Raw genomic sequence first — 417,932 nt, 5'->3', positions numbered from 1 at the left:
TCTGCACATGCGACAGGGCGACTGCACTGTATTAAGGAGAGGATGACCGGGGCCATGTATTGCGAGATTTTGGGGAACAACCTCCTTCCCTCAGTTAGAGGATTGAAGATGGGTCAGACTGGGTCTTCCAATATGACAATGACCCGAAGCACACAGCCAGGATAACCAAGGAGTGGCTCTGTAAGAAGCATATCAAGGTTCTGGCATGGCCTAGCCAGTCTCCAGACCTAAACCCAATAGAGAATCTTTGGAGGGAGCTCAAAACTCCGTGTTTCTCAGCGACAGGCCAGAAACCTGACTGATCTAGAGAAGATCTGTGTGGAGGAGTGGACCAAAATCCCTCCTGCAGCGTGTGCAAACCTGGTGAAAAACTACAGGAAACGTTTGACCTCTGTAATTGCAAACAAAGGCTACTGTACCAAATATTAACATTGATTTTCTCAGGTGTTCAAATACTTATTTGCAGTTGTATCATACAAATAAATAGTTAAAAAATCATACATTGTGATTTCTGGATTTTTTTTTTTTTATATTATGTCTTTCACAGTGGACATGCACCTACGATGACAATTTCAGACCCCTCCATGATTTCTAAGTGAGAGAACTTGCAAAATAGCAGGGTGTTCAAATACTTATTTTCCTCACTGTATAAATATATATATATATATATATATATCGTCTGTGGATGGTGTAGGACCATAAAATGTTCATCTAATCATTGCATACCTTCCTGTTAACGTATGTATTTCCATACCTCCGCGCATCCTACTCGCGCAGACATCACATGTCATTAGAGCATCTCATGCTATGCAGAGTTAGACAGACGGACACAGTGACCCAATTGACTTCACTGAGAAAAAGTGAAGTCAAGTAGAAGCACTCACTTCCTGATGGCTTCTCCACATGCTTCTCCCTTAACTTTATCGGACCTCCACGTTTTAGCCTCCACGTCCCCCCGATTGCCTCATAGACAGTAAAAGATTGCCTGCGAGCTTCTCCTCATGTCTATACGGTAATTTCTCTACAGCGCGCCGAGAGTTGCGTGGTTATGATGCAATCGTTAGCCTATTTTTTACATAAACGGCTTCTACGGGTCGATAGTGTAAGCTACAAGGTAATGGAGCCTTTTATACATTGTCGTGTTCTTTTAGAAACAAACAATGGACAAATGGAGTCTTTAAATGCCTCAGATGCAAAGTTATTCGCTGTCAAAGAGACACCAAAATGAATGGGAGTCAATGGGATGAAAAAAGCAGGTGATGGCTTGGTTAGCAATGGCTGCCCCTATGGAAGGTACGCTTTGCGGGTGCTGGATTACCCCCTTGGTCACATTACACTCGTGCACATAATTTATCGGTTTCAATGGCAACACTATCAATGCCGAAATGAATCTGCAGCAGTCAAGTGATCCAAGTCAGTGCTCTTTAAGTTGTTTATGTTCATCATTATTGCAATGTTATGAGCTTTGAGACATGAGGTAGTTTAATGCCATCTCTCGCGGCGCCTTTGTTTGCTCCCTGCTGTGGCGTTCATGTGTTTTGAAAGAGGCGTGGCTTTGAAAATTTAAAATTAAATTAATCTGAAGTTTCATGGTGGATCACAGCTGTGACATGATGGGGGATAACAGGATTCTCAGGAGGGCATATCACAGACATATCAGCAAGATTCAATGACAGCACATACTGTTGGAGAAACAACCAGAGATGATCCAAACTGACCATGAGGAGCTCTGAGCTGCATACCTATGTAAATGATCCAGGCCCCTCTGGCCTTGGGCTGGTGAATGCAATATATCCCTGTCTCTCTTTATGATGTAATTTGCAACAAGGTACTTCTTTAGATACTAGCTTGGGGGGCAAAAAATGAAGCTCTTTATCCGTAAATCGCGAGTTGCTTTGGATCCAGCCCCTTTTGCTGTGTCGCTCCAGGTTAAAATGTAATCTCGAATAAGCACAGCAGAATTTTTTTGGCAGATATGGAGAATGCGAAAGTAACACATGGAAGCAACTGAGCGTTGTTGTGCAGTCTTCACGTACGTATCCCCCCAGAGACCACAGCCCAGATTCATTAGACCACTGAGATGTTCCAGTGCTCAGCACATCCTTAGGAACATCTGTGTTTTCATGTTACATAAGTCAGTGTGCAGAACCATGTTTTTCCACTTTGATCTTTTTAGCTGTCAAGGGAGAAAAAGCAAACATACAAGATAAGCAAGTAGCCAGGCATAATGGGATAAGCTCAGGAATCATTGCTTGACACCAATAGAAAAATCCAAAATTGTTACTGTAATGCCAAACAGTCGATTAGACACCACGAGAACGATTTGAGCTGACATAGTAGCAGATCAATTTACTGATCGATGTAAACATTCAGTGAAGATATAACACTTCTTACATCACAGCACAGGTGAAACACTTGAATTAGGGAGCTCAACACTATTTTAGATTCAGCTATTTAAAGCTGCAGTCCATAACTTTTTTGGGGTTAAAAATTATCCAAAATACATTTTTGAGCAAGTACACAACAAGCCAGTATCCAAAACTATCTCCTTAGTTAGCCCCATTCACAATGGTAAGCTTGTAATAATGTTATAATTTGAGTGGTATGGTTGATTTTCGCTAGAAATTCAAGCATGTCTTTGCGTCATTACGTCACGTAAAGAAAGAGCCCAGCTAGTAAAATTGATAGCATATGTGGAGCATGTGAGGAGCATGTTCTTCAGCGGATCAGCATTTTCTCACAGCAGCTGGAGTAATTAAACTTATCATTTTGATGGCGGATTGTAATCCAGAAAGGCCAAAATGACCTGTGTGGTGACTGACAGCAAAACCACACATGCTCCTTAAAACATTAGATTCAACCGCACTGAGGAGCTGATGCACAACTCGCGTACAGATGATAACGCCACATATAACTGCAATTACAGGTTTCAAACAGAGATGGCGACATATAGGCAAAACTTACGGACTGCAGCTTTAAGACTAAAATATATTTGGTCTTAAATCCCATCACATACAGTAAGATCATACAAAAACAGCCACATTTTTATTGAAATATTTTAAATATATATATTTTTACACATGCCTGGTACAAATATGTGACCCTGGACCACAAAACCAGTCAAAATGGTAAAAAATTTTAAATTGAGATTTATACATCATTGGGCCGAGATACAACACTTTGAAAATCTGGAATCTGAGGGTGCAAAAAAATTTAAATATTGAGAAAATCACGTTTAAAGTTTTCCAAATGAAGTCCTTAGCAATGCATATTACTACTACTAATATTTTTTATATATTTATGGTAGGACATTTACAAAATATCTTCATGGAACATGATCTTTACTTAATATCCTAATGATTTTTGGCCTAAAAGAAAAATAATACATTTAATAATTTACATTTTGACCCATACAATGTATTTTTTGCTATTGCCACAAATATACCCGTACAACTGTTTTGTGGTTCAGGGTCACATATGGGGTATTGACTTGTTTCATAAATAGAGAAAATACTTTTCTTGTAATTTACCTGGAAAGAATGAAAGTAACATTTCTACAAAAAGTTTACATTTTAACATGAGGGAAACATTACCATAATTTAAATCCCCCTTTAACTTTATCAGATCATTAAAAAAAACCATACAAGATAAATTTAAATACTGTGTTAATTAAAGCAGTTTTTAACTAAATTAAAAATAAACAATTTTACTTTTGCAATGGTTGAGGTCATTTTCATTTATGTAAAAGGTTGCCGGAGGAATAGAATAATTTCAAAACAAGAGTATTTTGCAACACCAGAACAGCAAGCACATTCCAAGTGATAGCTTTTAAATATTTTTTGTCTGTGCAATGTTGATATGATAACAATTAAAACAATGTAGCTCCACCATACTACAACACTTAGAGGCTAAACTGTATTGTCTGCCTTAAAATCATCTGCATAATTTTCTTGATTGTCATTTGTTATATATAAAATATGATAAAGAATTCAAGAATGATGTAGAACTAGTATTATCCTTAATTGATGTGTCAAACATATGACCACCAATGAATTATGTGAAGTTTGTTGTTAACCTATTGACTTCACCTATTTTTGCTCCCAAAAAAGCCAAAAGTCATTTCCATATTTATAGTCTTTAAGTGCTATGAATAAATCACAGACAGCTAATGGCCTTTGTGCGTTGTAGTAAAACATGTTTTAATGAGCTTCATTAAGTTTCCTATTTGTGGTTGCGGGAAATGCCAGGAGTAATTCTTTTTCATTTGTATCACAATGTGTTTTTTCGCTCTCTATACTTTTTCAGATTTGTTTTCTCATTTGTCATGCCAGAGGGCAACACAATAACCACCTTACAAGTCTTGATCAAGAAGTAAAAACGAAGTAAAATACGAAGTAAAAAGGTACAGTACAAGTCGAGTATCGTAAACTGCCCTATATATATAATATATCGATTCATATCTATAATCGCACCAAATCTTGCCTGACAGTGACATATGTAGACATGAAACTTTTGACAAAACTAGGCACTATATGGAAGTGGAACGGCACACAAAATACATCGCTCAACCATGAAGAAAATTATGTATCCATTTGCTGCGCCTCACAGGTCATTATTTTTAAAGTCTACATAACAGGATGCAGTTTGTGCAAAACCATTGGAACAGAAATGATCGAATTACGTCTGTATCTGCGTTAAGGAGACTGACGGATCATACACTGGGTGAAAATGCAGAGGAAAGAGGCAGTGGGAGGCAGTCAGATGGTGAGGACACACCTTTTGTACTGGCAGTAATATGGGAAGTGGTGCTATGTATTGTTGGAAAAGAAAATGTCTCAGTGGATTGTGTGGAGCAGACAGGCCCAGGCTTCACAAGAGACACAATTTCCCCCCTCCTCACTTCCACATTTAAATGCTCAAATGGGAAGCTGAGAGTCTTAAAGATAGGGAGAGAGAAGAGTACAAAAAACAAAACAAAGACAGAGCTGAGAGGTAGTACAAAAAAAAAAGTTAAGATGGATGATAGTGGGGGGGGAACAATGATTGTAGACAGTAATGATTACTTGCAACCAAAATTACATACCAGAGCTTTCCAGAAAAGTGAAGGTCTGATATCGATGGAAAACTTTTCTAAACTTATTTAGAAAACTTAAATAAAAAAGAGTACTGCCTGGCTGTAGGAGCACAGTGGATAATTTTCAGATATTTAGTATTGTTTAATTTTATTGAGTAGCTTGTTGAAAAGTTTGGGATCACTAAGATGTTTCATTGTTTTTGAAAGAAGTCTCTAATGCTCCCCAAGGCCACATTTATTTGATCAAATAGACAGTAAAAAAACGTAATATTGTAAAATATAAAAAAAAATACATTTTTTAAATTTTAAAATGTAATTTATTCCATGGAAAAGCTTCAGTGTCACATGATTCTTAAGAAACCGTTCTACTATGCTTATTTGGTTTTTATTATTATCAATGTTCAAAAAGCAGATGTGCTGAAATTTCAAGGATTTCAGGATTCTTTGATTAATAGAAATCTTTTGTAAATGTCTTACTTTTGAGCAATTGAATGCATCCTTGATTAATAAAATTATTTATTTCAAATCTTACTGACCACAGAGTTTTGAACAGTAGTGTCACAACACTGTGGTAGCAATGCAACACGAATGTCGAAAGGAATTAAATCTAAATAGTCTTTAATCCACAAACAGAAATACACAGGAGAATATCAGAAGAACATACACGCAAACAACACATAATAAAGAAGATAACTGACTTGTACACAGAGAACTAAACTAGTCACAGGTGGGATTAATCAGCAACCTATGGTAACAAACAGGGACAAATTAGTAACTGGAGATGGGAACTAAAGGGCCGCTATTTTGACCTCACCAACGGGAAGTGATGGCAGTCTGCAGAGCTGAAGCGTTCGTCTGATATGAGGTGATATATTTGCATAAATACTGTTCGGTTTCTCTCAGAAAACGATCGTTTCATGTCTTAAGACATCAATGTGTCGTCACGAGCCGCGGGGTTTAATTTGAAGTTGTTTGTCCATTTTTTTTTACTCTAATAGAATTCATCTCCATTGACAAGCATTATATGAGTGACACACAGCAACGGTTGGAGTTAAAAATCTTAATTTGTGTTCTACTGAAGAAACGAAGACACCTACATCTTGGATGCCTTAGGGGTAAGCAGAAAAACATAAAATTTTCGTTTTTGGGTGAACTATCCCTTTAATGGTCAACAAATGAGTTTTGTTTCTGAGTTACGTGACATTGCTTACAAGCTGTTTTACTGACGTCTTTCTGCAGTAGAGCAATTACATAAGATACATGATACAGATTGCGGTAAATTGGAATGTATCTTTCAAAATTTTTCCTGATGTTCATTCATGTTTATTTCGCTATGTAACATAGTAAAGAAGAAGGGATGATCGCCTTCACTGATTCATGTGTTCACACTCCTTCACTTGAACTAAGGCGCTACACAGTGATCTCTTGTGCCACATTAAAAAGCGTCAAAACGGTATTTATTGTTTGAATTTTTTTGATAAAATGGACAGAATTTGAAAGATGAGACTTTGTTTAATATCAAAAGTAACAAAGCACAAAGCTTATTGTGATTTATTGGACAAACATTACTTTATGAAACCTGAAAAGTTCAACTTACTCTTCATAAATAAATAAATGCATAATCTAGCCTATATGCTTGTCCTGTAAATTTGTGAATAAAATGAAAACGCGAACAAAAACAGAGCCTATTAAATGGCTTATTATCATTAAAATATGAAAATTAAAATGACGGGTAATAATAGATTATGACAGAATTTGTTATGATCCTGTCTGTCAGAAAAAACTCAAGTTGCATTTCTGAATGTTATCCTGGTTTCCTGTGTCTTGGTTTTTTGATTCTCTGCCTGTTTTATGGATTACCCTTTTGCCTCTGTTTTCTGCCTCAGTTCATTTGGATTGTTTGCCCGTGTATTTGACCTTTTGCCTGTTATATGGATTACGATTCCCGATTGTTCCAATAAAGCTGATTGTCCCAATAAAGTTCGTAACAGGATTAATCCATAACCTAGGTAACAACCAGAGAGGAATTAGTAACTAAGGAGACGTGAACTAAACTGAAAGGAAACACAGGACACACAGGAATATGAACAAAAACACAATGAAACCAAATATGACCGACAAAAGAAGCTTATTTTGGTAAAAAAAAAAAAAATCCTCTAGCAATGAAAACAGCTCCACTTCCTCTCTAAACTGCTCACATACTCTGGTCTGGAATGCTGCAAACATAGACAAGCAGACTGATAAAAAACAGTGACACAGGTATCAACACTCTTGCCACTTGTCCAATCAGCATAGTGGACTGGACTGTTTTATGAAAAATACATTTTGTGTTTCTCATTCATGGTCATTATGTGTCAAAATAATGCAATTCTGTGACTGACAAAGTTGGAGAAAATTCAAAAAAGGTAGATCACACACAATTCCCCAGTGTCCACCTCATGGCTCAGTGCTTCCACTGAGGTCTGTGTCCTTCCAGGTCAGCTGTTCTGCTCCATTAGGTGGACATATAAAGGCGGGCATTACTCAGACACATAATTACTTCAAGCCACAAATGGAACATTCCAGGTACGAATGGAATGGCATGGTTTCATTTACCAATCTTATGTATTGAAAATCATGATGGATTTGGTTTAAGGAGTAAAATTTTGTTGCAATAAAAAAAAAGAATTTCAGCCCACCCAATCGTGACCTTGGCCCACTCTGGGCAACCACCCACCAACAGAACTTGTTTGTCATGAATATTAAAATAATCAGCATCAGTTGGTCATATAACAAAGTTAAACAAACCATGTAACTCTGGAAAGAAAATTGAAGACTTCAGATGCAAAAGCCTCTAAGTCCGTCTGACGTTTTTCTTTAAAATAAGCATTTTTGTCAGGCTTCTATGTATAGGTTTCTACCTAAGTACCGGTACTTCGAAATGGGCTGAGGCTGGAATTTAGTGGGTTTGAAGTGAAAGTATTTTATGAACGTATACTATATGCGGAGAGCATTCACTTAGTATCGTTATCTCATTTTTGACCGAAGTGGCTTTTAGAGGCTTTTGCATCTGAACTCTTCAAATATGGATAGTTGTTTATACAGTATATTTAGTAATATTGGATTCGATGAACAGAGGAAAAGAAGATCTCTTAACATTCTTCCATAATGCAGAAAAGGAAACAACCCAAAGGGAGCAATTTCATGATCACTAAGGTGTTTTTTGTGTGTGTTTTTTTAAACAGGAACAGAGCAGAAGAATCTACTAAAATGTTCTGTTCTCTCTGGAAAACCATCGGAAGAAAGCAGAACATCAAAGCTTGCAATTACACTGAAATGAGAATTATTTGCAATGATCTTTACAGACATAATAGGTACAAATATCCGTCTGCGTAAATAATGGTTTGCATTTACTGTCATTCATGGCAGTGCTTTGAACATAAACTACCCACAAAACTCACAGTACAGCTCTCTAAAAGCTCAATAGTTTTACTGAAATAAATGTATTTTGACCTTTCTGTGACTGCTGATGCCACTCGTTTGCTTTAATGTATGAAAGCTACAAAACACACAGAACTCTGACGGTCACTAAACGGTCAGCTTCCTACTGTATGTTATTGGAATAATTTTCTCCGGAGTAAATGGTACTTACTATAAAAGCTAGAGTGCAAAACAAATTACTGCCATACACAGTGCAGAGTGTAATGGTGTGCAAGTGAATATCCGAGTCCATCAGTGATTTGTGCTGGAAAACATACAGTATTATTGCCACTGTTAATATTTTTCTTCCATATCCCTTCTTTTCCCATATAGCCCTCAGATTTTGAGACAAATGCAACACTTAAATGTTAATATGGTCAGTCCAATCAAATCCACAGATTATTTGCTTTGGACCAAAATTTCTGTCATTCGCTTCAGTTATTTAAAAAGCATATTTAACTTGATACACACTTATAAAAAAAGAGCTAAATTGTAAAAAAAAAAAAAAAAAATCTTACCAGGGCACCAAATGTCTTAGGACAACCACTAGTGTCAAACAATTTAGAGAATACTTACATAAAATGCCACACTTGAAAAATGAACCACCTAGACCAATCTGTGCAAAAATATTTTGAAATGCAGTTTGACATTTTTCTCTCTCTCCTATTTTCCCACAATGCTACATCTTCACATCTTTGCACATACAGTACCACACTTGCAAAGTGGGGAAGATCAAGAACAGATCAATGTTATGGACCTTTCTCAAATGGCTAACTTGATGTTGACTTGCAGCTATTTTGCAGCTGTATTGTACCCTTTTGCAAAGCCAGCAGGGGTACGATGCAAATCTTTTTGCAGTTCTGGTTCACTTGGTACTCTAGAGGAGAAACTGTAAGACATTTTGCATATATTCATATATATATATATATATATATATATATATATATATATATATATATATATATATATATATATATATATATATATATATATATAATTCTTTGTGGCTTTGTGGCTTTGTGATTTTGGTCCACACTGACATGACAGCATCACAGCTGCACATCTATGATGCGACTCTCCTGTTCCTTCACATCCCAATGGTGCTCTGTGGATTGAGATATGATGACTGCGGAGGCCAGTTGAGTACAGTGAACTCAACGTCATGTTCAAGAACCAGTTTGAGATGATTAGAGCTTTGTCACATGGCACGTTATCGTGCTGGAAGTATCCATCAGAAGATGAGTACACTGTGGTCATAAAGGGATGGATATGGTCAGCAACAGAAATCAGGTAGGCTGTGGTGTTTAAACAATGGTCAGTTGGTACTTAGGGGCCCAAAGTGTGCCAAGAAAACATCCCCCACACCATTACACCACCAGTAGCGTGAACCGTTGATACAAGGCAGGATGGATCCATGCTGTCATGTTGTTTACGCCACATTCTGACCATCTTAATTCTTCAGAAGAAATCGAGACTCATCAGAACGGCAACATTTTTCCAATCTTCTATTGTCCAATTTTGGTACCTGTGCGAATTGTAGCCTCGGTTTCCTGTTCTTAGCTGACAGGAGTGGTACCGGTGTGTTCTTCTGCTGCTGTAGCCCATCTGCTTCAATGTTCAACGTGTTGTGCATTCAGAGACTCTTCTGCTGACCTTGGTTATTTGAGTTACTGTGGCCTTTCTATCAGCGCAAACAAGTCTGGCCATTCTCCTTTGACCTTTGGCATCAACAAGGCATTTTCACCCACAGAACTGTTGCTCACTGGATATTTTTCTCTTTTTCGGACCATTCCCCAGCTAACAGGGAACGTTACCATAACTTTCACTAACGTTCTAGAGAGAAACGTTGTGAGAATATTGTTTATGGAATGTCCTTGCAATTTTATATTTACTTGATGAACATTCTTGTAACATTGAGATAAAACATTCTTAGAACAACATTCTCAGAACTTTTTTATGATTTTTTTATTAATATTTCTGAATGTTTTTGGAATGTTTGCTTAAAACGATGTGAGAATAATTTGGTATATAACTATTAATTATGCATAATTACATGCAACTAACCCTTAACCAAACCCTAATCCTAACCCTATAGTAAATGTCATTACTTAATATTACTCAGTACTTAAATGTATAATTTCAATGTAACAAAGACAACTTAAAATAAAGTGTAACCAACAATTTTAATGAAACGTCCTTATTTCATTTGTTCATCAATTCATTCATATTGTTTGTCAAAGTCCAATTTCTGGCAATAACACATTTTTTTGTATAGTGTTTTTCACAATACGCATTATTTCAAAAAGCTTTACAGAAAATCATGAGGTTATAATGTTTATAATATTTTAATATCTTCATGCCTTATGCCTTTAGAAGATTCCCAGCTAAAGGAACATTCTCAGAACTTTGCAAGTTGTATATAAAATATACAGGCAAGCAGGTATAATACACTGACTTGACACTGAACCTAATAAACAATCAGTAATTTGAACATCCACTTCTGTAACAGCATTTCATCCGATTCTAAACTAAATTATCTCATTGTCTTTCTATTACTCTCAAATCTGCATCCGCTCCAATCCACGCCATTTTTAAATCAAGCATCCAAAGTCTACAGACAAAAGTTACTCTCTAAGGTCTCTTTTCAGGCTGAAGCATCACAAAGCATTTTGTAAAATGACAGTTTTTGAAACTCTGTATGCAGCTGTTTATCTATAAAGAATAAAATTTTGTAGTGTTTGCTTTCCTATTGTGTTGTTTTCCATGTCTTGTTAATGTTAATGTGTACTGTCTAGTTGTATGTTTGAGTTTGTGTTCTTTTTTCCCCTTGTTTGGTGGGGTTATGTTTTGGTTAGTTAAGAAAATGTAAGCTTTGCTCTTTATGATTCCATGTTTTGGACTGTGTACGTCCCAGAGACCCTAACAGTTTAGTGTACTACTACAGAAAAATGTGAATATTAAAGTAAGGTCTTATCTGTTATTGTTGTCATTTAAATATTTAAGACACTTAGAAACTTTTTTGTAAACAAATGTGTCAACAGTTTTTGTTGCTTAATTTTTGTTCATTTGAAATCCATACCTGTGACTGTAAGAACTTAATTGCTTACATTTTATCTATTTTTATAACAAAAATAATACAAACATTAATATAAGCAGGTTAGTGGGTAGCACTGTCACCTCACAGCATGATGGTCTCCGGTTTGAGTCCCGGCTAATAATACTCTTCAGAAAATACAGGAGAAATATTAACACAACCACATAACTAGAAACGAAAACTGACAAGGGACAACACATAACAGGGCGTATAAATACTAGGTGAACAGATGCAGATAATATGTAACCAATTAAAGAAACAAACAAAGACATAATCAGAAACAAAGGAAACCGAAAACAGAGCAGGAAAATAGGAACTAAGGGAAACAAAACAGAATATCAAAATAAAAGTCCAAGATCGTGACAGTAGTCCCACCTCCCGGAAGTAATTGAACATTCAACTGTGGAGGAAGGGGGTTTTGGAGGAGGATGCGGAGCTAATGAAGAACAGGGATCAGGAGAAGTTGGTGGAGAAGGACACCAGGACAGAGCCAAAGGTGGGAGGGGCCAAGGTAGAGCTTTGGCTGATGGTCCAGGCGGAACCTGGGGACTGACTGACAGAGGTGGAGCCATGAACCAGGGTGGAGAAGGGGGTTCGGTAGATGAGGGTCACGACGGAGTGAGGACGATGGGAGCCGGAAGGATAGAGGAGCCCGAGGAGTCGAAGGGGTGGAGGGTCGAGGCACAGCCGGAGAACCAGAAGTCCATGCTGGAGGCAGATCGACAACTGACTGAGGCTCAGCTGGATGGATGAGGGAGCCCAGAGAAGTCCTAGGGCTGACGGACAATGGATCAGAGGGAGTGCAAAGTGCAGAGTGCATAGTCGATAAACTAATAGGTGGAGACATGGGCCTGGAAGCACGAGGTGAAGCTTAAAGCTCATGCTGAACTAAAGGTTATATGACAATGACAATATTGACAATGACATATGACTTATATTGATATGTTTGGTCTTGGTGGAATAGATCTGCTACGCTGCTGCTGCTGCTGTTGTTGGTTATTGCTGCTGTAGAGTAAGTACGGAACTTGCTACTGACAATACATACATGGCACGCTGCTGTGAGCATGTTAGACATGCTGCTGCTGCAAAGTATAGCATACATTAATTACCTGTAGCAGATCTATACAGGTGGAGGTGGTGGGTTTCTCAAAGCACTGCAACTGCTACAGCAAATGCTGACCAAGTATTTGAAGGTTAAGCAGCGAGCTCATTGACTACTGATACAGCAGGAACCAATTAGCTGTGCCTTATGCTGCGTTCACACCGAACGTGAATAGAGCATCTGGCGCAAGTGATTTCCATGTTAAGTCTCTGGAGGTCCTGCGGTGCGATAGACGCGTTTTGCGCGGCACGATGGATTGGATTCCGCCTCATTCTCGCGTCCAGTTCGCGCGAATGACGCGAATTGAATGTCTTGTGCGATACGCGCGTTAAGCGTGAGTGGTGCTTTTTGTGCATACACGCGTTTGACGCGGATTCGCGTCTGACGCCCAAGTTGAAAAATCTGAACTTTGCCGTCAATTCGCGCCGCGTTAACCAATCAGGAGCCTGCTTGCTGCTGTCATGTGGTAAAGTGACGTGATGAGAAACCCTGCATAATTTAAAAATACTACTATTGTGTTACAAAATGTAGTTTTAAGACTTTTTCAGGTGAGAATGTAGTTGTTTAAAGCTTAAATCTGTGGTTTATTTATAAAGAGAGCACCTATTTAAAAAAATAATCTTGTGTTTTTGGAGTTGTGAGATCCAGGCGATCACCGGCCACTCAGCACTCATTAACCCGGCGAGAGCAGCCTTTCCTCGGCCAGTCCTTCCGACGTTTGCCGCTGGCTCTGATGTCCTGTAGTGGTTCGTCTTGTGTGGATCTAACGGGCGATCTTTGGTGTCAAGAATCTATAATTTTTTGTCTGCCAAATCGTTTTGACTGAGGGCAAAGAGAAGTTTCATAACTTAATTTTTCAAGGATATTTAAATATACATGCAATGAAGATAATGAAGGAGTTGCCTGGACCACATTTGTATGGCTATTAATGTTTAATATATATTTTTAATGAAAATGAAAAGAGGCAGAGTGGTGTTTTATGACATATTTTTCCTGAAGCGCCTTTAACACCCGTCTATTTCGCTTCAAACGCTCAATTTATAGGCGCATTCAATTCGCTGTGGACGCGCGAATGGATTCAAAATGTTCAAGCGTCCAACTAGACGCGGTAGACGCGATTTTGACGCGCTATTCGCGTTTGGTGTGAACGCAGCATTATAGATAATTATGTAACTGCAAGCAGATTGAGTTAAGGACCTATCAGCCTGCGCCATCTAGAGTTTCATGACAGAACTTTATTTGTGCTTGGAGTCAATTGTTTCATTTGTGATAACAAAATGAAACATGCCAAATTGTGCGGACATAATTTTTTTGCCAGGCTCTCATACAAAGAAGTTATGAACACATGCAAAAACAAGAGAGAGCCAATGAAATAATAATTATGCATGTGTGCTTTGTATGCTTTTTCCTGAGCTTTTTGTTTGCTGTTTCTTTTTTCGCATAGTAAAATAAAACCTGTAGCTGTAGTAATAATAACAATTTTGTCGGATAAATACCTTAACCCCTTAATCCCTCATATTTAAAATATCTAAAATAGGGTCTGGCCGTGTGTGAGCCAGTTAACATGTCTTTTTGATGGAAAAGAGGAACTTTGGCATTTTAGATATCATATTGTGTTTAGATTCATATTGTGTGTGTGTGTGTGTGTGTGTGTGTGTGTGTGTGTGTGTGTGTGTGTGTGTGTGTGTGTGTGTGTGTGTGTGTGTGTGTGTGTGTGTGTGTGTGTGTGTGTGTGTGTGTGTGTGTGTGTGTGTGTGTGTGTGTGTGTGTGTGTGTGTGTGTGTGTGTGTGTGTGTGTGTGTGTGTGTGTGTGTGTGTGAAATAATAAAATGAGGCCAGTTTAAAGTTAGTTTGTGCAGAAAATCAGACTGAAAAGTGAATTGGTGATTTCTGTCACAGCATTTTATACAACCCCCCCTTTTTTAATTCACAGTTTAATTTTCAAAAACCTTTTTTGGGAGTTGTATTCAAAATATACTCATCTGTCTATATAATAGTCTATGATTCAAAGTGGCGGACCCAAAGGCTGAGGTCATCATTTGAGTCAGGGCATCCCAATTTGTTCCCCCTCACATAGCAGGTCCTCAGCTGGGCCATATGTGTAGTCAGGGTGAAATAGATATTATTATTCTCATGGGTGAATCTGAGCAGACATGTGAGCTAACCTCTGGAAGAATGGTGATGTGACGATCCTTCACACCTGCGTGCACCGAACTCTCCATATGGTGCAGATGCATAGATGTGGCATATGACCACTTATGCTGCACCGTATGGCCATTTACACAAATGTGTTCTAAATAACTAAAAATCATGGTCTAGTTATGATGACCTCATAAGCTTAATTCACTACAGATGGACAAGAATGTCTAATCTCAACCGTCAGTTGATCAGCTAATCAATCAATATTCGCAAACAAGAACAATGCAAATATGATTAGAATAACTATCAGGAGAAGAAAGCTTTATCTTGATGAGGGTTTGATCTCAGAGATTTTAAAGCAAAGAAAAGATGAAGGAGTTCTTGGTATAGCCGAGTGTGAATGGAATGTGAATGACTTTGATGAAGTTGTTTATTTCTTTGCTTAGAGGCATTTTTCAGCAAATTGTTATTCAGCTGAAGTACAGATTTTTTTCTTCTTTTTGTTGCTGCTGTATGTGTGGCTTGATGATAATCACACAGAAATTCATCTGATTTTACATTCCTCACAAACGCCCTCATACAAAAGAAAAATCACAGCATGAGATGTTTCCATGGTGACATACGGCAGCATGAAATGTTCAGTCTGCATGTGATGCACATGCATGCTAGACAGAGACGATATCCCATTTATGTTGGTAAATCTGCTAACATGACATGGCATAAAAATGATGCATTATCAAAACAGGCAGTTTTCTTTCAAGAAAATCTATCTAAAACACCTTGCGCCTGACGTGAGATGCATTAATGCACTCTCTAGAGAAACAATTAAGGATTAACAGGAAGAATTGAAGGGCTATCATGTAATTGCTCTCTGACCATGCAAGCATGCCAATGAGACAAGTGATGTGCACTACAAAAGCCATAAAATGCCCATCTTCCTGGGCCACACTCCACAAGAATGTGTCCCTATAGAGAGGATTACATTGAGATATCAGTCTCTGGGACGTACTGTATCATGCAACCGCTGGGTTCAAGGACAAAACTATCATGCACTTACAAGGACTCCAGTCTGTCATCTGCTTGAAACTCTTAGTCGCCAAAGAGCAGGAACAGATCATGTGGATCAGAAGCTCTGCAGGGTCTTAAAAAAAGTATGTGCTTGATTGCAATAAACCATGGCTTAGTTCACCCGAAAATTGAAATTAGCCTATGATTTAGCATTATAAAGTACTATTTTAGTCAATAAAGTTTTAAAGGGGTGATGAATTGAGAAATCAACTTTCCTTTGAGCCTTTGGTATATAAAAGTTCATCGTGATATAAGAATATCCTGTAAGTTTCAGAGCTGAAAACGTCCTTGTTAGTCAAAGAAAAGCTTTTATAGACACCAGGACCAGAAAACGAGAGCTCTCACAATATGTTGACCATTGATGTATTAGGACGCAGAAGCACCACCTTAAGCCCGCCCACCGACTCGTGGAGCTAAATGATGCGGAATCGATTGCAAACATGATAGAGGTCGAGACTGGATTTGCAGACATATTGAGATTAAAACACAATGCTGTGCCTTCTATATTGGATCCGACAGGAACGGTGCAACACAATTATGTGAGTAAAACATGTTTTTTTATATGTGTTAGTAGTATTCAGAGAGCCTCAAAACCAAGGCAGAAAGTAGCCCATTACTTATTCATTATGATGTTTTTGAATGTAAAAACCATGCGAACGTCATAAGTTGACCTCAGACAACAGTATAAAATAAAAAAGTGTAAAATAAAACAGAATAAGTATAAAACAGTATCAAATAAAAAAAGCCAGTTCATGACACCTTTGAATATGGATATTTTTCTTACACAAACGGACCACTTCGAAGGCCTTTATTCACCCCCCGGAGCCGTGTGGAGCAGTTATATGATGGATAGATGCACTTCAAAAACGACCCACCAAGTGAATGCCATAATGCTTGGACTAGCCAGGACTTTTTTTAAATAACTCTGATGTATTCGTCTGAAAGAAGAATGTAATATACACCTAGGATGACTTGAGGGTGAGTACATCATGGGCTAATTTTCATTTTGGTGAACTAACCCTTTAAAGAATGTTCAAGTGCATCCACTATCCATAATAAATCAATAAAACTTTAACCCCCGGTTTCACAGAGGCTTAAAGGGGGGGTCTTAGGCTATGTCATGCATTCTGAATTATTTACACTGTTAAAGAGTTGGATTCTCATGCTAAACAGGGCCAACATTTAAAAAAAAGAAACCCTGAGTTGGACAGATGACAGAGTATTTCTGGACCAAATACACTCCAAATTTCAGAAAGTTTTTTTCGAGTATGGCCCTGTATGACTTCATAAATGGCGGATTAGCTTGTATGTGCACTTCTCTCGGATAAGCGTGTGCAGCTTCCAAATAACCCAGCGTTAAGGAAACAGTGGATGCAGTTTTTTTGTGTCTCTTTAGCTGTTTTAGGAAAGATTAGATACAGGGTATGTCTTTTATAGATATGATAAAACTAAAGACTCTTCTGAGATATGAAGGATGCAATACTATGTTTTTGCCCCAAGCCAAGGCAAATAGACGGCTCTCGCAAAAACCACGTAACTCTTTCGTGAGCACACGTATAGCCATTGCCGGAAGCCAGTGATTATAGTTTATAAAGTTGTATGTATGGATATTTTTCTTTAAAAAAAACGAAAAAACATCACTTCGCTTTAGAAGACATTTATTAACCTACTGGAGTCATATGGATTACTTTTATGATGGATGGATGCACTTTTGGAGTTTCAAAAACTCGGGCACTGTTCAATGCCATTACAAAGCTGGAAAGATATTATTTAATATCAGGATGTTATTTAATATAACTCCAATTGTGTTCGGCTGAAAGAAGAAAGTCATATACACCTAGAATGGCTTGCGGGTGAGTAAATTATGGGATCATTAAAAATTTTGGGTGAACTATTCCTTTATGTAGTTTTTATAAATTTGCCTTAGAAAAAAAAAACATTACTGGTGTGCATCTTGAGACAAAACAATGGCACTGACATATTTTAAGATGTCAGTGCAAGAAGTGTTGCCAACTTAGCAATTTTGTTGCTAGATTTAGCAACTTTTCAGACTACCCTAGCAACTTTTTTTTTCCAAAAAGCACCTAGCAACAAATTTTGCAATTTTTTTTAAATTTATTTGGCAACTTTTAGCAACTTCTGGAAAGTGACTCTAATCCAAACAACACACATACAAACTAGCTCAATAGGCCGAGCGGTTCATTCATAATTCCTTAAAATCGCTGTAAAAACCGGTAGATAATTTAGGTAGCATATTTACGGAGCCCTACACATGACATGCAGGAAAAAACTAGTAGGCTAGTAGTAAATTGTGTGTGTCACAAGCACGCCAGGCTCCACCCTCTCCCAGTTTCATCGCACTCCCTCACCAGTCCAGAGAACTGATCACAAGCACCTGCACCTCATTATCACCACCATCACTGCCTGCACTTAAAGGGTTAGTTCACCCAAAAATGAAAATTCTGTCATTAATTACTTACCCTCATGTCGTTCGACACCCGTAAGACCTCTGTTCATCTTCGGAACACAAAGGAAGATATTTTAGTAGAAATCCGATCGCTCAGAAAGGCCTCCATTGGCACAATGCACGGTACACTCTCAAGACCCATAAAAGGTACTAAAGAAGTCGTTACAAAGTCCATCTCATTACAGTGGTTCTACAATAACTTTATAAAGCGACAAGAATAGTTGTGCGCAAAAAAACCCCTAAATAACGACTTATATAGTGATGACCGATTTCAAAATAATGCATCATGAAGCTTCAAAGCGTTATGAATCAGCGAGTCGAATCATGATTCGGATCGCGTGTCAAACCACCAAACTGCTGAAATCAAGTGACTTTGGCGATTCAAACCGCTGAATCGACTCACTGATTCATAACGCTTCGAAGCTTCATGATGCCTTGTTTTGAAATCGGTCATCATGATATAAGTCGTTATTTAGGGTTTTTTTGCGCACAAAAACTATTCTCGTCACTTTATAAAGTTATTGTAGAACCACTGTAGTGAGATGGACTTTGTAATGACGTCTTTAGTACCTTTTATGGGTCTTGAGAGTGTAAAGTGCATTGTGCCAATGGAGGCCTTTCTCGATCGGATTTCAACTAAAATATCTTCATATGTGTTCCATAGATGAACGGAGGTCTTACGGGTGTCGAACGACATGAGGGTAAGTAATTTATGACATCATTTTCATTTTTGGGTGAACTAACCCTTTAAGCACCACGATCTCACTCAGTCACTGTCCAGTCTCATTTGCACCTAGCCACGCTACTGCTTACCTCAAGGACTCTCCATTGATACTTTCCTGTCTCCAACGTGTTCCCCAGTCTCCAGAGTGTCTCCTCGTCTTGTCTCCAAGTCTTCTGTGTCTCCTTCGATTCAGCATTCCGAACTCCAACGCCATCTGCATACAAGAAGTATAGTATTATCCAGTTATCATCTTCTCCCATCGGATTCTACTCTACATTCACTCACCTGACCTGCTCACTTCCTGGTTCTGAAATAAACTTATTTTTATCAATTTACCATCACCTGTTCTCCGTGTCCCTCTGTTTGTAACAATGTGGACGGTTTAGCAAATCGAGGGAACTAGTAAATCATGCGCATGATTTATAAATCGAGGGAACGGATTAGTAAATTTTGCGCACAATTTACTTTTTTTTTTCTTGCACGTCATGTGCGGGGCTCTGTACATATTAACTAACACATTGCTTTAATTTATTTTACAAACAAATCTAGATTAGCAATTCAAATAATATCTACGCATTACATAATGGCATAGTTTTGCCTTGCGATTACGTAATGACGTCAGAGCGCAATGACGTCACAATATCATTTAGCAACAAATCGATCTGCCTTTAGCAACTTCCCCTGAAAATTAGTTGGCAACAGTGAGTGCAAGCTTTCAGACATAGTCTGGGACTAGGCTTAAAGGATTAGTTCACTTCAAAATGAAAATTTCCTGATATTTTACTTAGGGCTTGGTCAAAAAAATATTGATTTCTCGATTTTAATCGATTCTCACTTTTACAAAACAATACCGATGAATGAAATAAACATTCTAGCGCACCTCCCATCCAATAAATCGCAATAATCTTTGTGCTTTATTACTATAGATATGAAACAAAGTCTCAGATTTCAAATTAAGTCTTTTTTTACGAAATTCAAAAACATACTGTTTTGGCTGTGGTGCGAGATCGCTCTGCCACTGCCCAGCTCAAGATAACCGGCAGCAAGGAGCACACATGAACGGATCTTCTCTTCCACCTTAATACCAGTAACAGTGCAAAATAAACATGAATGAGCATCTGAAAATGTGTTAAAAGGGTTAGGGTTAGGTACAGGACAACTTACCGAAATCCGTATCATGTCACATAGAATAGCCCAATCAGTGTTTCAACCGCAGAAAGATGTAAGTAAAACGGCTTGTAAACAAGGTCAAGTAACATCACATTTAGCCTACCTCAGAAAAACCATATCCAGTGTCCATAAACTCGTTAGTCAGCTAGAAAATTAACTCTAGAGAGGAGCATTTTGCTAATTATATGCACCACATTACATTGGCTATTCATTGTCATTTTTAATGTTCCTCAATATTTAATGCATGTACAGTGGGGAGAACAAGTATTTGATACACTGGTGATTTTGCAGGTTTGCCCACTTACAAAGCATGTAGAAGTCTGTAATTTTTATCATAGGTACACTTCAACTGTGAGAGACTGAATCTATAACAAAAATCCTGAAAATTACATTGTATGATTTTTAAGTAATTAATTTGCATTTTATTGCATGACATAAGTATTTGATACATCCGAAAAACAGAAACCTTTGTTTGCAATTACAGAGATCATACGTTGCCTGTAGTTCTTGACCAGGTTTGCACACACTGCAGCAGGGATTTTGGCCCACTCCTCCATACAGACCTTTTCCAGATCCTTCAGGTTTCGGGGCTGTTGCTGGGCAATACGGACTTTCAGCTCCCTCCAAAGATTTTCTATAGGGGTTCAGGACTGGAGACTGGCTAGGCCACTCCAGGACCTTGAGATGCTTCTTATGGAGCCACCCCCTAGTTGCCCTGGCTGTGTGTTTCGGGTCGTTGTCATACTGGAAGACCCAGCCACGACCCATCTTCAATGCTCTTACTGAGGGAAGGAGGTTGTTGGCCAAGATCTCGCGATACATGGCCACATCCATCCTCCCCTCAATAGGGTGTAGTCGTCCGGTCCCCTTTGCAGAAAAGTATCCCCAAAGAATGATGTTTCCACCTCCATGCTTCACGGTTGGGATGGTGTTCTTGGGGTTGTACTCATCCTTCTTCTTCCTCCAAACACGGCGAGTGGAATTTAGACCATAAAGCTCTATTTTTGTCTCATCAGACCACATGACCTTCTCCCATTGCTCCTCTGGATCATCCAGATGGTCATTGGCAAACTTCAGACGGGTCTGGACATGCGCTGGCTTGAGCAGGGGGACCTTGCGTGCGCTGAAGGATTTTAATCCATGACGGCGTAGTGTGTTACTAATGGTTTTCTTTGAGACTGTGGCCCCAGCTCTCTTCAGGTCATTGACCAGGTCCTGCCGTGTAGTTCTGGGCTTATCCCTCACCTTCCTAATGATCATTGATGCCCCACGAGGTGATATCTTGCATGGTGCCCCAGACCGAGGGAGATTGACCGTCATCTTGAAATTCTTCCATTTTCTAATAATTGCGCCAACAGTTGTTACCTTCTCACCAAGCTGCTTGCCTATTGTCCTGTAGCCCATCCCAGCCTTGTGCAGGTCTACAATTTTATCCCTGATGTCTTTACACAGCTCTCTGGTCTTGGCCATTGTGGAGAGGTTGGAGTCTGTTTGATTGAGTGTGTGCACAGGTCTTTTATTCAGGTAACGAGTTCAAACAGGTGCAGTTAATACATAGACTGGGTAAACCCAGCCTGATCTGCCGGCGATTTGATTTCGCCCTGTAACTCAGTCTGGAAACCTGTACATTCATTCCTACTGCTCCTACTCACAGACTGGCTTATCCACCTGGCGTGCTATTGGCGGGTTTAGCACGATGACGGCTAGAGAAGCGATGGGTCGTTACCCGTTGATCACGCCTCTTGTGGTCTGATTGGTTGAAGGACTATCCAATTGCATACAGAGTCATTTAATTTATGCTCGTTTATCACGCCTCTTGTGCAGTAGAAAATACAGAGCAGACTCCCCAGACCAATGTTCAATCTTAAATTGAGCTTCGTCTGGTGATAGCCAGACAAGTTAATACAGGTAATGAGTGGAGAACAGGAGGGCTTCTTAAAGAAAAACGAACAGGTCTGTGTTACAAACAGAGGTGACACAGATAACAGATGCAAGTGAAAGCAGAGTTTATTTGCAGAACCAGGATGTGAGCAGATGAGGTGAGAGTCAGATAGTGTGAATCAGGAGAATGCTGGATATGCTGGTGATACAATACGTGTCTTGATTGTAGAACAACGGGACAATGGATCGAAGGAGACGAGGACCAGGAGACAGGATGAGACGAGGAGACACTCAGGATACGAAGGAGATCAGGTAAGTTGTCATGTGAGTCCGAGGAAGCAAGCATGTGTAGTAGCATGTGCAAACAATACCGGACGGTGACTGAGTGTGAGCGTGGGGCTTAAGTGCAGGTGGTGATTGCAGTGATGATGACGTGCAGGTGTATGTGCTCAGTACTCTGGTGATTGGGATCATTGTGGTTGTGAGAGGGTGGAGCCTGGCGTGCTTGTAACATTACCCCCCCCCCTCCACGGCCATCTCCTGAGGGCCGAGGACCCCGACGCCGTGGTGGTCGACCTCTACCCCGAGGTGCCGGCCGGTCAGGGCGGGTAGCATGGAACGTCTCCAGCAGGTTCGGGTCAAGGATGTCGTGCCTGGGTACCCAAGATCATTCCTCTGGGCCGTACCCCTCCCAGTCAACTAGATACTGTAGTTGACCACCACGACGCCGGGAGTCCATTGTGGAGGCATTGGTAGAGGGCAAGGTCTCTTCCGAACAAGTGATGGGGCTAAGGAAGAGCTTCGTGGGGAGAATGGGTTCCTCTTCTTCCTCGGACCGTTCCTCGGGGCCGTAGATGCGGGAAAGGGCATCCGCCTTGATGTTCTTGGCCCCAGGTCGGTAAGAGATGTGGAAGTCGAACCTTGTGAAGAAGAGTGCCCATCCAGCCTGTCGGGGGTTGAGTCGTCTTGCCTCGCGGAGATACCCCAGGTTTTTGTGGTCAGTAAGGACCAGGAAGGGATGTTTGGCGCCCTCTAACCAGTGCCTCCACTCCTCCAGTGCGAGCTTGATGGCGAGGAGTTCACGGTTGCCAATGTCGCAGTTGATCTACGCCGGGCTGAGCTTGTGGGAGAAGAAGGCACATGGATGGAGACGGCTGGGGTTCCCCTGCTGCTGAGATAGGACTCCACCCACCCCGGTGGTGGAGGCGTCCACTTCGACGACAAATGGGAGGTCAGGATCGGGATGGACTAAGAGGGGAGCTGTCGTGAAGGCGTCCTTCAGGGTCTGGAAGGCTTGGGTGGCGGATGGTGTCCAGGACAGAGACTTGGGCTTGTTTGCGGAGAAGGCTGGTGAGGGGACTGGCGATGGAGCTGTAATTCTGGATGAAGCGTCGGTAGAAATTGGAGAATCCTAGGAATCGTTGCAGTTCTTTCACAGTTGATGGGGTTGGCCAGGACCGGATGGCTTCCACCTTCCTCTCATCCATCCGGATGCCACTGTGATCGATGATATAGCCGAGGAATTGCACTGAGGGCTGATGGAAGGAGCATTTCTCGGCTTTAAGGTAGAGCTGGTATTTCCTCAGGCGCTGAAGGACCTCCGCAACGTGACGGCGATGGTCGGCCATGCTCCGGGAGTAGATCAGGATGTCAACTATGTAGACCAGCACGAACCTGTGGAGACACTCCCGGAGCACCTCATGTATGAAGTCCTGGAATACGGAGGGGGTGTTGGCGAGTCCATATGGCATCACGAGGTACTCGTAGTGTCCTGTGGGCGCGACAAAGGCGGTCTTCCACTCGTCCCCCTCACGTATCCAGATGAGGTTATACGTGCTGCGGAGGTCCAACTTCGTGAACACAGTGGCACCACGGAGATGTTCCAGGGCAGCTGGGACGAGAGGAAGGGGATAACGGAACTTAACTGTTATGTTGTTTAGGGAGCGGTAGTCAATACAAGGCCGCAAGCCTCCGTCCTTCTTTGCCACGAAGAAGAAACTCGAAGCAGCAGGGGAGGTGGATGGACGGATGTAGCCTTGCTCCAGCGCCTCCTTGATGTAATCCTCCATGGCCTTCTCCTCCGGCAGGGAGAGGGGGTAGATTTTTCCCTTGGGCACTGGTTCACCTGGCAGCAGATCAATGGCACAGTCCCATGGCCGATGGGGAGGCAGCTTGGAAGCCCGTTGGGGACAGAAGACGTCACTGAAGGGGGCGTAACAGGCGGGGACATCCACCGATCGTCTCTCTACCGGACTCTCGATGGACATGGCACAGACAGGGAGATCTTGGGGATGCGGAGAGGGACGAATCGGTGGAGATGGGAAGCAGTCCGGGAAGCAGTTGTCGCCCCACTTCAGGACTTCTCCCGTCTTCCAGGAGATGACTGGGTTGTGTTGCTCTAACCCTAGGATGATGTCAGCGGTGGACTCCTCCAGAACCAGCAGGTGTAGTCACTCCATGTGGAGGATTCCGACTTGCACTCCGATGGGACCCACGGAGCGACTAACCTGCCTCCGACTGAGTGGTCTACCAGTTATCGACTGGACTTGGTAGGTCGTCGAAGTTGCAGACGTGCGGAGCTTGAGCTGGCGGCAGAGGGTTCCCGAGATGAAGTTCCCGGCTTACCCAGAATCGAGGAGGGCAGTAACTGAAAGGGAAGTTCCAGCAGCAGTAAGGTTTACAGTTTTGGTGAGTGGCTTCATCTTAGTAAGAGAAGGGATGATTGCACTCACCATGGGTCGAGGAGGACGGACTGGGCATTCGGAGATGTAATGCCCAGGTAGACCGCAGTACAGGCAGAGATTCTGGGTCAGCCGTCTCTGCCGCTCAGCCGATGTCAGTCGGGTGTTCTCCAGTTGCATGGGCTCGGGGTTGGGTTCTGGAGTGCTGACATCACCTGGTCGGCGGGGGAACAATGACGACTGGCCCTGGTGTTCTTCGATGCACGACTGCATACGAGTGGCGAAGCGGATGGAGAGTTGAACGAAGCGTTCCAGCCCGATGGTATCCTCGTATGCAGCGAGATGCAGCCGCACCCGAGGATCCAGACCCTGTCGGTAGGTCGTAATCAGGGACTGCTCGTTCCATCCACTAGCAGCAGCGAGGGTTCGAAACGGTAGAGCATACTCATTAACAGTGGAGGTACCTTGTTTCAGATGATATAGCTATTCTCCGATCGACGAATCCCATGATGGTTTCCCAAAGACCTCCTTGAAGTGAGACATGAACCCTGACAGGGTCTGGATCACTGGACTGTCGGTGGACCACATGGATTCCGCCCAACGGAGCGTTTTACCGGAAAGTTGAGATGTTATGAGCGCCACTTTAGCGCGATCGTTGGGGTACAGGCGCGGCTACATCTCCAGGACCAGCGAACATTGTACAAGGAATCCGTTGCAATCCTCCGCCGAACCAGAGAAGGGCGCCGGTCTGGCCATGGGACTGGCGTACTCAGGGGGCGAAGAAGCAGTGGTGGGGATTCCGGAAGTGCTCGCTGGTGAAGGTGCAGGTGCGCTGGTGGGGAGGGAAGGGATCCGGGGTGCTTATCCTGGTGAAGTGCTGTGTTGGTCTTGTATTCTGTTACAAACAGAGGTGACACGGATAACAGATGCAAGTGAAAGCAGAGTTTATTTGCAGAACCAGGATGTGAGCAGATGAGGTGAGAGTCAGATAGTGTGAATCAGGAGAATGCTGGACATGCTGGTGATACAATACGTTTCTTGATTGTAGAACAACGGGACAATGGATCGAAGGAGACAAGGACCAGGACTCCAGGAGACAGGACGGGACGAGGAGACACTCAGGATACGAAGGAGATCAGGTAAGTTGTCAGGTGAGTCTGAGGAAGCAAGCATGTGTAGTAGCATGTGCAAACGATACCGGACGGTGACTGAGTGTGAGCATGGGGTTTAAGTGCAGGTGGTGATTGCAGTGATGATGACGTGCAGGTGTATGTGCTCAGTACTCTGGTGATTGGGATCGTTGTGGTTGTGAGAGGGTGGAGCCTGGCATGCTTGTAACAGTCTGTGAGAGCCGGAATTCTTACCGGTTGGTAGGTGATCAAATAAATACTTATGTCATTCAATAAAATTGCAAATTAATTATTTAAAAACCATAGAATGTGATTTTCTGGATTTTTGTTTTAGATTCTGTCTCTCACAGTTGAAGAGTACCTATGATAAAAATTACAGACCTCTACATGCTTTGTAAGTGGGAAAACCTGCAAAATCAGCAGTGTATCAAAAACTTGTTCTCCCCACTGTATGTATGAATATATCTGGCAAGTTTTAATGACAGCTACCATGTTTATAAAAGAAAATGTATATTTCAAAAAACTAATTGAAGTAGAAATGTGATTATGTTATTGTAAAGTTAATATTATAACTTTATTAGCATTTAAAACATAATTTAGTGTAATCAGTTTATTTTTACCTTCAATATTATAGTAGGCTAATGTAGTATCAACTGACTCCCATAGTTTACAACATCAGTTCAGAGATTTGTTTTCCTTGAAAAAAATTGCCATGTATTGTGCCTGATATATATCCAAAATAATCAATATTGAATTGAAAGCTTGTGAATCGGAATCAAATTGTGAAATTTGAAATATTCAATACCCAGCCCTAATTTAACTCACCCCCATCTCATCCAAGATGTTCATGTCTTTCTTCATTCGAAAAGAAATGAAGTTTTTTGAGGAAAACATTCCAGGATTTTTCTCCCCATTTAGCCTTCCATGGCAACCAAAATGTTGAAGGTCCAAATCAATACAGTTTCAAAGCGCTTCGAAGGGCTTCAGAGGCTCTGCGCGATCCCAGACGAGGAATAGGGTCTTATCTAGCGAAAGATCAGTCATTTAAAAAAAAAAATTGTAAAATGAATATACTTTTTAACCTAAATTGCTCATCTTGCGCTGCTCTGTGACGTGATTTTCTTAATCTTTATTGAAAGTAAATGCCTTTCCGATGTGATATGTGATGGGAAAAGGGATGAGCGCTGCAAAAGGCGGATTCGAACCCGGGTCGATTGCGTCAAAACTAAGATCCTCAAGACTTACACTTTACTGATTGCACCACTGAAGACATTGAAATATGCGTTTAAAAAAAAAAAATGTATCTTGTTTGGCCCAACTAGGCATTGTTAAGCAGAGCTAGTGCGAAGAGCACTTGCCATCAGGGCACGCTAAGGACGCACTTGGTGTGAATAGACACTCTGTAAAAGGCATAGATTTTAGCAGATACACAGATTTTTGTCCAATCAAATGCTCTCTAGAAAGAGAATGCCCCACCCCTCAATAGCCTACCACCTGCAACTAGTGAGAAAGATACCCACCTTAAAGGTCCCATGGCATGAAATTTTCATTTTATGAGGTTTTTCAACATTAATATGAGTTCCCCTAGCCTGAATATTGTCCCCAAGTGGATAGAAATGTTGATCGGTGTAAACCCGAGTTCTGGCTGTCTTTCTCTGCCTTTGAGAAAATGACAGGCCAGACGAGCCAATCCTGAAGTCTCCTGGTTTGACGTCCAAGCAGGAACGGTTTCCTCCGCCCAGAGAATCTGGCACGCCCATGCAACTGCTCGAGAGATCATGGGTTGTGAACGAGTGAACGCTGGCAGTTTCTCAGTGTTTGGATGTACAAATGAAAACAGAAGTCTTTCTTCAGTTCCTTCTGATCTGTGATCAGTCATTTCTGATGTGTAGCTAATTATTTATTATTCGTGCACACACTGCGGCTTCTCTCTCTCTAGACAGAACGGTGTTTTTGTGTTTTCTATCTTGTGAGTCAGTGTTTTTGTACGTCCTCGTCGCGTCTATCGGTTCTTAAATGTGCATACAGTCATGAGTTTCTGCTCAACATGGGCAGAGTCAGATCTTTAGAGATAAACTTCACACACGCCGGAGCTCGGCCTTCAACATCCCCGACCCCCAGTACTGCATCTGGCCCACAGTGGAGGCACCAAACGCGGCGTGAGATTAAGCAGAAGGGGGGTAAGCGTGAGCATATTCGGGCTAGCCAGCCTAGCCCCACAATAAACTGGATTACATTCGATTACTGCTGTTGTGTCTTTGTTTGCGCTGTGTACTCAACGCTCGTCACTGACGCTTTTATTTTATTTTAAAAATAATGCTATTATCAACACTTACTTTTAACTCGTTCATCTCGACAGCTGTAATGGTACTTTGCATGTGTTACAAAGTTGGTAATAATGATGAAGACGGACTCGGTGTGACTGGGACTCGTGTTTATTCAGAACTCTCAGATACAAACACAATAAACTCGCGCTGACTGACAGCGCTCTCATAACTCAGTAGGTACTATAAATAACTTTGTTAGCGATCGCTGTCGCTGAGCTCAGTCTCTGGTACATTAGTGATGTCCGGTTCGCGAACGATCTTTCTTTTGAACCGGTTCTTTTTAGTGAACCGAATCAGTTCACCAAATCGGACTGAATCGTTCTAAACGGTTCGCGTCTCCAGTCAGCGCTGATCCATAATTTACTAAAGTTACTAACTTTCTGACATGAGTGACAGCCCCTCCGACTAGAAATAAACGAATAACCTGAAGTATATGCTGTAACTACAACAGTTCAGACATGCTGAGAACTGATGTGAAGTGAACTCAGGTCCATCCGTCTCTCTGGCAGCAGCTCGCGCCTCGTAGACCTCGTTAAACCACGCCCCCTCCGCTCATTTAAAATGCAAAGATGTCAGCCAATCACAACAGTGGGCGTTTTTACTGAAGTCTCACAGCAGACACGCCTCTTGAAGCAGGGCATTCAGCCACAGGGCAAACAGCAGTATAGAAAAAATGCCTTTTATTTCTAAATTATGACATTTTATGATGTAAAAATCATACTAACAATATAAATACACCTCAGGAAACATTATAAAATAATAGAAAAATGCCATGCCATGGGACCTTTAAGAACAATGTGCATTTACCTTTAAATTGTAACATATTTAGATACAAGTTTAGCATGTGCAGGATGATGCATCAGTCAATATGTCATTAAGGGACAAATAGAAACATTTACATATATTTTCTCAATTTTATTTCTCTTGATCATAGACATGTAGCAACACTGCTTACGCATGGCTCTCCTACATTAAAATGGGTGAGGAGATGAAGAGAAAGTATTATAAAATTGAAAACCTGACACCTTTAAGAACACTTTCAACCCCTGAATACAAATCAGTATACCATTACTGCCTGTACAGCAGTTATACATTAATAATGTCCCTTTTAGGTTTAGTTTCTTGTTGATGACAATACATTGCCAGGGAACGTAGCAGGTGAGAGATTTTATTACTGCCCCAGCTGTTCTGAACTGATTGGCACAAACTCCCACGGCAATCAAAAACACGGAAAATTACAATCTGCTCCAAAAGTGGCAAAAATAGTGCAAACTATAAATATTGGTTTGTCATTGTTTTTTGTCCATCCACCTATCGCAGGTGTTGCTGTTTTATTATTGTTTTTATGTTTTTTTTTAATGACTGTTTCTTTTAATAATATTTTTTTTATAACAACAGTGCCCTGCCCTCATTTTTGTACTAATTTTGGAGTGCTGATTCCAAAAAATAGTGCCTGTTTTGTTCTAGCACATCACCTTCTCGCAAAATATGATCTGCATATTTTGAAGCCTCTCTGCTGTAAAAGGAAGAAGTCTTGTATTACCCCATAATCACCAAAAAACTGCCACAAAGACATGTTTCCTATCTTCCTTTATAGATTAGAACTATATCTGCAATTCTCCGCTGATTTTCATATGGCATTATTTTATGCCTAATTGTGATTTTAAGGTTAGAATTATGGCCAGTGACAGAAGAAAATGTGAACATCTGCCGTGAGTGATTCACTACATTCAAACAGTGACAGAGAATGACAGATTTTGTGAAAAAGGTTTATATAATGCATTTATAAACTTGTGTTCTTTGACATTAAATGGAGCATTTGAACATATTTTTCCACTCAAAAAAATGTATTGTGGGATTTACTTCAAAACAGCAGTGTCAAGTGGTTCCACACAACTATTTTGAGTAATTTGTACAAATAACAATTTAGTTGTATGAAAAAAAGACATTCAAGTAAAGCTGACAAAATGGCAAAATACAAACATTTGAATTTGTCACTGTTACATAATATTTATATGTGCAGTTTACTTAATAATGTTAAGTTTAATTTATAAAAGATTATTAAGTAAGGTAAACACATTTACTGATTTATTTTACCATATTAAATAAGCTATTTGCTACAATCGTAAGTGGAAAACTATTAAATAACAACAAGCAGATTTTTATAAACAATTGTGAACTTCAGTTGTTTCTTGAAGTATGGAGACCAGGAGACGTCGGATCAAGACAGAAGTGATTCTTTTAATGAGAACTCTCTGTGCTGCAGGTCGTCCGAAAACAGTCTGATTTAACAGTACAAAATAAGGCAATTTATCTACATTTTAGGGGGAGTCGTTATACAACAGAGGAGGAGACATTCAAACAAAGGAATGCATATGTTGTGTAGGTAAAGGACACACCCTACATAACTGTGTCCCTCGTCCAGATTCAATCAGCATAACAGTGCCATTCAACTGCATAGATGCTAATCCAATCACTCAGGCAGTATTGCTCTAAACTTGTCATGGTAAATAGTCAGGAAATTGCATAGAGACAAAAGACTTAATGTCTCAACCACTTACACAGCCTGACGTCATCTCCTTAGAATTTCCTCAAGTTTACTTCAAAATGTAAAACACAAATATAGATAATGTTTTCAGTTATATTCTATTACATTTGAACCTAGATATAACAATGTATAAATTTGTAATTCAACATTCCCCCCTTTGGGAGTTCTAATAACTCCCACATAATACAAATTTAAACCTTCATCAGTCCATTCTATAGCTTATGTTTTTTAGCATAAGCCCCATCGTCTAGTCATGTAACTTGGAAAAAGTTACAGCCACATTTCACTTGCTCTGTGTTGATTGTCTGTAGTGACGAATGACATGCTGCCACAGAAACAACATGCCACTAGGGTCCGTGTAGTTCATTACGGGTAATAATCTTTTTTTTGGTTGGAACAGTCCTTGTGAGTCCTTTGTTGACCTTACAGGTTTCCGAACCATGTAGAATTATCTTCAGTCATCTGATGTAATTTTGCTGAAAGATCAAGAATGTCTTGTTGGATTTTGTTCAAGAGTCCTTGACCACCATGTTTGTGCATAAGTGAGTCCTTGAATGCAGCCATCTTCTTTGTTGGTGGTAGGAGAGCAACCAGGGTGCACCTGCCATTGAATTGGCTGAGCAGGATGTTATATACAGATGTTCCTCCCATCATGTGCCACCCATGGGATTCCTGCTCCTACTGAAGTCAGGTGTGGCATGCAAACGTTCTTTCCAGCAAACAAGATGTTTCTTGACATATTCATCAGCTCTAAGAATATGTTGTTTCTGGAGTCTACACTTTGTGCGATGTCCATGATGAGTAGAAGCAAGGCAATCTTGATCATGTTGATGGAAGACTGAAGTTCCCGTAGATCATTCTCTGCGTTGTGTATTTTTTCTTTTCTTCTTCTTGATAGTTGACTCATTAGTGGGTCTAGTTGTCCTTCAGAGGTTGTGGCTTCATACGCAGGTGAGGATCGGTGCATATGGGTCTGGGGACAGCCATCAATAGGTATCTGCACAAAGAAAAACAAAAGACAACAGAGCAGTATTTGTTCTAAAATACAGCAAACATCAGGGTTGTCTCATCTGTTCAATCGGAGTCTGCTATTGTTGTTTCTTCTTCCCCTATTTCTTAATTCCTGTGACACCTAAAGAAACAGTGAGGTAAGGATGGACTAGTGGATGGGGATGCCTACAAGGGAATCTTCGCCGCAGGTTTGGCCCCCGAATGCCTGTTGCATTCAGTTCTTTCCTGGGCTCCTCACTGATTCGTGTCCTACCCTATCCCTGTTGGTGGGGGGAACTACTTTATAGTGTGACACATGACTCCAGGTTTTCCTTCCCTGACACAAAACTGCAGCTGCTGTAATGTTACTGTTACAGTACACAGGAGGCAGACACAGACGTAACAGGTAATGGTTGTTTATTTGACCACAGTAGAGCAGATGAAGTAACACAGGTGAGTAAACTGGTTGTAGATGGACGTTGAATGGATATGATAGAGATAGTTACTGTCCTTTGCTTTACAGATAGATGAACGTTGGAGCTTGGAGATCGCTGGAGAACTGAGGAGCTGACTGGAACACACCCACACAGCAGACGAGGAACACAAAGGGAAGGAGACACGCTGGAGACAGGTAAGTATGCAAAGAGAAGTCCTTGAGGTAAGCATAGCACAGAGTATATGCGAACGAGACCGGACATGGAGTGCTGTGTGAGTGTGTGTTATATAGTGCTGGTGATGAGTGCCGTGATGAGGTGCAGGTGATGGTGATCAGTACTCAGGAGATGGCGTACATTGTGATTGGTGGAGGTTGGAACCTGACGTGTCTGTGACAGTACCCCCCCCTCCACGGCCCGCTCCAGAGGGCCGAGAACCCCGACGCCGTGGTGGACCTCCTCTACCCCGCGGTGCCGGTTTCTCAGGGTGACTGTCGTGAAAGGTCTGGAGTAAACTGGGGTCTAAGATGTCGTTCCTCGGGACCCAGGAGCGTTCCTCGGGGCCATATCCTTCCCAATCCACCAAGTATTCCAACTGACCACCACGACGTCGGGAGTTCAAGATCTCATGAACCTTGTAGGCAGTTCCGTCCTCCAGGATGAGTGGAAGGGGGGGTTCGGCAGGAACCACGTCAGGTCCTGTGGGTGAAACAGAGGGATGGTGAGCTTTAAGTAGTGACACATGGAAAGTGGGGTGTATACGATACCCTTGTGGAAGACGGAGTTGGTAGGTGACTGGATTGACCTGCTTGATGATGGGGAATGGGTCAATGAACCTGGGACTAGGGCTGGGCGATATATCGCATGACATTGTTAGGCGCATCTCGTCAGTTAAGCTGGTTCCTTGATTAGTAGTAAATCGCCATCACCTGCTTTCAGATAGAGCGGCATTTACTACACAGAGCCGTAGTTCACTGACAAGCTGAGCCATATCGCCTTAATTATCACGGACGTATCGTCTGCGATAATTAAGGCGATATGGCTCAGCTTGTCAGTGAACTACGGCTCTGTGTAGTAAATACCGCTCTATCTGAAAGCAGGTGATGGCGATTTACTACTAATCAAGGAACCGGCTTTACTGACGAGATGCGCCTAACAATGTCATGTGATATATCGCCCAGCCCTACCTGGGACTCAGCTTTTTGCAAGGCAGACGCATTCTGATGTCTCTGGTTGATAGCCAAACCATCTGACCAGGCTGGAAGACAGGAGTGTCAGACCGTCGGAGGTCGGCTACCATCCTGCGTCTGCGCAGGGCCCGTTGCAATTGATGGTGTGCTGAGTCCCAGACCCTCTCGCTCTCTCTGAACCAGTAGTCCACTGCTGGAACGTTGGAGGGTTCCCCATCCCAGGGGAACAGTGGAGGTTGGAAGCCGAGTACGCACTGGAACGGGGTGAGTCCTGTGGTTGACTGTTTCAGCGAGTTTTGGGTGTACTCGGCCCAACCCAGGAACTGGTTCCAAGAGTCCTGGTGGTCATGACAGAAGGTACGTAGGAAGCGGCCAATTTCCTGTACCTTCCTTTCCGTCTGCCCGTTCGATTGTGGATGATATCCCGACGTCAGGCTAACGGCCACACCTAGGAGGGAGAAGAACGATTTACATACTCTGGATATGAACTGGGGACCTCGGTCTGAGACAATGTCTTCTGGTACTCCGAAGTATCTGAAAACTTGGTTGAAGAGTGTTTCGGCTGTCTCCATGGCAGTAGGCAATCCTGGAAGTGGGATCAGACGGCAGGATTTAGAAAAACAATCAACAACTACTAGGATGGTGGTATTACCGTCTGAGGCCAGAAGGTCAGTGATGAAGTCCACTCCTAGGTGTGACCATGGGCGTTCTGGAACGGGCAGAGGAAGGAGTTTCCCAGCTGGCAGATGACGAGGAGATTTGGAAATGGCACACTCCCTACAGCCCTGCACGTACCTTCTGACATCCGAAGCCATCCCTGGCCACCAGAAGCGTTCTTTAAGCAACGAGAGGGTTTCATTGACCCCCGGGTGACCAGTACCAAGTGACGTGTGAGCCGAGTGAATAGTGGGAGTGCGTCGTGTCCGTGGGATGTACAACAAGCCTGGTGGACAGCCCGGCGGAGGGATCGTGGAGGCATTGGAGGAGGGGATAGTTTCTTCAGACCAGGTAATAGGACTTACGATGAGGGAACTTGGAATAATGGGTTCTGGTTCTTCGGTTTGTTCATCAGGAGCATGAAGACGGGAGAGAGCATCAGCCTTAATATTTTTTGTACCTGGGCGATAAGAGATGGTATAATTGAAGCGGGAGAAAAACATAGCCCAACGGGCTTGTCTTGGGTTTAGTCTTTTGGCTGATCGAAGATATTCTAAGTTCTTGTGATCCGTTAGCACCAGGAACGCATGTTTGGCTCCCTCCAGCCAATGCCTCCACTCTTCCAAGGCAAGCTTAACAGCAAGGAGTTCCCTGTCACCGATGGAGTAGTTGACTTCCGCCGGGCTGAGCTTGCGGGAGAAGAAGGCGCATGGATGGAGTCTACTAGGCGTCCCCTGCTGCTGGGACAACACCGCTCCCACTTCAGTTGTGGAGGCATCCACTTCCACGATGAAAGGCTTTTCTGGATCTGGATGGTCAAGTAAGGGAGCGGTGGTGAAGGCTTTCTTAAGTTGTTCAAAGGCGTTGGTGGCTGCCGGGCTCCAGGACAGAGACTTGGGCTTATTGCGTAGCATACTGGTGAGTGGATGAGTGATCGAACTGTAACCTTTAATGAAACGTCTGTAGAAGTTGGAGAATCCGAGGAAGCGTTGGAGTTCTTTGATGGTTGTGGGTTCTGGCCAGTTGGTGATGGATTCCACCTTCCTCTCGTCCATCCGGATGCCACTGTGGTCTATGTGATAACCCAGGAAGGAAACTGATGTTTGGTGGAATGAACACTTTTCTGCCTTGAGGAACAGGTGGAATTGACGTAGACGGTTGAGGACCTCCGCAACGTGTTGGCGATGTTCGGCCTGGCTCCGGGAGTATATGAGTATGTCGTCGATGTAGACTAGGATGAATCGATGGAGAAACTCCCGGAGCACCTCATGGATGAAATCCTGGAATACGGAGGGGGCGTTTTCCAATCCATACGGCATGACGAGATACTCATAGTGTCCAGTAGGGGTAATAAAGGCAGTCTTCCACTCGTCCCCCTCACATATCTGGATGAGGTTGGAAGCGCTGCGGAGGTCCAGCTTGGTAAACACAGTGGCACCACGGAGATGTTCCAGGGCCGCTGGGACGAGAGGAAGGGGATATCGAAACTTGACGGTGATTTTATTGAGAGAACGATAATCGATACATGGCCGCAAGCCTCCGTCCTTTTTTGCCACAAAGAAGAAGCTGGAAGCAGCAGGGGAAGTAGACGGCCTGATGTAACCTTGGGCGAGGGCTTCCTTGATGTAATCCTCCATGGCCTTCTCCTCCGGGATGGATAATGGGTATATCTTACCCCTTGGTACTGGTTCACCCGGAAGCAGGTCGATGGCACAGTCCCATGGAGGCAGCTTGGAAGCCCGTTGCGGGCAGAAGACATCTCTGAAGGGGGCGTAACACACCTAACACTCAACTGGACTTTCGATGGATGTGGCATAGAGAGTTAAATCAGGCGGAGACGATGGTGGAAGAGGAAGTTCCGTCAAACAGCGAGAGAAGCAAGTGTCGCCCCATTTCAGGATTTCGCCCGTCTTCCAGGAGATGGTAGGGTTGTGCTGCTCCAACCAGGGGCGCCCCAGAACCACGTCAGCAGTTGAATCCTCCAGAACCAGCATATGAGCCTCTTCACGGTGTAATAAACCCACTTGTAACTGGTCCAGCCACGGTGCGGACGCGCTTGCGACTGAGGGGTCTGCCGGTTATGGAACTGATCCTGTAGATGGTCGGAGACGGAGTGGTCTTGAGGTGTAGTTGGCGGCAGATGGCACCGGAGAGGAAGTTGCCGGCTGACCCCGAGTCGAGGAGCGCGACCACTGAAAGGGAGACATTAGCGGCAGTAAGGATGACGACAGTGGTGAGTGGTTTCATCTTAAGAATAGCAGGAATAATAGCACTCACCATGGGTCGCGGGGGTCGTGTGGGGCATGCAGCAATGACATACCCAGGTTCACCACAATAGAGACAAAGACGAAGGGTCAGCCGATGGCGGCGTTCTTCAGAAGACAAACGGGAATTTTCTATTTCCATGGGTTCTTGGGCTGGTTCTGGGGTGCTGACGGGTTCGCATCGGCGGAAGGGCACGTTGATGGAATACTGGTCCTGGTGCTCTTGGATGCACGCTTGCATGCGAGTGGCACAGCGAATGGAGAGCTGGATGAATTTCTCAAGGCCGATGGAGTCCTCGCATGCAGCGAGATGCAGCCGTACCCGAGGTTCTAATCCTTGTCGATACGTCTTTATCAACGCCTGTTCATTCCATCCGCTGACTGCTGCAAGCGTTCTGAATTGCAAAGCATAATCGTATATAGACATGGATCCTTGTTTTAAATTATAAAGTTTCTCACCAGCAGAAGAATCTGTGATCGGTTTCCCAAACACTTCCCGGAAGTGGGAAAAAAACGCTGAGTAGGATTGCGTTACTGCGCCCTGTTGTGACCAGATGGAATCGGCCCACATCAATGCTTTGCCGCTGAGCTGAGAGATGATGAAAGCAATTTTAGATGTGTCGCTCGGGTACAGGTGCGGCTGCATCTCCAGGACCAGTGTGCATTGCAGTAGGAATCCGCTGCAATCCTCCGCCGATCCTGAGTAGGGCGCCGGTTTGGCCATGGGACTTGCATACGGAGGTAGTGAAGGAGGACTGTTGACAGAGTTGCTGGTGTTTCGCTGGTGCAGGTGAAGGGACAGTAACTGGAGTGGGTGGTGGAGGAAATGTGCGCCGAAGCACATCAACCAGTTCTTGAAAGGGATCCGGCTGGCTCATACTGGGTCTTCTGTTGTGGTCCGGTCTTCTGTTACAGTACACAGGAGGCAGACACAGACGTAACAGGTAATGGTTGTTTATTTGACCACAGTAGAGCAGATGAAGTAACACAGGTGAGTAAACTGGTTGTAGATGGACGTTGAATGGATATGATAGAGATAGTTACTGTCCTTTGCTTTGCAGATAGATGAACGTTGGAGCTTGGAGATCGCTGGAGAACTGAGGAGCTGACTGGAACACACCCACACAGCAGACGAGGAACACAAAGGGAAGGAGACACGCTGGAGACAGGTAAGTATGCGAAGAGAAGTCCTTGAGGTAAGCATAGCACAGAGTATATGCGAACGAGACCGGACATGGAGTGCTGTTTGAGTGTGTGTTATATAGTGCTGGTGATGAGTGCCGTGATGAGGTGCAGGTGATGGTGATCAGTACTCAGGATTGTGATTGATTGGTGGAGGTTGGAACCTGACGTGTCTGTGACAGTTACCTTCAATCACTTGAGCTGAACCATCAACAAACAACTCCAATTCTGCATTCTCAATGGGAGTTTCTGCTATTTCATTCGTAGTTGCGTATGTAACCGTAACACAATCATGAGTCATTTCATCCTCTAACAAAACTTCAGTCATTGCTGACATCATACATGAGGATGGGTTTGTGACTGGTGCACTCTGTAGAACAATGTTCGGGGCTGTGAGGGTCTCGTTCTCTTGTATGCTACCTTTCACAAAAATTCTTTGGTCATTGTGATGGATTACCGGGGAAAGGTAGCTACTCACAGCCCCAACAATTAGTTTTTTTTCCTGGTCTTGTTGTGCTCTTAGAAGAGCCTGAACGAGCTGTCCTAAAGTTTCAGTGGATACTTGCGGAACTACATCAGGGTTGTAAGCCGGCTGAGAAGGAGCAGAATTATGCATTCTATTTCTTTTATTATCATGCCACTTCTTCCTACATTCTTTCTCCCAATGCCATAATTTTCCACAGTAGTGGCATGTACTTTCGTTTTTTGTCCATCTATTGTCTTGTTTCGTTGGGTTAAACGTAGCTGCTGCTATTCTCACTTGGGTTTTAACATCAGCATCCCTTTCCCATGTAGCTAAGCGGTCTAGGTTACTTCTGAGAGTTTCGTTAGCCCATGTAACATGTTGGAATGGCAAGGCTGATCTGTACTCAGCTATAAGACCATCTGCCCAAATACGGATTAGAGCTCCTCTATCATCTAGTACTTTTTCAGAATCCTCCACTATTCCACTGTAAGTTGCAGCTGCCTGACAAAATCTTTCAGTGTATTCACTTATAGTCTCTCCTTTCTTTTGTACACATCTAGTAATTTTCGACCAATCTATTTTGGGTCCTAAGAGATTTTTTAGGATTTTCACAACACCTTCTCTCAAATCACCCTTACTGGCATGTTGCAGTTCGGAAGTACAGCATACTCAAAACTGTTGAATTCAGATTCAGTTAGAATTTGTGACATCAGCTGTGTAACTTCCGGCAACGACATGTCGTAAAGACGCATTTTACTGATCAATGCCCTTCTAAATTCAGAAAATTCTGTGCGTGCTGAGGGTAAACTCTGGGATAGTCTCTCGATATCTTTGGGTCCTAGCGCTTTGGCAACAGCTTGTATTTGGACAACAGAAGAGTTGGGAGGAACACTTTCAGTTCCCTCAATTCCCTGAGAACTTCTCCTTGCCCCACACACCTTCACCGAATCTACTGGCTTATCAGTTACTGATTGGATGTCTACATCTGTTTCAAAGAAAGCTTTTAAGTCAGGATAAATGTTCTCCGGCTGACTAAATTCTCCCTCATCAGTTTTTTCTGCATCTTTGTTGCGGTGTAATTTCTTAGTCAAAGAAGATATTCTAGCCGGAGCTCATTGTTCTGTTTCTCCAGCTCTGAGTTGCGTTTAGACTGTTCTGTAGCTATTGCTAAAACAAATTCTCTGTGACAACAAATAATGCCTTTCACATTGTTCTTGCGAATACATGCTCCTAAAACTTTTTTACATTCATCAATCGACCAAGTCTTGTCTGGATGTATCTCATATTTCTGCGTTAGTTCTTGCTTAACTTTCTCTGTGACAATTAAATCCATCTGCACTCCTAACTGTGATTTGAAATCACTTTCGGTCCACAAAGGAGCTGCGAGACCACCTTTTTCAGTTGTGGGGATCAGTCTTGCACTTTTCCTAAACATTTTATGAATTTCTTTGTTACCACACACTCACAAACACTGACTTCTCTGATAATTTATTTGTTAACACAGCTCAACTATTGTTAACTTTCTTTGACAAAACAGCCAGAGGATAAACAAATTTGTACTGGTCTTTTAAGGTTCTTTTGGATAGATCAGCACTAGGGTTGGGCATCGTTTTGATTTAAACGATTCTGATTCCGATTCTTAGTTTCGATTACGTTTCTTTTCGATTCTCGATTCCGATTCTTTGAGGGGTGGATTCACAACATGTCACAGGCTCATTTCACAGAGGAAAATTTTATTTTAATTCAATAATGAGTTTTAGTTTTGGGACTTTCTCCGCTGGCATTTTCACTTGCTTTGCTGCAAAGGTGAATGGAGTTTCACACCGAGTCCCGGTTTAACAACAGCATTAGCAGTCATATTAGGACTGCTACTAGCGTCGGCAATTTGCGTATAGCTACATTTATCTACGAGGGGGAAAAATAATTTCAGTAACGTTGTTGTTCACCACAATTCGCAATTTGGTCAAGGGCTTTGTTATTACACTACAATCACTTACCTGATTATGACGAGGTGGGATAATGTTAGTTCACATTGAAATGAAAATAAAGCCATCTTTTACTCACCCAGCTGTTGTTCAAATGCGCGTGTTCCTGTGTGTGCGCACTCCAAGCCGCAGTAGCCTCGTGCAATATTGTCATGACAACCGGTACACAATATTCACTTAAGGAGGTTATATTATTAGTATTATTTCTTATCATTTACGTTATAGAAAAGACGAGAATCGCGTTTTTTTCTATTGAACATGATTTCTCAAAATGGTGCGTGTGTGTGTGTGTGTGTGTGTGCTTATCCTGGGTGCAATGACGAGTGCGAGTTATTATAGTAGGCATGAGCGCCGGCGGCTGCTGACAGCTCATAGTGTACACAGAGGAGTGCGCTCAGAATAACGGCCGAGCTCAGTGTTTTGACTGAATAATACGGTTTCTTTATCGCAAAACCTTATAGTGTGCCCCCTGAACACTTTCCATATGGCGCGCGTCTCCCTGTATCGTTGCGTGATACATTTGTTTATTTTTTGTAATGTTTTAGCTGATCGCCATTCACTGCCATAATAGGAAGGAGCGCGTGCAGGAACAGTATTTTAAATGTCATAGGACATAGGGCACTGGGACAACATCAGGGTAAGTAAAAGAAGGCTTTATTTTCATTTCAGGATGAACTATCCCTTTAAAGGGTAACTAAACCCCTGCTCAGAGCTTAACTCCACCCACTGGTAATTTTCAAAAAATGCTGGAAAAGTGGGCAGAGCCCGGCGGACACAGAGGGGACAAACCGAGGGCGGTGCTGAGCGGAGGGTGTGCACCTGAGACCCGCAGTGACGGATTGATTGACAGCTGTCTGACTCGCGAGTCGCAAAGATGGAGAATGACTGAAGTGACGCCAGCTTTGCAACAGAGCGGTCATTTCTCCTACCTTCACCTGAAGTGGAGGAGGGTGGATTGTCTGTAACAGACACAAACCCGGAGCCTTATCAATGCGAGCCGCTGGCTCAAACTGCGTTAACTCCCGATGCAGACGATGCTAGTGAAGCAGCCGCGCAAGAGAACTGACCTAATCTATCCGCGTCCGCGGCAACCACTTGCGTGTCAGGGTTTGAAAGCGCGTCTCATGTATGAAAATTATCTGTACACATGACGGGCGGCAATAATATCGCAAGAAAAGCCTGACGTGTACTGACAACTGCATTATTTAACCGTATTTTCTTCAATACAATGTTAAAGCAAGTGTCAAGTGAGTTTCATTCATGATGTTTACTTCATGTAACAGTTCACAGTTCATACTGGAGTGAAGCCGTTCTCATCGTGTGATTGGGGGAAACATTTCTGAGGGTGTGGTGAGCTCGCGCTAGGGGCGCGGATAGTGAGCCGTTGGAGGTACCATCCTACGTCACGATGTACCACAACGTCCAATAGGAAAATTCAACTGCAGTAGCCACCGTTCAACCTTAAGAGGGCAGCACTTTGGCGGTTTTACACCATATTTTATAGAATTAAAACACTTTATACTCAAATGTCAAAACATTTACTCGAATCAATGAACAGCATTAATAAAGCCCCATTATTACAGATCATTAACTAAAAAAAGTTGGTTTAGGGTTTAGTTACCCTTTAATAACGTTGGTTAGCGCAGGGTTGCCCGAGGAGGACAGACCTGCGCAGCATTTCAAACACGTTACACTCGTTAATTTATACACCACATATTTGTAGTGCATCCTCCCGTGCAAGAAATAAGTTTGTCATATGTGTTGCACTGTGCCGACCCAAGCTTTTTTTTTAAAGTAAAATAAAGCCACACTTTTGAGCGCCGCTTACTGTGCTCCATGGCTGCAACAGAACAAACGGGCGCGGCAAGCACTTCCGAAAACTTGCGCGTTTGGAACCGATGATCGGAATCGAAAACAAAATTTCTAAACGATTCCAATGGCATCGTTATTTTTTAAACGGTTCCAAGTTGGAACCGGTTCTCGATGCCCAACCCTAATCAGCACTCACCGCAACCCTTGGTTGAAAGATTCAGTCTGGAAAATCTTTGTTCAGCTGGAAGTTTCGCTCTGGATTCCAGTCTGGAACGAAGGCAGATCTTTATCTTTGAGCTTGAAGTTTCAATCTGGATTTCAGGTGAGGAAGCTGGAAACTATCCGGGTCACGGCACCATCTGTTGTGAACTTCAGTTGTTTCTTGAAGTATGGAGACCAGGAGACGTCGGATCAAGACAGAAGTGATTCTTTTAATGAGAACTCTCTGTGCTGCAGGTCGTCCGAAAACAGTCTGATTTAACAGTACAAAATAAGGCAATTTATCTACATTTTAGGGGGAGTCGTTATACAACAGAGGAGGAGACATACAAACAAAGGAATGCATATGTTGTGTAGGTAAAGGACACACCCTACATAACTGTGTCCCTCGTCCAGATTCAATCAGCATAACAGTGCCATTCAACTGCATAGATGCTAATCCAATCACTCAGGCAGTATTGCTCTAAACTTGTCATGGTAAATAGTCAGGAAATTGCATAGAGACAAAAGACTTAATGTCTCAACCACTTACACAGCCTGACGTCATCTCCTTAGAATTTCCTCAAGTTTACTTCAAAATATAAAACACAAATATAGATAATGTTTTCAGTTATATTCTATTACATTTGAACCTAGATATAACAATGTATAAATTTGTAATTCAACACAAAATACACTCAAAAAATAAATAACAATTTATTTGAGGGCAGGAATTCCATTAAATGTGTGCACACACGTCCAACCCCTGAAAAACAACCCCACACCCATAATCCCCCCTCAACCAAATTTTAGCATGATTCGTCTCTCCAGAGAACACGTCTTTGCTGCTCTAGAGTCCAGTGGCGGCGTGCTTACACCACTGCATCCAACACTTTGCATTGCAAGGCTTGGATGCAGCTGCTCGACCATGGAAACTCATTCCATAAGGCTCTCTACGCATCTTGAGCTAATCTATAGGCCACACGAAGTTTGGAGGTCTGTTGCTTTTGACTTGAAAGTTGGGCGACTTCAGCACACTGTGCGCCTCAGCATGCGCTGACCCCGCTCTGTGATTTTACATGGCCTACCACTTTGTGGCTGAGTTGCTGTTGTTCCCAATTGCTTCCACTTTGTTATAATACCACTAACAGTTGACTGTGGAATATTTAGTAGTGAGGAAATTTCACGAATGGACTTATTGCACAGGTGGCAACCTATCACGGTACCCCGCTTGAATTCACTGAGCTCCTGAGAGTGACCCATTCTTTCACAAATGTTTGTAGAAGCAGTCTGCATGCCTAGGTGCTTGATTTTATACACCTGTGGCCATGGAAGTGATTGGAACACCTGAATTCAATGATTTGGAGGGGTGTCCCAATACTTTTGGCAATACAATGTATATATAAATGTGCATGATGGTAATTTTTTTATTGATATTCTGCATCATTAAATTATGTCTCAAGATGCAGGGCTGTGTAATAATATTAATTATTATAAGAACAATAATAATTTTTTAATAAAACAAATTCTATTGACAAACAGTAGAGATGAATGCTGCTTTGTCCTTGAGAGATCTTGGTGTAAAGGCCATTGCAAATGACTGACAAGGTCTCCTGTGGGTGGATCGTAATCATCAAAGCCTGCAAACCCTGACAGCGATGAACTTCCCTTGAGAGTGACAAAGAGCATCAGAGGTAAGCATGATTTGTTTTCACAATGCCATGACCCTGTGAAAAAAAAACAGCATTAATGCTTGTACACTTCCTGTGTGTCCTTACAGACCTCAGTTCTTCTTTGTTCACACCTCTGTATTTGTCATCAGGGGTTTGATTTCACTATTAAAGTGGTGTGAGAGAGATGACAGTTCAAAGTGTTCCTGTAAGGTTTCTCGGGCATTACCGATCAGTATTCAGTGCCAATAAAAACATGCTCCTGCTAAGTGGAGGCAGTGATGGTGTGATGCTGTAAAGACTGAAAGAAAGTAGCTTTTGTTTAATGCACGCTGAGATAGAAAGAAGAGAAGCGCAGAGACGTGTGAGGAATCGCCCGCGCCGCATGAGGAGGGGAAATACCACGGTAAATAAGTGTGAAATGTAACACGTTTGTGTGAAAACGCATGACTGCAGAGTTGAGGGAACAGAACTTTGTTGGGCGAAACTTTGAATTTCTCTGAACTTTCATCATGTAGACCTTCCTACAGCACAAACCTCCGGACCCCTGCTTCGCAAGGCTTGTTTAGTAAGGAAATATCCAGGAATATCATCCTAAGGGCTGAAGGGAGGTAGAAAGATAAAAAAAAAAATAGACCTCTGTCGACTTGCACATCATCGTTCATCTGTCCTTAGCCATCAGACCAGACGCAGTATTTGAAGTGTTAGATAAATGAAGTTTACCTCCATTTCTCAAATCAGTTCATACTGACAACCGTTTGGAAGTGTTGGTAGTTGACCTTCCCTGTCATGGTTATATTTCACAGCAAATGTAACATGTTGTAGGGCGTGATATGTTTGAGAAAGGCTGTGAAATGCAATTTTTCTCAAAAAGTATCTTTTGGTTTTGTAAACTGGCTTTGTAAGTGAGGTTTTATTATTTTTTTAATGTAAAATCATAGAAAACTCTTGCCCTCATGCAGCGTTGTGATTGACTCTCTCTTTTTTCTTCCTGGGGGTTTCAGCTTCCACCATCAGTAACTAGTTGATATGATTAAAAACGTCTGTTAGACCATAGCCTAAGTGCACAGCACAGTGACTTTTCATGGCCAGAGCACTTTGATTCTGAAGAGGAACATAAAGAAAATAACATTATGTACCTGTCAAAACACTTAGAACCATAGGGTGTAAAAGAAAGCATCCGGACAAAAGGTAAATGTGTCATACTTTTCACTCCTGCGACTATTTCTCAGTCTAGGTTTGTTTTTGAACATCAATTTCTGTATAGACACATCCCTTAAACACTACACCCACACAAAAACAGCTATTGAACATTTCCGTTGAACATTTTGTTCAGGAAAAGATGATGCTGTTAATTTTACACACTTTTAACAAAATCTGATTGTGATTCCAATTAAATTGTTCCTCTGTGTTGTTATTGTTATAGTTGTGGTGTGGACTTCATAGATTTCTCATAGAAATCTATTCTCATAGATTTAATCCTCTGGTGCTCTTCGGTCATTTCTGACCGGAAAATTTTCTGTTTTGAAATGTTAAAAATCACAGCTTCATCGGAATGATATGAAACTTTTCTTGCATTAGGTATGTAAACGCACAAAAAAATTGGGGTCATGATTCGAGCATGCTAATTGGTCGGGGGAAAAAAAGTAGCGTTCATTGTCTTCGGTCATAAATGACCGACCATAGGAAATGAATGGGAAATCTGCAAAAACACAAAAATTCACAGAATATGTGTGTGTACAATCAACAAATCGGCCACAATGCTGAAAAAAAGTACACAGCAGTAAAGGGGTGACACTCTAAAACATCAACAGTGTGATATTGACAAATCCACTCACACACACACACCTATGAAAAACTGAACCTATGAACCACATTTGGAATTTTTTTTAAATCACAGCTTATTCAGAATGATATGAAACTTGGTGACTTTTCTAGCATTAGGTATGTAAACCCACAAAAAAATTGAGGGCATGCTAAGTGGTCGTAAAAAAAATACTCCCACTTGTTGCTCTTCAGTAAATAATGACAATGAGAATGAATGGAAATCTGCAAAAACACAAATTCACAGAAAGAAATCTATATTTCTAACAAACAAAAAAATGTCTAAAACTTTATAATAAATAGTCTTTGAGATTTTTTAAAATATATATTCAAATCCATCAACAACAAAAAAGATCATTAAATGTGTTCAAAACAGAACTAGGGAATTCTCAAGCCTCTCCATAGAGACCTCTAGTGATTACACCCATGGTTGCATGATTTCTTAAATCATTCCAAAAGAGGGCGCTAATCTGCCTTCAAAAAAATTATTTTGAAGGCCTAGTCTCTATTTTAACCTGAAATACTGCAATAATTAAAAAAAAAAAGTAATAAAAAAAAAATGTGTGTCAATGGCAAAAATAGACCATAATTATTGCATAAATATAAAAAAGTACCATCAAATCATCTCAAAATACAACATTAAAAAGAAAAAAAATATTATTGAAGAAAAATAAATTGCATTGGTTTTACTGGGGTGGAGGAAGTTTAATTTTTAGGTGTCCGGTCACTTATGACCGGGAAGACAACCAATGCAACCCCTAAACGAAGAGCACCAGAGGGTTAAAATGATTATCGTCCTTGGTGTCCTAGCAATCATGTCGATTTTTTTACAGGGCACAGCTGATTGGTTCCTGTTGCATCAGCAGCAAATGAGCTTTCTCAACTTTCAAAAACTTGGTCAGTTTTGCCGTAGCAGTTGCAGTGCTTTCAGAAACCCTCCATCTTCCCCAGCTCCACCTGTAGTTCATGTATGCCACTGTATATTCAAAATGTCATAAAGAGATTTTAAAATTAATCATGAATTAAACAGTTTAGTTTAGTACTTTTCTGAAGAGACACAACCGCTTTATATGAACAGATGTAATTTAGGCTTTTTTTAGTTTTATGATATCTTTATGAACTTTTCGACGTGTCAAAGTGGTAGTTGCGTAGACTGTCAATGGAGGGACAGCAATGTCTCAGATTTCATTAAAAATATCGGAATATCATTCAGAAGATGACAGAATTTTCATTTTGGGGTGAACTAACTCTAAGTCCTTTAAGGCAATTTCACTCAGCGGCCATCTTTGAAACGCCTCTCGGGCCAAAACTGTTCATCAAATTGGCTGTCAATGTTTTTATAGTTCATTGGCTGAAAAAAAAAAGTTTCTGAAAGTGATTCCAAAGTCCTTTTAAGACAATTAATTTCACTCAGCGGCCATCTTTGAAATGCCTCTCAGGGCATGGAAGTGCAGCTCCTATCTCTTTGAATGGGGAAACATCAAATTCTCCAAAACTGTTCACCAAGCTTATGATTAAATTTCATATTTGAATTCACCAATGAAATCTGACAACAACTGTCAAATCAAAAAATAGATCATGTAATGTTTGGGTAAGGTAATGTTAAAAAAAAAAAAAAAAAATTCAAATGTTTTGGCCAGAAGAAATTGTATATAATAGGTTGTGCTGCCCATATCGGTGATTATCCTTATATCCTCAGTTTGTTAGTATGTTGGATACGTACAGCTCTTAAAGTGACAGCAGCCTAATAAACCTACTGCTTTTGTTCTTCATGTTCATTTAACAACACAAGTCCAAAAGAAAGTCACCCTGCTCTTGACTGAATAACTTTTGTAACCATAAAATGATCTAATAATCTAGATTTAATTTATGCAGTGAAGACTATGGAGTTACTTTTACATTTGAATATTCAATTTCTGTACCTGAAATATGTGATGTTACACTAGTATCTAAAAATTTGAACCAAAACAAATCCTTAGCGTTGAGCCCTGCTGGAGCAGCTCTAAATAATCACTGTGCTATTAAATGAAAGATCAAATAGAATGAACGGTGAATGTAATAGAAGCCCCTAATTTTAACAGGCATTATAGGCATGAACATATTGAAGAAAATGTCTAATTGCTAAACGAATTAAGCCAACTAATTTGATTCATATTTTTTGGCTTTTCTACCCAATATTTAAAAAAATACAAATGCAATGAATATACAGGTATCGGTAAGTTCCAAAAATGAAAGTATCAGTATCAAAGTCATTCCAAAAAGTGGTATCGGTGCATCCCTAGTATAGAATATACTTCATATTTGGCTATTTTATTGACTTGAATGCACTGACACCATTGAATGAGAGCTGAACTGAGCTGGATGATGATAATCACTGTTTTCTGCAGAGCTGCTTTATAGATGAATTGAACTCATTCCATAATTGAATAACTTTACACAGTTATTGAACCAAACTGAATCAACACTGAACTGTTTGTTGTCTTTACAGCAGAACTGAATTCTGTTTGCATCATTGATTTCCTGTTTCGAAAAGCTGATTTGAAAGAATCTGTATTGTATAAAGCGCTATATAAATAAAGGTGAACTGACTTGACACCGACATATAAAACTACTACTAGAGAATACAAGTATTTGTGTAATTGGACCTTTGACTGAAACCTAGTTAGTTACTGAGAGACAATTAGCCCCAGGGTGAACATGATTTCACCAAGTCCAACTTGCTCCTGGATCAACATCTTTAGCCACTTTTCCACCGTCGGGCCACACCGCAAAATTCTGTTAATTTTACAAAATTCTACGCCAATGGCAGGTTAATCTGGTGTGTTAGCATGGGTTTGTGTTGTCAGTCCACCATATGTGAATAGATAGGAGCAGTTTGTGCTGTGCAGTGTGATCTGCCACTTACATATCTGTATCGCCTGGTTCTCACAGCAGACACGTGAGCAAGGACAGGCAGATCTATTGAGCTCACCTAGTGAGATACTTCCTGTCTAGATCAATAGAACGTGATGAAGCATCTGCTTCCTGGCGTTCCCAAATCAGACACAGTATGTTTGCTTTTCTTTTCCAAGTACCTGCACTTTGTTTTTGAGTGTTTTCATGTCTCGCTTAGAGTTGTACACACTAGATTAGCATAATCACAATAATTGAATCATAATTACATTTGCAATAAACACAAAGACCCCATGCAAAACAGCATATTTCTAATGGGGCCAATCTTCTTGCGTTGCTGCCTCCAGATTCCATTCTGAATCTTGATAGGCTTGTTGGATTCAGGGACTCGATTGGGATGTTGGTGACTGATGTTGTTTGTGTTGCTCAGATAAAATGACACATACTGTGCCATGTTTTCTTATACACAAGGCCCTTCTCTCTTTACCTCGCTCCCAGATGGGCCAGATATGACGTCTCCTCCCAGCCTTTCCATCAAAGCAAACAGAGCCAACAGCAACAGATGAATTACCATCTAAATCTGGCTTGTCTTCCAGCCCCAACTGTTTATGCGAGCGACACATGTTGTATTTAAAACCTGTCGGCTGCTTCTGCTCATTAAGCATTCGATTTGGGATTGGGTGTGAATTTTGCGGTTGGTTAGCGACTGACAGCATGTTTCCTCCTGTTTTATTGACTGTTACGATTATGTGTCTGCAGTAGGTGGATCCAGTGTTTATTTCTACAGTTTTTTTTTGTTTTTATTTGTTGGTGACACTTTAGTTTCCGGTCCAATTCTTACTACTAACTAGTTGCTTATTTACATGCATATTACTAGGATATTGGCTGATTATTAATACGTATAATGCACATGGCTGGTTTCCACACATATGTATTGTGAAAAGCGCTATACAAATAAATGTGAATTGCGTGATTTGAATTGAATTATCAATTTTGAAGACAATGAATGGAAACAATGATAATGATTTATTGATGAATGATAATGATTATGATTTATATTCAAGATTCATTGATGAATAGAACATTTAAAAAACAGCATTTATTTCAAATATAAATCTTTTGTTACATTATAAATTAAAAAAAAACTTTGGACAGTAGTGTATAACATTTAAGCTGACAAAGAGAATAACATTCAAATGATTACATTGTAATAAAATATTGTGAATTATGCTTCACAGTTATTGACTATACTTTAGGTCTATTAATGTCATTATGAAAAGAGCATATTCACAATGTAACTTACATATTTTGAGTAATATCACTTGCACATGCATTTTGTCAATTGACATTTGACTCTGATTGTTTAAATATATATATATATATATATATATATATATATATATATATATATATATATATATATATATATATATATATATATATATATATATATATATATACACACACAGGTGCTGGTCATATAATTAGAATATCATCAAAAAGTTGATTTATTTCACTAATTCCATTCAAAAAGTGAAACTTATATATTATATTCATTCATTACACACAGACTGATATATTTTAAATGTTTATTTCCTTTAATTTAGATAATTATAACTAAGGAAAATCCCAAATTCAGTATCTCAGAAAATTTGAATATTACTTAAGACCAATACAAAGAAAGGATTTTTAGAAATCTTGGCCAACTGAAAAGTATGAACATGAAAAGTATGAGCATGTCCAGCACTCAATTCTTAGTTGGGGCTTCTTTTGCCCGAATTACTGCAGCAATGCGGCGTGGCATGGAGTTGATCAGTCTGTGGCACTGCTCAGGTGTTATGAGAGCCCAGGTTGCTCTGATAGTGGCCTTCAGCTCTTCTGCATTGTTGGGTCTGGCATATCGCATCTTCCTCTTCACAATACCCAATAGATTTTCTATGGGGTTAAGGTCAGGCGAGTTTGCTGGCCAATTAAGAACAGGGATACCATGGTCCTTAAACCAGGTACTGGTTTCTTTGGCACTGTGTGCAGGTGCCAAGTCCTGTTAGAAAATGAAATCTGCATCTCCGTAAAGTTGGTCAGCAGCAGAAAGCATGAAGTGCTCTAAAACTTCCTGGTATTCGGCTGCGTTGACCTTGGCCCTCAGAAAACACAGTAGACCAACACCAGCAGATGACATGGCACCCCAAACCATCACTAACTGTGGAAAATTTACACTGGACCTCAAGCAACGTGGATTGTGTGCCTCTCCTCTCTTCCTCCAGACTCTGGGACCCTGATTTCCAAAGGAAATGCAAAATTTACTTTCATCAGAGAACATAACTTTGGACCACTTTTTTCCTTTTTGTCTTTAGCACAGGCGAGACGCTTCTGACGCTGTCTGTTGTTCAAGAGTGGCTTGACACAAGGAATGCGACAGCTGAAGCCCATATTTTGCATTCGTCTTTGCGTAGTGGTTCTTGAAGCACTGACTCCAGCTCCAGTCCACTCTTTGTGAATCTCCCCCACATTTTTGAATGGGTTTTGTTTCACAATCCTCTCCAGGGTGCGGTTATCCCTATTGCTTGTACACTTTTTTCTACCACATCTTTTCCTTCCCTTCGCCTCTCAATTAATGTGCTTGGACACAGAGCTCTGTGAACAGCCAGCCTCTTTTGCAATGACCTTTTGTGTCTTGCCCTCCTTGTGCAAGGTGTCAATGTTCGTCTTTTGGACAACTGTCAAGTCAGCAGTCTTCCCCATGATTGTGTCGCCTACAGAACTAGACTGAGAGGCCATTTAAAGCCTTTGCAGGTGTTTTGAGTTAATTAGCTGATTAGAGTGTGGCACCAGGTGTCTTCAATATTGAACCTTTTCACAATATTCTAATTTTCTGAGATACTGAATTTGGGATTTTCCTTAGTTGTCTGTTATAATCATCAAAATTAAAAGAAATAAACGTTTGAAATATATCAGTCTGTGTGTAATGAATGAATATAATATACAAGTTTCACTTTTTGAATGGAATTAGTGAAATAAATCTACTTTTTGATGATATTCTAATTATATATATATATAATATGACCAGCACCTGTATATATTCTCTCTAGATACGTCCTCTTCTGTTAGTATTTTGGGGCATCATTTTTAGTCAAATTTTCATTAATATGATTTTTGTAATATGTTCGTTAAAGAACATTTGTCAGTAATTTCGTTTTAATGTCATTCAGATTGAGGGTAAAAGATCACTCAATGTTCACACTACATAGAAAAAAATAATATAACGATTAAGAACTTGTAATGAAATATTTGTATTCTAGTTTTAAAATTTAAGAACACAGAGGACTTTGAATGAAGCAACAACAAAAAAAACATTTCTTCAAACATCCATTTCTTAAAAGATTTTGAAATGCTAAATCAATTATATAAAAAACGAAATGTGGGAAAAGAGAAGAATAAATGACTGTTGTATTAGAATTCCCAGTAAAATACACAGGACTGTTTATACAACAGCCTCGATTTAACTAAGGTCAATGTGCTCGGCAGAGAAATTCATGGAAATCATATTCAGCTGAACAATAAATGCTAGGAATGTATCATGAATAAAACAGCTTATTTAAACATAAAACTACACAGAGTGCTAAAGGTAAGTACTTTAATGTTTAAGTCACAGGACGAGTACATCCTCATAATGTAGATTTGACAGGGACATTAAAAATGCCTCAGATACAGTAAAAGAAAGTACCTGTGTTTTGTTTTTTTCTGTTTTAAATGTTGCTAAGCCATGACCAGGAGCACAAGTAATATTATCTAGATGGTCATCCAAGTGGAAATGCACAGATTGTCTGGCCTGTATTCACTCAGCTGTGAATAACACTCTCTGTGCTAGACTGCAACGAGCAGTGATCTACTTCTGCATGCCAGCACAGGAGACTGGGGCTAGGGTCACTGTCATTTTGCCAAGTAAGATGTGTTCCTGGATCAAAATATTTTGTTGATCCTGGAACAACACTCCTGTCTGAAAATATAGTCCTAACCCTATCCCTACCCCTAATAACACAGATGTAAACTTTCTCTCAAATCTTGATTGGTTGATTAGAATGTTGTTCCAGGATCAACAAAAGCCGCTTTTTCACTGTCCAGCCAAATGGTTCTAAGAACGGCACGGAAAGGTTCTATTTATATTTCCACTTGAGCTTGGATCAGCACGGCACAATTACAAAGTCTTCTTGGCCCGGATTTCTCAGCACAGTTGGCCACTCAGGATTGGTCTCTTGTCTGTTGCGTGGCTACCAGTTTCTCAGTAGCTGGTCAAGTGCACTATCTGAGCAAAGTAAACACAACTTAATAATAAAATTAAAAGAAACATCTGATCATCCTTCATAACATGTACATCCCATGCCGTATGTAAACTCTTGCATTACCAAGGCTTTTCATGTACCGATCAAACGAAAAATTCCACCATGTAAACGACCTGATCTGATTACGTCTTTCTGTGACGTAATATAGAGCGTGCGCGCCTCCACAACTGAAGGGCGCGCGCCGCGCTCACACCAGGCTAATGTTTACTGAGAGGAAAGTTCATTTTCTGAGGTATTAAACTTTTTTTATTTCATAACTTTTTAGTTCATAAGTTATGAAAATAATGCGCCTGACAGAAGAATTTATTTTTCTGAGGTGATTCGTACACTTTACAACAAATAATAGCCTAAATAGCTTTTATAAAACTGTATAAGTCCTGGTGGCCGTTGAGAGTTGCCAGTGCAACGGGGAACATTCAAGCTGCTGGAGAGGACGTGTCGATATTTCTCTCTGTTTCTCGTAAGTTATATATATAGCTCAACAACTGCTTCAAAATGGTTAAGTAACATTACCCATGGTCTTTAATTACTTTTGTTAATATTTATACCTCTGTGATTATGGTATCTTTCCTTCATCATCTGAAAATGTATGCGTCTAGCCTAATGTTAGTAATGATGCTGAGCACGTCTTGAATGCTTTCATTCATGTTTCACCGTTATCCAATGTTTTTATTAATAATTTGGGTGCGTTTTTTGTTAATTTTGTGTTTTTCAAATTAAATTAATTAATTGAATTAATTTTGAGTCCGCATTCATCATTCACAGCTGTTGAAATAGCCATTGTATAGGACATAAATTAGGTTAAACTACTGCATGTCCGCCCACAGAAAAATAAATAAATATAAAAATGACGAACACAGAATTATCGATCCACGAACGTCGCAGTTATTATAATTGGCAACGTTACGAATCTATGCGACAGACAAACTGTGCGCATGTCACAAAATGATTCCGATTGAAAGTCAGCACCTGTAAACACCAAATCGGTTTAGATAACGTTTCATGTAATTAGTCCACCGAATCTTTCAATCGGAATGATTTTAATCCGAATGACAAAAAAGTGTGCATGTAAACCTGGCTAGTGATAAAACTCGTGCATTCGGATGATGATTTATTCACGGTGGAGCAGCAAGTTTGGTGATCCTGCGCACCTGGGAACGCGCTGCTCACGTGGTCAATAACATGATTGTATGCTGTAAATAAAATGTCATATGCTTGGTATAACAAGAATAAATGCATATTTAATTTAATAATAGGAAAATAATATCCTAATTATTATTTAATTATTTAAATCTGTTTAAAAATAGAAAGCTATATAGATGCACATTATACTTAAAATTGTTTTCTGTTTTGTATTTTATCTCAAAATAAAGGATGTAATTTTATTCCACATGGAAATGAGCAGAAATAAGTTAATACACCCTCTTATTTACATGAGGTAAACAGTTATTTTAACATATAGCCTATAGCTAACTGCATGCCGTAATAATGGCCCAATTCAAATGTTTACGTGCTTTTCACGTTTATTTCTGGTGATGAAATATATTGCTCTAGTAAATACTTGCCAGCATTTCCAACAGCATTTCAGTAATAAAAGTCTAGCGCTGCGTCCCAATTCGCATACTATCCATACTAAATAGTATTCGAAAATAGAATTAGTATGTCCCATATCGTATGTTGAAAAGAGTATTCCAAAGTCTACTATTTCCGGTATTTGGAAGTAGGCGAATTGGGACACATCATCTATTTTTAAAATGCATCCAAATTACAGCGAAGCACAACCGTACGGTGCTCTGCAGTGGTCCAAAAGGATATGAACAGTGAATTTGAAGTGATATATTCTTGAAAACTGTGGATTCGGACGGCAATTAAATTACCACACAACCTTGGTGTTTGTCAAAAAAAACAGTAGGTAATTCAGCCGGGGATTTTTACGTGGGTGTTGGGAGAAAAACACTGACATTCTGGATTTGGACGGCAATAAAATCACTGACTAGCCCCTGTCGATGACAATACCTTATGATCCCACGAGAAACAATTACTGTCCGAATAGGGCTAAAGACTGACATTTGTATTACATTCCAAAAAGCTGTGTTATCAGCCTCACAGTGGAAAATGATCCACAGTGGCCGGATCGGCATGGAATGGAACGGTTAAGCAACAAGAACGGTGTGGCCCGACAGTGTTGGACTTGGTGAAATCACGTTCACCTTGGGGCTAATTGTCTCTCAGTAACTAACTAGCTAGGTTTCAGGCAAAGGTCCAATTACACAAATACTTGTATTCTCTAGTAGTAGTTTTATATGTTGGTATCAAGACTGTCTTGGGTTTTTTTTAATGTCTTGGGGTATGTTTACATGAAAATTGAGAATTTGTGCATTTTGGCCTTTAATTTACACCGCATTTTGGGGGCCGTGAATGAACGCAAACTTTTGAAAATGGGATTCAAAGTGCATGTTTTTGAAAACTATACCATTATCGTCTCCGTGTAAATTACAGAAGCTCCAGCACATGCGTATTACGTGTTCAGTCTATAGTGTTTCTTTACAAAATGACATTGCCAACTATTGGCCTGGCATGAATAACACAGTGTCTGTAGTCTGTTTAGCGCATCACGGGCATTGTTTTTATAACGTTGTTGTAATGTAAAACTTTTGTTGTAACTTTAGCGAAAAAAATGCAAAAAAAAACCCTTTCTGGTACATTGCTGTCGTGTAAACGTACCCTTAAAAGCCTGATTTTACTGAAATACGGAAAATTACTTTAAAAAAATAAACCCACCCTGAGAAATATTTACTGGAGTGTGACGACTAGCCCCGTTCTCTCATTTGTATTACATGTAAATTTCACTGGTTAGGGTTCAAACACCTTACCTTAGCTAAGCCTTTTTAGCTTTTTTTTAAACTTCTCACATTTTAAGAAATTTAAGGCTACATTTTTATGTGCATTGATACAATAGTTTTAAATTTGATGACAATATTTGCAATTGGAATTTCAGTTGAGGTGTGTTCCAATTGACAGGGTCCCTCCCTACACAGTGTTCACTGCTCCCAGAGCACGGGATATCCGTTGAAATGGACTTCACTGACAATAATCGATCATTTGGAACACACTACACTTTCATCAAAGAAAAGCAATGACGGGGTTGCACAGATTATGATACAACATAAATATTGTAATTTACTTTCAAATTTAAAATACAAATACATAAAACATTCTGTATGAATATAATCAAAACAATATGTTTATTATAGACTTGTAGATTTAATTGACTTAACAGATCTGAAGCTGTATTGTAACTGTCATGTAATATGAAAAATACATTTTTGATTTGGTGAACTATGTGCATGTGTTCTTTGTCCATGGTCTTGATAATTGAATTTTAGCGGTCTCATTTTGTGCGCTTTCTTTCCCAAGCACAGCCGCATAGTAAACACTCCTGAGGTAAATAAAGTAAAATAAAAAATGACAGAGCCTCAGCTGTTTCTTGCCACTTTTACTTTGTCATAATTATTCATACAATAGAATATGCAAATGTCACATTCATTGCCATAACCGTTCATAAATATTCTAGTTTGTATAATAACATTTTTGAATATTTAAACGCATACATAAAGTCCTCCATTGCAGACACAGCCATTGAAAAACTCTTTAAAGGGGTAGTTCACCCCAAAAGGAAAATTCTCTCATGATTTACTTACCCTCAAGCCATCCTAGGTGTATATGATATTCTTCTTTCAGACTAATACAATCAGAGTTATATTAAAAATGTCCTGGCTAATCCAAGCATTATAATGGCAGCCCAAAATCTGAAGCTAAAAAAGTGCATCCATCCATTATAAAAGTAATCCATGTGGCTCCGGGGGGTTAATAAAGGCCTTCTGAAGTGAATCGATGGGTTTGTGTAAGAAAAATATTCATATTTAAAACTTTATAAAGCAAAATATCTAGCTTCCGGCGGACTGCCTTCCCTATTCAACTTATGAAGAAAATGTAACGCCTCTCGCTGTTCAAAACGCTTACATCCGACGTCATCGACGTGCCAATTACGCTTTTTTGAAAGTTGAATGCGGTCCACCGGAAGCTAGATATTTTACAATTTTACATTATAACGTGTTAAATATGGATATTTTTTTATACAAAAACCCATTGATTCACTTCAGAAAGCCTTTATTAAGCCCCCGTGAAGTCCACTTCTGGTCGAATGGAACACACCTTTGGTCTTTTCTTACACCTATTTGCATATTGAATTGTTATTAGTCATTTCAAAGCGACTATGATGCAGTATTTCATTAACATAACCAAAGCATAAAACCTCACTTAAACCTATAACACTATTATTTTGTTTTGAGTTGAGCTACCATGGCAACACAGGTCACAAGCTCAAACGCAACCACTGTTGACCACTTTTTTATTTATTTATTTTTAATACTTTGAGACTTTAAAACACTTATGTATTTGTCCAAACTGGAGCAAACACAGCCTTATCATTGTGCTAATCTCTAGTTACCTTAAAAAATCGAAACAAAAAACAGATTTTGTGTTGGAACTTGCATTTATTCATGTATTCATTAAGCTCTTGTACTCTTAAGGCTGCAAAAACAGCTGCTTCCTGTCACATCTCGTATACAGTTTACATCATATACAGTTTACTAGTACAAAAGGTTGCAAACAGACACATATGCAAAGCACATAAACGATCTGCTACTGTATTACAGCCGAACAGAATCCGATGACAATTCTACAACACATTCAATTTGATAGTGGACTATTTATTCATTTAAAAACATCATGGTTCCAGTCTATGATCCTCATATACATTGCAACATGTTAAGAACCATAAATACTATTTATTATTAATGATTTCCAATCATCATTGTGCTTAAAGTTAAAATAGGGCGAAATTATCCGCCTGCTCATTCAGTGGAGGTTCCCCGCTACAAAATTCTCTTCTGTTTCAATCCACACAATGCAATACGCCTCAACCTAACCGCGCCGGCTTCTGTGTAACAGTACTCTCGAGGTCATACAGGATAATGGCAGCCTGGGAAAATTTCCAATGAAAGGTTTCATTGACACACCCATATAACACTTTAGAAGGGCTTTGTCGTATTCAGACCATCACCAGACATTCATCTAAAATCTGATATATGTTTTCCTGATTTACTTTGGACATTGAAGGAGGAAAGTGATTGTTTTGTATATGTATTATAAGTGCAGTCATAATACAATTACATTAACTGTGTGCCTCATACATAGCAGAGCATGGTAACAAAACCTATATAAAAATAAAAATAAAAGTGAGTCGCAGTCAAACCATATGAAGATGTGCAAATCATTTCCAGACGCTCACACAATTCTCATCGCAGTTAGTCAAAATTACATCCTGGGATTTCCCAAAAACATCTTTTATAAATCACTAGGCACAATAGTAACTGAAGGTTCTGCCACATTTTCCTGCAACTCTGCTGATTTTGTTCATCGTCCCAGCTGGTCGCCAACAGTGGCGGTATGTACATCCATAATAGAAGAAAAGGTCCTGTGCTCAGTACATCCATACTGATGAGTTCTATGGATTGCGCACAGAGGTTAAAGGTCACCGCTTTGGGGTTCGGGGTTCCGGGAATCACGGCCCGAGTTGCGGCCTAGTCTGGGGAAGCGGCTGGAGGCTTTGGATCGGGCAGTTTTGGCTCCACTCTCATTCGCCGTCGGGCTGTCCCTGTCAGAGAACATACGCAAACATCAGTAAACCCCCTGGGCACTTTGCTCTTTCTTCTCCTGCCTGCCTCCAGGTGTTCATTTGTGTTGTAATACCTTTGGAAAACAGATAGCTCCCACCAGGCACCTAAATGCTTAAACGGAGCAGAGGAAACCACAGCTCCGAGATGTCCTCTGTGCATTTACAGTGACTAAACGCTCCTGCGTGTCAGTGTCCCTGCTGTAGGTAAATAAACAATGAAACTAGCTCTTCGCGATAACGTGGTTTCCTTACATCCTCATGGGCCGCACGCTGACATCACCGGTAACTAAAGGCTAACAAACTGAAATTGAAAGATGCCTGCGAGTTGAGCGCCGAGCGGAAAGTCCCCGAGGCTGAGAGCGTGTGTCAGCGACAGTGTTTGAGTCCTGAGGGAGGGCTGTATAGACATCAGCTGCAGTTGAGGGTTAGACACTATACATACCCAGCTGCGGCTCACGCTACAGAGACAACTCCAGCCGGGAAACCATGACAACTATGTCACTCATGAGATGGAGGAGCCTAGGAGCCAGTGGCAATCCTGGCTTACATGGTGCCCGCTCCCAAACTACATATACATATAAATAAACAATGTAAATAAAGGAATGGTACTATACTGTATACCTATGCTTACTAATAAATTAGAGATATTAAAGATAAAAGATTAAAAAATAATTAAAGATAAAATAATACAAATAAATAAAAAATAAAATAAGATTTTTTTTTTTTTTTTTTTTATAAACCAATTAAAATTGCAACTGTTTATGAGGAGATACCTAATTGGAACTTCATTATGAAACTTGACTAAACTGACCTTCCAGTTGCAGGAATAATGTATTTTTGCAGGGCAAAACCCAGAAACGAGTTCCATTGTTCAGAAGTCAATGTTTTTTTTTATGGATTTTTGGTTAAACACCTGAAATAAGGTCTGTGGTTAAAAGAAGCTCAAGATATTTTCATATTTTAGCCTACAATATAAAATACATCAGTATTATTAATTTTTTTTTTATTGTCTTTAAAAAGGTGGTTACTAACAAGTGGCTAAATGGGACTATCACTCAAACTGCCTCTTGTTCAGTTTAATTAATTAAAATGAGCTCAAGTAACACGATATTTTAACATTTTGTCTCAACTTAATTTAATTGTGTTCAATCACCCAATATATTTAAAACTGAAGTTTACTTAATTTATTTGTGTAAAACTACATGGATCCTTTTTTTGTGTGTGTTTTTCTGTAAAGGGAAAGATGTTGTCAATTACTGTTAGTGTTTAATGTTCAGTTATGTCGGACATTTAGAGGAGTTTCCGTATTGTTTTTTTTTATTTTGTGGTTACCATTATGCAAAAGAGTGAGGCCTGTGTTTAGGCCAGTGCTCTATGCTAATGTCAGGAGTGACACTTATTTGTTCATTACTAGGGATGCTCCGATCCGATACTCAGATTGGGTCATTGGGCCATTTTTGCCAGATCTATCTATGCACTGGTGCACAATTATTTAATAAATAATTCACTACATTTGTGTCTGTTTGTAATTTTATTTTACAAAGTTAAGAAAGTAATGTTTAAGTCAAGCCTGCCTGATGCCTTTCACAAAACTGTTTATTAGGTAATTCTTACTTTTTTTTTGTTTTAGTATCGGATCGGTGATCGTGATCGGCCGATACTGAATCCCAGATCGGGATCGTATCGGAGGCAAAAAATGCTGATCGGAGCATCCCTATTCATTACATACATTGTGTATAATGATGAATAACTGCTTATAACTGATTTATTGATTTACAAATGTATCAATTTAATTAAAACTGTATTTGATCAAATTGAGTTGGACCAACTAAATTACATTTGCCCAAATTAAGTTAGACTCAATTACATTTAATTGCATGAATTTGTTTTTCATGAGTTGGAGCTACACATATTTATTGGATGGAAATCCTGACCCCAATTAAATTGAGTTTGCCCAATGAGTATTTTTTTTGTCTGGCACATTAAATGTCATCAGCAAAACGGGTAAACTTATCACCTTACTAGTCTACTTTTACAGCCTTGTAGTGTTTATAATTGCACTTTTGCAAACTATTTCAACTCAAAATTTCAGGGCAAATGTTTTTCTTTATTGGGACTGAATAAGTTGCCGGATACTTATGATGGTGACGTTAAAGTCATCCGTGGCGTAGTTCGTTACAGCCTACGTTTAGCTTTTTACTGGTGATTGTAGTTAGGCTTTAAAATTCGTAAAAGTTAATTTGTGAATATTATCATGATGAACACAGTGAAAGAATCAAACTTTTGTTGGGCACAAAGCATTTTTTTTTTTTACAGTAATCCAAAAGCTAATGGAAAAATCCTACTGGAATTTTGTTTAGGGAAACAAAAGTGATGCTAACTTTCAGGTTGACCTACAAGAATACAATCATTGCAACAATAGATAAAGATTTTTATTTTTATATCATCTTCTATTTCTTATTTTGATGGTGCAGACAGTGAGCAGCAGGCAAAGTAAAAGCAGGTGGAAAAGCAGGAAGGCTCTTGGAAAAAAAACATTGGGTCACAATTGAAGGTGGCAGGTGGGATGATGTGTGGCTGCAATGGTGTGAGACTGTCATAGATGAGTGACAGAGAAGTGGTATGCATGTCTTAAGAGTTGTGCTCCAGTATCACCTAGGTTAGGATCCAGCGCTGCAATAAGAATCATGGTTTTTGTATTTGTGGCCAAAACACAAGGCAAAGGCATCATAAACCGGCTCTTGTAGGATGGAAAGGGTGTGACTGCATCTGATCGAAATCGCACAGTGACAGTGTGTGTTTATGTGTGTGTGAAGTGAATGCCAGATATTTTAGGAGTAAAGAACCACAGTGAAGAGCAAATAAATGGTTTTGTCAAACTAAATGCAGCAACATTTGAAGGAAAACGTGTGGCTTTGAAATGTATTTCTGCATATATTACTTACAAAATCTGATCAAATATTCAACCAAGTCACAACAACAGACACCATAGCATGCTTAAACACAACTAATTACATGTTTTCATGTCTGCTAACCTGGAGTTTAAACAATAATTGTTGAATAATATGTATCTATATATTTAATATTAATATTTACTGAACACATTTTTCCTGTAAACCATGCAGTTACTGGCTCTGTGCTGTGGTTCGATACATTCAAGCATAAAACACAAGGCATCACTGTGTGAATTTGATCAGATGCAGTCACACCCTTTCTATCCCACAAGGCATTACATTTTATGACCAATTTATGCAAAAATCTATGGTTCACATACTTTTCCTGCAACTGTATCATCTTAAAGAGGGGAAAAAGTGAATTTACTTTTCTGTTCTAAAAGATGACCAAAGACAACCTTTGTGAGGGCATGATGGGACAGTTAAGAAGCAGTCGGTTTGAGTGCAGGCTAATCTAGCTGTACTGATTACGTATAACTAATAGTGTTTGAGATGTTTCAAAGGAAATGAAATTTGAACAGTAAGCCAGAAGTGTGGTTATGCAACACACATCATACCATGATCGGCTTCTCCTCTGCTGTATTGCTGCTGTCAGAACGGCATAGGGCTGAGAGAGAAAAGAAGACAGCTGGACGAGGGGAAAGAACGAGGGAGAAATATAAAAATATGGGAAGAATGAAGTGCTGAGCAGCTTTCAATCAAGCTTGAGCAGCAGGGAAGAAGCTAGAAGCAGGTAAGTGGGGTGCTGAGATGCCCCCCACCAGTAAATCAATTCATTTCTCCATTCTCAGCTCCTCACGAACACACAAACACATTCATGTAGATACTATTCAACGGGTACTTGCGGCACAAGGCTGATCTGCAGTCTAAACAGTAGCCTGAAAAAGCCTCCTAATGTTACATAACCTCTAAGAGCAGAGATTCAGCTCTTCATTTAGCTGTGGAACAAGCCCTCCTTATCCATCTATCCCTTGCACCTCTGCTGGAGAGGCTTCTTGTTGTGGATTTAAGCACATAATATCTATGAAGCAAATTTTGAAACAGCTCAACCACATTGAAACCGAATCGAGCATTACTGGATGTGGCCAATAATGCTCAACCTCTATCAATCTGCTCCTTTGAGCTCAGTGGATTTTGAATACACAACAACACAATAATATGTATCTTAAAAAAGTATCACATTTATATATAAATGCCACTAACAAAAATTATATACATATGCAGAATTCTGGGCCCCCTGAAAAAAACATTGGTGTGGCCCCCTAACGCCCAACACTTATATCATATACGGTAACCATAGCCGCGTTTCCACCGCAGGAACTTTCCCCAGGAACTAGGAACTTTGGGGTGGTACTCGGTGTGTTTCGACCACAGGAACCAGGGTCTAAATGAAGTTCCGGGTAAACATTTCCCCCTCCGAAAGTCCCTGCTCGCGAGGTAGTACTTTTTCAAAGTCCAGGAACTTTGGACAACGGGGGTTAGACTTGGGCGCTGAACATGCTGATTGGTTGAGCTCACCCAGCATTTTATTTCAACCGCCATTTTTAAAAGTGTTTTGCGAAGTTCGTTCTGCGTTCAGTAAATATCAGTCTTGCTCTTTCTGTCCGATTGCACGCGTTCGTCTCAGCCATCTCACGGTCAATGTCCGTAATAGCTGATAATAACAAACGTTGTCTAATTTAGAGACTTGTCCACCTCAATGCCTATGGTGGTTACGGCCCTGGTTAGGCCACATAATAAGGATTTCTCACAATACAGACAAATAAATAAATGCAAATAAAGGTTATTGCTTTTACTTATTTCATATACAAAGTTGTATATAAATAGTATGTGAAAACAATACCATTAAGCGATTAACTTATTGTCATTAAGCAATTATGCAAGACAAACTAATAAAATAACAACAAAAGACAATAAATTAATAAAATGATAAAATAAACTTTTTTAAAAGTAGGCCTACCAGCAATATAATAGCCTATATACAATGTCTTTCCAGTCAGTCTGATGTCTAACATCTGAGATAAATATTCAGAAATGAAAAAGAATGCAGTCAAATATAAAATAAAACCACTTCATTTTTGATGAAGATAAAATGCTATTTTATTAAATAAAGCTAATAAATGTATCCATCAATAGCAGTGAGTTGTATTTGTTTTCTTGACAGTATTGTTAAAAATATCTGACAAGCTATTTTTCTGCATGTTATACAAACCAACAAACTACATAATAGCGCAAAAAAGACGGGGACTTTGAGCGCGTAATCGTTTGGGTGATGAGCGCTGTGCCAGCATACAGAGATGTGACAGTAACCTAGTACGCAGGCGGCGGCTCTTATTAGGCGTCCTATCTGGGCACGGCACCTGTTAAAGAACGTTTCAATAGACTGATTAAGCAATTTTCCTGGACTCCCTTTCCTTTTCTAACTTCCAGTCTCAGAGCAGCCTCAACTGTGATTGGTTCTGTTCACTAGCTGGGGTGGGACGTTTATTGGGTTTTATAGACTGTTTGCCGCTGACTGAGCTAAACTAATTGATAACCATCTGACTAAACCATTTTTTTAGGGAGGGGAGAGACAGGAGATTTGGAAAACTAAATAGTATGTTTTTGTGGTTTTCATTGAACCCTCAGGCATACAAATGTATATATTATATTGATTCATAAGAGTAGGGGAATATATAGCATAACTACTGGATTTAGTGGGCCCTGTACATATATGATGTATGTACATGTTTAATGTTTAAAACTGTTTTAAATTAATTCTGTTCTTTTGAACTTTCTATTAATCAAAAAAATCCTTTAAAAAAAAGTGTCACGATATCCTCAAAAATATGAAGCAGTACCCCGGGACAAACCACCCCTTCTGCCACCCCTGAGAAATGTAATTGAGAATCTTCTTTATCCCTCTAAAAATTGCTATTTTATATAAATGTATATATTTAAATTAAAATTATAATCGAGGCAAAAAAACAAAGCAAAAAATACCCCAAAACTTCACAACTGTACAGTAAAAACACTAATAAAGTGAAAAGAAAAAAAAAAAATAATAATAAGGAGACATTTCTCTTTTTAACATAAGTGATATCAGCCACATTTTATTAAATGCATAATATTATACTCATAACGAGTTGAGTGATACTGATAGCGTTTCCCCCTCTTAATTTTCCTAATTTATGCTCCTGATGGCTTAGACCTTTTTTCTTATCCATAATTTAAATTTGTGTTGATTTAGAACTCCTCTTGCTCTGCCCACTGGAAGCCCTGAGGTGACGTAAACCAATGCCCGCTCCTCCTTACATTTGAGTGAGTGTACTTCTCCGGGCGCACACTCCGAGTCCCAACCAGGTTAATTGACTCAAATATCATTGACGTGATGTGCAAATGAGCAGAAAAACCCGATCACGCATTCCTTTTTTTTCTGCGGATGCCCCATGCCGCCCCCATCAAGATGCCGCCCTGGGTGGTTGCCCATGTCTAAATCCGCCACTGTCAACATTGATAATCATAAATGTTTCTTGAGCACCAAATCAGCATATTAGAATGATTTCTGAAGGATCATGTGACACTGAAGACTGGAGTAATGATGCTTAAAATTCAACTTTGCTATCAAAGGAATAAATTACATTTTAAAATGTACTCAAACAGAAAAGTTATTTTAAACTAATATGTCACAATATTAGTGTTTTGCTGTATGTTTGATACAAATCTCTCTATTTTGAACCCCAGTCTACATGTATCCTAAACGAAAATGAACTAGTAGACCAAGTCTCACTCTTACTTCAAGAGATACCAAGTTGCTAAAAAGTGTCTTTGTCTTTGGTCATGTCTAATCTTGCCTAGAGCACCAAGCGAGTCAAGAATACCACTAGAGCTCCATCAAAACCAAAACGACAACCCTGGCTGAGACCACCTTTGCTGGAGGTTCTTTGAAGCAGTAAAGATGTATAGACCTCAAGTGTCTTTCATCTCAAAGCGGAATTCTCTCAAAAGTCTGAAAACGCTTTTTGTTCCACAGAAACATTCTCACAAGAATGTCTTTTAAAAGACCTTCGTCATCCCCACTTAAGACTGACAGTGACAGGAGATGCCAGGAACGCGCACACAAGAGCTGTTTTAACATGAAAGGATTCCCTCGTTGGCAGCGCGCTCACTATAACCTCTCTGCGACAGCTTTCCACTCTGTCTGTTTGCCAGGAGGTGGCTTTATTGGCATGGATATGTAACCGTCAATGTGTTTTAAATTGCCGTGAGCAGCTACTCCAGGTCTGAGAGCTGCTTCCAGCGCACTAGAACAGAATTGTTAATCACATAAATCACACTGGCAAATTTCTAGAGAATAAGTAGTTGCTAGATAGCACAGTTGCTTCCGAAACACAACAGTAATCCACATAGAGAATGGACTCAAGGTTCCCCTAAATGAGGGCTATTGTGACAAAATGTGATGCTAATCATACATCACACCCAGCTCTCTCTCTACCTAAAAAAGCAGCTGGACTCATCTGTCCTTAGTACTCAAATTATCTCCAGTCATGCTAAGCAAAGAGCCATTATCTTCTCACAATGTGCCAAGGGTCTCTTTTAATTAAATCAGATTTGATGTGAGGGTAAAATAGTTTTTTTTTTTATTATTCATTTCCTGTTTGTAATCACGTCACGCTGCCAGAGCCAGCGCTAACAATAAACCAATGAGATGCAGCGTGTGAAAGGAAGTCTGACCTGATAAATCAATGAGCCAATCGGAACAGACAATTGGCCGGTAAAATGCAGGATGTGAGCGGAGTGTAAGCAAATCAAATTTCCTGTTAAAGAACAGCTGTGAGATGATGGTTTTTGATGCATTTGTTCTGTGTAGAGTGTGGGATTTCAGCAAAAAAAACCTGCAATATATTCACTGACCATTGCAATCTAGCTTAAACAGGTGCTGAAAAAGTCTCAAAGGTATTTAAATGAAGTCACACTCTTTCTATTCAGCACAAACACACCTGTGTATGTAAATAAGGTTTTAGAAAGTTTGTAAAAGTCAGTGCTATTTGCTTGCCGTAATTAACATTGTGCTATTATCGCCCACGGAAGGCAGGCGGTAAATACGGTTTATTAAAAAGTGATGTTTGTGTCCATTTTCTACTCATAATGACAGCAGTAAATCATCAAATGATGATCAAATAATGGGGAAGAGCATTATAATGGGGCATATATCCAGACACTGTGCAGACGAGTGCACTTTCTGCATTTTAAAAAGCCAATCACAATGGAGTGATACCAATATAGCAATCACACTATAGCAATAGTTCTCAGGAAAGGGGGGTTCAGGAAAATTCCAAAGAGGCCTCTTTAGATTACCAAAAAAAGGGTAACAAGTATTAAAATAATCTAAAAAAAACTAAAATTAAACATATTTCTTATTCTAATTTACCCCCTAAACGAAGCACCAGGGTCCTGTATTTATGAGGTATCCTAATTTTAAAAGTGTGATTTCTAGTCATGCAAATTAATTAAATCTTAAAACTCCATGGGCATATTTGATCATGAATATCCATTTTTCTAGTCATACCAAGCACTTAAATATTTTACTGGGGAGAAACTGTGGGTATAAAATATATGTTTAAAAATCCTCATCCTTATCACTTTTACAGTAAATCACGAACAAAGTAATGTAAGTTCACTAGTTAAAAAGAGTGGGAACCTTCATCTTTCACCAACATTCAGATCTTAAAACTTCTGAAATCCTTACATTTAATTTACAAAAACAAGGAGTTTCACTGTCTGTGTCTGGCTCTCAAATAGAGCTTGTCGTGGACATCGGCCTTGGAGTCAGAAAGATTAAGAACCACTTCGCCGAAGCATACCACATTGCATCTTCTGAATCGTTCACAATCTAATATTCAGAAGCAAACAACAAGATTGTAAACTCGGCATGCAAATTGCATTCAATAAAAACTTTTTTGCTTAATTCCTTTAGTGAAGTGCAGCACAACAGACTATGACACTATCAGATTCTTTTCTTTATTCAGCATGCATTTATGGAAATTGAAAGTTTGATTGCTTTGGCTTACTTTAGTGATACATCAAAATGGCATGCATCTTTCATTGAGGTACTAAAACACAGTGTCATATAGGGTTCATGGAGCTGAATTACATACAGTTGATGGTTACTGCATGTGGACTATTGTGTTAGTGTGTGTGTACTCACTGGCAGAAAGGCAGTAAATGCAGTAAGGTCTCCTTTGTGGGCTGGGCAGTGAATTCAGGCAGTGTCTGGATCAGTTTATTCATCACCATACGCAGGTACGATTGCAGCTGTTTCCTCCTCTCCTCTACAAATTTGGCATCCTGCAAATTCAAAAACATACACACACTATGTAAAGTACTTGATACTAATTTGAACTGTAGTGTGTTGTTTGATCATTACAAATGCGTAATTACAAATATTTTTAAATATATGACATACAAGTTTCAATAGAAATTTAATTGAAGTATATTTTAGTTTACCATAAATATTTGTCAGTACATTCGTCAGTACACTTTAACCATATTTAAAAGACAATAGAAGTAATTATGGAATTACATATAAAGATGTACTTAAGTGGGTCAGAAAATGCTTATATATCTATAAAATATCTTATATACTGTATATAAAAACTAGGGCTGTCAAAATGAACGCGTTAACGTATGCAATACATATTTAATGCAGTTAACACAGAATCCTTTTTTTCCTGGCACCCTTTGGCTAACATTACATTATATGATGATGATATGATTCATTCAAGTACTATTAAATCATTCAAGGTCAATAAGACACAAAAAAATATGTGCTTGAATGGATAAAAACACACAATATTATGTCGAAATGCCCCTTATTGGTGAGTTTTCCTTGTGAACAAGTCTTAAATGAGTTTTTTTTTTAAAGTTACATGAACGTAAAGAGTTGTGAGAAAAAAAGGATGTGTCATATCCGTGTCATGTGCCACAGGTCTTAAAGTGACAGCAGCCTAATAAACCTACTGCTGTCTGTAATGAATGTTAATCAAAAGAACAAAAAAACAAACAAAGAGAAAATCCCTCACAGCTCTTGACTGAATAACTTTTGTGCCTTTAATAAGGATGAATCTATATACAATTTATAATTTATGCAGTAAAGCGTGCAGTGTACAGACACAGAAATTATTCAAGAAATTATTACATTTCTGTATGTTTACCTGTTAGACCTAGCTGATAATCTTAAATCTTTTGTTGTGCATTTTAGCAGGGCAGGAAAAAACTGTACCGGCCTGAAGGGATCATTAGATAAACCCTTAGTGTTGAGCCCTGATATATTAAAGGCACAGCTAAATGTGACATTTATTACAATGGGTTTATGTGAAGATTGTTCACATATTTTTTAAAGCCTATCAAATGTTAAAAATGATAGCTTTCAAATATACTGTAATGTTGAATGGCTATAATTAACATTTATAGTGCTTGGTAAAAAAGATGCCATTGAACAAATATTTAAGATATACTGTCTTTATGTTGTTTCTACATTATTTGGAGATTAAATGTGAAAGTTTTACATTAAAAACTTTCCTGTTAAGTGTGATTCATTAGTAAAATGTTTTAATCGATTGACGGCACTAATAAAACATGAACATTCTGTTAAATTTCCATTTAAAATTAAGTTCCATATGAAGGTGAGAACATGATTATAATTCATCCAAACATGACAATATCCTTTTAAAAGCCTGTTTCATCAGGGCCTGCTCTGAATTTACAGCATCAAAACATGAGCATCACGACTGTACCCAGCATATCAAGCTGATGGATAACCAGATCAAAGTCAGTGCTGTGGCGGGGGTGACATCAAAAGCAAATGAGACAGAACAAGGGACAGCGGGAGAGAGATTGAAATGTTATTAATGTCCCCTTGATGGCTGATTAACTGGCCCTGATGCTCCAGTTCTTGCATCTGTACACGTGTGTGACAGTCGTGTTTCATGTGCTGAGGGGAAGTTGACTACTCTAAATGCTCTGGCATCACCCACTCCATCAGAGGGCAATGGCTCAATCACCCAACAATAATAAGAAAATGTGACAGAAAATGTCAGTTTGCGTGCTTCTAAACCAGTCACCCCGCTTTTTAGCATTAGTGTCTCATCAGGGCATGACGTTCTAATATCGATCCATCTCCAACAGGCATGAAGAGGCATAAAAGTTGATTATGATGTGGGATATGTGGAGGAGATCACTGCTGTCAGATTAGCTTACCCATGAGGGCTGTGCCTGCCAGGGCTAATTTAATGCTCCGGCCCACGTCATCTCAGAACTCTCTTTAAAGGTGAGAACCATGACACCAAGTACACATCTTTGCTCTTTGTGCACTTTACAACAATAACATCAAGTAATATTCACTATAAAGTATATTAGGGGGTCTTCAAACTTTATCAGGCCATGGACCCGCAGAGGCGACAGAGATATTGTATTGTACATATTGTATAAACTGAGAGTTGCATTTTGAGCACGACCTAAAAAAAACATGCATAACATACCATATATACTGTAAGCATTTGCATACTTTGTTACCATAGTCAGATTGTAAAAACTAATCATCCTTATTAATGTGCAGAGCCATTTATCTGTACACATAGGCATAGAAACATTACAAGAAACTTTATAAAAGCTAATGAATAGGTGAGGATATTTTCCCACCGGTTAATCGATGTGTGACAACACCGATAAAACCGGTATCACCGGCGGGGGCTTTTCAAATCACAAATTTTAAACCCAAAGTAAAATGCGCACGGCCGCTCGGGCATTCATAACGGAGCGGTGCGGAGCAAAGCAAGGGTTTTCAATGGATTCCTATGAAAGTTCAGCCATAAATGCGTGTACACTGTGCGGCCGTGAATGAATGACACCGGTAACACCAGCAAACCAGACTATCGCAGCAAGCCTAGTGGTGATGGGAAATTGCACTATACAATCTACACTGTCTATCAATGTTTAATCTATCTATCTAGCTACACTATAATGTCAAAAGTTTTGGGATGTCTGCCTTTACATCCGTAGGGTTTAATATGGAGTTGGCCCACCCTTGCAGCTATAAGCGCTTCAACTCTTCTGGGAAGACTTTCCAAAAGGTTTAGGAGTGTGTCTATGGGAATTTTTGACCATTCTTCTAGAAGCGCATTTGTGAGGCCAGGCACTGATGTTGGATTCATCCCAAAGGTGTTCTATCGGGTTGAGGTCAGGACTCAACCCGGCCATCAACCCGGCCAGTCAAGTTCCTCCACAAGTTGCAGGCCAGTCAAGTTCCTCCACACCAAACTCACTCATTCATGTCTTTATAGACCTTGCTTTGTGCACTGGTGCGCAGTGATGTCCCCAAACTATTCCCACAAAGTTGGGAGCATGAAATTGTCCAAAATGTCTTGGTATGCTGAAGCATTAAGAGTTCCTTTAACTGGAACTAAGGGGACAAGCCCAAACCCTGAAAAAAAAAAATCATCACAAAACCCCCCAAAACAACCCCTCAAAAACTCCACAATCCCCCCCTACACCAAACTTTACACTTGGCACAATGCAGTCAGGCAAGTACTGTTCTCCTGGCAACCGCCAAACCCAGACTCGTCCATCGGATTGCCAGACAGAGAAGCATGATTCGTCACTCAAGAGAACACGTCTCCACTGCTCTAGAGTCCAGTGGCGGCGTGCTTTACACCACTGCATCCGACGCTTTGCATTGCACTTGGTGATGTAAGGCTTGGATGCAGTTGCTCGGCCATTTAAACCCATTCCATGAAGCTCTCTACACACTGTTCTTGAGCTAATCTGAAGGCCACACTATCTGTCCATCATCTATCCATCCATCCTACAAGTATACATATACAAAATATAAATGTGTAAAAATGTATAACTTAAGGTTGGTAAAATTTGGTAAGTCTCTTATTATGAAAGGGTCCATTTTAACAAATGATCTAATATACTAACTTTTTAGAAATCAATGTAATATGCTAACTTTTTCAATATTCTTTGATTAATATAAAGTTCAAAAGAACAGCATTTATTTGAAATAGAAGTCTTTTGTAAAATTATAAATGTCTTTACTGTCGCCTTTGATCAATTTCATGCATACTTGCCGAAAGTATGAAATTCTTTCAAATAAAATCTTACTAACCCCAAACCTTTGAACAGTGATGAATAAACGTATTAATGCACAACTACAACTACACCTAATAGGATAAACTGGCTCAAAAGTGTAACAGTTTCCTTGAATAAAGACTGTGATGTGTGAGAGAAAAGAAAACCAAACCCTTTCTAATGCATTCCTAGTTTGAGGATGTATTATGCTACTAATTGGATTCTAAGAGGATAACAAGATACTAAAAACACCTTTTCACAGAGGGACCCTTAAAGACCAAACACCTTGATAAACAAGCCAAGCACACGCGCACATGCTCTTATAGCAACTGATGTTTTAAGCTGTTTATGCATGAAACTTCAGCAAGACCTTCAGACAATCTGTTTAAACAAATTCACGCAAACAACTTGTGGCAAAACCAACAAAGTGCTTCACAATCTCTTAAGAGAATGGAAATATTTCTTTGCAAATCCTTTTTTTCAGGCTTCTGTCTTTGGGCCAGTTTTGTTTCTTTCCATAAACGACAGGCTCCTCTCCAAATTCCTCAAAGCACAGTTCTGCTGATCGTCTGTGGCTGACAGCTACAGGCAGTGAGACAGAGAAAATCCCTGCCAGACATTGCCATTATAGCCAATAAAGACTTGCTGGGGTGCTTCTCCATCTTCACAGGCTATTGTCTGGACCAGCTGGACTAGCTGGTGTCACACATAGAGTTGTGTTTGTGGTGTGCATTTTTGTACAATCACACGTGCAGCATGTATGGACGTGTGTAGATTTGAATGAAGGAGACACGTCGTCAAAATGACAAAGTGTGATTCAAGCTGGTACAGCACAACCCATCATACTCTCCCTGAGAATTAAACCGTTATGACTGAAAGAGGTGATTTATCACGCTGACCCTCCCACTGAAGGTTGTTGTAAAAGTGGTTGTACGTTGCTTTTCCAATGGGGAAATACCCTCATTCATCCTACAAATAAAAACTGATGGTACATATTTACTCTAGCTTAAATCCTTTCGATTATGTAGTAAAGAAGTAGCCACCGACCGCAACTGTTTGACAAATTTGATTTGTCAAGATAATCAAACACTTAAAGCATATCGGTAGTAACTAACCACGTATATTGTGAGAGGTTATTTTTCATTTATCGATTTTCCAGACGGTTTTACCCAAAACAAATTACAGTGCATTGTGCATATGTGTTTTTTTGGAATACATATTTTGTTTCTATAGCCATGCTATAGAACCAGGAATGTGCAAAATTCAGAATTAAAGAATTTTAATTGAACTTGCCACACCCCACAGAAAATTTTATTGTAATAATAGAAAAATTAACACATTTACAAACAAAAGCACAAAAGCTAAATTATTTAAGTGAAAATTAGAAAATGGAACACACTTAAGCCTTGTGCACACTGCGACGATTATCGCACGTGCTTATCGCCAGCGTATTTCGACGTCTCGATACGTCGAGTGAATGTGCAAATTCACTCCCAGACAGTAGATCTCATCTCTTATCGAGATTTTTGTAGTCGCTGTGGCGTTTGTCATCAAGTTCTTTGCGTTCAGACACCAAAGAGACCAGAAGCTCTACATTCATCTTGCCTCGTTGCATCTTCTTCGTCTGCTTACTTTCTCTTCGTCATTGTTTTCTTAGGTATCAACGCGTGTTTGGAAAGACCGTTTTGTGCTTGATCGCCACCAAGTCGTGTTTTACTTTCCAAGTCGTGTTGTAACTTCAGCAGCTCCAGGCACGTGAACAAAAGCACCAATCTCATTGGTCGGACAGTTTTTAACGTGGCACGCTAAATGATGCGTTTTTAAACTATGCTTTTATGCCTGCCATTTTGCGCATCGGTGTGCACACTCACATTGGCGCCCTTTATTTTAGTCACAGGACTTTAAACGTCAGCGATAAGCGTGCGTGTGCAATAATCGTTCCGGTGTGCACGAGGCTTTAGGGACAGATTTAACACCAGTGCAAACCCTCTTTTGGCATTAGAAAACTACTGTCAAGATATACTAAAGATCTTGTGGCCGAATTTATTGCATATGCATTTTGTTTAAATCATGCAATGTAATTTAATCAGGTTTGTAGTAATCAATTTACTGTAATTTGCTGTTTTTTTTTAACACCCCAAAAAGCATGTCTTAACCCATTTTGTGCTTGACATGCCTGCTATAGTTGCTGCTAGGAAGGGGTGCAGCAGAGAAAAGAGAGTGTGTGATAGAAGGGAGAGAATTTTCTCCACTCGTGCTATTTGGAATGCCAGAGAACAACATTATAACATATAAACATATAGTTTGCCAAGCCATGTTATTGTTCATTTGTTGCGCCTGCATTGTTAGTAGATTACCCGCGCTCTGCTAATTTGCGCTGCTCTTGGTAGATTGCGTTGATCATAATGGAAAAGAGCTGCTGCGTCTGTGTTCCTTAATTTTCTGCATTGTCAGTAGTTCATCCGCAGAACTTTCTAACGCTTCTCTCTTATGGGATTGTGGTCTCACACTAATTTACCCTGTTTAGTAAATCTGGCCCACTTATATTTTAATGGGAACGTTTTCATAAATGCCTGTGTTATTTTAATTTCATTGTGATACTATTATAGTTATTATTATATACACTTTGAATTAGATTTAAGTTTTGTATTTTTACAATTACAATTTTCATCTTAAAGGTTCAGTGAGGATGTATTGACAGAAATGCAATATAATATACATAACTATGTTTTCAGTGGTGTATAAAGACCTTACATAATGAGCTGTTATGTTTTAATTACCTTAGAATGAGCCATATCTATCTACGTACACCGCGGGTCCCCTTACAGTGAAGTCACCATTTTGCGCCGTCATGTTTCTACAGTAGTCCTAAACGGTCAAAGTTCTCTACAGAGTGCTAGCTACTCTCTGCTGTCTCAGACGACGACATCTTTGTCCTGTGTTGGCCACCGCAGCTTCTCTATGTGCTTCGAAAGGGAGGGGTGAGCGGTGGACAGTTGCAATTCACAACCTCACCACTAGATGCCGCTAAAATGTACGCAGTGCACCTTTAAATTGAAAGTTTTAGTAATTTTGTCATTTTATTAGTTATTGTTTTTTAAAGATGTCTTATTTTTAAGCTTTAGTTCCTATAGTATATCAAGTTAAATAAATGAAAATGAGAAATGTTGCTTTGGCAACTAGCTGAAATAAGAGATTTTATTTCATGTTTAATTTATTTCAAGTAATGAAAATGTTTTTTTATGGTTTTAGTTTTAGTTAACTTAACTATAATAACCCTTAAAAGAAGCAAGCAAGTCATGAAAGAACATGTATTTGCTGCTCTCTCTTCACATTTCTTGTGCTTTTTGGCACAAGAACAAAAAACTGTGCACGCATCAGGCATGTTGCATATGCATACAAAATGCAGGAGTCATAATTTATTCACTTTGACTAGTGAAAGAAGAAATGGCAAACACTGCATTAATGAGAACAGGGCAGATCCTCCTGGGGCTGTCATCTTTAATGCAAAGATAATGTGGAGTTCAATTAAAGCTGCGCCCAAGAAGCCGGAGAGACAACAGACTGTCTTCTATATTCTGCGCCTGCCTCAACCTTTTGTTTAAGAAGCCAAATGGTGGGAAATCAATAATATATGATGCAGGTAGCCAGTACCATAATGACCATGTGTTATGAACCATAAAGAACTTTCCAGTCTCTTGCACTCAGGAAAATATGGATACTAATGTCTCAAACCAGGTGTTGTGAAAGGCCAATGATGAGAACAAATGGGTCAGTAAATGTACGAGGACCTGCAGAGAGTCAGTGAATAATTCAGCACACAGCAGAAGGTGGGTCAGAAAAGGAAGTCTCAACCTCCGCTCAAGTCTTGTGCTAGAAACAAACGATTCAAATGATTTAAGGAACCGTTCACACAAAAATAAAAATTAAATCCAACAAATGTTCATTATCTACTGACCCTCATGTTGTTTTTTTGCAATAACAATAATAACAAAACAGTTATACTAAAATGAACGAATTAGGCCTTTTTTTCTTCTTTTTTTACAAAGTCTTGATTTTGTTTTTGGGGTCCAGAAAATGCTTTTTATGCTTGAATGTTCAAAAACAAATAATTTTTCACATATTTTACATTATTGAAGCTCCTCCCTTTTCAGTCCGTCGGTCTCTATGAAGCCTATGAAGCGCACTGTGCCCTGATTGGTTGACTGGATCAGTGTTTTGATTGGTCATCCGCTTTGAGCGTGTTTCGGAAATCTCATGGCGACAACACACTACTAACGCAAATCAACCGGGCCTCACCTCCTTTATTTTGTGTATGCCTGGGGCGGAAATAATTTAAATGAAGAATATTCAGGGAGTTCAGAAACAGTTCTAACTGATATAGAGAATAATATTACTGATATAGAGAATCCCTTTGGAGTGGACTTTTTTTTTTCTTGCTTTAGCAGCAACATTACACACTAAAGAAGTTGAAAATATAAAAAAGGATAATATGACCTCTTTACAATAATTGTATAGGTATTTTAATAATATAATACGTAAAAAAATGTTGGCCATCCAAATAATTTGAAATACTGCTTTTACAGGGAAGAATGTATATTCGGACATGGGCTCTGAAACATCTAAGTATTCCCTCAAAGTACCTCAGAATCTCTGCTCTCATTCTGGCCTGTGGCTATAGTACAGTATCATCTCTCTGTACATCTGTGCAACCCAGCTGCAGTGAAGATCACACTATATGCACCAAAGCGTGAAAAAAACATGAACATTTGCTCAGTTTAATCATGGTAAATATAGGTCATAGGGACGGTCAGAGGTCTGCGATTGTTCCCCCTGGAGACGAGATGTGATGAACAATATAAGCAAAATGTGAGTGCACAGATAATCTAGATAAAGGTTATTCATTCATAATGTGACATTAAGCAAGGTCCTCTAAGAAAGAGTACAGCTAGAGTTCCCACCTTTGCCCATTATATAACACATTATTCTATTCCGTGATTATTCCTAATCAATGTTAATTCATTCATTCACATAGACATTTTCAGATTAAAGTCCATATTCTCATTAAACCTTTACTCTGGAAATAGATTTACATGTTCAATACAATAGTGTATTTTGAATAAACTAAGACGTGTGCTCTTTCCACACTATTATTCTCTTCTACTCTAGCCATTTATTACTCTACATTTGGAGTAATTTAATCAACCACTCATTTGCATTCATATCCACAACAATGGCAGACAAAAGGATGAAGCATACATTGATAAATATAAATATAACACTGTTAAGAAGCCTCTTAAGCCAAAGCTTATTTGATCAAAAATACAGTAAAAGTAATATGGGGAATTTAAAATGTTTAATTTAAAATAGCTTTTTTTTGTATGTAAATGTATGTATTCCTTTGAAGACAAAGCTGAATTTTCGGCAGCCATTATCCCCGTCTTCAGTGTCACATGATCCTTCAGAAACCATTCTGATATCATGATTTTGTGCTCAATAAATAGTTATCAATGTTGAAAACAGTTGTGCTGCTTAATCATTGTGTGTAAATCGTAATTCTTTGATGAATAGAAAGTTCAAAAGGACTTTTCTTTTAAATAGAAACCTTTTGTAACTTTATAAATGTCAACTGCCACTTTTGATCAATTTAATGAATCCTCAAGGAATAAAAGTATTAATTTCTTTCAAAAAACAAAGATGACTGATATTGTAAATAAATACAGTTACATAGCATTTTCGAAGACAATTACATGACGCATAACAGTAATATAACTAATTGTGTACTCATATGGGAATATTATTGTGCGTGTCAAATGGGGTCACTTTTTTTATTCTGGCAGGGCAGCTCACTTATTCACTATGAATTGCAATCTCTGTGCTTGTAAGTTGGGGGCGGTATAGTTTAATGGTAATGGATCTAGCTAGAGAAGTTAAAGATTGTTTGAATCATGTAAGCAGCGATCAACAAATTAACATCATTGTGCCCTTGAGCAAAGCACTTATATACTTACTCAATATTGTCCGTGTGACAAGTATACCGTTATAACTGTAACTTTAGATTAAAACATCAACTTAACTACTACTCCTGTAGAAATCACATCCGCCCCTTTTTGGCAAGTAGTTTTTAATTGGCAATGACTCATAAAGGCTGAATACATAAATGACTCAATTAAACAGTCTCTAGCACTGTTCTTAATACACAGTACAGAGCTGGGTCAAACGTGTGACAAGGAAGTATATTATTATTATACAAAACATCAACATATGCCTCTACTACGAAACAGCCAGCCAAAAGTGCACATCGATACACTTATCTGTCTACATAAGTGGGCACAGTGAGCAGGTATTACATACTGGCATTGTCCTATTTTTCTGCAAGGCTATCAACTGAGAGCAGGGACAGTGAGCCTGGTGCCTGAGGAGGATATGCACATTATCTCGGTACTGACACCCTCTAAACAGTCAATCCCCAGACCGCAATAGGCCTCAGATAGACTCACCAAATCCCTCCATCAGCCTCTCTACCTATGAGTGGATGAAATACTGCACAAGCGCACCACCACACACACACACACACACACACACACACACACACACACACACACACACACACACACACACACACACACACACACACACACACACACACACACACACACACACACACACACACACACACACACACACACACACACACACACACACACACTTGGACAAAAAGAGCAATCTGGAACCAAACACAAATGCACAGATAGATAGAAGAAGACTAAAACTCTGTGGTGAGAGAGATTATATATATATATATATATGATACAATTATTATTATTTTCTAAAATATTTTAATAAAAATATATTTATATTTACTCTTGGCAAAAATGTTATTTTAGAAAGATAATAATAATATAATTAAAATAAATAAACAACAACAACAACTATTATTATTATATTATTCACATTTTAGAAAGAAATTAATATTTTATTTGGAAAATAGTATTATTTTACATTATCACATTTAATTAATATATGAATGATTAATAAACTATGAATAATATTTATTAATTATTACATTAGTTTAATTAATACATTTCCAAATCAAGTATTTTTTTCTTCAAAAATTATTATTTTATAATTCTTTTTAAATCACGTGTCCACAAAAATAACAGTCAAAACTACAGCAGCTAGCTAATTTTTTTTAACCTTAATGACATATTCACATCGGTTGAACAAAAAACAATGTTAAAAACATGTTCGAAAACCAAATGTTTAAAGGGATAGTTCACCCAAAAATGAAAATTCTGTCATCATTTACTCTCTGTCATCATTTGTTCTGCTGAACACAAAAGAAGATATTTTGAAGAATGTTTGTAATCAAGTAGATAGAGCAACTATTGACTACCATAGTAGGGAAAAAAATACTATGGTAGTCAATAGTTGCTCTATCTGCTTGGTTACAAAAAAAATTCAAAATATCTTCTTCTGTGTTCAGCAGAACAAAGAAATTCATACAGGTTTGGAACAACTTGAGGGTGAGTAAATGATGACAGAATTTTCATTTTTGGGTGAACTATCCCTTTAAGGTAGGCAACCATAGGCAGCGTGTGTAAGGCTGGGCAAGGCTTAGCCTTCCCCTGGCCACAGTCTTGAGACTAGCATGGAATTTTCTCACTCAAACCACTGACTGCTACTACTTCTGATTGCTTTAGAGGGAAACACTGCCCATAACTGCTGGTCTAGGATCCGTTTTCTCTGTAATAATGGCATATTGGTGAAACAGATTTGGTGTCTGCATTCTTGAATGTGCCAAAGGTTTCTTTTTACAACGTGTTTTTGCAGCATCGAGCAACATAGCCAATTCACAAACATATCTAGGGCTGCAACAACTAGTCGATAAAATCGCTAATAAAAATCATCGACAACGATTCTCTTTATCGATTAGTCGGGTCTGCCCTCTGTGCACGCAAAGCTTCCACCAGTCGCACCAAATTACAGCACTGAATAACGCATTTCTATGGACAAAATGCATCTAGAAATAGAGGAGTTGAAACAGAGGGAGATTGCGATGAGACAGCGCCGGATTTACAAACAGGCCTAACGAGCACATGCCCAGGGTACAAGACAAGGGGGGAGGCCAGACAAGCTCAACACTGCATTAGATAAGACAATGGTTATTTATTATTCAAATGGGCTGCCATAAATTATAGTGGTTTGTGAACAAAGCCTCTATAATATCAAATAATTTAGCACAAGCGTTTATGCTGGGATGTGTAGGTTGTCGCTAGGTGACAAGTAGTCTCAGCCTCAGACGTCACACCCACAGAACGTTGGCTGAATGTTGGATGCCTATGGCACACTTATCTGGAAACCCTTCAAGAGTTTCAAAGTTGGTTGAATTCTACAGGATGTTTGGGTTCTTTATTAACAGTCTGCCTGGAAACGAATGCCATGATGCCAAACTCTCTTGTGGAAGAAGAACGCCGTCATGTTTACAACTGCGGCACCAGGATTAACAAAACGCTGGTTTTTCAAAAGTATGTGAAGTTCTCGGTTTCATTGTTGCAGTAAACTTGCACAACGTTCTTGAATGAATAATTCATAGTGCATGGACATTTTCACGCCCCTAAACATGACGTTGAACAAAATGAACTGTGATTGGTTGCGTTACATGTCAGTCAAACGGCCTCTTGAGTCCAGACCTTCTGCCGTCAGTCTGAAGGCCTGGCTACATGAGACTAGGTGACAGGTTACTTGAAACTATTTCATGACATTCTCATGACATTCAGAGGAAGCGTATCTCCTCAGCCTAACCCTGGAGTTGGTTCACCCACCTCTGTGTAGGCAACTGAGTCAAATCTCTTTTATCCTAGCCTTGAACCACTGGACCATCCTTGAGCCATGAGAGTTTGATCTAAAGCTATCTAAGACACTCTTACCTGTCTCACTGGGAATACGACCACTCATCACCAAGAGTTTTCAACAGGATAACACTGGCTACTTTCCATGATCTCTCAATTACTGTCTAATACAACTCCCTTAAGATTTACTCCCCTTTAAAGTCCTGAAGCGTGAACAAGAAAACGCAGCCTCAAAATGAAGTCTGTAAATGTGATCCTGATAAAAACCTCAGCTATAAAAATAATCTAAACACAGCTGAGGAGCTTATGAGGTGACAGTTTGACTAGAGTGCTGACAGTCGCCTCTCTTTGATGTCATCTTTCTTCCTGTGGTTGGCTGGGCTCAGCGTGGCTCTGCTTGGTAGTCAGGGCACATTTGACGGCTAGGCTGGGGAGCATTTATCGTGTTTGCTCGGCGAGCCTCTGACAAATCAGCTGTTTAGGAGCTGTCAGTATGGCTGAGCAGCAAGGGGCCTGACATGGCCCAAGCAGATGGAGTCGTGGACACAACAACACACCAAATCTACAAAGAGCTTCATGACAATCACAGAAAGAATGAAATAAAGTTACAGTCTCAGAGACAGGAGGATATTATATGTACACTAACATAATGTATGGAAGATACAAGGAATCCATTTCATTTATATTTTTGTGCTATTACTTTTCTTAACATTCATACTGTACTTTGTCACCAAAGCATTACATCTATTGGATTCAATTAAAGGTGGAAAACAAAGTGAAAGTGAAAATTCAAGAGAAGACGCAAGAGCAGGCTTTGTGTTGCACTGGTTTCAGTGTGACACATGAAAGGTCTGGACGGGTAATTACACAAGCAGCTGTCTCGAGATGAATGATGAGACTAGCAATGAGAGACTCAAAGATGCAGATAAGACAAGTCCTTCATTTCATCCCGCAAGTACAGATGATCAGGAGCACACACTTTCAAATGGGTGTAAGGGTTTCCCCGACCGAGGAATTATTTGCATTTTCTCATCATTACTCTTGTTAGTGTAACTAGCAGAGATTCAGGCCTTAAGAGAACCCAACTATGTTGAACAGTTCAAAGTTACATTTCAGTTCAAGCATGATTGCAGGATGGACCATCAAGAGACAAGCAACATGGTTTAATAAAAACGAGAGACCGCAGTTATACGATGTACGTATACAATCAGTCTTGGCTAAATTACTCTAAACAAAATTAATGAATTACAAGCCAATTACAACTTCAACAGTGCAATTAAAATTACTGTACTAATTACTCTCTAAAAGTATTGGATTACGTATTATTAATTACTTTCTTAATGCCATATCAATTTATTAAATATTTAAATATGCATCGTTCAAAATGTTGGGGTCTGTAAGATTTAAAAAAAATGTTTTGAAAGAAGTCTATCATGCATTTATTTGATCAAAAATACAGTAAAACCATAATATTGTGAAATATTATTACAATTTAAAATTTATATTTTAGTATATTTAAAAATGTAATTTTCTCCTGTGATGGCAAAGCTGAATTTTCAGCATCATTACTCCAGTTTTCACTTTTCAATGTCACACAATCTTTCAGAAATCATTCTAAAATGCCGATGTAGCGCTCAAGAAATGTAGTGTAATGTTAAACGTCGTCTTTAATGTTTATGCGCCTTTAAAAACCCTCTTTTGTGTAATACTGCTTCCTTCTGCCACGGATTCAAATCTCAAGTTGACAGTTTAACAGTTGAGCCCAAACCTTTGTTACTAATTTGAAAATGTCACTTTAGAACTAGTAATGAAGGAATGGTGAGTCACTTCATTGAAGCTTATTGTATTATGTAGAGTGGAGTATTATGGCATTATGAGAGAGAGATCGACTAAACGAGTGTTTTACCTGCATATTATTCCGGTTAATTGACGTGTGACAACACTGGTAATACCGGCAGGGGCTTTTAAATTGCTAATTTGACAGTAAAATACGCACCTCCGTTCATTCATAACGGTGCGGAGCAGAGCGAGCGTATTCAATTAATTCCTATGGAAGTTGAGAAAAAATTGCTCGTGTGATCTACCCCAAAAAAATTATATCTCACGTTTAACCACTATCTACATAAGAACCAGCAGTAAATTCCTGAAGGACTGGCAGAGATCAAGCTGTTCTCTGCGGGTGGATGAGCGCTGAATGGCTGCTGACGGCCTGGATCTGTGAAAAGCATCTAAAAAAATTGTTAAATAGGCGCTATATATATGAATATATATGAATCACATATTTGAGGTCTAAATAACTAGCCTGGCTCCGCCCTCCTATGTACTTCCGCTCAATTTTAATTTTCCTTCAGTACTCCGTCTGGGATTGCGGTATATTCTCTGTTTTTCTCAGATAAAATTTTAACCGGTCCAATCAGCGAACAGAGTGAGTCTGAGAGAGGCTGAGAAAGATGACCTTGATGTCGTGCGCTAGTTTGAGATGACATACGTCACGACCAAACGTTAGCAATTGGTTATGGCAGATCCAGTTTTAAACTTCAACAGAGTACCCGCCTTCAAGGAAGTTAACGCTTATCAATGGAGAGTGGCCAGACTCTCTGTACAAATGAAATGTACGAGAGTCTGGTAGGACCAGGCTACTAAATAACTATATTTTCACCTAAAAAACTCTTAAAACTACATTCCGTGACACAACAACAGTAGTATTTGTAAAAAGCCTACTTTGAAATGGTCTGAATATCCATCCATTTATAGCATCATGACATGCAGAAGCCACTTAGTAAATCTGTAGATCGAGAAAGAATGATTCTACAGTCCCTGTTTGAGTACACTCAAAGTCTCGGCTCAAAACTCATCACGGTGGAAGATCAGATATCATACGCGCATCCGTGTGCAATGGCGCGTATAGCAAAGAAAGCGAACTGAGCACCTTTTTAACAAACCTCCACCGAGCTCCTGCAAAATAATCATGGAATTAATGATTACATGACAGCTAATCTCAACGGGCCGATGATTACCAACAAAAGCCCTGCCGCCATCAAAAACCCTCCACAGTTGCAGCCATTTCCACTTTAAAAGCCTGCTCTCGACGCACCCTTTTCTCCCTGCTTTCTTGTTCTAACTGAACCCTGAGGGTTTCCAGACTCCAGTTGAATTTGCATGTCAAAGTTTCAGCAAAAACTTCAGCGGAAGGCAGTTAGCAGCTCTCGGCTCTGAAAAAAACAAGAACAGAGAGGCTCTTTCTGCCCCGTGAATGTGTGCAGCTTCTGCACACCAGCAAAACTCGAATCTGGATCACACGCTTCCCTGAGAGGTCAGGAACACCTTATCACAGAGCAGAGCAAGTTACTCGAGGACAGACGTAGGCATGTTTCCTAATTGACAACTGCTCAGCTGTTTTCTACTCCTTGATGATATGTTAAGAGCAAGATGGCAAAATGTGGCTTAGGGTTAAAATAACTCGTCCAGACCAACAACCGACTGCTGATAGTGCAACATTTATGTGCTCAGAGAAGGTACAAAGCATGCTGTCTTCATGCCAGCCCTGGGGTTGATTGACTCTTTTGATTGGCTGTCCTTGAGGTGGGACGCAGGCTGGTAGTGCCTGTCTGGGTCCCGGTAAACAGGTCTGTCTTTCACGCTCTAAAAAGTCTACCTTTGAAGGGCCACGCGGGGGCCAGTGGCTCTGCCTGGCACACTCTCAAAAATCACAGGCAGCGAGAGGAAGCTGTGCCACAAGCCAATTACCTGCCCCTGGATGAACACGCGGGGAAAAAAAGGAGGAAAATGAAAAGACAGGTGGGGAATCTGAGTGCTGTCAAAGTGGCCCATCCTCATTAATGCATACAGTGCTGCCCCGCTGATGATGATGATGATGATGATGATTGGACACTGGAGCAGAGGGCAGGACCACATGACACAGCAATCTTTGTGCATTGTAGATAAAAGGCTAGGAAAAAAAGTGTCAACACTCCCCGAACCAGCAAGATTACTTGTGATAGAACTTAAGTTCTGATGCAAAAAAATAGCCACCAAAACTCTATCTATCAGTACAGCGTAATGTAGTTGTGTGGTTGAAAAACTACCTTTGAGAAAAACTCCACTAGCAGTGATGTCATGCGCGCTGGCTAGTAGCAGGTGGTGACAGTGGCGCTGATGGGAAGTTGTTTTTTTTGGCTCCAGCTCTCTTTTCTACAGCATTCCATTTATTGTGTCTTTTTGTGCTGTGCTGAGATGTTTTCTTCTCATATTTCTGGATTACTGTCATTTAAAAAGTTTAAATGTGGCGGCCTACAAACTTTGCTGTTGCCAGTGTTTTCTGCCGGCTGTGCACAGAATCAACAATCAACTTTCAAGTGTGTGATACATTGTCTCCCTACAACTGTGATTCCTTTGTAAATACATTTATGTGAGATTAAAAAGTCTGTTTAAATGCACCTTGTCATGCTGCTTTAGATGAAGTTGTCTTTGCAGTACTGGGTTGTGCAAAATTTTCAATTTAAAGGTCCCATGGCGTGGATTTTTTTATTATTTTATAATGTTTCCTGAGGTGTCCTTATATTGTTAGTATGATTTTTACATCATAAAATGTCATTTTGAAATAAAAGGAAAAAAAATTCTATCCTGATATTAGCGCTCTGGCTTGAATGCTCTGTTTGAAGGGGCATGGTCTGCTGTGAGAGCAGACGGCCACTGTTGTGATTGGCTCACATCCTTGCATTTGAAATGAATATTAGATTAAATTGCGGAGGGGGCGTGGTTTAGCGAGGTCTGCAAGCACTGCCAGAGAGACGGACTGGGCACTTGTAGACCAGAGAGATGGAGAGCTTGAGAAAGATTGCTGAGAAAGTTATATTGTACTGAGTTGTTGAGAGCGCAAGTTTATTTTGTTTGTATCTGAGAGTTCTGAGTCCCAGTCACGCCGACCCTGTCTTCTTCCACCTTATTCTACTAACTTTGTAACATACGTAACCCCTCTCGAATACTTTTACTACGTTTTTTTTACCATTACTGCTGTCGAGATGAACGAATCGTGAAAGTGTTGATTATAGCATTATATATTTTCGATCTTTTCCCATCACATCAAAGCTGCAGTGATGAGCATTGAGTACACAGACTGTTGATCGCGTGAATGCAGTGACCTCGTCATTGCAATGCTATTTCTCTCACAAAATGCTTTCACCACAACGATTTAGAAAGAAAGTCTGTGAGAACTTGAATATTAGCTACACATCAGAAATAACTGATCAGGCATTAATGAACACTGTTACTCACTGTTTGTGTCTGTGCTGTCGAATCCATTGCATAAAGTCTGTTTGTAAAGCCTGTGCCTTGCGACTAAAATAAACTGAATACATTTTCTCCAAATTCTCTGGGCAGGCAAAGCAGAGGAAGGGGAGGTAACCTTTCCCCGTATGCTGATACAGGGAAGATTCCAGATCGGCTCGTCTGAGCAGGACACCCAGAACTTGATTTACACCTATCGGAATTTCTAGCCACTTGGGGACCATATACAGTTTAGGGGAACTCATATTAATGTTAAAAAACCTCATAAAGTGAAATTTTCATGTCATGGGACCTTTAAGAAATTGATTCATAAGTGTGAATTTGGATGGAATTGGAAATGGAAGAAACTTTCACACAAGGCTTCGTCATTAACTCTTTTCCAACCAGCGTTTTCTTTTTTTTTCTTTTTTTAAGTTGCCAGTCACCACCAGCATTTTTGACAATTTTTACAAAACTTTCATAGCCCCCAGAATATTTTGTTGTATGAATATCTAAACATGCAATATATAACAAGGAAGAACAGAGCCTCTGCTATATATTAGAGATGCAACAATACAGTTAGTCCACGGTTCAATACATACCTCGGTTTTTAACCACGGTTTTCGGTTCGGTTCGGTTCTAATGGCTTGTCACATAAATGTTTTGTTATTCTCTTAGGCGACAGGAACAGCACGAGGTTAAGGAGAAAAAAGACAATTTTTTATTGCAATACTCTTTCTTTATTTTACCTAAAAGAATTGAAAAACCTACCTTAAACTTAAAACTTTACTTAAAAAAAACCCTTGTATTCCTTGTGTATTGTATAATATAAAATAAATATATATATAAAGATTTACACTGGCAGCTCAGAGCAGTACAGCAGCATTAAAGTATGGAATTGAATGAATGAATGTAAAAATAAAACACTACATAGACTTCACTATAAAATATACACTGATTCTTATTAAAGTCGGCATGAAACGGAAGTTGAGATCGTCTTTTTCTCCTTATTGTGACGTATATCCGAGTGAAACGGCTTCTGAAATGAGAAAAAATGTAGGGCGAGGCTTGATTTCGTCCTTCGGGAATTGATTGGATCGTTGGAAGTGGGGCGTTGCTAACAAAATGGAGGCAGATTTGAAGTTTGCATTCAGTTGTGGAAAAAAAAAATCGATCTATCTTTTAAATAAATGTATTTTCTCTCTAAATCTTTTCTACATAATGTTACTGAGCATATTTCCTCACTTTTCGCTGGTTTATGCTACAGATTTTACTTATTTTAAGCCTTTTATGGCTTTATTTCTGTAAAGCTTTTTTCTCAGCTCTCCCTTATAAGGGGGCGCGCCGTAAGCGCGTTCACACACGCTGCATTCCTCAGTGCGAGTCGTCACGATAAGCTGTTCGTCCGACTATATTGAGTAATTTTTACTTAAAAAAAAAAGCTTTTCTTTCTCATATATTTCTCTCTTTTTGCCTCAAGTCCTTCTTGAAGAAGGTACTGTGTATACCGAGAAAAATGCGCCTAACCACGATCAGTGACAGGTTTCTGAGAGGAGGTGCAGAAACGAGGCGGGGCGATAACCCCGCCCTCGCGCCATAGCACATGACCGGGAGAGAAGTGAGGTCGTTTCGATGGGGGAGGGAAAGTTAACATATTTGATTACAGATTGTAAGGGTAAATGAATTTTTAAAAAATAATGAAGTGCACAGATAAATCAGTTATAGTAAACACTACAATATTAATATAAAAATACGAATTGTAAAATTTGATTTCATGCCGCCTTTAAAGCTACTGTATTAGTTTTTCAGTCAAGAGCAGTGAGTGATTTTCTCTTTGTCTTTTGTTGCTGTATTAACATTAAAGGGATAGTTCATTCAAAAATGAAAATTCTGTCATCGAGAAATTAATACAGGTTTGAAACAATATTAGAGTGAGTAAATAATGACATCATGTTAGAGGTGAACTGCCCCTTTAAGGACAGCGTGTTCACTTTAGGCTGCGCTGTTGTCAGTAAGACCTCCGTACATCTAATATACAGACACACGCGATTTTACTTTCACTTTAGACATAACCGACTGTGTTTATGTTAACCTTGTGTGTATTTGACAGTATTAGCCTAGTAAAACGACTATTTAGTCCTGTAAATCACGTGTTTGACAGGCGTTTAGTGCACACGCTCGGAAAAGCGCATGTTAAAACCGCTCACGGGAATGAAACCGGCAAGGCTTTAAAACGCATGCAAATAATGAACTTTGGTGATTGTGAATAACTCTAGTGTTCCGTGAGTATAACTCCACCACTAACGTGTGATGTGAATGTGTGTCGTGTTGTTCAGTATTGGCATGGGCGTCAGTTTGGTTTGAAATGTGCTGGGGACAGAGACGCATTCAGAAGTGCATTTTCAGAAGTGCTGGGTACATTTTTTTTTCTCTTTCGCGCAGGTCATGTTTTGAAAGACTATGTCCTGCAGCTTACTAATGTAAATAAATAAAAATGTCAGATGAGAGACATATTGCGGGTCGATCTTACTCATGCCGACGAAAGCGCCCCGCGAATTCTTTAATATTTTTCATTTTTGCAATTTTTTTTACCACTTCATTATCAGAGTCCCACTGGAGCCCGTGTTTTTTTTATCCTCCCTATTACACATTAGTTACAGCCATTAAAATAGTTCAGTTTTGTTTTTAATGTCAAAGTAGATATATTTCGTTTTGTTTCTTTATTAAGTTAATTTAGAAAAATGTTTAAAGCATTTAATGTTTGTTAAACTAAAGTTTTTGCTTTTTAAAGTGACGACCAAGCGGCCAGCGGCCGACAGTGAGTTAACCCAACACTTTAGCCTCTGAAATCAACACTTGACTTGTCTTGCTTATTAAATCCATAAAAAACACTTAAAGCATCGTTTAAACGTTTAGCCTATTATCACCACCATCACAGTAAAAAGGCATTTTTGACAAGATGAGGCAGGCAGATCGCAACGGCGCGCGCAAACAAAATGGGCTACACAATCTAAACAAATAATTAAAAATAAAAAACATGCTGGTTGTCTTACCTTAGGCTACACCTCTCCGCGAAATGAATATATATCCGATCTTCAATTCCCGTGCTATATGCACATTTAACGGAGTTCATGTCAACGAAATCAACCGATATGAGTATTTTATTCATCAGCTCTTTTCAACATCAAAGACCGCATTATGAGAACGAGCGACCTAAACACTGGTAAGAGCATTTAGTCTCATTAATTTTAATGAAGATGATTGTGCTTTTGAGCATCTAAAACTTAGCTTATTTTCAGTTTCACTTGTGGCAGTTTGCGTGTTGGCTTGCTTTACTCATTTGCGGCGATGCGTGTTGCATAGCGCCGTCCTATAGCCTAAAAAAGCCCGAAGCCCGGCCCGCGTCTGAGGTAGGCTATGACTGGAAAATTGCCCCGAAGCCCGGCCCTAGGGCGTAAAAAAGTCGGGGCCCGTCGGGCTCGGGCAGAAATGTAGGGCTCTACTTTGAGTAAGGCTGAAAGCGTCTTTCTTTTTAATACATTTCTTGAATGTCTCAATTACAGTAGGCCTAGCCTATAGATAATTATGATATTTGTGGCTGCACCGGGGTCCGTCATTACGCTAAATCATGAGCGGTCCATGGCACCTGCTACCCATGGCTGTTAAGAACTGTATAGGCTACATCAATCCATTACAACAATTTCGTGTTATGGGCACTGCCACTGATACAGGCAGCGGAAGAGCCTATTTTACGGAGCTTGCTTCTGCTTTTCAAACGTTTTTACAACAAAAGATGTCGTTAAAACGACATAAGATCTCGTTATTATGAGAAAAGATGTAGTTAAAACGACATAAGATATCGTTATTACGACACAATTGAGTGGAAAAAATAATATGTGTGTGTCAGCAATGCTTCACCGCAAAATTGAACTCGAGGTTTAAAAAAAAAGAAAAAAAGTGGTGGGTACAAAAGGACTCATGACGAAATCTGGTGGGTACGCGTCCCCCCGTCCCCCCCGAAATCGACGCCTATGAGTATTGGGATGGAGGTAAATTATAGAATTTGTAGAAAAATTATTAATTAAATGCAAAACCGAGATAACCGCAATTCACAAGCGCATATTGAACCGTGAAAGTCGTACCGAACGGTTCAATATTATATTGAGTATTGTGGCATATATATATATATATATATATTCTAGCTACATGGCATGCATTCTTTGTTTATCAACACTTGAATGTAGGTAAGTTTCATAGGTAAGAATGTAGGTAAGTTTCATGTAGGTAAGAATGCATGCCATGTAGCTAGAATATATTATATATATATATATATATATATATATATATATATATATATATATATATATATATATATATATATATATATATATATTCTAGCTACATGGCATGCATTCTTTGTTTATCAACACTTGAATGTAGGTAAGTTTCATAATAAAAGAAACTGCTTTTATCGCTCGTTTCTGCTCCTTTTTTCTTGTGTTTGATCCGGAGTGAAGATACATAATAGCGTAATTTGCAGTTGTAACTCATGGGCGGGGATTACGCTAATTATGAATGAGCGTGCACGCGCGTCCTATTTACGAATGTAATTCATTCATTAGAATTCATTAATATACACACGTTTAACTACCGAATCCGTGGTATACGAAGCGTTTGTGAATCTGGAGGAGAGTTTTCGTAAAGGTCCATTTCACGTGCAAATTACTCAGAATTTGCTCATATATTTACGAAAGTTTCATGAATGAGGCCCATAGTCTCATAAATGATGAAAAATGTAATCAATAGCAGGGAAAGAGCTAAATTCAAAGTATAGCAATTATAGAATTTAAATTCAAACTGCGATTGTTTTCTTTTGTACCTCCATTCAAGCTCAACTAAAATTCAGGGGCTGGTTGCATAAAGCACCTCCAGTGTAATTTTCCCTTAAGATCGCCCTTAGGTTTCCCATTAACTTAAGGGTGTACAGAAAATAACCTTTAGTGTAAATGATGACAGAATTTTCAATTTTGAGTGAAATATCAATTTGAGTTTCCATCTCGTCTGGCTCTTTCATATTTGGTTTTCTTTTTTTGTTGACATATCCAAGTTATGTTGTTTTCTGTGAAAACTTACAGTGTCCATGGCAACAATAGAATTTAAAAATGGCAAAACTTGGGTCACTGTCATGAAACACTCAACGGTTTCCTTTACCTAAGAGAACCGTTTAAGTGATTATATGCAACACCCCATAGGTATGGGGAAATCACGCCTTACGTCTCATACTTAAAGTGCCACAATTATGCTATTTTAAAGGTTCCTAATTTTGTCCTGGAGGTTTAGATGCATCAAACATCTTTTATATTTACTCAAAGTAGTAAAAACAACAGACAATCTGCATTAATAGACAGTTTTAGGTAATAGTGGCCCATAGATGCTTAGTAGAAGTTTTTCAGTAAGACTCAGTAAAACGAGTTAGCCGGAAACGTACACAATATAAAACACAAAACTACGTATTTTGAACACCCGGTAGAAAATGTATACATTAAAGGGGCTATATGCGTTTTTCTGAAATTTAAACTCGCGACTGACACCTGTGGCCAAAAAACAGAACTGCTCTCATTTTCTGCTCGCTCTCGCAGCGGTGGTGGCGTCACATCCGCAGACAGCGCGGGAAAAGACGACCCGCCAGAAAAAAGGAAAAATAGGATACAGGCTTATATGTGCACCCACTGTGAGCGGACAAGGTGTCAGTATGCTCATCAGGAGATGTTTGAGTCATAAATGTAAAATAAAAAGGCTATTGTTACGTTTATTTTTGGGGAAAAAGTTGCATATAGCCCCTTTAATAATTTATCATATTATAATATATACATCAATAATTAATCATTTAAGGTCTGGTGAAGATGTACGCAAATGTGTTACACGATGACGTGTTGCCATTACTGATTGGGATTCGAATTCCTGACGACTTGTTTTGGGAGACAATAACTTTATTTATCGTGCACTTTCGACTTTGAAGAACGTTTATATTTACAAACAGCTATATTACATACTGCATGAAAGAGAATATTAAAAAAATACACAATAGGGGCACTTTAAGGGAAAAACATAAGGTGCTTTATGCAACCGGGCACAGGAATTCTCAATTCAACTATGAATGTTGCACAGCCCTGTTGCAATAAATAAGTCAATAAAGAAATAAAGAAAGATAAAGTAATTAAATAAATATATGATAGATAAAGAAATGATAAAGAAAAATAAATTTATACATGATAAATGATAAAACGAATTGAATAAATATACAATAAATTAATAAATAAATGTATTAAATAAATGTTTTAAGTTGAGACAAGCAATAAAAGAATGAGGGGAAAAAGAGAACCTGCCATTATAGAGAAAAAAAGCTGTACATACCTTGTTGCCGATGGCTTTTTTAGGTGGGAAATGAAACGTGTCGACTTGTGGGAATTGCGGACGCAGGTAATTGTGCAGCGTCCTGAACTCAGCATAGCGCCGGTACACATTCCACTCATTGTCCAGGATTCGAATGTACACCTGAAAAGACACAATGCATAAAATGTCACTGGTTAGAGTGAGGAGTATCTGATGTGATATTTGGCTCGTTAGCCTCATTATTATTTGCATCTGTGATAAACTAGGTCTCCCATGGTGCCGTAGTCAAACAGACACAAGAGACTGTAAAAAAAAAGTGCTTTGCAGGGACAACAACACAAGGAAGAGGAGGGAGATATGAGGAGAGGGATGCTATTTTCACGCCTCGCTTTCTCCTTCAGAGCAGGACAGAGGAGTCTGGCTCGATTTACCCAAGCAAGACCTCTTATTACAGTGAAGCGGCACACTTAAGTCTCTTGAACAGACAGCAGCGAGTCCACCGGGGATGCAGAGCAGAGACTCTGTACGTCTGGCTTTAGTAGCAGGATCTCATGAGAGGTTAGACTCTGACAGCACGTTAGCACCTGCGAGGCCACAGTGACGGTGTCAAAATCAGGCTGTTCTGAGACTACTGGTGTCACAGTGTCAGTGCAATCACCACTTGAGAAAAATCATGCATGCAAACGAGATGTCAAAACAACTCAAATGGCCTTAAATTTTTTCCCAGTCTTAGTAACTTTCAAACTGTCTTGTTCACACAAGAGCTTACAGCCTGTAACAATAGTAAGAGTGACAAAAGTACACTACCGCTCAAAAGTTTGGGATCGGTACGACTTTTTAAAATGTATTTGAAAGAAGTTTCCTATGCTTCGCAATGCAAATATTAAAATATTTAAAAATAACTGTTTACTATCTTAATATATTTTAAAATGTAATTTATTCCTGTGATGGTAAAGCTTAATTTGCAGCAGATCCTTCAGAAATCATTGTAATATGCTCATTTTGTGCTCAAGAAACATTTCTTATTATTTTCAATGTTGAAAAAAAGTCATGCTGCTTAATATTTTTGTGGAAACGTGTAGTGTGTTGCCGAGAGGCCAGGGAGTAGTTAGGAAGGCTCAGTACAACAAAGGGATAGTTTCCCAAATGCCAGTTGTGATTTATTTACAGCATTTGAAAAAATGTGCAGGCCACTTAAAGTACAAAAACGTTCTCTGAGAACAGAGCGAGGTATCTCACATATGGGAACGCCCCCAGGCGTGATAGACTATGGAAACACCAATTACACCACGTCTGTCCGAAGGATGGACCAATCACAGCTCATACAAGGAGCCCACCCTCTCCCTATATATATTGCTGTGATCCCCGAAAACGGCATTCTAAACATGCTCTTCCCCTGTGTAATGCGAGTAGGGAAGCTTGGTGAGATACCTCGCTCTGTTCTCAGAGAACCGGGGTTACGCAAGTAACCTAACGTTCTCTTTCAAACATAGCTCGGTATCTCATATATGGGAATGATATAGCCAACTCCCGAAACGCATGCTTTCCGAAGCCGCCGAACAGACCCGGCAAGAACGAAAGATAACCTTTCAATTCTTCAATGAGCCACATTAAGAACTGCATGAGCCATTGAAGGCGCAGTGACATCCAGACGGTAAAATCTGATAAATGTATGAGGGGAAGCCCAGCTTGCCGCTGCAAAAATATCTCCTACCGAAATCCCCTTGAACAAAGCCCAAGAAGTAGCCATACCTCTTGTAGAATGAGCCTTTAAGCCCGCTGGGGAATTATAGCCCATAGACGTATAGGCCAATTCAATCGCCTCCACCATCCAGTGGGAAAGGCGCTGTGAGGAGATCGGTTTACCCTTACATTGAGTGGCCCATGAAACGAATAACTGATCATTCTTCCTGAACGATCGTGTCCTGTCAACATAATAGCGTAATGCTCGTACAGGACACAAGGTGTGCAATTTCCGCTCGTTCTCCGAAGAAAAAGGAGGGGGGTAAAAGGCACGTAACTCCAAAGCAGAGCAGTTATAAGCTGAATCGCTGACTTTGGGAACGAAGGCCGGGTTAGGCAGCAGCGTAACCTTGATGTCATCCGGACTAAAATTCAAACATGTTCGATGAACTGACAAGGCATGCAATTCACCCACTCGTTTAGCTGAGACTAAAGCAAGTAGTAAAATTGTTTTTAGAGATAGGAGCTTAATATCCACACTCTCCAGAGGTTCAAATGGAGCCAGAGTTAAAGCATTCAGAACCATGGACAAATCCCATGACGGGACCAGGCGTTTAGATACTGGTCTCAGACGCTTCACTCCCTTCATAAAACGGCATATTAGAGGGTGCCGTCCCACAGAAGCTCCATCGAAGCCTACATGACAAGCTGAAATAGCTGCCAGGTAAACTTTAATTGTAGAAACCATTGTTCATTAAATTTTGTAAAAAGCAAAGCACATCACTCACCGCGCACTGAAAAGGAATAACTCCTTTGCGCGTACACCATTCCTCGAACACACGCCATTTAAGGTCGTACAGTGAGCGCGTTGATGGAGCTCTCGCGCTCTGGATAGTGTTTATAACCTCCTGCGGAAGCCCGAGTGCGTTTAAATTTAGCCCTTCACGGGCCAGACCCAAAGATTGACTCGTTCTGGGTAAGGGTGAAATATCTGCCCCTCCGCCTGTGACAGCAGGTCCCGGCGCAGCGGGAGCGGCCAGGGCTCGCCCTGGAGGAGCTGGACAATCTCTGCCAGCCACAGCCTCCCCAACCAACGGGGCGCTATCAAAAGGAGAGATAATCCGTTTTCTCTTACTCTTTCTAGGGTGGGAGAAATCAGACTCAGCGGTGGGAAGGCGTATAGCAACACGTTCGGCCATGGGTGTGCCAGCGCATCCACACCCAAAGGCGCATTTTCGTCCCTGAGAGAGAAATACAGCGGACACTTTGTGTTTGCTTGCGAGGCGAAGAGATCTACGGCGGCCTTGCCGTACATCTCCCAGATCTGATCCATCACCTGCGGGTGAAGCACCCATTCTCCGTACAACGGGTTTCCCCTTGAAAGCAGATCCGCCCCCACATTCAGGACTCCTGGTACGTGCGTGGCGCGCAGCGAGCTTAAGTGCGCCGCGCCCCAGACAATCAATTTGCGCACTAGATTGTGCAATTGCAACGAACGCGTTCCCCCTTGGCGATTGATATAGGCCACCACCGTCGTGTTGTCTGTCCTGACCAGAACATGAAACCCTTCCAAGAATGGGAGAAAATGTTTCAGGGCCAGAAAGACTGCCATCAACTCCAACATATTTATGTGAAGCTTGCGAAGCTGGGGTGTCCAGCGGCCGTTTACCGACCTGCCCTGGAAAACAGCTCCCCAGCCCAACAGGGATGCATCCGTTGTCACTACTTTTCTCAGCAACACGCTCCCCAAGGAGGACAGGAATAAACCACGCACCCGCAGGTTTATTCCTGTCTGGAATAAACAGGGATCTCTCCACTGATGAAGAGCCATCACGCAATCCAAGTGTATTCCCACTCGGCGCGCAAGGTGCCGATGAGGACACAAACGCTTCGCTGCCACCCATCGCTGGAAGTCTCTCATTTTTAACAAGCCTAGCGGGACCACGGATAGCGACGAAGCCATCATGCCCAAAAGGCGGAGACAGGTCCTGAACGATACCAGGTTTCCCTTGCGAAACTGGGCAAGGCACTGATAAAACGTCATGATCCTCCTTTCCGAGAGCATGGCGCGGTAAGCCACAGAGTCTATTTGTAAGCCCAAGTATTCTATCTCCTGGGATGGAATCAGCTGGCTTTTGGCCTCGTTGATTCTGAATCCCAGATTCGATAGATGAGATGTGAGCATCTCTGTGTCCCGCTCTGCACGCTCCCGCGAGTGAGCGCATATCAGATAATCGTCCAGATAAGCCGATATTCTGAGCCCCTTGTGTCTCAACGGTGATAACGCTGTCTCTATGCACCTGCTGAACACTCGGGGGGCAAGACTTAACCCAAATGGAAGGGTAACAAATTTGTACGCTTCGCTCCGAAAGGAAAACCTGAGATATTTCCTGTGCGCAGGATAGATGCTTATATGAAAGTAAGCATCCTTGAGATCTACCGCGGTGAACCAATCGTCCCTGCGGATAGCGCGCATGAGAGTTGTGACAGTGAGCATCCTGAATTTGTACTTCCTCAAGTGTTTGTTTAGAACACGTAGGTCCATTATCGGGCGCAAACCCCCGTCTTTCTTTGGAATTAGAAAATAACGGGAGTAAAAGCCTTTTTGAGTTTCCCCCTCTGGAACCCGTCTTATAGCTCTTTTCTCTAAGAGGGAGGATATTTCCTCTTCCAACACACGCGCTGAATCCCCATTTGCTACAGATGCTATGACCCCGTTGAACAGGGGTGGTTTTAGAGCAAACTGAAGCCTGTAACCTTTGGTTACCGTCGTGAGGACCCACGGGTGCGCAGAACACTGTCTCCAAGCCTCTTGGCAAAGAGCCAACGGGTTCAGCTGAACCGAATCCATAGATGGGGTTAAGGCGCCATCTAGTGGACCGAGAGAAAAACGGCCAGGCTCTGTGAAGCTCAGAGACCGCTTTATTTCTGGGTTCATTGCTGTTATTTTGTTTTTGTTTTTCTGCGCCCTCGGCAGTGAGCCTGGATGCGACAGAGAATTTTTTCTTATTTTTAAACCCAGGGGCTGAAGTGCTTTGTGACAATGCACTTGAGAACTTGTGCTTGTACCCAACAGACCACCTACTGGTGGTTGAGTGTTTTGCACTCGACGGATCCTTGTGTGTCGAGGGGAAGCTGAACTGGCCTGACCACAACTTGGAACCATTTTCTCGTCCAAACTCCACATCCTCCGCTTCTTCGCGGGTGGGGGAACAGATATGGCGGACTCGGGAGGGGACATCACAGAGAACCCTAGGTGCTGTCCGTCCCTCCCATGCAGAAATTGCGTCCTAGGTATCCCTCCTCTTTTTGTAGGACGGGATAGCAGACTTTGACTTTGCGGCTGTCGCCGCGAATGACTGCTTTGCCCACGGTTTAGCGTTTGAAGCAGCGGGGGGACGAGCCGCCCGCTCCGTGCTCTGGGGTTTCGCGGGCCTGGATGCATTCAAAAACCTCCTGTTCTGCGCCGGAGGAACAGGACGCGGGGGAACAGGAGGACGCGGTGCTCTCTTGCGTGGCAGGCATATGTCGAACGCCTCACCCTCCTTCTTCTGAAGGTCGCACTGCTGTCTCATCGCTGCAACGGCCGTGCCAAACAGCCCACTAGCATCCATTGGAGCATCGAGAAAATCTAACTTCTCTTTGTCTCCGATGCTCGAGAGATTTAGCCATAGCGATCTCTCGCCTGCGACGGCAAGAGCCATAGTACGGCCGCAGCTTTGCACCGCGCCACGTGAGGTGCGCAAATTGAGATCCGTTATGTTGCAGATCTCCTCCCAGACAGCCGGGTTTGGATTTCCGGCGTCCAGCTGAGTGCCCAGCTCCTCCAACAACTCGGCTTGATAGGCTGTCAACAATGAAGTGACATTAAGTGCCCGCACTGCCAGTCCAGAGGATTTATATATTTTTTGGTACATGGAAGCGGTGAAGCGTTCCATTTTTCCCGGGAGGGAGGGACTGGCAGATGAGAGAGTGGTCCGCCTGTTTGGATGCAGGTGGTGGGCCACTGACTGCTCGACTGTGGGGGGGTTAGAAAGCCCTAGCCCTTCCATTTCACTCACATTGAGTGACGAGTAACCCTTGACGGGCACCCGGTGAGAAAAGGGCTTGTCCCACGATCGCTTCATCTCCACTACACACGCTGGCAACGCGGGAAGAAGTTGTTTCGCCGGTGGAAGGCGAGCAGGGAGCCTTTTCCCGTCATAGATATCCCGTTTAACTCCTGGATCCCCAGGAGTTACGGGCCAGTCGATGCCAAGCTTGGTCGCTGCACGTTTGCAAACTTCCACTAGGTCGCAGTCTACGACCGTTGACGCCATGTCGCCGCTTAGCGCGCTCACTGGCCTGGACGCTTGCGCCGCAGACAGGATTGCATCATCTTCCTCATCATCCGGTTCATCACGGAGGAGGCGAGCTAACATCTCCTCATCCTCCTCCTCGTCTCCCTCCCCCTCATCGCCTTCCGCGAGTAGCTGATCGAAAAGCGGCATAGGTGAATCTACGTCCATAATCTCCCCCCAAGAGGAGCGTGGAAGAGGACGGGATCACCTTTGTAGAAGGAGGGACGGAAGAGAGAACCGGATCCTCTTTAGAAGAAGCGGCCACACGAAGCCTTCTCTCTAAGACCCTGGCCGGCATTACACGACAGTGCGCGCAACTCTCCACATCCGCCAGTGCAGCCTGAGCGTGCTTGACACCCATGCATGCGATGCACATCAGATGCGAATCCCTGCCTGAGATCATGAAACCGCATGCTGCTGGACACGAGCGCGAAGAGGCCTCTTTCTCCGCTGCGGTCTTGGACACCTTCGACATGGTGAGTAAATGAAGTTTAGCTCGCCTTAACGCGTTAGCTACAATAAGAAAATGACTCAGTAACGAGTAGAAATCCACAACAGATTTAGTCTGCACTGCGTTCGGCAACGTCTACCTTGACGGTACGTTTGTGAACTGAAGCAGGACAGGTGCTAAAGGAAAGTCTTCACGGGGAAGAGAACAAGAATGCCGTTTTCGGGGATCACAGCAATATATATAGGGAGAGGGTGGGCTCCTTGTATGAGCTGTGATTGGTCCATCCTTCGGACAGACGTGGTGTAATTGGTGCTTCCATAGTCTATCACGCCTGGGGGTGTTCCCATATGTGAGATACCGAGCTATGTTTGAAAGAGAACAATTAAATACAAACTTAATACTTGAGCTAAAACACAAAGCAAAATACTGTGAGCAGCAAAATCTGGCACTAAAACAATGCCTAGTGGCATATCCACGAAAACAAACTGCATGTCTCACCTCAGACAAACATTCAATCGCTTTGCACAGTATACAGAATGCAACCTCCCCCAAACAAACTCAGACAATGGCTTAAATAGTCACGTTTCCCGCCAAAAACCATTGTCACGGGGTGGAACCTTTCCCCGTAACAGTCATCCCAGAATTACACAGCATAACTTTGTTACCTAAATACTATAAGTACATGTTCAAAACTCATTTCTGACATACCCTCAACATAATACAAACAAACCCAACATATAAGCACTAAAGAAACATTTGACCCATCATAGCACTCACATCTCTCCCCATTTTGGAAAATGGTATAACCGATCAGAAGCCAATTCTTTTGTTACATTATCAATGTCTTTACTGTAATTTTTTATTCATTTAATGTGTCATTGCTGTATAATTGATATGAACTACAAACAGGAGTTCATTCGTCACGTGTTAATTAACAACGGTTTTGTTTTTGCAGCATTTGGGTCATGCTAAGACCACACATAGCCAAATAGGTTAATGAAAAGCATTATCCATGCGATCCACGATCCAGTACAATAAGTAAAGGGTCCCTGCTCTGGCCCATAGTGCACTGGGTGAACAGACATGTGAAAAGCGGAATGACTGTAAAAATCACATTAGCAGGTCTTGGGTGCTGAAGATGAGAGTGAGCAGAATAACAAATAAGGCTTAGTCACAAGCAGCAGGCCATTACAGTTTCACTCATAGCCATTATCTTTAATAGCTTGTGCTTTGTTTGAGTTCAGTCTGGTTTGGTGCGTTCATGAATATAGGATGTTGATGCTTTATAAAGTTTAATTTAATTCTCTTTACAAATTAGCTTGATAGCAACTGCTTTATGATAATCTTATTTATGATTAAACCTTGAAATTCTCTAAACATATTATTCAGGAGGATATTTCAAAGAAGCTGCCACAATCATATTAAGACACACAGAATGAAGAACACATACACGCACACAAGAGTGGTTTTATGGCCTTAACTAAAGGAAATCAAAATGACAAACTGACGGTGTATTAAAGTCATAATCCCATAGAGGCGGTCTCATTAGCATACATATTTATGGAAACAAATCATCCTCTAAAGAGCAATCACTTCCACCCTCAATAATCGCAAATTAATTATACGAAAAAGTGTTTGAGTAAATCCAGCTCTCACTGAAAACTCTTTCTTGACAAAAATAAAACCAACCTCAATTAAAAAAAAGCTCATGGCAGCATATCAAGAAATTCAAGAATTAGCCCTATCAAGCGAAACAACATCCTCAAAAATAAAGTGGCACGTGTTTCACTTTAATTTTTAATTGAATTTCACATGCTCTCAATAGTTCATATTCATTCAATAATTACAATCTAGATTTTAATAGATGCTAAAAAAAAGACAAAAACTCTCTGACGTCATACTCAAGTGTTTTGGGCCATTTCCAGGCCCAATGTTCTGAGCTGTTAGAAGTCACCTTGAAATCAAAATGGACAATTCTTATTTTTTATGGAACATTGCACACATAATTTTTTTTTAATTAATGTGCCCATGTAATCTTTAATCAAAATAACTTTCCCTCCCTCTTTCAATGGCATCTCTTCTCATCTCGGATGACATGTTTACTGGCGTGATCGGGACAACCTGTCACTCACACAACATCACAGCAACAATAGCAAACCACAACAATCCAAACAATTCCTGATGGACAAAATCAAGCCCCGTCCTAACATCTGTTCTTGTTTGAGAAGCTGTTTCACTTGGATATTTGTCACAATAGGGAAGAAAAGACTATTGCATCTTCCATTTCATGCCGACTTTAAGCACACTGCCTTGTGTTATCACATTTCTATGCAGTTGCTATGGTGTTGCTATGTGTTTGTGTTTGCAACATAGTAAATCCCAGTCAAAAAGTAATATCTAGTAAATAGGAAATATGGGTAAATTAAAAACGACTACATTAATCTGCTATAATTAATCTAGTACTGTAAAAGCAGTGTGGATGATTTACAACAATTTGTGAGTGTCACAAAAATCATTGTTCTATTAATTTGGGCATTACTGTAATATGGAGGAAATGTCTATTAGACTTGTGTACCTTTGCAGATTTGTATTACCTCCACTATGGACAGTATAATGGAAAAGTAATTTATCTTTTTTGAGAAATAATGAAAGGAGAAACAAAAGAGCAGCCAGTGTATGATTCATACTAAAAGCAAATGTCAGCCTGGGGGAGGATGCTAATATTTAGCCCAGCTATAAAAGCATTTACAATATCTCATTATATCCATATTCGGAGGAGAAGTGTTCCTTACGGAGATGTGACAAGATGCAGAGAAAAGGCATTTTGTGGCAATTTACCACCGACACACACACACACACACACACACACACACACATAAAAACTTATCTTTGTTCCACCTCAGATACCCCACACCATATTTGTAGGTGTTGGGTGCAATCTTGTCTGAAAATGAAATGCAGGGAATTAATGTTGGTTGGGAAGCATGCCTAATTGGAGGTGCCCAGCTGTGGTAAAAGCTGTGGTTTGACCCCTTCTATTTCCAGAAGAATCATATAAGGTGGCCTCCCCCTATCGCACGGAGAGAGCGTAACCCTCTTTCTACCCATAGAGACTCAAAACACTCTCTAGTGAGCCATTCAGCTTAACTACAGTTGTCAGTGCACAAATAACTGCCTGCTGGAGTGCCGTGGTCTCTTCCTGCCGAGGGCTCCCCGGAGAGATTTGTCTTTTAGTCGATCCTAGAATTATATGCTGTTTTCTAATTTGCCCAATAAGGGATATTTTGTGCAAAAATGGAAATGCACAAACCACCCGCAGGGTTAAATTCACCCATTTTCCATCAACTAGCTTCAAACTTGCCATCCATGATGCTCCTCTAACTGGCCTCTACACATATCTAACTGATAGTTAAGCAATATCACAGGAGCGAATGTGCTGTTTTATTTCATATTAGTGCGGCTGTGAATGGTCCAAAGGCATTAGTTATCTTTAGGGTGGGGTAACAAGGAATGTTGGGAGGTTTTCTACAACATTCAACAGATATTCAGTACAACAGCAAGGCTCCGAGTGTGATCTAGTGGGATCTGTGATGCTACTGACCTATAGGGCCCTAAGTGGTTTAGCTCCTCTGTATTTAACCAATCGTCTACCGGCCTACAATCCATCACACTCTTTAAGGTCACAAAACTCTGGACTTTTGGTAGTACCCAAGATATCTAAGCCCAGTAAAGGAGGGAGAGCGTTTTTCACACTTGGCTCCTAAACTCTGGAATAGCCTTCTTGATAATGTTCAGGGCTCAGACACACTCTTCCAGTTTAAAACTAGACTGAAAAAACATCTCTTTAGCCAAGCATTCACATAAGGCATCTCATAACATTGTACCCCAGTTCAGATCAAATGTGCATAACTATGTATTGCTTGAAACATTATGAACCGCAGCGATACTAATTATTTTCCATTTGCTTTCCTGTTTCTACCAGGACGCCCATCCCATCTCAAATCTTACAAAGATTTCAGATGACCCAACACCAGTGAAGAGATGACCAAACCCTGCAGGACTTGATGACGCCAACTCTGAATCAACTAGGGGTGTAACGGTTCAAATTACTCACGGTTTGGTTTGTATCACGGTTTTAGAGTCATGGTTTTGGTACAGTATGGTATTCAGGGAAAAAGGACTACTGTTAAATAGAAATAAAGAAAATAAGAACAAATAATCTAACTACAGCACAAATACAATAGAGCAAAGATACAAATAAAACAGTGCTTTCAGGTTTTTCAGGTAGGTCTAAAATTAAATAACAATCAAACGTAAAATAACATTGCATATTTGACTGTATAAATGAAAGATTAATCATTTTTAAAAAGCTATTCAGTCAAGAGCAATGAGTGATTCCCTTGTCTTTTGTTGTTTGATTAACAATAAAAACACACAGCAGGAATATTGGGCTGCTGTCACTTTAAGACATAATGCACTGATCCACTACACTGATACCTTACACACATGCGTTGTCTTCCTCGACTGTTAATTTAATGCCAGTTTTACTAAACAGGGCAAATAAGCGTGAGCGCAATTTCAAAAAAGCACAGCAGAGCAAATTAGTGTCAGGTTTAAGACATGCTTTTTTGGGTGTTAAATAATGGCGCAAATATCAGTAAATTGACTAGCGCAAATCTTGCATGACTGATTTAAATACTCTCCTCCCATAAATTTTGCGTCTTAAAGGGAAACTCCTATAAATGCATATGCAATAAGGTCACCCGCAAAAATAACCCTGTCCACACCTTTTCAGCACTAATTCTTACTAATCCTAATCCTAAAAAGCTTTTTAACGGCAAAAGAGGGTTTGCGCTGGCGCAAGCTGTTAGTAAATCTGGATGGGCATGTTGACATAACTTTTGCGTGAATTTGTCCGTTCAAGCGCAAAGAGAACTCAATATTTGACACCCGAGTGATGACGGCATAAACGGATGGTCATTTTCAATGAAGAATTTCCATCATTGTTGTTTCCGTCACAGAATGCTATTAAACACAATAAATAATGTGATACAAAATGTGGTAGAAATGACAATGTGGTTGGAATTATTACATAAAAAAAAAGACAATTATTCTGTGATACATGTAACTCCACTGTTAGTCCACTTTTATTGGACCAAGTGTAGGAAAAAGTGCATTTTGAGTTTACATTTACATTTATGCATTTTGGCAGACGCTTTTATCCAAAGCGACTTACAGTGCACTAATTACAGGGACAATCCCCCTGGAGCAACGTGGAGTAAAGTGCCTTGCTCAAGGACACACTGGTGGTGACCGCTGGGATCGAACCAGCAACCTTCTGCATGTCAGTTAAGTGGTTTAACCCACTGGACCACCATCTCTAGTTTATGTTCCAACAGGGCCAAACGTGTTAAAATTAAAACCAACTGTAATATTATACTGAACAGAATTCTGATGCCGTGTCCAAACCCAGGTTACACCAAGTAGCATATCTTAATTAACTCCATTCACCAGTAAAATCTATTTATACAGATTTGAGCACTGATTCTGGAAAGTACACTCATCATGGTACAAGGCCCTACAATTTGACACCCACCCCCAAGTTCACTCTACACTCCTATTCTACCGAGACAAAACATTTGCCAAATTATGCAGAAAATAGAATCCATTTGGAAGATTGCTGTGCCAGAGCCATGGTGTAAAAGGAATGACAGAGCCAGAGAGAGAAATGAAGAGAGGAAGGAAAGGAGGAGAGGGAGCAATAAGGAGTGAGAAGAGAGTTTTTCATTAGGAACATTCAGCTGCAACATCTGTCACCTGTGTGCGAAGTGCAAGCAGGAGTGTGTGCGCATGTCATGTTCACATGTTCAAGCGTAACCATTATCCTTCCAGATGACATTCAAGAACTTCAAAAGTTAAACCCAGTTCGTGCTCATAGTGACCGACAACCGATGCTCATTAACCGCCAGACGACGCGGTTATGTTAAATTAGAACTAAATTAAATTATGGATATAATGGATGTAATGGATAAGTGTCTGTTACCCATTAAAAATACCAATATTAGTTTTCCAGATTGCGCAAATAGCAGCATAAACAACAGAACATGAGGATTCACACAATGTCACATCACACACCTGCAGTGCTTCTGTGAACCGCAAAAAACATAATACAATTATATATAGGCCTATATGCGAAATATGTTTCACTTACATGATTAACAGACTAATAAAACAAAAGAAAAATGCTGAGTTTGTTTGTTTGTTTTTGTGACGCGCTCCACAAAAGCATCATACAGTTTGTTTTCTTTACTTTACAAAATCACTTTTTATAGTGAGTGTACACGAATAAAAGTAAGCCCTTTACAGTTTTACTTACAGTCTTCCTCTTATATGTATGACCATAAATGACAGAGTATTTAAGTTGTTTCTGCTATTATAAGGAGAAAAATCCAAGTGACCAAATGAAAAAAAAAATCCAGGTGCCTCACACACACACACACACACACACATCAATTCTAGCATTGCTAACTAGACATCGCAGTTCATTATCAAAATAAAACAGTCAACCAAACATATAAAAAGTCCTGTATTTGAGTCCTTAATGCAGTTACGTTCACACACAGTTCAGTTACTTAAGGGAGCAGCAACAGCATCAAACTCATACCAGTCAATTGTCAGGACTCTCAACCACATTCTCGGAAAACATCTGAAGGTTTTAGATCCAGTAACTATTCTCCAAGTGAGCCGTCAGTTTTGTGTTCTACACCTGACTCAAATGCTCTGCTCTCCACTGACATATAAAGCTGCTTTATTATGAAGATCTGATGGATGAACTTGTGGCTTTTCAGTTTTATGGAGTCGTCATCTTGGATATTACATTGGTCACTGTTGGTATGTCGGCCTCTCCAACACGGCACTGTTCGGAAGAAACACCTTACAGCTTCCCATGAAATCCACCAGCCTGGACTGGGAGAAGGTAAGGCTCTTGTTTGAGTTAAGAGACTAACCTGATTTACCTTCCATGACTCTAAGGTTCAACTTCGTTCTGGACAAAAGGGGAATGCAGAAAAGGTAGAAGATCAGACAATCAACCGGCTGAAACATCAGAAGATCGTTGAGTGGCTGCAGACAGGCAGGGTTGGCCTTGGATGCGGAATGGCTCCCAAGTTGTGGTCCAAAGTCACAAAAAAGGAGAAGAGAAAGCTTGTGATATAAGAGGTTATAAAGATGGAGGAGGAAACAAAGATCAAAGCAGTGAGCCACCAATTTCAGAGCAATCGACCTATCGGTAAGCCCCTCCCCTCATTGGCAGATGAGCCAATAGCAGTTGAGTATCAGTTGCGCTGGGACCGGAACTCGGACATCTTTAGGTGTCAGCGCCATTGAGATGCATTGGAAAATCCGAAGCTCTCATTGGTTTGATGGTGTTTATGCTACAAAAATGCTAAAACGTCGTGCCTGAGGTACTGTAACACTGATTCCAGGTATCCTGAGAGGATTTTGTGTTTGTCATACTCTCGTTAAGTTACGATTAAAGTCCCTGCTAACATACAAACCTACTAACTAACTGTTCTCACATCATGTAACACTGTAAGTCAAAAACATGAAGGTCTACATTTCAGTGCCTCTCCATATTAAACTGGTTATATGTAAATTAACTTAATTTTAGATATGTTTAAGGTCTACATTATCTGTCCTACTAAGGAGGACTCCTATTTTGATGGGTATTATAGTCTACGGGTATAAGGGAGAGCTCGCACGCAGTTTATCGGAGTTGTTTTGCAGATACAAAGTTTAGCAGTTATTAACTGCACCCTCGAAAAGGCATACGCTATGTGTATATGTTTGTTTACTGTTAGCTGTTTGAGTGTTTCTGTGTAATTTGCTGTGTATGTTAATGATAATGGAACGGAGAGAGATAGTTTGTGAATGAGGCGTTAATGCGCACTTCTTATGCTTTGTTTGTTCAGCTCTTACGATTATTTTTTGGAGTGAATAACAATGTAATAAACTTGATAAACCATCAGTTAAGTTTGGCCATCATTTGGACGGGATATACGCTACAATCTGTGTGACAAAAACATCTTGGGATAAGGTTTTCACACTGACAGCTGTACATTGTAAGATATAGCAACTCCGTTTGTTTGTCCGAGTTCGCAACAGTAACTAAGGGGGGCGGGGCTTACCGATAGGTCAATTGGACAACCTGGGAGGCAGTCGTAGACAGGACCATAACCTGGGCGGATTTGTGGAGAATACCCCAAGCAAGGTTGAGCTTCACCATCCGGGCCACGTACTGTCCGACACCTTTCCTAGTCCTCGGAACCTACACCTGTGGTATGGTTCAGTAGAGTCCTGTCAACTTTGTAACCACAAGAATCCAGGCCTGCGGCACATACTATCTTTCTGTAAAGCAGCACTGACGCAGGGCCGCTACAGATGGCGCCCCGACCGGCTCCTGCGCAAGCTGGCCGAAATCCTGGAAGCTCCCTCAAAAGATCGTCACAACCTCACTTCAGAAAGACATTGTGCTTTGGTCCACTTTTGCTAGGCTGGCCATCTTGGCAGAGCTGACCATGCCATGGGAAGAAGGAATGGAGGCTGCCTATGAGCAGAAAAGGGAAAGGTATGCAGATCTGTTAGCTGCATGCTCACAAGCTGGGTGAGGGCACTAACATTCCCGGTAAAAGTTGGGTGCTTCACTAGAACATCCAACCCAACGTCTCTTGAAATCTCTTGGCCCTCAAAGACCTGGAAGAAGAGGCAGAACAGGGGAGCTATTGGCTCTGGCTCCGGAGGAAAGATAAGAAGTGAGCAAAAAATGGATTCTAGGGCTGGCTGCAGGGGGCGGTACACCCCGCTCCTTCACCACCTCGAGATGTTCCAGGATGAAAGGAGTGAAACATCAGTGACGGGTGGCTCCCGGCTGATGACCTTGCAGCTAGCACGCTGGCAAAGGCGGAGGTGCGTCTGGCAGAAATGCCTTGCAGGTGTACCCACCTGTGCTTCCAACTAATGACTTTTTAAACAGTTTAACTGATGTCGGTTAACCAGGTAATTATGAGCATCCCTAGTTACATGGATGAATGGTCAGATTCGCTTCTAGCTTTAGGAAGCTTTCTGCAATTGAACTGGAAGTAAGTCTTAAAAAAACGAAGTACAACTATGACAACCAGCATTGAACCAGTATTAATGTAATACTATAACAAAACAAATTATACACTACCGTTTAAAAGTTTGGGGTCAGTGTGCTTTAAAAAAAAGAAAGAAAAAAAAATTATACTTTTAAGAATGCATTAAAATTTATCAAAAATGATAGTAAAGACATCTATAATGTTACAAAGGATTTCCATTTAAAATAAAGTTTCCTTTCAAACTTTCTATTCATAAAAGTATCCTGAAAAAATGTATCCTCAAAAATATTAAGCAGGAATAAATTCAATTTCAAATATATAGAAATGAAAAACATTTATTTTGAATTGTAATATTTCACAATATTACTCTTTTTACTGTATATTTGATCAAGTAAATGCAGCTTGGTGAGTTTTAGAGACTTAAAAGGGATAGTTCACTCAAATGAAAATTAGCCCATGAGTTACTGTATTATAATGTGTATAATATGTATAATAATAAAAACGTATCCATCACCTTGAAAAATAGCCAAAACAACAATTAACAGTTAAAGGCTGCTTAAAATAACAGAATAAAATAAAAGGCAAACGGCAAAAATAATCTAGACATGGAGCTGGTGTGCCATCCTCAGCCTGAAATTTCTGTCCAACACACATCGATCTAATTTGGTATAAGATTTGAGGCGTGAAGCCCTCTAAAATTCTAAGCCAGCGTGGGTCAAGTCAAACAATGCCGAGAGCCAGCGTAGGCGTGAGGGAGCGATGCAGGCAGGACTGAGGAGACAGCAGCAGATGGGCCCATAAATACTGAGTCTGGGTTAGTGCAATCACGCGGCAGCATGTGAGGAGGGCAATTAGTTCTCAAACTCCACTAAGATGTTTAGTACAGGTGTGATTGCAAATGATTGCAGCTCAATTTACAAGGAGATATAAAATAACACAATAGGAAAAATACAATTGGCAATAGTGGAAATAAGGCAGTAGTTCACAATCAGTGGGTCACAGGTCTGTTCTGAATGGACAGTGAAAGTAAGTCAGAGACGCGACACGGCTCGGCTCTCTGTGTCACAGAAAAAAGCTCATTTTCATGAACATGATTTCTGCCCGAGTCCTATCCTGACTGTTTTCCACTGGCTGTGAGGTGAAGACCACATGTCCCAAGATTCTGCACTCAAACGTGCCGTCATCAAACCACGCCTTTGTTTTGAACAGGCGACCTCTAGTGGACGGAAAAGTTACATAGTGTAGCTTTAATCAAGGTTTTTATTTTTGGTCAAATCGTTACAGCCCTAATCTAGGGTGACTTGAGGGTGAGTAAATCATGGGCTAATTTTCATTTTTGGGTGAACTATCCCTTTTAAAAAAAAGTAAACGCTGGTTTAGAACATCTATAAAAAGGTCCATCCAAACAAAGTCTCACTATTTTGAAATGAAATGCCAATGTGAAAGATATTACTCAAGGCCCAAATCAAACATCCATGAAAAACTGATAGCCACAATATTGCTCTCAAATTTATTATATTTGTAAAAGGATTTGAAACTCCACTTGAGCAGCCAAGAGAGAAAAGCAGAGGAGGGAAAGGCAGAGGGAAACTGAAAAAAGGGAGTTTCATGGAACTGACATCTTGTCTCCTCAGCCAGCTATGAAGAAGTCATTGAGCCTACCCAGCGTTCAGTGAGGTTCTGGCCCCAGTGAGCTCCAGCCATCCGTTCCGTTATGAATTAGTCATGAGTGCTGCTTCATAGCCATCATAATGAGGATGAGTAAGAGATCAGTTCTGCTTTGTAACGAGCACCGTTCTAAAAGGTTAAACATACACCTTCTCCCTTCAAGGGGTTAACCTAATAATCAACTATTCAGACATGAGGAAACACCACAGCAAAAAGAGACCTGCCATAACCCATGACAAACTCCTGAAAACCTCTTTGTATGATTGATGACATGGAAAAAACTGGTACTTTAATGTCTAATAGGCTGAATACAATGGCTGGATACTTTTCTGTACTGAAAAAGACATTTTGTAAGATACAACCAAGAAAAACGAGTGATGATCCATTTATCATGAGTGCCCTCCCTGCCAGATTTCAATCAAACAGAGTGGCACAATAGCCAGCGGGCAATTTTTTATGTCGACGTGCAAAGTACTTTGCAATTAATAACAGCCCTGCAATGATCTGACTGCAATGAGAATCATTATCTTACTAACCGTCATCGTGATTCTCATTATAATCATAATCACCGGCTTCACCAGCCTGATCATCGTTACACTATAATCAGCGTAATATCCTTCAAAATACATATGTAGGGTTCAGATTTGCGCACTGCGCCGTGCTCATGCATGCAGCATCTGTCATTTTCTTTTTTAAGTCAAGCAAGATTCAGTTTAAATGAGACTCTTTTAATGGGCAAGTGACTAGAGGCTGTGATATTGATATTAGAGTCTTCGCTACATCCTCTTTGGGGAGAGGCTATGACATGAATTACGGATATGTCCCCTCTTATGCGGATTTATACTAATTCAATAGTCACTTATGTGTGCATATTCAATGATATCACTGCAGAAGTCATTTAAGATGGACTTACATAATATCAGCGTTCGGTTACTGGGGAGCATTCACGTTAGAAAACACGAGTACAGACATCATTTGGTTGGGTTCTCACCCTAATCATTAGCTATAGGAAATATTCAGAATGGAAATAAAAAGGGGAGGAAAAAAGAGAGTTATCAAATCTCATTAGTTCATAAAAACAAGAACTTTGCAGAGTTGGGAGGCAGTGGGCTCAGCTGGTTTTGCTGATCAAAGGGAATAACTCATTTTAAAAAACTAAATTCTGACTGAGTACAGTGCTTGTATATGTGCACTTCAGAAAGCTAAGAGCAAACCCAGAGCACTGGAACAGGAAAAGCCTCGCAAAGGAAGCTATTCTAGCCACTTTTTAAGTATTTAGGGCAAAAACACTGTTACTTTGTTGAGAGCATCAGTGTGTCAGGCCGGGCCAGTCTACTAAAATCAGCGCCAGAATAACCTTAACAAAATGCAACACTGCTAAAGTGGAATGAACATGCAATTAACAGCTTTGTTATACATGTATTGATCAAATGACATATGATTTATGTATGTGTAGGTGGGTGTGTGTGGGTGGTCCAGGTATTCCCTATGGGGCCCAAATGTCCCCACAAGGATAGTAAAAACATTTTTGACATTGTGAGGACAAAATATTAGTCCCCAAGAGGAAAACATGAGTTATAATACTACTGTAAATTATTGTTTTTGTTTATTTTTGAAAATGCAAAAATGCATTTTTTTTCCATAAGGGTTAGTTTTAGGGTTAGGGGATAGAATGAGTCCTCATAAAACACAAAAACCCAACATAGGTAAAGAGGTAAGGAGATAGGAGGTAAACTTGTTTATGAACAGACTACTTTTTCTGTTGCTATGCAGACAGAGAGAAGGGGTAGCACAGGGAACTGTATGGAAAAAAAGTTACCTACTAGGTCACGATTCATTTTCAACAAGAGGGATGAGTAGAACAGAAAGGTGAAACTACCCCAAATATAAGTGCAGTAACTGCACACACCTCCCCAGTCCCCACAACCTTGTATATCAAGTATGCCATGATCCAACACTGCTGAGAGTAAATAGATTATGAAATTCATACATGGGTGAAGTAATTGTAAAACTATTAATTTACTGATGCATTCATTTCATAATGTTGCATATAAAAACACATGGGAAATGCATAATAGTTTGCTCAAAACATTTTGGCTGACATGTCAGTGGCGAGCGTTTACTTTTTTTTAACCAGGTATGCTGGGTGGAGCGTCATGTCAAAAAACGTGCTCGGTGTAGATAAGTTGAATGGGTTTATAATAAGTAAAAGTATTTCTAATATTTTGGACCTTTTGTTGAAAGTTACTTTTACCTGTTGGGACATGCCTTCATAATTAAGCACCTGTAAGAGCTGTTATTGTGATGTTTGAGTTAAGGTGTTACACAAAAAATGTGCATTTGCAAAATATACTAGGTGGCACTATTGACGCAGAAACTACATGCTTTACATTGCATACATTTATGACACAGTCCGATTTAAATCAGAGATGACAAATAAGAAACAACATGGCAGATGTCAATTTAAATGTATGCCAGAAGTATTTTTTAAATATAATATTAGTAGCTATAATAAATCTCATTTTCCTCTGGGCCGCATCAAATCCCCCATATGCCTGCAAACCAATGAGAATGTCGGACATTGATGACAAAACATAACAGAGCATTAAGTGTTATCACGTAAGCTTTATGGTACACCTCAAACAAGGGAATTTATAGTAATTTATACTGTTAATATTAATTAACAAGTCCACGGATGGCTTGGGTATGCAGAGCATTCGGAGCTTATATGGACCACACACCCCTGATGTATATATGTGTGTATGTACAGTGGGGAGAACAAGTATTTGATACACTGCCGATTTTGCAGGTTTGCCCACTTACAAAGCATGTAGAAGTCTGTAATTTTTATCATAGGCACTCTTTAACTGTGAGTGACGGAATCTAAAAAAAAAATCCAGAAAATCACATTGTATGATTTTTAAGTAACTAATTTGCATTTTATTGCATGACATAAGTATTTGATAAATCAGAAACGCAGAACTTAATATTTGGTACAGAAACCTTTGTTTGCAATTACAGAGATCATACGCTTCCTGTAGTTCTTGACCAGGTTTGCATACGCTGTAGCAGGGATTTTGGCCCACTCCTCCATACAGACCTTCTCTAGATCCTTCATGTTTCGGGGCTGTCACTGGCCAATACGGACTTTCAGCCACGACTTCAATGCTCTTACTGAGGTAAGGAGATTGTTGGCCAAGATCTCGCGATACATGGCCCCATCCATCCTCCCCTCAATACGGTGCAGTCGTCCTGTCCCCTTTGCAGAAAAGCATCCCCAAAGAATGATGTTTCTACCTCCATACTTCACGGTTGGGATGGTGTTCTTGGGGTTGTACTCATCCTTCTTCTTCCTCCAAACACGGCGAGTGGAGTTTAGACCAAAAAGCTCTATTTTTGTCTCATCAGACCACATGACCTTCTCCCATTCCTCCTCTGGATCATCCAGATGGTCATTGGTAAACTTCAGACGGGTCTGGACATGCGCTGGCTTGAGCAGGGGGACCTTACGTGCGCTGATTTTAATCCATGACGGCGCAGTGTATTAATAATGGTTTTCTTTTAGGCTGTGGTTCTAGCTCTCTTCAGGTCATTGACCAGGTCCTGCCGTGTAGTTCTGGGCTGATCCCTCACCTTCCTAATGATCATTGACGCCCCACGAGGTGAGAACTTGCATGGTGCCCCAGACCGAGGGAGATTGATCGTCATCTTGAACTTCTTCCATTTTCTAATAATTGCGCCAACAGTTGTTGCCTTCTCACCAAGCTGCTTGCCTATTGTCCTGTAGCCCATCCCAGCCTTGTGCAAGTCTACAATTTTATCCCTGATGTCCTTACACAGCTCTGGTCTTGGCCATTGTGGAGAGGTTGGAGTCTGTTTGATTGAGTGTGTGGACAGGTGTCTTTTATACAGGTAATGAGTTCAAACAGGTGCAGTTAATACAGGTAATGAGTGGAGAACAGGAGGGCTTCTTAAAGAAAAGCTAACAATTCTTACTGTGCAAATTAATTATTTAAAAATCATAAAATGTGATTTTCTGGATTTTTTGTTTTAGATTCCGTCTCTCACAGTTGAAGTGTACCTATGATAAAAATTACAGATCTCTACATGTAGGAAGTAGGAAAGCAGGACCTGCAAAATCGGCAGTGTATCAAATACTTGTTCTCCCCACTGTATGTATGCATTTATGTATGCATGTATGGAGCAATGCGAAGTTGCAGTTCTTTCGTCTCGACCTCTGATGTCTTTGAAGAAAGGTGATATGAGAAAAGAGTAAGAAGAAAAGAACAGGATGATAAAAAGAGAGAAAGGTGTATTCTGTTAGCTGCATGACCACTGATGAGAGCTGCAGATGCTGCCTGCCACCCTATAAAATCTCTTAATAAGACACCATTACCACAGCAATTCTGATTTACAGCGGACATTTACAAAGGCAAAGCAGCACCATTAACACTTGAGAATGAGATCACAGAACACACATATAGAGTAAAGGACTTTTCTGCGAGATATCACCAAGAACGTTTGCACTGAAATAGAGGAAAACACCAGAACAACACAGCTCCAGTAAATCCACATTATAACAGTCACTACATCCGCTTTTTTAATAACCCTTTCCGGCAAAATTGCATAAGCGTGAATGAGATGTTTTAGGCAGCCGTTATATTTTTTCATTATGGGACATGAAACGGAGAATGTAGAATTTTTCACAACAAAACAAAGCTCTGGTAATATTACTGAAGATCAATTACATTCTTTCTATGGAATTCAACGGCACTTATTTTATAGAGGGTAATTTCAAAGCACAGACGAGAAGTAGAAACACAAAAGTGGGAAATGGAGTAGCTGCAATTTCAGATGGTGGTGGTAATCTGCTGCCAGGAGATGGCTGATGCAGGACTCCAGACTAAAAAATATTTACTTTGGAGCCACTGACATACAGGAGACTTTTTGAATTTATTTATTTTTTGCCAAACTATACCGTCACTCAATATAGATCAGAATGCACTGTAATCTATGCTGATGTTTAAATAATTTTGAGGATCTACTGCAATGGATTCACACCACTGTTAGAAGGACAGTTAGCATGTGAAACGGCTGCAGAAGCATATTTATAAATATATGGGTCAGTTCTTAGATTTCATAGATTGATAAATTTGTTGCCTTTTAACCAACAAACACTTTTTTGAAACTTCCTTCAAAAATATATTTTAAAAAATCGTACTGACCAAAATTTTTTAATGGCCGTGCATATTCATACAGTAAAATAATTCAATACAAATAATTATAAATTATTTAATTTACAACAATTACTAATATAATAAGTAATATAAAATATAATATAATAAATATTTTTTTTAATTATATTTAGTTATTTTTTAATACACACACATCTGCATTTAAAGGTGTGGTATGTATGATTGACAGCTAGAGGTCAACATAGGTACTACCAAATTCAAAATATTAGAGATCGTTGTTCCCCCCGCCTCCTCAGACTCGACACTCACGCGGGTTGCCAGCTTGAGGACACACAACAGGAGCGAGCGCAATTGACAATGAAAGCCGAAGAGACTGTTGATGAGTTGATTTATCCGTGTTTTAATCCGTGCTCTCGTTCATAGAGATTTTTAGATGGATGCCGAGGCTTTTACAGTAGGTCAGGTAGAATCTGCGATCTCTGATCCAGTTTGTTTGCTGGTTTCCATGGCGGCTGCAATACGATGTGTTTTCCACCAACTGGCAACCTGGGGTGTCGAAATACTATTGGGTAAACTGGTGGCGTGCGGCATCGCACAGACCAAAACAAAAACAGACATTCCGACATGGAACGGACATTTCAAAGTAGAATCATTGGTTTTCTGAGAAACAAATAGGTGAATTTAGCATTTTTCCTAAATATCTACAAGCATATTATGGTATTTTTATGCTTTAGTAAAGTGAAAACATACATAGAGCACTTTTAAATGCTTTTAGCTCACAGAGTGTGTAGTTGTGGCAGCTATTAGGTGTTGAAAACGTTAACTTTGGCCTCCTGGTGTACTTACTCACACTCTCTCTGTCTGTCTGTCTCTCACCTCATTTTTTCCCTTCCCTCTCTCTTACTGTGTGCCAAAAAAATTGGGTAATGAACAGACCCCTGACAACAGCTCTAAGGGTTGTCTTGACCCCTTTAACTGCACCTTTTCATTACTTTTCAAGAACACGTTGTAGTCTAGAAACAGCACATTTAGTTAATGCCTAGTTTCCCTGTGCTATGCCAATCATAAAACCCTAACTGGAAGTTTTCTGAACACTGGCCAATAAGAAAAATCATGATGGGCTCTTGAAAATTGCACAGGTTTGCTGCATGTGGACACTAGTGGACATCTCTCTGCATGAAAGATTAAATTAATGCAGATATTTTCCAATACATACAAACATGCAGATGACATTAGTGCTCACGTGACAGGCACACTGCCTGGAGTCATCAATCATATCAAAAAATGAGAAGCCCTGATATATTGGGTTAAATCTAAAATAATGGAAAGCATTATCCATCAGTCATGCCTTGAAAAAACAATGGATCCATTTCCATGGGGATCCATTTCAAGGCCAGACTCAAGGGAACACTCAGAGAAAATCGAAAAACGCTGTCAAAACCAATTCACTCAGCAAAACCAACTAATATGTGGGGCAATATCGCTACTTACGAGGGTCTCCTGGTAATCTATACCTTTATAGAAAGTGCATGGGTCACTATTGCATGAAAATAGCAACATTACAAAGTGTCAAATCATCATATCACCTGTATTCTTTATATGTCAACATGGCAGTTGTGGCGGACACAATGTGCTTCAGTTTGGGGTCATTTCAACATGCTTCTCTCTGTTCTCTTTTCCAGCAGTCTTACATTACAGTTTGTTTTTTGTTTTTTTTACTTATATTAGTTCATTCTAAACTAAATTGGGGAGATTTATTTGTTTTAACATAGTCCTACTTGCAATAAAAATGTGACCGAAATACAAATGTACAAAATACTCCAAAAAAGTATCAAACTCTTCTGTTTCAGATGTACTCTTCTAGTACTTATGTATACAGTGTATTTCCTCAATACAAACCATAGCTATCATTTTAAAATAACTTTCATTTAACAAAAATTATTACATTATATAATGCCTTATATAAGAAGATCATTACAACACTGTCAACAGTAAAAGCTGCTTTTCTGAACAAATGATATAGTAAATATTGCAACAGTCAATTGTAATATCCCAAAACTCAATATTTTCAACATTTATGGCCATACATGAGTCTAGTTCTGGGGGAAGAGTGAATTCTGAGCCGACGTATGACGTAGGATGCAGGAGTAGCATAAGCTTGGATGAGATTAGATGCCTCTCGCGGTTCAAACAAATAGTGCTGGGCAGCAAACTCAAGCTCCCCTGAAATTTGTCTTTAAAAATTCTAATTCGTGACCATGTTATCCTCTGCGCTTACACTTTGATCAAAACGTCATGCATCAGGTCAGAGTTCACTCTTCCACCGGAACTAACAAGCCAGTTATTATAGTTTATAAAGTTCTAAATATGGATATTTTTCTTACAAAAATGCATCACTTCACTTCAGAATGCCTCCATTAACCCACTCAAGTCGTATGGATTACTTTTATGATGGATGAATGCACTTTTTGGAGCTTCAAAAACTCAGGCTCTACTCACTCACTCTCACTTATAAATCTTGGAAGAGCCAGGAGATTTTTAAATATAACTCTGATTGTGTTTGAAAGAAGAAAGTCATATACACCTAGGATGTCTTGAGGGTGAGTACATTTTGGGATAATTTTCATTTTTGGGTGAACCATCCCTTTAACCATGATTCACCCTTCACAACCTTCAGTCTTTTTTTCACTTGGCTTAAGTCAGCTAACTTGTCATACAGTCCAGATGAAAGAGCATTTAAATTACATACTGTGAGGAAAAAGGGTGGTAAGGAGTATTTTCCAGTAGTACATGGTGGATTAAATTCTGATTAAAAGAACTACCTGATATACATGATAGGCGTTGGCAGCACGACCTTGAAGGAACACAGAGGGGATCCACACGTTGACAAGGGCACGTTGACTTCTTAGAGAGACAGGGAAGGAGAGAACACATGGGGAAAGTCTAATTAGAAAACATCTCAACAGAGACGTTTAGTGTAGCTACAGCCACTTTACCTGCCCAGGCGTCTGAAAAAAAAAACTTTCATCTTTTAACAAACAGAGGGGGGAAATTACAAATATTGTCGGCATTAGCCATGAACCCTCTGAAGTCGGTGGAGGCACCAACGCAATCGAGAACTTAAAATACAAATTTTTGGTCATTCTAAATTTGTGTACACTCACAATAACAACAAAACATTGAGGTTTATAAAATTATTAAAACAGGAATCACAAAAACGAACCGAAACCCAGGTACAGTCTTTCCCATCTGAGCTCATTATCTGTAATATGGTCACAACCACGTGCAGCGCAGGCTATTCATGTGGTATAATCATCCATGTGAGACACGAACACCCTTCATATTGCCTCGATTAAACAAAGCACCAAGCTTCATCAGATGCATCTACATTTCGCTTTGAGGAATAAGCCAGTATTTACCTCAGAAGGCGGCTTAATTCAACAGAGAATATAATTTGTCGTACAAAACGAGGATATAAATTTTAAGCTCTACAATGTAATATAAATACAAAATAAAAACAGCCTTTTACATGACAACAAGTAACGTTGTGTGCATTTCCTTCAACTGTTTTTAATGATTGACATCTTCTCATGTACAAAGGTTACAGCTGTGTGGAAGAGGTGCATAAAGGCTCCGAATGTAAAAACAGAAGCAGCATTCAAGCTCCCTATTTTTAGCAGAGTCTTTTCTGTCAGATCGGAGGCATCCTTTATGGAATTCCATACCATCGATTTGATTCTCAAAAGAGGCTTGCAGTACACCACCTCCAACACACATACATACAAATATAAAAAGAACAGCGAGTAGGAGGCCACTTACGTCTCAAAGTCAGATAGGCTGGGATCGTCAGAGGTCTGGCTCAGGTCCCCTGGCACCTGTCCAAAAGCAGAGGGCATGAGGTCATGGTGAGCATTTCCGTTTTCTGATTAACACATACTGCATAAAGTTCCAAACCAGCTACATTTTGTTGTTTACTTTCTTATCTGATAAAAGCATGACAGTCCAGTAATACTCACTGAAAAATGAAAAAATGTTGCTCTTTTAATTAAATCAGAAAATCTATATTAGGAAATGGCCAATTTTTACATGAAGCTCTCGATGACTGCACATTTATCACTCATTCCTGAAAACAGATGAGCCTAGCCAGGAACATGCTCTAATCCAATTTGAGTGTGCATCTTATCTTGTGGTGAAAGTGTGGTAATGTCAGCATTTACAGGGGTCACGACTCACAGGCTGCTGCATCTTGGCAGGCAGTGGCACCAGAGAGGAACAGACACATGAGCCATGGAGGCTAGATAAACCTTCCACCGTATACAGTTCAGCACAGTTACAGAAGGCCATGGTTCAAAGCCACTGCCGTCAGATGTATCAAAAAGTAATCAGTGGCCAACAGATAAGCAGTGAACAGGGAAGAGAGAGGATGGATGGAAGCCACAAGGTGAAACACACTGTGGCTGAGAATGCCACTAGAGACAGACTGGTCAATTTAAATGGATACTTCATCCAAAAATAGAACAGAGCTTTGTGGGAAGAACAGACCAAAAATTAAAACGTTATTCACAGAACATTTTCCAGTAACACTTTACTTTTTTATAGTGTCTTTGTCACAAGTTACATATACTTACTTGAGTAAGTACTATGTAACTACGTCACTTTAAAATGAAGTGTAACCTTGCCTGCTTATTGGATTAATAAAAACAAACACTTTTGGAATGATTTACTGCTATGTCTCTCCATCACATCCCTTGGCCCCTAATGGTTTCCCTACGACTGTACCTAAATGTATAATTACACTGTAACAAGGACACCTTTAAGCTCTCAAATCTCATTCACATTCAGACCAAAAAAAAAAATCTAGTTTCTTCCCACAAAGCTATCACATGGCTTCAGAAATCTTGGAAGTGCAAGTCATATAGGCTTAATTTTAGTCACATAATTTCTTAAATATGATGTATAATATAACTAATATCATATCATATCATATCATATCATTAATATAATAATAAAATATAATATAATATAATTAATATAATATAATAAATATAATTAATATATAATATAATATAATATAATATAATATAATATAATATAATATAATATAATTAATATAATATAATATAATATAATATAATATAATATAATAATATAATATAATAATATAATATAATAATATAATTAATTAATAATATAATATAATTAATATAATAGAATAGAATTAATAGAATATAATATAATTAATATAATATAATATAATATAATATAATATAATATAATATAATATAATATAATATAATATAATATAATTAATAAATATAATATAATATAATATAATATAATATAATATAATTAATATAATATAATATAATATATAATATAATTAATATAATAAATATAATATAATATAATATAATATATAATTAATATAATATAATATAATATAATATAATATAATATAATATAATATAATATAATTAATATAATATAATATAATATAATATAATATAATATAATATAATATAATATAATATAATATAATGGTCACACTATAGATTAGGGGTCCAATTCTCACTTTTAACTAACTATTAACCATGACTTTTGCCTCAATAAACTCCTAATCACTGCTTATTAATAGTAAAGTAGTTGTTACGTTTAGGTATAGGGTAAGATTAGGAATACAGAATAAGGCATTAATATGTGCGTTATAAGAACTACTAAACAGCCAACATTCTAGAAATGTGCATGCTAATAAGTAACTAGTTAACAGCGAGAATCAGACCCTAAACTAAAGTGTTACCAATATAATATATAAAATTGTTGGGTTTTATTCCATTGCATGGCAAGGCCAGTGTAGCGATCCTTCAATAATTTTGCGTCCCATGGCAATAATAACAGCATATATTTGGAATGACCTGAGGTTGTAGTAGTAGGACTGGGGCTGACAATATTGAATATTATTCATGTTGACATCTTTGACCGACATGAATATAATGTAGTATATTGGTGATCGAAAACATCGAAATGAAGACATTTTAGGCGTGTCACCAAGAAAAATGCATTTGACTCAAGTAGATTAAAACAGTGGCCAGTGAAACTACTGTATGCAGTTTATCATTTGTACTGTGCATTGGGGTATATGAATAATGGCCCACAATTCTTAGCGAATAATCTGAATAATTAAAATGTAAATAGGATGTAAATTGGAGTGAAGAGGTTTGCTTGTGTCATGTAAACTTAATCTTACTGCAATAAAGTCCTTGGAAATAATCACATCATTAGTGCACATGAACAGTCATTCACTCAACCCGATGTCATTATATAAAAAACTTGTTTTCTATTCAAAAATATTCAAAAAAGATCTATGATATGCCCTCATTTAGCTAGCTAGGTTAATGCGTTTGAGACACAAGAAAGGTAATGGTGTATTGGCACAGACAGTTAATGATGGAAGAGGGGGCAGACCTAGTAGCAGACAGCGATCTGCCCAGAGTGCCTGGACTGCAGAGATAGAGAAGAAAGAATAACCACTCAATGAAGGTACGGTTTCACACACCCACAGAGAGGCACGTGTGTGTGCTTGCATGTGCTTACTGGGCCGCGCAGGTCGATGAGTTCCTGTCTCATCTGTCCAATCAGGTTGTCCTTCGCCATGAGGGAGCGGTACAGCCTCTCGTTAAACTCTATCAGCTCTCCGTGCATCTCAGCCACCTAAAAAACACACACATTGACAAACTCGCATCAAACTCCCACCGAAATAGGCTGCTTAAAAAGCACTAGTGTTCGGCAGCTGTCTTAAAGCAGGTTGTAGTATGTGACATTTTTTAAAGGCACACTGAGTATGAGTTAGCTGTGTTTTGACTCTCAGGTGTGGAAGTGTTCAGCCGGTGAGCGTAAACTGCTCGTTACAGCGAGTCTCACACCTGCCCGGCGACTCGTCAGCTGTCACTTAGAGTAAGTGACACAGACATAGAGGCAGGCTCCAGTCTGCGATTCAGAACTTGCATTCATTTGTTTATGGAAATCATATGTCAGGGGATGTTTGGGTTGGCGGCGTTTTGCCTGACAGAAGCATCATGTCACTTTTTGACATGTTTGTCCTGGTTGCCGAGCCGCACCTGGCCAGACAAACAGGCCTGAATGAGTCAAAAAATGAGTAATGAAAAATCCTGATCTTGAAAGTGACCACAAATGCCATAGAACTGCATATTCAAATACGTTTTTGTAAAAAGGACGGACAAAAAAAAGAAATATAAAGCAAATTTTGTGGTTTAGGCTACTCTACATATGCAACCAGAACGCTTAATGAGCAAAATCTTGAAATAAACGTGAATCCATGCCAACGGCCCATCTTTTTTGTTAGAGTGAAAAGACAAATTATGTTGCAAAGTTCTCTATCATTGTTATTTTATTGTATATTGTATATTTATTATTTTATTTTTAAACATTGTTATACTTTAACTTACATTTCTCTTTATGCATAGTGTCTAAAAAAACTTTTTTTTATATTGTACACATTTCATATTTTCATTTTGATCTTGGTATCTTACAAAATCATTTATTGAGCTATTTTTACATTTGTATATGTATATTTTACATTTATTTGACATCATTTTCATTTCTATCTTTTATTTATGCATGGTTCCTAACACGAAAACACTTATTTTGCATATTTAATGTTTAAAATTTAGGGTACATTTACACAACAACAATGCCACTTATTAAAGAAACATTACGCACACATACACTGAACACGTAATATTCATGATGTCACCATTTTCACAAATTCACGTTTTTGTAGTTTACACAGAGACGATAAAGTTATTGTTTTCAAAAACTTGCATTTTGAATCCTGTTTTCAAGAGTTTATGTTTTCAGGCCCCCAAAACGGCGTTGTGTTAATGAACGGTCAAAATGCTTCCCAAAAAATTTCAGTTTTAGTTGAAAACGGTGTTGTGTAAACTGACCCTTATTATTGGCGATAACCGCACTTTTTCAAATGAATAGTACGCATCAAGGTTAGTATAGTTTTGCGTTTTTAAATTAGTTTTTATTTTAATATTGTTTTCAATTTTGCTATAAATTTCAGTTTAGTTTTAGTTTGTTTCATAAATTGTTTTACAAGTTTTAGTTTAGTGTTTATTTTGTTAACATATTTCTATTTAGTTTTGATATATTTAGTTTGAGTAATTAATGTTTAGCAGAGTTACCAGAACAAAGACCAAAGCAAGATTTTTCATTTCAGCTAAGTTTAATGTTTGCACAGATTAGAATTAACTCATGTGCAGACATCTTAAAGTAAAAATTATGAAAATTCCAGACAAACTGTGACGTCATTTTAAAAGCAGTGCGTTCAAGTTAAAAGTGGTTCACCTTGCGTCTCATTACCTTGTGTCATTGTGTCATTTTCCATTTCACTGCCACAGGAGCATTCTTTGTGAACAGCCGCTTAGGACTAGTGATGCGGTTCTTCCCGGAGTTTTTCACACGACAGCCGTTAATCGTCTGAGCCAACTTCAAGCTCATGAAGCCATACAGACATTTCCCTAAACGGCCACAGGTCAGATTATCCACCACAGTAAAGAGCTTATTCGTTACGAAAACGAATATTTATTTTTGCTAATTATTATTTAGCAGTAACTGTTGTTAGTTTAGTTTAGTTTTAGTTTTTCATCTATTATGAATTTAAAATTTTATTTCAGTTTACGAAAATGTTTTTTGACCAGTAGTTTTAGTCTTAGTTTCAGTTTTCGTTTATGAAAATAACCTTGGTAGACATATGATAATATGGCACGTAAAATCCAGCGGCAGTATCTGGTTGACATCTCAACGTACAGTAGGTGGCAGTATTGCACCTTAACCCTGGTTGCCACCTGTCAAAAAACAAAAGCAGACTCAGCACGCAGCTGCTACTCAGAGGTGTCAAAAGTATTCGCATTCATTACTCAGGTAGAAGTATAGATACTGGGGTTTAAAAAGACTTCTGTAGAAGTTGAAGTATCAACTCAAGCTTTTTACTCAAGTAAAAGTGTAAAAGTAACTGGTTTCAAAACTACTTAAAGTATAAAAGTAAAAGTAATGTAAGGGGAAAAAATGCCATTAAAGGGGTAGTTCACCCAAAAATGAAAATTCTGTCATAATTTACTCAAATTGTTCCAAACCTGTATGAGTTTCTTTGTTCTGAAGATTGAAGAATTTTTGTAACTAGCAGATTATATGCAACCATTGACTGCCATAGCATTTTGCCCCTACTATGGCAGTCAATGGTTGCTCTATCTGCTTGGTTACAAACATTCTTCAAAATATCTTCAGAACAAAAACTCATACAGGTTTGGAACAACTTGAGGGTGAGTAAATGATGACAGAATTTTCATTTTTGAGTGAAGTATCCCTTTAAGGACAAAAGATTAGGCCGCGCCACAGTGCATACCCCACCTCCTCAAAAAAACATTTTTCTGAAGGCCATAATGACTATAATGTTATATTAAAAAGTTAATTTTGAACATTTTTAGATGCACTTGGCTACGCGTTTCAGCCGCATATATTCCCATTGAAAATGAACGCATTTTAGGACAATGCAAATACATTAAAGAACCATATTGTGTACTACTGAGCATTAACGTGTTTCATGGAGTGGAAGATTTGATGACTAGTTGCCTATAAATATTGTAAAGGTGCAAAAAGTCAAAATTCAGAGGCATGTTATCAATAACCATTTTTTGAATGTGTGATCAGTGTGGCCAGATTGGGTCAACAATTTCCAGCCCAAAAACCTCACCAAATGTACATTTATATATTTTTTTTTAAAAATGGTTATTGATAACATGCCTGGTTATTGATAACAAGTTTGCACCTCTTACAATACTTATAGGCAACTAGTCACTCCAAGAAAAAAACCCAAAACTTTAACTGCCAAAATAATGTGATATTATTTTATTGCCATACCAATCAATGTTGATAAGTAAGTTACCATTTTATCTCCTTAAAGCATAACATTGATGATTAAAAAAAAAAAAAAATTCCCAGTAAAACGGTTCAAATACCGTATGACTATATGTCCAGGTAGAAACTGTCAAAACCGCAATCCCTTAGAAAAACACAATATTTTCAATGTCAACAGTAAGAAGCCAATTTACAAAAAGCTATGTAATTAACAGGCATTTCACACGTTAATGCACACACCAATGTCAAAATGCGTAATTCATTTATACTGTACAATAATCCGTCAACAAATACATAACAACAATGCGCTTACCCTTGTGTTGCACTTTGCTTTGACAAAACTACAGTATGTCTTTCATGAAGTACATGGCACATGCACTTAGCACAGTCAAAACGGATTAGTCGTTGATTTTAACATCTTTCAGCATCTGTCGGGGTTGCAAGTTGCAGATGTCCTGAGTGTGTATATGACGATGGACTGGAGTCACGGTTATATTTATAAAGAGTCTTCGAGTCACAGGTGTAATTCACGTTTGAGAGTTGAGTCACTCTCCCACTCTTTACTGTAGATACAACTTACTGTGTATTTATGCCACTGGCATAGCGATCACTGATTCACTGGAATATACAGCTACTAGTCATCGCGCTAAAAACCCGGCTAAAGTCATGAATGAGGCTGAGCACGTCTGCCTGCTGATCGCTGATTGCCTGAAAGTACGTGCTCGTCGGCGAGAACCCGCCCTATCTGGCTCATGGTGTGTGATTTGTGCAGGTGCAGGCGTGATTGATCGCCTACAACCCAATAGGGTGTCGGAATGGTTTGTGTTTATCCTTCTCATCCAACCACAATCAAATTCACTCTTTCCGGATGGCGCGATTTATCTGGATAGTTTATTTTATTTTATGACAAGCCGGAATGAAAACATGCCGAAATGGAATAGGAGTAACGAGGCTATTTTTAAAATGTAAGGAGTAGAAAGTACAGATAATTGCTTGAAAATGTAAGGAGTAGAAGTAAAAAGTAGGCTGAAAAATAATTACTCCAGTAAAGTATAGATACTCAAAATTTCTACTTAAGTAAGGTAACGAAGTATTTGTACTTCGTTACTTGACACCTCTGCTGCTACTGCCATAAGCATGACGTCGGATATGACCGATGAGAGACTCTACCCAAAGTTGTGGATGTTTTTTGGATTCAATGACTCGTATAGTCGAATAGTCTTTTACACACCATATTTTTGGCACACTTGTTTTATGTGTATATGGAACAGAGTGTAATGTTAGAAGACCGCGAAGAACGCTAACGGTCAAAGAAATCGTACTGTCTAAGAGCCGCGCGACAGACATGTTTGCGTGTCTCGTGACAGGACCAAACTTCCAATGTAACGTTACGTGATTTTAAAACGTAAAATGGTACCCAGATTTCAAAACTAGGATTTCACTTCTACTGTTATGGTGTGCCAAAAACTGTTTATTTTTAAATGTGATCGTTTGTACATTTTACCAGTATTTACTATATTTTCAAAACAAAAATTTGAACATGAAAAATATGCAATATGAAAATGCCATGCAATATTTTATATATAAAAATGTTCTTCATAAAATACAAGACTTGTATTTTATGTATTTATAAAATACAATTTGGTCTTCAAAAAGCTTTTTTCCAAAAGGTACATCTTGAAAAAGGGGGATTGTGTTATAATCAAGGTCGTCTTATATTTGGAACAATATGGTAATTTAAGTGTTACTCATGAGTAATACGTTACAGGAAATCCCTAATATGGACAAAGACATCCAGCGATCGATGTAGCTGAATAAAATGCAGATAGAGACATTTTGACTGATTAAACATGAAAATAATTAACACACCATTGCAACAAAATTATGGTTTATCTGTGTTCTTCAAGCCATCTCGGGTATTTTCATAATGATAATGTATATTTAACGTATATTTATGATGCAATGACAATCGACATAGCCTTTATCACTGTATATAATATACAATCAAATAATATAATTGCGGTTGTACTTTATTTTACAGTACATGCATTTATGTGTAATTACAGTGTACTTGCGCAAGAAAGTAGTGGGTCATATAAAGTAACTACATGGGTTAATGTTAGGTTTAGGAGTAGGTTCAGGGTTAGTACCTAGTCATTGCAATTACTATAATAAGTACATAGCACATACTCTGTACATTGGGAACAGGACTGTAAAATAAAGCTATATAGCATTTTTTTAATCAAGATTTCTATAGATATCTTTACCGTTGATTATTTTGGCCATCTTGGAAAATCTGATAGCCATATTCTGCATAAAGCAAACTGTAAAAACTAAATGATTAGCTTTACATTTGTTGTCTATAAGTTCATCCGTCTATATTTTTATAGTACCAAGTTCCACGCAGCATTACTTCACACTCACAATAAAAATATCACACTGCACCTGATACAGAAATGGTGGTTAGGCATAACAAAAACTGAAGAAAAACTTCCTAACAAAATTTTTTTTTTCAAAAAGCGCTGTGTGTGGCATCTCAAAGAATCTCACAAAGCAGTTTGAACTACAGAAATAGCTTCAAAACTTTTGTAATTGATTGTCAGGCATGGCCCTCTATCTGGCTACTTCACTGCCTAATGCAGTGCTTTATATAGCACCTAGCTGTTTCAGGGTATTAAATCCATTTCTCAAAGTCTTTTTTTAGTAGCTTGTGCGACAACTTCAAAAATAGTTACCTTTCAACATAAGAGCGTTAAACTTCAAAATACATATTTTACAACAGAGCTACAAACATCTTGTCATGACAGTGATTGTGGGTACTGCAACACAAGCACGTACAAGAATCATTCGTCTAAAAGCATTAACAAATATTCACAACACCACGCCAAAAGTGTGATTAACTATCAAGCTGAATAGAAACAGGGGAAGTAACGCCAGTTATACCATATTTACACACACAGATCGATACACAGCCTGAGCCTTTCCATGGTTTCAGGCTTCATTCATCTCCTGCAGTCGCTGTGGCTCCACATGACACACTACTCGTAGTATTCTCATTCATCACATTTATTTATCTGTGGCAAGGCTTTCGAACAGCACATTAAAAAATGGAAATTAATTTTAAGCGTCAAGGAACCCAATTAATTCTCTGCAAGGAAGCGAGCTAATCAGTTTGTTGTTCAATAAGCAATACGCTGGCTGTGTCCTTCCAGCTCGCTGGGTGAATTTTCCGACCTGCGCTGCCACGTGTTAGCACTTTGGGTTAATCTAAACAGGCGACAGGTTCACACACTTCAGACAACGTATCAAACCTCATTACTGGGCCATAGCAGGAATCCGAGTGTGTGAGTGTATCTGTATTCGCCCATTGTAATTACAGGCCACCCAGTGCTCCAGCACAGATATCAAGAATACTGTATTCCACAATTATTCCTAGTCATTATTTCCATGAAGGAAAGAAAAACAATTGTGCAGAACACAAACACCACACATGCATAGCATCTCAGAAATAAGTCAAAGCCGAGGTGAAACCGAATAAATGTCAAGGAGGATGAAAAGCATGCGCGCATTTTCATAACGCGCTCATAAGCACAAATAGATGGGCGCATATTAATGAGAGGAAATTTAGGAGGAGATGGTTTTTCATTTTTATACCTGATCTCTATGTCAGAAGGTTTTGTAAATGCACAACAAGAGAGATTTAATATTTTGCGACTGATTTGTTTGCCAAATGTTTTGCCTCACCAATTGTTTTATGTAACTGATTTTATAATGGATTTAAACCACTAACCAAACAAATAAATATCATTTTAATATTATTATAATATATTATTTTAGTACTTTTGAGACATACATGTTTGGAAAATCAAATGGTTTTCTTATTGCATTTTCTGCCCTGTTTGTGGTCATTTGAAGAGGTAATTTTAAATTTCAACAGCAGATATAACAAACAATATTTGCATGTATATACTGTATATATATTTTAGGGCTGGGCAAATCAACGCGTTAACGCGGGCGATTAATAAAAAAAAAAAGTTTTTTTTAAAAGTTTTTATTCCCATTTTTGCCTAGCGTTACATGATCACGCTCCTATTCATGTAAATGCTTCCAAGCGCAACAAGACACAAGAGAACGCACTGTATGTCAATGTCCTATCTGTCTGTGTGTGTGTGTGTGTGTGTGTGTGTGTGTGTGTGTGTGTGTGTGTGTGTGTGTGTGTGTGTGTGTGTGTGTGTGTGTGTGTGTGTGTGTGTGTGTGTGTGTGTGTCAGTGTCCTGTCTGTGTGGCTGCGTCTCGTCAGCTAATCGAGGGACACTCTGACACACACACACACACACACACACAACGCACAGACAGACTCGCATCAGTCTCCTGCTCACATCGAGTTCTCTTTTGCTCTTGAACAAACAATAACAACAACACAGAGAATTTTGAGTATTCTCATATTAGGAGTCTTAAATGAGTTAAATAACATCTTAAATGAACTTAAAGAGTTGTGAAAGCATGTCAGATCTGCGTCATGCTCGTCAGCGGCCGATCTTAAAGTGACAGCAGCACTGATGACGTCTGTCTTTAATGTTCATCAAAGAACAGCGGGAACAGAGAAAATTGTAGCTTTAATGATGATTAATCTATTTTTCATTTATTATTTATGCAGTTAAGAAAGGTGTTTGATAACTATTACATTTCTGTATCTGTCTAGGGAAGGCCATGGGTAAATATAACATTTATTATTTTGGGTTTATGTAAAGATTGTTTTAAGTTCACATAAATTAAAAGGTTTTTTAAAGCCTAATAAATGTTGAAATTGGGAGCTTTCAGTTATACTGTAATGTAACGTAATGTCATTAATGTTTGATAGAACCATTAGTATCAGTGATACTGGCCTTCATAAAAAGATGCCATTACAACACATATTTAAAATATGCTGTCTTTAAATTGTTTATACATTAATTTGGAGAGTAACTGAAATTATTACAATATCAAAATATTAAAAACTTTGATTAATTAGTTCATTTTTATATATATATATATATATATATAATTGTACTTCAAATAAAAAAGTATTTACCTACACCTTATTCTTGTTTAAAAGCATTTACATATGAATGTATATGGAGCATGATAAAAAGGTGACCTTGAAATTGTGGCGTTAAAGGCGACACGAGCCTAGGAATAATTTGGGTGCACCTAAATAAAAAAGTTAGGCGCACCAGTGCAACCCAGGCAAAAAGTTAGTCTGGAGCCCTGAGAGCATTGTATCTGCATTTTTATATAGAAACAATACAGAAACCAACTATCTGTGAAATGAGATACTAGTAACACTTCCCCAGATATTCCGTATCATAGCAAGCAAAGTGTCTAACTAAAAAAAAAACACTGCGCTGCCAAAACCCTCTTAAGCGCCCACAGCTAGGCATTTTCAGCAGAGCAACAAATGTTTTTAGCAGGCTAAAACACTTTGGTGGACACAAGGCCTTATGCTCACTACAACACGAAACTCAAAAATACAGTAAAAACAGAAGCAATGAGAAATATTACAATTTAAAATAAAAAAAATGTATTCCTGTGATGGCAACGCTGAATTTTCAGCATCAATACTCCAGTTTTCAGTGTCACATGATCCTTCAGAAATCATACTAATATGCTGATTTACTGCTCAAGAAACATTTCTTACTATAATCAATGTTGAACAAAATGTATTTAAAATATACATTGTTTTTGGAACATTTTACACGCCTTTACTGTCACTTTTGATCAATTTAATGGATCCATGCTGAATAAAAATAGTACAAATCCATGCTGGATAAAATTCTTATTGACACCAAACTTTTGAACAGTGGTGTATATTAGACGTCTGAAAAAGGAGAGGTTGTTGGTTCCTAACCCTAAACGGGATGGCTTTGTCTTACCACTGACAGTATATGATATAAATTAAATTTGATGGACTGGATGAAAGGAGCAAATTTATTTTTGAAATTTCATTTTTTACTTATGACTCAATTTCTACAGGGAAAAAAAATGTAATATTCACTTGGCTATCTCCAAAGCTCACACTTGAATTTGGCTTAGATCATTAGACATGAAGGTGCCCTGGAAGCCTGTCTGAAACTCAATGACAGCAAGGCTTCTTTCAGTTTCAAACAAAGACAACGATTCACAGCTTGGTTTGTTTGGGGACTTCGAGTCCTCCACTGAGTCTTGAGGTTAACGGATAACCCGCCCCAAAAACTCCAACATTGGCATGTTATATTACAGGTCTCTGGTCTTCTGGGGTAAAGCTGTTGCTTGCATTTTGGAGCTGTGCTACTTTCAGACACAGGTGCTGCTGACAGCTCGTCTGCATGGCTGTCAGCGCGCGGGAACGAGTGCTGAGCCAGGTGTCCTGAATGAAAAAGACTTGGTCAAAGCAGAAGGGGAAGATGGGGGAGCGTGGCTCGCTGCAGCTCTAATGCCCGTAATTGGATGTGAAACAAGTTTGAGAAGTGAGCTTAGAAGACAGGCTTAGCAAACACAAACAGACTTGAAGTGTCAGAGGAAGAGCGAGGTACTCGGGCGGGACGAGAGATGGAGGAGGGGGGATAAGTGTGACAGTGAGTGTGCTGCTATCACTTTCTTCCTCAGGCAAACACTAACTGACAGAGGGAGAGTTCGGCCTGGCAAAGAAGATTCTAACTGATGGGTAAAAATGCAGTAGAGATAAAACAAGAATGGAATAAGGACAAAGGCCCCGATAGGGACAGAGCCAGAATGAAAGAACTAAAGAGTATAAGAGAATCTGAGCTTTGAAATCAGTTAAGTGAGAGAATGATCATTATCATCATTTGATACTGGAGGTCATTACACAAAGTACATCAAACCAAGAAAAAGGAACATAACATCCTCTAAACGCGTTTAACTCTTAGAAACTCCACTAGATAGGCTACATTAAATTTCACTAAATTAGCACTTATACTTAATCATTCAACTTAAATGCTATAGTTACTATATATATATATATATATATATATATTTCTATATAAGTGCTGGGCAAATTAACGGGTGATACATTTTTTCAGTTTAATGCATTACAAATATTTAACGCAATTAACGCAGCGTCCGTTTTTATAAACATTTTCGCCCAGCGTTACATTATATGATCACGCTCTTATTCATGTAAATGCTTTTAAACAATCGAAGTGCGACAAGACACAAGAGAACGAAGTGTATGTCAATGTCCTGTCTATGTGGGTGCATCTCAATCCGCTCCCTAGTTCAGTAGTCAGGGCACTCGATTCTAATGGACTGGAGAAGTGCAATAAAACTGTTTAATGCACAGGTAGTTCCAAGAAAGTTTAATCACCATTCTATATTAATGCGCTGTTTTTACTGAAGCGTACGTGGATACGTCAGATCGCGCACTGCGTACACATAGAAACATTCAGGAGCACAGAAACATATCAACGCTGCCCAGTGACTTTTATTAATAAAATAGCTTAACTTCTCAATCGCTACATTTTATTTCCTAGCAACAAGGGGATGACATCGCTGGTTTTGAAGCAATTAAACTCACAGCGTCGTTGTCAATAGAGACGCTGAACAGACACAGGTACGAATCTCCCTCTCTCCTTATTTGAATTTAAAAAATGCTACAATTCACTCATTCAAATGAATGTAATCTTATGCACTACTTTATAATTGTGTCTGATTCAAAGCAGGCCGAACGCTAACTCTAACAAGCCGCAAATGTAGAAAATACAAATCATTTTTACCCTTCCAGTCAAAAATCACACTGCAAACATCAATAACAGCTTTGCGTCGGATGGTTCTTTGTCTCCGCGTCATGCATTAAAATCATTATAGCGACCATATAGAAACCAAATTTGAACAAAAATCACATTAGAACCAGAGTAAAAAATGTCCCCCTGCCTAGTACCAACATTGAATGAAGTCTGACTAGTTGCAGGATCAGATGCATATACCAATGAAAAGATCTTTGGCAACAAAACATCAGCGTGGTATAACATTTCTAATGTGCTTCTCACAATATGGTCAACGGCAAGACTTTCATATTGTCCCAAATCCAGACGGTATAATGTGAGCAGGTGGTGCTATGAGGTGGGTCACAGCTACGAAGTACTTGAGACCAGTCTCCCCTGTGCACAAGGTGTCCTGATGGTCACAGGTGGCTGCTACACAACGTAACACCTCCATGGCAATGACCTCCTGGCCCAATGTCTCTGGACTTACTGCACTCAGCATGGTACAACCTTTAATTTCACCATCACAACAAGGACTCCACACCCCATGGACACGTTAATCTTTTTTCAATTTGTATTTCAAAATAAAAGATACTCAGAGGCACAACCACCCCTGACCCACTCTGTCCATCCATACATCATATTTTCATTTTTTTAAAAACTGAATGTACATTTAACACTATACTTTGTTCTTCTTTACTATGACATTAAATTACAGAAAACTGGTTAAAGCTGCCGCGCAAGTGTTTCTAATAGAGCGTCTGACTAACGTAGGACTAACGTAATCAATCTCTCTTTATTTATTTACATTCCTCTTTTGAAATAAATCTTATTTTGTGGATTTGTCTTTTGATATTGGGACAAATGGGAACGCAAAAACTACTTTGATGGTTTCCCCTCTGATCAGTTTAGTAAATCCCACTTATTTGTATTGCATATATTATTAATGGCAGCTAGGAAGATTATTATTGTGAACTGGATGAATGTGTATGAACCTACTGTGACAAAATGGACAAAGCCTGAAACAGATGGGGATATATATATCCCCTTTGAGAAAATGACTGCGGATTTTCAGTTGAAATCAAACATTTTTCGACAGAAGTGGGCATGGATTGAAAAATATTTGCTTGAACGAAATAGCTTTAATATATATTAATGCTTGAACCATGTAGATAATGTATTGGTATGTGGTGTATTCTCTGAAGTGCTGTCAGGGACTTTAGTATTGGGTTTCTTTTAAATTGTTGCCGCGGGTTGAATTTTTTCTGCACTCCGACCCACCTCCCAAAGGATATTTCTGGGCTATTTTGATTGGTCATTGGGGTAGTTTTGTTGCGAAGAACTGGCAACCCTGAAAATGGAATTTTCAAAGCAATTTCATAGAAGAAACTAATAGAAGAAGAAAATTTCTTAGTGTGAAAAATATTTGTAAAAAAATCTCAAGAACTATATAGAACTTTTTTCACTATATAGAACATTTGTACAATGGAAAGGCTCCAAAGAAGTTAAAGGTTCTTCATGGAACCATCAATGGTGTTACGTGTTTGATTGTCACTGTGCTCATTTGTATCCCGTAACGTGATATGTGGAGCAAAAGTTATGTGTGAGGTGCTCTCTCTCTTTTTCTTTCTCTCTCGCTCTCTCCCTGTTGCTCCGTGCTAATTGTTGTGAAACAGGTGCAGCTGTTTATGTGGGTGGAGCCGGGAATCGCTTGGTGGATAAAAGCTTGAAAGGAAGACTGCTAGAGGAGTTCCCTCTCCTGCTTCCTGTCGTGGTACCAGCCGCGTGTGTGACGCTGCTGGATTGGCCTTTAGAGTAATCCTGGTGTGGAGTACAAATTGTTAGCGGTATAGGCCGGTAAATGTTGAATTGCCCTTTTTCCCATGCAAACCTTTTGTTAGTGGGTGGCCCTCTTTTGTTTAATGAATGTTTTCTCCTGTTTATTTTGTTAGCAGGGAGGTAAGAGTTTTGTCTTTCTTTTGTTATCTCTTTTCCAGGGAAGATCTTTAACGAGTAGGTAGATCCCCATCTTTTGTTTGTTATTTTGGCTGACCCACTGATTTCAAGCCATCTTTTTGGTTTTCTTTATTCAAGTAATAGACGGGACTCCGGGCGACACATTTTCTGATGTGTGGCTCTGTATGTTACGACCGAAGGCTGTGTTTGTGTAGCTCGTAACAAATGGCAATCAAGAACATTTATTTTTAAGTGTGTATGATGACTTCTGCTTCTGGGAAATGTGAAAAGGGTAAATACAAAGACAAGGCCTACCAATAAGCCATTTCTTTATTACTTCATAATGGTACAATTGCTGTTTGGTTTTGGTTTCCTCTGACGAAAAAAAAAAAAACCTTAACTAATCGCCTATAGCCCTAATGACTACATACTTAATGTGCCACATGCTGTTATAAAAAGCCATCAGTGAATGCTTCCAAAATAAAACCACCAACAAAATATGAGAGAGATGAGAATGAGATACTTAAAGAATAAGAAAGAAATAGTGAGGAAAAACAAGCAGATCTGCTTGAACTATGTGAGCAGTAAAATGGATGAGGACTCTGGTCTCTATGCAATGCCTCAGTGAGTCTGACACTGATTCAAATTCACACAGTACTTGACAATCCCACTAACTACCTGACTGGGCTAGTCATAAGCCTGCCTGGAGTGGTGGAGCAGAGGCTATACAGATATTCCTCTACCACCACACTGACCACCTGCTGTCAGAGCTTTCTTTAAGACACCTACAGGAGTGAAGACTGTAGACCGGAAGTTCAGTGAACATGCTGGCCATGTGGTGATCATACATCACACCCCTAATGAAGACTCAGATCAAAGAGGGATTTTCAACCATTCTTATCATTCAACAGACCTCTCCTGGCCGAAACAGAACAGTTCTCCAGACTTCAAAAGACCACCAAGAGGTAGGGAACGTCTTATTTACCATTCAAATTGTGAATTGTGGAGGGCCAGGGTTTCAGCAGACTAAGAGTTTGGAGAAGTCCGGCATACATAGCCATAGAGAAGTCTGTTTTACTGGAAGACTTATTTGATAAACATTATGAGGTCCAAAAAATTATAAAAATAAATTAAACAAATTAATTGTTCACAGTAATACATACAACATGCATTTAAAAAATAAGCAAGCAGAATTTTCATTTCATGGCAGCTTTTTAAAAAAACAGCAGTTAAAAATGTTTGTATTGCGGAATTAAACGGGTTTCTCCTTAATATCCTTGTAAAAGCGAATTTTGCATAATAGGTGCCCTATTTTTCCCAAGAATCGCAAACTTCTTTTAATTTATCCTAATAACTATCATTTTTTTCTAAGATTTTTGTGAATCCAGTACAGAATTGTGCCGTCATAGTACAAAAGAATGCAACTACTTGTCACTTGTGTTGTTAATTTGTTTAACCAGATGGTTATTTTTCTCAAATTAAAGAAGTCATTCATCCAAAAAATGTAATTCTGTCATAATTTACTCATGTGTTTATAAAATCTGTATGACTTTCTTTCTTCTGTGGAAAAAAAAAAGAAGATATTTTAAAGAAAGTTAGTAACTAAATAGTTTCAGTTCCCATTGACTTCAAATGTACAGTATGGACAAAAGATACAAATGGAAGTCAATGGGAACCTAAACAGTTTGGTTACCAACATTCTTCAAAATATTTTATTTTTTGTTTAAAAAAATGCATACAAGTTTGGAACGACATGAGGGTGAGTAAATGAAGATCACCTCTTTTGGTGCTTTTTCATTGTGAGAGTGTTTCTACCTGATCTTGGAAACGCAGGATATAGGCCAACTTTGCTTGTTTTCTCACAAAGGACATCAGGTCTACAAATTTCACTCACTGTTTGTGCCTCTTCTATGTCACAGCTGAGAAATATCCCCTTTATACTGAAGCATAAACAGTAATTTGATGTAATCACTCTCATTTTAGTAGGCTTATATGGGGCACCATATTAAACTTACAGCAGAAGCCATCAACCTAAGAAAGTCATTGGTAATGACTAGCATGTAAACGATAAGAGCAAGAAAGATTATTTTAAATGTTTTTAATTGTATTATATTACATATGTACTTTATTTTATAAATGTTTTAGGAACTTGCTCGTATGTGCACGTCAAAACTACATCTTGCAGTAAGTTACATTCTTTTCCACAGTCCATCTGAGGTCACATCACAGCAGCTTAGAGCAAAACAAACAGTCTGAATACTTTCTGTGCCTGAAGTCTCACAGGGCCATTAACTGGTGTGTGATAGTATTACGACAGCTTCCAAGACAGAAGAAGAGTATACCACAGTTATAATTTGAAAGAAGACTGGGAGTGGAAGTGTGTGGGTTACACAGAGAGAGAGAGAAAGAAGACGAGAGGCTCCTTTGGTGTTATCTCAGAAGAATGATGACATCTTCACATTATCTGATGCATTTAAGATGATGCAAGTACACACTTACAGCGCTTTTGGCACAAGTGAAACATACCAGAACGGACTCGACTGAAAGCTTACTCCAGCAGGATAGAGAAATCAATAATTTAAACAGATTTATAGACGCACACGGGTCTTTCTATCAATTCCCGTAGTAACTCACAACCGTGGACGAGATGCCATTAGTCTTAGTTTGTGTGGCAGCAGAACTTTAAAAATATTAATTCAGCCGCATAAATACGCCACATACGTAATAAAACCACCATATGGTCTATATTTATTGCGGCTCTTGTGGAAACTAAAATAAATATGCTAAATTTGTCACCAGAGAAAAACTGCAATACACATATTTGGGCTGGAGCAAAAAGGGACGCCTGCTAGGGAGCCAAAATTAAAGCCTTCAGAGCTCTGTATGTAAATTCAAAGACTACAAGGCAGCAGCCCTCACAGTCATGTTTGAAAAACCCAATTGAGAAGGACAGCTTTGCAAAGGACCAATAAATAAATGACAAGCTCAGAATTACACACTACTGTAAATACATACATAAATAAGTTAATAGATACTCCAGCCAAAATATAAGCAGAATATGAAGGTATTACAGCATAAGGTTTTTTCTGCATTAAAAATATTTTGGAGGCCACCAAAATGAATCTTTGTCCTGCCAAATATTTATTTGATAATTTAAAGGGTTAGTTCACCCAAAAATGAAAATTAGACCATGATTTACTCACCATTTAGTCATCCTAGGTGTATTTGACATTCTTCCTTCAGACGAATAAAATCGTAGTTATATTAAAATGGCTCTTCAAAGCATTATAATGGCAGTGAATGGTTGTGTTGTTTTTGGTCCATAAAAGGGCATCTATCCATCATATAACTGCTCCACACGGCTGGTTAATAAAGGGGGTTAATAAAGGCCTTCTGAAGCAAACTTTATAGACCAAAATAACTAGCTTCCGGCGGTCAGCGGTACGCAAGTCGACTTGCGCTAAAAGAGTAACCCCCGACACGATGTATAGGAGCATCGCATGCTTTGACACCTCTCACGGATAGGGCTGGGCAACAAACTCAAGCCCCTCTTCTCTAATATCGAAACCCTCTGCCATTTCTCTCTTTTTTTTTATTCATGACCGGTGTTTTGTTTTGCTCTATCCTCTGTGCTTCAGCGTTCGTCATTGAGTATGCATCAAGGGTCAAGGGTTTACTCTTTTAGATCAAGTCGACTCGAGTACCGCTGACCGCCGGAAGCTAGTTATTTTAGTCTATAAAGTTTTAAAATATGGATATTTTTCTTACACAAACGGCCACTTCGCTTCCGAAGGCCTTTATTCACCCCCCGGAGCTGTGTGGAGCAGTTATATGATGGATGGATGCACTTTTATGGACTTCAAAAACGACAACCATTCACTGCCATTATAAAGCTTTGAAGAGCCAGGACATTTTTAATATAACTCTGATTTTATTCGTCTGAAAGAACAATGTCATATAAACCTAGGATGACTTGAGGGTGAGTAAATCATAGGCTAATTTTCATTTTTGGGTGAACTAACCCTTTAATGTGACGATATCTGCCATTCTGAGTTTTTGTTCAGCACAAGTTCTGCATGCTTGCGAATCTTTCATTACAACCAACAAAGTATAAATGTGATGTAAATCAGAGATTCATTGCACAGCGTAGACAGCTGAATTGATTATAGCAGGAGTTTTTACAAGAGAGCAACTTTGAGTATCTTGTGTTGTAATTGACAGCTTCAGTGACCTTTACCAGGTTTCTTTATATACCTAATATATATTTTCATGCTGCTAACTACACATTGCAAAGTTTCTGAATTGAAAACTGTATTTAAATGCGCGATTGAATCTGAATGATAGTGATAACCGTAGCAATGGCTTGAACAACACAATCTGATACTGTATGTCAAATGATCTGTGCAATAAGTCTTGGAGTGTAAATTCAAAATAATAGACCTGCCACTTTTTCTGTGTGAATGAGGCATTTATTTTTGGTGTAATGTATAATGTGTTACTTTGCTGTTCATTTGATTACTAACTTTTCAAATCAGTCACACATTTTACATTTAAATGTACAGATTTTTTTTATATAAAATAGTTCTAAGCACTTTGTTTTATGATCTGTCCTGACAGTGATTATTTTTTATTTCCTGAATAAACAGGGAAAGTTAATATTATAAACTGTTTCTTGGCATTTGTTTGGAATTTATTGTCAGTACTGAGCTCACCGTTGACATGGGTAGTACTGTGTCTGTGTATGGCTGTGTTCCTCCGCCACCACAGAAGACCATTTTTGACCTAGGAAATCCATTATAGATAACTATATACTCTATGAATTATTCCTTCAACCTTTGTTATATATTGTCCAGCCAGTTCTGTAGATGTTCGCCAAGTCAATATGGCTCACTGCACAAGATGTTTTTCAAATTACAGTCGCAGTGTGAAAATAAACACAGACTGCATCTAAAATAAGTCATGTTGATTCTATGTTTCACATTTCATAGAAATCACACACACAATGCTGCCACACAATGCTTATCAGGACTCAACACTGAAGGAGCTTTTCTTTGGGCCAGTGGTTAAAATGTTTACCCATTTACAGGGCCCACCACAACATTTTATTATAACAGTTATTGTTTTCATTGTGCTTGAACCATTCAAACTTAATAAATAAGGTTATGGCAACAAATTTCAGATTCCAATGATTCTAATTGTGATACCACTGCAAAAACTACTAGCCTAATGATCTACAAATTTAAAATATTACTAAAGACAAGTAAACAATCAGTAATAAAAAAAGACCAAATAATCAATTCATGAGCAATAGCACAATTAAATATAATAGAACAAACATCCAACTGACAGCTTTTCAGAATTGTCAGGTTGGTCTAAAAGTAGTTTTCAAGTACAGAATTTGAATAACTTGAATAAAGTAATCAAATGTAAAATAACACTGCATAGTCTTCACTGTATAAATATAGACGAATTCTTATTAAAGTTACAAAAGTTATTCAGTCAAGAGCAGTGAGTGAATCTTTTTCTTTGTCCTTTGCTGTTTGACAGCAGCAGTTATATTAGGATGCTGTCACTTTAAGACCCAATGCCCGGATCGAATATAGTGTTACACATGCATTTTATTTATCAACTGTTTACGTTAACTTAAGACACAACCGTCTGTGTTTACGAGGATACTCTGATATTTTGACATAATTTTGCGTGAATTTGTCCGTTCAAGTGCCAGAAGACGTGTAAGAACTCAATTCAAAATTTGCACACATAAAACTTTTGGCAAGGCTTAAAAACACATGCAAATTATAAACTTTTGTAACAATGACACCGTGACATGTCCATCAACTGTCCCGAGCATCGTTCAAGCTGACCCCATGCCACTGTGCAGTCCTTTTTGTCAAGCTCTGATTATTGAACCCGTTTGCTGAAATTTGAAGTGGTAAGTGTTGGTTTACACAGCATGACATTGAGGTTACAGCAGGAAAGGGCAAGTGTTGCTTGCTAATGAAGCTCCAGTACTCACCTCGATAAGTTTACGCTCATAGTTGGCAGCCAGGTCCTCTGTATCAGCCACGGACCGGTTTTGGGGGGCTGGAGGGGGACCATCACAATTCCTTTGAATGGTCAATGCTGTGAACAAAATGTAACACACATTAGGAAGTGAATAAAAATGGTCAACTTCCAGCACAACCAATGGCATCAGTTTGGGGAGGGACTAACTGTTTGATGAACAATGGAAGACGAGGGGCAAAAGTTGCAGTTTAAGATGTCTGAAAACAATTATTTTTGCAATCAGCAATTTGGTGGCACTAGAGGTGGAGGAATTTCTCACTTCAGTTTTACCGCAAGATACAAAGACTCAGTTATTTCCTTTATATGATTATGTCTTGTAAAAGTTTGGGAAAAAACAATAAAATCTGAGAGGCTGGTTGTTCACACCAACAAACTTGGGCTTCTTCCAGTGCTGCGGAGCTGTAGCCTTTAAATCCGGTGTAATCTAGTTTCAGTAGAGCCGCCTGTGAAGGCTGAGATCCGTTGAGTTCATAAGCAGCAGAACAGAATCTTTCACCAATTGAAAACTCAATTAAAATCTGCAACTTTTCACAACACAGATGTTGCTTGAGGCGCCACAGAACAGCAGAGATGAGGAAAGCAATAAGAGCAAAAACGCAACCCTGAACCTGGCCGAGTTTTAACAGAACAGCTGTTAGACTCTCTCATTTCTTAATTCTCAAAGGAGAAAGAAAATCCGGATATTTCCAGACCAGAAACGAAATTAGATGCAAAAACTTTTCTTTTGTGAGAAGCAAAAAGATGTCTGACCAATAGAGGATGTAAAAGTCACAAATTGACTGTCGCCGATGTTCTTACTCGGGTCAGAAGCAATTTTGCATGCTAAAAGCCTAGTGTGACCACATCTTAACACACTGGCCGATAAAGGGTGGCTGGATCATCAGAATGGTGGAGATACGCACACAAAGGCTCCAGAGGGTACGGATCCACTGGGGTAAAAATGATAGAGATGAGGAGGTGGTGCTCAGCTGAAAAGTTTGTCATAAAGCTGTGAATAAGTCTATGGAGTACAAATCAACAATCCTGAACATTATCAGCTCATTCGCACACAGCCATCCGCCACTTCAGCACTGAGTCTTATCAGTGCTCTGCCAATAGTTTACGCATCCCACTAACACACACCACTATTGTCAGCAAAAGTGGACTGTACTGAAATTGCTGCCAATGTGCAGCTCAACCTTGATTTTAGTCCATCACAGTCATGTCTGAAACTATTAATAATAAATACCTTTATGTAGAATTGTTGTGTGTGAAGTTTATTACCCCATGGCATCAACATTACAGAGTTAATGCTGTGTCAGAGAATTTTATAAAAAAGTTGACATATTATATGGGGGCAAAAATGCGACATTCAATAATCAATTGAAAAATTGATGGATCAATGAGGAAATTAAAAAAATAAAATTAGAACTGAATAAATTAATTGAAAAATCAAATCAATTCAGCAATTAACCATACAAATGTGGATAAATATATCCACACAAGAATTTCATTTTACAATCAAAACGTAATAACAATAATAACTGCAAGCAGCCATTATCTGGGCCAAGCGCAAAGAAGAAGACAAGACATGCCAAAACTGCTGGGAGTGTCAGATTAACTCCAGCAGTGAGCAATTAAACACATTGTAAGATGATTTTAGGCAAAAAGGCTGAAAAATGCATTGTAGTCTATGGGAATTTCATGTTTTGTTCTATTAAAGCGCCACCAAGAGGCACAATCCTACCATTTTTTTAATGTGTCCTCGGAGTGAGCCCATACATGTGTGTGTCAATGTTTGTGAAAATATCTCATTTAGTTTTGGAGTTATAGACATTTATATGAAAAAACACGTAAAAAAAGACTGGCACCTGACTTTGATTGGATTTTACTCCTCCTTACTATCAATATTTTGACATTTGGGCATTGGAATATTGCTATCGACCTATGTTTCCGAACTTCTGATGCTGGTTTCGTCTATCGGACTAGCGGTTTCGAAGATATCAGCTAACGTTTCTTAAGCATTAAATTACAATGCTGCACAAACCATACGCCGAAACCTGGCAAGTCTGGTCTCGTTGGACTTGGCAAGGAAAAAAATAAGTTACTCCCATGAAAATAAGTCAACACCCAAATATGCCACACCCAAAGTTATAAGCATTTGAAAAAAAATCCACTAGGTGGTGCTGTTTCGAAACTTCTCAGGCTCCTTCAGGACCTCGTGCTGATGACCCATACTGAGTTTCGTAACAATCCGTTCATGTGTTCATTAAATACAGCATTTTAGCACATAATTCAAAACGGACGACAGCCAAAATGGCCAATATGGTAAAATTGGCATGATGTCCCAAATCTAAGGAGACCACTTTTATGATTTTTGCGGTTCAGAAATTATAAGCAAAAATAGGCATTTTTCGTATCTCCAGACCAGTAGGTGGTGCTGCGCCGAAACGCTGCATGTTACATCTGGTCATGCTTGTGATGAAATGTACCAAGTCTAGTCTGAATACGATAAAGCGTTGCAGAGATACAGCCTTATGTCTATTTTCGCAAGAGCTATGTAAAATTTGTTTTTGTTGGCACCGCCCGAAGATGATCTGGTTAAATTTTCGTGCAAATTGGACGAACCGTCTAGGACGAGTTCGCAAGAGTAGTTTTTTTTTATGTTTTATGACGAAAAATGACGTCATATGGTGTGATCGAATCGTCATGAGCTGAGGAATCAGAGGAAAAATAATTTTGTTACAAGCTATTACGGTTCAAAAGTTATTATCATAAATATGAGTGAAATTAGACGCTAGAGGGAATGAGTTAGAGACTCCAAATTTGGTGTGGTTACTATTGGTACGGACCTCTATCAGTGTACCAAATTTCACAACTTTCCCGCAAGCAGTTCTATAGGTTGCCATAGACTCCAATGGCGGAATAATAAGAAGAAATCTGATTTCAATAGGTGTCTTCGCACCTTCGCTGCTTGGCCCCTAATAATAATTTTTGCAAGGGAAAAAACTCTCCAAAATTTTAAATTTGGACATTGCTAGTGGTTGTTAGCTGTAAATATAGTATCCAATTATTGGGCTGTGTCCAAAATCGCCGCCTATACCCTTAAATAAGGCACTATTTGAGAGGACAGCCATTTGAAGTGGTGACCGAAACCATAGTGGACATAATTGAGTGCACTCATTCAATCCCGCAATATGCACCGCAATAACAAGTGTACAACTGACGTATGCGCAAAAGCTAGAGAATACCCATACTGCACTGTGAAAGTTGTGTGTCAAATTAATTCCCACGTCTGACCACAAGATGGCGTCCACAGCTTTTCCAAACCGCTGGTCCAATGTGGCTACAGTGTAATATCATACAGGTATAAATTCCTTTTTCATTGATTATTAAATTGTTTAATTGCGTTTTATACATGCTAGTTTCCGTGAGAGTTCAAGATTAATTGTTTCATTACTACTGGAGCTGCAAGTTTGCAAAGTTTCAAATGATTATTAAACAGCAAGAACAAACTATGCAAAAGTGCCAGCCCTTCCGGAACACTCAGTGTCCGAATTCACTCACTTGTTTTCATTCACTCCTTCAAGTGGACTATATTAGTGGAGTAATGTAGGGAAGAGTGAATGAGGGTATGGGGAGATTTCGAACACAGCATTGGGGATTCTGTTGGTAAAGTCAATTAATTTTCTTTAAGTTATAGAGAAGTTGTAATGGCCGTAAAGATAAAACAACAGCAAACAACAGCTCTCCAAATTAAAGAATAGATCATTTCTGTCTTGGCTGCCCTGAAAGACTCATACAATGGTGTAGGTTATCATTAAGTTTTAATATTTTCTTTATGGCGTTTAGAAGGTATCAAATCTTTTTTAATCCCAATTCCGTCCAACCCCAATTGTCTCAGAGAACTTGTATGTCAAGAAGAAAAAAAACTAATCTGAACATCTTAGCTACTAGTGAGTGACTTAACGTGGCTTTGACAGACATATGCAAAATTAGTCTGTTTACGTGCTGCAGGAAAAAAAACCCAAGACTTAATGAGTGTTGATCAAAGTAATCTCCATCCATTTTCCCATCATGCAGCAGTTGCTTCCTGCGAGACAGCTTGAGATAACAACAGCGTATCATTCCATCAGCGAGCGATCTCTACTAAGTACAGGACGCAGTCAATTTGACGCCCAGACGTGAAATTGCATACCAAACACTCATTGCACCTTGGAGAGGACAAACACAGCGGTTTTGTAGAACAAGTTTGCTTACAATCTCCTGAACCCTCATTCCTCCATCAACAATAGGTGAACCAAAAGACAGAACAAGCACAGACTGAGATGTTCTGCTTCTCTCTTTAATGTAGGGACCTCAATAATGGGCAAATTCATTCTGTTTACTTTATATTTCAGTTAAGGTACTCCACTGGGTCAATCTTTTTGTGCCGTTTTGAGGTCGTCATGGCTGTTGTTAACATTTTTCCCTGTACTTCACTATTTTTATAATCACAATTCAGAAAATAAAATCCTTGAGGCAATTTCTATATCTAAATGACTGCTGTATCACTTGCTGCTTTTTTCCACCATCAAAGAAAATGTATTTGCTGTGTAATCATGTCCTTAAAGAGCAGACATCGGACATTTATCACATACACCAATGAAAGCATAAACTATGATAATACCAATGTCACACGTCCTACAGGATGTGATAAAGCAAGACTAATTCTGAAATCTGACAGGCGTTGAAAAACTAATATCTATCCATCTACTCAATCTAATCTATCATTCTATCTAACTTAGAAAAATCTTAGAAAAATTCTTGAAAAAAAAAACTGCACAGGGCTGTTTATTTGTTCAAAAATAGAGTAAAAAATTGGTAACACTTTACAATAAGGTTGTATTAGCTAACATTAGTTAAGGCATTAGTTAACATGAACTAACCCTGAACAACACCTCTGTTCAGCATTAGTTAATCTTTGTTAACGTTAGTTCATAAAAATACAGCTGTTCATGGTTTGTTCATGTTAGTTCACAGTGCATTAACTAATGTTAGCAAGATTTTATTAATGCATTAGTAAATATTGAAATTAACATTAACAAAGATTAATAAATGCTTTATAAGTGCAGTTCATTATTAGTTCATGTTAACTAATGTTAACTAATGGACCTTATTGTAAAGTGTTACCAAAAAATTGAATATTGTTAATCATTACTACAATTTAAAATAATTGTTTTCTGTTTAAATATATTTAAAAATGTAATTTATTCCTGTGATGGCGAAGCTGAATTTTCAGCAGTCATTACTTTAGTGCCACGTGATCCTTGAGAAATAATTCTAATTAGGGATGCCAGAATTCGCAATATAATATTGAACTGTTCGGTACGGCATTCACGGTTCAATACGTGCTTGTGAATTGCATTTTGCATTTAATAATTATTTTTCTACACATTCTATCATTTGCCTCCATCCCAATATACTGAACGACGCGATACATTAGTGGTAGAGTTATACTCACAGAACACTAAAGTCATTCACAATCACGAAAGTTCATTATTTGCATGCGTTTTAAAGCCTTGCCGGTTAAACATTTCATTTGCGTGCTTATGCATGGTTTTAACATGCGCTTTTCCGAGCACGCGCACTAAACGCCTGACAAACAAGTGATTACTGGACTAAGTAGTCCTTGGGTGGTTTGCACCAACAAGGATTAAATTAAACTCAGTTTAGAGCTAATCTAGGATTTGTTGATCTAGGCTTTATTTTAAATCGAGTTGTGTTGCACCACTTAATTTTAAACCCAGATTAACAAATCGGGGATTAGAATTTAACCTGTGATTAAAACCTCCATTTACGATTATTTTTTGCCGCCATGATGTATTCACCATTGACAGCAACAATACTATACTGTCTTTATAAAGCGCTACGTAGAGAGACCATTACTGATCGTGTGCGTAAAATATATTTATTGTAGCCTATCAATTAATAACGGAGTATATTGTGGCAGCGTAATTTATGACAAAACAACTGTCATGATTTGCGGAGTGACTGAAGATAGTCTTGATAGTCTAGACAGTGCTGCCCATCCCGTTTGATCGCCGCGCAGCAGCCACGCGTGGAGCGGGCATGAGAAACGCGAGGCATCACTGGCGCTCACATCATCTTCACCGCTGCCATCAATACTAAAGTAAATATAGCCTACTCCTCTCTTCTGTTTGTCCGACACCGAGGTGCACCCGAGATGAATGACGGATCCGCATCCCGGACTCGATAGCAGGCGTAAACTCATGGGCCGCCACAACCTTCACACTCTAACGGCTCAATTCGCTTAATTTTTCATTTTTATTAGTAATAAAGACCTCTCTGAGACCTGACGACATACCCAATGTTTCTATATCTGTTCACTAACTGTATGGACTAACTGTATTGTTGCATCCCTAATTCTAATATACTGATTTGCTGCTCGAAAATGATTTCTTATAATTACTAATGTTGGTTTATGGAAATCATGATAGTACATATTTTCCAGGAATCTTTGATAAATATAAATTTCAAAAGAGCAGCATTTATTTGAAACAAATCTTTTGTAACATTATAAATGTCAATACTGTCATGTGATCAATTTAATGCTTCCTTGCTGAATAATAGCATGAATTAATTAAAAAAATAATAATAATAATTCTCACTAACCCTATACACTTTTGTGCGTGTATATATTCATGGATATAAATAATTTATATCCAACATCAACAATTTTAGATTTTAATTTTAATTTGAGAAACTGAAAGAGATTACTGAGCAACATGGTAATGTTATGCCTTACAATGGATCATAAGAAGATGGAAAGCGGCCAGTGTTTGATCAAGGAATCCCTTTTTTTAGCACTACGGTTAAAATAATCAGGCCTGATTTAGCTTATAATCTGCCAATGGCTTCCTTGTAAGAATCCTCAAGCTTCTCTGGATCGGTATTAGAAAATATACAATGAACAAACAAAAACAACCTTATTTCTGGTATAAAAAAAAAGATGTATTTACAAATTGAGCTTTGAAAAAGCTTGATCATTTGCATAAACATGACCATTTATAAATCTCTGAATAAGCATGTGTGATGGAGTACATCAAACAGAACACATTTCAGTTATTCTGAAACATACAGCCCTTGTAAAAATCTTCTAAAACATTAGGAAGACTTGATAATATCCTCCTCAATGTCCCTCTTGACTTAGATACACTTGTACAGTTCTTTTAAAAGATTATACTCGTCTGTGTGTTAGAAATAAAATTCCACATTATTCACATTAAGATCAAAGCTATTAGCTTAAGAAACTTGACCTGATAATGTCGTCTGCACTGAAAACATGGAACCAGCCTTGTTGTGGCTCATTAATCGTGAAATTCTGAAAACATCATAGGCTAGAAGCCATAATGAGGATTCAAATCATCCTCCCCAACACTTCAATAGCTCTAATATAAGCCATGAATGACATTTTCATTGACGGCCAGTTATTAGAGTCGGCACAGACACGGTCTAGCCTTTAAAGAAGTCTAGAGGTAGACCGTGTGTCCCTAAACTGTTTATTTAGCTCATCATGTGTCGCTTAAGTGAGAGGGGTGGTGGGGATGCTTGTTTTTATTAGCGGAAAGCTACTTTATCGGACACTCAACAATCTAGTTCCAGTCAGTATAATTGACTGCCATTTCTAAAAGTCAATCTAATTGCTTTTTCGTTATTATGTTAATAGTCCTGACAGCGGTAGAGGGAAATCCCCCTCCCCATGAGAGGGACCAGAGCCTACAGACGATTAATTTGCCTCTTCGCCGTAATTAAATGCACCACGGCTGATAAATTTGCAGATGACTAATGACAAAATGTTAAAGTAGGTCAAATCAATTATTTCAACATCCAGCCACTAAAAAACAAAGGGGAAAAAACATCCTTCGAGCAGTCTCATGAGGCAACATTAGGCAAGTTCTTCAATGTAGTGGGGGAGTCCTACACTGAGTCTGAATACTAATCATGGCATCGTGCTTGGACAGGGTTTTTTTTTTTTGATCAAGTCTGTCAGCCCCGAAGACTGATGACAAGAAGAGAAAGTGAGACAATGCTTTCAAACTTAGGAGTCATTCCCATCATGGTTTGGTTGTAATGCAGCAGGGGTTCCCAAACTTTTTTGCATGTTTTTGTGAGTCAAACCCCTATGATCAAAAGTAAAATATTTACTTGGAGCACCACTGACACTTTAAATCAACATTTCAATGATTTAACGACACATTCGCATGTTCATGGTTCTCTGTTGTCGGTTAAGGGTCACAGAAAAAAAATATTCAATGTTTATTTAGTAAAAAGTGGCTGTTTGGATTTAAATAGGCAAATGCTTAAGTTTCTATGATTGGATTACTTTTGCAGTGATTATTATGTTTCTACCATGTTATAGGTTTGGCAACAGTTCTTCCAACCCTAATTGATGGAGTGCTTTTTACTTCTCAAAAAAACATGTAGGAACCATCATGGCCATATTCCAGGATGACAATGTCAAGATTCAACAGGCTCAAATTGTGAGGCTCAAAGGGAGCATGAAGAATTATTTTCACACATGAATCGGCACCTCTGAGTCCAGACCTTATTCACTGAATGTCTTTGGGTGTGCTGGAGGAGACTTTACAGACTTTAGAGTGCTGGACTCTTGTACTGTCAATACAAGATCTTAAACAAAAATGTATGTACCTCTTGATAGAAATAAATGTTGGGATGGTATTTCAATCAAGAGGTGACTTTTTTTGGTATTAATAAATATAAATAAATACAGCGCCTTGCGAAAGTATTCATACCCCTTAATTTTCCCATGTCGCTGCCATATGTTAAACTATTTTAAATTACTTTTTTTCTATCTACACTCCATACACCATAATGACATTTGTGACAAATTTATTAAAAATAAGAAACTGAAATAATTACATTGCATAAGTATTCATATCCTTTTCTGGGACACCTGAAATTTAGTTTAGGAGCGTTCCAATTTTGCTTGTAGATGTTACTACACTTCGAAAGTAGTACAACTGTGGCAAATTCAATTGAATGGGTATGATTTGGAAAGGCACACACCTCTCAATAAAAAGGTCCAACAGTTGAAAAATGCATATCAATGTAAAAACCAATCCATGAGGTCAGTAGAGCTCAGGAGACAAGATTGTGTCAAGACACAGATCTGGGGAAGACTACAAAAATGTTTTGCTGCATTGAAGGTTCACATTGATGGTTCACAGAAGCATGTAGCCTCCATAATCCTTAATGGAAGAAGTTTGGAACAACCAGGACTCTTCCTAGAGCTGAGCAATCGATGGAGAAGGGCCTTTGTAGGAGTGGTGACCAAGAATCTGATGGTTACTCTAGCTGAGTTCCATGATCATATATGGAGATGCGAGAAACTTCACTGGGGAACACTTATCTAGGCTTTTGCAGTTTTTATTTTAATAAATTTGCCACAAATCAGTTTTTTGTTTTCTCATTATGGTGTATGGAGTGTAGATTGATGTGGGAAAAAAGTAATATAAAGTAGTTTAACATAAGGCAGCAACATAAAATGAAGGGGTATGAATAGTTTCGCAAGGCAATGTATACACCAGTAGTTCTCAACTCTGAGTTGTGGGGACCCACCACCACACTGCACATTTTTTTGTCTTCTTTATTTAACACACCTGATTCAGATCATCAGCTAGTTAGGAAAGAGCTCCATGAACTGAACTGAAGGTGCGTTCCGATTGACAGGGTTCGCTCCCTTTGGATTGGAATCTCACTTAAGACGGCGAAATTCACTTACGTTTGAATGGAACGCATCTTGTGTGTCAGATAAGAGACATACAAAATGTGCACATCAGTGGGTTCCCAGGACCAAAGTTGAGAACCACTGGTATAGCTACACTATATGGACATGTATTGGAACACACCTCTTAATTATTGAATTCAGGTGTTTCAATCAGACCCATTGCCGCAGGTGTATAAAATCAAAAGACCAAGTGATGCAGTCTGCATTTACAAACATTTGTAGAAAAAAATGGGTTGTTCTGAAGAGCTCAGTGAATTCAAGCATGGTAATGTGGTAGGATGGCACCTTTGCAATAAGTCAACTATAAATGGTCACCTGTAAGTGGTATTTTTGGAAATTTGAAGCATTTAGGAACAGCAGCAACTCAGCCACGAAGAGAAAGACAGCGTTAAAAATAAATCAAGATGTAAACTGCATTCATTTTTATTTTTTTCGTCTCAATAATTACTTGATTGAGGAATATACAGAGAATCTTAAATATTCTGGAATCACAAAATGAATCATATTTAATTAAGTTAAAATATATTCATATAATATTATTAGTATTTTATTAACTTAAAACATATCAGCATGCCCAGTTTCTTTTAATAATATAAATATCTTAGTCAATGTGGGGGAAACTGTATATTGAGTTGGAGAATAGGGGGCCTTAAAGTCCAAAAAGTTTGAGAACTGCTGCTTTACACTAATAATTGAGGCTCTAAAAAATAAAGTGAAGAGAACTTATTTGATTAGTATATTAATGACTTCCTTTAATCATTCAGTGATGGCAAATTAAAGGCAAGGGGGTGTACATTAAGTGCTGATATCCCCATCTGTTTATAAAAAGACAGGAGGTTGTGTGTCTGCAGCGTGGCAGCGTGGCCGCCCACAAAAGTCCTCTCCTGCCCCCTGCTACTCTTCTTTTCAAATAGCTGATAAGAGAGAGCCTTTTATTTCATATCAAATAAGATGTGCTCTGTTCCTGATAGAGAGAGAATTAAAAACAGGCAGGAGGGCAAAAAGAATCGCCGTCTCTGCATGCTATTAGCAAGTGTAATTTAGACATTTCTTATTTTGCGGTTGGGGAGAGAGTGCAGAGCAGCCCAGTGCTAGTCTGATGCTATCATGCTCTATTATGAGAGCTAGCTGCCTGACACTGGGTACGATAGTCTCCTCACACGCCCAGCATTCATCAGCAGGGACAGAGAGCACGTTCCCCTGGAAGGAGCTGAAATGAATCCTGCCGGAGAGGCCATCGGTGCTCCACCTTTGACCAATAGTAAAATCATGATGAGCAGAGGACAGCCACACCTCAGTCCCCAGAGGATTCAAAGGCGGTTGGCTACTGGTTATGAGATACAAACTAATCACAACTCACATGCATCCAATTCAGCTGTGCACATTAGACACAGCAACGTCTATAGGAATATATTTTATGTAATGTATTAGAATTTTCAGCACCCATCACACCAGTCTTCAGTGTCACATGACTTCAGTTTTCAGTATCATTCTAATATGCTGATTTGGTGCTTAACATTTTTTATTATTAAAGGGGAATCTCATGCTAAACAATATATATATATATATATTTATTTATTTATTTATTTATTTATTTATTTTTTAAACCGAGTTAGACATATGACTATTTCTGTGCCAAATACACTTCCTCAGGATTCTAACAAGTTTCGGGAAGTTTTTGTTGAGTATGACCCTGTATGACGTCATAAAAGGGTCGAATTCCTTGTATGGGCACTTCTCCCGGATGAACGCGTGCATGCGCACACACATCAACCAGAGCGAAAGCAAGAGTGTGCCCATCAATGAGCTTTGTTCGGGTTACGGCCGCCAACAGCGCTGTCATTTTGTTTTTAGACCATGAAATCAACAATGTCACTAAAGAAGTGTGTTTTTGGTTGTAAGGGAAAGACAACCTTGTTCAGCTTCCCAAATAACCCAGCGTTAAGGAAACAGTGGATGCAGTTTGTTTTTCCGGAGCAGCAACAGAGTTCTGCAAGTGTTTTTGTTTGTCCCCGGTCATGAGTCGAAACCGCAGGCAGTGAGTGAAACTGCATTAAATGTCTGTTTTGTTGGCAATTGGCGCGAGTAAGTGCATATAATGTAAACAACATGAACGTATACACTCTAAAAAAAAAGGTTCTATATGGCACCAAAAATGGTTCTTGGCTCGTAATCATAGGGGAACCTTTTTAAGTGCTATACAGCACCAATTTTGGTGCTTCAGTGGTTCTTCAGCGGTTCTTCAGAGGTTCTTCACCGGTTCTTTGACTAAGGTTCTATATAGCACCGCTAACTAAGGTGCTATATAGCACCGCTACCATATACAGAACATGTTAAGATATGGTGCTATATAGCACCAAAAGTGGTTCCTCTATGATTACGACGAAGAACCATTTTTGGTCCCATATGGAACCTTTTTTTTTTTTTTTAGAGTGTAGTGAAGCGAAAGTTATCCAGGGATAATGCCATGATGTATTGTGCGTGTATGTGCGTGTGCTCGTGACTCTTTAGCTCCGCCCACTGCAGGCCTCTACGAGTTGGGCTGTTTTCGAAAAGAATCGGTACAGCGTATCTGTCTTTTATAAATATGATAAAACTAAAGACTCTTCAGAGATATGAAGCAATACTACTCTATAGGTACTCAAAATTAACATGAGATTGGCAGAAACTGTGTGTTATGTACCCTTTAACGAAATATTGATGTATTGATGCTTAATATTTTTGTGATTTTTTTTCCAAGATTCTTTGATAAAAGAGAGTTCAAAAGAACAGCATTTATTTGAAATAGAAATCTTTTGTAACACTATAAATATCTTTACTGTGACTTTTATTCAATGCAACCTTGCTGAATAAACAAACAAAAAGAACTTACTGACCCTGAATGGGGTAGTATAAAATATTTCAAATGGATAGTAAAATATATAAATGCATTAATTTGGCAACAACAACAAAAAAAACATGAATTATTAAATAAAACATTTCATCTTTTTGGGAAAAATGTGCCAAAAGCTGTGCCAGTGGCTCAACTAACAGTGAAAGTGAGCTTGGACTGGAAGTACTACTACATTTTGAAGTGGGGGCAACATTCCTTCAAAGAATCCGAGGGAGCTCTGACAAAAAGAACCCCATCGTTCCAAGAAAACGATCAAGGACTTATTTCCCCCCCAAAAAAGTTATATACTGAAGAAGCTCCTTCATCCTCAAAGTTTGGGGAACTGCAAGGAGGAAGCAACAACATTTCATATTTCCGTGCAGCATTGAGGGTTGGTACTGTATGTAGAATAATAATGTGCTTGTTCATCCAGCCCAAATGTTTTACTTTTTTCTATCAAGAATGCAACATTATCTTTCTAGAAAAAAAGAACAAACAAAATGTTGAAAACTGGTAAACAGATATTTTAAGAAAATGCAGATATGCAAGTAAGACTCTATAATGGCATTATTAGAGCATTATTTAAGCCTTTATTGCATAAATACGGTGTCCTGGAGTGTTTTAAAGGGCGCCTTTAAATAAAATTTTATTTTTATTATTATTATTATTACTATTATTAAATAACTAATTTATGTTTGCATTTTTTATGTGAAATCTAAGTAATTCACATATTCCCTAATGGCTCAATATGACACAGCTTAGACTTAAAGGGTTAGTTCACCCAAAGATAAATTCTGTCATTAATTACTCACCCTCATGTCATTCCATTCTCGACTTTCATTCATCTTCGGAACACAAATTAAGATCTTTTTGATTAAATCTGAGAGCTTTCTGTACTTAACATTGACAGCTACACAATTGCCACTTTGATGCTTCAAAAAGTTCATGAAGAGATTGCTAAACTAATACATATGAATTGAGCAATTTAGTCCACATTTTCTGAAGAGACTTGATCGCTTTATATGATGAACAGATTTAATTTAGGCTTCTATTCACAAATAAACATTGATCAGCAAACAAACAAACTCAACCGAACCTGCTCAAATGTGCTGCGTAACACACAAGAATGAACCTCATTGGTTCTTGCGGAAGCTTAAAACATGCAGAATGACACATGAGAATGAACCTCATTGGTTCTTGCGGAAGCTCAAACATGCAGATTGATACATGAGAATGAACCTCATTGGTTCTTGCGGAAGCTCAAACATGCAGAATGACATAAGAATGAACCTCATTGGATCTTGCAGAAGCCCAAACGTGCTGCATTACACGAGATTGAACCTCATTGGTTCGTGCGGAAGCTCAAACATGCAGAATGACACATGAGAATGAACCTCATTGGTTCTTGCGGAAGCGCAAACATACAGAATGACACACGAGATTGAACCTCATTGGTTCTTGCGAAAGCTTAAACATGCAGAATGACACATGAGAATGAACCTCAATGGTTCTTGCAGAAGCCCAAACGTGCTACATAACACGAGATCGAACCTCATTGGTTCTTGCGGAAGCGCAAATGTACTGCGTAACACATGAGAATGAACCTCATTGGATCTTGCAGAAGTCCAAATGTGCTGCATAACACGAGATTGAACCTCATTGGTTCTTGCGGAAGCTCAAACATAAAGAATGACACATGAGAATGAACCTCATTGGTTCTCGCACATCAAGCTAACATGCTTGAGCTTCCGTTTACCATAACTTATGTATTAGTTGAATGTTTATAAAGCCTAAATTCAATCTGTCATATAAGGTGATCATGTCTCTTCAGAAAATTTGGCCTAAACAGTTCAGTTTATATGGATCAGTTTTACGATCTCTTTAGGAACGTTTTGAAGCGTCAAAGTGGTATATTTCAACCAAAATACCTTCATTTGTGCTCCGAAGATGATCAACGAAGGTCTTATAGGTTTGGAACTACATGAGGGTGAGTGATTAATGAAAGAATTTTAATTTTGGGGTGAACTAACCCTTTAATACGGGGCAAGTCGTGTCATTATAGATGCTGCTAATCATTTTTATCAGACAGGTTTTATCTCTATCCCCTTTTCCCTTGACGATAATACTAGAGTACTTTTGAAATAAATACCTCTCTCGCCTAAACATAGTGATCAAACCCCATTAAAGGAAGTGCTGTAATTACTGAATGACTGGTGTCTCCCCTGGAGCAAATGACCGTCAGCGTGTAAATCACAGTGACCAACCAATCAAGGTATTTACAAGAAGTATTTCTCCTTTCCAACAGGCATCATATACGATGCTGTGGGCGTTCTCATCTTGGAGAAACTTGAACATACCAGCATATTAAAAAGGTCACCTTCACTAACCGAATCTGGTCTCAAATCCTCGCTGCACAATCAGCCACCCCACGTCTAATTTCCAAGCAACTCGCAATTTAAATTTCACAATCATGTTCAATCAAAGGTGTCATGTAGTTATTATTTTCCCCAGCCTTATTTAGATTATTAAATGTAACTAATAAAAACAAAACATGTCAAGCAAAAATTCCCTTGTCTTGTCAGCGAATTATTTTCCTATTGTTGAAAATAATGAAGGAATGAGTCACCTTCCACAATCCATTAAAACATTTCCTGACAGCAGATGGCAGAGTGAGTTTCCATCTTTAAATCATTACGAATAAAGGACCGCAAGGTTAACACAAAGAAACCCATGTGAAATATGTTATTCTGTGCAATTTCACTAAGAATCACTCTCTCCCTGTGGGCAGATTGCAGTCCATCCACACTAGGATAAGCAGTAAATGCATAGCTGCTCATTTCTCAGAGCATCTTAATGTGATAAATCTCCATATCCTGAGGCCCTCAGCACTGAGCTGGCTAATCCAGAAATATCATCAAGAGAAAGCGTATGGCTGTAGAAATTACGAGGCCTGTGACGTTACTTCATATATCATGTTAACTTTTTTGATATCACTGCCAATTAATGTCTACAACACAAAACATTTAAAGGGACATTTCACCTGAAAATGAAAATGCTTTCATTATTTACTTCAAACTGTGTGCTGTATAAAAAAAGTCGGGATGCACCGACACTAAAAAAAAATTCTCAGATACTTCAAAATGATATCTGCCGATTATTCAGAATGACCAATAACGATATTTGATTTTCTTAAGGAAAGAAAAAAACCTCCCAACTAATGCTATAAACTATACAGGGAACCCTCTCATTTTGTACATTACTATAATATTAGATGTTAAAATTAACAATAGGGCCCAAACTATTATATTCAGCTGCTATATAATACTTACACACACATAACTGAAAATGTAAACTCAGTTGCACATAAACACTTGTCTACATAACACATTTATTTTTATAATTAACAGTAAATCAGCTCTAAGGGTTTTTATTAGCCTGACAAGCCATTGACCCTGCCAATGGAGCTCACCATTGGCAGGGTTCAATCCGAGGGGCGGGATAAACGGTTTCAACATTTCAAATTCCCTCTGCACGCAATAGGATATCGCTATAACCAACCAGAGCAACGAAGAAGGTGAAGCGGAGGTAGTTGATAGATTAAATTTTCGCCGTATCCGGTCGGCAAAACTCCGAACACATCTTCCTTTCTTAAGAATGACTTCAGTGGCGTTCTTTGCTCTTTTCTCAAAGAAAAGCTCAACTCCCAGTCTTCCAGAGTCACGGCCAAAGCCGTTTTGAAAGACCGCTGTTCGCCAGCTTCTTTGTTTAAGAGTAGCATGCGGAACCGCGGCAACTCTGCCGTGTTAAGCCCGCCCACCTGGTTTTTCCAGCTCACAAGCCAACGGAGAGTTGCTAGACTACCCTGGCTGCAAATTAGATTTGCTGCCGCTAGGGTGCCTCTAGATTTCTAGGCTATGTTTTTATAGCTAACTAACAAACTGTGAACATTGGATTTAAGGTTTCCTGCACTCTGAATAACGCTGGGTTGTTTTTTTAACCCAAAATGCTGGGTTGAGACTGTTGGGTAATGTTTGTTGGTTTATTTGAACACATTTAAAACACCATTGGTTAATTTCAAATTTCCAGTTGTTGGGTTAAACCTGCTGGGTCGCAACGCTTGGTTGATTCTACCCAGCGCTTGGTTGTTTCATGAGCTTCGCGCCTTGATGTTTAAATTTGCTCCCAAACTTTCATTTTGAAAGGACAAAGCATGGGCCAAAGCCACTGGTCTCAGATGTTTTAAGGTAAGTTTATTTAATGTTTTCATTAATATTAATTTTAATTAGCATAATTATTGGTAGGCCTATAGTTGTTGTTGTTGTTTTTTTCACGGCCACAATTCTTAAGATTACATGATATACGTTAACCGAGACAACAAAAGTTTTACCTCAGAATCCGATGCCATGTAGGCTATTGACACACATAGTCATGTTAGTATAGGTATGTGAAACGATGTTAATACAGTTTGTAATTATTTATTACACGGAACCATGATCCCCTTACGAAAATGAACCATGGTTTTATGTAGGGATGTCACAAGTACCGGTACTTCAGTACCAAGTTCGTACTGAAATTTAAAAAAATGTGACGATAGCCTACCAGAGTATATTTGGTCCCCGCATTGTTTATCTAAGCACAGGGCTCCAGACTGTAGCCGAATATATACTAGTATCTGTTAACATTAAACTGCAAAATACTATTTAAATATTACTCCAGCATGTTCTGCATATCGCACACGCACACACACACACATACACACTCGCTCGCTGTCTTTGTAGTCTCTGCCGTGTCACTATATGAGGACACGAACACATAAACCGTCACTTCATGAGAATTTACCGTTTCATTTGAGAAAACTCTCATATCATGAACACAGACACCCAAAGGTCTTCAACCCGTCAAAATAAAAGTTTGATTTAACGTGAAGAAATTGACAGAATTTATTAGGCTACTGTTGTAGTTGTCATTATTGCCATTATTGACATTTGTGTGTTGTACCAGTTGACAAGCGTTAAAAATTGTTATTTTAACAGTCTAAACATGTATTCTTCCTTATTTGTTCTTTCATGATTGTCTAGTTTTACAGTAGGCTAATGCACAGGAGAAATTATAAGTATAACCCAGCAAGAATAACCCAGAATAGCAAATTCATTAATGGTAAAAATTTACTACATCTTGGGTTTTCTCAACAGCCCACCCTGCTGGGTTAAAATGCCACTGGGTTAATTTAACCCAGCATGTGTTCTGTCCAATATTTAACCAGCGCTGGGTTGCCAATTGGGTTGTTTTTAACCCAGCCATTTTTAGAGTGTGAAGTAATTGCAACGTTAAATGACATATTGTTCACAAGCAACTTTATTAACATTCACATTCTGCGGTTGAAAAAAATGATTAAACGATTATATAATACATTATACATTTCGCTACATTTACTGTATCATTCCACATATCTTTTGATGTTCATGCTTTTTTTTTGTGTCATCATATGTATTAAAGTTTTTCTCAATTGCTTAACACACTATAACTGGTTCAGTTGGCCCAATTTCCCACACCCTTCATTCAGTTCTAGAAACAAAGACACGTTTCTCGACACGTTTAAACCCATTTCACTTGTTTCCACACACATTCCAATTTTCTCAATGTTTTCTGCAAAACTCAAAAATGCCCTCATTTTGCACGTTTAACCCTGCATTGTTAGAAAAAAAAAGGTACAGCTGGGGCAGTACCCTAAGGTACAAAAGCAAAAAGGTACTAATACGTACCATTTAGGGGTACCTTTTCACTTTTGTACCATAGGGTACTGCCCCAGTTACAGCGTTGTACCTTTTTTTCTGAGAGTGTGTTCTCATTCAGAAAACACAAAGACATAATATAATTACCTCAAGTGTCACACTGTGAATTCAAAGTGTTCAGTGGTGGGAGAGACAAAGAGGAAGAGGAAGGGATGGGGTCAAAATAAATTTTTTCCTGATGAAATACAAAGCATTATAGTTGAGCATGTTCTTGTGCCGGAATGACCATGAGGGAAGTTGGTATTATACTACTTAGATGTACAGTATAATTACAGTACACAGTAGCAGTACTTTAGATGAGAGAACTTTCACTATTCTACAGTATTCGTACACTAAATATTGTAGCACATGTTGTGCTCCCTCAAACACGTAATTGTCAAACTGATTTGTAGCCAGATACTTCTTACATATGGTATTTTTGTAGAACTGAGAGACGACTGCCTAGGGGAGGAAGAGAAAGTCTTTTATCAGTACTGCAATGCAATTTGGCTGAGGTTGCTGAATTTTACTGTACTATAATTGACAGTATACTGTATTGTAGTGCAATCCCAAGTTCATGTTCAATTCTTTGGTATTTCAACTGTTCTTTTCTAGTGTTTTTCATCTACTACAAGATCTCTTTACAGTAGTTTAATGAAAATAAACTTTTCTTAAAGCTTATAGTTGATTTTCACTGTATCTGCACCCCTCTGTTTATGTTGTATACGTAATAGACATTGAGCTGTAAAATGATTCCGGAATTCCAAAAGGAGTTTTTTGTAACAGTGTTTTGAATTGATCTCACTAGTGTGTAAGACTATTTTGTATTGCGTGTGTTTCTGAAGGCTTGTATGTCATGTCTGAGGGAAAAGTTTGGTTTTTCAGCAAGATTGAATTGTTTTTGAGTGGAGAGCTTAATTATGACCTGAAAATAGGAAGTACAGGGAATTGGGTGAGAAGTTACGGATTTGTGTTTAGAATTTCCAGAAAAGAAGGCATAATTTCTAGAAATGTGTTTAAGCAATCAAGAAAAACTGTAAAAAGAAAGCGATGACTCGCATGACTGCTTGACCTATGGTGCTAAAGCTATCGGTCACGTCACATTTATTGTTTTAATTACGTGATAAAATGGACAGAATTTAAAAGCGGAGACTTTGTTTCTAACAAAGCTCTAACAAAGATTGTTGGATGGGAGGCTTGCTATAAATAATGTTTGGTTTAAGGAAAAAACGCTGACCCGGCACCCCTGGCTTGAAGTATAGGTAATATATTAGAGCAAATAGAGTTTTAACATTGCTATTTTTGTAACTGGTAAGGTGCTATTGTCGCATTAACTTAGACAGCCCTAAATTTAACACGAGACATATTTTATAAGTTGCACAGTATAAGTTGCAATCTGACACGTTTTTCTGCCGCTTTTGTTTGACAGGATATAATCAGCCCGGATCATCAACAATTTTTAATTTTTAAACAATCAGCCAAAAAATACAGATTATTGGCTGATACATCGGTGCATCCCTAAGAGTAACCAGAGGAGAGTTTAAAGCTCCAAAAAAAAAATCATTTGCATTAAAATATAAAGCATAAAGCAAGCTGAAAATCAACCAAAATTAAAAACAGAACACACGACACGCAAAACAAAACACGCAAATCACAAAACACAAAAAATAACACACAAAAAAATGAAAACAAATAATTATACAAGCCTCAATTAATTTAAATCCAATAAAATCAGCTTAACAGACTGTGAAAAAAAAAAAAAAGAGTTCTCTAAATGCAGGTTCAAATGGAAGAACCAGCACAGTGAACTGCTTTAATGACGAAGGGACATCAGACTTTATTAAGAAGCTGTTCAAGGCTGAGGAAGGACATTCTCTTGCAGGAAATTGAGGCAATCTCCTCCCCTGGCATTCATGCAAATACACAAATAAGCTTCAACATGCATATCCGATTTAATCAGCCAGGCACCTAATTACTGTTCAGATTAAACTGCCATTAGATATTAAGTCACCAGTGGCAAAGTGTTAATAAGATTGAGCATTGTGATGCAAACTTTAGATCGCTGTTCGCTCACAGTCATATGGCACGTATTTCTGATAAACCTGTCTAACATGAGCTCGGTGTGATTAGTCATCTCAAATTCTCCTCGGCACTACGCGATGAGTCTGAACCAAACTGACCTCGAGCATTTCAATACACAAGCTGTCCTACATGTTCATCTGATTTGGCAGCCCATGAATATTTTCCCTTGAAAACTCATTATAGTTCAAAAATTAGCACAAGGAGAACAGTACAAACCAGAAATAATACAGTCATATTGGAAAAGCCTGTAGGTCTAATGATGCTGGAACAATTCCTTCTCTCTATAATAGTGATGGCAGCTGCTGTTTGAGACGTTTATGAGACGAGCTCAGCTGGAGCAAACAGATGGTCCAATAGTTCCTGGTTTTGGCTAAATTTATATCAGATGTCACATTGATGAACTCAGAGATGCAAGGAATAATGTAAATCAGCTCATTCAGTTTGCTGCATGAAAGAAGGGAGGAAAACATTTTACCTTCTCACATCTATTGTGGTACTCTGCATAAAAGATTTCCACTTGTCAGCAGAAAGCAAGCACTAAAATCCTGAAATGCTTACAGATCATGGGGTCAGCTGCATCAAAATGTGCATGAAAAAACCATGTCAAAATGTCTGTTTGCATAATTAATGCACAGACACCATTATGCAGCCTAAAATATGAGAGTAAGGGTAATAATTCACGTTATGGACAAGGCCAAAGGAAAATCATTCTTAAAGGGGTACTTTACCGCTGGCAAAATAAGCTTACAATAAAACTTGGCTGTCTATGTCGTAGAAAGAGATTTTTTTTAATCAGTGCTGCCTGACTAGAGAAAACAGAGAAAAGGCTGTTGTCTTCCCTTTTGCCAAGTAGTTAAGAAAAATTCGACACCCATAATACTGGGCATGTTGCCATCCAAGGCCACTCCCACCAGTCTGTTATGGACACGCTTGACCAGTCAAATACTGCCCTGCTTTAGTAGGAAATACTTCTAAGCAAACTTAGTTATAATGGTGTTAACTTGTATTGTTCCCAGGTGCAAGAATTTAAAAAGGGCGTAAATATGGAGAGAACAATCAGAAAAGTGTTTGTAGTCCTCAGTGTTTGTAGTCAACATTTCAAACTGGATGACTACAAACACAGCAAAACGTCATCGCATACAGGTAAGAAAGCTATAGTTTCAATTTTTACCATAATGCTGTTTAAAGAGTAGACAAAGGAGGATAAAACTTACAGTGATAAACCTACCCTTACAATAACTGTCCTGTTAAAGGATTAGTTCACCCAATAATTAAAATTATCCCATAATTTACTCACCCTCAAATCACCCTAGGTGTATATGACATTGTTCTTTAAGACGAATAAAATCTGAGTTATATTTAAAAAAAAGTCCTGGCTAATCCAAGCATTATAATGGCAGTGAATTGTTTCGTTTATGAAGTCAATAAAAGTGCATCTATCCATCATATAACTGCTCCACACAGCTCCGGGGGGTTAATAAAGGCCTTCTGAAGTGAAGTGGCACGTTTGTGTAAGAAAAATATATCCATATTTAAAACTTTATAGACTAAAATAACTAACTTCCAGGCAGAAAGCCATACGCAATTCGACTTACGGCAAAAGAGTAACCCCTGACGCGATGTATAGAAGCATCTCAAGCTTTGACGCCTCTCGCAGATATGGCTGGGCAACAAACTTAAGCCCCTCTTCTCTTATATCGAAATCCTCTGCCATTTCTCTTTAAAAATTCTTGTTTTAGACTCTAATTCATGACCAGTGTTTTGTTTTGCTCTATCCACTGTGCTTCTGCGTTCGTCAATCCGCATGCGTCAAGGGTCAAGGTTTACTCTTTCGCCGTAAATCGATGCATACAGCAATCGCCAAAAGTTAGTTATTTTAGTCTATAAGGTTTTAAATATGGATATTTTTCTTACACAAACGCGCCACTTTGCTTCAGAAGGCCTTTATTCCCCCCCGGAGCTGTGTGAAGCAGTTATATGATGGATAGATGCACTTTTATGGACTTCATAAATGAGACAACAATTCACTGCCATTATAATGCTTGGATTAGCCAGGACTTTTTTAATATAGGCTAACTCCATTTGTATTCATCTGAAAAGAAGAATGTCATACACCAAGGATGGCTTGAGGGTGAGTAAATCATGGAGTAATTTTCATTTTGGGGTGAACTATCCCTTTAATAACCCTCTGTTGATCCGACGTTGATAGAGTTGTCAAAAGTTCAAACTTTTGCTGACAATTAAACATAAATTTCTCAGTCTAGGTAACACAGAGAACGAGTAAACATTGTCCATTTACATATGCTACCAACATCTTAACAATACAAAGCGGGTTGAAAATCGGCAAAGTTACACTTTAAACAAGAGTTTTCACTGAAATGCTGCAAATTATTATCTTTTAAAAAACTGAGCAGCACACAGGACCAATTAAAGTCTCGAAAGGTTAACCTAAGAATTGGGTTATTAGCGCTTATTAAAGTACTGTTATAATTAAACCCTAGACAAAATGCTCTCATTATAGATTACCAAAACCCAAAAATGTTACATAACTTTACCCTAATCAGTCATTTGGGTTTCTGCACACTGGACACTGCAGATAATATTAAGTTAAATTCCATACATTATTAATTAGTATAATGTATAGCGAAGTATAGTTACAAAATATTACACAAAAAAAATGGACTGAATAATTGCTTTTAGCTATTTGGTAACACTTTACAATAAGGTTAAATGTGTTCAAATTAATACAATAAGTATCGCAAACTAACATTGAACAACAATTCCTTTACAGTATTTATCTTAATTTAATACAATAACGCATTTTTAACATTTCAAGTTGTATAAATTAACATTAGTTAATGTATTATGAACAAACTGAATTAACAAAGAACAAGAGTATATTTATAAATATAAACCTGGAAGATAGATAATGCTGTAAAAAAGTTGTTTAGTCCATGACACCTAATACACTGACAAATGTTAATGGCTTGAATCTTATTGTGAAGTCTTACCAATTAATGATGAGCAAATGCTGGAACTGATCAAACTAAAAATGAAAAAAATAAATAAAATCAGAATATGTTGACCTAGGAAGACCATGTACTTTCTGTTTGTGGCATGTTATTCCAAAAAATTTCCTACGAAAGTCTTCAAAATCTTTATTCAAAATCAAATAATTTCTTGAAACTCCTTCTTCGTTCCTGACAATCCCTGATGGATATTAAAAAATAATAATAATAATAATAATAATAATAATTTTAAAAAAATTATAATAATAAAAAAAAAAAAATTAAAAAAAAAAAAAAATTCACCCAATGTTTTCTTTTATTGGATCTTGTACAGCAATTCACATTGACATTAATTAAATTTTAAAGCCATGGTGACCCATAAACCACTTTGTAATATTGTCTGCAGTTTGACATGGCTATAATGCAACATAACTGTCATGCTCATTAGTTTACAATTAGTTACGCAGAAGATGACAACAAACACAAAAGTTCTAGCTCCCAAAAGCTTATCAAGTGCAAAGAGAGCCGACAGCCATCACCTTTTCAGTCTGGCTGCTAGGGTAACAAGAAACAGTTCAATTAACCATGATAACTATCATGCATGTTAAAGAGCTTAAGTCACCATGCTGAGAGGCACATTAGCATGGGCCAGGTACAAGCAGCTCCGGCTTTTACTCTTCATCTCCTCGTGATTTTTTGAAGCAGGGCCTGGGGACAGGCAGAACGGCCGGCCCCGCTTTGATAAGAGCAGAAGCGCCAAGCTGCTTCTCTGATGAGCGCAGGTCTGTTCAAGCGCAGAGTGTTCCTGGAGGGCCTCAGCATGGTATAGGCCTCTGATGTCCAGCTTCATCTGAATAATGTCAGATAAGCAGCTGCTACTCACCAAAATGCAACTGTTGCATTGGTTCCTTGTGCGCCCTACAATCTGTTGCCCTCTACTTCACCCTAACTGTATAGCTGCCATTGTGCAAGATGAACACACAGTGAGTGATGCTACAGGGAGAAAACAGCCAAGGCATAAGCCAAGCAAGTTTAAGGGATTGTTCGTACTAGACGGTATACAGAGATGGAATGAGAACATGCTGGGGGCAAGACTCCAACGCACACAAACAATGCAAAGAAGAAACATATTTGAAACAGTATATTACCCTTATTTTGTACATTTATTTGTGTGTGATGTGAAGCATAAAATCAAAGTAATAATGATGCATGACACGAGTTTGGCTATGTCATTATTCAAAATTGTGTGTGACAATTTGAAGAAAGCAAGTTATATGCGGTTACTTGAACAATTGTGATCGATAATGATAATGTCCTGAAATATATGGATTTATATCTACATATTTATTTCTTAAAATATATGCATTGATATTAGAATTATGTCAAATACCAATAAGCAAATACCAATTATTATTTTCCCTGACGGCTGATATTAAAATTGTTCACTACTGTATGAACAATTTTTAATAAATCAAAAATAAAACGCATAAAACAAGATTTATGTCTCATGCTTACTAAGGCTACATTTATTTGATCAAAACTACACTAAAATATTATAATATATTATTACAACTTAAAATAACCGTTGTCTTTTTCTAATGTTATATATCTGATGATAAAGCAGGTCATTACTCCAGTCTTCAGTGTCACATAATCCTTCAGAAATCATTCTAATGATCTGATGCTGAAGACACATTTATTATTACCATCAATGTTGAAGACATTATGCTAGGAACTGTGAGACATTCTTTTTCAGAATTCTCTGATGAATAGAAAGTTCAAATGAGCTCCTGAGCTCAATTTATTTAAAATAGAAATGTTTCAAAACATAAATGCGGTAAATGTCTTGATTGTCACTTTTGATCAATTTAATGCATCCTTGATGAATAAAAATGTTCTTTAACAAAACAATTGTACTGACCCAAAGTAGTACAGGGCTTCAGACCATCATTTGAGAGCAGTAGCAACAGTGCCACTAGGTTCTAGAGATGTTGTGCCAGCACTTGATTTGGAAGAATTGGTGGGTGTGGGGGTGGGGGTATTTTTAATCATAAGGTAATTTAATCATACAGTTACAATTGTTTTTCATCAATAAGTTACTAATAATATTACATGTTCTCAGAGTTGAGATGCAGATAAAAATAACTAGTATTAACAAAACCTCACATTTATAGGGAAAATAGTCTACTCTTATTAAATGTACCATTGTTCTATAGTATCATATTGAACTGACCGACAACTTCAGTGATTATAAAAGGAGCGCTCCTTACTTGCTTTGTGTAATTCAGTCACAATTGACTGAAGAAAAGTTTTTGTTATCCATGAGACTGTGATTTTTCCTACTTCATACTTTTTATACTTCAGTACAAAAAATTGCCAAATTTGAATAGTTTTCTTGATGATTTGATACTTTGTAATAGTGATTTCAAAATGTCTAAATATACAACAGCTAAATGTGTGAAAAAATATATTGGGGAGTGGAAATGGCTGATAAACCAATAAGTGCTCCTCTGCCGCCACCTACATAGTGGTTATAGTGGTAATTTCAAGTCTTTCTTATTTTTATACAAAAGTGTATTTGCGACTAAGTGCTAGTTTTACTACATCTTGAAACTTTTCGTTTTACAAATAGGGACAATCTTTGAAGGATGAAAAAAATATATTATCATATTTAGAGCTTTGGCGTGCTGGAAAAAGTAGTTTGAAGCACTTGTTGTAAAGTCCTTTAAAAGTGCAAGAATTTCACTCTCAAAAGGTTGTACGAACCCTGAAAGGAATAAAGTAAAATAATTTGACTATTTCTGCTACAATACCATTTTTAGAGTTAGCATTACAACATTAAATCTATGGTGAATATTGGTGATTTATGGACTGAAAAGAATTTGTCCGTTCATGGCACAATGTTTCCCCTGGTTTCCACGTCAGCACTGTTTGATCTGACATCTATGGTTCATAACATAATGCTTCTCACTAACACTTTAGTCACAGTCTGCACTGTAAAAATTGTGCTGTAAAATAATGGTAATCTACTGGCAGCTGTGGTTGCCAGCAATGTACTGTTAATTTACAGCCCTCTACTGTTTATTTACAGCTCTCCTTTTTTACAGTATGTTACCGTAATAATACCATGAAAGGAAACTCTTTTCATTTCATTTTTACAGTACTTTTCCATAAATTAATTTACGTTTCACTCTGGTTTTTTTCATCTAATCCCTCTAACCCTTTTAACCCCACAGCAAAATCTTCAATTTAAAATGAACACTTATATGTGTCCACACTACAAAGTGTTAGAGCTATTGAAGCGTTGTTGAAGTTAATGAGATAATTAAGAGATTAATGAAGTTATAATTGAGAATTAGTGATGAGCACCTGCTGTTAACAAGCATAATGACTGAATGAAAAAGAAATACAAGAACTACAACTGACTTCAGCTTCAGCCACAGCCTTAGATGAATCTCAACTGAAGATACAAGAAGACATTACATCTCTGAAGATCTCAGCAGAGGAGGATTAAACAACTCCACAAACAGCATTACCAGCTTCACACATTACTAACCAGACTGACTTTATGTCTGTTATAGGTCTACAGAAGCTCTTATTAAAAATTAACAGATCTTTAGGTGTTTATTTTTAATTGAAAATGTTTGGTCACCATTATGGGGATAAGTGTTTTAATATAGTTTTTAAAATAGTTTTCCTTTGGCTGCTGTAACCATTTGTTGTAGCAAAAATGTGATCAGGTGTTATTGGTTATGCATAATCAATAATATTGCTTATAACATAATCATAATGGAATGCTTGGTTCGTTAATCTCATCCAGTGTCTATTCCCTAAACAACCCCATTGTTTTAAAAATACATACAGGTATAATTTTACCCTTGTTTTACCCTTGCAAATTATCAAGCAGTGAGTAGGAATCAGTTATGAAGGATTTTTAAACTCATGATTTGCAAAAATGGTTTATACTACAGTGTCATTTAGACTCACAGACATGAAGAATCAGCATATGAATCTCAACAACGGTGACAATCAACAAAAAAGATGAACAGATCAACTCTGAACATAAACTTCTGACAAAGTCAACACAAAAACAACACCAAAAATAAAGGTAAATAGTAAGAATTAAAGAGAATAAACAGGCTATTCAGCAGAATAATTTATTCATGCTGCAATGCATGCTGGGAGACATGGATGATTTTTGTACAATGCCAGTAGCCAGCATGCATTGTAGAATGAAGCTTTTGATTGTCACCATTGTTGAGATTCATATGCCGATTCTTGGTGTCTATCTATGTGAGTCTGAATGATACTGGTGTTCAAAATGTTTTGACCACAAACTGTTTTCATGTCCTTCAAATTTTCTGGTTGTTGCAACACTGACGGATCTCATGCAGTAAAATTATTGGGATACCATAAAAATAAAATAAAAAAAAACATAATCTATGTCATTATAGATTAGACTCTGAAGGAGCTTGGTGAATCAGACCATTAATAAATAGTCAACATCATCTGTTTCGGTTTTCTTTCGGCTTTGCTTGCTATAACAAATGTATTTAAAACACACAATTAGAGCAGCGAGAGAAAAAATAATGTTATTATGTCAAGGTTCAACTAAACTAAAGATAACACTGATCACCATAATGGTAATGTCAAAAGAAACAATAAAACAACATCTGTCAATTCTCAATAAGAGCTTCTGTAGACGTTAGACAGAAATAAAGTCAATCTGGTTAGTAATGTGTGAAGCTGGTAATGCTGTTTGTGGAGTTGTTTAATCCTGCACTGCTAAGAACTTCAGAGATTTAATGTCTTCTTTTAACTTCGGTTGATGAAATCAACTTTTTTCTGTTCATGTGTATCTTTCCTTCAGTGATAACAGCAGGTGTTCATCAGTGTCTGAATTCACTCACTTCTTTTCGCTCACTCTGTCAGGTGGACTATATCAGTGAACAAGTGTAGAGAATAGTGAATGAGGGTATAGGGTGTGATTTGGAGCACAGCTTCTGAGTGTCTACTTTGAGTGCTGTTAATTCACAGTATATTCCTGTTGGCTAATATGACAAATGACAAATATTACCCAGAATGCATTATTTTCTACGGTATATTACTGTTTTATTGGAAAACAGCATGTTACTGTCAAAATTTGGCCGTTTTTTTACAGCATTTTTGAGCCCTGTAGTATGCCCTTGTATTATATGTGTATCAATTTGGTATAAATCCAGAGTTATCAAAGCAGGAAACAGAAATGTTAGTGTTAAACCAATCCTGCTGCACAATCACTGTACCATAAATCAGAGCCTCAGACAAAAGAGTTTCTGATGATCTCGCATTGTGCTTTTTATTCAAGATCGAGTCTCACTGAGATAACGTCTTGAGTAATGATGGGCAAATGTAGTCCACCCCTGCCCTTTTTACTCGCCAGTCTGTTTCTCTCTCTCGGGTAGCGTGGCAGGACCTGAATCACAAATTAGTGTCGGCGTCACACTCTGACTGTCAGAGGAGATCTTGAGGTCCACCATAGTATAGAAGCAGAGCACCTGCTCTGTCGCCAGAGGGGAGCATCTGTGGAGTGTCGGAGGATGGCTTGACAGTAAATGAAAAATAACCGCAGGCAATAGAAGCCATCGCCGTCCAGGTGCTCCCACCGAGGTATTGGGCGTACACCTGCTCGGCCTCTCTATCTTTAGGCACAGCGGCGGTGCAATAATGAACACGGCTTGAGCCGAGAGTTATGAGGTCCCTGTTTAACCTGCGGGCGATGATTAAAATGTTCATTAACACTGTTCATTAACAGGTGATCAGGTACGTCATCCCCCTTGCCGAAGACCACCTGTCCCCACCTACGCGGCCCGCTCATCTCTGCTCTGCTGTGAACGCACCCCCTCTGATTAATAAAGACCAAGCTCTCACACACGACGGGGATCCGCATTAGTCAAAGTAAACACAATAACCCACATTACCCACACACGGCTGCACACTCATCTACACCTCTCCACCAAAGCGGAGGCGCAAACAACAAATCGGGTTCACTTCCAGAGCCCAACAGGGACAAGTAAATACAATCCGCCGTGTAATGAATTCGAAACATGAAATTATTAACGCTTTTCTGGCTGCACTAGTGAAGAATGGCCTTCACTGACTCATTAACTGTGGCTGTCATCGGAGAGAGGCGAAAGCCCGGCACGTTTATTCATTTTTAAATAGCCCCCTGATCTATTTCCTGAACTAAGATGAATTTAGCCTGTCAGAAGCTCAAACAAATGAATGCATTATAAGACATGGAGGGCTGATGAATCCTTCACAATTTGAATGCCAAAATCTTGTACCAAGGTGACCATGGGATACATCCAAATAGTTTGCGTGTACAATAAATGCAATTTAAAAATTTTTTTATAAATAAATAAATCGCTAAACACTAAAGTCAATTGTTTCAAATGGCATCAATTTATGCATCACAACATTACAATGTACAATATGTTTTTAAGATTAAATTTAAGAAGTTTTTTTTTATAAAAAACTTAAAATTTAAAGTTAGAAGTCTCTTATGCTCACATAAACTGCCTTATTTATTTGATTAAAAATACAGTAAAAACAGTAATACTATGAACTATTACAATTTAAAGTGACGGTTTTCTATTAGAACAGGGGTTTTCAAACTTTATGATGCCAAGGACCCCCAAATATGATGAATCTTTTATGAGGGACCCCCTTCCTAGAATCCATCTATTTATTTTTATGTATGAAAAAACATTTAAACTGTTAGATAAATAGTAAGTGTGACATTATAAATACAACATATTGTTTCCAAACTAAAATTGGCTATACTTAAATGTTGGATGTATAAACCTGAAGAACATTTTCAATTAAAAAGCATTTGTATGAGCAACTTTCACAATAAATGTATGTAATCAGCTTACGTACTGCGTTAAGAAAACTGCATTAAGAACCCCAGCGAGCGAGATAAAGGGGACTATAGTGAGAAAAACTCACTAGAAAGATACAAAGCAAACACATACAATTCTGGAAAGTATGTATATGGCAAGAAAGAAGAGAAACATTTAGAAATTAAACACTTTGAATGTTTGGTAGACTATCCATTTTTGCTTTGTCTTTTGTCTTTTTCATCTCTGAGATTTTCTGGGGACCCCTTAGAACCTTCTGGAAGACCCCTGGGGGTCCCCAGAGCCCAGTTTAAAAACCACTGTATTAGAATATATTTAATAGAATTTTTTTTAGCAGCCATTACTCCAGTCTTCAGTGTCACATGATCCCTCAGAAATAATTCTTATGAAATGTTTTGAGAATCAAATCAGCAAATATTATTATCAATGTTGAAAACAATTGTGCTGCTTAATATTTGTGTGGAAAAGATGATACAATTTTTTCCAGGAATCTTTGACGAACAGAAAGTTCAAAAGAACAACATAAACGTCATTACTGTCATATTTAATCTTCGTCCTTGCTAAAATAAAAACATGCATTTCTTTAAAAAAACGCAAGAGTGGGCAAACCACACTTACCAAGAGCATAATATGGGATGTGTTCTTATGTTCAAAAAAGCTAGACTAACTGAATAGAAAAGTATGAAGTAGTTTTTAAACTTTTATGGGATATTTTCTGTGCAAACTGTCAGCTAAAAAAAAAAACCAGCACAGCGTTAGAATGCTTATTAAAGCAACACTGCAAAAAATATATATTTTTAGAAAAGGAAAAGAATCTAGATATTATTCAACTCTGCCAATCGACCAGTTGGTTGTTGTCAAATCACTGTGACCCATTCCTAAAAGTTTTCAGTTCACGCTACACAGATACAGATTTATCTATTATAACAAGCTGCAGACCTACCATTCATCGTCTGAGACAAATGTAGTGTTCTCTCAGCTCGGGTTATCCCAGAACTGATGACTCTCCCTTTGACCCATATTTCTGAAGAAGAGAGATAGAGAAGAAAACCGAGCTGTATTTGCTCTCTTTGCAGCCTCTGCAAGTGACAAGACACTTAACCTCCTTCATTTGCATGATTTCCTATTTACTTCCAATGCCTAATAAAAGGATATTTGATATGGGAATGAAAAAGATTCTTCAATTTCACATTTTGGTGGAGCGAGGCGTTTATCTAATTGCATGCTCTAATCCAAAACTTGCAATACCGTGATAGCAGTTCAACTTTGGGGAGACACAAGGAATCTTTTTAAACATATCATGATCTCAGAAGCGTGGGTTCACGAAAGATCACATCGGAGCACACTATCATTAAAGCAAAACTTTCAAAAGAATTCATATCGTGTGTGCACAGTCTGACAGGACATGAAAAAGGCCCGTATTGTGCGCTTGTATATCAATTTGATGTGTCCCAACCATCCTTTTCAGTTGCTGTTCAACATCAAAGTCAGAGTACAGTACGGTCACATCATTAGCCCAGAAGACATGGAGGGAGGAATCATTTAAGCCCTATTCTACCTAGTGAGCTGCCTCGCTGTCTACAGCCTACATAGGCAGCAACCTAAATGTCATTGAACCTCATACGCCAGCGCTCTACATAGGCAGCGCGCCCTACAAACAACGTTACACACAAAAGACTTGACTCACAATTGATTTAAATAGAGTTTGAGGTTAGTATGATGATAAGCTATGACAGCGCAATATAAAATAAAAATATATTTAAATATATTTTTAATAAACACATTTTAAAACAAATTAAGTGTTTTATTTAATTTGAATTACATTTAATTGCCATAAATGCTCACATTAATTTACACTGAACTATATTAATCGATAATCGTAAGTTAAAAAAAAAAGTTTATTTATATTGGCATTTCACGTCTGCCATCTTGGATTTATCTTTTCTAGTCACAATGCATTCTGGAAGTGCATTCCCTGTGAAGGACATATGAAATACACTATACAGTATAGCCAAAAATGTTGGGACGTCTGCCTTTGAAGTAATGTGACGTGTGGCCAAGTATGGTGAGTATTTGTGTTCTGCATTTAACCCATCCAAGTGCACACACACAGTAGTGAACACACACACACCGTGAACACACACCCGGAGCAGTGGGCAGCCATATTGCTGCGGCGCCCGGGGAGCAGTTGGGGGTTCGGTGCCTTGCTCAAGGGTCTCACCTCAGTCGTGGTATTGAGGGTGGAGGAGGGCGCTGGTCAGGACTCAGTTGTGAAGGCCAGTCAAGTTCCTCCACACAAAACTCGCTCATCCATGTCTTTGCTTTGTGCACTGGTGTGCAGTCATATTGGAACAGGAAGGGGCCATCCACAAATTGTTCCCACAAAGTTGGGAGCAGGAAATTTTCCAAAATGTCTTGGTATAGTGAAGAGAGCATTAAGAGTTCCTTTCACTGGAACTAAGGGGCCAAGCCCAACCCCTGAAAAACAACCCCACACCATAATCCCGCTCTCCACCAAACTTTACACTTGGCACAATGCAGTCAGACAAGTACCATTCTCCTAGCAACCGTCAAACCCAGACTCATCCATCGGATTGCCAGACAGAGAAGGGTGATTCGTCACTTCATGCGCTGACCCCGCTCTGTGATTTTACATGGCCTACCACTTTGTGGCGGAGTTGCTGTTGTTCCCAATTGCTGATACATTTGTTATAATACCACTAACAGTTGACCGTGGAGTATTTAGTAGTGAGGAAATAGCAAGAATGGACTTATTGCACAGGTGGCAACCAATCACGATACCACGCTTGATAATCACGAATTCACTGGGCTCCTGAGAACGACCCATTCTTTCACAAATGTTTGTAGAAGCGTCTGCATGACTAGGTGCTTCATTCATACACCTGGGGCCATGGAAGTGATTGGAACACCTGAATTTAATGATTTGGAGGGGTGTCCCAATACTTTTGGTGATATAGAGTATCGTAATATGCGGCTAAAATAGTGTAAAATTTGATCAAAGGAGTCAGTACAATTACTATGCCTAACCTTCAAATTTAGAGCGTGTCTTTGACGCTTTAAAATGCTGCCTCCATAGGCAGCACACTAGGTTTTCAAATGGAGCATTAGACTCGCAATGTGGTGGCCTCTATTTTTCTAGTTTTTTATTTCTTGCAACAATGGAGAGAGAGAGAGAGAAAGCAAATGGGGAAATTTGCATCAAAAGTGCAGCCAGTGTGCATCCAACAAGGAGCCATAATAGACCCAGCATACAAAGCATGATCCAGCCATATAAACTCTTTATTAGGCATCTGTTTGGGGTTTCTCTGAGGCTCAATCTCCTGTAAGACTGCTCTTCCACACACAGATCTGACTGATACTGTAATAGAGCAAAGCAATGACGTGCTGAAAAAGCTGCGACTGCTGATCTGTGAAGATATGCGTTTGTCAAATCCATTAAAGAGATCCAAAGCGCAATCTTAAAGGTTCACAACCAATTGTTGCTGGGTGTACATTACCCAGTTAGCTGGATTTATCGGAGGGCTGAGATGCAAACAGCCCACACAGGAATTTTGATAAACTCTTCTCATTTCAGCTCCTGCAAAGGCCACTTTTACTTTGCATATAAGAGCCATTCTACCACACTAAATTTACTGCATGGAAATATCTTACAATATTCATCTGATTCAATCTGTTGATGAAATGATGTAGAGATAATTGAAATTCCCACCATATCGCAGAAAAACTGAAATTATAGACACAGGCTGTTCAAACATATGACAGCATCCCACTGAGGGATGTTATGTCATTCATCACACACATGCTAATAGTCTGCAGCAACGAAGGAACAACTGCAATGCAATATTTCAATAAAGGTTGTTTTTTTAATTAGAAATGTTTTTGGGCTCCTTATAAACCCTCCAGGGGCTTGAAATGTCTGTAGATCCAACGCATAACTGCACAGATAACGATGATTTTTACATAAAAAATAATTAACAGTATTTTTCTCAACAAAATATTTCATGTTAATGTGTTTGACTTTGATAAGGTGGTTTTATCTTAAAAATTACTACCTACCAATTAAACGAAAATTGCTGCATGTTACAGAAACATTTCTATGTCACATTTCTATAGTATGAGAACATTGCCTTACCGTCATTGCCTTGGCTGCCTTCCCTTTTCAACATTTGGACAGCTCCAACATACTTCTTCAGCTGAACCTTCAGAACCTCATTCTCTCTGTAAAAATAAAAATAAAACTATAAAAAGAAAGATAAACAAAATGCACATAGAAGCTGAGTTATTTCACACTAAAGAGAGGCAAAGCGAAACGTGCTATTAATTAAAATGGGTTCAATTCTTAAAGGTAGAGAAGGCAATGTTGGAGAGGCTAGCAATAGCAAGCTAGCTTTGAAAGCATGAGATCCCCCCTCCCTTCAGAGCACGCTCTCCACGCCTCCTTTAAAACACAACTCAATGCACACAGCAGAGTCTGCAAAGTGTCACGAAACAAGAGACGGCATTAAATTACCTCATGTCTCAAAGCACATAACATTACAATAATAATGAACGTAAACGGCAAGCTCTTAGTTGTACCACCTGACAGCTGCAGATTCATTTCGGTGTTGATAGTGTTGACATAGAAACACATTAATCAGAGTCTGAGGTCGTGAACAGGACGTCATGGGTTGCCACCTCGTAATTACGGTAACGACATGGCATGTCTCGTGACAGTCTAGAACTCACACGCTGATGACATGTGATGTCTGCGCGAGCAGGGTGCGCAGAGGTATGGAAATACATATGCTGGAGGGCAGGTAGGACTTCCAATTGTGGTAGAAATTCCCCTACGCACCTGACTTAAGTTTACCGGGTCATCTCCAAATAGACACTCCTAAACGTCTACTGATCGGCACTTACAAATTTATCCTCTAGCGCATCTCCTAATTGAGGTTGTCTAAGTCGGGCGACGTCTTGTCCCCCATGAACACTAACACTTGGGAATAAGTTCTCTAGTGTTCCACTAACTTCCTGCACAGCAATAAATCAAACAGACTCCAGACAATGTGTATGGGTAATCGGTATATAATAATCAAGAATATAATTTATTTTGATATATTGCATGTTCAAATATTCATACAACAAAATGGGGCCATGAAAATGTTGTGAAAATTATCAAAAACACTAGCGGCAATTTGTTTTTAAAACACTGGTGGGGAAAATGTTAAACAATATTTTTAAATAAAAATACTTCCTTTTTGTTGGTTATACATACATTTAGGGGGTGTAAATATGTGTTAATATTTTTAAATGTTAGTTAACATGATGAATGGCTATTAATTAATTAATTCACACGCCAATTAAAATAGAACTACAAAACTATTTGTAATAACAGCTTGCATCTTTCATAAAACAAAATAGAATCGCACCACTTGAAACACATCTTTATTACAGTTAGAAAATACAGAAAAATAATGCATAAAAGGATTGACATCCAACACTTTCCTGGCATTCAGGATATATGTGCAGTATGCATGAGGAGCCCATTGAGAGACTCCCACGGCAAGCCCCCCACTGAATTCAATTCCAGGAACTGCTTTACACAAAGTTTAATAAGGCTGTTCTAGGGAATGAGATGTGCGTGCGTGCGCATGTGCACTAGCTTACAAGGCTTGTTACTGGTGGTTTGGGAAAATCAATCAGAATCAATCCAGGTTGTGTTACTGTGAAAAACATCCCTTACTATTCCTCCAGGACGCCTTTTGTAGCTAGCTTATCACTGCCCATTTTATACCCTTCAATAGACGGAAAGAATGAAGGAGATCCAAAGGCGTGTGGCAGGCTCTCAAAGGAGGGGACTCAGTCGTTTTTCGCATCGGCGAGCTGCGCACGATTCCGCTGCGATTTAATTAAAGTTAATAAGTGACAGCTTCTCTATGGGGAGGACTCAGCAAGTCAGGTGTGCCACATTGATCTTTTCCATTGCCCCTGCAGAGCGAGCCACAGTATGCACACATGCCATTGTATTCATATTACAAGACTAACATCCAGCACAAGAGGGGGACTGCTGGTGTCCCTCTGAAGGGCTTACGGGTCACATACTGGTCTATTTAATGAGTGCCACCTTGGACAGACTGCCTGATCTTGTCTATCTTGTGAAGCTGCCTGATCGATTGCTCCTGCCTGATCGATTGCTCCTGTGTCTGTTGCTCTGTAGCTCAAGTCTGTAGCTCTGTAGAGCCTTGCTTACGTTTGAATCTTTATTTTGATATTTCCTCTTTCTTCTACTGCTAAATATAACTTACTCATCACCATACATTGTTTAAAAATTGCCTATCACGTTAAATTTGACATCGCTAGCTTTTAATCTAAATCACCATCACACGTTAGCATCTCGCTAGCCTGTTAGCTTGTTATCTCTGCACCCGGGTCTCCCTTTTTCTGAGTTCATAACTTGGATTAGTAAATTGTGTCCAGCAAACGATTGTGGTAAGTGGTAAGTTGGATTAATCAACAAACACGGTAAGTCATGTCTTCTCCTGTCATTATCACCTGCACTGCATGTCGCATGTTTAGTGTAGGCTTCTCCGCTAGCGAACAGGGCTTCACATGTGATAAATGTAAGGAAATAGTTAGGCTGACGGAGAAGATTTCAGAATTAGAAACACGCATCCATACTTTATCTGAGAGTAGTGAGGATGTAACAGTTTTAGACACTGATTTGGATGCGAATAGCTTAGTGAACTCTGTACATTCTTCGGTTCCGGCTGCAGGGCCCTCGCAGCAGGGAAACTGGGTAACAGTGAGGCAGCATAGTCGCAGACCAAAGAACCGCTTTTCCGTTCCAGTTAGAACATCAAACAGGTTCTCCCCTCTCAGTGAAGCACCCACTGAGTATCCTGTTGAAAGTGCCCTAGTCATTGGCGATTCTATTACACAGAACGTGAAGATAGAGACACCAGCCACCATAGTCACTTGTTTACCGGGAGCCAGAGCACCTGACATCAAAGCAAATTTAAAAGTGCTGGCTAAAGCTAATCGTAAATTCTCTAAGATTATTATTCACGTCGGCACTAATGATGTTCGACTTCGCCAGTCGGAGATCACCAAAATTAACATTAAAGAGGTGTGTGAACTCGATAGTACGATGTCTGAGGCTGTTTTTTGTTCTGGACAGCTCCCTGTAAAAAGGAGTGATGAGATAGTTAGCAGACTATCATCACTCAATGGCTGGTTGTCTAAGTGGTGTCTGCAAAATAACATAGGGTTCATAGACAATTGGAAAAGTTTTTGGGGCAGACCTGACCTGTTGAAGAAGGATGGCATCCATCCCTCTTGGGGTGGTGCCGCTCTTCTCTCTAGTAATTTGGCACATAGTCTTAGAGCTAAACCTTGACTCACTAGGGCCCAGGTCAGGAAGCAGACAAACTGGCTAAACCGACCGTCTGCTAGCTGTCTCACGTTACCGGAGTCAGATAAATCCCAGCACATAGAGACTCTTTCACCTAGATATTATCATATAGAGACTGTGTCTGTTCCCCGAATTAGTAAATACAAAAAAAACATCAAAACCACTCAACAGTAAAAATTTAATTGACGTCCAACAAATAAACAAAAGATATAATACAGATGAACAATTGATAAAGCTTGGGTTGCTGAATATTAGATCGCTTTCCCCAAAAGCGCTTATTGTTAATGATATTATTACAGATAATAATCTAGATGTGCTCTGTTTGACAGAAACCTGGCTAAAACCTGACGACTACATTACCTTAAATGAGTCCACCCCCCAAGATTATTGTTATAAACATGAGCCGCGTCTGAAAGGTAAAGGGGGAGGGGTTGCTGTAATTTATAATAATATCTTCAGTATTACTCAGAAGTCTAGTTTCAAATATAATTCCTTCGAAGTTTTGGTGCTTTATGTAACGCTATGTAGTGTACATGATAAAACCCGTTCAACATTTGTGTTAGCTACTGTATACAGGCCACCAGGGCATAATACAGACTTTATCAAAGAATTTGCTGATTTTCTATCAGAGTTAGTACTGGCCGTAGATAAAGTACTAATTGTTGGTGATTTTAATATCCATGTAGACAACGGAAAAGACGTATTGGGATTAGCATTTAAAGACACACTAAACTCTATTGGAGTTAGGCAACACGTGTCAGGAGCCACTCATCGCCATAATCATACTTTAGACCTAATATTGTCACATGGAATAAATGTTGATACCGTTGAAATTCTGCAGCAGAGCGATGACATCTCAGATCATTACTTAGTATCATGTATACTTAATTTAGCTAAGGTTGCAAAGCCGCCCCCTCGCTTCAAAAATGGCAGGACAATCACTGCCGCTACTAAAGATTGCTTTTTAAATAATCTCCCTCATCAGTATCATCTGCTCAGCATCCCAGATAGTATAGAAGAACTCGATGTTGCAACAGAAACTATCGACTCTCTCTTTTCCAGTACTTTAGACACAGTTGCTCCTCTGCGCTTAAAGAAGATTAAAGAAAATAGTCCAACGCCGTGGTACAAAGAGCACACCCGGGCCCTTAAAACAGCAGCCAGAAAAATGGAGCGCAGCTGGAAGAAAACAAAATTAGAGGTATTTCGTAATTCGTGGAAAGAGCACATGATCACATACAGAAAGGCTGTAAAAACTGCTAGATCTGCTTATTTCTCAACTCTCTTGGAAGAAAACAAACACAGCCCAAGGTATTTATTCGATACAGTGGCTAAATTAACCAAAAATAAAGCTTCAACTTCTGATGATTGTAAACAGCACAGCAGTAATGACTTTATGAACTTCTTCACATGTAAGATTGATAATATTAGGAACATTTTTTTAACCATGCAGCCGTCTACTACAGCATCACATCAGACAGAGCATTGTAGTATCACTGAGGAAAAATTACACTCATTCACTGCTATAGGAGAAGAAGAATTGGCTAAACTCGTTAAATCATCAAAATCGACAACATGTATGCTCGACCCTATACCGTCTAGGCTATTAAAAGAGATGCTACCAGAGGTCATAGATCCTCTTCTTAATATCATTAATTAATCTTTGTCATTAGGATATGTAAAACTTTTAAGTTGGCTATTATTAAACCACTTATTAAAAAAACGCAACTTGATCCTACAGATTTAGTCAATTATAGACCAATCTCAAATCTACCCTTTCTGTCAAAAATACTTGAAAAGGCAGTGTCTTCACAATTATGTTCCTTTTTAGAAAGAAATTGTATCTGTGAGGATTTCCAGTCAGGATTTAGACCGTATCATAGCACTGAGACTGCTCTCATCAGAGTTACAAATGATTTACTCTTATCATCTGATCGTGGCTGTATCTCTCTATTAGTGGTACTCGATCTTAGCGCTGCATTTGATACTATCGACCACAACATTCTTTTGAATAGACTCGAAAATTATGTAGGTATTAGTGGAATTGCATTATCATGGTTTAAATCATACCTATGCGACCGTTATCAGTTTGTAGTAGTAAATGAAGATATGTCACACCGATCGCAAGTTCAGTATGGAGTACCACAAGGCTCAGTGCTAGGACTGCTACTCTTCACCCTGTACATGCACTGCACTGGCTGCCTATTAAACATCGCATACATTTTAAAATCTTACTTATTACTTACAAAGCACTAAATGGTTTAGCTCCCCAATACTTGAGCGAGCTCTTAACATATTATACTCCATCACGTCTACTGCGGTCTCAAAATTCTGGCCAGTTGATAATACCGAGAATATCCAAATCAACTGCAGGCGGTCGATCCTTTTCCTATTTAGCTCCAAAACTCTGGAACAGTCTTCCTAACATTGTTCGGGAAGCAGACACACTCTTGTCAGTTTAAATCTAGACTAAAAACACATCTCTTTACTGTGGCATACACATAAAACACTTTTTCAATGAAATGATTGTTAGGCTGCATTAACTAGGTCAGCCGGAACCGGGAACACTTCCCATAACACCTGATGTACTCGTTACATCATCAGAAGAATGGCATCTACGCTAATGATAGTCTCTGTTTTATCCCGAGGTTTACTGCAGTCAGCTGGATCCGGGCCGTATCCAGATCAGATGGTGGACCTGCGCCCAGAGAAGACCAACACAGGACCCTGAAGTGTCTGCAGAGACCGTGATTAGACTCCCCCTGCAACTGCCTCATCGACACGGCATCTCAATAAACATGTCTCCGGCGTGTTGACTGAGATTGTTCGAATATTACAATTAAATTATACTTAAATCGATATGTCATCCTCAATAAACCCGTCTCCGGCGTGTTGCCTCAGATCATTCGAATATTGCACTTTAATAATTATTTAATCAACATCATCCTCAATAAACCCGTCTCCAGCATGTTGCCCCCGGTCCCTCGAATATTCTGATCTATTATGACCTCTGAGCTGTAAAGCTGCCAGAATAATAATAATAATCATACGCTGTTTGTTAATTGGCCAGAGGAGAACTGGCACCCCGACTGAGCCTGGCTTCTCCCAAGGTTTATTTTTCTCCATTAGGTCACCTGATGGGGTTTTGGTTTCCTTGCCACTGTTGCCTCTGGCTTGGCGTGCTCAGTTGGGGACACAAAATTTTTCAAATAAACATCGAAATAAATCTAAATAATAAACTAAATTAACCATTTAAACTAAATTACTGATCGAATTATTGATCTAAAGCACACACTGTCGCTGTGTGATGGTTGAGATGGGCTGATGACATCAGCGTTTTTTCCGGAGTGGCTATGCGGCTGAATAAAATTATGCTGCATTATTTTCCTGTTTAACACTGTAAAGCTGCTTTGAAACAATCTACTTTGTGAAAAGCGCTATATAAATAAAGTTGACTTGACTTGACTTGACAGACACAATGGCATTCTCTTGAAAGTAATATTTGCCCAAGTCTAAAAAGATAGGAATGTGTAAATAATTTATCCATATCACAAAAAGGTCACTGTTCTTAACCGTCAGTGGTTTCTGTTGGTTTAAATTAAACCTTTTAACTTCAATCAGGATTTATTCAACTGAAACTGCCTTGCTCTCTGTGAGTAAAACTCTATGGATTGCGAAAGCTGATTCCAAATCATCAGTTCTCATTCTGTTAGATCTATCTGCAGCTTGCGACACGGTTAAGGCCCGTCCACACCAAGAACGGTAACTATAAATATAACAAAGATTTAGTTCTAAAAATCATTCTAAATATAAAAGAACAGCAGAGCCCACACCACACCAGTGAAACAATACCATTGGAATTACTTTCAGAATTATTTTTTTGCTGATGAACAATAAAACATTGACAGCCAATCAGAATCCATCCTACTTTAAAGAGCTCAAGCATTTAAAGTTAAAGCATTTAAAATAAAATAAAAACTTGTGACATTAAAGTATAACTTCCGTAATGTGCTTCACATATGCGCCCTTACACAGACCCAGAAGAGGAATGTTTTCTATTAAAAAACACTCGTAATGAATTGCCTAAATGTAAATCCATTAAGGAAATTGGATCATAGAAAAACTATTAAAAGAGTAAGCTACAAAGGATTTAGCACTTGAGATGCAATACAACCTCCCTGGTTGCAAAAAGTTCCACAGAACACTCATCATTCATGAAATTTTATAATGTATTCTATAAAATTCTATAATTGCTAATTGTATTTTGTTTATGAAAGCAGAAGAAAGTTCCACAGAACTATAACATCCATATTCATACAATTCAACAAAGTTTTCTATAAATCATATTGATGTATGATATATGATTATTAGAATTATAATCTTAACCTTATAAATATCTTACAAGTCTTATAAGTATGCATAATACTGTTTAATTAAAATAGCCGCTCCATCATGAAAATTGCGGCATCATTTATTTTAATAGTTTAATTGGTAACTAGCCTGGCGTACTTCCTCCGTACTTACGCTCAATTTTCATTTTTCTTCAGTACTCCGTCTGGGATTGCAGTAAATTCTCTGGTTCCCTTACGAGAGTACTCTCGTATTGCGTTTTGCTAAAACGCTAGGGGGAATTCCTTTCCTCGAGATATTGAAGCAAATTTTTATCCAAAAATACCTTTTATACGCAGTGCAGCTGCACAACTCTCAGCAGGAAGCAGCTGTGTGCTGATTGGCTGTGCCGCTGCAACTGCAGCAACCTATAGCGAGACCGTGGGGCGGGACGGACCAATCAGGTCCTTCCAAATTCCTGCCACAAGGGGCAACAGAATTTGCATAGCCAAATTCAAAACTGTTAATAAAGGGAGTGGTAGAAGCCGTACACCCCTCACAGAGCGAGTCGGGCTTTTACAGCCCTTACTTCCTTGTACCAAAAAAGGACGGTGGTCTAAGACCCATCCTAGATCTCAGACATCTGAACAAAGCCCTTATGAAGCGCCCGTTCAGAATGTTGAGAATGAAACAAATCCTCGCGCACATTCGCCCGGGAGATTGGTTTTTCACTGTGGATCTAGAGGATGCCTATTTCCACATACAAATAGCCCCCATCACAGGCCATTCTTGAGATTCGCCTTCGAGGGGAAAGCTTACCAATACAAGGTGCTACCTTTTGGTCTATCTCTAGCCCCCCGCACGTTTACAAAGTGCATGGAAGCGGCGCTAACCCCGCTGAGGCTTCGGGGAATGAGAATTCTCAACTATCTCGACGACTGGCTCATAATAGCTCAGTCAGAGATACAGTTATTAAACCACAGATCTTGGCTTCTCAACCATTTACAATGCTTGGGACTCAGAATCAACGTGGCAAAGAGTTCATTGTCTCCCACACAGAAAGTTTCGTTTCTGGGAACAGTATTGGACTCACTGCAGATGAGCGCGCGGCTGACGTCACAGCGCGCGCTCTCTGTTCGGAACCGAGCGGTTTCCCTCAGGTCCGGTGCACACATTCCTCTCAAACACTTTCAGAGGATGTTGGGTCTCATGGCCTCGGCGGCGGCAGTTCTCAGACTGGGTCTGTTGCTCATGCGCCCCCTACAGCGCTGGCTGAATCGCCACGTTCCAGCTCACGCATGGCTTTCGGGCCGATTACGAATCAAGGTAGACCACAGCTGTGTGTTAGCTCTGGCTCCTTGGAAAAATCCCGTCTGGTACAAGACGGCCGTGAGTTTGGGCACTGTTACGAAGTGGAAAGTTATCTCGACAGATGCATCCAACCTAGGTTGGGGAGCCCTTCACGAGGGCAGGCCGATCTCCGGTCTCTGGTCAGACTCGGAGAAAAGCCTTCATATAAACTGTCTAGAGATGAAAGCGGTCACGATATCGCTAAGAGCTTTCCTTCCGTACATAAAACACCACCATGTCCTGATCCGAACGGACAGCAGGTCGGTGGTAGCCTATATAAATCGCCAAGGCGGTCTGAGATCTATCGATCTGCACTCAATGGCGGAAGAAGCCCTAATATGGGCAGAGCACAATCTGAGCTCGCTGAGAGCGACTCACGTGCCAGGCATTCTGAATTTGGGTCCGGACATGCTGTCCAGGGGCAAAGTGTCCCCTGCAGAGTGGTCTCTTCACCCAAATATAATTCAGACAGTTTGGGGCAAGTTTGGAGAGGCAAAAGTGGATCTTTTCGCCTCACAAGACAATGCTCAATGCCGAATATATTTCTCCAAGCACAAAGATGCGTTGGCCAACGAATGGCCCAACCTTCCTCTTTATGCTTTTCCCCCAATCTCAATGTTACCTCAGGTCATAGAGAGGATCAGGGAGAGCAAATGCGCGGTGCTTCTAATAGCCCCGCTTTGGAGAAATCAACCTTGGTTCTCACTGCTGAGTCAGATGTCAGATACAGCTCCGTGGCCGATCCCGCTGAGGAGAGACCTCCTCATGCAGGCGGAACGGCAGATCTGGCATCCCCGTCCCGATCTGTGGGCGCTTCATGTTTGGCCCATCAACGGGTACATGAGAACCTTTCTGAAAGCGTAATGAATACTATTACTGAAGCTAGAGCCCCCACGACTAGGCGGCTCTATTCAGGCAAATGGTCAGTCTTTTCAGACTGGTGTAAAGCGCGAAGTCTGACCCCACATGATTGTGCAGTGTCAGAGGTGCTTACATTTTTACAAGAGCTTCTGGACGCGGGTCGCTCCCCCTCCACGCTCAAAGTTTATGTGGCTGCTATAGCAGTGTATCACATTCAAGTGAACGGACTGTCACTAGGAAAGAACGATCTAATTGTTCGCTTCCTTAAAGGGGCTAGAAGGCTTCACCCACCTCGCCCCCCTTCAGTTCCTATATGGGACCTGTCCACGATCCTGGATGCCATGAAGAGCTCTGCATTTGAGCCTCTGCATTCGGTGAGCTTAAAGCTCCTGTCACTAAAAACCGCTTTTCTGCTAGCGATCGCATCAGTTAAGCGAGTGGGTGATCTGCATGCGCTCTCTGTGAGCGCCTCGTGTCTGGAATTTGGGCCAAACGACTCCAAAGTCATCCTCAAACCAAGACATGGATATGTACCTAAAGTGCTTTCAACTCCGTTCAGAGCACAGGTCATTTCACTTTCGGCACTTTCATCACAGTTAGATGAAGTAGATGCTAATTTGCTCTGTCCTGTCAGAGCGCTGAGAATATACATAGAGCGTTCCGCTGCTTACAGGCAAACTGAACAGCTCTTTGTATGCTTTGGCGGCCGCACCCGAGGGTACGCGGTTACAAAGCAGACCTTGTCACGTTGGATAGTGGATGCTATCTCACTGGCCTATGAGTCTAAAGATCTCAGCTGCCCCTTAGGCATTAAAGCCCATTCTACTAGAGGCATGGCCTCTTTGTGGGCTTGGTCTACTGGCATTTCTCTGAATGATATCTGTGCAGCGGCAGGCTGGGCCTCCCCGTCCACTTTTATCAGATTCTATCATTTAGATGTTCCGGCTTTACAAGCTGGGCTTCTTGCTGTGTAAACAGATTTAACCCCTTAAGGCTCGATAAGTCCGGCCTGGGTTGAATATTGTATAAGTCATAAGCATATTCCTTATACGGCTCGAATTATCTGGCCACTCATTATTCCTGACCCGACTATGTCTGGTCTATTCTTATTATTGCACGTATATCGTGTTCATTCTCATTAGGGCCCGACTCAGGTCTGGCTCATTCTGAATTATTGATATCATATTACGGGCCCACCTAGGTTGGTCTGGGTTTGGTGTCGTCGGCTTTAGAGCCGTTAAGCAAGCACAGCATTTTGTATTGCTCCCCCTAGCATTTTAGCAAAACGCAATACGAGAGTACTCTTGTAAGGGAACGTTTCGGTTACTAACGTAACCTCGGTTCCCTAAGAAGAGGGAACGAGTATTGCGTTTTGCTTGCCGTGCTTGCTCACTTGCTCAGGAGTCGCTTCAGTCGATTAATCTGACTAACCTTGCGAGAGTGGGTCTTACATACCCTTGGCTATGCAAATTCTGTTGCCCCTTGTGGCGGGAATTTGGAAGGACCTGATTGGTCCATCCCGCCCCGCGGTCTCGCTATAGGTTGCTGCAGTTGCAGCGGCACAGCCAATCAGCACGTAGCTGCTTCCTGCTGAGAGTTGTGCAGCTGCACTGCGTATAAAAGGTATTTTTGGATAAAAATTTGCTTCAATATCTCGAGGAAAGGAATTCCCCCTAGCGTTTTAGCAAAACACAATACTCGTTCCCTCTTCTTAGGGAACCGAGGTTACGTTAGTAACCGAAACGTTTTCTCCGGTCAAATTTTAACCGGTCCAATCAGCGAACAGAGGGAGTGGCTGAGAACGATGACGTTGATGTCGTCGTACGCTAGTTTGAGATGACATACGTCACGACCAAACGTTAGCGATTGTTATGGCAGATTCAGAGTGGCTCTGGGCAGATCCAATAGTTTTAAACTTCAACAGAGTACCCGCTTTCAAGGAAGTTAACGCTTGTCAATGGAGAGTGGCCAGACTCCCTGTACAAATGAAATGAACGAGAGTCTGGTAGGACCAGGCTATTGGTAACTATTCTAATAATTAAGAGTCACGGTAGATCTTAATTAAATTACCCAATGAACAAATATACCCTCCAAATTAAGCGATAACGAATACATTAATAATCTGAAAAGAAGTGACTTTACTTTTGTTAAAAATATTTTACAGGTCTGAATCTCCTGGAACAACAGTTAGAGCAGGGGTTCTCAAACTGGGGTTTGTGAGGAACTGCAGGAGGTTCATGAGTTTATGAAAAGCTAATAATTAAAGCAGCACTAGGTAACTTTTCAACCTTCATAATATATTTTCAAAACTCTTGTGATGATACATCGACTTACAATAGGTTGAATGACACGTCTGCCATAGCCTGACGGGGTCTGTATCGTTTTTAATCGTACTTTTAAACTTCGGGTTTTTTAGCTATTTTAACCGGTCCAATCAGCGAACAGAGGGAGTGGCTGAGAACGATGACGTTGATGTCGTCGTACGCTAGTTTGAGATGACATACGTCACGACCAAACGTTAGCGATTGTTATGGCAGATTCAGAGTGGCTCTGGGCAGATCCAATAGTTTTAAACTTCAACAGAGTACCCGCTTTCAAGGAAGTTAACGCTTGTCAATGGAGAGTGGCCAGACTCCCTGTACAAATGAAATGAACGAGAGTCTGGTAGGACCAGGCTATTGGTAACTATTCTAATAATTAAGAGTCACGGTAGATCTTAATTAAATTACCCAATGAACAAATATACCCTCCAAATTAAGCGATAACGAATACATTAATAATCTGAAAAGAAGTGACTTTACTTTTGTTAAAAATATTTTACAGGTCTGAATCTCCTGGAACAACAGTTAGAGCAGGGGTTCTCAAACTGGGGTTTGTGAGGAACTGCAGGAGGTTCATGAGTTTATGAAAAGCTAATAATTAAAGCAGCACTAGGTAACTTTTCAACCTTCATAATATATTTTCAAAACTCTTGTGATGATACATCGACTTACAATAGGTTGAATGACACGTCTGCCATAGCCTGACGGGGTCTGTATCGTTTTTAATCGTACTTTTAAACTTCGGGTTTTTTAGCTATTTTAACTGGTCCAATCAGCGAACAGAGGGAGTGGCTGAGAACGATGACGTTGATGTCGTCGTACGCTAGTTTGAGATGACATACGTCACGACCAAACGTTAGCGATTGTTATGGCAGATTCAGAGTGGCTCTGGGCAGATCCAATAGTTTTAAACTTCAACAGAGTACCCGCTTTCAAGGAAGTTAACGCTTGTCAATGGAGAGTGGCCAGACTCCCTGTACAAATGAAATGAACGAGAGTCTGGTAGGACCAGGCTATTGGTAACTATTCTAATAATTAAGAGTCACGGTAGATCTTAATTAAATTACCCAATGAACAAATATACCCTCCAAATTAAGCGATAACGAATACATTAATAATCTGAAAAGAAGTGACTTTACTTTTGTTAAAAATATTTTACAGGTCTGAATCTCCTGGAACAACAGTTAGAGCAGGGGTTCTCAAACTGGGGTTTGTGAGGAACTGCAGGAGGTTCATGAGTTTATGAAAAGCTAATAATTAAAGCAGCACTAGGTAACTTTTCAACCTTCATAATATATTTTCAAAACTCTTGTGATGATACATCGACTTACAATAGGTTGAATGACACGTCTGCCATAGCCTGACGGGGTCTGTATCGTTTTTAATCGTACTTTTAAACTTCGGGTTTCGGGTAGTAACCCGAGAAAAAAAAGAACTACAAAATTCGACTGCTTTACGGCATATACGTCACTTCCACCACCACCCCCACTTCCTTAAATTCGGACGTGCGAGAAAAACTATAATTGTTTGCCAAATGTTATAGTCATGGCCGAAGCAGCACAGAAAAATAAGAAAGCAAAGGTTTTGTCGGAGGAAAGCAAAAAGAGGAAACGAGAAAGTGATGGGATTAAAGGCAGGACGAGGATCAACATTGGGCAGCGTTTGCTCGTTGGCGTGAGCTGAAGGAGGAGGGGCTACATTCTTGCAAGTAAATACGTAATACATACAAAATCATATTTTAGGACACCTAACATGTCTGTGATATTGGTTTATTTGTCTTTCCTCAAGCTATAATGCAAATCGATTTTTCAAATTTGCAGATTCATCTAGGGTAGCTTGATATTATAATATTGACGATATATGGTTATTACCTACCACTCAAACATTGAATTGAATGCCGCGTTCCAGGCAACCCGTAACCCGTGTTTTTCCAACCTTCTACCCGTGAAAGTGCACTGGAACGGCAGTCAAACCCGTGTCTTCCCACCCGTGAACTCGTACTAGATCGATGTACACGAGTTTTGACGTCACATAGCCCGCGAAGCAGCCCCCTACGGATGCGGTGTTTATGAAACAAATATACAAATAACGTAAAATAAAAGGTATAACAGCTTTTCTTGCCGTCTGCGCTGTTTTTCTCCTCCGTTTGCCTCAAATAAATAAGCAAGGAGTAAGCACCTTTGGCGCTAGAAATGATTGTAAATGAGCATACACCCCATAAGGTCCGACATGCTTTGTTTACATCAAACTACCACACAATTCCTTGCGCTCAGGCAGTTTGGCGTGACTTTGCCTGGAACACTACAAAGTCGTGAGTCGTGGTTTGAAGTTGTAATTTACGGGCTCAAAAACCTGCCTGGAACGCAGCAGAAGTATCATATAGATTCTGTAAAATGGGAACCAATAGACTAGGCTACTATAATGACGCTGGCTTGTAAACGTGAGCATCGCGATCATTTAGCGTTTGAAAAAAATAAAACCCATGAAATTATATTCATATGACATGCTGAAACATATGCCACTGTACCTGGGATGAAGACATTTCACACGCGACGCAAGCAGAACACCTGCATGTGAACTCCTGCAGTGTTCAGGGCTATCATAGTTGTCATGTCAACAAATGCACGTGCGATGCATCCGCTGATGTAGAATGACAGTTTACGACAGTAGTAGAGGACAATACTGTTTCACAACTGTAGGGGGAGCCCGAGAGCAAAAGTTACCTAGTGCTGCTTTAAATAAATAACTATTAAAATAACGGAGTGTCTATTCACACCAAGTGCAAATAGCGTGCCTTGTTGGCAAGTGCTATTCGCACTAGCTCTGCCTAATAATGCCTGGTTGGGACAAACAAGATTTAAAATAGTGCTTAGATGTCAACGTCTTCAGTGGCGCAAACAGTAAAGCGTATGGCTAATGGATCTTGATTTTGATGCGCTTGACTGGGTTCGAATCCGCCTTTTGCAGAGTATTCTTATCTCTTTTCTCATCACAAATCACACCAGAAATGTATTTACTTTCAATAAAAATTAAGAAAATGTTCTGAAAGTGGAAATAAAGTGCCTAACGAAATGTTTAATAATAATAAAAGCATTTATTGGGTAGGGTTAGGGGTAGGTGTAGGGAGGGCTTTTATTGTCCCATTTAGGGGGACACCATTTAATAATTTTAATAAATATAATCTTTACATAATCTCTATGTTATTATTGCATCCTGTTAATGTACAACAATACAGAGGTGCAAATAGTATGTATCTGTAAAAAAACAAAATATAAATTACATGTTATTACACATATTGCAAAGAACCACTATATGGTGTAAATAGAATATATCAACTTAGTATGCTATTTCACTTAGTAAATAGCATCTACAGTAATTTGCACTTAGTGAAAATAACATTTTCTTAGTGATAGATGATATTTACACTGAGTGTAAATAGAATCTAGTTGCTATTAACACTTAGTGTAAATAGCAATTATCATTAAGAAAATATGCTATTTTCACTGAGTGTAAATAGAATCTAGTTGCTATCAACACTTAGTGCAAATAGCCGCTGCCTTAAAATAAACCCCTTTCTCAAGATGAAGAACTATTTTTATGGTTTACCTGCATGTCATGTGACCATAATCATGAAGATGTTGAACCGTGAATGTGTTGTTAAATTATTGATGTATTAACTTAAAATCTCAGGAAGGAATATTTACTTCAAGTGTTCGGCTGACACAAAAAAAAAGGTTGGGAATCCCTGTTCTAGAGGTACGTGGTGCCTCAAAAACTTCTATCAAACATGTTGAATGCATAAAATATATTTTGCAGAATTCTACAGATTTTCCTTCAGCACTGCAAATGTAAAAAAGGGCATGGACATGACTATGCATGACAGCCGTCTAGATGCCCTTCACAAAACCCATTTCCATCTCCCTAAGGCTACAGGTAAATAAAATGTCAAACACAGAACCGGCATTATGCAGCAGCTGCTGCTATCTTAAGTGTTACAAAGAATGTGGTGATTACAGCCACAATGGAGGTCAAATACATTTCAATGTGAATCAAAAGAGTGCAGTCTCAAAGTGACGCGTAGACTAAATGCGAAAGGGTCGGCAGGCAGCGGGTGCTTTCAGATACATTACTCAATTGACTTGTAAACAAGGCCAACTCAGCGTCAGTTTGCCTAAACAGGCTGATGAAAAGCAAGTGGAGGGATGCACCATCCAGGCACGGTGCAGATGTCACCAGCATGATACGGAGTGTGGTTTTCTCCCCCATAATACTCTCTTTGACACAGCGTCATACTGACAAGCCTGCCTCCTGCTCTCGGCCGCTGTCCTCCTACTGAGCTAAATTAATTTGTTCATTCACTCCCCACATTATCCCCCTGAGGAACCACTACATTAGAGCTGATGAAATGCTCACAAAAGCAAGATGTCTCTTCCAATAATCCAGCAGCACTTCAGGAAGACAAAAACCCTGGCAGCTCCGCAGTGTTCGGTAAAGTATTATTCTGACTGTCAGACGCTGCCATGACCATCCCTTCGTCTGTTTCTGCTCGTCTGGTTAAACCTGGATGTGATGGCGTGGGAGAGGTTTGTGTTGACAGGAGTGTGAGAGTGTTTTGGCCTCTTGCTGCATGGATCCCGCTTCTTAAATACTGACCACTGAGCCAGGATGAATCAATGGAGCTAAGCCCAAGAGCACGGCTCACAGGTGCTTCCTCTGAGCGCACAGCCGTACCGAGCATTTCCACACCTTATTTTTAGTCGCTATCGACTGGGACAGATTAGGTTTCAGTCAGAAAAACTGACTGGAATCTCAACTTTTCAGTTTGCAAGACTCCAAGACAGGAAGAAACGGAAAAGACTTTTGTTAGAAAACCATGCTTTACTTTAAGGATTAGTTCACTTTAAAATTAATATTAACCCATGATTTACTCACCCTCCAGCCATCCTAGGTGTATATGACTTTTTTTCTTTCTGATGAACGCAATCTGAGTTATATTACAGTTTTTCTCAGTCGCTTTGGTACATTTCTCGAATCATCCTTGACATTTGCAAAACAGCAAGTGCATTTCTCAAAACAATTCATACAAACAGCAAAACACCATAGATTACCGGCAAAAGCCAGTCTCTTGCTCAAAATCCTTAGTTCATCTCTCAAAACTAAATATCTGTGTCAATGAACATGTCAGTGCCATCAGAATGACCTTGTGTCATTGTGTGCGGATAAGACAGTCAAATTGCTTAGTCATGTTGTCAATATAACAGCGTACTCTGAAGGGATGTTCTGATGTAAATTATGGCTAAAGTTTGATGATAATTATTGTAAATTGTAGACCTTCGTGTATGTGGAAGTTTGATTGCAAGAAACTGGAAAAGATTCTGTTTGTACTGTAATTTGTTGACAGACCATGTCATTGCGATACAGAAAAGGAAAAGACAGCACTGCATAGCACAAAGAAAAAAAAACTAAAGTAGAAATGTGAACATAGGACAATCTCCTTAGGGAAAACTGTACATGCAGTGCTGTAGGAATTACAGTGCAGTCTTCCTACACCTCCTGACATTCCTGTCTGTTGGGCCACAAATTCTCATCCACATCACAACAAATATCTTCAGAAAAAAAGTCGGCCCCACTTTATATTAGGTGGCCTTAACTACTATTTACTTACATCATACAATAAGTACAATGTACTTATTGTGTTCATATTGTTTTGCAAAACACTTTAGCTGATATTGAGGTGGGATACGGGTAAAGTTAGGGACAGGTGTGGTGGTATGGGTAAGTTTAAGGGTAGGGTTTGGTGTAAGGGAAGTGACAACAGTGAAATTATAAATGTAATTACAGAAATTAATTACAGATGTAATTACATGCAGGTAATTTTTTAAATGTAAGTACAATGTAAAAACATGTACCGTATGTACACAATAAGTGCATTGTATCAAATTATTAATTTAAATGTAAGTGCATAGTAGTTAAGGCCACCTAAAATAAAGTGGGTCCAAAAAGTATAATGGAAATGTTTAGAAATATGCTTGACATATGACAACTTGTTCAACCATTTTGCATGTAAAGACTTATGCTATGAACTAATGCCTAAATGTTGTGGGGGTGAGACTTTTCAACAGAGACCCATTATAATACCTTTTGGTCAACATGACAGAAGCAATTGATGATGAAGAAAACACCAGAGAATTGTACATAATAATTTGCATGGATGTACCAAAGCATTTGCAACTTGTTCAAAGAAATGAGAAAAAGCTTTTTTGATGTGCAAAAGTGACACAATGATGATCTGAGAAATGTAACAAAGCGAATGAGAAAAACTGTAATAAATATCCTGACACTTCCATGCTGTATAATGGCAGTGACGGGGTCCATCGAGTTTGAAGCTAAAAATTGTATGCATCCATCATAAACGTACTCCACACAATCGTTTGTAAGAAAAATATCAATATTTAAAATTTTATAAAGAAAAATATCTAGTTTCCACCAGACCGTCTTCTGTATTGAACTTAAAAAGTGTAACTGGTGTGACGTATGAATAGGGTCTAGCGCAAGCGTTTTGAACTGCTAAAGCCGTTACACTTTCTGCGTGAGTTGAATACGGAAGGTGGTCTGGCGACAGCTAGATATTTTACTTTATAAAGTTTTAAATATGGATATTTTTCTTACAAAACCCCACTGATTTGCTTCAAAAGACTTTTATTAACCCCATCCAATGGATGGATGCACTTTTTTGAGCTTCAAACTCGTGAGCCCTGTTCACTGCCATTATTATTAAGCGTGAAAGCTTCAGGATATTTATTAATATAACTCTGAGTGTGTTCATCAGAAAGAAGAAAGTCATATACACCTAGGATGACTTGAGGGTGAGTAAATCATGGAGTAATTTTCAATTTAAAGTGAACTAATCCTTTAAGCAATTGCAATAAATTTGTTGCTCATACTTGAAGTGAATTAATACATGAAACACTTGAAGGTTTCTGATGACTTTGAGGATAACTGTAACAATGTTAACGCATCTCATTCTTTAGTTAGTCTCAGCCGCAGAGCTTTTATGTATTTTTCTTATTGATTTTCTCCATAGGTGCTTAAGAAAATTCTTCAATGAAGAGTTATAAGCCTTAAGACTATAAAACCAAATAAATCCACAAGATTCATCTCCACATTTGATTTGGCAACGAAGAAAGTATTTGAAAAGTTTTAAAAAGGTAAAGACTTTATAATTATAAAAGACTGAGTGAACTACTCAAGGACTACAAATTATGTACATTACTGTTCAAAAGTTTGGGGTAATATATACACATATATAAAAATATATACATATATATATACATACATACATATACATATACATACATATACATAATTATATATCAATAATTAATAATTGTATTCAATAAGGAGGGGTGCATTGAATTGATCAAATCCTGAAAAATCATGGTTTCATGTATTAACAGTAATAGTTATGAACTGTTTTCAACATTTATAATAATAAGAAATGTTTCTTGAACAGCAAATCAGATTTCTGAAGGATCAAGTGACACTGAAGACTGGAGTAATGGCTGATGAAAATTCAGCTTTGCCATCACAGAAATAAATACAAAATTTAAATGTATTAAAATACAAGTTATTTTAAATTTTAATAACATTTCATAATATTACTGTTTTTACTGTATTTTTGTTCAAATAAAATGTCGATGTGCATAAGAGACCACTTTCAAAAAACATTAAACATTTTAAACACAAACTTTTGAAAGATAGTGTATTAGAATCAGCTAGAGGTTATTAATCGTTTTAATGTTTTTTTCTGAAAACACAGCCAACCTTAATGCTCTAACACAACATTTCATGTTAATTAATGCTAACATTAGCCATCTAATGTTACCGTCTAGTCTTCATAACACTGCGCTTACATTTTTCGCTTGAAACTCCTCTAATTGGTGGATCTCTCTTCAGGATCATGGTACATCTCTGGGAAACCAGCAATTGAACATACAAAAATCTAGATAAAGTTACTTATGTCCACAAATATTGTTGTTTGGCAACCTCAACGCCTGTAAAATTTGTGGTATCAAATTATTATTTTTGTTTCAAGTACCAAGTTAGTAAGATGAAAACTGTGGTATCACTAATTACCGATTTTCTCACCCCTAAACTACAGGGGGGGAAATAAACAGTGCTTCATGTCAGATAGCTGCTTTCTGTCTAAGTAGGTGGTATTTAGCAAGATTAAAATGTAAAGTGGACTAGACTTTAGGCTGATAGTCTGCCTATGTGAGACCTTGTTTTGGTTAGTCTCTAGTAGGGCTGTACGATTAATCGAAAAATAACCGAAACCGACATTCAGAACCTCTAACCGACGTATTTTTCCCATGTCGGTTATTTCGGTTTTCACGCCCCGTCAGTCACATCAAGTGCAGTTTGAAGGCACTCAGAGAGATGCAGGAGCAGTTATCGGTGTTTATAGATACCCAGAATCACTATAGTAACTGCATGTTTTACACAGTTTATACAGGTCAGTTAATTGCTGTTCTTATAGCCTACGCGCTGACACACACACAAACACACACACACAGACGGCGCGCGCAAGCCCCAAAGCTGCTTTCACTTTCGTGCTCATAAAGTTTGTCAAGTAAATGCGTTTAAAGGCTTGCCAGCTTCAACATTTAAAGCGACTGTTAACTATTCAAAAACAACAATACGGAAAACTTCTCCGTTCAGTGCTTAGCTTTTTTCAGTGACACAGAGCCGAGCCGTGTCGCGTCTCTGAAAACGCGCGCGCCCTGAAGGCAGACCTCTTTCACCTGCGTCCTCACAAAGCTTTGTCATTTGTATGTGGTTTAAGCCCTGCCAGTTTGAACATTAAAGCGAGTTTCGACCATCAGATGTGTATTATGTTGAACTAATGCCTGATATATTTTGACAAACGAAAACTCAGACAGAAGCTGTGACTAAAGTAAAGTCACTAAAGTAGCTTAGAAACTCCGTTATAGGCATACTGTGCAAAAGGCTCAAGTGATGTGAATCGGTACGGAGCATGTACAGCGAGTGTTCGCCCAGACCACGCCCCCTTTCCGACATGTTGCGACATGTCCTGGCTTGCAGAGAACGGCCGTCAGTTTAGTTTCACTTTATAAGTTAAGCTTCAGGTTGTGTTCGTGTGCGTCAGTGACCACAAGTAAGTTATAATTATATCACATATATAGATAAGTTAATATAAGTAATTTATGGTTGAGTTTACAGTCAGTGACAGCCTTTATCTCTGTTGTACTGTATGTGTAGCTTGTATGCTATTCTTATTGTAGTTTACATTTCAGGACATGTTTAGCACTGTTTATTTAAGTAGCTAAGGAGAGTTATTAGCTTCAATTGTGCTTATGATAGTTAATATCTATGTTTATTCCTTTCCTTTAGAACCATACTTACACTGTAAAGCACCAAAGAGAATAGTGCCTGTGCATCTGTATTTCAAATGATATATATTAAACCCTTCAATGAATATCCCTGCCTTCCGTGTCCTGACTAGACACCCCATATTGGTGACTAATTTTCATAACCAGTAGAGCCCCATTACAATTTATGGTCCTTCGAGCCGGATAGAGTCAATGATATGGCAACCAGAAAGGAAGGAATCAGCCTACCTGTTTCACCTGTGCGCCCCAAACGCTCAGTGCAACGCCCAAGATATCTGGATGATTTTTTAGTTGAATATACAGATCAGAATAGCTTAGCACAGATGCACAGGCACGAAGAGGAGAGGGAGCTACTCAGTCCTGCTAAAAGCATATCCTCAATGCCACCAATGCAGACTGCAAATGAAGCCATTGTTCATCAGGCTTTGGAGACAGCGCGGCAACAGAGTGAAACGGCCAAGAAACAAACAGAGCTTCTGGAGCTTTTCCTGCAGCACCATTCCCCTCAGACCTCAGCTCAGTGGTCAAGGAGGTCATCACGGCATCAGACCCCTGTACGCCAACTCTATACAGACAGAGGAGGTGAACCACAGCCTTTCCCAGTCCTTACTCCTCCTCACCACCACAGAACTGAGGATCACCCAAGTGTAGCTGCAGAGTTAACCCACCAGCTAGAACAAATGACACTTCCTCCACCTCTCAGCCGAGTCATTCAACCCCCTCCGCACACGCTCGATCCACGCTATGATGTTCAAGCTATCAAGCAAGATACTGAACATGAACCACACAAAGGGCCATCCCAGGGCCTACAGCAGTCAGCAGGTGCCTCATCATATGGCTCACTCTCATCCTACCCCATATCAGGTATTTTTAAGCCCAACGCAGCCACACTCGGCAACCAACATGAGAAAGTTAGGGAATCTCAGTTGGGAAATACACATCTGGTGCTACCTGAGCCTCAAATCTATCTTCCACATGTTGCCCCTCCCAGATCGCTACATGTAAATCCAGCTCTCGATCAGATTATGCCTTCACCTGTGCACCAGTCCATACATCAGCCTCCTTATGTACCCCAATCCTTCTACCAAGGGAACCCAGCCATGTTGGCCCATTATCCCTCCTACGGGTATCAGCATGTACCCCCCAATATAGAAGGCCCAACATTTCCTGACTTCAACAAGGAGGATAGAGCTCAATATGTGGAGCTACGCCTTTCCCTTAGCACACTCCTTCATCCTTCTCAGTCCGAGCATTACAAGTATGCCATCTTGCTGAAGCATGTCAAGGTGCCACCTGCACATCGCCTTGTGCTAGCTCATGCAGAATCTAATATGCCCTACTCTGAAGCTCTAAAATCACTGGATGAACGCTATGGACGACCATATCAGTTTGTGCTGAAGGAGATAGAGGACATGGAATGCCTACCCCCCATCCGTGATGATAGAGCTCTTGATGAGTTCTCCATCAGAGTGCAGTCGCTTGTTGGGATGCTGAAAGCTCTCAGAGGCGAAGGCCATGAGGAACTCCACTGCGGATCCAACGTGAAGCGCCTTCTAAGCAGGCTCCCCAAACACCAGCAAGACAGATTTCGTCGTCAACAGTATAGGAAGGACCCGGATAAACTGAAGCTAACGCTCACTGACTTTTCAGAGTGGCTGAAGGCAGAGGTCAGATGCCTGGACATTGAGCCTTCACTTCAAGCTCACAGTGAGAAGGATAAGAGAGAATTCAAGCAGCAGAAATCCAAGGTTAAGATTACTACTGTTATGCATGGGACAGGTAGTTCCAGTAACCATCCATTCGACACACCCTCCCAAGCAGCTCATTCTAACCGAATCCAAGGGAAGGGTAAGATATATTGCCCTTACTGCGAGGCAGAACACTACCTCAGCCAATGTGAGAGTTTCGCTAAGCTTACTAAAGCAGAGATGGTGGACTGGATTAAAGTCAAGAGAAGGTGCTGGAGATGCGGACGATCTCACCTAGCCTCTGCCTGTGACCTCAAGAAGCCGTGTCGCCTTTGTAAGTCGAAACACCTTTCCATTCTTCACGAGGTCAACCAGAGGAGTGAGAACGAGCCCACCATCACATCGGCAGCAGAGACTCACTACCTGGATCAGCCAAATAGAGATAGCCATGTGCTGTTAAAGATTGTAAGAGTCAATTTGCAATACCAGGATAAAGTGCTCGACACGTATGCAGTGCTGGACGATGGCTCTGAGAGAACCATCCTGCTTTCGTCTGCAGCACGCCGCCTGGGAGTACAGGGCCAAGCAGAAGACCTCACACTCCGTACTATCCGACAAGACATCAAGATACTGTCAGGCTCACGTGTGTCCTTTACGATCACTCCAGCTTCCCAACCAACAAAGAGGTTCTCCATTCAAGGCGCATTCACAGGTGAACACCTAGGCCTCTCACAGTACAGCTGCCCAGTTACCCAGCTCCAGAGAAGATATCGACATCTACGAGGTCTGGCAATCCCAGCTATCGATGGAGCTCAACCAACCCTCCTGATTGGATCGGATAATGCTGATCTGATCGTTCCGATTGAGCCAGTGCATCTCGGTCCCCCTGGTGGTCCTGCAGCAGTCAAGACTAAGCTCGGATGGACACTTCAGGGTCCAGCAAAATACCTACAGCAACAGCTTCCCTCCACACGGTGCTTGTTCACCACAGTTTCCTCCCCTTCTGTTGAGCTGTTCAGTCAAGTTGAACGGTTGTGGCAGTTAGATACACTGCCTTTCAAAAGTGAGAGATTGGTGACTAGATCCAGACAGGACAAGTACTCAGTGGACCTTTTAGAGTCTGAGACCATCCGTGTAGAGGTAAACGGAGTGCATCGGTACGCTACACCCCTTCTACGAGTACCAAACATGCCCAAGCTGCAAGTTTCAAAGGAAGTTGTGATGAAGAACCTGCGAAACACAGAGAAGAGGTTAGTACAAGACCCACTGCGTGCATCTACCTACCAAGAGGAGATCAAGAAACTGGAGATTGCTGGGTACGCCACCAAGATTGACCCCTGCGAGGCGGACTCATCAGAGGAGTCATGGTTTCTGCCCCACCACATGGTCAGACACAATGGGAAGAAGAGCTCCCTCAGCTCCCGATGGTCAGTCTCTCCCGGAGTTACTTCCCACTGGCCGTGGATGTAAGTGCCATCACCCTCGAGCTTCACGTCTTTTGTGATGCATCAGAGTCTGCTTATGGGTCAGTTGCTTACCTACGAGGTGAGGATCCTCATGGCCAAGTCCAAGTAGCCTTTGTGCTGGCACGCTCAAGAGTGGCACCGAAGAAACAGCAGTCAATACCACGCCTTGAGCTCTGTGCTGCCCTTACCGGAGCTCAGCTTGCCCAGATGATCCAGAGAGAGCTCACCCTTCAGTTGAGAGACACAGTGTTGTGGTCTGACTCCACCACAGTACTTACCTGGATACAGTCAGAGTCCTGCAGATACAAGGTGTTTGTAGGGACTCGGGTATCTGAGATTCAGGAGCTGACGGATCACCGATCATGGAGGTATGTGGACACACAGAATAACCCTGCCGACGCTATCACCAGAGGGATGACACTCTCCAACCTAGCCAAGCCGAACCAATTCAGCCAAGGTCCTGCCTTCCTTCGGTTACCACGTGAGAGTTGGCCAGCCACAACTTCTTTCGTGGAGGTTCAAGATGAGACAGAAGTTAAGAGGTCTGCGTTCTGTGGCATTATGTCAGTCATTACTGCTTCAGAGATCCCAGCCGCTGAAGACCACTCTACCTTTGAAGATCTCCTTGAAGCAACGATTAGGTCACTGCATGGGGCGGCCTCCCAGTCAAGCGCCCTCAGTGCAGATGACTATGCAGAAGCAGAACTCCGAATCCTTCAGAGAGCACAGTATGATAGCTTTCCAGACGAAGTCAAGTGCTTAAAAACAGGGAAAGCACTTCCATCCAGCAGTCGGCTCTTGTCACTTGCTCCAGAGTACGACATCTCTAGGGGCCTTATACGAGTAGGTGGTAGATTGCGCCGTTCTACCAGTCTGGAAGAAGATGTTGTACACCCAATTGTGCTAGAACCTAAGCACCATATTACCAAACTTATCATACGACAGTATGACAACAAGTTACTCCATTCTGGATCTGAGAGGGTCTTTGCAGAGCTCAGACGCAAGTTTTGGATCCTCCAAGGCCGCGAAGCTGTGCGTCGTCATCAGAGATCCTGCCCGGAGTGCCAGAAATGGAGAGCAAAGCCTGTTATTCCCAAGATGGCAGATCTGCCCCCTTGTCGCCTCCGCCTCCTGAAGCCTCCATTTTATTCAACAGGAGTAGATTGCTTTGGCCCGTTCCAGGTCAAGCGAGGTCGGAGTACCGAAAAGAGATGGGGAATAGTTTTTAAGTGTATGACCACCAGGTGCATTCACTTGGATGTGCTGCCCAACATGGATACCGACTCGTTCCTTATGTCACTCAGAAGGTTCATAGCTAGACGGGGAACTCCCTTCGAGCTTCTCTCTGACTGTGGGACCAACTTCCGTGGAGGGGAGCGTGAGCTCAAAGCAAGTTTTGAGGTCATGTGCAAAGAGCTGCAGACCAAGTTGTCTAAGCACCAGATCCGTTTCCAGTTCAACCCACCAAATGCACCTCACTTTGGTGGAGCCTGGGAGCGGGAAGTCAGATCCATTAAGGCTGCACTCTACGTTACTCTTGGAGCACAGACAGTGACCGAAGAAGTCTTGCAGACAGTTCTGATTGAGGTAGAGGGAATCCTCAACTCCAAGCCACTGGGCTATGTGTCAACAGATGTAGCCGATGCGGATCCCGTAACCCCTAACTACCTCCTCATGGGGCGGCCCGACTCTTCACTTCCTCAAGTGGTGTACCCTGAGTCTGAGATTCTCAGTCGGAGAAGATGGCGGCACAGTCAGGTGTTAGCTGACCAGTTTTGGACCCATTTCATACGGAACTACTTACCTTTCTTGCAGTCAAGGCAGAAATGGGTAAAGGATACAGAGAACCTCACTGTTGGTACAGTGGTGATGGTAATTGACCAAAGGTTACCTCGTGCGTTGTGGCCCGTGGGACGGGTCACCAAGACCATTAGGAGTGTTGATGGTAAAGTTAGGACTGCTGAGGTGCAGGTGGACAAGAGGACCTACACCAGACCAGTGGCCAAGCTCATTGAGCTGCCGGCCATCCCGGATGATGCCTCGACAACAGTTCCGGTGGATAGTTGAGCCTTTCTAGAAGATAATTCACATCGTGAATTATGGGGCGGCTGTGCAAAAGGCTCAAGTGATGTGAATCGGTACGGAGCATGTACAGCGAGTGTTCGCCCAGACCACGCCCCCTTTCCGACATGTTGCGACATGTCCTGGCTTGCAGAGAACGGCCGTCAGTTTAGTTTCACTTTATAAGTTAAGCTTCAGGTTGTGTTCGTGTGCGTCAGTGACCACAAGTAAGTTATAATTATATCACATATATAGATAAGTTAATATAAGTAATTTATGGTTGAGTTTACAGTCAGTGACAGCCTTTATCTCTGTTGTACTGTATGTGTAGCTTGTATGCTATTCTTATTGTAGTTTACATTTCAGGACATGTTTAGCACTGTTTATTTAAGTAGCTAAGGAGAGTTATTAGCTTCAATTGTGCTTATGATAGTTAATATCTATGTTTATTCCTTTCCTTTAGAACCATACTTACACTGTAAAGCACCAAAGAGAATAGTGCCTGTGCATCTGTATTTCAAATGATATATATTAAACCCTTCAATGAATATCCCTGCCTTCCGTGTCCTGACTAGACACCCCATATTGGTGACTAATTTTCATAACCAGTAGAGCCCCATTACACATACATTTTAATACCTTTGAAGTACAAACCACAGCTTCATAATGAATAGAGACAGTAAGAGTAATTCACACACACAATCACTCTCTCAATAATGCATTCAAATAAATGTAATGTAGGCCTACAGTGTTAATTTATCTGTATCTGATGTACAACAAACAGAAATCTGCTCCATAGACAATAACTGCTGAAAGTGAACCGTTTCTTTCAAGTATTTTAAAATCACAATGCACTTTTTCATTAGAAAAAAAAATTCCACCTTTAATAGTAGAAAATATTTACAGTACAAATCTTATCAGTGAACTTACTCAAAAACCTTATGAGGGCAAAAAAAAAAAAAAAAAGCCAAATAATCGTTCATTCATCATAATCGAGGTCAAATGTTCAATTAATCAAGGTTTTTATTTTTGGTCAAATCGTTACAGCCCTAGTCTCTAGTGAAATTACCTCATGAGAGCTTGGACTTTGGCTGCATGTCTCTCCTCTAGCTCAGCCAGTCTCTTCTTCAAGCTGTCCACCTCCTGCCTGAGCCCAGCAGAGTGCTCCATCTCTCCATCCAGGAGACTGCGCAGAGACCTGTGCCAAAGAGTTTAACATCATTAAGACACACACACACACACACATCTGACCCACTTTTCCTTAGCTGTCTTTAATGACTACCAGTGCACAGGATAATTACCCAGCTGCACATTATTGACTATGCGCATCATGGCACTTTTCACAAATTGGTTACAAAATAAGGCCTGATACTCTCTGAAACTTAAATAATTTTTTTAACAAAGGGTCAGTGAGTGGAGGACACTTAAATCTCACCAATCTCAATAATATATATTTAGTTTATAATGTCAGTGAGTTATTTTCTATTTATTTTATATGCAGTTTTCAATTTTTGCAATACTGTAACTCAGTGTTTCCCAACCTTTTTTCAGTCATGGCACCCTTTGAAAATGTTCTCCATTTTGTGGCACCCCCTCGCATACGTTACGCTAGGGGTGTAACGGTAAAGATTGCTCTTGGTTCGGTCTGTATCACGGTTTTAGGTTCACGGTTTCGGTACGGTTATGTATTTGCTATGTTCAGGGAAAAAAGGACTACTGTCAAATAAAAAGAAAGCAAAAAATAAGAACAAATAATTTAAATACAAGCAGCAGCACAAATAAATACTATTGAGCAAAGATATTAATAAAATAAACTATGCTTTTCAGGTTTTTCAGGTACGTCTAACATTAGTTTTCAGGTACAGAAATTGATCAAATGTAAAATAACAATGCATATTTGAGTGTATAAATTAAAGATTAATCCTATTAAACTTACAAAAGCTATTCAATTCCAAGGCTACTGCCCCTTTAAGACCTAATGCACGGATATGCGTCGTTTTTTTGACTGTATAAAGTTTACTTAAGGCATATACAGACAATGTCTGCTAGAATACTCATCAAGATGGACATTTTGACATACTTTTTGTGTGAGTTTGTCCGTTCAAAAGCAAGACTTGAAAGAGAACTCAATATTGGCGCATTGTGAGACGTGTGCGCGCTTTAGGATGAGTACACAGAGACAAATTTTCACACAGAGCGTGCGACCTCTCATTCGCGTCTTCTGGCACTACACCCGGGTGATGACGGCGAAAATGACTGGTCATATTCGAACATCCGGCAGCATGCATTGAACAAAGTTTACAAAGAGAGAATGAATGGAAAAATTTGAAGAAAAAAAAAAATTTATTTGAAGAACTTTTACACGGCACCCCTGCTCTCGTCAGAAGGCAGGCACCCCGGTTGGGAAGCACTGCTGAAACCAATGCTGGATGAATCCCGTTCAAATATTTGGGGTCGATAATGTTTCTGAAAGAAAACTATTATTATGATTTATACATTATTACAAATTATTATTACAAGAAAACAGTTGTGCTGCTTAATGTTGCATGCATTTTGTGATGCATTTTTTTCAGGATTGATGTAGTCTTTGATGAATAGAATGTTCAAAAGAACAGTAAGTGTTTTAAAATAATAAAGATTGTATTATGTTAAAAAATATTTCAGTCATAATTTTTGATCAATTCAATCCATCCTTGCTTAAAGTGCCCCTATTATGCTAAAGTTTCCTAATTCCTAAGTTGGAGATCTCCAACAAAAGGTTTACATGCATCAAAGGTCAAAAAACACTTTCATTTTCTCATAATATACATTTCACATCACCACAGTGTTCAATGATTCTCAAACGACTCAATGGATGAATTCGTCTCTCTAAATCCCTCCTTTCCGTGAACCTACTCTGCTCTGGTCAGATGGTCCATTGTGATTGGTCTACCGGGTACAGCGGTTTCTAAACGCCCATTACCATAACTGACCTTACCTTACACACTGTAAAGACAGTAATGATGACGTTGATTTTACATCAATCCCAGCACAATTCTGATGATGAAACAATGGAAGAACCAGTTATTCAACCCGAACCTTGAGCAGGACGTTTCTCAGTGATGCTAGGTGTGTGTGTGTGTGTGTGTGTGTACACACATTTATTGCGGTGCACATGTTGGAACTGTATCAATAATTGCGCATACGTTAGCCAAGCACTAACGTGAATGACTGATGCAAGTTAACATTAAAGTTTGCTCCATCCTTTATCTTTACTCAAAGTAGTAAGAATGACAGACAATCTGGATTAATAGACACAGTTTTAGGCAATACTGCAGCCCACAGCTGATTTATAGTAGTCTTTACAGTAATGACAGTAATAACGTGAGTTAGCTGGTTAGCCAGATACTTACACAATAAACACACTGTAGAGCACAGCGTCTTCTCGACATTATGCTATCCTGTATCCGCTGCAGTGTTTGAGATATTTCAAGTTTTCCCTGGTGTCTGCGCACGCAATAAGTGGATGGGCAATATACTAATGTTTCGTCTTGACGTCACAACGAAACGGCTTGCGATTCGTTTAAAAAACAGAGTCGACTCTTTCTTTTGAGAGACAATAACTTTATATACGGTGCACTTTAAGATTTAAAACTTTGCAGGATGTTTTCATTCACTTAGAACTATGCTACACTTTACATGAAAGGTACATGAAAATCCATAATAGGGGCTCTTTAAATAAATATTAATTTATTGACCCAATTTTAACAGTATTGTATTTGATTATTACTTTACAATACACATAACATACTATTACTATAACAAACTATTAAAATCAATCAACTAATTATAAAAATCAAACAAACTTAAATTGCCATAGGAGTAACACTTGAGTAACAATGATGTTAGTTAATAAAATACAATTATTCATTGTTTGTTCATGTTAGTTCACAGTGCATTAACTAATATCAACAAATACAACTTTTGATTTTGATTTGAATAATGTGTTAATGTAGAAATTAAGATTAATAAATGCTGTATAAGTACTGTTTATCATTAGTTCATGTAGTTAACTAATGTTAACAAATGAAACCTTATTGTAAAGTGTAACCGATATGTCAATTCTATAGATTATATAAAAAATATAGTATAATTTTAATTTGGATACAGTTAAGAAAGTCAACATCAAGGTGCAACAGGCCAAAATCATAATTTTAAAGAAAAACATTTCTGAAAATTATTAGAGCCATTCCCACCCAAAAGAATAGTTTTAATAACAGATTTCCACACAAATCCATTCGTGTTTCATTAACGAGCAAAAGGTGCAATCAGCGAAGAAGGTAAAGAAATTCTTACGTGTTCTGCTCAGTGAGTTCATCTTTCCTGTTCATCATGGCCACAATGGCTTGCCGCAGTTCAGCTAAGAAAGGAAAAAAAACAATGTTATAAAGGTATCACAACCTACTCAAAATGAACAATGGCTTTTGTCCTCACCCAGCTCAGAAAAAAAACAGGACTTCTGAACAATAAGACTCAATATCTCAGTGGGATTTAATGTCCCACACCTGTCTTCATTCTTTCAATAAGGGTTACTGTTTTATACGACTGACATTTTCATTTGTATAGCACCACAGAACTAATAAAGAGAACTATGTGAGCCTTAAAATACCAGCCCGACATTAATTTCTTTAAAATGAAGGTGACGTGAAAGGGTAAGGCATTTATAACACAGCCGTAAGGGGAGCCTCTGCAGATTTAGTCTCAAAACACATTAGTCTTTGAATAATCCAAGTGAAACATAAAACTCTGACTGGAAAGCATTATTACAGTACTTCAAAACACCATGAAAAAAACTGCAGCACCCGGTATAGTCTAAATCCAGACTTCCATGGCGAGTGAAAGGGACAGAGGGACAGAGAGAGAGAGAGAGAGAGAGAGAGAGAGAGAGAGAGATAGAGAGAGATAGAGAGAGAGAGAGAGAGAGAGAGAGAGAGAGAGAGAGAGAGAGAGAGAGAGAGAGAGAGAGAGAGAGAGAGAGAGAGAGAGAGAGAGAGAGAGAGAGAGAGAGGAGAGAGAGAGAGAGAGAGAGAGAGAGAGACTTTTTAAGAGAGTCTTTGTTGCCATTGCACTCTCAAAAGCTGGATAACCTGGCACAGGGTAACCTAGATAACCCCAACAACACGGCTCCAAAAGACAAAGTCTGAACATTCCTATCAGTCCATTATCATTTAATGAATCTCAGAGGAACCGCAGGCTTGCACGGAGCCATCTATATAAACCTGGCTAGCCTGATTCACATTTAACAAGCTTAAAGTACTCTCAGCAAAAGAAAGTCAAAGATGTCTTTGTTTTTTTTTTATTATTATTCTTTTTCTCTTTTTAGAAGCAACAACATTGGTATCTTTGAACAGCGGTATAGCTCAATTACGGTCTCTCTATGAGAAAAAGCTTATCAGACCACCAGAGATCCATTTGGCAGCCATAGGCGTAATCAGAAACCGTTTCAGTAAACTTTTTCCAGAAAATGGTTACAAGAAAAGGACAAAATTTTTCTGTGAGTTTTGTTTTCTGTAATAAAGCTGGCCAAGTGATAATGTGAAAAACACATAAGGGGAAGGCATGCAAACTATTAAACCAAATGAAAAACTAAAATGAAAGAATCAATCCTGAGGCAAAAAGCAACTCTTGAAAATTAACAAACGAAATATAGCGAGCCTTGAGGAACAAACAAACCCAAAAGGCAAAAAAACATCAATTCAGTAATAAAACTTGAACCAAGACAAACTCCAAAATAATCAATATCCATAAAATCATACAATTTACTCACAATTAAAGTAATATGTAAATTAATAAGTCAAAACTGTTACAAAATGATCTCAAGAGGGGAATAAGGGACCCTGCTCTATAGTGAAATTGTATGTTGGAGTCACAGAACGTTATTAAATGAAGAGTTTCTTTATCACTGAACATTAGCATTACGTTCAACTTGGGTCACATGTAGTGTTGTCACAACACCAAAATTTCAGTAGTCAGTACCAGGACTTGACATTAACTCCCACCAACCTGCTGGTGGATTTCAGCAATGGACTTGAATTGTATATAATATATACATGTTTCAATTGTAGTCTTTTAAAAATGCATCTGAAATAATAAACTACATGCATTGTAGTGTTGTCAAAAATATAGATTTTGATAATGAAATGCTTTCAATACTAATTTTTCTGAAGAATAGATACATCTCGCTTTCTCATCTCTCCAACAGCGGGTTGGATACACAAACCCGCCTCACCTCACTCACTCGTTTCATTTGATCCGGACGAATATGGATGGTGTTACAGGGCTTGAATTTTGGCGTGGGACTGCGCATAATTTCATTCCGGCAGATTTTGTGCTTACAGACAAAGTGTGCGCACATAAAGCCATCTTAAGTTAATTTTCGCTGCCTTATTACACTTAAACAGTACATGCAAAATAATGTCAAAATGCCGGTCTTGGCGAGTATTAGGGGTGCACGATATATCGATTCAATATCTTTATCGCGATATCACTTTGCCCGATATTATATCGTAAGTTTCGCGATAATTAAAAAGTCACTCCTTTAGAAATACGTAACGAGTTCTGATTGTGCCAGCGGTTCCCGTGTTGTGATTCGACAGCAGCTTAGCGCACGTTGCCCGGAAAGGTCACGCCTCTTACCATGACGGGGAGATGCATGCGCTCAATGTTATTGTAAACATGTCTATTTTACCGTATCAATTTGAGCCACAAAGGTGATTTGACTCCGGGATGAAAATAACAGCGTCTCAACGACATGGCGACAAACACACTCTACGAACCATAGACTGCTACGAACGCAACACTTCCTCTTCTCCAAGTGGGAGAGCAACAAGGCGACAAACACACTCTACGAACCATAGACTGCTACGAACGCAACACTTCCTCTTCTCCACGTGGGAGAGCAACAAGACCACGCCCCCTTTTTTGCGTATTCTTGTGGGCGGAGGTTTGTCAACAAACTGTTCTACTGACGTCATTAAAGCAGTATATACAGGGATGTAGTCCAAACCGGCTGTTCACTGTAGGCTTTGAAAGGGAACTTCTATTAAATAAAATATCTCGCCTGGCATTGAACTTTGAGCTTTATAATTTTACAGGTATTATTTATGCTCTAACAGCAACATTACACACTAACTAAAGTTTGAAAAATGGGATCACGAAGAACAGGACCTTTAACATGCGCTGAGCGCGCGCAATAAAAACCTTTCAAACACGTGATTACTTGACTAAGTAGTCTTATTGCGCTAATACTGTCAAATACACACAAGGTTAACATAAACACAGTCAGTTATGTCTAAAGTGAAAGTAAAATTGCGTGTGTCTGTATATTAGATGTGTAGAGGTTTACATTGACAGCAGCGCAGCCTAGTGACCACGCTGCTGCCGCTTGTCCTTAAAGGGACAGTTCACCTCTAAAATAATGTCATTATTTACTCACTCTAATGTTGTTCAAACCTGTATTAATTTCTTCTGTTGAACACAGACAGTTGAATACCAGACAGTTGATGGTAGCCATTGACATCCATATTATTATTTCCTACAATGGGGACCAGCAACTGTTGGTTTCCAACATTCTTCAAAATATATTTTATGTCCAACAGAAGAAAGAACTTTATTCAGGTTTAAAACAACTTGAGCGCCAGTAATTGATGACAGAATTTTCATTTTTGAGTGAACTCTCTTTAATTTTACATTTATTCATACACTTTCATGCTGTACTGCTCTGAGCTGCCACTGTAAATCTTTATATATATTTATTTTATATTATACTATACACTAGGAATGTGTACAAGGTTTTTTTAAGTAAGGTTTTTCCAAGTCTTTTAAGTAAAATAAAAAAAGAGTATTGCAATAAAAAAAAAATATTTATAATAAAAATAATAATAACTCTTTCTGTTCCTGTCGGCTAAGAATAGAATAGCGAAAAACTAATGTGACAAGCCATCAGAACCGAACCGAACCAAAAACGTGGTTAAAAACCGAGGTCTGTATTGAACCGTGGACTAACTGTATTGTTGCATCCCTACTGTACAACCAGACATGATTATTATTTATTCATGTTGTACCAGTCTAATGACTGTCAGTTGAAATAAACCTTGTGTTGTAAGAACTTGTTTTATTTGTTATGAATCTATTTTGATGCGTTTTCCGTAACTTTTGTAATTTTACATAGGTTTAAAAATATTGAAATTAATATCGATATCGCAATATTCATTATCGATATCGCAATATCCCATTTTTGTGAATATCTTGCATGCCTAGCGAGTATTACAGTCAGTTATGTTTTAAGTAAATGTAAACAGAGTTGAGAAAGAAAAGTCATGTGTAACAGTATAATGGATCGGTGTGTCAGGTCTTAAAGTGACAGCAGCCTAATATACTAGCTGCCAATTTATGAGATAATATTAAAAATATCTATATGGCAGTTGTTCCCTATGGTATCGATATCAACATTGTGGCCAGAGAAAACAGAGTGGCTAGTAACTTTGGAAAAACACTAGCCACAGTGACTGGGGAGCAAAACATTTAATGTCAAGCCCTGGTCGGTACCAATGCAAGTAAAATTTCACGGTTCTCTGTACCTATTTCTGTACCATAGAAAAAACTTTTGGAACTATTTTACCATTTCAAAATAAAAAATATAAAATGTAACTAGTTCATTATATATGCTAATAATAGTATGTATCCTTCAAATAATTTTCAGTCAAATAAACATTAAAAAGGTCAAGTGAAAAGTTAGTAATAAAATGAAGAACAAAGAACAAATATTTTTTGTCTTTTCCATTGCTATGGTTTTCACTGTCAATCACTGCACTTTAAGATTCAGTTCTGCATTTAAATTCGTCTGTCACTCCCAAAACTTTTCAGCATGTAGTTAGCAGCATTAAAAACAAAACTTTTCTTCAAATTGTTATATACCAAAAGTGAGCAAAGAATGCTCCCTCTATAATCACCTAAGCTGTCAATTACTTGCAAAGCGCACTGAGTTCCGCAATGTTGCTGCCCTTATAAACAAAAAAACAGTCTACACTGCATATCTCACATTTACATCAGCTTTACACTTTGTTGGTTGTAATGAAAGGATTCATGAGCACTCATTCTATGAGGTCACATTAAACAAAAACTCACGTTTTGAGCAGGATTCTGAAGAACAAACACGTCTGATTCATCATTACGTTAATGCGCTCAACAGACATGATTGGCTACTATGCTCATACTATGCTTATAAATCTTTGCCGCTCTTCACAGAATGTTCATAAAAATAATAACGGGAGCATTTAAAAACAGCAACCTATCAGCTGCTTTTCAAAAATAATAACGGGAGCATTTAAAAACAGCAACCTATCAGCTGCTTTTCAAGGGGAGTGAAATTGGCTTAATGTCTATATAAGCTAAACTTTTAACATTATCACGAAATTCACAATATTCCCTAAAACGTCAGCAAAATATTGTGATAATATCGCTAATATTCTATGTATGACCTAGCCCTTCCACTCAATGTCACGACTAACCAATCAGAAGTGAGCATTCCAGAGAGTCAGGTAAGTGTTTTCTAATAAGGACTGTTTGAATTGGCTGCCTAGTCCTATGTGCATACTGGACTGTTTCACATAAATTACAGTACACAAATTATATACACAGCAGCACTATATTTAACAGAACAAATGGCTGTTTTCACCCACACAAAGGATTGTAAATGTGCATTGCACTACGTGCTTGTCACAGTTATGCTACACAGGACCGTGAAGAAGTGCGTGTTTGCTGGAGAGGGATCTGGAGGAAATTTCTTGCGGATAAGCCCACTCCCTGTCCCATAGCCCCTCATCTGGAGGAGGAGAAGCACACCAGGGTGAGGCGGTCCAAGTATGTTTGTAATCCAGAAAGGAAGCAGGCAGAAGCAAGTACAGGAGGCAAAGCTTTGACTTTCTTCCCAGAAAGCAAGGTTCACAGACAGCAGTCTGAGACACCTGGCATTGGTTCACATTTAGCACATAGGCTTTTCATCAAAGGCTATTTACGGTGTATTATGGGCATGGAGATTCCCTCTGGAGTAACCTGAGATTAAGAGTCTGCTCAAAAAGCACATTGGGGTCACCCCTACTTGGGATTGAACCTGAAGATTTGTGTTACAAGTAGGGGTGTAACGATACACTCATGTCATATATTGGTTCGATACACTATACTGATCTTACAACACGATACTCTCATGACACCTTAAACTAAGCCAACAAAGTTAAAAAGGTACACTATGTAACTTTTGGCCCTCTAGCGGTTGCTGTCGCGTTTTGTTTTTGTCAGCAGACACTCCTATGTTCGGCATTTTTTTTTTAAATGAGTGATGTCCTGGAGTTTCGAGATTTCGTGTTCTCCATGTCAAACTTTCTCGCTCGTTGTGACAACTAACTTATGCCACTCCAACACCATACATGCGTCAAAGTAGCCGGAGCAACTTTTCTCTATATCCATGTATACACATATGGGTAACACTTTACAATAAGGTTCATTAGCTAACATTAGTTAACTACATTAGTTAACATGAACTAATAATGAACTGCATTTATAAAGCATTTATCTATCTTATTTAATTTCAATATTTTCTAATGCATTATTAAAGTATTGTTAACATTAGTTAAAGGGGTACTTCAGCGCTAGGAAGATGAATGTGTATGTCATTCATGTAGTAGAAATGTGAAATAATTTTTTAATTTGGTGCCTTCTAGACTGAGAAAAGACAGAAAATTTATTTTTGTCTCATGTGGATGAAAGACAGCAACACCCAGAATGCACTTGCTTCGCTGCCCTACAAGGCCACTCCCAAAGCCACGGCTACTGGTTATCACTTGCCCACCATGACACCGTCCCCACTGTGGTTTTGATTTTCATAGTAATAAAATCATTTCGTTCAGTTAGAGAATAGACACTACAATTAAAAACTGAACGTGTCTTTTCAATAAAGTGTGAGTAAGCCGAACGAAAGTCATGGCACAGACGCAGCAGGAGTCAGATTTCATTCATCACGAGAGAAGAGCTGAGCAGAGCTGAGGTAAGCGCGGCAGTCATTCACAGCGCGTATCCAGTCTGGCGCGTTTTCAGATCGTATATGGAAGCTTAACTTTAATAGGAATTAATTGAAAAGTTGAAACACTCACTTTGCTCCAAACCACTCCGTTATTAATGCCCGATCCGGGCGGCAGCGGCCGTGCGGATTTACATTCTGAGAGTGAGGTCCCACCCCTATGGGCGGGTTAAAAACATGCGGAATTAGCTCTTCTACTGGCTGTAGTAGTCTCTAGCCTCTGGCCAAAAAGGAGGAATTTTTCCAGAAATAAAATGCATAATTCTCTCGTCCCAGGGGGATATGAGGGGGAAAAGTACGATCATTCGAATATAATACCGGGTTTCTACTGATACAAAGCTTAATGCTAAATCACTGAAGTAACCCTTTAATGCACTGTGAACTAACATGAACAAACCATGACCAGCTGTATTTTTATTAACTAACGTTGACAAATATTAACTAATGCTGAACAGAAGCGTTGTTCTAATGTTAACTAACGCAACCTTATTGTAAAGTGCTACCACATACACCCAGTATTAAATCTTTTTTTTTTATCTGAATAAAATACATTTCATAGAACTCTATTACTCTTAAAATTCGAATAAATTATTAAGGTGTTAATCTAATCCATAATTATTAAATTTAATTGACTAGACATGTTCTTGATGATTGAAATTTGTATAAAAAAAACAAATGGTTTTAACTGGTGATAATAATAATTGACTGTTTAATACCATATATTGTGAAACTGTAAAATCATGATTTTTCCTGATCATTTTTCACATCCACAATTTGCATTGTCACATTTTTGCATCGCAATATATCAGGAAATTATACTATCATTACACCCTTAGTTTTAAGCCCAAAGTCCTGAAAAAAGGTTAAGTTCATAATTTCTGCACCATTAGCATCAGCGAATGCAAAATACAACACGATTTTTTCACGATCAGTACTGTTGTTGCCATTGGTTGGAAAAAACAGATATTGCAAACAATTAAGACAATGTTGCCAATGTCGTCAAACATGTTTTAGCAAATCAACTTATAGTTCACCCCAAAAAAAAAAAATTCTGTCAAATTCTGAATTTACATGTGAGTAAATTCACATTTACTTGTGTCGTTTTAAACCAAACCTGTATGACTTTCTTCTGATGAATTCTCATGGTCATGGAAAAAATTTGGGAGTGATTTTCGATAACGGCCTTAAATTTGACAAACAAATCAATCCAGTAGTGAAGAGTAGCTTTTATCATCTGAGATCAATTGCAAAATTGAAAGCTTTTTTTATCAGCAAAAGATTTGGAGACAATTATTCATGCTTTTATTTCCTCCAGGCTTGATTACTGTAACTCATTATACCTTGTTGTGACTAAGTCTTCGTTATCCCGGCTGCAATTGGTACAAAACGCTGCTGTCAGACTTCTTACTGGGACAAGAAAGAGGGAACACATTTCGCCTGTTTTAGCTTCACTTCACTGGCGGCCGGTTGAATACCGTATTACATTTAAGGTTTTATTATACAGGGAGTGCAGAATTATTAGGCACGTTGATTTTCTGATCATATTTTTTTTCCAGGGACATTTGACCAATTCCAAACCACAGTAATCCTAATAACTACTATTGATTTAGTATTTAATAATGTATAAGTGATATATAATTGTTCATGAAGGCTGGAAATGAAAATCACCTTATATTCAGGTGTGCAGAATTATTAGGCATGTTTTCTTTTACAGATAAATTGAGCCAAAAAAGAGATTTAACTCAGACTGAAAAGTCAAAAAGTATTAAATGCCCATGAGAAGGATGCAATACTAATGCAATACTAGACATTGCAGTTAAGGCATGACCATTGGACAGTGAAATGCTCGTTGGCTCAGCAGGATCTGAAAAAAACAGGTGGTGAAGAAAAGACACCTATTAACCGCAAAAGAATTAAGAATTAAGGTGAAGAATTAAGGGTGAAACCATCAGGAACCCTTTAGTCTCCAGCGCCACCATTTTCCAAAGCTGCAACCTACCTGGAGTCTCCAGAAGTGCAAGGTGTCAGGATCTCAGAGACTTCAGTTAGGTAAAGAATCCTAAAAAATGACCCCCACTAGATAAGAATCACAAGCTGAAGTGTTGTAAAATACATGAAGACGGTTTTTTTATAGGCTTTATGGACAGATAGGTTGAGAGTGACTCTTGAAGGACCAGCACCACATCCTCTAGTACCACTGTTTGAAGAAAAAACGTACTGCCACTGTTTCCAGAATCTGGCAGTACGTTTTGGGAGTTCATTTTAGTCCATCCTGAAGTCCGTTTTGATTTTTCCGGTGATTTCCGGTGATTTTCATTTCCAGCCTTCATGAACAATTATATATCACTTATACATTATTAAATACTAAATCAATAGTAGCTATTAGGATTACTGTGGTTTGGAATTGGTCAAATGTGCCTGGAAAAAAAATATGATCAGAAAATCAACGTGCCTAATAATTCTGCACTCCCTGTATGTGTATAAGGGGTTAAACGGCCAGGCTCCACAATATCAGATTTGCTTCTCCACCAGAAATACTCTAGGCCCTTAAGGTCTTTCAACAGGCTGATGCTGACCGTGCCGCGGTCACATTTGAAATTAAAAGGAGATTGTGCCTTTTCTGTTGCTGCCCCACGGCTTTGGAATAATCTGCCGGTCCCCATTAGGCTATCTTCAAATGTTGAAAGTTTTAAATCGGAATCTTTTTTCTCTTGCTTTTGAATCAATGTAATCTTATTAGTTTGTGTCTTTTTGTCAGTTTTATGTATTTTATTATATTATATTCTCTCCTTTGGTAGATTGTACAGCACCTTGGTGAGCTGTAGCTGTTTTAAATGTTATTTGGAAATAAAATGCTTTGCCTTGCCTTGCCTTCTGTTGACCATAGCCTATGTGTGATATTTTGAGAAACGGTGAAACGGTCAAACAGTTTTGGTTACCATTGACATCTATTGAATGAACAAAAAAACGACATTTCTCAAAACATCGTCTTTTGTTTTTCACAGAAAAAAGAAAATCATACAGGTTTGTAAGAAATGAACGTGAGTAAATGACAGTTTTCATTTTTAAATGAAGTTTCCTTTTAAGAATGTCTTATAGTTGTTTTAGCATATAAGCAAAATAAGATGTTAACAAAACCCCTTTTTGTAGCACTAAATAACCAAAAAAGGCACATAAATAAGATGATCCAGGTCAAAAGGCTGTCTAGCATATAGCTGATAAAAAAACAAAACCAAGGAGAAAGCAGCATTTTCAAGCCTTGAATGTAATGTTCGATGTTTCCATAATCAAACAGCAGTTAATAGGTTATTAAGGCAAATTGCGAAAGCCATGTTTGATCTGAAATTGAATTTTACTTCTGTCTGAAAGCACAAGCAGATGGCACTCTGCATGGAATATTTTCTTGCTTTCATCTTTTCTCCTTTTTATTTTTGAAAGCTGAAGTGTAACTGGATCAGTCACCTCCAGCCCCATCTCAAAGTTGTGTTTTGTCCAGACAAAAGACAGAGAGAGAGAGAGAGCGAAAGAGGAATACTGTGAGAGTGTTTCACACTGAACCAACATTGCCCTCATCTGGAAAGAGGAAATATGCAGGGGATGAACCAAAAGAATAGAAATCCCATCTAAGTGCAGAATAATGTCTGTGCCTACAAGTATAGCGTGTCTCAACAGCACAAAGAGGCTAAAGTATAAGATTACCATCATAATTTACAGTTTCAAAGGCGTGCTTTCAAAGGCAAAGTCATATGGCGAATATTAAAAACAATGATTAAAACGGTCTCACATCTGCACCAAACCACTAGACAACAGGGCTGTAGTCAAGGCAAATTACCTCAATGATGCCATCTGTCCACAGCACAAATCCTCAAAGGCCTAGATGCTTTAGATGAAGCTCAAATATGCAAAAAGTATAGTTAAAGGAACAGTTCACGCAATTAATGTTCTGTCATTACAGAGATTTAAAGTAATAATTAAATCATTATTTATTGACCATGTCGTTCCATGTTGTAGAAAAACAAAAAGATAATTTTGAAAGAAACTTCATCCAGCTTCATCCATTCATACAACAACAACGTTCATAGTGACCACAGGTAACAAAGTAGTTGTATGGCTTCAGAAGACATAGGACTTGGTACACAACACCATTCGACTACCATTCAAAATGATGGGGTCAGTAATATTTTTATTAATGCTTTTTAAAGAAGTTGCTTATGCTCACCAAGGCTATATATATATATATATATATAAGCCTTAATCAATATCTATCCTCCTACATATAAAATGATTTCTTCCAGTTTGAATGTTTGGTTTCATTCCTTTTGAATTGAATGATTTTATTTATATTTATATTTATTTTATATTATATTTTATATTATTTCCTTTTACTGCAACACTAAATAACAAAGATTAGTAGCCTGTACTATTGCCTGTACTTTTCTCTGAGGAGAAGAACATGATATCTGTTTTTTTTGAGAACTATGTTGTTTTCAATTGACGCTCCACCAACTTCAACCTTGGAGAAACTGTGTATGTGCGCCAGTATTCTGTGTTACAGATCAGTATTGGAGGTGGATTACGGGCATCCTAGGAGAGGGGTGGACTTGTTTTCTGGGTAAACTGACGCCTGCTCCAGTCCTGGAAGGTCACTACATGCATAATTTCAGGGTGAAAGCATCAACAAGGGATCTATGGAGACGTGCATCTGATTAACCGACAATGTGTAGAAATTTACTATGACTATCTACACTCACCTAAAGGATTATTTGGAACACCATACTAATACTGTGTTTGACCCCCTTTCGCCTGCCTTTATTCTACGTGGCATTGATTCAACAAGGTGCTGAAAGCATTCTTTAGAAATGTTGGCCCATATTGATAGGATAGCATCTTGCAGTTGATGGAGATTTGTGGGATGCACATCCAGGGCACGAAGCTCCCGTTCCACCACATCCCAAATATGCTCTATTGGGTTGAGATCTGGTGACTGCGGAGGACATTTTAGTACAGTGAACTCATTGTCATGTTCAAGAAACCAATTTGAAATGATTGGAGCTTTGTTACATGGTGCATTATCCTGCTGGAAGTAGCCATCAGAGGATGGTACATGGTGGTCATAAAGGGATGGACATGGTCAGAAACAATGCTCAGGTAGGCCGTGGCATTTAAACGATGCCCAATTGGCACTAAGGGGCCTAAAGTGTGCAAAGAAAACATCCCCCACACCATTACACCACCACCACCACCAGCCTGCACAGTGGTAACAAGGCATGATGGATCCATGTTCTCATTCTGTTTACGCCAAATTCTGACTCTACCATCTGAAGGTCTCATCAAAAATCGAGACTCATCAGACCAGGTAACATTTTTCCAGTCTTCAACTGTCCAATTTTGGTGAGCTCGTGCAAATTGTAGCCTCTTTTTCCTAGTTGTAGTGGAGATGAGTGGTACCCGGTGGGGTCTTCTGCTGTTGTAGCCCATCCGCCTCAAGGTTGTGCGTGTTGTGGCTTCACAAATGCTTTGCTGCATACCTCGGTTGTAACGAGTGGTTATTTCAGTCAAAGTTGCTCTTCTATCAGCTTGAATCAGTCGGCCCATTCTCCTCTGACCTCTAGCATCAACAAGGCATTTTCGCCCACAGGACTGCCGCATACTGGATGTTTTTCCCTTTCACACCATTCTTTGTAATCCCTAGAAATGGTTGTGCGTGAAAATCCCAGTAATTGAGCAGATTGTGAAATACTCAGACAGGCCCGTCTGGCACCATCAACCATGCCATGCTCAAAATTGCTTAAATCACCTTTCTTTCCCATTCTGACATTCAGTTTGGAGTTCAGGAGATTGTCTTGACCAGGACCACACCCCTAAATGCATTGAAGCAACTGCCATGTGATTGGTTGATTAGATAATTGCATTAATGAGAAATTGAGCAGGTGTTCCTAACAATCCTTTAGGTGAGTGTATTTTCTCTTAGCCAATCAGAATCATTCAACCTGCAGTAATGACGTAGCTAGACCTTGAAAAGAGTATAACTGTTGAGAAATTGTATGTACGAAAAAAGGTAGAGGGAGAGCGCGGCCTACGAACTCCTTGTGAGAGTTGAAGCTGGCTTCTGCTGATGAAACTGCAAACTATTCTTCAGTAAATTTTTCTTTAATTAATTGCACTCCTGACTCTTGGTCTTCATTTTTCAAAACTGGTCTTGGGTCCTATGCTGCGTTCCACTCCAGTTTTAGACACGCATTTGCAAACTTCCCTAAGCACTTCCCCTCGGGGGAATCCCCGCTGCCATTTTGAAGTGCGTTCCACTTCAAGAAGTGGACAAGGGAAGTTTATATGGACAGACCCATGCTCCCTCGATTTTGACCGAGGGAGCGAGTCTACTTCATATGTACACTTCAGACAGCTTCATATACCACAATGCAAAACGGTTGTGACGTCACCGCATATCGCGTTTAATTTACCCCACCACAAACAACTCTATGATATTTGTATTATTTTTAAAAATATTTAAAACAACCCAAATACACCTATATACATAAAGAATGCTGCATTAAACAATTTCGTAAAGAAAAAAAATAATAATAAATCAACTCCATAGTGGATTCCAAGTGATCAAGGGCTTAGGACATTCCAGTTCAGTCCATTGCAAAGGTTCCCCCAGTAGTGGGCACTCATGCAACGTAAGCAATGACGCACATCCGAGTGATCGAGACGGTGGGAAGTTAACGAGTGAAGGGCATAATAAAAACGAACTGGAACGCAGCACTAGACTGTTGTCCCCTAACAAAGGTTTCAAACAGAGATAGCGACAAAGAGGCCAAACTTACGGACTACAGTTTAAAATTATTAAACAGCGTAGAGGTTTGGAATGAGATAAATAAATAAGTAAAAACTGAAAATTATTTTTGGGTGAACTACCCCTTTAAATTTGTATAAACAATGTTCGAGTGAAGTTGTAACCTTAAAAAAAAGAGATATCTGGGGCCTGTACCATGAAGCCAGTTTTGCTGGCTAACCAGGTAAGTTTCAGTTTAGATTGTGCCAATCCTAGGTTTTAGGTACCATGAAAGTGGCTTGGCTTTTAGCTGTGTTCATCGTCATAGTAACTTAAGCTCCGGAGCAGGTTATGTTCTGGATAGAGATCTCAAACTGAATTTGAACCAATCAGCTTTGAGCAAAATGAAATGTCTGATGCAATAAAGTCACTCCCCCATTTTCTCTTGCTCCGAAATAAAGGTCACTGTATGATAAAAAATATATACAGTGCACAGCATAAATGAGTACACCCCCTCTGAAACATAACAAATTCAGCAATTACTCTTTACTTAGAATGTTAGAGTTCTTTAGAGATATAATGTTCCAGGAAGTCTGCTTGACCAATTACCAAAGAAGCATGTTAAAACTATTCAGGAAAATACGATTTTCTTATCAAAATAATAAAATGCTGTGTTGCAAAAATGAGTACACCCTCCTGAAAGTTACTAATTAAAACTAAAAAAAAAATTCTGATGTAAGTTTAAGGCAATTTTTGATCAACAGGTAAGTATGTTGAAACAGAACATTTAAAGAGAAGTCATTTCTTGACCATTAAAGTGTTATATAGCCCACTGAATCATTCTCAGACTTAATGCTGACAACAATTGAACCACTTGGGAGAGAACTGTCAGGAGACTTATTTCTTAGCACAAAAGAAGACAGTGGTACAAGAGGATTACCAAATCATAGCAAAAGTAACAGAAATTAAAAAACAATGAACTTGTGACAAGGCCACTGAAATAATCAGGCATTCGTTGTAAGCTTTCATTTAGTGATGACGAGTGATTTTTATATTTTTTTGCTAGGCAAAGAGTATGAGAATTTCCAAGTGAGTCACAGAGCCAGCAAAAGCTATGAAATGAGTGTGAACATGAGTGTTTATCTCACAGAGTAAGATGCAGATTGCAGAAGTTGAACTTGAAAAAACTTGAAGCAAAAACTTGAAGCAGAAGATGCTACCCTCTCCTCATTCCCTGCATTGTTGGGAATTTTTTCAACATGACAATGACGATATGCATTCTCCCAAGGTGAAAACCCTTCTGTGGACATGAATTTAACCCAGTCTTAATACTCTTAAGCACCTGTGGGGATTCTGTAGAGACGAGTCCAGCAACACTCCTCCTTAAAGATAAGGGCATTTAAGGAGGTCATCATCCAGGAGTTAAACAGGACAGATGTGACAATTTATCATGAACTTGTACTCTCCGTGCCAAGAAGCAATCAGAGCAGATACTTAAAATTATGGAGGACATACTAAGAACTAGAATATTATACATTTGTTGAATGAAATCTAGGGTGTACTCATTTCTGCAATCCTTCATTTAAACAAAATTGGCAAATTTATTTATTTTACGGATTTTAATGACATATATTTCTCTGGTTTTATTAAGTATATGTTTTTGTTCTTGTTCAGAGGGGGTGTACTCATTTAGGCTGTGCACTGTATATCGTCTGGCTTTAACGATGATTACTTAATATAATAATTGTATATGATTTATAATGATATATAATATATATATATATATATATAAGAGTATGAGAATTTCCAAGTGAGTCACAGAGCCAGCAAAAGCTATGAAATGAGTGTGAACATGAGTGTTTCTTGAGCAGCAAATTGGCATATCATAATGATTTCTGACGGATCATGTGACTAAAGACTAATAATACAGAAAATTCAGCTTTGAATCACAAAAATAAATTGTATTTTAAAACATATTCAAATAGAAACATCTGTTTTAAATTGTAAAAATATTTCACAATATTACAGTTTTTGCTGTATTTTGGATCAAATAAATGCAGCCTTGGTGAGCAGAAGAGATATATATGAGATATATATATATATATATATACTGTGTGTGTATATATATATATATATATATATATATATATATATATATATATACATATATATATATATACATATATATATATATACATATATATATATATATATATATATACATATATATATATATATACATACATATATATATATATATACATATATATATATATATATATATATACATATATATATATATATATACATATATATATATATATATACATATATATATATATATATATATATATACATATATATACATATATATATATACATATATATACATATATATATATATATATATATATATACATATATATACATATATATACATATATATACATATATATACATATATATACATATATATACATATATATATATATACATATACACATATATATATATATATATATATACATATATATATATATATACATATATATATATATATATATATACATATATATACATATATATACATATATATACATATATATACATATATATACATATATATACATATATATATATATACATATACACATATATATATATATATATATATACATATATATATATATATACATATACATATATATATATATATACATATATATATATATATATATATATATATATATATATATATATATATATATATATATAATTAATTAATATGCCCTGAATCCATTACACACAAGCTATTTTTTTATAAATTATTAAGCATTTAGTTTAAATTAATATTAATAAATACATTAAAAATATACATAAATATACTAAAAAATTATATATATAAAAATACATACACTACCGGCCAAAAGTTTTAGAATGGTAAGATTTTTAAAATGTTTTTAAAGAAGTCTCTTCTGCTCACCAAGGCTGCATTTATTTGATCCAAAATACAGCAAAAACTGTAATATTGTGAAATATTTTTACAATTTAAAACAGATGTTTCTATTCGAATATGTTTTAAAATACAATTTATTTTTGTGATTCAAAGCTGAATTTTCTGTATTATTAGTCTTTAGTCACATGATCCGTCAGAAATCATTATGATATGCCAATTTGCTGCTCAAGAAACATTTATTATTATTATAAATGTTGAAAACAGTTGTGTACAATTTTTTTCAGAATTATTTAATGAATAGAAAGTTCAAAAGAACCGCAATTATCTGAAATATAAAGCTTTTGCAACATTATGTAAATGATCAATTTAATGCATCCTTGATGAATAAATGTATTAATTTCTAATTTATAAAAGTTATTTCCCCCACAAAAAAAAAACAATAAATTCTTACCGACTCAAAACCTTTGAACGGTAGTACAATGTTGCAAAAGCTTTCCATTTCAGATAAATACTGTTCTTTTGAACGTTCTATTCATCAAAGAAAAAAAATCTTCAACATTGATAATAATCATAAATGTTTCTTGAGCAGTAAATCAGCATATTAGAATGATTTCTGAAGGATCTTGTGACACTGAAGACTGGAGTATTGATGCTGAAAATTCAGCTTTGCATCACAGGAATAAATTACATTTTAAAATATATTCAAATAGAAAACGGCTATTTTACATTTTAATAATATTTCACAATATTAACTTTCTTTTTTTTAATAACATAAATGCAGCCTTGGTGAGCAGAAGAGACTTCTTTAAAAACGTTCTTACTGTTCTAAAACTTTTGACCAGTAGTGTGTGTGTGTGTGTGTTTTGGCTCTCTTGTGAGAAATGAATCACACGTTCTCTGTGTTGAAAGGCATGTGATTGACTGTTCACTGCTGATGTCACACTTTCATATTCACGTGCTCCAGGAACTCAGGATCAAAGCCTGAGTTGACAGAGAAATCTGATGATCATCATCATGGTACCAACAAAGCCGGATTGGATTGGTTTGGTTTTGTCAACTGGAATCTAATCCTGTAACCCTGAGTTTGTTCAGTAACCATAATGGTACAGGCCCCTGGACAATGATAGGGTTTATCTTAGGTCAACTCACCAATGGTCATGGACTCGGGAAGGCCAGGGGTCGGCAAAACACTGGTCACAGGAGCAATCTGCGCTGGTGAATCGGGCTCCATGCTGAGACAGCAAAAGTTAACACAGACAATAAAGCATCAGTCTTCAAAGAAAATATTACAAAAAAGTGTTCTTTTGTATCAGATACCTAAATTGGAGTTGGCTTTGTTTTTCACTGTCAGTTGTTGGGCTTGAGCTCTCCTTCTGTCCATGAAATTCGACATTCTCAACTGAACTACCAGCTGAAAGTACAAAAATAGCACATTTCTTCATGCCAGAACTGTAGTCAAACATTACACACTCAATTAAATAGTGCTACATTTAAGTTAAACTCGTAAGTTTGAACAATCAGAAGGCAAAGTATGCCTGCCACATCTATGTGGACAAGAACATGAAAACATAGAAAGATGTCCCTGAATGAGCACAGTGTCTGACCGGCTGTGGATCTGACCTTGATGTGTGTAGGGCTCGCTGGAGGCCAGAGGTATGAGAATGTGCGAGTTGTCATTGTCATTCTCTGTAATGATTTGCCTTGGACTCCATGTAGAAACACTGGATAAACTCCCCACAACCATCCTATACAGAGCAGAATGTCATGGTCAAACCTTATTTTGTTGTTTCTTTGTAAATCAACAAGCACTACATATTAATTAACAACATTTACTTACAATAGGATTAGAGTTAAATGTTAGTTGCTTGCAATTATGTACAACTTACTACTATAGTAAAATACATTACCTTTTAAAGGTTTAGGGTCAGTAAGATGTTTTTACTGTTTTTATTTTTTATCATATTTTTGAAGTCTCTTAAGCTGGTGAGCTGCATTTATTTGATCAAAAATGTAGTAAAACAGAAATATTTTGAAATATGAAGTTGTGCAGCTTAATTTTTTTGTGAAATCCATGATACATTTTTATTCAGGATTCTTCAATGAATAGGAAGTTCAGAAGGACAGCATTTATTTTAAATATAAATTATTTGTAATACTATATTAATACTAATACTATATATTGTAATACTACTATTACTAACATTAGAAATGTCTGTCACTTTTGACCAATATTAATTTCTTTAAAAAAAATCCTACTAAGCCCAAACTTTTGAATGGTAGTGTACATGTGATAAGTGTAACAAGGACACATTAAAATAAAGTGTTATTACCAAAAGTTAATAAAGCTATTTTTAATTATCAATTCAAGTCAATTCAGTTCAAGTCTCGCTACATCTTGATGCTGATTAATGCAACAATTAAAGCAAGACTATAGCCATGTTTGAAATCGCCCCCTATACCCTCATTCACTATTCCCTACATTACTCCAATAATATAGTCCACTTGAAATATTGAATGAAAATGAGTGAGCGAATTCGGACAATAAGTGTGCATAGTTTGTGCTTGCCGATAATAATTATTTGAATTTTAGCAAACTAGGAGTAGAAATATTTTTCTTGAATTCTCTCGTGATAAATATCATGTATAACCCTTAATAAAACAATTTAATAATCAATTAAGAAATAATTTATACCTGTATATTATATTATGCTGTACCCACATTAGACCAGCAGTTTGGAAAATGGATGGATGAATAATTCAGATGCGGGCGCCATCTTCTGGCGAGACACAGGAATTTATTCTGCACGACCCTCACTGTGCATTATGGGATCGAATGCGTGCACTCAATAATGTCCACTATGGTTTTGGACACCATTACACATGGCTGTCCCCTCAAATACTGCCCTATTTAAGGGTACAGAGGCTGATTTTAGGAACAGCCTTTAAGTAAACTTACCGCTCCCCACTCCCATGATCCTCTTGTGGGGTCTCCTGCCTGCTCTTTCCATAAATGTCCTCCTCTTCCTCCTCCTCATTGTCAATGCTCTTGGTATCAGGCAGCACTCCATTCTGTGCGGGTGTTTCAGCCCAGTTCACAATCCCAGGCTCGGTCAGGCCGTTATGAATGGGAGAAATGGAGTCCGGACGGTCCAGAGCTTCCTCAGAACTCACATGACCCACTGTACTCTTCCTGAGACTCCTCACAACATCCTCACCAGCCTCGTCCTCGTCTTCCGCACCCACATCCAAGTCATCGTCAAAAGAGATTATGTTTGTGATCTTCTTTTTACGTCTACGCTCTTTTCTTAAACCGGAATCTAAAAAGCAATTAAATCAGTAATATGAGGGTAACAAAACTATGGCAATTGAATCTCAATCATCAATTGAATATAACAATAATATTTATTAGAAGAAGAACAGGAAATAAAACACACTCGTGAAAAAAAAATACACAAATTGTATCTTTAAGGGTATAACAGCAAGTCAGTGGGGTAGTACCCATAAAGGGACATCTTTATTGTACCTTATTTACACCAAAAAGCTAGTCATAGTCGTACCTTAAAGGTACGTCTGATATACTTTAAGCGAAATAACTGGTTTGATGTAATTTTGAATAAAATCAGGCCAAAACTAAGTTCATTTGGAAAAGTTCGCTCCGGCTGCTAAACACTTGGTTCCATTGGTTCGTAGCAATTACATAATAGGTAGGCATGTTTTGACTTTCATTCCTTACGCCTTCAGTCTGTCAAGGTCAGACGCAAGTAAAAACATTAACACAGTGGAGAGCTGCTTTATAGTATAGTACAGTTGTAATTCTAATTGAAAGTGACACGGACACTATTTTTTCATGTTTCATACTGAAAGCTGCTTGCTTTAAAGCAATGTATTGTGTACACTGCACGTTTTGTTCCATTGTCTTCGATTGAAACGCATATGAATGCGTCAGACCAGAAACGCAAGCTCATGTGAAAATTTTCTCAAAGCGAATTCGCATCACATGAAGACGAGTGACCAGTAGAAGATCGATTCGTCATGGCGTGACCTCTTGGCTGAATTAAAAGAACAGTATTTTTGCAGGAAAGTTGAGTAGATTCTATATTTTTTTACATTTCGAGTGTATTACTAGTTGTTATATGTTAAATTCATGTTTATAAAAAAAAAGATGTGATGTTATATCACGACCGCTGCAGTGTCCGAAGAAGTTTCACATGCTCAAAGTCTAGCGTGGCCGCGGCTTAAGATGCTATATAAATAGATGTGAAATTATGTGGAGTGCTAAACTGCAGAGCTTGTGCAAACATATCCACATCGCTATGATCGGATACTTTCTTAACTTGTGTGTTTATTTTTGTTTTTGATAGAAAAGCTTGCAGCACATATTTACATATTCATCTAAACGCCATTTTCAGTGTGGTCAGTGTTGTTGTATTCGCTAACAATACACTGCTGAAAAAGTATTTCAAACTTATTTTCACCCCCAAGCAAAATACAGAAAAGAACTTCACAGTGAGTATATAGTGGCCTTAAGGGTACTTATTACTACTCTATGGTACAAATATGCACCTTGAGGATAGATAAGGTACAATGTTGTCTCTTTAAGGTTAAAACCCCAGTGACCAGCTATTGTCCCCCTAAAAGTAAAATTTTTGCATGTGGAATTCTGCTAAGCACCTGCAGAAGTGCTGCGGGGCAAGACAGGCAGTGGGTCTGATGGAGCATCTGAGCGAGGAATGAAACCAGGAACCACCGCAGTGGCAGTTCCGATTTCCCGCAGAAGTGTGCTGACACCTTGAGTAGACTCTTTCCACAAACTGCTCATGCCCTGTGTGGATTCCTTAAGCAGGTGGGAGACAGACGACCCTCCACGGGCCTGGCCATTTAGGTCCGTGTTGTCAATGTTGATGGCAAACAGGATGGAATTGAGCCCTGATGACACATAAACTGAATTGACACTTGCACAAGGAACAATGCCCAGCTACACTTTATAACTTCATGCTAACTAACTACCAGAAGCAAATGGCAAATATCTCATTTTAATATCACCTGCAGCCATAGTGGGCAGCATACTGGCTCTCTCCTCATCCAGGACAAAAGCCCAGTCTTCATAGAAGGCACTATATATGAGGGAGAAATATGACAAGTTAATCATTTCAAACAAGTTAGAAGTCTTAAAGGGTTAGTTCACCCAAAAATGACATTTTTGTTATTAATCACTCACCCTCATGTCGTTCCAACCCCATAAGACCTTTGTTCATCTTCGGAACACAAATCAAGATATTTTTGATGAAATCCGAGAGCTTTCTGACCCCACATAGATTTCAACATTATTAGCACTTTCAAGACATTGTTAAAATAGTCCATGTGAGTGGTTCAACCTCAATGTTATGAAGCGACGAGAAAAAATTGTGTGCACAAAAAGTCACACATTTTTGTTCCGAAGATGAAGATGGTCTTACGGATTTGGAACAACATGAGGGTGAGTAATTAGTTACAGAATTTTAATTTTTGAGTGAACTAACCCTTTAACCCCTGTTCACACCGCAAACGACTTTGTCGCTGCATATCGCTAGTGGCTCGCAGTTAGGTTGCTAGAAGGCCTTCCCACTACTGGTAGCCTAGTAAAGTTTGTGATAACAACGAATTGCCACAAAAAAAAAAAAAACATTTTGGAGGGAAAAGACTAAATATAAATGGAATCAGTGCATAAAATGCTTAATATTAAAGATGAACAAGAAACAGCAAATGCTCATTACCATCGGCTATTTATCTGCGGCGAAAGCACCGTTCAATCTGGGTTTACAATACAATTCAGGCTGTAGTGATTGATAACATGCGGTCCTCTGACTAAGTTCTAGTGATGGGCCAATCATGAACGATTCGTTCATTTTGAAAGAATCTTTAATGTGACTCGGGAATAACGAGTGCGTTCATTTTGTGTTGTCTGCACATAAAAACCTCCTATAGGCTCTGTACAGGAAACAAAAATTATTAGTTCACCTCCCGAGTCTTCGGATCAGAGTAGTTTGTTCATCGCGTGACATAGTCTAAGGCTATGCAGTCTGTACTGGAAACAGAAATGATTAGTTCACCCCCTGAGCTTTCGGGTCGGAGTCGTTCATTCTTTTGTCATGTGACAGGATACGCCATATTGGATACAGAAAATAGTTAATAATTCCCAACCTTCCTTACAAGCAAGCACATAGTTAATTTTTTATTTTACTCTTACATTTACGTGATGCGTTTCTGGTCTCAAATTTCTTACAATTTATAAATGTGTGAATTTCTGTCATTATGGTTATTTTTCATAACATTGAATGTGGTAATAAAGAGTTGGCAGACACGTGATGAACAAACGACTCGGACCCGATACTCTGGAGGGGCAATAATAATTTCTGTTTCCGGTACAGACATGCATAGATTCAGCCTATGGGGATGTGACGTGAAAACAGAACGAACAACTCGGATCGGGAGGTGAGGTGACCTAACACACTGCTAAGCAATGAATGAATCATTTCTGTTTCTCATAATTTGGCCTTGGCTGCATTATAGTTTTTTCGTATTTTAAATGTGATCAACATTTCCGTAAGTAGATGTGTTGTGGAATTTGGCAACTAACATGTAATATTTTAATTATATTCTACTGAAATGAACAAAATGACTTAAAAAAAGATTCTTTCATTTTGCTGAACGAGATTTAAAGATCCAAGTCAGTAAAGTGATCCAAACTTCCCATGACTAGCTCTCCATTGAAATGAATTGGATCGTGTCACTTTGTCGATGCATGTCACTGGCGTTGTGAACAGGGCTTAAAATATATGTAATGAAAAACAGCAAGGAAGACAAACAAAGACAGACATCCAAAACCAAGAATCATGGGTGTCTATACCCAAGGCGGGTATTATCTGCCAGCAGCATGTGCAGATAACGCTCCAGCGAGTGTTCGTTCAGGGCACACCGAAGCCATGCCCGGCCCCGGCCCAGCTCAGATGTGATATTCCGCAGAGAGTAGAAGCGTTGCAACTCATGATGGTTGAGGTGCTCCTTCACATAAAACCAGAACGTCAGCTCTGCAACACACAAGAGAGTCTGTTTGAACTGCCACAGCAATGTTCTTAGTTCCATATAATAAAGAATAGAGAAGATAATATCGCAGAAGGTCATTTGGTGAACCAGAATTTAGGAGGTAGAGAAAAGGTCAGTGATACTTAATCTTAAACTCATCATGGTTGAGAGAAAAAAATTTCACTGCAACAAAAAAATAACTACGGTATATAAAAATCACAAGACTGAGATTGAAGGCCATTTGAAACTTTTCTTTCTGTATTCATATTCCTTTGGACATTTTGGTTTCAGGCCCTAAATGCCTCTGTTTGGATCAAAAGAACATTTTTCTAGTCTTACATCGAAATTGTTCAGGCTGTATGTAACAATTTTTCTTCAAATGGGGTCACTCAGGGCTAAGGTGGTCATATTCGTCTGAGCTCTGTGACATTTAAGTAGCGGAGAATATAGGTTGGTGCAGCCTAGTGGTTAACCAAAAGGTTGTGGGTTCTGATGTGATCATTTCACTTGCAAAATAATTATGTAAATAACTTCACTTGCAAACACATTATTAATAATAAATAAGTTTCCCACAAGATTCTGTGAGACAATCGGGGGTGGGCATCAGTCCCTCGTGGGGGTTGTCCGGGGGTTTGCATGGCAACAGCTTTTGGTTTTAGATCCGTTTGAAAGATACCAAACCAAATGATGAAAAAAACAACATCAAATAAATTATGAAGCTTTTGCGGGACAGATTAGACTGTGGCAATCCGATCAGAGTCTAGGTAATTAATGGGAAACAATGGCTAAATATTATTTACATATACAATGCCATTCAAAAATTTGGGCTCTGTGAGATTTTTCTTCTTTTTAATTTTTTTTATCTATTAGAAAGAAGTTTTTTTTTACGCTCACCAAGGCTGCATTTATTTGCTCAAAAATAAAGTCAAACAGCAATATTGTGAAATATTATTAACATTTAAAATATCTTTTTTATTTGAATATATATATATATTTTTTTTAATTATTCCTGTAATGAAAAAGCTGAATTTTCAACAGTCATTACTCCAGTCTTCAGTGCCATGTGATCTTTCAGGAATCATTCTAATATGATGATTTGTGGCTCAAGAAACATTAATTATGATTATTATTATTATCAATGTTGAAAACAGAAAATAAGCAGCTTTTTTTTTAAACTGAAATGTTTTTTAACATTATAAATGTTTTTACTGTCAACTGAATGCATCCTATCTAAATAAAAGTATAAATGTTGTTCAAAAAAAATTATATATATATAATTATATATAATTTCTATTATTGCACAATATTTTATTATACAAATAGAAAAGAAAAATGTAAAAAAATAATAATTATTATATTATATAATAATATAGAAAAAAAAATCATCAAGAAAAAAACTTGCCAATAGTTTATGCATGATCTAATTCAGTGGTGAAGCATGTTCAGTTTCGAGTAGAGTTCATCAAGTATATCATGTATAATACAATCTCATAATCTTATAACATCACTCAAAACCCCCACTACTTTCTGGGTGGCAATCAACTTTCTACTCTACCAAAACTAAAAGTATTCATTCAGCATTGATTCATAGTATCACTCTTAGTTCTGCTGTTAATTTTAAACAGCTCAAAACCACAACAGGTGCAGAGAATAACCGCAGAAAAACCTTGTTTCTCTTTTTTGCCATTTTTACAGGGCTTGTTGCATAACCATCTGGTTTCATAAACAGTATCAGCACCTGGTTTTCCTGTATGAGCACTCATAAGCATCTGTTTCCTCTATGGACAACCCAGAACACCACATGTGTTCTTTGTTACTAGGGAAATCTCTCAGGCAATGTCTCTCAGGAGTACCAACTAAGACAAACTCATTAAGTAGAGCAAAGAGTTCACAGAGTAAACGCTTGGAAAAACACTTTTTTTCAGCATGTTCTTTCAGAGAATTATATATATTGATTAATATGGCTCAAAAGCTCAAAAGCTCAACGACAGAAAATAAGTCTGGACATCCACAATTTGATGGAATCAGTTACAGTACCTGCTTCAGTTTTACTGCTAAATCCAGCAGCATGTTTAATGGCAGCTGCTGTGAGGGCTAAACCGCGACTTTTCCTCAAGCCGTGTTGAAGTACCACTTCAAACTGGGCACACAGGCATATGACTCTGAAAACAAACAGCAAAGGAGGACAGAAGATCAGCAAAATAAAATATATTTGAATATGATATTTGGATGGAATATTCTTCTCACCTGCTATCAGAATCTGAGGCAATCTCCTTCCTACCACCAAAGCGAATTTGGCACTGAGAAGATAATAATTGTTTAAAGCAAGGAATGTTAATGTCTTTAACATTAATTTACATTATTATGTAATCACAAAATACTTAAAGGGATAGTTCACCCAAAAAGGAAAATTCTGTCATCATTTTGTTCCAAACCTGTATGAATTTCTTTCTTCTGCTGAACACAAAGGAAGATATTTGGAAGAATGTTTGTAACCAAGCAGATCTTGGCAGCCATTGATTACCATAGTATTTCCCCCCCACTATGGTAGTCAATGGCAGCCGAGATCTGCTTGCTTACAAACATTCTTCCTTCATGTTCAGCAGAAGAAAGAAATTCATACAGGTTTGGAACAACTTGAGCATGACAAAATGATGACAGAATTTCCATTTTTGGGTGAACGGTCCCTTTAACATCATATGCATTATATGTCTCCTTCAAAGACCGCTGTAGAACCTTCATAAGCACCCGGATAAATATTAATATTTAAGCATCTGATCTGCCAATGTTACTAAACTCACAAAATACAACAGCGCGTGAATGGGAGAGAGATATACCATTCAAGATAAACCATTTTCTGCATTCAAAATAAAATGGCATGGCTTGATAGGGCATAATGTAGCAGTTCACGAAAGGCATCCTGACCATTAAAAATCAAAACGATGTTATACTTCTTTAGCCCAATAGATTAATACAGATAGTTGTACATTTGTTTGATATTACTGAGACGGAGCAAACATCATGAAAAATAAGTATCATTTCTGTCATTAATAGTCTCCCCTGGCCTGTAATAAAACAACTTCTTTCCTCATTGTTCTAAGCCTGCATAGTCAAACAGGAAGTGTTTTGCACAAACACGATATCATACAGTCAATTAAACAACTCAATGTCACCTTACCTGTTTAACTGCATCAAGAAGTCTCTCTAACAGGTTTTGTCTTTTAAGGTCATTTTGCTGCGCGCCTGTAAGGTACAGTGTCCTGAAATATTACTGGTTGAATTGACCTCACTTAACAACAAAACACACTTAAAATGCAAACATAAAAATCACAGTGCATGAAAACTGCAGCGCACAAAAATAAAAATGCAGCAGTTTTTAGTGGTTGTAGGCACTGTCAATTTGAATATAGATAGATAGATAGATAGATAGATAGATAGATAGATAGATAGATAGATAGATAGATAGATAGATAGATAGATAGATAGATAGATAGATAGATAGATAGATAGATAGATAGATTTCTTTTTTATGTATATACACACACACACACACACACACACACACACACACACATACATACATACGAATACGTCCTCGAATCTGATATAGTGCTTGGAAACATCAGTCCTAAAGTGCATTTGACATGACCTGTCAACTGACCAGATAAAGAACTTAAGTAGACCGATTTGCTGTGATCACAAAGATGACATTTTGGTCCTATCAATTAACGTTACTTGTTTAAAAATGACACATTCCAGAATTTACATATTCCCACCGCAGTGACAGACTGAATGTTTTGAAACCTCTAGCTAACGTTACCTAACAAACCCTATAATTAGATAACAGTTAAACGTGTTGTAAACGGAAACAATTTAGCAGCATGAATCTATCACCTCACATTTGCAACTCACCGTTCATTCTGGAATTCCCGATCAAACGGTTTAGCAAGCGACATGAATCGCAGTTGAGTCGGTCCCTAAAAGTTTCGGATTATCCCAAGTGATGTTTAGCAACATTGTTTACATTTTGGATCGTTCCCCATAGTTTCATTTGCAGAGCAGTTCAAGCGTTACAGTACAAGCGAGGCCTAGCTCAGACAACACTAGCACTTTATAGCCGTTTAATGCATCACAAATATGAAGACGTTGTTTTGTGGAGTATTGTAAGAGTTTACTGTTCAGCATGAGTGAACTGTTTCTACCTAGTTAAACTCTTGTATCGTTGAGCTAGCGAGAGCTCGCTAATGCCACTGCACAGCGCTCGTGTCAGTCACATGACATTGGCTTGGTGACACGTGACAGCAACATTGTCACGTGGGTCAAAACTACATAGCCTAATAAATTTATAAATAAGCGTTTTTTGAAGTCGTTCAAAGGTGGATGCTGACAAGTTCGAAAATCTGACGGTTCACCCAAAATGAAAAATGTCATTATTTTAGCCTACTCACACCCTCGTGTCGATTTTCGCTGAAGGACTTACAACCCGTCGCCTTCACATCATTGCATCTTTTTTTTCATATAGTGAAAGGCTATTGTGCAGATAATTTTGAGAGAGAAAAAAAAGTTTGGGTGAGTAATGGCAGAATTTCTTTTTCATGGGTGAACTAGCCTTTTAAACATTTATTGCTTAAATGCCATGAATTTATTGCTGTCTTGAAGTATATTTACATATACGTACTAAGACTGTAATTGAAGTAACACATTTTAATTTAACAAAGATACAGAATACATTTGTACTGGTTTTGCATTGATAAATATGTGTAAGAGTGAAACTCAGACATGACTTTCGGACTGCATGTTGAAAAAAATGTTACATTCACAGTTGATTCTTACACCTAAATAACACAGAGATGTTCACTTTTGACAGTTTGACAGTTGACAGTCAGATATACCATCCTGTGTTCAAGTCCTGTGTTCATTATTAGTGCATCCAGCTGCCCATTTCAAATTACAATGAGAATGTATCCAGTCTGGACAGAGTTTGTGCAGAGTTTTCAGAGTCTGTTATACAAGTTCCATGCGATCTCCTCTATATATGACAGGTGTACACTGGAAAGCTTGTACTGTCTTTGTGGTAACCAGCAATGTGGTGCCTTCCTCAGTGGAGGGAAGAGGCAGGTTGGAGTTGTAGTGATGCTGATTCATTCCATCTGGCAAATTAGTCGTAGCTTCATCCGTATCTTCAGATTGCTCTGTGACATCCGAACCTCTCTCGCTGTCAGATGTCTTTTGTTCTTGACCTATCTCTGTGTGATATTTCATTGACTTCATCAGGATTTGTTTGCCACACAAGTAATTTCATTATAAGACACCAGCTACTAGTTAGATATATCATTTACAATTCATTTTAAAATTAAAATAATCTGTATTACATATTATTCTGGGTTGTTGTTGTTTTTTTCGAGATTTAATAATATCATACAACATGAAAGTACAGTAAATTAAGAGCAAATGGATGTCCAATGTACTAAAATTTGGACAAAATTGTCTACATTCATAACATGCATATAAATAGTCTTTATATACCTTTGTTCATGATGATGGGCTTACAGGTTTTTCTGCGTATAACTCGCAGAATAATGGTCAGTGCAGTGAAAGCTCCCAGGAACACAAAAAACACGATCAAAATGAAACGAATATTTTGATTCTTTTCGACTTCATTTACTGGTACTGAAAAGGACACAATGAGGCACAGAATAAGAGACCGAAATCACAAGACATACATTGTTTGATAGAGTCCAGCTCATAAGTTTGCATACCTTTTGCAGAGTATTCAAAGGGTGTGCTATTTAAATAATAACTGGAGATAATTGCATTTGGCATTTTATTTTGCACTGCCCTGATGAAGCTATTGAATGTATATTTTATGGATTATGCATTTATATTACTGCTGTCAAATTGATTAATCACATTCAAAATAAAAGTTTGTTTTACATAACGTGTGTGTGTACTGTGTATAATTATTATGTATATATAAATACACACATGCATGTATATATTGAAGAAAATTGTTGTATTCATATATATATAATATAAATTCTATAAATATATATATACAGTATATATATACATGCAAATATATCTTGCATATATACATGTGTATATTCATATATACGTATAATTATGTGTATATATAAATACACACATGCATGTATATATTGAAGAAAATTGTTGTATTTATATATATAATATAAATTATATAAATATATATACAGTATATATATATACATGCAAATATATCTTACATATATACATGTGTATATTCATATATACATAATAATTATACATATACACAGTAAACACAAACTTTTATTTTGAATGTGATTAAACGATTTGACACAACTTTGAAACAACTTATTGATTCTGCAAGGAGTATGTAAACTTCGCATTACTGTTACTGTTATGTTTATCCATAAAATGATGTGCTTGTTCTTAGTCAGAAAGTTTTAAATAAGAAATAAGACAATACTTACTTGAGGTACAAAATGTTTTGCAAGTATTTGGTGGGGAGTTGCATCTCATGGAGCAATGTTGACACTCCTCAAGAAGTCCATCGTAATAATAATTATTTGCACATTTTCCCTCAGCATAAATAATCATGTAAAGCAGCCATATAAAGAAAAGCATCTTCCACTGAGGTGTTGGAAGTAACAGAATGTACACAACAGCCAACATTTTATTAAGCCCATTATGGAAATATGTCTTAAGAAGGGGATGTCCCTGAGCTTTCAACACTTTTAGTCAAATTTTTTTCATGACAAAAACTGAACTATCCTCATCAACCACATACTTTTGTTTAGTCAAAGAACTATTCATACAACTACCATCTTAATGCACTCTTAAACACTCAATTAAAGAACCTTTAACATCCATGGAACCTTTTCAATGCCAAAAAGGTGTATAAAAGAGGTTCATCTGATTATTAAAATGTTCTTCACACATACAGAATTGAACACTGAAAGGTTATTTGGGAAAACAAAAGTGTTTTTTCCATGGCATCCCTGGGAAAACCCCCTTTTAAAACCTTTCTTTTTAAAGGGATAGTTCACCCAAAAATTCAAATGTATCATTTATACTCACTCTCGAGTTGTTCCAAACCTGTATGAGTTTCTCTCTTCTGTTGAACACAAAAAATATATATTTTGAAAAGTTTTGTTGATAACCAGACAGTTGATGGCACCCATTGTATTTGTTTTACTTATATGGAAGTCAATGGGTTACTGTCTGGTTACTAGGGCTGGGTATCGATTCAGATGTTCCGATTCGATTTCGATTTGCAAACTCTCAAACCGATTTGATTTCGATTTTCGAATCAATTTCAATTCTTGATTCAACTCAATGAATATAGATTTAATACAAATACTATATTTATAAAAAAGAACAGTGAACATGTTTGCAAGTGGGTAATTAAAAATAAATTAAGAGCCACAAACCTGTATATTAAACTCTTTTTATTTTAGGTACACTTGTGTACATTTCAAATGCATACAATTATGTTAAATACAATACAATTGTGTTTTTATGGATATTTTGATACATTTATTCTAAAACATAAAAAGGATATTGGATGATTTTCAGCAATTTTCATTAAAGGACAAGCTTTTCTTGCCATGAAGGCTTTTTCCTCCTGGGGCGTCTGTGCTTTGATTCGTGCCCCGGATGATGCATTATATTTCGTCACTATCTCTGTTATTTGCGTTCCTTCCTTCGATGCGATTGCCATTCGATTTTATCTTTGCGACAAGCCTATATGCGAGACCGGGCAGGATCGACTGGAAACCCCCGGGACAGAGAACCGGGGCGGATCGAACGAGACCAGTTGAAACTTTAACCGGCTATATATCGGAAACGCGCCGGCGAAACCGTCTGTAATTCGGGTCGATCGTAGTGCCTGACGAGGCCTTTCAAGGATCGAGGTCGTAACCGGGAATGGGTGCTATCTTTGGTCATCTCTCCACCGGGGGATGAGCCTCCCTCTGCACCACTCATTACTTTTCATACACGAGAAGCGCGTTCCTGGACACAAGAAGTTGCCGTGGTAATTAACAATACCTTAACGTGCTGACTTATGTGGACTAACTTTTATTTGAGGAAATGTGTTTATAATATAGGCTAAGCTATTAGGTTTGAATTATTGGTCCTGCGCTGTCTATTGACTCTATTGACTGTTGATTTATCATTTGTGTGGCGCCATTTAAGCACTGAATGAAGGAATGACAGAAGCACCTCTCGCTCCTTTGTAACATCGCGCAAGGCCAATAAGAGGGTGACATCTAGTGAAGAAGACTGGTAATTAGATTTACGTTAATTTTATGTTCAAATTTTACGAAATAAATATGTTAAAAAAATCGATTCTTGGCCTTTTAAAAAACGATTAATCGAAAAATCTATTTTTTTTATATCTTCTTTTATGTTCAACAAAAGAAAGAAACTCATACAGGTTTGGAACAACTTGAGGGTGAGTAAATAATGACAATTTTCAATTTTGGGTGAATCCCTTTAAGCGTGAAATGACCTTGTTCTTCTTTTTCAAATAAAACTATAATGGACTAAAAATGTATTCAAATGATTTTAATTGCAAAGGTCTGTATACACAACAAAATAATGTTTTCCTGATACTATAAACACAGAAAAGCTGCTTTTTAGACATAATCAACATAGGAAGAATATCACAAATACACAACCAGCAAATAATAATAACAGTCAAGCTTGATTAGTATATTATATAATATTATTATCAGTAAAAGGAATTATCAGTTAACAATATGTAATGCATTAGCTAACTAACAATGAGCAATATATTTGTAAAACATGTATTAATCTTTGTTGATGTTAGTTGGTAAAAGTCTAATTGTTTACTGTATGTTCATGTTATGAACAAATGTTAAATACACCTTAGATTTTAAAAATGCATTAGTAAATGTTAAAATTACTATTGACTAAGATTAACAAATGCTGTTGAAGTATTGTTCATTCTTAATTTAACTAGTCAAATAATGTTTACAAAAGAAATCATATTGTAAAATGTATATTAAATAAGACACATATATTTTAGTTTAGTTAGATTAAAAGAACAATGTTTAAAAATATTTATATATGAACAATTATACATAAATGTAGCCGAAGAACACTGATGATCTTAAATATCTAAGCAGCATGAATGCAGTTGTGAAGAGGACCCTCATCCCGCAGAGCACTGTGGAAATAGAGGTGCAAATCAGAGCCTGACATTGAATGTCGAGCAAAGTTTGCTGTATCTTACAAAAGATAAGTCTTATTTGATTCTCTGTCCCGGCCAATAGGATTCCACCTAAAGACCAGAATGCTATAAATGATTAACAAAGCCACACATTGCACGATCATTAAAATAAAAAAAACATCATGCTTATAGATGATAACATGTAAAATAGCTGGTTTCCATTGCATTATACAAGTTTGTATTCTTTAAAACTCTTTCGATATGGTATTTTTTGTGTTACCTTTGTTATATCACTAAAGGATCTCGGTTCAGGTGGTCAGTCGTCCCAACTGGCTGTGTATTCAGATAGGAGCTCATGACAATGTTAACAGGTTGATCTGCTCTTGCTGTGCGGTTTGCACGAGTGTTGATTCTTCCATTTTTCCTGAAGGAATTCCTCAGGCTGCTGGAGACTTTACGCATAACGCCTGAAATTCCTTTAGTGCGTTTGTACTGAGCAATGTCATCCTCCAGCTCTTCAGGAGGCACTTCAATATTACCAGTGTACCAAAACACCCACCAGATGAGACTCAGGAAAATGATCACAGCTCCAACGTAAATTAAAAAGTCATGGAAAAAGATGTCCCAAAACACTCCAACCAGGAGGACAAAAAGTCCAAAAATGTCATGAAAAACAGCAAACCAAAATGCACATTTACAACGTCCAACTCCTGGATACGTTTTCTCCATATCCGCAATTATATATCAGTGGGCTCTTTTATTGAAACATTTAACTAGACCGCAGCTCGTCTTTTCAGATCCATGTACAGAACTTAAAGTACACACTGCGTGTAACATGACGCACACCTGCACAGATGATGTTCAAAGTACACTGAAGTGAACAAACCTTGATGTTCAGCAGGAAAGCAATGCTTTTATCAGGATCACAAACCTGAAGATAACAGACATACAATGACAAGTCAAAATAATATTTACATGAAGGTTTTCCATGTGACGTCTTTGACTATCTAATTCTAAATCCTTCGTCTTTTGTGTTTCACATTTTCTTTTATGATCAATGTCCAGACCACACCGAGCACAGCAAACATCAGCCCAACTGAAAGACACAATGGGCCCACATCGTTCTCAAGCATTGGGTCTCTAGCCTTACTACCAAATAATCCACTAGAGGTGAGGATTATCACCAAACCAGCACTCATTGCTAGCCCGCTAATTATCAAGATGAAGATGGGTTTGTGATAGTAGGTCCAACAACTGGGGTCTCTGTGTACAGGGTCCCGAACAGGAATTGGAATGGTCACATCTTCACTTAAATCACACTGAGCCACAGGGCACATCCCGACTGTCAAACAAATCTAAACAGAAAATACACACAAGTGAATGTCACTCAGTTTGTACGGTCCATAGAGTTTAACATATTATTCTGAAAGGGAGAATATTTTTAGTTCACCCAAAAATGAAAATCCTGTCATTTATTTACTCTCATGCCCTTCCAAAACTGACTTGCTGGGGAATTTTTTGATAATGTTCCTCCACGCTGGATGAGATGTTTCTTAAAATATATTTACTTACTTAGCAATTTTGGCCAAGCTATCCCTTTAACAATATCATTATCTGAACATTGTTTTTTAGCATTAAAAAAATTTTTTTTTACTTGCCTTGTTTGTATTGAGACTACTTGGTTCCTCAGCCTCGGCCTCAAACGTATATCCGGGAAACTTAATATTGTCAATAAGAGAATATTATAGTCTCAAAAGACGATTCTAAACATTAGGAAACATTAAATTATATTTGTAAAAAAAAATCATGGGACTCATACTCCCAAGAGTGACTAGATGACCATTACCAAACCAAGTGGCAGACCTCAAAACAAACCAGAGTGAGCAGGAACAGCAGCACAAACAGAAGAGCAGCTGGTCCACCACATTGTCTAGCTCATCCGATGCATGTAATATAATCCTCTATTACGCAGACCTACTGTAAACAGAAAGCTGACAAACCCAGATGCAGACTTCATTTAAATGAATTCACAAAAGCCATCAGATTTAGAATTATTTTAATTCACTGTTGATCTGTCAGAACAAATGTTAACATAAACCTCAAACAACCATGTGTACAAAAAAATACTGATTCCATATAGATCCACATTTCAGACTTTATTTGTTTTAGCTTTTCTTTTCAGATCACGTCCTGTGACCTTTGGTGTTTTCTTGGCCAGTTTTTTGTCTTTTACCGTTTTCTTAAGTCCTTTGCCAGCAGGCTTGGGTGCTTTTTTCAATCCTTTTTTGGATATAACCTGTAAAATAAATAAATAAAATCACATGCAACACCATTATGGCATTAAATCCTGATTTTACTAACAGTCCCTTGTTAGCTGTGCAGATACTGACCTCCTGTTTTGGCTTTTTGGTTGGCGTCTCGATTGGCACCAGCTGTGGAATTTCCTCCTCTTCGTCGTCTTTATCTTTCTCGCTCTGCTTAGGCTCTGATACTTCTGTTTTCTCATTTTCTCTCTTCCTCTTTTTCACTCCCTAAAAATTAAAGGTTAAAACTGATGACATTTCATTTTACAAAACTATTTTTGGCCACATGTCTGTTTTGCCTTTAAAGGTGTCATGAACTGGCTTTATATATATATATATATATACTGTTGTCTGAGGTCTACTTGTGACATTTGCGTGGTTTTCACATTAAAAAACATAATGAATAAGTAATAGGCTATTTTCTGCCATGGTTTAGAGCCTCTCTCAAGATACGCTCAGTTTTGATGGGCGTGCCGCACTGAAGACTTGGAAGTAAACGCCCACGGCTAGGATTGGATAAGCTTTGCATATTTAATGAGCTTCAGCTCCCACATGAGTACGCGTGAGGCATTGTTTTGAAAGTGTGTGACAAACGGGAACTGGAACAAACAATGATTTCCCTCTCATCCACCAACAATTAATTTTTATTTTATATTACTTGGCCCGCCCCATCGGTGGATATACGCAACAGCATGATCAAAACATCCACGATTGTATTTTTCCTTCAAACATTAAGTCAAGAGAGTGAACGCACATCAAGAAAGGAATGTTATTTCACTATTTATGATGACATGTATTGGGAGTAGGGTTGGGTACCGAACTCTGTACTTTTAAAGGCACCGACTGAATTACGTCGGTACTACCGAGTACTAGGGGTGGTGAAAAAAATCTATGTTATGGACGAGTATGAATCGATAATAAAATTTTCAAAAATCGATTTTTTTTTATTTATCTAAAGCTGACACTACCACCGTGTGTGTGTGTTCATTAGATGAATGTAAATCTGTCGTTAATGCTGAGATGATTCTGAGGGAACACTCTAGAAATCCTCCCGCCTCGCCTCCTCTGGAGCTCAGGCACATTAGCGCGTTAGCACGGCTCAGATTCGCGCACAAACACCGAATAAACGCCTTTAATCCGCAGATTTATGAGCGTGTCAGATGAGTGAGCGCGACACACATCGACGCGCACATTCGCGGGAATAAAGACGATCCTGAGGACGCGATGAGCGGATCACACACACACACACAGCCGGACTGATGCTGGAAACACACACAACGCCACACTAAAGCAGCACAGATGTCAGATAACGGGATGTGTTTACCGGACAGGCCCGTCTGATCTCCCCGGGTTCGAGTCCCGCGCTCCGCCGCACCGACCCGCGGCTCCCGCTCACGGAACCGAACGGGCCTCGACACGAACCCGTTTTTCTTCTGTCGTTTTTTCCCCTTTTGTCTTTCTCACGTCAGGAAACGAACGAGAGGAGCTCGAGCGGTCCACGCGCGCACCGCATCCATCACGCACACTTGATATTTTGTCACTGTGTTCTACAGTACAGTATATAAGCTGAAGCTACAGTAAGTTGTTCAAAAATTTTCATTTTGTCGTCTTAATGATTAAATTGGACAATTTTCTTCTAGAAAGACAAGGTGTTTAGGTGGAGAAAACTTCTTTACCTTGACATGTTTCGACTGCAACCTGCAGTCTTCCTCCACCTGAACACGTTGTCTTTCTAGAAGAAAATTGTCCAATTTCTACAGTATGTTGGTTCTGATCTACTTCTTAAAGGAAATAAGCCTTTCATTTATTTGTTATTGTTTAGTTCAACTTGATGAGTCACAACACAATGTGATGTATTCATTTCTGTGTAACTACACGACACTACACGACAAGTGCTTTGAGTTGTTGTTACTCAATAAAAGAGTTAAGTAATTCAGTAGCTGACTTTTTTATCCTGCAATCACTTTGTAGTGTATTTTCGTTTACTTTTGTTCAATGGAAAATCAATAATCGCTAATCGAGAATCGTTAATAATCGAAAATCGACTGTAATCGAATCGGGACTTCAATAATCGTAATAGAATCGAATCGGGAAATCAGACAGATTAACCACCCCTACCGAGTACCGATTCACATGAAATCAATCGGTACCTGAGAACGCATATTTTGAGTAGGGTTGGGCATCGAGAACCGGTTCCAACTTGGAACCGTTAAAAAAATAACGATGCCATTGGAATCGTTTAGAAATTTTGTTTTCGATTCCGATCATCGGTTCCAAACGCGCAAGTTTTCGGAAGTGCTTGCCGCGCCCGTTTGTTCTGTTGCAGCCATGGAGCACGGTAAGTGGCGCTCAAAAGTGTGGCTTTATTTCACTAAAAAAAAAAAAAACCTGGGTCGGCACAGTGCAACACATGACAAACTTATTTCTTGCACGGGAGGATGCACTACAAATATGTGGTGTAGCTATAAATTAACGAGTGTAGCGTGTTTGAAATGCTGCGCAGGTCTGTCCCTTGGGCAACCCTGCGCTAACCAACGTTATTAACGGGATAGTTCACCCTGAAATGAAAATAAAGCCTTCTTTTACATACCCTGATGTTGTCCCAGTGCCCTATGTCCTATGACATTTAAAATACTGTTCCTGCACGCGCTCCTTCCTATTATGGCAGTGAATGGCGATCAGCTAAAACATTACAAAAAGTAAACAAATGTATCACGCAACGATACAGGGAGACGCGCGCCATATGGAAAGTGTTCAGTGGGCACACTATAGGTTTTGCGAGAAAGAAACCGTATTATTCAGTCAAAACACTGAGCTCGGCCGTTATTCTGAGCGCGCTCCTCTGTGTAAGTTACACTATGAGCTGTCAGCAGCCGCCGGCGCTCATGCCTACTATAATAACTCGCACTGTTGTCATTGCACCCACGATAAGCACACACACACACACACACACACACGCGCGCGCGCGCTCGCACCATTTTGAGAAATCAAGCTCAATAGAAAAAAACGCGATTCTCGTCTTTTCTATAACGTATATGATAAGAAATAATACTAATAATATAACCTCCTTAAGTGAATATTGTGTACCGGTTGTCATGACAATATTGCACGGGGCTACTGCGGCTTGGAGTGCGCACACACTGGAACACGCGCATTTGAACAACAGCTGGGTGAGTAAAAGATGGCTTTATTTTCATTTCAGGGTGAACTAACATTATCCCACCTCATCATAATCAGGTAAGTGATTGTAGTGTAAACCCCTTGACCAAATTGCGAATTGTGGTGAACAACAACGTTACTGAAATTATTTTTCCCCCTCGTAGATAAATGTAGCTATACGCAAATTGCCCACGCTAGTAGCAGTCCTAATGACTGCTGTTAATGCTATTGTTAAACCGGGACTCGGTGTGGAACTCCATTCACCTTTGCAGCAAAGCAAGTGAAAATGCCAGCGGAGAAAGTCCCAAAACTAAAACTCATTATTGAATCAAAATACAATTTTCCTCTGTGAAATGAGCCTGTGACATGTTGTGACTCCACCCCTCAAAGAATCGGAATCGAGAATCGAAAAGAACCGTAATCGAAACTAAGAATCGGAATCGGAATCAGAATCGTTCAAATCAAAACGATGCCCAACCCTAATTTTGAGATAGACTAGTGTCTGAATATTAAACCGCGGAAAGACCATTTAAATACGAATCATGCGTGTCTCTGTGCGAATGAATGCGTAGACCCACGGTTTACAGTCTATGGGTTTACCTCACACACACTCTCACTCAGAATCGTGTGTGACTGTTGCATCTTTCCATCTCTGCCTCTCATATGAGGACATGAATGCACGATCATCATCTCCAGAGCCACTGAGTCACTTCATGAGCATTTTACCGTTTCATTTGAGAAAAACTACCGTCATATCAAACACACAGAAACTCAAACTCACGGCAACCCGTCAAAATAAAAGTTTGGCTAACTTGACAAATAAATTACTGTTGTACAGTAGAATTTAGATACGTCTCAATTTAAAAATAATACTAACACTAATGTAATCATAATAATAAATTATCAAAACTTTTTTTCAAGATTTTTTTTATAAATTAATTTTTCTTCATGTTTTAATGTTAACCATTTAAAGCTCAGTTGTGCAGCACTTTGTTCAACTTTTTTTCTTTTTATTAAAAGATAAAATTAAATTAATGTCTTGTCTTCATTTGATTACCAGAAAATACATAACACAATTTGTGGGAAATCTTTTCATAGAAAAGAAATTAAAAAGAAAAAAAAGATTAATATGGTTGTTTTTCTAAATTAAATTAAGTAGCTAGAAGCCTACTATTTACTAGTAAATATTACAGTAATCAAACATCGCAGACTGTGACCAGGGCAGCTCTGGCATAATGTCAAGAACACTTTTATAAATGACTTACAGGTTCTTTACAGTTATTTATGTAAACATCCCAAAAGTACCGAAAAAAGGTACCGATACCGGTTAAAATGTGAACGTTAACCAACCCTAATTGGGAGCCCATCTGGAAAACTCAGCCCTGGGACGTTGGGCTGCCCTGTGACAGTGGTAAGTTATGTTTAATTAGGCAAGTACACAATATAACATTTTATTTGATCTGTAACAATGCAATACTATCACATATAAAATGTGATTAGCTTCATGCATTCATGTATTATCATCCTGTCTGCTAATCCAGTCTCTTGTTTACAAACGAATCCGGCCTTCCCCACATGAGCTGGAACTTCATTAAAAATAAAGTTTAACCTCTCATTCCTAATATTATAATCTGAAGGAAGCTTATGCAGGAACTGTGTTCTTCCACAACCAGGCACAGCGCAATGTATTACTCTTTTCGGCATGTTTATAGCTTGGTAGCGTGATCCATTTAGCTCCACGAGTCGGTGGGCGGGGCTACAGAAGCAGGTGTACATATTCACGGCGTTTCTGCATCCTATTACGTCAGTGGTCGACATTCTGAGAGCTCTCGTTTTCTGGGCCTCAGCTCTGAAACTTACAGGATATTCTTATATCACGATGAACTTTTATATATCAAAGGCTCAATGGAAATATGATTTCTCAGTTCATCACCCCTTTAAGCAACTTCACCTTTGTTGAAGGAGCTGTCTTCTGGGTCTCCTCCGCCATTGCAAGATGACTCAAATCAGAGGTGTAGATGGGCAGCGCAACTGAGGTCTGACTCTTCAAATGGATGATCTTTAGGTTTTTTCCTGTCTGAGAGGGAAACAGGTTGTAGGTCAAAACTTGGAGAACAGAAACGCACATCCCATTAAAAATACAAGTAAATGCAAAGAAATAAGGAGTAGCGAATGGTACTGCGAAAAGAAAGCGGGCTGGTTACATAAACAAAACTCTTAACCCGCCCTACTCACTGTTGCTAACTTTGTTGAAATGGTGGAAACCGCCGTGATCACATTCTCGACTATCTCATCTGCTGTCATGCCTGAATGTGCTACACGTGCCATGCTGCAAAAATAAAACACACAATCAGGGCAACTGAAAACATTTTTGGAATTCTGGAAGAAGAAAAAAAATATCCTGTGTTTCATAGTTTGTAGGGACAGGTTCCAACAGATGAGGAGACCCGTCTGGATACACTATGAGTTACTATCGCACATTTTTAACCCATATCCAGCTGTTATGGAGCAGGAAATGGTTTGCTGTAGTGCTTCTGGGTACTGTAACTATATCAGAAAAAATAAACAATGTTCTTACCAACAGGAGCCTTTGTTTGAGACACTAAGGGTGGTGCCATGAATGAGGCGCTCCATGTCTCTGGCCAGATGTTTACTCTCTAGATCCACCGACAGAGGAGCCCTGACACAGAGGAAGAACTTCAATGAATGAACATTCACAATAAGCATTGAAAAAATATATATCTGTCTATTGTAATGTAGAAATGTGTTTCATACAGCTCACACAGTCGTCACCATTGAAAAAATTATATCTGTCTATTGTAATGTAGAAATGCATTTCATACAGCTCACATAGTCGACACTATTAAATAGGGATGCACAAAATATCAGTATCAATTTTGTCAAATGTTTTTGTTATGCTGGTTGAAAATCTCATATCCTGATCGCGATCACTATGTTAAGCGGTCTAAATGTATTTTTATCAATATATAACATGCATTCGGTCCGAATAAAATGATAGCATATTTGCATACCACTGCGCAGCCTGTTCACGCAGACATCATACGTCATCAGCGTGTTCACGTACGCTGTGCAGACAGAGCGAGAATGGCAGGCAAACAGTTGTTTACCTCCGTTATTGTAGTACTGTTACTCACTGTACTGTATAGTTTTCTCACTGGTGAACAACACAATGTAGTCCAATAACGTCGTCTCACTTCTGGTCTGTGTGCATTTCTAGGGCTGGCCCAGAATATTCAAATATTTGTTCGGTGGGTTGGTATTTGATTTTCAATTTTGGGATTCTAATATTGTTTTTTTTACATAGTTCATTTAACCCTAAAAAGCAGGGGCTCTCAACTCTGGCCCTCGAGGTCCACTTTCCCGCAAAGTTTAGCTCCAATTTGGTTCAAAATTCCCTGCCTATAACTTTCTAGCAATCCTGAAGACATTGATTGGCTTGTTCTGGTAAGTTTGATTAGGGTTGCAGCAAAACTCTGCCGGAAAATGGACCTTGAGGGCCAGAGTTGAGAACCCTTGCTATAAAGCCTACTGAATAATATTTGACACAAATTTCTACGGCCTCTGAATTATCAACATGATCAAAACTTTGCTGAAAAGGTGTTGTACACATGCCTTCAGTTGATAGTTCGATTGATAGTCCACACTTTTTTTAGCAGGTAAAATGCCTTTTAATATAATTTTAAATGCATCCCCCTTCATAATGTGGAACACGTATCTTTTAGCTGTGAAACCTTTATACTGATTTTTAAACATAACTTTTATATTGGTAATAATTCAAGATGAACATTATGTAAACTGAAGCAACTTGTATCCATGTAAAAATGTGAGTATCAAAAATGATATATTTGTACATCTCAATCAACATTGTACTGCATTACATTATGTTTTTACCCCCAAAATAAAAATTACAGAGTTTTGATAATTAAAAACTAAGCATTTAATTACCTAATGGATCCAATGTACATCAATCCAGAACTATTTTTTTGTTTTGTGTATTTAAATGCAAACTTACTTCTTCCTTTCATAGAAATGTTTCCCAATGTGGGAGGGTAACCTGCGTCGAATGCGTGCGTCCGCCAGAAACAAATCAAAGTTGCCTAGCAGTCTTCTCTTGGCTTCAAACGGCTTATACTCAGTTCTCAACACCTTGAAGGGAATCACCTAACAAGAGAAAAAAAATTATGTAAACGTACTTTAAATATGTTCCAATACAGTCACATGAAAATGGACCTGCTTGGTTGTTTCAAAGTTTGTAGAGACAAGCTCCAATAGAAGAGACTCGTCTGGATACACTCTGAGGTACTTTAGCACTTTTTAACCCACAACCAGCACTGAGACAGAAGGACAGGGTTTGCTGAAGTGCATTTACATCTAGTAAACTTGTAATAATAGTCAGAAAGATTAAATACCTCTATGACATTATTGAACCCTCTCTCGGTGAGTAACTTCTTGTAAAATCGCTCAGTCTGTTCTGAGGTCATGTTGGGTTCATCTCTGGTGAAGAGACACACATCTCCTGTTTCTTTCCTCAGCCCGTTGGGTAAAGGACTGTGGGGCAAAGCATATTTGGTTAGAGAAGTAACAATAAGTTCATTAAAATTACTCTGGATTAATTTCCCTTTGAAACACTTACATTCGAATGGTTTGCTCCTTCTTGGGGATTTTCCATAGAGTAAACAGCAGGGAGACGGCCTGACCCTCATTCTGGAAAAGTTTCTGGGACGAGGAGCTGCTCTTTAAAAATGCCTGTATTGCCTGTGCAGCTTTCTTCACCTGTAATACATTTTGTAACTCACTTAAATGTCTTTTAAAAAGTTGTAGTTTTAAACAGTAATATCAAACTTCAGAACCAGCCATAGAATCAGTCATTGTTATAGTCACAAACAAATGTAAGTTCTTTGGGCACAAAACGTCAAAGCAAACATAACACGTTTCTATATCTAAACGAAACATCGCGACTTGGTTGCTACGCTGGTGAAGCAGTTAGCCAACTTGCAGGCTTGTTTGTTAATAGATTTTGACAAGCACCCACTCAATCGTACATAAATACACTAACAAAATTAATAAAACACAACATATATGGGAGAAAACTCAGATGTTGCTAGTTTACCTGAGACCGATCGAGAGCTAATTCATCTCGTGGGGACTCCATGCTTGCACGTGTGTAGAGGAAGAACAGGACGCGTGCGCATTTCCGGTAAACGTCACAAAGACTTTTATTTTGACAAATGTATGGTAGTGGGCAGAGCCATATGCAAAAGTGAATTTATAACCATAAAATCAAAAAGCGCCTTATTACAGCTCAGACAACATACTCTTAGCAGTGTTGTTTATAACTTCACAGGGTTTCCTGTAAAATGACGCCTAAATTGTGTATTTAGACCACATGTGGGTATGGGAAGCTTTTCAATTTGGTTAGGTAAAATGTTTATAGAATATTTATAACGTATTTATTATAATAATAATAGCATAAATGTAAAATGATTGTATATCATTTAAAACGATTATAAGAAAACGTAAAGATTCCCCACATTCTCCCTTTCTTGTGGACGTTTATAAATTTACAAATATATCCATTTTAAAATGGTCTAAAATTAGGTGTAAGCTATAAAATACCGGTATTAATGAAACAGTGGCACATTATTGTCTGCATTATCGTGCCCATTTGGCATTCCAGATTCCTTAGCCGTATAAATTAAACTATTGACCATAGCGCATTAGCAGAATAATGCCGAATTTGTAAACTGCAATGCAAGTTCCAGGATATTGAACACAATATAAACAAATATACAATCAAAAACTAAGAGCAGAGATCCATTTTCATTTAAAGTCATTTTAGTGTTTTATTTTTTTGGAAGTTTTATGTTTACATCCCCAACAGGAGTGTACAGAATTTACACCAGCTGATGTGACAAGTTCTTTTTTTAACCACATGGGTGTATTTGTGGTTCATCACAGTAAACAAATTCATCTGCTCATCTTGTGCATGATTACATCACTACCTAAGTGTCATTTTATTTGAAGGACCAAGGCCTCTCTTGTATGACCTGATCTTGACAATTACGACTCTTTGCAGGGCTTTCCAGGTAAAAAGCAAGGGTACTGGCAAGCTCTGACCCTGTATGGAGCCCTTTCATGCCATAATGAAACAGTCAGCCGTCTCTAACTGTCCAGATGAGGTTGTTATGAAGTGATATGCAATCAGAGACCCTGCATTCTCGTGTGGGGGGAAATGATCTGAATGTTCTTTTTGAACGGCATTGACCTCTCAAAGAGATGACACCAAATAAAATTAAAAGCCAATGCTTTAAAAGAAAATTGCATCCATTTTAAGATTGAATATGTGATAGAGAGTAGAGAGAAACTGGCTTTAAAAATTGAGTGGCTACATGAGTGGCATAGCTGAGCTCTCAATATGAGAAAGCTGTCACACTGAGCTTGTCTTTCTATATTAATGTTCTTCCTAAAATTGAAACTGTCACTTTGATAATGTCCTTTTTCCAAAGTAATTTTCTTAGACTGATCCACAGTGGGAAGATGGAGCAGTTTGGAGGACATCTGGCAGGCACACATCACTGCATCCTCCTCAATCCCAGAGTGCACCACGGAAGTCCTTCTATCTACATTTAGTCCTTCTCAGGTACCAACTTCAGCACCTTGCCAATTGCGATTGTCTTACCTAAAAAACATAACAAATAGCACCTTCATTTTAGTATTTAGGGAATATTATATCTTTAATTTATTTATGATATGACAATGCATGTTTGAATTGTCATGGTATATTTTCTTCATATCTTACCCTCATCTCTCAAGGTGAAACGTCCCATCTGAGGGAAGTCTTTAAAAGTCTCTAAGCAGATAGTTCCTGCAGCCCTAAGACGGGCGATGCATACTTGGTCTTGTTTGACGAAGCGTGGGCGAGTCTTGCTCTTTTCTCCTGTCTTCTTGTCCACCAGACAGATTAGCGCCTATTTGAGGAGGTTTTTGAGGAACATGACAGTTTAATATTTTAGGCTACCAAATCATGGTTCTCACTATCGTTGAGATTTGAATGAATGTTTTACGCCTTTACTTCTGAATATTTTACAAGTGCACACAAAACAACTTACTGTTATCTGCACTTCTTCTATGCACGTATGGATGTGTAGTACTGCATTGTAACCTGGACATATAATGGATTTGTGTTCAATAATGACAATCTGTGAACAAGAACAAAGAAAAAAGCTATTAGATCTTCCAAAACGTGAGATAGTTTTCATAATCTTTACCGTCAGTGCTGGAATCATTACCTGGGCATCAAAGGTGCGCCCTGAGTGACAGAGGTTCTCAGCATTGCATAGGATAAAACCTGGGAGTATCTCTTCCTCCTCAATGCCTTTGAGCCGGAGCTTCAGGTTTTCACCAGGCCCGGCGTACTCCGTCTCCACATCATCAGAGAGAAGACTCAACACCTCCACCGTGTGCTGGGAAATAAGAACAAACAGTGTTTCAGACATTGACTGTGATCATTCAACATAATGGGTAAATAATGGTTGCGATAACAACACACTGTATTTGGACATTTTGTTGTTTTGAACAGTCTTACCCTATTTGGCATCATAATAAGTTGTTGTGCTTTCCCAATATTTCCAGACTCCAGTTTTCCAAGCACCACGGTGCCCATGTCCTGCACAAGAGATTATAAAGTAACATTATGGGCTGATCATTTTTTTAAATGTATTATTGAATAATTATTCGTGCCTAATTATTTCCTCCATTTTTACATTTGGCGTCATTTAACACTCACTTGAAGTTAAGATTTTTTATATAATTTAATAACACTATATTATAACATTATAACAATAACATTATAATGCTGTGATGCCTGAATTCTCAAGTAGCATTTAAAAGTGTTAAGGCCTATTCACACCAAGGATGATAGCTATAAAGATAACAATATAGTTCTAAATATAATCCTCAATATTAAAGAAAAGCAGAGTTCACATCACAGCTATAAGGATAACGATATAGAGAAACAATTTAATTGGAATCACTTTCAGAACAATTTAACCAGTTGATGGAACGATAAAAAATTTGACAGCCAATCAGAATCCATCCTGCTGAGCTTGAGCATTTAAAGCACGTGTTTAAGGGGATAGTTCACCCAAAAATGAAAATTCTGTCATCATTTACTGAATTTCTAACCCTCAAGTTGCTCCAAACCTGTATGAATTTATTTCTTCTGCTGAACACAAAGGAAGATATTGGGAAAAATGTTTGTAACCGAGCCCCCGTCTTAAAAACACAAATAATTTGATAACACTATTTTATAATATTGTAACAGTTACATTATAATGTTGTGATGCCTAAATTCACTTGTCAAGCATATTTGAAAAGGTTTTCTATCCAATTACTGACACTTCAATCGGATGGAAATTGCTCTAGCGAGGAAACTAAGCAAGGCTTTTAATTAACTTGAACTTCTCATTACATGTGCTGAACACAGGACCTAGTTTAGTTTATTGGTTTCATAATACCGCACACATTTTGTCTCACTGGCAAGAGAACAGCTGAGAAAACAATTTCCTCGTTCCATTATACTAGATGCTTTCCTGCCAAAACACTCCCTTAAAATAATTGGGAATCATCAGCAGAAACTGAGGCAATAGCAGTATTTGGGGCAGATAGATAGACACTCGGAATATTAAATTTAGGAACAACAGATGCGGTTTTGAGGAGCATGCTGCATATGCATTAAACTTGACATCAAATGTTAAGATATCAATTCCATCTTTCACTTACCTTGTATTTATCCACAATAGCCAATCTGATGGGGCCATCAGTTGGTCTGGTGAAGTTTGGCAGGCTGTCCAGATGTGGAATGAATGCCATTCCCCTATAAAAGTTCAGAGTTGAAGTAAACTGCCAAATGTCACTCGGATTTCACCTTTATATGTTCACGGTAGCCTGAAAAATGTCATGTTAAACTTACGTGTACCAGGGGCACAACTCAGAAGTTTCTTTCAGGTTGGCTCCTGTCATTCCGGAGCAGGGCATGAAGTGAATGTCTTTCTTTGGATTAAAGCCCACTTTCTTCAGAAATGGCACTAACTTCTCTTTACATTCCTCATATCTGTAGGTTAAATGTGTATTAATTGGTCAAAGAAGGACTAGGGTAAAAATGATAGAAGCCAAACTCTATTTAATTCACCTATCCAAACTCCAGTTCACAGTGGGATCGTCCATTTTGTTGATGAGGACAATCAGATGTTTGACTCCCGCTGTTTTGGCCAGCATGGCATGCTCCCTTGTCTGACCCCCCTTTTCAAAACCGGTCTCAAACTCACCCTTTCTGGCAGAGATGACCTGCAGAAAGGGAAAACAAGTGTCAATAAATCAAGACGAAATTAAGGCAAGACCTATTATTTAATTTATTTATTTTAATTTATATGTACACTACCATTCAACAGTTTAGGGTCGTTTTTTGTTTTTGTAATTAGTCTCTTATTCTCACCATGGCTGTATTTATTTGATCAAAAATATAGTAAAAACAGCACTATTGTGAAATATGGTACATTCCAATTACAATGACTTTTAATGTCTTTGGCTACAGAGCTATAAGCAACAATCCACTCTGCTGTGAGGCAAATAAAAGAGGCATTTCAAGATGAACTCACCAGCACAGCCAAGTCAGCTTGGGATGCCCCCCCAATCATGTTGGGTACAAAGCTTTTATGGCCTGGGGCATCAAGAATAGTAAAGTGCTTTTTCTCAGTCTCAAAGTAGGCTCTTCCAACTTCTACTGTTTTCCCCTTGTCTCTTTCCTCTTGGTTTGTGTCTAGAGCCCAGGAAAGATACCTGTGAGGATAAACAGATGAATGAGATGTCATTTCAACCCAGATTGCATCATGAGAACAGATATTTCACTCAAAAAGGCATGAATATTTGAAAAGCTCACATAGATTTCTAAAGTTGACTATGCCATTAGGGTTTCTTATCTTAGAAAAAGCTTTTTAACAAAACTCCATGTTTTTTCACACTACAGTACCAGTTGGGGTCAGTACGATTAAAAAGAGAAGAAAAAAAAAACACTCAAAACATTTATGTTACAAAACTTATGTTTAACTTCCTGAAGATCCTTAAAAAATGTCACAATTTCCACAAAACTCTGTTATGCCTCATTTCCATGAAAAGCCATGGAAAGAAAGGCATACATAACACAGTCTGTTTACCAAGTCTCTCTGTTCTTTTCTTTTGCCTCCCGTTCATATTTCTCCAGCGTTCTTTTGTCCACCATACCAGTTAGATACCTTAAAGGAAAACAATTAAATATGCATTTTGTCACATTGTATATCATAATATATAACTGAAGCTTATAAACCAGTCAAGACTTTGTTATAAAGAATCATGGTTCACTCACATAATCTGTCCACCAATTGTAGACTTGCCTGCATCTGTACAAAAGAAAAATCAATCAGGCAGACAAACAAACAAATATATGTATGTATACACCGATCAGGCAGGTGACAGTTGAAGTGAATAACACTGATTATCTCTTCATCACGGCACCTGTTAAGGGGTGGGATATATTAGGCAGCAGGTGAACATTTTGGTCTCAAAGTCGATGTGTTAGAAGCAGGAAAAATGGGCTCTTGTGGGGTGTTCCTGGTCTGCAGTGGACAAACGGTGAACCGGCGAAAGGTTCATGGGCGGCCAAGGCTCATTTATGCACGTGGGGAGCGAAGGCTGGCCCGTGTGGTCCGATCAAACAGACGAGCTACTGTAGCTCAAATTGCTCAAGAAATTAATGCTGGTTCTGATACACAGAATATAGCATGCCAAGATGCATGAAAGCTGTGATTGGAAATCAAGGTTATTCCACCAAATATTGATTTCTGAACTCTTCCTAAGTTTAAACATTAGTATTGTGTTGTTTAAAAATTAATATAAACTTGCTTTCTTTGTATTATTCAAGGTCTGAAAACATGGCATCTTTATTTGTTATTTTGACCAGTTGTCATTTTCTGCAAATGAATGCTCTAAAAAAAAGAATATTTTCATTTGAAATTTGGAAGAAATATTGTCAGTAGTTATATAAATAATAAATCCTGAGAAACTGCTAATTTAGCTAATTTGGTCTCTTGATTTTTTTCAGAGCTGTATATATACACACACACATATAAAACAATGATACATCAACAAGATAATTCTGACATGCATTGTATCTGTAACTGTATATTTAAAAAAACATGTTAACATACCCACATGTCCAATGAACACAACATTCACATGTTCTTTCTTAGGGGCATCTGGTAGAGGAGGAGGCAGCTTGGGGGTCGGCATCTCTTCATCCTCCTCCATCATTTCATCCTGTTCCTCATCCCCACAGCAGCCAGTGTCAGCCGGGGCTGCATCTCCTGGTTCCTCCTCATCCAGCTCCCCCTTCTGCTCCCAATTCTCCACTGCGCTGGCATCTGTCTCTCCGTTCTCCACTGTAGCTGTGGGGACAGTCACAGGAACATGTTTGCATTTAGTGGGCATAGGATTCAATGTTAAAACTTAATAAAACAAAATTACACGTTCCTGGAAAATATAGAAACAAGCCAACAAAAATGCTTGTTAAAATGATACAGTATCTAACCTGGCCCTTCAATCATAAGTCTGTCATTTCAGACACTGTCATTTCAGTTGCGTCAGCTCAGCTGTTTAGTAAAACAATCTTTTAGCTACATCTTGAGAAATGATTGTTTAATCATTTTCAAGAAATGTAAATGCGTTGTATTCTAAAAACAACAGAGGACACAAGCGAACATAAGAGCCTAGAAAAGGCTAGTAAGGGATTTTTCACTGTAAAATGAAAAATATGACTTTTCACAAAACACAAAAACCCTTTTCTGCTTAGAGTGTAACCTAAAGGCATAGTTAATCTAAAAAATGTAAATTCTGTCATCATTTACACACCCTCATGCTGTTCCCAATCTGTATAACTTTCTTTCTTCTGTGAAACATAAAAGAAGATCCTTGTTTTTTTGTCCATACAATGGAAGTCAACCAGTTCCAATGTTGTTCCAATATTTTTCAAAATATCTTCTATTGTGGCAAAAAAAAAAAAGAAAATAAGAAATGCATACAGGTTTGGAACGACGTCAGGGTAAGTAAATTATGCCAGAATTTCTATTTTTGGGTAAAGTATCTATTTGCCAAAAAAAGAAGAAATCATTAACCAATGTCTTCATTTCAAAATACAAATGTAAATAAATAAAGCACTTTTCAAATTGACAAATAAAGAGATACATCTAAAATTGTTCATTTAATTCACGATTAAACACATTTTAAATGTAACAAACCATAAATTGATAAAGTTGTATGGACTACTTTAATGACTATGTATGACACATGTACAGTGCCTTTGCAAAAGAGCGAACAGCACAAAGTGTCTCCTTTTGGGTTCCGAAGAATAAAGTCAGTCATGAGTACACTGTAAAAAAAATTCAGGTCTCCAATTGAACAGTTTCTAGTGAGCGATCACATCTAAATATTTTAGTTGGCCAAATTGAATTTCTGTGAATTGATGCAATTTAATTCAATTAAAATTCAAGAAATTAAATTTGGCCAACTGAAAATTTTAGATGTGATCACTCACTAGAAAATTTTCAATTGGGGACCTGATTTTTTTTTACAGTGTATGGAACAGAAGTAAATTAATTTTCATTTTTAGGAAACTATTCCTTTAGGCCAGTGTTTCTCAAGCAGCGGACAGTGGCCACTAGGGGGCCTCGAAAAACTTCCAGGAGGGCCCCAATAAATCTTAAAATTATTTAAATGTAGGTATATCAACAAAATCCTAATTTAAATGCAACAAAGTGGTCGAAAAATTGCTGAGAACCACTTTAAGCCAAAAAAAAAAAAGAATTATACAAGGGACACAAACTACAATACACAAAATCAAGCTAAGCAACAAGCTACAATGAGTAACAAAATAAAAATGCATTTGTTGTTTTGCCAGTTCTACTAAACAGGTCATTGAACACATACAATGCAAGAAATATTGGAAACATTGTCATCTGCTTCTCTGGGTCACTGGTTGCGGTTGTAGGTGTAAGTAAAGGGATAAATAAGGCCTGTAATTTGAGCACATGAGTGCTGATGTAACAAGCCCAAGTTGCCCTCTGTATGGCTGATGAAGCAGCATTAGTTGAAGTGCAACACTATATGAGAACACAAAACCCAAGCAGAAAAGCAGAGTCTAGCTTGATATAGACAGCTATCCAAAACCATGAACATACCTACTGGTTCTGAGATCTCCATGCTTGCCACTGCATCAGTGCCTGTGGAGAGATATGAGGGTTATCACTGGAAAACATTCAATTAGACAGTTATAAATCTGTCAGTTTAAGAGTCACCATGAAATCAAAATGGACAAATCAGATTTTTTTATGGAATATTGCAGTATTTATTATAAATGATTAATCTGTGTGCATCATTTAAAAAAATCCTGTGCCCTCCTATTCTTTAATCAAAATAACCTTCCTTCCATCTTGTAACATCTTTTCTCTGATCACGTGTTTACTGGTGTGAGGGCGGGACAAGCTGTCACTCACATGAGATTGCAGCAATAGCAAATTCCCAATGGACAAAATGAAGTCTCTCCACATTTTTTGTTGTTGTTGTTCAGTACTGATTCTCTTGAGGAGGCAAAGTCCTTACTTTTGAATCAGCAGTCAAAGCTCTTTAAACACTGACATGCACAAAGATATATCTTTAATTTCTCCAAGTTGATTGCTCACAACAACAAAAAAACCCACAGTCATGTTGTCATGCCATTTCAAGTTTGATTTTGTCATAACTTAAAGCGGTGATCCATCTAAGTGGGTGAGTTGTTCACTTACTTTTTTTAATTAGACTCCCCATTAACGCCATTATTTTGTTAATTTCCAATCATAACCAATCACAGCACGATAGAGGCATTGCCTCCTCTCACGAGACTTTACCCCATTCATTCTCAATTACCCCCCACCAAACCCACCGCGCTTTAGGGGGTCTGTTAAAACTCAATGAAAACTCAAGGGAGGCAAGAGAGACGCGGCCTCCCACTGTTACTTTACCTGCTGTTGCCGCTGTTGAACAGTGTTACTTTAGAAAAACATGTGATTTATACACTTTTTAATGCCGCATTTTGTTATAATTGCATTGTTTTATGTTTGTTACATGGATTATTTTCTCATCCAATGTTTTTGAGGAGGAACTGCCTCCATTGCCTCAGAGGAAATGCAATGTTCCATGCCATCTTTAAGAATAGTTTATGTTATCCATAGACAGCTTAATTAGATTGTTTAGCTCACTGTTGTGACATAAATTGAATATAATTTCAATGTACAGGTGACAACAAACAGTACATTTTGACTGTAATATTTTCTCAAAGTAGATGTGGACATGCCCCCTTGTAATTTACACAAACTAAATAACCCGAAACAGACGGGTGTCAAATATTATCAGCAGGTCATCTGTCTATTAGTATTTACTATAACTCAAATGTACGACAGAGCTGGTCATGTGATAAACACCGCAGCACCCATGAGGGGGCGACCCGCTCCTGTGTAGTAATACAGCTACAATAGCGATAAGTTCATCTCCTCAATAATTTTAATAATATCTGCCATTAGTGTTGTTCGTTTATTTACGTGTAAACATTTTAATAAACATAAACTTTTAAGATGAGTGCTAGTTCATTTCGTGTGCTATGTACGTCATGAATGAATGATATCCTGGTGTGAAGTCGGCTGCCAAACTGGCCACACAAGTCTAGCCGGGCATTAGTTCATGACAGATCACAAATTTGTATTAAAGTGGCCTAAATCAACAGATTATAAAGTGGTAATGTACACCCGACCAGACTATGTACAATGAAAATATCTTTACGCGACTATGGTAAATATAGCGCTCAAATAACCCCTGGCATCTGTTCGGCTAGCCCGTTGGAAACATTTCCAGCTAAAATCCCTTTTATGGTTAACGTTAGACTGCATCAATGCTGTCAGTCAGTTTATTAACGCTGTTAGTTTACCATCAGGCGTAGCGTTTTCCTCTGGACCCCGAGAAAGAAAGGATGGTACGAATTCCGGAGCGTTAACGTTGAGCCCGGTGAAGGCGGACTCAAGTTCGGAATCAGCCGTGGCCTCAACATCGTCCTCCTGTTCCCATGAATCAGGAGCTATGTCTCTCGAGTCCATAATGGCTTTACCTAGAATAGCTGACGTTTCTAGCGGGTTGCGGTATAACCCACAAGGCAGTCTGCTGTGTTTTCAGTATCTATTCCAGGTCAACTGATGGATTGGGGAACTCGTAACTGTGCTGAAATGGTTCATGGGGTGCCTTGTCTTCTTCATGCGACACCATGGACGTGTAGCTAGTAGTTAGCTGATCCTGAATCTTGCATGCGCGCAGTGCAGAAACGTGGACTGTGAAAGCAGAGACTGTGTGTGATGATAGCCACATCCACAGCTTTTCAAATTAAGACCATCATACATCTCAAGTAAATCTAGAAGTACAGCATTCAAAAAATGGGAATATGTTAACAGTATAAATGGAACCAATCTGCAGTAGTTTTTATTCAACTGTTTTTATGTTCATTGTATAAATAAACTATAAAAAAAATATACAAACAGATGTGTAATATATAAACAAAATATAAATACAACATATAAACAGATAGATAAACATGTAAATAAATAGGTACAACAGGTTTATGTTTTAACTTGAACAGATTCCAACTAGAACAAAATTGATACATTTATGTGACATGCTCTCTGTAGATTTTTAGTCTTTGGCATCTGCTATTCCTCCAGCCGTGATGGCAAAAGTAGCCTCGCTTTCTGGCATGTCTGGGCTGTAGAAAAGAAGTGTTTCTGTTGCATTTAAATCAAATGATAATCATATACTATAACTGTCTAAATCTATACATAGATTTACATAACGACGTAAATGTATGCATAACTTGTGCATTGTATGTGTTCTCTTTATCTTAGTTAATTAAGAAACATCTTGGTTATGATAATTTTATCATTTACTAATACATTATTAAAATCAAAAGTTGTATCTGTTAATATTTTTAATGGACATGAGCTAACATCAACTAACAATGAACAGTTGTATGTTTTTTATTAAGAAAGATGAATAAATATTGTAACTATATAATGTAATGCTCATTGTTAGTTAACTGACATTAAGTAATGGAACCTTATTGTAAAGCGCTACCGAGAAAATCTTGAAATTACCTATCAAATATTTTGGCAATTCTCAATTCAGCACGTCCTTTCCTCAAGCTGATGCGTGTGGTGGAGGCATGCGCCAGTATGTGTCCTCCAATGGGCTTTTTGGGATCTGCTTGAAATCTAAGATCATAATAATCAGTTTAAAATTCCCCAACATTCCCTTTCCTATTTGTTTTGTGTTCCTACTTACGTCATTCCAGCTCCAGGATCTGCAGTCATCTGGTTGGTAACAAACACTGCCACGTTGTACTCTATATCCCACAAATGATTGATATTATTGATGAAGTCAGAAAAATGAAGTTCACAAGTTAAAATAATGAGTTTACTTCACTGAAGATAAGACTACTATCAAGTTGTCAGGTCCGTTATAATAGTAGTGTCTTTATTCCCATTAATATATAACAGAAGATGATTTTTACAGACCTTCAGAGATCTTCTGCAGTCTGGAGAGCATTTGCGCAAGCTTCTGCTGTCTCTCAGCCAGCTCGCCTCTTCCAGAGAAGTCCACCCGGAACAGAGCCATGATTGAGTCTATTATCTGTGAAAATGTAATTGTTGATCAAGTAAAATCACTTCCTAAAAATGTAAAGCTCAGAACGTTTACAATGATAGGATTAAAGGGTTAGTTCACCCAAAAATAAAAATCCTCTCACTTAATGAAAACTCGCCCTCATGTTGTTCCAAACCTGTAAGACCTTCGTTCACCTTCGGAACATAAAGATATTTTTTAATGAAATCCGAGAGCTTTCTGAACCACCCATAGGCAGCAACGTCATTGCAACTTTCAAGGTCCAGAAAGATAGTAAAGACATCATTAAAATAGTCCATGTGACTCCTAGCCTGGATGCCAGGCGAACTTATCCCCGCCTACAACATTTGAGGTCGGGAAGTTCGGTCTGGACTTGATCCGTTGTGGAGCAACTATGCTCGAACCAGAGCTGTTCGGACCAATCAAATTGTCAGGGCGGGCTTTATACGATGATGGACAGATGATCAGCAGTAACGTAAGCCTCCACATCACCAAAGAGCGCTTGGGTTGAATTCGTTCTAATACTAAAAGGAGAACTTGTTTGTATATGCATTCACCTTTGCTATTTATCTCAAAAATGATGATCGTGTTGGTAAGTACTCCGTGTATACTTAAATTATTTTTACAACACCGGCAAAGATCGTTTACACTCATCTTCTTCTACTTCTTCCAGCGTGCGTGCAGTTGAGTTCTGTTGACAACTATGCGTCGCTCAACATACATCGCTTACTCCGTTGCTCTGATTGGTTGTAGGTCTATCCAATTAAATGCAGAGGCATTTTCTTTCCTGGTTCGGTTGAAACACACCCCTATAATCACAGCCCAATGGAGCAGTGTTAGGCCCTGTCCCAAATGGCACCCTAACAACTCACGGTCTTCCTCTGAGTCCGCACTTTCACGATGTAATGCCGCTTTGACTGCCGGGAAGAAGTCCGCTGCGTAGCTCGCACCAGTGCGGGCTCGGCAGATGTGCGCATCGAGGGCGCATATCGACCTCAAAGGGGGCGCTCGTGAGCACCCTTCTGAGACCTAAAGTGACAACTGGGACACCCTGCGGTCTCGTGGACTTAATGGACACTCGCACGCAGCGGCCATTGTAAGTCCACAAGATCGAAAGTGCACATGAAGTGTGCCATTTGGGACAGGGCCTTAAGACTCAAATTCTGACTAGAATCTGAGTATGACGACGTCAGGCTATGTGACTCCAGTGGTTCAACCTTCATTTTATGAAGTAATGAGAATACTTTTTGTGCACAAATAAATAATAAAAATAACAACTTTAGCCAACAATTCTTCTCGTCTGTGTCATTCTCCTACGCTGTTGACGTAGTATATACAGTGTAGCGCTTCTGATTTCTACGGCAGAAAGGCGCACATGAACAGCATCGGCCAATGGTATGCCGGCGTTCTGTAGAACTTGGACCACTGTAGTCAAATGGACTATTTTAATGATGTCTTCACTACCTTTCTAGATCTTGAAAGTTGCAATGACGTTGCTGCCTATGGATAGGTCAGAGAGCTCTTGGATTTCATCAAAATACCTTAATTTGTGTTCCGAAAGTGAACGAAGGTCTTACGGGTTTGGAACGACATGAGAGTGAGTGATTAATGACAGGATTTTCATTTTTGGGTGAACTAACCCTTTAAGTGTCTATCTTCTATCTCTCAAACTTACCAGAAGCTTAAAAACACCTCCTTCCTCATGAAACTTGGCTGCAACAAAATCTAATAATTCCATCTGATGCTCACCTATGAATGAAAAAGATGGGGAAAAACACACTTTTACACCTCATTACGGGCCTGTTAAACTCCAAAGCAGAACGACCTTTCAAAACTTTAAGTAAAAAATGTCAGCTTAAAAACAGAGGGAAGTTCTTACTCGTATATGCACGTGCATATAGCACATTATCCAGTACAGCTTCATGATCCACATTGAATCTGTCAGCTATGTCTTTCAGCCTCTCAGGCCGACTGGTGTTCACAATTATTAAGGAGAAAAGGGATTCTCTATATTGAACAGGTTTAGAAAAATCAACTGACTTAAAGAAAGCAAATGCAGAAATGATACAAGGTGTTTTCAGAATCAATAAAGATGACCTTTCCTCCTGAATACCCATATTCACCAGGAAGCTGAGCGGTTACTTAGGGGAAAAGAGAGTAAGAGTGACATTAACGGTCTAAAATTATAATTAAATTGAATATATAATTTACAAAATACTTTATTGTTCTTACCACACAGTGTGTGGGCAAGTTGAGTCTTTCCCGTTCTGAATTCTGAAAGCATGGGAATGGATTCACAAAGACAAAAACATGTTATTTTGGTAGAACTGATGTATGGGAAAGGCATTTAATTTTGGTTAATAATCATAACACCACCCTACCACCAAAAGCCTCAGTGATGGCCATACTCTCCACACCTCCTCCAAGGAGTTTGCTAAAAAAATGAATAAAGCATTTCTCCTTTAATGTGTAAAATAATGTAAGACTTTTATCAGATAAAAACAGGCCTGTTTTAGTACGGAGCCTGTTTTTATGACATTGATATTGTAGCCACAAATAAGAATTTGTTCCCACAACTTATTAATTTGTGGCCACAAACAAGGCCACGATATCTAGTTTTTTTTCTCCATGTCATCTGTGGGGCACAGTATTTTAAAGCTATAAACATTTCTTACTCAAACTCCAAACTGCCAGTTGTGACGTGGAAAACTTGCTTCCTTCTTATGATGTACTCAGATGCTGTCTGAAATCCACATGTCTACATGAAAGAAGACTACATTTTACACATTTTCTATAAGATTAATTCTACACAATTTAAAAATATGTATTATGCTAACAAATTACTGGAAGTTGCATCAAATTACCATCAACTTTCCAACAGCTTCCTTTATTTTGTCCACTTTAGCCTCAGACAGTCCCTTTACATTACAGAGAGTACGGCGTGTGGTCATCTGGATGCCTTTCACAGTACAAATCCCTACAGACTTCAGTTTCTTAATGTCAGCCATGTTCTTAAGAGAGAAGGATATGAATCAGTCACTGCCATGGTGACATTATCAAATCTTTTAATAACATTAGTTAACTTACAATGCCATGCTTCTGTAAGAGCTCAATGTCTTGGAAAAAGGATTCCTAAGGGGGGTTAACAGGAAATTAATTCATGTTACATAAACAAACTAGTAAAAAGACAAATGGGTGTTTAAAAGTTTTATGGTTTCATTAAATTCTTTTTTGAAACAAGAAATATAAACACAAGACCTCACTAACACGACTTGAATTGTATTGGCTGGCTCATAGAAATGAATGTGAATCACCTCATCTTCTTGATACCCCGACTCATCCTCCAAAGCTTGTTCTTCCAAACCTTTCATACTATAAATGAGGAAAAAAGAAAGATTACACGTAAATACATCGGCTTCGTCTACCAGTTATCCAAGTCAGTAGGTAATTATCTAGATCCTTTTTTAAAAGTGTTTTTACTTTAATCAGCTAACGTACCTGTTAACTGTTAGCTGTCTGTTTCAAAAAGAACTTATATCTCGCTGTATCTGTCATATGAAAAGTTAGTGTCGTGTCTATCGTCGTAAGGGTGTAAAATATTTGTTTTTTTTATACAAAAATAAACGAATGTTAATTTCATTTTACCTCACGTTTATTGAGAATGAGGAGATGTTGTCACGACACAGCGCCCCGCCCCCCTTCCGCCATTTTGGGGGTCTGCCCGCCAGGTAATGAATTCGGACAGAGACTGGAGAAGAGATATTCTGATGATTACTATGTACATAGTTTTCCAAACTCAACTGAACATTAAGTTTTAATCCACCCAAGCCGATCTGAGAAAGCAGCGGCTGGTAAACGTACGCCATTATTTCACCACAGGGTGTCAGTCATGGTCTTAACTAGTGAGCGCGATGCTGAAGTGTGAGACACTTGATCAATACGAACCTTTATTTATTTGTATTAAACATGTTGATCACTATTCTGTCATTTTTCATTGTCGGTCATTTTACTGTATGCTATAAACATGTTTATGCCCAAAACGCTTAATTAATATTCAAGGTAACGTTAGGCCTAGTTGACTGTCATTTTCCTCTACTGTGCATCACTGTTTAAGATTAATTCAATATTTAACATGGTTAACATTACATCCATTTAAGGCACGTACCGAGCATTCATTCTACTCAAGAAGGCTGGAATAAAAGCACCAGCGCACACAAACGATCATTTAAATTTTTAGTTAAATTAATTTAAAAATATAAACTCAACAGGTACAAAATATGATCAGTAAGAGAAAAACACTGCTAAGGATGACGAGCACTGGACTGCTGCAGGATAGTGGGGAGATATATTTATTATTCAGAATGCACAGGAAATATATTTATAGAAACATTTCAGTGCAAGGTGGTAAAGAGTTCTGCCGTGGCAGCTCGTATGGGTCAACGTTTTTGATATCAGCTTCTCTAAATACCTCAGCTTGGCGCTGGTAGTACGTTTCTCCCTGTACGAGACCTCTTCTTCTCCATTTCAAGTTTTCTCGTAATTTCTCCGCTTAAACGCCGCGATGATAATTCCTCGAGCCGTCTTTCCTGCTCTGATCTCTGTTTCGCTCTTACAATGTTACCCCTGGCAACCGATAGCGTCGGATCCCGGAATGGTGTACGGGCCAGACTCCGCCCACGACCATGACGTATCTCCTCATTCTCAATTCCTCAGAGAAAGCTGACAGGATCTGCCCACGTCAGTGGTTTCGCGCTCCTGAGTCTGAGTGACACTTCAGAATCAGCGCGCGCTCACTTCATGAATGTCACACGCACATTAAAGTTTTAGTTTTTAATGGTTGTGATTTTTTAACTACAAAAAACACTTATATAAATGGTTCTGTTTTTTCTATTTGACCTAAAACCGACCTGTAATGTAAACAAAAAAAAATGTTATGATCGTGATGACATACCACGCACGCTCGTCGCAGATTTTTATTAAATTTACTTTTTAAAATGTTGTGAACGTTTTACCATGCCTTTATTTTATAATGCTTATTTTTGCTACGTTCAAATTCATGTGTATCCAATCCATTCAATCATCTCAAAACATGAAAATCTAACACAAATATGACTTTTCCCCAAGAAATCTTTTTTACGAACCTGTTACAAACTAGGCATGCGACTCAATCAGCTCCTGGTTCAGTAGTCAGGGCACTGATCAGGACATAAGTCAATGGGCTGATCCCTGATCAGTGCCCTGACTACTGAACTAGGGAGCTGATTGAGTCGCACCCTAGGACTTTTAAATTGACGTCATTCCTTGTTGTGGCGTCATTTCCACCTATGGAAACTGGACAACGGGAGCTGCATACTACTTGAGTACCCAAAAACTCCTGCGTTAACTCTTTTTTGCTAAATAACATTGTAATATTAGCAAAATATTTCATCCACAAATGTAGATTCTTCAAATCCCCCCCACTACTTATTATATTTAAAAATGACTTAAAATGTTTTTTCAAAGCCCTTAATAAGATGAGAGGTCAGAGTGCTATGAAACTGCTTTATCTTTTGGCATCATTTGATTTATTGTGATTCTGCCCTTAATTTTATTTATTTTTTTCTGGCTTCTATTTAAATTCATGTAAATTATGATCTCAAAACTCTATTTATTTATTTTCTTTGTCCTTTCTAAATAATTTATTAGTTATACTGTGTTTGAGCCTGTAATCTCTTATCTACTATTGTAAAATGTATATTTGCCTTTGTTGTTTATATAATTTTGTATTAAATAAAAAAAACATTTATTTTTTTTAAAAACGCATACTACTCGTACTACGTTTGTTATCTTTCTATGGCAGAAATAGTAGTATGCGGTTCCGAATTCAGCAATAGTCTTTATGATGAAATTTTGTGAACGGGTTTGATTTGTGGGAAGATTTAAGCCCTTGTTAAATTATTATTAATTTTAGGTTGAGGTAATATGTGTTATTTTGATCAAATCATCACTGGAGTGTCCAACTGAAATATGTGACTTATTTTGCATGAATTAGTGAGGCGCACTTCACCTGAAGCTAAAATATGAACATATGAAAAAACGCAGTTTAGTCCTTCTGCAATGTAAGGTACACACAAAAGAGGGTCAGAGGAGGACTTGCTTTTATTCCCATCATGTGGAGCAAACAGTATTATTCACTATTGAAAGTACTATGTTTTGAAACATTATTTCATTAATCATTCTGCACACTGTATGGCTTTTTTTGGTGGAATAACACTTGCAGAAGCGTTACATGATATTAGTTCTACCTTTAAAAGACACTGTTGGTAGAGAACCACCTCTAAAGGTTTTAACATTTCTGAATCAAAAACAAGAAACAACTGTCATTTGTAGACGGAGAACATTTTACAATCAACATTGGCTTTGTGCCCTCATAAATATTACAGATCTTTTAAATGCTGTTATAGATTCTCTACAACTTCAGTGTTGATCGGGCATTACAATGGCCAACATTGCACCGTAAACACTCTCTTAGAAATATAATGCACCTACAACACAGTCAAAATATTCCCAACAGATGCTATAGAATCTCTCTGAAAGAAATGGTATTAGATAGCTATAATAAAAAAAAAGTAAAAGGTCAGAGCTTGGACGTCAGTCTATGCAGAATGTTTTTGTGAGAAAGGCAGAGAGAGAGGGAAGTTCATAAAAAGTCATCCAGATCTCCATTGTACAGAATCTGTATAGGGTAATGACTTCTTGATGTTGACCAACCACAGCATGTTCTTTTCTCCAGCTCTTGCTCCCTCTCTCTTTCCCCATCTTCTTCTTCTACAACTCATGGATGTTACATTTATATACATCATATACATCATCACAGCTTTCCAGGAGCAGGAGGCATCATTCCAGGCATTCCTCCAGACATGCCAGCATTTGGACCCAACAAAATCTATTAAAAGCAGAAAAGGGACAAAAAGGAGAAATTCATTCATATTTTAATTTCAAAAAGAAAATTCAATGTAAAACACATTCATTAAAATAAACAGGCTTGCTTTTTTACAAAAGACATTTCAAATTGTAAGAGAAGTGAGGACTGCTTTACTGCTTTCAAGTGGGAGTGACAAAGAAACATAAAATAATGCAAAAATGCAGTAGAACGTGTCCCAAACTGTCGAGAGGTGGAAAGAAACTGTTTTGAGGGATGTGTAAGTGTAAAGTTCAGTTGTTACAGTTGCTGCTTTTTGTGTCACATTATTTTACAATAGTTCGTATATTTTGTGAAACGGTCAGGTTATCACACCACGTCCCGCACGGTAAAGACTAGATATCAATATTGCATCATTAAATTGCTGTATTTGCATTATTGTAAGGGTAGGTTTAGGGTTGGGGTAGGTGTGGGCGTTAATAAAACACAATATGGTAAGTAGCAAATGTATTATTTATTGTGAGATTTTGCCTCACTTCCGAGCGTTGGCGTACCCCTTCATGCCACAACCCTTCTTCTCCGTTTTTAAGGCATTTCTGTGGCAGAATTACAGCGCCACATACTGGTCTGGCATGTATAATACATCGTTTTGGTTTCGTGTGTACGCAGATATTTCTTCAGACGAGGGGAAAAAAAAGATTGCATAGGAAAAGCTCTGGCTTCGTGTGGATGTGACCTGAGAGTGTAGGGAGACTGACTTTTACGTTATTCACTGTGCTTTAAGGGAGAGGATGGCTCTTTTGGCGCAGTTTGCTTGTTATTAGGGGACATCCAGATAATTTATAAGTTATAGAAAAATCCATTACCCTATGGAGAAAACAAATGGGATCTCCAGAACACGACTGTTGCATTCTGTAGCTTTAAATGAGAGATCCCATCAAAATTTAGTCAGAACAATTTATTATATCACAATTATATTACGGTTGTGAGTTTGTTTGTGTTTTTTAAAATACAAGTGTTACATAATGTGACACTGTTTTTGCACTGATTCCATAACACTCTTTGATTTGTATTAATATTTTGCTTTGTGAAGTTACAACGAATGATTATTAAAATATAAAATACATTTTGATGACTTTTGAGCAAAAATAACTATACCATTACTATGATATTAAAATACTCACTCCTAGTTAGGTGGGTATGATATCACAAGGTGTTCATATGCAGGACTTTGGTGCAAATTACCTGTCTCTGCTGTTGTAATTGTTGTTGCTCCAGCTGTAACCTCTCAGTCTCAAAGACAACCGGCAGAACCAGAATCATAAAGGAAGTGGTACCGACCCATAGAGCGGAGCGGGAGAAACTACAAGAAAGAACAATATGATGCTAAAACGTGAAGCCTAAGAGATCATAATTTGTAGAATTGAAGCACCAGTATGGTTTAAATTTTAGGTCAAATGCCAGCACCCCACCTGTAACATTTTTTGGCTACAGATAGCGAACACTGTGCAGATACTTCAGCAGCTGATCGCAGTGATTCTGGAAACATCTCCGTGAGACCCCACAACCTCTCCAACAGTGTTTCATCCAGCTAGGAGAGAAGAAATACAAGCTGGAGCATCACATCAGAAAATTAAGTCTCTAAAATGCATCACCAGCCATGAGACAATATGATAAATAATTTGTGTATGTGAAATGTTAACATTGATGTTAAAAGGGAGGGGGAGAGGGAGAGAGAGAGAGAGAGAGAGAGAGAGAGAGAGAGAGAGAGAGAGAGAGAGAGAGAGAGAGAGAGAGAGAGAGAGAGAGAGAGAGAGAGAGAGAGAGAGAGAGAGAGAGAGAGAGAGAGAGAGAGAGAGAGAGAGAATTATCTTAAGAAAAAAATACAATGAATTATGCGCGTGCATAATTTTTTTAATAATCACTGTATTTGATTATACAATTTATTTATATATAAATTATCTTGAGATGACACTTGTGCAGAACAAATGTTAGGTTTGGCCGGCTAAATAGCTAATATTGGCTATGCCAGCACCAAACAAGCTTTGGTCTGTTTCTTCACATTTTCCAATAATACATGGAATTTCCTTAAGATCAAGCAAAATTGTAGAAGCAATCCAGTACCTCTTCATCTTCATCATCACCCTCGATCTCGTCTTCGGGCGGTCGTGTCTCCACACGGCCAGAGTCTGGAGAGAGCTCCTGGATGGTAGCCATTTAAAATATGACGCAAGTCAAATTCAACTATAAGCTTTAAATTATAATTGTGAAAAGACCACAATAGTGTTTCACAGCTTCACAATGATTTAGATCCAGGCAGCACGCATTGAAACCTGAGGTCACTTGGGTTACATGTGAGACGGATGTACTTCCCCGGTTCCTTGTAAGGAAGCACAACGCCATATTAGGACGCCTGTCGGCGGGGAGGTCTTACTGCAGCTCATGATTGCGTAGTAGTGGACGATGAAATAGTGGAAGATTGCGCTCACTGACATAATTCCCCCTGGTTTTATTAATATGAAGTGGAAGAGGATCCCAATACGCACTTTATACGTCACTTCACCAAAAAAAAGAGAAATATGTCTACTATGGGAGTTTCGAATCGACAGATTATTTCTTTGTTTGTTTGCTTTACATGAAAAACCACATGCCTTTTCCAAAGGCGGTTATATTAGCGAAAGCATGCGTTTCATTCATGGTCACAATTGTAATCAATGGAAAACAAAAATAAACAGTATATAAACATGCAGCTTTTTTTTAGTAACAGACAATTTTGTGGGGAAAATAATGTATTACTTTTAAGTATTAAAGTAATAACTTTTATATTGATTCGTTTTTAATTTAATAATAATTTGTAATTACAATGTGAATCACTTAGCCTAGTTACTTTTTCAAAAAATAAGGGTCTGTTGCTGAACAAATATGATCACATAAATGTTGTGTTGTATTGTAATTATATAACGAGAAGTATTAGGCCTACCTTAATAGCTTACACACCTTAAAATAGGCCTATGTATAAAAAATGGGCGGCTGTATTAATTTTCTTTAATCTTTCAATTAAAGTTTTCAACATTTAAATTCAAACATTTACAGGGATTGTTAAAATGATAGGCTACAACACAAGCTTAAAAAAAGTTTAGCATGTACTAATTTAAAATGAAAGAGACTGACATTTACTAAGAGATTGATTATACTTAGATACATTTTTATAGATGATACATTTGATTCAGTGGAAATAAACGGATGTGCACACCTTGTTAGATGTTGACAGTTTGCACTTTCATTTTAAAACACATCAACTCTTTTTTTAGAACTTTACACACATAAACCTAAATGTCGATGGGATTAAATGGGTTAATAAAAATAAGTTTCACAAGGTTGTTGACTGATATTTTTGTGCGCCGAGGTCCCGCCCTCATTCTTAAAGGCTTGAGTCATCTTGTGTGTGTGTTTTTTATGAATGAAAGGATCCAGCCCGCTGATGGAGGACTGATTCCGGGAAAAAGGCGTATAGCTCTCTAGTGCGTCTAAACACGGGCCGTACGGCGATAACGTATGTCAGTCGAAATACCGGACCAGAAGTGAGAAACGTGGACTGATCCATATTCATCTTAGTTTGAAATTAGTGAAGAACAGAAATCAACAACAGGCAAGATTTTCTATTTTTTTCCTCCTTTCGACATTTGTTTACACTAAGGAAACGGTGGGGTGTTAGCAAAGCTGCTGTAGTACATGCAGTCAGTATTTGTTTGAACAGAATATCAACAATTGATACTGGTATGGCTTAAATGTTGTATTAGGATGATTTGGAGTAAGTTAGTATATTATAAATTTTAATAGCATTAGTCATCATGAGCGCATATCGCGTGTTTTGATCACGATGTTAGGTGTAGCAACAAGCTAACGCGTAATAAGGAAATAGCTACTTGATGTCGTCGATTCAGACCGTTAAAACGTACGAGCTATATATAACCGTTTATCAACATTTTGTGATGTTATTAGGCTCAGAAACTACACTAAACTACGCTACGCTGTATCTTGTTTACTATGAAAACGACTAGTCAGCAATGTCTTGGTTTGGTTTTAACTGGAAATATCGTATGTAATAATAAACGAATTATTACGTTGTTACACCTCTTTATGTTTTATACATACTTATACATTTAAAATATTTATAATAAATTGTCGCTGTGTACGCAACGCAGTGTTTATTTTGGAGCATGTCAACAGAAGACGTTTGGGGGTTAACGACAGCCCAAGACTTGTTGTTCACTAAATCTGGGTTTTATAGGCTATGAGATCATTTTATATGTGAGTGACGATATTTGTTGTGAGTAAGTAAGTGGGGATTTTATAAATGATGTAAAATGTGAAGGGAAAGTAAGGAGCTGCTGCGAAGACAGGAATGGACGACTTGTGCTGAATCACTGTGACTCTGTGGAAAAGCTCCGGCGGTTATTTGAGGCAGCTCGCGGATGATAGGTGCACTTCCCACACATGACGGGAAACTCATGGTCAGCAACAGCGTTTAGTTCTTCATCTGGACTTTGACCAGTCATGATGCACTGTCAAGAAAAAAGTTCTACAGTTGGAATACGGGAAGTCTAGAATTAGGGGAGAAAAATGGTTTATGTTCTTTAAATGGTCAGCGTTCACAGTCTGACCACACACACCACATTATATATTTATAAACAACGTATAGTTCCTGTCTTCTAGCTTCTTCTCATTGGTCTATACACCCTGCTAAAACCAACGATACAGTAACAGCCATGACGCGATACACCTGTTCCGGTCGACCGATATGGATTTTTTGATGGCTGACGGCGATTTCACAAAGCCGATATTATCGACACAGTATATCACATCATTTTAGATAGTTAATTACATGCATAATATATTTATTTTACATATTTAGAAATAAATACATTGGAAAATTAATCAATTTAAAAATAATTTGAACATAAAAAAATGAATCTGTAAAATAAACAGATTTAAGGTCAGTTCACACCAAGGATAACAATAAATATATAGTTGTAAAAATCGAGATGTCAGCTATATCGATAATGGCACAGAAACAATATCATTGGATTCACTTTCAGAATGATTTTGATACACTGTAAACCCAAAGTAATTCATTGGTTTGAGTAGAGCCAACTCAAATTAAACAAATTAGTTCAGACAAATGAACTTTTATGACTATTTAGAACTTTTGAGTTCTCAAAACTGACATGTTTTTAGTAATCTGAGTTGTTTCATTGTTTTGATTTAGAGTAACTTAAATTTAAACGAAACTGGGCTGGGATTTCAATTTCCAGCATGCGTTGCCATGACACTCAAGAGGGACAGTAAATGCCAAAATTAAGTGTTATGATGGGGATTTTTTTGTGTGCAAGATTAACATTAAGTGGGAGATTTAGTCGTTTTTAATGTTTTGTTATGCTAGTTTCTGTTTTGTTGTTTTTTTTGTTGTAGGGTTACCATCATGGTGACGAGTGGAGCTTAGTTTGAGAACCGTTATATGCTATTGCTGTCCTCATTCAGCAAGTGCTATGCTATGCTAATGCTACCAAAGCATTGTGTAACCAATAAGCAAGGTGGCATTTATTGAATTAGTTCGTTAAAGCTGTAGTCTGTAACTTTTTGCGCTCTAGCGGTTAATAAGCAGAACTGCATGTTTTTTGTGGAAGAACATTGCAGCCGGAGCTACTTCTCTCTGTTTATGTCTATGGCGAGTCACGCAGGGACTGTGCTCCTCCGCAGCGGTTCCTACCAGTCTGGTCTGAAATAGTCCCAATATAAACACTTATTATAAGTGTACCATAATGTATGGAAAATAGATTCATGTTGTACATTCTCATTGTATCATTTTTGTAAATCTTGAACACAAAAAAAGTTGCAGCTTTAAAACTAGTCAAGTTTCCACTACCAAACATTTTAGATTACATGATATTTTTAAGTTAAATGTATGAATGGGCTTACTCAAATAATTCAAGTTCAATTAAAATGTGAGTACAAAATAAAAATCTGCAACTTAAACTTTAAATTTTTTAACTTAAAAAATGTGAGGCTTGCCAACTTTTTTGGGTTTTCAGTGTAGATGATAAAAACATTAACAGCCAATCAGAATCCTTCCTGCTTTAAAGAGCTAGAGAGCTTTTAAAGCACAGACAGCAAAACTGCTAGGCTGGTCCTACCAGACTCTCATACATTTAATTTGTACAGGGAGTCTGGCCACTCTCCATTGACAAGCGTTAACTTCCTTGAAGGCGGGCACTCTGTTGAAGTTTAAAACTACTGGATCTGCCCAGAGCCACTCTGAATCTGCCATAACCAATCGCTAACGTTTGGTTGTGACGCATGTCATCTCAAACTAGCGTACGACATCAAGGTCATCATTCTCAGCCACTCCCTCCGTTCGCTGATTGGACCAGTTAAAATTTGATCGGAGAAAACCAGAGAATATACCCCAATCCCAGACGGAGTACTGAAGGAAAATGAAAATTGAGCGGAAGTACGGAGGGCGGAGCCAGGTTACAAAACTGCAGCATGAGCTTAGAATAAAAAGAAAGATATTGTGCATTGGTGTGGATGTGAATACAGTTATCGTTATAGTTATTTTTCTTGGTGTGAACTGGCCTTTATTCTTATCCTTCTTGATTCTGTATTACTATTATAGTATTTTTCAGAAAACGCTGCAATATATACCGGGGAAAAAAAGCCAACTACTGGAAGATGTATTGACTAAAAAACGAATCATCATATCACTGCGGATCTCGCATAGCAGATTGTCATTTCTGCTGTATAGCAACTTTCTCATATGTCAGGGTACATATCTTCAATGTCATTGTCACTTAAGAAATAACGTTTTAATAAATGAGTTCTTGATATTTTTAAATGGCTTTAAAATATGGTTGGTTAACCATTTGTTTCTAACCATTTTATAAAAGTAAGGCACTCAAGGCTTTTGTAATATTGTGAATATAGTCGGTTTACTGTCGAGCCTTACAGCTGCCTTTAGCTTGAACTATTCGCTATACAGTGAGACCGTATAACATATTCATTTGATTTTAATCTGCTTATTTGGTATTTACAGGTTTCAGGGATACATTCAGGGATACATAAAACCAGACAATGACTTCAGACGGCAGAGCTAGTAAAGCCCTCAAGGTAAAGATCATTTTACTGAATACACATTTTTTCTCACACACTGAAAAAATACTGTATAATGCTTCAGTAAAACCTGTTACTGGGTAAACTAAGTTACCTTACCATATACACACAAAAAAAACTGTAAATGGTAACATCGCTTCATATGTAATTTTACTGTAACATACTGTCAAACTTGTGTTGGTAAAATCAATACTGAATAACTTACAGTGAAAATGGTAAAAGGACATTCCCAGTAGCCACTGTGTCTAGTCTACTTTTCTTATTGGTAATTTACATTATATTGTTTTGTGTTGAATTTCCTTTACTGTTTACTGCATTATTTTAGTGTCAGGTGTGTTACGCTGATGGTGTTTTTTCTTTGTGTACTGTCTATATACAAATTCTGGCCATGTTTTACGGACCAGCCACTTATGATGAACTCTGATGAACCACCTGTATTTATTATGGTGATTATCAGTACATGTTATGGTTAAAAAAAGATTTTGGGTATATTAACATAATGTAATGTGGGTAGTTGTCAAAGAAGCAGTAAAAATGCTTTTTTGGTAAAACGCCACTTTTGTAGAAAAAAAAAATGTATATTATGTAATGTATAAATCTGATGTTTGAGAAAATATAAGGAGTCACACACGTTGTCAATTCTTTCACTCTTGTTTTATTTATTTTTTTACATTTTTACTGAAATGTGTCCTATGGTGTGACATAGAAATAATTTAGACAAAGGACAAACATAAATGAAACTTTTCTAGTGGTTCCAAAAAAGTTAAATATTCTGAGACAATCTTGCCATGTGCTTGTCATGGGTTCCAGAGTAACATGACCTTGAATGGGGTCCTTCAACTAATTAAACTTGTCAGTGGAATTGCCCGATTTAAAAATCAGGATATGGTGTCACACCGGAGGATATGGTTTTCAGTGACAAAATGTATCAAGTTCCTACGCTTTTAGAAATATATGGATGAAAAAAACTATTGTCATTCACTAAAATAGACATTATGTCTGAGGTATTTATTAACATTTGTATGCTTTTTTTAATTTATAAAAGTTTAAATTTATTGAACCACAGGACCATTTTGAGATTTGCCTCAAATTTTAATCTAAAGACAAAGCAGTTTGTATAACAACAGTAAGACAAAGAAATGTTTAAGCATTTACTGCATTTTAAATGTTGACAATACTAAATCAGTCATTTTTATCTTGTGTGACAGTGAAAATGCCATGTTACGTCAACAACCCGTATACAGTTATAAGTTGAAAAACATCCACCTTATTTTCCAAAGTGCAAGTTATGTTTTGTTATTGTTCAAGACTTCCGTTTCATTCGCCAAAATAGGTAAATAACTAGAATAATAAAGTGCAATAAACTGTAAAACTATTTGCGCTACAAACCAGTGTGTTCATGAATACGATAATAAATTAAAATAATGTGAAGCGAATATGATACGCATAACGGGCTGTTTTCGCACATCTAAAATAACTGGAAACGGATGACACTGGAAGCTGTGCATTCAAGTTACAAATGGCTGTGACTGTTCTTGCGTTAAAAATAAGGTGGATACAGGCACCGATATTACATACAGTAATACCTGAAACATTTTAACTGTATTTTTCTGCACTGTAAAAAAATCTTTGTAACTTTTGTCAAATCAACTTAGATAATGTTTTGAGTTTCTATTCATCTCATTTGTTTGTATGTTTAGTTTTGCTTGACATAAGTGTCCCATTGTTTCAGGTGAAGAGGGAATGTGGGGAGAACGTCCCAGTGCTGAGCGACAGCGAGCTCATGTCACTATCGGTGCGCGAGCTCAACATGCACTTACGCGGATTGTCACGTGAGGAGGTGCAGAAGCTGAAACAGAGGCGGCGCACGCTGAAAAACCGCGGCTACGCGGCGAGCTGCCGGGTGAAGCGCGTGTCCCAGCGCGAGGCCCTGGAGCAGCAGAAGAAGGAGCTGCAGAGGGAGGTGGAGCGGCTGGGTGCCGAGAACGCAGGCATGAGGCGGGAGCTGGAAGGGCTGGGTGCCCGTCTCGCAGCCCTCCAGCGCTTTGCCAGAGGTTTGGAATCTGGAGGAGGCAGTCTGCTGGCCACCACACCCCGTCTGAACACAGCCTCCGTCATTACCATAGTGAAGACACCGCAGCAGGTGCACACCCCAAGAGAGCAAGGAGCATCCTAGGGCACCACGCTCGCATGGAGACACAGACACACATAGGTACACAGTATGACCGCGCAGACAGACAGGACCATGTATACTCACATATACAGGAAGAAAAACAAGTACCACTTGGGAATTACAGATTCACTTACATATATAAACACACACAGACTGCATATACAGTCTAATAAATGTCCAAGAATAATCTCAGTGCTGTTGTTGTGGCCTCGAATATCATGACAAGTGTAGAAGTCTGCACAAAGCTATTGCTAATGAGAGCGTTATGCTATTTTTATGCCCATTACTGTGCTTTTTGGGTGGTGATACATAAAAAAAAAAATAGTCCTAAAACTTATGTGGGACCACCAACATTTCAGAAGCTGGTTAGTTTTGCTGGAATATCTCCTTGGTATTAATGTATCATGGGACTAGAGAACTCGCAGATCTATTGATACATGCCATTTATATATTTTAATGTTTGTATAAAAGACAAATGTTGAACAACAGACATAAAAGCTATTTTATTTGTGTTCCAAACAAGATGTTTGAAGGTAATTTGTGCTGTGATCTGTCTATATACTACTTCTGTTTGACTAGTTTGGGGTCATTCTTTTAATTATTGTGTATTTTTTGTAATGTTTACTTGTTGTAATGAGTTATTAGTTTAGTAATGGTAAGGTATACAGCCCCATTACTTGTAATATGATTCAGTAAGTGTGTGAGGGTCATATTTGTACTAATATTAGAGCGACTTGTTTGTAGTGGTATTTTTGTATTTAAAACCAAGACCATATATATTATTTGCTATTTATGATTAAAAACTTTTCTGAATATTTTGGACAGCTGGAATATAAAAAAAAAAATACCATTAGAAGGAAAAGCGAGTGGAAGGGGAATCTGGGGAAGATGTGAAATTAGAGAACAAAGGGGAAAGAGCAGCCAGAAGGAGAAGTGAGCACTTGTGGCTCACACGGGAGGGGAAAAAAAGAAGGATTAGAAAGTGACAGAAGGAAAGTGAAAGACAAAAATGATATCACATGTACATTACATTAACCCATGGTTGTTGAGATGACTCTTGCTGACTACATGCCTGGTTTATTCCAGTAAACGGGGTAATACTGTATGATCAGGTAATGATCGGCCATGTCAAACGTGGATATCTCTGGTGATTTTCTAATTAGGTGTAGTTAGCGATGTCATCGTCAGTACTGAGAATCTAACCTGGTAATATCATGCCCATGACACTTGTGCTTCAGAACAATGTGCCGAATGTTTTGTAAGAGGGCAGAGCACAAAAAAAACAAAAAACAATTGACGTTTGTATTTATTATCTGTATTTTTCTATGGTAAATTCATTGTCTATTTTATATCATTTAATTGAAATAAATGTTGTATATATTGTACATAGAATTACATGTGTTCATTGAGTGAAAACTATCGCACAAATATTTACAGACAAAACATTTTATTGTTTCCTAGGTCAGAGCATCGAGGGAAAAAATAGAAGCAAAATCTTTGACATAGTAATACATAATGCTCTGTTTCAAATAACATGACAGTACAAAGAACGTCTTAGTGTAACTTCAAAATATGTTTCCACAAAATATATATATATATATTTTTAAATGTAATAGCGCTTCTATGTTACTTTAAACCACTCTCTGAATAATAACATATGGTGCAATGGTACACAAATAGTTTGTCAAAATATTCTAGGATATTTGGATTTACCCTAAATATACAAAACTGCTTAGTGCAAGTTACAATAACGTCTATATTATTGAAAGAATCCCTCCCCTTATAAAGAATACACTGCAAAACACTAACATAATAACTATAAGCAGGTACCATACATACTCGTACTTGGTTCCAGCTGCATTGTGTTTATACTGGCCTCTATTGTACTAATAAAAACGTAGGGCAGTTAATAAGTAACTCCAAAGATGCTATGTAACCAACCGCAAGCTTTAAACCTGGTTATAAAAGGGCCTACTGCTATCTTAAGAGGTAAAGCGCAATGACGGAAGCTTCTAAAGAATGGGAGAGACTTTGGTGTGGCTCTCAAAAGGTCAGTGATAACAGGCGTGTCCCATAAAGATAATGGGTATGAACTGAGAAATGCCTCCCTCTAGTGGGATATCCAGGAACAATGCCTTTAGGGATAGGGACGGTCCACCCAAAAATGAAAAATTCTGTCATTTATTCACCTTAATGTCGGTTCAAACCTGTATGACTTACTCTCTATGGAAAAACAAAAGAAGATATTTTGAAATATGCATCCGTGTTTCTCACACTGATAGTCAATGTTGATTTGGACCCCATTGGCTTTCATTGCGTTTCATTTCCTTGTTGTGTTTTGCAGAAGTAAAGCCATACAGGTTTAGAATGACATGAAGGTAAACAAATGATGACAGAATTAGGTGAACTGTCCCTTTAAATATTGTTTGAACAAAGTTCGCATTTTTATCAGACAGACAACAGCACACGGATGGTACTCGACTGCTTTCTCTGTGGAAATCTAGCATACACTAAGAAGCATAACCTACATCTATTTTTAAACCACTCAGCTAACCTAGAAAGATGTTTTTCTGCAGTGGTCACACTTTCACGAAAGCTTGTGCAAATCTGCACCAGACGAGTAATGCTTCAAATTACAGCCATACAGTCCAGACTGCATTCATCTGTAATCTTATGGTGGACCATTAACCTCTCCCTGTCCCTTTTTTTATCCGTCTAAACAACAACGGTGACTCTATCGTCACTCTGCTCTCTCATTCACAGCTGTACCTGCCCTTTAAATCACTGGAGGAGCTATAAACACTGATGAAACGGAAGCAAAGGTGCACTTGAATTTGTACATCAGAAACGGAAACATTACCACCGAACAGGGGCACTCCAATACAATGCTCTTTATAAATATGCTGGGATGTGCGAACAAACATCCACCATGTAAAACTAGAAGCTTAGAAAAAAATACATCAATTCAAACGCTGAAAAGTCAGACCATGTAGGATTTTAAAATTTGGCTAAAAATGCAAACGTATAGATGAATGTATTATTGAAGTCTTTGTATAAACAACATTGTAGGACAAAAGCGCATCATTGCAAGTGTTTTAACGACTAAGCAAGTACCATATAAGCAGCTTAATTTCATATTCTACTGCACTAGAGCGTCACTACATGCTTAAGATGGTCCTTTAATAACCTGTTCCTACGTTATCTTAACCTCATCATTACACTACCACAGCGGTAAACAGTCCCTTATGGAGTACCTTCACGATGTTAAAACTCATCATCGGAGCTAAGCAGCAGGGTTTTCTCATTGTCCCGGGCGCTTAAGCAGCTGTGATTACGGGATATGGGCGGTGCGGTGACTCCCTGCTCCAGGGTGGATTGCTGGGTGTACTGTTGGTAGGCTGGGGAAAAATTGTGGATGGCATCCTGAACCATGTCTCCAGGATTCATGGTCTCCTTCAAGCTGCTGGAGATGCTCTTCATGGGGGCACAGCGACCTTGAGAAGGAAGGAGAACTTAATTAGAGTTTGATGACGGCATGAGAGAAGAGAAAAATGAAAAGTCAGTCTTGTGTTTTTCCTCTTTGGGTAAATTGTCCCTTTAAGGTTTCACTGTCCTTATACTGTACTATATGAAATAGAGAAGAGATGGGCATTAAGATCAAGAACTGTAGCCTACCGTACTGTCCATATGTAGGAACAGGGCCTTTAGAGTGCAGCATTAAAATGAGAAACAGAAAGGATGGAAAGGGGCGGAAGAGTGGATGTGTTGCATGGGATGACCAAATAAAATGAAGAGAATATGAAAGCAAGATCCGCAAAAATAAAATATAAAACAAAAAAAATAAGCATTGAAATAACAGATCAGCCATATTAATGGATGGATTGAGGAATAAATGATGATTTACATAAAAGCAGAAGAGGAAAAGAGAAAAGTCATGAGATCCAAGCCAAAATTTTAAGAGAGAATGACTTTTCTTGAAATTTCAATAAAACATTCTGGAGAGAAAAAAAATTACATATACACATATATTCTACTGTTGAAAAGTTTGGGGTGAGTAAGAAAAAAGAAAATAAATTAAATTAATGTATATATATATATATATATATATATATATATATATATATATATATATATATATATATATATATATATATATATATATATATATATATATATATATATATATATATATATATATATATATATATATATATATATATATATATATATATATATATATATATATATATATATATATATATATGTATTAAGTGTGTGTGTGTGTGTGTGTGTGTGTGTGTGTGTGTGTGTACACATATATATATACATACATGTATATGTATCTATGTATGTATGCATGTGTGTGTGTATATATATAAATAAATAATTTTAAATAAATTAGCTATTTAAAAAAAAGCTATTTTAAATTAATGCTGTTCTTTAGAACTTTCTATTCATCAAAGAATCATGAAAAGAATGATCAGTTTCCACAAAAATATTAAAAATATTTAACATTAATTTTAATACGAAATGTTTATTGAGCATATTAGAATGATTTCTGAAAAATTATGTGACTGAAGACTGGAGCAATGCCATCATAGGAATAGAAAATATATTAAAATAATATTGCACATTATTAGTGTTTTTACTGTATTTTGATCAAATTAATGCAGTCTCTTGTAAGCATAAGACACTTCTTACAATCCCAAACATTTGAACAGTAGTCAGTATTTAAACTTCTTTTTAACAATTTTACATACAGCTCTGGAAAAAAATTAAGTCTCAATTTTTTCCAGAGCTGTATATTGAAGAGGGGGAGAAAAAAAACATACACCATTAGTTTATTAACAAAGGAGCAAAGGTCTAAAGCTCACCAAGGGAATCCAGTCTTTTGTCCATGTAGACTTTGTATGTAAACGCATGTCGCAAGGCCAATGCGGCAAAGAACATCTCGATGCAAATAATGAAGTTCTGGTATCCAGCTGCAACAGTTCCCTCGCCGACAGAAACCTCAGGAGAGCTGATCTTAGGAATCGCACCACACTTCTCCAGGATGGCCAGCAGCATGCCTAAAATGACCAACAAGATCACATGAACAGTTAACCAATAGCCTTAAATACCTTAAAGTCAACATGAAGCTGCATTCACAATCACGGTTACTTACTATTAGTATAGAGTCCCGCACAAGACATGAGGGAATATGTATATTGTGGCCACGAATGAACAAGGAACCAATGCATCAGCACATTTTACTAATTCGTTTCCTCGTTTTACTCAATAGTGCGCACAACATTATTTATTCCCTCATTTTACTAAATCTTGTCCACAATATAACAATTTATCTCCTTGCTGTAGTTAAATCAAAATGAGGGAATTAATTTGTTCAACATGGTCATAATTTAGTAAATCGAGGGAACGAATTATATCGTGCACATTAATTAGGAGTAATTATCTAATTAACCACAGTAATTAGGGCTGTCAAGCGTTAAATTTTTTTCTCTAATTAATTATATGATGAGCCCCAAGTTACAAGAAGAAAATGTATTTGTAGACTGAACGCTGCGAGTGTGTGTTGGAAATCAAAACATTGTTCTTGGTACATTTTTCGTCTTCAAACCAGAGTATGTGAGCAGAGAGGAGTGGGAGCAGGTCGGCGTGAGGAGCGGATTTTTTAAAAGTCGGCGCGTCTTGGATTTCACTCACTCCGAGAGCGCTCCACTACCGCTCCATCACGAGTACATTTCATGCCAATGGCCCATAATATAACAGGATTTTTAGCCAGAACTCGCATGTTAAACACATTTAACTAGCTTTATACAGATCATTCAAATCAGAAAGAATGTAAAGGTTATGATGATGGCCATGAGCGGGATGTTATAGTTCAAGGAATTTTTTTGTACCTTATACATACTGAATATGATCGGGTGAAAGCACATTTTAAACAGGTAGCACTTATTCACACACACAATCACTCTCTTTAATGCACTCAAACAAATGTAATCTTACAGTGCTTATCTGCTTACAGTTATCTGTATCTGATTTTGAATGAGCAGAAATCTCTAATGACCCGTAAATAAAATAACTGATGAAAACCTACTATTTTCATCTTTCCAAACAAAATTTGCACTGCAATAAACTATCTCCTATTGTTTATTTATTTTTGAGTGGAGTGATTATTGAATGCTTAGAGCGTGGAGGGGAAATTGCTGCCACTCCACTCCGCTCACATACTTTGCTTCAAACCAAACTTTTTTGTTTAAATCCCCTCTGGCTAGCACGCTTCCCATAATAATGGTCTTTTGCGGCTGTTCAAATACATTTGACCGCATGAGTGTTTACACTAGGAAAGCAATCCGGTTGAATGCGTTTTTTTGACTCCCTCTGAAAGTGGTCAAAGTGGAGGAGCTCGAAACATTTTAGACCCGGTTTACACCTGTATTTAGCGTTGTCCACGTGTGATCTGATTGACCAAAACGCATCTTAATACCAGGTGTAAACAGGGTCTAAAGAACTGACATTACATGCAAGCCTTAAACAATAATTGGGTAACAAACGCCTATTGACGTCAGCTGAGAAAGACAGTTATTTCATGGGTGGAGCAGGTTTGGATGAAAAAAAAAAAGACACAATAAGACTTGTTTTAAAGTAAATTGGGTCAATTTTGATCTCATGTCGAAAATTTCTTTAGAAGCAGATCTGCTAACCTTGCCAGAAGGAGAGGAAGATGACCGATTTGACCATTAAGAACTTGAGCATGGGCCTGTAGGGGCTGAGGAGGTCTCGGGTGGAAAAGTAGAACAGGAAGAGGGCGTAGAGGGACAGGCTGACGGAGATGTTGTAGATGATAGTCACATACAGGTAACCACTGGCAACACTGTGGGATCAGAAACAAAATTCTAAAAATCAAGAATTCAGTTCTTTACAAAAATAGCAGAGTTTAACATAGCCACGGATCAGACATCACATGAGAAGCACATACTTGAAGTCTCCATCCCGATACTTCCCAAAAGCCTGTAGGATGACCGTAATCATGGCCATCAGGGGTTTTACCACACAGAACTGTAAAGTGGCCTGTGAAAAGAATAAACAAACAAATTATTAAAAAATACCTGGAAAAGTGATGCAAGAACTGCCCAAATTGTTTAATAAATCAAACCTGTTTGCAGAATCTAAGGAAGCCAATGGAGTAGGTCTTGCCCCAAAGACAACATGTTCCGTATATACAGCTGGACCTGCACAAAACAAAGACAGGTACTTAACTTAAAGTTGCACAAATGCACCTGCAGAGTCTCATCATACACCAGTAGAAGAATTGATCCTGAGGCATGCATTGATAAAAAACATTTTCACACGAGAATAACTGGAATATGACACTCACTCAATAGGTTTTCCTCTGATCTCTGCCATGATAGCGCTCTCTCCTCCAAGGTATTCATAACAAAGGCTCAAGAAGTTATAGATCACAAATGCTGCAAAAACAATTCAAAGATAGACAGAATTAGTATTGAAATTTGTGTGATCATTTTTGAGTACAAAAACAGAAAACACATTTGGTAGCAAAGAATGTTGTGGATTAAACTATCAGAATTTTTTTTTTTATGCAGTTAAATCTCATACTGTGGCATTGGCAGTCAAGCACAGCGGACCTTTCTGACTAAATCCTCTCATCAGTGTTTCACCAACAAAAGACTATGCCAAACAATGAACATCCCTTGTGATGGTCTGGCCATGGCACAAAAAAAAATCTACAAAGACTTTAAATACCAGCATCCTTCTTCCTTTGAGTACACCATGTGCTTTTCTACACCAGAGATTATAGGACACCCACAAAAATTATATACAATTTCCCTGGTCTTGGTATTTTTCACATTAATTTTATAATTTCACAAACTTTCTGGCAGTTCTAAGGCATGGACCAAATCAACCAGATCAGATATTTATTACACTATTACAAATTTTGATTTGAAGCCAACACATACACTACCATTCATACGTTGTGGCTCGGTAAGACTATTTTGTTTTTGAAAGAAGTCGGACTTTCATTCTGACTTATTTACAGCGTTAAAGAGTTGGATTCTCATGCTAACCATGGCCCATGCACTTCTCCCGGATATGCACGTGCACATCAACCAGAACTAGAGCAAGAGCGTACACAACAAGCTTCATTCGAGTTACGGGAGCCGTCGGCGGCGCTGTCATTTTGTTTTTATACCACAAAATCAACAATGCCACTAAAGAGTGTGTTTTTGGTTGTGAGGGAAAGAACCTTGTTCAGCTTCCCAAATAACCAAGTGTTAAGGAAACAGTGGATGCAGTTTGTTTTTCCCAAGCGGCAACCTCCCACGGTCTCTCTTGAAGCCAACATGGAAGTGACTTAAACTGCAATTCATTGACTAGCTGCTAGAGACAGGTTCCAAAAGGGAGTCAAATCTGTATCTCCCCCATGTTAAAGTGCCCAACTTTGCAGCAGAAAAAAATATGTATACAGCCTGGTACAAAAAGGGGGTTTGGTCAATATAGCTAATTTTGCCCTTCACTGTGAGGAGGATGGGGGGGGGGGTATAACTCATTCGTTTAAATTATATTAAGCCTTAAAGTTCTGCATAATTAAGGCCGTGGCCACTTGAGTGACAGGTGGATTGCCGCTATGGTCGAGCAAGGCGGGCGTGGTTTCAGCAACCAGGCACTTCAACAACACCCTAGTCCCGCCTCTTTGCCCATTTTCAATTATCCCAGAGTGATGCGCGGTGATGCGCTGCCAAGACGGCAACGGCCCACATTAGGCTTCAAAAATGCTCTTCAGAATCCTACGGGTGACGTCACGGACACTACGTCGATATTTTTTTACAGTCTATGGTTTTTCCGAAGCAGCAACAGAGTTCTGCAAGTGTGTTTGTTTGATCCCGAGTCGAAACCGCAGGCGGTGAGTGAAACTGCATCAAATGTCTGTGTTTTGTTGGCAATCGGCATGCGTAAGTGCATATAATGTCAACAACACGACCATATAGTGAATCGAAAGTTATCGAGGGAGTGTGTGTGTGCTCGAGATTCTTTAGCTCCGCCCACTGCACCCCTTCATGAGTTTGGCTATTTTCAGAAAGAATCGGTACAGCGTCTTTTATAAATATGATAAAACTAAAGACTCTTCGGAGTCGGACATATGAAGGATGCAATACTACTCTATAGGTACCCAAGATTAACATGAAATTGGCAGAAACTGTGTGTGTTACGCCCCCTTTAACGGCCGAAAAAACCATGTCTTATACCAGATTCTAATTTGCGCTGCTCTTGGTAGATTGCGTTGGTCATTATGAGTCAGCTGTGTCTGTGTTCTTAAATTCAGCGTCGTCAGTAGATCACGCACAAAACTTTCCACTAGTGTTGCCAGATTGGAAATGTCCAAGTATCGTACCAGAAGCTCAAAATGATCGCATATGGAAGACAATTATCGTACACGAGACAAACGTACAGAATACAGCTATATATCTAGACTTTTTTTTTCTCTCTGCCTTCCTCTTCGCCTCTCCTCGGTCTTCTTCACCTTCCTTTTCAGCACTCATTTTCTATACTTTCAACCTCAGCTTGGAAACAACTGACCCAGCGCAATTTTTTTTAACTTGTGCTCGTGAGAGAGAGCAGAACAACTAAAGTGGCAAATGTAAAATTAAACAATGAAAAGCAATGAACTGTGATGTATGAAAATGTACATTTGATTTATTTTGTTCTAGCTGAGTTCCAGATGTCTTAAATGTTTGTAATGTGCTTCTTTTTTTATTATTGTTTTAACGTTCAAACAAATGTCAATAAATATATTTTAAAAACCTGATATTGGTTGCTTTTCATTGCCATTATATGGATGAATAGCAAACAAAATAGAAAACAAACAAAAAAACACCAATAATTACTTAATTTTACCTTTAAAGGTAGGGTAGGTTAGCCTGGATGCCAGCCGAACTTAGCCCCGCCCACAACATTTTTACTCGGGCAGTTCGGTCTGGACTTGCTCAATAGAGAAGTAATTATGCCCGAACAGAAGCTGTTCGGACCAATGAAATTGTCAGGGCGGGCTTTAGACGATGATGGACAGATGAGAAACAGTAACGTAATCATCCACGTCATCAAAGAGCGCCTGGGTTGAATTTGTTCTAATCCTAAACGGAGAATATATGCATTCACCTTTACTATTTCTCTCAGAAATGATGATCGTGTTGGTAAGTACTCTGTGTCTCCTTAAATTCTTTTTTTACAACACCGGCAAAGTTCGTTTACACTCATCTTTTTCTTCTAACGCTAGGCTACTTATTCCAGCGTGCGTGCAGACAGGGTTGCCAAGTTTTACAACAAAACCCACCCAATTGCTAACGTTCCTCAAAACTAGCCAAAAACAAGCCCAAAAGCTTTCCAGGGGGATTCTCCGGGAAAAAAAGGCATTTGGGGGGTAAAATATGTGTTATTTTGGAAGGACTGCCTGCTAAAATGAGCATTTCTGGGTCTGTATATCACATAATTGGGGTCGCTTCAACCCGTGGACTTGGCAACACAGTGCAGTTGAGTTCTGTTGACATTTGACTACTAACGTTATGCGTCGCTCGGTCGCTCCGTTGCTCTGATTGGTTGTAGGTCTATCCAATTGAGGTCTTTCCTGGTTCGGTTGAAACACGCCCCATAATCACAGCCCAACGGAGCAGAATCAGACTCATATTCTGACTAGAATTGAGTATGACGACGTCAGGCTAAGGGTAGGTAGGATTTGGTTAAAAAACTTTTTTTCCAAATTTGTTTAAACTTTCTTTATATATCAATACATAATTAAAATGTAAGTACTCTGAAAAAGAAAGTATGAAAATTGAGTGCCTGTAGACCTCTCACGACTGTTTTAAAGACAGCTCATTATTTCTATTCACTCCACCTTCTCCCTTCTGGGCTCTTTCCAAAGCCACGCCCCCAAAACACATGAAAGCGCCACGCCGACCGCTCAGCTGGAGGAAGGCGCATTATTTACCTGAGACGAGCGGAGAAGAAGGAGCGGAGTGCATATAGTGACATCATGTCAGAATCACATGTAATAAAAAATCTAACTTTATCATTATGAATATAAACAAATAAGATGTCTTTTTGTACTCACTCTCAAGCTAGAATAACGATACTGGTAAAGTTCAAAATACACACACAACACAGTGTCTACGACACACACAGATACAAGATAAAAACGTAGGTAGAGTATATAAAAACAAACCAAGGGCCGAAATAAACGTGCAGGTAAAGTTCCCGGTGAACATGGTAGAAGAGTTTAGACAGAGGGTAGTAGCTAAAGCTAACTTGGTTCTAAAAAAAAAGTTCCTGGATGCGGTGTGCTAGCTTTTACACATTCATTTTGTTATCTAAAGTTACATTTTGCAAAATTCAACACGACAGCGATCAACTTGAGCTAAGCATATTGAGTATTTATCATCTCTACTAATGGTTCCCTAAGTGTATAACATTGTAACTTTATGCTAAGTAATGTTATGTTAGCTATATTAGGCAGCTACGTGTGCTAGTGAGACATGCTTCATGAAAACATAAACCAAAAAAATGTATAATCAAAATGAAAGATTACCTGTCCAGCAGAAATACAGCCTCTTGAACTCAAACGGGTGCGCCAGGGTTGCCAAGTTTTCACAACAACATCCGCCCAATTGCTACTCAAAACTAGGCCAAAACAAGCCCAATCGTGTTTCTCCAGTAAAAATCGCGTTTGGGGGGTAAAATATGTGTCTTTTTGGTAGGGCTGCCTGCTACAATTCGCAAATCCCGGGGCAAAACATCACATAATTGGGGTAGCTTCAACCCGCGGATATGAAAAACAGCCCGCGGCAAGTGTTTGAAGTAGCCCGACTTGGCAACACTGGAGCGCGCGCATGTGGGCAGATCCTGGAGCAAAAGTGGCGGTAGCCATGGTAGCGAGAGAGAGTGACAGTCGCCCCAGCCAATCACTGGATTCGGCCCGAACGAAAATAATGAGCGGTGTTTATTGCAGATTAAAAAGTCTAGAGTCACTCGATTTTTATACTCTCTTTTTCAGAGTACTTAAATTTTAATTATGTATTGACATATAAAGACAGTTTAAACAAATTTGGACAAAAGTGTTTTAGATCAGACTTACCTACCCCACCTTTAATACGTAAATAAGATATTTGACTTATAGTCAGCATCCTTTATTTCTTTCCATTTTTATTTAAAATGGTGATTTTTTTTTCAAATGAAAACATTTCAGTTGGAATAACAAAAGTCATATCATGAAACATTCTGTTTCTGAAATGAATGGGATTTTCACATCCGGAACCTGACAGTTGCGCTCTATTAAATCAAGCAAAACGGTATGAAAGAACTGCGCTCCTGCTTATGAAGCAACTGAACTGTGCCAATATTCACAGCATCCCCAGTGGGTGTTAATTTGTCCTCTTCCCTTGCTCTGTGGAGCAGTGCATGTGTGAATTTCTGCGTGTGGCACTGACAGTGGAGGTTGGAGCACAGCTCTATATATAGCACATAGACCCTGCAGACACAGCTGCTCTTTGGTGTGCTTTGCTGCTGCTGCTGAGTCGGAAGACCAACAGCAGTGCAGCTGAAGGTCTAGTTAGTGTGAACGAGAGCTCACCAAACTCTCCCTCCCACTTTAATTGCCCCACGTAACATTTGGAACAGTCTCACACCCAATTATGCCTACCCAAATATAAATCTGTAAATCAAATTACACCACTTGCTATTTACAACCAAGCCAGAACCAAAATTAATTAATTATCACTTAAAAATATATGTGAATATTGCTATGGCACTGTACCAGTGTTATTTTATTACGCGATAGTATTATTGTTTTTGTTAATATTTTTAATTCAATATTATTTTTATATGTTGTGGTATCGTTTTCATTTTAGTTAAAGTTTCAATGGTTGTGTCATTTTTATTCGTTTTAGATTTTTAAAACATGTCTATATAGTTTTCATTATTTTAGTATTTCCACTTAAACTAAATGAAAATGAGAAATGTTGCCTTGGAGAGATTTACAAGTTTATGTTTATTTTTTCAAGTAATGACATTTTTTATTTTAAAAATTATATGGTTTTATTTAACACTAATAACCCTGCACTGTATTAGTCTGGTGTCAAACCAGCAGCTGGTTTATTAGTTTATCCATGTGCATCTGCTCCACTGATGCGTGATAAACACGGTTACTACGCAACAATCGCTTCTAGAAATCCCAGCTGACCGCAGATCTAGAGAGCTGCTCTAGCTGGAGTCAGCTACAAAAAAAGGCTGCAAAGGTGTCGTGTTTGAAGCTCCACACGCAAAGACAGCTGAAAGGGAAAAAAAAGCTTACCCTCATAGCAATCCCTGACTGTGTCGAAGTAAACATAGTACTGGTCATTGGTAAAGAAGAGAAGGCTGAGCCAGGAGTCAAAGGCGTAGATGGGTACGATGAAAAGGATGCGCACTATGTGCCTCTGCTCCTTAGGAGAGCTGTAGTATCGCAGATGCATGTAGATCTGAAGAAAAAAGGCAAACAAAAATGAAAATACACTGATTGAGTTTAGATTCTTTAGTTAGATTCTCAAGCCCGACTGGATCAGGGGTTGTTTACCTGGTGGCAAGTGAGTAGAAGTGCAGTCCACACAAAGAAGCCTGACAATGCCTGGGCCATCGTCGTCATGAGGAATATAGGCTTCTCTGGAGTGAGCAGAGGAGCCTCTGGGAACCAGGAGATGTTTGGCCCAGCAGGGACCATTGTGGCTAGCGAGCCTGGAGCCATCCTGTCAACTTCCTCCCCAAACTGATCAGACAAGGGTACGTCACGTCTTAAAATCTGTGGCATCAGAGAGATTAGGATGCTAATGAGTAATATGGCAACATGGGGATCAAAGATGCTGAATGAGAGGGTCTAAAATAGAAATGTGATGTACTAGAGCAATTTTTGGTTAGGTCACACTTTAGATTAGGGTCCAATTCTCATTATTAACTACGACTTTTGCCTCAAACTCCTTATTACTGCTTATTAATAGATAGTAAGGTAGTTGTTACGTTTAGGTATTGGAAAGGAATTAGGTAGGATTAGGAATGTAGAATAAGGTAAGGTCATACAGAATAAGGCAGGGGTTTTCAAACTGGGGTCCGGGGACCCCCAGGGGTCCTCCAGAATGTTCTAAGGGGTCCCCAGAAAATTTCAGAGGTGAATGCAGCAAAAATGGATAAAGTCTACCAAACATTCGAACGGTTTGATTTCTAAATGTTTCTCTCCTTTCTTTCCAGAATTGTATATGTTTGCTTTGTATCTTTCTAGTGAGTTTTTCTCATTATTAGTCCCCTTTATCTCGTTCACCGGGGTTGTAAGGCAGTATTCTTAATTCTTAATTCTTAAGTACGTAAGCTGATTACATACATTTATTGTGAAAGTTGCTCAAACAAATCATTTTTAATCAAAAATGTTTTTCAGGTTTATACCTCCAACATTTTAGTATAGCCAACTTAAGTTTGGAAACAATATGTTGTATTTATAATGTAACACTTACAATTTAACTAACAGTTAAAATGTTTTTTCATACATAAAAATAAATAGATGGATTTTAGGAATGGGGTCCCTCATAAAAGGTTGATCATATTTGGGGGTCCTTGGCATGATAAAGTTTGAAAACCCCTGGAATTAGGCATCAATATGTGCTTTATAAGTACTAAATAAACACTAATAGTACTAATAAACAGCCAACATCCTAGTAATATGCATGCAAATAATAAGCAACTAGTTAATAGTGAGAACTAATGTGTTACCTTTGGTTATTTTTAAAATGCCATGAAAGTGAATCAGAGGAAATGGAAAATCATATGATGTAATCATGAATCATTTCTCTGTAATAATGTGGACAATCAAAGAAATGAAACTAAAATCAGCCAGAGCTATAGGTAGAGCTTAAAGTCACAATGAAACGAAAGTAGCGACAGATGTTTTATTTTGTTTTGTGATGTCCATACAAGCAAAACATATAGTCGAAAAAGAAAAAATTGTAACGCGAGGACTTGGACATTAATCAGTTGGATGGATTGGAGGCAGATCTGAACATGAGCTTGCAGTCAATTGTAAGAAAGGGCGGGCTTTAAGTGGACGAAATTATTGGAAGAGTCAGTCATTTCAATGGAAAATGTAGTTATATTTTGATTCAAAATTACATTTTTCTTTTAAAGGGGTCATAGAATGACATTTTTGTACAAGTTAATATGATTCTTTAGTGTCTAAATGAAAAGTTTGTAATATACTTTAATTAAAAATTCTCATTAGTATTGTAAGAAAACACTCATTTTACCTGGTCAAAACCAGCTCAGTTTTCAGCAAGTCATTTCAGTGTATGTGACTTTAAATGATAATGAGCTTTGCTCACCCCGCCCCCTCTGCTCTGTGGGGCGTTCGGTTCGACCCGACACAACACCACAACACACGTGGAGTGTTGCCTTGACAACATTTGAGGGTATATTTTCGAGAAATAATGGCAACGGGAGTCTCTGAGGACACATCTGAGCAACCTTATCATTTTGAACCGGAGTCGGACCAGGAACAGATGACGAACGTTTCTGAATGGTTGGTTAACGTCATGTCACTTTGATCTATCTTTGTACTGGCAGAGTAGCGTAGTTGCTATGTGTTTACTGATGTGTTAGTTCATTGACAGATTGATGTTATGTTATAAGATTTTTTTTTTACATTACTTCTTAATCAGTAACAGACACCGTTATAAACCATGTACAAAAGTAAGCTTAGTGTAGTGTTACCACGTAAACTTTATCACCCGATTACACAGTTTGTAATAACAACCATAACTCGTTGTTCATTTTAAAGTGGGATTATGAATTATATTGAGAACGTCATACACAGAAAGCATGCCGTAATGTAACTTACCCTGTAAACTTTAGCCTCATTCATCGTGAAGCGTGCAAGCGATTTGCAAAGATTAATATAAAGGTTAATAAAACGTTACACTCACATCTTCCTGAGGTGCAGCAGGAACACGATCCATTTTTCAAGAGCAGCTTATTAGCAAAACCTGCTTTATACTGACGCTCGTTTATAAAGCAGTCTGCTGAGAAATGATTCACGCAAACATTGACGTTGATCGGGGGAATACTCCCTTCTAAAACAAAACTCAGCAGCCACTGGGTCTTCAGCGGTTCGGATTTAGGATCATCAAAATGACTGCTGTGTTCGTTATTACACCCAACAACACAACACCACAATCGCTTAGACGCCTTTCTGCTCCAGAGTATCAACAATGGCGGACTGATGACAGCTCGCTCAGGGCGGGTCTGTGTTGAAACGCTGCTGTCAATCAACAATCGTAGGAGGGGCGTACACCGTGTAACGTCACACGATCAGACGGCTCGATTTGAGACAGGGGAAAATATATAAGGAGATTAAAAAAAAACACTGGATGTATTTTTATCATTATAGGATGGTTGTGTACAGGCACTGCCAACACACATTTCCGTATAATCAACTTGTAAAAGTGCATGTACCATTCTATGACCCCTTTAAAATGAATCATGAAATCCAGGTTAAATTTTAATTTCATGCCAACTTGAAAGCTAATTAAAGTTATGTAGGAAACTGAAAGACAAAATAATTAATGATTACCACCACTGTATAAAGATTAGTTATTTAAGATTAGCACATCTGTTTACCTCAATATCTGAACCTTGACTTATAAAATATTTGATGAAACAAAAAATTAAGAAGTGTGGCTGTATTCAGACATGGATAACAGTCATACCACTGATAATTTACATGAAAAATAAACATTTTTTTTAAAAAGTTTATTTAATGCTTATATTTAGAGAGCATGAAGAACGGTCGCATGTGTCTACATCTTATTGTATATCTCACGTCTTGGTAAATGATTGGCCACCTTCATTGTTTACACTACGAGACTTAAAGCTCACTTTATGACTTTAAAACAAAAAATCTGATACTTATTTTCATATCATATTTGCTCACCCTAACGTTGTTGAAACTTGTAGGACGTTCTTTCCTCAGCAGAACACAAAATATGTCCTGATACGAGTCATTTATATACATTGAATGGGGAAAAAAAGATACAATGAACGCCAACAGAGACTGTTGTTGAGAAAGAAAGTCATACGGGTTTGGGTTTGAATTAACATGACGGTAACTAAATTACAGGTCTATTATGTTTTTGGGTGGACTTTAAATAGTATATATATTTAATGATTTCAGCATTCACTTTCGTGTTATACACTGACCTTATTTGGAAGAGCAGCATCAATTTAGTTTATTCCCATAGTTGAAGTTCGTCCGAGAAATATGTCTAACTTACAAACTAGAGAAACAAGAGCAACTTACCAATAACATAAACGCAGATTTAAAATCATTCGGCGTGCACAAAGGAAAGCCAACGAGAAGCGATTCGGCCTTAATTCCTCAAAGCCATCGCTGCAGCCCGTCATCCATGTTTATATTCCAGCGCCGTTGATCGCTGCTAGGAAATCTGCGCTCCGTTCTTTTATATTTGTTCCCATGTAGTACTTCACCGCGTCTTTGAACCGTGTACAGTTTATTTCACAGCCCTTCAGACGGATTTTATACACGACCCTAGTTGAATTGCGTTGAAAGCCAATTCCTCCTTTCCCAACTCCCCTTGCCGTTGAATAAAATCTCTTGCGGATTAGTTTAACGGGGATAAAAGTGGAAAGCGGCTGTGAAGTCTGCTACAGTCTGCTGCTTTTTTGATTTTTTCTAAAAGGGGATGGCTTCAAAAACTTCAAAATAAAAGTCATGTGACGCAAGTGACGCAACTTACAATAAATTAATCAATACAATTATGTAATACTGAACACTTCTTCGAACTTTAAAATTATACAGATAAATACTTAAGAAATTCGTATATATTCATCTAATTTACTTTACAGTTAAGTGAACTCATATTATTCTTTGGATATCACAATAAAATAAAATAAACTGCATGGCCTTTTTTTTTTTTACATGGTATTTAAGTTATAAAAATGGTAATTTAAAAAAAAATCTCAGTTGCTTAATAAGACCCAATGGAAAGTTGCAGGTAATAAAGTAACTAATTGTGGGTGGGTGTGTGTGTGTTTATTTACTATCATGCAATTGTGGGGGGAAGGGAATGAGAATCCAAAAATAAATACATATGTATTTTTTTCCTTTTATTTTGTTTCATTTAATGCAATAAATAATACTTTGAAATCCACAATTTTATAATGGGAATCAATCCAGTTACTGTCTCTCACTTATTGTCTCTGTTTTCCCACTGTTTACATGTAAGAGAGCACAATCTTAATAATCCATTAATAATCCTTTCAAAGGGGGAAAATGGAATTAAACAGCTCTGGTCATGTTATTTTTTACACCAGCCGTGCAAAAATGTTCAGTAAGTTCATGAAATTCCACAATGTTCAACACTCAGACTTTTGATATGTGTTTATTTATAAATGAGGTTGTTTTAATGTCAATGCAGGAGTCTTCATGTCAAATTTTCAGTACACCATATAGCTCAGTCGTGTAATTTTACAAGAGGAGTTCAGGCCTTTAATAATGCTTAAATTTATCTTTAGGTTAGTTCACTGTGGCGGATATTTATATCAATACCTCCAATAATTTACCTGTCATCTGTTTAATGCACAATCATGACACATCAGTGACGTCTACAGCCCAAACCCCAGTTTGACTGGAAACAAAATTCTTGGAAATTATTAACTTTTGCATATTTAAAATTTAAAATGGAAAAGATGGTTCCACAAAACCTCATACGTCAGTAAGGTGTCAACATACAACACTTTTTGTGTGTTAAAGTAGCAGTGTGAGGGATACAGATTTGTTACACTCAATATTCAATTTTAACATTACAGTCCAACAAGCAAGTCCTTCTTTTTCCCGGCATTTCAGACAAAACAGAGAACAACCAGAATAACCTTCATCAGGTCGCAGGTAAAAATTCTCTTTTCCACTTCCACTGTTTGAGTCTTGAGTCTTGTGATCCTCGATAAACCTGCCTATCCACTGTCAACATGCGTCTGTATCTTCGATGTCTCATCCTGACAGCAACAACCTGCAGTGCGTGAGGACGGGGGAGCACTTTGTCCGTTACAAAAATGTGGTTCCTTTCTTTCTGCTTCTTGCCTCTGTCACACTCCCGTTTACATAGAAAGATGAATATAAATGCTTTAGGGGAGTTTTCTGTTGTAATCCTGCAAAATGGAGTAAATGAAAACACAATTTAGTAACAGAAGTTACTTAGAATAAGGGAAAAAATGAATGTGAGATTTTTTTTAAATATTTATAAAAATTACTTCCTGTGATGGCAAAATTGTTGAGCATCATTATTCCAGTCTTCAGTGTCACATGATCAAGAAACATTTATTAGACTTTATTAAACTTATTGACATTTACGTCCCAGTTCGTCTACTTATACTATGGCCTAAAATGCCTATAATCTGCCTTTTTGAGTGTGTAGCAGAAGAGTAGGCAAGCTTTGGGACATCCTACTTAATCATAATTGTCTTTAACGGAAAGCTCTGTCATCATTTAAATAGCCCTGTCAATCATCTTGTCACAGTAAAAATCCTCCACATTCAATTTAATTTAATTTCCTACTGTATCGGAGAGAAATGTAGTACATTGATCTGCCAGTCGTGGGCCTTTCATGCAGATAATGATGCATTTAAAAGATAATGACCAAACATATCTTTATAAAAGTTCACAATGCTGTTGCAGATTAAATATAATGTTGATAACATTGAATAAATATCTTTTTATCAGGTTAGATACTACTAATTTATCTATGAATCACTCAAACCCGATCATCAGTCTCACACATCGGCCATGTTTGTGGCTTTTTAACCCTTTTTTGTGTTTGTAGTTCTAATTGAATATTCGTCCAATCATAGACTGTGAAAAAAAATGGACATCGCTCCTTCACTATCTTCCATTGTAGAAAAGTGAATGTCCGAATATGGCGCTGACATCTTGCACTGATTTGGGACCTGCGTCTACACAGTATAGAGCAGGAAGTACAGCCACGATGTCAAAACCCCGCCCACACTCCCGCAGTATCTTTTAGTACAGTTTACTGCAGAACAACTCATTACAATGGTGTGAAATAAACAGTTATGGAAATGTAGAAATCAAAGCTAAAGCTCGAATCTCCTCCTGAAAATCCTGAAAAAGGTCTGTTGGTGCGTCAGTGACAACTTCACTGAGAGAAGCTGCCATGATGATGATTTTAACTAACACTTGAACTTACATCAGCGTGATAAAAACTATGTAAAATGACAAAAAAATAGTTTGGAATTTTTTTAATTTAAAGTGTAATTTGATTGTTTAGTTTGTCTCGTGTTCCTTCATGCTGCGTTCACACCAAACGCGAATAGAGCATCTGGCGCGAGTGATTTCAATGTTAAGTCAATGTAAAGGCGTGTTGACGCGCGTCTGGAGGTCCTGCGGCGCGATAGGTGCATTTCGCGTGGCCCGATGGATGCGGTTCTGCCTCATTTGCGCATCCAGTTCGCGCGAATTGAGCGTTTTGCGTGATGCATGCGTTACGCACGAATGGTGCTTTTTGTGCATTCACGCGTTTGAAGTGAATTTGCGTCTGACGCCCGAGTTGAAAAATTTGAACTTTGGCGTCAATTCGCGCCGCGTTAACCAATCAGGAGCCTGCTTGCTGCTGTCACGTGGTAAAGTGACGTGATGAGAAACCCTGCATAATTTAAAAATACTACTATTGTGTCACAAAATGTAGATAAGACTTTTTCAGGTTAGAATGTAGTTGTTTAAAGCTCAAATCTGTGGTTTATTTATAAAGAGAGCATCTATTATTTTTTTGGAGTTGTGAGATCCAGGTGATCAGCGGCGCTCACCGCTCATTAACCCCGGCGAGAGCAGTCTTTCCTCGGCAAGTCCTTATGACGTTTGCCGCTGGCTCTGATGTCCTGTAGTGGTTCGTCTTGTGTGGATCTGAAAGGTGGATTCTGAAATCCACTACCGCTTCAATATAATTGTATATATCCTAATTAAATTTATAATCAAAGCTTCAATCAATATTCATCCTCCTATATAATTATGATTTTAATGATTCTTTCCAGTTATGAGTTTGCTTATATCAATAGGACCCATGATTGTTTCTTCCTTTTTAATTTCTAACTTTTGTATTTGGTCCTCTGAGTGGTGACTGAGGGTCTGTCCTGGTTGTGTGTGATTTTTCGCAAAAACACTTTCAACATGCTGTCGTGTGTTTGGATTTTAGAGGCATCACACACCTCCAACTCGACAGGAATGCAGTAACAGAGATTGCTCATTTAGCCCGGCTTCCAGAGATGAAATATGGATTTGTCTTTCATGTTATTTCTTTATTTTATTTCATTTTATATTTCCTTTTACTGAAACCCTAAAGAATCAAGATGAATATGGTCTGTACTATTGTCTGTATCTCTCACTGAGAGAAAAGCACATGTTATCAATATGTTTTGGAAAACTTTCTCTGTTTGGGACCAGATCTCACCAACTCCAACCTTGGAAAGACTGTGTATCTGTGTATGTGCGCAGTATTCGTGTTACAGATCAGTATTGGAGGTGGATTGCGGGCATGCTAAAAGATGAGGTGCTTGTGGTTCTGGAAAAGCTGGTGCCTGCTCCAGAATCTGGAAGGTCATTACGTGCCTAATTCCGGGGTGAAAGCGTCAACAAGTGATATCTGTACACGTGAATCTGATTAACTGACAATGTGTGGAAATTTACCAAGACTGTCCATTTTCTCTGAGCCAATCAGAATCATTCCACATGACAATAATGACGTGGTTAGACCTTGAAAACAGTATAACTGTTCAGAAATTGTATGTACGATAGGTGGAGGCGAAGAGAATGTTAGAGGGAGCGTGGCCTACGAACTCCTTGAGAGACTGCAAACTATTCTTCTGTAAATTTTTCTTTAATTAATCTAACTCCTGACTCTTGGTCTTCATTTTTCACTACTGGTCCTGGGTCCTAAGCTGTTACCCCAACAGATCTAACGGGCGATCTTTGGTGTCATGAATCTATAATTTGTTGTCCGCCAAATCGTTTTGACTGAGGGCAAAGAGAAGTTTCATAACTTTATTTTTTTAAGGATATTTAAATATACATGCAGTAAACATAATGTAGGAGTTGCCTGGACCACATTTGTGTGGCTATTAATGTTTAATATATATTTTTAATAAAAATGAAAAGAGGCAGAGTGGTGTTTTATGACATATTTCTCCTGGAGCGCCTTGAACGCGCGTCTATTTAGCTTCAAACGCTCAATTTATACGCACGTCCAATTCGTTGAGGACGCGCGAATGGATTAAAAATTTTCAAGCGTCCAACTAGACACGGTAGACGCGATTTTGACGCTCTAATAGCGTTTGGTGTGATCGCAGCATTAGAGTACATGGAGGGGGCGGGTATGACCTATACTGGGACCAACCACCTGGGGGCGATCGAGACGTTTTGGCTTCACTTTTCAGGACGTGTGCGGCACGCATGCATCCAACGTGCAATGGGTTGTGGGCAATTGTGCACGGATCTGGACTTCGGATTCTAACCAGAAAAAGAAGACCATCCGGGTATCTTTGGAATACTAATTTCAACATACTACGATTTAGAACGCACTAATGTTAATTTCTAATAATATTTAGGACAGATAGTATGCAAATTGGGCACAGCGATTGACAAAGTTATGTGGGTCTGCAGGGGTCCTCGCTATGATATCATTTCCTGTTTTCTCTTTACACATCACTTTAATCTAGTGGACAAATGTGCTTTTTGAATATTCTAGTCATTGTGTGTATGAATTGCAGACAAAAAACCCACTAACCTCCTAAAAACAGTAAATGAGAGTGAACTTGCAGAGCTCATTTCCCCATGTGTTCGAATGGAACGCTGACCTGTGCGAAAGAGACAGAGAGGTCAGAGCAAAAATAAATCTCAGGGAATTTAAGCAAAGAATTAGTACGTGAACTGAAACCTGTGGGGGAGTGATGCGTATCTGATCATGTCGGAGAGGGAGGTCAGGTGAGGCATTGGCAGGAGCACCACGGTGCAGCCGTAAACACACTCTCCTTTCCCGCTCAGCTCCCCTGCCTGCTCTTGGAGATGCATTCCCTGAGAGACAAAACAACAGGTAAGCAGAGTTTTAAGTGCTGATTTCAAATACCAACACCACAGAAGGTCATAAGGATACAGTTTCATAAGGAAGAAAAACCACATCCTTCAAAAATAACCTGCTCATAAATAGAACAGACATTGGAAACACCTCCGCTCATGCTCAGACTCACCAGACTGTGGCACACGGGAGGCAGGTGTTGAGCTGGCCGGGTCTGGGCCATTGCGGACCCGGTTAGGGGCCGGGAGGTTGGGGCCAGAGGGCAAAGCACGAGCTGCAGAACCCGGTGGTCCACCGCCTGTCCTCTCATCCCTCTCTTCTCCCTCTCCTCTCTGCTCCTTCTCTTTATCCTCTGCTGTCCTGCTGGAGCCCTAACACAGCCAGAAAAACCCACAAGCAATAAAGTGCACACTTGAACTGCACCACGTTTAATGTGCAAAATGTTCAAAAACCTACAAATTTCAGCATGTTCCAGTCAAACACATAGTCGTATGAAAATCCTTGTCTGTGGAAAAGGTTCCTGAACAGCTGTCTCAGGTAGGAGTAGTCAGGCTTGTCATCGAATCGGAGCGAGCGGCAGAAGTTCATGTAGGTTGAAAATTCGGCTAGAAACATATGAGGAAAAATAGCAGAGTTAAATGAGAAATTTTATTTCATATGATTTTCTAGCTGATCATATCACATCTTACATGGATAGCCCTTACAAAGAACCTCAATTGGGGTTGACATCTTTTTCTCACTGATTCGCTCATACTTCTGCCTTTTAGTGGCCGCTTTGAGGCCTTGCCAGGGCAGAGAACCCAAGTTAAAGTACATAAGAACATAGCCAAGGGACTCGAGATCATCCCTCCGAGATTGCTCTGTGGAAACAGAAGGTACATTTAGAATAACCCAAAATATAGAGTCCATTTTTATCCATAGAATGCATTTCAGTGGCCCTCTGGTGCCCTTACCTATGCCCAAATGAGTGTTAATGGAGGCATAGCGGGCAGTGCCAGTCAGGTTCTTATTCTCACGATATGGGATGTGCTGATGTGTGCGGGCGTCACGATACTTCTTGGCCAAGCCAAAGTCTATAATGTAGACCAGGTTTCCCTTCTTGCCAAGCCCCATCAGGAAATTATCAGGTTTAATGTCTCTATGAATGAAGTTCTTGGAGTGGATGTACTCGATTCTGCTAATCTTGAAAGAATAAACATGAAACAAATCAGAAACAATTGTCATACCTTTACAAAATCTCTTTCTATTGTAATTCGTTTTATTTTATTTTCTCTAGGTTAAAATTATGTTTTAGGACAACATAATTACAATTTGATTTATTGAGGTTTTACAGTTCTTCTAAATATTCATTACATAAGAAAAAACTTAATCTGCAAAAAAAAACTGCTGCCATATTATTCAAATGATAAAATAGATTTGTATACCAAAATGTTATGTAGTATTTTATTTAAATTATATACATATATAAAGCCTATTTTTATATATAGTAAAAACATGCATTTATGATCCTAGGGCAGTGGTTCCCAATCCTAGTTCTGGAATACCCTCAACACTTTCTTATCAAACACACATATTTAGAGGTGTCCAATCCTGCTCATGGAGGGCCACTGTCCTGCAGAGTTCACCTCCAACCCCAATTAAACACACCTGAACAAGCTAATCATAGTAGCATACTAGCTAGGCATACTAGCAAGCAATAGCCGTCATAATATAGTCCGGCTAGGACCAGCCAAAGTAACCTTGAATTTGGTTACATGTAATTTTTGCCAAAATAACGTGCGAGATGATATGATATTCCATCATGTAAGCAAAGTAAACAGTGATTACAAGGTGTTTGGTTTCATTTCTTTGACATGTTCATGTTCTAGACAACTAGTCTATTCTTGGGCTATGGTTAGACGACTATTACATTTTTACTGACAGCCCAAATTTCGCCATGTTTTAACCTAGATATCAGGGCTGTGTTGGATGGCTATTATACGTTTTGTAAACGCAAAATTGCTTGCTTGGTTCCATGCTGGTGTGTTAAGGCTGGTTGGAGCTAAGCTCTGCAGAACTGTGGCCCACCAGGATCAGGATTGGACACCCTTTGCTGCATTCCAATTCATCTATTTATACTATGCCCTAAAAGTATGTGCTGTTTTTGTGAATAACACTTTTGAGTGTGTAGCAGAAGAGCAGGCAAGCTTTGGGACATGCTACTTTGTCATTATTGCGTCTTTAAGAGGTTAAGCTCTGCTGCTTAGTTAAGTTAGTCGCAAAGTTCAAACTGCCCACTCAATCATCTTGTCAAAGTTAAAATCCTCCATTTTCAATTTAATTTAATTTCCTATTGATCAGAGAGAAATGCAGCAGCACATTGATTTGCCAGTCGTGGGTCTTTCATGCATAGACTCTCCTCTCGTGTTTGCATAATGATGTATTTAAAAGATAATGACCAAACGTATCTTTATAAAAGTTCACAATGCTGTTACAGATTAAATAAAATCTTGATAACATTGAATACATATATTTTTGTCAAGTTATAAACTGATTATTAATCAGTTGAACCCCTTTATCTAAACCTCTCTACTTGCACATCTGCAATGTTTGTAGTTTTAATTGAATCCTCGTCCAACGCGCAATGGATTGTGGGCAATATTAGCCATGAGAGTGTGCACGGATCTGAATTTCGGATTCTAACCGGAAAAAGTAGACCATCCTGGTCTCTTTGGAATATTAATTTCAACATACTACGATTTAAAATGCACTAATTCTAATAACATTTAGAATGGATAGTATGCGAATTGGGACCCTGTCTATTTACAAATGAGCTGATGAGTTGAATCAGGTGTGTTTGATTAGTGAGACTTGTAAACTACGCAGTGCTGGGTGTACTCCAGGACCAGGATTAGGAACCAATGTCCTAGGGCATTGTAGGTGGTTGCCATGGCATTGCTATACAAGTAATATGGCATTCTAAGTGGTTTTGAGGATGTTCTGGGTGGTTGTTTAATGGCCCACCAGCAAGTTTCTATGATATTACGCATCCTATATATGGCTCAGGTGTAAATCAGTGTAAATCCATAGGATCTTTGCCCATTTTCTCCACCAAAAGAAATAGCACACTCCCCTCAATAAGACACAAGGTATCATGTTGCAAAAAATGGTGCAGGATAAGGGGTTCACCATTCAAGTGACTAACCCTAAGTATTAGCAATAATTTTTGTTCTTGAAGATCTTGTTTATACAATGCAATTACCATCTGGTCTGCCAGCAGTAAGACAGTTTTAAGTGTGAATTTCCTTGAGCAGAAGTTGAACAGGTCCTCCAAGCTCGGACCCAGGAGCTCCATCACCATGACATTGTAGTCCCCTTCAGCACCACACCATTTGATCGAGGGAATACCCACTACGGTTGAAAGTAGATTGAAGAGACATTTTTTTAGAGAGCCATTCGCAGCATCAGAAAGAAAACTGATGGAGATCATTTCTCACCTCCACCTTGCATCATCTTATAGAACTTGCTCTCGATATGTAATTGTGGATGTTTAGTCTTCACACTCTCAAGTTTAATGGCTACCTCCTCTCCTGATGTGATATTTGCACCTGCAAGATTAGATTTTTGTACAGCATCAGGTCACAGCACTTTCGTGAAATCTAGATCAGCAGCCAATTCATGTACACAAAATGTTTACCTAAGTAAATATCACCAAAGGAGCCACTTCCAATCTTTCTCCCAAGACGGTATTTACTCCCAACACGTAACTCCATGATTCCTTGCCTAAAAACAGCCTTGGAATCCTAAAAAAAAAATGAGTATGATGTAGATTAGATACATTCAGCATTTTAGCACACGGCTGATGTAAACAAGAACGCTCACTTCTGCGTAACATCATGATTTTCACCAGCTCAGATTTAATTCACATTTCAGACAGAAAAGCACTGGCAGTCATGCATCTGACATCTGACATCTGAGTCATGTGATGGTATCCGAACACAGATGCTGTTCAATTCCCACGAACTTGCCACGAAGAGGTTAATATTTAATATTGGCATCATCGCAGATCATCAATGTGCAAACTATGTGCGTTACATACAGGAATCTATTGAAAACGACCCATTTGCGTGAGTGTTTTACGACGTTTGAATAATTGAACACACAAGACGAATCTGTCTTCGGCGTTTTTCAGCCAATTTTGTAGCAGCCGCACCCAAGACCATGTTGATCCCGAGGTTTCACAAATTGTTAACAGTGGTGACATTTACATTTATTCGGGACAGCTAAATGACTCTTAAACACCCATGTCCTGATATGACCTTAAGGCAGGAACATCTTTCTTACCTAACGTGATGGTGGTGGAAAAGTGAGGCTGGTCGACAGGCTTGCGCTCGTAAGACAGGACCCTGGACAGCGAAGAGTGCAAGCGTAATTTTAAACGTCTCATCACAAATGTAATTCCAACTACTGCTTTCCTCCTCAGATTTTTAAATCGTCGATTTCATATCTCAGCTCACGGATTGACCTACTTGCATTAGCGGGCTAGCGGGCAGCAGCCTCCCTTGTTTGTATCCCAGCGCACTTCTCGCAGAAATGATGTCATTCACAAACTAGCGGAAGGACCCGGATCACTTCAAGGGGCCGCGCGCTTGACGTGCGTACGCAGCCTCTTTCTCATCCACACTGCTGCTACACACGGCACGCACGCGACGCACGAGAGCTCTACGTCTTTTCTATATTATTCTATTAGGAATAATATCAGAAAGCACGTTTTGACGTATGGTAATGTAAAGATGTATTTAGCATTTAAAATATACAATAATGTTTTGGTAGTCTGGTACCTTTTTTAATGTATATTTATGTAAATAAAAATATTTTATTTTAAAAATTAATATTTTTTGTATTTACTCATAAGGTAGGCGTGTAATAATTAGGATCGTGTAAAGTCAGTCAGTAATGATGAAAAAAAAACTTTAACATTAGTATGAGTTAAGAAACAGGCCAAAATGACCTCAAAACAACAAAAAATAAAGATATTGGTCACAAAAACTGAATTGTATACCTCCATTTTCATACAAATAAATTGTTTTCTAGTTATGCCAAGCATGTAGAAATTGTGAGCAAGTATATTTTTAAGTCCTTGTCCAGTAAATGAAAACTGCTGAATATTGTAGAAAAGTTAGAGAACCATTGTTTGAAACTATAACAAGGACCTTATTATTATTTGTAAATAAAACGGTGACCCTTCCAAATCTTAAATATAGTATAAAAGAGTGAAAACATTAAACAGAAGTGACAACATAAAGGAAAATGCACACAATTGACAACAAAATCAAATTCAACCTTTATTGTCTTGTTCTTTTTCTTTTTTTAAATTAATTTCTTTTGTAAAATCAGAAACAAAAAACCTGAACACGAGTGATAAAGCCCGCCTTAATTTATAATGGTACACAACAACAAAAATAAACAACTGGTAACTTTTAAGTGTTCCTAAAACACCCATCCAGCTCAGCTTGGTACAATAAGGTTTGGCATGTTTCATGTTTCAGTATGAATGCCTTCAGTTGGTTGCATCTTCTAAAAAAATCTTTTTCTTTATTATAATTATTGCAATTCAGACAATATATAAAACAAAAAAGGCTGCTAAAACCACAACTTAAGAAATATTCATTAGTGCCAATGTTCTTGAACTTGCTGTCTACACTCTCTCTCACACACACACACTCAAAAACATCCACACCTGCATACGTATCATGCACACATAGACATCAAACACCTGAAATAAGCTGTCACTCATACATTTACTCACCTCCCTAAATCCAGCACTGATCTTTGTAAATGCACCACGCTTGTTAATCTCTGGCTGCCACACATTCATCAATGCCTCGCAAACACTCTGAACGTCACCTTTACCTGGGACTTCACTTCACGCACACACAGGCAGAAAGGGCACCTTGTACAGCTAAGTAACATCCAAGTGATCGTCATTATGACAACATACTCAATTAAGAAAAGAAAAAAAACGAGGTCAGCGTTTGGGAAAAAAACATTTCTGGATTTCACCATCATTTAAAACAAAAAAAGACAACGAGATACAGTTTGTCAGACATCAGAACAGTGTTTGAGTAATTTGAGTCTGCATGAAAATGGAGCCGTAACAATGTGAGCGTTCAACGAACATTGTATGATGCATATTTTTGTCCTTTTTTTGTCTGGTTTCTCCTTTCTCCTTTACAGTGCACGCCTGAGTGAGAGCGTCTCAGTATGCGAGTGTGATCTTTATGACCTCAAGGTTTAGGATTCATCCAGTCGAGTCAGTATTTAAGTCCAACTGTTTGCATGTCCTGTTCAAGTCTTGCTGAAGTCTTCATTTAAGGGTAAGAAGAAATGGGATGTGTTGGTGTGTGTGCATGCGCGTGTAGTATCTGTACTGCCTTACTTCCACACACTGCTCCTCCACGCTTCGGATTATGGGGAGCTCGGAACACTGCTCGGGTAAAAATGACAGTGTGTACACATTTGTAACCAGTGTCATCTATATAATTTTGTCTTAATGCATTTTGCTAGGTTTCGTAATGCTGCTCCTCAGCACTTAATGAGTGTTTATCTGCATCTGCTGTTTGAGTGCTTACCTTTGAATCTCGTCTACAGGAGGTTTTACGACTGTATACTAAATACTTGGATGTATATTTATGCATTATGCACCATTCTGAGTGACAGAAGGCATGTACGCAAATTGCCTGTATTCAGATTAATGTTCCTATATTCCTGCAACTGTTTGTGATAATATAGGATGATAACTGTTATATTTATATATCTGTGTGTGTGTGTGTGTGTTGCTGCATGTCTATTTGTCTGTAAGTGGCTGCATCAGTCAAATAGAGTCTGCGCCTCCACCCAGCAGGTCTCCAGGCAACAGTGCTGCAGGGCTGCTCATCTGGTGCCGATCTTCCATGGCTGGAGACCCCCACAGACTGCTGCTTGTGTACCCTGGAGTCATGCCGCCCCACAACCCTGCCCTGCCGGGATCAACGACCCCTGTGTTGCTGCCCACACTGCCACCAGCGCCATTGCTGCTCCACTGGGCAAAAATGCTCAGGCCTGCTCCCTGGGCAGAGGTTGGGTCAGCGGAGCTGCCCGTACCATCCAAACTCTGCCAGGTAGTGCCAGAGGGCCCGGTTCCGCCACCGTTGTTGCTTCCTCCTGCTGTCAAACTTCCCACTCCAGCCCGTTCTCGCTCGCCACTCCCAGCGCTCATTGTGCCCACAGCCCCGGCCCCCGATGACCCAGTCATGCCTGCCGGCCCGGAGACGGCGACCCCACCGGCCCCGCCACCTCCGCTGCCACTTCCGCCAGATCCCGCCTGGGAATGTGCAAAATAGCGAGCAACCTCCTCTTCACTCACGAACTCGGCCAGGATTGTGGTGTTACCCAAAACACACCTGGGATGAAAATTTAAAACATTACAGATAGGAAGAAACCTACAAAGGTATGGAAGCCCATTTCAGCCACAAAATAAAACCAAATATATTGAAAAAGGTCATTGCAACTGTATTTGTCAATTGCGACTATAAATTGTGACTGTTACTTTCAATTGGTCCTTTGTTTCTTGTATTTGCAACCATTTCTCACAATTGTGCCAAAGTAACTTTGACGCAACTGCACCTTTGTTTCTCATAATTGCGATCTTATCTCAGCGTATGACTATACCTCACAATATGACTTTTAAACGCTCACAAAAATACCTTTTTATCTTTTACTCTGAGGTGGGAACGGGGTTTCATAACAAGATGCTAAAATGTGAAACAAAATCAAATTCTATGAGGAAAAAAATATTATTTATTATCACCATTATATTGATGGATCTGGGGTCAGGATATGATTTTTTTTAGACACTTACATGTGAAGTGCACTCTGGGCTTTGGCTGCTTCTTGGCGAGTACTGTAGCGAATCAGAGCACTACCTTGGGTCAAACCAAGGTGAAAGGTCAGAAGCGGCCCATGCTGCATACAGATAGTCCGCAAAGTGGAGCCGTCAATCTGCAGAGACCAAATGATACAAATCACAGGAATGAAATTTGAGAAATCAATGAAAAACAACTGAAAACGTGTGTCTTTTTTCTAAATAACTGTCAACATAACGCATAACATGGGTACCTGAGGGGTAAGATTACTCAACACCAGCCAGCAGCTCCCCTTAGAGGCTCCTCCATCACTCCATGCAGAACCTATACAGATTGAGAGACCATTTATGATCTGGTCATTTAATAAAAGTTAAAGCAGGTTGCATTTACTTGAGAGAATGTCTAAATAGTGCTTCAATAGACTGAACAAAGGTATCCAGACTCTCTTTTAATCATTCGTGGGGATTTTAACAGAGCAAATCTCTCCCGTGAACTGCCAAAATACAGACAGCAAGTTACATTTGTTTTTGTCCTGTTTTTGAAGCTGCTACCACTGATCTGGATGAGCTAAAAGATACTGTAACATCATACATCAGTTTCTGTGAGGATACATGCATTCCTACCAGGACATTCTTATAATTCCCTAATGATAAACCATGGTTTACTGGGAAACACAAACAGCTCCGTCATGCCAAAGAGGATGCTTACAGACGTGGGGATAAAGTCCTGTATAACCAGGCCAGAAACAGACTGACAAAGAAGATCAGAGTTGCTAAAAGAAGCTACTCTGAAAAGCTGAGAAACCAGTTTTCAGCAAACGACCCGGCTTCAGTTTGGACAGGCTTGAGGAACATTACCAACTACAAGTCACCATCCCCCCGTTCTGTAGAGAATCAACAACTGGCTGAGGATCTGAATGCATTCTACTGCAGGTTTGAAAAGCCCTGTCTCACATCACACACCCGCTCTGATCTGCAATTCACATGTCCCCCATCACCTCCTGCACCCCCTCTCCTCCCCCCTCCTGTCATCCAACCCGAGCTTAAGGTCTGTGTGGAGGATGTGAGCCGAGTCTTCAAAAAACAGAAGACTAGGAAAGCTTCAGGCCCAGACGGCATCTTATCTGCTTGTTTGAAAGCCTGCACTGACCAACTGGCCCCAGTCTTCACGCAAATCTTCAACAGATCATTGGAGCAGTGTGAAGTTCCCTGTTGCTTCAAACGCTACACTATCATTTCAGTCCCCAAAAAATCCAAAATCACTGGACTTAATGACTACAGACCTGTCGCTCTCACGTCTGTGGTCATGAAGTCATTTGAAAGACTGGTTCTGGCCCACCTGAAGGACATCACTGGACCCTTGCTGGAACCTCTTCAATTTGCCTAGAGAGAAAACAGGTCCGTGGATGATGCAGTCAACATGGGACTGCATTATATCCTGCAACATCTCGACAGACCTGGGACTTATGCAAGGATCTTATTTGTGGACTTCAGTTCGGCCTTCAATACTATCATGCCTGATCTTCTCTCAGCTAAACTGACCCAGCTCTCCATGCCATCCTCAATCTGTCAGTGGATCTCCAGCTTCCTGACAGACCGACAACAGCTTGTGAGACTGGGGAAACTCACATCCAGGACTCTCACTATCAGCACTGGTGCCCCCCAGGGGTGTGTTCTCTCCCCACTTTTCTCCCTGTACACCAATGACTGCACTTCTAAAGACCCCTCTGTGAAGCTCCTGAAATTTGCAGACGACACCACTGTAATCGGCCTCATCCAAAACCGTGATGAGTCTGCTTACAGACTGGAGGTTGAACAACTGGCTGTCTGGTGCAGTTATAACAACCTTGAGCTCAACACGCTCAAAACGGTGGAGATGATAGTGGACTTCAGGAGGAACAGCCCAGCTCTCCCCCCACTCACCATCATGAACAGCACTGTGGAAGCAGAGGAGTCATTCAGGTTCCTGGGCACTACCATCTCTCAGGACCTGAAGCAGGACAGTCACATTGACTCCATTGTGAAAAAGGCCCAGCAGAGACTGTACTTCCTTCGTCAGCTGAGGAAGTTCAACCTCCCATAGGAGCTGCTGATTCAGTTCTACTCGGCTGTCATCGAGTCTGTCTTATGCACTTCCATCACTGTCTGGTTTGGTTCAGCTACCAAATCTGACATCAGGAGACTACAACGCACAATCCGGACTGCAAAAAGGATTATTGGTGCCCCCCTGCCAACCCTCCAGGACCTGTACTCTTCCAGAGTGAGGAAGAGAGCAGGGTAAATCATCACAGACTCCGCTCACCCTGGACACCTCCTGTTTGAACTGTTACCATCAGGACGGCGAGTCCGATCACTGGCCACTAGAACATCTAGGCACAGGAACAGTTTCTTCCCACAGGCCATTTCTCTCTTGAACAGTTAAAATACACCCTCCCCTCCCCCAAGACATATGCCTGTAAGTGCAATACTCCCCATGTTTTGAGCAATATCTTCAGGAGATCAGGAGATATTTATATTTATATTTATCCATGCTACTCACATACTGTAAAGATGTTTATAATCTGTAAATGTTTATTCTGACTAAACGTAACTGTGACCTAATATTTTTTTTAATGCTATTTTCATATTTTTATTCTTAGAATTTGTATTACTATGTTCTTGTTGTGTTTGTATTGTATATGTGCACTGAAAGCTTCAGCACCAAAAAAAATGCCTTGTGTGTGCAAGCACACTTGGCAATAAAGCTCTTTCTGATTCTGATTCAATTAATACTTGTGATTTTCATTAACGGTTTTCAGTTTCTATGGTGTGGTATTACCAGGCCCAAATCTGTTTTCTTGGCCACCTCCAGAGCCACCCCAGCCTCTACCCAATCGTGGGCCTCCTCCCGTCCAGGGAGAAACAGAGGGCTGCTTCTGATGGGTCAGTCCAGGAGGTGGGCGTGGCAGATGAGAGCTGTTGCGATTGGTCTTCCAAGGCTTGTTGTGCCCTATGGGCTCAGGTGGCCAGCTGGGCTTGTAGTCTGTGTACTTAGCTGTGAGAACAGGAAATAAAGCACAATATATTCAGAGTATTGAAACTGGAAAGAAAGAACAAATGATGGAATTCAGTACAGAGCTAAACAAATTAAGTCTTATGGGGCTTCTCTGAAAGCAAAATTAAATCATAAGTGGTGAAAAGAGTGCTTGTTTTTACCTGGGTTGTGTGCATTGTTGAGGGGGCTCTCTGAGGCACTGTAGGGCCAGGCACCAGGTGAAGGCAGCAAGGTGTTGAGGGAGGGATTTGATTCTATGCCAAAAGAAGCAAAATGCAAAATACAAGACTTGTTTGTTAATATTTACATGAAGATGTAAATGATCTCTAAAATTCAAAGCTTAAAGCTCTGTGCATGTGTCTGTACAAGAGGAACTACCCTTGAAATAATAAATCAAATGTTATCATAAGCCCTGTTTTCACCGAAATTACCCGGAACAATTTGTCCCAGGAACTTTTTTCCCAGGAACTCTTTTTACCCCAGTCCTGCTGCTGTCTGCGTTTCCATCGCGGCCTAAAGAACTGTGAAGATTAGTCCGGTGATGTAAGACTACACGCAACTTTCCAGTTCCCACTGGATTTCGTCCTCTTAATAAAGCCTGAACTTCGTCGTCGGATAATCAGTTGTATTTTTTAAACTCAATTGTTGATTCGAACACACCGAAACAGACTTTTAGGTTATAAAATGCTGCGTGAACTCAACCAATTAGCATGTTCAGCGCCCAAGTCCCACCCCGTTAAAGTATTAGTTCACTTTTAAATAAACTTTTGCTGATAATTTACTCACCCCCATGTCATCCAAGATCTTTCTTTCTTTCTACAGTCGAAAAGAAATTAAGGTTTTGGATGAAAACAGTCCAGGGTTTTTCTCCATATAATGGACTCCAGTGGGACCCAAACGGTTCAAGGTCCAAATGACAGTTTCAGTGCAGCTTCAAAGGGCTTTAAACGATACCAGACGATGAATAAGGGCCTTATCTAGCGAAACGATCAGTTTCTGTGAGAAACCGAGCAGTCTTTATGCTATTATTTTACCTCTTAACAGAGGAACGCGATCGTCTCTGAGCTCCGCCATTACGTCCGGAGAGTGAGGTCAAATTTGATCGTGATCATAGATGTATACGTAGATGCCTCATTAGCGACTGCAAGGATCAGTAGAATGAGGCATCTACTATCGATATATCTATAACCACGATCAAATTTGACCTCATTCTCTGGAAGTAATGGCGGAGCTCAGAGATGATCAATTCCTCTGTTAAGAGGTAAAATAATAGCATAAATAGTACCATGTACTGTTTGGGTCCCACTGAAGTCCATTATATGGAGAAAAACCCTGGACTGTTTTCATCCAAAACCTTAATTTCTTTTCGACAGCAGAACGAAAGACATGGACATCTTGGATGACATGGGGGTGAATAAATTATCAGCAAAAGTTTATTTAAAAGTTAACTAATCCTTTAAGTACTTTGAAAAAGCAGGGCCATTTTGAGGGGGAAATTTTTACCCGGAACTTTATTTAGACCCCGGTTCCTGCGGTCGAAAACACACCAAGTCCCACCCCAAAGTCCCTAGTTCCTGGGGAAAGTTCCTGCGGTGGAAACGCAGCTATACTCTACCAGTCAAATGTTTAGACACGCTTGAGTGAGTTCTTATTATCTGAGAAAACCTTTTGAAATGAATGTTTAAGCTTAAATTCTTGAAATCAAGAGTTGTACCTGTGTTGTCTCTTAGCAATTGGTGCTCAGTGTCGTTGAGGCTTGACATTGATGAGCCCAGCATACTTCCAGGGGTCATGTAGGGATCAGATTCAGGGTCCACACTCTGAATTCCTTTCCAAGGCACTCCTGGTTGGAACTCTGAAGCGAAAATTCACATTTCAATTAATTATGAATATATTTTTAGTAATGAAGATTAAAATGTTTAGTTTTTTTAATGCTTAGATCACATCACATCATTAGAACATGACAGTTTACCTGGAGGCCAGCTGGATGTTCCAGTCTTGGTGCCCATCTTGTTTCCAGGACTTCTGTGCCAGTGATCAGATGGCCCTTGATGAGGCACACCCAAACCCTCACCTCCCAGCATCTCATACTGGGAATATGGGGAACCACCTCTCATTTTGAGAGGAGCAGCAATGGGACCTATATATCAGAGGAAAACAAGCAATTACAGTCAAACCTTTATCAGGCAACACAAATTTGTAGTTGTCACAAAAAAGGTAATGCACCATTTTTATGGAGAGTGCTATCAGGAGGTGAGGGGGCTGGGGAATGACCTTCCATCATCCACTTGAAACGAGACTGCTGCCCCCCACCGTCTTTAACCCCACCAACCATGGGACCCAATTCCAGACCGGAGAGGCTCACTCCAGGGCCAAACCCTTCAAGATACAGAATGGGATAGAAAAAGGCACATTACAAAAATAAAAAACAAACACATCATTAAGTTCCCACATGCATTGACACTAGTGGTCGACCGATATATTGCTAATGGTTATATATCGGCTGATATTTGGCATTTTTTTAATTAATGGCATTTTCCTGTTTGATCAATTAGTGTCGGAAGCAGACTTTTATTTTGATGCAAAAATCTCCCATTCTCCATCTTCAGTACTTTACTGCTTTATTTATCAGTCCTTTCTAAGAAAATGAGAGAATATTAGACAGAACTGTTAAACAAAAAGCGAACAGTATATAAAAAATATTAAGTTTGCCTTTCTATTATTACTAATACTTTCTCAAGTCTCTAAATATCTATGAAAAATGTCATTCCACGAACCTCGCAAATCCAGTTGCTAGACCTTTTGAAGTGTGCATTTATATCCTGCATAAAAACATGCGCTCTCCTCCGTCCATGAGAATTGGATGTGGATCTATCAAACTATTGTACTTTACATCAAATTAGCTCTATCTGGTCTTTTTTTTTTGGTCCTGTTGGTTACAATGATTTTTTTCCTTCAAGTTTTGTTTTAACCATTTGTTAAATACTATAATAGAATTACAGAATCAAGACTTATTTTTACCGAATTATTTTCTAATTTAGTAAACATGTAGAATAAATATATATAATTTTGATAGCAGCAATTGTTACACATTAAATAGTTCGAGATCACATATAGCTTATTGGCTTTAAATCCGCCATTGGCCACCCTGCTCAGTAAAATATCGACACAGACCATCAAAAAAAAATCCATGTCGGATCTTACCAGAATAAGTTCCTTGTGTTTTCTGATGCAGGTCTGCTACAGATCCTGCCAAGCCAGGGTGAGAGATGGCATCCGACATTGGCATCTTTGGGCCACTCCCACCAAGGTGAGAAGGAGACAGTTTGGAGCCGCCCCCTGTACCCCCCACATGCTGCTGCTGCTGTCTCTGCTGCTGAAGAACAGCCATGATTCTGGCAAGCTGGAAAAAGCAAAAATTCTGAAATTCAGCAGCAGCTCATATTGTTCATATGTCCACAGTTTTGGAGTTTTAAAACCCAATCCTCATTTAATTTTCACATTACAAGAACAAATGACAACAAACAGCATCTGCTATTCAGTTTTACTTCAAACTACAGCATCATCTCATATGGCATAATTCACACAAATATTGAGTCTCTTTATATGGAAGCAAAAGGGATGTTTGCCAGTTTGCTGCTTCTTAAAAAATTAGTAAGTAATAACAGTATATGCACAAATTGATATTGCTTTCCAGGTTATTTTTGTGATCGCATGCATGCTACCAAGTATTTACAATCTTTTTAAGCACATGGAGTATGAACAATATTAGTTATTGACTATACATAATGAAGACTATGATAAGCAGCGAAACAAAATAATTTCTAACATATTTTGAGTTATACAAAGCACATTACAATAATTGGCCTGGCAAGAAAGATTGTTAGACACTTAACAGACTTTTCAGCTCTCTAAAATTGCTATACGGATATGTTAAGTATTAAGCTGAAGGGCAACACTGTAAATGTAGAATTATGCCAGACAAAGTCATTATATAAATTCTGAAATATGAAACCAGTACGTAGAATATGGTTACTAGGGCTGCACGATATTGGAAAAATTACATTGCAATATTTTTTTCACAACGATATATATTGTGATATTGAGAGCCATCAATCCAGGCTAAAGTCAATAATTACCATTCCATGATATTAATAATTTCACTAATAAGCAAGCTTCATTACAAGTGACAAAAAGGTCACTTAATATTTTATTCCAAAATTAGAACATTTCTGTAAACACAAAAGCAGAACACATTTTTAAATAAAACAGCAGCTTTACACCAACCCACCTGATTGGTTTACAACAATATAACTTAAAATAAATATATTTCTTATAAAACAACTTATAAGCATTTTGGTTCACAATCTTTTAAGTCAACTTTTCTTAGCCAAAGTGCCAAAGTAAAACAGTGTTGGTGTTGGTCATCATAATCATGGCTAAATATATGAAATAAACTAAATGAAATAAAACTTTAATATATTTTGTATTAAATCTAATAAACAGATTAGAGAACATTCCTGTAAACAGAAAAGCCGAACACATTTAAACAGCAGCTTTACAACACCAACCCCCCTGATTGGTTCATAACATAACTTAAAATAAATATATTTTTTATAAAACTTAAGCATTTTGGTTCACAAGCTTTTGTTTTTAAGTCAACTTTTCTTAGCAAAAGTGCCAAAGTAAAACAGTGTTGGCCATCATCATAATCATGGCTAAACACAATGAAATAAAACTTCTAAACTGAGTATTCTTTAGCATGATCATGATCCTGCATGCTTATGTATGCTGTATGCTTTGCTTACTCAAGGTTTTTAGCAAAGAACACAAGTCTATCAACCTTTGCAGGCTTGAGACAGGTTCGTTGGCAAGTGACGATGTTGCCACTAGTACTGAAAGTCTCTCTGACGGCGAGCTTGTCGCAGGAATACACAGGTATTTGCGGGCAAGTCTGGCGAGACGAGGTAAGCTTAGTTTGTGTACTTTCCACCATGCAAGTACCTCTTTTTGGTCAACATCCTCCTTTTTGTAGCCGAAATAGTCCCAAATAGATGATTTCGACTTTCTTTTTGGTACGAAATAATTTTTTTTGCGGCGGATCCTCTTCGTCTGGCATTTTTAGCAGTGAATGTTGGCTGTGAGCGGAGAGCGGTGAGCAGCGGCACAGCGAACCAATCACTGTGCAGGCACGTGGAACGTGCATGTCACTCCAGCAACAAGCCATACAACAAACTCGTGTTTACTGTGTGCTACTGTTTTCTTAATACACCATGGGCTACTACCCTTCACATCGCATGTTCCGGCGATGTGACTTTCGCTCACGCGCACATCGCGATGTCGATGTTAAAACAGAATATCGTTCAGCCCTAATGGTTACATAATTGTAATCACAACAATTTAAGAGCTCTGGAATTTTCTAGAATCACCTAAATGCTGAAACTAATCTAACATTTGGATACTGCCCTGTTAGCAAAAAGAGGTGAAGGTACCTGTTGGGGGTCTGCTTGTTGACGTATGTTTGGGGGGAACTTGCGCTGGTTCTGCAGCAGCTGCTGCTGTTGTTGCTGTGGTTGCTGTTGCAGTAGCAGTTGACAGGCCTGCAAGAAAGCACAAGTCAAGTGTCAAAAGAAAAAATAAACAGAACTCTATGGAGTGTATTGTGAGTCTGGGCTGCATAGATGAAATACTGTGCATGCAACTGTAGTTACCCACCAGCTGGAACTGAATATGAGGGGGATAGATGCTGCTGAGCATGGCAATGTGTTGTGGGGAAAGCTGCGGAGGAAAGAGGCCTCCCCCAACACCTCCAACACCTCCACTGGGAGGAGGCATCTGCTTCAGCACAGAGCCTGGCACCTGCAGCAGAAATAAGTTAGTTCTATTACAAAGATCACTTTTGACATGCATTGCAGCCAGCTGCATTACTTTAGCTAACAAGAATTGATCTTAAAGACTATGTGAAATCCTATTGGCAATAATCAGTGCACACTATTTAAGACGAATACATTTTCAAAACCTCAACAAAATGTCTGCCACTAAAATGACCTGTCTGTTAACATAACAGTTGTGCAAACTACTAAAGTAATATGAAACAATATATACAGTATTATCAAGTACCTGAGGTGACAGGAACTGATGAGGCACTTGCGCTCGTACTGATGGGTTGATGGGCGGCACCCCTGGTTGGTGCCTGGACTGTGCCATCCCACCACCGCTACTAAACAACTGACCACTCGCCTGAAGAAAAGGATAAAGGATAAGAAAATAGTTCCTCAAAGTGACAGCAAAGATCCAGATTAAAGAGGTCAATAAGAAATGAGGACTAGGTAAACCAAACACTATTTACGGAAACACAAGATGCAGCAAATACCTTGTCATAGTAAGGCCCAGGTTCACAAGCCCCCACCTCTTTGGAACCAGGTGAACGGAAGACTGCTCCTGCTCCCCCTCCACGTCCTCCTTTACGCATCTCTCCATTGTATTCATTCAAGCCCATACCACGCTTCTCTCCTTCCATCTTTTTGTCCTGTGGAGGACCAGGGGCCAAATCCAAGGAACGACCACTGGGGTCTTCTCCCTAATAACAAATCTCCACATTGGTAAACCTCATAGACCAAACTTTACTCAAACGTGTTAATAAAGACGCATTATAAATTAGAGAGCAATATACTATTCACTAACAGCTGGGAAAATTCTATGATTAAAGCTTGAAATGAAAAAAATCGAAATAAAAAGACTATCAGACCGAATTTTGCATCAGTGCATTCTTAAATCATAATAAAATGAGGAAATAAATTATGTTTATTTGCAAAAATGTAAGATCCCAAACCTACATTGTCTAAGACATTTTTCTCATAATTTCTTACCAGAATCCCCATGTTTGAAAACTGTCTTGCAATCATCCAAGAGTCTCCTGCACCCTTCATGGAGCCCTGAAGAAAATTAGATGGGCCACTCAATGGACAACTCAAAAGCAACTTATGTTTCAGATTTGCATGAATATTGATTCTGACCACTGGCATACCTTGTTGCCCTTCTTTGCTCCCCAGCCTCCAGAGTTGTAGGAGGAGCTGCTGCCTTGGGAACCTGTACTGTTCCATACACCACCACTCTCCTCATCCTCCTCCCAGCTGGGGTGACGTGAAGCACTGACGGAGCTCTCTCCTTCACCCCAACCTTCTTGCATAGACTTTGAACCTGTAAAAATAAAAACATCCCTTTAAATCGTTTAGAAGTACGCATACATTGATGATCAGGTTTCATTCAAAACACATTAATTCATTCCAAACGCTAGCGCAAAAATGATCCAGACTCACCAGACTTCACTGGATTGGGAGAGGGGTCCCCCCAACCTGGCGCCTTGCCAGTGTCATCAGATTCGCCCCAACCAGTGGGTGCATCAGTAGGTTTACCCCAGGCTGCAGTACCGTTGTCCACACATGGGCTGGAAGGAGAGCCACTACCTCCCCATCCAGAAGAAGCTAAAAGATAAACCAAGAAAAAGCTTGGTGAATTCCACTCTGAAATGTGTATGAAAATTCAGCGAATACTTGCCACACAGACTTGACAGATATGTCTTTTACAAGTAGACATTTCAAGCTTTATAATGTCATATATAATCAAAAACAGATTGTTTATGTAATCCGTATGAAAGCAACGAGAGGTCCAGTTTCTCATGTGGCTGCTTATTATCGATAATGTGACCACACCCACGCGGGCATGGATGCAACGACTATAGATTTTGTTGGTACGATTATAGTCTGAGAAATAATCATGGTTTCATGATTATCACGATTATTATTAGGGATGCACGATACTATCGGTGTCTTGAAGTGAAAACAAGCAAATACATTGCATGTATGGTGATTTATATTGACTGTTTTTAAATGCTGCCTTGAATTTGTGGAGCCTCCCCCAGGTCCTAGTGCCCGCCTGGTAGAATGTTATATATATTTAGTGGGGGCGCTGTTGTTTTAGTAAAAAAAGTTAATAGTAGAATGCACAGCTTCTAGTAGAAAGTTGCTTCTTTTTGTGAATAAATAATGCAGTAATGATGTCATAAATCACAAGCATGACACTTGTAATTTAAATATTTTTATAAACAGTTTATTATAGGGATGCACCGAGATGAAAATTCTTGGCAGAAGCCAAAGCCGAATAATCATAATACACTTTTTTTTCTTTTTTTCCCCCATTCAGTTTGCCAATTTTTTCACCATTGCATAAATTAGCTTTTTTACCATGTTGTCTTTGTTTTTCAAATAAATACCAAAAAAAATTTTTTTTAACAAAAACTACAATTTACAAATATTTATTTAACACTGAACATTTTTAGCATTCCAGCAGACATTATACAAAAAAAAGCACAATATAACTTTAAAAAATATTTTTTTTTATTTGGCCATCTTATCTTATCTATTGTGCCTACAGGTATCATAGTATGGGATCAAATCATAATACAATTTTGTTTGTTCATGAGAGGTTTTGCAAGCCTGTATAATTCAGCACTGAATATAAAATATGGCGGTTTGAGCAGTGAGTGGAGCCTGCCTGACTAACTTAAAACATATTGGCCATTACTAAATCCCGATACGTCCGTGATAATTAATGCGATATGGCTCAGCTTGTCAGTGAACTACGGCTCTGTGTAGTAAATGCCGCTCTATCTGAAAGCAGGTGATGGCGATTTACTACCAATCAAGGAACCGGCTTTACTGACGAGATGCGCCTAACAATGTCATGTGATATATCGCCCAGCCCTATTGGCCATTGCATACAAAAGATCAACAACTATGTCACCGCTGCAGAAACACATTGTACATGGATACATTTGACGTTCTACAGACACAAATATGCACTGGAGCATTTGCCAATATATTATTACAGTATCAACTGAGGGTGCTCTTATACCCCTTTTCCACCAAGGCAGTGCTAGAGCTAATTCAGAGCCAGAGCTAGTCCCAGTTCATAGTTGGTTCGACTGAGGAGCCTTCTAAGAACCGTTTGCTTTTCCCCGGGCTGAGAGCCACAACAGAGCCAGGTCTTACGTCACTGTATACGTATCATCTTTCTCAGCAACGCTAGCGAGGCAGCGGCAGTGTTGCCAAGTCTACGGTTATGCCGCGGGCTTTTTTTCATGACCGCGGCTTGAAGCGACCCCAATTATGTAATATTTACCCCCGGGAATGCCAATTTTAGTAGGCAACCATGCCAAAAAAAACACATATTTTACCCCCAAATGTGATTTTTACTGGGGAAGCCCCCCTGAAACGCGATTGGGCTTGTTTTGAGTAGCAATTGGGCGGGTTTTGTTGTGAAAACCTGGCAACCCTGGGCAGCGGGAAACACACACACCAGGCTTGTTCAAGATGCATCGGCGCTGCGCACACCGATACACGCATGATAAAAAACTTATGAGTGAATCAAAAGCATAAGGAGTCATATGCTCTCGCTGGACTCGTTATCATACTGCGATCGGTCTGCACAGCTGTGAACAAGCCTTCCATCAGCAATGCAAACGTTGCGTTACTATTGATTCACATGGCTTTACGATCCTACATCGGCATCAAAACACAACGAAAACACAACGAAAACACAGCAAATCCAACACATTCATGCAGTTCGCCGTAATTTGTATAGACGGAGATTACAAACAAGCAGCAGCTGTTAGCTCCATTAGCTGCTATTTCACAATGGCGGATCTCCAGTTTGTGTTCGTCTTGTTGACCCCGCCCCCAGCGCCTGACGTAATCGGTTCTTACTTCTAGCCCTGTCCTAGCCCAGCAATGTTTTGGTGCTACTTAAGAACCACTTTTCCTGGTTCGGAGCTGGGGCTTTGGGTGTGGAAACACAAAGAACCGATTTGAAACTAGGCTCTGGCTCCGATCTAGCTCTGGCTCTGCTTTGGTGGAAAAGGGGTATTACTTGCATTTGAGGGTGCTTAGACAATTCAGCAGAACAGTGTCTGCAAACGGCCATTTCTGCGTCTTTCTCAGACACTTTAAAGCCTTGTTTATACTTGACGTGTTCGCACGAGCACGAGGTCAGTCAGCGGAGGCTCTCGCTGCGGAGCCAGACGAAAGTATAAACAAGGCATAATGCTTCCACACTTCCGACATGTGCTGCATTGCTGCATTTAGAAGCGTGCGCGCCTCTCTCACACGCACTGGTTGCTATATTTGATCGTGTCATCGAAAAACCTCATTGTTCTGTAAAATGTATTCAATCTTTTCACTTATTCAGCTATTTTCGGCTGAATAATCTCCGTTGCCGAACATTCGGTGCATCCCTAGTTTATTAATCTGTAATAAAATGTTATGAAATTAATGAAAAATAATCCAAGGAGCTCTAAAATATTTGTTGAATTTTTCTTTGAAGCTAAAGACAGCTTCAACTGATGCCATGCCACCTCCACTTCATGTGCACAAACGTTAAATCCAAAAAGAAAATATTTAGGTTACAACTGCATCTGTCTGGGGTGAAAGATTACTGACTTTATTAGTCATTTTCAAAGCTTTTAATATACTCTTATTATAAAAAGAACTTTAATAACATTTATTTATCTTTAACAAGTATCCGTTTAGTAAGGAGACCTCAGAAATCTGAAACTAGAATGAAAAATGGTCAAAATGGTGTTGTTTCCTAACAAACGTGAAAAATAAATGTATATCGGCATCGGACAAAATTAGTTGAAAAATATCAGCATATCGGATATCCTTTCTGAATATTGACATATTTGACATTGCTGCATATTTGTGATAGATTTGTGGCTGTTACCAATCAAATTAAATCATTTACAAATTTACAGTAAAAATTACAATAAATAATTGTATGGGGTTGTAAGACATGTTTGGAGGGGGGGAATAATACTTTTAAAAATCAAACAAAACCACCAGTAAATGACATCAAGTAACCGTCTTAAGTGAGTCATTCATTCAAACGATTAATTCCAATGGCTGATTCATTCAGTAATGAGGCAGTTGTTTATGAATGGGTCATTGAATCTTTGACTAAACCGATTCGTTCAAATCGCTGAATCATTCAGTAACGAAAACAAGGCTGTAGGGTTGTGCCGATGGACGATATCGTCCATCGTGATGGCTGACTTGACATCACGATGGAGCGCCACCATTGTGATGCCACGCCCCCCATTGCGAGTCTTGTTGTGAGTGCGAAGCACACTAAATCCTTTTCTATAGTTAAAAACTTTGCAGGGATTGCCCTGAAAATTAAATTGAGAATATAACTAATGCATATATTCTATTTTAAATACTGTAGTCTATGCCAGATATTGCCTACATTTTGAAATAATAAACGAGGCTCAAACATCCATTTCAAGCATGTGTGTTTCTTTCAGCGCTTCCGTCAGTGAAACAACACACCACAGCCTGTTAAATATTTAAACAATTATCAGTAAATAATGGTATAGAATATAAGACAATTAAATATTATTAAAAAAAAAAAAAATTAATTTCCCCTCAATGATGCGTCCCCTCCGCTCTGCACGAGATGAAACATGAGCTGGATAGACACCTTCTCAAATATCTTCGTCTTCATGTTCTCATGATCTTGCAAAGCAACACTTGTTGTAAAAGTTCTGAAGAGCGTATTTTATCTTCCACAGGGTAAAGACATTTAAGCTATGTTTGATTATTCACTGCCAGAGAAAACGAAAGTAAAATGGCCTGTGTGTGTGAAATGCGCTATTCAAATAAACTTGACGCGCCTTACGAAGTCTAATAACAAGCACAAACTGTGTTAAATAAAATTAAGTAAAAAGGTAGCCTATTCGTCCTACTGTTTTTCTACTTTCCCATAGTAAAGGACGTGAATGGGTATAATAGACTTAATTATAAACAAACGAAAGGAAGAAACGTTTATAATTCCCTGCGAAATGGGTGCGACGCGAGTGAAGATTTGAGAAACGAGATGTATGTCCATGTGGGATAAAATGGACTAACTTTAGGCCTATTGTTAAAATTCACGGAAATCGCAAAACAGAATAAAAAAGCTGACAAATCTTAAATTGGGCTCAGCCTACCTCTCTCATTCTGCATGAATCCATTCATGGCTGCAAATTTATTTCCTTTGTAAACAAAGCTTTGTGCTTCACTATTATTCACGTAAAACAGCATTACCATACAAAACACTGACGAAATTATAGTTTTGAAGTAGAAAATGGTATTTATGTAAAGAGATATATTAAAATAAAAAGTGCACAACTCTTCGTAAGTGGAAGGAAGCTACTTTTTTCCCTCACGTGCAACCTAGCGCGGATGAGTCATTATTTGGGTTAGAAAAATAACGAAATTATATAGTTTTTAAGTAGAAAATAGTATTTATGTAAAGAGATGGTAAAATACAGATATAGTAAATTATATATTTGTATTAATAAAAAAAACAACGATATCATCGTCCATCACAATGTTTTACTGTAAACATCGCCAACTGCCAATTTAGGAGACATCGCCCAACCCTACAAGGCTGAGCCTGCATCTCAATGTGCATTCTATCCATCCAAAATAGTATGTGACATTAGTAATATTCAATACTATTTAGGGTGGATAGTATGCACATTGGGATGTAGGGTGAGTGTTGCTACGCTATGGTTCTGCTGTGATCTTTGACTGTTTTTGTTCCATTTTAGCAGCGAAAATAATTTCAAACAATGTTCCTTCTAAAATGTAAGTGACTTAATATTACCTATTTGTTAACTGAACTGCTGTATGAAATCAGTGTCACGTTTTTAATCGTGATGCTAGCCTGTATAGGAAAACAGCATTCTTGGTCGTGTGATTTTGCTTAACTGTATCAAGTCATAACTCCACATTTAGAATTTTTACCACAGTATGTTTAACTGAGTTTCTTTATGTGTGTGCTTCACTCATGTTTCCATTTCTCCTCGAGATGGAGCTGCGAGCCTCAACAGCGCAACATTGTTATCGTCAGTCCATTCAATTATACAGCCTATTATGATCCATTATCGATCGCCACTTACACTTAATGTAATAAAATCAGTAATGCTCCCTTTTTTTAATTTTTTTTATTGACGTTTTAATCAGATCCTTGTCCGGCCGGGCAAGTAAAATTCCCTTTCACTTGCCCCTTAAAAAATCCACTTATCCTGGACTAATTGACAAGAGTTAACGTTGAGCCCTGACATGTTAAACCAGCGCTAAAATCCTGATTCATAATCGTGACGCTGTCTGACAAAATCACAATACACATAAAATAAAGACAATTGCTGTGATTTTGGCTATACGTACAAGTAAAAAGATCACTCAGGTTAAAAGCAATAGTATCCATTTTATTTGTTCTCTGGCAGAGCGCATAGCCTCAACTGAATGCGCTGCTCCTCTTATGTGGCGCTCACACCGGACGCGATTCGCGCGAATAATTCGCGCTGATCGCGCGAAGGTGGACGCGTGTACATTTTGAGTTTACTCGCGCGAATCGCGCGTGACATTCACTGCACAACAGATGCGAATTCGCGTCATGGGCGGGGCTTCCGCCAGCAGCTCGTCTCGTTGAGAAATGGCTGACATGGGCTGTGTTTACATGTCTTTTTTTTTGTTCATATCTACTGTTAATGTGTGACAAAACGTAGTTTTAAGACTTTTTCAGTCGATAATGTAGTTGTTTAAAGCTCAAATCTGTGGTGTATTTACATAAACAGTGCCTATTTGAACATTTTATCTGCCGTTGTCGGAGCTGTGAGCTCCAGCGGACAGCGCGCTCAGCGCACGTGAAAGCCGGCGAGGGCAACCTTTCCTCGGCCAGTCCTTCTGCCGTCTACCGCTGGCTCTGATGTCTCTGTGGTGTGTCTCGAGCTATAATTCGTCTTGTAACGGCCGATCTTTGGTCTCATGGATCTATAATTTGTTCCCTGGCAAATCGTTTAGGCTGAGGGCAAAGATAAGTTTCATTACTTTATATTTTTAGGCTATAACTGTACGTTGCAGTTGTAACGTTAGCCTACTAGCACTGACTTTGAATGTTTGACTGCATTGTTTGCTTTTTCATGTATAGCTTGTTATACATTACTTATACTTTTGTATTATGGATCATACATAAACTTGCATTTAACAAAAAGAGACTGGGTTGTGTTTCATGTCATTTAATGTTATCACAGTGATAATCATATTGTCTGAACCAGATATTAATATACAGATTTTCTCTTCATTGTTGTCACTACTAGAGCAAGCTCCTGATTGGTTAACGCGGCGCGAAATATCCGCCAAAGTTCAGATTTTTCAACTTGAGCGTTTCGCGCGAATCGCGCGTTCAAAACGCTCAAGTCGCGTCCTTCTCGCCGCCTCAATCGCGCGAATCGCGCGAATCTCGCCGCCTCATTCGCGCGAATCGAGAATGCCATTTCGCGTCTCTGCATTGACTTAACATGTAAATCACTTGCGCGAATCGCGTCCGGTGTGAACGCACCATTAGCCACTCACTGAACAGCAGACGCAGAGAGAGGTGCGCTTGCGCAGCAGCAGGAAAGTAAGATCTTGCGCTCGTGCGGCAATACCGGGGGGTCTCGAAGCCAGATCAGGTTAAAAAAAAGGGGTCTAAAAAGTCGCTAAAGCCGCGTTTCCACCGCAGGAACTTTCCCCAGGAACTAGGAACTTTGGGGTGGTAGTCGGTGTGTTTCGACCGCAGGAACCAGGGTCTAAATGAAGTTCCGGGTAAATATTTCCCCCTCCAAACGGCCCTGCTAGCAAGGTGGTACTTTTTCAAAGTTCCGGAACTTTCGGGGGTGGGACTTGGCCGCTGAACATGCTGATTGGTTGAGCTCACGCAGCATTTTATTTCAACCGGCATTTTTAAATGTCTTGTGAGGTTAGTTCTGCGTTCATAAAATATCAGTCTTGCTCTTTCTGTCCGATGGCACGCGTTTGTCTCAGCAATCTCACGGTCAATGTCCGTAATAGCTGATAATAACATACGTTGTCCTATTTTAAATCTAGCTTTACAAGCTTTCAGAATACGCTTTAGTATCAGTGCTCGTCTCTTTTCCGCCGTTTTGTTAATTACATATTTAGTAAACCAATACATAACTAGCAAAAGCAGCGCTGCTTGCATCTCCTCCATACTTGTTATTGTTGTAGACAGTAAATGATTATTGTCCGTCGCTGACTGGGAGGAGCAGCCCCGCACAGTCCCACGTCTCTGGACTAATTTGCCTAATCTTCACAGTACTTTAGATCGCAGTGGAAACGCAGACAGTAGCAGGTCTGGGGGAAAAAACGTTCCTGTAAAAAAAGTTCCTGGTACAAATTGTTCTGGGTAATTTCGGTGGAAACGGGGCTTAAGTTAGCAACACTGATGCAGCATTCTGTCCAAATTAACCATATAAACTAAATTACTGATCTAAAGCCCACACTGTCACTGTATGATAATTGAAATGAACTGATGACATCACCGTTTTCTCCGGAACGGCTGTACGGCTGAATAAAATTCTGTTGCATTATTTTCCTGTTTAACACTGTGAAGCTGCTTTGAAACAATCTGCATAGTTAAAAGCGCTATATAAATAAAGTTGACTTGACTTGTCTCCAGGTCCCAGCGCAAATGTACATATTTTTCGACAGCAAATCAAAGTTATTAATTATGAAGGCTATATTCAATATAAACTGGCTATCTAAAAAAAATGTATGCCTGTAGGAATAAAATGCAATGCTTTTTAATGCCATTTAATTCGCAAAATCCATTTAATGACTTTTAATGCCCCACGGATTAGGGCTGGGTATTGTCCAAAATCTTTCGATCTGGTGCCAATTTCGATACCTCAGTTTCGATACCGGTTCCTAACGATACTTTTTCCGATACCATGTGTTTTAAAATCCATTTCAACATTAACAAAAATAAATTAAACACAAAACTTTTTTTTTTTTCACCTTAAAGCTGCAGTCCGTAACTTTTTTGGGTTAAAAATTATTCAAAATACATTTTTGGGCAAGTACATAACCAGCTAGTGTTCAATAGTATCTGCTTACCTTTGCTCGATTCACAACGGTAAGCTAATAATGTTTTTAATTCCAGTGGTACTGGTGGATTTCCACGGGAAATTCAAGCATGTCTTTGCGTCATTACGTCACATCTGTACACATAAAGGAGGTGTCCCGGCTAATAGGCTATATTGTAGGGCTGCAACGACGCGTCGACGTCGTCGATGACGTCGACTACGAAAATACGTCGACGTGCGTGAAATGCGTCGACGCGTCGGCGGCACATTATTTACGTTCTAGAATGGAACAGAAGATCTAGAATAATGGCAGCTTCTGCTCCCGGGCATAGTAAAAATTATCATTTATCATATAAAGCCAGACCGCGACATTCAAAAGTGTGGGAGTACTTTAAACAGAAGCCGAGTAAAACTGTGCTTTGTTCGCTCTGTAACGCCGGTTTCACACTGCGAGCGGTGGCAGAGCAGAAGCTGTGCGCGTGGAGAGCGGGAGCTTTCACACTGCCAATCAGTGTTGCCAAGTCCGCTTTTTTCCGCGGAATTGGGCTACTTCTACACTGTTGCCGCGGGCTGTGTCTCATGTCCGCGGGTTGAAGCAAAAAAACACACATATTCAACCCCCCGAACGCGATGTTTACCAGAGAACCTCCCCGAAACGCGATTGGGCTTGTTTTGGGCTTGTTTTGAGTAACGAATGGGTGGGTTTTGTTGTGTAAACCTGGCAACCCTTCCAGTGTTCTCTCGCGCAGCTGAACCGTGGCGCGTGTATTGCAACAGACGGTCACATTTTCCGGGGTTCTTCTCCGACCCCAGTACGTCTCGTGCTTTTATTTATTATGGGCTGCATATATCTCCTGTTAATGCGACCTGGTTCCCCTCTGTCCCAAACACATGTGCATAAAACATGCTGTATATAGGTAGTTTACATGATTAAAGTAACATTAAAGTTAAGATATGCCTCTAGCTTTAATCATTTAAATGTGTCTTTGAAGTTTGGGCAAAAACTTCTGGCAGCTTTAGTCGTTGTTTATGCACATGTATCTTCAAAATAGACGACTAGTTATACTATATTAAAACTATGCTGCAAGCTCCTGTATGTGAACCTTTTGCAGATAAATACAAGTGCATTTTCGTTTACTATTGACACAAATCAATAAGTAAATCATACTCAACTACTAGCCTATAGTAAACAACTTTTCCTAATTAGGCCTACTCTGTATACATTTTATGATGAATAGTATCATTATATATTATGTTTAAAAAGCTTCTTGTGTTCATATATTTCATTATAAAATGGCATACTATGTACACTACCCTTCCTGAAATACAATTAATATTGTCATCATTCATTGATTTCATGTTAAAATAATATACAAATTCACTACCCTCTTTGAAATACAATAATCAGTAAAAAAGAATCATAAGATTAATCTGGAAAAATAATCGTTAGATTAGTCGACTAATCGAAAAAATAATCGTTAGATTAGTCGACAGAAAAAATAATCGTTAGTTGCAGCTCTACTATATTGCCTGTGAGGATGTTGGAGGTGGATATTACATTTCTCACAGCACTTGATATAATTAAACGTATCAATTTGATGGCGGATCCAGAAAGGTTCAACCACAATCACCAGTGACAACTTCGGGGTGCGTCTCAATCAGCTCACTAGTTGCTCGTGCACACTCGGCCTCTCTCGCGGGCACACTCGGCCTCTCTCGCGGACACACTCGGCCTCTCTCGCGGACACACTCGGTCTCTCTCGCGGACACACTCGGTCTCTCTCGCGGACACACTCGGTCTCTCTCGCGGACACACTCGGTCTCTCTCGCGGACACACTCGGCCTCTCTCGCGGACACACTCGGTCTCTCTCGCGGACACACTCGGCCTCTCTCGCGGACACACTCGGTCTCTCTCGCGGACACACTCGGTCTCTCTCGCGGACACACTCGGTCTCTCTTGCGTCGGTTCAATTATGTAATAGAGGGACACTAGCTCGCTTAATTCATACAGTTACGGAGTTTTCTTTATTGTGCCTTTCTCGTTTTGCTATGTGCATTATGGTAAATATCAATTATTTTGTGCTAGCTATGAGAGGGAGCAATTCAGCTCTACTCCACATTCATTTGTTGGTATATGACAGAAATTACACTGCACAGAAATGGAAACTAAACTACAGGTAACCCTAATACACATTAAATGTAATCACGCTATGCTGGTGTTGTTAACATTAACAATTTGAAAATGTAAGTATAATTTGCATGGTTTGACATGAGATTTAATCATCGCGATTTACTGCAATGCTTTTTTCCCCTTAGTTGGTCAGAACAAAAGTGGATGTTATCTTCTTACTTATTCAGATGACATTTTCCGGTGAAAATGATTATGTTGGTCATACTTTCAAAAAGACACAGACATGGTTACAAGCAGTTGCAAAAATGTTCACTCGCGAGTCACGACGGGGTTTACGTGCATACTCGTCAAGACGGTAATTTAGTACATACATTTGTGTGTATTTGACCATTTCAGCGCAATTTGTTCTCGCAAGCTTTTTGTGAGATGGCCTGTGTGTGTGCGGTTTGAGCACCGGCAAGCCTTAAAAATAAATGCAAATGATAAACTTTAATGACCATGCGACACTGCCTCGATTGTGCAAATGACAAATCCTGTGTCAACTGTGCAGCTCGATTTTAGTGCAGATGCGATACACTGATGTGAAGCCATTTGAGCATTTTGAGAGGGAAAGAGAGAGAGCGCGCACGCAGTGATTCACTCGCGCTGTTTGTGAACTTACGTCTCACAGAAAGTTTTCCTTTTGTGCCTTTGGTTGCAATGCTCTTATCGCATATGTTGCACTTTGCTGACTCGGCATCCACTTTTATAGCCACACTTTAGACCTCTTTGGCATTGTAAAACGACGCGATAGAACACATGAGAAAAAACAACTACACTTGTGTTGTGTGACTGCGAGTATCTTCAGAAATCCTCCCCGTCACCTGGTGGTGGACAGCCAATCCCCGGTGCTTTAGGTCCTCACATGCAAGTATGCTACAGGCTCACACAGACACAGCCGCTTGGCTTTTGGAACAGAAATTTGGCACCGAAAGATAAATAGTTTTTCGATACTCATAGTATCTGAGTTTTTCGTTCGATACCATAAAAGTATTGCCGTTCGGTGCCCAGCCCTACCACGGATACCCTATCAATATTGCGATTTGATTTAACAACTTACCTGCCTTCATTTATTCATCAAAAATAAGACAAATTCCGTTAAATTCTGCGTTACACAGTAAATTCAGTTTTTATGACTGGATTCTCTGATTCCGTCCGCGTTTTCTGCCTCACAGAAATCATAGGGCCCTACATATCTAATGTCACACTCTTCGTTCTTCAAAATATCAACCTAAATGACCCTTTAACTTTCCATTTCATTGCAAACATGAGGTATGGCCGAAATTAAAAATGAGGCCTTTTGCTGCTTGTTGCTGAGTTTTGATATTTCACAAAGGGTTAAAAGAAACAGCAGTGAATTCTCATTCAAATAGAAACACAAAAAAAGCCTAAGTGACTTACCTATTCCAGGCCCCTTGCTTGTTGAATGTGCAAGGTTCATGTCTCTATTCCCGAGGCTTGCTGGCATTCTTCCAGGTGGCTGCTGTTGAAGGGTTGGGGGCCCCTGCTGAGGGGACACTGATTGTTCCTGGCCAGATGGGGCGTTGTTCTTATCCCATAAGTTGACACTTTTGTTGTATTTGTTGGGGTCACCCCAAGCAGATGTTCCATCATCAATCTCCATTTTCCTGCTGATGGACTGTGGAGAAGGCTCCTCCCAACCGCTGGGCTCTGAAGTGTCTCCAGGGCCACTGGAAAGTTGGGGAATAGGCCCTGAAGTCCACCCTGAACTTTGGCTCTGGGCTGAAGGTCCTGCTTGTCTTCCCCAGCCCCCTTGCATGGCCCCAGTTTCCACTGACTGACACTGCTGAGGCTGTGATTGTTGTTGTTGTTGTTGTTGTTGTTGTTGTTGTTGTTGTTGTTGTTGCTGTTGTTGTTGTTGCTGTTGTTGTTGCTGTTGCTGTGCCGGGCCTTTCTGCGAGGCCAATTGGCTGTTTGGCATTTGTGACGGGTGCATTTTCCCACCCCAGCCTTGGTGAGATTTTCCACCCATGTCTCCACCCACCCCTGTACCTCCAGCTCCCCATGCCCCTCTAGAAGTTCTCTCATCCCAATTACTCCATGTACCCACTTCGGAGTCCCCACTAGTACCTCCACCACCCTTCCCATCCCCCCAACCCCCACTGCATGATTTGGCCTCATTATCTCCCCAGTCATTGCTACCTCCCGTTCCCCAATTGCCTGCATCCCCCCGTCCAAATTCTTTCCATCCGCCTGTTCTTTTCTCCTCTTGACTGTCTCCCCAGCCACTTCCTCCAGTTGATGGAGTACCCTGTGTTTGGAAATCTCCCCACCCACCTGATGAGCTCCCTGCTCTACGTTCTCGCCACTCATGTCCCTCACTGTCCCAACCTTTCCCTGGGCCTTCGGATGAAGCAGTCCCTCCCCAACCCCCAGATTGCTTGCCCTGCCCACCAGATGAACTACCTCCTCCACCTCCAGATTGTGAGACGCCAGGGTTTTGGATATTGACAGCCGAGGGTGGAGGGCCTCGGGAATGCAAAGAAGAACTGCTGCTGCTACTACTGTTGTCCCAACCTTCACCAGGTGAAATAGCGGGTGGTCCGTGGATGGAGTTGGAGTTCAAGTTGGTATTCAGAGTTGCACCTTTGAGCAGAGAGGAGGAAGATGGATCAGTAGTTGTGGTGCCAGTAGAACCAGAGTAAGGTTGGGCGTGGGCAGGCGCACTCATTGTGGATGAGGAGTTTGCCCCACCTGGTGCTGCTGCTCCGCCTCCTCCCTCCAAATCCCATCCCACATTCTGACGGATTTGCGTCTGACCCCAACCAGAGTTGGACAGCACTCTGGGGTCCAGGTCAGACCGGCTAAGCAGATTCTGTAAGGCCACTTCAGGGTTGGGAGGCTGATGAGTGCGGTGGTGGCCATGGCGCTGATTGCCACTTCTGGAGTTTCCTCCACCACTGGAGGATGAGGTACCTCCCCCACCTTTGCTACCCTGGCCTCCCCACTCACTCGAGTCCCCTGCTCCTACATCCCCAACTCCTTTCTGATTGTCCCAAGCTCTTGTCATAGTTGAAGGTGTGGAGGAAGTCGTCGTTGGGTTGCCGACACTACCACCGCTGCTGCTGCTGTTACTGCTCGAGCCATTTTTCCCATCTTGATTGCTAACACCCCCAACTGCACTGGACGCCCCCCACTCCCCAACCAAAATCTGGTCCCCACCCCACGCTCCCTGAGATACCCCGGGGGTCTGACCAACACTTCCTGTTCCCCATGCACTTGCCCCTGTCAAATCTTCTCGATCGTCCTTGCTGGCAAAACCCCAAGCCTTCCCGCCTTCAGCAGACACAGAGCTACCTGCTCCATCCTCCCAAGATTCAGTCCTTGAGGCACCCGTTTTGGAGTTTGCAGGGAAAGGCTGAGCTCTCCACAATGATGAGCTGGTGGAGGAGGAAGAGGAAGCGGAGCCATCCCCTCCACCTGTGCTTCCACAGTCCATATAAGCTCCCTCTGCCACCCCTGTGTTTTTTGGTCCTGCTCCTGGTTCCAGTGCTGCGCCACCCCACTCTCCACTGGGTGGCTCTCTGTCTCTGGATTGCATTTGGTGAAGTTGGTGCTGATGAGAGGCTTGATTCACAGAAAGAGGGTTGCTGGCAGACAAAGATGAGCTTTGGAGGGAAGAGGAGCCACCCTCTGTTGCAACTGTCCCAGCCCCTTCCTGTACCAGGGCTGGCCAAGCAGAGGGATTGGCATTAGGGGTAAAATTGGCACCTGGAATCCCACAGCTGACACCAAGGGAGCTATCGGAGCTCCCTGGGAGAGGGGCAGCTTTGGATATGGGGGGCAATGAGCCTGCTGCTACTGCATTCCCCCCTAGGAGTTCATGGGAGGATGAAGCCCAAACACTACCAGACTGCATACATTCATTGGGTGAACCAGAGGATGTGGGTGGGGAGGGGCTGCCGGAATTGACTCCTTTCCTCCCGTTCCCTCCTCCCACAACTTTTGCTTGCTGCTGGAGATGCCTCTCACCCCATGAGGCGCTGCAATTCAGAATCCCGCTACCATCTGCACCTCCAGTACCTGCTGTATCCCCTGCCTTTGACCCATCCCCAGCAGCAATACTGGGCCATTCCTCCAGGTCTGACCGGTCCACTATCACCTTTTCCCTGCCCTGAGAGAGGGGTTGGCTGCAAGAGCTGGTCCCCCACATGGAATTTGCATAATTTGAAGAAGAAGCAGCGATTGATGAGGATGATGACGTATGGGGCAGTGAGGGAGCAGCTGGACCCAAAGGGCCTTGGCTTGGATCTGTAAAAAAAAAAAAACTCTTAATGAACCTGACAGACTCTTTTCTTATGACACACAACCTACATGTAAATAAACCAAACCGATATGATACAAACAGGGATAGTTCACCCCAAAAATTCTATCATCAATTACTCACCCATGTGATTCCAAACCTGCATGACTTCTGTGAAACAAATGATGATATTTTGAAGAATTGCATTTTCATGAATTAAAATTTTTGGGTGAACTACCCCCTTTAAAAGGTGCTGTAAGGGTAATTTAGCAAACCAACATCCTCTGTCCAAAGAAATGTTAGCAATCCAGATCTCACAAAATTACTTGCAGGTAGAGTGTGTTTCTGATGAAAAAAAAAGTTAAGTGCTTAGAGCACCTTTGACATATATCCTCTGTGCTGCTACATAAAATAAGATTTTGGAAGACAAGAGAAGGCTAGATATCATTAAGGACGCGTGTCCACCAAAGCGTTTTTAGCCAGCTGAAAACACATCGCTGTGGCCGCTTGAAAGCGTTTTGGCAGCGCAGCATTTTTTTTCAGTTGAGACTCTTTGCTTGTTATGATACGGAATATCCGCAGAAGTGTTATTAGTATCCACTGATCTATATAGAGAACTGGATTGCCCATGACGTCATAAAAAGCGAAGCTGCCGCACCGCCATATTGGTATTCCCTAGTAAGCTCACGCGTTCTATAGAATCAATAGGAAATATGATTTTACTGAAAAAACATTGCCTAAGGAGACACCGTTTTTATATCTGAAGTCTCCCTGTACATTCCAACAACACAAACATCCTAATCATATAAATGGAGGAATTTGCATGTAAATATTTGTTTAAAGTCAGGAATTTCCCCTGCAGATTAAAAAGTTATGTTCATATTCATTATAGTAGTGAACATCAGCTAAGGGGCCGGACGAGACACTTCAGCGTATGCATTACAAATATCAAAGCGCGCATTTTGAAAACGGAATAAAGATTTATGCCTTGTAACCCGAAATCGCATTGTACTGTTGTGTTTATGTATTTATGTTGAGTATGGTTTTTATTCATACAGTAGGCTAACTGCAAGGGTTTCAACAATGATTTCTTTACCAGCATGCATTTTGAAGCAGTTAATGATTTAAACAATGATTAAATAAATATTTAATTCAACAACATGGCATACATAACACTTATATGGAAGACTTACTCATATAACAAGTATACTCATATGGAAACTGTAAACGGCACAAATTTGCGCTTTCTTTAAGAGTCTGAAACATGTTGCTCAATAAGGAAATAAAATACACACATCATAACTTATTCAGGCAGATAACGCTGACTGCTTTATTTCCGAGATGATGCATGGCAAACTTTGAATTGTAATATAATATAGAGCAATATAGAGGCTTGTATTAATATTGTATAAGCTATTTTAACCTATGTCTGCAGCTAAACACAGATATACGCGTTTAATATTTCCTCCATAATTACATACATAAAGAAATATATTTTTGTGTTAGTTCAGTTACGTTACCTGTGTCGGCAGTGTGCAGTAGACACACCCACATTAACGATTTCGGTAACACTTTACAATAAGGTCCATTAGTTAACTACATTAGTTAACATGAACTAATGGACTGCATTTATATAGCTCTTTTAACAGACCTACGGCCATCCAAAGCGCTTTACATTTTTGCCTCACATTCACCCATTCATACTCTCATTCACACACCGACGGCGGTGTCAGCCATGCAAGGCGCCATCCAGCTCGTCGGGAGCAGCTAGGGTTAGGTGTCTTGCTCATGGACACCTCAGCACTTGGTCAGGTGGAACCGGGGATCGAACCACCAACCTTCCAGTTTGTAGACAACCTACATGAACCACTGAGCCACTGCCGCCCCATGATGCTAATAATGAACTGCACTTATAAAAGCAATTATTTATCTTTGTAAATGTTAATGTTAATTTCAAAATGTACTAATGCATTATTAAAATCTTGTTAACATTAGTTAATGCACCGTGAACTAACATGAACAGCTGTATTTTTATGAACTAACGTTAACAAAGATTAACTAATGCTGAACAGAGGTGTTGTTTATGGTTAGTTCATGTTAACTAATGCATTAACTAATGTTAGCTAATACAACCTTATTGTAAAGTGTTACCACGATTTCAATATATGACTTATCCTCTCCGAAAAGACCATAAACATTCCAGACAACATCTGAAGTAACTATTCATTCACATACATATATCGTAAAATGAATCCAATGAGACTGAGATGCTGCAAATCGTGTGCTTTTGGTCAATGTTTTGGCTGTACGTCAATGATGCCCTCTGTTGGTAGGGAATAGTAAGATGGCCGCTCGAACACTTCCAGTGGCTTCACTGCCTGATGGCAGTTTAGAAAGCGATGAGCAATCCAGTCATTTATATAGATCAGTGCTAGTATCTCATTTCACAGATATATTGATTCTATATAAAAATGCGATAAAATGTAAAGTATTTGCTCTGGCTCTTGTTTTAAATGATTTTGTTCCGTTATTATGTTGCTTGTTTTCATCTGTTGAAGTTGTACAAGCAGAATGCGGTGGTTGGTCTGTGTTGTATTTGTCCTGCCCCTCCTCCACTGTGCTTGGACGACTGGGTGAAAAGTGACAGAGATGAGCGCTGCGTTTTACTCAAAGTTGAACATTCTTCAACTCTTGGCGACCAGTACAAAACGCTGAGCGCTCAGCACTTGAGCGTGAAATACGCTCATGGTGTTCTCCCATTGAAAACAATTAAATTCGTCAACAAGCCACGTGAAAAAACGCTTTGGTGGACACACGGCTTGAGTACAGGTATAAGGTTTCAGTTTCTCTGTTAGTCAAATGATTTAGTTGATGATTCTTACCTGAGGCAGAAGCCACTGTTTCATTTGGGCTGTCTCCCCCGCTGTTGCCTCCCCCCAGCAGCATGGAGGACAGTGGTGGCTGGCCCCTCTTCAGTAGCACTTTATGGTGGTCCGGCTGGCAACGGAATCGAGGGGGCACTTCACGGGGCATGTAGCGCTGAGAATTCTGTGTGCCGGGGGAGGGCTGCCCGTTAGCCACCGCCGGCCGCTTAGCATTGTTCCCACCCTGAGGGAGGGCGCCAGCAGCCGGGGTGGCAGCGGATGGGGTTGAAGAGGGGACGGGGCCAGGGCTGGGGGAAGTTGAGTTGGGGGTGGCAGGAGACTGTGCAGATGGAGGCTTGGTCAATTCTGGCACTGTGTAGTGGAAAATTTAGGAGCAAATGAGAGCAGAACTGCAGAAAAGCTACATTAAGGCAAAGGAAAAAATAAATAGATTTTACATTACACTTTTTCATTTCATGCGTGTTTGGCAGTACAATGACACATTGCATCTGTAACTTTCAGGATATACAGCACACAGTACAAACAAGAAAGATGAAAAATAGATAATCTTATAGATTTTCTTTTATACAACATATTAGTCAAGGGCTCGATCTCTGTCATTTATAATTTAAAAAAAGGTCAAGCATCTTCTTTATATAAAATTAGAAGGACTTGGGAGGGAGAAAGATCTTGGCAGACCACTCTCGGATGACACATGGGAGGTCCACTCATCCTCAACGTGAGCTCAGTGCTCACTTATTCAGTTCAAAGTAGTACATGGAGCTCTTCAGCACAGGTTAGAGCCAGAATCCCTGGTGGCATTATTTGGAGTCCTTGCTTTTTCTTCCTTGTAAGCAGAGCAATACTACAAAAGTGGAAGGAGGCTGCTCCACCCATTCACACCCAGTGGATCAGAGATATAATGTCTTGTCTTTGAAAAGATCATGTACTCATTAAGAGGATTAGGGAAAAAAATTAGGATCTGGCACCCCTTCAATGATTATTTTGATCATTCTAAATAACACCCTATTTTTGACTGCATTTCTCTTGATTAAACCCTAAATGTGTAGATAGGCATGCATGCATGCGCTATTTTTCAATTCTTATAGAAATCAATGGTCAACATGGATGTAGCATGGTTGGGAATTATTGAATCTGATTTGTATTGAAAAACTAATTAAAAAAACTTTGAGAAAAATGCCTAAGCCATTACAAAATACACTTTAAAACAACAAAATGTAGTTACCTTTATTTTTTTGCTCTGCAACCTGAAACAGAGAAGAAGAAAAAGAGTCACTATTGATGAAACATTTAAATTACTCAAAAAATACAGAACAATGTTTGCTGGGCTGAAGCTTGAAATGTATTCATTCATAGATTAGTGCCAAGGAGGTGTCTTGATGCTGTTGAATGACTGATTCTGATTGGCTGTAGGGATGGGTATCGAGAACCGGTGGTTCAATAAGAAACACGCATTTAGATTCTGCTTATCGTTCCTGTGTGCGCACAGAAAATGCGATTTTAAACCATTTGAGTTGCAAAGAAGACTCACTTTTCTGTGCTGCAGACACACAAATGCTACACACATGCTGCACACACACATGCGCACAGAGTGGCTTCTCTTAGTGAATAATGAACTGAGTTCTATTCCTCGTCTTTTTGCACAGCACACGAACGGACAAATAAACAAAAATTTGCAAAAATATTCTCATAAACACAGTCGGTCATGTCTGAAGACAGTTGAAAAGAAAATATGAAAATGCATGTGTAACAGTACGGGATCCATGCAGCACTTAAAGGGATAGTTCACCCAAAAATGAAAATTCTGTCATCATTTACTCACCCTCAGGTTGTTCCAAACCTGTATGAGTTTCTTTGTTCTGCTGAAGACAAAAGAAGATATTTAGAAGAATGTTTGTAACCAAGCTATTGACTACCATAGTATTTTTTTCCTACTATGGTAGTCAGTAGTTGCTCTATCTGCTTGGTTACAAACATTCTTCTAAATATCTTTTGTGTTCAGCGGAACAAAGAAACTCATACAGGTTTGGAACAACTTGTGGGAGAGTAAATTACAGAATTTTCATTTTTGGGTGAACTATCCCTTTAAAGTCCTCATGAAATCAAAATTGATCCTATTTACTTTGTTAGCCCACATTACAGGTCTTAGGGTGAACTACTAATCCGTGCAAGTTAATACACATAAAAAAATTGTTTGCCGTGGTAATCTTTAATCAAAATCTGAAAAGTAACTTCCGATCTTGAATGGTGTTCCCTTTCCGATGAAGACTGTGTGACGGCTTGGGTTTGAATATCCTTAACCACTCCCCTCCAACCATTCTGTACCTGAACTAGGGTTGGGGCGATGTCCCCTAAATTGGCAGTTGACGATGTTTACAGTAAAACATTGTGATGGTCGATGATATCGTCATTTGGGGGGGATAGGATTATAGGTAGATAATAAGGAAAATAGGTAGATAATTTACTATATATCTTTACATAAATACTATTTTCTACTTAAAACTATAATTTCATTATTTTTACTAACCCAAATAATGACTCATCTGCTAGGTTGCACGTGAGGGGGGAAAAAATAGCTTCCTTCCACTTAAGAGTTGAGCTCTTTTTATTTTAATATATCTCTTTACATAAATACTATTTTCTACTTAAAAAAAATAATTTTGTTATTTTACTAACCCAGTGTTTTGTATGTGAATGCTGTTTCACGTGAATATTACCACAGGAGTGAAGTACAAAGCTTTGTTTAGCCTAGAAAGGAAATAATGGTCAGATAGCACTTTTTCATTCTGTTTTGCGATCTGGTCACTCGATTTTCCGTGAATTTTAACAAAAGGACATGGACATCTCAATTCTTTTCCCAAATCTTCACTCACGTCGCACCCATTTTCGTAGGGGACTATAAACGTTTCTTCCTTTCATTTGCTTATAATTAAGTCTATTATAACTATTCACATCCTTTACTGTAGTAAAGTATAAAAAACACTGTAGGACGAATACCTTTTTACTTCAAATTTTATTTAACATTTTTTAACATGATTTTAGTTTCGTTTTCTCTGGCAGTGAATAATCAAACATTGCCTAAATGTCTTGACCCTGTGGAAGATAAAATCCGCTCTTCAGACCTTTTACAACAAGTGTTGCTTTGCCACATCAGGAGAAAACATGAAGATGAAGATATTCGAAAAGGTGTCTATCCAGCTTGTGTCCCACATTCCTCTCAAAGCGCAGAGCGATATGACGCATCTTTGCGGGGAAATAGTATGAATCAAATATTTTTCTAACTAATATTTAATTTTCTTATATTCTTTAGGTTACCATTATTTACTGAAAATCGTTTAAATGTTTTATAGGCTGTAGTGTGTTGTTTCACTGACGGAAGTGCTAAAATAAACACGCATGCTTATGGATGTTTCAGCCTCAAATTATTTCAAAATGTAGGCTATATATATATCTGGCATAGACTACAGTATTTAAAATAGCATATATATGCATTAGTTACATTCTCAGTTTAATTTACAGAGCAATCTCTGCTAAGTTTTAGTTTAACTAATACTATAGAAGAGGATTAGTGTGTGTCGCACTCACAACAGACTCGCAACGGGGGCGTGGCATCACGATGGTAGCGCTCCATCATCGTCCATCGACACAACCCTAACCTGAACACCTGAAAATGTTTATTTCAAACGTATCTTTGTATTTATTTGCGCAATAGCAAAACAAATTATTTGTTCTTTTTTTACTGTGTGTTTACTTGTCTTTAATAATGCTTGAAATTTATACGAGTACTTTTTGCTATGGTATATTTAAACCATAAGCAAAAGTGCTCTTTAGCCTGTTGATTTTTGGTCATGGTATTGAGCTACAATTAAATGTTTTGCAATAAGAATTAATGAGATTTTTTTTTACCTTATTGCAATTGAAATTAGGAATCAGAATCGATAAGCAGAATTGGAATCTTTAAAATTCAAATGATACCCAACCATAATTGGCTGTTGATTATTTTTCTAAACTACTTTAGCTATTGCAAAGAGCATTAAGGCCTATTTACACCAAGGATGATAACTATAACAATAACTATGACGTTTTAATGATCATTTAATTCTATGAGAATAGGTAAGCATACAAGTCCACACTACAGCTTTAATGATAATGATGATATTTTTGGAATCACTTTCTGAATGATTTTTTCCAGCTGATATGTTATATGAGAGCCAATTGAAAATCTAATTTTGCCTATGCCATGATTGCAGAGCATGCTTATAATAAACCAGAGCATGTGAGCAAAGTGGAGCGGCCCAAGCGACCGATCCTCTCATGTACCGCTCACGGGTAAAAAAACATCACTTAAATCCCGCTCTGACATTAAATTTCTCTGTACTATAAGTCTTTCTGTTCGTAATGAATTTCTTGAATAAATGTCTCAATTACAGTAGGCCTATAGACAACAGTTATAATATTTGCGGCTTTAAAGCAATATTTTATAAAGTAGTATCTTTCACCACTGTTAGTTTTATTGAATGTTTATTTTGTTATTGAGAGGAAAGCGCGCAGCACATATTTATATATTTGTCTAAATGGCGCTCTCATCAGTGTGAAGTGGACGTCGGGATGTTTGTTAACAGTATAGCTTTGCGAATAGGGCTGTACATCACCAAGAATTTAGAGATACGATACACATCACGATACAGGGGTTTCTCAACACTCCCTTAACTTTGATGTTTACTGTGCATTTAAGATATGTATTAGGTTTGCAACTAGGGCTGCACGATATGAGGAAAAGCTGCGATGTGCGATAACATTGTTTAATATTGCGATGACGATATGACTTGCGATAAATATTCAAATGTGAATGTTAGCTATACTGTTCCCATGTCTTAGTGCTTTAATAGGTCGTGTTCAGTGTTGGGCAGTAACGGAATACATGTACCGGCATTACGTATTCAGAATACATATTATGAGTAACTGTATTCCGTTACAGTTACAATTTAAATAGTTGATATTTAGAATACAGTTACATTGTTGAAATCAATGGATAACATTAACGATACTTTTCTGTTTCATGAGTTTATTTACTCTCTAAATAAATTAAGGCAACTCAATGCATTTCTCAGAACGCCCCAATATGAAAACGAAAAAATGCACGGTTTGCGTGATCAGTCGGAAGAGGAGCAGCGGGAGCTAGAGGTAGAGATGGAGCCAGAACAACAGAGCCAGGGCAAGAATGCGTTTCTATCTTGGAAATTCAAACAGCATTTCATATTAAAGAAAAAAAAGAGAAGGGAGAACGAAATATAACACGGCAGTGCAACTGTGCGGTGGCGGATACACACGCCTAGGCCTATATATTTTTTTTGGGCTATATTATATATATAAATTCGTTATATATTCGTTAAATATATTATTCGTTTATATTTTTTATTTTCAAAATGTAGGCTATTTAATTGAGGTACTCAATTTAATTGAGATTGAGTACCTCAATTAAATGGCCTACATTTTGAAAATAAAAAATATAAGGCTCAAACATGCGTGTTTATTTTAGTAGGCCTACTTCCGTCAGTGAAACAACATACTACAGCCTGTAAAACATTTAAATAAATATCTGTAAATAATCGAAATATAAATAATATAAGTTAAATATTAGTTAAAGAAAAAATTTGTTTATTTTTCCCCATTGACGTGCGTCACATATGCCTTTGCACTGAAAGGGATGACACGAGCAGGAAAGAAGCATCGTTTTCTAATATCTTTGTTTTCTCCTGATGTTCCAAATCTTATCTTCCGCAGGGTCAAGAACTTAAGCTTTGTTTGATTATGCGCTGTGAGAGAAAGCGAAACTAAAAATCTCCGGCGTGAACTACGCTATACACATAAACTTGACCAAGTCTAATAGCAAGCACAAACTGTGTTAAATAAAGTGAAGTTTGAAGTAAAATGTATCTGTCCTACTCCGTTTTCTACTTTACCTCAGTAAATGATGCGAATATAGCCTACTCCTAAATACATCAAACAAGGAAGAAACGTAATCCCCTGTGAGAGACGTAAATGAGGATTTGGGAAAATAAGAGATTCCATGTCCAGTAGAATAAAATGGAGTTAGCCTATTGTTAAATTCGTGGAAAATCGTGTGACCAGATAGCAAAACGCAAGCAAACTTAAATTTAACTCACCACACAAAGCCTTCCTCTCTCGTTCGGCCTGAATCCATACGTTTCCATGGCTGTGATATAACATTTAACTGCGAACCTATTATTTATTTTGTAAATAAAGCTTTGTGCTTCACTCGTGTCATAATATTCACGTAAAACAGCTTCACATACAAAAAAAAAAAGTGTTTTGGCCGACCCCCACCGGTGCTCCTGCTTAGTGCAACTTTACATTCTCCTATGCGCTGATTTACCAGCCCAAGAGCCGTTGGCCCCGTTTGATGTTAGCTAAATATTTTATAATTTAAGCAGGATTTGATGGCCGCATTCCTACACTTATAAAATGCAATTCAATGTGGAAGTAATCCAAGTATTCAGAACACACTCAGATTGGCGCATATAAACCCTTATTCATCGTGTCAGGCTGTCTGTTGCGATGTGTTCATCGCGCGAGTTCATATCGTGATGACGATGAAAATTTGATGTATCGTTCAGCACTATTTGCAACTTCATTAAAACAATATTTTATCTCCATAAAAACTAGGGGTGTCGAAATTAATCGTTTCTTTGATGCATCGCGATGCAGACGAGAACGATTCGGTACGTCATTTGTCACGTACATGCTTTGTCGCAGTAGCATACAATGGCAGAGGGAGGTGAGTGCGAGTAATTAAAATGCTCCGACTACTTTAAAAGATGACATCTTGGCACATTTCGGCTTTTATAAACAACCTGGTAAGCACAACCTGGAGAACACACGCGCTGTGTGTAAATCAAAGCTATCTGATTTATCTAAACGATTTCATTTACACTTGGGCACAAATTATCTTCGCAAAACGGATATAAATCCGATCTACATTTCCCGCACTATATGCATATTTATTGGAAACCGAAAACAACAGATATGAGCAGCATTTTATTGATCATCATTGAGGGCCGCGCTCTCCTATTGCTGTCTTAGAAATCAAAGACCGCAATAGTAGAGCCCTCGGCAACAGCACTGGTCAAATCTTTCAGTTTCTTTACTTTTAATGAATATGATTGTATGTTGAGCACCTACAACTTTACTTTCAGTAGTTTGTGCGTTTGCTTAATGAAGATATATGCAGCTGTTAACATCAATGCGTCTGATACGTCAATGCATTGTGATATCGAATTGAACCGAATCGATGGCATGATAATCGTAATCGAAATCGAACCAAACCGTGAGACCAGTGTAGGTTCACACCCCTATCCATAAACTAAGACATTTTGCTTATTTTACATACCCTCAAACCAGCATATCACAACAAACAACAAGAGCAGAATCCTCAGAAAGGTACTCTCCACTCTGGAGGAAATATTACAGAATAACTGGAACTAATATAGTGTGGATGCTAATATAGTTAGTGTTATCTTTACAGTTATCATTCTCTGTGTGAATGGCATTTTACAGCCTACCACAGCAAAAGAACAAGAAAAGCAAATAAATTACAGAAAAATTGTATAAAGGTGATGAACAAATTAAAAAAGAAGTCTGCTATTTTACTCTCTCAAAAAACTTGTTTTAATCCAAAAACTGCTTTGACAAATTAGTAATGAAGGCTTGGATGACTTTCAAACTATGAATAAGATGTTGAATCAGTGGTGTAAGAATGTAGTTCTACACACATAAGCTGAAACATTGTTTCTGTAAAAGAGAGAATTATTGGGTAACTCCTTTTCTGAATTATTGAAAATTAATGCACACATGCATACTGGCAGCATATTAGGGCTGCTCGATTATGGAAAAAATCATAATCAAGATTATTTTGGTCAATATTGAAATCACGATTATGTAACACGATTATTTCTCATGACTTTGGGAATGTGTTGCAGCCACTACCATGTAGCAAATCTTGCACGTAGCATGTTTCTGCTCGTCGTCTGATTCCTCGAAGCCAAACTGTTCCTAGACAACCAGTGTTGGGCACGTTACTTTAAAAAAGTAATTAGTTATTATAGTTACTTCTTACAAATAGTAACTGAGTTACATCATCATAAAAGTAACTAATTACCAGGGAAAGTAACTACTGAGTTACTTTTTTTTTTTTTTTTCAAAACTTGGATGCCCCCAATATTAAATATGTTAAATGAATGAATTGGACACTAAATAGAATAAATTACTATTATTAGGGATGCACGATATATCGGCAACATATCGTTATCGGCCGATAAATGATTATTTTTGATGTTATCGTTATCGGTCCAATAAGAAAATTTGACCGATATAGTCAAGCCGATAGATAATGTATTATTTCCTTCAGCTGAGACGGACGCGCTGTCCACCATGATGGGTTTGAATTGCTCTAAATATGTTTGGAATCACTTCGAAAAGGAAAATACAGTTATGTGCAGCGCAAGTATTCTATAATCTATATAAAATGATAATGAGAATAGAATAGGCTGTAAAAGAGCGGTGTGTTTCAGCGCGTTTGTTGAGGGAAGAGCGCGCCCACGGAGTTACACCTTCATGACGAGCACAGTCAAGTTCGCTTGTGCATTCACAGCCTTTTGTGCCATTGTAAGTTGTAATATTATATTTATTATTATTCTGTGTATGTAATATCATATAGGATGCGTTTGGTTGAGTAAATAAACGATGCAGTAAAGCACTTCCTTGTACCGGTCTTTAGCTTCAGCGCGCGCCCACGGAGTTACACCTTCATGACGAGCACAGTCAAGTTTGCTTGTGCATTCACAGCCTTTTGTGCCATTGTAAGTTGTAATATTATATTTATTATTTTGTGTATATAATCCCATATAGGATGCGTTTGGTTGAGTTAATTAACGATGCAGTAAAGCACTTCATTGTACCGGCGCGCGCATTTCAAACAGAAATGCACAGCATTAATAACTACTGGGACTGTCCTATACATAACACTGCAATGAGAATATTTCTGTTATAAAACGTAGTGAATTCTCTGGGTTTAGTTGTTTTTCAGAGCGCTGTTGTGGGAAGCGTCAACAACGCATTCTGACTAGCACAGTCAAGTTCGCTTGTGCATTCGCGTCATTTTAAGCATATGTAAGTCGTAATATTACGTTTTTGTAGTATAAACATCTGATTAAAGTCATATAGGATGTGTTTCGTTAAGTCAATAACCCGCAGCGCTTCACTGTACCGGTGATCATCTTAAGTTTCAGCACGCTCTCAAACAGGGGAAGAGCATCCACAGGAGTTATAACCCTTCACCTATGCGTGATTTTGTGCTAATATAAGTTGTAATATTATATTTATTTTGTATAAATATCTGATTGTACTCATATATGATGCGTTTAGTTGTTAATTAAACTTCTAAGCGCTTCAGTTTATGGTTGTTCGTTCATTCTCTCCAGCTTCAGCGCGCTCTCAAACAGCAACATTATTCCTAATAGACTAGACTAATATTACAGATGTTTACTATTACTGTAATATTAAACTTTTTTTTTTTTTCAAAAACACAGAAGCATTATTTTTTATAATTAGCACTTTTATTGTTCTCGTATCATTTCCATCAACAATATGGTTTGATTAAAACCATTTCTTTATCGTCTGTGCAGAGGTTATTTCATGCACTTGCATTCTGATTCTTTATTATGCAGCCTAAGTAATGCTGTTCAATTACTTGTTTGCATTATTTAGGTATATTATTTTTATTTTTTAGACAATATAATTTTTGGTAACATTTTACAAATAAGGTCTCATTTTATTAATGCATTAACTATCATTAACAAACAGAGAGCAATAACCTTTGTTTCTTTTAGTAATAAAATGTTTGTGTTTTGTAACAGTCCATTCACAGTTCATACCTAATGTTAAAAGATACAACTTTGGGTCTGAATATGTTGAGATTAACATGAACTAAAATTAATAAATCCTGTTGAAGTATTGTTCATTCATTGTTGGTTAACTTATACTAACCAAAATTAAACCTTATTGTAAAGTGTTAAAAAAAAAAATTTGGCCATAGGAGTGTAAAATTAATTTGAAAAGGTAAGGAATCTCACACTGGTTCAAATAGGCTACTGTAGTGTATAGGTTTGATTTATGTTGAAGTGTTTGGGACATGGCTTTTAATGGTGAGCCTTTTGTTTTTGTAATCAGGCTCTCAGAGTTTATTAAAATTTGTATTAAGATTTATCGGCCAATATATCGGTTATCGGCTTTCAAATATTAAGAATTATCGGTTATCGGTATCTGCCAAAATGTTCATATCGGTGCATCCCTAACTATTATAAAACATTGTACATTAATGTACACTATTGTAATGTTGCTGTAGGACAATGTGAGAAACACCTATCAAATTGAATGCATTATTGTAAATATTTCAGTAGACCTACTATAGTGTAAATATTGTGTAAATATTATCAGTACTATACTACTCCTTTGGTAGTGGAGCTCACGTTATCACCTGGGTTTTTAGCCACTAATTTTGTGCGCGTGCGCGTTTCATTCAGAACGCAAGACAAAATAAGAGTGTTCTTGCAAAACAGAACATGGCAAAATAATCGTTTTTTTCTCGATTGTACTATTTTGGTGATCGTTGGGAGCCAAAATCAAAATCGAAATTCAATTAATTGCACAGCCCTACAGCATATATACATTACCACTACAGGGAGTGTATTAATTTACTATAATTTAAACATCCAAAATAATTCATTCATACATAATACACTCTTTTACCTTCTGTGAGGTTTCCCGTTTCCTTTTATCTTCCTTTTTCCTTTTCTTGTCTTCCATGAACTGCTGTTCCCTTTCCTGATGCTCCTTTCTACAAAAGATATGGAACTCATCATACCGTTTAAAAAACAATTTTGACCAAAACAAATATGTTTAACTGTAAAACCTTCTCAATGATATAAAGACCTGTTCTGTCTACAGTTTTTGTTGAGTATCACCTTCAACCAGTCCAGGCACTAAGAGGTGCTGACTTGTTACCAAACCAAATGCATAAAAGACTGAGACACAACAGCGGCACCAAACACATGATCATGATCATAGCAAATCACTGTATACGTAACTTCAAAGGAATGCTGGTTTAGGGTCAACCTAAGTTTGCATGCGTCATGTAATATATAGAATGCCCGTTAAAATCATACTGTGATCGTGGTAATGGGGGAAACTATTGCTACTATCTGTTTGCGAGCGAGGCTTCAGTTGGCAGGCAGGGCTGTGTCGGACAGGCGCTCCGTTCACCCGCCCATTTCCTCCAGTACAATATACGATATTAGACATTACATGCATTTTTACGTCAGCTATCAGAACGATTCGTGAAAACCCAACAGTTTAAACGGAAATAACAGAAATATAATTAACGTTAACTGTTATGATTTAGTGGCCCTGCGAAATCTTGTTACCGAATTAGCTAGTTTGTTAGCAGGAGCAATTGACACACACTTACCATATATCAGGTAACTTAATTTCGTTAAATTCCCCCTGAAGCCGCCGAATAATTGCATACGGATCCCACCAAAAATCAAAAGGGTAAGCAACCGTCCAAACAAGACATGCATAAACATGCATTTGATCAAATATGGGGAGTAACGTTAACAGCAATAGACTATGAGTCGGTAGACATTACCCACCAAAACCGTAAAGCCAACTCATATGTGTTTTCATGTAACGCAATCGTTGTCCATATTAATTAGTACAGACTAAATGCAAACGAGTATGTTTTTACGATCGACCAGCGGAAAGCTAAAGTTGCAAACAAGCAGATGCTAACTAGCTAATTTAACTAGCAATCGAGCTAGTGGTTAACAGATGTCGACGAGGAAAAACTGTATCACACATAAATGCTTTCACACCACTTCGGTTTTACAAATGCATATTACCGTCATTAGTAGCAAATAACATTTTATATAAATTGCTCTTTTAAACAAAGCACTTACCTCAGGAATTACATGCACCGCAGCTAGTCTTCTAGCTACAGCTAAAGTGCTTAAGTGCGAAATTCTGGGTTTTGAGGCAACGTGAAATACAATACTCCATCAAAATCTAATAGCTAGTCATGAAAACACTCCTTCTATAGTTTTTAAATATGAAATACGATAATGTAAACGAAAGAGGCGGAATCTATGTTTAAAGCGCTGTAAAGTCAGTTGGTTGACGGTCGGCCATTTTACTGCTCGGTGTGAATGTGTGTGTCTGGACAGGTCTGACGGAAGGGGGGCAGCCGAGGGAGATTTTTGACCTTCAATATTAAAAGTCCAATAACTCTTTATTTGGCCGTTCTTATAGTAAAACATGTATTGTTTATTGTGAGATCTAGCTCTTTTGGAGTGGTTGTTCATTGTACATGCGGTTATTGTTTCTCTTTCAACATCAGTTAAATGGCTACCTCAGTCAACCCTATCAAATTTCACATCTTATTTAAATATAGATAATGTTTTAGTAGCTACAGGGGTTTTCTTTTTTACATAAACATCCATTTTTATAATATACAATAAAAAATTATAAAGACAAGATATTTGCAGAATTAAATCATTTACTTTTGTTGCCATTGTAATAACGCTTTTATCTGGGAAGGGAATCCTCTTTTAATTGTTTTTCTACCCTCTGTTAGATGTATACAATTGTCCATAGAATAATATATATTTTTTTGTGATTTCTGAATTATTTTTTTAGAAAGCAGAATAAAACAAAAATAATGTCAAATTCAGTAATGTTAACTTTTTAACTTCTTGAAATGTATAAAAGCTTTATTACAATGGCAACAACAGTAAATTATTTAATTCTGCAAACATGTTGTCTTTTTAATTTGCAATAACGGTGTGTTTTTTTAATATTGTCGTATTTATGGGCCTGTTTGCAATATCTCTTTTTAGCACTACTTTGTTTGATTAATATTTACAGTATGTATATGTTTTACCCATGTTCTTAGTATTATTATGATAAGGTAGAGTATGTTTTAGTTACATTTTGTTTGTGTATTTGTTTCTTGTATTATCATTATAGGGTATATGTTTAAAATAATATATTATAGGGTATTATATGTTTTTTTTTATTTTAGTTTTTTTTTTGCGGATGTTTTGCTTTAGGTTTGTAGTCATGTAGATAGATCGTTGTTGAGTTGTTGTCTGTGTGCGTGGACTGAATGTGGTTGCTGCGACTGTAACAAGTCTATTTTCCTGTGAAGGATCAATAAAGTATCTATCTATAATGTCAGATCACAAATCAGTTTAAATCTAGAGTATTATTAATGTAAGAAAAATATCTTTATGATTTGTATTGCACTCTGCACACCAATTTTTGGTTCATGTTTAGTAATGTTTTCATCATTGTAGATTTACCACATTATATTAGGTTGCGTATTATTCATAGTGTTAAATAAGAATGTCTAACCAACCTGTTCATTCTTGACTCAGAAAAATATGGCCTCACGAAGAAAAGGCGAGAAGAGAAAGAGAGAGGAGGTTACTGAAACAAAGGAACGACAACATTCTGATGCAGAACCATCAGATGGCAGCAGCAGAGAGGAAGAAATGGCACAGAAAAGAAAGATAAAGGCAAAGAAAAAATACATAGGCGCTCACGTCTCAGTATCAGGTGAGCAAAGATGCTTTATTCTGAGTGCAGTGATTTTGCTGAATGCATATCAATTTTACAAATATTCTTAAGGAGGAATATGGAAAGCAGTCGAATCAAGTGTGGCCATAGGAGGTCATGCTTTTGCCCTTTTCTTGGGCTCCCAGCGCTCCTGGACCAGAAAAGCCCTTGATCAAGCTGCTGCAGTTAAATTTCAAAAAGCCTGTGCTCAACATGGCTTCGATCCGATACACATCCTGCCACATGGATCTTATTTGATGAACTGCGGTTCCCCCAAAGAAGGTTTGTGCGCTGACTATTCCTGCTCTGGTTGTGTGCATCCACCAAATTATTATTATTTAAAAATGAAGCCACGAGGTTGGCATATTTAAAAACACAGCTCAGTTGATTCAGTCAATATCTAGTCAATAGTTAATACTCTAGGCTGCATATGTTTTGTATATAAGACTGCATGTCAAATGACTCTGCATGTTGTAATCCAGATGTGTTCAGTAAGAGCCAGTCTATGCTTGTGGATGAACTGAGTCGCTGCAGTGCACTGGGCCTCAGCCAGTTTAACTTTCACCCTGGAGCTTCTATGGACTCCAGCCCTGAGAAATGCATGGAGAAAATTGCCCAAGCTATTAACCACGCACACCAGCAAACCCCTGCCGTCATTACAGGTCAACTATACAACCCTTATGATTGAAGAAAATGTGTGACTGTGTTCATGCTTTCTGGTGAATTTAGCTGGATTACTATATTCTTTCTCTTCTCTCAATAGTGCTTGAAAACATGAGTGGTCAGGGCAGCACTGTAGGTGGGCAGTTCGGTGAACTGAGAAGCATAATAGACCGGGTGCGTGACAAGACACGTGTTGGGGTGTGTCTGGACACTTGCCATGCTTTTGCAGCAGGTATGGTGGGAAGTCCCATAGATATTACCACAAATTATTTGGAAAATATATATTTTTGTTACAAAGATCAAAAGTATGGGCTTGCATGACAAACTGCAAAGTTTTTGACTTTAAGCTGATTAAATATATAAAGTATTTGAGATAAGATGATACTCTTCTGTTTAGGCTATGACATTTCACCATCTGGAGGAGTAAAGAATATGCTTGATGAATTTGACAGAGTGGTTGGGCTGCATTATTTGAGAGCTGTTCATTTAAATGACTCTAAAGGTATGCAGCATGCTTTGGTCTTATCAATATAGAGAGCTGCAGGGGTGATGTGTTTTTTAGGCCAAAAACTGAAAACAAGTTTGTATCTTTGTTAATAGCACTTCCAGTTCCATCGTCCTAAGTCAATGGGGTTTTGGTTAAATGCCTGAAATAAGGTCTGTGGTGAAACACAAGTTCAAGATATATTTACATTTTAATCTACGGCATAAAATACATCAGTATTAAGTCCATTTGAGATAAAATCCGGTTGTTATAATAGAAATTTATTATAATTTTTTTTTTAAATGGTATGAACTACATAGACTTCAGTGGATTTTATTAAATCTATTCTAAACGTATAACTCATGACTGCTCAACATTTATGAAACCTACATATTCTTTTTCTAACTAAACAACACCAAAACAACATCAATAATGCTCTGAAATGTGGTAAAAAATATATTAATTTTACTTGCATATACTTTCATATGAAACAATTATGACGAACAGCTTGAATCTCCTTTTCATGCTGCAATGGTTCATCAATAGGTGGCAGCAAAGTGAAATGTGGACTTTTTCTTTTCCAAACTGTCGTTCTATTTTTCAAATTTAGACCATTTGGTGTGTGAACTTTTGCTCTACAAACTCATTAAGACATACATTTTTTTGTCATTTTATTTTAATTACAGAATTATTGTGTGTGCATGCGCAAGCATGTTTATAAACAAAATGCAGCTCCAGTGGGAAGGAAAAATATTTAGAATGTTTAGATGTAGATGATGGCTCCTTCCATAAAGGTACGCTCATCGTCCTTATCCTTGGTGTAGACATATATGGCAACCACTGTAAAGATTAACGTTATTAGTTATTAAAACAGTAAGCCACATCAAGGGTGTTTTAGACAAACAATATGATAAAAGACACCAGTGTTTAATAAATAGCTCTATTAATACTATTATGAACAATATAAAAAATACAAATAGTTACATATGTTAATACAAATAAAATAATGTTACTAATAATAATAATTCTAAAAATAATTATATACATCATTATTACATGTTGATTTTTGAAAAATATAAATGTTACATACATAAAATAAACAAAACAATGGTTAATTGTGTTTAAATGTTTAAATTGTTGACATAATGGAATCCCTAGTGGGATCCTTCCACCCGGCACTACTCCAGTAAAAAGTTTTCTTACCTGTAATTTGGTCAGGACACTCTTGTTCACTTCAACCATGAGGATAGAGCCGATTCTATAAAATGGGATGTTCATTCTTTTGCTCACATTTGCTTAATTTTGAACGCAAGTACACAGTGTTCTCTGTCGCTATCTTGCGGCAGCTGATCGGAAGATATTTACCTGCTGTATGAGGACTGATGAACCGGATCAGTTATATTCCGCTTGAACTGAAATGGATCCACAGGATTATCAACTGCAATGTTGGAGGGATTTGGTACGTGGGCTTTTTTATAGTTACATTTTCTTACTCAATACACTCTAAAAAAAAAAGGCTCGTAATCATAGGGGAACCTTTTTTAGTGCTATATAGCACCAATTTTGGTGCTTCAGTGGTTCTTCAGCGGTTCTTCAGAGGTGCTATATAGCACCTTAGTCAAAGAACCGGTGAAGAACCTCTGAAGAACCGCTGAAGAACCACTGAAGCACCAAAATTGGTGCTATATAGCACTAAAAAAGGTTCCCCTATGATTACGAGCCAAGAACCATTTTTGGTGCAATATAGAACCTTTTTTTTTTTAGAGTGTAGTTCAAAACTTCAATACAGTACCACAATATATTTTCAGATAACAGTGATAATAACCTATAAAAACACTAATAACAAACGACTACCAATAATAGTAAACGTGTATCAGAAAGTTTATTACAAAAAAACATAATTTACAGAAATAAATATTTATGAATAGATATTTAGAGATTGTACATTGTACTTTAATACACAGCAAATCCAGCATGCATCAAATAAATGCACCAAAGAAGCTGCCTAAAAGTAGTTTTTATTTTATTTATTTTATTTATTTTTAATACAAAAGATCCACTGATAAAAGTATAGAAAAAGTCTTTACATTTGTCAATTTTTTTATTTAATTTTTTTAACAAACCTTTATCTGATTGTTTGCAAGAAAATGTATACTGAAATTGTGAATCAGTTGTATTATATACCCATTGTCTTCAGGTATAAATTGTGGAAAATAGAAATTAAATAGAGTATGGTGTTACAATGCTATTGACTTAGTGTGTGAATTTAATCAGTGCAGGGGTATGGGTCTTCTTCTGATGTGCGTGGTGGGCACCTGTGGTGGGCGCTGTGTGTTGTCATTGACAAATAAATAAATACATAGTTTATATTTCATTTTTTATTATACATGCATTCATATAAGGCATGTACAAACACAATATACATTTTAAAGATTTGAAATGACCCAAAATTTGGTGAATATGTTACATAAATAATCAATTTGGTCTATGCTGCCTGGATCCGACTGCTGGTCCTTGACTTTGATTCTCATACGCTGCTTTTTTTGTGGGGGTGACTGATCCACACCTGCATTGTCCTGTTGAAGGAACAGACATAATCCAGATTTAATGAGTGATTCTTATTCTAAAGACCACTTGCTTCTACCATTTCAATATGAGGGGTCTGTTATAAAAAAAAAAAGGATATGATTAAAGTGTTTAATTTCTAAACCTAAGTAAAACTGAGAGATAGGAGAGTCTAACCAATACTCTTTTCTGGGTCAGCTGGGTCCTGGGCTGAAGGCTGCTCAGAGTCCTCTGGTTCAGTTTTTGAAGTGGTTATCTGTGGAGCTTGATAGTTGTAAATTTCCACACATAATTTTAGTTGAGGTGCCTGTTGAGGGAACAGATGCATGTATAATCGTGCAATACTGGACAGGTTTGTGCTTCTTAGACTAAATCTAAAGCTGTATCTTTTTATTGTTTTGAAATATTAAAGGATTTTAAATAGAGGACCTAGAAAACATGGTAGCATAGTTGAAGGCAGTGTTTACTTTTTAAAATAAATCTGAAAATAAGTAAATACAAGAGATAGAAGGGACTTACAGGAGCTTCTGTGCTCCAAATGGGCATGGAGAGACCCGGGTGGTTGCTGTGGGGAACACGGTGAAACAAGTGTTCTCTGTGGGGTCTTGGCAGGAACAGACACTCCCTTTGGGATATGCTGCTGCTCCCACTTTTCCCTCTGCTGCCTAGGGATTCTGAGGCTTGAGGCAGGCACAAGTACTGGGGCATTTTGTAAACGCTGCCTTAGCAGCTCTTTGCTCCGCAGCTCAGGGTTTGTTACATGTCTCCACTCGGAGATTGTGTCAATAACCGTTGTGCAACAGACAGGCTCTATCTTCAGGAAAGGGGCTAGAGGCTTCTGTTGCAGCAGTTCCTGCCTCAGTGGCTCAGGGATCTTAAGTTTTGGACTATCTAAGATCTTGCCTGGCATGGGAGCCAAATGTGCTCTTATCTGGTCTGGAATGGGTGATCCAGGTGGGGAGCACGCAAGTACCTTTGAGGCAGCCACAGGTGCCCTCTGTAGAGACTTGGCAGGCAGTTTCTAAAGAGGCCTCTTGCAGATGCTTAATCAGGTACTCAGGGATCCTGAGTGGGCACATGTGGCTTCTGGCGGGACCCAGCAGGCACAGGTGCTCCCTGTGTGGACCTGGAAGAAAAGGGTGCTCCCTGCGTCGTCTTCTGCCTCCAATGCTTTGTAGCATGAAGATCTTCCTGCCTCCCCTGTTCCCCAAAACTGGCCTGAGATGAGGTCCCCATACTCCTCAGGCTCCTCAGAGATGGGATCTGAAACTTCCATGATTGCCCACCACCACCCTGCAGCAAGGGCCGCCATGAGCTCATCCGAGTATTGAGATGACTGCTCTGCACTCTCAAAAATCGTGGGCATAGTTGACATGGTCACACTGATGTTGGAGAAAGATGATCTAGACGTGAACAATACTTTCTATAACTGTGAAACACTATGAAAGAGAAAAGGAAGCGATGAGTTGAGTTGAGTAAACATACAGTATCCATACAGTATCTGCTATCAGTTGGTCAATGAAATAAAAATGATCAACATTTAAATAGAAAACTGGTTTAATCATTAGGTATTGGTTTGCATATCAGCCTCCCATTTCCACACAAACCGCCACTTTGTACAGGGGTGGACTGGCCATTGGGAGCACCGGGCATTTTCCTGGTGGGCCGGCCTGTTGCTACGTAAATATATATGAAGAATGAATAATAGTAAATTTACGTAGCCTAGTCTATATCCTTCCGTCAGCCCGTTCATATTCAAATATATGCCTGTGTCCCATGAAGGAACGTGTCATATAGCCTACTAAAATAAATATAGGCCATAATTTGCTAGTTAGTTCACATGCATTATTTTACACACTAGCAATAACAGTCTGAAATAATTAAGACTTTTAATAATTAAGACTAATGTTTTTGAAAGGAGAAGGCTGCATTTATTTGATTAAAAATACAGTAAAAACACTATTAAGAAATATGAATAACATTTCTAATAGCTGTTGTGAATATATAGTAAAAGGTTTTTTATTTATTTCTGTGATCAAAGCTGAATTTATCATTATTACTCCAGTCTTCAGTGTCACATGACCTTGCAGATATCATTCTAATATGCTGTATTTTTCATTAAAAAAAAAAACCTTCAGGACCAATATAATTTTTAAACTTTAATTTTTAAACAATTGGAGCTCTATTCCATAAAATGACAGATGTCAAGCTCCTGAAAGGATAAATAATCACTAGAAAGGCACCATAAAATAGTCCACATTCCACACTACATACTAAGTCTTAGACCATAGCATTGCTTTATATGGACTGATTTTAGAAAAAAAAAAAAAAAATCTCAATTATTTATTAATTGCCATGTGCACCAGGAAATACCAATTATAACCTAAAGAAGTATGGCTGTCATTCATTAATGTTAATGATAAGCATTTTAAAAATAAAAATAAATGCATTTCTATTTCTGTACAAATAGCACCTATATTTTTATGTTAGTAAGTGGTGTTTAAAAGTGGTGTGCATAATGAGCTGGTGAGTTTATGGTGAGATGAAAAACTTTTCTTCAAAAGCAAAATTAATTTCCTAGTATCACTGTAAAGCTGCTTTGAAGCAATCTGTATTGTAAAAAGCGCTATATAAATGAAGGTGACTTGACTTGACGTGTTGCAGACCGGTTGTTATGGGCCACTTTTTTGCCCCAGTCCGCCCCTGACTATAACTAAATGTACAGTAAATCAAGACAATAACATTCCAGTTTAAGCAGATTCTTCGTGAAAAGATTAAAATTCAGATCTCCAAACCCTGTTTAAAAAGCATAGCATACTCACACACTCGCCGACTACAAAAAGCATGAAGCCGTTGCACTCGACATGAAACGTGCGGCAAAAATGACGTCAACGCGGAGCGCGCGCGACTCCGCATCCGAAGATGAACGAGTTCTAGGCGAATCTAGCCGAGCATGACATCTCATCACACCGGCAACCAGTTTGCGCATACAAATTAAGTGCTTATATTTACAAAATGAGCCTACAAAAGCAGAAATAAGCCCTTTTAAATAAATATCCATACATATCAAACACTAGATTTCTTTAAATGTGAAATTTTAAAACGCTAATAACTTACATCCAAATAGGTTTAAAATAGTGCGAAAAAGGCTAACTTGTTTTTCCTTATATGTACAGTAGGCTATATACATATGAATTGATACTGAATAAAGATCGAAACCGATATTTGTGCCAATCAAACCCACACCACCGCCCCTGCCACCACAAATTGCTTTCTAGTCTGGGAAAAGTGTTGCTAACTACTTTTTCAAAAGGGTAGCTTGAATGTAACTTAACTTTAACTTACAAGTTGCTTGTAAAGCTACAGTTTCAGAAGGACTGACTGGAAAGAAACGAAAACGAACGAACGAAAGACTGGACAAACAGAACAGCAACAGGTTGATGTGTAATCAATTTGTTCTATTTAGACAAAATCATGCCTCTTTTTACACTCTAAAAAAAAAGGTTCTCTATTTGGGGTATATGGCCCCAAAAATGGTTATTGGCTCGTAATTATAGGGGAACCTTTTTTAGTGCTATATAGCACCAATTTCGGTGCTTCAGTGGTTCTTCAGAGGTACTATATAGCACCTTAGTCAAAGAACCGGTGAAGAACCACTGAACCACACTATGATTACGAGCCAAGAACCATTTTTGGTGCCATATAGAACCTTTTTTTTAGTGCTTTAAAATGATGTGTGTGTGTGTGTGTGTGTGTGTGTGTGTGTGTGTGTGTGTGTGTGTGTGTGTGTGTGTGTGTGTGTGTGTGTGTGTGTGTGTGTGTGTGTGTGTGTGTGTGTGTGTGTGTGTGTGTGTGTGTGTGTGTGTGTGTGCACTGTAAAAAATACAAACGGAAAATGTACTGGTAATTTTATGCTAGGACATTATCCTGTAATTTTACAGAAATTTCCATTAACCCTTAAAACACATACTAATGCAATGTGTAATTCAAAATACAGGTAAAACACCTGTAAAAAACCAATATGCAAAAATCGTTCATTTTTATACAGTACATTGTGCCCTATTTTATGGACTTGTATAGTGTGTATATTATATAGGCCTACATAATATATAATATACAATACATAATAATAAAAAATATATATATTTGTGTGTATGGTAATGATGCTGAATGAGCCAAAAATATTTGCTTTGTACGCTGCAAAATTTTGGTTGGCCCCACCAAATCTCACTCCAAGTTTTTTTTTTAAAGCAGCCCTGGTTTTATATATTTTAAAATGTTGGAGGCTTAGTGATGGTGTTGTTGAAGTCATGTGTCTGTAGTTCATTTAAAGTCTACATTTAGCTTTTTAAATCTGTCAAATGTATTTAGGATTTTAAAGTTAATTTGTGAAGATTATTATTATGAACAAAACGTGTAAAAATCAAAAACCTCTGTAGCAATAATCCAAAAGTCAATGGAAACATCCTATAGGATTTTTGTAGTGGGAACCAGGGTGAAACTAGCTGGGTTGGCCTACAAAAATACATCACTACAGCACTCTATTGCTGTAATTGGTTATACAAACAACAACGACAGTGTGACAAGTTAAGCCGATATAAATATCCCATATTTAGTAGCATTGTTACTTCTTTTGAGATTGTGTCATTTTTCTTTAAAAGGAAAATTAGGCAGCCATCTGGACCGCCATGAAGACATTGGACGTGGCCAAATAGGTATTACTGCTTTCCGAGAAATTGTGAATGAGCCTCGCCTGGATAATATCCCTCTGATTCTAGAAACACCCGGTCGGTAAGTTTCAGGTTTGAAAAACAAAATTTGCGGCGAATTAGATGATCCGACAACACTGACTTGCATTTTATCTGCATCCTCTCTTTCTAGCCCAGGCTTTGAGTATGCTGAACAGATAGAGCTCCTTTACTCCCTTTGTGAAAAAAAGGTGAAGAATTAGCCATCTGCTGCGTGCCAGCTTCCTTGGCGGAGTTATTGGTGAAGCATAATAAACATTACCCTGCTTCTTATTAATTGAGCATTTAATGAGATCTCTATTTGATTTTAAGATCCTTTCCTGTTTCTAGAAATACTGTTGTTTTTGTACACAGAATATTTTTTTTTTATTATTAAATAAGCTGAATTTTAATTTAGTCTTCATATCAGTATTTTGAATTCTGCTGATTATGGAGTTATAACCATTTTGACCATAAGAGGGAGCCAGGAGCCAGGATTTGGACACATACTGTACGTCCTATTATTGTGCACTCTTGTCTTTTCAACAGTATTACTTTAGTTTTTTTTTTTTTCATTTTTATTATAGGTTTATTAATATTTGCTCTTTGTCATTTTATTAAAAGCGATTTAGGTTGATTTTTATTTCAGTTTTAATGAATGATAATAACACTGCTCTTCAATCCTGTATTTAGTTTTTTCTTGTCTTTGAGTTGAAGGCTACTACCTTACTTTGTTGCCCATCTTCACACGTCACCCCAGGCCCAAGTCCCACCTCAGGTGCAGCTGCTCACAGAGAGGGCGCAACTCTACACTCCCACAGCCCACTATTAGCTGGACCACACAAGAATGCCACATGCAGTCTTGCAAAAACACATTTTCAGTAAGGCTGCCGTCTACAAACCTATAGAAGTTGTTTAAGACTTTTAAAGTAGCAGTAGGAAGGATGTTTCAGAGTGTGAATTTATACAGGAAGACAAAAGTGCCTTGCATTGGAATCTGCTACTCTTTGCCAACCAACAGGAAATATCAGTCAGGGAGTTAATAAAACACAGGGCGAACCAGAGGTTTATCATAAGACAGTATATGAATGAATATGTATTCATATCTATGTTTTGGCTCTGAGATGTTCTGTGCGTTGTTTTAGTTTCTCTCTGATTCATCTATAGGGGATAAAACATATGGCACGAGAAATGTTTCCAGGTCTCATTATGTTTTCCTTCTTAGACTTTACCTGAAACGAAACAACTTGGCATTATTAAAGTTAATTAATAGAGTCTGAGGTATAAAACTCTAGTCTATTATACTTTGAGTTAAATACTCTGTTTGAGATTCTATAAACGGGGATATATATATCCTATTTTATTTTCATTCTTAGGCATTCAGTTTACCTTAAAATCAGCTAAAGGCAAAGAAGAACAAACAACTTGGAGGCTGCAGGACTCCTGCTAAGTTACTGTTTGAACAGTAGTTTAGCCCATGTTGCACATTTGTTGGGATCTGTCAGGACAAAATGTTTAAAAAAATATTTGAAACTCCTCTGGGGGCCTGTGGCAGTTTTCATTAGCTGTGTGAAATTAACAAGACTGTTCACAAATCCTTAAGAACTGAAAATGCTAATGTTTTGGTATGTGCATGTAACATCAGGCTTAGCAAAGCCTCACTTCAACAGACTGAAAGCTTTATGAGCCAGATGACGCAGTGCAAGATGAGCAAAATCGATGGACCACACAGTCTTTTTCTACAGCGCTTCTCATAAATCACAAACCAACTGCAATTCCTCTGATTTCAGATTTAATGTTTGTGCAAGATTTATCCAAAATGTGGAACCACATGAATGTGCATCCCTTGACTTGCTTTCTCAGCAAACGCATTTTATGAGGTAACCATTTAAAGGTGCAGTTAGTAAAATGGCTGTATATGGCTTCGACTGCGTCTCCGCTGCTGACCCTTACTGAGGAATTTTCCGGAGTGGTGGCTGGGCATAGAGCCACGGAGCGACAGGCCTTCACACACAGCAGCCCAGCAGCCGCAGGCTCCAGCCTGGTCCTCCAAGAACCCAGTTGCTTTGGTAACCACATAACAACCAGATAGTCTGTGCATGTTGGTGACTATTTACTTTCCTGAATTTCAGCTGATGGATGCTGGATATTATGATGCAGTGTTAATGAGACAGCACATCAATAGATTTGAAACACCTAAAACGTGTAAATCAAATGAATAAAAACAAGTTCTATTTTGCTTATAGGCTATTTTATTGATAAGCACCCACCCATTTTCACCATTATGCCTCTAAACTAGTGATTCTTAACCTTTTTGGACAGTTGGACTCACTGTCCAACACGATTTCCGAAGATAAGCTATTTTGGCTAAGATATTTTCTCTGGCATTTCTGCTGTAACTATGAAAGTGCAGTTTTTTCCAAAAAATTGTATTAATAGAAAGTAGGAGTATTTATATATTCAGTTAATGAAACAGTTTACTTTGATCTTATGTAAAAATCAAGATTTTTATTCTCTATGTTCTCAAAATAATATATTGATAGGAAAAAAGAAATATGATTTCAGATCTCAATTGTGTGTGTGCGTTCATGTTTTTTCAAACCTAGTGGGGACTTCAACCTGAATGCACTCAGACTCATGGGGACTCGTGTCACAGTGGGAACCTAATACCTGAAATCTGTGTCCTTGTGGGGACATGTGTGTGTGTGTGTGTGTGTGTGTGTGTGTGTGTGTGTGTGTGTGTGTGTGTGTGTGTGTGTGTGTGTGTGTGTGTGTGTGTGTGTGTGTGTGTGTGTGTGTGTGTGTGTGTGTGTGTGTGGGTATGGGGCCTGGTAAACCCATGATGGGGTCAAAATGGCAATACCCGAAATCCTTGTCCTTGGGGGTACATTTTTGGCCCCATGAGGAAAACAGCATATGAGTCATACTATATAATGTTTTTTGAACATGTAAAAATCCAGAAAATTTTGTGTGATGGGTAGGTTTAGGGGTAGGGTTAGTGTAAGAGGATAGAATTTACAGTTTGTACAGTATAAAAATCATTATTATACTGTAAAATAAATAAAAAAAATCTATAAAAATTCCCCACAAAACATGTAAACACAACATGTGTGTGTGCGCTATATAAATGCAGTCCATTTACCGTTTAAATGTAATTTAATACTTTGCAGCCTAGAAGGAAGGAAAATATAACTTTCATTTTGTTACTGTACACTATAAAAAAAAAGGTTCTATATGGCACCAAAAATGGTTCTTCGTCGTAATCATAGAGGAACCACTTTTGATGCTATATAGCATCATATCTTAACATGTTCTGTACATGGTGCTATATAGCACCTTAGTTAGCGGTGCTATATAGCACCTTAGTCAAAGAACCGCTGCAGAACCACTGAAGGATCAAAATTGGTGCTTTATAGCACTTAAAAAGGTTCCCCTATGATTACGAGCCAAGAACCATTTTTGGTGCCATATAGAACCTTTTTTTTTTTTGGAGTGTATGTTGCTTTACTCCTTCAATAAAATAATAATAATTTATGGCCCTCTTGGAAGTTTGCTGAGAAACAGTCCTAGACACTTTTGTTTTTTGCTAAGAGTAATCCGTGCATATCTATTCTAAGACAGAATTATTTCACTTGAAAAAGACTTTAACTTGTTTTTGTTTTCTTTTCTTTTCAGTTGTAAATCCCTATTGCCAAAATGTTATATGAAATTATTTGAGCAAAAACATCTGAAAGTCAGTCTTGGATTACTTCTAAGCAAAGCAAAATAGTGAGTCTTAGCTGTAAAAATAAATTATTCTTTGCTTAAAGCTAATGCATCCCAATAATTTTTACAGCATTTTGAGCACATCTTCTCACAGCAGTAATGTAAAAATCCCATTTTAATATATACATTAGTTTGACTTTAAAATGTTGCTACTGTATAAAAACACAAATGCCACGCTTTATACCCTCCCTGACACACTCTACCATTAAGATCCCACCCCTGGCACACCACAAGGGTAATTACACTGAGATATGTGCACAGACTTCAAATGCACAGGCAAAAGAATCCAAGAGAAACAGACTAGAAACCCCACGTTTGCTCAGACAGACACAAACATTTATGGGCAATACACACGAAACGCTAACTGTGAAAGAATGAAGGATACATGAGGACACAATGGTCCATTTGTTTGTTTTAGGAAGCGTACAATTTCAGGTGTTTTTCTTTGTCTATATGTCTAGTCTTTGTCAACGGCCAAGGGGAAAGATTTCAGATCTTTGTATGCGTGTGTGTGCTTGAGTGGAGACAAGCAAGGCGTGGACACACAAACACACAGAGGGGTCAGAGGTCAGACTACGACATTCCTCACAGCTCTGGACACACACACACACACACACACATTCTTGACCTATGTTTTTGTCCTTGGACATACTCTAAAAACAGGCTAAACTAAGTAAACACACAGTTATGTAAGCTGTCCAAGTGTTATCACACCAAGAAGATAGATTCAGGATTAGGGAAAGGGATGACATTTTCCATCGGATCCACAGCAGCCTTTTCATATAACTATAACCAAGTACAGTTAATGGCTGTTGACACCAAAGACGATAACTATCATGATCACTATATTAGCATCCACACTAATGGACGATAACGTTCTGTTTAATAATAGCGTGTGCTGAAGTTATGTCATCTGCCGCTTTAAATGCTCAAGCCTTTATTAAATGGAAGTTGTGATAGTCTTTTCTTCCATATTGTGACATATATCTAAATGAAGCGGCTTCTCCAACAAGAAAAAATGTTGGGCGGGACTTGATTTTGTCCATCGTAAATTGATTGGATTGTTGGATCGTTGTGGTTTGCTATTGTTGCTGTGAGTGACAGGTTGTCTCGCCCTCACGCCAGTAAACATGTCATCAGAGAATAAAAGAGATGTTGCTGCAAAGAGGGAGGGGAAATTATTTTTAATAAACATGAATTTTTAAAAAAATTGTGCATGGAAATAGTTTATGAAATAACTGAACTCATTTATAATAAATACAGAAATATGAATTGTCATTAAAAAAAGAATTAAAAATAAAATAAGAATTGTCAGTTTAAATTTCATGGTGACTTTAAAGTTGGATGGATTCTGATTGACTTTTAATGTTTTTATTGATCATCAGCTTGAAAAAAAATAATTGTTCTGAAAGTCATTCCTATGATTTTGTTCCTCTGTGTTGTTTTTGTTATAGTAGTTGTGCTATGGATTCTGCGATTAAAACTTGGTGTAAATGGGCCTTTAAAAAGTAATTTTGAGAAGGCTACTTTGATTTCAGGGGACTGTTTTAAGACATTGCGGTTGATTTTGACTGTGTGTGTGTGTGTGTGTTGAGTTTCCTGCTAGCTCAGGTCCAACCTCACAATTGCCCATTGTCTGGGCCGAGTCACACTTCCTGACAGAGCAGAATTCACGGAAGCAGCGACATAGTCCAAACAAATTCTTTAGGCTACACCTCCACCCCAGTTTCACTGCACCCACCACTCCAAGGAGCCCTGTGCCAAGAAAGGGCATGTTCCCAACAGGAAGTTAATTAGCGTCAAGCTCCTCAGGAAGGAAGCAGGTGGAGTAAGAAATATGACTGGCTTCTCATGCACTTACTGTACAAAATATGGATGTGTTTTTCCTAATTATGAGTTCATTTAGTTTGTAAAGGATGTAAAGACGCTCTGTCGTTAGTTTCTGGGTTAATTTAAAATGCTAAAAATTCTCCAATAGCCCACGACCCACCCTCCACCCAATCCAGCAGCACACACACACAAAGACATGAAGAAAAAAAAAAACGCTTTCCTTCTCAAACGCCAACATCTGGCTTTCATAACCCAAGTCAATGCTCCTTTCCAGCTACTAATGGACTTTAAATAGGAGATCTGACCACTGGGTTCGGTGTCTGTGCCTTGGCGCAACAATTAGACAAATATTTGCTTTTTGGGGAAAATTGGATGGAGAAATATGAGAAAAATATGTTTGAGTTTGTGAGCGTGACATGCAATGACAGATGCTTGTGTCTAATTGACAGTCACTGAACCCCTTCATTGTTCTTGTCGGTTACTTAATATCTATGCACATACAAATCACACACAGTCTCCCAGATTCTTCAGAAATGGAAAGGAAGGTGTAGATCAGAAAATTGACTAAAACAGGACAGCTGGAATTCTCGGATAGTTGAGTAACGTTCGGCAAGTTAATTATTCACTGCATAGATTCCAAAATGCATGTCTAATTTTAAAGCTCCAAAACAGGAAAAAAGACACTGGACATGTTCTCAACTGCTTGCTTACATAGAGATGGAAACTCAAATCTGTTTCACCAGGAAAAAACACATGAAATCTGATTTCCACAAGCTCGATCAAAATTAACCTTCCTTGGTGGTTTGTAATCCAATTAATGTGGGAAAAAAAAACAAAGATGGGTAACACTTTACTTTTATATAGGCAAGGCAAGGCAAGGCAAAGCACGTTTTTTTGTATAGCACATTTCATACACAGAGGCAATTCAAAGTGCTTTACACAGAAATGAAATTAAAATATTCGTAAGTGAATTAAAACAGTTATAATAGGAATGAAAATAAATAAAAAATAAAGATGAAATCCCCTATTTGGGGTGGAAGAAAATGGAGAGGCAGGTTTACTTTAAAACTTTGGAATTTCCCCATATTGGCTGTCTGCTTCTGTGTTTTTTCCCCTCTAGCGTGCGCGCGCTAATAATATATAAGCTTTTATATATAATGCATTATAAAAGTATTTTTTAATTCATTAGTCATGCCCTTATAACGCATTGTATGGTCCCTACTTGCAGTTATAATACTTGTCTATTCATTTTTATAGAAAGTATAAGTAAAACCAATTTCAGATATAACAAGGAATCTGAAAATATTATAATACATTTTATCTTTGGTTACAATTATTTTTGAAAATATATAATGTATTATACACTCACCTAAAGGATTATTAGGAACACCTGTTCAATTTCTCATTAATGCAATATCTAATCAACCAATCACATGGCAGTTGCTTCAATGCATTTAGGGGTGTGGTCCTGGTCAAGACAATCTCCTGAACTCCACACTGAATGTCAGAATGGGAAAGAAAGGTGATTTAAGCAATTTTGAGTGTGGCATGGTTGTTGGTGCCAGACGGGCCGGTCTGAGTATTTCACAATCTGCTCAGTTACTGGGATTTTCACACACAACCATTTCTAGGGTTTACAAAGAATGGTGTGAAAAGGCAAAAACATCCAGTATGCGACAGTCCTGTGGGCGAAAATGCCTTGTTGATGCTAGAGGTCAGAGGAGAATGGGCCGACTGATTCAAGCTGATAGAAGAGCAACTTTGACTGAAATAACCATTCGTTACAACCGAGGTATGCAGCAAAGCATTTGTGAAGCCACAACACGCACAACCTTGAGGCGGATGGGCTACAACAGCAGAAGACCCCACCGGGTACCACTCATCTCCACTACAAATAGGAAAAAGAGAGGCTACAATTTGCATGAGCTCACCAAAATTGGACAGTTCAAGACTGGAAAAAAGCTCAATCAACTGCAAGATGCTATCCTATCAATATGGGCCAACATTTCTAAAGAAATCTTTCAGCACCTTGTTGAATCAATGCCACGTAGAATTAAGGCAGTTCTGAAGGCGAAAGGGGGTCAAACACAGTATTAGTATGGCGTTCCTAATAATCCTTTAGGTGAGTGTACATTATGGCTACCTTTATAATGTATTATACATAAAGGCTTTAAGTGTTACCAAAACATGCTTTGATAAATCATAATTATGGAATAAAAGTCAAAATGATGAGATAAAAGGACTCAATAATGAGAGACTTAATTATGAGATTTCTTTTGAGAAAAAACTTTGTCATAATTGTCTTTTTATCTAATAATTTCAACTTTTATCTCACGATTATGATTTAGTGTCTCATAATTGCAACTTTTTCTCTCATAAATATGATTTACCAAAGTATGATTTTTTTTATTATTGTTCTTATGTGGCAGAATTGGGATTCCATAGCATGGTCACAGGTTGAATTTCATGTGCTTTTCCGTCAGCATTTGCTTTAAGAAAGTTCCATAGGTCACCCTTTCCTGCTTTTACACAGTTTTCTCTCTTAGAGAGCTATACAAGCAGGCTTCCTTCCATCTTCTGTGACAAGTGATTGAACAATCGCTAGAATATCAACAACGGATCTTACTGAACTTTATTGATTTTGTCAAGGCCTAGTGCACCAAGAAACGATATGGAAGATCGTTTGGGCTTACAGAATCCCATCTCAATTTGTTGACATCTTTCGCAACCTGCACCATGGCTCTTGCTACTGTTTACGGATGGAAGAAGGGGTAATGGATTTCTTCACGATTTAAACTGGCGTATGACAAGGGTTGCGTGCTCTTGCCGATGCTATTCCTCCTTGCCATCGACTTCGTCGGCCACCATTCCATCGACTGCCTACACATCGGCCTACCCAGGACAGGTGTCAACCTCCTCCTAGCCGATCTCGACCTTTGCTGATGATATCGTCGTTTTCAGCCCAACCCAAGCTGCCAACACCGGACTCCGAATTAGTGGACAGAAGACCAAAGTCGTTCCATCAATTACACAAACTCGAGAGTCCCGATTACCATTGGTGGACAAGTGGAGGAGGTGGCGAACTTCACTTATCTTGGCAGCATCATCTCCTCAGACGGGGATGCAGAACGAGATGTTGTCAGCCGCATCGGCAAGACTTCTGCCACGTTCCAATGACTTTGTCCAATCTGTAATTCACCCTCCCTCTCCCTGCAGAGTAAAGTTTGGCTCCTGGCCAGGATCTCGTGCCGACGTGTACGTGTGCGAAACCTGGAAGATGACAAAAGCAATCGCTCGAAGGTTGGACGTTTTCCATCTTCGCTGTCTTCGACGCGTCCTCAGGATCACTTACCGCGACCATGTTAAGAACGTGAAAGTATACCGTTACTGCTGTTTTCGTTTCGCCGGACATGTCTTAAGGCCAAAGTATAGGCCTGCTTCACTTTTTACGCATATGCGAGGGTCAGCATACAGTGTAGGTGATGCGAATTTTGTCATCAGAAGAGTGAATGTGTACTGAACGCACACTTACATTGTACACGCAGGTTGCACATGAGTTTGCAGATTGCTCAAAACTACACTCAAAAAAATAATTTATGATGCTGTTCACTTTATTTAAGCAATTCATCTTGGTTTAACACCATTATATTAGGTTTCTGGTTCAAATGTAATTGATTCATGTTAAACTGACTTAAAACCGTTACTCTTTGACATAACTTAATGTTTTCATTTTGAAATGACATGTTTCAATCAAGTAACCCAAAGAAATAAGACTTTCACTTCCCATCATGCTTTGCAAAGTGGCTGAATTCGGAGACTAAGGCTGCGTTCACACTGCAGGGCTTAATGCTCAATTCCGATTTTTTGAAAAAATGCGATTTTTTGTAAGGCCGTCTACATTTCCAATTAAATGCGACCTTTTGTGATCTCCTGTGTGAACGTGAAATGACCCAGAAGTGACCCGCATGCGCAGAAGAGTACTCAACGGTCAACGACGTCACTTGTTGTTTACGGAAGTAGCCAAATATGGGTGTCAGCATTGGAGTTCGTTTAGCTTTATTAAAGTTATTTTCGCAACGGAGCCAGCACCATTACAACCTTCTCATGTTAAGAAGAAAATAAAAAAAGAGGAGGAGAGCAAGGTTTTTGGCCATGGCGTTTTGTGGAGCAGTGGTAGCAACGTCGGTACAGAGAAACGTGTGGGTGCGGAGTCGCAGCCAGGAGTGGTGGGATACTGATGTGAGTGACCAGACTTCAGAATGACCAGATCCACCTTCAATTATGTTTGTGAGCGCCTTCAACTAACTTTGTCACGGGAAGAGACACGTCTGCGGCGGCCCATAACAGTGCAGAAACGCGTTGGAGTTGGAGTGTATTGGCTAGCAACAGGTGCTTACTTCTTCTTTTATTGGCAGTTAGCAACTATTTCTTGTGCATTACCGCCACCACTGGACTGGAGTAAGGAACGTTTGTCACGTATCAACGACGTGCGGGTCGGAATACTTGTGACCTGGCAGTTCAGACTGAAGACGCATTTCAAAAGATCGGATATGTATCGGATTTGGACCACAAATGAAGATATTTTCGCGCATGCGTCGTGGAGGTACACACGGAAGACAAGAACAAGTTGGATAAAGGTGTTATTTTGATTTTTTTTTGTGCACAAAAACTATTGTCGTCGCATCGTAAAATTATTGTAGAGTCACTGTGGTGAGATGAACTTTAAGTGCCTTTTATGGGTCTTGGGAGTGTAAATGTACTGAATGCCAATGGAGGCCTATCTGAAGCCTTTCTCAGCCATCAGCTTTCAACAAAAATATCTTAATTTGTGTTCCGAATATGAACGGAGGTCTTACGGGTGTCGAACGACATGAGGGTGAGTAATTAATGACAGAATTTTCATTTTTGGGTGAACTAACCCTTTAAAAGTTTGTGTTATGTTAGTGTTTTTGGCAGAGGTGGACAGTAACTAAGTACATTTACTTGAGTACTGTACTTAAGTACACTTTTTGAGTATCTGTACTTTACTGAAGTATAATTTTTTAGGGAAACTTTTACTTTAACTTCACTACATTTGAAAGACAAATTTCATACTTTTTACTCCACTACATTTCTTCCAAGGTCCTCGAAGTCGAAAGTCGTTTCTGTAGCAGCTTTGCAAGTCAATGGATGCATTTTTTTTTTTTTTTTTTTGCAGACAGCCAATAAGTAAACACTTTTGTAGGGTCATTTTTTTGAACACTGATCAGTAAAATGGAAGAAGACGGTTCCTCGGCACAGTGTGTGCACCCATGGCCATATTAGAAAGTAAGTTTCAGTTTTCTGAAAAGATTAAAGATTAGTTTTGTTGGCATTCACTTGATGAATGTCTCATAAAATGTAAATGTCTGGGAGAAAGAGAAGCATAGACATATGGATGAATCATGAAAAAGCATGATGAAAGAGCTCAGTTCAGTCTGTTTTTGTGCCTCTGAGATGCCAGAGCACGAGTACTGAATAGAGCTTTCTTTTGTGTTTTTTCGCACTTAAACAGACCAATATACACAAAATGTCAAAATTTTCATTTTGGAAAGTATTCACGTAAACAAAGTTGATTATGTCTTAAGTGAACGTAAACAGTTGGGGAATATCGGATGTGTATCAGTGTATAGGATTCGTGCATTCTGCCTTAAAGTGACAGCAGCTTTGTAACTTTTATACAAGTATTTAAATTAGTTCAAGGTGGTCTTATGCTAGCATGTTGGATGGAGCATCACTGACTGGGTTAAACTACCATGATGGCTATAGCGTGCATTCATACAACAATGCAACAATAATAAAATAATGCATTGACATAAAAAAGGAAATTTACTTTTGATACTTAAGTACTTTTATAAACAAGTACTTTTATACTTTTACTTAAGTAAAAATCGTTTTTTACAACTTTCACTTGTAACGGAGTAATATTTGACCAGTAGTACTTTTACTTTTACTCGAGTAATGGAGTTGTGTACTTTGTCCACCTCTGGTTTTTGGAGGTTACCATTGGGTGAAGTGTAGATGTGCTTGGGGTGAGGACCTACTAATAACTATTAATTATTAATAATATAAAAACTACTCTGGGCATGCCATGGATGTAACAAAACCATCTTCTGGCTAGCCATAAAATCTTGTAAAAGGTTATGTAAATGCTCTCAAAAGCTATTTTTTTAATTAATGTAATTAAATCATGGAAAGGATTTCCATGTGATTAAATGGCTTTCTTTCAGCACTCACAGTACTTTTGTTAGGCTAACCTAAATAAATTAGTTGGTCCAAAACATTGTAAATTAGTTGGGCTGACACTATTAAATTAAGCTGTGCCTAACCATAGTAAATAAGTTGAATCAACCCTAATAAATTAAGTCGACCCAACGTAATTACATCAAATTGGAATAACAGAATTGCATAAGGCTGAAATAAAGCAAGTTAATCATGTGGAAATACTTTCCATGATTTTTTTTATGTTCATTCAAAGAGTTATTTTTTTGAGTGTATGCATGCAGTACATGTACGAGTCAAAATAAGTAGGCCTATACTTTGCAAGGCTGTACGTTCGACTGTGCGCATACGCTTGCGTACGTCACCCACGCGGATCGAAGCCGGTGGAGAACGTTTGTGGAAAACTTAAAACTAAAACTTTCTGTGACGGATGTGTTCAGATTACAGACTGCCCTCATGAAAAACATAAACAATGGCGAAACATCCATCGTTAAGTTTTCACGCACTTTAAACTTTAACAGTGTTTAAACAGCCAGTATAAAAATGGATTTAAGGATTTCTTATTTAAAGATTTTTGAACAAATTACTTGAGACTACACCAAATTGGAGAAGATTTTTGAAAAACTAAATATGAAATTGATTGCTCTTCAACAAGGTTTATATAACTAACCTGTAGAGTATAAAAAATATTACTAAAAAGGATATCAGACTTGACTTGCATATGTCCTTGAAAGAATTGACTTAGACTCCACCTCAAAGACTTGACTTGGGCACTACGTCAGAAAATTATAAACATGTCTGCCATTGCTTATAACAACAAGAGAATGACTATGGCTTTGTTGGACTGATGGAATTTAATTTCACACCCAGACAGGAGTATTCTAGGAAGACAACTGCTATCAAATGTTTTGATATAGGCTGAATGTGATTACTGTGTGAATTAATAGTTGCATTTAAAAAGAATGAAACGCGAAAGAGAGTTTAAAGGCTTGGCACAGGCTTCGAAACCTATATGTGAAAGTAATTTCCTGAGGAGACCGGGTAAAAAATGTATCCTGTTTTACTAGCCCCCTTTTCCCAGCCTCCCTCTCGCTTCCTCTACCCCCACTACTTTAAAGTGCTCTTGATCCTTATCCCTTACACTGCATTATCCACCTGTTTCTTGAAACCTGAAACATCTGCTTTCTAGTGATATCACTTTCTGTCTTGTCTTTCAAATGTGTATTTACAAGTAGGATTTACCCAAAGCCCTGTCAGACTGATCCAGTAAGATAACATTATTGACATCTGATGGCCTTATGGTATTTTGCTGTAAGCAAGAAACACAGCCCAGTCACATGGACAAAACACTGCATGGGCAAAAAAAAAGAAAAAAGATTGGGGTAATTAGTCTCTCATCAAGCTCTCATCATGGAAAAAACACGATGATCGGTATCTCTACAAAGAGATGATGGTGTAGACTAAACAGAAAGTATAAGATGAGGGGATACAAGAAGACACAATTGTATATACTTTAAAACAGTGCAACTCAAGAACAGGATGGGACTAGAGTGAGCTTTGACAAAATATGTCTACAGTCTAGGTATGTGATGGTAACACATTTTCATATCACGAATGAAGCTTTTATCACGGTATTGAATTACAGAACAAAAGTGCATATTTCAAAAAGTGTTGTCGTCCTAACTGGTTCAATAGCTTACTTTCTAAACCCTAACACTCAAAATAATTTGTTGGTTTGAGTAGGGCAAACTCAAATGAAACAAATTAGTTCAATCAAATTAACTTTTATGAGTATTTAGAACTTTCTTTTTCTTTTGAGTTCATGAAACTGACACATTTTAAGTTATTATTTCATTGTTTTGAGTTCTATGAACTTAAATTTACCTTAAACTGTGATATTTCCCAGCATGCTTTGTCATGGCACTTAAAGGGATAGTTCGCCCAAAAATGAAAATTCTGTCTTAATTTACTCACCCTCAAGTTGTTCCAAACCTGTATGAGTTTCTTAGTTCTGCTGAACAGAAAGGAAGATATTTAGAAGAATATTTGTAACAAAGCAGATAGAGCAACCATTGACTACCATAGTATATTTTTCCCTACTATGGTAGTCAATGGTTGCTCTCTCTGCTTGGTTACAAACATTCTTCAAAATATCTTCTTTTGTGTTCAGCAAAACTAAGAAACTCATACAGGTTTTGGAACAACTTGAGGGTGAGTAAATGAAGACAGAATTTACATTTTTGGGTGAACTATCCCTTTAAGTATAATGTTGCAAGTATTTTAGTGCTGATAAACACCACACTGTAAACCCGAATAAGTTGGCCTAACTCAACAAAAAATTAGGCAATCAGTTGCCCCACATTTTTTTAGGTTAAGAAATTTAAATTTTAAGTAAGCGGCACTTGCAGGTTTCTATATTGTAATCATACATTTCAATTGCTCTGAACTTGGAGCTATATAAAAATATCATGTGATCTCACATTTTTAGTAATGGAAATGTGACTAGCTTTAACAAGCTAATTCAATAAATGCCACCTTGCTAATTGGTTACACAATGCTTTGGTAGCATTAGCATAGCATAGCACTTGCTGAATGAGGACAGCAATAGAATACATTTAACATATAACTGTTCTCAAACTAAGCTCCACTTGTCACCGTGATAGTATAAAAAAAAACAACATAGCAGAAACTCTTCTAAACTAGCATAACAAAACATTAAACACATCCCACTTAATGTTAATCTTGTGCCAAAAACACACACAATATAACACTTAATTTTGGCATTTACTGTCCCTTTTGAGTGTCATGGCAAAGTATGCTGCAAATAGAAATCCCAGCCCAGTTTCGGTTAAAGTTAGACTCAATTAAAAGAAACAAGTTCATAAAACTCAAAAGAAAGAAACAATTCAGATCACATAAAATGTGTCAGCTTTGAGAACTGAAAAGAAAAAATAAGTTCTAAATACTCATAAAAGTTCATTTGTTTGAACTAATTTGAGTTGGCTCTACTCAAACCAATTATTTTGAGCATTAGGATTTACAGTGATATATACCAAATCTGAAGGGTTGTTTGAAGCATTTAAATACTGTTCACAAAAAGAAAGTAGCACAGCTTGCTTTGTTTACAGGGGTTACCATGGTAAAGGCTGAATTTCTGCTGATCCATAAGTGTATATCGATACATGCCTCCTCCAGTCAAAAAGGAAATAAACAAAAAAGCCCAAAGCAGAAAATAACTCACAGGAGAGCGGAAACTCCGATAACATTAGACTTGTAACAATGTGTACAAAATACTCAAGCTTATCTTACATTTCTTAATAATCACCTCACTATCAAGAATAAGCATCAAGGGTGGGAAAGAAAGAATCACATTGTTTTCTCAAAGGCATTTGTCATCATCAGATCATGCATGAAAATAACTGTGCATGTTTAAATGCCTTTGTGGACTGTTTGAAGCTTTTGAAGCGAAACGTGATATTTCAAACTTCAACACTCACTATTTGTTAACCCAGAGTTCATTACGAGGTAGCATACATAGAGGAAAGCCAGCCCCAGGACATCGCTCAAATCTGAGCTCCATAAACATTGCCATGATAAGCTAAGAATTCTCCGCTGGATCCATTCCCTTTTTGGCACTGATCTCAAGACAGGAATCACAGTTAACGGGCCTGAACACCAGCGGTTTCTGAGCAATCCTTGTAGAAAGACTGTCAAAAGAATGCAGAAAACACATGGAAATGTTAGAAACAGCATGCTATTTACAGCTATATTTTTTCTTTCGATTTTATTTTTTAAACTTGTACTGACAAAATACTTTAAGACACTGGACAATATTGAGGCAATGGGGATTGGGGGCTCTTATTATTTTGATATTATTTATTATATTTAATATTTTGATATAGCTTTTATTTTTATATTTTCAGATTTCATTTCATTTTAATTTTATTTTATATTTTTAGTAATTCTGGTATGTGGTTTTGTAATAGTTTTTTTATTTTTATATATATATATATACATATTACTATTTATGTTTAATTTATTTGTCCATTTTATTCTTAGTTGAGTTAGATGCCAAAGCAAAATTCTAATATCTAATATTGATATTTTATTTTATTGCAGCTCTATTTCCATCAACGAAAATGTTTTTAATAGGTTTTTTTTAGGGCTGTCAAAAGATGAATCGCGATTAATCGCATCCAAAATAAAAGTTTGTGTTTACATAATATATGTGTGTGTTCTCTGTTAATTATTATTTATATATAAATACACACAAGCATGTATATATTTAAGAAAAAAATATTATTTTTATATATAAAACATTTATATTTATATATATTATAGATTATATAAATGTATATACAGTATATTCATGCAAATATTTCTTAAATATATACATGAATGTGTGTGTATTTATATATAAATAATTATTAACAGAGTACACACACATATATTATGTAAACACAAACTTTTATTTTGGATGCGATTAATCGCGATTAATCTTTTGACAGCCCTAGTTTTTTTTATATTGAAAAAAAAAAAAAAGGTTGGGAAAAGGATATTGTGGTTTTTGTTTCATTATTGACTTTACATTATTTAAAATAATACTTATGTGAAAGGAAGAGGAGGAACTGGGGGGAAACAGATTGAGAGAGAGAGAGACTGGCGTGGACAAAGAAAAAAGGAAAAGATAGACCGTTGTGAAGTCAAAAAGGGGAGAGAAAAACCTAAAATTATATCCCTGCCTCCCTTTTGGGACCCACATCTGAAAAGTATCCAAAAGCTACATGTTATTCACAGCAAATAGCTGGCATGCTTGAGCAGAGGGGATTGTTTACTCTAGGAAGAACAAGATAGAGCAGCTGATGGGACAATGAAAGAGCAGAGAGAAAAACAGAGAATAAAGATGAAAAGATATGTGACAAACAGACAAAAATACACTGTTCAAATTCTTGTAGCTGTTGGTTTTAAATGCAATCCATGATGACTTTAGTAACTCCAAAACTCCCAACACCCTCCCAAATGGCTTTTTCAGCAATCCATCTCTAAATTATAACAGCAGCAATAGTAGTTTTGAATGGATCAGCATGTTATTCCGGGCTATTTTCCCTCTAAATGCATGAGAGGACTGTTCTGAATGACAATCCATTTCCCACTGATGCTCATGCATAGCTCTTGGATACAAACTGCCACTTTCATTGATCTACTGATCTGCTTACATCAACAACACCGCTCTCTGGGTTATGAATTAATTTGACCCAATGGTGACACCAAAATAAAAGCCATCTAGACTTTGATCACAGGCCTTTTTACAGTTTATGCAATGCCATGCTGAAAGCAAACATCCTCAAACAGGGATGCATTCAATTTGAAAATGTAAGACTTTATAGTTACAGTTCCTAAGCACAATACATGCTTTGATAAAATCATGAGGATAAAATGGTTGCTGAGCTGGGCGATTAACTTCTAAAATGTTTTCCCCCCAACTACTTTTACTATTAGATAAAAAAAATATTTCCAATAATAATGTAATGTTATGACAAAGTTTGAAAATAGTATAAGGTGTGTTCGACTTGGGGGCTAGAGGCACACCTTAAGAAAAATGTGCTTCTTAATAATGTCTAATGTAAGTTCAAAACAATTGCTTTAGCAAAGTTTGTACTATTTTCAGTTTATTTTTATAAATAAAATTAATCATTTTTTTGTTCAAGATACTGTCATTAAAATATGTTCATTTTAAAAATACTGAAAAAAATGAGAGTAAAGATAAAGTAAACATTCTGAAAACATCAAATGAGATCCCACAATCATTTAATATAACAGTATTAAAAGGTGGACACCCAACTTGATATATGATTTTTACCATCTTGAAAAATACCAACATTTTACCAACATTTAAAAATAAACATTAAATATTAGATCAGATTAGCTCACAATGAACTTTGCGTTGTTCGCAATCGCGTCAAGGATCAGCCAAATTTTCATGTACATCATCAAAAGCGGTTGTTAAAGGGATAGTTCACCCAAAAATGAAAATTCTGTCATCATTTACTCACCCTCAAGTTGTTCCAAACCTGTATGAGTTTCTTTGTTCTGCTAAACACAAAAGAAGATATTTTGAACAATGTTTGTAACCAGGGGTGTAGCACACAATCCTGGGCCCTATGCATAGGCAGTCCTGATGGGCCCCCATGTTCCATGTTAAAATATATTCCAGACTTTTCAAAGGGCCCTCTCCCTAGACGGGGCCCTGGGTAGTCAGGTCCACTTTTCCCCCCACTACCACGCCCATGTTTGTAACCAAGCAGATAGAGCAATCATTGACTACCATAGTAGGGGGAAAATACTATGGTAGTCAATGGTTGCTCTCTCTGCTTTGTTACAAACATTGTTCAAAACATATTTTCATACAGGTTTGGAACAACTTGAGGGTGAGTAAATGATGACTCATTTTTGGGTGAACTATCCGTTTAAGAAAAGTGCTGAGCTGAATTTTTTGTGCCATCTAGTGGTTTAAAAGAGAATAAAGTCAAATGCGCCTTTTACCCCGGTGCGCCTTTATCATTGTTGTACCCTACAGCGAGAGTGATTAGAGCAGATGGCACGTATGCTTTCGAATCGCTCTCATTGTACTTTTGCCGCTTTTCCACTGCATGGTACGGCTCGGTATGGCGCACTTTGGTTTTTTTTTTTTCCACTGTGTACAGTACCTAGTACTTTTATTACCACCGTGGTTGAGCTTCCGCTACTAAAATGTGATGTGTAAACACTGCAGATCACTGATTGGTCAGAGAGTCGTCACTGCGTCATTGGATTTGCGGCACGAGACACTAAACCCGCTAGATTTAAATACTCAACAACAGCCACAGCAGTATCATTTGTTAAACGACTTGCTTTAAGCGACCCTCGCAAGCAAATTGAAAAAAGAAATGGCTGTATCATGGTCAGTAGCCTAGGCGAGGTGGCGGCGCAACTATTGCGATCGATCAGTCTAATCCCACCCACTTTGAAGCGGTACTAAACTGCAGAACACGATAAAGCAAAACAAGCCAAAGTAAAGGGAGCCGAGCCGAGCCATCCCATGCGGTGGAAAAGCACCATTTGATGTCAATGTCATACACTGAATGGTCTGCGCAGCACCGCTTCAAGTCGAACACACCTAGACATTTGACAGGGCTGGACATGTGATTTCAAAATGGCTGCACCCATGATGGGATACCCTGCTCCATGAAGAATAAAAAAGGTTTTTCTTTGTCTCATTTGTACATCATTTTGATGACACTACCCCCAAGTGCTATTCATTTTCAGCAAATAACTACATAAATAAATAAAGCCTACAGCTTTAAACGTTATGTAAAACTTGAATTAATCCTTCTCCGTCTGAGAGCGACAAGCAAGTTAAAAATGTCTGAAAACTGAATAAAGTTTTTTTCGACAACCCGAGAGATCTACAGTCGTGGCATTGAACACATTGGGAACATGGAACTTTTCCAAGAACTCTTCAAAATGCCCGCCCCCGTTTCTGCCCTGACCAAACGCGCTTCCAGCAGCGCGAGGCTGACACGGCGCTTCACTGACCGCTGCCTCTCAAACATAAGACTGTACAAAAGAGAAAAGTTTCTCGGTGGACTGCTGTATACTGGATACATCTCACTATTGCTTTTGGGGTCATGAAAACCCACAAGGTGAGTTGTTGATTTACTGAATTGTCAGATTAACGACAGATTATTTTTGCCACAACATTTTGAATTATAAACTCATTTAATATCATACCTTTCTAAAGTAGGATATACTAAATTCGCTTTTTGTTTAGTGCGTACTATTAACAGCGTAACCAGTGTTAATTCAGTCAATAAGAAGGCTATGGGAAATGTACAGACTAGTCGTATGTTATTGTGTGCATGACGGAGGAAACCTAATCTGTGCTGCTGTAAAATTAGTATGCGCGTGCCAGTGCATACTTACAGTTCATGCCCCTTATGAGCGGCAGTCAAGTTATAATTTTAATTCATATTTATTATAAAGTAAGTTTACTTTATCACATACTTTTGACAATGAACTTGATTCAAGAGTTGGAAGATTTTGATAACTGATCAGCAAAGCATGCACTTTCTTGCAAGTCTAATTGTATATATTTAACTGGTCCCTTAACAGTGAAGAGTGAATAAACTAGGAGGACATTTCTATGAAGCAATACAATCCAAAGTTCACAAATGACTAGATCAATGGACTGTGGTGAAAACTTTCAGCAATATTTTAGTAGGCTACAGCAACATTGATCTGTCCTTGTCCTATATATGTTCAGTTGAAAATGAAAAATTCCTTTCATTTCAGGGTAATAGAGGTCAGTCAGTTAACTAGTTTTCATCACTGTGCCTCTACCTTTTTAGATTTTGTTTAGATTAGTAAATTGTTCTGTAAATAGCGTTTAGATTTCGGAACAAATTAAAGTAAAATAAGTGTAAATTAGATAGGCCTAATAAAGAAAATACAGACGTGAGTAAAACAGACCCAGCCAGTTGCTGTATTTTCACACATGAAACCATCATGGTATTTTCCATCATGAACTCCTTCTGCCAGACGGTCATGCTGAGTGCTTTGAGTAAAAATAGGGTAAGTTCAGATGATGAAATGAATATATTTGTAATCATGATTTATTCCTAGACAGCCCTTTTTTCTTTAGACAACATGAGATGCCAGAAAAAAGTGGAGGTCATTGGGTGAAAGGGAAAAATGAAGCCTTATCTTGAATGTTTGTTCACCTAGTTAGCTAAGTTATAGTGTAGCCTAGCTGATCAAGATTTAGTTTTGGGGAAAGGAGAACTATGTTTTGAACCATTTTTCACTCAGTTTTTAGACTCAGTCTGGGTGACTGATGTTCAAATCACTTATTTTAATGACATCATGTGAATCTGCAGTGGACGGCTGCAAAAATCAAGTGCTATTAAGATCAGACAGATCAACTTTAATGCCCACATGAAAGAAGGCCGACAGTCCCACAGAAAGAAAGAAGAGGAAAAACCCCAAACATGTTTCCAATCTGGGATGTGGGTACTGTACTGGATGTCTGTAATAGACAGAGATGTTTCCCCCAGGAATGCATTCACACACGGGTTCTATTAGACTGCGGTTTACTGGTTGACGTGTGCATCTCTTTCTTTGAAACAATGCACAGCCATTTCCACAAACATAATTCCATTGTTTGCATCCACTAGAAACAGCTCCAAGAATTATGAGACAGTGTGTTTTGGTTTATTGCCGTTTTTCATGTCAAGAGTCAACAGCAGCCCTGCTGAATGTCAGTGTACTATTTGGTTATGTTATGTTTAGCACATTTTATGATATATGTCACCAACCATTCTCATTTCTCAGAAGATGTTTGGGGGGTAATATTATGAGTAAAATATTATCAATTAAAATAACTCTTTTCTATTTTAATATACTTTAAAATGTAATTTATTCCTGTGATGGCAAAGCTGAATTTTCACAATATATTATTCAAAACAGACACATATAGAACTAAACACTAAATAAAAAACATAATAAATATAAAATGATATACACTATTTCTAGATCACTAATAAACAAATTTGTCGTTGATCATGAATATTCTTCGCTCTAGAATGGAGAAAAAATGTGTTATTTTTTAAATTCAACTTTTCACTCGAATTGTTATGCTGATAATATAATTTGTATTTAATTACAAACATTTTTTACACTAGTGGTAATAGATTTTTGGACTTTCGGTCTCCTTTGATCCTGGTCTGTGTTACATATCCACCTGTTTCCCTCTCTCATACAGGACGTTTGTTGATTTTACAAGATCCCCTTCAAACCAGGACGTCTGAGTGGACTAACGCCAGCAGAAGGGGGATTCGGGGTGAAGGAAGGGAGGCGGGATTAGGGGCTAATCCTGGACATGACCAATTCTTAAGGAGCCTCCGTCAAGCCGTGCTATTGCCCAGATTATTACATTTAATTTATTGCCTTTTAAAGACCCTTTATCTCCCCTGGGGGATTCCTGGCGAGTGGGCTGCTGGATTTGAGTATCTTTAAAAACAAAGGATCAGGAGCAGCGGCCGGTGGGAGTGGAGGAGCATGAGGAGAGTATACATGCAGGGATAAAGCAACAAACCTCCCTGCCGCCTCACACTCCAGCAGGGTGCAGGTCAGAGGTCACTGAATGAACTTGGACTGGGAAAGTATGTGGTCACAGTGATTACACAAAACTGATCAAGGTACGTGGCTTCTGTAAGTTTTCAGTAGTAAAAAAAGTGTTTCGTTTTTTTGACCTGACACTAATCAGGTAAAGGGTTTGGCTAAATGACTTGTGCTTATCACACATGGTGAGTCTTTAATGGCAATTTAGCGTAAAGTGTGCAACACAGCCAAAGCAAAGCTTGTCGTGGTTTGATGGAATGAGACATGAGACTTGACTCAATTTAAAATGATTCTCATTACTTTAGTCAAGCACAAATTAAAAGTTTGAGCTGATCCCAATGCTTAAAAATATCAAATAAACTGCTAATAAACTGGGTGGGTGGCCCTTAAACACAGTTTTTGATATGAAAAAAGTATATTTTAATAGAAATTTGGGATTCTTTTTTCAAACTGTGAAATGTACACTCAGTGTCTCTTTGCCTTTACAATCTGAGACTGGGAGGGAAAATGCTCTGGTAAATACACTTACTTTTGTAACAGGACACCCTTGAAGTGAATGACCGAAATACTGTACAGTGCAAGTGAATGACTGAGGAGTCAAAGCTGAATTTAGGCATTTAAAGGGCACTACACTCGATAATTCTAATATTATAATAAGTATTATATTATATAAAAAAAGGCTAATTAAAAACTTATCAAGTCAAATTAGCTGAGATTTACAGAACACGCAATTTATATATACATTTTCACAGCAAAAGTTGATCATTAATGTTGCATGTCTTTGCCAAAATCTCATACCACAAACATTGCATCAACTTCTGTTTATAGATATATTGTTAACATTTGCATCTTCCAGAGCATGTAGCAGCAGATTCTCTGGACCTTACTAAAGAAGGAGCACATGGTTTTAGTCCTAAACCACAGAGATATCTGCAGCCAGAGCTGAATTTATTTCTGAACTGATTTTTTTTCAGAAGCACAAACCCAGAACAACTGAAGCCCAGAATCTTTGACCACATATGCAGCAGAGGTTTTCAGGAATTGGAGTCATGCATATTTTCAGCTCACATTTATCTTCACCGAATCTTTCTGGATATGAACAAAGACCAATGGCCAAAATGGGACATAGCTGAATGTGTCTGCCTTTTGAGAAACTGTGAAAAGAAACTTTCCACTCAACTGCGGTTTTTATTCTGCTGAGACATTTTGAAGCTTGAACAGTGATACGTGTATAATTTGCTTTCTTACATTGTTCTCACCATTTTTCACAAGTTTTTTTTTTACTTACAATTTGTACTTGGAGAAGCCATGAACCTGGGTAAGTTGTCTGGCCTGAAGGGACTGGTTTCCCACTCCTCAGGAAAGCGTCGTTTTAAAGGGGACCTCACCCCGGACATGATCAGTCCCCCATTGGGCGACTTCCGCCACACCATGCACGTGGGCCGCGGAGGGGACGTGTTCGGGGACACCTCGTTCCTCAGCAATCATGGTGGAGCAGGAAATAACGCAGATGGAGACTCCTCCTCCACTTCAGAGAAGAATGAGGGATTCTTCTCCCGCACGCTTCGCCATGTCCGCAAGACCCCTGACAGGCCCCGCGGCGGATCCAAGGACCTTTCACCCCCACCTCCACCCATTTCTCCAATCATAAAGAATGCCATTTCCCTCCCCCGGCTGGACGTGGACTCACCCAACGGCTGTCCTGTGAAAGTGCTTTTCCCTAGTTCACCCAAAACACCAGAGAACTCCACATGCTTATATGGTGAGTCCGTCAGTGTTCACACTCAGATTCAGATTCAAATTCAGAAGTGAATCCCATCAATTATGGGTGTTCTGTGTGTGTACCGAATACAGAAGCCACTCCAGAAATGGTTGAAACTGCAGGGCTGATCCCAAAATGAAGGAATTTTAAATTTGAGATATGTCCCCCCCCCCGTTTTACTCCTTTGTATAATATTTAATTGCTGTTTGGGAGTATCTTGCAAGTCAACGTGAAGCGTGTCCATTGAGAGTCTTATAGGAGACATTTGTTCAATGATTAGTAAAATCATATAAATTTATCAATTTAAAAGATAGGTACCTCACATACAAAGGAAAATTCTCTGTAAATGTGTTTCCAGATTTATTAAGTAATCATGAACAAGTAATCATGGGAATGTCATGGAAATGCATTGGTCAAAGGTGTGTGGTGGTAAACCTGTACAGGGGAGAGAGATAGTATCAAAATTAAAAAAAATGTTGTAGCACCATAATTCAAAAGATCTAAAAGTGTCTAAAAGGATAGTAATGCCACTGCATTAAAGGGATAGTTCACCCAAAAACGAAAATTTGATGTTTTTCTGCTTACCCCTAAGGCATCCAAGATGTAGGTGTCTTTGTTTCTTCAGTAGAACACAAATTAAGATTTTTTAACTCCAACCGATTAAGATTTTTAACTCCAACCGTTGCTGTGTGTCACTCATATAATGCTTGTCAAATGGGGTCTAATTCTATTAGGGTAAAAAAAAACATGGACAGACAACTTCAAATTAAACCCTGCGGCTCGTGACGACGCATTGATGTCTTAAGACACGAAGCGATCGGTTTCTGAGAGAAACCGAACGGTATTTATGCAATTATTTCACCTCATATCAGACGAATGTCTTCAGCTCTCCAGACAGCCATAACTTCCTGTCAGCGAGGTCAAATAGCAGCCGGGTCATAGATATATACATAGATTCCTCATTAGTGCCTGTGTGGATCGCTCGAATGAGGAATCTATGTATACATATCTATGACCCGGCCGGAATTTTGACCTCACTGGTGCTTTGGGTGTGGAAAGACAAAGAACCGATTTGAAACTAGGCTCTGGCTCTGAACCAGCACCAGCATTGCCTTGGTGGAAAAGGGGTAATTGTGTTGCAGCCTTCCATGTGGGGTCAGAAAGCTCTCGGATTTCATCAAAATATCTTAATTTGTGTTCTGAAGATAAACGAAGGTCTTTGGAATGACATGAGGGTCAGTAATATATATATATATATATATATATATATATATATACACACACACTTGTTTAAAGAAATTAATACTTTTATTCAGAAAGGTCACATGATCAAAAATTACTAAATCTGTAAATACACTTATAATGTTACAAAAGATTTCTATTTCACACAAATGCTGTTTTTTTTAAATATTCTATGTATTCATAAAAGAATCCTGATAAGGTACCCATAGCAACACAAAAATATTAAGCAGCACAAGTGATTTCAACATTGATAATAAGAACAACTGTTACCGCAAATCAGCATGTTGAATGATTTCTGAAGGATCATGTGACACTAAGGACTGGAGTAATGCTAAAAAATTCAACCTTGCCATCACAGGATCAAATTACATTTGCAAACATAAAATAGTTATTCTAAATTGTAATAATTGGTAATACCAATTATATGCCTTGTTGAGCATATAAAACCTTAAAATCTTACCGAACATTTTAAACGGTAATGTATGTAGCAATGTGTCTCATGCATGTTTTGTCTAAATTAAATATGTTTGTTTACCAGCTTCCTGTCCTTTAGGGAGACATGAGGCAGATCAAAGAGAAAGTGTTTGATAAACCATCTAAACACCTGTGGCAATCCCAGACTCCTTTTTAGACCCAGACATTACAGTTGAGCGATCAGCATCTGCCTCACCCATTCAAATACCTCAAACATGCCTCACTGGCTTCTCTGCTCTGCAGGAGAGCCTGTTCAAAAACAAAACCCCCTCATGCTCATGAACACACAGCAAACTCACACCCAAACAGTCTGATGTCCAACCTGAGTTTAATTATCAATATATGGAAAGTATTAGTATGCAAACTAAGAGTTTAATTCAGTTTACTGAATGACTCACCATCGGACTGAACGCTAATGTTGTTCTGACCGGGAGCTATGAATGAGATGTTTTAGTGCTGAGCGCACATCCTGTTTTAGAGCCCTTTTTCAATCATGTGAAGATTTTCTGTAGCCATATAATGTACAACTATCCTGTAGTTTGCCACTTTTGCAAAGCTTTGTATTGCCAGACAGAAATCTTTCAGGGACAGTTCACCTAAAAATGAAAATTCTGTTATCATTTACTCACATCGTTCCAAACCTGTATGAGTTTCTTCTGTTGAACACAAAAGAAGATAATTTTAAAGATTTTATGTCCATACAAAAATCCAGACATGTGGACCCCATTGACTTCCATTGTATTGACAAAAACCCTAAGCCATTAGGGTGAATAATTGATGACAAATGTTTTTTGATTTTTGGTGGAACTATCCCTTTAAGGGCCATTCACATGGCAGAAATGATTTGCTACTTTTGCTTATGCTGCGGTCCGGAACCACTAAATGTAATGTGTAGGTTCTCACTGCCCTCTGTTGGTCAAACTCATAAGCAAGAACAATTGTTTTTCTTTCTTTGTTTTGCAGGTTTGGAGTCTGGCTTTGTGACCTTGCCGAGACTGTCACGCACTGAGCGTCCAGCCCAGGGCAGTTCTCCCTCAGCTTGCCCTCCTGAAATCCATAAAGGCTCACTCACGGACATGGGTATCCCATCCTTCCCCTGTTCAGACTCCGTCAGTCTTTCTGACTCCATGAACTCTTTCACCCTTGATCTGGGCCCTTCCCTCATGTCCGAAGTCTTTGCCATGATTGACAGTCCTGTGTATGAAATGGTCAGTCCCATCAGTGAAAAAACACCATCAACCGATGATAACTCTGAGGTGGACTCGGACGCAACCACGTCCTTGGTGGACTCTCTTCTGAGAGAAGACGATGACGGAAGGACACGGTTGTATGGAGGAGAGTGGAAGCATTCAGACTTTGTGAATGGTGAGCCACCCAAAAGGTCCATGCTGGGGGATCGGATGCGCTCCTCATCTGTCGAGGATCATGGCATGGAGCCGGAGAGTTTCCAGAGAGCTGCTGATGTGCTGGCACGTCATTATGGGAGTGGAGGACTCAGGAATACAAACACCAACAACTCACACAGGAGAGGACCGTACAACTATGCTGATGAGGAGGATGAGATCAAAGTCTAACACTACAAGATGCTTAAAGTCCAAATCACACAGCACTTTTAAAAGAATAGTTCAGACCACAAAAAAAAGAGATAATTCTGTCATCATTTACCCACCCTCATGCCATTCCAAACCCATTTCTTTCTTCTGTGGAACACTAAAGACCATCTTGTTATAATGGAAGTGTATGAGGACTGGCCCTGTCAAGCTCCATAATGCTAAAATAAAACACAATACAATTATCATAAAAGTAGTCTATATACATATATGTGCGATTTTCTGAAGCCATTTTATAGTATGGTGTGATAAAGAGGCTAAAATTCGAAGTTGAACTTGAGAACACGATCAGTTCAATTCGTGAACAAATCATTCAAACTGGTTTTCTCAAAAGGATAAACAGATTCATTGAAAAGATCTTAAACAAGTTGTTCATGAATCTGGCACCGCTACTTCCCCCATGAATGCGCTGAGAATTAGGCCCATGTCAAGATTTTCAATGAATAACACAAATAATTCATAATTTAAAGGGAAACTCAACCCCAAATATTCTTGTCATTATGTACTCCCCCTCATGTCATTCTAAATCTGCATGACTTCCTTTCTTCTGTCGAACTCAAAAGAAGATATTGTGAAGAATGTTCCTGAACTATTTTTTCCATACAATTAAAGTCAGTGGGGTTCAACGTTGTTTGGTTCCCTATGTTCTTCAAATTATCTTTGTTCTGCAGAAAAAAGAATGTTTGGGTGAAGTACTGCTTAACAGGGCTAGTTCACCCAAAAATGAAAATTCTGTCATTACTTACTCACCCTCATGTCATTCCAAACCCGTGAGACCTTTGTTCATCTTCGGAACACAAATTAAGATATTTTTGATGAAATCTGAGAGCTTTCTGACCCCACATAGACAGCACCACAATGACCACTTTCAAGGCCCAGAAAGATAGTAAAGACAACGTTGAAATAGTCCATGTGACTACAGTGGTTCAACCTTTATTTTATGAAGTGACGAGAATAGTTTTTCTGTGCAAAAAACTAACAAAAAAAAAATTCCTTCTCTTCCGTGTCACTCTCCTACGTAATTTAGATTTACATAAACACCACAACGCATGCATGTGGTGCTCAGCCAATAGTGAGCCAGTGTTCTGCCGTAGAACACAGAAGCGCTGCACTGAGTGAATGAATAGCCCAACAACATGAATAGCGTAAGAGAGTGACAGGGAAGAAAAGACATTGTTGAATAGTCATACTTTTTGTTTATTTTATGTGCATGAAAAGTATTCTCGTCGCTTCATAATATTTAAGGTTGAACCACTGTAGTAACATGGACTATTTTAACTGTCTTTACTAACTTTCTGGGCCTTGAAAGTGGTAATTTACCCCTTTTCCACCAGCATGAACCGGGTGCTAGTTCAGAGCTAGTGCTGGTTCGGAGTTGGTTCGACTGATGTGCTAGAGAGCCGGCACAGAGCCAGGTCTTACGTCACTGTATACGTCTCATCTTTCTCAGCAACGCTAGCGAGGCAGCGGGAAACACAAACACACCAGGCTTGTTCGAGATGCATCGGCGCTGCGCAGACCGATCAGCGTATGATATCAAAACACAGCAAGAGCGATTCAAAAGCATAAGGAGACCATAGACCGTAAAAAAATATGAACGTAGTGTCCGTGACGTCACCCATAGGATTCTGATGAGCCGTTCTGAAGCGCAAAGTATGGACGAGATGGCCATCGCGCGTCACTCCTGGATAACAGAAAATGGTCAAAAAGGCGGGACGTGGGCGGAGCTGAAGTGACCGATGACTAACAGACAGCAGATAAATGGCTATCCACCTGTCACTCGAAGTGGCCACGCCCTTAATTATGCAGAACTTTAATGCTTTATATAATGTAAACGAACAAGTTATAAAAGTCACAGTTGTTATGAAGGGCAAAATTAGCCGTATAGACCAAAACCACAATTTGTTCCAGGCTGTAAACATGTTTTAATCTGCTGTAAAGTTGGCCATTTTAACATGGAGCTCAATGAGATTCTGCTCCCTTCTGGAGCCTGTCCCTAGTGGCCAGTCGATGAATTGCAGTATATGTCACTTCCGTATTGGCTTCAAGAGAAACTGCGGGAGGTTGCCGCTTGAAGGAGACGTGTGTTCTCGCTGTACTTTGATGTCATACGGCGATTGGTCTGCACAGCGCCCATGCATCTCGAACAAGCCTTCCATTAACAATGGCGAACGTTGCGTTACTATTGATGCACATGGCTTTATGATCCTACATCGGCTTCAAAACACAGCGAATCCAACGTATTCGTGCAGTATATTTGTATAGACGGCGATTACAATCGAGCAGCTATTAGCTCAATTAGCTGCTATTTCAAAAATGGCGGTCACAAGTTTGTGTTGGTCTTGTTGGTCACGGTAACCCCGCCCCCAGCGGTTCTTACTTCTAGACCAGCAATGTTTTGGTGCTACTTAAGAATCACTTTTCCTGGTTCAGAGCTGGTGCTTTGGGTGTGGAAAGACAAAGAACCGATTTGAAACTAGGCTCTGGCTCTGAATCAAGCCTGTAGTGCTTCAGTCAGAAATTTAAGCTTTCGCGCCTCGATCGCCCCCCGGTGGCCGGTCCCAGTATAGCTCCTAAACCCCGCCTCTCCATGTATTAGAATGGGCGCGAGACACACTAAACAATTTAATTACACTTCAAATAATTGTTTCCTAAAGATGGTTTCTGTCATTTTAGGCAGTTTTTATTACAATAATTTCATTTCAAGTGTTCGTTTTTTAAATAAGTTTAGTTTTAGTGAGTTATTTGATGCTATAAAAACGAGGGGTGTGACGTCATGATTGACAGCTGAGATTGACGGCTTCTCTGAATGAACTTGTCACTGAGGCACTAACGGACTTTTTTCTGGATTTTTGGGAGGAGATTGGAGCTTTAGCTTTAATTTCTACACTTCCATAACTGTTTATTTCACACCAACATAATGAATTGTTCTGCATCTGCGAGAGTGTGGGCGGGCTTTTGATAATCGCGCCTCTACTTCCTGTTCTCTACTGCGCAACTCCGGTCCCGAGATCGCTACTGCGCAGACTCGGTCCCAAGATGTCAGCGCCGTGAGCGGGCCTATGAAAGCTTCAACTTTGGTCAGCGGAAGTCAATGAAGTCGCGTCGTCCATATTTTTTTACGGTCTATGCTCTGAACCAGCACCACCAGCACTGCCTTGGTGGAAAAGGGGTTATTGTGTTGCAGTCTATGTGGGGTCAGAAAGCTCTCGGATTTCATCAAAATAACTTAATTTGTGTTCTGAAGATAAACGAAGGTCTTTGGAATGACATGAGGGTGAGTAATTAATGACAGAAATTTCGTTTTTGGGTGAACTAACCCTTAAATAACAATTAAATAATAACATTTTAAATCTCACAATAATGAGATATGACTCCAGAAAACTTAGAATACAACCCACAAGTAAAATGGGCTACTTTTGTTCAACTTTTGGTGCGTTATTTTTTTCATTTTGAGTTCAACAGCCCCAGTTCTCATTCAGGATCATTAAATGGAAAAGAGCAGCAAAGATATTCACCTAAAACTCTCCTTTTGTGTTCCACAAAAAAGGTAATTCGGGTTCGTAATGGCATGATGACAGAATTTAAATTTTTGGAAGAACTATTCCTTTAATAACATTTCTAAATGTTTGCAATGGGGAAAATGAAGCAAATAGATTATTTAACACTACATCCATGGTGTTTTGAAGAAAGTGGTGCATACAAAAGGACATACAAGGACAAACTAATATTTGCATCTCAAATGTCCTACCTTCTCATCCCTCAAATATTAGCTTTGTTTCAGGGAAATAAAACCTGCCACAGTTGCTCTGTGATGCACAATAAACACAGCTGGCTAACAATGGTAACAATATGCCATTCAAATATGCAATATTTTAGTTTGCACTATTTACATTTCAAGTAAACCTTATGTAGTGTACAGTACAGACATATAGTTGCTAGCTAACTTGTATTTACTATGCAAAACATTCATTTCGCATTCATGTAGTTTTAATAGCTCATATTGCCATTGTGGATGACATTGTGTGGCAGTTTAATTTTTTTAAACACTTATTTCCTGCAAAACCAACAATCCTTACAAGACAAGACAAAGGTCTACAGGTCACTGTGATGCACAAAGCTGTGATGCGTTCTCACATGAGCACAGAAAAAATAAGCAACCATGACTGTCATTTCCTTTATTACATGATAAATATGTTCAGATCAACACAGTATTCAGTAAATATTACACCCACCAATGTTTATAAATGTATAATGAAATCATGATTAAATATTCATATGAATTTTGTTTGAATTATTTTTTTTTATTATGACAGAGGAGTTCACCTCTCCATTCATACCCTTAATCACAATATAATATGTACATATTGTACGTATGTGCGGCTTTGCACAAAAATATACAAAATAGAAATGTATGTTACCTATAAATGACAGCAATAAAGTTTCATTAAAAGAAGCTATGAACAACATCAGCCTTAAAATGCTTTAACAAGTGTGCCCATATTTGACTGTTGTGGCGTTTCAAATGTCATGCTTCAGAATAAGCTTATACATAAATAGCAAATGTGAAGTGTGTCAGTATGCCTCAGACCAAAACCAAAGGAAGTCAGATTGTGCTATTATATTTGTGTATACAGTCCTGGAAACCTGTATCTCTAGAGCTGATCTAAAACACTACAGTATAGCCAAAAAGACTGTTCAAAAGCTTGGGGTCAGTAACATTTTTAAAGAAACAAATTCTTTTATTCAGGCAGGATGCATTAAATTGATCAAAAGTGACAGTAAAGACATTTATAATGTTACAAGAGAGTTCTTTTTTTTTTAAATAAATGCTGTTCAGTTTTGAACTTTCTAGTCAACAATGAAACCTGAAAAAAAATATTAAGCAGCACAACTGCTTTCAACTTTGATAATAATAAGAAATGTTTCTTGAGCGTCAAATCAGCATATTAGAATGATTTCTGAAGGATCATGTGACAGTGAAGACTGGAATAATGGCTGCTGAAAATTAATCTGTCATAAGATGAATAAATATATTAAAACTGCTATTTTAAATTGCAGCTTTAGTGAGCATGAGAGACTTCTTGCAAAAACAAAAAAAAATCTTACAGACTCCAAACTTTGGTTAAAAGCTCAACCATAAGATACTGCATGTACTGTTAAATCCAGCCGACTTCCTATTCCAAGACTCACTGAGCTTGAGAGGATAGCTGCTTGTTCAGTGCTTGGGGTGGTTGTGGAGGAGGGACTTTGGGTCTTCTGCCTTGGGGTTTCTTTTGTGGTCCTGCTTCAGGCAACGTGGGTAGTGGAGCTTGGGTGGTTTCGGGCTTTGGGGAAGGTGGTTTTATTTCAGAGCCTCTAGGCAGAGGAACAGGGAACACTCTCATCTGGCCTGTGGATGAAGGGCCTGTCTGGCTCACAGAAGGGCCTCTAGCGGGATTTGCTGTCTTGTGCTGGATGAACGACCTCCTTGCTGTAGAAATCAACTGAAAATTTAGTTTCTACTACAATAATAACACAAAAAGCTTCTATAGTTGCAGACATACGTTTGAAAGGCCCAGGGATCTTCAGCGTGGGCTCCTGGGATTTGGAGGGCAGCTCCTGAGTTGGCTCTGATTGGCTGAAGCACTTTGTCTTCATCTGTGACTGGCTTTGGGGGTGTACCGGAGTGTAACGAGGAAGTGCTGAAGGCATGTGATTCTGTGTAGGTGGTGGAGCGATTGGATCAGAATCGTTATTGTCCCACACAACAGCATCACGGTTCACCTGAGCAGCTTTAAGAACTACTGTCATCCCAAGGTCCTCAGATGATGCTGAGCTGATATAAGCACAGACAAAATAAAACAAGACTTGTAAAATTAAACCCTTTAATAGAGTCTTGATCTTAAAAACTACAAAGGAGGCTCACTACCTGTCAGTTTTTGATAGGGATGGTCGACCAGAGGAGAAAGGGAGAGAGGGAAAGACGCTGTCAGAAAGAGGTCTCTGGGATATTGTTGGAATCGGGCTTTCAGGCAGTTCTGGGATCTCGAAATCAGCCTCTAAAAGTACATTTGATTTATTTGGAAATATATTTGGAATTACACTCTTTCAATTATTTAAGCAACATTAAAAACATAAACTTCCCAATTACATACAATAAAGGATGAACAGAAATTAACTGGAAGCATAGATAAAATAAATAATAAGTAATAATAATAAGTCATTAAGGTAATCTATTGCTGTTTTCACCTCATGAAGGCCCGGTTTCACGACAGGGCTTAGACTAAACCAGGATTAGGCCTTAGTTTAATTAGGACATTTAAGTAGATTTTTTTAAACATGCCTCAGGGAAAAAAACATTACTTGTGTGCATCTTGAGACAAAACAATGGCAAGGACATATTTGAACCCTTTCTTTGACAGAAATTTTCTTCCCCCGCCATTGACGGAAATTTCTGCTTTCCATGTTTTCACTGTTATATGGTAGGAGCTGCTATGACATATTTTGAAAGAGTACTGAATCTCCAGATCAAAACACATGTGAAGATGCAGAAACAAGCAACAGAGTGGTGCAGGTATGATGTCACTTTGTAGGCCAACTAGCATTTAGTATCACACTGGGTCCCTCAACAAAAACCCCAAATATATAATAATCACATAATCACACGTTTTGTCCATCAAGATAATTATCGCAGATGAACGCAACTTTTATGGATTTTAAAGCCGAAATGCAGCTGACAGAAGTAAAAAACTAAAAGGTAGGCATGGGCAATAAACAAAACTACACCACTGTCGCTCAAATTCAACGTCACCATCCCTAAGCTTCCCACAACACTTTCAGTTTTTATGTCAAAAGATTTTCCCAGAACATTTGAGTTACAATAGTTTATAAGTGCACAATTATAAGCATAATTAAATCTGCAAGCAGCGATGAAACGGCCCTCGCACCCGTGCCACTGTCACCCGGTGGCTTTATTTATGAAAACAGAACACATGGGCAAAACGCATTTAAGTATATAAAAATAGGATGACAATGGCTGGACCCCAAATGGCACCCTAAACCCTCACGGCCTTCCTCTGAGTCCACACTTTCGTGACGTAATGGCGCTTTGACTGCCGGGTAAAGTCCTCTGTGTAGCTCACAAACTTGCGGGCTCGTGTGCATCGAGGGCGCATAATGGCCGCTCACGAGCACCCTTCTGAAACCTAAAATGATGAATATGACACCCTACGGCAGGGTTATTCAAATCTTGCCCTGGAGGGCCAATGCGCTGCAGAGTTTAGCTCCAACCCTGATCAAACTCACCTACCTGTGATTTTCTAATGAACCTGAAGACATTGATTAGCATGTTCAGGTGTGTTTGATTAGGGTTGGAGCTAAACTCTGCAGCGCATTGGCCCTCCAGGGCAAGATTTGAATAACCCTCCCGCACGGTCTCGTGGACTTAACGGACACGAGCACACGGCAGCCATTGTCAGTCTACAAGACTGAAAGTGCATAGAAGTGTGCCATTTGGGATTCAGCCTAAGTCAGTCATTTGTATTTGCCACACTTCCTGCTACCAGCTGGTGGCGCTATGACTATAACTACATTTTGGCATGTAGATGTCTTCAGGCCAGGGCACTTATCAAACATGTGAAGTTTGAGGCAGATTGGACATTGTATGCTTGAGTTACCACATGACGATAATGGCATGCTTTAGCGTTCAGCTTAGTGTTGCTGGCATGTTTTATAATGTTTAGTACTCAATTGCATATTTTATTATGTTGCTAGTAGTGCATCACAGTGTTAAACAAGTCACTTCCTGTTGCTAATGAGTGGCGCTATTACTAAAACTGAATATTGTCATGTGTATGTGTTCAGGGCAGGACTCTTCTCAAACATGTGAAGTTTGGGGCAGATTGGACATTGTATGCCTGAGTTACAACAACTTACTGTTTTGTGGCATTAATTACATACATTAGCACTTAGCCAAGTGTTGCATGATTTAACGTGTTTCTAGCATGTTTGGTACTTCATGGCATATTTAAATGTGTTTCAGGGAGTGAATTACATTGTAAACCATGCAATTTCCTGTTTCCAACAATTGGCACTATGACTGTAACTGAATATTGGCATAGATGTCTTCAGGCCAGGACTCTAATAAAACCTGAAGTTTGGGGCAGGTTGGACATTGTATGCCTGAGTTACAACAGCTTCCTGTTTCATGGCGAAACATCAGACTTTGTCAGACCGCCACTGACACGCCCTTCAGCAAAATCTCAAGATCTTTGCAATTTAACATCGCCAATGCTTTAAGATTAGACTGACCAAATATGAGGTTGTTCTGGTTAAATCTCAATGAGGAGTTAATCACAATGTAAAACATGCCATTTCCTGTTGCCCGCAGGTGGCGCTATGACTCTAACTGAATATTGGCATGTAGATGTCTTCAGTTCAGGACTCTTATCAAACATGTGACGTTTGGGGCAGATTGGACATTGTATGCCCGAGTTCCAACAATGAGTTTCGCCTGTGTCATGTGTCAAAATTGTGTCAATTTTGTCAGGCCGTTTCGCCCTTAAGCGAAAACTCAAGATCTTTGCAAAGGTCTTTAGATTAGATTGTGCAAATATGATGTTGATCTGATTCAATCTCTAGGAGTTTGTTTAAGTATAACATCTGGAAATGGCAAAAACTGCAAAATATCGGAATTTCATACTTGTACGAGAAACGTAGCGTAAACAACGCTTAATTGAAATTTTGTAGGTGGTGCTATCGAGCCATTTTGCCACACCTAATTCTAAAACCCATATCAGATGTACATTTTCACCACTTCTGACACGTGTGCAAAGTTTCATGAGTTTTTGAGCATGTTTAGGCCCTCAAAAATGATACATTTTGGAGAATAATAATAATAGACCAAGCAAATCAAAGCACAAATCCGAGACCACCATTGGTGCTCAGGCCCTAACAAGAATGTAAAAGCAAACTGAGGTTACCTGTTCGGCGTGATGAAGTTTAATATCCCATTTAACCACTTGTTAACAACCGCCTTTTTCCAAATACATAACAGCTTTAAAAAAAAATCACGAGTGGAGTAATACTGATGTATTTTAAGTCGTGAAAATGTGAAAGTGTCCTGAGCTTGTGTTAACCACAGACCTTATTTCAGCCATTTAACCAAAATCATTGAAACAACACTGACTTCGGGACAGTGGAACCGGAAGTGCTAAAAACTCGTTTCCTCATTTTGGCCTACAAAGTGATGTCATACGTGCACCAATCTAAAGTATATTTAAATTACATGCGTATGTAAAATAATGTGATCATCAACATTAAACGGCATATAAATCAAAACTGCCTAAAGTTACTGAATGAAATGTCGACCCAGGACGAGCTATAGGACTGTGCATGCTTTGAGGGTGTTGATGGACTCAATCTACTCCATCTGTTTTGATCATCGTTCTGAATCCGATGTGGATGTAGTCTTTGATCAAATAAAACGTTTTTATTTGTTTAAAATGAGAGGCTCTGTTCTTTTATTTTAATATATTGCATGTTCAGATATTCATACAACAAAATGTTCTGGGGGCCATGAAAACTTTGTGAAAAGGATTAAAAAAATGCTGCCGTTGCCTGGTAACTTTTTTTTTTTTAAACGCTGGCGGGGAAAGAGTTAATATATGTCAGTGCAAGTTGTTTTCAGTAAATTAGCTCAAACATTTTAGTCTGGACTAGGCTTAAATCCTTGTCTGTGAAACCGGGGGGAAGTGAGGTGAACAATGATTTGTGTAATGTTAATGTACCTTCAGGGAAGAGGTTCTTGGAATACTGTATAAGCGGCTCTATGACAGTCACAACTTGCACCGAAGATGCAGATGCCATGTTCAGCAATGACGTCTCTCTGAAATAGAGAACAGTAGAAGGATATTTTAGGAGATTGAGTTGAGAAGTCCAGAATTATTTTGTGTGTGCTGCTATACTGACCCCTCACAGAGAGGCCACAGTAGATTAGGCCCAAGCACTATAGCAATGTTGCTGGGTGTCATCCTATTCACTGCTTGCTGCTCTGACAAGTGTGACAGAAACTGGACAAGGTATCTGATGAAGAGAAAGATAAACCCAGAGAGTGAAAGTTTGGTGTGAACATTAATAGTTTGGAGTAGATATAAGAAATTTAGAGTTGAAAATCTACCGTACCTGAGGTTATTATAGTTTTCTGTGGGAAGTTTTTGCAACGCTGTCCTTAGCTGCTTTAATTTTTCATCCGTTTCTTTTTCTCTAATTTTAAAAATGACAAGACAATGAAAATGGATTTAAACTCAGTATTTACACCGATCAGGCATAACATTATGTGAAGGTGAAGTGAATAACACTGATTATCTCTTCATCGCGGCACCTGTTAGTGGGTGGGATATATTAGGCAGCAAGTAAACATTTTGTCCTCAAAGTTGATGTGTTAGAAGCAGGAAAAATGGGCAATCGTAAGAATTTGAGCGAGTTTGACAAGGGCCATATTGTGATGGCTAGACGACTGGGTCAGAGCATTACCAAAACTGCAGGTCTTGTGTGGTGTTCCCAGTCTGCAGTGGTCAGTATCTATCATAAGTGGCCCAAGGAAGGAACAGTGGTAAACCGGTGACAGGGTCATGGGCGGCCAAGGCTCATTGATGCACGTGGGGAGCGAAGGCTGGCCCGTGTGGTCCAATCAGACAGACGAGTTACTCTATCTCAAATTGCTCAAGAAGTTAATGCTGGTTCTGATAGAAAGGTGTCAGAATACACAGTGCATCGCAGTTTATTGCGTATGGGGCTGCATAGCCACAGACCAGTCAGGGTGCCCATGCTGACCCCTGTCCACCACCGAAAACGCCAACAGTGGACATGTGAGCATCATGTTGCAGACCATGTACACCCTTTCATGGAAACGGTATTCCCTGGTGGCTGTGGCCTGTTTTCGGCAGGATAATGTGCCCTGCCACAAAGCAAAAATGGTTCAGGAATGGTTCGAGGAGCACAACAACAAGTTTGAGGTGTTGACTTGGCCTCCAAATTCCCCAGATCTCAATCCAAATGAGCATCTGTGGGATGTGCTGAACAAACAAGTCCAATCCATGGAGGGCCCACCTCACAACTTACAGGACTTAAAAGATCAGCTGAAAACATCTTGGTGCCAGAGACCACAGCACACCTTCAGGGGTCTAGTGGAGTCCATGCCTCGACGGGTCAGGGCTGTTTTGGCACCAAAAGGGGGACCAACACAATATTAGGAAGGTGGTCATAATGTTATGGCTGGCCGGTGTAAGTGTTTTAACACCATTGATACAGAAACAAACAAGCCACATGTACAGACTTACCCTGCAGCTTTGAACCAGTCCTCATATAACTCAAATGTCATGAGCGGTTCAGGCAATTCCCTCAAGTAACACTTAAGAGCCCCTGCAAAGACAGTGCAAACAAAATAACATTAAATATTTGTAATATTTTATAAGCTTTGCATTTTGTGCCAATCAAAAATGTTGCTAAAAATGAAAGTAGTTTACGCTGTTGTTCCAATTCCGCATGATTTTCTTTGTTCCATGTAACACAAAATAAATTTAGAACAAGTAGTTTACACTTGTTAACCACTGATGTCAAATCTGATGAATATATGCAGACATGAAACATGAATGCTATGACAAAAGGAAAAGATTTCAATTGACTTTTAAAAATGTTCAATACACCAAGCTATCTGGCTTCAGAAGACTTTGAATATAGCACACAGATGTTTGTGGTGTATTTTAGTCACTTTAGAGCTCAACAGTGTGTATCTGTCCCCATCATTGTATTAGGAAAGAGCAGCTCGGACATTCGGTTAAACTTCTACTTTTGTGTTCCATGTAAGAAAATCATACGAGTTTGAAACCACGACGGCTGAAATCTTCCTGTAATAGACAATGAGGATCCTAGAAACATCTGTTTTTAATATGCTGCAGTTTGACACCTTAACCACATATAGCAACCACATTTGGTGTAACGCAATGCACTTTTCCCATTATTGTCAGTTAAAGCATCAGCCAATATCAAAGCTAACAAAAAATATTTTCTAAGAACGTTGTGCTAACGTTATAAAAATGTTATTTCTGAAGGTTCAAATCAACCAGTTTCCTGAATGTTTTAAAATCATCAAAACTTTACATTTGAATGTTTTCTAAACCATCTGAAACAACAGTAATTTGTAACGTTTTAAAAAAAACACGTTCAGAAGAACGTTCCATGAACAATATACAAATAATGTTTTTGTGCTAACGTTTTGATAATGTTATTAAAAGACCCCATAACTTTGAACAAACGTTCTATTAATGTTACTGGAAGAAGGTTTTAGTCATAACATTGAGAAAACCTTGCTAGAAGGTTAGCCAAACTTCTGGGAACTGTTAGGACTCGGGTTGCACATTAAAAATTAATCAAATAATAAAAAAGTTACAGTATGTCACACAAAACAAAACAAAACTTTACAGTGGCCTTTCACCTGCCACCGCATGTGGGTCAGTCCTGAACTCATTCTGGTCCACTGTCCCTGAATCCAGACAGCTTTTCAGTTTTTTCACAACAGATGCAGCAGCTGCTAGTCTGAACAACCCCTATAGTGAAGATGAGAGTAGAAAAGCGAAACGATGTACTGATGATACTGGGCATGCAGTTATGTGGGTGTGCAATTCTTTGTGTGTAGGTGCAAAGCTGCATATATAGCTTTAACCCTTGTGCATCAATTCAAAAAAGTTATCCATGTCGTAAAAAAAAAAAGAATCTTGGGAGCACAGACGTTTGGTCTAATTTTAAAGAAGATCCTTGGCAGATTATTGTTGAAGTCAAAAAAGTTTCAAAAGTGAAACCAAAAAGTTATAGAGGTTTAAGTTTATGAAAATGACTTATGAATAATATTTTATAAAAAAAAAAAAAAAAAAAAAAAATATATATATATATATATATATATATATATATATATATATATATATATATATATATATATATATATATATATATATATATATATATATATATATATATATATATAATTTTTTTTTTTTTTTTTTTAAACATGTTGAACTCTAAAACTGCTAGAAAATCAAAGCTAAACAAGCTGTGTTCCAAATTTGAGGTTGATATCTCAAAAAATTAGCTCTCAGTAAGATTTTGTTTGGGCAAAGTGCCAACTTTTACCCATTAGATGCCAGCAAAACTCCACTGATACACACAGCGGTTGGATTTTTGATTTGCAGTTGAGTTTCTCTCTCTCAAATATTACAAGCACATGCACACCCACACACAATTTTTGTATTACATACATACACATCACATTCATACATCCATAGTAACACACCCACACAGTTACAGCTGCATAATTTATCAAATTGGCTTTATAATATGCATAAACAGAAAACAGGAATAAAGTGAGTATTTGCTTTATACGCCAAACCTGAAAAAATGGCACCATCTGGTAAAAAGTAGTATAAATTAAAATTTTGAAGCCTTGCCAACAGAATGAAAGCATATTAACAAAGATTGCATCATTTTATAGTTAAATGGCAATGGGATTAAAAATTGCTGTTTTAATGGGTTTCAATTGGGACATTTTTGTCCAAAAGGGGCTGAGAGGAAGTATTTTGTGTACCTAGTGCAAAATAGTTTTTAAAAAAAAAGGAAATGGACACACCTGTGGCAAATTTTATGCAGTTAGCAGCATTAACACATGCAAAGTTGTCAAAAAAACAAAACTGAAAAAGCCAAAACCGTCCATTAGGATACACAAGGGTTAAATACACGTGTGTGCTTACTTCTTCCCTGAGTCCTGTACGAAGCAGCATGCTTACACACTCCTCAATAGGGACAGCAATCTTTTTCCCACAACTCTGAAGGTGAGACAGCAGAGGCGCTCCGAATACCTTATTTTCTGATGAACTCATTTGGGGCTCTATATTCAAACAGACAAATACACATTTCAAAGTTGTGATAATGCTGCCGTTTAGATGTTTAAATCACTGCTTAACATCATTTTCCACTGCTCACCTGTGTGGCTGTGACTCTCTTTCAGCTCTGTTATATTTCTCTCCAGGAAATCATGAGAGGCCTTGTGATATTCAGCTTGCAGCTCTAGAAGCTGTCAGAAGTTCTCAGTTAGAGCAGTGAAAGACAAACTCTATTTTCCCCGCTATATTTTATTTCCATGTTATTATAATAAGCATTCCAAGCATTATAACAAACATTCCAAGGAGTCATCTCAAAACAATGAAATATCATTAATAAGAAGATATAATGATATATATTTATATATAAATCACAAAAGTAAATCATTTTATACATACACTGCTTGGCCACTGTTTGGATTTAAATAGGCAAATGCTTAAGAGTCTATGATTGGATCATTATTGCAGTGATTATTATCTCCGTTTCTAGCATGTTACGTATATGTTTGGCAACAGGTCTTACAACCCTAATTGATGGAGTGTGTAGCTTTTCATTTCTTAAACAACCATTGCTGCATTCCAGTTCGTTTTTATTATGCCCTAAAATAAGGACCAATAAGGACCGAGGGAGCGAGGGTCAGTCCATATAAACTTCCCTCGTCCACTTAATGAAGTGGAACGCACTTAAAAATGGAAGTTTGCAAGTGCGCGTCTAAAAGTGGAGTGGAAAGTAGGAAGACACTTCATGCCATCATTATTGCAGTGATTTTTATGTTTCTAGTGTGTTATGTTTGGCAGCAGTTCTTCCAACCCTAATTGATGGAGTGTGTAGCTTTTCATTTCGTAAACAACCATGTAGGAAGACACATTATGGCCATATTCCAACATGACAATGTCAAGATTCATCAGGCTCAAACTGTGAAAGAATGGTTGGGAGGCAGCGTGAAGAAACATTTTCACACATGAATTGGCACCTCTGAGTCCAGACCTTAAATTCATCGAAAGGCTTTGGGATGTGCTGGAGGAGACTTGACAGAGTGCTTGACTCTTGCATTGTCAATTCATGATCTTGACCAAAAATGAATGCACCTGTTGATGAAAATAAATGCTGTGATGTTATTTCCATCAAGAGGTGCATACATTTTTGGTCTACAATTTAAGGTCTGGACTCAGAGGTGCCAATTCATGTGTGAAAATGTTTCTTCATGCTCCCTCCCACCCATTCTTTAACAGTTTAAGCCTGATGAATCTTGACATTGTCATCCTGGAATATGGCCATGATGTGTCTTCCTACATGGTTGTCTACAAAATGAAAAGCTACATACTCCATCAATTAGGGTTGGAAGAATTGTTGCCAAACATATAACAAGCTAGAAACATAAAAATCACTGCAATAATGATCCAATCATTGACTCTTAAGCATTTGCCAATTTAAATCCAAACAGTTACTTTTTTGGGGGCTGGGCAGTGAATAAAAAAAAAGAACACAAAATGCCAGACAAACAGTTAAATGCACTAAGTGCAATGAAAAAGAAAACAACATAAAAGTGGCAAGGCAAATAAATAAATAACCCACAATCCTACAGATGAAAAGTGGTTTGGTGAATGGACAGATGGAATATAAAAATAATATTAAAAAAAGGTAATGATGACTTTTGTCTTTGTTGAATCACTGTAGTAATAATGGGCCATTTTATTAATGATAGTAATAATGATAATGCTGAATAATATCTAGTGCAATACGAGTAAAAAGAACAATTCTGTTTTGGTATTTATTAAAAGGGGTACTTGAGCATTACTAATGGGCCTGTGGAGGTAATAGGTACTCACACGGATGAAGTAGCTGGCATACTCGTCCTCTTTAGTGGCAAAATGATAGAGGTCTGCAGAGTACTGATCCTGAGAGAAAGAAAATGTATAGGTTTATTGATTTCTTTCCTGTTCATTCCTTGAAAGTGTTGAGGCCTGAGAAAGTAACACAAATCCTATGAAAACACACATTTCAAGTACACTTAGCAAACCCAAAAGGATTGTTTAGCTGACTTTTTTCCACCATGGTTTTCTTGGCCAATCTTAACTAATCAAGGGCTGTGTCTGAAATCGCCCCCTGTAACCTTAAATAGGGCACTATTTGAGGGGACATTTGTAGTGGTGTTCGAAACCAGTGGATGTTATCGAGTGCACTCATTAAATTACATAATGCACCGCAATAACGAGTGTAGGCCTACAACTGATGTATACTCGAAAGCCAGAGAATACCCATAATGCACTGTGAGGGTTGTGCCGAATTAATTCCTGTGTCTCACCAGAAGCTAAATAATCCATCCATTAATTTTCCAAACCGCTGCTCCAATGTGGGTACAGCGTAATATCATACAGGTATAAATTCCTTTTTAATGGATAATTAAATTGTTTAATTACGGTTTATACATGCTAGTTTCCATGACAGGTTCAAGATAAAGCTTACTAATAGATCTGCCAGTTTGCCAAGTTTCAAATGATTATTAAACGGCCAGCACAAACTATGCAAAAGTGGCAGCCCTTCCGGCGCACTCAGTGTCCAAATTCACTCACTCGTTTTCATTCACTCATCTAGTGGACAATTTTAAGTGGAGTAATGTAGGGAATAGTGAATGAGGGTATATGGGGCGTTTTTGAACACAGCTAAGGTTTTCAGGATCACTAGAAACTTCCAGGCAGGTGTTTTGGAGGTGGTTGGAGCTACACTCCAGGAGTGGAGTTTGAAACAAAGGCTGTAAAGTTTCGGTTGGTAGTCAAATTTGATTTATTATAACCATTTGTAAAAGCAGCCAAGGTTAGAAGAGATCCTGTTTCATAGTTCTTAGTTAAGATCAGCTGTCTAAAAGTAGTTGGTTAGAATGAGAATAGCAAAATATAATCAATCATGACAACTCTCTGAATAATTTTAGCATGTTAATGTATAAGACATTGTAAATGTATTTGGTTTTGATGGACTAGATCTGCTACATACTCTGTATGGACTTTCTACTGCCAGTAGATACACACAGATGTTGGTGTGAGCATGGAAGATATGCTACTGCATGTATGGGCATTAGGGGTGTAACGGTAGGGTACAAAGAAGACATGGTTAGGTACATACCTCGGTTTTGGTTTTGGTACAATAGAAAAAATGGCCGCACTGTAGTTTAAATTCTCACCAATTCTCTCTATTAACTATGACTTCTGCCTACAAAAAAAACCCTTTTTATTAAGGGATGTAGAATAAGGTCATGCAGAACAAGGAATTAATATGAGCTTTATAAGTACTAATAAACAGCCAATAGCCTAGTAATATGCATGCCAATAAGCAACTAGTTAATAGTGAGAATTGGACCCTAAACTAAAGTGTTACCGGAAAAAGCAACAAATCCACAATGCTAGGTTTCTTTTCAGTTATTTCGAACAGACAGTAATGCAAATTACAGTTTGTTCCAACTAGCGACATTTAGTCCCCCCTGAGGTAGTTGGTACAGTACAGCCTCCTTTACACATGCGCTGTTCTTTTTTTTGCTTTTTTTTCCGTTGTGGTGGTTAGCAAACAGTGTTGCATTACCACGTCCGCCACCTCCTGGATTGGAGTGTGTATCGCCTGTGACTGACTGTATTCATCATCTGACTGTATGCACCAAAACGTGACATCCATGCTGTGACATCCATACTAGGGTTTGGATGATAGACAATGACATCGCAGATGGCTGACAGACATCACGATGTTGGGCCGGCATCGTGATTTCCCGCCAACCAGTCAAAACAGTTCAATGAACACAATTTGAACACTAAAGATTTTATTGTGCAAAAAACACCAAACTAATTATAGGCTACTACAAACTAAACCAATGATATTCAAATGGCGGACAACATCTGGACCCCGGCATGCTTCCATCCAGACCGCGAGACAGAATGGTAGCATCATTTTCCTATTTCTAGTTGAAGTGAGCAGTGCATCAAAACAGCAGTGCGGATCACACCACAAGCACTCAGGAATCATTTTTGGTAATGATATTTCAGCGCTATATCCTCAAATAGTTTTATCTAAAGCCAAACACGCTTCATTCAAGCCCGTTCAGCTCCATGCGCGTTCTCTCTTTCTCCAGGCGTGAGCCACATTAACGGAGCTTAACGCTCAAAAACAACCCCTCAATATATCATCGTCCATCGCAATGTTTCACTGTAGACATCGTCTGATGTCAATTTGGTGGACATCACCCAACCCTAGTCCATACGTGATTGTTCGGGATGAATATAAGTACTGTTACACCCATAATAGGCATATATAAATCCCGTAGCAGATCTAGACAGGTGGAGCTGGGGAAGGTGGAGGGTTTCAGAGGACCTCTAATAGCGCAATGCAGGAACAGCTTGCAGCGAACACTGAAGCAGACCATTTATATGTTGAGCAAGCAAGGTCACTGCAGCAGAAACAGCAGAGGCCAATCACATTGTGTCATGTAGTAAATTATGTGATTGCGAACAGATTGCATGTACAGAACCATTATGCGGCATCTAGAGTTTCATGACTAAACTATATATGTTAAATCATAAAAAAGGATGGCATCTACGCTAATGTTAGTCTTATCCCGTGGTCTACTGCACTCAGCCGGATCCAGGCCGTATCCAGATCAGATGGTGGACCTGCGCCCAGACATGACCAACACATGACCATGAAGTGTCTGCAGAGACCGTGTCAATTAGACTCCCCCTGAAATTGCCTCATCGACACGGCATCCTCAATAAATCCTCCGATTGTTCGAATATTCCTATTTAATTATTAACTCGATAGCAACCACATCCTCAAATGTCATCCTCAATAAACCCGTCTCTGGCCCGACGGCTCAGATCTTTTGAATATTGCAATTTACTAATTGTTTAATCAATAAGTCATCCTCAATAAACCCGTCTCCGGCGTGTTTCCTCCGATCTTTCGAATATTGTAATTGAATAATTGTTTCACCTATACGGCATCCTCAATAAACCCGTCTCTGGCGTGATGACTCCGATATTTTGATTATTCCTATTTAATAATTATTTAATCAATAAGTTATCCTCAATAAACCCGTCTCCGGCGTGTTTCCTCCGATCTTTCGAATATTCCGATCTTTTATGACCTCGGACCTGTAAAATTGCCAGAATAATAATCATACGCTGTTTGTTAATTGGCCAGAGGAGAACTGGCACCCCGACTGAGCCTGGTTTCTACCAAGGTTTATTTTTCTCCATTAGGTCACCTGATGGGGTTTTGGTTTCCTTGCCACTGTCACCTTTGGCTTGGCTTGCTCAGTTGGGGACAATAAATAACTTTTTCAACCAAATATCCAAATAAATCTAATTATTAAACTAAATTAACCATATAAACTAAATTACTGATCTAATTACTGATCTAAAGCCCACATTGTCACTGTATGATAATTGAAATGAACTGATGACATCACCGTTTTCTCCAGAACGGCTATACGGCTGGATAAAATTCTGTTGCAGTATTTTCCTGTTTAACACTATGAAGCTGCTTTGAAACAATCTGCATTGTTAAAAGCGCTATATAAATAAAGTTGACTTGACTTAAATTGGCCACGGTAGCATAATAAGTCTATGCAGTATAAGTGTATACTGGTCTAGGGACCAGTGAAGAAACAAACTTTAACCAAATTTACCTTGATAGACTCCAGTCTCTTCCAGGCATCCTCTACATCCTCTCTTAGTCCGTCCTGCTTAGCCTGTGGGCCTGTGCTGGTCTGAGATCTAAAAGTGAGAGTGCATGTAGGGGACACACATTGCATAACTGTTCATGACACAATTAGATCTTCAGAAAAGAAGATTGCAAAGATTTGGTTGTGTAATATAATGGTTGATAGAAGTTGTGATTTATGTTAAAAAAGAAAAGTTTGAGAGACATTGTGGTCATCATTTTGAGAAAAATAAAATCACCTGACGCGAGCATTATTCCAGTCTGTTGTAAGTTTAGCAAACTGTTTCTTGTTTTTCAAGATCTCTGGCAGGTCCTCCTGCATAGAATACATATCGGTCATGATGAATAGGTCATGAATGCTGTTTGTTTCAGTTCATATGGTTTGGTAGTAAGAAAAAAGCTACCTCACTGAGCTTATTCAGAGGCACAAGAACTTCTTTCTCCATCTTCATCTCAAAGTCAGCCAGAGTCCGTGCCAGGAAATTTTGCATGAAGCAGCACATTTCCAGAACTTTTCTGCAGAAAGGTTAGTTGAGCTTAGAAACAGACTGTAAATGGTGTATTTCCAAGGCAACTGTGCTACATTGCCATTTACTCTTAACTATGCCTGTAAATCAACATTTACATCAGTATCATGCTAGGTATTTATGTTACAGTATATACTCACCTTATAGAGGATTCACCATCGAAATCTTTAAAGCTCTCAGCCATGCTGACAGACAGCATCATGAGGGGCAGCTTTTTCTGTAAATAATGAAAAGTATGAATGAGCAAAGTGAGTGAGGAAATCAGGAAGTATTGAATGTCACGTTTTTGATAGTTCTGCTTTAGAACTATTCGTTTACACAGCTGAGGAACAAATTTAACATAATTGTGTAATTTCATGGCCCAAGACAAAATGCAAAGGAGGAAAAATGAGAAGCAAAAATCAGAGAATCAATTCCACACTGAATCCTATTTTACAAAGAGAAAGAAAATGAAAGCCTGCATTTAGCACTTCTGAGCAGCTGCCAGATGTTTGAAGCATATCCCAAACTTTTTGTCCAGACATAATTATCTACACAAAGACATAACGAAAACCTCAGAAGACTGATTCAGGGACTCTCTATCACCCCTGGAGCAATTTGGGATTATATTCACAAAATGGTAGGCCAAGATAGACTCTTGGAAGAAATCCCACCATCATCCACTGTGATGGTGGTCTATGTAGATGATCTTCACAGCCACAGCATTTCATCATATGACCTTTTTATTTGTCTCTGTGAACGTTACTCACTTTTCATATCCAGCAACTGCTTAAACTGCTTCCAAAGCTTTGCCAACACACTTACAAACCACATGATTGAATAGCGGGTCAGCTTACCATCCGTCTCTCTGAGTCCAGTCCCTGCTGACTCTGTAGGCAGCCTACCAACTTCTTATGAATGATCTGGGCAGCTTTCTTTGCTGGCTCCACACGTTGTTCCACCTTAAAGCAACCAGATGGAGCATTCATTTACAGGGCCCTGTATTCAAATACTGTTTACACAGTGTGTATGAAGGCATCTCAACAGCTGTGGCTTATGTAGATTTAATAATTAAGGTGTAATAGTGGTGGAAATGCCTCACCAAAACCAGATCCTCTGTGAGAAGGTCAGTTGCATCCTGTGACCTACAAAACAGAAATAATTACCTTGAACATTACTTGCATAATACAGATGGCAACCTCCAGGAGGCCGCAGGTGATCACAGCTGTGTTGATATTCAGCATGATTGCAAATGTAATATTGCTTAATTATAAGCAATACATTCAATAAACAAGAAGTTAATACGGAGTAAATTGTATTCACTTAAGAAAAACAGTTCCAAACCAAACCACAGTAGAATGTGAGCGAACAAATTGGCTCAATAATTCAATGACTCACTCAGAGACTGTATAGTTCCTGAATGAATCAATATTTTTGAATGAACTGGTTGAATGAATGATTCGATGGCTGACCCATAAAGACAGTGGCTGACCCATAAAGACAGTGGCTGCATACGAATATATTTACATCCTTACAATATAGTTGGCGAAAAACAGTATGTGAAAAGAGTAGTATGTCAGACTTTACATTATTCATAAAACAATACACAAAATGTACCTGGATGATTTCAGATAAAATGGAAATGTGCATCCAATGGACACTTTACTATCCCATGAGGCCACAGGAAAATGGCTGTGAAGTGATGCAATTGATGTTCGTAGGTCACATGACTAATGTAGTACATCTGGAATCAATTCTGAATTGTTGAAACGAGTCGTCAGTAATTCCAGTCTCACTTCCATAACCTATATAGGCTACATAACAAAATGACAAATGTGGAAAACGCAGCTTTCATTGGCTCCCCACGAAATACATATATTTTGACGCGCCCTCAAATACAGTAGCTTGTTTACCCACTTTATTTAGATCAACTTGCTCCTCTGAAACACAACCTGTAAGTATGATTAATTATCGATGTATATATATTCTACCGGGTGTTCAAAATACGTAGTTTTGTGTTTTATATTGTGTAGGTCTCCGGCTAACCGGTTACCAGAAATAATTCTGCTAATCAGCTAAAATTGTGTCCATTAATGCAGATTGTCTGTCGTTCTTACTACTTTAATAAATGATAAATGATGGAGCAAGATTTTGTTTTACAAACTTTAATGTTACATCAGTCATTCACATTAGTGCTAACGTATGTGCTGTTATTGATGCAGTTCTCGCATGTGCACCTCAATAAATTAGAAATACACACATGGGTTTGTTGATGGACATACTCTTGTTAATGCTGATGGAGAGGAAATACAGCTGCAACATCTCAATGTACCTCAAAATGAGTAGCATATCACTGAGAAACGGCAAGCAATCGTACACACTGTCCTTGTGATGGAGTTTGGGGTTGGATAACTAGTTCTTCCAATGTTTCTTCATCGGACATGCACTCAAATTGATATGGTATTAATTAATAATTACTTTCTTTACAGTGTGTACAAGTGTGCTGAAGACTGAGGAAGCCTACTGAAATTCAGTATGGTAATGGGTGTTTCGTTTCCGACACGTGCTATAAGCTAGACTGGGTAAACCCAGCCTGATCTGCCGGCGATTTGATTTCGCAAATCAGTCTGGAAACCCGTACATTCATTTCTGCTGCTTCTGTTACACTTTTGCGGGAACCAATCACAGACTGGCTTATCCATCTGGCACTCTACTGGTGGGTTTAACACAATGACGGATAGAGAAGCGATGGGTCGTTGCCTGTTGATCACGCGTCTCGTGGTCTGGTTGGTTGAAGGACTATCCAATTGCATACAGAGTCATTTGAATTATGCTTGTTTATCACACTTATTGTGGTCTGATTGGTTGAAGGACTAATCGATTGCGTACAGTGTCATTTGAATAATACTCGCAGTAGAAAATACAGAGCAGACTCCCCAGACCAATGTTCAATCTTAAATTGAGCTTGGTCTGGTGATAGCCAGACAAGCTATAAGCGGTAGACCAATCACAACAGACTGGGCCGTCTGACCAATCAGAGTAGCTCTTGAAAAGGAGGGGTTTAGAGAGATTGAGGCTGTGTCCGAATTCACCCAGTATACCCTTAAATAAGGCACTATTTGAGGGGACAGCCATTCGTAGTGGAGTCTGAAACCATAGTGGACATACAAATGATTATTAAACGGCAAGCACAAACTATGCAAAAGCAGCCCTTCCTGCACACTCACTCTCTCGTTTTCATTCACTCCCCTAAGTGGACTATATTAGTGGAATAATGTAGGGAATAGTGAATGAGGGTATAGGTGGCGATTTCGAACACAGCCTGAATCTTTTGACGAGTCGTTTGAGAATCACAAAAAAATGTGGGGATGTGCAATGTATATTACGAGAAAATGAAAGTGTTTTTTGACCTTGCATGTGAACCTGTTGAAGGAGACCTACAAAACAAGATTTAGGAACCTTTAAAATAGCATGATAGAGGCACTTTAAATTCTGAATTCATAAATCAACACTTTTTCCAAGCAAAAGTGGATGAAACAAAACCATTCACCATACCCAAAGCAGCAAAAGCTAATATTTGAGCGCCAAAGCCGCAGTAGAAAACAGGCCAAAGTGGATATAGGGGAAGTGGACTGAAGGTTGAAGCACAAACCATTTTACTCACTCGCTTTTAACCACAATCTGTTGTTCAGGATGCATGTATAATAAGTAGATACACAAACTACCTCGTCATTTGTAGCCTTAAAAGTCATCACACAGACATATGTCATTTCCTATGTATGCAGTGCTAAAAGCATCCAAGAACACAAAAACATGAGAAGCATTTGTGTGTCACTGAGGGGGGACCACGTTACACTGCGATTGCATCAGATGATCATGTTATACGAGTCTGGATCTAAGTCTTATTAGTCTTATTTATTAGATTAAAAATACGGTAGAAACGGTAATATTGTTAAATATTACAATTTAAAATACTGTTTTTGATTTGAATATATTAAAAAAATTACATTTATTCCTGAATGTTAAAGCAGAATTTTCAGCAGCCTTTAATCCAGTCTTCGTGTCATAATCCTTCAGAAGTCATTTTAATATGCTGATTAGGTGCTCAAGAAACATTTCTTCTTCTTATTATCAATGTTGAAAACAGTTGTTCTGCTGTGGAAACCGTGATACATAGCATTTATTTGCAATATAAATCTTGTAACATTATTTAACGCATTTTTGCTGAATAAAAGTATTAATTCCTTTAAAAAAACAAACGTTTGAACACGTGTACATCAAATATTTCAATTACAAAACACTATCACTGGCTTTATTCTGTTATAGATTGTATAGTCTGTTTGTTTCATAGGAGCTTAACAAGCACATGCTGTTCGTGCCGTGGTATACGTTTTCAGCTTCAAAGGTCACACAAACAGTTTTATCAGCAAGGTATTGTCTCTGCTTTGAGTCTGGGGTTAAGAAGTTTATTAATATCCTGTTAACGTCTTATCAGGGAGGGCTGCAAAACTAGCATCTTGTTCTGTGCAACCTGCAGATGTGCTCTCCACCCTCAGCCACTAAAAACGGACATGTTTTATTCATGGCCTCTTTCAAAACAATCACCTAATCATCAAGTGATTAAGACGCTATATAATAATACATGTATGTGAAATATCTTCTCAAAAAACATACTTTAAGCTATACACACGAGAGTGAAAATGTGACTGAATTCAAACATTTAATATTGGCACGCATTGTTTGTGTGACATTTTGTTTTTGCAGTTAACCCTAGCTATTTCCTCAGGCTTGAACAATTGAAACAAGCCTCGGACTGAAATCAAATTAGCAGTCGATGACAATGTCAGAAAATAAAATGTGCTAAAGTTATATAAATATCAATTCATGAACAATTGGACCATTATCAGATTCACAACAGACTATCACAAGCTGCCTTCTTAATTTCAGACTATCTTACACCACAAATGAGTCATGTTAGGTGAAATAAAACAGCTATCTATCATATTAATTCTTTGATTTGCTACAAAAGATAAGCACGACTACTGCATAAAACAGTCACAACTTGATCACATGTTGAAACATTCCTGTAACACTCACATACAACACCACAAACAGTCTGAAATCAACAAATGAAAGTACTTACTTCCCCCCATTTCCAAACTGCTTTAAGATGTTAAACTGCTTTAGCATGATTGTGAAGAATCTGACGCCTTCAAGTACTTGTTCCTAAGCGCAGATCAAGAGTATATTAGTTTCATTTGATGGAAAATATTGCTCTCTGAACTCAGTAAACAGGCATGTCATTCAGACTTGTATCAGCAGCAGTCTCAACTTGACTGTTTCACATTTGTGCACACACCTCATCGACGGAGAAAGAGGAAGTTGCCAAATGCATAAGAGGAAAGACAATTTCATATCATGCTGTGAAAGTCATGCAGTCCTCTCTGGCCACAGAGAGCACTTAAGTAGATTTGCACAACCTTCATTTGCAAAAAAAACCTACATTAATAATAATGATCAAACATTTTGTTCAAATTTTTGCTTCAACCAATGTCATTTAAAGTACACCGTAAAACATTTTTCAGTTTACAGTTGTGGCAAACTGGCCACTTACATTTACAGTAAAAACTTATTTAATTAACTAATATATTGTTAATATACCAACCTATACAAGTATTAATATCTGTTTTGTACCTTTGTAATATACTGACAACCACCAATAACAGGTGGTAATGAGAAAGTCACATGATGGATCAAAACTCATCACAAGCAGCTTTCCCACAAGCTGAGAAGGCGAATACTATATATAAAAGGTGCAGCGTCATTCACACAAATACAAAACACCATGGTAACACATGAAACTAAAGTACTGCAATAAACATTCATTTAACAACATTAGTGGCTGGTTTCACAGACAAGGCTTAGACTAAAATGCATGTTTGAGCTGTTTTAACTGAAAACAACTTGTACTGACATATCTTAAAATATGTCAAGTGCCATTGTTTTGTTTCAAGATGCACACCAGTAATGATTTTTTCTTCTTAGGCATGTTTATAAAAGCTACTTAAGGCCCGGTTTCACAGACAGGGCTTAGACTAAGCCAGGATTAGGCCTTAGTTCAATTAGGACATTTAAGTAACTTTTATAAACATGCCCAAGAAAAAAACATTACTGGTGTGCATCTTGAGACAAAACAATGCCACTGACACATTTTAAGATTTGTCAGTGCAAGATTCTTTCAGTTAAAACAGCTCAAACATGCATTTTAGTCTAGGACTAGCTTAAGCATTGTCTGTGAAACCGGGGGTATATGTCCTAATTGAACTGTGGCCTAATCCTGGCTTAATCTAAGTATTGTCTGTGAAATCAGGTCTAGGTGTAACTACTAATGTACACAACTGATATAAGAAAAAACTATGAAACATATTTCAACAAAAATACATCAAATGTGAAGTGTCAGGCAGGGAATTCTTAACCTCCATTTATTTGATCAAAAATAAATAATTCTACAGTAATATTGTAAAATATTAATATAAACGAAAAAATTAGTGCTGTCAAATCGGTTAATCACATCTAAAATAAAATGTGATTATTTATAGAATGTGTGTTATATATATATATATAATTTTTTTTTTTTTTTTTTTTTTTTTTTGACAGCACTATAAATAATATAAATAGTTTTTAATATATTTTACCATGTAATTCATCCCTATGATGACAAAGCTTTGCAGCATCCATCACGCCAGTCTTCAGTGTCACATGATCATTATCAATTATTATTGGTGACCAAATATTAATAATGGTTCTTATTACCATCAATGTTGAAAACAGTGTTTGCATCTTAACGTTTCCTGGAAACAGTCATTGATAATTTTTGTTCAGGATACTTTGATGAATAGAAAGTTTAATTAACAGCATTTATTTGAAATAGAAATAATTGCTAAAATGTTTAATTGTTAGTGGTGCTTGCGTAGCAAGGCATCACTATTACTAACTCACCCCAGAAACGGTTTATTATTATTATTCCGGACAACATTTCGGCACGCTACTCCTCCCGCACCGTTTGTCACAGACCCATGAATGAGGTGTCAAAACGTGCGGCCTATTCGGGAATGGTGTGCTATATCTTTTCTAAGGGGTCGGGGGTACGGTGCTCGCCCCAGGGGCGAAAAAAATCCCATAGACTTAAAGGGTTAGTTCACCCAAAAATGAAATTTCTGTCATTAATTACTCACCCTCATGTCGTTGGACACCCGTAAGACCTCCGTTCATATTCGGAACACAAATGAAGATATTTTAGTTGAAAGCTGATGGCTGAGAAAGGCTTCACACAGGCCTCCATTGGCATTCAGTACATTGACACTTCCAAGATCCATGAAAGGCACTTAAAACGTCGTTACAAAGTCTATCTCACCACAGTGGCTCTACAATAATCATACAATGCGACGACAATAGTTTTTGTGCGCAAAAAAAAAATCAAAAGAACACCTTTATCCAGCTTGTTATTGCCTTCCGCGTGTGTCTCCACGACGCATGCGCGAGAATATGACGTAGCGCCGGGGCTCGGGATTCCATGAAATGCACACTTTAACCCCATTTTGAGCACTACGCCGAGACCTAAAGCACGATCAATGTAGAATCCAACAGCTTAGACACGCGCGTCTTCCTCTGCTCGTAAACAAATCGCTTCTGGGTCATATGTCCGAACGCCGGATCTGCGTCATATTCTCGCGCATGCGTCGTGGAGGCATACACGGAAGTCGAGAACAAGTTGGATAAAGGTGTTATTTTGATTTTTTTTTGCGCACAAAAACTATTGTCGTCGCATTGTATGATTATTGTAGAGCCACTGTGGTGAGATGGACTTTGTAACGACGTTTTAAGTGCCTTTCATGGATCTTGGAAGTGTCAATGTACTGAATGCCAATGGAGGCCTGTGTGAAGCCTTTCTCAGCCATCAGCTTTCAACTAAAATATCTTCATTTGTGTTCCGAATATGAACGGAGGTCTTACGGGTGTCCAACGACATGAGGGTGAGTAATTAATGACAGAATTTTCATTTTTGGGTGAACTAACCGTTTAACATTGTGAAAAGAGTCATAACTCTGAGAGAGGATTTCGTAGAAACTCATGTGTCACCACATTTGAAGAGGCTGGCAGGCCCTGTAAGATGACACATCGCAATGGGGTGTGAGTTGTACCCCTGGGGCGCTAGAGCTCCCCAAATTTGCCCTATTGACTTATAATGGGGAGGACATCCCATAAAACGCATGTTTCTCTTACTATGGGAACTTGCATAGGGATTTTGTATTGACCACAGCTCTGGCTCACAGTGTCTCAGAGACAAGGGGGTGGGCTCAATTTACTCAGCCAACCAATCACTATCTCAGGATCACTGTGACCCTATCAAGCCATGCCCTAGCAACCATTTAGAGCTCCCTAGCAACTGATCCCATAGACTTCCATTCAAAAACATCAAAGGGATATCTTTGGATAGAAGTGTCATAGAAACATGAGGATGGGTTTGTTTGACTCGGGGCATTAACAGCCAATCACAAATCCCCTTCAACACTTCCTAGCCACGCCCTAGCAACCATTATCAAGCACCCTAGCAACACAAATCCACAGAGGGATATCAGAACATCATAGAGGCACGGGGGTTGGTTTATATCATTCATACTGACAAGCAGCCTTTGGAGTATCGTCATTGGATGCTGCCAAGCCACTCCATAGCAACCAAACAGAGTACCCTAGCAACCGTTTACCAAGACCTATATCTCTGCCTCAGAACATCATAGAGGCATGGGGATTGGTTTATATCATTCATATTGACAAGCAGTATCATCATTGGATGCTGCCAAGCCACTCCATAGCAACCAAACAGAGTACCCTAGCAACCGTTTACCAAGACCTATATCTCTGCCTCAGAACATCATAGAGGCATGGGGGTTAGTTTATATCATTCATATTGACAAGCAGTATTATCATTGGATGCTGCCAAGCCACTCCATAGCAACCAAACAAAGTACCCTAGCAACCGTTTACCAACACCTATATCTTTATATCAGAACATCATAGAGGCATGGGGGTTGGTTTGTATCATTCATAATGACAAGCAGTATCATCATTGGATGCTGCCAAGCCACTCCATAGCAACCAAACAGAGTACCCTAGCAACCGTTTACCAAGACCTCTATCTCTGTATCAGAACATCATAGAGACATGGGGGTTGGTTTATATCATTCATACTGACAAGCAGCCTTTGCAGTATCATCATTGGATGCTGCCACGCCACTCCATAGCAACCAAACAGAGTACCTTAACAACCATTTAGCAAGACCTATATCTCTGCCTCAGAACATCTTAGAGACATGGAGGTTGGTTTATATCAAGCAGCTAATAAGTAGTGATATTCAAACTGTATAGCCACACCCTAGCAACCATTTACAGCACCCTAACCGTACAATACACATGAATAATCCATATCTCAGCCCCAGAACATCCTACAGACATGTTGCTTGGCTTTTTTGCATCCCAGTAGCATCCGGGTGGTGAGTTTTGCCACAACAAGCACCACTCACATTTTATTCAGGAAATGTATATTCTAGTTTACATTTACTGTTTATCAATTTAATGCATCTGTGCTGAATAAAAGCATCAATTTCTCTCTTTTTCTAAAATAATAATACTAATAAAAAATTTAAACTTTCCACTTTCCACAAAACAAAACCTTTTTTTCAACATTGATAATAAGAAATGTTTCTATAGCAGCAGATTAGAATGATTTAAAATGGATCATGTGACACTGAAAAAAATTCAGCTTTGCCATATAGAAAAGAGGTAGGGCTTCAGAAAATGATTTGGCCTTTTTTAAGGATTGGCCAGCTGCCAGTGCCAGGAGTGAAGTGGGGTACTAGGAGGCTTTAGAAAGAGAATATAAATTAAATAGTTTTCTATATATACATCTGTGTTGATCATCATATTGTGTAAACTAGGAGATGCTTTATCATAGTTTACATTGTGGCATTAATAAAGGTACCTTATCTTCAGCAATCAAGTGTTTATGTGTGCAAACAGCAGGATGTGAAAGGTGAAAGGGGAAATAATTTTTTATATGATATAAGGCGTGTCATCACAAATAATTACCTTAGGAAACACTGCGGTTAAGACAATGAACTGAAACCAGTGGAATGTCCCAAGTAAATATGAGGGGGGAGATGGAGCCTCCTACAGGGGGTGCTCTGCAATACATATAAATACAGTATTTACTACAAATATCGCTTTTGCTGTTAAATCCGAGTATATTAATTAAAAATAAAATAACTTAAGTAATCAGGGCAAACTGTGGTTACTCTGGTTATTTTTTTGCAAGTAGGCCTGCTCAAGCTGTATTTGATTTATTCCAAAATGTCAGTCAGAAACGTTGCATCACAGTGGTATCAAAAAAAATTGATAGTCATAAGTTTCATAAGAAAAAAAAGAAAAGTCAAAATATAAAAGGAATAAATTAGTTCAAATGAAAAAGATTCTATATTAATGTGAATATGAGGGACCTAAAAGGAAAAGAGGATTTGCACAGGAAATGCACAGTTAATCTGGATTTAAAATGTACACAAAAGTTAAGCAGGGAGAGAAAAGGATATAAGTGCAAAGAGTATGGAGGCCTGGGCAAAGCAGGGAGAACTGGTGGCCAGGGCGGAGCAGGTGACCAGGGTGAAGCAGGCAGGGCAGGTGGCCAGGGCGGAGCTGGAGGTCAGGGTGAATCAGGTAGAGCAGGAGGCCAGGGTGGAGCTGTTGACCAGGGTGGAGCAGGCGGAGCAGGTGGCCAGGGTGAGGCAGGCAGAGCAGCTGACCAGGGTGAAGCAAGCAGAGCAGGTGGCCAGGGCGGAGCTGGAGGTCAGGGTGAATCAGGTAGAGCAGGAGGCCAGGGTGGAGCTGGTGACCAGGGTGGAGCAGGCAGAGCAGGTGGCCAGGTCGGAGCAGGCAGAGCAGGTGACCAGGGTGAAGCAGGCAGGGCAGGTGGCCAGGGCGGAGCTGGAGGTCAGGGTGGAGCTGTTGACCAGGGTGGAGCAGGTGGCCAGGGTGATGCAGGCAGAGCAGGTGACCAGGGTGAAGCAAGCATAGCAGGTGGCCAGGGCGGAGCTGGAGGCCAGGGTGGAGCTGTTGACCAGGGTGGAGCAGGTGGCCAGGGTGATGCAGGCAGAGCAGGTGACCAGGGTGAAGCAAGCATAGCAGGTGGCCAGGGCGGAGCTGGAGGTCAGGGTGAATCAGGTAGAGCAGGAGGCCAGGGTGGAGCTGTTGACCAGGGTGGAGCAGGCGGAGCAGGTGGCCAGGGTGAAGCAGGCAGAGCAGGTGACCAGGGTGAAGCAAGCATAGCAGGTGGCCAGGGCGGAGCTGGAGGTCAGGGTGAATCAGGTAGAGCAGGAGGCCAGGGTGGAGCTGGTGACCAGGGTGAAGCAGGCAGAGCAGGTGACCATCACTGTGGAGCAAGAGATCACCACGGCAGAGCCAATGAAGCAGGGCAGGTAAAACCGCACTACAGCTTTTACACCACAGCAGAGCTGATAAAACTGAAGGCCACCACGGTGGAGATGGCAAAGCTGGAGACCTCTACTATGAAGCTGGTGGAGCTGGGTGCCATGGCAGAGCAGAAGACCATGGGGAGCCAGGGAGTACACAAAGTTCAGGGCCAGCATCCATGGTCGTGACAGAGCACACAGAGTTCTAGGCAACCTCCATGGCCAAGACAGGGCAGATAAAGAGGTAATTGTCAGCCTCTGTGATCATTACAGAGCCGAAAGGGAGCACAGGATGTTCATAATTAGCCTCCGTGGCAATAATAAAGACCAACCTTCCACCCACTTCATGGGTCCTGGTGCCAACCCTGTATGTCTTGCAGGACAAAGCTCCCTATTTGGGGACCGTTTTTTGACTTTACCCTAGGTGTTAAATGGCTTGATAGATAATTCTGATCTGAGAGCTCTGTTTGGTTGGTATTCTACCAACATATGCTATGTAATTTGGTCCG

At 38.8% G+C, this 417,932-nt stretch overlaps 15 protein-coding genes across 28 annotated transcripts; 5 read left to right on the top strand and 10 right to left on the bottom strand.

Moving 5' to 3' along the window:
• Window positions 1–57,307: 57,307 nt before the first annotated feature.
• Window positions 57,308–233,777, bottom strand: snx29 (sorting nexin 29). Of its 5 annotated transcripts, none has more exons than XM_079845799.1 (22): window positions 233,397–233,777; window positions 232,663–232,727; window positions 231,732–231,784; window positions 231,522–231,646; window positions 229,309–229,489; window positions 227,466–227,536; window positions 227,094–227,348; window positions 225,379–225,739; window positions 224,043–224,167; window positions 223,740–223,833; window positions 223,572–223,654; window positions 205,914–205,977; window positions 202,648–202,776; window positions 174,832–174,917; window positions 140,204–140,310; window positions 121,145–121,261; window positions 118,373–118,428; window positions 117,376–117,457; window positions 92,104–92,244; window positions 67,650–67,789; window positions 62,020–62,090; window positions 57,309–58,487 (listed from the first exon to the last, which is right to left on the bottom strand). In XM_079845799.1, exons 1-21 carry the CDS (start codon window positions 233,401–233,403, stop codon window positions 62,054–62,056), a joined length of 2,379 nt encoding a protein of 792 aa, XP_079701925.1. In that variant the 5' UTR covers window positions 233,404–233,777; the 3' UTR covers window positions 57,309–58,487; window positions 62,020–62,053. The 5 variants fall into 5 exon arrangements, with proteins under 5 accessions (XP_079701923.1, XP_079701924.1, XP_079701925.1 ...); XM_079845800.1 differs by having other exon boundaries at window positions 117,376–117,454; XM_079845797.1 differs by lacking the exon at window positions 62,020–62,090 and having other exon boundaries at window positions 57,308–58,487.
• LOC307143743 (uncharacterized protein) lies at window positions 195,961–199,521 on the top strand (the record flags this gene model as incomplete). The annotated part of the gene is made up of 2 exons (XM_079845504.1): window positions 195,961–196,128; window positions 196,365–199,521. The coding sequence occupies exon 2, from the start codon at window positions 196,561–196,563 to the stop codon at window positions 199,519–199,521; it is 2,961 nt and encodes a 986-aa protein (XP_079701630.1). The 5' UTR covers window positions 195,961–196,128; window positions 196,365–196,560.
• Window positions 199,725–202,190, top strand: LOC307143742 (uncharacterized protein; the record flags this gene model as incomplete). Its single annotated transcript, XM_079845503.1, has 2 exons — window positions 199,725–201,805; window positions 202,042–202,190. The coding sequence occupies one exon, from the start codon at window positions 199,725–199,727 to the stop codon at window positions 201,582–201,584; it is 1,860 nt and encodes a 619-aa protein (XP_079701629.1). The 3' UTR covers window positions 201,585–201,805; window positions 202,042–202,190.
• A 398-nt stretch (window positions 233,778–234,175) lies between the features above and the next one.
• tnfrsf17 (TNF receptor superfamily member 17) lies at window positions 234,176–236,127 on the bottom strand. Its single transcript, XM_079845794.1, has 3 exons — window positions 235,958–236,127; window positions 235,011–235,154; window positions 234,176–234,730 (listed from the first exon to the last, which is right to left on the bottom strand). Exons 1-3 carry the CDS (start codon window positions 236,109–236,111, stop codon window positions 234,489–234,491), a joined length of 540 nt encoding a protein of 179 aa, XP_079701920.1. The 5' UTR covers window positions 236,112–236,127; the 3' UTR covers window positions 234,176–234,488.
• A 4,595-nt stretch (window positions 236,128–240,722) lies between these two features.
• rsl1d1 (ribosomal L1 domain containing 1) lies at window positions 240,723–249,359 on the bottom strand. The gene is made up of 9 exons (XM_079845793.1): window positions 249,277–249,359; window positions 248,800–248,939; window positions 248,576–248,714; window positions 248,179–248,327; window positions 246,724–246,825; window positions 246,381–246,474; window positions 246,097–246,222; window positions 241,074–241,214; window positions 240,723–240,979 (listed from the first exon to the last, which is right to left on the bottom strand). The coding sequence occupies exons 1-9, from the start codon at window positions 249,316–249,318 to the stop codon at window positions 240,833–240,835; spliced, it is 1,080 nt and encodes a 359-aa protein (XP_079701919.1). The 5' UTR covers window positions 249,319–249,359; the 3' UTR covers window positions 240,723–240,832.
• A 1-nt stretch (window position 249,360) lies between these two features.
• On the bottom strand, window positions 249,361–259,626 carry gspt1 (G1 to S phase transition 1). 2 transcript variants are annotated; one of them, XM_079845788.1, is made up of 14 exons: window positions 259,210–259,626; window positions 257,432–257,473; window positions 255,407–255,643; window positions 254,566–254,599; window positions 254,378–254,455; window positions 253,823–254,003; window positions 253,357–253,511; window positions 253,138–253,278; window positions 252,948–253,041; window positions 251,752–251,832; window positions 251,456–251,629; window positions 251,276–251,365; window positions 250,966–251,134; window positions 249,361–250,845 (listed from the first exon to the last, which is right to left on the bottom strand). In XM_079845788.1, the coding sequence occupies exons 1-14, from the start codon at window positions 259,373–259,375 to the stop codon at window positions 250,793–250,795; spliced, it is 1,695 nt and encodes a 564-aa protein (XP_079701914.1). In that variant the 5' UTR covers window positions 259,376–259,626; the 3' UTR covers window positions 249,361–250,792. The 2 variants fall into 2 exon arrangements, 1 of the variants encoding a protein (XP_079701914.1); XR_013818646.1 differs by having other exon boundaries at window positions 249,988–250,845; window positions 251,276–251,328; window positions 259,210–259,590.
• Window positions 259,627–259,727: 101 nt separating this feature from the next.
• On the bottom strand, window positions 259,728–265,617 carry dmc1 (DNA meiotic recombinase 1). Of its 2 annotated transcripts, XM_079845895.1 has the most exons (15): window positions 265,414–265,617; window positions 264,591–264,693; window positions 264,260–264,317; window positions 264,033–264,077; window positions 263,810–263,956; window positions 263,621–263,703; window positions 263,327–263,379; window positions 263,178–263,219; window positions 263,014–263,086; window positions 262,825–262,916; window positions 262,621–262,694; window positions 260,840–260,954; window positions 260,607–260,667; window positions 260,420–260,536; window positions 259,728–260,031 (listed from the first exon to the last, which is right to left on the bottom strand). In XM_079845895.1, the coding sequence occupies exons 3-15, from the start codon at window positions 264,314–264,316 to the stop codon at window positions 259,962–259,964; spliced, it is 1,029 nt and encodes a 342-aa protein (XP_079702021.1). In that variant the 5' UTR covers window position 264,317; window positions 264,591–264,693; window positions 265,414–265,617; the 3' UTR covers window positions 259,728–259,961. The 2 variants fall into 2 exon arrangements, with proteins under 2 accessions (XP_079702021.1, XP_079702020.1); XM_079845894.1 differs by lacking the exon at window positions 265,414–265,617 and having other exon boundaries at window positions 264,591–264,857.
• A 1,421-nt stretch (window positions 265,618–267,038) lies between these two features.
• On the bottom strand, window positions 267,039–270,231 carry tomm22 (translocase of outer mitochondrial membrane 22 homolog (yeast)). Its single transcript, XM_079845700.1, has 4 exons — window positions 269,971–270,231; window positions 269,319–269,437; window positions 269,092–269,209; window positions 267,039–267,870 (listed from the first exon to the last, which is right to left on the bottom strand). Exons 1-4 carry the CDS (start codon window positions 270,061–270,063, stop codon window positions 267,796–267,798), a joined length of 405 nt encoding a protein of 134 aa, XP_079701826.1. The 5' UTR covers window positions 270,064–270,231; the 3' UTR covers window positions 267,039–267,795.
• A 1,056-nt stretch (window positions 270,232–271,287) lies between these two features.
• On the top strand, window positions 271,288–278,574 carry maff (v-maf avian musculoaponeurotic fibrosarcoma oncogene homolog F). 3 transcript variants are annotated; one of them, XR_013815311.1, is made up of 4 exons: window positions 271,294–271,495; window positions 274,940–275,013; window positions 276,749–278,055; window positions 278,160–278,574. XR_013815311.1 is itself a non-coding variant. In XM_079801036.1 (3 exons), the coding sequence occupies exons 2-3, from the start codon at window positions 274,978–274,980 to the stop codon at window positions 277,190–277,192; spliced, it is 480 nt and encodes a 159-aa protein (XP_079657162.1). In that variant the 5' UTR covers window positions 271,288–271,495; window positions 274,940–274,977; the 3' UTR covers window positions 277,193–278,574. The 3 variants fall into 3 exon arrangements, 2 of the variants coding, with proteins under 2 accessions (XP_079657162.1, XP_079657163.1); XM_079801036.1 differs by having other exon boundaries at window positions 271,288–271,495; window positions 276,749–278,574; XM_079801037.1 differs by lacking the exon at window positions 271,294–271,495 and adding an exon at window positions 271,520–271,623 and having other exon boundaries at window positions 276,749–278,574.
• On the bottom strand, window positions 278,479–294,964 carry tmem184ba (transmembrane protein 184ba). Of its 2 annotated transcripts, XM_079801034.1 has the most exons (10): window positions 294,570–294,964; window positions 290,811–291,032; window positions 290,550–290,715; window positions 284,568–284,658; window positions 284,346–284,421; window positions 284,169–284,260; window positions 283,894–284,063; window positions 282,064–282,258; window positions 280,865–280,891; window positions 278,479–280,683 (listed from the first exon to the last, which is right to left on the bottom strand). In XM_079801034.1, exons 1-10 carry the CDS (start codon window positions 294,576–294,578, stop codon window positions 280,454–280,456), a joined length of 1,278 nt encoding a protein of 425 aa, XP_079657160.1. In that variant the 5' UTR covers window positions 294,579–294,964; the 3' UTR covers window positions 278,479–280,453. The 2 variants fall into 2 exon arrangements, with proteins under 2 accessions (XP_079657160.1, XP_079657161.1); XM_079801035.1 differs by lacking the exon at window positions 280,865–280,891 and having other exon boundaries at window positions 278,485–280,683.
• A 443-nt stretch (window positions 294,965–295,407) lies between these two features.
• csnk1e (casein kinase 1, epsilon) lies at window positions 295,408–304,955 on the bottom strand. Of its 4 annotated transcripts, XM_079846133.1 has the most exons (12): window positions 304,878–304,941; window positions 304,693–304,754; window positions 304,046–304,151; window positions 303,846–303,956; window positions 303,611–303,759; window positions 301,323–301,551; window positions 301,059–301,229; window positions 300,826–300,974; window positions 300,542–300,740; window positions 300,232–300,368; window positions 300,082–300,151; window positions 295,408–296,437 (listed from the first exon to the last, which is right to left on the bottom strand). In XM_079846133.1, the coding sequence occupies exons 3-11, from the start codon at window positions 304,119–304,121 to the stop codon at window positions 300,119–300,121; spliced, it is 1,254 nt and encodes a 417-aa protein (XP_079702259.1). In that variant the 5' UTR covers window positions 304,122–304,151; window positions 304,693–304,754; window positions 304,878–304,941; the 3' UTR covers window positions 295,408–296,437; window positions 300,082–300,118. The 4 variants fall into 4 exon arrangements, with proteins under 4 accessions (XP_079702259.1, XP_079702258.1, XP_079702257.1 ...); XM_079846132.1 differs by having other exon boundaries at window positions 304,693–304,955; XM_079846131.1 differs by having other exon boundaries at window positions 301,059–301,551; window positions 304,878–304,916.
• A 725-nt stretch (window positions 304,956–305,680) lies between these two features.
• tnrc6ba (trinucleotide repeat containing adaptor 6Ba) lies at window positions 305,681–348,745 on the bottom strand. Its single transcript, XM_079801023.1, has 21 exons — window positions 348,608–348,745; window positions 347,400–347,487; window positions 337,798–337,819; window positions 336,570–336,923; window positions 330,825–333,695; window positions 318,605–318,769; window positions 318,313–318,485; window positions 318,155–318,220; window positions 317,659–317,865; window positions 317,406–317,525; window positions 317,001–317,144; window positions 316,778–316,885; window positions 314,490–314,688; window positions 313,512–313,664; window positions 313,258–313,425; window positions 313,000–313,140; window positions 311,447–311,539; window positions 311,070–311,285; window positions 308,506–308,576; window positions 308,249–308,388; window positions 305,681–307,790 (listed from the first exon to the last, which is right to left on the bottom strand). The coding sequence occupies exons 2-21, from the start codon at window positions 347,454–347,456 to the stop codon at window positions 307,223–307,225; spliced, it is 6,036 nt and encodes a 2,011-aa protein (XP_079657149.1). The 5' UTR covers window positions 347,457–347,487; window positions 348,608–348,745; the 3' UTR covers window positions 305,681–307,222.
• On the top strand, window positions 347,854–360,942 carry LOC307116708 (putative endonuclease 4). Its single transcript, XM_079801024.1, has 8 exons — window positions 347,854–348,200; window positions 350,084–350,264; window positions 350,337–350,546; window positions 350,747–350,926; window positions 351,028–351,159; window positions 351,325–351,429; window positions 358,638–358,767; window positions 358,858–360,942. The coding sequence occupies exons 2-8, from the start codon at window positions 350,090–350,092 to the stop codon at window positions 358,925–358,927; spliced, it is 1,002 nt and encodes a 333-aa protein (XP_079657150.1). The 5' UTR covers window positions 347,854–348,200; window positions 350,084–350,089; the 3' UTR covers window positions 358,928–360,942.
• A 17,122-nt stretch (window positions 360,943–378,064) lies between these two features.
• Window positions 378,065–386,755, top strand: cdc42ep1a (CDC42 effector protein (Rho GTPase binding) 1a). 2 transcript variants are annotated; one of them, XM_079845786.1, is made up of 4 exons: window positions 378,065–378,220; window positions 380,338–380,773; window positions 381,671–382,458; window positions 385,138–386,755. In XM_079845786.1, exons 3-4 carry the CDS (start codon window positions 382,005–382,007, stop codon window positions 385,746–385,748), a joined length of 1,065 nt encoding a protein of 354 aa, XP_079701912.1. In that variant the 5' UTR covers window positions 378,065–378,220; window positions 380,338–380,773; window positions 381,671–382,004; the 3' UTR covers window positions 385,749–386,755. The 2 variants fall into 2 exon arrangements, with proteins under 2 accessions (XP_079701912.1, XP_079701913.1); XM_079845787.1 differs by having other exon boundaries at window positions 378,088–378,220; window positions 381,553–382,458.
• Window positions 386,756–389,947: 3,192 nt separating this feature from the next.
• On the bottom strand, window positions 389,948–411,272 carry sh3bp1 (SH3-domain binding protein 1). Its single transcript, XM_079845785.1, has 18 exons — window positions 411,048–411,272; window positions 407,007–407,049; window positions 406,762–406,866; window positions 406,066–406,142; window positions 405,803–405,914; window positions 405,638–405,714; window positions 405,364–405,451; window positions 401,525–401,593; window positions 399,798–399,888; window positions 399,566–399,702; window positions 398,260–398,371; window positions 397,106–397,187; window positions 395,949–396,029; window positions 395,736–395,849; window positions 395,555–395,652; window positions 391,696–391,825; window positions 391,331–391,602; window positions 389,948–391,257 (listed from the first exon to the last, which is right to left on the bottom strand). The coding sequence occupies exons 1-18, from the start codon at window positions 411,092–411,094 to the stop codon at window positions 390,974–390,976; spliced, it is 2,019 nt and encodes a 672-aa protein (XP_079701911.1). The 5' UTR covers window positions 411,095–411,272; the 3' UTR covers window positions 389,948–390,973.
• Window positions 411,273–417,932: the final 6,660 nt, after the last annotated feature.

This window comes from Gobio gobio (genome assembly GCF_949357685.1).
Source record: "Gobio gobio genome assembly, chromosome: 20".
In the NCBI taxonomy this organism is placed as follows: domain Eukaryota; kingdom Metazoa; phylum Chordata; class Actinopteri; order Cypriniformes; family Gobionidae; genus Gobio; species Gobio gobio.
The sequence above is the reverse complement of the archived record's forward strand: the minus strand, read 5'-3'. Positions and strand labels throughout refer to the sequence as shown.

Bases quoted from the DNA above. Each gene is read 5' to 3' on its own strand.
- snx29 (XM_079845797.1), bottom strand. The intron at 225,740-227,093 runs GTGCTTAGCAGA...ATTGCTTTTTAG, and splicing joins GCCCCGCAGCACTTCTGCAG to ATTCCGGTTTAAGAAAAGAG. The intron at 92,245-117,375 runs GTAGTTCTTTTA...GTGTCTTTTCAG, and splicing joins ACGCCTATCATGTATATCAG to GTGTACATTCGAATCCTGGA.
- tnfrsf17 (XM_079845794.1), bottom strand. From the start codon at position 236,111: ATGCTTTTCTTTATATGGCTGCTTTACATGATTATTTATGCTGAGGGA. The intron at 235,155-235,957 runs GTAAGTATTGTC...TGTCCTTTTCAG, and splicing joins CAAAACATTTTGTACCTCAA to TACCAGTAAATGAAGTCGAA. The intron at 234,731-235,010 runs GTATATAAAGAC...AATATCACACAG, and splicing joins GCCCATCATCATGAACAAAG to AGATAGGTCAAGAACAAAAG.
- rsl1d1 (XM_079845793.1), bottom strand. From the start codon at position 249,318: ATGGAGTCCCCACGAGATGAATTAGCTCTCGATCGGTCTCAG. The intron at 248,940-249,276 runs GTAAACTAGCAA...AATGTATTACAG, and splicing joins TAGCTCTCGATCGGTCTCAG to GTGAAGAAAGCTGCACAGGC. The intron at 248,715-248,799 runs GTAAGTGTTTCA...TTTGCCCCACAG, and splicing joins AAGGAGCAAACCATTCGAAT to TCCTTTACCCAACGGGCTGA.
- gspt1 (XM_079845788.1), bottom strand. From the start codon at position 259,375: ATGGACTCGAGAGACATAGCTCCTGATTCATGGGAACAGGAGGACGAT. The intron at 251,833-252,947 runs GTAAGTGAAAGA...TCTCTTGTGCAG, and splicing joins CTATTGTGGATAAATACAAG to GACATGGGCACCGTGGTGCT. The intron at 250,846-250,965 runs GTAAGATATGAA...TATGTTTTTTAG, and splicing joins TTTCACCTTGAGAGATGAGG to GTAAGACAATCGCAATTGGC.
- dmc1 (XM_079845894.1), bottom strand. From the start codon at position 264,811: ATGGCGTACGTTTACCAGCCGCTGCTTTCTCAGATCGGCTTGGGTGGA. The intron at 263,087-263,177 runs GTAAGAACAATA...TTTTCCCCTAAG, and splicing joins ACTTGCCCACACACTGTGTG to TAACCGCTCAGCTTCCTGGT. The intron at 260,032-260,419 runs GTAATTTCAAGA...TCTTTTCTACAG, and splicing joins ATTGCCAAAATATTTGATAG to CCCAGACATGCCAGAAAGCG.
- tomm22 (XM_079845700.1), bottom strand. From the start codon at position 270,063: ATGGCTACCATCCAGGAGCTCTCTCCAGACTCTGGCCGTGTGGAGACA. The intron at 269,438-269,970 runs GTACTGGATTGC...CTTCTCTCCTAG, and splicing joins GTGATGATGAAGATGAAGAG to CTGGATGAAACACTGTTGGA. The intron at 267,871-269,091 runs GTAATTTGCACC...TGCTTTTAATAG, and splicing joins AATTACAACAGCAGAGACAG to ATTTTGTTGGGTCCAAATGC.
- maff (XM_079801036.1), top strand. From the start codon at position 274,978: ATGACTTCAGACGGCAGAGCTAGTAAAGCCCTCAAG. The intron at 275,014-276,748 runs GTAAAGATCATT...CCATTGTTTCAG, and splicing joins GAGCTAGTAAAGCCCTCAAG to GTGAAGAGGGAATGTGGGGA.
- tmem184ba (XM_079801034.1), bottom strand. The intron at 284,261-284,345 runs GTTTGATTTATT...TTCTTTTCACAG, and splicing joins TCCTTAGATTCTGCAAACAG to GCCACTTTACAGTTCTGTGT. The intron at 280,684-280,864 runs GTAGGCTACAGT...TTCCTTCTCAAG, and splicing joins TCCTACATATGGACAGTACG to GTCGCTGTGCCCCCATGAAG.
- csnk1e (XM_079846131.1), bottom strand. From the start codon at position 304,121: ATGGAGTTACGTGTTGGGAGTAAATACCGTCTTGGGAGAAAGATTGGA. The intron at 300,741-300,825 runs GTAGGTTTTTGA...TGGCTGTGTTAG, and splicing joins ACTGGAACATGCTGAAATTT to GGCTCCAGCAGGACAGCAGA. The intron at 300,152-300,231 runs GTTTCAGTTCAC...TCTTTCGCACAG, and splicing joins TACGCATCACTCCCCCACAG to GTCAGCGTTCCATTCGAACA.
- tnrc6ba (XM_079801023.1), bottom strand. From the start codon at position 347,456: ATGGAAGACAAGAAAAGGAAAAAGGAAGATAAAAGGAAACGGGAAACC. The intron at 318,486-318,604 runs GTGAGTCTGGAT...TTATTTTTACAG, and splicing joins TCCCAATCCAGTGAAGTCTG to GTTCAAAGTCTATGCAAGAA. The intron at 313,141-313,257 runs GTAAACTGTCAT...TTTTCGCTTCAG, and splicing joins AACATCCAGCTGGCCTCCAG to AGTTCCAACCAGGAGTGCCT.
- LOC307116708 (XM_079801024.1), top strand. From the start codon at position 350,090: ATGGCCTCACGAAGAAAAGGCGAGAAGAGAAAGAGAGAGGAGGTTACT. The intron at 350,927-351,027 runs GTCAACTATACA...TTCTCTCAATAG, and splicing joins AACCCCTGCCGTCATTACAG to TGCTTGAAAACATGAGTGGT. The intron at 351,160-351,324 runs GTATGGTGGGAA...TCTTCTGTTTAG, and splicing joins TTGCCATGCTTTTGCAGCAG to GCTATGACATTTCACCATCT.
- cdc42ep1a (XM_079845786.1), top strand. From the start codon at position 382,005: ATGAACCTGGGTAAGTTGTCTGGCCTGAAGGGACTGGTTTCCCACTCC. The intron at 382,459-385,137 runs GTGAGTCCGTCA...TTTGTTTTGCAG, and splicing joins GAACTCCACATGCTTATATG to GTTTGGAGTCTGGCTTTGTG.
- sh3bp1 (XM_079845785.1), bottom strand. From the start codon at position 411,094: ATGCTAAAGCAGTTTAACATCTTAAAGCAGTTTGGAAATGGGGGGAA. The intron at 407,050-411,047 runs GTAAGTACTTTC...TCTGTTTTGTAG, and splicing joins CAGTTTGGAAATGGGGGGAA to GTCACAGGATGCAACTGACC. The intron at 397,188-398,259 runs GTGAAAGGCCAC...CTGTCTTTGCAG, and splicing joins TGACCCACATGCGGTGGCAG to GGGCTCTTAAGTGTTACTTG.